The sequence below is a fragment of the Monodelphis domestica genome, chromosome 7, assembly GCF_027887165.1.
Source record: "Monodelphis domestica isolate mMonDom1 chromosome 7, mMonDom1.pri, whole genome shotgun sequence".
Classification (NCBI taxonomy): Eukaryota; Metazoa; Chordata; class Mammalia; order Didelphimorphia; family Didelphidae; genus Monodelphis; species Monodelphis domestica.
Window position 1 is genome coordinate 208,264,498 of NC_077233.1, and position 482,747 is coordinate 208,747,244.

Here is a 482,747-nt window from a genome sequence, read left to right on the forward strand (position 1 = left end):
GTGGATAGAGTGAAGTCAGGAAGACCTGAGTTTAAACCCTATTTCAAACATTTACTAGCTGTGTGACCCTGGACAAGTCATTTAACCTCTATCTGCTTCAGTTTCTTCATCTGAAAAATGGGGATAATAATAATATCCACCAAGTGGGCAGCTGGGTGGCTCAGTGAATTGAGAGTCAGACCTAAAGACAGGAGGTCCTAGGTTCAAATTTGGCCTCAGACACTTCCCAGCTGTGTGACCCTGGGCAAGTCACTTAACCCCCATTGCTTCGCCCTTACCACTCTTCTGCCTTAGAACCAATACACAGTATTAATTCCAAGACAGAAGGTAAGGATTTAAAAAAAATAAAAATGTCTTTATCCTGCTTTGGCTCCTTCCTTGTCTCTTGAATCCTCTAAAGCAAGGTTCTTGACCCTAGGACTGTAAACTTGTTTTAAAAAATTTGTTGAGAGTTATATTTCAACATAAGTAGTTCATTTGTATTACTATATTTTTTACTCCATACATTCTGAAAAGTGGTCTATAGGCTATGTTAGACTTCCAGAAAGGTCCATGATACAAAAAAGGCTAAAAACCTTTATAAGAAATTATTGGAAAAGGGGCAGCTAAGTGGCTCACTGGATTGAGAGCCAGGCTGAAGTTCAAATCTACCCTCAGACACTTTCTAGCTCTGTGACCCTAGATAAGTCATTTAACCCCAATTGCCTAGCCCTTAACTCTCTTCTGCCTTGGAACTGATATCAATTCTAAGACAGAAGAAGTTACTGGAAGAAAATCACTTCCTTTCTTTCCTACCTTAGTTTTTAGCTTCTCTAGCTAGGACAGGTCCTCTTTCTTTCCTAGAGCAGCCAGGGGGCACAGTAGCAAGAGTGCAGGACCTAGAGTCAGGAAGACCTGAGTTCTAATATGACTTCTGATACTAGCTGTGTCAGCTTGAGCAAGTCACTTTACCTCTGTTTGTCTCAGTTTCCTCTTCTCTAAAATGGGGATAATAATAGCACCTCCATTCCAGAGTTGTTCTGAGGATTATGAGCTAGTATTAGTAAATTATTCAGCTCAGTGCTTGGCACAAAGTTTTATATCATTTAAAGATGAGGAAACTGAGTCAGACACCATTAAGTGACTTGCACAAAGTCAAATAGCTATGAAGAAGACTTAGGTCTTCTTGACTGGAGGTTCAGAACTATATCCACTATGCTACCCAGCTGTCCCTGATTAGATTACAGCATCCTTTGGGGGGGGGGGGGTTGCTACACTTCTGTTCTCCAAAACTTGCATTAATACTTAAAGGTTCAGTCCCTCTCTAGTAGTAGTATTGCAGTGATGCAGAACAATTCTGAGGGACTTATGAGAAAGAACACTATCCACATCCAGAGGAAGAACTGTGGGAGTAGAAACACAGAAGAAAAACAACTGCTTGATCACATGGTCGATGGGGATAGGATTGGGATACAGACTCTAAGTGATCACCCTAATGCAAATATTAGTAATATGGAAATAGGTCTTGACCAATGATATCTGTAAACCCAGTGGAATTGCATGTCAGCTGGGGAGGGGGGGAGAACACAATTCTTGTAACCAAGGGAAAATATTCTAAATTGACTAAAAAAAAAAAAGGTCCAGTCCTCAAAGGGTGGTTACTACTCTTAGGTTTTAGAGGTAACTCTGTGAGTGGCTAATTCCTGTTACTACAGCTGTCAGACCCCCATCAGTGTACCTTACATTAATAATTAGACAGCAGAGGGGGCAGCTAAGTGGCTCAGTGGATTGAGAACTAGGCTGAGACAGGAGGTCCCTGGTTCAAATCTGGTCTCAGACACTTCCTAGCTGTGTGACTGGACAAGTCACTTAACCCCATTTGCCCAGCCCTTACCACTCTTCTGCCTTGGAACCAATACATGGTATTGATTCTAATGTGGAAGGTAAGGGTTTAAAAATATATATAATTAGACAGTAGACTCAATTAGTGATTAGCAAAGGCTACTCAAACAACGTAGGAAGAACAATAGTTGCAAAACATTCACTTACAAACTCAGGTTATACTCTCCCCAAAATACATAATGTCTATAGGAAAAGTGGGCTCAGAATCATAGTATGATGGTAATAAGGCAGACATGTAAGATATGTATGTGGCAAAGATGACTCAAAATACCAGGAACTGTAGGACCTAGAAGTCCTTTTTTTCTCTGTAGAATCCTCATAATGGATTCCCAGTTTATACAATATGTTGATTTGTGTCTAAAATAAACTGCTTTGACTAGGAAGAACAGAAAAGAAAAAAGCAGTAAGAATGAGACAAATAGCTCAGGAAAAAATATTTTTGCCTTTTCTTTCTCTTGCTAATTTCATAAAAATTAACTCTATTCTCATTTTAATTTCCTGTTATTAACAGTAACAAAAAAAATTTTGGAAACAACATAATTCCAGGAGACAGAATTATTAGAAAGTAATGAAATCTCTTAGATTATATAACATCTGAAAGAAATTTTGAAATTGATTGTGTCCTCTTTGATGCCATACTTCTCTGAACTTTCATTAGCCTATAAATTAAATGAAAATCAGTATATAATTTTGTTTATTTTATTTTTTTAATTTTATTTAATTAGTCAATTTAGAACATTTTTCCTTGGTTACAAGAATCATATTCTTTCCCTCCCCTCCCATCACCCCTTCCCGTAGCCGGCACGCAATTCCACTGGGTTTTACATGTGTCCTTGATCAGAACCTATTTCCATGTTGTTGATTTTTGCACTAGAATGTGCATTTAGAGACTACATCCCCAACCATATCCCCTTGACCCATGTAATCAAGCGGTTTTTTTTCTTCTGTGTTTCTACTCCTGCAGTTGTTCCTGTGGATGTGGACAGTGTTCTTTCTCATAGTCCATTATATTCGATTATACCACAGTGTATCAGTCTCTGTATATAATGTTCTCCTAGTTCTGCTTCTCTCACTCTGCATCAATTCCTGGAGGTCATTCCAGTTCATATAGAATTCCTCCAGTTTATTATTCCTTTGAGCACAATAGTATTCCATCACCAACATATACCACAATTTGTTCAGCCATTCCCCAATTGAAGGGCATCCTCTCATTTAAGAGCACAGCTATGAATATTCTTGTACATGTCTTTTTCCTTATTATTTCTTTGGGGTACAAACCCAGCAGTGCTATGGCTGGATTAAAGGGAAGAGAGTCTTTTAGCTCCCTTTGGGCATAGTTCCAAATTGCCCTCCAGAATGGTTGGATCAATTCACAACTCCACCAGCAGTGCATTAATGTCCCAATTTTGCCACATCTCCTCCAGCATTCATTACTTTCTGTTCCTGTCATGTTAGCCAATCTGCTAGGTGTGAGGTGATTTGCATCTCTCTGATTATGAGATTTATAACACTTTTTCATGTCCTTATTTTTTTAAACCCTTACCTTCTTGTCTTGGAGTCAATACTGTGTATTGGCTCCAAGGCAGAAGAACGATAAGGGTTAGGCAATGGGGGTTAAGTGACTTGCCCAGGGTCACAACAGCTAGGAAGTGTCTGAGGTCAGATTTGAACCTAGGACCTCCCATCTCTAGGCCTGGCTCTCAATACACTGAGCTACCCAGCTGCCCCCTCATGTGCTTATTAATACTTTTGATTTCTTTAACTGAAAATTGCCTATTCATGTCCCTTGCCCATTTATCAATTGGAGAATGGCTTGATTGTTTGTACAATTGATTTAGCTCTTTATAAATTTGAGTAATTAGACATTTATCAGAGGCTTATCATAGACTGTCTTGCTGAGGTCACTTACTCCAAGTCTATTCCACTGACCCTCCTTTTTGTCTTTTAGCCAGTACAATATTGTTTTGATCACCATTGCTTTATAGTATAGTTTGAGATCTGGGACTGCAAGTCCTCCTTCCTTCACATTTTTTTTTCATGATTTCCCTGGATATCCTTGATCTTTTGTTCTTCCAAATGAACTTTGTTATGATTTTTTCTAATTCAGTAAAAAAGTTTTTTGGTACTTCAATAGATATGGCACTAAATAAGTAAATTAATTTGGGTAGGATTGTAATTTTTATTATGTTAGCTCATCCTACCCATGAGCAGTTAATGTTTTCCCAATTGTTTAGATCTAGTTTTAATTGTGTGGAAAGTGTTTTGTAGTTGTGTTCATATAGTCCTTGTGTTTGTCTCAGGAGATAGATTCCTAAGTATTTTATTTTGTCTAAGGTGATTTTAAATGGAATTTCTCTTTCTAATTCTTGCTGCTGAGATGTGTTGGAAATATATAGAAATGCTGATGACTTATGTGAGTTGATTTTGGATTCTGCAACTTTGCTAAAGTTGTTGATTATTTCTATTAGTTTTTTAGTTGATTCTCTAGGATTCTTTAAGTAGAACATCCTATCATCTGCAAAGAGTGATAGCTTGGTCTCCTCATTGCCTATTTTAATGCCTTCAATTTCTTTTTCTTCTCTAATTGCTACTGCTGGTGTTTCTAGTACAATGTTAAATAATAGAGGTGATAATGAGCATCCTTGTTTCACTCCTGATCTTTTTTTTTATAACAAAATGGCATTTATTATAAAATATAAAATCACCCCAAAATAAAAGTCTTGTAGAGTTTGGATTATTTGGCTTAGAGAAGAAACTGAAGGGTAATTTTTAGTGAATGGTTTTTTTTTTTCTCATTTGAATAAGTTTATTTAGTCAATTTAGAACATTATTCCTTGGTTACAATAATCACGTTATTTCTCTCCCTCCCCTCCACCCACTCTTCCCGCAGCCAACGTGCAGTTTCATTGGGTATTACTTGTGTCCTTGATCAGAACCTATTTCCATGTTGTTGTTTACACTAGGATATTCATTTAGAATCTACATCCCCAACCATATCCCTTCGACCCATGTATTCAAGCAGTTGTTTTTCTTGGGTGTTTTTACTCCCGCATTGTTTCCCCTGGATGTGGATAGTGGTTTTTCTGAGTTGTTCAGGGTCATTGCATTGCCACTAATGGAGAAGTCCATTACATTCGATTGTACCACAGTGTTATCAGTCTCTATGTACCATGTTTTCCTGGTTCTGCTCCTCTCACTCTGTATCAATTCCTGGAGGTTGTTCCAGTCCCCATGGAATTCCTTCAGTTTATTATTCCTTTGAGCACAATAGTATTCCATCACCAACATATACCACAATTTGTTCAGCCATTCTCCAATTGAAGGGCATCCCCGCATTTTCCAATTTTTTGCCACCACAAAGAGCGCAGTTATCAATATTTTTGTACATTTTTTCCCCTTATTTTCTCTTTGGGGTACAAACCCAGCAGTGCTATGGCTGGATCAAAGGGCAGACAGCCTTTTAGTGCCCTTTGAGTATAGTTCCAAATTGCCTTCCAGAATGGTTGGATCAATTCACAACTCCACCAGCAATGAATTAATGTCCCAACTTTGTCACATCCCTTCCAGCATTCATTACTTTCCGTTGCTGTGAGGTGATACCTCAGAGTTGTTTTGATTTGCATTTCTCTGATTATAAAAGATTTAGAACACTTTTTCATGTGCTTATTAATAGTTTTGATTTCCTTAACTGAAAATTGCCTATTCATGTCCCTTGCCCATTTTTCATTTGGAGAATGGCTTGATTTTTTGTACAACTGGTTTAGCTCTTTATAAATTTGAGTAATTAGACCTTTGTCAGAGGTTTTTGTAATGAAGATTGTTTCCCAATTTTTTGCTTCCCTTCTAATTTTGGATGCATTAGTTTTGTTTGTACAAAACCTTTTTAATTTGATGTAATCAAAATTATTGATTTTACATTTTGTGGTTTTTTTCTAGCTTTTGCTTTTTTAAAGTATTTCCTTTCCCAAAGATCTGACAAGTATACTATTCTGTGTTCACCTAATTTGCTTATAGCTTCCTTCTTTATATTCAGGTCATTCACCCATTCTGAGTTTATCTTGGTGTAGGGTGTGAGGTGTTGATCCAAACCTAATCTCTTCCATACTGTCTTCCAATTTTCCCAGCAGTTTTTTATCAAATAGTGGGGTTTGGGCCCAAAAGCTGGGATCTTTGGGCTTATCATAGACTGTCTTGCTGAGGTCATTTACCCCAAGTCTATACCACTGATCCTCTTTTCTGTCTCTTAGCCAGTACCAAATTGTTTTGATGACCACTGCTTTATAGTATAGTTTGAGATCTGGGACTGCAAGTCCTCCTTCCTTTGCATTTTTTTTTCATGATTTCCCTGGATATTCTTGATCTTTTGTTCTTCCAAATGAACTTTGTTATATTTTTTTCTAATTCAGGAAAAAAGTTTTTTGGTAGTTTAAGGGGTATGGCAGTAAATAAGTAGATTAATTTGGATAGGATTGTCATTTTTATTATGTTAGCTCATCCCACCCATGAGCAGTTGTGTTCGTATAGTTCTTGTGTTTGTCTCGGCAGATAGATTCCTAAGTATTTTATATTGTCTAGGGTAATTTTAAATGGAATTTCTCTTTCTAATTCTTGCTGCTAAAATGGGTTGGAGATATATAGAAATGCTCATGACTTATGCAGTTTATTATGTGTCCTTTATGTTATGCAGCTTTATTTTGTATCCTGCAACTTTGCTAAAATTGTTAATTGTTTCGACTAGCTTTTTGGTTGATTCTCTAGGATTCTTTAAGTAGAACATAGTTTTGATTTCTTTATCTGAAAACTGCCTATTCATGTCCCTTGCCCATTTATCAATTGAAGAATGGTTTGATTTTTTTGTACAATTGATTTAGCACTTTGTAAATTTGAGTAATTAAACCTTTGTCAGAGGTTTTTATGAAGATTGTTCCCCAATTTGTTGCTTCCCTTCTGATTTTTGTTACATTGGTTTTGTTTGTACAAAAACTTTTTAATTTGATGTAATCAAAATTATTTATTTTACATTTTGTGACTTAGAAAGAGTCTTGCTTCGTTTTAAAATCTTTCCCTTCCCAAAGGTCTGACATGAATACTATTCTGTGTTTGCCTAATTTACTTATAGTTTCCTTCTTTATGTTCAAGTCATTCACCTATTTTGAATTTATCTTAGTGTAGGGTGTGAGGTATTGATCCAAACCTAATCTCTCCCACACTGTCTTCCAATTTTCCCAGCAGTTTTTATCGAATAGTGGATTTTTGTCCCAAAAGCTAGGATCTTTGGGTTTATCATATACTGTCTTGCTGAGGTCACTTACCCCGAGTCTATTCCACTGATCCTCTCTTAGCCAGTACCAAATTGTTTTGATGACCGCTGCTTTATAATAGATTTTGAGATCTGGGACTGCAAGGCCCCCTTCTTTTGTATTTTTTTTCATTATTTCCCTGGATATCCTCTATCTTTTGTTCTTCCAAATGAATTTTGTTATGGTTTTTTTCTAAATCAGTAAAAAAATTTTTGGAAGTTCAATGGGTATGGCACTAAATAGATAAATAAGTTTGGGTAGGATGTTCATTTTTATCATATTGGCTAGTGCTACCCATGAGCAGTTAATGTTTTTCCAATTGCTCAAGTCTAGTTTTAGTTGTGTGGAGAGTGTTTTGTAGTTGTGTTCATATAGTTCCAGTGTTTGTCTCAGGAGATAGATTCCTAAGTATTTTATTTTGTCTAAGGTGATTTTGAATGGGATTTCTCTTTCTAGTTTTTGCTGCCAAGCTGTGTTGGAAATATATAGAAATGCTGATGACTTATGCAGGTTTATTTTGTATCCTGCAACTTTGGTAAAGTTGTTCATTATTTCCACTAGCTTTTTAGTTGATTCTCTAGCATTCTTTAAGTAGACCATCATGTCATCCGCAAAGAGCGATAACTTGATCTCCTCCTTGCCTATTTTAATGCCTTCAATTTCTTTTTCTTCTCTAATTGCTACTGCTAGTGTTTCTAGTACAATGTCAAATAGTAGAGGTGATAATGGGCATCCTTGTTTCACTCCTGATCTTATTGGGAAGGCTTCTAGTTTATCCCCATTGCAGATGATATTAGCTGATGGTTTTAGATATATACTGTTTATTATTTTTAGGAACGACCCTTCTATTCCTATGCTTTCTAGTGTTTTTAATAGGAATGGGTGTTGTAGTTTATCAAAGGCTTTTTCTGCATCTATTGAGGTAATCATGTGATTTTTGTTCGTTTGCTTGTTGATATGGTCAATTATGTGGATGGTTTTCCTAATATTGAACCAGCCCTGTATCCCTAGTATAAATCCTACTTGATCATGGTGAATGACCCTTCTGATCACTTGCTGGAGTCTTTTTGCTAGTATCCTATTTAAGATTTTTGCATCTATATTCATTAGGGAGATTGGTCTATAATTTTCTTTCTCTGTTTTTGACCTGCCTGGCTTTGGAATCAGTACCATGTTTGTGTCATAAAAGGAATTTGGTAGAACTCCCTCTTTGCTTATTATGTCATATAGTTTGTACAGTATTGGGATTAGCTGTTCTTTGAATGTTTGATAGAATTCACTTGTGAAGGTCTGGTAGTTCTTGAATTTGGCTATAACATTCCTGGGTGTTATCAGTTGGGGATGAAGTACAGGAGGTGATCTGTGGATTCTTTCTATCTCCACTTTTCCCTCCTGCTCTAGAATGTTGGGGCAATTTTCTTGGATAATTTCCTGTAGAATGATGTCCAGGATTTTTCTTTTGTCGTGATCTTCCAGTAGACCAATGATTCCTAAGTTGTCTCTCTTGGACATGTTTTCTAAATCTTTTGTTTTGTGGAAGAGGTATTTCATATTTTCCTCAATTTTTTCATTCTTTTGATTTTGCTTTATAGTTTCCTGTTGCCTTGTGAAATCATTTGCTTCTAGTTGTTGGATTCTAGTTTTTAAAGACTGAATTTCAACCTTTGCTTTTTGATTATTCTCCTTCTGATCTTTCATCTCCTTTGCCTCATTTTCAAACTAATTAATTTTGGCTTTCAAGACACTATTTTCTGTTTCCAGATGATTTATTTTGCTTTTTAAGTTCTTTTCTCAGTTGTCTTCAGTCTCTCTTAATTGTTTTTTGAATTGTATTTTTAGTTCTTCCAAAGTCTATGTCCAATTCACTGGAGTTTCTGTGTTTTTGCTTGGTGTTCCTTGATCCTCCTCTGTTTTGTTTGCTCTTTGTTCATTGCCTTGCTAGAAGTTGTCAATTGTTATTTCTTTTTTCTTTTTCTGTTGTTTACTCATATTTCCCCTTTCTTTCCCCCTGTAGTTGCCTGTAGTCTTGCTCCTCTCATTATGTGCTGGATCTGTGGTTTGGAATGTTCTGTCCTGAAGGGACTTCTTCTCTGTTCTGCTATTTGATCAGGTTAGCAAGATCTTCCCTGGCTGATAGCAAGAGCTGAAAAGGAGCTGGGTTTCCCACCCTGTTGTCAAGGTTGTTGTCTGTAGTTTGTTGCTGCCTTTGCCCCTTGGAGCTTGAGCTTCTCTGCCCTCTGAAGGCTTCTTATCTGCCCTATTGATGAGATTGAGCCAGGGTAGAGGAGTTGATCTTCAAAGCTGGATGTGCCCTGAGGCCAAAACCTCCAGAAAGGGAGTGGGGGGCAAGATGGAGTGTCTTGGCTGTGACTGGGCTGCCTCCTCTGCACTTCTCCTCCAGCTGCCTCTACGCTGCCTGTGTTCTACATACTGAGACTGGCATAGTTTTGCCAGCAAGTACTCCCTCCATATTAGTGCCCTTGCCTGCCCAGAAATCCAGCCACTTCTGGAGGCTCAGGGCTGTAGGTGGGGGAGGGGTCCTGGGACTTTCCTTCTTCCTTCCCCTTAAACTTGCATGTTCGAGAGTTCAGGCTTTTTTAGGGGTGTACCTTTTAAGTTGGGTCCAGGAGGAGGGTTCCCTAGTTCTATCCTGTTACTAGATTTGGTTTTCAGTCCCCTTGAAGCATTGTGTTTTTGATTGGTGAGGAAGGGTTTACAGAGTTCTGAGCTGTTGCTGTATCTAAACCACCATCTTGACTCTAACTCCCTATATCCTTGTTTAAACAAATCTCCATTAACAATACTTTATTTTAAATTCAGTGTAAGGGTGCTTTAAGGAATTCTCCATTCATGAGTCAAGCAGCAATTTAAGCAATATAATCTGGGGGGGGGGGGGGAGCTGATGATTCTTAAGTTTATACTACAAATAAAACAGCAGTCAGAGGTGTAGCCACTGCATGACATTTCTAAAATATAAAGTAGACAAAAATATAGTACATGCAAAAAGTTCTACCAAGCAGATGGTTACTGGATTGAACAGCTTTAGCTAGTGGTTCTTCCAAAGTGTTTTGTTGTTTTTTTTTTGACATTTATTTATTTGGTTTTTTTATTTTATTAAATAATTAACAAACACAAACATTGCATTATACAAGGAAGAACAGAAAAACAATACTGTTAATGATACTTTGATTTTCAAAAGTTTATAATAGGCTTAAAATGGAACTTCCAACACTACCCTATTTTGTTACAACCCTTTCTGAACTTCTTTTAGTTCTCTCTTTTTAAAAGTTCTTGGCTAATCTCTTTTCTTCCTTATTTTTTTGGCATCATAAACACCAAGTACCCCCCATAAATTTCCCATAGCTCCCAAACCCTAAAAGTTCATCCATGTAACAAGTTTAATCAAGCAAAACAAATCTACACATTAGACACATCTGAGAATATATTTCTTTTTCTTTTTTTTGAGTCAATCAGGGCTAAATGACTTACCTGAAATCACATAGCTAACAAGTATCTGAGGCCAGATTTGAACTCAGGTGAGAATATATTTCTCATTCTATGCCTTTGGTCCATCATCAGGGAGATATGATTAGTCATTGGTCTAAAGATTATTTTAGTTGTTTATCTAAACAATGTTGTAGTCATTGTATAAATAGTTTTCCTGGTTCTGTTCACTTCGCCCTATTTTATTTTTTTTAATATTTAATTTGTTTTACAAATATGGCACTGTTCCCTAAGCCAGGAATAGAAAAAAAAAAGTAAATTATAGACCAGTTTCATTAATGAATATAGATGCAAAAATTTTAAATAAAATATAAGCAAGGAGACTATAGCAATATATTACAAGGATCATTCACTATGACTAGGTGGGATTTATACCAGGAATACAGGGTTGCTTTAATAATAGGAAAACAATCAGCATAATTGACCATATCAATAACCAAACTACCAAAAATCACATGATTGTCTCAATAGATGCAGAAAAAGTCTTTGGAAAAAAATTTAACACCCATTCCTATTAAAAACAGAAAAGCATAGGAATAAATGGGCTATACCTTCAAAGCAATATCTCCCTAAAATCATCAGCAAATATCATCTGCAATGGGCATAAGTTAGAAGCCTTCCCAGTAAGATCAGGGGTGAGGCAAGGCTGTCCATTATTACCACTATTTAATATTGTGTTCGAAATGCTAGCTTTAGCAATAAGAAAAGAAAAAGAAATTGAAGGAATTTTGAAAGTAGGCAATGAAGAAACTGAACTATCATTTTTATTTTATTTTATTTATTTAGTTAGTTAAAACCCTTGCCTTCCGTCTTAGAGTCAATACTGTGTATTGGCTCCAAGGCAGAAGAGTGGTAAGGGCTAGGCAATGGGTGTTAAGTGACTTGCCCAGGGTCACACAGTTGGGAAGTGTCTGAGGCCAGATTTGAACCTAGGACCTCCCATCTTTAGGTCTGACTTTCAATCCACTGAGCCACCCAACTACCCCCTAAACTATCATTTTTAGCAGATGATATGATGGTTTACTTAGAGAATCCTAGAGAATCAACTAAAAACTAGTTGAAATAATTAATAACTTTAGCAAAGTTGCAGGACACAAAATAAACTCACATACGTCATCAGCTTTTCTATATATTACCAACAAAATTCAGCAGCAAGAGATAGAAAGAGAATTACCATTTAAAATAACTCTAGACAATATAAAATACCCGAGAATCTACTTGCCGAGACAAAAACACAGGAATTATATGAACATAATTATAAAACACTTTTTCACATGAATAAAGTAAAATCTAAACATTTAGAAAAATATTGATCATTCATGGGTAGGCCAAATTAATATAATAAAAATTACAATCCTACTTAAATTAATTTACTTATTCAGTTCCATAACAAATCTGCCATACCAAAACTACCAAATAATTATCTTATAGAACTAGAAAAAATAATAAAAAAAATTTCACCTGGAAGAACAAAAGGTCAAGATTATCAATGTAATTAAGGAGAAAAAATGTGAAGGAAAGTGGTCTAGCAGTACCATATCTCAAACTGTACTAATTATCCAAATTGTTTGGTATTGGCTAAAAAATTGAATGATAGATAAGTAGATTAGATATGCAATATATAGGGGTAAGTGATCTTAACAACCCAGTATTTAATAAACCCAGAGACCCCAGCTTTTGGGATTTATTTATCAAAAACTGCTGGGAAAACTGAAAAACAGTATGGCAGAAGCTAGGTATAGACTAATATCTCACACCCTATATACCAAGATAATGTCAAAATGGATATATGATTTAGATACAAAGAGTGATATTATAAGTAAATTAGGGAGATCTAGAATAATTTGCCTGGCATATTTATGGAAAAGGGAAGAATTTATAAACAAATAAGAGATAGCATTATAAGATAGAAGATGAATAATTTTGATTATGTTAAATTAGTTTTGTGCCAACAAAACTAATGTAACCAAGATTAGAAGAGAAACAACAAAGTAGGGAAAACATTTTATAACAAATTTCTCCAATAAAGATTTAATTTCTCAAATTTATAGAGAACTAAGACAAATTTATAAGAATACAAATCATTCCCCAATGTCAAAAGATATGAATAAGCAATTTTCAGATGAAGCAATCAAGGCTATCAATAATCATATGAAAAAATATTCAAAGTCACTCTTGATTAGAAAAACACAAATCGGGGGCAGCTGGGTGGCTCAGTGGATTTAGAGTCAGGCCTAGAGATGGGAGGCCCTAGGTTCAAAACTGGCCTCAGACACTTCCCAACTGTGTGACCCTGGGTAAGTCACTTAACCCCCATTGCCTAGCACTCTTCTACCTTGAAGCCAATACACCAAGATGGAAGGTAAGGGTTTAAACACACACACACACACACACACACACACACACACAAATTAAAACAACACTTAAATACCACCTCACACCTATCAGATTGGCTAATAAGGCAGTAAAGGAAAGTGATAAATGTTGGAGGGGATGTGACAAAATTGGGACACTAATGCATTGTTGGTAGGGTTGAGAACTAATCCAACCATTCTGGAGGACAATTTGGAACTATATCCAAAAAGCTGTAAAACTGTGCATGCTGTCCTGCTGGGTCTGTATCCCAAAGAGATCATAAAAAAGGCAAAAGCACCTATTTATAAAAAAATATTTATAGATGCTTTTTTTATGGTGGCAAAGAGTTGGAAATTGAGAATGTCCATCAAATGGGGAATGGCTGAATAAATTGTGGTACATGTTGGTGATGGAATACCATTGTGCTATAAGAAATGGTAAGCATGATTTCAGAAAAAGCTGTAAAGATGTGCAGGAACTGATCCAGAGAGAAATAAGCAAAACTAGGAGACCACTGTAAACAGTAACAACAATACTGTATGAAGATCAACTGTGAAAACTTGGCTCCTCCTAGCAACTCGATGATGTGGAACAATTCTTTTTTTTTTTTTTTCCCTAGGCAATGGGGGTCAAGTGCCTTGCCCAGGTTCACACAGCTGGGAAGTGTCTGAGGCCACATTTGAACCTAGGACCTCCCGTCTCTAGGGCTGGTTCTCAATCCACTGAGCTACCCAGCTGCCCCCGATGTGGAACAATTCTAAAAGACTTACGACAGGGAATGCTATCTACCTCCAGAGAATTGTTGAGTTGAATGGATGCCAATCAAAATATTTTATTTCACTGTATTTGTAGTTTTATTTTGGAGTTTTAGCTTTGTATGAGTGTGCTCTTACAACAGTGACCAATATAAAAGTATGGTTTGCATAATAATTAATGAATGACCCAGATCAAATTGCTTACCATCTCCAAGTGTGGGGAGGTGAGAGAGGAAGGGAGATGATTTGGATCTTATAATTTTGGAAAGCATGAGTTGAAAATTATTATTACATGTAATTGGGAAAATAAAATATCTTTGAATTAAAAAATATATATTTGTTTTAATCAGTCAAAATCTACCACAACTTCCACCCACCCCAAATGAAAACACACACAAAAGAGCAGTCCATTACAAATATGTAGAACCAATCAAAATAAAAAATTTTAAATGACATTGATGATGTCAAAGAGCAAAAAGGTCTCATTCTGCATTCTGAATCCTTCACCTCTCTATCATGAAGTAAGTATCATATTTCTTCATTAGTCCTCTGGAATCCTGGTAGATTATTATGTTGATAAGGAATTAGCACAAGAGTATTCCAACATATTTATATAATGTAATTTGTTCAGGCATTTCCCGATTTGTGGAAAACCCTTCAGATTCTCAATCTTTGCCACTTTAAAAAGATTAATAAATATTTTTTTTGTGCAGCCTTAAAGTTTGTTTTGCTTAGGACTAATCCTTTCCTTAATTAACTCCCTTTCAAACTCTCCTTGCTTTCCCCCCCTCCCTTCCTATTTCCCTGTTAAGTGAAATGTATTTCTGTATCTGTGTGTATCTATTTTTTTCTGATAAGAGTGAAGTTCAAGTATCAGCCACTCCTCCTCAGCACTTCCTCCTTGTTTGTATACACATCTACTTGCTCATTCTGATAATGAATTAATTTCTTCTAATCTTCCTTTGATCCTCCTCCCCCCCCCCCACTTTCCTCTTTTCTGTTTCCATTCTTTTCTTAATAGTAAGACATAACAAAACCACCCCCAGGCCTTCTTCACCATCTATGACCCCTGATAATGTTAGGATTCCAGAGGAACACATGTATCATCTACTCATATTTGAATTTAAGCAATTTATCCTTATTTAGTCCTTTATCATTGTTCATTCATGTTTTATCTTTTTATGTTTCTCTCCATCCTTGTATTTCAACCTTAAAGTTACTATGCAGCTCTGGTCTTTTCATCAGGAGTGCTTGGAAGATTTCTATTTCATTAAAAATCCTTTTTATTTTTTCCCCCTGTAGCATTGGACTCAGTTTTGTTGAGTTAGTTATTCTTGGCCATAAGCCTGTTGTATCATTGGCTTTTTTGGAATGCTGTATTATAAAGTCCTCTTTTCTTTTTAGTAATGGCTGCTAAATCAGGTGTGTTCTTGGCTGTGGTTCCCCAGACGTAATTTCTGGATGCTTGCAGGATTTTTTCTTTGATCTGGAAACTCTGAATTTTGGCTCTGATGCTCCTGAGAGTTTCATTTGGACTAATAGATGCTTCCTATTTCTACTTTTGCCTCTGTTTCTTGGAGGTCTGGGCAATTTTCTTTTGGTGATTTATTGAAGTACAATGTCTAGACCTTTTTTGTTCATGATTATCCAATGATTCTTGATTTTTTTCTCCATAATCTGTTTTACAGATCAGTTGTATATCCCATGAGATTCCCTACATTATTTTTTTAAATTTGCTTAACTATTTCTTTTGGTCTTGTATAGTCATTGGCTTCTATTTGATCCATTTGAATTTACAGAGATTGTTGCACACAATCTTGTGCCTGGCTTTTAAATCCCTTTCTATTTTTCCCTCTGAGCAAGAGTAGACTGCTGCTGGAGTCGGCCCTTATTAACCAGCTGAAAAGTTCTGTTGTTTCCGAATGGCAGAACAGTAAGTTCCCCTTTAGCTTGAGATGCCTGCATCAGTTGTACCTCTACAGGCTAGGCTGGATGGTGGAAATGCTCTGTGCCTAGGACATGAGTCATCCTACCACTACTGTTGGTTTTTGAACTTTCCCTTTTCTTGGAATACCTCCCAGGGTCACTCTCTCACCCCCAGACCCAGGAATAGCATTACCCAAGTGCATAGGAACACAGATGCCCTTTTCAGTCAGCCTTTGGTTTGTAATAGGGAACTGAGTAGTAGGTGATAAAGCTGCCAGTTGGCACCTTTCCCCACTACCTTGCCCCATATGAACTGGAGGCATCCTGTACACTTTTGGGACTTCTTTCCCTGGGACAACGGGCACTGGAGTGCTATGTGACCATCATGCTCCTGGCCCAACTCAATACCTAGTGTCTACAGTCAGTGCTCACTGTCAATCTTTTCATGCTTATCTGGGCTAGAAAAAAAAATGACTCTATGACTTTTTCTGGATTTCTCCATGACATTTTTACCTGGTGCATTTTCTAGATTTGTTTAAAGTTTTATGGAGAAAATGGTAGAGTAGTAGCATGGAAAGCTGGAACCACTCCAAGAATCCTCTCAAACCAACCTTAAATTAGCACCTCAAAACAAATACTGGAGGCACAGAACCAACAAGGGTCACTCTTCTGCAGAAAAAAACTTGAAAGGTAGACAGAGAGAGTCTATTTCATGACATAAGAGGAGAACTGGAACTAAAACAGTACACAGAGGAGTGCAAGTGTCCCACCCTCTACCTACTGTGCCAGATTCCAACCTGGACACAAGCCAACTTCAAGACCCCAGGAGCCTGCCTAAGCCAACAGCAGAGCTCCCCACACTCATCCCTTGAAGTTTCAAGCCCTGGAACAAACCCTCAATGAGGCTCTAATCAGCGGTTCTCAACCTGTGGGTCGCGACCCCGGCGGGGGTCCAACAACCAAAACACAGAGGTCACCTAAAGCCATCGGAAAATACATATTTCCGATGGCTTTAGCCACTGAGAAATCGCGCTACTTTACAGCAAGATCTTGGGAAGAACGAGGACCCTGCTGCCCGCACATGGTATTAATATTAGTTACCTATCAGCAGCCCTCCCCCTATGAGGGGCGATGGCTTTACCCTGTTGCCTGGAGACAGAGACCCAGAGAGAGCACCTAGCTGGCTCGGAGGGGTTAAGAACGAGTCCTGGAGTGGATAACTCCTGGAGCGGATAACTCCTGGAGCGGATAACGGAACCAAGTAACCCCAGCAAAGTGAAGCCTCAGCTCGAGCTGGAGGAAGACAACAGGAAGAAGAAGGCAGCGTCTGTGGACCCCCTCCCCCGGCAGAATTTACCTCCCGCCCCAGCACTCAGGCTGCCTCCTGCTGGATTAATATTTCTCAACATATAATTAAATATTGTTTTTGTGATTAATCACTATGTTTAAATTATGTTTGATTTGTAGCAATGAGAATACATAATGCATATGAGGTATTTACATTCCGAATCATAACTGTAGCAAAATTACAGTTTTGAAGTAGCCACCAAAATAATATTTTGGTTTGGGGTCACCGCAACATGAGGAACTATATTGTGGGGTCACGGCATTAGAAAGGTTGATCACCACTGCTCTAAGTCCACCCCAGATGACCCCTTGTGGAATATCTTTCCTTGGTTCAATTGACTGCAGGGAAATAAACCTGGTAATCACTTTTGGTAAACGGGTCCTTATTGCCCTCTGTCTTAACTACTTATTTATTTATGTTTTTAAATTTTTAATTTTTTTTCAATTACACAAAGAAATTATTTTTGACAATTATCTGATTTTTAAATTTGGGTTCTCCTCCAACAAGTGATAAATATTCTGATATATGTTATACCAGGGCTGTCATGTAATATACATTTCCATATTCCTCATGCTGAGAAAGAAGACACATATCACACATACAATAAAAACCCATGAAGGAAATATAGTGAAAATGGCATGCTTTCATCTACAATCAGACTCTACAAGTTTCTTTGGCTGTGGATAGTATTTTTCCTCATGAGACCCTTGTGTTTATCTTGAAACCTAACTGCTAAAAATAGTTTAGTCTTTCATATTTGATCATGGTACAGTATTTGTTACTCAGTATATTTGTTATACAGTGCTCCTGGTTCTGCTCACTTCACTTTGCATCAGTTCATATGAGTCTTTCCAGGTTTTTCTGAAATCATCTTGTTTATCATTTCTTATGATACATTACATATACTACATATGTTTACCATATACTACAACTTGTTTAGTCATTCTCCAATTGATGTATATTCCCTCAATTTCTAGCTCTATAACTCTTCAGACTTTTCATTAGTTGGTATACTAACTCCTCTTCCAAGTGTGAATTTTATATTTACTCCACCCTGCTTAGTCTTTAGAATTCTAGCACCAGGAATGTATACACCCCCACTTAAGGATTAAGTGTTGGGGAGGAAGGCCTATGACCAGCATGTGCTAGCAAGTGACAAATCAGAAACAACTGACTGACCCCTGTTACAAGGGAATCACTTTAAAAGACTGATATATATTAATTTAAGGTCGCCAAGGAATCAGCTATGTAATTCCTAAATGAAAAACTCAAGTCAGCCGTCAGCCTTTTTTGGAGTTTAATTACAATAGGAGCAAGAAAGGAATTAGAGATATATATAGAGAGAGAAAGGGGAGAGAAGGGAATAGGGCTTAAATACCCCTTCTGTTTAGGCTGGGCCAAAAGGCCCAAGCCCTTAGATAGCTGGGGCAAAGAAAAGAGATCAGTCCCTATTACTCACGTGTCCAAAATGGAGAAACAGTCTCAGAGGCCCCCACCTTCAGCTTCCTTCAGAGCAAGCTTCCTCAGAGCCCAGGAACCACACCGACCCAAAACTCAACCACCTCCAGTCTCCAGACCCTCCTATCTTTAAGGACACCATCCAAGTTGCCTCCCCTCAGTCCTCACATCTACCAATCACTCTTCATCAATTTCCCTGTCAATGGAGGCTCTCGCTTAACCCAGGACCGCCCAGAGGTTTCTGGCTTTTGCACATGTCTGTTGAAGGTCATATTTTTCAAATGATTAAATCTTTACTCCTTTGTTACAGCCCTTTCTAAATCCTGTTAACTTGAGTATGGGAGAGATTGGAATAATTAAATTTTGATCTAGGCTGCAGCCCTTACTCAATCCTATTAGGACTGAATAGGGTGGAGATTTATTCCAAGTATCTCCATTGTATCAATTCTAAAATCAATCAAGACTCAAAGAAATTCCTGTTCTATGCTTAAGCATAGGTCAAAGTCCTTTCCATTGTTCAGCAAAGGGTTTCTGTCCTAAAGTAATCTTAAGAAGGGAAGAGAAGGAACCTCCCATGCCAATGGGGTTCCCATTCCAATAGACTATCAGTAAGAAATTTTCCAAGTATGAAATATCCCAATGGTGAAATTACCAACATTTATAAGTCTAAGGAAATTTGAGGTTTACACCCCCTGGGCTGTCCTAAGCTAAGCTTAAGCTGCCATTGGTACATATGAGACACGGGAAGTGATGTAAAGAACTGCCTATATATTTCATGTCATTTCCTGTGATCACTCTCTCAGTGGCATTGGGCTCTCTCAGTGGTGTTGGGAGCTCTGGGCGGCATTTTGGCGTGCTTGCAGTAGCCTGGCTCTATAGCATGGTTTAGGTGAGGCGTCTTCCCTGAGCGACCTTGGTGAGTGGTAAGGCTGATTCCTCCTTTCCTTGACCTCCTGAAAAGCACTATCTTCCTAGGAGGCCCCTTATCTCAGAGGAGGCCTTGTGGCTGGAAGCTAAGCTAGATTTAATCTTCTGAGAAGGCCCCGTGGCTGAGGCCTCTGAACTCCCTTTGACTTATTGCAGGCCAGAGAAAATCTCCTACCCTTACCCTCTTCTCCTTCTTCTTAATTTCTTCCTTCTATTGTAATTAAACCACCATAAAATCCCAAACTGACTTGAGTATTTTATTGGGATTGAATTTAAATCCCTGGTGAACAATAATATAATATATTCAGTCAACAACCCTAATTTTACCTTTAACACAAGTTAGTTCTAAAAAAGTTTGTTAGTGCTCTAGCCTGACCACAATCATGTTAAAAAACTTATAGAATTAGCTTATAAGTAGTTAAGGGTTTCAGTAAATGACAAAAAAGACATCTTCATGATTTGTCATTTACCGAAACTCTTCAGTAGTGAACCTTGGAATGTCAAACCTTCCATGGATAAAAGAGAGGGAATTTAGAGGAACATAATTACTTCATTTTATAGCATCACAAATATTTTGTGCAGCTGCTGGAATTGTCTTGTTTTCCTGATTTAAGTTTAGCTTTTTTGTAAGTTTCATAAGTTCAGGGAAATCACTTGTTATTTTGCCACTAAATATTTTTCAGGATACAGGTAGATGCAACCAATCAGAATTCCCAAATTCTGGAAAGTCCTAAATCTAAAAATAGTCATCATACTTAACTGGAAATTTTATTATAAAAACCCTTGAAAATCTCTCTTTAGATGTCTTATGCCTACTGAAGGGGCCATGGACCTGATTTGTTTTACAATTACATGCCTTGTTATTAAATCACATAGCTTGGACTTTGTTTCCTCAGTTATTATAAAACTCCAAGTGATGTATCCCTAATGATTAGCACAGTGCTTAGCATACAGTAGGTACTTACTAATTATTAATTGTTCGATGTTCATTGATTCGTTGACTGAATATTGACTGAGCTCTGAAAATTGGGGGTCAGAAAACAGAGAAGAACAAACTTTGGGAACTTAGGTCAAGGATTTTATGAAGAGAGAAACAATTTTCAGGCCCCATATCACCAAGAGAGGTGGGATACCTTTACCACATGTAGATGTTTACCACCATTTTACTCTAAGTTTGAAGCCACTCTCTCCAAAGACACAATGTGTAGTCATGGGAGAACATGCCCCAAGTTTATGAGAAGGATGTTTTGTAACTACTGTTATTTGAGTAAATAGCTTTAGAAACAGTTAATTGAGTCTACTAGATGATTCTTAATGGTGTGAAATGGAATTCATTATTCTCTTTGTCTATTTTGAATTAATCAACCAAAAACTTAAACACCCCTACTTAACACTGTTAGGGTGTTCACAAGTCACTTACTTAAAGAGCTCCACCCTTTTATCTCAATCAGTCAGAATGTGTGAATCCTTTGATAAGAGTTTATACCCTCAGAGGATGAGAGCACTTCCCCCCTGGGCAGTGCTAGGCAATTTGGAAGCTGTGATTAACCCCTGTGAAGGAAGAAGGGACAGGAAGTGATGTGGAAAAAGAACTATAAAAAGTCCTGAACTTCCTGTCCAGAAGTCTTCAGCTTGAATCTTTGGCTTAGAGCTTCAGCTGGTGATTTGCCTCTTGGAAGTGGTTTTGGACTAGGACCTCAGCTTCAAATTGGGACCTTGGCTCTTGGACTGCTTCTCAGAGAACTGCTCCTGGATCTTCTCCTTTGGACTTTGTCTTGGATAAGTGAGTACTTGGCCTTCCCTTCCTGGCTTCTGGAGAGATTATTACCAGAGAGGCCTCCTTCTCTTGGAGGAGGCTGAGTTGGTGGAGCTTTTGTATAAGACATCACCAGATCCTCTAGCTAAAGGTTAACAAACCCTACTGGGACTGAACCGGCCATGGAAGCAACATTTAGTGTGATAGGCTATATATTTTCTGTAGCATTCCAGGCATATTCGCATCTAAGAAATATGATTAATGTATGGATACAGTATTATCAGACACATGGCTGGACTCTGATATTCATGAGCTGACTCTTGACTTGGCCACACTGCCTTTGTTCAGGGCAAACTCATTAACATTTGGCATGGAGCCAAACTCATTTGAAAAACTGCTAGTTATCTGGGCCTAGAAGTTGTTGTCATTACCATTTCAACCAATGTGAATCAACTATGCTTTGTTACATATTCATTGAACACCTCCCAATCCACACCTGAATAAATGCAGGAAGCAGTGCTGATCCTTCTCTTGGATTTCTATTCTCCCGCTTGATCATTTTGATTCTCTTTTCCTCATTCCTATGTAGGAATTCTTACTTCCACATGTTCTCTTATTTCTCATATTTTCCTTTAATTGTTTTTCTAAGGAGAATATCATCAGGAGCAAGCGCCGCTCCCCTATCAATTAACTTGTCTGTGTCTCTTGATTTATCACCCATTTTTCTCTGACTCCTTTCTCCTCCTCAAGTTAAAACCCACTAAGGAAATACTTTATGTAGCAGCCACTGATCGGACTGCTATATTTTCTCCACCCTCTTCTTACATTTCTCTACTTTCACTCTTTCCACCTCTTTGTAAATAAAAGCTACTAAAAGTCATTTTGACTTGCACTATAATATTTTTAATCGGTGCCCATAATATTGCTTTAGGATTCTCATATTTTAGTCAAACCCCTAAATTTAACTCCTTACAATGGGAAACATACCTGTAGGACTCTAAAGCATGGTGTTATAGTAACTAGCCTCTCACAACATTACCCCTAGAGATGGAAGTATCTGTCCTCCTGGGCACCTAATCTGGAAATCTTGGAAAGAGGGTTTTGGAGTAGTCTAGCATTGGTGTTACATTTAGAAATATCCGACAGATACCTCCATATGAAGCTGGACATGCCCACTGGAACTCTGCTTTGAGGAGACAGATAACTTCTACAACTGTGGTTTCCTCCAAAGTTACTGGTTGATTGGAAGTCAGGAGTGCAAACTCACTAGAGCAAACACTTTTTCTCTGGTCTATAAAAGTGAGCTGTGAGACCAGCTTCGCCTCTTTTTTTGCTTAAACTTAGACTTGTGTGCAGCAGAGCAAACCTGCATTCTGGAGAGGAAGACCTATCTCTAAAAACTATTTTCTTATCACCAGGAGCAGTAAAGGAGAGATTTGTGATCAAAGTACAAGGCAAGCTGAATGTGCTTCCCCAGAAGAAAAGCTGATAGTGGACTTTTCTGACTCAATTTGTTATTTTTTAGTCATGTCTAACTCTCCATGACCCCATTTGGGTTCATATGGTTTTGTTTGGTTTTTTTTGAGGAATTGATTTGCCAATTGGACTGGTTTGCTATTTCCTTATCCAGCTCATTTTATAGATGAGAAAACTGAGGCAAATGAAATTAAGTGATTTGTCTAGGGTCTAGAAAGTAAGTGTCTGAGGCCATAATTGAACTCAGGAAGATGAATCTTCTCCACTCTTTGACCTGCTACCCACTAGACTACCTAGCTACCTCCAATTCAACAAATGATAACAATTGGGACTCCAACACAGGCCATTCTTACCCTTACTGACTAAAGCCCATGTAAGGTTATATTTCATCTCTTCTCCCATGATCCTTTAGTATCCTAAGAGGGTTAAGGGTTCTAGGTTCTCTGCTCTAGGCCCCACTGATATTGTTCCCCTAGCAGTAGGGGATGGTACCCTATATCTCAATTCCATTTATCCACTAACAGATTAGCTTTTACATAGAAAATATTTACTTCAACAGATTTACTTAAAAGACTCACATATATACAAATTTATTCCCCCAACATGTGGGAGACATAATCTTCCTCCCCATCCCCTCACTTGTACCAACTCAGTCTCTGGAAAGGGGTCAGTTGGTTAAGTTCATAGTTTAGTTTATTTCCTAAAGTCCCAGTTCCAAGTCCAACCACCACCCTTATTCCACCTCCACCCCATCCCCTTGACTCAAGTCTCAGGCACCCTGACTTCATAGGACTTCTATCCCAGGTTAAATGCCAGACCCTCCCACCTATAATCTCTGCTCCAAAGTCACCATGGCTCCAACTCCTGGTTCCATGAGGATCACCACTGGCATCTGAAACTGAGTGGTACAATCAACACAAGACAGAAACAAACACACTGCTCCTGGACACCCAAAACCCATTTCTTGGATTTAGAGAAAAAGAAGGGACAAGAAAAGGCAGTCCTGCCTCTCTCACGGGTTTAGTTCATGGCATCCACTGTGTGGGTGAATATTCATCCAGAAAGCATACTCAGGAAAAAAGAATGACCAAGAAAGGGTAAAAAAAAAAGTGACTGAGAAGAGAACAGCAGAGAGAGTGATAGAAAAGAAAACCACTGGCTGTCACCAGAGCCCTCCATCTTAGAAAGAGCTGGGCATATCAAGGCAAGCTCACATTCAAAGAAATGTCCTTAGACATATATACCAATGGGCAATGGATAGAGCACGAGGCCTAGAGACCAGAGGACCTGGGTTCAAATATGACCTCAGACATTTCCTGGCTGTGTCACCCTGGGCAAATCATTTAACCTCAATTGCCTAGCCCTTACTGCTCTTCTGCTTTGGAATTAATACTTAGTATGGATCCTCACAGAAGTAAGTGCTATTTAAAAAATAATAATAAAAAGGATAATTTGGATAATAATTGGATAATTAAAAAATAATAAAAAGGATATAAAAATAAAAATAATAAAAAGGATAAAAATAGTTTCTGTGTAACTTCTTACTTAAGAGGGAAAAAAAATCAGTGAAGCACTTAGATGATAAAGGTCTAATGGGAAGGGATTGTTTGTTCAACAGCCCCCAAAGGTATGTTTACCTTTTGACGGGAATTGATGGACCACTTCTGGGCTTTACTTGTTTTCTTTATCTCTTTTTGGCATCCTAGAAGTCCTTTGTATCTCTGAACACTTTTTGTGGGGGACAATAAAACTTACATTGGACTTGGGGGACATCTTTTATTGGTATTTGGAGAGTACCTAAATATCCACACAAGAATTATATCCTGAACAGATTAGAAGGTTTTCCTGGAGCAACTCCAGATGGGGGGACAATGAGTCCAAGAAAGAGATAATGAATATCTCAGAGTCAAGACTCCAAGACTGGGCCTGTTCCATGTGATCCAAGTCTTTTGGGGGATCTTAGGTCGTGAGTTAATTTGTTCCCAATTGTGATAATGTCAGCTGACCCACTTTCTTCAAGCTTCTACAAAGCACTTTTGACACTTGACCATGAAGCAAAGCACTGTCTAATAGCATTCTCTTAACTAGTTTATTTGGCAGTTGAGTATGGAGGAAAGAGCCCCCAGATGAGAGTCAAGAGACCTGAGATCTAGTCTACTTCTAGAATGACTCTTTGGGCAAATCATTTCCCTTTGGGACTCCCCGTAGTCTTTTCACCTGTAAAATGAATAAATGGATGACCTCTAAAATCCTTTATACTGTAGGGTCAAATTCAAATAGAAATGGATTCCCCCCTTCCCATGCCTATTGATTTAGAAAACCACAAATAGATATTACCTCAATATTTTTATTTATTTTGTTAAACATCCCCAGGGACATCTTAATCTTATTTTGGTTGTGTTGGGGAATTCTGTGGACCACTTATGGCCTGTGACAAGGAAATCACTTTAAAAGACTGATATATATTAATTTAAGGTCGCCAAGGAATTCAGCTATGTAATTCCTAAATGAAAACTCAAGTCAGCCGTCAACCTTTTATAGAGTTTAATTACAAACAGGAGGAAGAAAGGAATTAGAGAGAGAGAGAGAGAGAGAGAGAGAGAGAGAGAGAGAGAGAGAGAGAGAGAGAAAGGGGAGAGAAGGGAATAGGGCTTAAATACCCCTTCTGTTTAGGCTGGGCCAAAAGGCCCAAGCCCTTAGATAGCTGGGGCAAAGAAAGGAGATCAGTCCCTATTACTCACATGACCAAAATGGAGAAACAGTCTCAAGGGCCTCCACCTCCAGCTTCCTTCAGAGCAAGCTTCTCAGAGCACCTCTCCAACCACTCAGAGCCAAAACTCTCCAACCCCCCATAGTCCTCAGACCCCTCTATCTTTAAGGAAACCATCCATCCAAGTTCCCTCCCCTCAGTTCTCACATCTACCAATCACTGTCCATCATTTTCCCTGTGCCAATGGTGGCTCTAGCTTAACCCAGGACCGCCCAGAGGTCTGTGGCTTTGCACATGTCTGTTGAAGGTCATATTCTCAAATAATTAAATCTTGATCTTTTGCTACAGCCCTTCCTAAATGCTGTTACCCTGAGTAGGGTAGAGATTGGAATAATTAAATTTTGATCTATGCTGCAGCCCTTCCTAAATCCTGTTAGGACTGAGTAGGGTGGAGATTGCAATTTCCAAGACCTGGTTCTGTCATTCCAAGTATCTCCATTGTATCAATTCTAAAATCAATCATGACTCAAAGAAATTCCTGTTCTATGCTTAAGCATAGATCAAAGCCCTTTCCATTGTTCAGCAAAAGGTTTCTGTCCTAAAGTAATCTTAAGAAGGGAGGAGGAGGAACCTCCCATGCCAATTGGGTTCACATTCCAATAGAGTTCCCACTCTCAATAGGAAATTTTTCAAGTATGAAATTTCCCAATGGTGAAATTTCCAACGTTTATAAGTCTAAGAAATTTTAAGGTTTACAGGCCCAACGGTTGAATGTTTGACGCCTGTGCCTATACCTTCTATACATTCTATGTTCTAAAGTCCCTTCTAGGAACTTGGGCATTTTATGGTTCTATGATTCTAAGGGTCAAAGTGCTTAAGACACAACAAACCTATTTATATTTCAGGCACAAAAATGTAATCATACTTTTATAATATTCAGGGCCAAGAGTCTAAAAATCCACAAGGTGGCAATGCTTCCTTGTGAAAGAAGACAAGATAGCTTTGCACTGTCAGAAGGAAAAAAAAAGAGAATATAATCAAGATTGATAGTGGAAATCAAGTTGATAAGGAGGTTAAAGTGCAGGAGACAACTTTGATGTTGAAAAAAGCAATGGACTGGGAATTCGGAGACCTGAGTTTTAATTTCAGTTCTGTCACTAAATTCTAATTGGCTTAAGGAACTTTCTTTTTATGAGCCTCAATGTTCCCATCTATAAAATAAGGTAAAGAAAGAAGTTGGACTAGATGTACTCTAAGGCTCTTTCTGGGTCTTATCTTCTAAGATTTTAAGTTACTGTTTAAGGTGAAATTTTTAAAAAAGAAAATGTAACATTCAAGGCAATAGTTCTTAACTATCTGGTCCATATATCTGATGATATCTGATGACCATCTTAGGTAATGACTGAGAGCCAAAGATAAATAAAGCATAGTACCTATTCTGAATAAATTTATATTCTGATAGCAGAAATATAACACTTACGCCAATAATTATGTTATAAAGTAGGCCATGCTAATTGTATAAAGGAGGCTAGCAAAACTCACAAATAATATGGATGAATATTTTCAAAAATATAAAATGCCAAATCTGGCCTCAAATACTTCTTAGCTGTGTGATCCAGCTTAACCCCTATTGCCTAGCCCTTATCACTCTTCTGCCTTGAAACCAAGACAGAGCATTGATTCTAAAATGGAAAGTAAAGGAGAAAGAAAGAAAGAAAGAAAGAAAGAAAGAAAGAAAGAAAGAAAGAAAGAAAGAAAGAAAGAAAGAAAGAAAGAAAGAAAGAAAGAAAGAAAGAAAGAAAGAAAGAAAGAAAGAGGGAGGAAGGGAGGGAGGGAGGGGGGAGGGAGGGAGGAAGGAAGGAAGGAAGGAAGGAAGGAAGGAAGGAAGGAAGGAAGGAAGGAGGAAAGAAATTATAAGTGCATATTTTCAAATTTAATTTTGATTAAACAGAACATTTTGTTCCAATATTACATTAACTTTTTTCAAAAATAGCAAAAGAAGATCTCCTACTAAGTTCTTTCTTTGATGGAAATACCTAAAGCAGACAGATTCACAACTGAGAAATATAGATCAATATCCACAATAAACATCAACATAAAGATTTTAAGTAAAATATTAGCAAAGCGGCTATAGCACTATGAGAAATTTGGAGATCAAGTTGGGTTTTTACCAGGAATTCAGAGTTGGTTCAAAATTAGTATAATTAAGGGACAGCTAGGTGTTTCAATGGATTGAGAACTGGGCCCAGAGTCAGGAGGTCCTGGGTCCAAATCTAGTCTCAGCCACTTCCTAACTGGGTGACCCTGGCCAAGTCACTTAACCCCACTGCCTAGCCTTTACTGCTCTTTTGCCTTGGAGCCAATACACAGAATTGATTCCAAGATGAAAGGTAAGAGTTTTTAAAAATTAATATTACTATGTCTTTTAGTTCCACTAATATATGAATATGAGATCATCTTTAATAACAAGAACAGAAGTCATATATGAGTAGATGCAGAAAAAACTTTCAATAAAACACAGCAATGATTTTGGCTACAAGTATTAGAAAACATATAATATATGGATTTTCCTTTGATATTGTAAATAGTATCTATCTAAACCCAAAAGCCAACATTATATGTATTAAGTGTGAATCTTAAAACTGCTCAGACTGTACCTTAGAAGATTTGGTTAAGCTATTCCTCTATTGTAACAATGGAGGTACTTGGTCAGGAATGTATTGAGAACTTTTAAAATTACTCCACCCTACCCAGACAGTGCCTTAGGGGAAGATAAAGTTGCAAACTCCTGATTGAATGAAAAGTCCCCAACTCATACTTATAGTAAAGCTAAATTAACCTTAAGCTAGGTGGTCTATTTTTAGATCTAATACAAAAGGATGCTAAGTACCTATAAAGGTTAAATTAGTCACTAAAAGGTCAAGCAACTTACAAAAGGCAAGCTTAACAAAAAGAGGTGTGAAGTTTTTATCTAACCAGAGAAGGTGAGAACAAAAGAAGATGAGAACTAAGAATGGGCAGTCCTGGGAAAAAGCATCTACTGTGATTGGTAGATGTGAAAATTTAGGGGAGGTGACATAAGAGAAAATTTCTTTAAAAGGAGAAGGATTGAACTCAGTGGAGGAGTTCAGGAGTTCAGTGGAGGACTGGAGCTTGCTTAAGAAGATCCAGGCCTAGGCCATTTGACCTAGGCCCTTTCCACTGGTTTCTCTTTCTCTCTCTTTCTCTCCTTCCCTTAATTTCTTCATTTGTATTAATTAAAATCTCCATAAAAATGCAGCTGACTTGGGTATTTTCATATTTGGGAATTTTCCCATGGCAACCACTTAATTTTAGATTTAAAATCAAGACATTAAAAATTATCTTTACAGTTTGGCCAAAACCTTTACAGTTTTGGCAATTCATAGTCTTGGCAAACCACATTTTCACGGTTACATAAGGATAAACTAATGCCTTTCTAGTAAGATTGGAGTGAAGCAAGGATGTCTGTTATCACCACTAATATTTCATATAATGTTAGAAATATTGGCTATATCAACAAGACAAAAAGAAATTGGAGGAATGAAGTATAGGCATGAAGGATGAAAATTAGAGAATCCTTAAGAGTCAATTAAAATTAATTAAAACAGATTCTGACTTCAGCAAAGTTATAAGATAATTATAATAAATCCACAAAATTCACTAGGAAGAGACAGAAAGAAGAATTCCATTTAAAATAATCTTTGGGAATCTACTTGTTATGACACATACATGAATTTTAGTTTCTATTTGATGAAAAGTGTAAGGCATAAAAAACAGAGTTTTGGCACCTATTCTGTTGACCCTTAATGTAATAGTTTGATCATGACACTGAATAAAGGAGTCTAAAAACAAAATTCAGAACTTTCTGAATACAACTAGAAACTATTCTTTATGGAAATACAGGCTTAATAACTTGAAAGATATTAGTTGCTCATGGGTAATTGAGCTAATATAATAAAATGATAATACAAACTAAATTAATTTAGTTATTTAATGCCATACCAATTAAACTACAAAAGGATTACTTTATGGAGCTAGAAGAAATAATGGCAAAATTTATATGGAAGAACAATAGGTCAAGAATCTTAAGGGGAATAATGAAAAAAAGGGGGAGCAGAGCCATACCAGGTCTCAAACTACACTTCAAAGCAATAATTATCAAAATAATTTGATACTGGTTAATAGAATAGGAAGGCCAATTAGGTAGATTAGATTAGGTAGACAAGATATAGAAGCAAATGAACCTAGTAGCTTAGTATTTAATCAACCTAAGACATCACTTACTAGACAAAAGCTACTGGGGAGGGGCAGCTAGGTGTTGTAGTGGATAGAGTGGCTGACTGGGAGTTAGGAGGAGCTGGGTCCAAATCTGACCTCAGACAATTCTTAGCTGTATGATCCTAGGCATGACTGTCTTAGAATTGTTACTAATCCAGTGGAATTGCGTGTTGGCTACAGGAGGGGGGTGGAAGGAGAGGGAAAGAACATAAATCATGTAACCATGGGAAAATTCTCTTAATTGATTAAATAAAAATTTTAAAATAAATTGAATTAAATTAAAAAAAGAATTTTTACTAAATGTTTTGCATGATAATACATAGATAACTCAGATCAGATTGCTTACCATTCCTGAGAAAAGGAAAGGAAGGGATGGAGGGAGACAATTTGGAGCTTATAATTTTGGAAAACATATGTTGAAAATTATTATTACATGTAATTAGGAAAATAAAATATCTTTGAATTTAAAAATGAATTTAAAAATAACTTACTAATACAGAAAATAAGGTTTAAAAAAAACTATGAAAACTGGAAAGTAGTCTGGCAGAAATTAGATTTAGATCAACACCTAAAGTCACATATCCAAAAAAGTTCCAAGTGGATACAGGGCTTAGATATAAAAGATTACAGTATAAATAAATTAGACGAGCAAGACTACATTCATTACCCTTCAGATCTACTAAAGAGTTTGTGAACAAAAAAGCAATAGAGTCACACAAGATAAAATAGACAATTTTGATCACTTAAAATTAAAAAGGAGTTGTACAAAGAAAATCAATAGAGGAAAAATTAGAAGGGAGAACTTTACCTGGGGAAAAAAAATCTTTACAGAAAGTTTCTCTGGAAAAATGTCCAATTTTTTTTATTATAATATTTTATTTTACCAATTACATGTAATAACAAATTTCCACAAGTTTTCTGAGGTGATATTATTTATTTATTTTATTTTTTAAAAAACCCTTACCTTCCACCTTAGAATCAATACTGGATATTGATTCCAAGACAGAAGAGCAGTAAGGATTAGGCAATGGGGGTTACATTTGAACCTACAACCTCCTGTCTCTAGGCCTGGCTCTCAATCCACTGAGTCAACCCAGTTGCTTCCCGCAGTTTATTTAAATTGTCATCCTTCCTCACTCCTCAAGCTGGCAAGGATGATAAATTTCCAATTTCTAAAGCATTTAAGGAACTGATTTAAATTTATAATAATATATCTGCCAATTTCCCTATTGTGAAATAATCAAGGATAAAAAAATAGTCAAAGGACACAAAAAGTCAATTTTCAAAAGAAGAAATCCAAACTATCAACAATCATAAGATTAAAGCTCCAAATCAATAACCATTAGAGAAATACAAACTGAAGCAACTCTAAGATTCCTCCTGACACTTATCATATTGGAAAGTTGACAAAAAGGAAAATGATAAATGTTAGAGAGGCTATGGAAAAACAAGCACATTAATGTACTATTGGTACAGCTGTGATTTGTTCCAAGTATTTTGGAAAGTAATTTGGGACTCTTGTCTCCCAGGGTCCCTAATTCATATATATCCTTGACCAAATGTCACTTCTTCTTAGCTAAACAAATTGTTGTATATGACTGTATTGCACTATAAGAAATAAATGGCTCAGAGAAACCTGGGTAGACTCATATAGACTGATGAAGAGTGAAGTAAACAGCCAGGGGAACAACTTAGACAATAATAACATTGTAAAGATAAACAGCTTTCAAAAATTTAAGAGCTCTGATCAAGGTAAAGGCCAACCACAATTCCAGGGGACCAGTGAGGAAGCATGTTCTCTACCTTCTGGAAGAAATGGGAATAAGGCATACATTTTTGGACACAGCCAGTATAGGAATTCTTCTTTCTTCACTGCATTTTGGAAGAAGAAAGAAGAAGAAGAAGAAGAAGAAGAAGAAGAAGAACAAGAAGAAGAACAAGAAGAAGAAGAACAAGAAGAAGAAGAAGAAGAAGAAGAAGAAGAAGAAGAAGAAGAAGAAGAAGAAGAAGAACAAGAAGAAGAACAAGAAGAAGAAGAACAAGAAGAAGAAGAAGAAGAAGAAGAAGAAGAAGAAGAAGAAGAAGAAGAAGAAGAAGAAGAAGAAGAAGAAGAAGAAGAAGAAGAAGAAGAAGAAGAAGAAGAAGAAGAAGAAGAAGAAGAAGAAGAAGAAGAAGAAGAAGAAGAAGAAGAAGAAGAAGAAGAAGAAGAAGAAGAAGAAGAAGAAGAAGAAGAAGAAGAAGAAGAAGAAGAAGAAGAAGAAGAAGAAGAAGAAGAAGAAGAAGAAAAAGAAGAAGAAGGATGACGACAACAACAAGAAAGAGAGGAGACACAAAATAAATGTTTGTCCATGGAAAAAAAATTTTTAGAAATAAAAGAGATATGGTTTGACAGACTGGATTTATGTCCCCTTTCCATGATTCTCCATTCCCTATGACTAATATACTTTGAGTACAATTGAATACTACCTTTGAAGTTGAGTCTCAGTGTGCCAAGTTTTACCTAAAAGCTTTTCCTGCTAGACTACCAGGAAGCCTAGGAAGATCAAGTGGCAAAATTTGAATAGGACAGTGTATCTTCAGCAGTAGTTCAAGCAAATAGGAATGTCCACACAAATATGCATTGAAAGAATGAGGGAAGGAGGCATAATGCCCAACACAATGTGTTATGTGGACAGAGGGTGGTGGTACTTCTTCTCAGAAGACTTTGGATATGGCTTTTGAATCATGGGGTAAATAAGAAGTTGGGTGATAGGGGAAGTGAGGTGGCTCAGTGGATAGGGAGCCAGGCCTAGAGATGGGCAGTTCTGGGTTCAAATATGGCCTCAGATACTTCCTAGCTGTGTGACTGGGAAAGTTACTTAACTCCAATTGTCTATCCCTTCCTGCTCTTCTGCCTTGGAACCAATACTTAGTATTAATTCTAAGTTAGAAGGTAAAGGGTTTAAAAAAGAGTTGGTTGATGGTATTGTTAGAAATATGGTATTAGAAAAAATTATGTCAGAACATCTTAGATAAAGATTTTTATTGGTCTGACCTTTCAAAATTTGGACACTCTTAAAAACACACACTCTATCAGTTCATTTCTCTACTCCATCTTTTCATTTAGAGTCACCCAAATCTTTGTCTCTCCCTAAGACAAGGGTTGAAGTACTCTTTTTTTAAAAAATCATTTTTTATTTTATTATTTATTTATTTGTTTTTAAGTATTTTTTTATGGTTACCTGATTCATGTTTTTTCCCTCTCCTTTCCCCTCCCCCCTCCTGGAGCCAATAAGCAATTCCACTGGGTTATACATGCATTATCACTCAATATTCATTTCCATGTTATCCATTTTTATAGCAGAGTAATCCTTTAAAAACCAAAACCCCAAGTCCTATACCCATATAAACAAGTGATAAATAATAATATGTTTCCTTCTGGATTTGTACTCCCACAGTTCTTTCTCTGGATGTAGATAGCATCCTTTTTCATAAGTCTCTCAGAGTTGTCCTGGATCATTGCATAGCTATTAGTAGCAAAGTCGATTACATTTGATTGTTTCACTCTCTGTGTACAGTGTTCTCCTGGTTCTGATAATTTTGCTCCCCATCTGTTCATGGAGGTCTTTCCAGTCATATAGTCATATACTACAATTTCTTCAGCCATTCCCCAATCAAGAGACAACCCCTTGTTTTCCCATTTTTTTGCCACCATAAAGAGTGTGGCTATGAATATTTTTGTACAAACATTTTTCCTTATTATTTCTTTGGGGTACAAACCCAGAAGTGGTATTGCTGGATCAAAAGGCATTATTCCAAATTGCCTTCCAGAATGATTGGATCAATTTACAACTCCACCAGCAAAGCATTAGCATCCCAAATTTGCCACATCCCCTCTAACATTTAGTGTTGTCCTTTATTGTCATATTGACCAGTCTGCTAGGTGTTAGGTAGTACCTTGGAGTTGTTTTGATTTGCATTTCTCTAATCAGGAGGGATTTAGAATACTTCTTTCATGTGATTATTGATAGTTTTGATTTCTTCATCTGAAAACTGCCTATTCATGTCCCTTGACCACTTGTCAGTTGGGGGATGCCTAGATTTCTTATAAGTATAATTTAGTTCCTTATAAATTTGAGAAATTAGACCTTTGTCAAAGATTTTTATTATAAAATGAAGTACTCTTGAAGGATCTATCTTAACTTTGAAATCCTGAGAGAATGGAAGGGATACTCACAAGCAAGAACATGCCCAAGTCACTGTAGCTTGGAAAGCTGAGGGGAGTAGAGGGAACACTAATAACAGCTAATAGTAATAAAGCTAACATTTATGTAAGACTTTAAGATTTTTAAAGTTCTTTACACATATGATCTCATCAAATATATACCATGATTCTAGATAACAATTCATATGACTATTACACCAGAGGGTCCTCAACAGTTCCATAGAGTTAACCTAGTGTCCATCAAGGTTTTTTCTTTTTTTTTTTTTTAATTTTATAGTATTTTATTTGATCATTTCCATGCATTTTTCATTAAAGACAAAGATCATTTTCTTTTCCTCCCTCCCACCCCCCGTGGCCGACGCGTGATTCCACTGGTATCATATGTGTTCTTGACTTGAACCCATTGCCATGTTGTTAGTATTTGCATCAGAGTGTTCGCTCAGAGTCTTTCCTCTGTCATGTCCCCTCAGCCATTGTAGTCAGGCAGTTGCTTTTCCTTGGTGTTTCTACTCCCTCAGTTTGTCCTCTGCTTTTGGATAGTGTTTTTTTTCTCCTTGATCCCTGCAGATTGTGCAGGGACATTACACCACCACTAATGGAGAAGTCCATTACGTTCGATGATACCACAGTGTGTTTGTCTCTGTGTACAATGTTCTCCTGGTTCTGCTCCTCTCGCTCTGCATCACTTCCTGGAGGTTGTTCCAGTTCACATGGAAATCCTCCACTTTATTATTCCTTTGAGCACAATAGTATTCCATCACCAACATATACCACAATTTGTTCAGCCATTCCCCAATTGGTGGGCATCCCCTCATTTTCCAATTTTTGGCCACCACAAAGAGCGCAGCTATGAATATTTTTGTACAAGTCTTTTTGTCCATTATCTCTTTGGGGTACAAACCCAGCAGTGCTATGGCTGGATCAAAGGGTAGACATTCTTTTATCGCCCTTTGTGCATAGTTCCAAATTGCCCTCCAGAATGGCTGGATCAGTTCACAACTCCACCAGCAATGAATTAATGTCCCTACTTTGCCACATCCCCTCCAGCATTCATTACTTTCCATAACTGTCATGTTAGCCAATCTGCTAGGTGTGAGGTGATACCTCAGAGTTGTTTTGATTTGCATCTCTCTGATTATAAGAGATGTGGAGCACTTCTTCATGTGCTTATTAATAGTTTTGATTTCTTTATCTGAAAACTGTCTATCCATGTCCCTTGCCCATTTATCAATTGGGGAATGGCTTGATTTTTTGTACAACTGATTTAGCTCTTTATAAATTTGAGTAATTAAACCTTTGTCAGAGGTTTCTATGAAGATTTTTTTCCCAACTTGTTGTTTTCCTTCTGATTTTAGTTACATTGCTTTTGTTTGTACAAAAGCCTTTTAATTTGATGTAGTCGAAATTATTTATTTTACATTTTGTGATTCTCTCTATGTCTTGCTTGGTTTTAAAGTCTTTCCCTTCCCAAAGGTCTGACATGTATACTATTCTGTGTTTACCCAATTTACTTATGGTTTCCTTCTTTATGTTTAAGTCTTTCACCCATTTTGAATTTATCTTGGTGTAGGGTGTGAGGTGTTGATCAATTCCTAATCTCTCCCACACTGTCTTCCAATTTTCCCAGCAGTTCTTATCAAATAGTGAATTTTTGTCCCAAGACCTGGGATCTTTGGGTTTATCGTATACTATCTGGCTGAGGTCACTTTCCCCCAGTCTATTCCACTGATCCTTCTTTCTGTCTCTTAGCCAGTACCAAATTGTTTTGATGACTGCTGCTTTGTAATATAGTTTGAGGTCTGGGACTGCTAGGCCCCCCTCATTAGTGTTTTTTTTCATTATTTCCCTGGATATCCTTGATCTTTTGTTATTCCAAATGAACTTTGTTATGCTTTTTTCCAAATCAGTAAAGAAATTTTTTGGGAGTTCCATGGGTATGGCACTAAATAGATAAATAAGTTTGGGCAGGATAGTCATTTTTATTATGTTGGCTCGTCCTACCCATGAGCAGTTAATGTTTTTCCAATTGCTCAAGTCTAGTTTTAGTTGTGTGGCGAGTGTTTTGTAGTTGTGTTCATATAGTTCCTGTGTTTGTCTTGGGAGGTAGATTCCTAGGTATTTTATTTTGTCTAAGGTGATTTTGAATGGGATTTCTCTTTCTAGTTTTTGCTGCTGAGCTGTGTTGGAGCCATCAAGGTTTTTTCATAGGGAAAGACCACTCAGGGAAGGACATTGATATTTATCACTCTCCAGTGATGTCATGTTGACTGGGTCAGATGAAGCAAAGGTAGTAGAAACTACAAATTAGATGATGGTTCATTTGAGAGACAAAGGGTAGGAGATGAACTCTAAGAAAAAAAAAAGAGTGACTAAACATGAAAGAATGAAGACCAGGAACCCCTGGTTTTACATCCCCATTTTGGAAGGACTGAAATCTGGATTTAAATTATATGGTCCATGTGGTGGATTATGCCTAATCCTTTGCAGTTCATAATGAATCTCCCCCTATAAACAGATGATCTTGTATAGTAGTAACACCAAAAATATTAGGGCTACAGTTAAGATGATGACCCTTTTTATAGAGTCAGGGACTTTCTTCATAGGTTAAGGTCTCTGTAGTAAAGTTCATACATTCAGCCTGTCCCAGTGCCAAAGTTAATACCAAGAATTGTCCTGTATCACCACCAAAGTTTCCTAGATGATTAGCTAGGATCTCTTCTTCCCTAGAAGCATCATGGGCTAGAAAGGGAAAATATCAACCCTTTTAGAGGCCTCTGAAGGATTGCCCACTTTCCCTTTCCAGTATAGGGATTGAGCAAACAGTTTTACCTCCCTCCTTTTTTTTCTAGAAAAGAAGTTATTTCCCAACAATTCCACTGTTTGATCCTCTTAGCACATGACGGTGAAGCCTATGACACACGTGTCAGCACAGACATGCATAGCCATTTTCGATGACACACAGTTGCATGTGACCACATACAGAGAAGTATGGGGACACAAGCGGAGAAGGATGTTTCATCCTTGTAGATACTCTTTTTTTTTTTAAACCCTTACCTTCAGTCTTGGAATCAATACTGTGTATTGGCTCCAAGGCAGAAGAGTGGTAAGGGCTAGGCAATGGGGGTCAAGTGACTTGCCCAGGGTCACACAGCTGGGAAGTGTCTAAGTCCAGATTTGAACCTAGGACCTCCAGTCTCTAGGCCTGGCTCTCAATCCACTGAACTACCCAGCTGCCCCCTCTTGTAGATACTCTTGTGCTAGAGGTCTGTAGGCCAAAACAACAGAACTCCAGCACAGAGCGTCTAGTTCTGGGACTTACAGTTAAGCCATTAGGGGATCTTTGACCTCACTTCTGGAGCAGGGAGCAGCAGAATGTCAAGGGGGACACACTTTGGGGGGCCATGTGATCACCATTACTTCAACCACATAACCACAGCAATCATCATCCAATCTACTGTTCTGAGTGTTGTGAATTTCTAATTGACCATCATTTCTGAGACAAGTGAGGAGGAGGCTGGGAGAGGTATGGGCCTGTGCTAGAGATGCTATTTCCCGCCATTAGAAATAGTGGCAGCCATCTTAATTTACATAAGAAACCACATCTTGCAGCATAGTGCAGACTCCATTTCACTACTTTTACTGTTGTGCATCCTTATTAACCCCTATTTCTGCTTATTAACCATACCCTTTTCTAAAAGAGAGTTACATGGGCCATCTTGTGGTCAGTTAGGCTAGTTAGCCCCTAATTGCCTGCAGGGATAGCAGGTTATCTATAATTTTATCTTCTGTCACTGTCCCCCTGATGGAGAACCCCCAAAATAAAAAAAAACAAGGTTAAGTGAAGAAAGTGGTAGTAGCAGTAGCCAACCGACGTGGACCAAGATATATGGCATCATAGAAAAAAAATGGCAGATCATTTTGCGTTCTTTGTACTAAAACAGTAGTAAGCAGAATGTGGAATATAAATAGACATTTTGAAACTAATCATTCCCAGCTCTTGAAAAAAAAGTAAGGATGGAAGGAGGGAATACATTTCCCGGCAGCTACATCTTTATAAGAGTCAATCTAATTCCATCCTTAAATTTGTAAAAGGCTCTATAAATTTAACATCTGCAAGTTTGAGCATTGCTAACTCCATAGCTCAGCATGGAAAAGCACACAGTGTGGGAGAATTTATTAAAGAAACTCTTCTAAGATGTGCACCAGTTCTATTTCACAATATGCAGAATAAAGATGCAATTATTAAAAGAATATCTGAGTTACCACTCAGTAGAAATATCAAAAAAGACCGAATAATGAGACTGAACACAAATGTACATCAATTAAAGAGAGACATAAGTAATTGTAAATATTTTTTGATCTCTCTTGATAAAACTACTGATGTCACGTCACGTGCTCAGTTGGCCATTATTGGTAAATACTCTGATAGTCTCACAATGAGAGAAGAGTTCATAAAATTAGTATTAGTGCCAACAAGTACATCAGGAAGCAAACTATGTAAGGTTGTTATACAAACATTCCGTGACCTAAGCATTGATATCTCTAAAGTTGTGTCAGAGGCACCAAACATGGTGGGGAAAAAAGTCAGATTTGTCAAATTGTTTATGGAAGCTATTGGACATCTGATTGTGCCTTTTCATAGTAATATCCATCAGGAAAGTTTTATGTCCCAAGGCAGGATTCACTGACTTAAATGACTTAATGTCAGTTGTGTAAAAAATAGACTCGAATACAGGACTACAATCCCCATGAGCCTTTGCTCCACTTCCCCAGAATGCCTTGTAATCTCACCTGGGCCGAGATCGAGAAGATATTTAAGCAGAGGCTTTTGAAGGGCTCGGCCCTTTTTGGACTTCCGTTTTTGGAGCAGAGGCATCTCTTCCATGATGTGAGGTTATTTTGTCTAGGCCTCTGGCCTAGGCACATGTTTCTTACTTGTATATTCTTAATCTTTAACCTTTAATAAACCTCTAAAGAATATATATTCCTTGCAGAGAGAAACTAATTTCTACCTGCCTCAGTCTCCCCATCTCCCCTAAATTTTATTCATTACAGTTATGGCGACCTAATGGGAAAAAAACTCAGTCTTCTGGTTTCTTTTCTGATCTTAAATTCAATTTTAATAGCTAGTACCTAGAAAGCGGCCCCGCCGCTTCCTGCCTGCAGCCTGCAGCCCTGATCATCCTCACCTGGTACCTGGTCCCGGCCTTGCCCGCCCCCGCAGCCGCTCCTCCTCCTGGCCTCTCACCGGCCCTCCGGCCCTACCTGCCTGCCAGACCCTCCAGCGTGACCCCAGACGGCTCATCACCCAGATCCTCGGAGCAGATTGCTCAGGACTCATTGCGACCAGCTGGTAACAGTATTGGCCACGTGGGCGGAGGGGAGAGACCAGAGGGAAAGGAGATTTTCCCTTAGGCTAAGCCTCCACGTGGCTGGGGGTATTGGCCACCGCGGGATCAGAGAGGGGAAAGAGAGAAAAGACTAGAGAGAAGAAACAGACTTTTCAAACAGAAACCTAAAAACAATGGGCTGTTTAAAAGGATTTTTGACTCTTCTGGCAATTTCATTGATTTTACCTGCCCGTCTGGGAGCAGACTCAGCCCAAAGATTCAACTTTACCTTTGGGGAGGAAAATGGGTGGCCCAGCGAACTGGAAGCCAGGCCCAGAGACGGGAGGTCTCTAGTTAAAATCTGGCCTCCGATGCTTCCCAGCTATGGGGCCCTGGACGGATCCCTTGAACCCCTTAGCCTAGCCTTTACTACTCTGCCTTCGGACAATAGACATTTAAATGGATAATTAAAAACAAACAAACAAGAAAAAACAACCCAAGGAACTTTGAAGAGACTAAAGGCTCTAAGGCATTTCAGACTCCAATGGTTTATTAAAAAATCTCTGTATTCTATTGCATTTTTTGTTTAAGGTTTAACTTTGTGATTTTAAGTTCATATATTACTGGATTGAATATTATTCTGTGAACTGAAGGTTGATTGAAGTTATTTTGAACGTACTGAGTTTTGAAATTCTGTTGTTTTCCCCCTATAACTGTGTTGAACAAATATTATTGTGAATAAGCCCATATATGAAAAAAAAACAGCTTTTTTCTATTTTGCTGAGATAGATGAACTTCAGAACTGGTTATAATTGTATTAACAACCTTTGAAAATTTAATGTGCTAAGTACCTCAAATGATTTGATTTTAAGGGTTTTTTTAAATATGATTTTGGAATTTTTTTTTAACAGTCTGGTTATTTTTGCCTGCCCCTACCACGAGGTAAGGCCCATTCTAGTAGCTGAAGTGAAATGTATTTTATAACCCCCAACCTTCCCACATGCGAATGGAAGTTGGGCAGTTAATTTCAGGGCATTTGTACCCTTGGGAAAAGCCTCCAAGAACAAGGAGCACCCCTTTATTTATGCTCTTCAGCTCACTATTTTACTTCTACCAGGATGATATATAGATTTCTTGATTATGTTCTTAACCCAAGATGAGTTTTACTTTGTTTTAAAAAAAAAAATATGTTCATTACCAAGGTTGAAAGATTGCTACGTTTGTAAAAATTGTGACAAATGTCCATCAATTCATAGGTTTTAAAAATGTCATACAGCAACTTATGTGAAATGTGAAAGTGTGTTTGTTTGCTATTGTATTAATTGGGCTATTGAGAATTTTGGGGATTTTGATATCTACATATTTGTACTACTGTATTTTTAAAGATGAAAAATTGTTAACCTTGTTCAATTCATTTGCCTTCTACTCACAGTGATCATGGCCAGATACAAAGAGGAAATGGATCTCATTTTTTGGTGAGAAAGCCTTGTATTTTATATTTTCTTAACTGACACAGAGTGTCAATGGTTATAAGCTATATTTTTGAATTTTTTAAAGCTCTTTTTTTATTATATTTTTCTTGCATGTGCAATATACTTTTTCAGTTTTTTTTATTATTTTTTCTCTCCTTTTTATATTTGAAGCACATGTCACCAGTATTAAGATTTTCTTTAACTTTTTGACTTTTCAGTGCTACAAGTTTGAAATACATTTGCTAATGCATGCCCTAGAAAGCTTGTGACTATAAAAATGATGCCACTAATTATTTAAATAAATTATGGGACTTTGCTTAATGATTCTGTCTGATTCTAGGACAAGATATACACAAAAGAGCCACTGCATAGTGCCAATAGAGCATAAGGTCAAAGAGACCAACCAATCCTGGAGAAATTGACGTCACTTTGAGCCTAGACAAAGAGGACTTGAACGTGTTTGGGGTTCGAGGTTGCGGCTGTTTAACATGTGTTAAAAGCAGGTCTTCCTTGTTCCACATTCTACCAAGTACCTCAAACTTGGCTCCCGGAACCTTGGCTTATATACTCTGGTCCCCTTTTCTGCCTCTCATAGTGTGGTAACTTTCTGTAGTCCTGGCTACTGACTGGGTAAATGCATCATTGCTTAGATCATTTTAATTGGGCCCTGATTCAAGGACCTGTTATAGATTTATTTTTCTTCTACTTGGAATTTTTACACATAAGACTTTGATAGTCTATATTTTCATCCAGAAATTTTTCTTTTCTTTTGGATTTTCTGGTGTCTTTTTAATTTCTTGCCAATTGATTCATATACCTCATACCTCAGCCATGCATCCCTAACTGATTCTGAATCTTTCAATCACCCACAACACGGGGGAATGTAAAAAAAATCATTATTTAAATTGCAAAGTTTAAATTCCTTTTGAGAAGAATTTTAGATAAGGAAGATGCTACCTCTCTGAATCCAGAACTGAACTGTTGGAGAAGCCACCATGAAGAAGCCTCCAGACCACAAGTTGCACAAAATTGAACTTTGGGTGTGGTTGATTGAACATTTATTTGTATGTATACTTTTATGCCAAAGGGGACTGCCCCCTAACGGCTTTTTGTCAATGTGTTCAGAAATTATTGGTTTTATTCTTTTTTCTCTTATCCTCACACTATTGTAATCTTTTAAGTTTATTATGTTTTTATGATCCTTTTGGGGAAAAAATTAATTTTTCCACAAATGATCACACGGGGGGATGTAAAAAATAGACTCGAATACAGGACTACAATCCCCATGAGCCTTTGCTCCACTTCCCCAGAATGCCTTGTAATCTCACCTGGGCCGAGATCGAGAAGATATTTAAGCAGAGGCTTTTGAAGGGCTCGGCCCTTTTTGGACTTCCGTTTTTGGAGCAGAGGCATCTCTTCCATGATGTGAGGTTATTTTGTCTAGGCCTCTGGCCTAGGCACATGTTTCTTACTTGTATATTCTTAATCTTTAACCTTTAATAAACCTCTAAAGAATATATATTCCTTGCAGAGAGAAACTAATTTCTACCTGCCTCAGTCTCCCCATCTCCCCTAAATTTTATTCATTACAGTTGTTACAAAAATAGTTAATTTAATAGCTGCTTGCCCCCTTCACAAGCGAGAATTTTCTGCACTTTTACTGAAGGTTGATTCCACCTACAGTGGACTGTTGATGTACAATAATGTAAGATGGCTAAGCCGAGGCAAAGTTCTTGAGCGCTTTGTGTAGTGCTTTGAAGAAATTAAGGTATTTCTTGAGGATAAGGATCTGGGAAACTTTCCTAAGCTTAATGATGATAAGTGGTTCAACACCCTGATGTTTTTTACAGATCTCTCTGTTCATATTAATGAACTGAACTTAAAGTTACAAGGTTTTGGCAAAAGTATTGATGCTATGTTTGGATACATAAAAGCTTTTGAAAGTAAACTTAAAATTTTCAAGCAAGATGTAGAAACTAAAACTTAAAAGCATTTTCCTCAAGTAACAAAGTATTTTGAGAATGCCAGTATAGCTATATAAAATGACATGTAACCCTTGCATATAAAGTACCAGCTTGTTTTAGACTTGTTACTTGACCAGTTCAATGATAGATTTAATCAATTTAGAAGCCTAGAACAGACCATGAAAATAACTAAGTATCCTGATGTAGTAGTCTACAGTAGTTTGGAATTAAATGGTTTCCAATGGATGCAAATTGATGATTTGGAGATTCAAATTGCAGAATTTCAAGACAGCATCTGGGCTCAGGTGTTTGTTGACTTGAAGTCAAAGCTTGAGAATCTGGAAAGGCGCCGCTTGGAGAATCAAGAAGAGTGCCACTATGAACAGGAAATTAGGAGTACCTGGAACTGATTACCAGACACTTTTAGCACCCTGAAAAATATAGCAGTGGCTTTACTCACAATTTTTCCCTCTACGTACTTTTGTCAGACCTTATTCTCAGCATTAATCAAACCCAACAAAAGAAATAGATTTACAGATGAAGTTAGTAGCCCTTGCTTGGGCTTGAAGTGTACAAAATACCAACCTTTAGTTGAAGATTTAGTCAATGAAATTCAGCAACAAAAAAAGTCACTAATGGGCAGGTTGGTTAAAGAATTCCTCCTCCCCCTCACTTATCTTAGTTCAGAGCACCCCACACAAGTTAAATAATATCAAGACAACACAAGAAACTACCTGACAGATGAACAAAGAAATCAATAAGCAGGTAAGTTAAAAATTAGTTTTTGGTTTATTAAATACAGTTATATGTTACAATTATACATTTTTGTTATTTAAACTATAAATATTGCACAATTATGGTTTTTTCCTTGAAGTGACACACCACCCAAGTTATGCTCAGTTTTTTTGGTGAATTTTGACACACTAAGCTCAAAAGGTTGCCCATCACTGCTCTAAGCCTTCCCTGGAAAGGAGTTGTCCAGTGACCACCAAGTACTAGTAGCAATTTGGAGCAAAGTCTCAAATTATAGCTTACTCTGTTGAGGCTTGTACATCTCTTGCCTGCTTTGCTGCTGCTGGATTTTGTACCTCCTCACTCCGATGCCTATTGGTACAAGGACCCTTAAGCTCATTACCACAACTGTGGGGCCTGTTCTGCTGGGCTACAATGCTACTCATTGCTTCTGGGGCTCACTCTGTTCCTGCTGCTACTATAATTAGTGTGTCTGTCACAGCCTGATGCCTCTAGGGCCACTGGCACTGCCCACCCCACTGGAGCTTTCCTGCTGCTGTGGTCTTTGGGTGGTGACACCATCCTCAATGCTGGACATTTCCATTACTGCAGGCTGAGTTCTCCTTTATGAACAGGATCTATTGATAGCATAGTCATGGGAGGGCACAGGATGCTTTCCTATGTCAAGTCCTGAGCGCCATAGTGGGCAGGGCTACTTCTAGGACCTCAGTTCTATCTCCCCTCTACACTGGAGTCTTATGGTTCTCTCTATACCAGGGTCTAATTCATATTGCAGGGGCTGCCATTGATGTTCTATGCCAGGGAAGGAGTGATGCCAGGGTACTGTCACTAATGGAACCTGAGTACTTCTTCAATATGCTGGAGCCTGGCAATGCTCCACTTTATTGAGGGTTTCACCTTCTGTGAGTACCAAGGGCTAGGATAGCACTGTGGCTAGTGTACCACACGGATGAAATCAGGAGCAGTCACAGAGGATGTTTGAAGGGAAGGAAATTTCTCTTGTTTCCAGTCAGGTCAGACTAAGGAACCCAAAAGATCTTGATATCTTATTCCCAAGGCTGCTGTCAAGTAATATCCAGCTTATGATTGCTCAACTGTGATCAGGGAAAGAGACACAAAGCAAAGGAAGTGGCTAGAGACTTTTCTGGGCCTAGATCTCTGGGGTCCTGGAGTACACTGCCTTTTCAAGTGCTATTCCTAGTGCCGTATACCAGTCTTAACAAAGTCCACAGAGCACAGCTCCAAATGATCTTCTCAAAACCCTAAAAAGAGTCCTATGAACTTGCTTTTTAGCATAACTTTAAGATAACCCAAAATAGCAGACTCCCCTTGGTTCAGGGGCAATAGTAGGGAGAGTGGCCTACCATAGTGTTGGGCCAAGAATTTGCTATTATTCCCAAACATAAACATTATGCAAATGTAACAATTGATAGCTTACTTCAGTTCACTGCCATAGTAGTCAACAGCAAAGCCTTTACAGAATATAGCCTTTCTTATGGGTTCCCCTGGATCATTACCCCTGATAAGCATTCTCATTTTACTATAAAGAAGGTCCAAATCTTGGAACTATTGACATCATATTCATTGGGTTTTCCATCTTATGTGCCATCTTCAGGAGGATGGTATCATTGAACACTAGAATAGACTTTTAAAATAATAGCTTAGTCACCACAACCCTGATTGTTGGCACTGGGTATCCTATTTCCCAGATGTCATGCTGCTAGTCTGATAGTATGAAGTCTCAGAGAACTTTCCAATCTAGTAGCTTCTTCAATCTGGACTTCAGAAGATCTATTTGAATATAATAAATTAATTTTAGACATAGGTTCAGTTATTCCTCTCCAATATTTCCCTATTTCATACTCAGGTGAGAGTCTCCCAAACCTTGAGATTTTTGTCTCTTCAGAAAGTTCTAGGGGGCACCTCCTTGGCTCAGTAGATCGAAAGCCAGGCCTAGAGATGGGAGGTCCAGGGTTCAAATCTGGCCCGAGACACATCCTAGCTGTGTGACCCTGGGCAAGTTAAATTATTTACCTCCCACTGCCTAGCCCTTACCACTCTTCTGCCTGGGAACCAACATGTAAGGGTTTAAAAAAATAAAAGAAAAGAACATTCTATACAGCCAGGGAAATAATTCTACCCCTTGACTGGGAGATTTTTCTTTCTCATGGAATGGTTTGGACAGTTCTAAAGTAGAATTGGTCGAATATACTGCACCTTTCATATGTGAACAGTTAGATGGTTGAAAAGGGCAGAGAGGGGGCAGGTAGGTGACTCAATGGACTGAGAGCCAGACCAGGAGATGGAAGGTCCTGGGTTCAAATTTGGCCCCAGATACCTCCTATCTATGTGACTCTGGACAAGTAATTTTACCCCCATTGCCTAACCGTTACCGTTCTTCTGCCTTTGGCAATACATAGTATTAATTCTAATTAGAGAAGGTAAGGTAAGGTTTTAAAAAGGTAAGGGTTTAAAATTATATTTATATGTATATTATATATATATAAAATCATTATATATATAAAATTCTAGAAGGTAAGGGTTTAAAAAAAGAAAAAGGGCAGAGAATGAACTGTTGAACAAAAAAATAATTAGATCAATCTGTGAAGGCTCTAATTACTGCCTTTTGTATTTGAACTGTTTGTGAAAAGGGGCAAAGAAAGAACTTTTGTTTATGAAAAATTAATAAAAATCCATATGTAAAGAAACAGTTTTAAGAGAAAATGTGAAAAAAAGAGAGACTATTAGGAGTATTAGAGAATTGAAAGGATCTGTTTCAGGACATAGAAATGATAGACTGCAGGACATTGTGCTCTAGACGAAATTGAAACTTGCAGTGGTAAATCAAACATTTCTTTGGAAACTATGGAATGATTAAATAAGGACTGCTGGCTTTGTAACTATTTAAGAAGTGGATGCCTGGCACAATGCTAAGCATTTTACAAATATTCTTTTATGTGATCCCACGTGTCTGGGTAATAGGTTCGATTATTATCTCCATTTTACAGTTAAGGAAACTCCAGTTAAGGAAACTGAGAAAGACAAAGGTTAAGTAACTTGCCCAAGTTGTCACACAGCTAAACAGTGTTTAAAACTGGATTTGAACTCAGATTTTTCTGATTCCATGCCCAGTGTTCTATCCATTGAGACACTTAGTTGCCTCTAATATGTGCAGGACCATCTATACTCTTTCTGGGCTAGTTTGATTACCACAATCTGCCCTCACACTAGCAGTTTTGGGCTCCTCAAAAGGACCACTACAATGAAGCTACAATTCAAAGTCTTTCAGTATTCTAGGAGTAACTCTTATGGGGTTCCCCCTACTTGCTATGATAGCTCCTGAGCCTTCACCAATATGATTTCCATCAACACAAAATCAGTCACAGTGTTATCAACATTAATGCTTTTATAAGAAATAGGTTGTTGTCTCTATATTTTGTTTTTATATCATCAAGATTTCCTCCCACAATCTTCTCTTTCCTTCTATTAGAGATTAATCCTTCGTAACTAAAAAAAATTTCTCAATTATATGTAATAACAAATTTCCACTTAAGTTTTCCAAAGTTATATGATTCAAATTGTCTCTGTCCCTTTCTTTCCTCCCCTATCTCAGAGCTGGCAAGCAATTCATTCTGGGTTATACATGTATTATCACACAAGACATAATTCCATACTGTTCATTTTTGTGAGTGATTAATCTTATAAAATCAAAACCCCAAAATAGATACCAAAATAAACAAGTGAAAAATCGTATGCTTTTATGTGTATTCCTATGGAAACAGTTCTTTCTCGGGAGGTGGTTAGCATTCCTTGACATAAATCCCTCAGAATTGTTTTGGATCATTGATTGCTGAGAGTAGCTAAGTCTATCACAGTTGATCATCCCATAATATTGCTGTTACTGTGTACCCTGTTCTCCTGGTTCTGCTTATTACACTCTGCATCAGTTCACATAAGTCTTTTAGCTCTTTCTGAAACCATCCTGTTCATCATTCCTTAAACCACAATACTATTCTATCACCATCATATACAACAATTTGTTTTAGCCATTCTTCAATTGATGGTCATCCCTTTAGTTTTCAAATCTTTGCCACCACAAAAAGAGCAGCTATAAATATTTCTTTTTAAGATGAAGAAGATTAAAAAATTCAGCAAAATAGATCAACACATCAAAAAAATCTAATCACATGAATGTTCCACATCTATTAATCTCAACTTCTGCTAAGTAGCAAGGGGAGGCATTTTCTTCTTTGGTGTCAAGCTTATTCTTTATGTAAGGGCATGCATGTCCAAACAGATTTCTCTTAATTTACTTCTTAGGGAAGCATGAATAGATATTTCTAGAATTTCTACCTCCAACCGTTCTTCAAAGGAGATTTTGATACCACCAGGAGAGAAAGAAGAGATTGGAGCCTTGAAGCTAGTCACTCTACTTAAAGTAGAGTAGAATTATATCTATCTCCATAAATATTTTTAGTTTAGAGGAAATTGTCTTTAGTCACAAATGGCTGATATCTCTTATTGGGAAGAAGTACTCTATACTGCTATTCAAAAGCTTAACTCCATTTCTACCAAAGACCAATTATTGGGCAGTAAACAGAGTTGTCCTTATATCATACTACTTGGAAGTACTGAAAATTTTCAGGCCCCTCAAAATGAGCTATGAATGCAGCAGAATTACATAAAAGGATAGAAATTCCTAGACATTCTTCCAGAAACAAGCAGAGTCCAACTGTAATGTATAGTCCAAAGTAAAAAAGACTTCTAAGTCTTTTTTAGAAGAATGAGCAAACTAAAAACAACCCTACCATAAAAGGCAGTTATGTTAATAGGGAAGTTCAAGATTCAAACACCAAAGACAATCATCTAAAGACATCTACAAGCAATGCCTTAAAGGAAAAAAAAATGCAGATTGGACACAAGCCCACCAAGAATTTCTAGAAGAGTTAAAGAAAGAGTTAAAAATTTAGTTAAACCAGATGAGAAGGGAAGGTAGGTAGCTCAATGGATAGAGAGGCAGGCCTAGAGACAGGAGGTCTTGGATTCATATATGGCCTCAGATACTTCTTAGCTATGTCAACATTATCTAGCCCTTGTTGCTTTTCTGCCTTGGAACTAATATTTAGTATCAATTCAAGTTCAAAATAAGAGCTATGGAAGAAGTATATAAAAAGATTCTTATTGGGGCAATTAGGTGACTTAGTGGATTGAGAACCAGGCCTAAAAGTGGGAAGTCCTAGGTTCAAATCTAGCATTAGACACTTCCGAATTGTGTGACCCTGTGCAAGTCACTTAACCCCATTGCCTAGCCCTTACTGTTGTCCTGTCTTGGAATCAATACACAGTATTGTTGATTGATTCTAAGATAGAAGGTAAGGGTTTAAAAAAAAGACTATGATTAGCAACTAGGTAAAAGGGATATAATACCTTCTTGATGAAAATAACTCCTTGAAAATTAGAATTAGAGGGATTGGTAGCTCAGTGAATAGACAGTAAGGCCTAGAAACAGGAGGTCCTGCATTCAAATCTAGCCTCAAACATTTCCTAGCTATGTGACCCTGGGCAAATCACTTAACTCCTATTGCCTAGCCCTTACTACTCTTCTGCCTTGCAAATATTGATTCTAAGATGGAAGGTAAGAGTTTACATTTTTAAAAAGCTAATGACTACCTGAGACATCAATTAATAATAAAACAAAGTTAAAAAATGAAAAAAAATTGAGGAAAATATGAAATATACCATAGGATAAACAACTTGACTTAGAAAACAGTTCAAGGAGATATTTAAGAATCACTAGAACATCTGGAACCCACAAACAAAAAAAATGTGCCTAGACATCATGCATATTTCAAGAAATCATAAAGGGAAACTGCTCAAATATTTATGAATCAGAGCACAAAATAGAAATAGAAGGAATCAACTAGTCATCTGAAAGAAATTCCAAAATGAAAATTCCTGGGAATTTTATAGCCAAGTCCAGGAGACCCTGATTAAAGAGAAAAGATTACAAGTAGCCAGAAAGAAAGAATTCAAGCACCATAGAGTCACAGTCAAGATCATACAAAATTTAGTAGCCACCACTCTAAAGAAAAGGTAGGGTTACAGCATGATATCCTGGAAGGCAAGAGAACTAGAATTATAACCAAAAATAACCCACTTAGAAAAAAAAATGAGTATAATCCTACGGAAGGGAAATGGACTCTCAGTAGAAAAGAAGACTTTTTTTTTTCCCAATGAAAAGACCTGAGTTGAATAGAAAATTTGACATTTAAATATAGTACTCAAGGGAAGCTTTAAAAAAGTAAGCATGAGTGAAAAATCATAAGAGAATATATAAGGTTAAGGTAGGAGATAATACACCACAGAACTTTATTATCACCAGAAGTCTTAGAGGGAGGCTAATTAGTCAGAATTCCTGGATATGATTCCATTATGTCTGGATGATCTCAAAAAAAGAATGAAAGGATGAGAAAGAGGAATGCATTGAGAGAAAGAGGAAAAGAGAAAAAGAATGGTAGAAATTTTTGTGCATAAATGGGTTGTGTAAGGAACAGTTTATACAGTAGGAATGACAGTAGGTAGGGGAGAACATAACCCTTGAATTTCACTCTCACTTGACTGGTTCAAGAAGGAAAGACTAAAATACACAATACAGAAATTTGCCTTCCCCAAAAAGGAAATAAAAAGGGGAAAGGTTAAAAGAAAGAAAGGTGAGGTAAAAGAGGGAAAATAGATTAAGGGAGACAGCGATCAGAAGCAAAACAGACTTTATTAAAAGAAATAAATAGGGAAATTACATTTTGCTAAAAGGTACCAGAGACAATGAATTAATATAAATACTTCACCAAATGGCAAAGAATCTAAAATCTTAAAGGAAAAGTTAAACATATTACACAGGAGGAAGTAGACAGTAAAACTATACTAGTGGGGAACTTTAATTACCCCTCTGTCAGACTTAGGTAAGTCTCATCACAAAATAAATAAGAAAGAAGGTAAGGAGCTGAACAGAATTTTAGAAAAGTTGGATATGATAGATCTAAGGAGGATAATGGGAAGAGAAAGGACTATACTTATTTCTCAGATTTTTTTTAACATGCCTAATTCAGAAATTTGTTTTGTCTGATTACATATTTGTAATGGTTTGGAGTTCTTTATTTTTGTCTTCTTGATGGGATGAGGACTGGGAAGGGTGAGGGAATTTGGAACCAAATATAAATTGAATTTTATAAAAAGAAAAAAAATCCTCATTATAAATCTCTATGTCTCTAGTTTTTTGATATGAACAATTTGGATTTCCTTTCTTTTTTAAATAATTAGGCTGGGGGGAAACTGGGTAGCTCAGTGGATTGAGAGCCAAGCCTAGAGATGGGAGGTCCTAGGTTCAAATCTGGCCTCAGACACTTTCTAGCTGTATGACCCTGGGCAAGTCACTTGACCCCCATTGCCTAGCCCTTACCACTCTTCTGCCTTGGAGCCAATACAAGTATTGAGTCCAAGACAGTAAGTAAGGGTTTAAAAAAATAAATAAAATAATTAGGTTAACTTTTTGACTACTTTATTAGTTTTTAAGGATAGCTTCTAATCTTATATGTCAATTCAAAGGTCTTCTTTCAATTTTATTAATCTCTTCTTTAATTTTCAGAATTTCTACCTTGTTGTTAAGTTGAAGATTTCTAATTTAGTGTTGTAAGCATACAACATTCCTTGATTTACTACTGCTATTATAATTATTGTTCTTACTCATTTGGCCTCCACCATTTTCTTTGGCTGCACTCTCTTGGTTTGACTTTGTTAGGGATTCAAAATTCTTCAAAATCTGTCTTTTTTTTTCTTTTTACTTTTACAATCTTCTTACACCTTAATCTGTGATTCAATGGCTCTGCCCACTTTGCTGTTCCTTGTACATGATACCCAACTATTGACTCCAGATATTTTCACCAGACATTCCCTAATGCCCAAAATACTCTACCTTTTCATTTCTGCATTCCAGCTTACCTGAATTCTTTCAAGTCTCAGCTACAGTTAGGGGTGTGCTGGATCCAGCTTGTACCCACTCTCAGGAATTGATAATTAAAATTTCCATGTAAGCATTTACACCTCAGAAATTGACAAATGTTACAAATCAAGGCTTGACTTAGTATTTTTGTTGGTTTTCTAGAACTAAGGAAGAGAAGGGAAAATGTTAATAATGCAGATTAAATGTTAAAATGTCTTATGTATGCTTTCTCCTTTTAGACATCTGATTGTTAAACATTTAGTAGTATACCCCTTGCTAAATAGTCCCATCTTCTACAGGAAGTTTTTCTAGTTTAGTCCTAGTCCTCCTAAATCTTAATGCTTTTACTCGGAAATTATTTACAATTTATTGGTATATATCTTATCTACACCCAATTGTTTGTTTGTTGTCTCTCCCAGGGGACTGTGAACTCCTTGAAAGCAGAGACTCTTTTTTGTCTCTCTTTGTATCCTCAATACATGGTATACTACCTAGCACATTGTAGATATTTGATAAATGTCTACTGACTTGACTTTGCCTAAGGCATCTAGTGAAAGATAATGCTTTAAAGAGAGAGGCTTATGGCTTTCTCCTCTCTGAGGCCCACCTGGAACTGGTGGGCTGGAAAACTGAAAATGGATCTTGAGCCTTTTTCACAGTTATTTATTCTTCTCCATATAAGGTAAAGAAAATTAATCTGGAGGTACTAACATCATGGGTTTTGAAAGGTAAATTGAGCAAACCTCTGAAATTCTGGGAATTGAAGTCCATGGTCCAGCACATCCTTGAGGTCCCAAGGAGGAAGAACTCATCCAACAATGATACCACTTACATAGCACCAATGCTGTGTGCTGAGTTTGAGTCTACTCCCCCAGGAACCAAGGTGAGATATTGGAGAATGCCACTGAAGAAGTTAACCTGCATTTTATTTCTTTTTATATCACTTCTTGTAAAATCAAGCCATCTCTTATAAAGTTTTAGGTCCTATCTGTGACTAGGATGATCTTCCCAATTGTTAATCAAATGTGATAAGATAAGGAGGAAGTTTGTATAAAACTCCCGTCATCAACTCTAAAATGTTAAGTACCTAGCTTGAGTAAATCCTGATTTCTGATAAGATAACAATCCTATAGAGTTGGTATTTGTTTTTATATCAATAACAAGATGCTCAGATAATTTCTTTGTCTCTTTCTAGAGTCAATGATAAGTTCAAAAAGTATTTTCCTAGAATCTCTGTCTGAAAGTATTAGTTACAGGATCAATAAAATGCAAGGAATTTGTACCAGAATTTAGCAACTATTAGCTAACCTGCTTTGAACATCTGATTCTGTTAATCAAATGATTTTTATTAACTGTCAAAATCCTATAAAAACAACTGTGAACATTCAAAAGATGTCTTTCATGACAGATTGGGTATGATGACACTACTGACTGTATTTACCCCCAAATAGTCAGTTCCAGCCCAGATTTTGGCCCAAATTACTTTTATTTTATTTTTTCACCACCATTGGGGAGAAATATTTCTAATTTTGTTCTTACTGTATCTTTGAAGTAATTATCCCTTTGTAAAATCTCATTGATAATAATTGGCTACATGAAATTATGGGATACTAATCACTCCCTAATAACATTAGAGAAAACCACCTCAAACTCTATGCATATCTCTTAGATATAGTTGATTTGGCTGGGGAGAGAGAGGTCAGAGTATATTTGCTACATCTGTATCTAATTACTGGGGGAACTTGAGAGTGAATTCAGGTACTAGCTATTTGTCCTTAATTTTTGAAGAGGACCAAGGATATCACAAGGTGATATCTTGCCTCTATGTGAATTAGATTGCAGAGTTGCAGAAAGTCTCTTCCAGTGTTATGGAAGTCCAGAGGCAAGATAAAAGTCCAGATGACTGGTGATGGCCTGGGATGTAGTGAATGGCTTTGGCATCTTCAATGTCTTTCCAAACTCTAAACATTCCACTGCACCTGCTTCCTTCACCACCACTGGAATAAATTGTTCTCATTTGCCAATTCCACCAGGGGAAGTCTTCACATGTTTGGGGTAGATATTCCCCTAACTCAAGATGGGGTTGAAATCCAACACTGATAGAGTAGTAGTGGCATCAAGTTGCTAAGGTAACATCGCCATGGGGACCATTCTGGAAGTTAAACTTTGGAATGTGGGCAGGAATTATTCCATAACCCTGTAAATGAAGCAGTAAGAAGCATCCACCATGTTCTTTACTGCCAAGTCCCAGGCCAGGCTGTCCCCCATACTGGAATACTCTCCTTCATGTCTCCTTTGCCTAGCCTCCTTTAAAGTTCAGCTTGAGTGTCACTTCCTCCACTAAGCCTATCCTTTAATAACTGTCTGTTCTCCATAAAAAATTTTAATTTGTATTCTCTTTGTATTTATTTTGTACTTTCTTATCTGTGAAGGTATTGTTTAATTGAATGCAATCTCCTTAAGGAGTTGGGTTGTTTTGTTTTTCTCTTTCTTTCCTCAACACTTAGTGTAGTCCTTGGAACAATGTAAGCACTTAATAAATATTTATTTGAATGAATGAAAGATTGAATAGATGATGCCATCCAAGGAGTTACCAAGCCAGGATATGAATATGTTGTTATAAAGAGATCACTGGAATTGAAGAAGTTGAAGGATTGAGAGATCAAGATGTTAGAAGGGTCATGAACATGAATGCTACCATTACTGAGGATGATGTCAAGGGAATAAAAAAGGTCCTGGAGGTTTAGAAGTACAGGAATCATCTGAGGCAATAGTAGTAGTCTCTCGGTAACTGAGGATGACGATTGTCTTTGTGCGTTTTCATCTATGGTGTGTAGATGAGTGTGTACAAAGACACTTGTGCGTGAAGGAGATTTAAGTGGAAAAGCCGATGCACAGAGACAGTCCCACTCTCTCAGCGTTGGAAGCCTGGGTCCAGTGGCACGAAAAGTCGTTACACCTGGAGACTTCCTCAGCTGCATTGGATGGCCGTGTTGTCTTTTGTGCTCCAACATGCCCTGAGCACTCCACAGTGCCTTGCTGCATCAACATCTCAGCCGCTGAACTTTCTTGTTGGTTTCTTCCACCTGTCTGCTGAAGCAGTCTTCACATGCTGGGTGAGCAAAGCCCTGGTTCACCAGGGGTCGACGACGGCCCGATGGCTACCCTCACAAGCCAGCCTATCGAAGCCGTTGCCTGGGGTGTGGCCACTGCCACATGCTAGCAGCTACTGGGAGCCACAAGTGAGAGCTGGGTGTCAGGTGGGGGTCAGAGGCTGGAGAGCTGCCCTAGGAGGGCATGACAAGCCCTCCATACCAGAGATACTACCCCTCCCTGAACACCCCATACATCCCAGGGAAAACTTGTGTGGAAATTTGTTATTACATGTAATTAAATAGTGAGTAGGAAAGAATATGCCCATATCTCCTCCTTGCTTTGTGAGTCAAAGGAAATGGTAGGAGTGGTCACCAGTGAAGAGGATTGTAAGGAATGTAATATTCTCAGGGGAAAGTCAGGTTTTAAGTAAAGTGAGGGAAAGAATATTGGTTGAAAAGATCAAGGATTTAAAGGAGTTGGTTGATCATAAAGTTCTTTAGAATGAGCTAGTGAACAGGTGAACACTTGCTGCAACAATATTGGAAATGAATACCAATTGGTGAGGGTTTGGGAGAAGATCTGGGCCTGGAGTCAGGAAGCTTTGAGTTTGAATCCAGTCTCTCACACTTACTAGCTTTGTGACCTTGGACAAATCAGTTAACCTCTACTTACCTCCATTTCCTCAACTGTATAATGGGAATAATAATAGCAACTACCTCCTAGGATTGCAGTAAGGATCAGATGAAATCATATTTATAAAGCACTTTGAGCAATGCTTGGTACTTACTAGGCACTATATAAATGCTAGCTATTATTGTTGTTGCTATTATTATGCTGGAGTTTCAAATACCAGTTTCTCAAGAACAGGAGAGGGGAAGAATAAGTAGGTAGCCATTCAACTGATAAAGATCTAGAGTCTTTTAGCAAACTGCAATCTCAGTAAGAGTTAATAGTGTGATATAACAATCTAACAAGTTAATGTAATTGTGGGGCAGCCAGGTGTGGATAGAGTGACAAGCCTGGAGTCAGGAAGACAAATTCAAATCCAACCTTAGATACTAGCTGTGTGGTCCTGGATAAGTCAATTAACCTCTGTTTGCCTTAGTTTCTTTAACTAGAAATCCCTTGAAGATGGTTGTATGGATCAAATGAGATCATATTTGCAAGGTATTTAAAACAGTGCTTGGCATATGGTAGTTTCTGCATAAATGCTTATTTCCTTCTATTCCCTCCCCTACCAGATCTACAGCCATACTACAAAACTGTAATTATCAAAAAACAACTTGGTATTGAGTAAGAAATAGATTGAACCGTGGAACAGATGAGGTACACAACATCCAGAAACAAATGAGCATAGTAACCTAGTGTTTGATAACCAAACACCATCTTGCCTCCATTTCCTCCATTAATTTTTAAAAAAATCCTTATCTTTCTTTTGCCTTAAAATAAATACTAAATATTGATTCCAAGGCAGAAGAACGATAAAGGCTAGTCAATTGGGTGTAAGAGACTTGTCCAAGGTCACATAGCTAGGAAGTGCCTGAAGCCAGATTTTAATCTAGGACCTCCTGTCTCTAGGCCTGGCTCTCAATCCACTGAGCCATCTAGCTATCTCAATCAACAAGTATTTATTAAATGTTTATTATGTACCAGGCACTGACTGCATGGGGCTATTACAAATATCCAACTAACAAATAGAAATCTTAAATAGCTAAATCTCAGAAAAGGAAATAGAAATAACTATAAAGAACTTAAAAAAGTAAAACTCCTAATCTTAATAGATTCATAAGAGAATCCTCTCAAATGCTCTCACACTTTTAAAGGACAATCAGAACCTATAACTATAGGTATATACAAATTATTCTCAAAAATTGAGAAAGAAAGCACCCTACTAGCATCCTTTTATGAGACCACCATAGTTATGTCAGGAAAAGATAAAACACAAAGGAAAACTATAGGCCAACATTATCAATGAATATTGACTCAAATTTTTTAAATAAAATCCTGTCAAAAAGACTATAGTAATTTATCCAAAAAGTCATTAATTGTGGTCAAGTGAGATTTATAATAAGTATGCAAGGATGGTTCAGTGTTAGAAAAGCAATCAACATAGTTAATCATATTAAAAACCAAGACATCCAAAACCATGTAATCATTTCAATAGATATGTAGAAAATATTATACTTTGATAACGTACAATATTATTTTATGCTAAAAAGTCTAAAGTTTGAACATAGAAGAACCCTTTTAATATCATGAAAAGCAAGTATCTAAAAACATAAAAAGCATCATATGAAATGAGTAAACTAGGATCCTTTCCAGTAAATACAGGAATCAAGGGAAGAGCCAAAATGCATGGAAAATGAGCAATCCACAAAAAAAGAAACTCAATATAGAAAGTTATTTTGGTGACAGGGTCTTAGATCACAACACAAACTCAGGAGAAGACAACAAAGTCAATACTGCTACATCCAAAGCTTCCAAGAAAAATATGAATTGCTCTAAAGACCAAAAAAAAGTAATGGAAGATCTCACAAAATCAACTAAGAGCGGTAGAAGAAAATTTCAGAAAAGAAATGAGAATGATACAGGAAAATCATGGGGAAAGAGTCAACAGTTAGGTAAAGGAGATATAAAAAACACCAAAGAAATTAATATCTTAAAATTAGAATAAGCCAATTGACAAAATAGGCACAAAAATCTACTGAAGAGAAAACTCCTTATGGAGTCTGGATCAAAAGACCATGAACCATATGGGAAAAAAAAAATACAAAAATTCACTGAGGAAAAGAACTCATTAAAAAGTAGAACTGATCAAATGGAAAAGGAGGTACAAAAGCTCACTTAAGAAAATCATGCCCTTGGAATACTATTGTGCTAAAAGGAATAATAAAGTGGAGGAGTTCCATGGAGACTGGAACAACCTCCAGGAAGTGATGCAGAGCGAGAGGAGCAGAACCAGGAGAACATTGTACACAGAGACTAATACACTGTGGTATAATCGAATGTAATGGACTTCTCCATTAGTGGCGGTGTAATGTCCCTGAACAACTTGCAGGGATCCAGGAGAAAAAAACACCATTCATAAGCAAAGGATAAACTATGGGAGTGGAAACACCGAGGAAAAGCAACTGCCTGAATACAGAGGTTGAGGGGACATGACAGAGGAGAGACTCTAAATGAACACTCTAATGCAAATACTATCAACAAAGCAATGGGTTCAAATCAAGAAAACATCTAATGCCCAGTGGACTTACGCGTCGGCTATGGGGGGTGGGGGGGAGGAAAAGAAAATGATCTATGTCTTTAACGAATAATGCTTGGAAATGATCAAATAAAATATATTAAAAAAAAAAAAGAAAATCATGCCTTTGACACTACATGTATAACCCAGATCAAATTGTCTGCCAGCTCTGAGAAGAGGAAGGAAAAGGAGCAAGAGAGGCAACTTAGATCACATTATTTTGGAAAACTTATATCGAAATTTGTTATTACATGTAATTACATGTATGTAATTGGTATGTTGTGTATATATATCTCTTTATAATAAAAAAGCAAAGAAAACAATACCTTAGAAATTAGAATTGGGCAAGTGGAAGCTAATGACTCCATGAGATATCAAGAAATAATCAAAATCAAAAGAATGGGGAAAAAATAGACAAAAATGGGAAATATCTCATTGGAAAAACAACTGACTGGGAAACAAATCCAGGAGAGATAATCTAAGAATTATTGGACTACCTAAAATCTATGATGAAGAGAAGGGCTTAGATATTATCTTTCAAGAAATTATCAGGGAAAACTATCCTGATATTCTAGAACCAGAGTGAGAGTGTAAATAGAAATGGAAAGAATTCACTGATCACAGCCTGAAAGAGATCCCTAAAGGAAAACTCCCAGGAATGTTATAGCCAAATTCCAGAACTCCCAGGTGAAATAGAAAATGTTGCAAGTAGTAAAAAGGAAACAATTTAAATATCATGGAGCCACATTCAGGATAACATAAGATTTAGCAGCTTCTACAGTAGAAACATCAGAGGGTCTAGAATATCTTCCAGAAGGCAAAGGAGACAGGACTTCAGCCAAGAACACAGCAAAACTGAGCATAATCCTTCAGGGGGGAAAATGAGTATTCAATGGAATAGAGGCTTTTCATACATTTCTGATGAAAAGACCAGAATTGAAAGGAAAATTTGACTCTCAAATACAAGGCTCAAGAGAACATAAAAAGGTAAATAGGAAAGAGAAATCAAAACATTCAATAAGGTTAAATTGTTTACATACCTACATGGGAAGATGATTCTTGTAACTCCTAATAACTTTATCATTATTAAGGCAGTTAGAAGCAGTATTTGTAGACAGAGAGCAAGGGTATGAGTTAAATATTATGGGATGATATCTAAAAAAAATAAAAGCATGAAAAAGAGGAATGTATTGGGAAAGGGCAGAAGGGAGAAATAGAATGGAATAAATTATCTCATATAAAAGAGTCATGAAAAAGCTTTTGCAGTGGAGAGGAAGATGGGGGAGGTGGGGAGGGGAAGATTTGAACCTTACTCTCATCAAATTTTTGTCAAAAGCAAAAGGACATATATGATCAATTGGATCTAGAAATATATCTTATACTACAAAAAAGAGGGGGGGAAGGGGATAAGAGAAAGATGGGGGACTGATGGAAAAAAAGGGCAAATTGGGGGATGTGATAGTCAGAAGCTAAACACTTTTAAGGATGAACAGAATGAAAGAAGAGAGAAAAGGATAAAGGGGGAATAGTATGGAAAATAATAAACTAAACATAGTGGTAAAAAAATTTTTACAAGTCTTTCTAGTAAAGGCCTCCTATTTAAAATACATAGAGAAATTAGTTGAATGTATAGAAACACAAGTCATTGATTTGTATAAATGATCAAAGCAGTAAGCCAAAAAAAAAGAAAGAAAGAAAAAAGAAATTAAAAGCTTAAAGACAAATAAAGAGGGGAGCAGCTGGGTGGCTCAGTGAATTGAGAGCCTGGCTTAGAGATGGGAGGTCCTAGGTTCAAATCTGCTCTCAGAGACTTACTTCCTAGTTGTGTGACCCTGGGCAAATCACTTAACCCCCATTGCCTAGCTCTCACTGCTCTTCTGTCTTAGAACTAATGCACAGTAATGATTCTAAAACAGAAGGTAAGGGTTTAAACAAACAAAAAAGATAGGTAAGGAGGAGATAAAACTATCCTTATTTGTTGATGGTATAATTGGAAAATCCTAAGGAATCAGCAAAGATACTAATTGAGATAATTAATAGCTTCAACAAAGCTATTGCAAGCTACAAAATAAACTCTCAAAAATTAACACATTTCTATATAATAATAACAGAGAAATCCCATTACAAATAACTACAAAATGCATAACCTCTCTGGGGATTGACCTCCTAAAGCACACAAAAATCTTATATAGATTTAATTACAAAGTGCTCCTAATCACTCTACTGCTAATACAAATAACATATAAATATGTTTTGAACAATGATACAAGTATAACCCAATGGAACTGCTTGTTAGCTTTGGGAGGGGGAGAGGAGAGGGCGGGGAGGGGGGATTATGAATCATGTAACCATGGAAAAATATTCTTTTTTTTTTAAACCCTTACCTTCTGTCTCAGAGTCAATACTGTGCATTGGCTCCAAGGCAGAACAGTGGTAAAGGCTAGGCAATGGGGGTTAAGTGACTTGCCCAGGGTCACACAGTTGGGAAGAGTCTGAGGCCAAATTTGAACCCAGGACCTCCTGTCTCTAGACCTGATTCTCAATCCACTGAGCCACCCAGCTGCCTCCTGGAAAAATATTCTAAATAATAATTTTAAAAAATATAGATGATGCTACTGAAGTAGCATATAGGAAAAAACAACACAAAAAAACCAAAGTTCTCCTTAAGGAAATAAAAACCAACTTAAATAGATGGAAAAATATTCATTGCTCATGACTAGGAATATTTTGTTTTCAAATGACAGTACTACCAAAGTTAATGTATACTTTTAATGCTATATTAATCAAATTTTTAAGGGGATACTTTATAGGACTTGATAAAAATACTTACAAAATTAATTTGAAAAAAAAACAAAGGAAAATGATGAAAAGAAGTCAAGATAAAAGGAAAATACAATTTCTAGACCTTAAACTACTTTATAAAATTACCAGTTATCAAAATATGTGGTATTGAAGAAAAAACAGACCCAAGTGGACCAATGGAACAGTCTAAATAAGGGATAATCAGAAATAATCATTTGTCAGGAACTCAGGAATTTAGTGGGACTTCATCAAGAGAGTAATAACTGAATATTTGATAAAGTGGAAAACAGGTTACCTGGAGAAAACTCCTTATTTGATTGAAAAAGGTTGCTGGGAAAACTGGAAAGCAATCTGACAGAAAATAAGCTTAGACCAGCACCTTATACCATATTCCACAATACATTCTAAATGGATACATGACCTTCATCTTAAAGATCAAACCAAAAAAAAAAATTAGTAGAGAAGCAGATAATATACCTCTCACAGCCATGAGTAGGAGATGTATTGTTAACCAAACAAGAGATAAGTGAAATGACAAAAGATAAAATAGATAACTTTAATTACATGGAACTGAAAAGCTTTTGCAAAGACAGTATCAGTTCCCATTGTCATCAATGGCTTCTGCAAAACTCCCCCAAAATTCCCATTTAATTTTTTGTGTTGACCTGTGATATATCAAAACTACAATGGAGAGAAGGGGGCATCTGGGTAGCTCAGTGGATTGAGAGCCAGGACTAGAGATGGGAGGTCCTGGGTTCAAAACTAGCCTCAGTCACTTCCTAGCTGTGTGACCCTAAGCAAGTCACTTAACCCCCATTGCCTAGCCTTTACTGCTCTTCTACCTTGGAACCAATAAGTATTGATCCTAAAATGGAAGGTAAGGGTTTAAAAAAATAAATTCTATTCTAGATCTGCTTCTCATAAACAGGAAGGAATTAGTCACTAGGGTAGACATAATGGGAAACTGAGGAGAAGCAATCCCTTTTCTCTTAGAGTTTGTGATAGAGAAGGAAAGGAAATTTTAGTATAGTCTTACATGCTCTCTAGATTTTTGGGAAAGCAAATTTCAAAGATTTCAGACAATGGTTAGGTATGATCCTATGAAATAAAACTCTACAAGGGAAGTTATCTCTGGAGGAATAAAGGACAAGAAGAAATTAGGGACGATGTTTGGAAGATGAGATGAGAAAACATTCTGAGGAGGAGGAGGAAGGGGGATTGTCTCAAGAGACCAATGTGGATATACAAGATGGTTATCAACAAAACCCCTTACCTGCCAAAAGAGCAGTAAGGCAAAAGATCAGCAAGGTGTGGCTTGCCCAGGATCAAACAGCTAGGAAGGGTCTGAGGCTATCCAGGTCCCCCCATCTCTAGGTCTGGCTCTCTATCTACTGAGTCACTTCACTGCCCCTCAAACTTAGATTTTTAAAAGATATATACAAAAGATAGAAGCAAAGACAAATGGAAGAGAAAACACACAAAAAAATCACAGGAATGATCTTGTCAGAAAAGAATCAGAGGTGTTAAAATCGGAATGAACTAAGGCTGGTAAGGAAAGCTAAGAACAATAAAAAAGATTTGTTTGTATTTTTATTTACATGGAGGAAAACAAGAGGATCAAAGTAGGAATGTAACTTCCCTGAGGTGTAGATGGAATAATAACTGATGACTATCTGTTATTATATAACTGAAGAGCTATTCAGTATTTGGTTTTGCTCCTCTTTTCTCTAAGAGAATGATCTTTAGTCTAGAAAGGATAGAACAGATATGATTAATATAGAACAGAAACCCAAGATAAGCAAGAAAATGGTAAAAGATCACATAGATGGCTGCAATGAATTTAAGTTCTCTGATCAAGTGGATTATATCCTCAAGTAATCATAATAATACCTAAAATATATTTACAGACCTTTAAAGCACATATAATTATGTAAATTTAAATTTATTTTATTTTTATGCTATATATTTATATGTAAGGTCACAATGTATTTTATGCTAATTCATTTGAGTCAGAGTAATACTGTAAAGTAGGCAATACACACATTATTATTTCAATTTGAAATATATCGAAAACAGGCTCAGAGATGTTGTGACTTGCCCATGGTCAAACAGGGATTAAGTATCAGAGGTGGAATTAAAACCCAAATCTCTCTGACTCCACATGTAACATTCTCCCTTGTGTCATGTTACCTTCCATACCATAAGAATAGCAGTTATTATTGCTAACCTCCTATATAGTTAGTGATATTTGAAAGGTTGTGGAAAAGAGGAGATCCACCACAGCATCAAATATGGGAAAACAGCTTGATTTTCAGAAAAGGGAGGAAAACAAAGTCTGCAAGTTCTAAGTTGGTGATCTTTGTTTCAATTCCTAGTAAAATTCTAGAATGTTTAAAAAACACAGGAATGGGTGGTATATATTTAGAAAAGAAAGTGGTGATCACTAAAAGCCCGTGTGACTTCAAAGAGGAAAGATCATGTTAGGCTAACCTTATTTTCTTTATTGACAGGGTTACTGAATTGGTAAATCAGGAAAATGTTTAGGCATAGTTTGCCTGGAATTTAGTGTTAAAACCTACTTGGCCTCATTTTCTTTTGCTTTGTACTACTCTGCACTGTTTCCATCTAGGTGGTAACTCTTGCTAAAGGGAAGGGCTATTAGGACTCGAATAATTTCAGGCAAGTAATAAAAACAGAATTTACATTAAGGAGAAATCAATTGAATTTTGAGCTGCATTAGGACATTTAGTTATGAGCATTTCTTTTTTTATTTAAAAAAAAAAACAACCTTTAATGACCAAACAAGAGATAGAACATTATAAGATATAAAATGAATAATTTTGATTATATTATATTTTAAAACTTTCATACAAACAAAACTAATATAACCAAGATCAGAAGGATAACAACAAATAGGGAACGATTTTTTGTAGTAAATTTCTCCATTAAAGGTCTCATTTCTCAAATTTATAGAGAATGAAGTCAAATGTATAAGAATAGAAGCTTGACATTGACAAATTGACAAATGGTCAAAGAATATGAACAAGCAATTTTCCAGTGAAGAAATCAAAGTAATCAATAATCATATGGAAAAATGTTCTAAATCTCTCTTGATTAGAGAAATCCAAATGAAAACAATTCCAAGGGATCACCTCATACCTGTCAGATTGGCCAATATGGCAATAAAAGAAAGTGACAAATGCTAGAGGGGATGTGACAAAATTGGAACACTAATGCATTGTTGGTGGAGTTGTGAACTGATCCAAACATTCTGGAGGGCAATTTAGAACTCTACCCAAAGGGTTATAAAACTGTGTATACCCTTTGATCCTGTAATACTACTACTGGATATCCCAAAGAAATCATAAAAAAGAGAAAAGGACCCATTTGCACAAAAATATTTATAGCAGTTCTTTTCATAGTGACCAAGAATTGGAAATTGAGGGGATGCCCATCCACTGAGGAATGACTGAACAAATTGTGGCATATGTTGGTGATAGAATAATTTGTGCTAGAAGAAATAATAAGCAAGATGATTTCAGGAAAAGCTGGAAAGATCTGCAGTTACTGATGCAGAGTGAAATAAGCAGAATTAGAACATTGTACACAGTAACAGCAATATTGTATGATGATCAACTGTGAAAACTTAATTACTCTCAGCAATGTGATGATCTGAGACAATCCTGAAAGACTTAAAATGGGGAATGATATCCGTCTCCAGAGAAAGAACTGTTGAATCCAGTGGATTCGAATCATAGAAATCTTCCAGATTAATGCATTTATGGTTTTATTTTGGGGTTTTGGTTTTAAGTGTGCTCTTACAACAAAGTATGAATGAAATGTGAATGAATGAATGTATGAATATGAAAGTATGTTTTGCATGATAATAAAAATTATTTAAAAAAAACAAACTTGCCTTCTTAGAAGCTAAACAAAATATCCATTCCAAAGCAGAAAAGCCATAGGACTAGGTAATTGGGGTTAAGTAACTTGTTTAACTACAAAGCAAGGAAGTGTCTGAGGTCAGATTTGAACCCGGGTCCTCCCAACTCCTCACAACTGGGGCCAATAAGCATTTTTGTTAAATGTTAACTATGTTAAGCTACTATATTAAGCGTTGGGGATACAAAAAAAAATTAAGAGACAGTATCTATTTTCAAGGAACTCACAGTCTAATGTGAGAGACAAGAAGCAAACAATGATACATGAGCAAGATAGATGCAAGATAAATTAGAGATAATCAGTCAGTAGAGGGAAGGAACTAGCATTAAAGGGGATCAGTAAAGTCTTGTGGAAGATGAGATTTTCAGTCAATAGAAAGAGGGAACTAGCATTAAGGGAGACCAGGAAGTCTTTTAGAAGGCAGAATTTTATCTGGAACTTGGAGAAATCCAGGGGGTAGAAATGAAGAGGGAAAAGTATTCCAGGTATTTGGGACAACCAGAAAAACTGCCTGGAGTGAGGAGATAGAGGGCCTTGTTCAAGGGTCAGCAGGTAGACCAGCATTACTGGCTCACAGAGGACTTAGAGGAATGGGGAGAGCAGAGCAAAGTCTTTTTTTTTTTTTAAACCCTTAGATGATATGTGACATCCAGTTTGAGACATCCTCTAAGAGATAGCTGAAGATGACAGTCTGGAGGGTAGAAAAGAAGTCAGGGCTAGATGTGTGCATGGAAGAGTAATCAGCATTATAACTGAAATCATGGAAGCTAATGAGATCACCAAGAGAAATAGCACATAGGAAGAGAAGAGGATCCAGGACAGAGCCTTGGGGGACGCCGATCTGTAGTGGGCATGACCTGGATAAAGATCCAACAAAGACTGAGAAGTAGTGGTCAGACACTTGGGAGGAGAGCCAGGACTGAGTGGTGTCCTGAAAACCTAACAAGGAGAGTATCCAGGGAAAGAAGGTGACTGACTGTGTTGAGGGCTATGGAGACATCAAGAAGGATGAGGACAGAAAAATAAGTTATTAGATTTGGCAACTAAGAGATCACATTAGATTTGGCAACTAAGAGATCAGTGGTAATTTTGGAAAGAGCATTTTTGTTGGAATGATGAAGTCAGGAGCCAGATTGCTGAGAGCTAAGAGGAAAGTGACAGGAACAGAACGAAGGCATTATTGTCCAAAGACTTCTCAAGGAACAGGCTACAAAAGGGAGAAGACAATGGGACAAGAGCTAGTAGGGATGAACCAATAAAGCAAAAGTCTCTTCCTTTAGCGGAAATGCTCCAGAGGAAACTAGAGAAAGGTTCTTATGTCTCATTTTGTGACCCTGATTTGCGGTTTTCTTGGCAAAGATGTGGTGTGCCATTTCCTTCTCCAACTCATTTTATAGATGAGGAATTGAGGCAAACAGGATTAAGCGATTTGCCCAAGGTGACACAGCTAGTGTCTGAGGGTGAATTTGAACTCAGGTAGATGAGTCTTCCTGAACTCCAAGCCTGGTACTCTATTCACTGTGCCACCTAAGGACACACAGAAGACACTCCAGACATGCCAGATAGAATGACTGCAGCATTAAATCTTGGAAATGGTCGAGGCCACCCTTGGGGAGAAGACAGATGTGATTATCCAGGAAGAGCATACCTTCCCTACAGAAGTCTAGATGAAGAATTATTTATGAGAAATAAGGAGGTGGTTTCCTTTTATCCCACTTATAACTTGGATGGGGCGGGGTGAGTACCCTTGGAAGGATTTTTCTAATTCTAGTGCCTTCTCTGTTATTTCCTGCCTTTGTATCTCCAGTGGTTAGCATAGTACCTGGCCCCTAGAAGATATTCAGTCCATATTTACCGACTGACTAAAGACCTCTGAGTGTAATATCTCTCCTTTCCCTATGAGAGTATAATGGCTTATCAGAATTTAATGCAAAATACACTTGATATTTGGCATTAAGGTGAAATCCTTCAAAACTGGATGGATCTGAAAAATCTGAGCTTGAGTCCAGACTCTGACACTGTATGAGTCCAGACACTCAGACACAGACACGCTATATGATCCTAACCTCTATTTGCCTCAATTTCCTTGACTCTAAATTGGGATAGAAATACCACCCACCCCCAGGGTTGTTGTGAGGATAAAATGAGATAATCTTGGTACAGTGCCTGGTATAGAACAAGGACTATACAAATGTTATCTGGCATTATTTTTACTCAATGAAATTATTCTCAACGTTTTTTGCATGTGATTGGTGCCAGATTGATAGGTGGTGATTTTCTTCAAAATTCATTAAAACGAATTGATATTATTTGACTGGTAAAACTTTTGTGCTACATTTTTAAAATACATAACATCACCTTTAAAAAAAAGAATCTAATAGTTTGCTCCAAATGAGAGGGAGGGAATCGATGGAATCGCTTCTAGTTGGAAATCCCATTTAGAACTCTACTTTGTTAGTTTCCATTTGGTAAAGAATCCATTTCATCTGGAAATGTATAAGTCATTCTCTTTCCCGGCAATTAAGGTTAGGAAGTAGATAAGAATTCCATGGGAACGGAAGCAAGAACCATATGGAAAAAATTTAAATTATTATTGGAAATCTTCATTTATGATCCCTCGGACTAGAAAGAACTTGATTTTTAGAAATCATTAAATGGATCTGAAGAAGGCAGCTTGGTCTATTCTCAGACCTGGGAAGAGACGGGCTACGCCAGTCCTGCAGGTAATTCAGGGCTTGGAGCACCACCTGGTGACCGAAACAGAGATTGCATGATGAGTAGTTATTTCAATCCTGCCCCTAGGAGGCTGGGGTTCTTAGCTCGCCCTCTTCCCTCTCCATCTTTCTCTAGTACCAAGGTAGAAGGGGTGGCTTTGCGGAGAGAAGAGCTCTTGGGCTCCCCTGGTGAAGTGTTTGATAAATTCTCTCATGGCATTCTCGTGGACAAGATGGAGAGATGGGGGCTATATTAGAGTACAGATACTTAGATTTGGACTAGGTTGAAAGGCCAGACCCAGAGAGAAATCACTGCAGGTTTTATGTTAGTTAAGAAAGAGGTCTCCAGTGGAATACCCCAGGTTTGGCCCTGTGCTGTTTAAGATTTTAATTAGTGCCTAAAATATTAACTGAATGCTTATCAAATTTGTTGATGACTTTTTTAAACTGGGAGGAATAGTGGACACTTTGGAATACAAAGTCAATTTTCAAAAAAGGTCTTGGTGAGGCAGATAGGTAGTAGTGGATAGAGAGCCAAGCCTGAAGGTAGGAGGTCCTCAGTTCAAATTTTGCCTCAGATACTTCCTACCTGTGTGATCCTGGGCAAGCCCCTTAACCCCCATTGCCTAGCCTTTACTGTTCTTCTGCCTTGGAACCAATACTTAGTACGAATTCTAAGGTGGAAGGTAAGAGTTTAAAAAAAAAAAAAGACCAGAACATTGGTCCAAATAAAATAAGATTAAATTTAATAGGAACAATATATAAAATTTTGTACTTGGATTTTTAAAACTTCATAATTATAAAATGTTAGATAAGACTAGAGAGCAGTTTATTTGAAAAAAATTTTAGTGGAACTTTAGCTCATTATGAATCAATAGAGTAATATAGAAACTAAGATAATGGTTTTAATCTTCAGCAATGTTTAAGAGAGGACTTTTTTTGTTGTTTGGACCTTTGATTTCATCATGTAAAGATGATTTTAGAATTGTGACTTAAATTTGGTCGCCAGGGGAAATCCCAAATAAAATGCCCAAGTCAGTCTGAAATTTTATGATAATTTAATTAATATAGAGAGGGAAGAATTTTAAGGAGAAAGAGGGAAGAGGATATAGGATTTCTCCTGCCTGGCTTATGCCAGGGGGAGTTTAAAATCCCTGCCTCTAGGTCTCTGAAGAAGATTAAAGGCTTCTAAGAAGATAAAGTTGGAAAGTAAAGGAGGAAACTCATCCAGAAACTCACCATGGAAATGGACAATATCTTGTAGCCACGCTAAGATGCTGAAAGCTCAAAGCTCAGCACGCTGCTCTCAGCTAACTCTCCATTGCCAATCAGGGAAAGAGTGACTTGGAGAGACAAAAAATCCCAAATATATAGACCTTTCACCCTTGTGTCTCCTCTAAATTTTCACATCTACCAATCACATCAAAGACTTTCTCCAGGACTGCCCATACTTTTAGTTCTCATTTTCTTTGATTAGATTATATCTTTTGAGTTACTTAACACTTCTTTGTTAAGTTCACCTTTTGTTAGTTACTTGACCTTTTTATGATTAATTTAACCTCTATAGTTACTTAACATCTTTTTGTATTAAGATACTTGACCTTTTTGTGATTAATTTAACCTTTATAGTTACTTAACACCTTTTTGTAGTAAGATCTAAAAATATATTTAGCTTAAAGTTCTAGCTTCACTATGAGGTGAGAACTAAGTACCTTCATTGTTCAATCAGGAGATTACAACTTCATCTTCCCCTAAAGTATGTCTAAGTAGGGTGGAGTAATTTAAAGTTCACAATCAAAATACTTCATTCCATTTAAAAAATTTCAATTATTGTTTTATTTCACCTAAACTTTTTAGTTACCTTTTACTTTAATATTTTATATATAACATAATATAATAATAATGTAGTATATATGATTTGTTCTAAATATGTAATAAATTATCATAATCATGCTTATCCAAGAGAAATTCTCACATTAGTTATGTCCAAAAATCAATGTCTCATTTTCTTTTTTTAAACCCCATCCACCCTTCTCCCCTCCCCAGGAAGATCCTATATCATAATTCTATGTTTTCTTAAATCCTCTCATGACTTTTTTTATCAGTCATGAAGAATCAGAATATATCTTGACTTAATTTGGAAGATCTTATCAAGGTCCCCATTTATCCACTTTTTAAAATCTTCTACAACAAATATTAGCACAGAAGCTGCTATTGTCTTTTTTTTTAACCCATTCCTTCTGTCTTAGAATCAATGCTATATATTGGTTCTAAGGCAGAAGAACAGTAAGGGCTAGGCAATTGGGGTTGATCAACTTGCCCCCTGTCACTCAGCTAGGAAGTGTCTGAAGCCAGATTTGAACCCAGGACCTCCCATCTCCAGGCCTGGCTCTCTAACCACTGAGCCACTTAGCTGCCCCTGCTATCATCTTTATGGTGGTCCATTTCATCATTAGCACTGTTAAGGCAAGATGATCAACTGTCCCATGAAATGATGTTTCTTATTCACCAAAGATATATAGAATAATATAATATGTAGCATAATTCAGCCTTTATTCACTTCTCTCAGGGAATCCTGTTAACCATTCTTTTTCCTAATTCCTTATTTTATACAATCAAATAAAACAAGCATTTCCATATACAAAGAAAAAGATGATACATAAATGAAACCACAACTCTCTTATATTTTTAGCTTACTTTTCTTCATATCTACATAACAAATCCCATCCATAAGTGTCTCAGTCTCTCCCCACCTGACCCACATCACAGAACCTATTGTCCGGGACACTGTATAATTATTATTCTAAATTGCAAAGCTTAAATTCTTTTTGAGAGTAATTTTAGGCTAAGAAACATGCTACCTCTCTGAATCCAGAAAGTGAACTGTTTGAGAGTAATTTTAGTCTAAGAAACATGCAAACTCTCTGAATCCAGAAAGTGAACTGTTTGGAGAAGGTACCATGAAGATGCCTCCACAGACCACACACTGCACAAGAAGATCCAGAGTGAACTTTGGGATGTGGTGATTTGAACTGTGTGGGGTTGAATGCATTTGTTTTGTATATATACTCTTATGCTGAAGGGGACTCCCCTCAACTGACTGTTTGTCAATGTGCCTAGCAATCATGGGTTTGTTCTTTTTTCTTTTATTCCCAAATTATTGTAATTTAAATGTTGATTATGTTTACAAGATCCATTGGAGAGACTAGTCTTTCAAGGATCTCAGGGGGGAATGTATAATTGAAAATCTGTTACCCTAAAAAGGAACTACATTTCCCAGGAGCCCACTGACTTCCTGTCCTTATGTACTTCCTGTAAACAGAGGATATTAGTGAGAGGCTCTTTCTTGGGCTTGCAGCCAGCATGGTGGGGGTGGCAAGCTAAGCATGGGGATTTTGAAATGGCTAATCAGCCTTGGGCACATGGTTTTTTATTTTTATATCCTCTTTATTCCTTGATTTCTAATGATCATTAATAAATCTCCAAAAATATAACATTTTTATTATTGACATTAATTTTCATTTTTATAAGACCATGTATATACAAATTGTCTTTCATATTTCCACCTTTCAGCATACCTATTATTCATTCTTACATGACCTATGATTACTTGACATGATCTAGTTTCTTTTAGGCTTCAAATCCACCAATATCATACCAGCAGAGTAGTCAGTGGATAACAATCCCATATTAAGAGCATCAACAAATAAATATTTATAGGCAGTCTGAAAACTATTTACTAGTTTTCTATCAATTGGGGCAATGGTGAGTAGGTCTTGTCCAAAGAATTGATTGACAGCTCAAAATGACTTCACTTCAAGGAAACAAGCTTTATTATAAGAGAATATAGTAACAGAGTTGGTAGTCTAGTAAGTAAATAAAATAAAGTAAGGAGGTATCATAGGTAAAGGGAGAGAGAGTGGCAGTGACTAGGGGTTCTCAGGAATGCTTTTTATCTTGATTAGTTATTAAGGAAGGGGTCATCTGTTGGGTAATTGATGCCCTGTGTCTCCAGGGAGTGGTTCCATAGTCCACTTTGGTCTGTATGGCTTTACCATGGTTCATTTCATTGGGGGGGAAGGTATGCTAATGTTATGTTAAATACTCTGGGTCAACTTTCAGTCAAATTTTGCTCTTTTCTGCATAGACTCTAGGGAAGGCAGTGAGTATGGAAATTGAGCATTGTTTGAACCTAGTCTCTGTGTGATTGGAGAACTGAACCACCTGTGTTTGTTGTTCAGCCACCCCGACCAAAGACCTAGGTTATGTCTAAAGTTTGATGTGAAGTGTTTTCTTGTAATTGTGAGTCTAAGCAACTCATGTCTTATATGAAAGGTAGTCCCATTCTAATCAACTAGTTATTGTTTTTATGTTCTTTTGATTTTTATAGCTACTTGACAGGGTCTGTGGGACATTTCAGTCAACTTCGCAATCACTGAAGAAAAAGAAGGGGATATGCAATATTGAGGACCATTTTTATTTTTAGATGCTTCATGGTTTGCCATGGTCAAAAGAAACTCATCACCAGGTGGCCAGCCACATAAGTGCTATGCATCTCTCTATCTATAACTAGAACCTTAGACCTGGTTTGTCTCTAGGACCATAGTCAAAGCTTTTTCAGTTGGTAGAAGCTTGCAGTCTGCTGGTATAACCTTCAATATCTCACCCTCATGACCCCATGAAATATTTACTGGAGTATATTCCAGTTCAAGAAAGACGTTGATAGAGGAGAGCAACCAGGATCATGTGTCATCTGTGGATTGGTTGAAGGAACTGGGGATGTTTAAACTGTAGAAGAGAAAGAGGTAAGTGGTGGGACATGAAAACTGTCTTCAAAATTTTATTTATTTATTCTTTTAAATCCTTACTTTCTGTCTTAGCAACAAACTCTAAGGCAGAAGAATAAGGAATAGACAATTGGAGTTAAGTGACTTGCCCAGGGTCACACAGCTAGGCCAATTTGAACCTAGATTCTCCCAATGCCAGGTCTGGCTCTCAATCCAATGAGCCATCTAACTGCCTCTACCTTTAGATATTTAAAAATAGTGGAGCATATAGGTGGTGCAGAGGATAGAAAGCCAGGCCTGGAGTTGGGAGAACCTAGGTTTAGATCTGACCTCAGATACTTCCTAGCTATGTGACCTTGGACAAGTCACTTAACCCCCACTGGCTAACCCTTACTGATCTTCTGCCTTGGAACCAAAGCATAGTAATGATTCTAAAACGAAAGGTAAAGGTTTAAAAAAAATAAAGAGATATCATAGGGAAAAGGTTCTAGATTTATTCTGGTGGCCCCTGAGGGCAGATACAGGAGCACTGGGGAGAAGTGGCAAAGATTTAAATCTAATCAGATTTGCTGTCAAGAAAAACCTCCAACAAAGGTCCAAAAGTGGAATGGGCTGTCTTAAGAGAGAATTGTTCTACACTTCCCCCACCCACCCAGGTCTTTCAGAAGAAACTAGATGATCCATTATTAGGTATACTATAATGGGTTAAATAAGATGATCACTGAAGTTCCTTCCAGTTCTCAAATTCTATGATTCTGTAATATGAGTGTGAGATTTCCTTGTAATTTATGACTCATGGTTTCTTTTATTACTTAATCCTCACCCATATTTTCCATTATTTTCCTTATTCATATTTTTTCATTTAAGTATCTGAATGGCAATTTGTAGTAGCTTGGAGGATCTTGTCTAGTTCTTCATAGAATTTCTCTATTTCTATATCTTTTGCTGCAAATGTTGGCACATAACCACAATGATCTTGATTATGGTTTTCAAAATAAGTATTTATTGGGATTTGGCTTAATCATGAGCACTACAAGGTGAGAATGACCATGTGTCACATGAAATGATGTTTCTTATTACATTTGGAGGTGTAATAAAAGTCAATATTACCCACACAAAAAAATGAAATACTGAATAGGGCATTATTTTCCATTTTGTGACACCAGCATTTTCTTATTAAAGGAATTAGAACAAAATTGTAGTGGAAACCTACAAGACAGAACAGAAATCCTCAATATATTCTGATCCAGGGACTGGAAGAGAAAGGAAAAGGCCTTTAAGTAGTGCATGCTATGTACCAGCACTATGACAAGTGTTTTATAAATGCTGTCTCATTTGATCTGGACTGGAGATGATGGCTATGTCTAAACAAAAAAACAAAAAACAAAAAAATTCTCTCCCCTGTTCCTAGAGGGAGCTGAAATCTTGTGAGAAGTGAAAAGTAAGTACCTAGATAAGTAAACAGAAAGAAACTCCATAACTGCAAGTTGAATAATCAGGAAGAGAAGAAAGAGGATGGGAGACCAGTGCTGGAGTGTGTCTTCAGCAACATCACTGCTGTTAATGCTGATGCCCCAACCAGGGATAAGATACTGGGAAAAGATTATAATTAAATAATGCAGGTCCACTTGGACCCAATGCAGAATTGTAGTGGCTGCCTCTGATTCCAAAAAATCAAAATTAGTGATACCTGGGCCTTGCATGCCTTCTCACTCTGGCCTCACACAAAACCTATATCCATCCAATAAGTTAATAAGGATTTTAAAAACACTACTATGTGTCAGGCAGAGTGCTAACTCTAGGAATACAAAAAGAAAGCAAATATATATTTCTTGCTCTCAAGGAATTCACTTTATAAGGAAAATATCCTAATCCTCATTTCTTTTTTCTATCTAATTTAATTCCCCTCCCCTACATGTAAAAACAGTTTCTAACATTTTTCAAAGAATATTGAACCTAGAATTCTTTCCCTTCCTCCCTTCCCATCCCCACTCCCAGACTCCCACTGAGATGGTAAGCAATCTGATAAAGATTTTACATATGCAATCATGTAAAACATTTTCCATATTAATCCTTTTATGGAAGGAAACTCAGACAAAAAAATTAAGAAAGAAAATGAAAAAGTTTGCTTTTGTTTGGATTCAGGTTCCCTCAGTTCTTTCTCTGGAAGCAGATGGCATTATTTTTTTATTATGACTCTTTTGGAATTGTTTTGGATCATTGTATTACTGAGAATAGCCAAGTTATTAGCTATTGTTCATTGTATAGTACTACAAACACTGTGTACAATGTTCTCCTGGTTCTGCTTATTTCACTCTGCTTCAGTTCATGTAAATCTTTCCAATTTTTTCTGAGCTCCCCTGCTCATCATGTCTTATAACACAATAGTATTTCATTACAATCATTAATTGAGTAAATTAGTGGCTGAGTAAGCCACTCCCTAATTGATAGGTATCCTCTCACTTTCCAATTCTTTGCCCACATGAAAAGACCTGTTTTAAAATACTGTTGTACATATGTGTCCTTCCCTTTTTTGTTTTTAATCTAAATTACAAACTTAGTAATGGTATTCCATTCCATTCCATTCCAACTCCAGAATGGTTGAATCAGTTCACAACTCCCTCAACAGTGCATTAGTGTCTCAATTTTCCAATGTTCTCTACAAGTTTTGTCATTTTTCTTTTCTGTCATAATAACCAATCTGATAGGTGTAGCATAGTACCTCAGAGTTGTTTTAATTTGTATTTCTCTAGTTAATATTAATCTAGAGTATTTTTTTTTTCATAGAAAGCTTTAGTTACTTTGTCTGAAAATTGCCTGTTCTTGGTCTTAACCATTTATCAATTGGGGTATGACTTGTATTCTTATATATTTGACTCATTTCTCTATGAACTTAAAAAATGAGTCCTTTATTAGAGAGACAAGTTATTAAAAATGTTTGTACCATTCTGATTACTGGGTATTACCACCACCTCCCCCAATTTGCCCTCTTTTCTAGCAGTACTATTCCCCTTCTTTTATTCCCTTCTACTCTTACTTTCCTGAAGGGTAAGATAGATTTCTATACCTACTTGATTGTGTATGTCCTTCCCTCAGAGAGACAATTTCTGATGAGATTAAGATTCATGAGCTCCCCTCCCTACTTCCCCCATCTTCCTCTCCACTGTGAAAGGTCTTTCATACCTTTTTTATGTGAGATAATTTACCCTATTCTATTTTCCCCTCTCCCTCCTCCCAACGCATTCCTCTTTCACATGCCTTAATTTTTTTTAAGATATTGTCTCCATCATGTTCAACCTACTTCCACACACTGTCTATGTGTACTTCATTTAACTTCCCTTTTGATAAAGTTCTTAGGAGTTACAGGAATCATCTTCCCATGTAGGTATATAAATAGTTCAACCTTGTTTTCTTTTTCTTTAGGTTTCTCTTTCTTTTTTATGCTTCTCCTAAGTCTTGTATTAGAGTCAAATTTCCCTTTCAATTTTGGTCTTTTCATCAGGAATGTTTGAAAGTCCTCTATTTCATTGAATACCCATTTTTCCCCCCTGAAGGATTATGCTCAGTTTTGCTGGGTAAGTGATTCTTGGTTGAATCTGGAATTCAGCCTTCAACCAATGCCCTCTGGAAGATATTCTAGGCCTTCTGATGGTTTTAATGTAAAAGCTGGTAAATGTTGTATTACCTTGAATTGGCTTCATGATATTTTAATTATTTCTTTTTAGCTGTTTTTGCAATATTTTCTTCTTGTCCTAGGAATTCTGGAATTTGTCTATTTGGGCTATCCTTTGGGGGTCTCTTTCAGGCTGTGATCAGTGGATTCTTTCCATTTCTATTTTGTCCTGTGGTTCTAAAATATCAGGGAAGATTTCCTTGATAATTTCTTGAAAGATGATGGCTAAGATTTTCTTTTGATCATGGCTTTCAGGTAGTCCAATCATCCTTCAATTATCTTTCTTGGATTTATTTTCCAGGTGAGTTGCTTTCCCAATGAAATATTTCACATTTACTTCTATTTTTTTTTATTCTTTTGGCTTTCATTGTTTCTTGATGTCTCGTGGATTCATTAGTTTCCACTTGGTCAAGTCCAATTTTATTTCTTTGCATTAAAATTTTAAAAAATATTTTCCATGTTTCCATGGATTCATTTTCTTTCCCCTCCTCTTCCCTCCCTACTTCTGGAGCCAACAAACAATTCCACTGTATTATACAAATGTTATTACTTGATATCTATTTCCATATTTTCATTTTTGCAACAGAACAATCTTTTAAAACCAAAACTCCAAATCATATACCCATATAAACAAGTGACAAGTCATATTTTTTCTTCTGCATTTCTACTCCCACATTTCTTTCTCTGGATGTGGATAGCATTCTTTCTCTGGATTGTCCTGGGTCATTGCATTGATGCTAGTCCATTACATTTGATTGTGCCACAGCGTATCAGTCTCTGTGTACAATGTTCTTCTGGTTCTGCTCCTTTTGCTCTGTATCAATTTCTGGAGGAATTCCTCCATTTCATTATTCCTTTCAGCACAATAGCATTCCATCACCATCAGATACCAAGTTTGTTCAATTTCTCAATAGAGGGACACCCCCTCATTTTCGATCAATTCTAATTAAAAAAAAAAAAGGTTTTCTTGAGTGAGCTTCTGTACTTCCTTTTCTACTTTTTAAAAAGTTCTTTTATGCAATGAATTTTTGTACCTTTTTTCCACATGGCCAATTTGGCTTTTTAAGAAGTTCTTCTCTTCATATTGTACACAGAGACCGATACATTGTGGTACAATGGAATCTAATGGACTTCTCCATTAGTGGCAATGCAGTGATCCTGAACAAGTTGGATGGATCTATGAGAAAAAACACTATCCACAATCAGAAGAAAAACAATTGCTTGAATACATGGGTCGAGGGGATATGGCTGGATATGGGATGTAGACTCTAAATGAACATCCTAATGCAAACACCAACAACATGGAAATAGGTTCTGATCAAGGACACATGTAATACCCAATGAAATCGCACATCAGCTATGGGAAGGGTGGGGGGAGGGGAGAGAAGGAAATAATATGATTCTTATAACCAAGGAATAATGTTCTAAATTGACTAAATAAATTAATTTATTTTAAAAGAAAGAAAAACAAAACAAAACAAAAAAAGTTCTTTTCTTCATTCAATTTTTGTGCTTCTTTTACCAATTGACCTATTCCAGTGATGGTGAGCCTTTTAGAGATGGAGTGCTGTGCCCTGCCCCTTCCCACCCCCCAGACCAAGTGCCATGCCCACCAACCCCCACCACATTTTCCCTTGTCCCCTCACTGAGTGCTGAGTGTGCCCTCCCCTCCCCTTTACACCCAAATGGGGAGGGAGAAAATTCTCCTATTGGGCTGCTGGGCAGAGGGACAGGTGATGTGAAAAAAATGTCATCAGGCACAATAGAGAGGAGGAAAGGAGCAGCTCTGCCTGAGTCCCTCTGCCTTTCTAGTAACAAATTCTGAAAAGGGTGGGGAGGGTGGCTGCATGCCCACATAGAGCATTCTGCATGCCATTGTTGGCACCTGTGCCACAGGTTCACCATCACTGGCCTATTCTATTTTTTTAAGGTATTGATTTCTTTGGTATTTTTTTGTACCACCTTTACCAAACTATTCATTCTTTTTTCATGATTTTCCTGAATTACTCTCATTTCTTTTCTATCTCCCTTATTTGAATTTTAAAGTATTTTTTGAGATCCTCCATTAATTCTCTTTGGGCTTGAGAGCAATTCACATTTTTCTTGGAGGCTTTGAATGCAGCAGTATTGACTTTCTTGTCTTCTGAGTTTGTGTTGTGATCTTCCCTATCACCAGAATAACTTCCTATGTTGAATTGCTTATTTTCTGGACCCTTTCTTTTCTTTTAATGTTAAAAAACTGTTCAATTTGGGCTCCATAATTGTTGTGAAGGTTGCACTGTTCTAGGCTTCAGGTTCTTTGTGCAGCTGCCTTCAGAGTTGGTTCTGTGGATCTATCTGCTTTCAGTTCTTCCATTGTGGCATGATGTAAGAAGAAGTGTGTTTAATTCTCTCCTAGTCTGTGCTCTGGTCTGTCAGAAACCACAAGCATTCTTTTCCTTTCTGATACTATAACTATGATTCCTTCAAGTGCTGGTCTGTGCTAGTACGCCTCTTTACCCTAAGATTGTGCCCCAGTACTGCTACCTGGATCTGTGTATGGGCAATGTAACAAGAATCTTGCATCCAGAACCAGCAAAGAGAGCCCTGTAATCTCCTTCTGAGTAACTGTTCAAACCCCCTCACTGTCTGTGCCTGAGAGATCTAGAAGAAGTTGCTATTGATTCACCTGCAACCTTTGATTAGGTTGGGAACTTGATGCCTGGGGCTTATTTACATAAGGAGAAGCCTCTGGTTCCTGGCTTGATTCTTGTCACATATGACTCCCAGTTCCTGGAAAAGGACTGAGGTCAAGTTTATTCAACCAGGGAGACCCAGAAAAAGTGACATCACTAGGGTTATAAGAATGGATGAAGGTAATTTGCCCCCTTTTGGCTAGGAAGTAGCAGGAGTAAATGGGACATGGGATGACTGACAAAGGAGGGAAGGAGGGAGGGAGGAAGGAAAGAAAGAAGGAAGCAAGGAAGAAGGAAAGAACAAAGGAAGAAAGATCTTTTCCAGTTTGAGGTTCACATCAAGCAAAATAAATTTTTTAAATACATTTGTAATCCACAGCTCAAAGCTCATTTGTATAAGATTCTCTTTACTGGTGGAGTTTGATTACTCAGTTCTCCATTTATACATAAGGGGAAAAATTGGAAAGTACCTGGGAAAAGAGAAATTCTGATGTTGTAGCTTCCATCTTGGAGAAAGACAACATGTGGTTCCAGATTCTCTTAAGGTCCTTTAAGGGATCTTTTCCCTTTCCATGAAAAGTCCAAAATGTAGAAGAGCTGGCACCTCAAAAATACCCCAATCCCCAATTTGGGACAGTAGAGACTAGAGATTTTCTTCTTGGATGAGATCTGGAATTCTCTCTCTTGGTTGAGATAATTTGAGATAATATATTGGCTCCTTATATAGAAGAGCTCATTCACTCTGTACATTGCCTGAAATATTCTCATCTGCATACCTTCTCTGATTTCTGTTTGCATTCAACTTGAGTAAATGGGTTTATTTGCCATTTTCTATGCATATTCTAGCTGCTCCCTTTTGCTTCAAAAATAAAATATAGGGGGCAGCTGGGTAGCTCAGTGGATAGGGAGCCAGGCCAAGAGACAGGAAGTCCTGGGTTCAAATCTGATCTCAGACACTTCCTAGCTGTGTGACCCTGGCAAATAATTTAAACCCTATTGCCTAGTCCTTACCACTTTTCAGTCTTGGAACCAATACAAAGTATTGATTCTAAGATGGAAGGTAAGGATTTAAAAACAAAAAGAACTAGCATTTGATGGCCTTGGATATGTAGCTTGGGATATTCTCCTTCCCAAAGCATTTCATATCAGCAGTCTCTTGCACTGTTATCTAGATTTATGTATCTTCAGGAACACCTGGGCTAGAGCCAACTTGAACTGGTTCAGGAGTTTATTATAAATTTTCTGTGTAAGCATTTATACCTCAAAAACTATCAGATACAAATCAGGGCTTGACTTGTTGTTTTGTTGACTATCTATGCCAGTGATGGTGAACCTTTTGGAGATAGAGTGCCAGACCCCACCCCACCCCTCAGACTGAGTGCTGTGCCTGCCCCCTCCATGGATTTCTGTACCCATCCCCCACACCAAGTGCTGGGCATGCTCTGCCCTCCTTTACCCTGAAGAGGGAAGGGAAGAGGCACTCCCATTGGTTTACTGGGCAGAAGGGTGTGTGTCCTCAGTGAGTATAGATAGGGAGAGTAGAGTGGCCCTAGAGCTCTGCTCCCCTCCAGCTTTGCTGCCTGTGAGCTACCCACCTTACCCTCTGTGTGCTCCCACTGGGCTTCTGGGCAGAGGGACAGGGGATGTGAAAAAATGTCATTGGGTATGAAGACGGGGAGGAAGCAGCTCCACCTGAGTTCCGCTGCCTTTCTAGTAATGACCTGGTTGGGAGTAGGGGTGGGGGAGTGGAGGGCAGCCACATGCCCATAGAGAGTGCTCTGTGTGCCATCTTTGGCACTCATGCCATAAGTTTGCCATCACTGGTTTAAACCTAAGAAAGAGATGGAGAAAATGTCAATAATGTATATTAAACTTAAAAGTGAGTCATGTATGTACATATATCAACATTGGATAATGGAAGCAATTATTCTATATACCAATGTTAACTTGAAAGTTCTGGGAGCAGTCCTGTACCAGAAGAGTTATGATCATCAGAAACAACATGCATTTGCCAGAAAACTCTTTGAGTTTGAGTTCATAGACAGAATTTAGTAGGGTCACTTTCCTATTTTTTTCCAAAGCTTTTATTATATTAGAATTCATTATTCCTTAAGTGTTTTATAGAATTTGCTTGTAAATCTATCCTTTTTTATTTGATCTTCTTTTTGGAGCTCACTTATACCTGACTTGGGTTTATTGGGGTTTTTTTTTTGCATCAGTCAGCATGAGAGCAATGTAAATGACTCTCAATTCACTAAACTAACCTTCTTTGCCTCAGCTGTGTGTAAACGACCAACAGTGAAAATAGTTAGCTGATGAAGGACTAAAATAAATAATACAAGGAGGCAGCTGGGTGGCTTAGTGGATAGAGGGCCAGGCCTGGAGTTCAGAGGACCTGGCTTCAAATCTGGACTCAGACACTTCTTCACTGGGTCACCCTGGGCAAGTCACTTGATCTCAATTGCCTAGCCCTCACCACTCTTTTACCTGGAAACCAATATATAGTATTGATTCTAAAAAGGAAAGTAATGGTTTATTAAAAATAAAAAGGAATCAATATAAGCCAAGAAATGAGATGGTGATATGATGAAACTCAAATCCCCGTGTTAGGAAAACACCTTACTGTTGAGACGATGTCAGAAACTAGAACTATGCAAAAGGGTCCTAGACTAAACTGAACTGTCACTTGCCCCACACATGGTACCAATAAACAGTTAGTGCTTCCAGTACATGTTACTCTATGACTATGAAAACAGTCATATGAAATAATATTTGTAAAATACTTAGCATAGGCTTGGCACGTAGAAGTGATTTGATAAATGCTTGTTCTCTCCCTTAATTTGCATAATAACTGAACATATGGGTCAAGAGAAGACCTTAAAACTGGTAAATAAACAGATTCTACTGACCTAAAGATGGTTGCAAACAGCAGCAAGAAGTATGAGATTTGTGCCTGTCTTATATGAAGAAAAGAACTTCAGTCTCATGCTTCATATTTGGAGAATATAAATGCCAGCGAACCTTTGGAACTTGTCCACATTGACTTTCTATCTGTGAAAGAAAATAATAAAAATCTAGTCAGATGTTAGAGGTGAATGGCCATTTAGCAAAATCTGCAGATGTGAATGCATCAGGAACCAGAACCTTTCTGTGGTTGATGACATATTGAGGAAGACATTTTGATTAGAATGAATGTCCTGACAAGATCCCTTCAGACCAAAGCATTGACTTTGAAAGCACGTTATTTGAGGAGATTTAACTGTGGCTGGCATAAAAATGTCTAGAACAGTACCTTGCCACCCATGCCCTGAACATTTAGCCACCTACAACAGAACATGCTAGACACAGAGACCAGAAAGAAAATCTCATTTAGGGCAACATGTGGTTTTCCTAGAACATGCCTATAATTGCCCAAAGAATGGTGCTCCCTGCTTGATGACTTAGTTTGTATATCAGCTTACATTTTTGAGTTTCTGAGGAGGAAGAGATTGGAGACATTTGATAACTAATGTGTCTCTCATATAAGAAAAAAGCTAAAACTTACTTAACTATAACTTCAGCTTAGAACTAGACTGACGGAAACAAATAATAGTATGATTCCTGAGTTCATGGTCAAGATCTTCAACAAGGAGGCAGAGTTTTGCTGAGAAATCTTGGTATTCAAGGGACACACAAGTCAGCAAAGTAGTGGGAAATTATCCCATAGATAATTGTGGAGGTTATGGACACCTTGCTTGTTTACAGGAAAAGAACAAATCATGGAAATAATTGATCATTTCACTAAAGAAATGACAATAATGAGACAACATACCACCAACAAAAGCAGCCCTTAAAGGAAAATGGACATCTCTAAACATTTTCCTCAAGAGAGAAAGAATAAATCGGAAAATTGGCAACTCAAAAAACTAGAAAAACCAACAAGTTAAAAACCTCCAATTTACCTTAAAATAAAAATTCTGAAATGGGCAGCTAGATCCTGAAAGGGACCAGACCTAAAGTTGGGAAGGCTGGAGTTCAAGCCTAGCCTTGGACATTTAGTAGTTGTATGAACCTGGGCAAGTCACTTAATTTTGTTTGCCTCAGTTTTCTCATCTATAAAATGAGTTGGAGAAGGAAATAGCAAAACCTTCTAGTATCATTCCCAAGAAAATTCCAAATAGAGTCACAAAGAGTTGAAAACAGTTGAAACAACTGAATGACAAGAAGTCTTGACAGTCAAAAATGGTGATTAATGAAATAAAAAGCAAAATTTAAAAAAAACTTCAATAACATTTTATTAACAATTAACTAATAAGAGCTGGATTTGGGGTAGGAGGTGTAAAATAGACAAATTTGCATTCACTATTAACATGGTGAATTGCTCATTAATTTTACCTGGTTCTTTGGGTAGTCACTAGGAAAGACTGCAATGGCAGCAGGAAATAAGGCTACAACCATACTTTAATAAGGCCCAGAGCATGTATGGACAAAGAGCACAGAAAATGAAAAGACAAATGGTAGAAAAGGGGTACAGTGGTAGATGGCATAGGGACAAGGGATTGGGTGGCAGAAGAAGCTGGTGGTATGAGGAATAGGATGGGGAGGGGAGAAGAACTGAACATCACTCATGCAAACATGGATTAGAGTTGGGAGAACTGGATAGCATGGGCCTGGTAGAAATGGAAAAGTGCTAGAAGAGGGGGACAAGCAGGAGTCTGAGGTTTCATTTTTATGGAATTTGGGGAGGGGAACAGATTAATTCTTGTCTGTAACACTTTAAAGTCAATACATCCACATCATCTCAAAGTTATAAATAACATTTGGTGTTCTGCTAGTCTTGCTACAGATGTCTGGAGCTTAGCTGAGATTTACATTATCACAAGACCAAAAGGCCCTGCCAGCAAAGCATAGATGTCTTTTCCTGATGCAACACATTACCAAGATGTGATTTTTTGTTAATATACAATACAATTTTTAAATTATACTCCTCTTATTGTGAAGACAGACAGTTTGCACAAGACTTCTAGGTTCCCCTTTGCAATCTTATTTATTGCTATTGCTATTTTATACCAACTACTTATAAACTTACCCACTATACTTCCTAGGTGAAGGGAAATCAAAACAAGATAAAAATTTAAAGCACATGGTTAATTGATTAAAAAAGAAAAGAGAAAAACAAATCACCAGTATCAAAAATGTAAAAGATGAATTCACAATCAACAAATAAGAAATAAATAATTAGAAATTATTTTACTAAATATATATGCAAATAAATTTGACAATCTAAATGAAATGAATGTTTACAAAAAATATAAAAAGCTCAAGTTAACAAAACAAAAAATTGAGGACTTAAGTAAATCAATCTCTAAGAAAGAACTTGTATATCATAAATGAATTCCCAAAGGAAAAAACCCTAGAACAAATTTATGAAAAAAAATCCATCAGTTAAAGAGTAATTAATTCCAGTAAAATAAAAACTGTCTAATAAGATAAGAAAATATTTTACCAAATTCCTTCTATAATACAAATACTGTGTTGCTACCTGAACCAGTGAGAATCCAAATAATAAAGGAAATGTATAGACCAATATCCCTAATAAATATTAATGCAAGCATTTAAAACAGAATTTTAACAAGAAGGCTATAGCAACATATCACAAAGATTATATAGAATGATTCAGATTAGTTTTAGAGCAGGAATGCAAGGTCAATTCAAAATTAGAAAAATGATAATTATTTATCATATTATAATCAAGAATAACAACAATTCTATTATATTAATAGATACAGAAAAAACTTTTTACAAGATACAACACTCATTCCAATAAAAAAAACACATACTATTGGGCATAGGAATAAATGAGTTTTTCTTTAACATGATAAGTAGTACATCTAAAACCAAGGGCCAGCATTATTTGAAATAGTGGTAAACTAGAGGTCTTACCAGTAAGATCAGGGATAAAGCAAGGATGTCCATTATCAACATTAATATTTGATAAAATTCTAGAAATTGTAGCTAGAGTGATAAGACAAGAAAAAAAATTGAGGGAATAGATGAAGAAGAAACAAAATTAATTCTTTTTGCAGATGGCATGATGGTTTACATAGAGAGCTCTAGAATATCAACTAATAAATTAATTGAAACAACAACTTCAGCAAAGTTGTAATAAAACAAGTCCATATAAGTCTTTGGCATTTCTGTATATTACCAACACAGTCTAGTAAAAAGAGATAGAAAGAGAGGTGCCATTTAAAATGACTACAGGAGTAAAATACTTGAGAGTCTTCCTATTAAGATACAAAGAGCTGGGGGCAGCTGGGTAGCTCAGTGGATTGAGAACCAGTCCTAGAGATGGGAGGTCCTAGGTTCAAATCTGGCCTCTGACACTTCTAGCTGTGTGACCCTGGGCAAGTCACTTAAGCCCCATTGCCTAGCCCTTACCACTCTTCTGCCTTGGAGCCAATACACAGTATTGACTCCAAGACGGAAGGTAAGGGTTTTACTAAAAAAAAAGAAAAAGATACAAAGAGCTGTATATGAATACAATTGCAAAACAACTCTATACAAATAAAATATTGTAGAAATATTAATTGTTCATGAGTAGATTAAGCCAACATAATAAAAATGAGAATATTATTGAAATTAGTTGACTTATTCAGTGCATAAACTCCAAAAGGATTACTTTATAGAATTAATAAAAATAAAAACAAAATTCATCCTGAAGAACAAAAAGTCTAGAATCACAAGGCAAATTATGAAAAAAGTGGGAAATAACATAGAACTAGTTCTCAAATTCTACTGCAAAGTCATAATCATCAAAATAGTTTGGTCCTGGATAAGAAATAGATCAGTGGATCAGTGGAATAGATTGCATACATAGTATATGGAAGCAAATGAGCACAGTAGCTTCACATTTGAAAAAGGTAAAAGTCCTTTTTTTTTTTTAAAGCAAGAACTCACTACAGTATTTGAGAAAAACTTTTGGGAAAATTGGAAATCAGACTGGCAGAAACTAGTGATACACCAACATCTCACATCATATAATCAGACAAGCTCCAATTGAGTACATGATTTAAACACAAAGAGTGATGCAGAGGAACAAAGAAAAAGTTATCTGTCAGATCTATGGAGAGGAGAAAGTTCATGAGCAGAGATAGAGAAGTTCACAGAAAAGAAAACAGATAATTGTGTTTATATGAAATATAAACGTTTGTTCACAAGCAAAACCAATTCAACTTAAATTAGATGAGAACCATGAAAATGGGCAGGGGGCAGGGTGAGGAGAATCTTTGCAGTAAATTTCTCTGATAAGAGTCTGACAAATCAAGAATGGAAGCAGTGGCCACCATGACAGCCATCATCTAAGGCAGCCAATCAATCATCTGCACAATCTTCCTACTTTCTGCTTTGGTGTGTGGGTCCTGTATGCTTCCCAGGCCAAGGATAGCTTCGAATATGGCCAATTCAGCCAGTTCCCACTTGAACAAAAATATCAAGCAGATATTTTAAAATCAGTCTCAAGGTAACAAAGTCTTAGCTATAAGCATCTGGATTGAAGGCATTAGTGAGGGACCGTGGTGTAAAATCCTGACCTCGGACTATGACCCTAAGAACACTGATGAACTGCTTAAATGGAATTTTTATGGCTCCGGCACTTTTCAGTCTTTAAGCCTTTTGTATAACATGTGCCTTTTCTCTCCTCTATTTTGAGACCTCTTCTGAAATGACCCAAACAAACTGGTTTTCTGTGAGGTTTTCAGGTACAATTCTAAGTCTACAGACATCAACTTGAGGTATACATATAAACAGATATATAATATAATATGATATGATACAATTAACACACTAGAATATAATGATAATATATAATATGACATATATTATAATAATATATGGTTATATTATTACAAATATAATGATAATATATTATAATACATAATATAATATGATGACCAACAAGAAACCTTGATTTGGCATGGAATATACTTCCAAGGAAACAGATAGGCAACCTTTTGGTTAGTCTTTCAGTAGCTTCCCAGAGCCCCAGGGTCTTCACGAGTAGATCAAGTCTATGGATGGGATACAAAGGAAGTTCACTACTGTACATGTCTAAATGCTGACATCAAAACTAAGGATATAAATGCTAAAGTAATGCCAGCTCAGGGAGAGTTTCAGATAGTACCCTGTGAAGGGATTAAAATAGGAGATCATCTCTAGGTTACCTACTTCATCCTGCACTGGGGATGTGAATATTTTAGGTTGATCATAATTGATTCCAAGTGGGAACTGGAATAGAGTTGGTTACCACACATAGTACCAAGGCCATGAGAGCAAAGAATGACCTAAAGTACATTAAAGAAGTCAATGATGCTATAAGAAATGATAAGCAGGATGATTTCAGAAAAAGCTAGAAAGATCTGCAGGAACTGATGTAAAGTGAAATGAGCAGAATTGGGAGAACAACGTATACAGTAACAGCAATATCAGACAATGATTATCTGTGAAAACTTGGCTGCTCTCAGCAATGCAATGATCTGGGACAATCCTGAAAGACGTACAATGGGGAATGTGATCCATCTCCAGAGAAGGAACTGTTGGAGCTGTCTTTCACATCAGTATATTTATGGTTTTATTTTGGGGTTTTGGTTATGTATGACTTTGCTCTTACAACAATGATCAATAGAAAGGGGGGGGGGCAGCTGGGTAGCTCAGTGGATTGAGAGCCAGGCCTAGAGATGGGAGGTTCTGGGTTCAAAACTGGCCTTAGACACTTCCCAGCTGTATGACCCTGGGCATGTCACTTAACCCCCATTGCCTAGCCCTGACCACTCTTCTGCCTTGGAACCAATACACAGTACTGATACCAAGATGGAAGGTGAGAGTTTAAAAAACAAAACAAAACAATGACCAATATGGGAGTGTTTTGCATGACAATAAAAATAAGATTTAAAGAAAAATATAAAACCTAAAAAAAAAAGTCATTGATAACCCAAGTAAGTGGTAACAGTACCACACCATACCCTATGACCCCAAAGGGGTACAATGCCCATTGCCTGGCAAGTTTCCATGATACATCCAATGTCATGTTCTCTGCCAGCAAGGCCAACCACTACATCAGCCTCCTCATCCCCAAGATGATTGGCCAGGAAAAAGGCTCCTTTCAAGATCACTACCTCTCTGTTAACTATGACCTTATGCAGTTACAGAAGGACTCCTCAATTTCCTCAATGAAACAGGAGAATACTTTCAATACAAAAGCAAATGGCCTGGACAAGCAGAAGTCCTCTGTATCCCCCATCCCATAATCCTTTCCCCATGCCCTCCTCTATCCCATCACTCCCCTCTTTCAAGTTTCCTTACCAGATAGGTCAGAGGGCACAAAATAGTGTGGTGTTTTGTGCCCACAGGGGAAAAAAGAATAACATCTATTCCTAATTAATAAATGGTCAGTGGATATGAACAGGCAGTTTTCACAGGAAGAAATCCAAACTATCAATAGCCATCCGAAAAAAAAATGCTCTAAATTACTCATATTTAGAGAAATGCAAACAAATGAAGACATCTCTGAGGTATCACCTTATACCATCAGACTGGTAAAGTTGACCAAAAAAGGAACCTATATGTACAAAAATATTTGTAACAGCTCTTTTTGTGGTGGCAAATAATTGGAAACTGAGGCAATGTCCATTAATTGAGGAACAGCTAAATAAGTTATACAAATGTGATAGAATACTATTGCTCTGTAAGAAATGATGAAAATGATCGTTTAAAAGAAACCTGGTAATATTTGCAGGAACCGACATAGAGTGAAGTGAAGAGAACCAGTAGAACAATTTATACAAAGTCAATAATATGATAAAGTCAAACAAGTTTCAAAGATATAGGAACTCGAGCATAATGACTAGTATTATTTCAAAGGTCTAGTGATAAAGCATGTTGCCCACCCCCAGATAGAGGGGTGAAGGATTCAGAGTACAGATTGGGGCATATTTTTTAAAAAACCTTTATCTTCCATCAAGTGACAACATTTGTACAACCCAGTGGAATTGTTTGTCGGCTCTGAAAGGGGGCAGAGAAAGAAAATGAATTGTATAAACATGGAAAAATATTTTAAAATTAAATAAAATTAAATAGATAAAAATTAAAATTTAAAAAAAAAACCTTGCCTTCTATCTTAGAATTAATACTGTGTATTGGCAAACAATCATAAGGGCTAGGCCATAGGGGTTAAGTGACTTGCCCATAATCACACAGCTAGAAAGCATCTGAGGTCAAATTTGAATCCAGGACCTCTCATGTCTGGGCCTGTCTACTGAGCCACCTGGCTGCCTCCTGAGGCATATGTTTTTAGAAATGGTCATTGTGGGAATGTTTTGCTTGACAATGCATTATTTGTAATGATTTTATTTGTCTTATTTTTCTTGGGGTGGGATGAAGGAATGATGGGGCAGGAGGGGAGATGGAAAGAATAGACTGCTAACCTGAAAAATAAAACTGAGTTTAAAAACTGTAATCCAAGCCCCAAAGCCCACTGGTTTGGGACTCTCTTCTTATTGCTGAAAACCATGTCCCTCACCTCTGTGAGAAGCAGGGTAGAGTTAGAGAGAGCTGCAGAGAGGAGAGTTTCATTCTCTTCAGATCTCTTGGGTTCTACAATTGCTTCTGGCTTCTGCTTTGAGAAAGACAGACGCCATCAACCCCGATTTAGTTTGCTGAAGGAAAAGGCTCTGAGAAGATCTGAGAGGAGATGAAAGTCCCCATCATGTCCCCATTTCCAGTTTGCTACACTAGAGATGTCAGGGAACTTCCCCTTAGGTGAGATCTAGGCCTTTCTCTCTTGGTTGGACTGTCACCGCCTTCCCAGTGGGAAAACTCCTTCCCTCTCTATTATCTGCTATGTCATATATTCTTTTAAGTCTATTTTCTCTGACTCTTGGGGCAGCGAGGCACTGCAATTGACTTGACTCCCTGCTATGTGTGTCCATTGTGGAAGTGATATTTGGTGGGAAAGGGTTCAAGCCTTGTACATAAAGCTGCGGGCCCTCTTTCCCCCCATTAAAGACACAACAATCAGAAATTAGATTCAACTTGAAAATCACATCCCCTTGACTTATAATAGTTAAGGGAGCAGAGAGATGTAATTCTAGCCAGAAACTTCTTTCTGGGAAGAGCAGAGAGGGCAAGTTTCTGTCCGCAACTGCTTGCTTCTCCTCCTGGCAGGAAATAAAATTTCCCTTTAGAGAAGAGAGTGAGGAGGACCTGAGAAAAGGTTATCTGCCTCCCACTGAACCACACAGATCCTCGTGCTATATGTGGGGGATAGTCCTCATAACAAAAGATTTTTTTTAAAAATTTTATTTAAAGAAATAAAGCAGGCTTTAAAAAAAGGTAAAAAACTTCTAATCCCAGAGGTGAAAGGATTTAGAGTTAGGTCAGAGAGAGTAAAGTAAGTTAATTAACCACCATGCACTGGACCATCTCTGGGGAAAATAAATCAATGAAAGCATTGAAAGCAATGGAAAGCGAGAAAAAAAGCACGAATTAAACACTTAGTGTGTACAGGCAGCTAAGTGGTACGGTGGATATAGCACTGGGCCTGAAGTCAAGAAGACTTGAGTTCAAATATAGCCCAGACCTTGCAAGTCACTTAATTCTGTTTGCCCCAGTTTCCTCGTCTATAAAATGGGAACAATGATAGCACCTATCTCTTGGGGTTGTTGCAAGGATCAAAAGAGCTGATATTCATAAAGCACTTAGCACAGTGCCCAGCCCATGAGAGGTACCATATAAATGCTTATTCCTTTGCCCTTCCCTTTGCAATTACTGTGCTAAGTGTCGGGCTACAGTGAGACAGTCCTTATTCTCAAGGAGCTCACACATTAAATGAGGGAGACCACCCATTTATGAGCATTCAGCTGCAGAGATGATGGTAAACTCATAGGGTCCTTCGGATTCATCAACAGGTCAGATTACAGCATGTTGGGATCCAGAGGACATAACGACAGGTTAGAGGATGAGGCCCAGAGGACTCTAGAAAGTGGCCATCAACTGGGGAATGGCTAAACAAGTTGTAGTCTATGGTTTTAATGAAATACTACTGTACCATAAAAAATGACAAACCGGGAAGGCAGCTAGGTGATTTGAGAGTAGGTTCAAATCTGACCTCAGATACTTCCCAGCTGGGTGACCCTGGGCAAGTCACTTAACCTCCACAGCCTATCCCTTACTGCTCTTCTGCCTTGGAAACAATGCATAGTATTGATTCTTAGATGGAAGATAAGGAAGAAAGAAAGAAGGAAAGAAAGAAGGAAAGAAGGAAAGAAAGAAGGAAAGAAAGAAAGAAAGAAAGAAGAAAGAAAGAAGGAAAGAAGGAAAGAAAGAAAGAAAGAAAGAAAGAAAGAAAGAAAGAAAGAAAGAAAGAGAGAAAGAGAGAAAGAGAGAAAGAGAGAAAGAGAGAAAGAGAGAAAGAAAGAAAGAAAGAAAGAAAGAAAGAAAGAAAGAAAGAAAGAAAGAAAGAAAGAAAGAAAGAAAGAAAGAAAGAAAGAAAGAAAGAAAGAAAGAAAGAAAGAAAGAAAGAGAGGGAGGGAGGGAGGGAGGGAGGGAGGGAGGGAGGGAGGGAGGGAGGAAGGAAGGAAGGAAGGAAGGAAGGAAGGAAGGAAGGAAGAAGGAAGGAAGGAAGGAAGGAAGGAAGGAAGGAAGGAAGGAAGGAAGGAAGGAAGGAAGGAAGGAAGGAAGGAAGGAAGGAAGGAAAGAAGGAAAGAAAGAAAGAGCAGGAGTTCAGAGAAACCTAGAAAGACTTCTATGAACTGATACAAAATGAAGTGAGCAGAACCAGGAGAACCCTTTATAAACTAATAGAAATATTGTACCAAGATCAACTGTGAATGGCTAAACTATCAACAGCAATGCAAGGTTCCAAGATGACTCCATGAGACTCATGATGAAAAATGCTATCCATAGCCATAGAAGGATCCTGCTGAGTCTGAACACAGATCAAAGCCTAATACTTTTCATTTTATTTCCTTTATAAATTTTTCTGTTATTGCAATAAGTGACTTCTCTCAGGACATGAGCTATATGAAAATATGTATTTCATGACAGCACTAGTATAATCTAAATCAGAATATTTATTCCTAGGGATGGGAAGGAGGGAGAGAATACGGATAGCAGAATAACAGATACAAATTGTTAAAATTATATTTTAATTAAAATTAAATTAAAATTAAAATAAATTAAAATTAAAACATGAAATAGAAAAGAAAAAGAAAAATTAAAACTGAAAAAAATTGGTAGGGAAGAAAGTAAGGCCTAGTGGTCCTCTGTCTTACTAAAAGGACTGTAGTTGGCAACTACCTACTCAAACAAGCCCTATGAACAGTTAAGTTGGGAGATTAGAGGGGTCCTACATCCCATCATTAGAAGTAGAGTAAGGGGCCTGAAAATTGGACTGGAGTGGAGATTCTGGGTTCCCTCATGCATGTATGATGGGGATGAAGGGTGAAGTTTAGTATTCAGGCAAGAAGGGGAAGGGAATTGACCACTGGTTTAAAGGTTGGGGGGGATATAATGACCCCACTGGTGGCTGTTTCTACCCAACTATTCCAGATCTGGTTGGCCTGGAGGAGGAGGAAGAAGGCAAAAAGACAAAGAGGAAGAATTCTCCTTCCCCCTAATGCCTAATGCCAGTGATGGGATCTGGCCAATTTGGGTTTGGGACAGAAAGAAGAGGAAAAACAAATATGGCAAGGGGAGGAATAAAGAAGGTTATTATAGGTTCTTCTTTGCAGACTAATTGAGCCTTGGCACAGGGCATATAATCTCCAGTCTGATCTACACGGTGTCCACTTCCTCCTCCTTGCTTGCTTCCCCCAGACCTCCTTTGTTTGACTTTGACAATCTGTTATCCACAAGTCTCCCAAGGTCAGTCTTTTCAGCACTCTAGGTAGTTTGTCCCCAGATCAAGTTTGAAACTCTTGGAATTTAGGTAATGTTGGAAGGAAAGCCATCCAATTTACAGGGAGCACTTCATCCCCCGTGACCTTGTTTCCAAGTCATTTGGCTAAGCTTCTACAGGTGGGTTACATTCATAATTAACTATATTGCTATTGCCAAACCCCGTAATGACCTCACTTTTGTATATGTGATTGAATAGAAACAGGAGCAGAAAAGCAGGAACGGTCAGTTTGCCCTGAACCCTCTGAAACCATTTGGAGAGCACTGGAATGCGAAATGTGAACAACATTTTATTTTCATTCTGAACTTAGCAAATATCAAATAAAATGGGTGTTTCTATATACATGCACACAGAAAAACTGAAGATTGTATCCTGGAACTGCAAATCTCTATTATTTACAGTTTGCTATCCTTTTTAAAACTATAATAAATTGGGGGCCAATAGATGACTCGGTAGATTAAGAGCCAGGCCCAGAGACAGGAAGTCCTGGGTTCAGTTCTGGCCTCAGACACTTCCTAAATGTATGACCCTGAGCAAGTCACTTAACCCCCATTGCCTAGCCCTTACCTCTCTTCTGCCTTGGAACCAATACACAGTATTGATTCTAAGATGGAAGGTATGGGTTTTAAAATATATGTGTGTGTATACATATATATGCATATATATATATATATATATATAATTTAACATAACAGTGCCCTGTAGTGGGGCTGGTAGGTATCACAGTAGGTAGAGTGCCAGGTCTAGAGGCAGGAGGATCTGCGTTCAAATTTGGCCTCAGACATTTCTTAGCTGTTATAAGCCTGAACAAGTCACTTAACTTCAATTGCCTAGGCCTTACCACCTCTCTAAGGCAGAAGTTAAGGATTAAAAAAAAAAAAGGAGGAAGTGAATACCAGGGAGATCAGGTGGGAAATTATTGAGTAAATTAAGGGTGTCCTCTTCATTAGTGGTAGGTCACTACACCTAAGGAAGCTTTGATCTATGAATGGAAAGACAGAGAAACTGGGGATATTCCCAGGTAAAAACTAATATTAAAGGCTGAATCCAGAATCTAAAATATAGAAACCAACTGAGCTGAAACTAAAATGCACTGGAAAGTTGACAGAAGCAAAGAAGGATAGTGGAAATAGATGATAATAGCACTTATTCTCAGCTGATATCAGAGAATTAGTCAAAGACGAGCTCTGCATTTGATGCAGGGAGATGATCTTGATTTAAGAAAGCTCTGATGCTAGAAGCCGATTGGAAAAAGCAGATTCCACTGTTGTGTGAAAAGATGACTGGGGGATAACTGACTGCCTTGCTTTGAAGTGCTGCCTATATCAGGGGAGAAGAGAAACCCATAAGAGGCTTGTTCCCTTTTCCCTTTATTTCCTTGTGTGGCTCTAGAAGGGACAGACCTTACTTTTCTGAAAGCAAACCTGAAAAACTTTGCAGATCCTAGGTTTAAGGGTTTCTTTTCTTTCAAAATTTTTTTCCATGGTTCCATGATTCATGTTGTCTCCCTCCCTTTGTCCCTCCCCTCTCCCAGAGTTGACAAGCAATTCCACTGGGTTTTATATATTATATATGCATATCATATATTATTATTAGCACTTTAACCCATTTCCATATTATTCATTTTTGTAAAGGAGCAATCTTAAGAGCTTCTTTTCACTGAAAGTATCTATCTGAGCACTCAAACAAGGGAGTATCCCTGAAATGCCCTGAAGATATCAGGCTGATCTGAGAGTAGCAGAAAAGTGGCCTCATTCAAGAGAATAGATGGGTCCAGAAGAGGTCACATCCAACACGTGATACATGATACAGACTGTTCCCTAACGTCCACGACATTAAAGCCTACCATCCAGAGTTGAGAATGGCCCCAGGAACAGAGATTTGATTTCTCTAGAAATCAAATTATTATACTATTAGATTTTTATAAGTTTGTGGCCACTTTCCTCAGTGGACATTGTGTCCATTGGAGAGAGTGACCCAGATTTTTAAATGTACTGTTGTATTATGCTATTGTAAATGGTCAATAAGCCCACACAGTAAGTCTGTGTGGAGTGCATTAGAATGCTGCTAGTACAAAACAGACCTGAATCAGTTTTAGAATGTCTACACATGCTCCAGAGTCTCTCTAATGCACGTCCATTACATATTACCGTGCCTCCCTGTCTCTTCCACATGGAGTGTTACATCAACAGAACATACTGAAGAATCCTAAGCAGAACTAGGCTTATTGGCCAGGCCTCCTTTACATTTATGCCTTGTAAACAGTAACTCCAAGTAATCAATCAAATAATCACTATCTGAGCCCTGAAAATTCCTGTCTTGGGTTTTGGTCTGTGCAATAGACTTTGGGCTTGCCCTTAGCTGGAGTTTCAGGAAACTGATGCTAGACTCAGCCAACTATCAAGTCAGTCTGCTGTTTAAGTAACAGAACTGCAAGCTCCCCTTTGGTCTGGGATTCCTTCCCTGGTTATTCTCCTACAGACTGGGCTGGAGGCAGGAATAGACACCTTGTTCCTCTCCTGGGGTCAGACACATGTTTGCTGGTTGCTTTTGTATTTGTTCCTCATTCATTACACAGGCTGGGCCTTCACTTTGAACTGTCACCCCTGGGCCCAAGTTTCCTCCTTAGTCTGGATCTGTGACCAGGAATTGGGGAGTGACAGAGTGACAGGTAGCATCTATTCCTGCACCCTATACAAAGTTAGGTCTCTTGGTGCTGGATTCTCTTGCCTAGGTGGTATGTGCTAAAATGCTCTGAACTTCCCTTTCTAGCTATATCTCATCCCCAAGTCCACAGATTTCTCCATCTGTCTTTCTTCTTTTTTTTTTTAAATTTTTAACCCCTTACCTTCCATCTTGGAGTCAATACTGTGTATTGGCTCCAAGGCAGAAGAGTGGTGAGGGCTAGGCAATGGGGGTCAAGTGACTTGCCGAGGGTCACACAGCTGGGAAGTGTCTGAGGTCACATTTGAACCCAGGACCTCCCATCTCTAGGACTGGCTCTCAATCCACTGAGCTACCCAGCTGCCCCCTTCCATCTATCTGTCTTTCTTGAAATGACCCGCTGCAACTTTTTTTCTTGGATTTTCCAAATCAATACTAAGCATTGATTCCAAGGCAGAAGAAGGTAAGGGTTAGGCAATGAGGGTTAAGTGACCTGCCCAGGGTCACCCAGCTAGGGAGTATCTGAGGCCAAATTTGAACCCAGGTCCTCCCAATTCCAGGCCTGGCACTCCATCCACTGCTACTTAGCTGCCCAGTCTATTATATTTTCTAAGTCTTTATGGGGGAGTCAAGGCATAAAACTCAAGTATACTTAATCCTATTATCCCACCATTTTGGGTCTGCTTCCCTGAGTGTTTTCAATTTGGGGTTTCTTTCAGTAAACAACTGGCAGATTTTTTCTATTTCCACTTTGCCTTCTGGTTCTAATAGATTTAAGCAGTTTTCAGTTTTGATTTCTATAAATATGGTATTTATCTTGTCTAGTCATGGTTGAATATTAAATTTTTTCTCTGTGGCCTTTCTAGGTCAGGTGGTTTTGATAATAAATACCTTCCATTTTAGTTATTTTTCAACCTTTTTACTTTATTCTAATATTTCTTATCACCTTGTGGTATCATTTGGTTCTATTCACTCCATTCTGGTTTTCAAAGTATCTACTACTTAGGATAGATTTTCCTTCTTATTCTGTATCTATTTATTCTCCTTCCAGTTTCTCCTGTTGGAGTTCTTATTTATTATTGCTTCATTTCTTCCAGTCATTGTTATAGTTCTTATGGCCAACTGATTTTTCCCCCCCTTATGGCTCTGTCTATACATTTTATTAAGTAACTTTCTTCTGGGTTTACCTTCAGGGCTTCTTCACTGTTTTTGGCATTTTCTTCTGTTTATTCCTATCTCCTTGGGATTTTATGCTAGGATCAGACATCTGACTGCTTCCCTACTAAACTCTTTAATGAGGTTGGCAGTCTCTGCTTAGACTCCTTTGAAGTTCAGATGTTGGTGCCATTCTGTATGGGGTGCTTAGGACTAGGCTATGCCCCCTGCCAGAATCTCTGGCTTTTGGCTCCATCTTCTGGTGGACCAAGGCAGATTTAACAACTCTAATCTCTGTCTCCTCTTGAACAATCCTCAGTGGGAAATTGACTCCATCCTCTGATATGGCTCTGGAAGGACTCAACTCAATATCGTAGATGCTTACTAGCAGATTTCCCATAAGTCCTCCACTATTTGTGCTTCCTGGGCATTGCATTGGTCTTTTGTTTTGTTTTGTTTTGTTTTTAGGTACAACAAAATACAATGTTTATTTTAAATATTTATATGGGAAGAAATTATAGAAGTTTCAAAGAGAATCCATTTAAAGGCTTGATTCTAAGATCATCCTGTAACTTCAACAATTAATTCATAATGGTTAGCTTTATTTTTTTTTACAGTTGAAGTTGCCTTTCTCTCATGTTGTTTGCCTCACTTGTGGCAAATGTTCTTCTCATCTTCATTTGGCTTTTCCATCTTTTAGCCAAGAAATGAAGATATCCTTTAGAAAATAACACTGTTATAGATTCCCTGGATACTGTACAGGCTGGAGATTTTTCCTCACCCTACTTGCTGTTATACTTCAAATGTGAGCTGCCCAAGAATTGTAGCTTTGATCTTCTCTGATTTGCTGCTCCTAAAGTTTCCAGCATTCTTTTGTGTACAAGCCTGGACTTAATGGAAGAGCTAAATATTGTTTCCCTTCTTATTTATATGTAACTGTTCCTCTGGAGTACTTTCAGAACATTGTTCTCTAGGGTTTTTCACATTAGTATCTCAACCAGAACTTTCCAAATGGAGGGTTTCTGGGATTTTGCCCATTACTCTTTTTCATATACTTTCAAATGAATGAATGAATGAACATTTATTAAGAACTTACTATGTGCCAAATATTGTATTAAGTGTTGGGGATACAAAGAAATGAGACAGTACCTGTTCTTTCATACTAAATTGGGGAGACAACATTTAAGACAGTGCAGCTGAAGGGCAAATGGAAAGGTCCAGAAACTGAATACAGCAATAGGTCAGATAGTAAGGCCTAAGAGTCTACTTTGTGGTTTTGGGGGTGCCTCTAGAGGGCAGGAAAATTAAAATATATGGAAAACCCAACCAATTCAAGTTTTTATGTGTATTAAAATATCTGTTTATATGTTATACCCCCTCTAGGAGAATGTAAGCTCCTGTTGGCAGAAACTTTCTGGTTTTCTTTGTATTTCCAGTGACTACCTCCATGTATTACACATAGTAGGCACTTCATTAAAGCTTACCTGATTGAATTATTCCAGAAGGCAAAGGCTAGATGCTTGTAGTCAAGAATGACTAATTCAACAAAATTGACTATAACCTTATAAGAGAAAAAAATGGAAATTTAATGAAGTAAAAACTTCCATGCATTCCTGATAAAAAGATTAGAACTGTAAATGGGAAAGGACCTGTTTGTACAAAAATGTTTGTACCTGTTCTTTTTTGTGGTGGCAAAAGAATTGGAACTTTAAAGGATATCCCTCAATTGGGGAATGGCTGAATAAATTGTGGTATATGACAGTGATGGAATACTATTGTGCTCTAAGGAATGGTGAACAGAATGATTTCAGAAAGAACTGGAAAGACCTACGTGAACTGATTTGGTGAAATAAGCAGAATCAAGAGAATATAAGATACAGTAATTGCAATATTATTGCTACTAACAGGAATACAATGATCTGTGACAATTCTGAGAGACTTTTGAAAAAGAATGCTATCCATCTCCCAAGAAAGAATTGTTGGATTCGAAATACAGATGAAAACATAGGATTTATCATTTGTTTACTTGGGTATATGACTTAGGGTTTTGGTTTTATAAGACTATTCGTTTACAAAAATGAATAATATGGAAATGGATTTTGTGTAATAATACGTGTATAACCCAGATGAAATTGTCAGCTGCAGAAGGGGAGAGAAGAAGGGAGAGAAGATGACAACATGGATTATATACCTTCAGAAAACATATGTGAAAATTTGTTATTAAAATAAAGAAATAAAAATAAGAAAATGAAAATAAAAAGATCAGAGTTGTGTAGAAACACTGAAGTTCAAACAGTAGTTAAGAGAAAACATAAAAAGGTAAATAAAACAAACAACGATAAAGGACAAAACAAAGATAAAATGTTTTCATTATAATATGAGGAAAGGATGGATATATGTATCTATATTGAACTCTATGGTCTTCAGGGGTCATAGAGGAAGTATAATTTGACAGAAAGCCTGGGGATGGTCCTGTTATGTCTTGATGATCTTAAAAGGAAAATGGAAAGAGACAGCAAGAGGAATATATTACAAGGGATAAAAAGGAAAGTTCGGAAGAATTATTTCACATAATCAGAGTGAGAAAGTGGATATCTATACAAACAAGAAAGAGAGGCTTGGAGGAGAGCAGTTGACACTTCAACCCCACTCTCATCTAAACTAGTCAAAGGAGAGGAAAAAAATAAACAAACTTAGTTTGATACAAAAATTCATCTCACTCAACAGGGAAATAGAAAGGAGAGGAGGAGAAAATGGCTGATTAAGAGAGAGCTTAGTCCTAAGCAAAACAAACTTTTAAGTATGTACCAAAATATTTATAGCTCTTTTTGAGGTGACAAAGAATGAGAATCTGAAGAGATGCCATCATTTGGGAAATGACTGAACAAGAAGTCATGGCATATAAATGTGGTAGAATACTATTGTGCTGTAAAAAATGATGGAGTATTTCAGAGAAACCTGGGAAGACTTATGTGAGTTGCAGTGAAGTGAACAGAACCAGGCGAACAATTATGCCATCACGAATAATATGGTAAGGATCCTGAAAGAATTAGGAATTTTGATCAGCATAATTATCAACCACAATTCCAGAGGACTAATGATGAAACATGCTACCCAACTCTAAATAAAGAGATGAAGAATTCAGTGCAAAGTGAGAGGAGTAGGTTTGTTGTGAGGTTTTTTGGTCACAGTCAAGTCAGAAATTTGTTTTGCTTAACATGTTTGTAACAGGAGTTTTGTTTTCCTTTTGCTCTCAACTGGGGCAGGAGGAAAGAAGAGTGGTGCTAAGAGTAGGTGGATTTCTGCTCATTCAAAAATATTTTTTTTTTCTTTAAAGAAACAAGTGGGTTAAGAAGTCACCAGAAAAGAAAACAATGAGCCACACCTTAGGGTTCTGAGTTCTGAACTCAGAACAACAAATCCAAACAGAAACCAAAGGAAACATTTAAATGCAAAAAAACCCAACAGGTACAGTATATAGGAAAGGCCCAGAGTCCAGGGGGACAGATTTTTGCAGGTTAGAGAGGGGGGAAATGTTCTCCAGACTTCACACAGGTTTTTGTTTGGTTGGTTTTTTAAATTAAATGATCTTGCAATTATTCTCTCTCAAGATAAGCACCAGGAATTATTATAATATCCCTGTGGATGGGTTCCCACATCTAAGATGTGCATATATGCCCATATAATATAGTTGTATATTGACATGGATTGTATAAAAGTGTAGATGTGACTCACAAGAGGCATAACATAGTAGATACTTGCTGAGTTCTGGCCTGTCTCCTTGGAAAGGAGGAAAGCCTGGGGCAATGCATTCACTACACATAACAAACTACCTGGGAGCAGGAGGGGAAAAGAGCATCTTGGAGGTGGGCTCTTGTTTCTCCAGTCTCAAAAGAGGTACCTAAGTAGAATTATAACAGTCTGCCCCAATAAATATTTCTGGTCCCTGGGCATGCGTTTGCTTCAAAACAAAAGCCTATTCTCTGGTCACCAGCCCTAAACTCTTTCCCACCAAATGCTGGCTGCACAACAACAACAACAACAACAACAACAACAACAACAACAACAACAACAACAAAAGATCATGAATAGAGGGAAAACTTATCTAATCAAATAAATAGCAAGCATAAATCAGAAAAGTTATACAGATTAGAATATATCAGAAAATATACAACAGTGACTGAGTTCTTTAAATGAGAGTGATGAGATCTCATCTCAATCAAAAGAGAGGACCTGGTCACACTTATGGAGAAATTCTGTCACTGTAGTCTCCATTAAGGTAAGCCAGAAATAAGGATGTGTTGAAGATTTGGCTGCCTCTACTTGTCTGCTGACTTCAAAGTCTTTCTTTCTAAGTATCTGTTTCTGAAAATCTGTGATATATCCCAAGAAACTCTTTCATCAGTTCTATCCCTTAAGCAGGTGCCTACCACACTGGGCATTCTCTCCACTAATCTAGAGTTTTGTATGCTGTTTTTGGAGCAGTACACAAAATGCTCCAGGCTTAAGTGAAAACCCAGATAGATACATGGATAAGGAAAATTCCTGAGCAGAAAGCCTTGTGAAGAGAAGAGGATTTCCCCCAGGTTTCTTGCAGTTGAAAGGTCAATAATGGTCTAAAATCACAAAAAGGAGGAAGTGAGAACCTGTGATTTGTTCTCCACTATTATTGCTATTCAGACAATAATGGTCAAATGGGAAAAGGTGAAGCCCCAAAGTGTTTATTGATTCTAGGGAAAGTCCAAACCACAGAGTGATGCTAGTTTGAGAAGGACTCCCTAGGACTCTATGGGGAGGCTCAGGATACACCAGAATACTGTTCCACTAGCAACTCAGATGTCATTTTTCTTCTTAGTGAGGTTCAAACTATGGGGTAACACTGAATCCGAAGGACTTTGGGACACTTGTAGAAAATTGAGACCCATAAGAGAGGGAGAATTGCATTGTTTATGGGCTACTGTGAAGATTTTATATATTTTCTGAACATCAATTCATTCAAGTTCTTTGGATCTTCTACATTTTCTGTGAGGAAAAATAAAACAGCCTTTGTTATCCTGAATACTCAGGCAGGGATCTGGGAACCTCACTGCCACACATTTGTAGAAAGCTAGGGTAGTACCTACTTAGAGAGGTGGGTCTTCACATTTCTCTGATCTTGCCTGGGATTGTATCCGGGAACAGAACTTGGGCTGGGGGGGGGGGAGGGAGGAAGCAGCCAAATATCATAAATAGTTGTGCTGAATGAGGTGCATTTAAGGGGCCAAGTGCATCAAATGGCTAGTAGGAGCTAGAAGTGTGAGGATGGAGTCAAGGAGGATCTCTAAGTGACAGTCAGAACTGATTGCCATACAAGACAGAGGGAAGCATTACTTTGCACTCCATATCCCTCTCTCCTGCACCCTCGAGATCAGAGAAATGACTCCCTTGGACCCTGGAGAGGGGATGGAGACTTACCTTCATGAATTGAAGAAACAAGGATTGTGTGCCTGTAGTAAGAGTTAGTGAAGTCCTGGGTCATCAAGAGCCAGAATTCGAATGTCAATCAGCCAGGAATCATAGGCTACATTCACAAGGGCCAGATGAGAGAGGCCATACATACTAAAGACAAGGTTGTCCTTTTCCTCCTATTGATGATTGTATCCTGGGGGTTGGTGGAAGTAGTGGGTGTATCAAGGTGGTGCCAATGGCTTCCAGGTGACCCAACTCCTTTGGGAAGATCTCAGTTCTCTTAATAGAGAGTAAATGTAATGACCTGCTAAGCTTGCTGATGGGTGATCCTTTTATGTAAAGTTCCTGAACAGCTATTTCTACATCTCAATTCAGAGTTATTGTTTGTTTCTTGTAGTAACTGTACCTAAAAAATAATGTATGTTTTCCTTTTGGATCACACGAAGATGGACTAAATCTTAATGAGAAAATGAGGTAGATTTCTTCAAAATTTCATATGAGACGAAACAAATTGTGATAGATTTATGAAGTATCACATGCTTCAATGTTTATTTTTTTTATTAATTTATTTATAGTCAATTTAGAATATTATTCCTTGGTTACAAGAATTATATTATTTCCCTCCCTCCCCTCCCCCACCCTTCCCATAGCTGATGTGCAATTTCATTGGGTATTACATGTGTCCTTGAACAGAACCTAGTTCCATGTTGTTGATGTTTGCACTAGAATGTTCATTTAGAGTCTACATTCCTAGCCATATCCCCTCTACCCATGTATTCAAGCAGTTGTTTTTCTTCGGTGTTTCTACTCCCACAGTTTTTACTCTGGGTGTGGATAGTGGTTTTTCCTCATAGGTTCCTCCAAGTTGTTCAGGGTCATTGCATTGACACTAATGGAGAAGTCCATTACATTCAATTGTGCCACAGTGTTATCTGTCTCTGTGTACAATGTTTTCCTGGTTCTGGTCCTCTCACTCTGCATCAATTCCTGGATGTTGTTCCAGTTCACATGGAATTCCTCTAGTTTATTATTCCTTTGAGCATAATAGTATTCCATAAACAACATATACCACAATTTGTTCAGCCATTCCCCAATTGAAGGGCATCCCTGCATTTTCCCATTTTTTGCCACCACAAAGAGCACATCTATGAATATTTTTGTACATGTCTTTTTCCTTATTATCTCTTTGGGGTACAAACCCAACAGTGCTATGGCTGGATCAAAGGGCAGACAGTCTTTTAGTGCCCTTTGGGCATAGTTCCAAATTGCCCTCCAGAATGGTTGGATCAATTCACAACTCCACCAGCAATGCATTCATTACTTTCCTTTGCTGTCATGTTAGCCAATCTGCTAGGTGTGAGGTGATACCTTAGAGTTGTTTTGATTTGCATCTCTGATTATAAGAGATTTAGAACACTTTTTCATGTGCTTATTAATAGTTTTGATTTCTTTAACTGAAAATTGCCTATTCATGTCCCTTGCCCATTTATCAATTGGAAAATGGCTTGATTTTTTTGTACAATTGGTTTAGTTTTTTATAAATTTGAGTAATTAGATCTTTGTCAGAGGTTTTTGTTATGAAGATTGTTTCCCAATTTGTTGCTTCCCTTCTAATTTTGGATGCATTCGTTTTGTTTGTACAAAACCTTTTTAATTTGATGTAATCAAAATTATTGATTTTATATTTTGTGATTTTTTTCTAGCTCTTAATTGGTTTTAAAGTCTTTCCTTTCCCAAAGATCTGACATGTATACTATTCTGTGTTCACCTAATTTGCTTATAGTTTCCTTCTTTATATTCAGGTCATTCACCCATTCTGAGTTTATCTTGGTGTAGGGTGTGAAGTGTTGATCCAAACCTAATCTCTTCCATACTGTCTTCCAATTTTCCCAGCAATTTTTATCAAATAGTGGGTTTTAGTCCTAAAAGCTGGGACATCTTTGGGCTTATCATAGACTGTCTTGCTGAGGTCATTTACCCCAAGTCTATTCCACTGATCCTCCTTTCTGTCTCTTAGTCAGTACCAAATTGTTTTGATGACCACTGCTTTATAGTATAATTTGAGATCTGGGACTGCAAGTCCTCCTTCCTTTGCATTTTTTTCCCATGATTTCCCTGAATATCCTTGATCTTTTGTTCTTCCAAATGAACTTTATTTTTTCTAATTCAGTAAAAAAAGTTTTTTGGTAGTTCAATGGGTATGGCACTAAATATGTAAATTAATTTGGGTAGGATGGTCATTTTTATTATGTTAGCTTGTCCTACCCATGATCTTCAATGTTTAAAGACACTAGACCATGCCTAGAGGAAACTGGATCAAAGTTGGAGAGATAAGAAGTGGAGTGTTTGCTGCAATTAGGACAACTTCCTAAACAAGTAGAACATATTCTACTACTCATTGTGATGCAATGAAATCTCACATCTTATGAGGATCCATATTGATCAATATATGTGAAATAAACATCACTTTGACACCGTTCATGAATTATATACATAAACTACATTTGGAAATTTTCCTAAACTTTTGGAGAAGAAAACAAGCCAAAAGACTGACCTTTTGAAGCCACCTCCCCAAATCTGGTTCATATGAATTTGGGGAGCACTGGGCAAAGATTACATCTCTGAGGCTCTCGTGGGATAAGGTTGACCTTCATTCTATCCATCTCCCTAGTGACAAATCCCTTTTACAAGATAAGACCTGAACTAGGATGGTGGCAATGTGAGTGGAGAGGAGGAGACAGATATAACAGATATTGGTATGGTAGAATTGACAATTTATTAAGCCCATGGATGAGAGAGAAGAAAGAAGTAAGTCAATGATGATAAGCCTGTGTGATAGAGAAGATGGCAATGCTATCAATAAAGTTGAAAGGAGGGGTAAGTTTTGGGGAGAAAGATGAATTTAGGTTCATATTGAAGTGTTAGAATATACAAGTGGAGACATATTCAGAGGGTAGTATGAAAATGGGAGAGAGGGGCTAGAATATGGGGAAAGAGTGGAGCTATACTGGAAGAGGACTATAAAAGCAGTGTCATGAACACCAAAGGAGCAGGGTGTGTTGATGAGCAAGTGACGAACTGTCAAATACTACAGAAAGGTCAAGAAGCTGAAGGAATGAGACAAATTCATTAGATTGGTAACTAGGTCACGAGTGCCATTGTAGAAGGCAATTTGTGTAGAATGGTATGGATGGAAGCCATGGATTTCTGGGATTGAGGAGTGAGAATGTGGAAAGAAATTAGAGCCATCAAATATGGACTATATTCCTTTTGGAAGCTGAGAGGAAAGAGGTGTAAAATAAGTTGATAGTTTGACAAACTTGATAGATTTTTGTTAAAGGACAGCATGATATCAGGATGAGGGCTCCGGATATGCAGTCTCATGTCATCCTGGAGCAAGCAGTCCAGGCCTACTCAACAAATAAGCAAGCGGTGCTGTGTTGTCCTAATTAGCCTATTTACAACTACTACCTCCAAAAAAGAAGCAATGTCGATCACCCCCAAAGAACTGTGGAGCTCCAGTAAAAGGGATTTGTCACCGAGAAGGTAAGATCGAAGGTCAACCCCTCACCAGTAAATAAAACCAACTTATTCCACATGAACCCTAAGAGATGACATCTTTAGCCCAGTGTCCCTCCCCTTCCCCCTCCCCTCAGCTCACATGAACCAGTTCTGATTTGGGAGTTGACTCCAAAAGGACAATCTTTTGGCTCTTTTCCCTCTGCATCAGTACCTTCAAATCTTCCCAGGGTTCTCTAAAACCATCCCATTCATCTTTTCAGCACAATAGTATTTCATCATATTTATATATTATGATTTGTTCATCCATTCCCCAATCAATGAGCACCACTTCGGTTTCCAGTTCTTTGCCACTATCTGTAGTTTATTTTTCTTGGTGCTAATCTTTCCCTTAATTTACCCTCCCTCTAATTCCCCTTTCCCCCTTCCTGCTTTTTCTATTTCCTGTTAAGTAAAATGTATTTCTATATATACACCAACTCTGTGTGTGTGTGTGTGTGTGTGTGTGTGTGTGTGTGTGTGTGTCTTTCTTTTGAATTTACTAAGTTGGACCATTCTAAAAGAACCTGAGATTCAGGTGATCCTCACTCCCCCAACCTTCCTTTGTATAGACAGTTCTATTTGTGCACCTTGTTTTATGTGTTAGTTTCCCCAAACTTTTCCTCCCTTCCTTCCCCATCCAATGTATTTCTTTTCTTCTTCCAGATCCTTAAGATCATTAGTCAATAAACATTTACTAAGTACCTACTAAGTACTAGGCATTATGGTAAGCCCTGGGAATACAAAGATAGAAGAGATAGCCCTTTCCCTTGAAGAACTCACAATCTAATGGAAGAAATGACACGCAAATAACTATGTAAAAACAAGTTATATATAGGATAAAGAGGAAATAATCAACCAAGGAAAGGCACTAAAATTAAGAGGGTTCAGGAAAAGCTACTTACCAGAACCACTCCCAGTCCTACTCTCTAATCAAACTGCTTCTATGACTCCCTAATGATAATAGGGTTCAGAGAGGACACACATATCTTCCCATATAAGAATGTGATTTTAACCTTTAGTCTCTTATCCACATTTACCTTGTTTCTCTTATCTGCTGTGTTTAAATTTCAATGTTTTTGTGTAGCGCTTTTTTTTCATCCGAATACTTGGAAGTTCTCTAAGTCATTCTTGGTTGTTAAGTCTATTATCTTTTGCCTTCTAGAATATTCAATGACAAATTTCCACATCTTTATAGTAGTTGTCACTAAATTGTTATACTGACTGTGGTTCCTCAGCAATTGAATTCTTTCTTCCTGACTGTTTTCAGTATCTTTCACTTGACCTAAAGGCTCAAGATTTTGGCTAAATGTTCCTAGGATTTTTCATTTGGGATTTCTTTCAGGAGATGATTGGTAGATTCCTTCTATTTCCACTTTGTCCTCTGGCTCTCTGAGTAGTTTTATGATCTCATGAAATATGGTGTCTAAGCTAATTTTTGATCAATGGTTTTTCAGGCAGTGCAATAATCCTAAATGTTCCCTCCTTGATCTATTTTCCAAGTTAGTTGTTTCTGCTATACAATATCTCACATTTTCTATTAGTCTTTTAACTTTGTTTTAGTATTTGTTTAATGAAAACATTAGATTCTATTTGCTTCATTCTAATTTTTAGGGAGTTTGTGCCTCTTATGCCAAGCAGCCTCTTCACTTTTCCAATTCTTATCCCCATAGCTCTTATTTCTTTTGCAAATTTTTCCTCTAGTATTTTAATTTCTTTTATAAAAAAAAACATTTGACTTCTAAATTCTTTTTTATATCCTCCAGGAAGTCTAGTCGAATTTGTGACCAACCTGTATTTTTTTGTTGTTGTTGTTTTTTAGGTGATTGGTGCCACTCTCTTCTGGGTTTATGCCACTAGAAGAGCTTTTTTTATGGAGGAATTACTTGACCATTCTTCCAGCCTAATTCCTGACTTCAGATGTGAGGTTAGAAGCAGGTGTTGCATACTTCTGGAGGGAATGTCTGGGCCAGTTCAACTACTGCTGTTTTCTCAGGGTAGTAAATGTCATTTCAGGATTTTAGGGACAGTTCAGACTGGGGATAGGCAAGCTGTAAGTGCTCCCCGGAGTGGTCTAATAAATGTCCTCGATCTGAGCTCTGCCAAGTTGCCAACATTGGCTTGAGTCTGAGCAGCTGACCCTTGGGCTTGCCTTTTTGGGAATTTCAATAGACTGCTGCTGCTGGACTCAGCCACTATTACCCAGCTGGAAAGCTCTATTGGTCCTTTGTAACAGAACTGCAGGCTTCCTTCTGGCCTCTAGATTCCTGCCCTGGTTCTTCCTCAGTTCTTGTACACAAGGCTGAAGTTTGAGACAAAGCCCCACTCCATTCCTGGGATCAGAGCCACACAGCTGTTTGCTTCTGAACTTGTTCCTTACTCAACACACAGACCAGGTCCACTGTCACTTCTCACCCCTGAGCACCACTGCTGGGCACCTGTCCCTTCCTCTGTGTATCCTGGATATGCCCCAGAATTAAGTATTGGCAAAGCTTCCAGTTGGCACCTGTTCCCTGTACCCTGAACTAGGTCACAGTGCCTTGATATGGCTGAGTCCTCATCTTGCCCCAAAACATCCCTGGGAACTAGAATGTTCTATGCCACAGTTCCTAGCTAGACCCCCATTCCACGTCCACAGACCTATCTGCTTCCTGACCTCATCAATTTTCTTCCAGCTACGTGGCACAGTGGATAGGATGCCAAGCCTGGAGCAGGAAGACCCATCTACCCAAGTTCAAGTTTGGTCTCAGACACTGTGTGACCCTGGGCAAGTTACTTAATCCTGTTTGCCTCAGTTTCCTCACCTGGAAAATAGACTGGTGAAGGAAATGGCAAATCTCTCCAGTATCCTCACCAAGAAAACCCCAAATAGGGTCACGGAGTTGGACATGACTGAAAAACATTTTTCTAGACCTCTCCTTGTCCTCAACCTATTCAATTTTGTGTCATCTCTCATGTTTGTGTCTTATCCCCTCAGCTAAAATATAAGATCCTTGGAACCAGATACTAAGTTTTCCATCTCTGTACCTCTAGTGCTGGGGATAGTACCCTACACATAGAATAAAATGTTTAACTTGTTGAATGCTAGACAGTTTACACTTCACCACCTGCAAGGTGCTTTCTAACTTGATAGGGGCCCTAAAATCATATCATTTCCCCATCTTTAAGCATTTTTCAATAGCCTACTGGAGACATTACTCCTTTTAAAAAAAAAAAAAACCCTTACCTTAGTATCTTAGAATCAATTCTGTGTATTGATTCCAAGGTAAAAAAGGTGGCAAGAGCCCAGCAATGAGGGTTAAGTGACTTGCCCAGGGTCGCCCAGCTATGAAGTTTGAGGCCAGATTTGAACCTAGAATTTCCTCTCTCTAGGCCTGGCTCTCAATCCTCTGAGCCAACTAGCCACCCCACCATGGATTTCCTTTGTAAAAAGAAATGATGCAAGTGTGGTGATCAAGGAAGGCCTTGTGTCTGGTCATCAGGACTGCAAGCTTATATCGAGGTAGGAGTCATCACCAGACATCCCCTCTGCATCCAGCTGGGCCTTTTGTGTTCTATTCAATTCAGCAAAACCTAGATAAGCATGTGAGGCCAAACAGTGCCAAACCAGATTTTACTCAGCTTTTTCTGAGTGAGTTCTTAGGGAGGTTGGATAGTAGCTATGAGTGCAAACATGAGAAAGCCTGGGTGAAGAGCGTTCTTCCCTTCAAATTTTTTTGGCATGAAAATATGAAACAAAAACATGTTTCTACCCCTACCCACAATAGAAGTGTCCAAATCTAAATTGCTAATGACCTTGGAGATTATGTAGTTTGATGCTCTCATTTTTAGATAAGGTGAAGGCTTAGATAAGCAGTGGATTGCTCAGGGTCACCACAAACCTTGTGTTTAGACCAGTGAATTGTTTGGGAAAAACTTGGTTGTGGAGGTTTAACCTAAATTTGGCTAACTTTAAGAGACTGCAAAGGGCCAGCCAGATTAAGTATACAATGACACAGAGGGTTCTTGTGATATGGGTTCCTGACACATATCAGTGTTTTTGTCATTTTGTCATGTTGCTTCTAAACTAGGCATGTCCCCCCATTTCCTTAGTATCATTTAAGGAAATTAACTTTAGCATAAGGAGAAGATGAACAGAAGGGGGAAACTGGAAAAAAAAAATCCCCAAAGTCCCCTAGCCCACCTCCTACCCTCCCCCCCCCCCACACACTCTTAGTTGTAATGGTCCCAAAAGCTTGTCCCCTGAGGCACACCACCCTGTTTGGGCACCCTTTTCCTCCCTCCTCCCACCAGTCCCAGGCATACAGTCAATGAGGAGGAAGATAAGCTGCATTGTAACACTCCTTTTTTATATAAATATCCGCAAATATTACAGAGCCAACATCCCCCATTTACGCCATGGAGGGAGCCAACTGAATATCTTTGTTTTTGAACAAACCCACCACCTTAATAGTCTCTAAGGTGGCCCAGAACACAGGAGTACCTGCAACTCCCTGAGGCCAGGCTGGGGCTAGGGCTACTGTTGGGAAGAGTTCAGGAAGGCAGGTCACTTCCAAGGACCTGCCTACCTTGCTCTGCTCAGTCCCCTGTTCTTTGGTCTGTGGGACATGAAGAATTCAGCCTCCCTGCCAGGGAATTCAGGGACTCTGAGGGGAGGAAGCAGCATAAAGGTAGACACCAAATTCTGCCTTAGGAAAAACAGGCCCCCAAGATTCTAGGGAATAGGAAAACTGACTCCTGGGGGAAGTGTGGTCCAGAGCACCAGGACCTACACACTGAGAGGGACAGAATTTCTGAGGCTTCAGAGTTTAGGCTACTTGGAAGCCCGGGGATGACAAGAAACAAGATATAAGGCTGGAGCGAAGTGGCCTTGCCAGCCAAAGGGGACTTTCCCCATCCTCTTGGAATGGCAGGGTGAGATTAATTCGGCATATCCTGGCCCAACTAATGGACTCAGGGAGGCCATTCCCATGTTTGTACCTCACCTAAGTTACCAATTTCCTGAGGAAAATAAAGCCAATTCCCTGGTACCTCTTGCTGGGTTCCCAACCCCAACTCCCCACCAGGCTTTCTCCCTTCCTTCCCTTCTTTCCCCCCTCCCCCCAGACAGAGAGGCGAGAGGCTGGGAACAGAGCACCAGTCTGAGGATTTAATTAAACAAGGGAGGGGGAAAGAGGGGTTGGGCTGAGGGGGCACCCCTGTAAAAATGTACAAAACACCTGGGGGGGCCATGTGGAAGGGGAGATAAATATGTACAGGGAACCCCCCTCCCCCCTAACCCCCCCATCTTCTCTGACCCTATGAAGGAGGGTCACTGGTGACTTCTGATGTCCCAGCAGCCAGCCCCACCCTGCTTCCCCTAGGAGGGAAGGGAAACAAGAGGCTTGGGTGCACGTGACTTTGGCCTCAGGCTTGATAAGCCCACAGGAGGCAGACAGGAGGCTTAGCATCCAAGGGACCCTCTAAGGGAGCCCAGATTTAGAAGGGGAAAGGGGAGAGATGGGGAGAAAAGGAGAGGGAACAGCGCTGCCTCTCAGGTGGTCACAACCTCTGTCCTCCACGTGACCCCCATCCCTTGTGAGAGTGGCTCTTGCACTTAACCCCTGGGGGTGTGTGTGTCTGGGACCTCTATTTTCAGGATGATCCCATCGCTGGGGTAGTGACCTCTTACCCCAAAAGACAATTCCACTGAAGCCTATGGGTCATGACCTTTGCCCTCCCAAGTAGGGTCACAATCTCCACCCTAAGGCTGGGTGGGGAAGTGAAATGGGGGGGAGGGAAATGGAGCTCTACCCCCAGCCCCTCCCCTCCCCTCACCTGTCAGCTCTGGGTGGCCCTGGTGGCCGAGGGGGAGAGCCAGGCCGAGGGGCGGGCACCAAGGGGGGAGGAGCCCCCAGAAGGGCCCCAGGAGGTGTCTTGCTAAGCAATTGAGGGGGCCCAGGGGCTGCGGTAGGAGGCGGGGGTGCCAAGCGGCCATAGAGTAGGGGATGGGTAGGCTCCAGACCATAGAGGCGAGCTGTGGCCACAGCTCCTGCTCCTCCCAGCTCCTCCCCAGCCTCATAGAATCGTGGGGGGCGGGCCAGGCGTGGAGGGCCTGGCAGCCAGGGCTCCAAGAAGGGGGCACATCGGTCGGAAGGGCTGGGGCCCAGGAAGGGGGGTGGCCGGGGCCGATCAAATAGCAGATGTAGGCTGGGAGGCCCAGGGACCTCCTCCTTCCTCTCTTCCTTCACCCTCACAGGCTCCTTGGGGGGTCTTACCCCCTCCTCCCCGGCCCGGGATTTGGGGGTGGCTGGGGAAACTCGAAGCTGTGGTCGGGAAAATGGGAGATCCCTAAGGGAAGGGAGAAGAGATGGGCTTAATAAATGGTTGTTGTATGAGTAAAATGAAGAGCAAGTGACAGACATGGAAGAAAATTTAAAAAAAGAAAGAAGCTAGAAACTAGATTTCCTCTTGGTGAATGAGAGGAGAAGATAGAGAAGTGAAGGAGTCTGGTGAAGATCAAGGGGAGTTGAAGTCAGAGGTAAAGATAGAAAAGGAGGTGGAAGGCTACAGTGCTCGGGCAAAGCCATACCTATCTTTTTCCTCTTTGGGGGCTGAGGGCTCTCGCCTCTCCACTGGACGTTCTTTGTCTGAGCCAGGTGTCCGTGCAGCCTCGGGAGGCCGAGCCCAGGCAGGAAAGGCGGGGGGGCCACGGTGCAGCCGGGCCCATGGATCTGGAGGAGAGGCAAAGGCAGGAGGAGCCCCTGGGCTTTCTTTCTGGGCAAAGACAGCACCAGTGTCTAGAAAGAGAGAAAAACCAAGAAGGCAAACTGAGAATGAGGAATTTCAGGCTAAGTAAGAAGCACTAGAATATAGCAAGCCTGCTGCTTCATCAACAGACACACAGCACCAACACAAATTTATTTACCTCAACTTTTCTATCTCCCTCCCTAACCCACAGTAACCCATACTCACTGAACGTAGGGCTGCCCAGGCCCCCAAAGGCCCCATTGGAGAGAGCAGCCAAGGACGCAAAGCTGGTAGGACGTCCAAAAGGATCTGGAGAGGAGACAGGGGAAGTTGATCAGTAAAACATTCACATAGCACTCCCCTTTATCCAGGCCTGTTTTTAGGATACATCAGAAAGTATGACGGGTACCACAATTTGTTCCTGTCATACTTTCTAATGTCAGGAATAAATTGTGGTATCTGATGGTGATGGAATACTACTGTGCTGAAAGGAATAATGAACTGGAACAACCTCCAGGAAGTGATGCAGAGCGAAAGGAGCAGAACCAGGAGAACATTGTACACAGAGACTGATACACTATGGCACAATTGAATGTAATAGATTTTTCTACTAGCAGCAATGCAATGATCCAGGACAATTCTGAGGGACCTATGAGAAAGAATGTTATCCACATCCAGAGAAAGAATTATGGGAGCAAAAACATATAAAACAAAAACATATGAAGCAAAAACAGAAGAAACACATACGATTGATCACCTGGTTTGATGGGGATATGATTGGGGATGTTGACTTTAAATGATCACTCTACTGCAAACATTAATAATATGGAAATAGGTCTTGATTAATGATACATGTAAAACCCAGTGGAATTGCACGTCGACTCCAGGAGGAGGGAAGGAAAAAGGGAGGGAAAAAAAATTCTAATTTAATTAATTAAATTTTTTTAACCGTCTGACAGGGTCCTAACCCTCAAAGGAACTAAGGAGTCTTGCTGGGAGACAAGACTAACACATAAAGTCATCTAAAGAGAGGTAAAGTAGCTGTAATATAAAATTTTAAATGAATAAGACTAGTGTTACACATTTCCAGGAGAAAGAGGTCACCACAGGCTAGGAAGGCAAGGGATTTCTCAGACCAGAACAACAGAAAGGATGTAGATGTTTGAAAGGATACATATTGTTCACTTCAACTCCCTCACGTTTTTTATAGAGAAATCAAGGCCAAGAAAGAAGTGACTCACTAAATATTACATTGCTAACTAGTGGCAAAGACACTTTACCTCAAGTCTGGGGTTTTTCTTATTTAACTTTGTTGTTTAATGGAGATGGACTTAAGCTGAGCTCAGAGAAATTAAAAAGATCTAGGTAGAAGGGTGTAAAGTAGGTGAAGAGCATGAACAAAACCTCAGAGAAAAATGTGTTTCATTGGGAGACCTTGAGGAAACTGCCTATGGATGGCTAGGAAGGACTGATAGCTCCTGGACTCTCCTAGGCTGGGGTAGGGATAGCTATGAAGAACAATTAGTAGGCTGTGATTGGCTCTTACCAATGTGGGTACCAGGACTTAGAAAGGATGTGGGGGGTCCAGGAGCTGCTGTGAAAGGATTGGCAGCAGGATGGACAGCACCTGAGAGAAAAATGCAGATAAAGTTTTTAGCAAAGGAATACTTTGCTGGGATTCTGAGATTTATTAACCAGCAAATGGCAAAGCTAGAAGGGACTCATTTTACAGATAGAGAAAAAGAAGCAGAGGCTGAGGAAAACTGACTCCCAGGCTACTATTCCTTCCCAGACTCACCTGTTGCAGTAAAGAGGGAAGCTGGATGGGAGAGCTCCTGCCCAGGGGGAAGGCCTCCATAGGCCCCAGGGAGGCAGGGCAAAAGGTCATTCCGAAAATCCAGCTTGTGAGGATCACCCTGCATTAACTAGAAAGGAAGAACTATGGTGAGGGACTTTAGTATCCTCCTCCCTATTTCACTTCTTTCCCTAAGGTTTCCTTGGGATGCTAACTCCCAGAGAGAGTGGGAAAGTGGACAAAGCTACTCTTAGGTCCCCATTAGTTTTCCTTTTGAGATTTCACTGCCCTTGATTGGACACTTTGTCCAAAGTCCTTCCCTCTGAAACCTGGTCCCCCTCCCACAGAGACAAATGATTGGAAAACCATTTGATAAATTAGACCCTCTTAAGAGTTTATGGGAGGAAGAGAAAGAACTGTGGAAGAAGAAAAACATCCTTGGCCACATGGTTCAATGGGGATATAACTGGGGATGATGACTTTGAATGATCACTCTAATGCAAATATTAATAATATGGAAATAGGTCTTGATCAATGATACATGTAAAATTCAGTTAAATTGCTCTTTGGCTACAGGGGGGAGGAGAGGGGAAAATACAAATTATGTAGCCATGGAAAAACATTTTAAATTAATTAATCAATTAGATTTAAAACAACAACAAAAGTTTATGGGAGAGGAGAAGCTAGGTGGCTCATTGGATAAAGAGCCAGGTCTAGAAACAAGAGGTGCTGGATTTAAATCTGGCCTCAGACACTTCCTAGCTGTGTGATCCTAGACATGTCATTTATCCCTGTTATAGATTAAGATTGACAGAAAGTAAGGGTTTAAAAAAAGTTTATGGGAATACCACTTCTTCAGTATATGTAGAGGGAAGGGTTGCATTTTAATAGGAAATTCCTGATAACTGAAAAGGAATGAAGCCCCGCTGGTAGTCAGAGATACCCCTATAGGCAGAGAGGGGAGTAGTCTAGGGTAGAGTTCTCCTGTTGCTCATCTCTCACTGTATCATGTGCCTTATGTGTCAGTCAGTAAAACATTTCTCCTGGTAGCCCAGTCCTTCTTCAGCTCAAGACTCTCCTGTCTTAGCTCCCACTCTCCCTGAGCCAACTCCACCCTCTCTCTACCAGTCCTGGTACCTTCATCTTCTCCTGGTGCCTCAAGATCATATAGGCCACTCGCACATGCATGGCACACCACTTTCCTGGTTTCTGAGGGGCAGAAGTAGTAAGAGAAGAGAAAAGATGGGATTAGCCTTCCCCAGGAAAAATTCACTCCTTCCCCATCACCTATGAGACCCTAGCACATGCTCTTTTCCATCTCTGCCCTTTTGAACCCACCCTGTTTCCCAACCTACTCACCCTCAGTGGGGGGCGGAAATGGTCAGGAATCTGAAGGGCAGGAATAGAAAGGGGAGGACAGCTTAGACCCATCTTTGAGCACTCACTTTGGCAACCCCAGACTCCCTAAAATTCCAGCTTTCCTTTGCCCTTTGGGTCCTGGCCTCTGGAGATCACAGAGCCCTTTCCCCTTAAAATAGCCTCTCCCTTCAAATAACACATAGCCCCTTAAAAAACCCAGCACCATTAAAAGCTCCCTTCTTTAGGCTACTTACAACCTGCTTCCTGCTCCTGAAAGCTGTCCCCAAAAGTTCCAATTGCATAATGAGCCCCATTGGTACTTTAGAGGCCCTAGAACCCTTCTTTCTGGATACTTTCCCTAACCTGGTAATTGTTGAAGGAATTCTGAAACCCCTGTTGCTTATTCTTAGGAAAGTAGAATCTACAGCCCCTAGAAATGTTTACAGTGGAAATATTTTCCTTCTTTTCTCTGGAAGGGGAAAAAAATCAACCCATGAAATCCCTACTGTGCCTCCATGGCATTATACCCTCCCAATCTATCTCCCCCAGCTAACCCCCCCCCCCAACTTCTGCCCTTACTGCCAAGACCTGGTCCTCTTCTGTCTATCCCAGGCTCACCTGTGTTCCCTTTTGGGGCAGCCCACTGGGGACCGGCCCCAGTCGTGGTGGCAGCTCTGGATTCGTGCTCTGGGGAAAGGAAGGAAGAGTAGATGAAGAGATGGCAACAGAGATCTGGTGACTGAAAGCACATCTGGGATCTAAGACCTGATTTCCCCATGGCTTTAGAAGTGGAACAGGTAGCACACATTTAGGTGAAGAAGGAGAATACAAAAATCTGTGCCTTGGATACTCACCTTAGGCTGGAAAGCCCCTTGCAGAGAACCAAAGGAAACAGCAGGAGGCAGACCAGGGGGGAGGCCAGGGACAGCAGGAGGGAAGGCCGCATAGAGCTGTGAAGGGAAAATGACCAAACTGGGGGTAGAGAACAGCAAAAGGCTTCTCTTCTTACTTGTCAGATTATTCCCTTACTCTGTAACTAAAAATATAGTGAGAGTTCATCTTCTTCTAGGACAGACTTGGGAGCTGTTGGTAGCCTGTATCCCTAGCACATTGCTAAATCCTCTATATCAAGCAAATGCTCATTAAGTACCAAGAAAGCAATTTACCAGGGTATTCTCACCCCCAAATATGACCCAGGGCCTCTCAGGGCACTCACATTATGCCGGAAAAGGCCTTCGATTTTTCCTGGATATTTCTCGAACTATGAGAGAGAAGGTGGAGATAATTAATAAGCCAGAAACACTTAATTTTCCTATTTCCCCGCTGGATAGGACCCATAAGTGGGTTCAGATGGTTTCCTCCCACCAAACTCACACATACAAACACAAACACACACACACACAAACACAAACACACAAAGTCCCTCCCTACTGTCCAATTCAAGTGCACCCCACAATCCTTCCCCCTTGAACACTCAGGCAACTTCCCCAACTCTTCCAAGGGTTTTTGATCCCTCCCCTGCCAGGCAGGCCCTGGGGTGGGAGGAAAATCTTACCATGTGGGGGCCGTGGGGGGGCAGCAGGCCAGGAGGGTAGGGGGTGAAGTGCTGGTGGGTGTGCTGGTGGGTATGCTGGTGCTGGTGGTTGTGCTGGTGGAACTGGAAGGCCAGGGGACGGGCTGAGCCCCCTGCCCCGCCCACCTCGGGGCCTCCCTGGGCGCTCAGGAACCGAGTGCTCAGGTCCTGCCGCATCAGCTCCTGCTCTGTGAGAGGTGACCGGGACAGGGTATGGTGGAGGGAGAGAAGGATTTATGCTCCCCTTCCCCAGGGTACATGATTACCCTGCTCAAACCTCACCCCCAAGAGCTCTGATCCTTTGCTTCTGCTTCCTCCTGTTTCAACCTTTTGTGGATCAGTTCTCCCCTTGGGCTCTTTCCTCTTTGGAGTATCTTTCTTCCATTTCTATTACCCCACATTTATTCCTTCATCCTTTCCCTTTAGGCTTCAACTTCTGGATCCATCATCTCTTGAAATAGAATTTTTCCCAAACCAAAGGGAAGAATGCATGCCCCAGTACTTCCTTCTCTAGGATCTTTCCCCACTTTTCAAAGCCTTGCAGGCTCCTGAAGACTCACCAGAGAGTGCACTGGCCGTCGCAGCCCCAGGGTGGCCTGCCACCTGCAGCAAAGGTGGGGGTGGGGGTAGAGTTGGACCAGGGGAGAATAGGGCAGGATGGGGAGGTGGGGGCGGTGCCCGTAGCCCAGCAGGGGGGAAGCCATGGTTGGCCAGAGGCAAGGGCAAGGAAGGTGTTGGGGGCCGATGGGAGAGTTGAGCTGAAGAGGAGGAGGAGGAGGAAGAAGAGGAAGAGGAAGAAGAAGGGGGAGGTGGGGCCACTGGAGGGGCAGGAGCCTTCGGGGGTGGCCTCGAAGAGCTGTGGAAAAAAGCAGGAAACTATATGAAAAACTTGGGAAAGATCTCATCTAGTTGGAGAAAGATTGGGAACTCTTCTTATATTCAATGCATGTATAAGGCTTTTCTCTATCATGAATCTCTTTACAGAGAAAAGATCTCAAGAGCCAAATTTGTAAACAAATATGAGGCTTTCCCAAGGACCCCTTCTGAGACAGCAGTCTTCTGTTTCATTTGTTTCTACTGCTTCCTATCCCCAATTCTTTTCCATCATCCTTTTTCATTCCTCCTCACTTACTTGTCCTACCTTCATCTCTCTTCTCTGAGCCCCATTGAATATGTACCCTATAAGCCTATAATTATTGTTTTATATACATGAGATAAAGTGAGCTGGAAGAGAATATGTTAGAATCTAGAGCATGGCAAGTCTGGAAAGGGGACGTATGGGGTAGGTAGGGGATTGAGCCAATCAGGCTTAGAGATAGGAGGTCCTGGGTTCAAATCTGGCTGTAGACACTTCCTAGTTGTGTGACTGTGGGCAAGTTGCTTAACTCTCACTGCCTATCCCTTATCACACATCTTCCTTGGAAACAATACATAGTATTGACTCTACGATGGAAAATATGGGTTTAAAAGAAAAAAGTCCAGCTCAGGACTGCAGCAGCCCAGAATGTCTCTCTTTTGTCTTCCTTTTTCCAGGTTAAGTTCTCTTTTAATACAGCTCCTTTTTTAATAAAAGTATATGAAGTTAACAGCAAGATCACTAGAGGAGCAACTAGGCAGTACAGGCCTGGAGTCTGAAGAACCTGGGTTCAAATGTGGCCTCTGATATATCCTACCTGTGTGACACTGGGCAAGTCACTTAACTCCCATTGCCTAGCCCTTGCCTTTCTGTCTTAGAATATTACTAAGACAGCAAGTAAGGGTTTAGGACCAAAAAAACAAACAAAACTAGACAGAAGGGAGTCAAAAAGACCTAGACTTTAATCTTGACTTTGCTACTATCTTACTGCATAGTCTTAAACAAATCATTTCTCTCACTGGGTCTCCCATTTCCTTATCTGTAAGTAAGGGGGTTGAGCCATAATATCCTATTAATCTTGGTGTTTCACATGAATTTTTTCTCTCCCTAGTGAGTATGATTAGTCCTTTAAGGCAGACATCAACATTTTTCACCAATGCCCTATGGTACCTAGGTTACCTTAAGTGGAAGGAATATATGCCTATATAAACATTTGATGAACCAGATTTGCTTTCTGGAGTCACTTACCTGCCAGTGCTGAGGTCCAGGCCACTGCCATAAGTGGAAGAGCGGATGCCGAAGGGTGAAACCCGGAGCTGCAACTGGGGTGGGGGTGGAGGTGGCAGGCTGACAGGGGCTGGCATCGGGGTTGGGGGGGTGGTTGGGGGTCGGGGGGCCGGTGGAGGCAGTGGCTCCTTGGCAGGGAAAGGCACTAGCAGCGGGTCGGGTCCTGGGGGCTGCTCCTGACTCCGCTCCAGCCCCGACACTTTGGGGATCACAGAGAGTTTCGCTTCACAGTTCCCATTTAAGTTGCCATGGGGGCCCGAGGCTAGAAGGGGAGGGGAACGTACAAGATCAATGGCAAGCTAGGTGTCCCTACTGTCCCTCCACCCTTCCTGAAAGCAGCTACTTTCCAGGCTATGCTCAGCCTCAACCCAAGTGTGATACCCAGGAACAAACCTTTGCTGGTTGAGACAGTAAACGACGGATCGAGGTCATCATCAGAGACCTAGCAAGGAAGAGCAGGAAACTCAGTCAGTTTGTAGTGGCACAAGAGACCCTACCCAAAGATGTCACAATCCCAGTTCTAAATGGCCTCTGAGAATTTTTGGCAAGAACTCTCCCTCTGCAACACCACCCCCTTCAGCCCCCCTTCCATACAAGTTCCAACTCACCCTCTCGTCCAGGTCACTCTCCGCGTCACACTGGAGAGAAGGAGAGACAGAAGTGTCAGGGGAGGGGAGAAGAGTTGGCAGGGGGCGCGGCGGTGTCTGCTGAAGAGAGAGTGGGAAAAAACTGGGCAGGGAAGGACCACTTACTATGTATCCGGCTTCCAGAGAGTGTCGGGAGGAGGCCTATAAGGGAAGAGTACACCAGGTGAGGGACACTCATCAGGAAGAAGTCAAAGGCAGAGTCAAACAGGCGTTTGACTCCCTGATATGGCTGTTGTCCAATTTAAGCTCAAAATCCACAAGGTTAGGCCAGTTTGACCTACATGAAGTTTATGTTTGCTTCTATCAGAAGCAGATTTGATCCAGTCCTGAATTAAGTCTCAGTCCTGAAGGGTCATGGAATCTTAAATATTAATAGAAATTTTAAGTCATTTAATTCAGTCACCTAACCTGAAGAAATCTTTTCTTTAATCTGACATAGTCACCCATAGCCTCTGCTTAAATGTCCCCAATAACAGGGAGTTTACACCTTCAAAGTCCTTCCATTACTGGACAGTGTTAACTATTAAGAAGTTCTTCCTGTGTTGTCCATGCCTAAGGCCTTGGAAAATGACACATTATAACCTTTCAAAGGAATGTTAAAGATATCTTTAACCCTCCTATCCTCTTACTCCAACAAATTAGCCAAGAAGTCTCCTATTTATTGAAGATCTATAGTTTTGGCCTGTTACCCACCTCCTTCAAGATTCATGTTTTGAGACCCTGGGTGATTATGCCCTTGGAGAGCTATTTCCTTTGGAACTTTAAGTACCCAAGCTATACTCTTCAAAGAATCCTTGAGTTAGAAGTAAACTTAAGGATGATGAGATCCAAATTCCCATTGAATAATTTTCCTAAAAAGATTAAGCTTCCCTGTACTTTCACCCATTGGGCCTAGTTCTTGCCTCTGGAGGGCTGTTTTCTAGGTCCATTCCAGTTTGCTCATGTCCTTCCTAAAGTATAGCACCCAGAACTTAAATCTTAAATCACTGAAAGACCAGATTAGCTACACAAGGACCAAAAGGAAGAGATAGTATAGCACATATGAAACTTGTGGAAGGATAAGATAGTAAGGGGAAGGGCATATCTCACCTCTTTCCTCCTTCGCTTGCTGGGCCTTTTTCGGGCACGGTCCCCTGGGGGCCGGCCAGTCTCCCTCTCTGAGCTGTCTCCTGGCTCCCCTCGGCCCCCCCCTACACCCCCCCGCTTCCGCTTTCCGGAATGTTTTAACCGGTGCTCCAGTCGTTCTGGGGGCTGAAGGGATGCATCCTTCTGTGGATAATAAAAAGTAGACAGGTGAGAAGCAGACTAAGTAATAACCATTATTTACATGGTACTTTAAGCTCTGTAACAATTCTCTACAACCATCTCATTTAATCTTCTAGACAACTCTGAAGATCAAAGTATTTAAGAACCTACTATGTACCAGGTGCTGTGTTCAATACTTAAAAGATATAAATACAAAAGTATTACAGGTGTAACTCCACACTTTACATTCAAGGCAACTGAGGCTGAGGGATGCAAAGAGACTTATCCATAGTCATGTAACTAGTAAATACCAAGGGTGGGCTTGAAACCCTTGTGTCTCCTGCTTTAAGGCCCAGGGTTTCTGCACCTAGGCCCTGTTGCTTCTGACAGATTGCAGGGCAGGCCTGACTCCCCCACCTCTAACCCTTGCTATTGCTTCTCTTTTCTCCAAGACCAGCCCCCAAGGCCGGCTGATGAATGGCCAGCCTGGGGAGGGCGGACAGCAGCCAGCCAGCCAGCCAGCCAGCTCTGGGGTGTGGTGGCTCCATTGCAGCCAGGTGGCCCTGGGGATCGGCTCCCCTCCCACCCCCCGGGGAGGGCAGAGGCCTGGCCAGAGAAGCCGGTTGCTCTGGTTTGGGATGCCATCCCCCAGCCCCTCCTGCCAGGCCGGCCCCTCACTCCAGGGCGCTGCCGGCTGGGCCTCCTCCCCTGCTCTGCCCCCAGGGCTCCGGTCCCTTCTTCCAAGGCTCTGATGCGGGCCCTGACAACCCCCGGCCTGGGTCCGGGCCCGGCGAGGCCTCACCTGCAGGGCCTCAAGGCTGGCGAAGCTGGCAATGGCGAAACCATCGATGAGGTCCTCCTCCTCCTCCTCCTCCTCCTCTTCCCCCTCCTCCTCTTCGTCGTCGTCCTCCTCCTCCCCTCGGCTGCCCGAGCCGGGGGGCCGCTTCCTGCCCCGGGGCCGGGGGGGCCGTCGCCGACGCCTCTTTCCCCGGGGGCTGCCGCGCTCCCCGGAGGAGGCTGACGACCAGGGCCGAGCCGGGGGCGGCGGGGGCGGTGGGGGCGGCGGCGGCGGGGGCGAGGACGACGACGACGACGAAGGCAGTAACGCCGAGGCCGCCCCCAGCAATGTCCGCGGCGCGTCCCCGGCGGCTGCCCGCCGCCCCCCGCCCCGGCGCCGCCGCTCCCGGTCCCGCCGCGAGCACCGTCGCTGCCGCCGCGGCTGAGAAGCGCCCTCGCCGCCCCAGCCCGGCGGGCCAGGGGCCGGGGCCGGGGCCGGGGCCGCCGCGGTCTCCATGGTGACCGCCCTCAGCCCCGCATCCGGGAGCAACCGGAGCCACCCCTCAAGCCCGGAACCCCGGGGGCTACAGACGGAGCAGGAGGAGGAGGAGGAGGAGGAAGAGAGGGCCACAGCCTCCCCTTTAAGGCGGGGTTTACAGTCCTCCCGGCGGAAAGCTGGGGGCCGCCCCTTTAAAGAGGGAGCCGAAAGTCCGAAGGAAGATGGGAGCCGGCACCACCCCTTTAAGAACGGGCTCAGAGTCCTCCGGGTGGTGTAGGTCACCCCTTTAAAAGAGGCTTACTGTCCTCCTGAGGAAGAAGGGGGAAACCACCCCTTTAAAGATACTTTGAAGTTTGCCAGCAGCAGCCTCTTTAAGAAAGCCTTGTGCTTCTCCGAGAGCAGCCGACTTCCCCCTGGGAGGGATGGTTTTCAAGACCTCCTGAGGAAGAGCAGGGTTCAAGCCTTTAAAAATGGCACGAAAGCTCTAAGACAGACGCAGGCCCAACCTTTAAAAGGATTTAAGACCCTCCAGGTAACGAAAACTGCTAATTTCGAGAATTTAAGGTCTTAGTGACACAGACGATCCCTTTAAGGGAATGAGTTAATTTACAGTCCTTCACATGCGTCAACTTCCCCGTTAAACCGAATTGAAAAGGCCTGAGAGAAGAAGGTAAAGATGAGAAGCCACTTTCTCCCTAATCTTTCCGACGGCCCTGTCCGTGATTTGGCAGCTCTTGTCCGGCGGCTTCCCCTTTAAGGTAGACGTAGGTGTCCTCCGAGTGCAGCAACCTCCCCTTTAAGAAAATTTAAAGGGGCCTCCTCTGAGCCCAGTTTCTCCAGCCTCCTCCTCCGGTCGCCATGAAAGGCGTGAGGGGAGGCGGGGCTGAAGGGGCAGCCCCCAAATCCCCGGATGTGAGGCAATGGTGATGAGGGATGGCTTTGCTTTCCGCCGACATAAAAAGTCCTTCCTTCTTATCTTCTCTTCCTCCTTCTCTTCCTGACTTGCCCCTTTAAGGGCCTGGGAGCGGCCGTTGAGAGGGCGGGGGTGCTGCTCGCGCTCTCCCGTTGTCTTTAGGTTCTCTCTTCTTCTCCCCTCCCCCGCCCCTCCTCTCTCTCCGTCTCCCTCTCCTTCTCCTCTTTTCCCACCCCTTCGAAGGACTCGATCTTTGATAGGTCAAGACGGTGTTCGTAATAGGAGGGTCTGGGTGGGGATCAGTGGCCCAAGGAAAAGCAATTGGATCGTGTGAGAAGATGACCCCTCCCCTTTCCTCTTCCCGAATCCCGATTAGTCTGACGTATTTCTGGTCCCAATCCCCCGACTCCCCCGCCCCTTCCTGCTGGTCTTTAATTGGACGGCCCAGGTGACGCAGAACCTACGTAACTAGAAGGTGGTGCGTGCACGCCGCCCGAGTCGGTTGGCTAATTTGCGGCTCGTGGACGCGGACTGAACTAAGTCCGCCTCTTCTGTCCCCTTCTCCCTGGAGTAGTTTCTTCCTCGCATCTCACATGCGCAGTTTCTTCGCCCCACCTTACTCGAGCTTCGTCCAATCACTTCGGTTCCCAGGTGCGGCCCACCGCTTCGTCCGGTGGGGGGGCAGGGGCAGAGGCAGGGGCGGGGAAAGGTTTGTGCGCCGCCTCGTGCTCTGTCGTGCCTCTTCGGGCGTAGACCTCAGGCCTGCCTACCGGAGTAGTTTTACGTGGGTAGGGGACTGGATAGGGAGCTGTTACCCCACCTCAACTGCTCCAGCCAGACCGGGAACCTTTCTTTGCCTCCAGGCCTGTGGGGAATGAGGCTGCACTGGGGTGATCCCCACAGTCCCTACCAGCTCTAATGCTCTGGGCCGATTAACAAACCTTTGTGGGAAGGAAGCCTGCAAAGAGTCCAAGGCACTTTCTGGCCAGTTTCCCCGCACTTAGAAAGGGGATGACTATTTTGTAAATCCTATGGAGTGCTCCGCCAACATGCTCTTTAATTAAGTCTCCAGAAATCCCCTGTAAACTATCCTGGCATGGGCGACTTTCCAGTAAAAAAAAAAAATTTGTGTGACTTGGGCCACAAGCAACATCTCATACTTTTCCAACTCCAAGTCTTTTACATTTTCTCTTCACCAGAACATCCTTCCCCGAGTTCAAATCATAGGCTTGACCACTCAGTATCTGTATAACTAAAACATTTAACATCTCTTGGTCTCAATTCTTCATCAGTAAAACCAGGAGGGAGGGCACAACTGGACTACCTTTTTTTTTTAACTTCTACCTTCTTTCTTAGAATCAATATGGTGTATTGGTTCCCAGGCAGAAGAGCAGGAAGGGCTAGGCAGTGAGAGGTAAGTAATTTAACTTCTCAAGGGTTACTCACCTAGGAAGTGTCTGAGGCCCGATTTGAACTCTGGACCTCCTGTCTCTAGGCTGGGCTCTCAACCCATTGAGCCACCTAGAGTCCCCCTGGACTAAGGAAAACTCCTCCCAGCTCTAAATAAGAAACTGATCTGAGGAGTACGGGAATCACAAAGGGACAAAATAGTCATATGAAAAACTTTACTAGAAATTAAGGAGAAAAACAGCCTCCTGGCTGAACACCCCTTTCCAGGACCCTTCCTCCCAAGGGCAAGGTCCATTATCCAAGGCTGGACGGACGAGATTCTGGACATAAAAACTAAAGCTCCTAGTCCTTGCCTGGCTCCTCTTCCTCTTGCAATAGCAGAGCATCTAGTTCTTCCAGTCTCTGCTGCAGCAAAGGTCCCAGGTCAGGGGTAGGGACTCGGCCTGGGGTAGGTCGACCTGCCCTGGAAGGTCTTCGGTGCCGGGGGAGGCTGCAATCTCGGAATTCCACTGCTCGACGAAGTTTCCGGGAACTTGTGAAGACCAGGGTTCCATTTCTCTCTCGTGGTTCTTCAAAGATAGTCTCAAAGGACCTAGAACACCCAGAAGAAAGTCAGTGCCCTCTAGAATCACATAAAAACCAGAAGAGGCCTTAGAAGTCCAACTTTCTCATTTTACATATGAGAAAATAAGAGGTTAAATAACTTGCCTACAACTATTCTGCTAATAAGTGGCATAGGCAGGACTTTACATCACCTTAGAGTTATCTCCTATATAGCCTCTTTGATATTCACTGATGCCCTTTCCATGACACTACAGGCCTATCATCTAAACCTTAAAATTTATCATATGTCCACTTATCTTTCCCTAATTCCTCTAGTCTACTCACCGTTTGGCTGTAGGGGACCGATAATTCTTATTGGTGTAAATTTCCTCTAGGCTGAACTCCTTCTTATTCAACCTGTGGGTCAAAAAAGGCAGGAAACACAAAATCCACTCATCCAAGTCATCAAAATGGCTTGTATAATTAATTTATACAATTAAGCTTTAATTAAGCTGGGTTGAAAGACATTAATATTTGCAAATGGTCTAAAAGCTGGAATTCTTTACATCATAGATTCATTAAAGTAACAAAAATCAACAGTGATATTAATACAGACTATTTCCTCTCCCTGGTCTTGAAAATTATTGTTAAATAATTTTTATTTCTGTATTAGAGAAACTAAAAAAAAAATGGAACTCTCTTTGGCAGGGTACACTAAGGAGCTCAATGTATTAAAGAGGCCCACTATAAAAAGGTTTTTCTAACTTCCTAGCATGAAGTGAAAAATTAATCCAAATTGAGATTGCTTTATTATTAGTTCTTCCCACAGTGAGAAAAGACCCAACATAGAGCAGTTGGAAAAAAAAAATCATAGCACTTCTATATAAGGGCAATAGGTGTGGCATTGACAGGATCCTCTCACCTGATTGGCCGAGGCAGCCCCATTGGAGTGAGGTTGGGCTGAGTCCTAGAGGGTGTCCTTCGGATCCTAAAGCAGGAGACTTTTCCTACTGCCTGGGAGGAGACAGAGAAGGACAAGTCATGGGGTTTGCCCCAGTCCCTTAGTCTAGAACTTCTTCCATTCCCTCCCTCAAATGGTTCTACCTTGGTCTCAGAGTCTGACAGCACCATGTGTTCAGGACGGCGTTGCTCCCCGCCTTGTGGGGAACAAATCCTAAGGGGAAAAAAAGCACTCAGTAATTGTTTCTTTTAGACCTCTTTTCCCATGTCTAACCCAAAGCATTCTGCTCCCTCCCCACCCACCCCAGGATGAAAGGAGAAAGGAGAGAGTGAAGAATCTAGGGAAGAGAGAACAGTCAGGATACTGCAGTTAGATGGGGTGAGTTACCTGGATTCTGGCAGGTCCGAGAAAGAGGAAGAAGAAGCAGCAGGAGAGCAGGTGGCAACAATGTTTGGGGATACGCCTGACCCTCCCAAGGGAAAAACCTCTTTTCGAAGGCAAGGTCGAGAAGGTGGTGGGGCCCGAGCCAGCTCCCCACCCCCAACTGTATGCCTTCTGGGTCTAGGCCTATTTGGATGTGGAGAGAAGGCTGACCATGCACATCCCCCTTCCCCAGGAGGTCCCAGGTCCGGGCAGGAGTGGCTTCGACCCAAAGAAGGCCTAGGAGTAGCAGGGAGGCCAGGGCCCTGAGCCCTCCACTGACGGATGGGGGGACGGGGGCTTACAGGCCCCTCCCCCTCCTCTACCCGGACTCTCCCAGACTCCGGGGCTTCAGAGATGGCAATCTTCAGTTCCAGCTTCATAGGTGAGGCTGGGGATGTGGGGATTGTGGGTGGGGCCTGGGGGGTCTTGGTTGGGGTGAGGAAGATGTCAGCAAAGCTTTCTAGCTTAGAGCGGACTGAGCGGAAGAGGGGTGCCAGGCCCCAAGGGCTTAGGCGTGGCCGCAAGAGGCTGGAGGGTGGGGGAGATGGGCTCTCTGGGTCTGAGCCTGTGTAGGAAGAAGAGAAAAGAACGATGAAGAAAAAAGAACTCCCATATGCATTCCTGCCCAAAAACTATCCTTCTAAATAGACCTGTTAAGAGAAACCTCAACTCCAAAAATTTAGCTCCACCTCTAAAGTATCTTTAGTTACATATCTGGACATGTTCGGTGAATACTCTTCTACTATATTTACAAAGGCTTTACTTACCCCCTGCAAAAGCTATGTATTAACTAAAAGCTATGTATCACATAAAATCCAATGCCACCTCCTTTCAAGCTACCTACCACCCTTCCAGCTGGATAGGTTGGGGGTTCAGTGCCCCACCTACCTGGCAAAATGCAATCAGAATGATCCACAGGAGAAGCCTGCCGAAACACTGAATCCAAATCCATGGAAGAAGGCATTGATTGGTGAATAGCTGTCATATGATCAACTCTAGGGGAAAAAGAGGGGCAGTCAATTTTGGTTTGAGGTGAAGAGATAATATAGCATTGCTGGATGAAATCCCAGTTCCACCAACTCATCCAATCAGAGTCTGTTTCTCTTCAAAGAATCCATCTCTTCCTAATTACAGACCTGGAAGGGTCACCTTGAAAAAGGGGATAGGGATGGATGGAAGTAGGAGAAAAAGAATCCCAGATGATGCCTTCCTTAATCAACCATGTTGAATTTCAGGGGACATTAAGAAGAGGCATAAAGGAAAGAGGGAAATCAGGAAGGGAACCCCGCTTTAGGTTATACCCACTCAGGAGACAGAAGCTAAAAGCCACAGTAAGCAATGCCTATCCCCTTGCCACACTAAAACCAAACCACTCCCCCTGCTTAAAGCCAAGTTTCCAGGGCACTCAGCCACTGGGGCTACCTCCCCAGAAAATGTTGCAGGTCAATGGGAAAATGCCTGGCTGACTTCTGGGATAGTCCCAGCTGACCCAGGCCCCTCACCTGCATGCTGAGATCCCTGGGTCTTCAGTCTCATTGTTGAAGCCCTGGGGATAAGCGGAACAGAACTCACAGGGAAGGGAGCCACACAGGGAGCCCCCTTTGGCCTCCCTAACACTTAATCATTGCCTACCACCTTCCTAAAACTTAAGGATATTGACATTGGTTCTCCCTTATCCCTAACCTCCCCTCTTAAAAGTGATCCCTGTTTCTTCTTTCATGCTGTTTCCCCTACCTACAAAGTCCTCCATTCAGTTTATTTAAACCTATTCATCTTTCAAGGCCAAGCTCAAGCTCCAACTCTTTTCTGAAGCTTACCTAGAGTACTCTAGTTCATATTGATCTCAGCCTCTCTGAGCTGGTATGAATTTACAGACAGAACCACACAATTTAGCAATTCTAAAGCTGTTCTGAATTTTGTATCATTAGTTCTGCAGAGTGAAAGCTGCTAGAGGAAAGGACCATTTCTTAGGTTTCTTTCATATTCTCCAGAACACCTGTCATAGGGATGAGCACAAAGAAGAGCTCAAAAAAGATTTGACTGATGTAACCCTGGTATCCCTGTTTCTAGTCTCCATTCTTCTGGGATTCTCACCAGCCTCTCCTGGGCCTTCACTGGAGACTGAGGATCCTTAATGTCCTCCAACATCACAAGCAGGGCTGGCTGGGAGGTTTTATCTTGGTCTGGAGGGTTCTCCTCAGCCCCCCGCCTGGATGTTCCCAGTTGTAGTGGCCTCCTCCTCTGGACTCCAGTACGTTTTGGAGCTCGAGTCAGTGGCTGCCGGCATAGGGTAGACCAGTCAGGAGGTCTGTAAGGGAAGGGGATGAAGAGAGAAGAATTGGGCACATCTGGTCTGATTTTCCTGACCTCCTCAGATTCTACCCCCATCAATGGTCCCACTTACCTTGACTGAGGGCTCCAAGAAGACTGGTCAAGTGGGGAGATAGAAGGCTGGGAGCGGTTGGATTCTAGTCTACTGCTCCGTCGTGGTGTGGTTGAGGGCATTTCAGGAAGAATCTCTTGGGACTAGAAGAAAGTTAGTGGGAAAGAAAAGAAAGTGTAAAAGGCAGGAATGGCCAGGTTGACACTTGAGTACATTTGATTAGCTATCCAGAAACACTAAGAGGATGATTGATTTTTGGTGGGTACAGAGAGGGACCATTTTGTGGATGTGAATGAACAAGGAATGATGAAACCAATTTCAAAGAGACTAGCATAAAAAGATAACTATATAAGGATAAGCAAGGGGAGAATGAAAGAAAATAAAGAAACTAAGAAGAAAAACACTTTGAAAATACAGCATGAACATCTAACTCCTTCCATAGGTTGCAGTGCTGGAAAAATGACCCAATGATATACCTGGCAGCACCTTTGGACTCATCTCTGGCATTGCCATTTAGTTTCTGCCAGGAAGTTATTCCTAGAAATACTACTATACCAAGTAAACTTGTTAAGTATTGAAATTCCATAGGGCAAGACTAATCCCTTCTCTCTTAAGGGACTCACCATTCTGGTAGCAATGACATCCTCCAGCACCACTGTGAGGACCCGCTGAGAAGCCTTCTCCAGGGGTGATGGAGTCCCTGCCACCCTCTGGCTCAGCTTGGGTTCTCCAAGCTGCTGCTGCAGCTTTGGCCTCTTGCGAGTTCTTGCTTCCCATGGTGCTCTGACCAGTGGTTCCCGGTTGAGGGAAGGCTGACTAGGGGATTTGAAGGGGAGGGAGAAAAGAATGTGTGTGTGTGTGTATGTTTATGACTCCCCTAGGGGGGTGTTTGATTATCTCCATTCATATACCCTTTGCCTGGTAAGAGTGATGATAGGTCAGGAAGGAAACATAACCCATAATACCCCTGGTACTACCACCCCCAGGCTCCCACTACCCTACAGGGGGACTGAAGTTCTTCCCAAAGGAAGAAGGATGAAGGAGATCTAGAGGGAGGCCAGGGGCCACGCTCTCACCTGGAATCTTGGGGCAAGTCCATAGGGATAGCGATAGCTTCAGGGAGTCCCTGAAGGGTCCCAGGTTTAACCCCTGGCTGCAGCCTGGGGTGGGGGAGGGGAGTAAGGGTCAGCCCATCTTCTAGGGCTGTCCCCAACATGGCACCCTCTTTGCTAGGCATTGAAGAATACCTTTAATCTTTCCTGGAGAATCCTTTCACTCCCAGAATACTATACCCATCTCCTTGAAGGAGTCCATTACGGATTGCAGCCTACAGGCTAATTCCTCAGGCATTCTCCTAGAATCTTTTCCTCCCTGGGAACCTTTAAAAGATGTACCTGTCTCCTCAGAGGAATTACTCTTTTCACAACTGCTTGGACCCTTACAGAAGTCTTAATATATACACTCAAAGATTCTCCCACCCAATCCTTGGGGGAGCCCGCCCAACCATCTCTTTTAAAAAAGAAAAATGTCCCTCTCCATCAATTACAAGTCTTTGTACCATAAAATTTGTGCCTCTGATCCTGCACCTTCTCCTAAGTTCCCTCAAAAACTTCCTTCATGGGGGTAGGAGGAGGATGTTCTTTGAAATAGCTTCCCTCAGTGACTTTCCTCCTCTCCAGCGAATTGCAACTATTTTCTTCCCCTCAGACCGATTCAAGAGCTTTCAACCTCGCAAGTTTTTCAACTTCTTCCCAACAGTTCCCACTATCGGACTTTCAGCCTTGCCAGATCCCTGCAGGATAAGTCCTTCAGCCTCAATCTCTGAATCAGAAACCCATGGGACAAGTAATCACCCTCCCTAATACACCTACACGGAGATCTTTCCACCAGATGTTGCCACTACAAATCCCCTACTCTGAGATCTCCCTGGTGATCTCCCTTCGAAGATCCCTCGGGATCCACTGTCAAACCGATCTCCGACCCAGAATCCCGAGAATGTCCCGCCCACCCCGGAGCAATCACCCACCGGGCTCCCTTTCCCGCGGGGGAGAGCATGGGTCGGCTTTCCTCCCTTCATCCCTCCCCGCGACTCGCTCGCTGGCCCGGCTCTCTTTCTCTTTCTCTCCCCGCCCCGTTTCCCTCCCCTTCGCCCATCCCTCCGTCGGCCGCTCACCGCCGCCTCCCGCAGATCCCGGTTCTCTGACTGCTCCCACCTCCGGCTCCTTTAAAACCTGCCCTTCCTGACCCGGCCCAACCGCCGTACACCTTCTTCCCTGGGCCGACGGGCGCCGCCCAATCGCCGGGTACAGTCTTCCGGGGTGGTAAAAAAGGGCGTGAAGCCGCCGCTGCGGCCATCTTCCCTACGGGCAAGAAGCCAAAACTTTCGCCATCGTGCTTGAGGGCAAAGAGAAAAGTGCTATGAGGGCCAAAGAGGTCCGAGTGGCGTCATCTTCTAAGAGAGCAAAGAAGAGAAGCTGTTTAAAAAAAAAAAGCTTTCTCAGGGGTGGGGATAAAGGTGGCGAAGCTAAAGCAGAGCCAAACAGTTTAAAGCAATCTTCCGGTTCGGTTGCCCCCACGTCCCAACAGCCATTGAATTGGGCACCAATGAGCGGCTTCAATTCCCTGAGTCCTAGAGGAGCCCCACAAGAAGCTACTTCCGGTCCCCTCGGCTCTCTCTTCTCTACGGAATGGGTGGAGCTTCTGTCAGTCCTCGGCTCCAAAGCCTGGGACACCCGAATGTGCCCGAAGGCAGAGGCCGAAGCTCAGAAAATACAACTATCCCCGGGGCGGGGCCCTGGGTGGGCGGGGCTCTATAACGGGCGGGGTTTCAGCTCCGGAGTGGAGGGTGTCCCTAGAAAGATTGCGCACGCGCTCCCTGAGTGACAGGGCGCGGGCTCTGACTCTGTGTCACCCAGTGGGAGGAGAAGCAGCAAGAGGCACGGGTCCGCGCGCCAGGCTGGACCCCTACCAGGGTCTAGCGGCCTCGTGAGGTTCACCTATGTTGCCGTGTACTTCTGCCAGGAGAAGGGGGGGGGGTACGTCCCACGAAGAAGGGCCTCTACTAGGACCTCATGCAGGAGACCTACCGCCACTTGGGCGGGTGAGGGGCACGGCTGGCTGGGGCCCCGGAGGAAGTGGAGCATAAGGAGGGACGAGACGCTGAGGCTCTTAGGGGCTTGGCTGAATGGGGATCTGGGGATATGTTAGTCAACCTTTTTGTGTCAAACCTCATGATGGTCTGGTGAAACCTGTGGACCCCTTATCAGAAGAATTTTTTTAAATGCATAAAATTAAAAAAAAAGAATTACAAAGGAAACCAAACAGTTATCAAAAACATGTTTTAAAAATGTTTTTAAGTTTGTGAATCTCAGGCTAAGATCTTGTGATCTAGGCAAGAGAAGAGTGGTTAGTCTCTCCCTTTTAAAAACCTTTTCTTTTTACTACTGTTTTATGGTTCTAAGGCAGAAGAGTAGTAAGGGGCTAGGCAATGGGGGTTAAGTGACTTGTCCAAGTTCACACAGCTAGGAAGTGTCTGAGGACAGTTTTGAACCCAGGATCTCCCATCTCTAGACCTGGTTCTCAATCCACTGAGCCACCCAGCTGCCCCTGGTTAGTCTCTTCTTGACCTTGGGGATGGAAGAATATACTAGCATGTAATTCACTAGATGAGAAATTTTCAGCCTTAGGACTTGGAGGCTAAAACGATTAGTATTATTACTAGTATAGTAGGATGGTATTTTCTTGTCTCCTCAGGGATTCTAATCCTTAAGCCAGCCCTCACTCCCCATTTGGAACCAGATTGGAAAGAATGAGACCCAGATGTGCTAGAGCAAGACATCTAAGAAATGCCTGGGGAGGTAAAGGATGAAAGAATGGTACAGGAGCCCAAGTTATCTACCAAGGATCTGGATCTGACCTATCTTGGAAGTCCCTTGACAGCCTCTTTCCTTCAATTTTCTCCTTCATTGGGGCATCTTTTGAGATTCTCATTGCAATTTCTCTACTAGTAAGTTCCCCCCACCCCTAGACTTAAGCCTTCTTAGATGGCTTCTAACTTGCCATGCTAACAGGTTACCAGGATACCAGGAGACCTGACTAGGACCCTAATGTGCAGAGTTTATGCCTACCAGTACCTCCCAGAGGACTGAACTGCTTTGTAGTCAAATTTTTCATGTTAATGTTGAATACTCTAACTGTAATTGGTATTTTATCTGAAAGTACCACCAATACAATGCAAATGTACTTTAACATACAGAAATATAGAGATCCTGGATTATGATCGTAGCTGACATTTATGTAGTGCTTTAATATTATATAAGCATATCTATATACACCACATCTTTTGATTGTTATAACAATGCTGATAAGGTTGGTAGAACAAATATATTCATTTTATAAATAACGAACTTTAAACTTGGATGAAAAACCTTTACCCAAGTTTACTGTAAGATTAAAAATTAATATCCAGCCACTCCAAGTATTGTATTTCATAAGATTTATTAATAATCACTTTAAGTAGAGAAAAGTAAAACCTGAAGTAAAGAGCAGTTTCTGGGACAGCAGACATCAAAAGCAGAAGAGAGAGAGAGGGCGGAGTTACACAAAACTTTTATCTACACAATAAAGGACTTAACATGGGGAGGAAAGGAAGGGAATTCTGGGAAATGTAGTTCAAGGCTACAAACTTCTAATTACACATTACTGTAATATAGGACCAGAATGGGGTCACTTACACTCCCTCGGGGAAACTGGAGAGAGAGAGGTGTGAAGGAGCTAAAGAAATGGAGACAGGGAAGAGATTGATCCTCCCTTCTCCCCCCTAGGGGAAGGTAGCACAAACTGTCTTCTAGAGGGACAGAATATGTTTCCTCAGAGATTAGATTGAATAGGGAGGTTAAGGACTGAAGGAGAGGGTCCTAGAGAATTGGCCTGCTGCCTCCCCCCTTGATCTTGACTGTTGTTTAAGTACAGAGTAATTCTCCTGCCCCTGGATTTCCCAATCTTCCATCTGCCACCTTTCTCCCTTTTAGACCTGAGTCACTCTACAGCCTGGTTTGGAGCTAACTCCCCTCTTTAGGGAGAAGGGTATAATTTCCCCCCAAAGTTTCAGGCCCCTTCAGTGATATTAGAAAGCAGACCTGATCTAAAAAGTTAACTCTTTATTCTAGGGGACATACAAGGCAGGGAGAATGGGGTGGTCAAATGAGGAAAATGGGAAGTGGGAATCCACTAATAACTAATGAACTAATAACTGACCTCCCCCCCAAATCCTGAGGGTTCAGGCTGTATGCCTGAACCCTCTTTTGGTCAGTTGTTGAGGTTGTCCTTCCTCCTAATCTAATCTAGTTATAGAATGAAGTTCAGGGATAGTTTTGGGGATAGAATCTTCTTTAGTAGATGGCTTTCCACAAAGTCCCAATCTACTTTTTTTGTCTTTAGCTGTAACCAGAGGAATTTGGGGTTCACTGGAAGATGATCAATGTCCAGAGAGGCTATCTGTCTCAGAAGCTTCCTCTCAGACCATCCACTCCAGGAGGGCTCCCCAAGGAGAAGTAACTGCTTTGAATCCTCTCAGCTCTTCTGTTCCTTTTTTGGAATCTTGGACCTTCCTTGCCCTTCCCCTGCCTGGGTTGGTCTTTTGAATGCTGGATCTGATTTTTCTCTCTTACATGACATAGCTAACAATTTTGTGCCAGATTTGTGCCCATGACTCCTAACCCTTCATCCAGCCTTCTCCTATACTTTAATTGACTCCATACCTTAGGAAACTCTTTTAATATACATTATTGAGGGGGCAGCTGGGTAGCTTAGTGGATTGAGAACCAGGCCTAGAGCTAGGAGGTCCTAGGTTCAAATCTGGCCTCAGAAACTTCCCAGCTGTGTGACCCTGGGCAAGTCACTTGACCCCCATTGCCTAGCCCTTACCATTCTTCTGCCTTGGAACCAATACAGAGTATTGATTCCAAGATGGAAGGTAAGGGTTTTAAATATATATATATATATATATACACACATTATTAAAAGACTCACTCTGAAGAATTTTCAAGTCCTTTGGACCATGTTTCCATAAATGCATTCCTCTCTTCTTCCTTTACATGTCGCTGGGTTTTGAGTATTTACTTATATTATAACTGAATCTTTTAGCTAAATTAACATAACTATTTCTAGCTCATGTTTTCTACAATACATTTCTAAGATTCCCCTATTCTACTATATTGGGAAAGCTACCTGAGGTAGTTTTCATTCCAAGTGATGAGCTGTTTCCATTAGACTTTTAGGTAACTAGCCTACAGTGAAGGTTAGTTAATCTGGAGCCTAGGTTAAAAAAGTTGAGTTATCTATTTTAAAAAGGCAGGAGTCAGATACTTATATTCTCTAACCACTTCCAGCTCTTATAGCCCCATTAAGTCCCTAAACTCTTTATGCACAGGGATCATGCAAGTTAAAGACTTTAAAATAAGGTGTCAGGCACTTCATCTTTAGGGTCTCTAGATCTCCTATTCCCTCTCATTAAGACTCTGAATGATGTTCTATCATTTGAAGACCCCGGTGCCTCTGTTTCACCAGTTCTTCCAGTCTAATCTACACCAATCTGTGCCTAATACAGGTTTTCATCCCTCCACCACTGTATTTACTGTAGTTTCAGCCCCAATTCTCCTTCTAGGCTCTGTACTCTTATTTTCAAAGCTTCCGCTGTACTTTGTCCTTTTTAAAGGAACTTCTAAACTTTCAGATTTTATCTGTTAGCCTTCTCTTAGCCAGAAACTTAACCATTTACCCAATCACAACACACAGGCTCTTGTCTGTACAGAGATCCCACAAGCTTCCAAGTTTCCTGGTTGTCCTATATGTGCAAAGTACTTTGCCCAGTATTCCATACTGGCAGAGCATAACTGAACCCAAGTAGGTAAAAACCCTTGTACTGCCCCACCTGTGGTAAAGGGTTCAGAAAGCACTTCTCACTAAGTTAACACTAGAGTACTTCCCAAAATGAGCAGCCTCACCACTATTCTGTATATGCTCCCAAATCCACAACCTTTAGCCCTCACTATCTATCTTCATGTCCACAACTGAGGAGAATGCTTAACCCTGTGCTGACTACAGCTGCCCCTTGAACCATTGCTCAGCCCACATGCAACATCACTGAATGCATAGTAATGAAACACCTTTCCTGCTTTGGTCATGCTTCTAGCCTACATCAAATTAAGTGGCCATACCTTGTCCTGACTATGGGCATTGCTTTTAGCAGAGAGCATAGCTATAGATACCCTTTGTCAAACTCATATGAGTTGGTGGGCCTATGCCTACTCTGGATGAGGCTTTAGCCAGAGTTCTGCCCTATCCAAGCACCCACTACCATGATAGAGTGACTTGGGCACTACTAGTTGTATGAATGGAGAGAAAGAGACAGATGAGAAATGTAGAGAAAATACAATAAAAAAGAGTTGGCAGGTGGAGTCAATGGTGGCTTAGTAGCATCAAAAACTGAAACTGAAATATTGTTAAATTGTTTGTTTTAAAAGGTTTGGACCAGTGCTGAACTTAGGTTTAGATGGTAACAGGCTATAGGCCCAGATGCTATGTAGGCCTCACCTGCAGTATGATGATTTGAGATGCAATCTGACTACTTCTTGATGATATAAAACAGTAAATTGATCTATTCCATTTCTTTAACTCAGGAAGGGAGAACCAGGGAAAAGGTGACCCTAATCTTTTCCCTCTAACTCTCCTCCCAGAATCTACAGACCCCTCACGGAGCTATCTTCTTCATCTTGCTACTGCCTCAATTACACTCTCTGACTGTTTAAAAAAAAAACCAAAACCTATCTAGCTTCCTGATCTAACTGGTCCTCAAATTAAATATTTGAAGAGTTATAATTCTTCAGTAGCAGATAGGGTGAGGTAACTAAGGAATTTACCCTCTTGGGGCCTGAGCCAAAATGGCTGCAGATTCACTCTCAGACAGGTCTCCAGGTTCTGGCAGGGTTCTTCTTAGTTGGTACAAAATTCCTTATGGCATCAGATTCATGAACTCAATTGTTTACTACAGTGAAGACAAGGTAGACAGGATATCTCATTCGATGACTCAATGGCTGGGTAGCTGAATCACAGAAAACAGGAACCAATGGCTTCCAAAGAAAGTCAGGTAACCTTCTTCTTGGTCAGACCAATGGCAGGAAGTGATCTCTTCAAAACTTTGAAGAGACAGAAACATTTCCCCCTCATCTATTTCTGTGAGTTTCCTTTTATATCTTCCTCACATTCTGGAATCTCTCTTTTAGTTACATGCATGCACCAGCCCTCTTCTGAAAAGTCCTGTATGAGACTTTTGCAAAAGCTACTACCTGTCTTTTCTCCCTCTTACAATATCCATTGCCTCTCTCATCTGTCCTTGACTTCCCTTTCTCCCTATATTCTCTTTCCTCTTTTTACTCCCATCCCAAAGAATAAGGGCACTAGGTTTTCACTGATGGGCCACAAGATCAGAAATTTATGTGTGAAGGCTACAAACATTTTATTAATCAATTAAGTTCACCACCACTTATAATTCATTGGTCTTTGCCTGCTAACTGGACACTTTATGATTCAGAGAAATGGTATTACTAGTCTGGTGATTAGACCTTAGGATATAGAATATATACAAAATAAATATTGGAGGATGCAGTGAAAACTGGGAGAGAGTCAAGAAAAATTCTTTTGAAGGATATAGCAATTGAAGTGAGTCTTGAGGAGAGCTAGAAATTCCAAAGACATATAGAAGAGAGAAGGCATTCTTTGCATCATGTATGCCACCTAATCATTCCTTTTTAGGCTAAAATTTTGAGACCTATATCTTGGAAGGCTGGGCTTAGAGTGACCAAGCTGACTAAAGGTGGAATAAGGGCTTCTCATAATAAACTCACTGAGAAGTGAGGATTTGGAAAGGGGGTTCTTCCCTAGTTTCTTTATATACTTGTCTGCCTCTCCACCCACCCTTACCAGTCACTAAGTATGAGAGTTCACAAGTCACTTGCTAGAGTGAGTGACAACTCCAGAGGCCACTGCCCACCCCCTGGGCAGTGCTAGGCAAATTGAAAGACTGCGATTGGTTCCTGTTATAAGGATATTAGAAATTAAGTCTTGTTACATTAATTTAGAGAGAAGAAGTAAAGAAGCTGGCTTGAGAAAGAATTGGGGTTTGAAATAGATCTGAGATAAGAGTGTCAGTTTCAAATGTTGACAGTGTGTGTGGGAGGTGTAACAGTTTTTCTGTGGCAGTTACTCTCTCTGGGTGTGGCTCTTGCTCTGGGGTATGTTGCAATGTAATGCTTAGTGCATAAGAATGATTGACAGGCAGAGAATTCCCAGATCTGACTGGGGAAAAGTTCCAAACTGTTGGGAGACAGTTTACTTCACTTGGGACAGGTAGTTAGCAGTTACTCTCTGGGAGGTAGTTGGCATGTTTTTCTCAGAGTGCTGGGAACAGGTGACATCTTCTTTTCTCTCTCTCCTCACTGTCTGAGGTAGAAGTTAAGGAGGGAAAAAAAAAAACCTGAAGGGGCTAAGTTATTTTCCTTTTTCAACCTGGGAAACACTAGTGACTGTTGCTGTTTCATAAAGTGTTTTATCTCTGAGAAGACCAAAGGAAGACCTGGTCTTTGGTTTGGACTCTGAGTCTGCTAAGGCTTAGAGTCCTAACTTGGTTCTTGCTGAGGCTCAGCCAGCTAGCCTTTGCTATTTTTATAACTTGGAGAAAAAAATTAAGAATTATATACTTCATATAAGGATACTGTAATAATTAAAATAGTGGAAGATATAAATAGTAGTAGATATAAGAGTGGATGAGTAAATTGTGACTGCAGAAAATAGGTTTTCAAGACAGTGGCTTGTTTTAAATCAAATATAAGGTGGTCGCCAGGGAAATATTCCCAATTATTAAAATATACCTAAGTCAGCTGAGTTTTATAAAGATTTTAATTAATACAAATGAGGAATTAGGAAAGAGAGAAAGACAGAGGAGAGACTCTAAATGAACACTCTAATGCAAATATTATCAACATAGCAATGGGTTCAAATCAAGAAAACATGTAATGCTCAGTGGATTTATGTGTCGGCTATGGGGGGTGAGGGGGAGGAAAAGAAAATGAGCTATGTCTTTAATGAATAATGCTTAGAAATGACCAAATAAAATATAATTTAAAAAAAAAGAAAGAGAGAAAAAGGAATAAATGAGAAAAGGATAGGCCGGCCCAGGGCAGCCCTGGCCAACCCAGGCCTAAGCCTTAAGAGAAAGATCAGTCAGTCTTTTATCACTCACCACAAGATCTGTCCAAGCAAGGATTCAGAGGGACAGAGTCTCCTCAGAGGGAGTTCCAGCTAGAGTCAGCCTCCCTTAGACTGTCTTCAAGAGACTGTCTCAAGAGACTGTCCCTGCTCTCAGATTTTCATCCCTTATAAAGGGAATTTTCTCCTATGTCACCTCCCCTAAGTTCTCCCATCTACCAATCACAGTAGACGTTTTTCAAAGGACAGACCATTCTTAATTTACACCTAAGAAGACTAATCTTTTGAGTAATTCACACCTGAGTAGATTAGAATCTCTGAGTAAGTTCTCACCTCTTTGCTCCTTGTAAGTTCACAAGTTGCCTGACCTTTATAGGTGCTTAGCACCCTTTTGCATTATATCCAAAAATAGGCATAGCTTAAGAACTTTTTGTTTTACTATAAGTATGGGTTTAAGTACTTTTCATTGTTCAGCAAAGAGTTTACAACTTTATCTTCCCCTAAGGCATGCTTAAGTATGGTGAAGTAGAGTTCTCACATTCCTGATCTAAGCAGAGTTCTCACATTCCTGATCTAAGTTATTTCATTGTTTAAAGTGGGGAATGGTCTTAATCCAACCTTATAAAGTAGGGTCTGGGAATTTTTTAAGGTTTACAATCCTAACCTTATGAAGTAGGGTCTGAGAATGTTTAAGGTTCACAATACTAGTGTTAGTTTATTGTAGAAATAGGGAAAGTTTGGGTTAGTCAGATCAGGAAGGATCAATGTAGCCTGTGGAAACAGGAGAAGCAGTTCTTTGTGGAACCAAGGAGTTTTATTTGGGTGGAGGTTGAGTCCCTTAGAGTTAGAGGTCCTCTTTTATCCTTATGTTGTCAATAAAGTTTATTTTTGTATAACAAGAGTCTCCTTAGCACCCCTGCTCCTGGCCCTGATGAGAAGTTCACTTATGAGCTTCGCTTCACTGATATAAACTGAAGATACTTTGTTAGCACAGCAAGCTTATATCCATAATCAATTCATTCACCCATTATTTTTACAATTTTCTGGTCATTATTTTTACAGTTTTGGCTAGTTAAATAGGTCAAAGAACCAGAAAATCTGATTTTAAGGGGCCAACTGTCAACTTGGGCAGTTGGAACTGTTATCACAGCAAGGGGTCCATTGAAGCAATAGCTAGAGCTGACAGTTTTACTGTGAGCTGTAGTAACAGTAAGCTGACCTCTAGTGGCTCCAAAACCCATCTCCCACTCAACTTGGCTCAAAGGTTCTGTGCTCTCAGAAAAGCTGGCGAATTGGCGGCATAAAATCACCATGGGGCCTTTTCTGTTAGATATGACTTTTCTACTAAATCACTTTTTCTCTATTATACCTGATTATGTATAAAATTCACTTGCCTGTGACTTTCTAATGCCATTACTCTCATTGACACTCCTAGAGCTAATCTGTGCTAGTATTGGTTTTCTTGTGCTTTTACATGATGATTGAATCTTTGGCAGTCATTTTTAAACATTCAAAAGCAAAGATCAAGCGAGCTACTGCAAAGAATGATCTAATGTTAAAAGCGAATTATCTAGAGACTAAACTAGATAGAATGGAAACTCAATATGAGGAATTACTCAAGGCTAAAGGGACAATGGCAGAAAGCAAAGAACATGAAGCAACTAAATTAGATGGTGCAATTAAATCAGATAAACCAACTAAATTAGAAATGGAAACTGAAGCATTAGAAAGCACACCAGTTCATATGTTTCCTTTAAGGGAGGTACCTGTAGTGTCCCCAGAGGGTGGTGTACAGAATCTCATACGCCATAAAAAGTTTACACAATCTGATATAGACAGTTTTAAGAAAAATACTCCAAAATATGAAGAAGAACCAATGGTAGTTGTAAAGTAGTTCAAGCGCTTAGTTAATCTTTACAACTCTTCTTATTTGGACTCTGAAATTCTTATGGATGAATTGTTGACAGAGAGAGAAACAGCAGATTATAGAGGACACTAATAACCCCCAAATTTCCAATTGGCCAACCGAGGATCCTGGGTGGGAAGCTAACTCGTTTTCAGTGTACAGTGACTTAATTACAGCCAAGGAGGCAATAATTGAAACTATGAAGCAAAATTCCAGACACCCAGGAACCTGGTCTGAATTTGAATACCTAAAGCAGGAAGTGGGAGAGACTCCCTCCACTTTCCTTGATGGAATTATTGACTGTGCTGAAAAATAGATTGGGTTGGATATTTTAATAGAGGAAAACATAAATCACATTCTCAGGCAGTTTGTGAAAAATGCATGCATGCCCTGTGCATCTGTGCCCTGTGATCTGAAATTATTTTTGGAGTAACTGTCCAAATTGGTTTGATATGGGTCTTAACGAAATTTGGAGAATTGCTAATTATGTTTTTCAAGATGAGAAAGAAGAGAAAAATTATATAATTGATAACCAAAGAAATCAGAGAGCTTAAACAAAAACTGAAATCCAATAAAGTGCAGGAAAAAAATAGTAACTACACTTATAAACAACCCAGAAATAACTACAACCCCAGACAATACAGACACACTCCAAGATGTTATCTTTGTGACAAACCTGGTCATCTCATGAGAGAGTGCATATTTAGGGGACAATTCTTTGGACAAAACTTCAGGGGAATGTGACAAGGAAATCACTTTTAAAAGACTGATATATATTAATTTAAGGTCGCCAAGGAATTCAGCTATGTAATTCCTTAATGAAAACTCAAGTCAGCCGTCAACCTTTTATGGAGTTTTAGTTACAAACAGGAGGAAGAAAGGAATTAGAGATAGAGAGATAGAGGGAGAGAGAAAGGGGAGAGAAGGGAATAGGGCTTAAATACCCCTTCTGTTTAGGCTGGGCTAAAAGGCCCAAGCCCTTAGATAGCTGGGGCAATGAAAGGAGATCAGTCCCTATTACTCACATGACCAAAAATGGAGAAACAGTCTCCGGGGCCCCCACCTTCAGCTTCCTTCAGAGCAAGCTTCTCAGAGCACACCGCAACCACTCCGACAAACTCCTCAACCCTCCCTCCTCGAGTCTTCAGACCCCCCTATCCTTAAGGAAACCATCCAAGTTCCCTCCCCTCAGTCCTCACATCTACCAATCACCTGTCCATCAAATTTCCCTGTGCCAATGGAGGCTCTAGCTTAACCCAGGACCGCCCAGAGGTCTCTGGCTTTGCACATGTCTGTTGAAGGTCATATTTTCAAATAATTAAATCTTTGATCCTTTGCTACAGCCCTTTCTAAATCCTGTTAACCTGAGTAGGGTAGAGATTGGAATAATTAAATTTTGATCTAGGCTGCAGCCCTTACTCAATCCTGTTAGGACTGAATAGGGTGGAGATTGATTCCAAGTATCTCCATTGTATCAATTCTAAAATCAATCATGACTCAAAGAAATTCCTGTTCTATGCTTAAGCATAGGTCAAAGTCCTTTCCATTGTTCAGCAAAAGGTTTCTGTCCTAAAGTAATCTTAAGAAGGGAGGAGAAGGAACCTCCCATGCCAATGGGGTTCACATTCCAATAGTCAAGACCCACTATCAATAGGAAATTTTTCAAGTATGAAATTTCCCAATGGTGAAATTTCCAACATTTATAAGTCTTAAGAAATTTTGAGGTTTACAGGAAATCAAGGCAATAGGTTTAATTGCTTTAATGGATTCAGGCAAAATGGTTATGGAAATTATGGGTTTAACAACAGATTCAGTAACAGGTTTAATAACATATTCCAGTATGGGAGACTAAACTACCAAAATTATTTTGATACTGGATGCTACCATAATAGATAACAAGCCCCAGACCTGAGTTCCATGCAAGACTATATCAAAGCAGGTGCTCGTCCAAAATATTCCAGGTAGCTGATGGGAATCCCCCAAAACTCAATATGCAAAAAAAGGCACAATTAAGAAGGTGTGCCAAGGACTATGCAGTTAAAGATATAGTATATGGAGAAAATGGACTAGGAGGTATGGGCAATGAAATAAGAATTAATGAAAATGACAAAGAGATTTTAAAAACATGGCAAATTAGTACAGGAGAAATCAATTAAGAAATTATAGAATGAGGAACAGGAACCAGTGTTGAGTTTTCCTGATGCTAGTGTGTTAGCTCCAGAAAATAGCACAGAACCCCATGTAACCCTAAAAATAGAAACCCAAGTTTATGATTGTGTCTTGGACACAGGTGCTGCCAAATCTGTGTTGCAGAAATCCCCATAAAATGGGAGAGCAATGGGAAGTGACATCAAGAAAACTGATTTTAAAAGGCCAGCTAGATGATTCAGTGATTCTCTCTGCGTTGGTGAGCCAGACTAGAGGAGAAAACTCTCCCTGGATCCTGAGTTGGCTTGTGGTGGTGAGCGGAATGATTCCTTCCTTGGTTCTTCAGTGAGGAGACTCTCTCTGCTCATTGGCGCTTCAGTGGGACACTCACTTCAGCGTGAGTTCTGGTGAGATTCTTGGCAGATTCTTCAGCATCTCCTGGTTCTTGGGATTTTGGCTTTCTAAGTAGGACTCTGGATTCTGGTGAGATTCGCTTTCAGATTCATGCTTGTGGTCTGGAGACATTAGGATTAAACTCATGGTATTGGTATCTAGGCAGTACTTTCTGTCTCTATCTACATTTTTCCACTTTCATTCTTTCCACCGCTTTGTAAATAAAGCTAGTAAAAGTCATTTTGACTTAAGCTGTAATATTTTTAAATCTATGACCACAATATTACTTTAGCATTCTCATATTTAGCATAAAACCTAAATTTAAATTCTTTATTTTTAAATTTTATTTAAGAAAATTTTTCCATGGTTATGTGATTCATGTTCTTTCCCTCCCCTTGTCCCACCCCCCTCCTGTAGCCAATGCTCAATTCCACTCTGTTTTACATGCATCTTTGATCAAGACCTATTTCCATATTATTAATATTTGCATTAAGGTGATCATTTAGAGTCTACATCCCCAATAATATTCCCATCAACTTGTGTGATCAAGCAGTTGTTTTTCTTCTAAATTTAAATTCTTACAATGGGAGGGTGGGGACAGGAGGGAAAGGGGTGGCATTCTCTGAAAAAATAGGGGAGAGGAAGGGTGGCAGGTTGATGCTTTCAGGAAGTTTCCAGCACCTCTGGCTCCTTAAGAAGAACCGATGGCCCTAGACAGCATAGACAAAACTGTCAAACCACCCTGAAGGACAAAGGGGAAAGATCTAGCCCAGAAGGGGAGGCCCAGATAGTCTGCATCCTCATGAAAGTGCAGTCAGAGACCGCCCCTCCATGTCATGCCCAGCCCATCACTAGGGAGCATTACTCCTGGCCCTGACCTGCCAAAGGCCTAGAGTCACCCACCCTCCAAGAGCCCAACTCTGCTGTGCGCTACTTCCAGAGAACTGTGACAGGACTATTGGCTATAGGCAAGGCTCCCCGAAACCCAGCTACTTGTAGTGGGGTCCCTTGGTTAGCATGTATGCTCTCAGGACTGTGTCCCAGCGGTGTGCCTGGAGCAGCTGGAAGGTAGTGGCACTGCTGGCTTCTGTGGATGAGCGAAGCTAGACTTCAGGTGATGGGTGTGAGCTTCACCGGTGTGGCCATGTACTTCTCCTGGAAGGAGTAAGGGTGGCTGCAGCCTGTGCAGAGAGGCCTCTATAAGGATATCATGCGGGGAAACCTACCAGCACCTGTGCACACTGGGTGAGTAAGGCCTAAGGGGATGGGGGGAGGAGGGGAACCCCAATAGCACCACCTTAGGTGGAGAAAGGGTCTTCAAGAAATCAGTATCGTTCCAGCAGTGAAAGAAGACATTCGTGGAATTTATTATTATTGTTAATAACTATCTTTCATTTGTGTAGGGTGTTTAAGGTTCACAAAACATTTCCCTCACACTAACCCTATGAAAGCATGTATTGTCCCCATTTTACAGATGAGAAAATTGAAATTGAGACAAGCAAATTGTCTAGGGACACAAATGTAAGGCCTAGAGCTAGAATCCAAACTATCTTGCTGATGCCAATAGTGTTTTGCTCTATGTGGTGTTGCTTCTCAGCATTATTTAAATAAAAGCTGTTTTTCTTAAAGCCATCTAAAATCTAACTTGCCTGTGCCTCCTGGACTCTACCCACAAAAAACGCCTGATCTTGCTTTTTTTCTGGACCTGCTCTACTTCCTTCAGCTTCCATTAGTTGAACTTTCTTCTAGATCTTTCCCTTAGATATTCCTTTTCTAATGCTTCTTGGTGAATTGAATCACCCTCTTTTAATTCAGTGCTGGACAGCTCCTAAGAAGCCTATATTGAAGAAATGTGCCCAATCTATACACGACTATTTATTTATGTGCTGTCTCTCTCATGTTCTTTGTTCTATATTGCCTTCTCCATCTTCCTGCTGGGAAGGAATTTGGATACCAGTTAGTGACTAATAACCTACCTTGGGGGAAATGGGATGCATCAGTACAATTCTCTGAGGGGTCAGAAGTAGGGATGAGTCTGAGTTATGGAATAGAGCTTAAGAGTTAAGAAGCCTTCATTCCAGTCTTCTTTCTGTAACTTATAATTATATGTCTAGTGGAAAAGGGGCTTGATTTGGAGTTAATTGAACCCTGAGTTCCAATGAAGCCTCCAAATAGCTAGCTATGTGGTTGTCACTTAAACATTCTGAGCCGCTAGAGTCCTTCTTATCTGGAAATACCAATTTAAGATAGTACCCAGTGTTGTTGGGAGGAAAAAATGAGGTAATATTTGTAAAGCACTTTGTTAACATTGAAGTGCTACATAACTACTGACTTTTGTTATATATTAGCAATATAATAACAAGCAAGTTTGTTGTGTTTTTTGTTGTTGTTATCGATGTTCACTTGTTTTAGACTTGTCTGACTCTTTATGGCTTTATTTGGGGTTTTTTTTTGGCAGAGATGCTGGAATAATTTGCCATTTCCTTCTCTAACTCACTTTACAGATGAGGAAAATGAGGTAAACAAGTTTATATCACTTGCCCATGGTCACACAGCAAGTGTCTGAGGTTGATTTTTTTTTAAACCCTTGCCTTCTGTCTTAGAATCAATACTATGTTGGTTCTAAAGCAGAAGAGTGATAAGGGAAAGGCAATGGGGGTTAAGTAATTTGCCAGGGTCATACAGCAGGGAAGTATCTGAGGCCAAATTTGAACTCAGGAAGATGAACCTTCTAAACTTCAGGCTTGGCCCTTTATCCACTGTGCCACCAACTTGCACTTTAAGGTTTGCAAAGCATTTTACAAATATTTTCTCATTTGATTCCTCAAAAACTACTCTATAAAATAGGTACTATTATTTCCCCCATTTCACAAATGGAGAAACTGAGGCCAAAAGATTAAATAATTTGCCCAGAGCCACATAACTAATCAGTTTCTAAGGCAAGATTTGAACTTGAGTCTTCTGACTCCAAGTTCAGCATTCTTTCCACTATGCATCTAGCTTCCCCCTCACAGGTTTGTTGTAAGATTCAACATGCATATAAGCTACTTTACAAACTTTAAAGTGCATTAACAACTGCTAATTATTACCACAGACAATTTTTTCCATCTGGTGTGTTTGTTTCTTCTTCTAGCTTTACTGTTTTATAAATGAAGGAATTCCTTCATGCTTCTGACCCAAAGATAAAGAAGATAGGCAATCTCATCTATGAGGAAGAGAAGAAGCAAAGGTGTACTACCACATGCCAGTAGAGGAATTTAATCTTCCATTGAGTTCTGATCATAGAGCTTGAAGATAACTGCATGTTCTCTGATCTCCCCAGGATTTCCAGGCCCTAAACCTGTTCTCATCTCCTGGATGGAAGAAGAAACATAGGTATGGGACAGGAGCCCAAGATCCTAAGGAGAAAAAGAATCGTACAAGAAAAACCTACAGAGGTAAATAAATAAATAAAAATAAAAAAAAGAATATTATATTTGAATGTCTGGGTTTTTAGAGATCTCTTTGGAGAGACTTGGAAGATTTTTTTTGACCCTTTACCTTTTAAGAATCTGATCTGTTAAACCACCCTTAGACCATATCCCCAAATAAAGTTCTCTCCCCAAGACTAGAGGCCTCCTCTGTGACTTCTAGTAAAGCTAACTCCCTACAAAGGTAAGAAATGATTTAGCACTTAGCTATCTCCCAATCCCCTAGCTATCCTTATAAATTGCCTTGCCTCCTAAGGATATCACTGCATTATGTCAGAACCCAATTCAGAGAATGGGTTCATTCAGCTATCTGAGCTGATGTGAACAGGGCTGGGAAGAAAGGTACAGAAGATGCTTTAAAATATTTTTATAATTTTGATATCTAATAAAAACAGATGATGTTAAAAACCCCATAAAATCCCACTCTTTATGGCTTATAAAGACTTTGTGAAAAATCAAATAACACATGTGGTAGTAAAAGTTCAAATAAAGTTACCCTTTTTAAAAATTTGTTTTATTTTCAAACAAAGATCAGCCTTCTCTCTCTCTCTCTCCTACTACCCTTCCCTTTCCCTCACTGCAAAAGCAAGGAAAACAAAACCCCTTTTACAGACATATATAGTTAAACAAAAGGAAATTTCTCTTCTAATTCATTAATTTTTTGGGTTTGCTTTATTGATTCTTGCTGTTTTATTATCTCGCTTTCTTCGAGTTCCTTGATTCTGGTCATTAGGGACTGTTTTTGCTTTTCAGCTTTGTCTGCCCTTCTATTGGATGCTTCGAGTTCTTTTTCCAATTGAGTAGTCTTATCTGTCAGACTGCTGATCTCTTTCTCCCATTTTTCTTTCCAGGTTTCCATCTTTTGGATAAGTTCCAGTTTGAGATCTTCCAGAGCTTGTTGATAGTTTCCATTTTGGGAGGCATGTTCTGATTTTTTTTGGATTTCCTCCTGATTCTCCTCTTTTCCTTGAGTACTTCCACCATAAAAGTTTTCAATAGTCACTTTTTTCCCTTTCTTCCTGGAGGATTGATTTTGGGCCATGTGCGCCATCCCTTTGGTGGTTTTATTCCCCTTTCCTTTTTTGGTCTGAGGTCTGGGTTATATGAGCGGTTTTTCTGTGAATTTAGGTTGCTTCAGACTAGTTCTTCCCAGCCTCCGAGGTTTCTTAGAGCGCTGGGTCCCTGATCACAGCCACACTGCCCAGGTGTTCAGCTCCGCCCAGATAATCAACACGTGGTCAGCCCCTGGTGTTTAGCTCCTCGGAGATGTTCTGCGCAGCCGCCCCAAGTACAGCTCCGCTGACCCCCGTAATCAGCGCTGGATTCTCCAGTGAAACCGCCCTGAGACTTTTTTCCTGGCAGTCCCCAGATCCCAAGGACCCTGGAGTGCCCCCCCCCAGACAGAGACGTTCCCCACTCACTCGCTGTCCCCCTGAGCGCTCAGGTAGCTCACTCTGGTTTGGTGGGGGAGGTGGGGTGGGGGAAGGGCAGCTCAGTTCACTTTTCTGTGCAAGCTTTTCCTCCTTATTATAGTGTGGAAATGTTCAAGCCCCACGTACCTTCGCCTCTGTGGAGTACTGGGAGTACTGGGGTGTCCTTCTGTTCCTCCAAAGGTAGTTTTTATGCTGCTTTGATGTAGTCTATTTCGTTGGGTGCCGGGGAGAGGAAGCGTGTGGCGTCTAGATTGCAGCCATGCTTACCCGGAAGTCCAACAAAAGGAAATTTCTCATTGGGGGTATCTAAAAAGTACATCTCAGCCTGTACTCTAAGGCCTGCCTATCAAGAAGTAGTAGACCGCATCTTTCTTCAGGAATTGTGGCAGGTCAGAGTTCCCAATTTTGGTTAAATTTGTGGATGAAAGGCCACCACACTGTTTCCTGTCAATCTTCCACATTAGCTTCACCCCTCTAAAAGAAACTATTCTCAAAACTCCCACAATTCTCAGACTTTGCCCCAGGTACACAAATGCTTTCTCACATTTTTCTCAGAGCTAGAAAGAACCTCAGCAATGATTTAGTCAAATCTATATTTGAACAGAAACCCCTTCTTCAACATGTCTCACAAGTGATCATCCATCCACCTGCTAGAAGGCCTCCTGTTTTGATTGGGAACTTAATTACATCCTAAGATAGTCTATTCCATTCTTGTATTTCTCTAGTTGTTTGGAAATTTTCTTTACATTGACCTTGTCTGTCTTTCTGAAACTTCAACCCATACCTCCTAATTTTATCCTTTTGGCCAGTCAGAACAAGTATACTCTTTCTTCCATGCGATAGCCCCTCAAACAATTAAAAATAGCCACTTTGTGCCCACTTCAAGCTTTTTAATAGCTATTGTTACCTTTATGATTTTTTTTATTCACTTGCCTCAAATGGGGATCTTGAGAATCTAGAGGCTATTTCTTTCTTTTCTTTTTTAATAACCTTTTCTTTCTGAGTTAGTGACAGTACTAGGACAGAAGGGCAAGAGCTAAGCAATTGGGGTTAAGTGATTTGCCCAGGATCATGAGGTCAAATTTAGACCCAAGTCCTCTCAACTCTAAACCTGTCTTTTAATCCACTGAGCTATGTGGCTGCTCCTGGAGGCTATTTCTAACAAATATTTATCAACTCCTTATTCGCTAAAAGTACTGTTGTGTATCTAGGTTGCCAGGATTCCCTTGTTGCTCCAAAATTTATCAATGCTTCATTTTTTAAAGGGCAAGGCAATGAGGGTTAAGTGACTTGCCTAGGGTCACATAGCTAGGAGATATCAGAGACCAGATTTGAACCCAAGACTTCCCATCTCTTAAGCCACCTGTCTACCCTCAAAGGATGATTTTACCTAGTTCTTTTTCTCTTCTATCCACACACCGCAGTATATAGGATCATAGACTTAAAATGGACCTTAGAAGCCAAGCAGTCCTCACCACACCTCATTTTCTAGATTAGAAAACTGAGGCCCAAGGAAATTAAGTGAGAGAGTTTGGAACTCAGAATTAAAAAAAAATAAATGTTAAGGTTCCACTATAACCCGAAGGGATTCATAATTAAAAAAAAAAAACTATCCACAGTCAAAGAAGGAACTGTTGGAATCTGATTTCAGATCAAAGCATGCCATCTTTCACTTTCTTTCCTTGTTTCACTTTCTTTCCTTCATGAGTTTTTTATTGTATGTGGGATATGTGACTTCAGTCATGACATGGGGAATATGGAAATATGTATTGCAAGAAAGCATTGCTATAACCTATATTCAACTATTTATTGTCTCAGGGTCTGGGGAAAGGGGAAAGAGAGAACCTGAATCACAAAAATTTCAGAAAACAAATTGTCAAAAATTGTTTCTATATTGTAATAGTTAAGAGAGTGGTCACCAATTTGAAAGAATTAAATTAAACTTATGAGGCTGTTAGTAGCTTTAACAATTTAATTTAATTTAAATGGAGATATAGTAAAAAGGGGGAAACATAGGAAGGAGATAGAGAATTGCCTATCTTAATACCCTAGAGTCGGTCTTCAATAAAAGTCACCAATATCAGAATCTATTTCAAGCCAGAGTCTATATCTGAATCTGAGTCTCAGTCCTCTCCCACTTCCTGCTGGGTCTCAACTTATAAGCAGTTTTCTTCACCCACTAGCTCTCCAACATCACCTCCCAGGAACCAATCACAGTTCCTCAATTTGCCTGGCACCACCCAGGGGGCAGTGCCTGTGGGATCAATTTCCTGTCTCCAAGGGTGTGCTTGTTCTTGCAATGAATGGTAAAGGGTCTTCAAGATTCTGACTGATTACATTAAAAGTTGCTGATTGATTTAAATTATTTAAAAAGAGAAGTCCAAATTCCTGATTAATTAAATAAAAAAACAAATTCCCTTCTCACAATTCCCCCTGTGATTCTATTGGGAGATGTGCATGTTGAAATCCCCCTCATTTGACGGTCTCTGGAGATTAACATGCCTAGTCTCTCCAATGAATCATTTCAAATAACCAACCTATTTGAGTCTCCCACTAGAAGTGCATAAAATATTGCATTTTCTAAGGGGAGATTATAAAATCTGGGGACAAAAGAGAAAGAAAACAGAAACAATAATTAATAGAAGCATTGACAAAAAGCCAATTAGGGGGCATTCCCCTCTGGCATAAGAATTTACATTCAGAATAAATTATATGTTCAACTGCCCACAGTTCAATTCACCACATCCCAGAGTTCACTCTGGATCTCTATGTAGCGGGTGGTTTCCACTAGTATCCCCTGGCACCCTTTTCAAAAGATTCACTTTCTTGATTGAAGGTGCTAGCAAGTTTCTTTTCCTAAAATTCGTTCAAAAGATTTCAAACCCTGGAATATAGGATAATTATACAATATGTAATTGAAATTTTTAAATTCAATTAAAATGAATGTTTTTTTAAATCTATGTAATTGAAAAATATCTAATAAAATAAATTAAAATATTTTTTATTTTTATTTTTGATGTTTGCACTAGGATGTTTATTTAGAATCTATATCCTCAATCATATCCCCCTCGACCCATGTAATCAAGCAGTTGTTTTTCTTCTGTGTTTCTTCTCCCACAGTTTTTCCTCTGGATGTGGATAGTGTTCTTTCTCATAGATCCCTCTGAGTTGTTCAGGATCACTGCATTGCCACTAATGGAGAAGTCCATTACATTTGATTGTACTACAGTGTATCAGTCTCTGTGTACAATGTTTTCCTGGTTCTGCTCCTCTCACTCTGCATCACTTCCTAGAGGTTGTTCTGGTCACCATGGAATTCCTCCACTTTATTATTCCTTTGAGCACAATAGTATTCCATCACCAACATGTACCAAAATTTGTTCAACCATTCCCAAATTGAAGGGTATCCCCTCATTTTCCAATTTTTTGCCACCACAAAGAGCGCAGCTATGAATATTCTTGTACATGTCTTTTTCTTTATCTCTTTGGGGTACAAAACCAGCAGTGCTATGACTGGATCAAAGGGCAGACAGTCTTTTAGCACTCTTTGGGCGTAGTTCCAAATTGCCCTCCAGAATGGTTGGATCAATTCACAACTCCATCAGCAGTGTATTAATGTCCCAACTTTGCCACATTCCCTCCAACATTCATTACTTTCTTTTGCTGTCATGTTAGCCAATCTGCTAGGTGTGAGGTGATACTTCAGAGTTGTTTTGATTTGCATCTCTCTGATTATAAGAGATTTATAACACTTTTTCATGTATTTATTAATAGTTTTGATTTCTTTAACTGAAAATTGCCTATTCATGTCCTTTACCCATTTATCAATTGGAGAATGGCTTGATTTTTTGTACAATTGATTTAGCTCTTCATTAATTTGAATAATTAGACCTTTGTCAGAGGTTTTTGTTATGAAGAATTTTCCCCAATTTGTTGCTTCCCTTCTTAATTTGACGTAATCAAAATTATTTATTTTACATTTTGTGATTTTTTCTAACTCTTGCTTTGTTTTAAAATCTTTCCTTTCCCAAAGATCTGACATGTATACTATTCTGTGTTCACCTAATTTACTTATAGTTTCTTTCTTCCTTCTTTATATTCAAGTCATTGACCCATTCTGAATTTATCATGGTGTATGGCACTAAATAGATAAGTTTGGGTAGGATGGTCATTTTTATTATATTAGCTCGTCCTACCCATGAGCAGTTAATGTTTTTGCAATTGCTGAAGTCTAGTTTTAGTTGTGTGGAGAGTGTTTTGTAGTTGTGCTCATATAGTTCCTGTGTTTTTCTCGGCAGATAGATGCCGAAGTATTTTATATTGTCTAAGGTGATTTTGAATGGGATTTCTCTTTCTAATTCTTGCTGCTGAGATGTGTTGGAGATATATAGAAATGCTGATGACTTATATGGGTTTATTTTGTATCCTGCTACTTTGCTAAAGTTGTTCATTATTTCCACTAGCTTTTTAGTTGATTCTCTAGGATTTTTTAAGTAGACCATCATATCATCCGCAAAGAGTGATAGCTTGGTCTCCTGATTGCCAGTTTGAATACCTTCAATTTCTTTTTCTTCTCTAATTGCTACTGCTAGTGTTTCTAGTACAATGTTAAATAATAGAGGTGATAATGGGCATCCTTGTTTCACTCCTGATCTTATTGGGAATGCATCTAGTTTATCCCCATTGCAGATGATGTTAGCTGATGGTTTTAGATATATACTGTTTATTATTTTTAGGAAAGACCCTTCTATTCCTATGCTTTCTAGTGTTTTTAATAGGAACGGGTATTGCATTTTATCAAAGGCTTTTTCTGCGTCTATTGAGATAATCATGTGATTTTTGTTGGTTTGCTTGTTAATATGGTCAATTATGTGGATGGTTTTCTTAATATTGAACCAGCCCTGCATTCCTGGTATAAATCCTACTTGATCATAATGAATGACCCTCCTGATCACTTGCTGGAGTCTTTTTGCTAGTATCCTGTTTAAGATTTTTGCATCTATGTTCATTAGGGAGATTAGTCTATAATTTTCTTTCTCCATTTTTGACCTGCCTGGCTTTGGAATCAGTATCATATTTGTGTCATAAAAGGAATTTGGTAGAACTCCCTTTTTGCTTATTAAATAGTTTGTATAGTATTGGGATTAGCTGTTCTTTGAATGTTTGATAGAATTCACTTGTGAATCCATCAGGCCCTAAAGATTTTTTCTTAGGGAGTTCTTTGATGGCTTGTTGGATTTCTTTTTCTGATATTGGATTATTTATGAATTCTATTTCTTCTTCTGTTAATCTAGGCAATTTATATATTTGTAAATATTCATCCATATTGCCTATATTGGCATATTTATTGCCATGTGATTGGGCAAAGAAGTTTTTAATGATTGCTTTAATTTCCTCTTCATTGGAGGTAAGATCCCCCTTCTCATCTATGATACTGTTAATTTGCTTTTCTTCTTTCCTTTTTTTAATTAGATTGACCAGTACTTTGTCTATTTTGTTTGTTTTTTCAAAGTACCAGCTTTTAGTCTTATTTATTAGTTTAATAGTTCTATCACTTTTGATTTTATTAATTTCTCCCTTAATTTTTAGGATCTCTAATTTGGTTTTCTTCTGGGGGGGTTTAATTTGTTCGCTTTCAAGTTTTTTGAGTTGCATTTCCAATTCCTTGACTTCTGCCCTCCCTAATTTGTTAATATATACACTCAGGGATATGAATTTTCCTCTGAGTACTGCTTTGGCTGCATCCCATAAGGACTGAAAGTATGTCTCACCATTGTCATTTTCTTCAATGAAATTATTAATTGTTTTTATGATTTGTTCTCTAACTGATTTTGGAGTATCATATTATTTAATTTCCAATTGATTTTTAATTTTGCTCCCCATGTACCCTTACTGATCATTATTTTTATTGTCTTATGGTCTGAAAAGGTTGCATTTGTTATTTCTGCTTTTCTACATTTGTATGCCATGTTTTTATGACCTAGTGTATGGTCAATCTTTGTGAATATGCCCATGTGCTGAAAAGGTTTATTCCTTTTTGTCCATATTTATTTTTCTCCATATATCTATTAACTCTAATTTTTCTATGATTTCATTCACATCTTTTACCTCTTGTTTATTTTTTATTTGATTTATCTAAATTTGATAGTGGTTGGTTCAGATATCCCACTAGTATAATGTTACCATCTATTTCCTCCTTCAATTCTCCTAATTTCTCCATTAGAAATGTGGGTGCTATACCATTTGGTGCATACATGTTGATTAGTGATATTTCCTCATTGTCTATACTCCCTTTTATCAAGATGTATTTACCTTACCTATTCCTTTTAATCAGGTCTATTTTTGCTTTGGCTTTCTCAGATATCATGATTGCAACTGTGAGATTTAAAATGGTTGAGGTCTTAAACTGTAGTGAGTTAAAATGGTGGAAGATATAAATTGTGATAGATATAAGAGAGGGTGAGTAAATTTGACCGCAGAAATATGTTTCACTACAGTGTCTTGGTTTTTAAATCAAATATAAGGTGGTCGCCAGGGAAATATTCCCAATTATTCAATTACCCAAGTCAATTAGGTTTTATGGAGATTTTAATTAATAATACAATGAGTAATCAAAGAAAGAGGGAGAGAGTAATAAAGGAATAAGTAGGAAGGGCCTCAAGCCAATATGGCCTAGACCTGAGTCTTAAGAGAGAAATCAGTCAGTTTTTTAACACTCACCACAAGGTCTGACTAAACAAGGATTCTAGTGACATCAGGCCAGCTCCATCTCAGCTGACTTCACCAGAGAGCCTTCCAAAAGGCCTCTCTCAAGAGATTCTTCCCAAGCGGTCCTCATCAGAGATCCTCCAAAAGGCTTTCTCCAAAAGGATTATCCTCAAGAGATTCTGCTTTTTCTTATATAGGGGTTTTTCTCCCATGTCACCTCCCCTAAGTCCCTACATCTACCAATCACTGTAGACGCTTTCCAAAGGACTGCCCATCTGAATTCCTGCTAAGTCAACAAATCTCCTCAGTAAATCTGAACCAGTGAAAACACAGCTGAGTCAACTAATCTCATTAAGACAAAACTTGCCCGACCCTTTTAGGAACCTAGCATCTCATTGTATCAATTCTAAAAACAGGCCTGGCTCAAAGAACTCCTTGCCCCACCATAAGCATGGATCCAAGTACTTTCTTTGTTTAGCAAGGAGGTTTTTTCCCCTAAAGCAGTCTTAAGTACGGTTGGAGTACAGGTCCTCCCATTTCTGATCCTGGCGAGTTCTCACATCAAAATGGGGAATGTTTCTCAGTATGGAATTTGTTCCAATTAAGAATTCCCTGATGGGGAAATTTTTAACATTCACAAGTCTGAGAGATTTCAAGATTTACACAACTCCTGCCTTCTTTCTGTCAGTTGAGGCCCAATAGGTCTTACTCCAACCTTTAATTCTGACCTTGTGAGTATCTACCCACCTCATGTGTGTTTTTCGAAGACAACATATGGTAGGGTTTTGGAATAGAATCCATTCTGCTATTTGTCTACGTTTTATGGGTGAGTTCATCCCATTCACATTCAATGTTATGATTGTCACTTGTGAATTCCCTGGCATTTTAATATCTTCCCCTAATTTTGACCTTTCTTCCTTTGCTATAACCTTTTAAACCAGTGGTTTACTTTAAATCACTCCCCCTAGTCCCCTCCCTTGCTATCCTTCCCTTTCTGGCTCCTCCCTTTTTGTTCCCTTCTTGTTTTTATTTGGGGGGGGGTCTGTTAATTTCCCTCCCCCCTCTCCTTCCCTCCCTTTCTGTACTCCCTCCTCCCTACCCCCCTTAGTTTTCCCTTCTCCCTTACCCTGTTGGATAAGATAGAATTCAAGATCCCAATGGATTTTGATGCTCTCCCTCTCAGAGTTGATTTCACTGAGAGTAAGGTTTAAGCAATACCAATTAGCACTCTCTTACTCTCCTACTTATAAGAGAATTCTTCCCCTCCCCTTCTCGTGTGTCTTTGTGTGATGAAGATTATTCTATTTATTTCTATTTCTTCAAGTATATCTTGGTACCATCATCGATTCCCCCCTTCCTTTTTCTTTCTTTTTTCCCCTCCAAATCATCTTAATGCCCCAATCTTTCCCTTTGAGTGATTCTTCTGATAACTCTATTAATGCATACAATTTTGAGTTACACATACCATTTTCCCCATATATTAATATATATAATTTTTTTCTAACAGTTTTTGTGAGGCTCAAATAACACGATGTAGGTAAAATTATGCAATTATTATTTTTTTAACATTATTTTATTTGGTCGTTTTCATACATTATTCACTGGAAACAAAGATCATTTTCTTTTCCTCTCCTCCCCCCCCCCCTGCCTTTCCCTCTCCCATAGCCGACGCATGATTCCACTGGTTATCACATGTGTTCTTGACTCGAACCCATTTCCCTGTTGTTGGAATTTGCATTAGAATGTTCATTTAGAGTCTCTCCTCAGTCTTATCCCCTCCAACCCTGTAGTCAAGCAGTTTCTTTTCATCGGTGTTTTTACTCCCACAGTTTATCCTCTGCTTGTGGGTAGTATTTTTTTTAGATCCCTGCAGATTGTTCAGTGAAATTGCATTGATACTAATGGAGAAGTCTATCACCTTCGATTATACCACAATGTATCAGTCTCTGTGTATAATGTTTTCCTAGTTCTGCTCCTTTCGCTCTTCATCACTTCCTGGAGGTTGTTCCAGTCTCCATGGAATTCCTCCACTTTATTATTCCTTTTAGCACAATAGTATTCCATCACCAACATATACCACAATTTGTTCAGCCATTCCCCAATTGAAGGGCATCCCCTCATTTTCCAATTTTTGGCCACCACAAAGAGCGCAGCTATGAATATTTTTGTACAAGTCTTTTTGTCCATTATCTCTTTGGGGTACAAGCCCAGCAGTGCTATGGCTGGATCAAAGGTAGACATTCTTTTATCGCCCTTTGGGCATAGTTCCAAATTGCCCTCCAGAATGGTTGGATCAATTCACAACTCCACCAGCAATGAATAAATGGCCCCACTTTGCCGCATCCCCTCCAGCATTCATTACTTTCCATAGCTGTCATGTTAGCCAATCTGCTAGGTGTGAGGTGATACCTCAGAGTTGTTTTGATTTGCATCTCTCTGATTATAAGAGATGTAGAGCACTTTTTCATGTGCTTATTAATAGTTTTGATTTCTTTGGCTGAGAACTGCCTGTTCATGTCCCTTGCCCATTTGTCAATTGGAGAATGGCTTGATTTTTTGTACAATTGATTTAGTTCTTTATAAATTTGAGTAATTAAACCTTTGTCAGAAGTTTTTATGAAGATTGTTTCCCAATTTGTTGCTACCCTTCTGATTTTGGTTACATTGGTTTTGTTTGTACAAAAACGTTTTAATTTGATGTAATCCAGATTATTTATTTTGCATTTTGTAACTCTTTCTAATTCTTGCTTGGTTTTGAAGTATTTCCCTTCCCAAAGGTCTGACATGTATACTATTCTGTGTTCACCTAATTTTCTTATAGTTTCCTTCTTTATGTTCAAGTCATTCACCCGTTTTGAATTTATCTTGGTGTAGGGTGTGAGGTGTTGATCTAAGCCTAATCTTTCCCACACTGTCCTCCAATTTTCCCAGCAGTTTTTATGAAATAGTGGATTTTTGTCCCAAAAGCTGGGATCTTTGGGTTTGTCATATACTGTCTTGCTGAGGTTGCTTGCCCCCAGTCTATTCCACTGATCCTCCTTTCTGTCTCTTAGCCAGTACCAAATTGTTTTGATGACCGCTGCTTTGTAATATAGTCTGAGATCTGGGACTGCAAGACCCCCTTCCTTTGTATTTTTTTTTTCATTATTTCCCTGGATATCCTTGATCTTTTGTTCTTCCAAATGAACTTTGTTATGTTTTTTTCTAAATCAGTAAAAAACATTTTTGGAAGTTCCATGAGTATGGCACTAAATAGATAGATGAGTTTGGGTAGGATGGTCATTTTTATTATATTGGCTCGTCCTACCCATGAGCAGTTAATGTTCTTCCAATTGTTCAAGTCTAGTTTTAGTTGTGTGGAAAGTGTTTTGTAGTTGTGTTCATATAGATCCTGTGTTTGTCTCGGGAGATAGATTCCTAAGTATTTTATTTTGTCTAGGGTAATTTTGAATGGGATTTCTCTTTCTAGTTCTTGCTGCTGAGCTGTGTTGGAATTATATAGAAATGCTGATGACTTATGCAGGTTTATTTTGTATCCTGCAACTTTGCTAAAGTTGTTGATTATTTCGATTAGCTTTTTGGTTGAATCTCTAGGATTCTTTAAGTAGACCATCATATCATCCGCAAAGAGTGATAGCTTGGTCTCCTGATTGCCAATTTGAATACCTTCAATTTCTTTTTCTTCTCTAATTGCTACTGCTAGTGTTTCTAATACAATGTCAAATAATAGAGGTGATAATGGGCATCCTTGTTTCACTCCTGATCTTAATGGGAATGGATTTAGTTTATCCCCATTGCAGATGATATTAGCTGATGGTTTTAGATATATACTGTTTATTATTTTTAGGGATGACCCTTCTATTCCTATGTTTTCTAGTGTTTTTAGTAGGAATGGGTGTTGTATTTTATCAAAGGCTTTTTCTGCATCTATTGAGATAATCATGTGGTTCTTGTTGGTTTGCTTGTTGATGTGGTCAATTATGTGGATAGTTTTCCTAATGTTGAACCAGCCCTGCATCCCTGGTATAAATCCTACTTGATCATGGTGGATGACCCTTCTAATCACTTGCTGGAGTCTTTTTGCTAGTATCCTATTTAAGATTTTTGCATCTATATTCATTAGGGAGATTGGTCTATAATTTTCTTTCTCTGTTTTTGGCCTGCCTGGTTTTGGAATCAGTACCATGCTTGTGTCATAAAAGGAGTTTGGTAGAACTCCCTCTTTGCTTATTATGTCAAATAGTTTGTATAGTATTGGGATTAACTATTAATATATATAATTTGATCTAATTGTAGCCCTTATAGAAGAGTTTGAATAAAAGAAAAAAAAAAGATTTTTATCCTTTTCCCTTTCTTTCATATTTACCTTTTCATGTTTCTTTTGCTCTTTGTGTTTGGATGTCAAACTTTCCACTGAGTTCTGGTCTTTTCTTTACAAATACTTGTAAATCATCTATTTTGTTGAATGCCCACACTTTCCCCTGGAAGTATATAGTCAGTTTGGATGGATAGGTGATCCTTGGTTGAAGACCCAATTCTCTTGCCTTTCTGAATATCGTGTTCCAGGCCTTGTGGTGTTTTAGCGTGGAAGTTGCCAGGTCTTGTGTGATCCTGATTGGTGCTCCTTTGTATCTGAAGTTTCTCTTTTTGACTTCTTGTAAGACTTTCTCCTTAGCTTAGAAGTTCTTAAATTTGGCAATTACAATCCTGGGAGTTGACTTTTGGGGATTTAGTATAGCGGGTGTTCTATGAACCCTTTCAATTTCTATTTTGCCCCCTTCTTCAAGAGCTTCAGGGCAATTTTCCTTGATTATTTCTTGTAGTATGGCATCAAGATTTTTGTTTATCTCTGGTTTTTCAGGTAGACCAATGATTCTCAAATTGTCTCTCCTTCCTCTGTTTTCCTGGTCTGTCACCTTGTCAGTGAGCTATTTTATGTTTTCTTCTAATTCGTTAATTTTTTGACTTTGCTTTATTAATTCTTGCTATTTTGCAAGATCGTTGTCTTCCAGTTGCTTAATTCTGGTCTTTAAAGACTGGTTTTCCTTTTCAGTTTGGTCTGCCATGCTTTTTGAGACTTCCAGCTGTTTCTCAAATTGGGAGTTCTTGTCTATCAGACTGTTGACCTCTCTCTGAATTTTCCCCCATTTTTCTTGCCAGAAGGTTTCCATCTTTTGGATAAGCTCCAATTCGAGTTCTTTCAGAGCTTGTGGACAATTTCCATTTTGGGGGGAAGGTTTTGATTTTGTCTGAATTTCATCCTCTTTTTCCTCTGTAGCCTGGGTTTTCCCTCCATAAAAGTTTTTAAGAGTCACTTTCTTCCTGTTCTTCTTGGAGGGTTGTCTGGGGCACAATGCGCCATCCCTTTGGTGCTTTTCTCTTTCCTTTTTAGTCAGAAATTTGAGTGAGATGGGCAGGTTTTCTGTGGAGTTACATGGTAGGGCTTTTGCATCAGGCAGGTTTTGGCATCTCCGCAGCCTCTGCAGTTTTCTAGAGAGCCCACAGTCTGTGCTCTCCAGTGCGCAGGGGTCTCCTGTGTAACCACTCTCAGGGATATATCCCTGGCAGTCCTAGTTAGATCCCAAGGACCCTGGTGTTCCCCCCACTCACTGCAGAGACGTCCCTCACTTACTTGCTGTCTCTGGTGGGCACTCTGGTCTGGACTCTGGTTCTGTAGGTGAGGTGGGGGAGAGTAGTTCAGATCACATTTGGAAGCTTTTTCTCCTTATAATGTGGAAATGCTCAAATCCCAGGTACCTTCAGTTCTGCGCCCTACTGTAGAGTCCCTCTGTTCTTCCAAACATGATTTTTATATTCTTTTGAGGTAGTCTATTTCATTGGGTGCTGGGGAGAGGAAGCAATTTGCATCTAGATTGCAGCCATATTTACCCAGAAGTCCCCACTTAAACTTTTAAAACTAGAGAGGCTTAAAAGCAGGGAAATGGGCTTTAAGTTGGCTCACTACCTTTTACTCTGGTGATCTAGCCATTGTTTTTGTTATTGTTTTGTTGTTGTTTTTTTGCAAGAAATCAAAGCAAGGACTCCTTTTCCCAGAGTTTCCTCACTGCTAATCAGCAAGGGTTGGTGAATTAGATTTTTTTTTCTATTTACAAACAGGATCCAAACTGCTGTTTTCAACTCAACTTAAGGAGTTTTATACTCACCTGTTCTAGCAGCTGTGTCTTTAAGCCGAGTTAGCTGTTAAAAGACTGACTGAGGAGGAAGTAAAGAAGTAAGAGGAAAGAAAATTCAGGAAATTTTTTGAGGGTACTTGTCTTCATGGATTCATGGAAAGCCTTCATGGATTAGCCAGAATGTAAGGGTAAAATTTAGGGGTTGAGACTGAATATAATAATTATTGGTTGCCAAGGATTTTATCTATAAAATTCTAAATGAAGCACTCAAGTCAGAATGGAGTTTTATGGTGATTTAATTACAGCAGGAGGAAGAAATTAAGGGGGGAGGAAAGGAGTTAACTCAAAACCTCTCTGGCTCAGGCTGAGCCAAGGTGGGAGTTTAAGGCCTTGGAGAGCCAAGAGAAAGAAGGGAGTCAGTCCTTATCTCTCATGGGACCAATCTGAAGGAAAGAAAGCTGTCTGTGGGGCTCCTCCAAGCTCGAGCTTCAGGATTGAACTGACCTCTAAACCTCTCCCCAGGAATTGATGGGAACTCCAGAAGCAGTTCTCTACATCACATCCTGCATCTCACATGTGCCAATGGTGGCTCAAGCTTGGCCTAGGACAACCCAGGAGACAGTCAGTTGTTTCTGATTTGTCATTTGCTAGCACATGCCTGTGTAATGTGGATGTGCACATTCCTGGGTGCTAGACCAAGCAAGATGGAGAGAATTTAAAAATCACAAAAGGCAGTAAACAGTAGAAGCTGCAGAGACTCAAGAGGTGGCCTCAGGCAAAAATCTCTCTCGTTAGCTCCATACACAGAGAGCCTACTGTAATAATTAAAATTAAATAATATTTCCTGCTACCCAGAGGTATATATTTTTAAAAGTTTATTATGAAGGGTAGACAATCATTCCTAAGTCACCTGGTCACATGCTAGCTTAACTGGCCTGTCTCTCTCTACTCCCCCTCACCTCCTGGTCTTCTTGTTCATCTCTCCCTTTCTCTCATTGGTTTCCCCAGTCCTGCCCCAAACCTTAACTTTTATTGATGTACAGAATGTACGGTGACGCAAGCCGACACAAACCTGGCGCAACTGTGGTATCTCAGGAATGTTTGATGGACATGTAAAGTTACTCAGGAAGGGGGAGGTGATGAGCTTCCTTGACACACTGCCCTCCTCACTCAGACTTCTGATTGGAAAGGGAAGGTAAAACCACCATAGTGATGGTAAACAATGCCCAAGGAAAAACAACTTCCCAATACCAAGAAAAACAAGAAGGCATTGACCCTAGATAATTTTTATGGAGGAAAAGTCCAGACTACAGAGGAAATAGCAGAAGAGGACATACAAATAAATGCACCTAAACCCCCCCCCCCAAATGGAAATTGGACAAAAGCTCTTGAAGAATTTAAATTGAAGCTTACCAAAAAGATGGAAGGATTTGGGCAAGAAAAGTGGGAAATAGTTAAAAAAGAAAATAACAGTTTAAAGGACAGGATCTCCCAATTGGAGAAACAGCTGGAAGCCACGAAAAGCAGTATAGACCAAACCAAAAAGGAAAAATCAAAAGATTATAGTGGAAAACCAGTTCTTAAAGACCAGAATTGGGCAATTGGAAGCCAATGATCTTGCAAAACAACAAGAATTAATAAAGCAAAGTCAAAAGACTGACTTTAGCATTCCAAGCATATTCACATCTATGAAATATAAATGACTGTATGGTTACTGTGTCTCCAAGCACAAGGTTATACCAATGAGGTTTGTGAATGTAACCTTGAACTGGCCATGCGGCCCTTGGCTAAGGCAAACTCATTAACATGCTCGGACTCAATTCCCAGGGAAAGTGCGGTTTGCAATCTACACGCCCAAAGGTGTTCCCTCTACCTTGCCACCCAATCTTAATTGTCTATACTTTGTGATGTGGATACTATGTGCTTGGGAGTACTGCCCAAGCAGGACAGGATTAAATTCAGAGGCAAACCCATGAACTTCCTCTTGGCTTTCTCTCCCCTTTCATGGAGCTCAACTCGGATCCTTAGCTCTCTCTCTCTCTCTCTCTCTTGGATCTTCAATCTTCTCTAGCAATGACTCTGTCTCTCTCCCTCTCTAGACCTTCTCCTTCCCCGAGGCTGTAACCATCTTGGCCTGCATTCCCTATCTTAATCTCCTCATCCACCTCGTGTTCCTTTGTACTCATACTTTCCTATCAAAGGGAGTATCATAGGTCTGCCTGCCTATTCAAACACTGACTTGTCTGTGTCTTTCATTCTCCACCCTGGTTCTCGGTTCCTATCTCTCCTCAGGTCTCATCACAAAGGTGAGCCCCTTCCCTTGTGGGACCCTGCTGATCAGGGAAGTCCATAAATGACACCCCACAACTGACAAAATAGAAAACATAAAATATCTCACTGACAAGATGATAGATCAGGAAAACCTATCTCGAAGAGACAATCTGAGAATCATTGGTCTACCTAAAAATCCAGAAATAAACAGAAATATTGACATCATACTACAATAAATTATCCAAGAAAACTGACCTGATATTCTTGAACAGGGGGGAAAAATAGACATTGAAAGAATTCATAGAACATCATCTACACTAAATCCTCAAAAGACAACCCCTAGGAATGTAATTGCCAAATTCAAGAGCTTCCAAGCTAAGGAGAAAAATTTACAAGAAGCCAAGAGACAATTCAGATATCAAGGAGTACCAATCAGGTTTACACAAGATCTGGCAGCTTCCACACTAAAGGACCGCACAGCTTGGAATATGATATTCAGAAAGGCAAGAGAATTGGGTCTTCAACCAAGGATCACCTACCCATCAAAACTGATTATATACTTCCAGTGGAAAGTATAGGCATTCAACAAAATAGAAGATTTCCAATTATTTGTAAAGAAAATACCAAAACTAAGTGGAAAGTTTGATATCCAAACACAAAAATCAAGAGAAATGTGAAAAGGTAAATAAGAAAGAGAGGTGAAAGGGAAAAAAGTTTTTTATTTAAATTTTCTTCTTTAAGGGCTTCAGTAAGATCAAATAGTTTATATTAATACATGGAAAAATGTTATCTGTAACTCTCAAAAATTATATTAACTATTATGGTAATTAGAAGAATCTTTCACAGGTAGAGATTGGGGTAATAAGTGATATAAGATGATATTCAAAAAAAGAAAAAGGGAGGGAGAAATAGAACATAACACCAAGAGAATGTTGAAGCAATAAGATAAATAAGATAATCTGTATCACACAAAGAGGCACATGGGAAGGGGAGGGGAAGAATACTATTATAAGAAGGAGAGGAAGAGAGTGCTAATAGGTAATACTTGAACATTACTCTCAGTGGAATCAGTTCTGAGAGGGAAGAGCAACTAGATCCATTGGGGTATCAAATTCTATCTTACCCTACAGCAAAAGTGAGAAGGGAAAACCAAGGAGGGGAGTGGGTCAGGGAGTACAAAAAGGGAGGGAAAGAGTGGAGGGAGGGAACTTAACAGACCCTAAAAAAAATAAGAAAGGAACAAAAAGAGAGGGGGAAGAAAGGGAAGCATAATAAGGGTGAGGATTGGGGGACTGATTAAAAGCAAACCACTGGTTTAAAAGGATATAGTGAAAGAAGAAACGGCAGAACTAAGAGAGGACATCAAAATGTTGGGGAATACACAAGTGGCAATCATAACATTGAACATGAATGGGATGAACTCACCCATAAAACAAAAGCAAATAGCAGAGTGAATTAGAAACCAAAAATCCTACCATATATTGTCTACAAGAAACACATAATGAAACAGGTAGACTCTCACAGGGTTAGAATTAAAGGTTGGGGCAAAATCTATTGGATCTCGACTGAGAAAAAGAAGACAAGAGTTGCAATTATGATATCTGACAAAGCCAAAATTAAAATAGGTCTGATTAAAAGAGATAGGAAAGGTAATTACATCCTGATAAAAGGCAGTATAGGCAATGAGGAAATATCAGTATATGCACCATATATGCACCAAATGGTATAGTATCCAAATTTCTAAAGGAGAAACTAATGGAGTTGAAGAAGGAAATAAGTGGGAGACCTGAACTTTCCTCTATCAAATCTAGATAAATCAAACCAAAAAATAAATAAGAAAGAGATAAGAGATGTGAATGAAATCTTAGAAAAGTTAGAGTTAATAGATATATGGAGAAATATAAATAGGGACAAAAAGGAATACACCTTCTTTTCAGCAGCACGTGGTACATTCTCAAAAAATGTCCATATACTAGGCCATAAAAACATGGCAAACAAAGTGCAAAACACTAAAAAAGAACCCTATCCACAGTCAAAGGAAAAACTGTGGGAGTAGAAACACCAAAGAAAAACAACTGCTTGATTACATGGGTCGAGGGAGGTATGATTGGGGATATAGACTCTAAATGAACATCTTAGTGCAGACACCAACAGGGAAATAGGTTCTGATCAAGGATACATGTAATACCAGCGGAATTGTGTGTTGGCTACAGGAAGGGGGGTGGGGGGTATATGATTCTTATAACCGAGGAATAATGTTCTAAATTGACTAAATACATTTTTAAAAAAAGAAATGTTTTCCCTAAATATGACTCCATCACAACCTCTGAACTTAGGGACACGCACACATACCTCTATGAGAATAAGAAAGAGCAGGAAAGAGAGAAGGTTGACTTAAAGCAGAAACTACAAGAGACTAAAGACACTTTGAAACAGAAAGAAATTAAAGAGGTGAAAAACATAAAATAACATCAGCACTTACTCTAGACCTATTTACCAAACTCAAAGGGGTCAGAGAGAAACTCGGAAATGTTTTCTGTGCAATAAGATCGCACACATAAAGATTGTTATAGGAAACAAAGATATGAGCAGGGACACAACAGAAGCACAAGACATCAGACAAACACCCAGAGCAAAAGTTATTATAAGAATACCAAGAGGTCTTGTGAACACTGTAGACTAAAGGAAACAGACACGCCAGATTTGAAATCAATGCAATTGGCTCTACAGAAAGTGGAAAAAACACATTATTCAGATGTTTTGGCAAAAAGGAGATATACAGCATGAAGTCAGGATCCAGAGTTGTTAAAGCAAAAGACTGTGTATGGGGGAAATGAATGGGCTATTGTTAAAAAGAAGAGACAAAAGTGATTAAAACTAAGATATGAAAAGGGTGATGATGTTACAAGGATGGTACCTGCAAATGAAATTATAGGTTCTGTGAAAGTTTTACCTAAAGGTTTGTTAAAACAAAATATTAGCAAAAAGCAGGGAGAAGTTATGGAGATGGAAACAGAGATTAGAAATGTAATAGCAGAGATGAAACAAGATATAGATGATTCAGATACAGGGAGCATAGTAACTGGACAAGAGAAAACCAGAGAACAAGTTAAAGCATATATAGAGAATTTCGTTGAGTGCAGATTTGGTTTGGATTGATCACAGAAGGAAAAGTTATAAAAATTTACACCACCACCATAAGTTTACATCAGTAAAAAGAAAACAAAATCACAATTCTCTAAACCATTTCAACAATGTAAAAGCAGAGAAAACTGTTACAAAGAAACCTGTAACTGAAGAAACTGAACACAAAGTTATTACTCTTACAGAACTAAATAAATTCCCACTAGGACTAATTGAAATGACCAAAGACTGTTTAGGGACTACTCCTGTAGAAAAGGGGACTAGTTTGAATCCTGAAGCTGAAATATTTCATACATTAATGTATAACAAAGAAAGTTCAAATCTAAGTGATTGTACACCTGGGAAAGGGGTTGGCAGGACCAGTCAAATTCAAAATCATGGCATGTTTACCTCATTAACAGAATATGCAACAGACATATTTGAAAATATGGAAAGAATTCAGAAAATAGCAAGTTCCAAGGTTCAAACCGCCAGCATGATACCAACATTCCAAATGCCGGGGAAGCCTCTGACTTACTTTGTGAGAAACAGCAGGCAGCTGTCCATGGTCTTGACTCAAATTCCCATTCAACAAAACAGCTTAAAGAACATATAGTTAATGGAGAACAGTCAGGAAATGATTTAAAGCAAGAAATGTTAATTAGTCCAACCATACAGAAAACAACTGATATGGGGCAGTGAAGAACAACAACATGGCAACTGGTTCATTAACAACTGATACACCTGAACCATGTAGCATTCCAAGCATATTCACATCTAAGAAATATAATTGATGTATGGATATTGTGTCTTCAGACACAAGGTTTGAACTCTGATATTTGCAGGCAGACTCTTGACCTAGCCATTCAGCCTTTGTTCAAGGCAAACTCATTAACATTTTGTGCGGAGTCAAATTCCTTTGTTAAAGCCCGGGTTGAAGTCAACACGCCCAAAAGGTGTCATCATTACCATCCCGTCCAATCTGAATTATCTATGCTTTGTTACATATTCATTGAGTACCTCCCAAGCCACACTGAAATAAATTTTGAAGGTGGCCCCATGATTTTCTATCTTGGGCTTTGCATTCTCACTCTTGATACGCTTACCCGATTTTCTTTCATTTCCACGTGTTCCATTAGTTCTTATATTTTCCTTCTATTTTCTTACCAAGGAGAATATCATAGGGTTACGCCTTCCCTACTCAGAAATACTGACTTGTCTGTGTCTCTCATTCTTCACCCATATTCTCAGACTTCTTGCTCCTTCTTGAGCCCCAACCCACAAAGGAAAAATTTCTTTTTGTAGCCCCTGCTGGATGGGAGGTTACAAACCATATGTATGGATTAAAGTGGGAAAGAAAGAATATGAAGCTCTTGTTGATATTAATGCTTCCAAGTCTGTTCTAAAGTCATTCTCAAAAGATACCACCATAGAGGGAATGGTTTCTACTTCAATAAATTCACAAGTGGGAGAATATAAACAAAAACCTGAGATAAAAGATATGGTAGAACCTGTGCATTCCAGTAACATCATAGCAGATCCTCAAGATGTAGTAAACCCATAAGAATCAAATTTGTTACCACAGAACACAGATCTAGAGCATATTACTGGGCAACAGCAAGAAAAACAATTGGGAAATATAGAAATCACTGAAATAGGGTCAGAACAAAACCTGAGTTAACAACACCTGACACGGGATTATATGTCACTGAACAAAATCCAATGAAAGACCTGAAGATTATAGAAATTAGTGACCAAGAGTCAGACTCAGACCCAGATGATACAATACCAAATGGTACAATAATAACTGATCAAGACAGTGATAAAGAACATGAACCCTATGAGTACATCAAGCTCTATTATAAAGTTCACAAAGATTTAGATGAGTGGGATACAAATTGGTATAGTGAACACCTAAATTCAGAACAAACAACTTTTCTGACTCTGATTCTGATGATGCAATTATAAACATAGGAAACTCTTTATCAGTTGAGGAAATACTGTATATTGTTGGAGTCAATAGTTATGAAGAATTTTGTAAGAAATTTGACTTAGGGGACAGTGATACTGAATTAGAAGAAATATAACAGAGAACAAACTGAAGAAGAGATAGACAATAACACATCTACTTTCTATAACCTTCAACATGTGACAAGGAAATCACTTTAAAAGACTGATATATATTAATTTAAGGTCGCCAAGGAATTCAGCTATGTAATTCCTAAATGAAAACTCAAGTTAGCAGTCAATCTTTTATGGAGTTTAATTACAACAGGAGGAAGAAAGGAATTAGAGAGAGAGAGAGAGAAAAGGGAGAGAAGGGAATAGGACTTAAATACCCCTTTTGTTTAGGCTGGGCCAAAAGGCCCAAGCCCTTAGATAGCTGGGGCAAAGAAAAGAGATCAGTCTCTATTACTCACGTGACCAAAATGGAGAAAGTCTCAGAGGCCCCCACCTTCAGCTTCCTTCAGAGCAAGCTTCTCAGAGCACACTCCAACCACTCAGACAAACTCCTCAACCACCACCCTGAGTCTTCAGACCCCCCTATCCTTAAGGAAACCATCCAAGTTCCCTCCCCTCAGTTCTCACATCTACCAATCACTGTCCATCAATTTCCCTGTGCCAATGGAGGCTCTAGCTTAACCCAGGACCGCCCAGAGGTCTCTGGCTTTGCACATGTCTGTTGAAGGTCATATTTTTAAATAATTAAATCTTTGATCCTTTGCTACAGCCCTTTCTAAATCCTGTTAACCTGAGTAGGGTAGAGATTGGAATAATTAAATTTTGATCTATGCTGCAGCCCTTCCTCAATCCTGTTAGGACTGAGTAGGGTGGAGATTGATTCCAAGTATCTCCATTGTATCAATTCTAAAATCAATCATGACTCAAAGAAATTCCTGTTCTATGCTTAAGCATAGGTCAAAGTCCTTTCCATTGTTCAGCAAAAGGTTTCTGTCCTAAAGTAATCTTAAGAAGGGAGGAGGAGGAAACTCTCATGCCAATGGGGTTCACATTCCAATAGCCAAGACCCACTATCAATAGGAAATTTTTCAAGTAAGAAATTTCCCAATGGTGAAATTTCCAACATTTATAAGTCTAAGAAATTTTGAGGTTTACAATCATCATAACATAACAAATACCACCTATTGAGAAGATTTGGAACCAGGACTAGTTTAAGTTCCATAGGGTAGCAAACAACATGAAACCTTATGAGAACCCAGACTGGTACTAGGCATAAGATCTGATATATGAACCATGAAAAGAAAAAAAAAACCTTAATCAAATCAGGAAAACCCCTAAGCTCATAATGACAAACCCTGGCTACATAACTAAGACAAGTCCAAAGACCCCAGTAACTGGAAGTTGGGAAACATCTAATATGCTATTAGAGCACCTTACTCACATAGGATAAAAGTGTGAATCTGATAACAAAGGCACCTAAAACCAACTTACAGATGAGAACTGAAACAGGTTACCCATATCTCTCATCCTCCACCTAAAAAACAATCTCTACAGGGGGATGTGGAAGAGGCATGAAGAAAGAGAGGATTTGCAAGACAAGTCAGGCATGCAGACCAAGCTGGGGACCTGATCTGCAAAATCAAGGTGAAAATTCCAAACAGAATGTTCCCAAGAGGAGGCAGTTGGGAGCCTGGCTAGAGGAAAGAAACTGGGACTTTGGGCTCTCTCTGGGGGGGGGGGTGACTGATCAAGAGAGAAATCTCTTCTCTGGGTTCCTGATCAAAAGAGACTGGCTTTTCCTGACCTAGGCAGAGAGAGAGACCTTTGTGGCTTTTGACAGAGTCTGGACTTGAATTACTCAAGCAGAGATTATCTGACTAAAGAAAGAAGGAAAGAAGGAAAATAATTGTCCTCCATCTCTCTGGCTGTCTCTGTGTCACAGCTGTGGCAAAGCTGACATTCCCCAAAACCCTTCCTTGTATATTAGGGACAAACCTCATCCCTCTTACCTCAATTCCTATCCTGTCCTATCTTTCCAATAAACCTCCTTACCTGAGAAAGAGAACAAGAGCATCTTCTCTAAATCTCACAGTTCACCTTTGAGTTACATAGAAAGGTGGCTGACCAACAGGGGGGAGGGAAAAGGGGGCAGGAAGGCATGGGTGGAAAGCTGGGAGGTGAAGGGTGGCACCGAGGGAGGAAAGGTAGGAAATACTTTGATTTATTAGCCATTAGTGATCAATAGGCAGCCCAGAGCAACCCCACAAGCAGCATCTCTCCATCTATCTCTCAGAAATACTTCTATCTCCATAACCAATAGGCAGGCCTGAAGGTTCCCCTCAGCAGCAATCTAGTCACTGCCAGAGTATCCATTACCACAACCAGAAATAGTTTGAACACAGATTATTTCTTTTATTACAGAGAGGAAGAGAGGAAGGGTATCCCATGGAGATATTACCTAATAGTTTCAGACATCTCATGTAAAACAACATTATACCCATAATATTGATAGCAATATAGAAGATCTAGAGAAACATCCTGAAGAAAATGCAAAAGAAATATCAGAATCTGAAGTAATGCCAAATGCCCTAGCAACAACTGAAATTATCCCTATACATGAGAATAATGAGAATGAAGAAGAAGAAATATTAGAATAAATGCACTGCACAAAAATACAGGATAAATCTAGTTATCAAGAAATAGCTGCAGTTAAACAAATCTTTGCTAATATAAGAATAAATCTCTGCTGACAAGAAATCTCAGCTAACAGATAAAAACAAATCTCTGCTAACACATAGCATTATAAAGAATCTCTGTTTAGATCAACAATCAAGGTTAAATCAAGAATAGAAGAAAATTTCCATCACCAGATATCCAAATCATATCCAAATTCATAATCTAAAAATCCATGTCAAATCTTAAAATCATAGAATACATTTACAACAAATTGAAAAAACTTCATTGCATACACTCATACATGAAGATTGCATAATAGAAGACTTACATGCACACATGAAGATTTCTTGCTTACTTACATGCATATGCACACATGAAGAAAACCAATCTTACAGGCATGCACATGATAATCTTACACACATGCATGATCCCATATGTTAAAATCATCAGACAACACAGGACTTCAATCAAGGTGAGACAACAAGCAAATATGAATGCTGCAAAGAGGAAGCCACAGGACCTACATAGTTGCATTCAATCAACACCAAGGACACCAAAAGAACTTTAAAATCAAAGACTGATGATAATGGGTCACGTAAGATTATTCATCATACATGTTAATTTCACATATAGGGCGATGGTTTCACATATATATTAAAATTATAACATGAAGAGGATTCACTGATATAGTAAGTATACAGGCAACAGTACATAATTAATATACATATATTTATTCACACTGATATTTTGGGGTTGCATTGTACATAAGATCAACCTATTTGAGCTTCTGCAGGACTCATGCAGTCAAGAAGATACAAAGATTCTTGTCTGAATGACTTCTGGTCAGGACTCATAAAAATGTATCACAGGGGGCAGCTGGGTAGCTCAGTGTGTTGAGAGCTAGGCCTAGAGACGGGAGGTCCTAGGTTCAAATCTGACCTCAGACACTTCCCAGTTATGTGACCCTGGGCAAGTCACTTGACCCCCATTGCCTAGCCCTTACCACTCTTCTGCCTTGGAGCCAATACACAATATTGACTCCAAGACGGAAGGTAAGGGTTTAAAAAAAAATGTATCACAGCTATACATATGTAAAGTTTATATAGGAAGTCAATGTACAGTTGTATGATATTTGTAGCATACCAGCCATGTTGGCATCTGGGAAGTATGGTCAGTGTATTAAATATTTGATCAGATCAGTTAATGATCAATGTATAGACAGTTCTAAGAGCAGGAGAATTCCTGAACCTAAGCCACAAAGGCTTAGCCCTCACCTTGTCAAACCACATTCCTTTGAAAAGCACATGTCAGGTGAATCCCCACCTACTCAGATCTTGTCATTGTCTATTCAACCAATGTTAAGACCTATGTGCTATGTTACATATTCATTGATCACCTCTCAATCCACAATAAATGCTGGGGTGAGGGGCACTATTCTTCCTCTTGATTCCTGCAACCTTGGAGTTCTTCCTTCTATCTCTATCTTTCCTAGCACCACTCTTGTCCATGTGCTTTCTATCTTGGAATTCTTACTTCCACGTGTTCTCTTATTTTTCATATTTTCCTTTAATTATTTTTCAAAGGAAAATATTATAAGGATCTAGCGCCACTCCCCATATCAATTAACTTGTCTTTGAGCCTTCATTTATCACCCATTTTCCTCAGACTCCCTTCTCCTTCTCAAGCTATAACCCACTAAGGAAAATTATATTATTCCCCTATGATTGTACTGAAGAATATCATTGTAAAAGCCCATAAACAGTATTTTGTTCCTTTTTTTTGCCTTTGTAAATTGTCACACAGAACTGATGGATAGACTCCATCACTGTATACAAGTCTTATAGAATTTAATTGTCTAATGATTTAAATTTATTTTAATGAGTATTCAGAAATGATTTTCAGATATCTTGGAACATCCCTACCTCTGATCATTTATTTGCCTGTCTCTTGAGTTGTTTGTAATAAGAGGTAAGGGTCTATTTGTAGCTGAAATAAAGTGCAATGGTATTGTTGTATTTTCCCATCTCTGCATTTATTGTAAATGCAATGGATGATGTATCTGAAGTGATTTTCACTTTTTAGTCCTCAACTCCACATGAAAATGGTTGGGACATATTGGAGACAGTTCTGTTACACTGTTACAGTCTCATACCAAGAGGGAGGGAGGTGCCCAAGTGGCTTAGTTACCCTGTGATGTGTTATAATATCATCCAGTATATGGGAATGATTTTTCCTGTGAAGCCTAGTAGCTTCAAAATGGATTTATTATATTTGCATCTTTTCATCAACTGTACAAAGGCTTTTCTGGGTTTCTCTCCCACCAAATTTTGTAATGATGATAATAATAGACTTCGCTAAAAATATCTCATCCAAAGTTGAAAGATTGGTTAAACCTGTAGAATTTGTGACAAGTATTCATGTGTTCATAGGGTTTTTGGATGTTATACAGCAACTCATGTGAATCCTCGTGATAATGAGTTTGTTTGCAGTTATCCTTACATGGGCTCTTATAATTCTAGGGATTTTGGTACTTTTTAGAATCTGTATTAGTTATTGTAGTACTGCTTTTAAAAAAGTTTTTACCTGGTGAAAAAATTGTGTACACTCACACTGTAGATCCTGGCCAAGTTAAGAGTGATATACATTTCATTTTTGAGTGAGCATCTTTTGTGTTGTGCCTCTGGAAAAGAAACTTGCCAACATCCTGAATCAAGAAAGCGGATCTTTTTGGAGAAGGTACTGTAAAGATACCTGAAGAAGCCACACACTTCATCAAAAGATTCAGAATGAACTTTGGGATATAATAAACTGAATTGAAGGGGTTTGAACATACTTATTCTGAATGTAAATGCTTATTTTTTCAATCAGTTTTTGTATTTTATTCTCATCTCTAACTATTGTAACTCCCTCTTAGAAAAATGCAATATGTATATACTTTTAGCTAGAAGGTATTTTATAAGATAATGATATTTAAATCATCCATTTGGGAGATGGGTCTCCCAAAGGATCACAGGGAGAATTGTGTCAAGGAAAATTATTCCCTCTCTCTCTTGACCTGTCCATCAAACATTCCTGAAATAACACAGTTGTGCCATGTTTTCATCTGTATATGTGCTGTGACCTCAATAAAGGTCAAGGTTTGGGGCTTCTGAGGGGGAGAATTGAGAGAGAATTGGGGGAGAATCAAGAAGAAGGAAGAACCAAGGAGAGAACAAAGCAGGCAGGTGAGGGGGAAAGAGGAAAGAGACTGGCAGGCTAGGGATCACATGATCAGGTTACTTAGGAATGGTTATATACCCTTCCTAATAAACTTTATAAAATATGTATCTGAGTAGAAATATTATTCCAATTCCCACAATATGTTGGTGATGGAATACTATTGTGCTATAAGAAAAGATAAACTGAATGATTTTAGAAAAAACTGGAAAAATCTACTTAAACTGGGGCAGAGTAAAATAAGCAGAACCAGAACATTGTACACAGTAACAGCAATGTTGTAAAATGATCCACTATGAAAGACTTGGCTACTCTCAGCAATACAATGATCCAGGATAACTCTGAAGGCTTTTTGACACAGAATGCTATCTACTTCCAGAGAAAGAACTGTGGGAGTTAGAATGACAGATCAAAGTTTATGTGTTTTTAGGGGGGGGGGTATGTAAGTTTTCTCTTACAACAGGGAACAATATAGAAATATATTTTGCATGATAATAAATGTATAACCAGATCAAATATCTCTGTGACGGAGGCAGAAAAGGAAGGAAGAAGACAAATTGGATCTTATAACTTAGAAAACATGTATGAAAAATTGTTATTACATGTAATTTAGAAAATAAAATATCTTTTAAAAGTAACATTTCATGAGGTGTTTGGCCATCTCATGCTTTAGTACTGTAAAGGTTAAATTTAATGGTTGGACTTAAACTATATGAAATAATGTGGTCACTGAAATTATTATATCTCACGTCAGAAGTTTATTTACCAAAATATTTACAAATAGAGAGGAAATAATAAAGAAGAGAAATGTGAGGGGGATAGCAACCTAAAAGCTCTCAACCAGGAAGGCGGATGGTGAGTAACCACATGACCTCCTCCAAGATTGAAGCTTAGTCTCTTAGGAAACTAGGAAAGTAATCAGCCTTTCACTCACCCAATGAAGTAGTTTAGGAGTCAGAGTCTTAAGTTGAAGCGGAGCTCCAAGTCCAGGATCCAAGCTGAAGTCTCCAGCAAGTTCCCTCGAAGACTCTCCCCCATTAGAAGGCTATCTCCAGAAGACAATCTTCTACAAGACCAACAACCAGACTCAGTTCAGGGCTTGCTTTTATGCTGATTCCTTGTTCCTGCCCCTCTTCACAGAGGCTAATCACAGTTTCCAAAATTGTCTAGCACGGCCCAAGGGGTTCACAGTTTCTGGTGGTGTGAACTCTCTTGTGAATGCTTAAAAAAACAAGTTTCTGATTGAGTTAGAAGAAAAGGATGGAGCTCTCCAAGTATCTTGCTGGCTTTTCACCTAGCACTAAATAGGGTGTGGATTCCCTAAGTGGTTTGAGAGCTCTTACCCTAGTTCAAACTTGTGTTGATTCATTCAAAAAGGTGTTAACTCAAAATTGGCAAAGGGAATAAAGGATTCCATTTTACAAGTGTGAACTCTGTAGCATCCCAAGCATATTCACATCTATGAAATATAAATGACTGTATTATTACTGTGTCTCCAAGCATGAGGCTTTACCGATAAGGTTTGTGAAGGTAACCTTGACCTGATCACGAGACCTATTGCCCAACACAAGTCCATTAACATGTTCGGAGACTTGCCCAGGAAAGCGCTGTTTGCAATGTACACACCCAAAGGTGTTCCCTCTGCCTTGCCACCCAATCTTAATTGTCTATACTTTGTGATGTGGTTACTACGTCCTTGGGAGTACCGCCCAAGCAGGACATGAATAAATTTAGAGGCAATCCCATGAACTTCCTCTTGGCCTTTCTCCCTTCCATGGAGCTCCACTGGGCTCCTCAATGACTATGTCTCTCTCTTCTTGACCTTCTCCTTCCCCGAGGCTGTAACCATCTCGGCCTGCATTCTCTATCTTAATCTCCTCAACCACCTTGTATTCCATTATCCTCATTTTCTGCCTTAAGGAAAATCATAGGGGTTGCCTGCCCTATCCAAACACTGACTTATCCGTGTCTTTCATTTCCACCCTGGTTCTCGGTTCCTACCTCTCCTCGGGTCCCATCACAAAGGTGAGCCCCTTCCCTTGTGGGACCCTGCTGGTCAGGGAAGTCCATTAAGGAAAACCCCACAAACTCAAAATAGCCAAAGGAACAAAGAATTCTCTTTTCACAGCACTAATGATAAGTAGTTGGGGGAAAGCAATCATGAAAAGAATTGCAGGTGCAAAGGAATTTTTTGAAGAACTCAGTGAGTTCTTCAAAATTAATTCAGCTTATATTTTCATACTTGGTGACAAAGGATGTAAGAGAAGCACATGGTGGGTGTGAGAAGGCTGCAGCTTATGACAAATGAAGAACTTCAAAGGAAAGGAGTAAAAAGATGATCTGTGGGAACATATGAAAGGAAAAGATGGGCTGTTCATATAGTATGGATAAACACTGAACAACAACCTGTGTACTCTACCCTAGATATATCAGGAGAAATCAAAGAAAGCCACTAGGAGCTTTAGGTGCCTCCCATCCCTAAATATAGGAAAATATAGACAAAATCTGTACAAGAAAGGCATGGAAAGGCATATATGGGTTTTGATCTGGTTAGTTGAGGAAGCATTCAAATTGATGTAATCGTAGATTAAACTAAGCATTGGTCTTGCTTAGTACAACTCACCTTACTTGAGTATTAACTAACAGATGCTAACACATGTAAGTTTCTTCAGCTATCCTAAACCCCTATGATCTCTCCATTCTTCTGTATTCCTTTCATATCATACAAGGTACCAGAAATTGTTGGTTATATTGTAGATGGAATTCCTGCCCAGTTTCAGACAAGATGACCTCTGAGGTCTCTTAAAAATTCCAAGACTCTGTGAAATTTTCATATAGATCGAGACAATTATGAAATGAATAATGATTGTAGTAGTTTACATGGGACAACTGGTGAAGTAGACAGGGGGAGTGTTAGGTCTGAAATCAGGTTCATCTTTCTGAGTTCAAATCTAACCTTAGATACTTAAACCTTAGATACTTACTAGCTATGTGACCCTGGGCAAGTCACTTAACCCCGTTTTCCTCAGTTTCCTCATCTATAAAATGAACAAGTGTAGAAAATAGAAAACCATTCCATCACCTTTGTCAAGAAAACCCAAACCAGAGTCACAAAGCATCAGATATGACTGAAAAATGACCAAAATGTACTGGTTTGGGTTCAGCAGTCTGTTAACTCTAACATCTGGTGCTCTCTTTTTTGCTAAGGCATTGCTCATTCATTAGAATTCATCTCAACTGATATGTGGTGTCTACTCCCACAAGGCTATTAAGGATAAGGGCACCAGACAGTCATGTTTAATGTGGGCCAGAAGAGCAAAAATATTCCCCTTGGTCAACTTGTGGCCCAGCAAACCTTAAAATCTGAAAGTTGTGTGCCCATGAAGAATATAGAGGATGGGAAATCTTTCCAGGATCCTGCCCATGCAAAGGCCACAATGCCACATGCTCCAGTCACATTAGCCCAGGGCACCTTTCTGGTTCTGCAAACACCTTCTACACTAGGTCAGTTACAGAGCAGATTCAATTCCTTGAGTTCTAGAGGTGACCCATAAGAAGCCACTCCCATGCCAAAGTGAACCCAGACAGACTGGCCCAGCTGCTCCCAAGAATCCATACCTTAAATAAATGTTGCAAGTGTCCCTGGGGGCTTGGCTGAAGCACAGGGGAGGCAGGGAGAGGGGCTAGATGATGAGCCAACCTATGATAAACCCCCCTCATCCCCTGTAAGGGCCCTTTGTTTGGATATCTGCTTGTACCAGCTTCTCAGAGAAGCCTCCTTCTGACAGGCTGGCTGTAGCTGCCTTCCTTTAGACCTGGGATGGCAAACCTATGACATGCATGTCAGCACTGACACATGTTACAATTTTCAATGACACATGGTTGCATGTGGGCTCAGCACACATTGGGGCCTGGGATCCTCCCTGGGAGCCGCGCACCCACAGCCATGGCCGTGGCCATGCCCCTGCCATGCTCAGGCTTGGCCTGGTGTGAGGGCTGCTCCACATGCTGGAAGTGGGGGAGGGAGGCAAGTGGCAGCCAACATGTGGTGCTCCAATGGGGGCAGGGAGAAGGAGTGAGCACGGGAAGGAGCAAGTTGGGGCAGAGCTGGCAGATGGTAGCGGCTGCTTTCATGGCACCCGTGGGCCAGCTAGCTGGGAAAGGGAGGGGAAGGGCTGGGAGGGGCCAATGGAAGACTGGGCAGGACTCCAGCCCATGAGCAATGGAGGAGTGCCTGGAACCCATTACCAGACACTTTTAGCACCCTGAAAAATATAGCAATGACTTTACTCACAATTTATTCCTCTATGTACTTTTGTCAGACCTTATTCTCAGCATTAAATAATATCAAAACCAACAAAAGAAACAGATTGACAGATGAAGTTAGTAGTGCTTGCTTGGGCTTGAAGTGTACAAAATACCAACCTTCAATTGAAGATTTAGCCAATGAAATTCAGCAACAAAAAAGTCACTAATAGGCAGGTTAGTTAAAGAATTCCCCCTCCCCCTCACTTATCTTAGTTCACAGCACTCCACACAAGTTAAATAATATCAAGACCAACAAAAGAAACTAACTGACAGATGAACAAAGAAGTCACTAAGCAGGTAAGTTAAATAATTAGTTTTTGGTTTATTAAATACAGTTATATATTACAATTATACATTTTTGTTATTTAAACTATAAATATCACAAAATTATGGGATTTTTTCCAAAGTGACACACCACTGACACACCACTTGGTTTTTTTGGCGAATTTTGACACATCAAGCTCAAAAGGTTGCCCATCACTGCTATAGACAGTCCTTGTTGAGGTGTTCAAAGCACTCAGCCTGTCACAGAAACCACTCAGTCATCCTAATGACTTTGGTTTGATTCAGCAAGCATTTGTTAAACAGCTACTATATGCCATGCTTTGAGGATATAAAGGCAAAACCAAAAATCTTTACTCTCAGGGAACTTACATTCTAATGGAGGCAGTGAGGTGAATAGCAATTACTTAGAAAATTCAATCCAAAATATATGTAAAGCTCTCCAAGTGCATGACGCTTAACCTCCATTGCCTAGCCCTTACCACTCTTCTGCCTTGGAACCAATACACAGAATTGATCTAAGATGAGAAGTAAGTATTAAAAAATATACATATGTATTACACAAATATGTGTATATTACAATTTACAAATAAATTATAAAATAATTGGGAAGATTTATCTTTTGAGTTCAAACCTGGACTCAGGCACTTTACTATCAGTGCTGAGAAAGTCATTTAACCCTGATTGCCTCAGTTTCATCATCTATAAAATGAATTGGAGAAGGAAATGGCAAACCACAGGGCCTTCACCAAAAAAATGTTTAATGGGGTCATGAAGTCTGATAGGACTGAATAATAAAAAATTTCTGGGAGAAGGGACTTTCAATTGGGTAGTTTAGATTAGCCTTCCTGTAGGAAGATATAGCAGTCCATCCAGTGGTTGCTATATAATTTTTCTTTGTGGGATATAACTTGAGAAGAAGGAAGGAGCCTGAGGAAGATGAGTGATAAATAAAGACAAGTTAATTGATATGGGGAGCGGTGCTTGCTCCTGTGATGTTTCCCTGGAAAATTGATAACAGGAAAACATGAGAAATAAGAGAACACATGGAAGTAAGAATTCCGAGATAGACAGCATGTGGCTAAGAGTGGTGCTAGGAAAGATAAAGAGAGATAGAAGGGAGAACTCCAAGGTTGCAGGAATCAAGAGGAAGAGCAGCGCCCCTCACCCCAGCATTTATTGTGGATTGAGAGGTGATCAATGAATATGTAACATAGCACATAGGTCTTAACATTGGTTGAATAGACAATGACAAGATCTGAGTAGGTGGCATGCGCTTTTCAGAAGAATGTGGTTTGACAAGGTGAGGGCTAAGCCTTTGTGGCTTAGACTCAGGAATTCTCTTGCCCTCAGAACTGTCTATACATTGATCTTTAACTGATCTGATCAGGTATTTAATACATCAACCATACTTCCATGCCTGGGATGTTACATATCCCCCTTTTTGTTTTTAAAAAATAAGAGTGTATGATGTTAAAAGTATAATAAAGAAAATAATTGTAATTACAATAAAAATTGTAAATTCAATCAAAAAATAAAAATATTATTGAGCCTAATCACATAATAAATCAAAAGTGGATTCCAAATCAGATTGCAAAAAATTAAATGTAAAAATTAAGAATGATTAATAATAAAAGTAAAAAGTTATCTTAATTTAGCAACCATGCTGTAAAAATGATAAGAATGATCTTCATTTCCATTTAGCAAACTCAAGGGTAAAAAGTTTTATCAAAGACCAAAAGTAATAATACAAGATAACAAGAAAATGATCTTCACTCTTTAGTGATCTTGAATTAATGTGATATTAGTTCCATAGTTCATAGGACAGGTGCATTGATATATCATCTTACCCATATATAGCCAGGATTATAAGAAGTTGTCACCTTTAATAGATAAAGAAAAGGACTATATCTGGAGATGAAAGGGAATTCTCGTCTTTCCCTTGTTATGATTATGCATAGTCTTAGGGATATATAAGCCAAGATGCCTGCCACATAGAAATATGGTTGGAAGTTTAGTACCAGGCCGACCTGTGAATGAGGGTGTCAAAACACTGCGTCCTTGTATCTCCAACCTTATGCCATCTCACATGGAATACATATCTGTCTGTGGCTTAGGTTGTCTGGTCAAGCGTGAGGTATCCATTGCAATCCCTTTTTATGCAATCAGACATAATCTCTCAGAATAGTCGCCTGAATTTTAACAAATGCTGTCATGTTCCTACAGTCTCAGGCTTTTGGGTACATACAAAAATAAAAAGTTCAGTTTTGTAGTTAATTCATAGTTCAGGATCAGAGCATTAATACTGCTTACAATGTACTTCTAGTACTGAAAAGAAAATATATGGGGAAAATAATATGAAAAATTGATCATGGAAAATTAACATAAAATTAATACAAAATTTCAAACTCATGGCTCACTTTTCATGTGGCATAGTTGTAGCTGAGCCAATGTGTAATGTCAGAATTTATATTCAAAAATTATTTCTATTTCCCTAATCTATGTTGACCAAGATTGACATTGTAAAAATTTTACAAAAATATCAATACAACAATTAGTGCAAATTCTTAACAAGTACCAATATTCCCATAAACATTACATTCTAATTTGTTGTTTAAATAATAAGAATGATGATAATGAAGTGACATTGCAACTTCTGGCTGCATATTTCTTATATCAGCCTTATTTAAATCTCTACTTCTGTATAAAAGAACCATTCAATATAATAACCAAGAATATAACATTGCCAATGTTTGCAAAATTCACTGTACCAAACCAATGTTTGGATTAATAGAAGCTTAAGTTGCTTTTCACGTAGAAGCAATTTCTACAGTTTCTTGATCATATAGAATTTGATGTAACTTCTTAATTCCTTGTAAATGTAAAACATACAATGTGCTTTTTCTACAAACTTATTAGTGCCAATTAAAAAAAAATTTTTAATATATACTCCAAAGGGGAAACTCGCTGTATGCTTTGCCTCTGTCCCATGTAGGTGTGGAATAGCCAATTCCACAGAGGAGGGTCAACAACTGTGCGTCCACAGAGGTTGTCCAACCTTGAGCACTCAGTTTACCACTGAGGCTAGACTTCCCACATACCAGAACGTCTTCCAGTATTAGAAGGGGAAGATGATAGACCCCAAATCCAGCAGCCTGCCTGAACTCTGGGGCTGGTGGGAGAGAGCATGAAAGAGTTCCCATAAAGATATCACCCAAAAAGATGGGGGTTTCAGAAGTAATGATCAAAAATTGTATTAACATATAGCCACACCAATGGTGGTTGGCATATTATATCTATATAGGTATTGTCAGGAACATAATCTATACATAGATGTAGATGACCATTTTCAATAACTTAGGTTCCTAATTAAAAATTTCAAAGTGCATTTTGCCTGACATCTCATCCTTTTTTTTAAGAGTTAGATCAGGAAAATCTGTGCATTATAAATCCCTGTGCAGTGTCTCCTGCTTTAAACACAATTTTTTGTTGTTAGGGTTACTAGTCTATGCTGTGGATGAAAAATTCTATCTCCTCTTATGAGAGCCATATCAATGCCTATACCATTGTTAATAGTAGCATTTCTTACAATACAAGTTGGAATTTTACAATGCCTACAAAATAACTTCCTTTTGACAGTATATAGCAGAGACATACAAAATGAAAGGTATACAGTAGTGTCTAAACAATAGTAGCTATTTCCTTTTGATCCCATGGTAAAGTCTTTGGAGTATGGGATCTATCTGGTGTCATTAACATACAGAAGTGGGGTTTAGTCCATACAAGTTAACATTCTTGATATTGGTTTAGGTATAATAGACCAATAGACTTCAGCATGACAAGTGTCCATCAGGGTAATGATAGTGAACATAATTATGAGAAGTGTAATGTCAGTCTTTGGTGTGTGTGTGTGTGTGTAGTCACCAGTGATATTTTCTTCCAGCATGTCTGGAGTGTGGCTGGTGTGCAGCTAACTGATGTCCTCAATGTTGTTCGTCTGCTTCTCTTCCTGGTTTCGTGTCCCATGGCATGATGTTCTTTGTGTGTGGCCAGATGTTTTCACTATCTGTAGAAATACAAACAAACCCTCAACCCAAAGTTATCATTCTGTTGGGTCCCTTATATAGTCTTAATTTCCTGGTAATATTCAACCCAATCCAGGGATACTATACAATGTAATCTTTATCATTACATTCAAAATGTTCTCTCATAGGATTAGCCTTTAGCCCTTCTGGGAAGTAGAAGAGATTGATGGTTAGGAGTACCATTACCTCCTTTTTTTTAAAAAAAGCTTAAATGCCATTTCCAACAAAATTGACTTTTAAATAAGTCTGATTCTAATAAAGATATACTTTCTTCTTGCAAATATAAAATGAACCATATAAGACAATTATCACGCATACATTTTGGAAAATAGAAAAAATTCCTGCTGCAATTGAACAGTATTCAATGTACTGTTATAACATTCCCAATTGCACAATTTGTTATTTGATCAAATTTGGGTAAAATGGAACAATTCCAATAAAATAATTGTAAGTTACATATTGTACAAATACCATATGAAATTTTCAGGTACATGATAAACTTTGATTTTACAACAAATATCCATATACTTCTAGAATGAAATATCTGTAAGCAAATTAATGATATTCTTCTGTATGTCAACTATCTTTCAGAGAAAGTCAATTTGTGTGGATGGTGCAATAGACCTGACTCTAAGGCAGTGGTTTTGCCTTTCTAGTTCATTTGCTGTTTTTTCTGGTGTCTGGCCTCTGTGCTGTGCTGTGGATGGTGCCAGACAGACATCTGCATTGTCCTCTTTCTGGGCTGACTTTCTTTCTGCTGGGTGCCTTCGGTTTTCCTCCATGGATTTCTGGTATCTGAGAAAATAGAAACAAAATCTCAACCCCAAATGAAAGACTTATTGGGTCTTATTCATTTAGAAAGTGACTGTACATGTATCCTTATTGTTTTTTGAATTTCGGGGTTTGTAAATTTCTTTGAGCCCTTTCTGCAACTGCTTGCATTTAAGCCATGATTTATCCAATTTAGCCCATCTATTGCTGGTAAAAGCACTGTTATTCCAAAACTGTTTTGGAATAGTTAAATTTGCAAGATTATTTAAAAGATCTGTAATAACTTTGTATACTTCTTCATTTTGAGCTTAATCCCATACATCAGGAGAGTAATTATCTCCAATCACATATTAGTTTTCAATTTTTACAACAGGAGCATATCGTAATGCATCCCTTAGCCCACATCATGTAGTTCTTAAAATTCTGCAGATACCTCTTTGAAGTGAATGAGTGACATTATATTTTCCACAAAATTTTGCACTGCCAAGTAATTTCACTTGTTTGCATAGAATATCGAGGTACAACAGCTTTGGCACTCATATAGTAGTGAGTGCTAATGATCTGCCTGCTAAAAGCAATGGCCTCTAGGCCTTGTACTTTTGAAATTCCCGCATAGTTAGCTCAAGGAAGTTCATGTCCCTTTACTGTGTGTTATAAAGTTTTCACTTTGACTTTGCAAGATAGCATACATTAATGTTTGATATTCACCTTTCAAACCAATAATCATAAAAACACCATACAATGCATCATATATGATTTTACAAGTTAGTTCTATGATCTTAAGCATTTGTCTACCTGAAGTCAAGTTTGCTTACTGCAAAAAACTATACTGTGCATGCACCAATATTACAGTACTGTCTGATATAGAGTTTCTGCTTTTTCCTGATTAGATGCAGAGAAAGTATGCACAACATTATGAATGTGCAATGATGTTATTATTTTAAAACTATCACATCTAAATTCATAACTGAAAAGATTTTAGTACTAAGAATAGAATTATCAATTTTATCTACAAACTTTGCGAAATTCAATTGCCAAAATAGACATTGTGCAAGTAACATTTGAACTCATATTCTTGTCATTGGTCTTAGACTAATATTAGTATCATGACCAATATTTGTAATTTGAATAAGTAATAGTACTGCCAATTCTGAATCACAAATAAATCACTTTACTGTTTAACAAATTCATTAATAACCTTAATAATTAACTACTGGTTAACAATTTGAATCCATCCAACACTGTGTCCACTCTGATGTCATGCAACAATGAGAGTGTGTGTCATCTTTATAATTGATGCTACCTCATTTTGAGAATGAATAATTACAAATAATTTGCTTTTTGGATAAAGTTGCATTAATATGCCTTATATAAAGTTTCTGAACTTCATTCAGGTTTTTTGAACAATGTCTAATAATTTCTATCCTTGTCGACCTCATGTCCTATTAAAAAATAATTGTTCCTACATATTTGAAATTTGGCTATATTGGAAATTTCGCTAAAGCATATACCAATTTATGCTTGTCATTTAAACAATTGTACTTAGTGTTAACTTTCATTTTGACTAATTCCAGTACTTGTGATAAAAACTTTTAACCTAAGGTACAGGAGATATGCCAGCCACATGGCATGATAAATTTATCAATCTGCTGGAGTAACTTTCCTTTTAAGATCCAAATAGGTTTAGCAGTAAGTCACATGGCTGCAACAGTCCATGTGGCTTCACCTCTAACTAAAAGCCTTGAAAAATTCTTTTTGCACCTTGGTACTTAACCTACAGTTATACTAGAATTTAGATTAAAGTTTTATTACAAAGAAAATGTCTCTTGTCCAAAAAGACTATGGTATATGACAATATCAGAGAAAAATATAATCAGATATTTCTTGGTAATTTTGCCATGTCCAATATAAATTTGAGCTATATAACTTTAAATTTACTTCACAGTAACTTAATCTTTTAGCAAAGATCTATTAAATTTATATTTTTTTATCCTTTTGCTTTTACATAATAGTGTATCTGGATTCTCTGGGAGTGCTTCAAAAGAGTCTCCCAGCTCCTCTTTTGATATGCTAAAATTGTGCTGAACTTTGCTGAGAAGAGCAAAGTTTGTTGCTTTGGCTGTCTGCTTGAGAACAAAATGTCTTTGTTTTAACTAGCCTTTTCTTCGTTGTTCTGAATTTTAAAGTGACTTAGGATTATTTCATCGATTTACCAATTTTGCTTAGGTCTGTGGTCTCAGGAGGAAAATTTAAGAAACTATCTCTGCTGTAAATTGACCTGATCCTTTGAAGTGTCCAGCTTTGCTTGAGGCAAATCTTCCTTTTATGTTAAACTGCATTCAGATTCTTCAAAATTTTACCTGTGCCAGATAATTCCTGATAGATGATGGGCACATGTATTCCCTTATGATTTTTAGCTTGTTCCTTGCATAACTTTTGAAATAAGCGGTTTTTAAGTAAAAAAATCTCTTGCAATAAACTTAGATTCAATTGATACCAATGATCTGGCCTTAGAATTTGCTGGCCTTATCTAGTCCAGTAGTCCTTAGTTAAAAGAGCTTCATTATCATATTGAATTACCATGCCTTAAATTTCTTTAGGAGTTAGGAGTTCAACACCCTTAGTCTGTACTAAATTTATGTCTGCACTTTCTGAATTATCTCTAATTTTTGTTGGAGAAGCAGTTTACCTTCTTTCTTCTACTAATGTAAAATGACTGTAATACTGCATTAAGTTTTTGTGAAGGCAGAGTTTGAAATTGAGGAGTGGGGGGAAGGGGGTAAAGATAGTCTGTCCGCTCCTGCAGCAAGCTGACAGTGGGGGTGTGGGGTGGGGGTGGGGGCATGAATAGATACGAGCAAAGAGGAATTCAGTTAATTACATTGTTAGTAGAGTTAGTAAAAGTTTGGGGGTAGAAACTGAGAAGTAATTCAAAACTCCATATTTAATGCAGTATATTAATTAGAGTCCATTTGCTCTCAATTGCAAGTAATATTTTTCTTAATTTCCAATCATCTGGTGTAAGAAATTGCTGATTATTCGGATCTTCTCTTAGTACTACAGGGCACGCTAAAAATTCTGCTCCTTTTTTTGCAGGGGCTGTCTATAGCCTCACTGATACCATTTTGGTCGCCTCTGGTGGCAGAGGTCTGGGGGGAGGAGCAGGATACTTTTGAAAAGAAGCCTCAAAAGATGAAGGTGGCTGAGGAGAGCTAAATGCATTAGCTTGAATTTGTAAAGCTTTTTCTCCCATATCATCAGAATACTGTAATGGCTCTATATTTAATGACATTTGTACAATGTTCCACGTGCTCCAATTAACTTGTAAGCAATGCTTTACTCTTAGCCTCTGAGATCTTAATACTTCTCTTTTCAATTAAAACTGAATATAGAGAAATTTCAACCCATTCCTTAAACACAGCATGTTACCTTGTTGGCCAAGCACAGGTTGCGTGTCCAGACTCCAAACACATTCCACAAATTCTTCTCAAGTGAGACATGACTACAATTTTAGCACCTTGGGTCCCAGGTGGAGTGCCAAATATAGCAGTCTGTCCAGCAGTTGCTATATAATTTTTCTTTGTGGGATATAACTTGAGAAGGAGGAAGGAGCCTGAGGAAGATGGGTGCTAAATAAAGACTCAAAGACAAGTTAATTGATATGGGGAGCAGCACATGCTCCTGTGATGTTTCCCTGGAAAATTAATAACAGGAAAACATGAGAAATAAGAGAACACATGGAAGTAAGAATTCCGAGATAGACAGCATGTGGCCAAGAGTGGCGCTAGGAAAGATAAAGAGAGATAGAAGGGAGAACTCCAAGGTTGCAGGAATCAAGAGGAAGAGCAGCGCCCCTCACCCCAGCATTTATTGTGGATTGAGAGGTGATCAATGAATATGTAACATAGCACATAGGTCTTAACATTGGTTGAATAGACAATGACAAGATCAGAGTAGGTGGGGATTCACCTCCTGACATGCGCTTTTCAGGGGAATGAGGTTTGACAAGGTGAGGGTTATCTAAGCCTTTGTGGCTTAGGCTCAGGAATTCTCTTGCCCTTAGAACTGTCTTTAACTGATCTGATCTTTAACTGATCTGATCAAGTATTTAATACATCAACCATACTTTCATGCCTAGTATGTTACAGAAGTGACTGAACTTTCAAGGAAGCCAGGGGCCCTGTGAATTTGAGGTCAGGTACAGAAACTGGTGGTCTTATATAAAGAACAAGCAGGCCAGTTTGGCTGACCTGTAGATTTAGTGAAGAAGAATAAAGTAATAACCCAAGAAAGGTAGAAAGTAGCTACATTGTGAAGATTCTGAAAGGCAACAAGAGGAGTTTATATTTTACCCTAGAAGTAAAAGGGAGCTCCTGGAGTTTGAGAAGAGTAATCAGACATGATTGAGGAATATTGATTTGACAGTTATATAAAGGATAGAATTCAAAGGGAAGAGACTGAATATAATAAATCAGCTAGGAAATTATTGGAATTGGTTCAGAACCTAAATTAAAGTGATTGGTGTGATTCAACTAGGTGGCTCAGGGGACAGGTAGGCAGACCTGGAATTGGGAGCATCTGGGTTCCCATCTGTCCTCAGACATTTCCTAGTCATATGACCCTGGGAAAGTCACTTAATTCCAACTGCCTAGCCTTACTGCTCTTCTGCCTTAGAATACTTAGATACTCATACTTAGTATCAATTCTAAGATAGAAGAGTCATAAAAATAATAAAAATAAAGTGATTGGTGTCTGTATGAGTATAAATGAAGGGAAAGCTGTAGAGCTCAAATTGTCAAGATTCATCCACTGATTAAATGTGAGGAAGGGGAAAGATCTCCAGATGCCTTCAACTATAAAGAGACATCAGGAAAAAGGGAGAGTTTAGGAAAACAAGTTTTAATGTCCCTGAACAATCTGCAGGGAACTAAGAGAAAAAACACTATCCACAAGCAGAGGACAAACTGTGGGAGTTAAAACACCAAGGAAAAGCAACTGCTTAACTGCTTGACTACAGGAGTTGAGGGGATATGACTGAGGAGAGACTCTAAATGAACACCCTAATACAAATACCAACAACATGGAAATGGGTTCAAATCAAGAACACATGTGATACCCAGTGGAATCGTGCGTCGGCTATGGGAAAGGTGGGGGTGGGGGGTGGAGGAAAAGAAAATGATCTGTGTCTCCAATGAATAATGTTTGGAAATGACCAAATAAAATAATGTTTAAAAAATAAAATAAAATACAAGCTCCTTAAAAAAAAGGAAAACAAGTTTTGTTTTGGACATGTGAAGCTGAAGATGCTTATACAATATCCAGTTGAAGATATCCAATAGACAGATGATGAATTCAAGACTAAATTTTGGGAGAGAGAATGGAGCTAGATATCTAGATCTAGATATTGTCACAGATAGGCACAGAGTTGATAGGTCAACCCATGTGAGCTAATATGGACTGCCTTAATATATTTCTCTCTCCCAGTGATTGTTGCTGTTGTTCAGTCATGTTCAGCTCTATGCAAAGATACTGTCTAGGCTTTTTAAAAAGATCATGACTTTCAGATAGTTCAATAATTCTTAGATTATCTCTCCTGGATCTATTTTTGAGGTCAGTTGTTTTTTCAATGAGATATTTCATATCTTCTTCTATTTTTTCATTCTTTTGATTTTGTTTTATTGTTTCTTGGTGTCTCATGAAGTCATTAGCTTCTATTTGCTGAATTCTAATTTTTAAAGACTGATTTTCTTCCATGACCTTTTCTATTTGGTCCATTCTACTTTTCATTGAACTCTTTTCTTCATTGGATTTTTGTGTCTCTTTTCCCAGATGACCAATTTTGCCTTTTAAGCTATTTTCTTTTTGCATTATTCTCATTTCTTTTTCCCACTTTATTCCATCTCTCTTATTTGATTCTTGAATTCCATTTTGAGCTCTTCCAGTACCTGAGACCAAGTTCCCTTTTTCTTTGAAGTTTTGCATGTGGTTGTTTGCTCTCACTGTTCCCTACTAAATCAGTGTCTTGTTCTTTTTTTTTTGTCTCCATAAAAATTTTTCTATGATTTGGTGTTTCTTTTGCTGTTTGTTCATTTTCCCACATTTTTTTTGCCTGTGGATTAGGAGTTCTGAAAGCTGCTGATTCTGTCTCCTCTACTAATGGCTTGCAGTACTCAGTACTGTAAGCTATTTTTCCCTGGGGCTAGGGTCTTCACCTGCTCAAACATTGTGGACTTCAGGCTGCTACTAGCTCTTGGGTCTTCAAGGGATCAATGAGGGGTGCTCTATTTTTGGCTTAGGCAGTGTTAAGGTTTAAAATGGGGGGGCAGGAATTTGATCAAAAGCCATTGCGTAGTTTATTAAATGCAAAACACTTAGTTTATTATTAGGAAATATGGCTAGGAAATAGGAAGAAAGAAAGTGAAAGTAATCTTACAATAGCTTGTAACTATACCCTAGATCCCAATCATAACTAAATTTTTCTATAAAAACCTTACATCTATTTGCCTCAGAGGGCAGTATTTTCTGCTAGGCTGAAGCCCTTGCCTACTCTCCTATTCTCTCTATCTGATACTATAACCACTATCTATCTACCTTATTTACCCAATTTAATCAATAATCAATAAAGCTATTAAGGCCTTAAATCTGACTCCTACAGTCCCAGAATGAGCAAGACACACACGCACTTCCCTCCCCAGGGCACCCAAAGACAAAAAGCCCCTTCCAATGGTCTGCAGCTTACAAATCACACTCAGCCACACTCTTCTAACTGTCACCAACTGCCAAGCGGCACAGCACACAACTCAAAAAGATTATTGCTCCTTTTCCTCTTAAATATCAAAAAGGATAAATTAATTAAAACTCTCTTAACAGCAGGGTTCCAGGATCCCAAAATTGGCCTATACTCAGGCTCAGAATCAGGTATAATAGATGGAAGGTGGTCTGCTGGCACTCCTCTGTGTGAAGTTTTACTTTCGGTTCCCCCTTATTCTGTAAAAACCAATTCTCTCTGCCTATTTTTCAAAGTCTTTTCCATGGGAGAGTGCCCTCACTTTGTCTCCTTTTTGGTTCTGTGATTTCAGCTGTTTTGAGGTGCTCTTTTAAGTTTGGTTTGGACAGATTCTCAGAGTGGTTCCAGCTTTCAGTGCTACTAAGCTGCCATCTTGGCTCTGCTATGCAAAGATACTGGAGTTTTTGCCATTTCCTTCTTCAGTGTATCCCCATTTTTTACAGATGAAGAACTGAAGGCAAATAAGGATTAAGTGACTTGCCCAGGGTCACATAGTAAACAATTGAGAATGGATTTGAACTCAGATTTTCCTGACTCCAAGCCTGGTGCTCTATCTACTGCCCCACTTAGCTGCCTTTAACCTAGTGATACCAGTGTATTAGGAGAACACAGTGTTGCTTAACTTTCTTAATGTGAAGGATATGTTCTACATCAAAGGTGTCAAACTCTTGCAGATTAAAATGTAATTGGGGGTGCAGCTAGAAGTCACAGCCTGGAGTTGGAAGGACCTGGGTTCAAATCTAGAGACTTCCTAGGTGTTTAACCCTAGATAAGTCACTTAACATATTTGCCTAGCCTTTGCCATTCTGTCTTAGGGTTGTTACTAGGATAGAAAATAAAAGGATTTTTTTTGTAATGTAATAGGAAAATGTTTAACGAAATAAACAGAAATAAAGCACATCATAGATAATGTTAATTTCTGGTTTTCTAAATCAATATGATGCTGGCATAGTTTTGTTTCTGTTTGAGTTTAACACGAGTGCTTTACATTTTGCGACTAAGTAATCAGAGAACTCATTAGACTCCTGTATTTTCATGATTTTCAATGAATAAATGAATGGTCCATGCCAGGATAAGTTGCTTTTATTTATGTTCAAATGTAGAGTCCCATTAAATCCCCAAACTCCAACTCCACAGGGACTGGACTTTAAAATATGACTGTCTTGTGATTTTTTTTTTTAGGTAACCTGCTTCTCCTTGGACAGCCTTGTAGTCAAGAGAAATGGCCAAAAGCAGAGGAAAATATGAGATTTAATGAAGATGGATACAGGAGAGGGAGATGGAACATTCAAACAGTGGGGGAAGGGAGAATTGAAAATTCTATGGAAGATTCAAAAAGCTGAAACTGTTGGCCAGAGCTGAGTCTGGTCTCACTCACTCTCTTACCAGAGACTCTGAAAAGAGCTAGGGAGGAGAGTTGCTGTTCTAATACCCCTTCTACCTGGCTGTGTTGAAGAAAAGTGTTTTTGCCTTGTTACCGAGGATCACCCTGGATAACCATTTCACCCTTGAAAAGACAGTATGATCTCACCATCTAAAAGTAGCCATTAGGGAATAGTCAGCAGGGTCTCCTTGGTCCCTCTGCCCTCTACCCCCACCCACTCTCCCTATCTTTCTTTTCCCAAGAAATAAATTAGCCATTTTAGGTTACAGAGACTGTCTCTAAGTTTTGTAATAGGAGGGAGGATTTCAAAGTCAAAGAAGAAAGTTGGGAGGGATTGACTCACCTTCTGGTCAGGTCTAGACTCCATTAAGGTTGTCTAGCCCTAGTGGAGGAAGGAGGAAGTTACTGCACAGTAATCAATCCCCTACAGCAGCTGGTTTCCTGGTTCTAGCATCTTTCAAGCAGCCTCTCTGTCTCTCCCACTATTATAGCCTCTACCACTTTGGTTTGTGTATTTACTATCAAAGTTCTAAGGTGAAAGGAGGGGGACCCCTTTGGCCCCAGTGAATGTAGTAGGGAGTCCTGGTTTAAATCCTGCCTCTCTCACTACTTTGTGACTATGGGCAAGGCATTTAATTTCCTTGGTCTTCAATTTCTTAAGCTGTAAAATTAAGTGTTAGGACTTCGATGGCCTCTAAGATTCCTTTCACATCTAAATATATGATCTTATAGAGTGCCCAGGGTATTCTTGAGAGTCTTTTAAAAGTCAGTTACTTGTAAAGGATACCCTTTAATGATATTGATTCCCAATTCAGTGATGAACTGAGCCATCTCTCCCTAGAGAGAGCTATTCCCAGCCAGATGTTAGCTTCCTGAGGGCCAGGATCATTTACTCTTTGGATCCCCAGATCCTTGCCTTACATCTTACATATATAATATAAGCTTGTTAAATGAACATCCATAATGGAAAATGAATAAGCCAAAGTCTGAATTCAATATTTTCACTTTTCTGATAACCTGGTTCAAGGATGAGAAGGGGAAGAGAGAAAAGTGAGGGGCCTGGGAAGCTGAAGAAAGACACATAAGGGAAACATCAACACTGAAGACTCTGCCAGGGCCCCATTAGGAGCATATGACCTATCACTGCATTGACAGTGGCAGGATCTTGTGGAAGCACTCCAACTGGCACTCTGCAGCATAATCATAATCAAAAGCAGTCCAATCTTTGCTGTGACTGTGAATGATATTTTGCCTATCCATCTTTACTGTACAGCCACCAGTGAATTCACCCAAGGGGGTGTCCTTTCCTCTGAAATCAGTGTGAGGCAAGATTCTCCCAGCAGAAGTGCCTTGTTTAATACCAACTAATCCACACAGATGAGAAGCCCCATGCCTGTCCTGAATGTGGATGCTGCTTTCAACACAGGGAGTCCTTGGTCATCCACTGTCATGCACAAGCTGGTGAGAAGCCATATCTCTATTCTAACTATACAAGCCAATTTGCCTAGCTCTACCTATATTCTGGCCATCCATCAGCATAACCCCACAGAAGAGAAGCCATATTCTTTTTTTTTAATTCTCATAATATTTCCAAGGTGATCAACTTTTCCTATTTGTCCCTCAGTCTACTATTGATTTTTTCAAATAGGTTTCTTGATAGAAATGTTCCCTTTGCACTCTGTGAATTAGTATCAAGGGATCTATAATACCTTTTATCTTTCTGTTAGTTCTGAGTCCCTACCCAGAGGCAGGGTGAGAAGCCATACTCTTGTGCTAACTATGGTTGCTATTTTGCCTATCCATGGGTGAACTCACAGAGGAGAAAAACCCTATCCATGTCCTGCATGTGGGCTTCATTTAATTTACTTCTCCATACTAGTCAGCCTCTGCCATATTCACTCAACTGAGTGTTTTCCCCTGCCCTGAGCATGGGAAATGCTTCAAGCAAAAAGTATGCTCTTAAAGCACACCAGGGGATCCATTATTTTGGCCCCAAGATTGGGCAGAGTGAACATTTTAGCAAGGCAGTCTTCAGCATTCATTCATTCATTCAGCACTGTCCAGGGGGCTCAAGATCCTTCAGTGAATTACCATTATTACCCAGATATGTTTGATGTGGTCAGGGAGAGAACAAGGAGTTAATATACAGGGTAGTAATCTCCTTAATATATAAGAAGTCAGGTCATCTACTTGTCAGTGAGATAAGATGACAGGAGTAAATATTATATAGAATGCATTAGTGAGACTGTCACAGGAATAAAAGGATTGGTATGGTACTATAACATAAACATTAGAACTAGTCTTAAAGTTCTCTAGGATTAAGGATAATACCTCAGCTTTTCTTTGTACCCTGCTCCCAGTGAGTGCCAAGACACTGAGAGATCAAGAACAGAGTGAAGTGGGGGCTCTCTATTCCTCCGATATCCTCCCCATCGTGAACAAGAAGAAAGAAAACCATCTGTTTCTTTACTCGCCCTGGATTTAGGTCTTAGGATTTTCCAAGGTTTTGTTTTGCCTTACAGAAAAACTCATTGCACACATCAGGAGTACAACTGCCCCATAACCCACTAGCTTATTGGACACTCTGTAGACCCACTCCAAAAATACAGAATATCTTTTACAGCTGGCTAGCTGGATCCCCTGGATTCTGAACTTTTATATCTGTTCTCCCTGCCTCTCCTGGGAATAGGCTAGTTTGCTGTCCTCTATCTTGCTTTCTGGCAAAGCTGTATTTCCTAACTCTTTCCATTCTCTATTAAACATATAGGGATATTCATTCAACTGAGTGCCCCTTCTCTTACCCTGAGTGTGGGAAATAATTCAAACAAAAGTATGCTCTTAAATCACACCTGCATTGAGGACATGAAAAGGGAACAAGGAGACTTTCATAAGCAGAACTTTACAGCAGATCATTTTCTTGCCATCACACAAGTGATTGTATGAAGCAGGTAGATGTAAAGAATATAAGTTCTTCCTTTGTTTGATTGTTGGTTTTTAAAAAGCATTTGATAGAGTAGACAAAAATGCTTCCTTGAAGACTCTTTCCCAGAACAACACTGTACACAGTAACAGCACTATTATATGATGATCCACTGAGGATGACTTAGCTAAATTCTCAGGGATGCAAAGATACAAGGCAATTCTGAAGAACTTCTGATGAAAAATGCTAACCTCCTCCAGAGAAAGAACTGATAGAGTCTGAATGAAGATTAAAGCATGCTTTTTTCCTCTTTATTTGTCTTGAGTTGGGGTTTTTTCTTGGTCTGTGATTTCTTTCACATCACTAATAGGGAAATATATTTTGTATGACTGCACATGTATAACCTATATCAAATTGCTTACCTTTTCAATGAAGGGAAACACTAGGGAGAAAGAGAATTTGGAACTTCAAATTTTAAAAAATGAATGCTATAAATGGTTTCATATGTAATCTGAAAAATTCATAAATGAAAAAGAAAAATACTGGGAGCAAACCTGTGAGCAAAACCAAATTTCTTGTGATTGCACATTTCACATAAATTTGTCATCTACAGACTTCCCAGTAGCTTGAGAGACCACAAGCCTTTGAAATGAAACAACAATGTTTACATATCGGCTAGGTTACAGAAATTTAGTGTAGTAGGGTGTCTACTGAGTGGAATTTTTCTTGTGAAGATTGGGTCTTCCCTTGGAGGTCTGCCAAGTGGGTTTTTGTCTTGGCAAAATGGTCATATTTTGTCCTATGTCTTTTCTACAGGGCACATTAGGCTTCATATATGGTAATAATGAAGGTAGCCAAGGTTATCCTTTAGCTTCTAAGTCAAATGAGGTAAGAGCCTCAGAAACTCCTAGATATATTCCAAGACCCTGAAAGCATGCACAAACTCCCCTTAGCAAAGATATCTACAAGGAATTCTATTATTCATTTTCAGCACATTACCATCATTGATTACTGATTCACATGCACAGTTAACCAATTAAGAGTTGGAATCATTCCTTATTATTTAATCTATTATGATAACAAGTTATCATTATAATACTAGATATCTAATAGGTTTACATAATGAGTGCATGATGCTATACAGAGGCATAAGACAATTAATATAAACTGAAGTCACTTGATTTTAATAAATTATCCTTTACATAAGACAAAGTCAAGTATCTCACCACATGTCAAAATTAAGCAAAATTCCTTGAAAGCTATAACACATAACCTTGTGACTTTTTTTTTCTGATCATTAATAACATCAGACATAAAACAAGTAGATGCATGCTTTGCCAAAGATACTTCCTATTGTCACCTAGGGCAGTCATTGTATATAACTTTCCATAAATTGGGAATTCTTAACCTGAGGACTGATTTTTTAAATATTTTATTAAAATTTTAAATTTATTATTAACTTTATTATTGAATTCTTTTTTATTTATTTAGTCAATTTAGAATATTTTCCCCTTGTTACAAGAATCATGTTCTTTCCCTCCCCCCACCCCCATAGCCAGCAATCAATTCCACTGGGTTTTACATGTCTCCTTGATCAAAACCTCTTTCCATATTATTGACATTTGCACTAGGGTGATCATTTAAGAGGCTATATTCCCAATCATATCCCCATCAACCCATGTGGTCAAGCAATTGTTTTTCTTCTGTATTTTCTTATATATATATATATATTTTTTTTTTAAACCAATTACATGTTATAACTTTCCACACAAGTTTCCCTAAGTTATATTATTAAACTTATCTCCCTCCCTCCCTTCTCTTCCCCCTCTTGGTGCTGTTTTTTTTTTTTACTTTAGAAACAAATGTTAATGTATCCTATACAGTTTCAATGGCTCCTTATTGTTACAGTGGAATTTATGACCCAATGGAGAAATTAAGGCAGGCTTCTCCAAAGCAAAGTTATGTTTTTATTAATGAAAGTTTTGTCCACCAATAAATCACATGTCTTGGCCCCTGGAGGAGTCAAAAGACCTTGAATTAATTTCATTAATTAAGGTGGACATGGGCACAAGGAGGGAGCAGATCTACCCCTCCCTGTCTCTAATTTTCTGAATTGATGAGGTCCAGCTGCATCTTGAGATCAGAGCCACCAGAGAGGAGTATTAGACTTGGAAGCCTCCTGGCACTGATAAGGCCACCTGAAATTTACAAGGCCAACTTGGTTTGGTTCTCAAGATGACACACAGATACTATTCAGACTGAAGTAACAACCTCCTGTGAGTCAGCCACAGACAGCTGAGCCTTTGAATTTATGAATTGCTAAGCTTAGAGACAAAGACAAGGATTGGGTCTGTTACATAGAATGCAGAATATGGTTACAGAAGAATATCACTTATATAATGGAATTAAATATAAAACACAGAATAGAATAACAATTTGGTTTTTGTTATTCGGTTGTTTTTCAGTAATATCCAATCCTTCAAATGACTCCATTTGGTTTTTTGTTTTTGTTTTTTTTAGCAGATACTGCAGTGGTCTGCCATTTCCTTCTCCAGCACATTTGATAGATGAGGATATTGAGGCAAACAGGGGTAACTGATTTATCCAGGTCAAGTGTCTGAGACCTTAAACTTAGGAAGATGAGTCTTCCTGACTTCAGGCCAGGCACTCTAATCACTGTGCCACCTAGCTGTCCCAACAGAATTACTTACATGCTAGCAAATCAATTTATCTACTTCTGTCAATACACTGTAGACCAGCTAACTCTGAACCAAATTCAGAGACAAAGAGACATGATTTAAGTGGTGTAAGGATAGTGTAAAATCAGTTAGTTGTAAATAGATCAGTAAGAAAATGACAAAGGATCAATTTTAATTTAATTTAATCTTCTATTTCTTCAATAAACAAATGTAATTTCTTGTTTGAGAGTTAAAGCACTTCACAACCTGGTCCTTTCCTAACCTTTCCTCTTGTTAAAATATATACTCCTGGGGGCAGCTGGGTAGCTCAGTGTATTGAGAGTCAGGCCTAGAGACCAGAGGTCCTAGGTTCAAATTTGGCCTTAGACACTTCCCAGCTGTGTGACCCTGGACAAATCACTTAACCCCCATTGCCTAGCCCTTACCACTCTTCTGCCTTGGAGCCAATACATATTATTGACTCCAAGCATGGGAGGTAAGGGTTTAAAAAATATATATATACACACACACACACACACACACACACACATATATATATATATATATATATATATATATATATATACTCCCCTTTATCATCTTCAATGCTCCCAGACTGGCTTTCAGACTTGGGCACTCAGCATTGCCCATTGTGATAAAGGATGAAAGGTTTGCAAAAACTGTTGCGAAAACTGAGAGATGCAAACCTCAGAGGATGATTGACAAGAGCATGTGACTAAGGGTCACATGAGAGCCTGAGCCTTGAGATCTGGGAAAATTCTATGGCCAACGGTTTTTTTCATCTCATAGTCCTCTCTCCTGGAAGGACCTAAGGCTTGAAGAAGATTTTTCTCCTGAGACCAACAGAGGAAAGAAGTTTTTGGATCTGGCTGCTGGCAGCATCAGTAAGAAGATCTCTGGACCTGTTTGGATATCAACCAACTGAAGATCCTGGCCCATTTAATTGGACTCCTTGTGTGAGACTTGGATATTAGAAAGTTAATACTTAGTTTAATAAGATAGTTTAATTTATAGATATCAGCTTTTAAGTATAGTTTACTCCTAAAACCTTGTTCCTTCCTATCCTTCCCAAACAATAAATCTGAATTTATTTTATATGTTCCCTCTTGTTCTTTCCTCACCCCAAAACCCATCATAACGCCATTAGTAGAAAGCATTCCCTCTTTCTCTCTACTTCTTGGATTCCTTGACTTCCTTGAATACTCAGATCAGGTTATACCTTTTATAAAAAACAACTTTTATTTCTGTGTAACAACTGTGTTTCTGTGTAAGAGTTAAGCAAATGGGGTTAAGTAACTTGCGGAGGGTTACAGCTAGGAAGAATCTGAGACTAGATTTGAACCCAGGCCTAGTGCTCTAACCACTGTACCACCTAGCTGCCCCTTGTTAATTGATTTTTAAATTGATTGATTTTAAAATATTTTTACATGGTTACATAATTCATGTTTTCTCCCCTCTTCCCTCCCCCATCCCAGAGATGACAAGCAATTCCATTGGGTTATACACGTGTTATCACATGATACCTATTTCCATATCATTCATTTCTGTAATAGGGTAATCTTTTAAAACCAAAACCCCAAATCATGTGCTCATATAAACAAATAATAAATCATATGTTTTTCTTCTGTGTTTCTACTCCCAATTTTTTCTCTTCATGTGGGTAGCATTCTTTCTCATAAGTCCTTTGGGAATGTCCTAGTTCACTGCATTGCTATTAATAGCAAAACCCATTACATTTGATTGTTCCACAATGTATCAGTCTCTGTGTACAATGTTCTCTTGGCTTTGCTCATTTCACTCTGCATCAGTTTATGGAGGTCTTTACAGCTCATATAGAAATCAAGCAGTTCATCATTCCTTTGAGTACAATAGTATTCCATCACGATCATATATCACAATTTGTTCAGTCATTCCCCAATTGAAGGGCATCCCCTCATTTTCCAATTTTTTGCCACCACAAAGAACACAGCTACAAATATTTTTGTAAACCATTTTTTATTATCTCTTTGGGGTACAAACCCAGTAGTGGTATTACTGGATCAAAGGACATGCATTGTTTTAAAACCCTTTGGACATAATTCCAAATTGCCTTCTAGAATGGTTAGATCAAATCACAACTCCACCAGCAATGCATTAGTGTCCCAATTTTGCCACATCCCCTCCAACATTTATTATTTTCCTTTACTGTCATATTGGTCAATCTGCTAGGTGGTACCTCAGTGTTGTTTTGATTTGCATTTCTCTAATCAGGAGGGATTTAGAACACTCACTCATATTGTTGTAAAGGATTAGCTTTGCAAAAAGCAAAAATCAGCCTAAATCTCACAACACTGGAGTCCTTTCTTTGATCCAAACAGCGATCCCAGGAAGATGTCACCAGCAACAGCAGAAATCCACTTTCTCTATATCAGCAGCAGTAGAAACAGGCAGAAAATCAGGATAGTCAAAGAGAAAGGCAACCAATGGCTCAGAGTCCACCCCAGAAAACCAGATAGCTACCCTCCTGGTTTATCCTGACAGTTAGAGGAAAAGCAGGCTCTCACTCCTCCAGGGTCCACCAACTGCCAGCAACTCCTCTGTGTTCTGTTCCTCACCTCCTGAAAGCTCTGGAATGTTGGCCCTGTCATTGCCCTGTGGGATCTCTTTACTTCTTGTTTTTTGCAAAGCTAATCCTTTACAACAATATGACTATTGATAGTTTTGATTTTTTCCTTTGAAAACTTCCTATTCTTATCTCTTGACAATTTGTCAATTTTGGAATGGTTTGATTTCTTGTACATTTGACTTATTTCCTTATAAATTTGAGAAATTATTGTTGATTGATTTTTGATGATCCTTGTATGTGAACCTGGTTTAGATATGAGAGATCAAGCCCAAACTCAAAGGGTTTATGTTTTGTTCTGATTCATATCTTGTATAAGTCAATGATAGGCAATGTGGCTTTATCAATAAAACCTAGTCTCAGAGTCAAGGTTCAAGTCTTGCCTCTCACATATACTGAAGTATGACTCTGAGCTATCATGGAACTTCTCTTAAGAATATGAATTGCAAAATTAGGTTTAGATCAACATCTCACACCCTATACCAAGATAAATTCAAAATGAGTATAGAACAAACATAAAGAGTGATACTATAAGCAAATTAGGTGAACATAGAATAGTCTATCTATGGATCTATGAAGAAGGGAAGAACTTAAGATCAAACAAGAGATAGAACATTATGAGATGTAAAAGATATAATTGATTATATTAAATTAAAAAGGATTTGTACAAAAATACCCCAAGATTAGAAGGGATACAACAAATTGGGAGAAAAATTTTAAACAAATTTCTCTGATAAATGTTTCGTTTCTCAAACATATAGAGAACTAAGCCAAATTTATAAGAAACCAAGCCATTCCCCAATTGACAAATGGTCAAGGGATATGAAGAGGCAGTTCTCAAAGGAAGAAATGAAAGCAATCAATAATCATATGAAAAAATGTTCTAAATCCCTCTGGAGCATATCAAAACAACTCTGATACCACCTTACACCTAGAAGATTGGCCAATATGACAGTAAAGGAAAATAATAAGTGTTGGAGGGGATGTGTTTCCTCATCTATAAAATGAGCTGGCGAAGGAAATGGCAAAACTCTCCAGTATCTTTCCCAAGAAAATCTGTAATGGGTCATAAAGAGTTAGACACAACTGAACAGCAATAGAAGTGGAGGGACTTTGGGTGAAAAGATAAGGATGGTCCATTTTGAACATTTTAAATTTGGGATGACTAAACTAAGGTGTTTGAATTGGAATAGTGTAGACAATCCCAATCCTTTTGTTTAAGCTTATTAACTATCAATTCTTTTTTTTTTTTCAGAATCCTTTCATTCTGGGGTCAAGATTTGGACTTTAAAGGACAAAAAAGGAAATTTGCATGTGTTCTAGGGGTGATAGAGAAGAACTAAAACTTCTCAAGTAGAGTAGTAATATAATTTTTTCCTTACGAAGTTGGTTTGGAGAGAGGAGACTTAAGGGAAAGAAACAGCACTTACCCTCATGGGGTTTATGTTCTATTAGCAGAGGGGGTATGCATATTTTAATAATAAATTATTAACAGTACTAAGAGTTAATATTTACACAGGGATTACAATGTACCAGTCGCTTTGTGCCAATGGCACAATGTGCCCAGCTCTTTGTAATTATCTCAACAATCTTGAGACATATATGCTATTATTATCCCATTTTACAGCTGAGGAAACTGAGGCAGGTAGAGCTGAAATAACTTCCCCAGATCATACGACTAGTAGCGGTCTGGGGCTGCATTGGAAATCAGACTACCGCCTAATATGTGCAAAAACGCCCCGGGAGTTTCAGAAGCCAGGCGGACATAGGATAGGGTTCGAGGATGCAGCAAGCGACTTCCGCACGCAGGAACAGGGTGCAAACCTTCCATACGCCCTGGTGCCAGCTCTGGTCTCCGAAGGCTCACGGTCAAGGTAACTGGCATTACTCCAACCTCCCACTTCTCAATGCGGGTGCCAATCTTATTCCAAGTACCTCGGGATACCATGCACTCTAAGGCTGGAGAAGAGCGGCAGCCTGAATTCCCTCTAGCCCACAATCACCTCCCTGGGAACCACAAACCCCGCTATTCTCTGCGGCCACCGTACGGGAGGAGGGACTCTCAGAGTAAGGAAGAAAGCCTGTCGCCATGTTGGAAAAGGGCACTGACAGGAGACCAGAGAAGAGCCTTATTCGAAGTAGGGGCAAAGAAGACAGCGCACAACCAGGCTTTCAGAGCGCTCTGAATGACTTCCCGTGCCTCACATCCGGCTAGTTCTCACGTGACTAACCCCAACCGTTCCTTTAGCCTCTCGAACTAGGATCTCCAGAAGGTCGCTTCCGGTCTTGTGGGCCGGTAGGTTTTCTCCAGACCCTCTGAGTAGCAGATACTCGAAAGTTCAGGCCCGTACCTGTGTGTCGGTGGAGGGAAGGGCACGTGAGAGATCGCCGGAGCGGAGGATGAGTGGGCCTGAGCCGAGGACAAGGAGTCTTGTGAGCTTCTCCGATGTGGCCGTGTATTTTTCCCGGGAGGAGTGGGGGCGGCTACGCCCCGAGCAGAGGACCCTCTACAGGGACGTCATGCGGGAGACCTACGGTCATCTGGGCGCGCTGGGTGAGGGGAGCGGCCTCGCGGGACCTGGGGAGGGTGGCTTACAACCATGGGTCAGATCTGACCCTCCACTGTGGGCTCCCAACTTTCTGTTCACCTTCCAGGTTTCCCAGGCCCCAAACCTGCCCTCATCTGCTGGATGGATAAAGAGACAGAGGCCTGGGGTCCGGATGCCCGAGACCCCGAGGAGGTAGAGAAGAGCGAAATGGAAAGCTTTGGAGGTGAGAAAATAGTCCAGCCTAATACACCCACATTTTTCCTTGTTCAGCCTGGAGTGGTTATCGAGTTTCTTCTCCATCTCATTTTACCTATGAGGAAATTGAGGCAAAAAGGATGAAGTGACTTATGCTGGGTCTCGCAGCTATAGTGTCTGAGACCAGATTTGAACCCAGGAATATAAGTCTTCTGGACTTCAGGCCAGAAGTACTCCATCTACTGCAACACCCCAAAATCTCCTACTTCCTGGTGATTCTAATATATTTTATCTAGTGAATTATGCTAGATCATGTTTGATGAGTTATTTCTATTGCTGACTGCAGGGCCTCATTAAATCCTAAAACTCCGTCACCAAAGAAACAATACAGTTAATATGAATGTTACAAGTAATTACAATTAATCTTCTAATGTGTGTACAATTAATACAATTAATTTTCTAATGTTCACTCAGTGTTACTCAAGGAAGTTTTTGTCCCACAGACAATGACTGTTTTCTGTGGAAGGAAGAGATAAATCTCTGTGATCCTTCTGAACTGACATTGGTTGTATGGATCCTGAGTTATTCCTGAAAAGCCACAAGAACACCTGCAGACACCAAACTAGCTGTAGGTAGTTAATCTCCTTTAACTCTCCTGAGTGTGTGAGTCCCATGTCAGTTCCTATATAGCTTTGAATCCAATCATACCCTATGTCTCACCTGGGTATTTTGTTTCATGTTAGTTTCAAAATAGGCATTATTGGACAAATCTGACAGACTTTTGATCTGAATTCTAGACATTCCCTCTTTTCTGTAGGAACCAGGAACAAGGCTGAGAAGTGGAAGAGAGAAGGGCCTGGAGTCCAGGAACCTGTTGAAGCACATAGGAAGAATAATCTGTCATTTGAGGCTATGACAAGCCCACAGCAAGAAGAAGGCTCTTCCTGCACTGATTGTGGCAAGACTTTGCATAAACACTCTATCACTGCACTCCACCAATGTAATCCCAATCAAAAGAGGTCATATACATGTCCTGATTGTGGAAGACACTTTGCTTATCCCTATTTACTTGTCAGCCACCAGCGAATGCATTCTGGAGAGCGTCCCTATTCCTGTGATCAGTGTGAGGCACGATTCTTCCAAAAGAAGTATCTTGTCCAACACCAGCTAATTCACACAGGTGAGAAGCCCTACTCTTGCCCTGAATGTGGACGCTGTTTCAGACAGAGAAGATCACTGGTCATCCATCAGCGTCGCACACACACAGGTGAAAAACCCTATTCCTGTCCTGATTGCAAGCGACAGTTTGTTTATCCTTATCAACTGGCCACTCACCGTCGTACCCACACAGGAGAAAAACCATACTCCTGTGCAGAATGTGGTTGCCGCTTCACTTATTCCTCCTTACTAATAAGCCACAGACGCATTCATTCTGATGAGAGGCCTTTTCCATGCCCTGAGTGTGGGAAGAGGTTCAAAAGGAAGTATGCTCTTGAAGCCCACCAGTGGATCCATCGTTCTGGTACTGAGATTTGGAGAAGTATGCCATCGGCAAGACAGTCTGCAGCAGAATCCTCTGTCCAGGGTGCCCGCGATCCTCCTGTGCACTGTCGTTACTACCCAGACATATTTCAGGAGTGTGGGTGAAGGAATATGAGAGAGAGATGTGAAGAAGCTAACACCAGACGGCTGTATCTTCTCTATAAAGCATGAGGTCAGGCCATCTCTGTGTTGGGAGGGCAGTGATAAGAACTGAGGGTGTAAAGTGATAGGAAATCTGGTAGATCTGTTATGAGGAGTGTTATGCAAACAGGAGATGAATAACAGGAGTGATGATCTCCATAAGGAGTTTAAGTTAGACAGCTTGATCATTACATATTGAATTCTGCTAGATAAAAGTTGAAACTCCCACCTTTCTTGGTACCCTACTCATGCTACCAAAATGTTTTGGGACCAAGAAGGGAGTTAAGTATAGGTTCTACCCCCTGCAGTTCTCAAAGAGGAGGCAACATCCCCATCTCTTAATATTTTGACAGAACTGGACATAGAATTGGTTTTCTTTTATAAGGCATTGCCTTATGGAATGTCTGGTAGATCATGTCCTGTTCAGATATGGAAGTACCCCATGGACAATTAGCCTATTAGATAATCCATGCATCTTCCCCTAAAATAAATTGGCTCTGGGCAGCTGGCTAGTCACCTTGAAATTTGAATGTAAAATCTCTGAGCCCTGAATGTTCTACTGTATCCAGGCCCCATTCTAGAAAAGATGCTCCATATATGAGCATTTATCAAATATTTATTCAAGGTACTCCAAAAGGGAGAATGTCTGTTGTCTTATGGCAGAGGTCCAAGACTCAGTCTCTTCTGTATATCCTAACTTCTCTCCCTTTTTTCCTTCAACTCAACCTGAGTATTAAGGCTGAAGAGTGGAATGCCCTAGGTGCAGGGTATCTTAACTATCTTCATTCTTCCTATACTAGGTTTTTTTCCCACTGGGATAAATAGAATTTTAACTGATCCAGGCCTGCCCTGGAAATAGATTTTTTTTTAATTAATAGCTCCCTTATTATCTTGAGTTAGAAGCAAATGACAAAACTGTTCTAATCTGTAACATACTTGTTTCATCACATGCCAACCTTCTTTCTCATGGCAGAGATGTATAATTGTTCTTTTTTCTATTTTTGCTTATTCTCCTGACAATTTATACATGTTTCTCTGTTCTTGCTCAGTTTCGGAAAAATAATTCTGGACTATCCCTTGCAAGTGCCTTATTCATACTTGTAGGCTATTAAATTATTTTGTCTATATGGGATATCAGACTCTACTTTTGTTTCTTTTGCCAAACAGGTTAGTTGTTTGCACAAAGAATTATTTTAAATAAGTGAAATGGCCTTAATTCAAGACCCATATCTTTCAGTGAAAGGGTGTCCTGACAAATACTGTAAAAGCTAACTGGACTTCCATGATTTTCCTTCACCTCATCTTTTTAATCTTTTTATGTTATGCAAAGTTCTGTCCAGATCATAAAGTATGGTCTTTATGCCCAGTTTCCTACACTATGGATTTGTCTGGTCTCAAATTCTTTTAAAATTTGTTTTTTATAGTCTCATTGGTAGGGGATACAGAGGATTGAGAATTAGAGGACCTGGGATTAAATTCCCTATGTTGGCACCTATTTGTGTGGTCTTGGACAAGTATTATCTCTGGGCCTCAGTTTCTTCATCTAAAAAATGTAGGGACATATTGAATGACCCTTAAGGTTCTTGACTGCTTGAAACTTGCTATCCTATATTAAGTAAGCATTTTCTCTAAGCCATTTTTCTTTGGGGACATTTCCCTCATCTTTCTGCACTCTCCACTTCTTAGAAACATCCTCATTTCCTTTCAAAAGGATATTAACATTCGCATATTTTTGTGAATTTCATTTTTCCAGACCACTCACTACACACCTTGTAGCAATTCCAAAGAGGGAATTTTGGTACCCTCTTTTATTCAAAAGCACTTATGTATTAGGCACTTACACTTGTATTTTAGAAAAAACACATATACTTGGCATACTGTTGTTCGTCAGGGGCAGGTAGTTCAGGCCAGGATGATATTTTGTATTTTTTCCAAGATAGGGTTCAGACGTCCCCACCCAAATCTCTGCTGCTATTGTACGAAAGATTGAATGAAAAGATCCAAGAAGTTGACCTGGCGGCCATTTTGGAAGAGGGCACTAACCACGCAGAAACCGTTTTTGTTGACGGAGTGAAGCCAGGATGTCGCCATGTACGTTAAGGGCATTCGGCTTCCGGTGGCTTCAGTGCCAGAGAATTGTTCTCTTGAGGCCAGTAGCAGTTCCCAACAAGCGTTTTCCGGGACTTTCCCTTTCTCGGCCCTGGAGAAGGCCGAAGGCTCTCGGCCCCGGGCCTCGATCTTGACCCTCACTCCAGGCTGAGGCCGCCGCTCGGGAAGGGGTGGAGCCAGGGCGGAAAGTTGCGCACGCGCATACGCGAGCGCGCTCCCTGGAGGGAGCGGGAGAGCCCGAGACTTGTGATGTGGGCAGGCCACCGCCGCCGGTGCACTACGCGGGCCCAAGCCCGCCCGGGGAAGATGAGCAGACCCGGCCCGGGAGCTAGGGGCCTCGTGAGCTTCGCCGATGTGGCTGTGTACTTCTCCCAGGAGGAGTGGGGACGGCTGCGCCCCGGGCAGAGGGCCCTCTACAGGGACGTCATGCGAGAAACCTACAGCCACCTGGGCGCGCTGGGTGAGTGTCCGGGCAGGCTCTCCGAGCAGCTCTCGGAGCCGGCCTCATCAGCCTCCGCTCGGGATCTTCACTGAACCTGGCCCCATTCTTAGATGCTTCCCATTTCCTCTCCCCAGGAATCCCAGGCCCCAAACCTGCCCTTATCTCCTGGGTGGAACAAGAGACAGAGATCTGGGGTCCGGCCGCACAGGATCCAGAGGAGTTGGGGAGAGATCAGAGAACAGTTTGTAGAGGTAAGGAAGGAGATGACTGAAGGCTCCAGTTTTTTCTTAGTAGAATTACTTAAAGAGTGTCTTTCAAGAAGGTAGTATCTGCACTGTTGAGGGCCCGTGGGACACGTTGAAAAATGAGTACATGACAGTAACTTAAGGAATGTTTGGGACAAATGGGAATGATGGGTTAAAGAGACTGACTTTTCAAGCCTGTGACTGAAGAACGGGGAAGAAGAGGTGATTTTCCTAAGGGTGAGAGTTCAGTTTGGGACATATTTCAAGATTGATGGGTTCTGTCTCTGAGTCCTGACTAGAATAGTGAAATGGCATGTTTCAACTAAGGTCACAGGCAGACCAGCTGTGAGGGTGAAGATCTCTCCCTTGATTCTTTGAGTTCAGAGGTGTTCATACCCAGACATAATGAAGCTATCTATCCCATCTCCAGAATTTCAGTAAGTCAGAGTCTGAGTTACAGATTCACCCTTAAGTTATTGCTTCCCAGGTAAACTGAATCCACACTCAGCAGTATGACTTTTGGTGCCTTTCACAGAAAGGCAGTTCTTTCATCAGATCAGAAATGAACTGTATAATAGAAGAAGCTAGATTTTGAGCTTGGTATTTTCCTTATCTCTCAGCAGGAAACTGGAGCATAAAGAATTGGAATAGAGAAGAGCCCCAAGCCAGAAATCCTTTGGACACAAATGTGAGAGGCCAACTACTGGAACCTGGCTTCAAACTTATAGACTCAACACACAATGGATCCTTGGAATTGGCAGAGTCACCATTCAAGACTGACTTCAGCAAGACTTTACCTCAGCCCTCTATCCCAAAACCTCCATTGGACACCCAGACAGGCCAACGGCGCCATGCCTGTCCTGATTGTGGACGCCGCTTTACCTATCCTTCCCTGCTGGTCAGTCATAGGCGAATGCACTCTGGTGAAAGACCCTTTCCTTGTCCTGAATGTGGAATGCGCTTCAAACGGAAGTCTGCTGTTGAAGCTCATCAGTGGATCCATCGATCTTGCTCTGGGGGACGCAGGGGTCGTCGGCCTGGGATACGGGCTGTGCCACTTGCCCCTGTTCGGGGTGACCGGGACCCTCCTGTGTTATTTCGGCACTACCCAGACATCTTTGAGGAATGTGGATGACCTGCTTCACTGGGGATGGGGGAGAAGTGATTGGAGAGGAGCTGAAGGTCTAAGCATGGTCAAAGTACTAGAGGTAGGCTCTAATGGGCATGGAAGGGAGTAACCAAGCAAGACCTGGGGCCTGAAGCCAGTTCCTCATTACTCCTTTGTGGGCTTAATTCCATATTTGTTTGAAAGTGGGGGAAAATGTACCTGTAAAAAGTTCAAATTAAACTTTATAAAAAATTCATTCAATGCAGTAGGAGTTATGGAGTAGCCTAGCTTTTAATCAAGCCGTCCACTAACTAGAATTACAGGCTAGTTCAACCTGCTGTCTTTCTACACTTTATCCACTATATGAACAAAAGTATCACTGGCACTGAGAAAACACAAAATGAGATGAGGAAGCAGGAAGAGGAACTGGGGCCAGAAATGATGAACCATAACTGAATGATTCTTAGGAGATAGATACAATAGCAGTTAAGGTCCAAAGAGTGGTCTAGGAAAAACTAGAGGTCTGGGACCAAATGTACAGTATTGGCATTTTCCATGTAGCAAACATCAGAGTAGGCAATAGTTGTGCAATAAGAGATAAATTTTGGGAAGTAAGGATTAGCAACCCACCCAGAGGTTTGAATTAGAGGAGGCTGGAGGTGGGTGAAGAGTTAAAAAATCTGAAACCATGTATAACAGGAAAATAGCATCAATCAGAGCATCAAGAGCCACACTTGTAAAAGTAGTAGTGATTCAGGTGAGTGATAATGATGACATTACCTAGCCTAGTGGAAGTTCAATAATAAAGGAAAGAATAGAAAATCACAATAAAAGAATTTGTAGGACTTTGTACCTGTTGGGCTGGTGTGATATAGGATGTGCAAGACAGGAGTCAAAGATGATGCCACAGTTTCAAGCTTGAATGTTTAAGAGAATAATGACATTGACAGCACAGGGGAAGTGAGATTGAGGACATGATTTAGCAAGCACAGAGGAGCAGAAAGACCTCTGATTCAATGTGTTGAGTTTAAAATGGACCTAAAGACAAATCTTGGGGGTTCAATATTAGGCCTAACAAATAGAGACTTGAAAGTCATCAATTTGAAAATAATAGAGGAATGGATAAAATTATGAAGGGAGAGTGGAAAGAAGAAAAAGAGGGCAAAGGCAGAGAATTTGGAGAATGCCCATTATGGGGCAAGAAGGGAAAGAAAGCAGGGCAAAAAAAAGAGAATAGTCAGAGGAAGCAAACCTTGCAAATCTTGGAAGCCAAGGGAAGAGTGTCACAAAGAAGGGAATAGTAAATAGTATCATGTTGCACAGTGGTAAAAGAGAATAAGGACTGAGAGAAAAGACCATTGATTTTAATGATTAGTAAGACAATGGTAAACTTCATAAAAGTGGTGGGAGCAAAAACCAGATTTAGAGTGGGCATAAGGAAAGTCTTTACCTGGAATACAAAGTTCATATTGTAAAAAAAGTAATTTATGTTAAATTTAGAAAGAGCCTTAGAGATCTCATAGTTCAAACCTATGATTTTATAAAGTAGAAAACTGAATTTTACAGAGGTTGTGTGACTTCCCCAAGTTAACAGATAGAGAAGAAAAACCAAAACAGAATCTGGATCTCCTTATCTTTGGACCACGGTTCTTTCTTAATCAGCATATAATCTTTGACCTACCAAATTTAGGCTCTTCACAGACACAAAGGGAGGAACTTCTAGAATAGGGGGAAGCATCCAAAGGATTGAAACCCTGTTTATTGCCAAAATGCTAAATAATGTAGGAAAAAAAACCAAAGAAGTGTGTAAATCTCTTAATATGTGCTCCAAAATGTATTTTTATGATCTGAAACTTTGTTGCCAAGGATAGGAATCATATAAGTTACATAAGGGCTGTATCTCAGAACTAGACTCACTCTCTTGTGCCTTAGCTTTTTGTTAGTAATCAGAAGTGACTAAGCAGTTACCTCTGTGGTCACATTTATTGGAAAACTGCATTATCTTAATCTATGACTTAGAGTCTTGTTGGAGGAGAAACTTTGAAATATCCATTTTGTGAGAATGGGGGGGGCTTAACACAGTGAATCTTTGTATTCTCTGCCCTTGTTCAGTCACATGACTCCAAAGATGTGGTTTGCCATAGAGAATTGGGAAAGACTATCATCCCGTTCATTTTTTCATCAGTGCTACTAGGAGATGTGTATCATTCTCAAAAGATGTCATAAGGATGAGAATGTTTACTTCTTCCCCACACACACACTAAAAAAAAAAATGAGAATGTAGTTATATGGATCGGTAGCTTTGACATCCTCTCTGTCACCTTTTTTGGGGGTAATATCCATCATTTCCTCCCCTTTTTTACCTTCTATTCACATAGATATCTTATTATTAAATGATCCCCTATTGATTTCAAGATTGTTACTTCCATAATGAATTTCTGTGATATATACTTTTTTGTCTGCCTAAACATCATATCAGTTTTCCTACCTAGCATATTAGGCATTCAGGCATTAAGGTCCAAATAGTATTCCTTTGTCCACTGATGATGATGAAAATAGATGGTTAGAGAAATGTTGATTAATTTGTTCTATTCTGCTCTATTCTATTCCATTTTAAGCATCCACTTCTTGCCTGTTTAACCTTTTGAATGCTTTTGAATTTGTTACTTGGTTGGTTCCCATGTCAAGGCTTCTGTAGCATTTTTCCCTTTCACTACTTTTTTGCTGTTTTATGAGATAATTCTTGTAATATTCTACCTTCCTCTAAGGCTTTGCAAATGAGTTTGTATTTTAAACCAGTTTATCATGTGTTTTCTGATCAAGGCTGTTTCTGTCTGCTTTGGGCCTCCTTACTATAGCTGTTGCTTTACATTATGTTTAATTTTGTAGGAAACAGTATAAGGTCAACATCTTTGCCTTTTTCCATTTCCCGTTTTTCAGCCTTGACAAACTCATTTGAATAGATGAGGCTGAAACTGTTGCAACTGTCCTTCCAACAGAAGAATAATAAAGGGAGCAGAGACTGTTGGGAAGATTAATCTGGAAATAGTATGCTGGAATCACACTGGAAGGGATGTCAGATCCTACCAAGGAGGCTGAAAAATGATTTTGCAATCAACACACCACTGGTGACCTTGAAGAAGGAGCAATTTCATTGAGTGGTAGGTATAGAAATCACATTTCTAGAAGTTAAGGAGAATAGGTTGTGGAGTAGAAGCACTGAGTATTAAGTACTCTGAGAATTTTGGCAGTGAATGAAAGGAAATAATAGTAGCTCCACCAAGGGAACATATAGGTCTTTATAATAACTGCCATTTGTATGGTACTTGTTTGTAAAGTACATTGCATACATATATTATCCGATTTGATCAACAACACTTTAAGGTAAATACTAGTTTTATTATCCTCCTAGAGGAACTGAAGCTTAGAGTTTAAGTGACTTCATTTAATCCAACTATTCATTTTATAGATGAGGGAGAAAACCAAGGCCCAGAGAAATTAAGTGTGTTGCCCAAAGTCACACAGGACAGAGCTGGTATTCACATTCACGTCCTGAACTCTAAATCCCAAACTCCTCCTCCTTCTATGTTAGGCTTCCACTTTCAAGTATGAGAAAACCAGAGCATGTTCTTGAAGAAAGCATTGGGGAGACAAACTGAAGGCCTTGGAGAAAGAGCAAGGGTCCTGAAATGAGTTAGGTATACTGTGAAAGGCGCACGTGGAAGCGTTGTTAGCCTTTGAAATGAGAAGATAATTGCAGCTGAGCCTGAAGGGCAAGGAAGAAGAGGTAAGAAGAATTTGAGAAATTCTGAACTAGGTACAGTATTAGAGATCTCATGCCTAACTGCATGTCGTTTTTTTCCTCTGTAAGTTAGTATAGCAGAGTAAGGAGAGGGATGGGACTAAGGGAATGAAGGATGTAGGTTCGGAAGAGTCACTGTTAGATGCCTGCTAAAAAATTATAAAACAGATTAATAGGGAATCGATATGTATTTTTGGTCTCTCATATGTTCCTTTGTATTCACACTTCCACCATTATCTCCTGAGTTTACCACCTTAGTTTTTTAAAAATTGTCTGCAACTGCTCTCTTTATTTTTTTTAAACTTCTCTCTTTAACAATAAAGTTTCCAATCCAAATTAAGTTTGGTGCTTTAGCAGTGGAAATTGACCCCCAATGGACTAGAAGTTAAGAAATGTTGATTCTTATTCCAGCCTAACTACTGTGACATTACCAAGTTGCAACTTCTCCATGTTTCTCATTTGAGAGCTGTTTCCTTCTAGCTCTGAAATATATAATCTGTAATTCCATTGAGAAATGTTTAAGGGAAAGTGGAAAAAGAAAGACTGGAAATGTTGGTATTAGAATAAGATTATTTGAGGGAGTCAAGTCCAAGTGCAGAGTGTCAAGGGATAAAATGAAGAGCAAAGCTGGAGAAGGAATGAGAAAAGGGATACCTTTTCCCTGTTAGTAGGAAGAATGAGGATGAGTAAATAAGCAAATTTTCACTCTTAAGGGGGGGGAAGGGGGGCAGCTGGGTAGCTCAGTGGATTGAGAGCCAGGCCTAGAGCTGGGAGGTCCTAGGTTCAAACCTGATCTCATACTTCCTAGCTATGTGACCCTGGGCAAGTCACTTGACCCCCCTTGCCTAGCCCTTACCACTCTTCTGCCTTGGAACCAATACACAGTATTGACTCCAAGATGGAAGGTAAGGGTTTAAAAAAAAAATGTATCAGATGAATCTTGTAACCATGGGAAAATGTTCTGAATTAATTAAATAAAAATTTCCAAATAAAATAATTAAATTTAATTTAAAAAAAAAGAGTGTGTCAGGAAATGAGAAATGAGGTTTTACCACTCAAAAGATAGTTACTGACTTAAATCAAGTAGACGAGTATAAAACTTTTTATAAAGCATTTTAAAAGTTAACTATTAAAGTATAGTAAAGGCTAGGTAATTGGGGTTGTTAGTTGCCCAGGGTCATACAACTAGAAAATGTCTGAGGCTAGATTTGAACCCCAGGACCTTCCATTTCCAGCACTGGCTCTCTATCCACCGAGCCATCTAGCTGTTCCTAATGTAGTTAGAGTCAGAAAGATTGTAATCTATGTTCCTGAACAGAACCATGTACCATGGTACTTGGGTTCCCTAAAGACATACAGAGAAAAGGGGTTAAATGATCTCTTGGAAGGTGGAAAGGGACAACAACCAGGCTACTCAGGTTCACAAAGATTTGGGAAAGGCACAATAGCCAGGTTCTGTCCAATAAGGTGGACTGGACTGGGTCTCTTGGAAAGCATTGGGAAAATGGGTAGGGCTCCAGAGGTTTTGAATGAGTCCTCTGCAAAAGGAAAACATTCATAAATTTAGTAACCAGCTAGGGTGGCCAGGAAAGAGGCAAGACCAATTCATAGTTTATTCAATCATCTGTCTTGTGCTTTTTTTGTTAGATAGGTAGAAGGTGGTGGCAAAATGTGCTTGGACTGGGCCCTGCCTGGTTTCCCTGGCAGGCAACAGTCTTCCTCCCTGAACCCATATGCCTGATCCACATTGGGGATTACACACTGGGAAAGAGTCAACCTGGATGGATATTCCCTAAAAATGGCATCATTTTCCCCTGATGGTCAGGCCACTTCCACTATTGACCATGAGTAGGTGCTATAATAAAATGTGCTGCTGGAAGGCCTGGGACATTAGATGGAATCCAAACCAACTGGGAGAGTGCATTTATTCACCAAGGGTGGGGAGAGTGGGAAATCATTTGTTGACAAAAGAACCAGGAGGGAAAAGCAAGGAGGTCCTACAGAGGGCAATGAAAAAGGGAAGGGCAACCCATTTCCTACAATCTGTTGTATGGAGTAGGTAACCTGAAGTTATCTGGGCCTTTGGGCTAGGATTCTGAGGACAGCTTCTTTGCTGTAAAGAATCTGTGAAAAACCTACAACCAAATTCTCAAAAGGAACAGTAGATTCTCTGGGGTTTTGTTCATGCATATAAAAAACTGATTTCATGCTCTTAGCCACAATAGGACATGCAGCATTCTGGACATAAGCCATTTTTACTCTGAAGATAGTTTTGCCAAAAAGTACCATAATAGTGACATAGTTAAGTGAATATTTTAGAAAATAGATAAAGACACGGAAGCCAACACAGGTCATGACCAAAGTTGGTAAACCTCACAATGAAACAGCGCTGTTAATGGAAAGAAACCAAGAAAAAGAAAAATCAGATAATAATAAAATTCTAGTTGAATATCTTGTTATAAAACAAAACAATTTTAAAATACTTTCTTAAACACATATCAAATAAATACCATAAGACCATCACAGTATTTGGATGCTAAGAGCATTTACATGAACAATTTCAGATTCAGAAATTAAATTTAAAAATTCTTATTCCCCTCTGAAAAGAATGAGATGTTATGGATTTAATAATAAATCACACAGATAAATTCACTCTGAAAAAAACTATTTTAACACAGGACTGTGGTGGTTTATCTGTATAGAGTAGATATATCAATTTTCGTTGCTTATAACCACACTCAAATAGTCTGGATCTCTCACCCATATAAACCGCTATTTTCAAAACTTACTTCAGATCTCTTTTGAACTCTTGAACAAGAATTGATCCTATATTAAACAACAAATCCAAGTAGTTAGATGTCTCTAAGATAGACCATAAGTTATTCTCTAATGATAACTGATTTGACCTCACTAATATCACTAGATTTATATCTTGGTCTCACAGACTACTGCAATATTGTCCAATTATTTTCATAACACTCATTTCAAGGACCTCAATTAGTAACAGGTAGATGACAAGCTCAGTATTCATATCTTAAAAAACTGCATCTCTTATCATGAAAGAGTAGTGATGATGAACCATTTAGAGATCAAGTGCCCAAACTGCAACCTTCTCTCTGCATGTGAGCCCCCTGCCTTATCCTTAACAGGAGTGTAGGGGGAGAATAACACGCACTCCCATTGGGCTGGACAGAGGGGTAGGTGATGTGAGAATTGTTCTTAGGGGCTATGGAGAGGGCAAGGGAGTGGTCCACTCTGGCATGCGTGCCATAAGTTCACTAACATGGATATAGAGGATTCTATATTCTAAAAAGGGACATGGTTAAAATAAAAGAAAAAGGCTTCCCTAGTTTGAAGTATCAAGTCTAGGCAGAAGTTGTTAATAATACAGTCATGTTTAAAAACAAAAAACTTTCTGATGGGAATTTCCATTTAAAAGAAATGTCATACTTGGGCAATAGAGTCAGGGGAGGCTTACCTCTGCCCATGCAAAGAGTTACTCCCCCAGCTTTTTCCCTTGAGATAGAACTCCACCTGCAGGTCACAAGTGTCACCCCATAGGGCTAATGACATCACAAACTACTTGGTTCCATAGCATTTCTTATAATTTATAGCTCCATAAGATTTAACCTCATATAATCTCCAAAAGCATATTTAGGATTAAATATAACTTTCTTCATGTTGTTACAATTATATCAGTTTTGAAAATTACCAGGCTCCAATATTTTTCTAAAATATAAACTCTTCTTGGTGTTAATATCATCTTAAGAAAATAAGGATATTTTGGAATCTTGCAGAGATAGTGAATACATAATTTACCTATAAACTTTGGAAAGTACTCTGGACAATTGCTATAAATCTCCAAATTAACAGATTAAGCCATATCAGCCCTCCTATTAAAATAAAACAACCTGATTTGAAACTTTAGATGTAAAGCTATCTATTTCACTCCTAAATCTAATAGTTCTCCTGTTGAAGCATTTTTTTCAAACTTTAAAAGGGTACCTTATTCAGATTAGGGTATTGAGAAGTTTCTTTGGAGGAGAGAGACCACATACAAAGAACTGCAATCCTTGCTGACCCAAGGACTTGTGCCAAAGGGGGCCAGGGTAATGAACAATGGATGAAGGAGCCAGATCACCAGATATTTGGCTCACATCCTGAGCTTTGGGGGAAAGAGGGGAGGTAATCAGCCAACACTGTCATCTTTTTCCAATTCAAATGGAGCCTTGAATCACCATTGGGTTGGGCTGTCCACTGGCATTTGAGACTGTTTAGATGAGATAGATTTTTCTAGTTAACTCCCTTTAACTTTGTTGTAGAAGGATTGGTCAGGGCTTAATCAGGTACTTTCTACCTGAGCTATAAGGCGTTCTTGTATAGATGTCCTTTCCAATAGACCCAATCTCCAGGTTCTAGCTGTGATGGGTCTCTAGGAAATGCCTGGGGAAATGGTTTGGGCTCCAGAGGACAAAAGGAAAACATTAATAAATTCAGCAACTGTAACCTTTATTATACCATTAATACATAATATTGAACCTGAGGATTGGAGGTTAGTAGGTATAAGCCCTGTCACTATGGAATTTCCCTGGAGGGAAAATCCTTTCTAGTAATGGCCCCTTGCAGTGGCTTGTTGGCCAGGAAAAGCCTCCACCCATCAGGAAAACACACCCAGGCCAAAGTGGAATAAATCAGTCTTCCAGACTTAAAGGGGAGGAGATAAAGAAAATGCTAACATTATGTTTGTGACAGATTTAATATAATAGTGCACTTGTCTAAAACCTCAGCAGTGTTAATGGGCCTATACTAGTCAATTAGTTCTTTAGGTCCCATTGACTTGACACATTTGTGTCACACAAATTGCCACAATAAATTAGAAAATTTCTCAGGGCTCCAAAGAAAAATTATAAAATGCTTCACTAGAAATTTTTCTTTCTCAAATTAAGCTTAAGATCCAACCCACACAAAAAAAGCAATCATTAGTATTTAATAACTCTTTAAAGCAAAAAATATTTCTAAACATGTAATGGTTGCACTTTTGAAAATTATATTGCAAGCTCCCAAAAATTAGATAGCCAAGTGTGGCTTTTTCTCTGAATAGAATCCTCAAGGATTCTCACAGAACACAAAACATTTAAAACTGAATAAAACATTTAAAAATTACAAAGGCTAACATTTGCTGAAGAAGATGGACACAACTATCCAACAGGTTAATCTGCTAGGGCTTCATTCCCTAGGGTAGTTGGGGACCTACAACTCTACAGTAGATCTAAAGACATCAAATATGAAGTAAAGCAAATTATTACACACACACACACCAACCAGCTAATCAAAGATGTCCAAAAGATTTACTAACTATAACAAAAACAATTAACCAGGATACAATTTAGGATACAAAGTTAATTTCTCTCATTTCTAACTGGAGGAAAATTTAGAGGCTTTCCAGATTGAGAGGGGGAACAATGAAATGGAGGAGAGTACCTGTGGCAGCACAATATGGAGTTTGTGCTTTCAAGTTAAAATTTGATTGGTCCTCTTGATTTTTTATTTAAACCCTTACCTTCTGTTAGTACTGTGTATTGGTTCCAAGGCAGAAGAGCAGTAAGGGCTAGGCAGTGGAGGTTAAATGACTTGTCCAGGGTCACACAGCTAGAAGTGTCAGAGGCCAGATTTAAACCTAGGACCTCCTGTCTCTATTCCTGGTCCTCAATCCACTAAGTTATCCAGCTGCCCCCAGTCCTCTTGATACTTACATGATACTAAATGCATGTTATACATGCTCTTTATTTTCTCTTTATAGTTCTCACTAAAATTAAATCACCATCAATAGAAGGCTACTTATTTCCTCACTTTCTGGACATTTTAAAATGATAAAAATTACAATGGAAACATTAATTTTCAAATTACTTAATTCATAACCCCAAAGAATCTGGGTTTAAAATAATTTGTTATTTTAATAATAGGTTTTGGGTGATTATCATGCCATACAATTAATAAATTCTAGGTATTACTAAAAAAATAAAACCAAAATTAATTCACTTACATCTGGATTTATTTTCTCAAAATGGAATCATACAGAATCAGTTAATATTGGTTTAATAATTTAATATTAATTTAAACATTAATAATATTAGTAATTGGTACAAATTAGACATCAGCATAGTACAATTAAAACATGAGTGGTTAACATTGTAAATTAATGGCATTTAAGATTGCTATAGAGGAACCTCCATTTAATTATTAGAGATGTAATAAGGGCAAAAGGCCATAAGATAAGTTCTCAAATTTTCTATTACCAAAAACCTTTTACAAACTATTACAACAAGGTGGCCTGTCAGTACCAGCTTTCAAACTATATTACAAAGCAGTAATGATCAAAATAATCTGGTACTGGCTAAGAAATTGAATGGTGGAGCAGTGAACTAGATTAGGTATAGTTTATACAATAGTAAATAACACAGTAATCTAGTGTTTTGATAATCCTTTGGGGGCAAGAGTTCAACTATTTGTGAAAAATAGTTGGGAAAATTGAAAAGCAATTTGGCTAAGACCAGACGTAGACCAACATCTGACATTATATGCCAAAATAAGGTAAAAATGGGTAAATGATTTAGATATAAAAGGTGTTATCATAAATTAAGGGAACATGGACATTTTTAGCTATCAGTTCTATGAATAGGAGAAGAGTTTATAATCAAAAAAGATTGAGAGGATCATGGGTAATAAAGTGAATAACTGATTACATTAAATCAAAAGGTTTTGCACAAACAAAACCAATACAGCCAAAATTAGAAGGAAAACAGGAAACAAGGTTGTGGGGGCTAGAGGGCTCATTTCTCAAATATATAGGGAACTGTTCTAAATTTATAAAAATATGAACTATTTTCCAATTGATAAATGGTCAAAGGATACAAACAGGTAATTTTCAGAAGAACCAACACAGCTCTCAATAGTCACATTTAAAAATGTTTTAAATCATTATTGATTAGAGAAATGCAAATTAAAATAGCTTTGAGGTATCACCTCACATCTAGATAGCTAACATGACAGAAAAGGAAAATGACAAGTGTTAGAGGGGATGTGAAGAAATTGGGACACTATTGCACTATTAGTGGAATTCTGGACTGGGCCAATCATTCTGGAGAACATTTTGGAACTATGCCCAAAGGCCTTTAAAGCTCTGCATCCCATTTGACCTAGAAATACCACTACTAGGTCTGTATCCCAAAGAGATCAAAGAAAAAGGAAAAGAACAAAAATATTTCTAGCATCTTTTTTTGTGGTGCCAAAGAATTGAAAGTTGAAGGGATGCCCTTTAATTGGGGGAATGGCTCAAAAAGTTGTGGTATATGATTATATTGGAATATTATTGTGCTATAAGAAATGACAAGCATGATAGTTTCAGATAAACCTGGGAAAACTTTAGTAACTGATGCAAAGAGAAATGAGCAGATATTTTATAGAGTAACAAAAATATTGCAATCATGATCAGCTGTGAAAGACTTAGCTATTCTGATTAAAACAGTGATCTAAGATAATTCCACAAGACTCATGATGAAAAATGCTATCCACCTCCAGAGAGAGAACTCTTAAGTGGAGATGGAAACATACTTTTTTCAGTTTATTTTTCTTGTGTTTGTGTGTATTTACAACATGGCTTATATAGAGTTATGTTTTGCCTGACTTAATATATGTATAATTAATATATTGTTTGCCTTCATGATGGGACCTCACATTGTTAATGCATAATAAAAATTTAAAAAGTAATTGGACATTAAAATATACTTCAGTGGTGACTTTTAAAGTTATGAAGTTATTACACTAAACATTTTTCCAGTGACGAGAGAATGAATTACAGAAGCTTCACAAAAAACTAGCACATGGTAGGTACTTAATAAATGTTTATTGTATCATATCAATTCAGTTCAAAAGACATTTATTACCTGATCATAGTGACCCATTGTAAAAATTAAATTAGTATCTAGCAATAAAAATATTATATTTTATGAAGTTTATTAAAGATTATTAGAATTCAAGGAATAAAGAAAACAAAAAATAAGAAACCATGTGCCCATGGCTGATTAGCCAATTCAGAATACCCGCACTTAGCTTACTTACTACATCATTGCAATGGGAGAACAGAGCATAGAAGAACATAGAAGAGGGCGAGGTAGGCCTTACTGTCACAATACTCATTGTGATCTCGCCCAGGTGGAGACTCAGGTGAGATTATGGGGAATTCTGGGAAATACCAAGGACTTCTGGGGATTGAAGTCTAGGGTTCAAATCTCCATTTTTACACCATTCAAGGAGTTTCAAAGATCAAAAAAACAGTCAATTGCTTTTAGGAATTTATAATCCTATAAATGAATGAACAAATGAAAAAAATTTACAAAGCACACATACTATGCAAAGCACTGTGCCAGGAAACTGATTGTTAGCAATGGGAAGGTAGACAGAAATGGGCTGCAAATGCCAGTTGGGGCAGTAGGGGTTTTGATATCAAATCAAAATTTTGGTATCAAAGAGAAATATCTCCAATTCTGTGCTTTTAAAATATACCATCTACCATGTACTAAGTAATTTGGAAGACTGCATGTCCTAAAAGATCCAAGCAACAGCTTTTAGCAGACAGCCTGTCAGATAGATGGCAATATATTATCCAGGTATTATCAAATACAACATAATTGGTACAGTGTTGCCACCTTGGCAGCTTCATATCCATTATGAAATTTTTTGTCAGCTTTCAGCAATATTGAACAACTGCCATGTGCAAGGCCTTGTGGGTAGACACTGAGAGGATAAAATGAATAAGAGTCCCTGCTTTCAAGTAGTTCATCATTTATAAGGGAAAAACAAAGTATACACACAAATACAGTACCTTTTTTAAAAGATATTTCTTGATGAAAATTATATAATTATGGTTGTCTGAAAGAACTTCAGATCAGGAAGGATCAAATAGAACTGATATTTGCCCTTGGTCTCAAATGATGGGTAGTAGTTCAGAAGAGAAAAAAAGTAAATGAAATGTGCAAATGTGTGAAGACCAGCTGGAACAAAGTATGTTTGAGAAATGGACAGTAGTTCAGATTGGGCTAGAACATAAAATTATAGATTATAATCTAATATGGAGGGAACAGAGATTATACATAATTATATATGAAAAAGTTTTGAATGTGGCTATTGCATAAGACATTTTGGACAGGGTTGGCTGATTAATCACAAATGCAGAACTGAAATTTTGGACACTTGACAATAGATTTGGAAGTCATACACCTAGAGATCACGGTTTGGAACAGGCATCATCTACAGAGAGGAAAGAACCAAGGACAAAATCTTGGGGTACCATTTATAATAAGAGGGATGGCAATGGAAGAAAAGTCAATAAAAAAGAGGATTGTTCAAAGGAATATGAAGAAAACCAATACATTTCAGTCATAAAAACCAAAAGAATGTTTCAGGAAGGGGGGTGGTCAAGAGTGTTATGTTACGCAGAGAGTTAATTAAGGATTAAAGAAAGAGCATTGGATTTAATGATTAGGAAGATGCTAGTGTCCTTTGAAGTAGCAGTATCAGTGAGGTGGTAAGTTAAAGGATATGTTGCAGTGGAACAGTGAGGAAACCAAATCTAATCAAAGTATAAAATTCAGAGATGAGAAATAATGGTAAGGTTGTAAAAGATCAAAGATTTTAGAAAGTGAGAGTTCAAAAACTTTAATGATCATCTAGTCCAGTCCATCCTTCCACAAAATTGTGAGCTCCTTGAGGACAGTCCTTGTTTCCCAGCCCCTAACTCTGTGAATTACACATAATATGTCAACTTAGTGAATGTTGAATGAGGTTAGGTCATAGCATTAAGTAGGAGAACTGAACAAGAACCCAGGTCTACAGACTAGATGTGGAATAAAGAAGACTATTCTTTAACTCATCTCTTCCTGTGCTACATTCTTTTCTATCTTTTCTTTATCTCGAGACCCCTAGACATACTTCATCTTTTCCTTTGCTTCAGCCTCCATCCTCTCTTCTGGTGCCCTTGATCTCATTCCTTCTGGTTGCCAACAGGTTTTCCCCACAGTCATCACCTTTATAATTTACCACTTCTTATTGACTCATTCTATAGCCAACAATTATGCTTAAGTCTTTTCCATCATTAAAATGCCTTCCCTTGATCCTATTATCTCTTGAAACTATTGTCATAGGACCAATGATTTATATTTGGATTGGATCTTAAAAGCCACTTAGTCCAAATACCTCCATTTATAGAGAAACAACCTATGATATGATCCAAAGGTTAGAGAGCAAGATTCCAATCCATCACCCTTTTCATTGTTTCTTGATGCCTCCCTTTTCTCAGCCAGATTCCCAAGAATAGCTACTTAGAGTATACATGTTGCCTTGACTTTCTTCTTATTCAATTCTCAGTTTCTTGAAGTCTGATTCCTTACCTCATTACTCCAACTGCTTTCTCCAATATTACTCATTACCTCCCAAATGCCAAATCCTTCTCTCAATTCTCATTCATACAGCATTTGACTTTGCTTATCACTCCTTTCTGGATACTGTCTTCCTGAGTTTTCATGACCCATCTCAGTTGGTTCTCCTATTATACAGATACCTACCAGATACACACAAACACAGAATTTCAGATCTATAATGTCTAGTCTTTCTCTTGAATTCTATAATCTCATCCCCCTTCAGGCCCTCCTGTCTAGTTTCTCTTAATTTGGAGAGCACTCGCTTCTACTCACACAGGTTCCCAACCTTGAAATCACTTAATTCTTCCCTTTCACACCCCAGAACCAGTCTTTTGTTGTATCTGATTGATTCTGCCTCTATCATTCCACTTTCTTCACTCACAGTTTACAACCTTAGTTGTCAGATTCAATGGACTTTTCTCCCAAATATGTCCTTTCTCTTTGGTTCTCTTGGTCATTCTGGTAGTTTTAGCTTTTTTAATCACTCACTACACTACTGAAATCAATGTTTAACATAATTTTTTTCTGGTCAATCCATTTAGCATACAAGCGATGGATTAATCTTACTGTCACTTTGATCACATTACTCTTTCTAAATAAAATTCAGACACAGGCCTGGTGTTCAAGATCCTTCACTATCAGTAACCTAACTTTCCAGCCTTAGGTCACTTTCTACCTCAAATGTACCCCCTATTCCAACCAAATTGGTCTGACTCTATCACAGGAAAACTGATGCCTATGTAGGAGAGGGAATGCCCTCGTGAAAGAAGTCTTGCAAGAAAAGAAATTTGTGTTGCCTTTAAATCATCCCTAACCCCAGGCAAAGAATTTCTTACTTTGGTTCCCTTGCCCTCCCTTGAAGTACCTGGCATGATATTGCAATACTTTTCTGTAACGTTTTGAAGAACCCCATACTTGTTTTAACAAGCCCTGAAAGCAGCCAGACATCAAAATCCCTTGAGGGCCTGGAGTTCTTGGAATAATGGAAATTTAGGGAATCTTGTATTTGCTATGTGACTGACAGGCCAAAACCTCTCTGGCCCAGAGTTTCACGTATCTGTAAAATGGGAAAATTGAATTAAACATCTGCTGCGAATAAGTCCCGGTTCACGGATGCAGGAGACAACCATGGAGGGAGCCCGGGAAAAGTCAGAAGCCGCACAAGTCTTGCCGTTGCTTATTTAGGGAATAGGGACGATATCTTTTTGGTCTCAACAATGTCTAATCCGCATGCGCCCCTCAGGTTGGAGGGTTTGTGTGGACGCTTGACCACTATTGGGCAATGACGGTGAGCCTTTCCTGGCAGAAATCGAAGCAAAACACCGCCATCTTGGGTAAGGTCAGCAGCGTGGGGCACCTCCTGCCCGAAACCGAAAAGCAGTGAAGCTTGAACGCCGCCATCTTTTCTGAGGGCACATTTCTAGCTCTTCCCCCGTCCCCCTCATTTAGATGTCCACTTCCAGCCCAGAGGGAACTGGGTAACATGCCGCCGGCTTCTCAAGGCCTAGAGCACAAACGGTGGTCTGGTAAACATTTCCGGCCCCCACAGTTCCTCCCAGTCCTGCGTGGGCGGGGCCAGGGCTGCCCGAGATAGCTGAGGCCAAAGAGACTCCCCCTGCCCGTCTGTGCCGCGGAGTATGAGCGGGTCCGGGCAGGGGGCTAGGGTCCTCGTGAGCTTCGCTGATGTGGCCGTGTACTTCTCCCCAGAGGAGTGGGGGCGACTGCGCCCAGAGCAGAGAGCCCTCTACAGGGACGTTATGCGGGAGACCTACGGCCACCTGGGCGCGCTGGGTGAGGAGCGCGTTCATGAAGCGGAGGGCCCGAGTAGCGGTGGGGAGGGAGCTGTCCGAGTGACCGACATGGAATCAGATCTCGCTCCACCATAATCTTGTGGCCATCCCCTTCCCCCCTCAGGTTTTCCAGGCCCCAAACCAGCGCTCATCTCCTGGATGGAAGAAGCAGCCTGGGACTCTGAGGCCAGCTTTCCTGAGGGTGAAAAGGAGAAGCGAGCAATAAACTTTGGAGGTGAGGGATGGGTGCAGAGTTTGGGACTTAAAGCCTGGAGAGATCCAAGTACTGACTACTAATTTGGGTGACAGTAAATTAGCAGCTTTGATGTGAAAATCAGTTCTGTGCCCTGGCAGGTAGGGGGTGTTGTTTCCTTTATTTTAAGGGATGATTTTTTCTGAGAGTAGAGAAATATAAAAGCAAAAGATAGCAGTAAAAATTTATTTTTATATGTAAGCAAAATAAGTTGGATTCTGAATTATTCTTTCCCCAGCAGGATCTAAGAACAAGAACAAAGAGAATAGAAAGATGCTTGGAACTGAGGAAGAACCTGTGATCAAGAGACTGGAAGATGTTGGACAGCCCCCAATTGGGACCTTGGAACACAAGGAACAGCCAGCAAAGCTTCCCTCAGCTCCCCATAGGGGCCACCCTCCATCAAGTCGAAGTTTCTGTGTCTACCCTCCAGCTTCTCCCACCAACAAACGCCATGGCTGCACCATATGTGGGAAGCATTTTGCCTGGCGCTCCACCCTGGTGGAGCACATATATACCCACACTGGTGAGAAGCCCTTTCGTTGTCCTGACTGTGACAAAGGTTTCAGCCAGGCCTCTTCACTGAGCAAGCATCGAGCCATCCATCGAGGGGAACGGCCTCATCAGTGCCCTGACTGTGGCAGGGCCTTTACTCAGCGCTCAGCCCTTACTACTCACCTCCGAGTTCACACTGGTGAGAAACCCTACCAGTGTGCTGACTGTGGCCGATGCTTCAGCCAGAGTTCAGCCCTGTCACAGCATAATCGGGTCCACAGTGGTGAGACACCCTTTCCCTGTGCCGACTGTGGCCGTGCCTTTGCCCATGCCTCAGACCTAAGGCGTCACCAGCGTACCCATACAGGTGAAAAACCATTCCCCTGTCCTGATTGTGGACGTTCTTTCCGGCAGAGTTCAGAAATGGTTGCTCACAGACGAACCCACAGTGGGGAGCGGCCCTATCCCTGTCCAGAATGTGGGAGAAGATTCAGCCAGAAGTCAGCTGTAGCGAAACATCAGTGGATCCATCGGCCTGGTGCCAGGGGCAGGAGAGGCCAGTTGGCTGAGGTACTACCTATGCAACTTGCCTCTGTCCAGGGAGATTTAGATCCCCCAGTGGGGTTCCAGCACTACCCAGAGATCTTCCAGGAGTGTGGGTAACTAGCTAAGGATTATGATGGGATGGGAGAAAACCAAAGGTCCAAGGACAGCCAAAGAGAACCCAGGGACAGACATAAAACCACCTGCTAATTGTCTCCTCTGATGTTATGAGAAAGCCAAGAGTTGCACAATGGACTATTACTATACCAATTCCCTGAGGGCCCAATGAGTGAGGATGGTTATCTTCCCCCGTCCTTTAAGTTTGTTCAGTCATGTTCAACTCTTCGTGGCTCTGTGGACAATAGCATGCCAATAGTGTCCAAGGGGTTTTCTTGGCAAAGATAATGGAGTGGTTTGCCATTTTCTACAGAGGATCAAAGCAGAGGCTGTGATTTGCCCAGGGTCACACACCAATTGTCTGGTCTTCCTCTGGGCCCAGTGCTCTATCCACTGAGCCACCTACCTGCCTCTTCTGAAGTTTACTGTCCTTCAAAACTACAGCATTTACTGCACCTGTGCCAAAGGGTACACCTTTGGAAGTCTCTACTAAATATCCCTGAATTCTCAGTCTTGAGCTGACCCCATCTTTGGTCTTTCTAATGTTTCTAGCAGCAAACTTCCCTATCCCACAGCAGAAAGATAGATATATAGATATGTAGCTCCTGGTTGTTAGGGCCAGGACCTCCCTCTGTTGTATGTACAGTATAGAAAAGTAAAGGAGTTTTCCTAAGAACTGCCTCTGTGTCTGTGTCAGCTGAGAATCTGAACTTCTCTCCCCCACCCATCCTCTTCATTCAGAGTTCTATTTTATATACATCTTTCCTCCTTATTACACCAGGAACAGAAAAATGGTAGTTTAAAATTTGATGGTAGAGATGGAAACAAGAAAAAAGTTTCCCAGCCCCTTTAATATAGTATCATATCCAGCTGGAAAGAGAGATGGAGAAGCCTCAGGTTTGGGAAAACCCCTGAGAATTTTGAAGTTCACTTGAACTTTCTGAAGCCACTTTAAACAAAAATAATTTAGGCAACAGAGAAGCAGCTCATCCTTCCTTAAGCCTCTAACCCAGTGGTTCTCAACTTTCTACTGCCGTGACCCCGCAATACAGTTCCTCATGTTGCAGTGACCCCAAACCAAAAAATTATTTTGGTGGCTACTTCAAAATTGTAATTTTGCTACAGTTAAGATTTGGAATGCAAATACCTGATATGCCTTATGTATTCTCATTGCTACAAATAAAACAATTTGAACATAGTGATTAATCACAAAACAATATTTAATTATATGTTGAGAAATATTAACTACTAATTCCAAAAAATAACATTTCACCATGACATAGCATAGGTTTAAATAAAACAACAGTGATATAACAGTAAACAACAGTGCAATATTTTGCAACAGTATGTTGCCAAATTCAGTGAGATGGTTGTGGTTGCTTCTTGCTTACCAATTCATAAATTCTTGGGGCAGTCTTTGCAAGGGCACAGCGAAGATCATTTTCCACAACAAGTCTACTTTGGTATTTAGACCTGATTACCAGCAAGCTGGAAAACTCTGTTTCACAAAGATATGTTGTTGGAAAAGGAAGAAGGTGCAGCACAGTCTCAGACAGAATAGGATATAACTGTAAACACTTAATCCAGAATTTTGTCAGTGGCATCATAGATAAATCGGTTCTCGCTGCATCATTGTTAATTAGGTCAATGAACTCTTCTTGTGCTGTCTCCAGAACATCTTCAACTTTCACTGTGAATGGACTTCTGGGCAAGTGCAAATGGGGTGTCAGGTAGATTAGGAAAGTATGATGAAATTTCATCTGCAAGCATGTGCAAATGTTCTTTCACAGAAGTTATTATAAAATTTTTGTCTGGCTCAATGTCATGTTCCTCAAAGAAGGCAGATAATGTAGGAAACATGTAAATTTTGTTTTTATCCAACTTTTCCAAAGCTAAAGTTTCATTTATAATGATCTAATTTTTTCAGACAAATCAAGGCATGTTGCATTTGGTCCTTGCAGTGATAAATTTAAGTCATTCAAGATGACAAAGATGTCCACCAAGTAAGCTATTTTCTGTAGCTCAGTTTTATCGCTAAACAGTGCTTCGAATTGCGGTCTTGCTTTCTGATTAAAAAATATTTTCAGTTCATCACAAAGCTCAGACACGTTTTAAAACTTTTCCTCTTGACAACCATCGTTGTTGGTTGTCTCTCGAACTGAGGATTACGATTGTCTTTGTGCGTTTTTGTGCACAAAGACACCTGTGCATGAAGATTTAAGTGGAAAAGTCGATGCACAGAGACAGTCCCACTCTCTCGGCGTTGGAAGCCTGGGTCCATTGGCACGAAAAGTCGTTACACCTGGAGACTTCCTCAGCTGCATTGGATGGCCTTGTTGTCTTTTGTGCTCCATCAAGCCCTAAGCACTCCACAGTGCCTTGCTGCATCGCCATCTCAGCCGTTGAACCTTCTTGTTGGTTTCTTCCGCCTGTTCCGCCAAAGCAGTCTTCACATGCTGGGTGAGCAAAGCCCTAGTTCACCAGGGGTCAACGTCGACTCGATGGCTACCCTCACAAGGTTTAGCTGGCCTGTGGAAGCCGTTGCCCAGGGTGTGGCCGCTGCCGCATGCTAGCAGCTACTGGGAGCCACAAGTGAGAGCTGGGTGTCAGGTGGGGGTCAGAGGCTGGAAAGCTGCCCTAGGAGGGCACAAGCCCTCCATACCAGAGATATTACCCCTCCCTGAGCACCCCATACACCCCTGACAACCATCTGACCAGTGTGAAATAACAGAGCATTGTTTGGCGCATCTAGCTCATTGCACAGTTGCCAAAACAGCCGACTGTTTAAGGTGCTCAAATTAACAAAATTGACACGTTATGACGCTTTTCATTACTTCTTGTAAATCTTGCGGCAGTGTCTTAGTCGCTAATATTTGGTGATGTATCATACAGTGTGTTCTGATTGTTTTTGGCGATTCATTTTTACCAAATGTTGAAATCCTGAGCGACATCCTAGCATAGCAGGAGCACCATCTGTGCAAACACCGCAAACCTTTTCCCAGGAGATGTTATGCAGTTTTAGAAAAGAACCAACTGTGTCAAAAACATCATGTGTAGTTGTTGTTTCAAGCGGTTTGCAAAAAAGAAACTCGATCTTTAAAGTCGCCATCATTAATATACCTCATGTAAACCAATAACTGGGCAGTTTGTCACATCTGTAGATTCGTCAAGCTGGATACTGAATATTGGTAGTGGTGCAGATTTAATTTCCTGGATCACCTGATCAAGAATACCGGCAGATATGTCCTCTATTCTTCTGCAGTGTCGTTAGATAAGGAAATTGTATTCAATTTCTGAACATATTCATTTCCAATCATTACTCGAACTATGTCTTTTGCAGCTGGCAACAGTAAATCCTCAACAATGGTGTGAGGTTTCATAGCTCTGGCGATTCTGAGTGCCACCAAATATGACGCTTCAACAGCTGCCACATTGTGTTTGTGGTACTGGCCACCAGTGTCAAATCTAGATTTCTTGAGTCCATCAGCTTTGCTTCTAAAATAGTTTATATCCTTGCCAGCAAAGCTTGGATGCTTCATAGATTCAACTGCTGAGAGAACTTCACAACAAATAACACATTGTGGCTTCTTAATTCCTGCTGTAATTATTGAGGTAAAACCATACTACAAGAAATCTTCAGTGTATTTTCTTTTCCTAATATTCTTGTCTACACGATCCATTGTCATGAGACGGTTTGCTAAAGAAAAAATGAAAGATTGTCGCTCCTAAAGAGTTTGTTAAAGTTTCCTATTATTTACTATTCCATGTGTTGTTTTCTATTACACACCTGTTACTATGACCAGGGGGCTGTATTCACATGCTTAACTAATGGATTTGTTTTTTTTCCAGATTAGTGGCAAGTTTTCTATATAGAACAGTGTGAACTATGTCATAGGATACACTGCAGTTTCTGCATAGCATGGCATCTTTCGGGTCTCTTTCACACTATGAAGTAGTGGTTTCTGCGGTGGAATCTATATCTCATTCACTTCCCCGTGAATTCCACAGATCCAGTGTATGGCAGAAATGCAGTTCTGGCGCATGTTTCTAACTCCTATTCAAGTCAATGGGAGGCCACAGCATATTCCGCTCAAAGATAGAGCACGTTGCTTAAATTTTTCAGCACTAGGAAAAACCCTAGTGTGGTTTTTCCTATGTCCTATTTCCAATGGTCAAAGTCCCATTGACTTAAATTGGAGAGGAAGAGATGTGTCAGAAACATTTTTCCGCCTCTTATTGAAATCAATTGGAGGCTGCAGCGGATTGTGCTGCTCATTGCTCAGGCCAGCTATGCCCACTCCAGTGCCAGCATCTCCCTTTCTCCTGCAGCCCCTCTGCCCCTGGCTGCCCAGGCTGTTGGGGTAGTGACGATGCCCTAACAGGCCTGTGCTGCCCCCGCTACTGGAGGACACCAAGGACGAGGACCTCCTGCCCGGCCCAGAAGGATGCCACTCCACATCCATCTCCACCACCATGCCCTCCTCTCCGTACTCTTCTTCCTCCACCCCGTCCTCCTCAGCCTTGAAGCCTTGGTTGTCCCTGCTCCACGCCTGGCAGGAGCACGAAGACAGCGGTGACGGGGTGGATCCAGCAGGAGGCAGCCTGAGTGCTGGGGCGGGAGGTAAGTCCTGCCTGGGGAGGGGGTCCACAGACACTGCCTTCTTCTTCCTGTCATCTCCCTCCAGCTCGAGCTAAGGCTTCACTTTTCTGGGGTTACTTGGCTGTTATTCGTTCCAGGAGTTATCCGCTCCAGGACTCGTTCTTAACCCCTCTGGAGCCAATGCCTGGGTGCTCTCTCTGGGTCTCTGAGTCCGGTCTCCAGGTAAATCCATCGCCCCTCATAGAGGGAGGGCTGCTGATAAGCAACTAATATTAATACAATGTGCGGGCAACAGGGTCCCCATTCTTTCTGAGATCTTGCTGTAAAGTAGCACAATTTCTCAACAGCTAAAGCCATTGGAAATATGTATTTTCCGATGGCTTTAGGTGATCCCTGTGTTTTGGTCATTTGATCTCCGCCGGGGTCGCGACCCACAGGTTGAGTACCGCTGCTCTAACCTATCCCCCCAAGAACCAGTTCTTTACTACCCTTTATTGACAGCCCTTGAGGTCCTCAACATGAGATTTTCAGACCCAACCAGGAATTCAGTAGATACCTCAATGGTGGAACATAGATCCAGCATTCAGAGTGGTTGCTTAATTGGCAGATGTATCATCGTTCTTCAGGAACACAAACATTTGTATCCAGAAGCCCATTGGGATGATGCTCTTTTTATCCTGAAACTCTGCCTCCCAATGTTGAGTCTATAACTATTGGTTAAGCACATTGATGCAATATAGTCTGAGTCTCTCCCACCAGCTCTGCCTTTAACCCTCATCCCACAACTGTTAGGACTGACTCGAACCTTCAGGATTAGATTCTTCTGAGCATGGAATAGACAGCTTCTCTTTTACATAGACAGAAATGTTTCATGACACTAGCTTTGAAGCATGTGATTCTGAGAAAGGTTTTGCTTAGGGGCCATTGCACTGGACTATGGAATGATAAGGGCCTTATCCATCAAATTCAACAAAGATTTCCAGTACAACTTAAAGCATCCAGACAACTGGCAATGACAGTCATTGTTCATACATAAATTTCTAGAACCACTTTAAAAAGCCATATTTAGGAATAGCTAGGTGGCACAGTGGATAGAGAGCCAGACCTGGAATTTGTAGGTCCTGAGTTCAAATCTGGCCTTAGATACTTCCTAGCTGTGTGACTGTGTGACCCTGGGAAATTGCCTATATTGGGCAATAACCCAATTGCCTGGTCCTTGCTACTTTTCTTAGAATGGATACTAAGACAGAAGGTACTTGAGTTTAAAAAATAGAAACTTCATTAGGGAGAAACAGTCGTTAGATTGATTGTTCCCTCATGGGAAAATTGGTGCTAAAACAGCTTGGAAACCTGATTTGGAACCTTTGCCACTTAGGACTCACATACAGCTTCTGATCAGGACTGTGGTTAAAGAGAACTGGCAGAAGTATGACCATTCCCCATTTTGAGCTCTCTTATGTATGATACTAATATTCTAGGAAAGGCTCTTCCAATAGTCAGACTACTACTAGGGTTTGTTTCTCAGCCATTTGGATTTATAGGTTGGTGATTAGATGTGAGCTCTGTAGGAAGTTCTTCTCAAGTCAGGTTTTCTCATCTATATAGATTCTCTGGTGCTTCCTGAATACAGTGGAAGCTCTAGACAAAATCCTTTCCATAAACAATGCAACCACTTGAATGTCTAAGGACAGAAAAAATGCTCCTGGTTAATTTCTGAAACCACACAGATTGGGTGACCCCAAAAGTCTTTATGAAATTTAAAGCTATTAATGTTTCAATTAAATCATATTTAATCTCTGCATCCCAGCCAAGTTCATATTCTGTTTGAGGGTTAATTGTATTGGAAAGCTGGAAACATTGCTGTAAATTTTAATAGCTTAAAACAGAACTATGACTTTTGGGACACTGTATGTCCTCTGACCTTTGAAAGTCTCCCTATTCCCAGGCCTTCTCCACTTGGGAGGTTCTCATTTTTACTCTTAGTCCCTGTGGTAAGAAAAGAAGAATCGAAGGGAGCAGCTGGGTAGCTCAGTGGATTGAGAGCCAGACCTAGCGATGGGAGGTCCTAGGTTCAAATCTGGCCTCAGACACTTCCCAGCTGTGTGACCCTGGGTAAGTCACTTGACCCCCATTGCCTAGCCCTTACCACTCTTCTGCCTTGGAGCCAATACACAGTATTGACTCCAAGACGGAAGGTAAGGGTTTAAAAAAAAAAAAGAAGAATCGAGATGCTAGTCACTTCAGAAACAAACCTCCAGCCTTTCCCTTTCCTTTTGAGCTTCTAGGCATCCTCATAGGAAATACAGGCTGTTTAGGGGAGACTGGTGCCCCTTCAGGGCTGCTCATCCAACTTTGGTGTCCACCCCACACCCAGCTCTCACCTATAGCACAAGAAGCTGTAATTTGCAGTGGCCACACCCTGTTAAATCATCTCAGCAGCTGGGCTAAACTAGGTTGAGGGTAACCAACAGGCTTCTCAAACCCATCTATGAGTTAGGAAAGTGTCCATCCTAAGTATGTAAAGACTTTCCCCCATCAAAAGGGGTGGGTAAGAACAATTTATTCCAGTAACCACAAAGGCTGTGGAGTGCTCAGAGCTTGGTTAGATATCAAAGAAGTATAGGTCATCCATTTCATCCCAAGCCATCACCAGTCATCTTTCCTTTGTCTTGCTTCTGATCTTGAATGACTGGAAGAGAGGGTGAGCCTGATGATTTTGTGCAATTCTGCCTCATTTAAACCTAATTTATGCGGGAGTCACAAAACATTACCAGTGAAGTCATTTTGGATCCTCTGAGTAGGAAGGACAATAACCAATCTAGGCATCCAGGCTGGAAAAGCAGCAAGAACAATGAATGATTCAGGGGCTATATTTAGTACAGCAGCAACAAGCAAACCTTGTCTGGTTCCTACCACGATCACAAAGAATACATTTCGCCAACAATCCTTTCCCAACAGGGTGTAGTGAGCAAGTACCAAAGGGGTTTCCTTCAGTTCTAGAGACCTACATTTCACATTCCTCACTCTAGGCCTCGATTTCTCTGAGAGGAGTGATAACAGATTTGAATCCTGTTTCTGACATTTAGTTTTACAAGTGTTCATGGGCAAGAAACTACTCTCATCCTTGTGCCCTCATAGAAAATGGATAGCACAGCACAACCAGTTTGCGATGTTGTGGGGAAACACTTTTAAGTGTTCTGTAAACCTTTAAGCACTACTGGAAACATGGTTATTATTTGGTCCTTCACCCTTATCACTTCTTACCTGCATTATTGCAACAGCCTCTTAAATAGGCCCCCTGCTTCCAGTTCCTCTCCTTTCCAATCCATTCTATGTAATCTTCCAAAATCTCAAATCTGATCATCTCATAAGATTACAGATTTAGAGCTGAAAAGAATCTCAGAGGTCTTGTCCCCAACTCTTCATTTTATAGATGATGAAACTTAGGCCCCAGGGAGAGGGGAAATCATTTGCCCAATGTCTCAAAGTTACCATTTCCTCTACTTAGAAACCTTCAGTGGTTCTCAACTGCCTCTAAAAAATATGTAAATTATTTAGTTCTCTAAAGCCCTTCACAATCTAGCTCCAGTATTCCTAATCATATTAGATATTACTATCTTTCATTGACTCAACTTCCAGCTGAACTAACCTACTTTTTATTTTCTCCATTTCCTGCCTCCTTGCTCTCTTCCACAGGTCCCTGAAAGCACTCCTTTCTTACCTGGAACTCTTAGGATCCCCTCAGACATCTCCACGAAGACTTTCTTAACCAATTTTTAGTATTCTCTTCCTACTCGAATTATCAAGCATATACTGATTTCTTTGCACATTCTATCTATACTATCCCTCCCCTACAATATAAGCACATCGGGAGCAAAGACCATTGTTTAGTCTTTGTGCTCCCAGTGCCTTAAACACAGTAGGGGCCGAATAACACTTGTTAGCATGGATCTGTGCCAAGTTCTTTCCAGGGGTGACTTTCACTGGACCCCAGGAAACCAAACCCCGCCCCCCCTCCACACTCCCACCCCCATCCCCGACTCAATTCGTCAAGATACGAAATCTGGGAAGTTCTTGGCTGCAGGAAAATAAGAGGCCGTGTTTTCCTCTTTCTCAAACCCGTTCTCTTCCTCTTTCCCCAAGCCCAAGTGTGGGGCAGCTAGGAAGCGCAGGGGCTAATAAATCTGAATTCGTGCGGACTCAGACACGACCTGTGTGACTCTGAGCAAATCTTAATGCCTATTTGCTTCAATTCTTCATCTATAAAATGGGGTCATACTGGGGAAAAAAATGGAAAACCACTTGGACAAAGTCCATGGGTCACGTAGAATCGAACACGACTGAACGACCAAACAATAACAGACCCAGGTATCCTGCTCCCCTTTTCCCCAATACACTCACCTCTCAGTGTCCCATTTCCCCCTAGGAGCCTTTACTCTTTGGCAAAAAGTGGAAGAAAGGGGGAAAAGCAGGAAACTGAGGACCCAGGAGTTCAGCGGTTTCAATAGAGCTGGGGGGAGGGGAAGGTAAAAGGGGGAGGGTGGATGAATGAGACAGGAAGCGGAAGGAAGCGCTCCGTCCTCCCGGTGTAGGTCCTCTCTAGGATTTCCAGGCTATAGAGGCTGGGAGGCGTTAACCCTTTAGTTTCTGGAATCCGTGAGCATCTTAAGAAGGCTCTTGAGATATGGGTGAGTGGGAGTTGGGGAGAAGATGCCTGAGGAGCGCAGAGGGGAAGGGTAGTGGAGGGGCGGGGTGCCTTTCTCTACTTTTGTCAAAGAGGGAAAAAAATTGAGAAGGAAAGGGTGGGGACTACATAAAAATCCTAAAGGACCACAGTTCTGCGCTCCCCTCAAGCCTTTTGAGAGCTAGAAGACCCCGCCCCGCGAGCGCCTTAGGGCCAATCAGGCTGCGCCTGAGGCTCTTCGGGCCGGGACTGTCAGTTAACGCCCCCGCGAGCAGCCGGGAGGGAGAGGGAAAGGGGCGGGGCACGAGATACCAGAGACCAATAGCTGGCCCCCTTCGGAGGAAAGAAGGCGGTGTTTCCAGAGCAGTCCTCTCGCCCCACCCCTGTGGCGGAGCCGTCTCCTTGGCAACGATCCTAGACTGGAGGGAGGGGCAGGCTGGAGGAAGGGTGGGAATCTAGGCTACAGTGCGGGGATGAGGCGGGGGTAGGGGACCTGGGTGAGTCTGGGGGAGCCCAGACCTGAGCTGTGCTCACCAGCTGGGGAGGCATGAAGGGGCCCTCTCCAGGGCAGTCGGGGGGCTCCGCTGACCGCCCCGCCGCTCCTGAGCCCCGCTGGAAAGCCGGGATTGGAGCGTCGCGGAGACCCCGCCGGCCTGGACGGAGGCGGAGGTTGATCTCTGTACCGGAGCCGAGGCACGAGCCCATAGGGCTGGCCCTCCTCGTCGTCACCAGAATCCGAGAGCAGCTGCTCCGGAGCTCCCAGGCACGCTTGCACGGAGCGAGAGGCCAGCAGACGGACCGACAGCCAGCCGAGGCCCTGGTTCGGAGAATCTGGGCTACTATCTTCACCCAGTCCGCCACCCCTGCGGCAGCTGTTGCTGTTCCTTTAGCACCTGCTTAGGCTTGCCCCTCGGGGCCCAAGGCCCTGTTGGCCCTGCATAGGGTTAATACCACCGAGTCGCACCTCCATGGAGTCCTAGAGCGGCAGCGGCGCCGGCCTAGCGGGGAGCTGGCGGCTCGCGGACACTTCCTGTGCAGGGGGCGGGGGGAGGGGGCTGGGCAGCCGCAGCCCAGCAAGGGGCTGGGGAGCCGGGCCACCGACACCTGGGTCCCAGGAAGGGTGTCTAGGGGTCGAGGACCGACGATCCTCGGTCCCAGGCCACCTTGAGTCTGGGAGGGGACAGGGCTGTGGGAGGAAAGAGGGAGCTGGAGGGAGGAGGGGGGCGGGGTTCGGGGTGGGGGGAAAGAGCTGGAGGCCTGGGGTCAAGACATCTGGATTCTGGGAAGGGGAGCTGGGCCCCACAGCCGCGCGCACGCACACGCTCCCCAGCGAAACCCGGTCTGCCGGGAGCCCGCTGCTCAGGTGACTAACTAGACCGCGGGGGCACCCAGGGCCCACGCCGAGAGGGAGCTCAGACCTGGAGGGCTAAAGAGGCAAAACTACTCTTGTTCTTCTCCAGAGGCTTCCCTCGGCTCCTGATTTCTAAGATGGAGCAAGAGGCCGAGCCGTGGGGCCTAGATCCCCAGAGTCCTGAGGACACGGAGAGTCAGAGAGGCACCCCTACAGGTGAGGGACTCTCTGGTTTCTAGGCTTCAGTTTGAGGAGGGAATAATTGGAATTGGAGAAGGCATCTAGTAGTGGAAGGATGGGAGGGAATTGAGGACTAAGACATAGAACATCTAGCAGTGGAAATTGGAGCACAGAATGTTTAGAATATGAGTTTTCAGACTTTACTTTTCTTAACACAGGCAGTGAATGCGGCAGACAGGAGAGTGTGAGTGATAATGAAGAAGAGACTCCTCATCAGGAAGACTCTGAGAATGAAGATGTTGAAGAGATACCCTTTGGAGTTGAACCTCAGAGTCCAGGCTTTGATGAAATTCCCGAGATGCCCCCAAGCCCTGAGGAAAAGGATCCTCTTGATCTCTCTTTGGAGGATGACCCCCTAGACTCTTATACTGAAGGGTATGAGGATCAACCCGCTAGGGACCTGCCATTGGGCACCACCTTTGAGATGCCCTCAGGGACTCTGCTTGCTGACCCCCGGTTTGAAATACTTCAGGAGAACCCTCTCAACCTCTCAGAGGCCATCCGAACCCAATCTAGGCGTGGGGGAGGGCCTCGAAGTCAAGGTAGGCAGCCCCCACGTCCCAATATCTGTGGCATCTGTGGGAAGAGCTTCGGGAGAGGCTCCACCCTGATTCAACACCAGCGCATCCACACAGGAGAAAAACCTTACAAGTGTGAAGTCTGTGGCAAAGCCTTCTCACAAAGCTCTGATCTCATCAAGCATCAGCGCACACACACAGGTGAACGGCCATATAAATGCCCCCGTTGTGGCAAGGCCTTTGCTGACAGCTCCTACCTGCTCCGCCACCAGCGGACCCACACAGGCCAGAAGCCCTATAAGTGCCCACACTGTGGCAAGGCCTTTGGCGACAGCTCCTACCTCTTGCGCCATCAGCGCACCCATAGCCATGAGCGACCCTACAGTTGCCCCGATTGTGGCAAGTGCTACAGCCAGAACTCATCCCTTCGAAGCCACCAGCGTGTCCACACAGGCCAGAGGCCCTACAGCTGTGGCATATGTGGCAAGTCCTTCTCACAGCGCTCAGCCCTTACCCCTCATGCCCGAAGCCACACCCGAGAGAAGCCCTTCAAGTGCCCTGAGTGCGGGAAACGATTTGGCCAGAGCTCTGTGCTTGCCATTCATGCCCGAACCCACTTACCTGGCCGAACCTATAGCTGCCCTGACTGTGGTAAAACCTTTAATCGATCATCCACCCTGATTCAGCACCAGCGCTCCCATACAGGTGAACGGCCCTATAAGTGTGCTATCTGTGGAAAGGGCTTTTGCCGCTCCTCCACCCTCCTACAGCACCACCGAGTCCATAGTGGTGAAAGACCCTACAAGTGTGATGACTGTGGCAAGGCCTTCTCACAGAGCTCCGACCTCATTCGCCACCAACGGACGCATGCAGCTGGGAGGCGCTAACCATAGGAACCCCAGGGAGCAGGAAATGGGTTACATTGGGAGGGAGTGGGATAAGCAGCCTAGAGACATAGGTAGAGTTTTTTGGGGGGGGAAGGGAGAAGGGTTAGGGTCAGGCGTTTTGTTTCAGAAGGAAATTGAACATGAAACTCCCTTCAGAAGTTGGGGGTAAAAAGACTTCTGGAGAAATGAATTGAATGCTTTGGCTTTTTATGGGAAAACTCCCTGAAAAGTTTTTAAATAAGGGGCAGGAAGCAACAACCAAAAGCAGGCCTTCCCTGTGCCCTCTGAAAGTCTTTGGGAGAAACGGAGAATAGGCAGAGAGCTGACTGCCTACACACTAGTGCCATCTGCTGGACTCCCAGAGATGGCAAGTTGCTAGATATAGGGGGATAGCTCTCTTAGGTGGTTAGGTAGAGTGGGAATTAGCTTAGTTGGGGAGCTCCCAGACCCACTGGGAGAGGGTTGGGGAGAGGGTGGGTCTGAGGATTAGGGTGGGAATCCAGGTATCTGGATGGGTTTCGCCCCAGCTTTGGCCTGGGGTCTCCTCTGCCCCATCCTGCTGCAAGTCACTGATTCAATAAAAACCTCAATATGGAAATAGAGTGCCTGAGCCTCATGCATCCACCTTGGGTTAGGGGCTAAGCCATCAATATCTTTTCCCCCGTCCTGATTGGGCCATTCCAGGTTAAACCCAAACTGCTTGGAAATATCCCTACAATAAGGCACGAGGTTGGAGTAGGGGGATGCTAATGCACATTTGTGGTTTCCACTCTATAGGAACTGGTAACAGTAACGGCCAAGCAGCCAAACAACTAGGGGGAAGAAGAGCCTGGTGGCTCTTTATTCCACTCCAACCTATGATCCAAATTGGTATTTTCCCTGAAGGCGGGGCCATGGGAATCTGCCCTGGGGGAGAAGGGGAAGGGGAAAAGGTCTGACTCCCTGAGGCCCAAGGGCTAGTAAAGGGTTGGCTTTGTTTTGTTTTCTCTGGGCCTCGGGCTTTAGGTCAAGATTGGAATACTGTAGGCTTCCTTCCCCTTGGTTCTGGGACCCTAACTCCTTTCTCACTGACCCTGCTTTTATCAGTCCTGGCTTTTCTCCAACATTCTCACACTCTCTCCTCTGGCATTTTGGCCACCAGTTTTCCAGGACTGAGCCACTGACTGGCTGAAACATGGTCAGGGGAATGAAAAGTTGATTAGGGGTGGAAATACCATAACTTTTCCCAGAAGAAACTAAGCAGAAGTGGCTATGCACTGTGACTTGTCTCTGGGTCCAAAAGTGAAGGAACTTCAAGTTGGTATTTTCATTCTAATTCACATGCATCCCCCCCTTTTTTTCCCCATGCTGGTACCCCTTCTGTCACCACCAGCCTGGTGAGAGAGTTCGAGGGACCAAATTCTGATAGTGTGACTGCCCAACCCAATCTTTCTTAACCCTTTAGTGGCCCAGGCTTTTGGTTTCCCTTGCCCTCAAGGAAGTATTTGCTCTCCAAGTCAAGTATCTTGCCAGATGAATAAGGGAAGGTTGGCAAAACATTCACCTGGCTTTTTCTGAGTCGACTCAAATGATAGTCTCCTTATATCACCCTAAAAGACTAAGAAGATGCACATTCCTCCACCATTACTTTAAATCTCCATCTCTGATTTCTGTTTCTGTAGGGAAAAAAAAAAAGATTTGCTATCCTGTAAGGTGAATCTGGAGGTAGGAAGAGATGTCTAACTGACATCTACCTATACAAGAGTAGAACTCCACCCCACCACTGGGGAGAAAACCACCTAGTCTGGCCTAGTCTGATTAACAGGAATTTTTCCCTAATAACCATTCTGGTTAAGAGGGCAGAGGCTGGTGAAAAGCTTCTGCTTATTGCTCTCACATCTTTTCCCTCCAGCTCTTTGTCCTCCTATTCCCTCAGATACAACGGGCAGACCTTAGCCCCAGACTACCAGGACGATAGCCTCACATTTGTACAAAATATGTTCAGAGATTCCTCCTCCAAGCAGGAAAGGGTGCTCCCCATTCTAGGGAGGAGTCTTTGCACCATACTGATCCCCAAAACCCTTTTTAAATTCCTCACATTTCTATTACAAAATCGCAGACTCTCCCAGCTGCGAGACACCTCAAAGGTCATCTAGTTCAAATGGCAACTACAGAGCCTCAGTGATGAGAAATCGAACCTTTTTTTTTTTAAACCCTCACCTTTGGCCTTAGAACTAATATTGGTTCTAAGGCAGAAGAGCAGTAAGGGCTAGGCAATGGGAGTGAAGTGACTTGGCCAGGGTCACATAGTCAGGAAGTATCTGAGGCCAGATGTGAACCCAAGAGCTCCTGTCTCTATGCCTTGCTCTCAATACACTGGGCTACCTAGCCCCCATCAACTCCTGCCTTCTGAAGTAGGCCATTCCACTTTTAGGTTGGTCTAACTGTTCAAACTTATTTTAAGTAAAAAAAAAAATGCCCTTTATTCAGATCCTAAATCTGACTCAGTAGGATCTATTCATTGTTCTTCTCTGGGGGGTGGAGCCAAACAAAGCAAACACAATTCATCTTCCACAGGATAAGAATAGTTATCATATTCCCCGGGAGTTTTCTCTTGTCCACTTGAAATCTGGCAACTCCAATTCTGCCTATTGCCAGGGAATTCATGCCCAGGAAAATCTCAGAAGCACCAGTTTCAGACTAAATAATAGACCTTAAAGTACTTGATAATCCCAGCTTAGGTGAGGTGAGCAGATCTAAGCAACTGCTAAGTCCCCTTTTAGTCTTAGAAGTTTCCCCCATTGTATCAGAGATCCCTTCCCAAGAAGACCAACATCTGTGCAGGAACCATCCTTTTAGTGACTATTGTCAGTAGGCCACTCCCTGATACCCCAGTCTGTTTGTATCCTGTCAGTATAGCTTGGGCCTCTCCTTTCCTTCTTAATCAGTCACACTTGCCTGTCCTCAGTTCCCCAAATGGTATATAAGTTCCCCAAGTCCTATGGTTCTTTGGAGAATCATCTAGCGTGGCGATCCTCTCAGAGACACTGTTGCCAGTGTCAGAGACTTTGGCTCTGTGGGGTTTTTAGGCGCTTGAATCTCTACAGCCCCTCCTTATTGAACATTATCCCTTTCCTGATTAAAGACTTGGTTTTTCTGACTACTTTAGGGGTTCTGTGTTTTTCCCAGTTTAACATTCTTATCCAAGCTAAATGTCCCTAATGTGAGTTGGCTCAGACATGTGTACCCAGGCGGTGTGTATTTCAGGCTACCTGGATTCCCTGGTAAAATGCCTTCTGGTTATTGTATGTGTTCATTCCCTGGCTGATGGTATGATAATCCATAGGAGAGTGTACACCTAATTTAATGGGGAAATCTTTTTTTTGGCAATGGTCTAATGATATTTCAATGTCTTTTGCTTTGTCCTCTGGTTAGCTTATAAAAGAAACACATGCTGGGGGTGTGGTGTCGCCAAATATGTCTGACCTATATCCAAATGGGGGGTAGCTAGGTGGTACAGGCCTGGAGTCAGGAAGACCTGAGTTCAAATTCAGACTCAGATATATCCTAGCTGTGTGACCCTGGGCAAGTCCCTTAACCATATTTGCCCCCGTTTCTTCCTCTGGAATGAACTGGAGAAAGAAATGGCAAACAACTCCAGTATCTTTACCAAGAAAACCCCAAAGAGGGTCACAGAGAGTAGGATGAGACTGAAAAGACTGAACAACAAATACCCCAAATGTATCTCAAACCTGGGATAGGGTTGAAGCGGGGAGGGGAAGCACAGCAAAAGGAGTGTGTCAGTGGTCCTTTTTGGCTTCCATGCAACACTTACTTATCCTAGATTTTTAGTAAAGATTTGTTGAATTAGAGTTCCCTAAAAGCCCAAATCTCTTTCACAGAAATTGTTGTCCAACTATGCCTCTACTCCTCTATTTGTATACTTCCTAATTGACAAAGTATTTTAGCCTCACAACAGCCCCCTGAGTATAGGTATCATTCTATCCATTTCAGATTAGGATAAGAAGGCTCCGACAGGCTCAGTTATTTTCCTGAGACCATACAGCAAGTCAGTGGCAGAACAAGGGGCAGATCAATTTCCTACCCAGGGTTTCTCACTCCTTGTCACACTAATTTTCTTAAAGACCACAGGAGGGAAAATGAGTCATTCTGAGACACGGGGCCCACTGATATAGTATCTTGTGGAAGATACTGGAAACATCCTACCCTTTCCCCGCTCCTCCTAGGGAGAGAATCTTCTGAGTCCTCAATGGAGATGAGATGAAGAGAAGAAAACCATAACATTTAATATCTCTGGGCCTCAGTCTCCTCATCTGGGAAACAAGAAGATTTTTAGATAAACTCGAGGTTTTATTCTAGATTTCACAGATAATTTCTCAATGTGTGATCTCAAAAGCAAACATCTCAGTCTGACATTCAAGGTTCACTATATTCTGTTCCTAACCTCCTTAGCCTTCTCTTCTGCTGCTGCCTTAGATGTATCCAAGCTTCCTAGTACACGTGCACCACAGAGCTTTTGTTCACATTGATCTACCCATTGCTGTTTTTCTATCTGAATTCTACTCAGCTATTATAGGTCAGCCCAAGCCCTACCTCCTTTGTGACAATCTCCCCAGCTACCCCAAAACCTGGATCTCCTGAGGTTCTTGCCATCTGTTCCTTATCATGTTCCTTGGCCTGATATTATCGACTATCTTCTCCGAGGACATTCGTCTTCTCTCCTCAGCTAATTCAGAGTTGGGAAATTCACAAAAGGTCCAGGGATGGAGGTGGACAGGGGAAGATACTTCACCAAATTTGACTTAGGGAGATACACAATTTTAACCAACTTCCCCCAAGGGAAAAGGAACCCTCAGGGAGATAAGGGAGTTTTGAGGAAGAAGAGGGTGAAGAATTGGACAGAATAGGAAATAGATTTAGGATGTGCTGTTGTCAGACCTATAAGAGCTGAGGAAGAGAGTCTTGGAGTCAGGAGCCCTTTTGGGGGGAATTGCTCTTTCTGATCATCACAGCAGCTGAAAGGGATGAGCTACGGTGTAAATAACAACAGCTCTTTGAAGGCAGGGATATTTATTTGGGGGGTCTCCCTTTGTACCTTCCGTATCACAGATTCTATGCTTGTTGATTAATTTGGATGACTTTCCAAAGTTCTTTCACATATATCGCCACTTTAGACTCTCATAATCTCCCTATGAACTAGGGCAGGTATTATTTATCCCATTTCATTTTCAAACTGGAAACTAAAGCCCAGGGAGGGGAAAGGACTTGCCTAAGGTCACAGGACAGGTTGTTGGCCATGCTAATGTTACATCTCAGAATTCTTTACGATGGGCCCTGGGCTTTTTCTAATTCTGGGGCCCCAGTAGCTCAGACTTCATTCAGCACACTCTTCTCCTCCTCCACCTTCCTTTGGGGAAAGGGGCTCTGTGGTGTCTGGGTCATCACAGTCTTCATTCTTCCCTTCCTCTGGGTGAAGGGGCTCTGTGCAGCTTGGGTCAGTAGCAGCAGCAGGGACACTAGAGGCTTCATCTGTCATTCCATCCTGAACTGCACCATTAGCTTCCATCTTCTCTTTGAGGCCCCTTTTGAAGAAGCCAATCTGCTCACGGGAAGAGAAAAAAGAGTGCCACCAATGCCCACCCTGATCCTTCCATACCTTTGTCCCTTAGAATAAAAAGGAAAAAATTACTTAGATCAGGTCCAAAGAGGAGCTGGCACCGTGCTGAAAATCTCAGATCATTGAGGCTTAAGGACCATGGCTAGTTCCTTTGCCTACCCAATTTACCAGGAGGACCAGACAGAAGTGAACCACCCCAGATTACAGGGCAAGTAGGCATCCCACTGTGTCAAATGGCCCCTCAGTCCCCGGGGTGGATAGACTCATTGGCTCCTATCATCTCTTTCCCTTAGTGACTCCAGCCCCTTCCCAAGTCTAAAGGAGACTCACCTTGTAGAGCACCCCAAAAATCAGCAGCAAGAGGACCAAGCCACCAATCCCACTAAGCACATAGAGGTAAAGAGAATTTTTCTCATACACAATGTCCACCTTTGTGACAACCTGAGGGATGAGAGAGGGTTAGTGTAGAGAAGGCTCATCGGCCTTCTAGGAAGAGCTCTTGGGAGCCAGGAGAGAGGGGGAAGATTTCTGAATGCTTGATCATTAATACCTGGGCCTGGGAAGACTCCTTGCCATAGAGGTGGTAGTATTTGCTAGAGTTGAATAACACGGAGATGTTGGTGCACAGGCTGGACATGGAAGAGGCCTGAGAGAGGGAGAATCCAGTGACTGCCTTAACCCCAGTTCCATCCCCATCCATCAGAGGAGCCACCCCGCAGGCTGGTTACCTGGATCTTTTCCGTGATCTCCACCAGCCCGCTCACTTGCACCAGCGTCTCTTTCCTGAAATCAACGGTGCACCAGAAGGTAGCCCCTGGAGCGCAGGCCTTGGGGAAAGGAAAGTTCATGAAGTCAGGGTCCCCTGCTGGGGTCGGAGAGGGACGGCATGAAGGAAGCTGCTCAGCTTGCCCTTGCTCCTCACCCTTCCAGCAGCTGGATGCTTACCTGAGTGGGATGGGACAGTTCTTTCAGGGCCTCAGCATAACAGGGTACTGGAGGTTCCTAGAGGAATGATGGGGGATGAGGAAAGGGGGCGACCGGAGCACTCTTACCCACCCACAATGCCGTTTTGGAATCGGAGCTCTTGAGCATCCAAGCATCTCCTAACTGGCAGTGCCTGCTCAGACTCACGGAGCCTAGAACACGGTGTCACTTGTAAATAGGAGCTGAAGTACTGAAGTCACCACTCAGGCCCAGGAGTTCCCATCCTTCCTCAGACACGGATGTCCTCAAACCCCCAGTCCAGCTCCATACTTTTTCCATTGCTCCCTCTGATTCTAACCGTCTGAACAGTCCAGTTCCTCGTAAAGAATCCTCCCATCTGGCTTCTTGGCACCACGACAACAATGTCCAGAGTAGGAGGGAAATCAGTGAAGTCCTGAGTCTTCACCTGGGGACAAAGGAGGGACAAACTGTAGCCCCACTTCATTGGCTTCCCGTAAGCCTGATGTCTTGCTCTCAGATGCTTTGTGTTCCCAGATTCTACTCTTAGACCTTCTACCTCTCAGATAACTCATTCCTTCCGTGTTAATCCAAAGGTAGATCTTTATTGACAATGATAAGACTCTGCCTTCAGCCATATTGATTATTTTAAAAATATTTGTTGCTATCTTTTGTTTTTATAACCTCTAAATTTCCAAATGTATTCTTCTCTCCTCCTCTCCCCAGAGTGATCCCTTCTAACAAAAAATGAAAATTTTTTAAAAAGCAGTTCAGCGGGGCAGCTGGGTGGCTCAGTGGATTGAAAGCCAGGCCTAGAGACGGGAGGTCCTCGATTCAAATCTGGCTTCAGCCACTTCCTGGCTGTGTGACCCTGGGCAAGTCACTTGACCCCCATTGCCTAGCCCTTACCACTCTTCTGCCTTGGAACCAATACACAATATTGACTCCAAGACGGAAGGTAAGGGTTTTTTTTAAAAAATGGTCTAGAGCAATGAGCCAAAATCACTATGAAATTCAACAAGAATAAATTCAGAGTTCTGCATTTAGGGTTAAAAAAAAATCTATTGCCAAAGTAAATGATAGAGAATTAATCAACAAGCATTTATTCAGCATTTACTGTGTGCCAGAAATTGTGTTAAACACTGGACAATTGTTCAGCTGACAATAAATTTAATAAGAGCCAACATCATGATAGAGTTCCTTAAAAAACTAATAGCAGGGGGAAGCTAGGGGGCACAGTGGATGGAGCACCAAGCCTGAAGTCAAGAGGACGGGGCTCAAATCTGGCCTCAGATGCTTCTTCCTAGCTGTGTGACCCTGGATAAATCATTTAACTGCCTAGCCCTTACCCTTCTTCTGCCTTAGAACGGATATTTAGTACTGATTCTAAGACAGAAGGTAAGAGTTAAAAAAAAAAAAAGTGATTGGATTTGTTTTGCTTAGATCCAGAAGTCAGAACGGGGACGGGAAGGGGAAAGTGACCAAGTGACACACTTTGGGCTCATTACCAGAAACCCCCTAATAATGAGAGTCCAACGATAAAGCCAGAGTCCAGTCTTGTATGTGTTCAGACATTAGGCTCAATGGTCATTGGTCAAGGTTCCTGTGGTGTGGATCTTAGCTCTGGATAGGTAAGTGATTAAATGATCCCTGAAATTTCTCTCTGTTTTAAGATGTTTAAAAAAAAATGTTTTTAAACAAACTCTAACCTTCCATCATGGAATTGCTACAAAGTGTAGTTCCAAGGCAGAAGAGCCTTAGGACTAGAAAACAGCAGTTACTGGCCCAGGGTCACGCCGCGAGGGAGTCTCTGAGATCACATTTGGATCTTGGACCTTCTGTCTCCGGGCCTGGCTTGCTCTCCGCTGAGCCCCCCTCAGCTTGAAGATTTGAGCCTAGGTCTCCTACCTCATAAATATGCTGGACCTTGTGGACTGTGGGACCTCTGGCGGTGAAATTGAGGTACAGAGTAGTGTTTTCCTGGCTGTGGAGAGAAAAGATGGAAATCGCGCATCATTACCAGTTCAAAGGGGACTAGGATCAGGGGAAATACAAAGCCAACTGGCTCTAGAGGGATAGAACCTGAGGTTCGGTGCCAGTTCGGCCTCTCCTCCCTATAGGACCTAGTGCAAGTCCTTTCTCCTCCCTGGGCCTCTAATCTGTATTAGGAAGAGTTTGGAAAGACCGTTATTTAAGGCTCCTTCCAGCCCTAAATCTGTGCTACAATGATTCCCATTCCTGTCTGCCTCGGGGATTTGTAAAAGGGACTACTGGTGGCAAAAAGGAAAGGATTAATACCACCAAAGGCACAACACAAACGAAGCTACAATATGGCCTGGCAGAGCAGAGGTGTCAAACATTCAGCCCCTTAACACTTCCAAGTGTGGCCTGAACCAGATTAAAATATACTCAGCAAATATCAAAACAAATAAAAATTAAAACACAGATAGGAGCAGCTGGGTGGCTCAGTGAATAGAGATCCAGACCTAAAAAACAGGAGGTCCCTGATTCAAATCTAGCCATTTAGATACTTCCTAGCTGTGTGACCCTGGGCAAGTCACTTCACCTCCATTGCTCAGCCCTTATCACTCTTCTGCCTTGGAACCAATACACAGTATTGATTCTAAGGCTATAGGTAAGTTATCTTTTTTTTTAAAAAAGACACAGAAAACAATACATTCTAAAACTAAGCCAATATGTGACACACAGGGATCCTTATGTATAGCTCAGTGATCCAATTTCTATTTGAGTTTGACATCACTGCCCTAGTGGGCCTCTCAGTCCTTTCCTAGGTCTTATACTTTATGTTTAAGTCCCTCCTAAGGAGCAAATAAATAGGTGATTCAGTGGATTAAGAGTCAGGTCCAGAGACAGAAGGTTCTGGGTTCAAATCTGGCCTCAGATACGTCCTAGCTGTATGAAACTAGACAAATCACATAACTCCTTTTGCCTAGTTTAGATCCAATACACAATAGTGATTCTAAGATGGAAGTTTAGGGTTTAAAAAAGAAAAGAAAAAGGAAAAAAAAGTTCCCCCCAACTTTAAAGTTTTATGTTTCAATGTCTATTCAAGCTCTTGCATTCTATATTGCAGAAAGTTTTATAGTACATTCTAGCTCTGATACTCTATGTTCTGTGTTCCATCCAGCTATGAAATGCTGTGTTCTAAGGTTCCTTCTGACTCTAATGTCCATGTTCTAATTAAGAGTGGAGTTAGAATGTATTTTTTGCTGTGTGTGCCCTTTGCTGACCTGCATCCCATTTTCTAAGAGGATAACACCATAATATCCTCTGGTTTTCTTGAATCAGGATCCCAAACAATTGATCAAACAATTCTCTAGGCCAGAGTCCAAGGGCATCTGAGGTATAGAAAACAAAAGGCCTGTCCTGCCCAGGGAGCTAAGGATTCTTCATTGAGTTTCTCATCTCATCTTGGCTTTGTCTTTTGGGCTGTACCTATTGAATTCATAGCTCTCTTCTTCAGATCTACAATTCTGCCACACCAAGCTTCCTAACAGTTGCCATGACACTTCCCTGCTCAAGGACTTTCCATGGTGGCCTTTTGCCTACCACCACATCATTTTTTAATTTTGGCTGAGAAATGTGATGTGGTAGAAAAGGCACAGGAGTTAAAATCATTATAGTCTGGTTCCAACTAGAAGTCTGGCCAAATCCCTTCATCTTCCTGAACCACAGGATTCTCATCTAGGTAATGGGATTAATCATAATTGTACTCCCTCCTTACAAGGTAGCTATCAGGGGAAAAAGAGAATTTAAAACATATAGTACTCTAGAAATATAAACTGTTCTTCTAGGGCAGCTTAGTGGTACACTGGATAGAGTGCTGGGCCTACACAGGAAGACTCATCTTCCCAAGTTCCAATCTGGCCTCATGTATTTACTAGCTGTGTGACCCTGAACAAGGCACTTGGCCCTATTTGCCTCAGGTTCCTCATCTATAAAATGGAGACTGGAACAACCTCCAGGAAGTGATGCAGAGCAAAAGAAGAAGAACCAGGAAAACATTGTACACAGAGACTGACACACTGTGGTAAAGAGAATGTAATGGACTTCTCCATTAGTGTCAATACAATGTCCCTGAACATTCTGCAGGGATCTAGGAGAAAAAACACCATCCACAAGCAGAGGACAAACTGTGGGAGTAAAAACACCAAGGAAAAGCAACTGCTTGGGGTTGAGGGGACATGTCTGAGGAGAGACTCTAAATGAACACCCTAATGCAAATACTCACAACATGGAAATGGGTTCAAATCAAGGACACATGTGATACCCAGTGGAATCACGCTCGTCGACTATGGGGGAGTGGTGGGAGGGTGAGAGGAAAAGAAAATGACCTTTGTTTCCAATGAATAATGTTTGAAAATGACCAAATAAAATAATGTTAAAAAAAGTCAATAGCAATGGGCTGTAACAACTAGGAAAAGTCTATGGCCAGATTTGAACTTAGGACCTCAATTCTCCAGGCCTGGCTCTCTATCAGTTGAGCAGCCTATCTGCCCCATTCCTATTTTACCAAATCCTAACCCTAGAACTCACCCATAAAGTGGAAATGGATAACAAAATGGATTAAAAACCAGAATCCTAAAAAAAAAAAAAACCAGAATCCTACCCAATTGCCTAACCTTTACCACTCTTCTGCCTTAGAACCAATAAGGGAAGGAGTTTAAGAAGGTGGGAGGGCTGAAGCCCTGGATCCTTGGTGAAAGAGCAGAGAGGAAAACATACTCTTCAATCATCACATTCACAGGGAACCGGACGGGGATCCTCTTGGTGGCCAAATTGTCTTTTAGTAGTATGGAGTCCTCATTCTCACTGCAGACACAGATCAGATGGTCAGTCATCAAGTATTTAAGCAAGCACTTACCTTGTGCTAGGCACAGAGGATACAAGGAAAGACAAAAACACAATCCTTGCCCTTCAAAGGCTTACATTCTAATAGGGGGAGGCATCATGAAAATATCAATGTATGAGTCAGATCCCTATAGTCAAAATGCAAAGTATTTTTAGAAGGGAAGGATAAGCAGTGAGAGACCAGATGAGGACTTCTAAAGATGTTGAGATTTGAGTTAAGCCTCAAAGGAACACCAGGAAACAAGGAGGGAGTAATGAGCAAGAAAGGCACAGCAGGCTCAGGGGACAGACAACTCAAGGGAACAACCCGGAGATAGAGAGTCATGTGTTGGGAATTGCATAGGGGGTGACATTGGGAGGGATGAGGCTTCTAGGCCTGGAGACTAGCAGAAGGCACAGAAGATTCTGATGGAAGGCATTATTTACCTGCTCACATTTGCTTTCATCTCTAGGCTGTCCTCCCAGGAGCTGTTCAACAAGGTGTCAAACATTATGTGGATTAATACCTGGGGTTGGGAAGAGGAAGCACCAGGAAGGATTAGCTGCCTCCCAAAACTCAAACATCACAACAGCTCTACCTTCCTTCTTCCTCCTTCCTTCCTGGGGCATAGATATTCTTCCTCCTATGCCCCAGTTTAACCTTCCCCTTCCATTTCATCTTATGATTCCTTCCCAAGACACATATGTACTAGATGTTGGAGGTCAGTCCCTGATTTTCCCCCTACTTCTCATTCCAGACCTATGGGGCCCATGATTCAAAAGAATCTTACCAGATATGGGAGGTCCTGAGTTCAAATGTGACCTCAAACACTTCTTAGCTGTGTAACCCTAAGCAAGTCACTTAACCCCCATTGCCTAGTCCTTTCCACTCTTCTGTCTTGGAACCAATAAACAATAATGCTTCTAAGATGGAAGGAAAATGTAAAGATAGTTTTTGGTTTTTTAATTAAAAAAAATTTTTTTAAGAATCTCACCGTTCTGCCTCCTTTTAAGATGGGGGAGCTCACATTGCAAGATAAAGTCCAAGCAGGGAGTTTGGTCTCATGGCTTCCTTCCTCACAGCTCACAGGGATCTGACTCTGATATTATAAACAGAGGAGAAGAAAAGTGAAGTCACCTAGGGGTGATACTTAGGTCCCTAAAAGTCAGAGATTCTCCTGGGCACTAGATTCAAAAGGAATAGGAATTTCCTTCAAACATGATAGCTGGGCCCTTCTAGTGTGAGAACAGAGCCCACTCAAGATAAAAATAAAAGTGAAAAAAAAAAGGCTAGGGAAATGAGAAAACAGCAAAAAACAAACAAAAAATCCTAACCAAAGAAAATTATTATGGGAATGGAAGAGCTAAAAAAGGAATTAAAAATCAAATCAGAGAGGTAGAATAAACACGGAGAATAGAAACTAAAGCAATGCAAGAAGAAAATAATAGCTTACAAAGCAGAATTGGCCAAATGGGAAAAGAGGTATAAAAATCCAATGAAGAAAAGAGTTTTTTAAAAAAGTAAAATCCAGACTTCTGGGTCAAAATGGCTAGTGAGTAGAAGCAGAGTTCTTCTTCTCCTCCCTACCAATCGAGACAGAGTGCCTCAAAAGAATAAAACCAAAATCAAATGAGAGAAGGAGTTCCATGGTAGGGTACAGCACAGAAGGTAGGCAAAGTTAAGGCATTTCCATGCTACAAGGGGGTGAAATTTCCCCCACCAAGGGGCAAGCTCATCACCCCTCCCCCACTTCACCTACTTCACCCCTTCACCCCTTTACCACTTCACCATTTTCCAGAGTCCGAGGGAACACTGGACAAACTTCTAAATTCTAGAAGGAAGGCAGGCTGAGGTCAACACAGACTTACCCCTAAGAGAAACTAGACTCGGAACACTGGGAGGCTGAGGAAATGTTGAGATAGGCAGCCTCCCAGTGTTCCTCTACTAATGAGGGGGCAGCTCATGGCAAAACTCCAGAGAACCAAAAAAAGCTCTCAGGCTAAAACCTCTACAGTGCTCAATACAGAGTCTTACCCACACTCCTTACCCAGACCTCTTCCAGGCAATCTTTAAGTTCTCAGGGGCTGGACCTGACCATAAGAACAGCAATATTAGGGACCACAGGAGGCTAAGGAAACATGGAGATAGAGCACAGAGCTTGGCCAGAGAGAAGTGACTCAAAGCAAAACACCACAGAGAACCTAAAAATAGCCTGTGGGTAAAAACCTTTCAAGTGCTCAAAACAGAGACTTGCCTGCACTCCACACCCAGACCTCTTCCAGGCAATCTTTAAGTTCTTAGGGGCTGGACCTGCCACTAAGAGCAACTAGACACTGCTGAAGACTATGAAAAATATCCTCAGGGCAAAAACCTTTCCAGAGCCCAGTACAAAGATCACCCACATTCCTCACTTAGACATATGACCAGGAAGGAACAAGGCAATGGCCACCAACTCCCAGGAACAAAAATCCACAAATGCAAATAACAAAAACAAAAACAAAAACAAGAAGAAAATTTGACCCTTGATAATTTTTATGCAGAAAAAAAACCCAGGCTAAAGAAGAGATAGCAGAAGATGACAAACAATTAAACACATCCAAATCTTCAGGAAAAAAAATGGAAGACTTTAAATCCAAGATTGTCCAAAAAATGGAAGAGATGTGGCAAGAAAAGTTGGAAATAGTTCAAAAAGAAAATAACAGTTTAAAAGACAGGATCTCCCACTTAGAAATTGAAGGCCAGAAATCAAATGAAATAATAAGCAAACTAAAGTCCAGAAATGACCTGCTGGAAGTCGTGAAAAGCAGGGTAGATCAAACCAAAAAGGAAAATCAAAAGATCTTAGCTGAAAACCAGTCATTAAAAACTAGAATTGGAAAAGTAGAAGCCACAAGACAGCAAGAATTAATAAAGAAAAGTCAAAATAATGACAGATTAGAAAGCAACACAAAATATATCATTGAGAGGGTGGTTGACCTTGAAAATAGATCTCAGAGAGACAATTTGAGAACCATAGGGCTACCTGAAAACCTGGAAACAAACAGAAATATTGACACCATACTACAAGAAGTTATCCAAGAAAACTGTCCTGAGGTTCTGTAACAAGAGGGCAAAATAGACATTGAAAGAGTCCATAGATCACCCGCTATACTAAATCCTCAAAAGATAACCGCCAGGAATGTAATTGCCAAATTCAAGAGCTTCCAAGCTTAGGAGAAAATATTACAAGAAGCCAGAAAGAGACATTTCAGATATCAAGGAGCACCAATCAAGATTACACAGGATCTGGCAGCCTCCACACTAAAAGACCACAAGGCTTGGAATACGATATTCAGAAAGGCAAGAGAATTGGGTCTACAATCAAGGATCACCTACTCATCAAAATTGACTATCTGCTTCCAGGGGAAAGTATGGGTATTCAGCAAAATAAAAGACTTCCAAATATTTGTAAAGAAAAGACCAGAACTAAACAAAAAAGTTGACATCAAAATACAAAAACCAAGAGAAACATGAAAAGGTAAATAAGAAAGAGAGGGTTCTTTTTCCCCCCTCCTCCTTCTTCTTTAAGGGCCTCAATAAGGCCAAATTGTTTATATTCTTATATGGAAAATATTATTTGTAATTGTCAAAAATTGTATTCACTATTATAGTAGTTAAAAGAATTATCCATAGGTAGAGATTGGGGTACTAAGGGGTTTTAAATTACATATATAAAAGAAGAAGAAAGAAAGGGGGAGGGAGAGAAAATGGCACCAAGAGAAACTTGAAGGAATAAGAAAATTAGGATAATCTGTATTACACAAAAAGGCACCCAGGAGTAGGAGGGGAAGAATACAACTATAAGAAGGAGAGGAAGAGAGGGCTAAAAGGTAATACTCAAACCTCAGTGGAATCAATAACAAGAGGGTAGAGCATCTAGATCCATTGGGGTATCAAATTCTATCTTACACTATCGGAAAGTTGAGAGGGGAAATTAAGGGGGGGAGTTAGAAAAAGGGGGGAGAGGGAAAGAGAGGGAGAAGGGAACTTAATAGGCCCTAAAAATAAAAGGGCAATAAAAAGGGAGGGGGCAGAAAGGGAGGTGAGGAGGGAAGCAATACAAGGAGGGAGAGTATAGGGGGTAGCTTAAAAAGACACCCAAAGAAAGATTAGAGAGGAATAAGATGGGAGGGAGGAGAAAGGAAAGTAAAATAAGGGTGGGGATTAGGGGAACTGATTAAAAACAGAACACTGGTGTAGAAGTAAATAATGAAAGAGGAAAGAGCAGGATAAGGAGAGAACATCAAAATGTTGGGAAATACACAGGTAGTAATCATAACTTTGAATGTGAATGTGATGAACTCACCTGTAAAACACAAGCAAATAGCAGAGTGGATTAGAAACCAAAATCCTACCATGTGTTGTCTACAAGAAACACACATGAGGAAGGTAGATATGCATAAAGATAAGCAGATGGAGCCAAATCTATTGGGCATCAACTGAGAAAAAGAAGGCAGGAGTCACAATCATGATATCTGACAAAGCCAAAGTAAAAAATAGATCTAATTAAAAGAGATAGGAAAGGTAAAGGCAGTAATAAAGGATAAAGGATAAAAGATAAAGGAAAAGGCATTGATAAAAGGCAGTATAGACAATGAGGAAATATCACTACTCAACATGTATGCACCAAATGGCATAGCATCCAAATTTCTAAAGTAGAAACTAGAAACCAGGAGCTCAAGGATGAAATAGATAGAAAAACTATACTAGTGGGAGACCTGAACCTTCCTCCATAAGAACTAGATAAATCAAACCAAAAAATAAATAAGAAAGAGGTAAGAGAAGTGAATGGAATCTTAGAAAAATTAGTTAGTAGATATGTGGAGAAAAATAAATAGGGACAAAAAAGAATACACATTTTTTTCAGCAGTATATGGTACATTAACAAAGATTGACCACATATTAGGGCATAAAAACATTGCAAACAAGTGCAAAAGGGCAGAAATAATAAATGCAACCTTTTCAGATCACAATGCAATAAAAATAATAATTAGTAAGGGTACATGGAGAGGCAAATCAAAAATTAGTTGGAACTTAAATAATACCATTCTCCAAAATTGGTTAGTTAAAGAACAAATCATAGAAACAATTAATAATTTCATTGAAGAAAATGACAATGATGAGATAGCCTTTCAAAATTTATGGGATGCATCCAAAGCAGTACTTAGGGGAAAATTTATAACCTTGCATTCATATATTAGCAAATTAGAGAGGGCAGAGGTCAATGAATTGGGCATGCAAATTAAAAAACTAGAAAGTGAACAAATTAAAAATCCCCAGATGAAAATTAAATTAGAGATCCTAAAAATTAAAGAAGAAATTAATAAAATTGAAAGTAAAAGAACTATTGAATTAATAAACAAGACTAGAAGGTGGAATTTTGAAAAAACAAATAAAATAGACAAAGTACTTGTCAATCTAATTTAAAAAAAGGAAAGAAGAAAACCAAATTGACAGTGCCCAAGATGAAAAGGGAGACCTCACCTCTAATGAATAGGAAATTAAGGCAATCATTAAAAACTATTTTGCCCAATTATATGGTAATAAATACGGCAATCTAGGTGATATGGATGAATATTTACAAAAATATAAATTGCCTAGGTTAACCAAAGAAGAAATAGAATACTTAAATAACCCCATATCAGAAAAAGAAACTGAACAAGCTATCAAAGAACTCCCTAAGAAAAAAATCCCCAGGGCCTGATGGATTCACAAGTGAATTCTATCAAACATTCAAAGAACAACTAATCCCAATATTATACAAACTATTTGACAGAATAAGCAAAGAAGTAGTTCTACCTAATTCATTTTATGACACAAATATGATACTGATCCCAAAACCATGCAGGTCAAAAACAGAGAAAGAAAACTATAGACCAATCTCTCTAGTGAATATACATGCAAAAATCTTAAATAGGATACTAGCAAAAAGACTCCAGTAATATTCATAGCTGCACTGTTTGTGGTGGCAAAAAACTGGAAAATGAGGGTATATCCTTCGATTGGGGAACGGCTGAAAAAACTGTGGTATATGCTAGTGATGGAAAACTATTGTGCTCAAAGGAATAATAATAAACTGGAGGAATACCATATGAACTGGAACAACCTCCAGGAACTGATGCAGAGTGAAAGGAGTAGAACCAGGAGAACACTATACACAGAGACTGATACACTGTGGTAAAATCAAATGACTTCTCTACTAGCAGCAATGCAATGATCCAGAACAATTTGGAGGGACATATGAGAAAGAACACTATCCACATTCAGAGGAAGAACTGTGGGAGCAGAAACACAGAAGAAAAACAACTGCTTGATCACATTGTCTGATTCAGTGATGATTGGGAAAGTGGACTCTAAATGATCACCCTAGTGCAAATATTAATAATAGGGAAATGGGTCTTGATCAATGACACATGTTAAACCCAGTGGAACTGTGCGTCAGATATGGGAAAGGCATGGGGAAGGGGAGGGAAAGAACATGAGTCTTGTAACCATGGGAAAATATTCTAAATAAGCTAATTAAATAAAAGTTTAAAAAAAGTTAAAAAAGTAAAATCAGGAAAATAGAAAAAGAGGTTCAAAATATCACAGGAAAAAATAATTTCTTAAAATTAAGCAAATAGAAGCTAATGACTTAATGAAATATCAAGAAACCATGAAACAAAATCAAAAGAATGAAAAAAGAAAAGAAAATATGAACTATCTCATTGAAAAAACAACTGCCCTGGAAAACAGATCATGGAGAGACAATCTAAGAATTATTGGACAAACTGAAAGTCATAATTTTATAAAAGCCTAGACATACTATTACAAGAAATTATCAAAGAAAATTGCCCTAATATTCTTGAACAAGGGGATAAAATAGAAATTGAAAGAATCCACAGATCATCTTCTGAAATAAATCCATTAATGACAACTCCCAGGAATAGTATAGCTAAATTCAAAAGCTCCCAGGCCAAGAAGAAAATACTGGAAGCAGGCAGAAAGAAATAATTCAAATATCATGGAGCCATTGTGAGGATTATAAGACTTAGCTTTTACATTGAAGTATCAGAAGACTTGGTGTAACATACCAGGCATGAAAGTATGGTTGATGTATTAAATACTTGGTCAGATCAGTTAATGACCAATGTATAGACAGTTCTAAGGGCAGGAGAATTCTTGAGCCTAAGCCACAAAGGCTTAGCTCTCACCTTGTCAAACCTCATTCCTCTGAAAAGCACATGTCAGATGAATCCCCACCTCCTCTGATCTTGTCATTGTCTATTCAACCAATGTTAAGACCTACGTGCTATGTTACGTATTCATTGATCACCTCTCAATCCACAATAAATGCTGGGGCAGGGCGCGCTACTCTCCCTCTTGATTCCTGCAACCTTGGAGCTCTTTCTTCTATCTCTCTTGGTCACGTGCTTTCTATCTCAGAATTCTTACTTCCATGTGTTCTCTTATTTCTCATGTTTTCCTTTAATTAATTTTCTAAGGAAAACATTATAGGAGCAAGCACCGCTCCCCATTTCAATTAACTTCACAGACAAGTTAACTCTCCTGCCCTTAGAACTGTCTATACATTGATCATTAACTGATCTGACCAAGTATTTAATACATCAACCATACTTTCATTCCTGGTATGTTACACTTGGAATATGATATTCTGGGGAAGAAAAGGAACAAGGTTTATCTACCCATAATCACCTACTCAGTAAAACTTTTATGGGGAAAAATAGTCTTTTATAAATAGATTTCCAAGCATTCCTGATGAAAAGACCAGATCTAAAAAGAAAATTTCATGTACAACTACAAAACTAAAGAGAAGCATATTTTAAAACCAAGCAAGACTTAGAGTCACAAAGTGTAAAATAAACAATTTTGATTACATCAAATTAAAAAGGTTTTGTACAAAAAAAACCAATGTAACCAAACTTAGAAGGGAAATAACAAATTGGGAAACAATCTTCATAACCAAAACCTCTGACAAAGGTCTAATTACTCAAATTTACAAAGTGCTAAATCAATTGTACAAAAAATTAAGCCATTCTCCAATTGATAAATGGACAAGGGACATGAATAGGCAATTTTCAGTCAAAGAAATCAAAACCATTAATAAGCACATGAAAAAGTGTTCTAAATCTCTTATAATCAGAGATATGAAAATCAAAACAACTCTGAGGTACCACCTCACACCTAACAGATTGGCTAACATGACAGTAAAGGAAAGTAAAGAATGCTGGAGAGGATGTGGCAAAGTTGGGACATTAATTCATTGCTCCTGGAGTTATGAATTGATCCAACCATTCTGGAGGGCAATTTGGAACTATGCCCAAAGGGCACTAAAAGACTGCCTGCCCTTTGATCCAGCCATAGCACTGCTGGGTTTATACCCCAAAGAGATAATAAAGAAAAATACATGCACAAGAATATTCATAGCTGTGCTCTTTGTAGTGGCAAAAAATTGGAAAATGAGAGGATGCCCTTCAATTGGGGAATGGCTGAACAAATTGTGGTATATGTTGGTGATGGAATACTGTTGTGCTCAAAGGAATAATAAAGTGGAGGAATTCCATGGGAACTGGAATAACATCCAGGAAGTGATGCAGAGCGAAAGGAGCAGAACCAGGAGAACATTGTACACAGAGACTGATACACTGTGGTACAATCAAATGTAATGGACTTCTCCATTAGTGGCCATGCAGTGTTCTGGAACAACCCAGAGGGATCTATGAGAAAGAACACTATCCACATTCAGAGGAAAAACAATGGGAGTAGAGTAGAAACACAGAAGAAAAATAACTGCTTGATTACATGGGTAGAGGGGATATGATTGGAGATGTAGACTAAATGAACATCCTAATGCAAACACCAACACCATGGAAATGATTTCTGATCAAGGACACAGGTCCAAGGACACATTCCCAGTGGAATTGTGCATTGGCTATGGGAGGGGTCGGGGGAGGGCAAGGAGGAATAGAATATGATTTTTGTAACCAAGGAATAATGTTTGAAATTGACCAAATAAAAATTAAAATATAAAAAAAGAGAAGCATAGAAAGGTAAATAAGAAAGAGAAATTTTAAGGGATTCAATAAGGTCAAAATGCTTATATTCCTACATGAAAAGATGATATTTGTCAAGATTTTTATCATTACTAGAGTAGTTAGAAGGAGTATACATAGACAGAGGGTATGGGAGTAAGCTGTTTAGAATGACATTATATGCAAAAAACATCAAGGGGTGGAAATAAAAGATTGCCCTGAGAGAAATGGGAAGACCAAGAGAGAGAGACAGAAAATGAGGGAAATTATACCACATAAAGAGGCATGAAAATACTATTACAGTGGAAGGTAGGATGAGAATGGTGATAGGTAATGTCTAAACTTTACTCTCATCAGAATTGGCTCAGAAAGGGAATAACAACTACACTCACAGGGGTATAGAATCCTTTCTTCCCTATAGAAAAGTAGAAGTGGGAGTAAGATAGGAGGAGAATAATACAAGGGAAGAGGAGTTGAGAGGGATGCTAATTAAAAGCAAACCACTTGTGAGGAGAGACAGAGTGGAAGGAGAGAGAAAGAGCAGGATCAAAAGGGGAAAATAAGATGGAGGAGATAGTAATGATACCTATGAATGTGAATGGAATGAACTCACTCATAAAATGAAAACAGATAGCAGAGTGGATTAAAAACCAGATTCCTGCCATATGTTGCTTACAAGAAACACATTTGAGGCAGGGAGACACACACAAAGAGTAAAGATAAGGGGATGGAACAGAATCTATTGTGGTTCAGCTAAAATTTTAAAAAGACAGGAGTAGCCAGCATGATCTCAGACAAAGCTGAAGCAAAAATAAATCAAATTAAAAGAGATAAAGAAATGACATCTTGATAAAAGGTTCTATATATAATGAAGTAATATGAATGCTAAACATGTATGTACCAAATGGTAAAGCATCCAAATTTCTAAAGGAGAAATTAAGTGAGCTTCAGGAGGAATAGACAGTAAAACTATAGTAGAGGGGGAACCTCAATCTTCCCCTCTCAGAACTAGATAAATCTAACCAAAAAATAAACAAGAAAGAAGTAAAGAAAGGAAGAAAACTTTAGAAAAGTTAGATTTAATAGATCTCTGGAGAAATCTGAATGGGAATAAAAAGTAATAGGCCTTTTTAGCAGTACATGGTACTATAGATGTTCCTATACAAAAAAAATAACCATGTTCCATGGCATAAAAACTTCACAACCAAATGCAGAAAAGCAGAAATAACAAATGAATCCTTTTCAGATCATAATGCAATAAAAATTATAAACAATAAGAGTCCATGGAAGAGAAACAAATCAAAAATTAACTGGAAACTAAATAATCTAATTCTAAAAAAGGAGTAGATCAAAGAATAAATTATAGAAACAATCAATTTCATTAAAGAGAATGACAATGAGGAGACAACATATCAACATTTATGGGATACAGTCAAAGCAGTACTTAGGAGAAAATATATATCTTTGAACTCTTACATCAATAAAATAGACAAACATGACAGCTGGATTGAATGTAAAAAGCTCTGGATGAAGATCATACGTAGAGTCTGTGATTCACATAATGTCAGAACTAGAAGGGACTGTAGAGGGGTGATCATGCTGTAAACTTCAGATTACTCCACCCTAGTTAGTCTAACAAAATCAGAAATATCTACACCCATACTTAAGGATTAAATATCTAGGAGGATGGCCTATGATAGACATGTGCTAGCAAATGACAAATCAGAAACAGCTGACAGACCCCTGGGCTGTCCTAAGTCAAGCTTAAGCTACCATTAGTACAGGTGAGATGCAGGAAAGTGATATAAAGCCATCTATATATTCACGTCACTTCCTCTCTCTGGCCTCTTTGGCAGCAGAGAGGTGGCTGGTGCCAGCGTGCTGAACCTTTCAGCATCTTGGCATGGCAGCAGCTATTGTCCGGGTTAGCAGTGAGTTTTCCTTGATACCATACTGGAAGAAGCCTAGTAACCTAGTTCAGGTGAGGCACTCTTCTCTGAGCTCTCTCAGAGTTAAGGCTGATTCTTAACTCCTTTACCTTCCAAACACCATCCTTTTAGGAAAAGCCTCTAATCTTCAAAGACCTCATGGCAGAGGGCTTTGAATTCCCCCTGGCAAAGGTCAGGTGGAAGAAATCCTATACCTTTGCCTCTCTCTTCTCCTTCTTTCTTTTCCTCTATGTTAATTAAACCACCATAAATTTCCAAGCTGACTTGGGTATTTTATTTGGGATATTCCCTGGAGACCAAAATTAATTTGGATTAGGTCACAACCCTAAAATTATCGTTATGATGCCTTTATTTCACAGATGAGGAAACTAAGACACAAAGGGGTTAAATCACTTGCCCAAGATCACATAAGTAGAAAGAAGTGGAGCTGGAATTCAAAACTGGGTCCTTCTGATTCCAAATTCAGCTAATCTGTTCCCTCTGCTATTCTGTATCCCAAGTCCCAACTCATTATATGACCATGACCAAATCACTTCCCACTCTAGGGTTCAGTTTCCTTCTCTGCAAAATGTGACCATTGGTCCAGATGACATCTAAAGCCCTATTTATCTCTGACATTACATCACACATTCCCTCTTCCTGGCCTCTGATGTTTCTTTCATCCAGGAGCTCATGGGCTTAAAGACTCTTTCTCCACCCTGTTTGTATTTTCAGTCTTTTAAGATTGGGAGAAGAGAGCAGAGACTGAGGGAAGAGAGCAAAGACTGTGGGGTCAGGGTACTCACCTCCTTCTTGTTTATCTGGAGCACGGACACTTTTCTGAAGGAGAAGCCCTGGGGAACAGTCAAGGCCAGTTGTACCCGATAGGCATCTTCTTTGACATTACTCAGCTCCAAAACGACACAGAGGCTGGATGAAGGGGCCAGGTCCAATTTATGAGATCTGGGGAAGAAATCAAGGCACAGGTCCCAGGACCCAGTTATCAATCAATAAGCATGTGTCAGGCACTGGTCTAATCAGGGAAGTGGGATCAGTTTTGGAAAAGGTTTGGATAAAGGTCAGTCTCAGGATGAGTGCTACAGTCAAGGGGCAAAAGTCAGAGCATCAGACATACAAACCCTGTGTGATGGAAGTTCAACTTCAGATCAGCTTCACATTTGTTGTCATCTCCACAATTTTTCTCAAAAGGAATCTAGAAAATATTACCAATATGAATTTCCTTCCACACATCCCTAAAACATCTTCCTTCTTTTTTCTGGTTATCTCTCAACCTCTACTCTTACCTCCTTGGTCTCTGAATGTGGGACAGGCCTCATCGTAGGCTGTAGGGTCTTTCCATGAGGAGCCATGAGGGAAACCAGGAAAAGGGATGGGGAGGGAGAAAGAGGTCATTCAAATGAGAATTTTCAGAGTAGACTCTGGGTAATATCTGGCTATAGGCTTTGTCCCTTTTCCAGAAGCACTGCTTCTTACTGCAGAATCATTGCTCTTCTCTCCCCAGTCTGCTGTTGCCCTTAAAAGTAGATGATGAACCAGGGCAGCTAGGTGACACAGTGGAAAAGGCATCTAGCAGGGAGTCAGGAGGATCTGGGTTCAAATCTAGCCTGAAACACTTTCTAGCTTTGTCACCCTAGGCAAGTCACTTAACCCCAATTTTTGTATTGTTTAAGACAGAAAGTAAAGGTTTAAAAAAAATAGATGATAAACCTCATAGTAAGAGAGGTCACGGACTCAGGATGCAAAACCAGACACGCATTTTTGGCCATGGCCAATGTAAAAATTTATTTTGCTTAACAATGCATATTGTTATGAGGGTTTTCTTTTTTTTCTTCCTTTCTTCCCTCCTTTCTTTCCTCTCTTTCTTCTTCTTCCTTACTTCCATTCTCTTTTTTCTCTTCCTTTCTTCCTCCCTTTCTTTCTCTTTCTTTCTCTCTTTCTCCCTCCTTCCCTCCATCCCTCTCTCTCCCTCTCTCTGTCTCTCAATTGGAAGAAGAGACATGGGAGAAAGTGAAAATAAATGCTTATGAACTGAAAAATAAAGTTGGGGAGGATGCTATGGGTTGAGGCTTACCTACTAGACTATGAGAGAGACCCTTGGAAAGCAAGGACCACTTCATTTTAATCTTTGTATTCCCAGTACCTAGCACAGTAGATATTTTTCAATATTAATTTTATTTTATTGATTAAGAAAATTTTTCCATGGTTACATGATCCATATTCTTTCCCTCCCCTCTGCTCACTCCCTTCCCATAGCCAAAGCGCAATTCCACAGTAGATACTTAAGAGCAGACACTATTTGATACTTGTTGACAGGATGTTTGATGGATTCCATAGAGGAGGTTTCCCCTGATATCATTGCTCCATGATCCAAAGGGTTTCTAATGCTCACAACTGCCTCCTAAGGGATTAATCTACCTCCAGAAATCTCCCATCATTTCATCCTGAATACCCACTGAAAATTCATTTTGTGAAAGGGTGTCTGAATTCTAGCTCTACATTCTTTCACCTCTGAGCTTGTTTTCCAATTTTTAAAATGAGAGATTTTGGCCAGATGGTCTCTAAGGTCCTTTCCAGCTCTGATGTTCTAGATGCCTAAGCACCTCTGACTTTCTCGGTGCCCAAGGTCTCTTCTACCTCTGATATTCTAGGTTCCCGAGGTCTCTTTCAGTTCTGACATTCTAAGTTCCTAAGGTTCTTTCTAGCTCTGACTTTCTCAGTTCCTAGGGTTTCTTCCAGCTGTTATTCTATCCTATGGTCTCTTCCAGCAACAAGTTAAGGATTCTAAAATTATATAGAATTAAATTCTCACTCCCACTTAACATCCCATTCTTGCAACTCCCTCTTACATTGTATTCGCCCTCAGAAAGAGAAAAGGTCAGGGAGACATTGATGGGGGAGATGTAGTCCTCAATGCATACCTATAGGGAACAAGGATATCAATATTAGAACTATTTGTTGAATGTCTCCTGTGCCCTCTCAGAGTCAAACCCCAAAATTTCCTCACAGGAAAATTAAACCAGTGTTGTATGCAGGATGTCTCTGAGGTGACTGTCATGTTCCCTCCAGTCTCCTGTTTCCCTCCAGGGAAATAGCCCCGACTTCTGATCCGGTGTCCATCCAGTTGTAGGGTATATGTGAGATTAGCCACTAGAGCCCCTGGATGGAATGAAGAGGATTGGGAAATCGGTAAGAAGGAGGCCTGAAGTCTGAGCAGGGAAATGGTATAATGGAAGGAATAGTTTGGGAGCAGGGAATTTAGGATTGGGAATACTGGCCCTGCTACTAACAACAAATATATAAGCTTGGCTTATATAATATATATACATCGTTATATATATTAAATATATAAACTTAGCTTATTGGTGCCACATTTTCCTTATCTGCAAAATAAAAAAAACTGGCCTAGATCTGGGGTTCTTAATCCTTTTTTGTGTCCCCCGTAGTAATCTGGTGAAGCCTATGGACTCTTTCTTAGAATAATGTACTTAAATGCATAAAATAAAACACATTGGATTACAAAGGAAACCAACTATCTTGAAATGTAATTCCAAAGTTAAAAAAAAGTTCATGGACCCTAGCGGAGTACCCTTGACCTAAATGACCTGTAAGGTCCTTTCTAGTTCTAAGTCTATGAGACAATGAGATTCAATGGGGCTAGAGGGTGGGTGGAGAGAACTGTTTTCTGTGGTAGAGGCGACTAAAAGACACTAACCTACGAATTTGGGTGTGAGGTTCTTTACCCAAAAGCATACAGTGATGTTGACCCCAGTCCTCTTTGCAGTGTCCTGGTGGGAACACTCTACTTCCTGTACTGGAATTTCTGCTGGGGAGAAGTCCAATGAAGAGATGATATCCACAACTGGACGAGAACTGGGGGAGGGGAGATCAACAGGAGAGGACATTCAAGTAAGAATTCTCAAAGGAAGTGGGACTCTGGATAACATTTGGCTGTGGTCTTTCCCCCTTCCCAGAGCCATCTACTCTCTATCCATTTTAGATCTCTTGTTTCTTTCTCTATAGACCACTACCTTTATTCTAGCTCCCACTTTTTGAAAAGTCCATAGCCTTGTCCCAGGCTGAGCTCTGCCTGATTCAGGGCAGGGGGCTACTGAATCATCCCTTTTCCCTCAGATACCCATCCAACAATCATATCCAGGCATGAGCCTTCTCGTCTCTTAAGCCCCCAGAGTCAGTGTCTTTTCTAAATTGAATTCAAAGGACTTTGTTTCATCTCACCTCAGCATAATCACTTGGCCCTGAGACCCTATGATCACATCTACTAGTCCATCTCCTCCAAGGTCCCTGACACCATGGATGGATCTCCCAAAGTGCTGGAGTCCTGGGGATACTTGGACGCCCTCTATGCGCTATGACAAAAAAGAGAGACACCACTAAGTTAGTAGCTCTGAGATCAAACAATTGGGAAGGGACAGGGCATAGATAAAGGAACAGGATTAGGTTCTTCTGGGAAGCTCTTCACCTGACTAGGCTGGGAACTGAGTCCACCAGGCTTCCCATTGTAGATGTAGATGGCCCCCGCCTCTTCCAGTGGGGCTCCCACAGCAACATCTGTCAAATCATCCCCATTAATGTCAGTCAGAGCAGAGATGGCTGCTCCAAAACGACCCAGGGGATGTCCAGGTTCCCCTTGTAGCTCCATCACTAGCTGGAATGCCAGCTGGAAGCAAGGAAAAAAAGTCACACATTCATTCATTCACTCATTTATTACCTCCTAAAGCAATTACTAAGTACATTCTGTGTACAAGGCACTATATTATCAGATACTGAGATTACAAAAGAAATCAAGCAAATAGGTAATTTATGGAATCTTCAAGCTAGAAGGGACAGGTTTTGTTCCAGATAAGGAAACTGAAACTCAGAGAGGACAAGCCTTTTTCTGAAAATCAAACAGAGTTAGTCTCAGGGCCTAGAATAAAACTTGGATCTCCTAAGTCTCTGCTCAGTACTCTTTCTCCTATGTGTCTCCTCCTCAAAAATCTTAAATAGATAGAAAAAAAACCACTCACACTTGCGATGTAAGCTGGTGAAATAGGGGCACTAAGAGGGAGGCAGGCCTCCTTTGATCTGCTGGACTAGTGGGCCCCTTGCTTAAGTGGAGGCTGGAATGATTGATAATTATAGTAAAGGTAATAAAACACAGGGGAAAGTGATATTAACTCAGGTTGGGGTGATCAGGAAGGGGGTGAAACTTAAAATGGTCCGCTTTAAGAACAGGCTTTTCTTTTTCTGTTTTCCACACTTCTCCAACCTCCCATACCCCACTATGTCCACATACATATAAAATGCTTTTGCTTTCTACCTCTTTCCTTTGGTAGACAAAAACACGGCCTCCTCTCCACTCCCCATAGAACAAGGGGGCTCCAACCAACAGCAGCTCCATCTCTTCATTTTGGTCCACATCAATTCCACACAACTCCCCACCAAAGTAAGAGCCAATCTAGAGAGAGAGTATATGTGTATGGAGAGAGAGAGAGAGAGAGAGAGAGAGAGAGAGAGAGAGAGAGAGAGAGAGAGAGAGAGAAGAGGAGAGGAGAGGAGAGAGAGAGAGAGAGAGAGAGAGAGAGAGAGAGAGAGAGAGAGAGAGAGAGAGAGAGAGAGAGAGAGAGAGAGAGAGAGAGAGAGATGATAAAATGGTGACCATTTACATAGCACTTTAGGGTTTACAGAGCACTCTCTTCGCCATAATGCTATGAAGCTAAATAGCATAAATAATATAACTTCTACTTTACAAAGGTAGAAACAGAAGTTAAGTGACTTGCCCAAAGTCACACAGCTAAGTAAATATCAGAGTTCAGATCATGATAACAATAGATGTTATTTAATTTAATTCTTTTTTTTACAACCCTTACCTTTCATCTTGGAATCAATACTACATATTGGTTCTGAGGCAGAACAGAGGTAAGGGCTATGCAATGGGTGTTAAGTGATTTGCCCAGGGTCACACAGCTAGGAAGTGTCTGAGGCCACATTTGAACCCAGGACCTTCCATCTATGAGCCTGGCTCTCAATCCACTGACCCACCCAGCTACCCCTCATTTAATTTATTTAATTCTCAGAACAACCCAGTGAAGTAGGTATTAGTTTATTATTGAATTCTAATTTTCAGAAAAAGAAACTGAGTCTTACACAGGTTAAGTGATATGCCAAAGGTCACATAGCTAGATTGTTTTAGAGGCAGGATGTCAATCCACTGAGCTGTAACTAGGTAGGACAATTCAGAGTTTTGTCCTGAAATTTTGCACAGTGCTAACAACACCTTCAGCCCTTCAACAATAGAGAAATGAGATTTCCAGAATAATTAGTTAAAATAGGAAGGTACAAGATGGTGGTGTCCTCTCCCCACCTTCAGCTCCACTTGTGGCCACATGCTCTGCTCACCTGGGTTCCTTCAAACTTCTGAACTTGGCTCCAGTTTCCTCCCTTGTGGTCTGGTTCTTGGAAAAGTAGCACCCGGCCCACATGCTGATATCGAGGAGCACCGGCTGCCAGTAGTTTCCTCTGTCCCTTGGAGAGGAGCCAGGCCACTGTATAGCCTGCAGAGGGAGCCAGAGACTTGGAGACAAGAGCGTGTGGGGCTGGGTAGATAGCCAAGGGTTTCTCTAGAGTAAGGCATTTGTATTTTAACCAGGGAATTGGGGGGAAGAGAACATCACAATCTTACCCAAGTAGCCATCCTCTGCCTCCTGGTTCATGGGCTGATTACCCACAAATCTTTCATCCTTCAGATCTGGTTCCAGGTCTATAAATCCCCCAGCCCAATCGAGAGCCCCAGGAGCTCCCACCACTCTGCTGCCCTGCAGAAAGAAAAACACTAGGGGCAGGTCAGCTGTTTTTGTGCCCTTCTTCAGAAACAATTTTGTCTCGGGGTTTTACTCAGTTACTTTGGTCCTCAGACCACTATGTGGGGTTTCCCCACTCCAAAGTTTATCCTCCGCCCAGCTACTATGTATGGGGATTTCCCTAGAGTACAGACCTGATAATGCCATTCCCCCTACTCCATAAATTCCAATGTTTCCTTAACTGCCTTTTCTTCAACCTACCTTGACCAAGTCAGCACTGATCCCACTGGAAGACAGCTCCATCTTGAAAGAAATCTTATCTTCCTGTTTACTAGTACCTGTGAGGAGTCATAGAGTAGATGGACAGTGGAAAGAATATTAGATCTCAAATCAGAATTGGGTTCAAATTCTGACTTTGCTACTTGCTACCTATGTCACTTGAGCAAACTGCTTAACTGTCATAAACTTCAGATGTTCTACTTCAGTGGTTCCTAACTTTTTTGAGGGTAAGAATCTTTTTTAATATAAATTTTTTCAGATGTTTCCCCTAAATAATAATAATTGTACTCTTTGTGATCATTCATGGAAAAATAATAAGAATAATAATAATAGCTAATTTTTATAGAGAGACAGTGGACTTTTTACAATTTCACAGACAAAATCCTCAGTCTCCAGACTCTGGGCATTTTCACTAGCTGCTATTCCACATGCCTGGAATGCTCTAACTCCTCATCTCCATTTCATGGCTTCCTTTGATTGCCAGCTAAAATCCTGTGTTCTACAAAAAGACTTTCCTGATCTCCCTTAATGCTAGTGCTTTCTTTCTTTATTTTTAAAAAATCCTTTCCTTCCGTCTTAGAATCAATATTGTATATTGGTTCTAAGGCAGAAGAGAGGTAAGGGGTTAGGCAATAAAGGCCTCAGCTAAGAAGTATCTGAGGTCACATTTGAACCCAGGACCTCCTGTTTATTGGCCTGGCTCTCAACCCACTGAGCCACCCAGCTGTCCCCTATTTCCTTCTTTCTATTGATTATCTCTAATTTCTCCTGTATATGTCTTTTTTTTTTTAAACCCTTACCTTCCATCTTGGAGTCAATACTGTGTATTGGCTCCAGGGCAGAAGAGTGGTAAGGGCTAGGCAATGGGGGTCAAGTGACTTGCCCAGGGTCACACAGCTGGGAAGTGGCTGAGACCAGATTTGAACCTAGGACCTCCCGTCTCTAGGACTGGTTCTCAATCCACTGAGCTACCCAGCTGCCCCCTCTCCTGTATATGTCTTGTTTGTACAAAGTTGTTTACATGCTGTCTCTCCCATTAGACTGTGACCTACTAGAGAGTAGACTGTCTTTTGCCTAGCACAATGCTTGGGACATAACAGGCATTAAATAAATGCTTTTGAGGAGCAGCTAGGTAGCACAGTGAATAAGAGCCCCAGACCTGGAGTTGAGAGGACCTAGATTAAAATCTGACCTCAAACACTTCCTAGCTGTGTGACCCTAGGCAAGTTATTTAAGCTGAATTGCCTAGCCCTTGCCATTCTTCTGCCTTAGAAATAATACTAAATCAGAAGATGTAGCATACCAGGTATATTAGCATCTTGAAAGTATGATTGGTGTATTGATATTGTATCTTATGTGTTCATATACCAGACTCATGGGCATGTTACTTACTGATTATTGTATTACCAAATCATCAGTCCAAAGGACAAAAAGAATTCCTGAGCAGGACATTATTTGCCACAGGGTCCCAGCTCCCACCTTGTAGCCCACATTCCTTACCAAGTCACATGTTTGATTAACCTCCTCCTCTTTGATTACATGATTGTCAATTGAGCCAATGTTAAAGCCTATGCCATGTCACATGTTCATTGGCTACCTCCCACTCCACATTCCAAAAAAAGTTTGAGGGCACGTGTAGAGCTCTCTCAATTCTATCAGAGGGGCACACACAATGGAGCCCATATTTTTTAATTCCTTGTCTCAGAATCTTTATTCCTTTGTCTCTGTCTCTGTCTCTGTCTCTGTCTCTGCCTCTGTCTCTCTCTCTCTCTCTGTCTCTCTCTCTCTCTTTCTTTCTCCCTCTCTCCCTCTCTCTCTCTCTCTCTGTCTCTGTCTCTCTCTCTTTCTTTCTCCCTCCCTCTCCCTCCCTCTCTCTCTCTCTCTCTCTCTCTCTCTCTCTCTCTCTCTCTCTCTCTCTCTCTCTCTCTCTCCCCCTCCCTCCCCCTCTCTCTCAATCTCTCTTTCTCTCCTCTATCCATTTTCCTTGTTTCCAATCTCCTTCTCAGGTGTCCACCTACAAAAATATTAATATGTAACTGCAGGAGGTTACAAAAGATAAGGGTTTCTTAAAAAATGAAAAGAGGAAGAAATGCTTTCTTTTTTAAACCCTTACCTTCTGTCTTGGAGTCAATACTGTGCATTGGCTAGGCAATGGGGGTTAAGTGACTTGCCCAGGGTCACACAGCTAGGAAGCGTCTGAGGCCAGATTTGAAGCTAGGACCTCCCATCTCTAGACCTGGCTCTCAATCCCCTGAGCCACCCAGCTGCTCCTGAGAAATGCTTTTTGACTGTGTAATGCTTTAAGATTTACAAAATCCTTTACAAATATTATCTCATTTTATCCTCACGACATTGTGAGGTAGGTTCTATCATAGTCCCCATTTTACAAATGAGGAAACTGAGACATACAGAGGTTAAGTGACTTGTCTAAGGTCCTACAGCTAGAAAATACCCAAGACTGGATTTGAAATCAGGTCTTTCTGACTTCAGGTCTGGCACTCGTTCTATTATACCAGCTAACTATTTCAAATAAACAATGAAGAAAAGTTACTATGAATTCAATAGCCTTTTAAATGAACTCATGTTTGACTAATTACAACAGCTACATATACCTGAGAAGGATTTATTCAATTTATAGAAGGTATGTCTTATTTATTTTCCTAAGAGATTTCATGAAATGGGGCATAAGAGCATATAGATTGATTGAGAAGCACTGATTTAATCCATCTTTCACTGTGTTTTAAAAGAATTATTGATATCCATTGTCTTTAAATTTCAATCATTTCCAGGCCCAGAGATGGGAGGTCCTGGGTTCAAATGTGGCCTGGGCAAGTCACAACCCCCACTGCCTAGCCCTTACTGCTCTTCTGCCTTGGAACCAATACATAGGACTGATTCTAAGGGTTTAAAAAAAATTTTTTTTTCAATCATTTCCCATCCCCACTACTAGACTGAAGCATCTAATTAAGCAAAAACTTGCTGATAAAGAAAACTTGTGTGATCGTTAGAATGTGACCTCTTCTGCTTTTTGCCTTTCTTATATCCCCAATATTTAGCACTATGTCTAGCACATTTAAAAAATAATAACTCTTACCTTCCATCTTAGATCAATATTATATATCAGTTCCAAGGCAGAATAGAGGTAAGGTCTAGGCAATGGGAGTGGGGGTGGTAAGTGACTTGCCCAGGGTCACCCAGCTAGGAAGTGTCTGAGGCCGAATTTGAACCCAGGACCTCCCATCTCTAGGCCTGGCTCTCAATCCACTGAGCCACTCAGCTGTCCCCCACACATAGTAAGCTCTTAATAAATGTTTATTGGCTAACTGATAACATATTCTCTATGCTTATTCTCTCCTTTGGTAATTCCTCACCTTCCATGAGTTTCATTATCACCTCTATGAGAATGACTCCCAGATGTGTATCTCTAGCCCTACTTTCTCTTCTAAGCATCTATTACTACCTTTTGGACATTTCAAAATAGATGTTCTATAATCATCTCAAATTCAACATGTACAAGACAGAACTCTCAGACTTAGATACTTCCTAGCTATGTGACCCTGGGCAAGTCAGTTAACCTGAATTGCCTAGTCCTTACCGCTCTTCTTTCTTAGAACTGATACTAAAACAGAAGATGAGAACCAGAACCCAAAACTCACTCCTCTTCTGGACATTCCCATTTCTCTGGAGGGCACAACCTTCTTATTCTTATTCCCACTCACCCAAGTATCCAATTTGTTTTCAGATCTTAACTCTCCCTGAACATCTCTTCAGTCCTTTTTCTTGATTCACAGGCTGCTACCCTAGTACAGGTACCCTTCTTGACACCTATCAAAGCCTCCTCACTGGTCAGCCTCCCTCAAGTGATCCTCTACTCCAATCTTCCCTCCACACAACTCCCACACTGTTTTTCCTAAATCACCCACCAAATCACTAAACTCCAGAGGCTTCTTTTTCCTTTTAGGACCAATATAAACTCCTCTGTATGAGAGTGTAAAGCCCTTCACAACCGAATCCTTACCTCCTATTCCAGTCTTATTATGTCCTGTCCAACCTCTGGGTTCTAACTATAGTGTTCTGCTTGCTATTATTACACAGCACACACATATACACATACACCCCCATTCCAATTCATCTTTGTGTCCTTACACCCACTATCCCCCAGGCCTGGGAAGGTTTCCTTTTAGAATTCCTTGTTTCCTTCAAAAAACAAGTTCTGTCTCCAATGTGAGCCCTTTCCTGGTTCCCTCAGCTGCCAAGACTGACCATCTTCCAACAAAAAAATTTCATATATATATATGCTGTCTCCTTGAGAGCAGAGACTGTTTCATTTTTTGTCTTTTCAACCCCAGCACCCAACACAGTGCCTGGCAATAGCCAGCGATGACTGTCTATTGATTAACTGAATCTATATGATATTCTGTCCCAGGTCATAGCATTCTGCTATGAGAAAAGAGTCCTTTCATTTTAGATGAAAAAACTGAAACCAGGGGTTGGAAGTGACTTGCCTAAAGTCACAGAGATCCTAGCCAACAGAGAAGGCAGTTCAGGGGAAAAGCTCCCCCAAACCTGTTCCCAAATGATTAAAATTGTTAAGGACTGAGAAAGAAAAACTAACCCTAATCCTAGAACTCCATACAGATTAGCATTACACTGCAATGTTTCCAACCACCTTATAACAAAGTTTAGCTCCCTGATGATTATTCATTCATTTAATGTAATGTACTGACAAACAGATAGACAGACAGATAGATAGACAGACAGACAGACAGACTGAGATAGAAAGATGAACTGCCTGTTAATGTGAGGGACCTTGAGTTTGGTGCCAAATGAGATTAAAAAAACATACTAAAGGCCCCAGCCCTCAAGGAGCTTGCAAGTTAGCTCTTCTTTGTGTCTAATGAGGATTGAGAAGATGTAATATAATCATCTTCCTCTCTCTCTCTTGCTCAAACATTTGAACATATGATCTGAGGTATACTGAGAGCCAGTGTGGTCTCCTGGGTGGAGTGCTGGCTGGTCCTAGAGTCAGAAAGCACTTGGTTGCTTTTGTACTTCAGACACTTAGGCAAAAAGTCTACTTCCTCCTACTGAGTACCCTTTCCTCTTTTGGCTTCAGAGAAACCACATTCTCATAGTTCTCCTCCTACCTCTTTAAATACTCCTTCCTTTTTCTCTTTCACTGTGACCCCTTAATATGAGTGTTTCCTAAAGGTCTGTCCTTGGCACCTTTTTTTTTTAAGCTCTTATTTTCTGTCAGAATAGATACTAAGTATTGGATCCAAGGCAGAAAAGTGGTAAGGGATAGGCAACTGGGATTACATGATTTGCCCAGGGTTACACAACTGGGATGTGTTTGAATCCAGATTTGAACCCAGTTTCTCCTTCCAGGCCTTACTCCATCCCCTGAGCTACCTAGCTGCATATCTTTTTTTTTTTTAAACCTTCCATCTTGGAATCAATACTGTGCATTGGCTCCAAGGCAGAAGAGCAGTAAGGGCTAGGCAATGGGGGTCAAGTGACTTTCCCAGGATCACACAGCTAGAAAGTGTCTGAGGTCAGGTTTGAACCTAGGACCTCCCAACTCTAGGCTTGACTCTCAATCCACTGAGCTACCCAGCTGCCCCCTATATATCATTTTGAACATCTACCTATAGACAAATTTATTCAGATCCTTTTCTGGCCCTTTCTGCCAACATCATCATTATCATCACTCATATATCTATAATAATAAGTAATGTGATGAATATTAAATACAAATTATTAAATATATCAATATTATATAATAATATTAATAAAATAATAATAATCTCTCACATGGCTATATAACACTTTCCTCAAACCAACCCTGAGAGGTAGGTAAGATGTGTATAATTATTTTTATTTTATACAAAAGGAAATGAGACACCAGAAGTTAAGCAATTTGTTCAGATTCACATGGCTAGTAAGAAAAGACAGCCATGCTTATGTTGATAGAGCTTGGTCCAAACTAATTCAATCATTCTGGAAAGCATTTTGAAATTATGCTCAAAAAGTGACAAAAATATCCCTTTTCTTTGGCCTAGTGGTCCTACTGTTAGGTGTTTACCTTATAGAGGCCAAAAAAAGAAGATAGGCCATATACAACAAAATATTCATAGTAGCACTTCTGTGGGGAACAAAGAATAGGGGGAAAAAGTAGATGCCTGTTAATTGGGGAAAGGCTAGATAAATGGTGGTACATGTGGAATATTATTACATCTTGAGAAACAACAAACATGAAAAAATTCAGAGAATCAGAGGAACACGTCAACTGAGTCAAAGTGTTTAGCAGAATCAAGAAAATATTACATACAGTAATTATTATAATGTGACATAAACACTTCCACATCATAGCCCTTCACCTATTGAAGACAGCTTTTGTGTCTGCTATGAGTCTTCTTTAAGTTTGTGTCTTTCTTTTTCTTTTTTTCTACCTTTCTTTATTTCTTCCTTCCTTTCTTTTTTTTAGGCAAACAGGGTTAAGTAACTTACCCAGGCTCAAAACAGCTAGTAAATTCTGAGTCCAGATTTGAACTCAGAAAGATGAGTCTTCCTGACTCCAGGCTAGGCACACTAGCCACTGTACCACCAAGCTGCCCATATACCCCATTCTTTCCATTGATTTGCCAATGGCAGGGCTTGGAGTCCCTTCCGTATGTTAAATGTCCCCTTAAAAGTATTGAATGAATAATACAGAATGTGAAAGCTAGACTGAAATTCTGAATGTGGAACCCAGACCATGTGAAGTAGAGGAGACTTGAGAAGGCACAAAGTAGGGATGTTCCTCAACTGGAGAATGGCTGAACAAATTGTGGCATATGATGGTGATGGAATACTATTGTGCTATAGAAGGAATGATGAACAGGGTGATTTCAAGAATTGAAAAGACCTCCATGAACTGATGCAGAGTGAAATGAGCAGAAGCAGGAGGACACTGTACTCAGAGACGGATACACTGTGGCAAAATAAAATGTAATAGACTTTGCTACTAAGAGCAATACAGTGATCCAGAGCAATTCTGAGAGACTTATGACAAAGAATGCTATCCATCTCCAGTGAAAGAACTGTTGGAGTAGAAATGCAGATGAAAACATAGGATTTATTACTTATTTATTTGGATATATGTTTAGGGGTTTGGGGTTTGTAAGATTACTCTCTCAACAAAAAGGAATACTATGAAAATATGTTTCAAGGGGAAATACATGTGTAACCCCGTGGAATTGCTTGTCAACTCCAGGAGCGGGGAGAGAAGAGGGGAGGGAAAGAATATGAATCATGTAACCTTGGAAAACTTTTGTGTAAGCTTGTTACTAGAATAAAATAAAGAAAACATTTTTTAAAAGAAGGTAGAAAGTGAAAGTCAAACGGAAAAGAATGAAAACAAAAAGAAATAAGGGAACTGACTCCAAGTCTAGCACTCCATCCACTGTGCCATCTAGCTGCCCTTGAAGCATTTTTTAAAAAACATGCACAGAAGAGAATAATAGGAAATCAGAAGGAATCATAAGCAGGAGGAAAACTTTGAAAGTTATAGGCTGAACATGTGTGTGTATACACACACACTTAAGAAAAGTAAGCTAGATCTTAGAGATTCATAGTTTTATATATAATTCCCTTTTCTTTTGTTGAACTCTCTAAATAGGAATTAAATGTAAAATAAATAACAGAATAATCAACTAAATGCTTTGTAATTATAACAATTAAGCTTGTCCCCAAAGAAGAGTTGAGAAGAGGCACTTTTATCTTTTCTTTGTAACAGTGGGGGACTATTAATGGAGAACAGGCAATGGATGAGTTGGCTGGCTTTTCTGAACTTTTTTCTCCCCTATTTCTTTCTGAAATCGTTGTTATAAGGTATCATTTGGTGAGTAGGGTGGTAGTAGGAGCATATTTGGAAATGAAGAGAATTTCATTAAAATGATTGGTAAGGTTTCAATGAAAACAAGATGAAGTTGTTGTTTTGTTTTTTTTCCCCAAACCCTTACCTTCCATCTTAGAATCAATAATGTGTATTGGTTCCAAGGCAGAAGAGTGGTAAGGCCTAAGCAATGGGGGTCAGGTGACTTGCCCAGGGTCACATAGCTGGGAAGTATCTGAGGCCACATTTGAACCCAGGGCCTCCCATCTATGAACCTGGCTCTCAATCCACTGAGCCACCCAGCTTCCCCCAAGATGAAGTTTTAAATGCCAGTTTCAAGATTTTAATTCCTATCTTTTTCTCAATCCAGGTTCAGTTCTCCATCCACTTTCCAAAGAGAGCAAACTATGGGACTGATTTCACTGGGAAGAGGTCTCCATTGGAAGGTATTAGGGAATCTATCCTCAACTCTATTCTAGTCACCATTTTTATAAGTAATTTAGTTGAAGGCAAAAAAGGCATGTTTATCAGGTTTGCAAATGATATAAAGCAAAATAAAATAATTAATACATTAGACAACAGAATCAGGGTTCTAAAATATCTCAGTAGACTGAGGATTGGTTGAAACTAACAATATAAAATTAAACAGGGAAAATTTTAAATTTTAAGGTTGATTTAATGTTAAAAAACAAACAAATAAACTCTAACTCCAAAAATAGAGGATGAGAACTTGCTTAGTTCAAGTGAAAAAAAAAAAAGTCTTTTTCCCCTATGACTGACCACAAGTTCAATCTGAAGCAATAGTGTGACACAGAAGCCAAAAACACATAATGCAATTTTAAATTTCATTAAGGGAAGTCCAAAACCCAGGGTGAGGGGATGACATCCCTTTCGGGCTATTTCAAGACTATTTTTTTTCAGTTCTGGGTACCATTTTTAAGTATGTGTTGCCAAAGCAAATGGAATGCATGCAACATGTTAAGGAACTACTGATATGAGAACTGTCTTCAATGTCTAATAGGCTATTTTGTAGAAATGTTATTTTTAGCTGTACCAGATCTCAAACTACTATAAAGCAGTAATCATCAAAACAATTTGGTAATGGGTGAGAAATAGAAGGGCGGACCAATAGAATAGATTAACTACGCAATATACCAAATGAGCATAGCAATCTAGTGTTTAATAAACTCCAAAGATTCTAACTTTGGGGACAAAAAAAAATCAGTATTTGACAAAAACTACTAGGAAAACTGGGAAACAGTATGGCAGAAACTAGCTATCGACCAATATCTCACACCCTATACCAAGATATGGCCAAAATGGGCATATGGTTTAGACATAAAGAGTGATAGCATAAGCAAATTAGGGGAGCATGGAATAGATTTATGAAGAAAGGAAGAATTTATGACCAAACAAGAGATAGAGAACATTACAAGATGTAAAATAAATAACTTTGATTATATTAACTCGATAAGTTTTTGTACAAACAAAACTAATACAACTGAGATTAGAAGGGAAACAGCAAACTGGAAAAAATTCAAAGCAAATTTCTCAAATATATGGAGAACTGAGTCAAATTTATAAGAATACAAATCATTCCCCAATTGACTAATGGTCAAAGGATAATGAACAGGCAGTTTTCAGATGAAGAAATCTAAGCTCTCCATAGTCACGAGAAATGCTCTAAATCGCTATTTAAAAACCCCCCAACAACAAACACTTAACTTCTATCTTAGAACGGATATTAAATATCCATTCTAAGGCAGAAGAGCTATAAGATCTGACTCTTTATTCATCGAGCCACAAAGATGCCCCTCTAAATCATTATTGATTAGAGAAAAGCAAATTAAAACAACTCTGAGATACCATCTCACACCTATGAGATTGACTAATATGACAATAAAGGAAGGTGATAAATGTTGAAAGGAATATTGCAAAATGGGGGCACTAATACATTGTTGGTGGAATTGTGAAAACTGATCCAACTATTCTGGAGAGCAATTTGGAACTATGTCCAAAGGGTTATAAAATTGTATATGCCAGTAATACCACTACTTGTAACTGGGAAAATAAACTTTTTTAATGTGTTTTTTTTAATCTTTATGAATAATGGAAAGACCTCTGGAGTTGAAATCAAAAGATTTGTGTAAGAGACCAGGCTTTGATATTTATTAGCCTAGGGTCACCCTGGACAAGACCCTTTGAGTCTCAGTTTCCTCATTGATAAAATGAGGGAAATAATGTGATGAAGAAAGTACTTTGGAAGTCATTAAATGTTATATAATTCTGTTGTTATTAATATTAGTATTATCTTTCCAAGTAGATTATTAGCTTCCACAGAGAAGAACTAAATCTTTCTGGGGGAGGGGGGTTGGTATCCCACTCAAATGGAGCAGGACAGATATTGGATAAAATTTTCAAATTTTCAGAACAAATAAATCAAGGCATGATAATTTTCACTGAAAAGACATTTTTCTCTTTATAGCTATGTGGAATAATAGAGTATCAGTCCTCGAGCTAACTGCTTGCCTCAGTTTCCTCTTTTTATTTTTAATTTTTTTTTCAGGTTTTTTTTTCAGTTTCCTCTTATAATATTGTCACCTACCTCCCAGTGTTGTTCTGAGGATTAAATGAGATCATGTAAAGCTCTTAGCACAGTACTTGGCACATAGTAGGTGCTATATGAATGTTAGCGATTAGTATTACTGTTGTTATTGTTATCATTACTCTTCTTCCCAGGGCATGCCACTCACCCTCGATGTCATAGATCTTCTTCTCCAAGTCATCAAACAATCCCTTAAGCTTGTCATAGGTGTCCAGAATTTTCACAAAGTCCGACTTGGGAGTTGAGGCAAAATCATCAAGTTTCTCAGGTTCTTGAATTCCACCCCCAATCTGTGGGAGAGTGAAGGGGTCACATCAGCATGCTCCCCAGTGGATACTTCAGAACCTTCAAAGAAAGATCCCTGAGCCAGCACCCCACCAGAGAGGGACAAGAACAGGAAGCATCTGGGTCTGGGAAAGAGCTGGGACTACAAGGTGGGCAGCCTAGGAGATCCATACCCCAATCACGTAACGGATGATGTGCTTGGCTTGCTCGATGTTTCCAGTATCAGTGGCATCCCCATCTGTGATGATGATCATTACTCGTACAGCCTCAGGGCGGGCACCCCGATTCATATTAAACACATCTTCACTGTATCAAGAAATGGAAGGAAATGAGGGCTTTCTCTCCCTACCTCCGCAGTAGAGAGGGCAATGGGCATTGTTCCTGCTTCATTACGTCACTCTCATGGGTAAAGAAAAAAGTATAGCCTAGTATAGAGGAAAGAGCTTGAGATCTGGGTTTATTCCAGATCTCCTACTTCTTATCTAAGGGATTTTGAGCAAAAACTGAAAATAAAGGGGGCGGCTGGGTGGCTCAGGGGATTGAGAGCCAGGCCTAGAGACAGGAGGTCCTGGGTTCAAATTTGACCTCAGACACTTCCCAGCTGTGTGACCCTGGGCGAGTCACTTGACCCTCATTGCCCAGCCCTTACCATTCTTCTGCCTTGGAACCAATACACAGTACTGATTCCAAGATAGAAAGTAAGAGTTGGGGGAAAAAAAATCATGGGTAGGAAGAATTCTGAGAAACATAAGACAGGAGTGATTTAGATGGGGAGGTGGAAGAAACATAAAAAGGCAACTGAAATTGGGATTGCAATGATCAAGATTCATTATATGTATATATCATATAATGTACAACCTATATCATATTACCTGCCTTCTTGGGGAGGGGTAGAGAGAAGGGAGAGAATATACATTACAAAAGGGTAGAAACCAAAATTTAAAAGTATTGATATATAATCTGAAAAAAAATTATTTTCAAAAAAAATGATTCGTTATAGAGACTAGACAACAATGGATGCCTGAGGTGGAGCCAAAATAGCATAGAAGGTAAAAGGGACCCACTTGATCTCTAGATAACAATGGATACCAAATGAGGCAGACATGGGCAGAGAGAATGCTGTATGGGTTAATTTTGCCTTTGTTTTCCTTAGTTATGGGGGAGAGTTGGTGGAAGAGCATATTGGAAAATGACTAGGATTCTTTTTTTTTAAAGCCATAAAGACAGCATTTTTTAATATACATAGGATCATAGGTCCTAAAGCTGTTGTTTGGAATATCAAGTGAGAGAACATGTGTAAATAGCCCAGGAAGACCAAAGAACTCACACAACATGTCTGATGCCCTGATAAGTGTTGGTGAGTTCTTGCATGTGTTTGACGTTAGCTAGCAGGGTATGGGGGTTTCTTGTCTTGATATAATCTGAGAAATAAAATTCGGTCTTGGAGGAGGTTGAGAACTGGACAGCAGCAAACTGGAAAAAAAAAAAAAGACCACACTAGGCTGACTTGCTCAGGCCACATTTGGTCCTTGCCTCCCACCAAACTGATTCCCCAACTCCCAGGACCCAAACATTGGGCTCTAGCAACACACATGGAATGAAGAATTGCTCAGTTTTCTCATCACATCTTCCATGAATTCCAGGATTTTCTTAAAATCATTCTCATTTATGCTATGGGATCCATCGAACAAGAACACCAAATCTACATCTGCTTTTAGACACTCTGCACAGGGAACAGACATAAGAAAGTCAGGGGAAGAGATTCTCAACATCCCATCCCAGTGCCATTCCTGTCCCCATCCTCTTGGTATTGCCATGGGCCAAAGGACAAAGCAATTCAGTAAACTACATTTTTTCCCTTGTGGTCTTGTCACTCTCCAAAATGAGAAGCCACTTTGCCAGGGCTGGGTTTCCTCTTACCCTGATAACCAGGACGTATAAGAAGTTCTGTTCCACCCAGATTTGGGGTGAAGATGTAGCAAAGACCGCTTAAATAGAAGTTTTGATCACATTCTCTGGCCAGACCAGGGTCACAAGCCTATGGGAAAGAAAGCCAAAGATGGAGAAGAGTTGGAGGCCTATTATTATTATTATTATTATTATTATTATTATTATTATTAGGCCATCTATTGACCTATCTGTTGCTATAATTTTAACTTAAAAAAAAATTAGAAACAATGCTACTGTTATCAGATAGGGAAAGTTTTGTAGAATAGCTTGCAAGGAACCTCAGACCTGGAAAGTACAATATGAAAAGTGAAAATTGAAAAATACATTAAAGCATATAACAGAGAAATATGAAAATTAGCATGAAATTTCAAATATGGAGCACAGAATTCAGAACTGGAAAGAGACTTGAGAAGATAGAAAAGGAAGGTCAAAAAGAAAAAGAGAAAACAAAAAGTAAATGAAGAGAGGGTCAATGTAGCACTTTTTAAAACCTGTTGAAAAGAAAAAAAGAAAAGAAAAGAAAACTAGAATCACAGACAAATATTCAAAGTAACACTTTAAATTGATTGCTTACCCTTAATAAAAGCAATCTATACACAATAAAAATTCATAGTTTCAGGTATAATCTCTTTTTTGTTCTACTTTGTATACAGAAATACTCCTTTGATTTGAAATTAAATTTAGAATAAAATGAAAAAAATTTTAAAAGGAACTTTAATATACAGAACAAGGGATTTCAGAATAAAAAAACCAAACATTTCAGGATTGGAAGATACATTGGGATAGAGAACATACATAGAATATCAGTTAGAAGAGACCTGGGGACAAGGAGAAAAGAATGTAGACTATCAGAGCTAGAAGGACTTCAAACCCAGAGCATAGAACTTTACCAGTGATGGCAAACTTAAGCACAGGTGCCAAAGGTGGCAATGCACAGCACTCTCTGTGGGCACATGCTCCACCCTCCCAGAGTTCATTACTAGAAAGGCAGAGGGACTATGACAGAGCTGCTCCCCTCACCCCTCTCCACCATGCCTGATGATATTTTTTTTTCACATCCCCACCCCTCTGCCCAGCAGCCAATGGGAGCACACAGGGGGTAAGGTGAGCAAATCACTGGTGGCAGAGCTGGAGGGGAGTGGAGCACTTGAGCCACTCCCCTTCTCCTCTCTACACTCACTGAGGACTTTCCACATTTGACCTGCCCTTTCACTCTGTAGCCCTATAAGAGAACTTCTTCCCTCCCCTGTGTGGGGTAAGGGGGGGGGGGGGGCAGGATATACCCAGCACTTGCTAGGGGGGAGGGGCACAGCACTCTGTTTCTAAAAGGTTCACCATCACTGTACTATACTATACTCTCTCTGTATATTTGTGAAAGTCCTATGCATACTATACTATATATATAATATACTATATATTATACTGGCTGCTTTTTCCTGATTAGTGGCATGTCCATATTTCTTTTGCTTTCTTCTTTTTTACTCCTGACCTTTTGTATTCTAACTTTGTATATATGGTGTCTCCCCTCTCCTCACCACCTATCAGAATACTACCTATATTTATATTTGCTATGTGACATTTGATAAATCATGCTCCATTATAGCCATATTTTCTTCTCTATAAAGGGAAGGGATTGGACTAGATGGTCTAAGTTCTGTCCTAGCCTTGATATTCTATAAGAAAGTTAAATTTAAGACAGATACCCATTCTCCATGAAACTTTAAAGTCCTCTCAAGCCCATAGTATTTTCTTCTATGACCACCTCCAGTAATTATTATTTAAACCCTTACCTTCTGGCTTAGTATCAGTTCTAAGACAGAAGGGCAAAAGGATTAAGCAATTGGGGATAAGTGACATGCCTAGGGTCACACAGTTAGGAAGTGTCTGGGGCCAGATTTTGAACCCAGGTCCTCCTGAATCCTGGCATAGTGCTCTATCCACTGTGCCACTGTGCCACTGAGCACATGGTTGTCTATCCATTAGCCTCCCCAATCACTCTTTTCTTGATGAATCTTGATGATCTCTCTCATTCTCTCTGTTTTTGTCTGATTGTCTCAAACCCTCTGAGTCTTTGTTCTTTCCCCTTTTTTTCCATTTATTTTCCTCCCCTCCCTCCTCCTCTTTTGCTTCTATTTCTCTTACCATAAGGCGCCCGTCTATGGGGTCTGAGGCCAAGGTCATGCCTACATACTTGGAAGTGAGATTGGCATCTGCAGTAAGAGAGAAGATCAATACCAGAGGTAACCCAGAAAGTGAGAGAAACTTCTTTACCATGGTCAAGCCTCCCACTACATATCAGGGCTCTCACCTCTCAGGTCTAGAGCCTGGCAGTGTCCTGTGGCTGGATGGCACTGATAAAGGTTCCCAGTATTGTTCCCCTCACCAGGAGCTCCAACGACGACCCTGATGAGAAATGCTTTCTGTGAAACAGAGATGCCTGAATCTTGAGGAACAATGGAACTCCTATGGAATTAACTCTCCTCACTGGAGGATTATTTTATTTATTTATTTATTTATTTATGATTAACTCTCCTCACTATGGCAGAGCTGCTCCCCTCCCCCCTCTCCACCATGCCTGATGATATATATATATTTTTTTTCTTTTAGTCTTTTAGGTCCCCAGAACAATGTCAGATGCAGCTTTATAGAGTCCTCAGTATCACTCCCCATCTACTATACTTGCTGGTGAATCTTTTTCATCTTTCCATCATCCCTCCCTGCATGGGTGCTATACAATTTCCAAAGCACATATTTATACAAAATATAATATTATGTGAACTTTGCAAAAAGTCCTAGAATGGAGTCAAGGCAGGAATAATTATCCCAATGATTTTCTCTGTTTAAACCAGCCTTGTGATTCCACTGCGTTAAGAAACTCCTGGTGTGAAAACCCTCTTGTACGTACAACTCATTTGTACATTATAGCTTGGAAAGTTGCTTGAGGGCACTGAGAGGTTAAAGGACTTATCACACAGTATGCATGTGTGTTAGAAACAAGACTTGAACCCAAGTCTTCCAGACTCCAAGGCCTTCAGTTCTCTCAAATGTCCACAGATAGTTAATGTCAAAATGTCAAAATAACTAAAGTCAAGGGGGCAGCTGGGTGGCTCAGTGGATTGAGAGCCAGGACTAGAGATGGGAGGTCTTAGGTTCAAATCTGGCCTCAGACACTTCCTAGCTGTATGACCCTGAGCAAGTCACTTGACCCCCCCTTGCCTAGCCCTTACTGCTCTTCTGCCTTGGAGCCAATACACAGTATTGATTCCAAGATGGAAGGTAAGGGTTTAAAAAAAAATAACTAAAGTTAAGTCTCCCCATTCTCACGCCAGTGTGCTTCCTGCTACCTTACACATCGTTCACCCTCCATGCCTACAGAAGTTTGGGAGGTAAGAACCAGGGCCTCGCCCTTGGGGACTGACCTCAAAAATCAAAGAGAAAAGAATACCTAGGATAACCAGCATATTGACTTAGAAAACCACAAATTAATTATTCTATTATTCAGTATTATATTTTTACTCATTTTTGTCAAACATTTTCTAATTACAAATTAAGTAAAAACTCTTACTTTCCTTGGAATTTATATTAATCCAAAGCAGAAGAGCTATAAAGGCTAGGCAATGGGGTTAAGTGACTTGCCCAGGGTCACACAGCTAGGAAGTGTCTAAAGTCAGATTTGAACCCCAGACTTCCCATCTCCAAGTGCTCTATCCACCAAACCACCTAGTTGCCTCTCCCCCAATTACTTTTTAATCTGGTTCTCCATTATGCTGGGGTTTTGCTGCTGCATGGGGCCAAGTTTGACACCTTTGCTCTAAGGCCTTACCTATTTTCAACCTGCAGAACCTGATACCCAAAGTGGATCCCTGCATCCTGGAAGGAAAAGCTCTTGGGATGTTTGGTGTCCAAGTTATAGCTTGAAGCCAGGGCTGCAAGAGAAAGAGCAGAGAATTAGGGTCTGGTGAGACCTCAAAACATTCCCCTCTGTCTCCCCAACCCTTCTGGCTCCTTCTCCCCATTCCCCCTTACAGATGTAGGGATGAGAAAACCGAGGGGTTAGAACTAAGAGGAGGCCAGGGCCTCAATAAAGTCCTAAATGTTTCATGTTTATCTACTCTTTCCTGGCTTACAAAAAGGAGATGGGAGAATGTGCCAGGGATAGCAGTAAGGAAGATCTGTATGATAAAGGAGAGGGGATAGAAGATAAAGAAGGACCAGAAGAGAGAGAATTCTCTTTCTTCTGTTCTCCTTCCCCTTAAGGAAATTTTGGTTTTAAGCTCCCAAAGTGGAGCTGTCTATCATTGACCAGGGCTGACCACAACATATTCCACTTCCCCATTTTATGAGGTTCCATTTTCCCTAAAAGTCCAAAGATTCGGGTTCTGCCCCCCATTTTCCCCAGAGATGTGGACTTCTGCCTCTCCAGATCCAACTCTCCTGCTGGGTTCTACATTCAGATTTCTAGCTTCTACTTCCCCAAGGGCCTCCCTTACCCCTCCTCTCACCTATTGACTTGTGGTCCTCCCAACTCCTCAAATGTGCAAATCTTTTCACTCTAACCTCAACCCTGGCCTACACTGGTCATCAACTCAGGATTCCCCAGAATATTCTATCTCACTCTACCTCAAACATTCAACCTCAAGTACCCACAGCTTCTTAATTTCAGAAACCTCTTCCCAGCCTTTCCACTCAGCACCTCCTGTTTCCATTTGTGAAAAGCATTATGAACTGCATTTTCTAATGTCTAATTCAACTGTTTCCTGAATCTTCCTTTGTTTCTGTTTCCCAGCCTGCCTCTGCTGCTCTTTCTATATTCCGTTCCCCTCAATATTTTCTCTTTTTCTTGTCCTCTAGAATCTTGAATTCCAATCAGGTTGTCCATTGTTGTGCCTTCTCCTCCTCTTCTGATTGCTCCTCTTCCATGATTCAATTCCCCAAAAACCTCCCCAACACACATAGCCTCTACCCAGGCTCCTGTTTCCCCCTTAGTGTCTGCCCTTCCATGCTCTGTTCTTCTGAACCCAACTTACCCCAAAAAAAGATCCCTAGAAGAGGCAGCTTGAGTAAAGTGCTGGCACCCTTCATGGCACTATGGCCAGCGTGGAGAAGGGTCAAGGAAAGAGATGAGAAAACTCAGAAATCTCCAGTTCTGGGCTTCAGAGACTCTGTTGGGAAAACTAGTTGCCAACTCAAGGTAAAAGAAGGAAATGACTGATCTCTGGGTTTCTAGTGGTGAAGATTTGAGCAAGGGAGGGGATGAGGGTGTCACTTGAGTGGTTGATAGAGTTATGAAACAAAAAGGGACTTAAAGAGGAAGTGTAAGCAGGTTAGACATTTCCTGCCCCTGCTGAAGTTCTTATCAGTCCAAACTAGGCTGATTGCATCTCAGCACTCTTAGGTTGTTATCTCACAGATTGGTAGAGCTGGAAGGGGTCTTAAAAAGTGATCTAGGCTAAACTCCCTTGTCTCATAAATAGGGAAACTGTGCTCCAGAGAGAATGAATTTACACCCTTAACAGATTTGGTACAAGGGAAAGAACACTGGGTTTGGATGCAAGAGACTTGACTCTGAATCCCAAGTCTTCTGATTCAAAGTCCATTGCTTTTGGTTTTAAATTACTGTCTCAAAAAAAAAAAATTCACTGTCTTTTTGCTTAACTCACCATTCAACCCTCTCCCACAACAAAGAAAACTGGTTAGTGGTGCAATGGATAGAGAATCACAGCTGAAATCACAAAGACCAGAACTGAAATCCAGCCTCAGATACTAATTAGCTGTGTGACCCTGGGAAAGTCACTTAACCCTTTATGCCTCAGTTCTCTTGTAAGTAAAATAAGCCAGAAAAGGAAATGGCAAACTACTCTAATATCTATTTCAAGAAAAACCTAAATGGGGCCATTTCTGTTTCAATCTCTTGCTACTGAGCTTTGTTGGTAATATATAGAAAAGCTGATTATTTTGTTTTTGTTTTTTTAATATCCTGCAGGTTATCTAAAGTTTTTCATTTTTTTAATAAATCTTTTAGTGGATTTTCTAGGATTCTCCAAGGATGCCATCACATCAGCTTCTAAGAGTAATCGTTTATTTTCCTCATTGCCTTCTTTACTTTCTTCAATTTCTTTTTCTCTTATTACTAAAGCTAACACTTCTAGTCCAATATCAAATAATATCAGTGATAATGGACATCCTTGCTTCACTCCTGATCATATTGGGAAGGCTTCTAACTTACTACCAGGATAGACGATACTTGCTGATGGTTTTAAGTAGATACTACTTATTATTTTAAGGAAAAGTCCTTTTATTCCTATGCTTTCTAGTGTGTGTGTGTTTTAACCCTTTCCTTTCGTCTTGGAATCAATACTGTGTATTGGTTCCAAGGCAGAAGAGTAGTAAGGGCTAGGCAATGGGGGTTAAGTGACTTGCTCAGGGTCACACACCTGGGTTGTGTCTGAGGCCAAATATGAACCCAGGACCTCCCATCTCTAGGCCTGGTTCTCAATCCATTGAGCTATCCAGCTGCCCACCTTCCTTCCTTCCTTCCTTCCTTCCTTCCTTCCTTCCTTCCTTCCTTTCTTCCTTCCTTCCTTTCTTCCTTCCTTCCTTTCTTTCTTCCTTCCTTTCTTTCTTCCTTTCTTTCTTTCTTTCTTTCTTTCTTTCTTTCTTTCTTTCTTTCTTTCTTTCTTTCTTTCTTTCTTTCTTTCTTTCTTTCTTTCTTTCTTTCTTTCTTTCTTTCTTTCTTTCTTTCTTTCTTTCTTTCTTTCTTTCTTTCTTTTCTTTCTTTCTTTCTTTCTTTCTTTCTTTCTTTCTTTCTTTCTTTCTTTCTTTCTTTCTTTCTTCTCTTTCTTTCTTTCTTTCTTTCCTTCTCTTTCTTCCTTTCTTCCTTTCTTCCTTTCTTCCTTTCTTTCTTTCTTTCTTTCTTTCCTTCTTTCTTTCCTTCTCTTTCTTTCTTTCTTTCTTTCTTTCTTTCTTTCTTTCTTTCTTTCTTTCTTTCTTGTTTGTTAATTCTAAGAAAGAAGAGGAGCCAAGGGTAGGCAATTGGGGTTAAACAATTGTCGGGAGTTGCACAGCTTTTTTTTTTTTTTAATTTGGTCAATTTCAAACTTTATTCCTTGGTTAAAAAATCATATTCTATTCCTCCCTCCTCTTCCCCCGCCCCTCCCATAACCGATGCACAATTCTGCTGGGTATTACATGTGTCCTTGATCAGAACCCATTTCCATGTTGTTGGTGTTGGCACTAGGATGTTCATTTAGAGTCTCCATCCCCAACCATGTCACCTCCATCCATGTATTCAAGCAGTTGTTTTTCTTCAGTGTTTCTCCTCCCACAGTTTTTCCTCTGAATGTGAATAGTGTTCTTTCTCGTAGATTCCTCCAAGTTGTTCAGGATCACTGCATTGCCACTAACGAAGTCCATTACATTCAATTGTACCACAGTGTATAGGTTTCTGTGTAGAATGTTCTCCTGGCTCTGCTCCTTTCACTCTGCATCACTTTCTGAAGGTTGTTCCAGTCTCCATGGAATTCCTCCACTTTATTATTCCTTTGAGCACAATAGTATTCCATCACCAACATATACCACAATTTGTTCAGCCATTCCCCAATTGAAGGGCATCCCCTCATTTTCCAATTTTTGGCCACCACAAAGAGTACAGCTATGAATATTTTTGTACAAGTCTTTTTCCTTATTATCTCTTTGGGGTACAAACCCAGCAGTGCTATGGCTGGATCAAAGGGCAAGCAGTCTTTTAGTGCCCTTTGGGCATAGTTCCAAATTGCCCTCCAGAATGGTTGGATCAGTTCACAACTCCACCAACAATGAATTAATGTCCCTACTTTGCCACATCCCCTCCAGCATTCATTACTTTCCTTTGCTGTCATGTTAGCCAATCTGCTAGGTGTGAGCAGCTGCCCCCCTTTCTAGTGTTTTAAATAGGAATGGGTGCTGTATTTTGTCAAAGGCTATTTCTGCATCTATAGAGATAATAATGTGATTTCTGTTTGTTTGGTGACTGAGATGGTCAATTATGTTGACAGTTTTCCTAATAATAATAACCAGTCTTGCATTCCTCTTATAAATTCCAACTAATCAATAAGCACATGAAAAAGTGTTCTAAATCTCTTATAATCAGAGAGATGCAAATCAAAACAACACTGAGGTATCACCACACACCTAGCAGATTGACTAACATGACAACAAAGGGAAGTAATGAATGCTGGAGGGGATGTGGCAAAGTTGGGACATTAATTCATTGCTCCTGGAGTTGTGAATTGATCCAACCATTCTGGAGGGCAATTTGGAACTATGCCCAAAGAGCTCTAAAAGACTGCCTGCCCTTTGATCCAGCCATAGCACTGCTGGGTTTGTACCTCAAAGAGATAATAAGGAAAAAGACTTGTACAAGAATATTCATAGCTGTGCTCTTTGTGGTGGCCAAAAATTGGAAAATGAGGGGATGCCCTTCAATTGGGGAATGGCTGAACAAATTGTGGTATATGTTGGTGATGGAATACTATTGTGCTCAAAGGAATAATAAAGTGGAGGAATTCCATGGAGACTGGAACAACCTCCAGGAAGTGATGCAGAGCAAAAGAAGCAGAACCAGGAAAACATTGTACACAGAGACTGATACACTGTGGTACAATCGAACATAATGGACTTCTCCATTAGTGGCAACGCAATGTCCCTGAACAATCTGCAAGAATCTAGGAGAAAAAACACTATCCACAAGCAGAGGACAAATTGTGGAAGTAAAAATACCAACGAAAAGCAACTGCTTGACTACAGGGGTTGAGGGGATATGACTGAGGAGAGATTCTAAATGAACACTCTAATATAAATACCAACAACATGGAAATGGGTTTGAATCAAGAACACATGTGATACCCAGTGGAATCTCGCATCGGCTATGGGAGGGGGGGGGGGATGATCTTTGTCTCCAATGAATAATGTTTGGAAATGACCAAGTAAAATAATGTTAAAAAAAAATAAATCCCAACTAATCTAGGACAGCTCTGAAGGACATATGACAAAGAATGCTCTCCACCTCCAAAGAAAGAACTGTTGAAATTGGATACAAATCTAAGCATACTATCTAACACATTAATTTATTTATGGTTTTATTTGGGGGGTTCAGTTTTATATAAGTATTCTATTACAACAATGACCAGTATGGAAATATGTTTTACATAACAATAAATATATATATAACCCAGATCAATTTGCTTACCATCTCCAGGAAGGGAGAGGGAAGGGAGGGAGGGAGACAATTTGGATCTTATAATTTTGGAAAATGTATGTTGAAAATAATTACATGTAATTGGGAAAATAAAATATCTTTGAATAAAAAACACTTGTGGTAGTAATTTTTCATGGCATAGGAATGAATGGAAGGTAAAAGACACAATTTGGAGGTACATTGGAAAGAGCATTGTAAGGAGAGACTACAGATACTGAATGTTGAATAAGCTGCCATTAGTGGATGCTTTGTTTGGTTATGGGACTGATTTTGGGTAAGAAATATCAGGTTATTGATTAGGCCAGCATCATAACTGATAAAGTGACATTGGTCAGAGGCCCTTGTGATGACCAAAGACTCCAAATCTCCATCAGGCAGATCAATAAATTAGAGTTTTAGGAACTCACTGTTCAGCCCCAACCTTGAACATCTCAAGACATCTCTAATTGGTAAATATCTAATTAAGAGATGGTTCATCAAACTATCCACCCCTTCCCAGCTCTATGTCATGGGGAACAGGTTCATAGGAAAAGAATACTTGTCCCCTTCATTTATTAACCAAATTAGTTGAAAAGGATTCCTAAGAACAAAGAAGATGAAAAAAACAATGGACTGGATAGAATCTCTGGCCCAGGACCCAGTCAGAGAAATATATTCTAATTCTTTCTAATATACAGGAATTGAGACCTTTCTATTACAAGGCCCTGATAATAAGAGTTAATACAGTATATGAAAAATAAATTCTCACAGTTGATCAGTTTTGTTTAAATAGTTTTCTTGGTTGTGGGAGAAGGCACAATAGTGAATTGAGCAACGTAGAAATTCATCCATCCAAATGTGGATTCTTCCTTAAAGCTGACCATTGGAGGCCATCCACTCTAGGTCTTTTCCACACAAAACAGTAGCTGGAATTCCTCTTGGAAAACGGCTTTCAGTGGCCAATATTCTTGGAAACGTCATCAGGATAGAAAATTTCCTCTCTGTAGGACAGATGTGGTTTTTGAAGCCAAGTCTAGAGAAGAGCCAAAGGAGAAAACCAGAGAATGTTCAGAGCTAGAAAGGATCTTGGAGACTGTACAGTCCATCTCTCCTCATTTTACAAAGAGCCAGAGAAAAGCAGCCACTTGCTTGCTCAAGGTGAGTTACTTATGGGTTTAGGATCCAATTAATTCCCAGGATTATACCTGCATCCTTTCTATTACACCATGCCACCCCTCAGAAGGCTGATGTCTTGGATTGAGAGTCAGGCCTAGAGATGGGAGGTCCTAGGTTCAAATCTGACCTCCAACACTTCCCAGCCAATACACAGTATTGACTCCAAGACAGAAGGTAAGGGTTTAAAAAAAAAAAGAAGTAGAAGGCTGATGTCTGAGCCAGATTCTACCAGATCTCTAGCTGAGGTCTAAAAGCATGGTTTATAAAGTAAGACCATAAAAGAGAATCTGATGACTCTTTGACTAAAATGACTATAGAAGAATCTGATATAATGGAAACTCCTCAGAGCAGGGACTCTTCCTGTTATGTCCTCATCACCGAGCAAAGTGCATGGAACGAAGTAGCTTCATATTGAATGAAGACATTAATGTGGTTTGTGAATTAGCTTTGAAGATTAAGCAGAGACTAAAAAGTATCATCTTTTTGTGTTGGTTTGTGAAACTGCAAGCAAAGGTTCATCTCCTACATAATGGCTAAAATGTCAACAGAGAACTAGCACAGAGAATTGGATTTGGAATGAGGACAACTTATCTTTATATGTTCAAGGCCAGCCACAGACATTTACTAGCTGGACAAGTCACTGTTTGTCTTAGATTCCTTATTTATAAAATGAACTGGAGAAGGAAATGGCAAGCTATTTCAGTATTTTTGCCAAGAAAACCCCCAAAATGGGATCACAAAAAGTCAGATACTACTGAACAAAGACAACTATGAATGAAACTAGCTGTTGGTTAGCTATGGAACTATATGTTTCCCACCTAGTTTTGTAGGTTCTGTCTCCCTTTTTATTGTAAAGTTAATTGCACTGGTTAGAGCATCTAACAAGTTCTACTTTCACCTGTACCCTCTAACTAAACTTAACTCCTTGTATGTTTTAGATGGATAAGTTTGGTTCTTTGAATAAACACTGGAATATTAAATATCACAGTGGCCTCCACTAATATATTAAATCTGCTGTCAAGTGTAGAAACCTCTCTTCAAGAAATGTGTTGTGACTCTTTTTGTATGGATTATGTGGAAACTTTTAATTTTTTGGCAAGATATATTTTGTTTTGCTAAAAAAATCATTAGACTCATTGGAAATATTTACCAATTATAATGTGATAAAAATGACTGGATTGTAGTTTTCAAGGATAACATATTCCAATAAATCATAAGTAAAAATGAGGCAAATTTATAAGAACCAGAAGGCAAAGTGAAAATAAAAAAGAATCTGTTGATCACCATCAGGAATAAACATCAGGGAAAAAAATATAAGAACTCCTAGAAATGAAGTAGCCTCAATCCAGAGCTTTCAAGTCAAAGGGGAAAAAAAATACTGCAAGCATCCAGGAAGAAGAAATGAAGTATTAAGGAACCAATGTCAAGAACACAGATCAGGAATAACTAGGTGGTTCAGTGGATTGAGAGCCAAGTCTAGAGACAAGAAGTCATAAGTTCAAATATGATCTCAGACACTTCCTAGCTATGTGATCCTGAGTAAGTCTTTTAATTAACCCCATTGCCTAGCCCTTACCTCTCTTCTGCCTTGGAACTGATACACAGTATTGATTCTAAGACAGAAGGTGAGGTTTAAAAAAAATCACATAAGACTTGGCAGCTATAACTATGAAAGAGAGAACAACAGTGGTAGTCAAGAGAAGCCTAGAAAGGTAAATGCAATGGAACAATTGTGAGAGACTAAATAATGATGAAGTGCTTACAGTCTAAGGGAAGAAGAAACAAAAGTCCTATCAGAACTCTACTGTCCTCTAGGGTTACACAGGGAAGACAAATAGACATATTGGGTGTGATTTCATTTTGTTTTGATGATTTTGAAGGAAGAAAGAAAAAGGAAGGAAAACGGGATTCGTTAAAGAAGAAATGAGGAAGAAAGGAGCAGAAATTTGCTATTTCTCATAATCGTAGTGCCCCAGAAAAAGAGTTTTCAAAAATAGAGGAAGGGGTTTAGGGAGTGGGAATCATTTGAACTTCCGTTTCATCTGAACTGGACTAAAGAAGGTTGAATACACACTGATATGCATATGTAAAAAGTTTGCTTTAGTATACATTAAACTCAACTTGAAAATAATAATTATAGCATTTATAGCACTTATTAGCATTTATATAGCACTTTAAAGTTTACTAAGCAATTTACAAATATAGTCTCATATTAATTTTACAACAATCCTAGGAGGTAGGTGCTATTATCTCCATTTGTTAAATCAGAAACTGAGGCAGACGACTGTTAAGTGATTTTCCCAGAGTCAGCTAATAAGTATCTGAGTACAGATTTGAATTCAAGTCTTCCTGACTCCAGGTCCAATGCTTTATCTAATGATTGACCTACCTATCTCTAGAAAGGGACTAGGTGAAGAAGAAAAGAGGGACTTAAAAGAGAGGGTACTCTGGAACTCTGGAAACTCTGGAAAGTGGATCATGAAGAAGGATGCAACACATGCATGCTCTAGAACTATTCTTCCAATTCTCACTGGCCAGGTGAATCTCCAGACGTCAGCTTCCATATCCTCTATAAGGGTTTTAGTTGAAGGGTTGAGGTTGGTTTTCTGGTACAATAGCTCACAAGCCCCAACCAGTATGCTACACCCTCCATGACTAACAGCTGACATCAATTGGTCAGAAAGACTTAATTAGCTTTTTAAAACAGTTATTTTGCTAAGTTGGCAAAGTAAAAACAATCCGTACAAAGCGTCTCTATGAAAATTTGTGACACCCTCTCCCACTAATATATTAAGAGTTCAAGGGAAAGTGAGCTAATGCTTAGAGGGGCACAGGTGACAGAGACAAACACACACTACCACATATAATGCCTACAACAATATAAACAAAAAGAACAACCCCCCAAAAAAAATCAAAAGTGAATGTTGAGGGATACCTAGATGTCTCAGTGTATAAAGTTCCAGGTCTAGAATTGGGATGACCTTAATTCAAATCTAACTTCATACTTCCTACCTATATGACCTTGGGCAAGTCACATAACCTCAATTGCCTAGCTCTTGCTGCTCCTCTGTCTTAGAACTGATACTAAGACATAAGGTAAGAGGGTTTTTTTAAAGTGAATATTGCAAAATTAAAAAGAACAAGTATGGCTAGAAAGAAGAGATAGGAAGACACTCCCAACCCAACACTTTGCAGAAGTGAGAAGTTCACAAATGTTTTCAGACTTTTTGAATGTATTGGTAGTGTTTTTCTCTCTTCTTTTTCTTTCTTTGAAAAATACTATTAAAAAATATTGCTCTTTAGGAGGTCAAAGGGAGGTAAAACTGGAGGACAGTTTGGTGATATGGGGAATAATTCAAAAAAATTTTTAAGATATAAACTCCCAGAAGAAAAAAAAGTTCAGGGTCATATTCACAAGTGAATCCTACCGAAAGGTCAAGGACCAATTAATTCCAATATTATGTAAACCATTTACATAAAATGCAAAAGATGAATCTACCAGGAAAAAAAAAACCCCTAATAAGCAAAAAAAGAAGAGGGAAGGACAGAAAGGAAGACTTTTGAACTAACTACTTCAAACTGAGCAGAGAAAAAAATGGAAAAAGAGGAGGAGAAATAATAATGTTTCCTTTAAATATAAATTAGTAACAGAAAAAAAGGAAATTATTTAAATAAAAACTTCCCAGGTGAGGGAAAAGATTGGCAAATAGGAAGGAGTGGTGGGAGGGGAAGACTGTAGGAATAGGGTTGCATCAAAATTATTTCAAGAAAATTAATCACATTGGAACTGTTAACTTGGAAATAATACAGAACTACTAAAGTAGTCAGAGAAACCAAGTCTTTAATCAGGAAAGAGACAAATCAGTCGCTATTACAGAACCAGATGCCAAGATTTTTTACCCAAGAGTCGGAACCCTGGGGCTCTGGGAACAGTATCTCTGGAAGATCTCTAGATGATTCTCTGAAGAATGACAGAACTTTAGGGTCTTTTATACCCTCTGGAGAAATTCATACAGCAAGCATGTGTAGACAAGCTGCAAAGAGGTTGCAGCCAGCAGCTGTGGTATCAGGGAGCGGTCAACTACAGTGAATACAAAAGAAAAGGTCTGTAATACTTTAAATTAAGAGGCTGGTATCTCATTGGTTCCTGGGTTCTTTTAACTTCCTTTCTCTGAGGACTATCGATATCTGAATCTCCAGGTCACTGAGAAATGACAGTTAACAAAGTGACATAATGGAAAGAGAAATTCTCTTCCAAAAGGTCAAACCAAAAACTAGAAAGGACTTCAATACAATGGGACAAGCTTCTAAGACAAATAAGGGTACTCCACCTTTGATTCTGCCTACCAGACCCACTCAAACTGAGGTCACCAAATACTTCAAGGTCTGTAGTTCAGTCCAAAATAGTTGTGCCTGGTACTTAAGTTCTCGAGGGGCAGGGGCAAACTTAAAACTTGCAGAAAACCCAGTTGACAGAACCAATATAGTATTAATTCTAAGATAGAAGGTAAGGGTTTAAGAAAAAAGAAATGTATAGAATGAAAATGAGAGGCTGGCACCAAGTTTACTATACATTAGACAAGTCCAAAAAGCAGGAGTTGCAGTCATGCTTTCAGTTAAAATAAAAATAAAATATCCATAGAAATAATTAAGGAAAGCATATTGTGCTTAAACAAAGCAATATCAATATTAAACTTAAATGCACCAAACAGTATAGTTGCTCCCTTCCAGGCACATTTTAATCTGACATGGGCTGCACTCAACTCCTGCTGTTCACGTTTACCACCTCTGCTCTGTATCCCAAGTTAGCCCAACTTTGGGGAAGATCAGGAAGAAGTAAACATAAGAAGCCACCTCGGACCTTGCCTGGAATGAAGCTTAGAATTCTAAAAGATGGAGGGGAGACAAGTACATTTAAGCATAGTAGACAGCTTGTGCAAAAGGAGGAGACAGATAAAATGCTAATTTGGTCAAAAGCAAAAAATCCAGTTTGATAGAAAATAGGATATCTGGAGCAGAATGTCCTGGGGCCTGCTTGACTTAGTTGACTTTAGGTGCATCAGGCTTGGAAATGGAACAAAATGAGATACCTAGAGACCACCAGACACTTAACAACAACAGAAACAACAACAAAAAGCTTACTTAATGATAGTCTGAAAAGGCAATTGGGTAAGAGTACAACATTGTTTCCTGCGGGTGCAGTTTCTCAATCCTCTGCATTTGCAGTGGTGGAACACCTGCTAAGAAGGGTTTTACAAACTGAAGCAGTGCTCAACTCTGCATTCTCAGCTTTTTTACTTAGAGGACCCGGAAGCTATGCCAATGCTTTGAATCTTCAGCCCCTGGGCCAATTAAATTTAGAGACCTGAATAAGTCTCACATATAGTTTTATTACCTTTTTTCTTTTTTAACTCTTACCTTCTGTCCTAGTATCAGCTCTACGACAGAAGGAAGAGGGCTAGGCAAATGGCGTTATGTGACTTACTCAGGGATTGCATAGCCAAGAAGTGTCCGAGGGCAGATTTGAACCTAGGTCCTCTTGCATCCAGGCCTGTCTCTCCAGCCACTGTGCCACCTACCTGTCCCCAATTTCATTAACTTTTAGGTATAAAGGAGGGATTGACCAAAGAATCTTTAGATTTTCCTAAAGTCCTGCTTCAGGAAATGCAGACTCACCAAGCCTTCCCTTTCCAGCTTCAGAAGATGTTCTGATAGACTGAAAATCCTTTTAATTGGCTGCTGAACCCAAAAGAAAAGAGTATTCAAAAGGTTTGAATAGAAAAAATTTCTCTGCCTCCTAAACTACAGATGGAGGTGGGGTTGGGGTGGGAGGGAAGCTTATCACCTTGCTGCTAGTCCCATATCCATTGTAGAGACAGGCACTGAAATTGGGGAAGTAACTGAAAAAAGGGCTCTCCCAGTCTTGATGGAGTTGCCTGAGATGAATTTCTAAACCAGACCAAGGTGATAAGCAGGAGAAATAAATAGCAATGACAGAGATTTGTAATATGTAATCTGAGATTTATAATCTGAAACCATGTATTTCTTCTAGACTAGCATCATTAGAAAGCCAGAAGCCCTGGAGTGGTGAATTGATCCAATATTCTGGAAGGCAATTTGGAATTATGCCCAAAGGGCTTTAAAAGACTGCCTGCCCTTTGATCCAGCCATACCATAATTGGTTTATACCCCAAAGAAATAATAAGTAAAAAGACATATAACAAGAATATTCATTAGCTGTACTCTTTGTGGTAGCAAAAAATTGGAAAATGAGGGGATGCCCTTCAATTGGGGAATGGCTGAACAAATTGTGGTATATGTTGGTGATGGAATACTATTGTACTCAAAGTAATAAAAGTGGAGGAATTCCATGAGAACCAGAACAACCTCCAGGAATTGATGTAGAGTGGAAGGAGAAGAACCAGGAGAACATTGTACACAGAGACTGATACACTGTGGCACAATTGAATGCAATGGACTCCTCTACTAGCAACAATGCTAGTAGAGGACAATTCTGAAGAACTCCTGAGAAATAACACTATCCACATCCAGAGAAAGAACTGTGGGAGTAGAAACACAGAAGAAAAACACTTCCTTGATCACATGGTTCCATGGGGACATGATTGGGGATGTAGACTCTATTGCAGATTACTCTATTGCAAATATTAATATTATGGAAATAGGTCTTGCTTAATGAAACATATAAAACCAAATCGAATTGCTTGTTGGCTATGGGAGGGGGAAAGGAGAACGGGAGGGAAAGAAGGAATAAAAATCATGTAATGATGGAAAAATATTCTAAATTTAATTAATTAAAATAAAGAAAGCCAGAGATCTAAGATGAAGCAGGGATAAAAGGTTCTCTCTGGGTTGCATGGACACACCTGGGTATACTATGTCACATGTAGGGAGCAGCGCTCGCTGAGTTCTCTCCATCTCTGTATTATCCTACTGTAGAAACTCTGTTACATGTGTTCTGCCAGTGAGGGGTAATCCATATGACAATGGTATTATTTCTTTTTCCTATTACTAAACAATGGGGAAGAGTTATTATGTTGACAATCTTAAACTATCATCCTTATAAGTGGCTGATTTGAGTAAATGGAAACACGTTTGTTGGGGCTTGAGAGCTATAACATTGTATAACAGTTACCCCCAAGACCCCAAGAGAATTTGAATGTAATAACCAAACCACATAATGTTCCTTCTCTGAGAACCTGGACTTGCCAGTGTGGGAGAAGTTAGCCTAGAGAGTAGGTGTCCACACTTCCTCTGTGACAGATATGAGGTGTGGGGGTGAAGGTCACCTCAGGTGCCATGATATAATGAATAATGATCCCTGTGGGTGTCTGAGACTAAATGAAAGTGTGGCCATAGAAGCTAAGGTTGACGAATTGGAAAGGGACATCAATGTACAGTCATCCCTTGACATTCAAGGTTTCACATTCCTGGTTTCAGATATTTGGTAGGTTGGTGGTATAGCAAGGGAAATTACAGGGTGCAAAGAGTTTGATTGACAAGCCCCCAAGACTCAGAATCTTCCTGAGCTTGGTTGAGTCGGAACTCCTAGGAACAGATTACCAACTGTCACTATGGAGCTGCAAGTTGAAGGACAAAGGTGAGTGACAGAGAAAATCCATTCATCCATCAAACAACTGGCCTTGAGCATTTACTGGCTGTGGTGAGAGAATATCTCCAGTCTTCCTGGTGAATAGCCTGACTGGGAAAAAGATCTCTACCTTGCTGGGATGTCTGAGGACATCAGCTGGATTCCTGTACCTGACCCATCAAAGGACTCTCTGAGTGTGAGAAATCTGGTTACCTGTTGGACTTGCCTTTAGGAATTTATGTAATTAGTTAAGGTAGTTAAATAGTGGATTTAATTAGAGGTTAAAGTAGTCAGGTTTCCCTTCTCTCATTTTCCTTCCTCCTTTCCTCCCTTCTCTGTTAATACATTCAATATTATTTATATGTGCTGTTTTCCCTTTGCTTCCCCCTTTCCAAAATATAGATTGAATGGCAGTCAATAATTAAATGGGAATTTTTGGAGATTTGTAATGTGCTGTAGAAAATGGCATGCAAGAGTATGTAAAGAAAATGAAAAAATTAGTAAGTCATAAATAATGTATATTGTGAGTCTGTTTTACCATTTACTATATAAATGGTTACAAACAGATTTTAAGATATTCAGTGCACCAAAGAACTAGGGGCTATGCATCCTCTTTGGGAATGCCTCCTCCGTGTCTCTCTACCATCCAGACTGAGTCGCATGATTTTTCTTCCACAGAGATCATTATACCTTGTGCTTTTCATAAGAGAAGGTAATCTGTATAGCAGTTACTGCAACCTCAGAGGCAGCTGCAAAGATTCTGCATAGTTAAGAAGATACCAATCTCCCTCCTGTAGAAATTGCAGCTTTTTGATGGGTGTGGTGTGTTGTTTTATGTTTTGTGGGTTAAATAAATATTAACAGAGAGAGGAGCAGCTAGCTGGCTCAATGGATAGAGTACCAGGTCTGGAGTGGGGAGAATTCAGGTTCAAAGCTGGCCTCAGACACTTCCTACCTCAGTGACCCTGGACAAATCCCCTTGATCCTCTTCTGTCTTAGGGTTGTTACTAAGACAGAAAATAAGGGTTTAAAATAAATAAATGAGATTGAAGTTATTTTAAAAAAAGGTTTGGGGTAGGGTCTAGAGATAGAGGTTTTTTATATTTTGGTGGCCCTGAGCCCCTAATTCCCTTGAATGTTGAGGAACAAGTATATAAATTGGGGGCAGAAAGCATGAGGGCAGAAAGGAAGGCTAGAAGCCAGCTATAAAATTCCTTAAAAAAGAAGAGAGATTGATGTTGGAGAATGGTAGGTGGTAGAAATACCTATAATCCATAAAATTGAGATGTGGAATTAACCTCAAAGAGGGTGCTGAATGATGGCAGAGGGAGGGAGTCAATGAGGAATAAGGAGTGTGGTGGTTCTGGTTCTTGTCTTCCTGAGACTCATAGTGTCATGGTAGGCTCTCCTGGAAACTTTGAGATATATTCTATGTCCTTACTACTGCTTACTAAGGCTTTCCAGCTGGTGTTGTCCCATCTCTCAAAAGCAAATAAAGGACATTTTCTGAATATTGTTACTTGACATATCTATTTCTTCTTTCTCTCTCCCTCTACCTTGCCCCAACTTTCCCTCCTCCTTTCTTTTTTCCTGGATCTCTTTCCCTTTCTCCCTATTAGTCATGGCTACATTCCAACTGACTTTCCTCATTACATAGTTTTCACTCTAGTCATTTCTATTTCTTTCCATCTCTTATTTTCTACCTTTCTTTGATTCTCCTGTTTCCCTGCCTTTCTCTCCATCTGTTTCTGTCTGATCAATATCTATCCTTTCTCTTTCTCACTCTGTATATTTCTGTATTTCTGTCTCTTATACATCTCCCCATATATATTTCTTTCCATCTGCTTATCTTCTCTTTTTCCTTTTTCAGTTTCTCTCCCTATCTCTATCTGCATCTGTCTCTCTTTGTCATCCTATTTCTCACTCTTTCTTATCTCTCTCCTCTCCTTTCTTCCTGTCAGTCTCTCCCTGCCTTTTTTAACTCTTACTTACCCCTCTCTATCTCTCTGTCTCTCTGTCCCTGTCCCTGTCTTTGTCTCTGACTCTCTCTCTGTCTTTCTGTCTGTCTGTCTCTCCCACCTCCTCCTCCTCACTCTGTCCCTCCCTTCCTCCCCTAACCTCCTTCTCTCTGGCTCTTCCCATCTTACTCTTTTCCCCATTATTCCCTTTCTCATTATCTCTTCTTCCATCTCTTTCTTTTACTTCTTTCATCTGGGATAAATCTTGTTTCTTAACACCCTTTGTTTCTCACAATTATACCAGGTTTCCTTCCTACATGTGTGAATTCAAAAGGAAATAGAAGTGTGAGAACACTAGTTAACCAGAGCAGAAACCCTGAAAGACAACTAGAAACAAAGATAGAAAGATAACAAGGAGAGCTTCATCCAATTTAAAACCCATTTGATTTTTCTTAAATCTTAATATCAATTCTAAGACAGAAGAGCAGCAAAGGCTTGGTAATGGGGGTTAAGTGACTTGCCCTGGCATCTATCCACTCTGCTACTTAGCTGCTCTCCTCACTTGATTCTTACAACAAGGCTGTGAAGTGGAAATATTATTTATATTATATATATATATACATATATATATATATATATACATATTTTTTTTTACAGATAAGGAAACTGAATCTAAGAAAGATGGCATGATTGGTCCAAGGTCACATGTACAAGCCAGTAAGTGGAAGTCAAAAATCAAAGTCAAGTTTTTTGACTCTTGAGCCAGGATTCTTTCCTCCATTTAAAAATATCAGTGGCAGATGTGGCTAAATGTATAGAGCTTCAGGCCTGGAGTCAGGAGGACTGGGTTCAGGTTTGATTTCAGATACGTCTTGGCTGTGTGACCTTGGGCAAGTCACTTAACCCCATTTGCCTAGTCCTTGCCCTTCTGCTTCAGGGTTGTTACTAGTACAGAAAGTAAGGATTTTAAAAAGAAAAAGATCAATAGCAGAGGAAAGCTTGCTTAACCTCTGCTACATTTTTTTTTAGACTAGGGAAACCAGCATCATGAGAACATTGATATAGATCTGGAAGAGACCTCTAAGATCATCTAGCTCAACCTTCTCATTTATAAATAAGGAAGCTGAGCCCCAAAGTGACTGTGACTTCCCCTAAATCATCTGTCCTTGGAGAAGAGTAAAAGAACTGAGATTTTAACCCTGAGACTGAAACTCCAAATATGGAGTTTTTGCCCCTACTCTATACCTCCACAATACTGAATGTGAAATCACAGGATGTGAGTTCAAATTCAAGTCATGCCACTTACTGTGTGACTTTGGTCACTTAATGTCTCTGGGTTTTAAATCACGCATCCATAAAAGGAGAAAATTGGACTAGGTGACTTCTATGATCCCTTCTATGCTCTCCTTACCAATTTTCCCTAATAGGAGACTTGACCCAGAACTTAAGGGACTGAGTAAGTGAGAGGCAAATTCTTTGATGGAAATACCTCAGAATAGTATCCTGGAGAAAGAGTCTGGAGCTTTATCTCATTTATGTTGATGAAAGGGGCAAAAATAGTATGTACAATATCCCATCAACTATTAGTCATTAATATGGTGAGCAGCCAGTTCAATAGATATTGAGCAAGACAGAGAAAGAGTAAGAAAGAATCCTGGGGAAATAGAGAATATAGTGATCTAGAGTTAGAGGAAACTTCAGATGGGCTCATATCTAGCCATTCATTCATTCAGCACACATTTTTTTCTAAACATTTATCTTCCATCTTAGAATAGAAAACCAAGCCTAGAGATGGGAGGTCCTGGGTTCAAATGCAACTTCAGACACTTCCCAGCTCTTGGACCCTGGGCAAGTAACTTAACCCCAATTGCTTAGTCCTTTCCTCTCTCTGCAATGGAACCAATACTTAGTATTAATTCTATGATGGAAGGTAAGAGTTAGCAAAAAAAAAAATCAATCAATCAATACTGTACATTAGTTCCAAGGCAGAAGAGCGATAAGGGGTAGACAATGAGAATTAAGTGATTTGTCCAGGGTCATACAACTGGAAAGTATCTGAGACCAGATTTGAACCCAGGACCTCCCATATCTAGGCATGGATTTCAAACCACTGAGCCACCTATCTGCCCCACACACACACTCAGCAAATATTTAATAAACACCTTTCTTGGCTTGTATTGCTTTCTTCTCTGACTATTTTTTAATCTTTATTTGTTTGTTAGTTACATTGAAATTCCCAGGTATCTCCCTCCGTCTTTCCCCTCCCCATACTAAAGAAGGCATCATTTGACAAAAATAAATTATGCATATATGAAATTATGTTTTGCATGTTTCCATTTATCAGTTCTTTCTCTGGAGGTGAAAATTCATCAGTTATTCTTCAAATATTATTTCTGATGCTCTATATAATACTCTCTTGGTTCTACTCATTTTAATTTTCATAATAAATTCATAATTTCATGTTGGTCTTTCTCTACCTATTCTTAACTGTCAGACCTGTGTGACTTACATCTTAATTTGTTTTCCTGTTCCTACGTGTCCCATTTTTCTCTCCAGGGCAGCTAGGTGGTACAGTGGATAGAGTGTTGGGCCTGGAGTCAGGAAGATCAGTTCAAATCCGTTCTCTGACACTTCTGAGTTGTGTGATTCTGGGCATATCTCTTAATGCCATTTGCCTCCGTTTTCTCCTCTAAAATAAGCCAGGGAAGGAAATGGCAAACCTCTCCCATATCTTAGTCAAGAAAACCCCAAATGGAGTCACAAAGATTCTAACACAACTGAAAACCAACAAATTTTCTCTCTACATTTATTCCCTTGGTGATCCTACATGTTTCCATGTTTTTAATATTTAGGTGTGTTAACTTGGAAAAAGCACAGAACTACTAACGTAGTCAGAAAAAACAAGTCTTTAATCAGGAAAGTGATAGGCCCAATAATCAGCCACTACACTGAACCCAGTGCCAAGAACTTCACAGGGCCTACACCCTGGGACTCTGGGTGAAGACACCATGCTAGATGTCTGTCACGCCAAAGAGTGACAGAACTGGGGGGTCTTTTATACCCTCTGGAGAACTTGGTACAGCAAGCATGCATAAACAAGCTAAAAGCAGGTTGCAGCCAACAGCTCAGGTATCAGGGAAAGAGGTCAACTATAACAAATACAAAGGAAAGAGTCAAACCAATAGCTGGACTTCCTGAGAGAGGACTTTCATACAATGGGAGAAGCTTATAAAACAAATAAAGGCTGAATACCTCAGTGGATTGAGAACCAGGCATAGAGATGGAGGTCCTGGGTTCAAATCCTATCTGTGTGACCCTGGGCAAGTCACTTAACCTCCATTGCCTAGTCCTTACCACTCTTCTTCCAAGATGGAAGGTAAGGGTTTAAAAATAATTTTAAAAATACAATTAAAAAAATAAAGGCACTCAACATTTGACTATATCTACTAATCCCACCAAAACTAGGGTCCCCAAACACTTTAAGATCTATAGTTCAGCCCCAAACAGGTATGCCTGGTATGGGTTTCTCAAATGTCAAGGGTTTCCAGATTTCAAGTTGACAGATAGAAAACTCCCAAATGTACATATGCAACACAAATCTCTCTTCTGAACTCCAATCATACTTCAGTTTACCTATTGGGCACTGACAGAGAGAAATGGGATCTCGTGGGAAGAGTATAGCCATGAACAGGAGTTCAATAACTATAGGTCAGACAGAAGACCAAACTGAAAGTCAGGAAATGTATGAGCGTGCCAAGAATATTGCTGTTGGAAGCTTCAATTTCCCAGGGTATAGATTTCGTTTGTATATTTTTCAGGATGATTTAAAGTATATAGTCAATCAGCAGTATTCTGCAGCAGCATAGGATAGCACAGGATAGAGGAAGAGGTAGAAAAAGGGAGAATGATTCAAGGGAGAAAAGGGGGACTTATAGGAGAATATTTGCCATGCCGCTGGTAAAGGGTGTTATCAGAATGAAAAGATATTTACTGTTCAAGGGCAGGAGAAAAGAGGAGGCGGACCAAAGACTATTAGAGTTGTGAAAGAGGAGCCTTTGGACAAAACTGAAGATTTGAGGTAATCATTTGTACCCAACTGCAGGTGTCTCTTATCCAAGGACAAGTAACTGTTAAGACTGTGGATCAGACTATCCACTGTTACAGTGTCCTTGCATAGTTTATTAATATTCTATAGTTCAGTAGTGGTTGGGGACTTTCCATTATTGGGCCATCAGATGACTGGAAGGGAAGATCCCTATGTTGTTTGTTAGTCCACCAAAATGTTGCAAAATAATTGTGGTTCCTATTTTCCTTTACCTGGATTTCCTTTTGGCAACCCAAACTCATCATCTTCCTTTCAATGAATTTCCTTCCTTATTTCTGTTGAGGATACCACTATCCCCCTGACACTTACTTAGGTTTATAACCTCAGAGGCTTCCCTCTTCCTCATTCCCCATCTAATTAGTTCCCAGGTCCTATCCATTGCCCTTTACTATCCCCTTTGACATTTCTTCCATCCATCCCTTTTTCTCTATTCATTCCAGTTTATTTTTTTAAAATATTTTATTTGATCATTTCCAAGCAGCATTATTCATTAAAGACATAGATCATTTTCTTTTCCTCCCCCCCACCCCCCATAGCTGACGCGTAAATCCACTGGGCATTACATGTTTTCTTGATTTGAACCCATTGCTATGTTGATAATATTTGCATTAGAGTGTTCATTTAGAGTCTCTCCTCTGTCATGTCCCCTCAACCACTGTATTCAGGCAGTTGCTTTTCCTCGGTGTTTCCACTCCCATAGTTTATCCTTTGCTTATGAATAGTGTTTTTTTCTCCTAGATCCCTGCAAATTGTTCAGGGACATTACACCGCCACTAATGGAGAAGTCCATTACGTTCGATTATACCACAGTGTATTAGTCTCTGTGTACAACGTTCTCCTGGTTCTGCTCCTCTCGCTCTGCATCACTTCCTGGAGGTTGTTCCAGTCTCCATGGAACTCCTCCACTTTATTATTCCTTTTAGCACAATAGTATTCCATCACCAACATATACCACAATTTGCTCAGCCATTCCCCAATTGATGGGAATCCCCTCGTTTTCCAGTTTTGGGCCACCACAAAGAGCGCAGCTATGAATATTTTTGTACAAGTCTTTTTGTCCATTATCTCTTTGGGGTACAGACCCAGCAGTGCTATGGCTGGATCAAAGGGTAGATATTCTTTTGTCACCCTTTGGGCATAGTTCCAAATTGCCCTCCAGAATGGTTGGATCAGTTCACAACTCTACCAGCAATGAATTAATGTCCCTACTTTGCCACATCCCCTCCAGCATTCATTACTTTCCTTTGCTGTTATGTTAGCCAATCTGCTAGGTGTGAGGTGATACCTCAGAGTTGTTTTGATTTGCATCTCTCTGATTATAAGAGATTTAGAACACTTTTTCATGTGCTTATTAATATTTTTGATTTCTTTATCTGAAAACTGCCTATCCATGTCCCTTGCCCATTTATCAATTGGAGAATGGCTTGGTTTTTTGTACAATTGATTTAGCTCTTTATAAATATGAGTAATTAAACCTTTGTCAGAGGTTTCTATGAAGATTTTTTCCCAATTTGTTGTTTCCCTTTTGATTTTTGTTACATTGGTTTTGTTTGTACAAAAGCTTTTTAGTTTGATGTAGTCAAAATTATTTATTTTACATTTTGTGATTCTTTCTATGTCTTGCTTGGTTTTAAAGCCTTTCCCCTCCCAAAGGTCTGACATGTATACTATTCTGTGTTTACCCACTTTACTTATGGTTTCCTTCTTTATGTTTAAGTCACTCACCCATTTTGAATTTATCTTGGTGTAGGGTGTGAGGTGTTGATCTATTCCTAGTCTCTCCCACACTGTCTTCCAATTTTCCCAGCAGTTTTTATCGAATAGTGGATTTTTGTCCCAAAAGCTGGGATCTTTGGGTTTGTCATATACTGTCTTGCTGAGGTCGCTTTCCCCCAGTCTATTCCACTGATCTTCCTTTCTGTTTCTTAGCCAGTACCAAATTGTTTTGATGACTGCTGCTTTGTAATATAGTTTAAGGTCAGGGACTGCAAGGCCCCCATCATATGTGTTTTTTTTTTCATTATTTCCCTGGATATCCTTGATCTTTTGTTGTTCCAAATGAATTTTGTTATGTTTTTTTCTAAATCAGTGAAGAAGTATTTTGGTAGTTCAATGGGTATGGCACTAAATAGATAAATAAGTTTGGGTAGGATGGTCATTTTTATTATATTGGCTCATCCTATCCATGAGCAGTTAATGTTTTTCCAATTGCTCAAGTCTAGTTTTAGTTGTGTGGAGAGTGTTTTGTAGTTGTGTTCATATAGTTCCTGTGTTTGTCTCGGGAGGTAGATTCCTAGGTATTTTATTTTGTCTAAGGTGATTTTGAATGGGATTTCTCTTTCTAGTTTTTGCTGCTGAGCTGTGTTGGAGATATATAGAAAAGCTGATGACTTATGTGGGTTTATTTTGTATCCTGCAACTTTGCTAAAGTTGTTGATTATTTCAATTAGCTTTTTGGTTGAATCTCTAGGATTCTTTAAGTAGACTATCATGTCATCTGCAAAGAGTGATAACTTGGTCTCCTCCTTGCCTATTTTGATGCCTTCAATTTCTTTTTCTTCTCTAATTGCTACTGCTAGTGTTTCTAGTACAATGTCAAATAGTAGAGGTGATAATGGGCATCCTTGTTTCACTCCTGATCTTATTGGGAATGCATCTAGTTTATCCCCATTGCAGATGATATTAGCTGATGGTTTTAGATATATACTGTTTATTATTTTTAGGAATGACCCTTCTATTCCTATGCTTTCTAGTGTTTTTAATAGGAATGGGTGTTGTATTTTATCAAATGCTTTTTCTGCATCTATTGAGATAATCATGTGGTTCTTGCTGGTTTGCTTGTTGATGTGGTCAATTATGTGAATGGTTTTCCTAATGTTGAACCAGTCCTGCATCCCTGGTATAAATCCTACTTGATCATGGTGAATGATCCTTCTGATCACTTGCTGGAGTCTTTTTGCTAGTATCCTATTTAAGATTTTTGCATCTATATTCATTAGGGAGATTGGTCTATAGTTTTCTTTCTCTGTTTTTGACCTACCTGGTTTTGGAATCAGTACCATGTTTGTGTCGTAAAAGGAGTTTGGTAGAACTCCCTCTTTGCTTATTATGTCAAATAGTTTGTATAGTATTGGGATTAACTGTTCTCTGAATGTTTGATAGAATTCACTGGTGAATCCATCAGGCCCTGGGGATTTTTTCTTAGGAAGTTCTTTGATGGCTTGTTGGATTTCATTTTCTGATATGGGATTATTTAAGAAGTCTATTTCCTCTTCTGTTAGTCTAGGCAGTTTGTATTTTTGTATATATTCATCCATATCTCCTAAATTGGTGTATTTATTGCCATATAATTGGGCAAAGTAATTTCTAATGATTGCCTTAATTTCCTCTTCATCGGAGGTGCTGTCCCCCTTTTCATCTTTAATGCTGTTAATTTGCTTTTCTTCCTTCCTTTTTTTAATTAGATTGACCAGTACTTTGTCTATTTTGTTTGTTTTTTCAAAGTACCAGCTTCTTGTCTTATTTATTAAATCAATAGTTCTATCACTTTCGATTTTATTAATTTCTCCCTTGATTTTTAGGATTTTAGTTTGGTTTTCTGCTGGGGGGTTTTAATTTGATCGCTTTTGAGTTTTTTCATTTGCATTTCCAGTTGATTGATCTCTGCTCTCCCTAGTTTGTTAATATAAGCATTCAGGGATATGAATTTACCTCTGCTTACCGCTTTGGCTGCATCCCAAAAGGTTTGAAAGGATGTCTCGCCATTGTCATTTTCCTCGATGAAATTATTGTTTCTATGATTTCTTCTTTAACTAAACGATTTTGGAGTATCATATTGTTTAATTTCCAATTGGTTTTAGATTTGGTTTTCCATGTACCATTACTGATCATTATTTTTATTGCCTTGTGATCTTTCATTCCAGTTTAGATGAATCATCTCTAATCTAGGCTACAGTTCCTACGTGGTCTCCTTTCTCCCAGTATCTTCCCTCTCCAATCCATCCTCCACAGAAATGTTAAAATAATCTTCCTAATACACCGATTCACCCAAGTATCTACTGTTCAAAGACCCTCAATGACTCCCTAGAGTCATAGAATAATTACTAAATTCAATAGAAATTTCTTAGCATAACAGTTTAGGCTTTCTACAATCTGGTTTAGCACAGATAGTTAATTAATACTTATTTATTGCTTTATTAATCCTATCCTTCCATTTTTATTTTATATTATTCCCATTCACATACTCTTTGTTCCAGACATATTAGATAACTGGTTGATTCCTAAACTTGACATTTTATCTCCTGAGTCCATGTTTCCCATGATTGGAAAGCATTTCTTCTTCATCATAGTTTGAGTTCTTATCTTCCTTCAAGGTTTACCTTGGGTTCTCTCTAGTCCTCAAAGCCTCCTTTGAACCCTGCCCTAAATCCTTTAAATTATCTTGTATTTATTTGCCTACTTAAATGTTGTAGAGTATCAACATGGCTTAATAGATAAAGAACCAGGCCCTGTATTCAAGTCCTGTATTTGATACATATTGGCTTTGTGAGAAGCAGCATAGAATAGTGGGTAGGGTTGAATTTGGAGTCAGAAAGACTCAGGTTCAACTCCTACCTGACACTACTTGTATGACCCTGGCTGAATTCCCATGCCTCAGTTTCCTCACCTGTAAAATGAGGATTGGGCTCATGGACTCTGATGTTTCTTCCAGCTCCAAAGCTAGGATCTCATGCAATTCATTTAATGTCTTAGTGATTCAGGTAACTCTCAAAGACTATAATTGTGGAATGGGTCCCAATCTGTTTTGGAAAGAGTTTATTCTTACGGAATTCCATATACCAATGAAATCACAGTTCCAATCCATATATATAATTGTATTTCTCAGTAAAATGGATAATTCTTCTGAGTAGACATTATTTTCCATTCATCATGGTGCCTTATACTTAGTAGGTATTAAAGAAAAGGTTCTTAAAGCAGAACAACTTTCAAAAGAGCATGTTGAATTTATTAAGTAAATTAAAAGAAGTAAGCTGTATACAATTTGTAGAGATTTATAGTTTCATAATCAATCCTCTTATTCTATTCTCAGAGCTGTTAAGTACACAAAAAAAGTTTTAAACAATAAATGAAATATTTGGTGAATTGAATTTAAGCGAAGTGATTTACAAGGCTCTGAGTCAAAGTTATGGAGGGAGCTGGGTGAATAAGATATGGTTCCAGCCCTCAGGGAGTTTAAGGTTTAATAGATGGACAAAAGACAAGTGCACAATTAATTCTAAAACAAATCATTATGTGATATGTGTAACAAAAAAAAGAACAGCTTATAAAGGATCATAAATTTAGATTTGGAAAGGCTCTTAGAAAATAATTCAGATTCTTTCAGTTTATATGATCAGGGGAGGCTTTCTAAAGGAGATAGCATCTACTAAAATCCTAGAATTAAAAGAGAATCTGGATTCATTTAGTCAGTCAACAATCAACAAGTATTCATTAGGTATTTTATCATTATTTATTAGGTATTTATTTAGTAGACATTGTGTTAAATCCAACTCTAACTTGATATGTTGCATTTACATTCCCAGAGAGTAGTAATCAATCCTCTTCAAAAATACATCCAGTGGCCAAGCAGCTAGGTGGCTCAGTGGATTGAAAGTCAGGCCCAGAGAAAGGAGGTCCCAGATTTGAATGTGGCCTTGGACACTTCCTAGCTCTGTGACACTGGGCAAGTCATTTAACCCCCTTTGCCTAGCCCTTACCACTGTATTGATTCTAAGACAGAAGACAAGGACTGTGTTTTCTTGGTTTTTAAATACCTCCAGTGATGAGTAACCTCCTGAGAAAATCCTTTCCATTGTTGAGCAGCAACATTCTTCCTTATACTCTGCCCATTGATCCTTGTTTTGTCCTCAAGCATTGGGTATGGAGAACTAAATAGTATTTTGATAGGTAGAGATGGGAGAAGAGGGGGCATTCCAGGTAGACATACCAGTAAGAACAAGAAAATAAGAAAAGGCAAGATGTGTTTGGGGAACAGGAAGGAGTAGGCACTGGATGCCTCAAAAGGGAAGTGATGATGAACAAAACTAGAAGACTAATCATCTAATGCCAAAGTTGTGCTTCTAAAATTTATAATCAGAAGTTCTTTAAAATCCTTAAAGAAAGCTAGCTAGAAAATCTTCAATCATTTGATAATCAAAGGGTACCCTTGGAAATAGAAAGGAGATGAGGGAGGAAATGACATTTAGGATTAGACAAGATACATCACAACATACCAAAGAAACAAATTATAATATAAGTTTCGTTATAAAATGCATATTCTTCTCACCTTCTATGGTATATAAGTGATTATTTTGTGATATCAAATCAGATTGTAAAGGGAAGACTCTATTTTGCCAGAAGGGGAGCAGAGAAAAGTAATGTAAAATGAGGTTTAAAGATAGTTTCAGGGGAGTCTTAAAAGGCTTTAAAAGCTATTAAAAAAAAGTTTATTTTATTCTTTTTTTTAATCCTTTCCTTCCATCTTAGACACAAAACTGTGTATTGATTTCAACTCAGAAGAGCTGTAAGGACTAGGCAATGAGGGTTAAGTGACTTGCCCAGGGCCACACAACTAGGAAGTTTCTGAGATCAGATCTGAACCCGGGATCTCCCATCTCTGGACCTGGTTCTCAATCTATTGAGCCACCCAGCTGCTCCCTATATTTTATTCTTGAAGCAAAACGGAGCAGCTAGAATGACAAGACCAAATCTCTAGTTAAGCAAAATCACTGATACCAGTGGAGAAGGATGGATTCAATAGGGAGGCTTGAAACATAGGTGAGGAAGGCCTCAGGTAAGATGATAGTTAATCCAGCAGAAAGAGGAGTCCTACATGAGAGCTGTTGAAGAGGTAGAAATGGCACTGTTTGGCTATATATTAAATATAGGAGTAGGGGAGAACAAGGGTCAAAAATGTCAAAGTTAAGAACTGAGGAGACTAAAAGAATAGTACCTCCATTCTCAAAGGAATATATCCAAATTATTATTGACCATATTTTAAAAATGGTCCAAATCATTATTAACTAGAGAAATTCAAAAAAAGCAATTTTGATTTTCTACCTGATATAATGGCAAAAAGGTCAATGACAAATATTGTTGTGGGACTATAGTAGGAAAAAAGGAATACAAGTACCACTAGGAATTGTTCCAGTTATTCTGGAATTCAGTTTGGAGCTATGCACAAAAAAGCAAGAATTCCTAGATTCTTTTTTTTTTTTTTTTAAGAAACCCTTACCTTCCATCTTGGAGTCAATACTGTGTATTGGCTCCAAGGCAGAAGAACGATAAGGGTTAGGCAATGGGGGTTAAGTGACTTGCCCAGGGTCACAACAGCTAGGAAGTGTCTGAGGTCACCTTTGAACCTAGGACCTCCCATCTCTAGGCCTGACTCTCAATCCTCTGAGCTACCCAGCTGCACCCCCTAGATTCTTTCAAAGCTTAACTCAAGTACCAGTTTATATAGGCTTTTCTTGAGCCTCCTAGTTGTTAATAACCCTGCTCCCCATTATTTTTTTTAACCCTTACCTTCTTAGTATCAATTGTAAGACAGAATAGCCACAAGGGGTAGGCAATTGTGACTTGACCAAAGTCACACAACTAGGAAATATCTGAGGCCAATGTTGAACCTAGGTTCTCCCAACTCCACATCTGGTACTCTATCCATTGTGCCACCTAGCTGCCCCTCCACCATTACTTTGTATTTGCTCTGTGTGTGTGTATGTACATGTGTGTGTAAGACCTGAATCCAAATCTAGCCTCAGACACATAATAGCTGTGTGACTCTAGGCAAGTCACTTAGCACTTTTTGCCTCAGTTTCCTCATCTGTAAAATGAGCTGGAGAAAGAAATGGCCAGCCACTCCAGTATCTCTGGCAAGAAAATTCCAAATGGGGTCACCAAGAGTTGGACACAGCTAAAATGACTAAATAACCTTATATACATATATGTATATTATCTTGACATATCTGTGTACATAATCAATCAACCAATCTGCATTTATTAAGAACCTACTATGTGCCATGAACCAAATGATTCTGGGAATATAAATACTTACATTCAAGTAGCAGAATGGGAAATGGTGACTAAGGGAAGGAGTTTAACCCTCGATTATTATTTTCTGAGCAAAAGAGGAAGTGCTGCCGGGGCAGGGCGGATGGCAAGATGCCTAAACAGACTTAGCTCCTGGTATACAGGTATATATGTACTGTATAGTACACATCAGGAGTTTTAATAAATGCTTGTAGACTGATGCCATGATCTTCTAGGCACCTTTCCAGGATACTTACTTCCTGACGCCATCTGGTGATCAATCTAGTTGTCGCCCCTGGCCCAGGTACGGCTTTTTTTTTTTTCGTTTGCGCTTGCGCTCTAGTTCTCACTTCTAGTCCTTTCTTGTGTTTCATCTGGTCGATGGTACCCTAGGGTTTAACAAGGGACCCTTTAAGAGCTCTCGCCCCTCCCTCTGGAGACGTTCACCCCTCACCTCTATCATAGTCCAATTCTTGCCCATCTGCCGGGCTCTAGACCAACCCATTCAAGAGTTAGAGCGTGAGGTTTGCTGATTGGTTTATTTGTGAGCCCGGGAGAAAAGTTTGATATGTGGTTGGCTCTTTCTTCCGTCTTGACCCGCCTCATTACTGCCCCACTTTACCCTTCTGCGCCTGCGTCACGAGAATGAGCGCTAGGGGATTGGAGCCCTAGAAAGCCCGGGTCCGCGGAGGGGGAGGGGCAGAGACAGAGGTGGGGAAGCTGCACGTGGCTTCCGAGTAAGTGGGTCCTTTGCGGCGCCGAGTCTCCCCTTCGCTCTGCAGCATCATGCTAGGGGGCAGCGACCCCGAGAGCACGGCAGCAGCTGCGGAACCAGCAGCAGCAGCGGGAGCGGGGTGCAATACCCCATTTAGCTTCAGCCCGGAGCCCACGCTGGAAGACATGTGAGATGCACCCCCTCCTCCCACTCAGGAATGCTGCCCACCCCAATCCTCAAGGGGCGATAAAGGGGTGGGTGGGAAGGCGTTCCTGCTGAATTCAAGCTTTATTGCTACCTAGTGATGCTCTGCCTACACCAAAGTGCAATTTTGAGAAAGCCTAGTCTTCTATTATTTCGTAATTATTATTATTAGGAACGCCCATGTGAGGAAACACCCTCTACCAGTGCTGGTTAGCACTTCCTCTGCTATTGGTAGCCCCAGTCGCCTGGCGCTCTGTGTAGTTAAGAGATTTGTCCCGGTTCACCCAGCCAGAACTCGAACCTAGGTCTCAAGTCCTCTCTGCCATGGTACTTTTTACATATAAATTATACGAGTGAAAAAAACGAGATTCGTAGAAAGACTGATACTTGCCTAAGGTCCGTCCGTTTCATTGAGTGCACACACACACACAAAATACAAAATCCGGAATGATAATAATAGGATCTACTTTCCAGGGTTGTTGGAAGACGTTTTTAAAGAACTTTGCAAACCTAAAAAGCCCTGTATAAGTGCTATTATTACGGTCTTGACTAATAGTTGCTTTGTGAATTTAGGTTGATTTTACTCAGTCTAGTCTAGAGTCTCAATTTCCTCTTCTGTAAAATGAGGATGGTATTAAACACCTGAGGGAGGCGATAGTAGGAATTGGTGTCAGAAGACCTGGGTTCAAATGCTGGCTGTCCTTTTACTACTTTGTAGGACCTCTTTAAAGCTGTAAAATTAGGGGATGGGACTTTTCCCTCTCTTAAACCAATGACTCATCTTTATGAAGAAAGCCTCTTTCAAAGTATTTATGGAAATGTGAGTTGTTTTGAGTATCATCTGTGTGCAGAGGACTGTGATAGGTGCCACAGAAAATGCAAAGTTTGTGTAAGACCAAGTTCCTGCCCTCATGTAGTTTATAGTGGGGAGGGTATGAAGCAGCTTCCACTTCCATCCCCTGTATGGTAGGGGCAGTGCTATGGTAATCTGAGGAGGAGGGTTCCTGGAGGACTTGGCACTTGAATTGGGTGTTAAAAGATGAGTGGGAATTCAACAAGATATGAAAGAAGAGCCCATAAAACATTTTCCTCAGCTTATAATAGAAGGAAAACCGCATAGAACTAAGAATCAGGAGGAAAACAAAGAAAAAAAAAGAAATCTAGCTTCCTGGCCCAGCATTGTCCCCGGTAGCTTTGTTATCTTGATGAGTCACTTCCCTCTTGTTGTCCTCAGTTTACCCCTCCCTAAAATGAAGGATTTGGAATACATTTTCCCCAAGATCCCCTCTAGTTCTGACAATTCTTTGCACCTGCCTTGCTGCTTCCTGACTTTGTCTCTGGCTCCCTCTTCCAATTTCCTGTTCTCTCCTCTGTAGTCGGCGCCTCCAGTCAGAGTTTGTAGCTGAACGAGATTGGGACCAGTTCCATAAACCACGGAACCTCCTCCTGGCCCTTGTTGGGGAAGTGGGAGAGCTGGCGGAGCTCTTGTGAGTAATGGGACTGGGACAGGTGGGGAAGAATGGATGCTTTGGGACCTTTTTTTCCCATCTCACTGTGGCATCACTTGCTCTTGGGGTGCTAGTGCTGAATTCATCTATGGGGGCTTTATCTTTGCAGTATGGTGCAGTGGGGAATGTAAAGACTTATGAGGCACAGGGAGAATCAATAAATCATATGTTATGAAATACATGAACTCTGAATGTAAATTGAAGCATATATTTTTCCTTTATTTTTCTCTCCTGGGGTGGTGGAGAGCTGGGGCTTAATGTGTTTTCTTTTGCAACATAGCTAATATACAAATATTTACGTTACTTTACATGTACAATCTGCCTTCTCAAGGAGGAGTAGGAAGGAGAGAATTTGGAACTCAAAAATGTTTAAAGATGAGGCAGCCAAAGTGGCTCAGTGGATTTAGAGCCCAGCCTAGAGAAGGGAGGTCCTGGATTCAAATGTGGCATCGATACTTCCTAGCTTTATGACCTTTGGGGAAGTTGCTTAATTCCCATTGCCTAGCACTTCTGCCTTGGAACCAGTACACAGTATTGATTCTAAGACAGAAAATAAGGGTTTGAGACAGGGGAATGAATTTAAAATTTGTTTATATGTAATATGAAAATATTTAGTGAAATAAAAATATTGTTGATAAAAACATTTTGTGAAAAATACAAGGCAGAATTTTATAAGTGCATAGGAGAGGTACTAAGAACTGTGTTCCTTCTGAGGAGGGAAAGAGTATTCCTGACTTCATGGGAGTGGCATTTGAGCTGAGCCTTGAAAAACAGGTAGGATTTTGATATGTGGAAATGATGGGGTGGGACCCCAAATATTAATTTCATAAGTAAAGGCAGGAAATAGTGAGGAATATAATACAACTAGCAAATGGTCCAATATGACTGAAGAGAAAGTAAAGAGTAATAATTGGAAATAACACTATAAAAGGATTGACAGGGCCATATAACAGGAAGCCCATCTGTCTGGCTAAGGATTTTGTACTTCATCCCCAAGTAGTGGGGGAGCCATGAAAAGCTCCGAGCAAAGGAGGTCTGATGTCATTAGATCTGTGTATTAGGAAATTCAGTAAGGGAAAGATGCATTTTAGAAGGAAGAGACCAGAGGAAGGGAGACCAGTTACATTTTTTATAGTAGTTCAGGCAAGAGGTGACAAATTTTTGGAGTGAGGTAGCCATGGATGGGAATGGACAGATACTAAAGACATTTCAGAAATAGAATGGATGGGACTTGTAGACTTATTGTAGGGGAGGGGGGAGATATTAAAAGATAATGAAGTTAAAGAGTTTTCAGACTGGGAAACATTGATCAACTACAATTCTAGGACATAGGTGATGATTGTGACCTCACAGTCTGAACCAGATTTAAAAGTAATGGGGGGGGGGGGGGGCAGCTGGGTGGCTCAGTGGATTGAGAGTCAGGCCCATAGATGGGAGATCTTGGGTTCAAATTGGATTTCAGACACTTTCTATCTTGGTGACTCTGGGCGAGTCACTTGATCCCCATTGCCTAACCTTTACAGCTCTTCTGAGTTGGAACCAATACACAGTATTGCTTCTAAGATGGAAGGTAAAGGTTTAAAAAAAAGTAATTGGGAAGTATTTCACAGATTAAACAAAACTATAACAACATAGATACTATGTGGTTTTTTAAGACAGTGTGCAATAAACAGATTCTTGTGGACAGTTGAGTGGACCTGTTTCTATTTGAGGTTGACACCATTCTTTTAGAGGGCTCATAATGAAACATGCCACCCACATCCTGAGAGATGGACTCAGTACAGAATGAGGCCAGTGCAAGAATTTGTTTTGCTTGACTCCACATGTTGGTAAATTGTGTGTATGTGTGTGAGTGTGTGAGTCACTCATGCACCCGCACACAGCTCATGCTTTCTCATCAGTGGAGTAAAGCATGTGGAAAATTGCATCTTCCTTTTGAAAATAAGATTTATTTTTTTTAAACTACCAGTTATTCATTGCATAAGGAAAGGCAGGAAATAGTGAGGTATGGAATAAAAATATCAGTCCAGAATGATTGAAGAGAAACTAAAGAGGAATAATTGGGAAGGCTTTAAGCTTGGGGGAATGGGCTGGTTTGGTTAGAGGGAAAACTCAATTTTGGATGGGATTACCTTGAACATCAAACTCACCAAATAAAGAGAGCAGGGCCTGGAGCTTGGATTTTGGGGTTTGGAGTTTGGAGACAGTTGAAGAGGCGGATGAAGCTGTGGTTGTCAGGCTTGGTTTAGGGCTTTCAGTCAAGGCCTGCTACTAACATCTACCTCTGTGTTTGTCTCATTTTCCCATCAGTCAGTGGAAGCCTGATGGTGGACCTGGACCCCTGTCCTGGTCTGAAGCAGAACGAGGGGCCTTAGGTGAGGAACTCAGTGATGTCCTTATCTACCTGGTTGCCTTGGCATCACGATGTCATATTGACCTGCCACAGGCTGTGCTGGCCAAGATGGAGACCAACCGGCGCCACTACCCAGTCCACCTTGCTCGTGGCTCTTCCTGCAAGTACACAGAGTTGCCGCACGGAGCCACACCGAAGGCTGAGAGCCTTGGCCCTGCCACAGGAGCCACTGAATGTGCACCTGTCTCCAGAGGAGAGGAGGCTACCAGCTAAAGAACACGGACCAGAGTGTGGACCTGGACTAGGCCTGAAATTCATGGGACTGACCAGCAGTGCTGCTGAGGGACTGCCAGGAAAGGGAATCCACTGGGAGAACACAGACCCAAAAACCTTCTCAAAGCCTCCTTTAATTGTGTTCCTAGATCTTAGAAACACAAGATTCCTCCAGCCCTCCTAAATTCCACCGGAGGAGGGAATGGAATCCTCAGTTATTTTTTCTTTAATAAAACGGTTTGGGATGAAGTTATTCTTTGCTGTTACTTGGATGGGAAAGAGGAAAAGATATGACTGAAGAAGTCATTTTTATTAAACAGGGAGAGGTGGGGGCTTTGGAGACCCCCAAAAGAACCATAAGTCTATAGGATACCCCTTACTTTTTCTAAAGGGCTCCCTTAGCTTGAGTAAGTCAGTTCTTATCTGTAAAATGAAAGAACTGGACTGGTCAAATAATCTACATTTGCTTCCAATTCATTAGTTCTATAGTTGATTCTTAAAATACTTGTGAGGAGGATTTGAGTAATACTCTCTGTATAACCCAGTGAAATTGCTTGTCAACTCCAGGGGAAAGGAGATTACAAGAATCATGTAACTGGGGGGGAATTTTTTTTTTAGTAAAAATGCTTGTGAGGGAGGTTAGCATAGATGATCTCTTTTCATTTGATAGATGGGAAAATAAGGCCTTCTCTGCCCTGAAGCCTAGGGAGGTGACTCATCCAAAGCCACACACACATACACACAATCTAAGTCTAAGAACATAGTGCTTCTTGGGGAATCTTGCAAGTGGAGCCTGAATAGTAACCCAATTAATGGCGTCCACCTTCCTTCACTCAAACGCAGGGCTCCTGTTTGGCATTCAAAGCCTTTCATCTCCTACCTTTCCAGCCTCCTTACACTTTACTGTTTCGGTGGCACCCATCTCCTGGCTGATCCACAAATAAGACACTCCATCTCTTAGCTCCAGATACTTTCTCTAGCTATTCCCCATGCCTGGAAAGCTCCCTCCTCTACTCATTGGCTTCCTCCCAAGTCCCATGAAAAGCCCACCTTCTACATGGAGCCTTCCCAGCTCCTCTTAATTTTAGTGCCTTTTCTTTATTATATCCTATTTATCCTGTAGCTAACTATAGCTTTTTTTTTTTAAACCTTCACCTGCCTTATAATGGCTACTAAGTATTGGTTCCAAGGCAAAAGTGTCCTAAGGGTTAGGTAATGGGGCTTATGTGGCTTGCCTGGGGTCACACATCTAGGAAGTGTCAGAGGCTAGATTTAAACTCAGGACCTCCCATCTCTAGACTTGGCTAGGTCTATCCACAGAGCCCTCTAGCTACCCTAGCTCTTGTAACCCAGTTTTTTGATAGCATACTTTTATAGTAATTAGAAATTTTGTACCCCAGGATTCCATTTCCCAGAATCCCACTTTTGTCCTCACTTTACAGCCTTACCTTTGGAGATAAAGTTTCTGTAACCCTGCCCTTGAGGTTAGGAAAACTTCTCTTTACTCAGGCTTTTACTTTCGTCTTTATTTCCTCTACTTCAAGTGACTGTTAATAAATCTTATAAAATATAATACTTGGAGTTATTGGATATTAATTTTAATCTTACATTAGCTTACTTTGTTTACATGTCTCCCTGTTAAATTGTGAGTTCCTTGAGAGAAGGAATTGCCTTTTGCCTTTTTTTGTGTGTATCCTGAGTTTAGCCCAGTTCCTGGCACATAATAGGCACTTAATAAATGTTGACTGATTAGGGGGCAGCTGGGTAGCTCAGTGGATTGAGAGCCAAGCCTAGAATGGGAAGTCCTAGGTTCAAATCTGGCCTCAGACACTTCCCAGCTGTGTGACCCTGGGCAAGTCACTTGACCCCCATTGCCTAGCCCTTCTGCCTTGGAGTTAAAGGGTTTTAATTAAGAAAAAAAAAAGTTGACTATGAATGGTAGGGGTGGAAGAAATCTCTCTTTGGAAGACCCAAGACCCAACTGGGTCCGTTGCTAATGAGGGACAATTCTCCAGAGTATAAAGATGGTGAGGCCTTTTGTTTCTGCCAGTAGCACCCAGATGGCCCATAAGATTTTTCCCAGCAATTCAAAAGCCTAAAAGAAAGCTGCTGTGACATGGTGGCGTATTCATCTTGACCCCTCATACACATCATCTCCCTGCTAGCAGGGAAGTTCTTTGAGGGTGGGTTTTCTTCCTTGCCATTATATTCCCATTGCCTGACACACAGTGGTGTGTAACTGCTTGTTGATTTGTCGAAAGGACAGTTTATTATATAAAGTCAGCACGTTTGGATTTGAGGCTCTGCTTTTTTTTCATTTTACCTCTGAGCCTCCATAAAACGTTGGAGACTATAGCCCGTGCTAAGGCTTCCCAGGTAGTGTGGGAAATGATGCTACAGCCAGCAATGAAAAGCTCGAGTTACATGAAGGGCTGGGAGGACTAGCTTGCCTAGGGGCCTCCGGGCAAATCCCAAGTTTTGGATCCAGCTGAAAGTAGGACAGTCTGGCTGGGGGCACTCAATTACTGCTTCCAAACAGACTGGATCCAGGTCCAGCAGCTTCACAGGGGTAAAAGGACAAGGCCTGGACTCCACAAGGGAACTGAGCTGAAGGCAGGTTTGGAAGTTATTGTGTCTGAGCCAAGGAAGGAGGTTGGAGAATGCCAAACAGAAGAGCCTCATTTCCTTTGTGACCACAACAGAGGAAAGGGAGGGAGCTCCAGCCCTGGGAGAGGGAGGTCTAGAACTGGATACTAGCAGGGAGCCCTCTCCTTCCCTCTGCTCCTCATTGGGATTTCTTGTCCTTGCCCTCTCCCACGTGGAAGGTGTTGCTGGGCAGGAAGGGGATGTGCAGAGATTGCTTGCCTTTGGAATCCCAGCCTAATTTAGGTGACATCAGCCGAGTCGTTTCTTTTTGTGGGGTTTCCTAACCTGTCCAAAGAGAGTTGGACTAGACCTCTGATGCCGCTTCGAACTCTAAACCTCAATCAGGCCCTAAATCTGTGATCTCAAGAGTCACCATGTTGAACATGAGTTGAGAAAACTTGACAGCAAACAGCAGGAAGTCTTCCTTGTTTACTCTTGTCCAACTCTTCCAGAGCTCCATTGGAGGTTTTCTTGGCAAAGATCCCGAGTAGAGTGGTTTGTCATTTCCTTCTTGAGCCCACAGGACAGAAGAGGTAACTGTGGCAAAGTGACTTGCCCAGGGTCACATATTTAGGATGGGTCCTGAGGCTGGATTTGTATTCAGGTCTTCCAGATTCCAGGCTCAGAGCCCATCTCCAGTGCCACCCAAGTACCTGTAGCAAGGGAAGGTGTGAAGTGGATTGACAAGCCTGTATGAGAGCTGGCTGGGTCAGAATTCTAAGCTGTTGAAAGTTTTTCAACTGAGTCTGAACATGGAGGTCAAGACTGAAGGTGTGACTCTGGGACTCCCTGGACAAACCCATCTTTCAGGCTGCCTGCCTTGGAATACCGTCAAGTCAAGGTTGAGAAGTTAAAGCCCCATTCTGGTGGACAAAGTGATTTTGGAAAAGAATTTCTCCCTTCCCTGGAGCTACTAAAGTCTCTACAACTAGATTTCTGCTGCCCGACCCACCAAGGACTCTGTGTGAGAATCGGGGCTCCCTGTTCGGATTTATCCTTAGTTAACTTTAGTTTAGACAACTTATTTAGAAAATAACTGTAATGGGTTCAGTATCTGGGGCCAAGAGCAAGCTGGTCCATTATCCCTTTCCTTCCCCATCATTCCCTCCTTGTTAATAGACTTATTTAACTGTGGTCTCCCTTCCTACAAACCTCTCCCTTAAATTTCCATTGGAGCATACCCCAATCTGCATCTTAACTTGATCCTTTTGGCAACTCCTAGAACTAAACAGGAGTTCAAAACCTGCCCCCGGACACTTCCTAGATGTCTGACCCTGGACAAGTCCCTTAACTTTTATCTGTTTCCTTCAAAACAAATATGCCAGTTATTTGAGACGTGTTTTCGCCACCTTCAAGTGCTGTATGAACGTTCGCTATTACTATTCCCAAATGAGACATTCCCGAGCTGAGTCAGCGGCCCCAAGACTCGTTCATCAGATAGGCGAAGGAGGCGAGGGCTGTGCTACCCAACAAGGGAAATGTGGCGCTAGGAGAAACCCAGACAGGATTTTGGCCCTTCTCTGGGTGTCTGGCCCAAAGGAGGTTCAGAGGTCCGTGGGAGGCTCCCTGGGCTGGAGGTCTGGGTGATGGAAACAAGGGCAGGGACGGAGAAGGAAGAGCCCCACCCCCACCTGCTTCAGACACATCACAAGGCCAGAGTAACAGGAGGATAATACTTTATTCATAAACACAGGCCCACGGCGTGTGGGACGTGGGAGGGGGCTAGTTCCTCAGTAACACAGGCCCCTGCCCTCCTCCTCCTCCCCCCCAAGCTGGAAGCATCCCTGGGAGCCCTTGGCTTAGGGGTCCCCAGTTCTTTCCTCAAACTGGTTCCCACCCTTCTCCCTTAAATTCTACATTTGCAGAGTAAGGAGCAAAAGACTCAGTGAGAAGGAAGGGGAGGGCCCAGGCAGGCAGGGCTGGAGGTCAGGGGCCCATGGCGGCGGCTCCGCTCCCTTGGAAACCCTCGTGGCCTTCTGGAGATGGCGTACTGCTTTTGACATCCTCTTCCTCTGACAGTTGCAGGAACTTCTCCCGAAGTTCTCCCACTCAGTGGAGAGGAACCTGCCTCCCTGCTCCCTCTCCCTGGGAGTGGGGGCTTCTCTCCTGCCCCTTCCCCACCCCTTCCCAGGGGACACAGGTGCCACCCCCCCAGTTTCTCTGCCCTCAGCTCCCCTCGCACTCAGGGCACCGGTCGGTTCTCTCGTTGCCCCCGACTCTCCCCACGCCGGCCGCCAGCTTGAAGCCTCGGCCGCAGCCCTCGCAGATGTACAGCCTCCTCCTCAGGTGGGCCCTTCGGTGGCGGATGAAGTGGGAGCTGAGGCGAAAGCGGCGGCCGCACTCAGGGCAGGGGTAGGGCCGCTCGCCCGTGTGGGTGCGGGCGTGCTCCGCCAGGTTGGAGCGGTGCCCGAAGCCCCGGCCGCACACCTGGCAGCGGTGGGGCTTCTCGCCGGTGTGCACCCGGCGGTGCTTGGCCAAGGCCGAGCTCTGGGCAAACCTCGTTCCGCACTCGGGGCAGGAGTAGGGCCGCTCGCCCGTGTGGGTGCGCCTGTGCCGCGCTAGGCAGGAGCTGCCCCCGAAGCCGCGCCCGCAGTCTGGGCAGGTGTACGGCTTCTCGCCGGTGTGCACGCGGAGATGCTGGGCGTAGTTGGAGCTCTGGGCAAACCGACGCCCGCACTGGGGGCAGGCGTAGGGCTTCTCGCCCGTGTGCCGGCGCCGGTGCTGCCGTAGATTCGAGGCGGCCGAAAAGCGCTTTTCGCACTCAGGACACGCATAGGGCCGTTCGCCCGTGTGGGTGCGGCCGTGCTTGGTGAGTGCGGATTTCTGGGAGAAGCGGCGCCCACACTCGGGGCAAGGAAACGGACGCTCGCCAGTGTGGGTGCGAGCATGCTTGGCCAAGGTAGAGCGGCGGGCAAAGGCACGGCCACATTCGGGACAGGCGTGGGGCCGGGCCGGGTCTGCTGGAGGCTCAGGGGCTGTGCCTGGAATCTGGGGAAAAGAAAGTAAGGACAGGATTAGCTAGGAAGGAAGAATCATGAAACAGAAATGCCACAGTGGCAAAGAACTCAAGAGATCATCTATTCCCTTCATTCAAAAGAGAATTCACAACTAAGCAAAGGATCGATACAAAGTAGAAAATGTTGATTAAATCAGTTCTAAAGCTCTTGTTGTATTGACAAAAATCAATACACCTAAAATAAAGAGGAACAGCCTCCCAAATCATCTGAATTTTTCTAGGGGAAGGAGTCCATACTTATGATTTTATCAGAGTAGAAGCTCCTTCTACCAATGCACACGGGCTATTTGTCTTTAACTGAACAGTTTTAAAGAATAACCTGGGTCAGAGAAGTTAAGATGCCTTGCCCATAGCTAGCAGGTATCAGAGGCAAGATTTGAACCCAGGTCTTCCTGACTCCAAGTTCAATTGTCTATCTCCTAGACAATGCTACCTTTCTGATATCTAAGATATATAGAGAGAATTCTCACGAATTCATAGAAGAGTCATTCTCCAATTGATAAATGGTCAAAGAATATGAAGTTTTCAAAAGAATAATTTAATGCTCCAAGGAATAAAAGGGAGAAAGATTTACATAGCACCTACTATGTGCTAGGCACATGATTATCTCATTTGATCCTCACAAGGCCGAGTTAGGAGTTATTAATGCCCCCATTTTATAATTGCTGGATCTGAAGCAAACAGAAAGGTTAAGTGACTTAGGTTATAGAGCTAGTAAGTGCCAAGGCTGGAGTCCACCTGCTTCAAAATGGCTAATAATAAAGAAATTAAAATAAAAACAACTGAGAATTCACAAAATGTGAAAAGAAACAGAAATAATCCACGTTGGAGGGACTGTGTGAACCCGGGTATATTAATGCACTGTTGGCAAAGTGGTCCAATCGTTCTGGAAAACAAGCTGAAATTATTCAAAAGAAATCACTGCACTGTTCATAATCCTCTTTGACCCTGTGATTCCAATAGTGGGCAGATATTCCAAAGAGGTCAGCCACCAAAAGGTCACATTTCTTTCAGGAGTCAGAGCAGTACTTTTTATGGTAGCCAAAAAACAAGAACAAAATGGGGCTGCCCACCAATTAGAGAATGGCTGACGGAACTTTAGTTAATTCATGGAAGCAATATTACTGTGCCAAAAGAGAAAACCCAATCAGAGGTTTTTAGAGGAACATAGGCTGACTTTTTGAACTGCAGCAGGGTGAAAAATAAAACCAAACCAGTGAAACAATATACACACTACAATAATGAAAATGAAAACAATACAATGGACTAAAAGGTCAATTAGCAATATTCATCCAACAAAATTCAGCTCTTTCCCTAGACATCTTTCCCTTTTCCCGCTTTCTGTTATCTCTTCTTCCTTCTCTCTCTCTCTCTCTCTCCCTGCCTCTCCTTCACTCTCTTTATCCTCCTCCCCTTATGCCACACTGAATGTTCCATATCCTGTCAGATGGTCACTATGTCAATATTTTGTTGTGCTCTTTTTCTTTGAGATAAGGGAAGAGGTTCTTTGGGGAGAGAATAATATAGAGATGTCTATGATGTAAAAAACAAAACAAAACAAAAATAGTAGTAGTAATAGTACCATTAATAATAACTAGCATTCTACAATACTATATGGTTTGAATTATTTCAAATGGTCTTCACAACAACCTGATGAGGAAACGGCTATTATTGCCCCCCACTTTACATAAAAGGAAACTGAGGCAAACATAGTTTAAGTGACTTGCCCATGGTCAGAGCTATTAAATGTCTGAGGCAGGATTTTAAACTCAGGCCTTCCTGACTCCAGGTCCAAGCACTTGAGCTCCTGTGTCACCTAGCTGTCTAAAAAATAAAAATCAATGAAACAAGAAGACTTCCATTTCTATTTGTTTTCTTTTCAGAAACAGTGTTCTTTCCCTAAATCATATTTCTTTTTCTCTCAAAGGCATCTCACAGCAAAAAGCAGTTTTGATACAGGAAGACCTGGGTTCAAATCTATTCTCAGATGCTTCCCAGCTTCCCCAAGTCACTTAACCCCTAGCCAAGTCACTTAACCCCATTTGCCTAGGCCCATGACCTTCTGTTGCTACTAAATTAGAAAGTAGGGATTTTAAAAAACCAAATAAACAAGGTAAAGGGAGCAAAGGTGGGAAGCTCTGGAAATATTTAATATTTACTGGTCAAGTAACATAGTTAACACTAATTCAATTGAGAAAAATGAGTAAAGAAAATTAATTAAATTTAGTTTTCAATAAGCTTAATAAAAACAGGCAGAAGGGATCTTCACACAGAGATGTGGTCTAAAGAGCCAGGCACCCATCCAGAAACACTCAATGGTCCATAAATAGCCCTTCAAGAGCATCCGAAAAATATGCTGTTTTCCCAGGCATCAGAAGAACAGGAAACAAGCAAACAAACAAAACCAGGTTGTTAATCCAAGAGCTCCAGTCACTCCAGAGAATGAAATTGCAAATGAGAAGAATGAAAGAAGTGGAATTTAGGCCAATTTTTAAAAAGGAGAATGGTAAGGAAGGAGCACAGGCTCCACAGGGATACAATCAGAAAAAGCCGATGCAGAAAGAGAAAGCAGAACCTTGCCAGAAACAGGGAAGCAACACAGCACAACACATTTTAATTACTTGGATTGATCCACATACACTGTTCCTCCAATCCGACCAACCTTTGTAAAATCTCATAACGACCGATCAGTACTCGGGGGACCATGGACGCCACTCCTAGAACACAGAACTTGGGAGTTATCTGGTCCAACCTCCACCTTTTGTGGGTGAGAAAACTAGGGAGGCCTAAGAAGGGAAAATGCTTCCCCAAGTCATAGGTTCATAGAATTAGAGCTGGCAGGTATCCAGAGGAAGAGTCCAACCCCCTCACTTCACAGATAAGGAAGCTGAAGTAACTTGTTAGTTGCATAGCCAGTAAGTAGCACAGGCAAGATCTGAACCCAAGCCTTAAGCAGCAGGATGGTGTAGTGGATAGAGCACCCGCCCTGGAGTCAGAAAGCCCTGTGTTCAAATCCAGTTTCAGATACTTACTTGTGTGATCTTGAGCGAATTACTTAACCTCGGTTTCCTCATCTGTAAATTGAAGATTCACTTGGCATAATGCCTGGCATATTGCAAATGCTATATAAATAACAGGTATTATTATTGCTGCTAGTTTGCTGATCTTCCCAACAGTAGCCAAAGCAGTAGAAACAAGTCTCCCTTTCAGGAGAACCCATTTGGGAGGGGCCCATGCTAGACATTCCTGATGCTTTCCTGGCACATTTCCTGGCACAAATTACTTGATAAAAGGTAGGATATAGGACTGCCTGCATCCCCTGCACCATGACAGAATGTCACTGCAGAGCCTGTAGATTTTCCGCTTCTCCCGCCTGCCTTTGCCAGACTGGAAAAGTGCAATAAAGCTGGACGAGAAAGGGGATGCCCTGGTGGTATTCTCCCCGAAGAGTTTGTGCCTTGATTGGTGGCTGGCACTTGCCTTTCCTAGACACACAATCACCACATTCCCCTGCTCAAAGTTACAGAAGAGTTGTGGATACCATGGAGTCATGGGGATTTCCAAGCTTTGCAACTGAGCAGAGAAAGAAGGCATGAGAATGTGCATGTGTTATCTTCCTCCACCCACTCAACTTCAAAAATCCCTACTTTCCACATGACATTAACACTCTAAAATTTCTCTGCTTTCCTGGATTAAAATTCATCATTGCCATTTTAACTGGATTTTGACTTTTTAAAAACTATTTTTTATCATACTTTTTTTTTGTTGACAGTTATAGTTTTATTGTAGTTGATATAACATTAAGACACTTACTCCAAATGGCTTTGCTCTTTAAACTTGTATAAACTTAGTAATAAAAGATTCCTTGAAAGATGTAGCAACAGGAAACTTTGTTCCACAAGCCTATGATTATTTGATTTGTTGTGTCTGACTCTTCATGACCCTATTTAGGATTTTCTTGGAAAAGATACTGGAGTGGTTTGCCATTTCCTTCTCCAGGTCATTTGACAGATGAGGAAACTGAGGCAAACAAGATTAAGTGACTTGTCCAGGATCACACATTTAGGACCTACCTTGATTATTAAGTGAAGCATAAAAAAGGGAGATGTACTTGCCTAGAGTATTTGCCACTGTCCAAGATTCTTAGTGGTCTAAATGGAGTAAGTCTTTAGATAGCAAGGCCCTCCAAATATTCCTTTTTTGCCAATGATACTGTGCTGATTACATCAGACCCAGGAGCATTTCAGAACCTACTAAAAGATCAATGATCAAAGAAATTCAGCATAACTATCCACACTTGACAAAATCAAGTGGATGAAAAATATTTGCCCATAAATATGCAGTTGGCTGGAGAAATCATAGAGCTGGTCCATCTAAACATGTTTCTTAGATACACACTTTTGAACCCAATAATTCAGAGGGCCATCCATCTTGGAGACCATAAAGGGGGGCTATTCCTCACCCATCATTACCCACAAATTTTGGGGGTATTTGGTGATAAATAATTCAGACTTCTTAATTCTAGGTTGGGCTTTTGTAAATATTTCTCAAATTGAAAACAGGGATATATTGAAAAATGACATGGATTACCATATTTCTTAAAAACCACTGACTTTGGCTTGAAAGAAGCCTGTTACTTTTCTTTAAATACATAAATTTCCCATACACAAAAATGTAAGGCAACAAGAATACTAACATTGTCAATACAAAGTTTATTGGTGTTTTTCAATGAGAGGACAACTGAGGGCCTTACCAGCTCTAAATTTATGATTTAAAAAATAGGGACTGGATCTGGATTATTTAATTGGAATTTCCAGATGAGTAAACTCCCAGAACTCCCTTTACAGTATTTATAGGTAAACACTTTCTCTGCAATTTGCAGTCTTAAGAGAGTTGCCAGAAGAGCTCAGTTAAGTGACCTAACTCTTCCTGGCTTCAGGGTCAGCCCCATCTCTGTCCACTATTCTATACTGCCTTTCATGATACTCTCTCAAATTTCTGACTTGATTCTTAAATGGATCTTTTAAAATTAAATTAAAATGGGTATTTCTCCCAAAGGTGCAGATTGTAATCCAAGTGGATCTTCTCAACCTTTGTGACTCCTTTCTGTGTCCTCCCTCTAAATCTTCCACAGGTCTAACCAAAGTGTTAGGTCCTTCCTCTAAATTTCTTGATATTGCCTAGATACCAGTAAAGTATGTGGCTGTCTGGATTATCTTTTGCTCTTGATATATGACTGGCTCATTTTCTTTTTGGGGCACACATCTGTTATGAAATCCTTTATGCTGCTGCATGCATTTGCATGATTCTTCACTGGTAATATTGGTAATAGTTACCTATTATTTGTCTCTTCACTAACCCATTACTGACCCACAACTTTTAATTCTTTGGATACTGTGGCATACCATAATCTATAGCATCCCTGATTGGTGTTTAAGTATTTTTCCAAGGTTACATGATTCATGTTCTCTCCTTCCCCTCTTCCTGGAGCTGACAAGCAATTGCACTGGGTTGTACATGTATTATCACCCCAAACCTATTTCCTATTATTCATTTCTGTAATAGAGTAACCTTTTTAAAACCAAAACTCCAAAAGCTATACCCATATAAACAAGTGATAAATCATGTTTTCTTCTGCATTTCTACTCCCACAGTTCTCTCTTGATGTGGGTAGCATTTTTTTCATAAATCCCTCAGGATTGATCTGGAGCATTGCACTGCTATTAGTAGCAAGTCAATTATATCTGATTATCCCACAAGAAAGTTTCACTCTGTGTACAATGTTCTCCTAGTTCTGTTCATTTCACTCCCCATCAGTTCATGGAGGTCTTCCCAGTTTTTATAGAAATCAAGCAGTTCATTCCTTATAGCACAATAGCATTCCATCACCATCATATACCACAATTTGTTCAGCCATTCCCCAATCAAGGGTCACTCCTTTGCTTTCCTTTTTTTTTTTTGCCACCACAGAGAGTATAGAACACTCTTTCATATTGGTGTAAAAGATTAGCTTTGCAAAAAGCAAGAATCTGCCTAAATCTCACAACACAGGAGTTCCTTTTCTTTGTGAGGTGGTACCTCAAAGTTGTTTTGATTTGCATTTCTTTCCTGATTGGTATTTTTAAAAAGACCAATTTTTTGTTTCTGGAAATTTGGGGTTATTGAAAAAAAGTGTAATTTCTCAAATTCAATCCAATCCACTGTCCTCATCTAGTTAAAACACAATGCCTGGTACATCATAGGTACTTAATGAATGATTCTTGGGCCCATCCACCATAGCCTCTGATACATACCAAGAAGGGTAACCATCAACAAGCAGCTTAAACTTTTAATCCCTTACTTTTGGGGGTGGCTAGGGGGCTCAGTAGATTGAGAACCAGACCTAGAGAAGGCAACCTTGAGCTCAAATCAGACACTTTCTAGCTGTGTAATGCTGGACAAATCACTTAATTCCCATTGCCTACCTAGCCCTTACCACTCTTCTGCCTTAAAAGCAATATACACTATTGATTCTAAGATGGAATGGTCAAACAAACAAAAACGCACAACCATTACTTTGTGTCTTAGTAACAATTCTAAGACAGAAGGGTAAAGGTTAGGAAAATGGGCTTAAGTGACTTGCCCAAAGTCATACAGTCAGTAGTCTGAGGCCAGATTTGAACCCAGTCCTCCCAACTCCAATCTTGGCACTCTATCCACTATGCCATCAAGACTGTGATCTGTATTGATGGAATTCCCACATTTACAAAATCAGATCCTTGATGAACTGAACCATGTTGAAAGCCTTTCTGAGTACCACAAAGCTGCCCACTGCTACAATCCATCTCTTAGTACCAATACTTTCCCAATGTATGAATCATGGAATATCAAGGTCTTAGAAGAATTGAAATTACAGGTCACTGGAAAAAAACCATCAACTCCCCTCAAAAAGTCCACCAGTATATTGACGGTGAATTCTCTTATGAAGGATTTACAGAAAGGCACAGACAAAAATACACAGGAGTATGTCTTCCCTAGCGTGCATTGGTAGAAGGAATACATACATTATAGGAAGAGACCCAAGGAAATACTTTACTTGGAATCTGTGAGACAGTTGGGTTTTTTTAAAAATGTATTTGATATCTATGCATTTAAAAACATTGTTCTAAGGATCCATTATTCATGGGTCTATGACACATAAAAAGTTAATAACCTTTAAAAAAAGGAAACATATTTAATTTCTTCCGTGCTTGAGACCAAGCAAGAAAACCAAAACCAAAACAATCTATGACTTAGTAGGCAAGACTTGAGGCCCCTCTTTCCTGACACCAGGTCCAATGTCCTAATGCCTGGGAGCAGGTAGGTGGTTCATTGGATTGAGAACCAGAGATAGTAGCTGGACATCTTGGATTCAAATCTGACCTCAGATACTTCCTAGTTGTATGACCTTAGGCAAGACATTTAACTCCCCCATAGCACTCTTTTGCCTTGGAACCAATACAGAGTAGTGATTCTAAGACAGAAGAAGGTAAGGGTTAAAAAAAAAATTCCTCTACTTTTTACTCTTCCTTTTAAGGATTTGGCCTGTATTTGGACAAATGCATTAAATGAGGGAGATGATGATGAATGAGGATTTATTAAATAGGAAGGAAAACCCAAAAAACAGACAGAGGAAGCCCGGGTGGGAGAGAGGATAAGGAAGGGACCTTAATCAAAAGACCAATAATTAACAATTTTCCTCCCATAGGATTTAAGGAACTATTAGTTGTTCTTCAGAAAATCTGTGAAAGATAAAATAAGTAGCTGAAAAAGTAAACAGGGCACCCACATTTGGTGGACAAATGAAATTGGGCAAAAGTGAAAACATTGTATCTTTGAGCTAAAAACAATGGGTATATTAAAAAAAATCAATGGAATGAGTATGGGATTGGTGAGAAGAGACTAAAAAAATAAACCGTGTGAAAACAGATTGTTCAGAGTTCTACAAACAAAATGAGTCAACAGTCTGACATGACAGCCAAAAAAGTCAGTGCCATCTCAGGCTCTATTAATAAAGCAGAAGATTTAAGATAAGAACATTTATTGTCCATCCTATCCTCAAAAAAAGTAAGGGGGTCAGGGAAGAGAGGGAGAGAGACAGATAAAGAGATTTTTTTCAAATATTTGAAGGGCTACTTTGTGGAAGACCTGTTTTTCTTGGCCTAGGAAGGCAGACCCAGCAGCAACCAAGGAAAAGATTTCAGCATGAAATGAGAGTACATTTCCTAACAATCAGAATTGGCCAAAAAAGGGGAATGGACTGCCCAGGTAAACGGAGAGTGCTCACTGAAGGTCTTCAAGTGAAGGCCAAATGATTGTTGGAAAATGGATTAATATGCATGCAGGCACTGGACCATATGGTCTCTGGAATCCCATTCAATCTTGAAATTCTGTGATTCTGTTTAGAGCAAGGATCATCCAAAGAGAAGGTAACCCTGAACAGGGAGGTATGACATCTATGAAAATAACAGCTAGAGAATGAATACAGACAATATTTGGGCACCCCCAAACACAGATCACATCCTTAAAATGGGATTAAAAAAAAATGCAAACACACATGTGTCTGTCTGTATGCATAATATTTATCTATAGATATGGACTCAAAAATAATATTGGCCATTATATAAGTTATATTTCTGTTATAAATCATATATGCACATATAGCGCATAGAAGGCAAAGAGGGGAATAATCCAAAATAATGCTGAAAGGTAGTAGAGTGGTGCTAGATTATGGGAAACCCTGAAAGACAGGCAAGGAAAACAGGGATTTTGTTCAGCAGGCAGCAATAGACCATGGAAGGTTTTGTGTAGGAAAGTAGAAAGGCCCAAGCCCCTTTGCCTAAGGAAGATTACTGAATGACAGACTGAAGGGGGACAGAGGCTAGTGGTGAATATCTTATTAGGAAGCTCCTGTAATGATCTATGGGGACCTGTGATAAGAATTTGAACCAGTATGGTGATAGCAGGAGATGTGAGAGACACAGTGGAAATAGTTTGGAGGGGAGAGATATTGTGGAGGATCCAATATCTTTACAGACATGAGAAGGGAGAGAGTTAAGAATCAAAAATAAAACCAAGATTCTGAAAATGGCAATGGATTGAGATGCCACCAACCAACACAATGAAGTCAGAGGGATGAGCAGATTTCAGAAGAAAGATATTAAGCTAAATTTGGGACATGTCAAACTGAAGTGCCAACAAGGTAATCTCTCAGGCATTTAATGAATGTATGTTGTCTAATGAGGAAAATATAGTAGAAAAAGATCTAGGGACCAGAGTGGACTTCTAGAGATGATGTCAACACAACAGTAGAATTGCTCTCATTTGTTCCCACGCTCCCTGATTTAACTACTTCTACTGGTTGGTACAAGCCTACCCACACTAAAACCTTTGGGAAGAAGTCTCTCAGGAGTAGGTCAGTATTTCAAGAATAGGGACTAGACCCAAGATTTCACTGGTTCAGGAAACTCCAACGCAGGTCGGTATCTTTTCTTCAATACAGTCTGAGATGTAAAGTTCAATTTGTATCAGATTCAGAACCTAAACCCAGGGCTTCCTGGTTTTGAGGCCAGCTCTCTAAAACTTCACCTGGCCTCCAATATTTTACAAGATCCCTAATTTTGATGTTGTGGATACACCTAACAACGCCAATGACAACTTCTTCATGCCATAGTAGATAGCTGTCAAGTCTGGCTTTGGCCAGCTTGCTGCCTTGAAGCCTCTCCAAAACTGGCCAGTAGGATCTCTGGACCTCGGACAGACAATCTGTCACTAGGCCTGTCCTTGACGTCCTTCCAGTGTGGTAGCATCTTCCAGAATTTGCACTAAATGGCTGGGGCCTTAAGGACCCAGGATCACTTCTACGTCACCATGAGACATCCAAGCAAGACTTGGCAACAGAGAGGATGCTTTGGTACAAATTAGTCTATTTTTTCCTTGCTGGTGGCCCACATCTGTTGCCTGGCCTCTTTTTGCCCAGGTGCCAGATTGTTACTGCCTAACTATTTTAACTTCAGGCCTGGCTCTGATCTCTAAAATCTGTCAAGGCCTCCCTGCCATAATGGGACTTCTCCAGACTCTAGTTCTCTTCATCTGTTTTATCCAGTCTCCAGGTGCCGGCCCTCCTTAGGATGAACCCCTTGACATCACTACCCAAGCATAAAAAATGAAAATGTCTAGGGCTCTGGCTTTAACCACCTCCTAGCCTTCTGATCTAGGTGCAAGTCACTTAACCCTGATTGCCTAACTTTTGCTGCTTTTCTATGTTAGAACGGATGCTAAGAGAGAAAGGGAGGGAGAGAAAAAAGGAAGATTCAATCAGGAGCTCAGACACAGGTTCCATTGTATATGCCATTAAACTGATGAACCAGTGAGTTTTACTGACCTGCTTCTCCCTCATCCCACTTGTATTCATTGGTACAAGCAGTGACTCTGAGGGGAAGAGACATTCGGAAGATGAAGGTAATACCTCCTGACAGAGACGATGGACTCAAGATGCAGAACGAGACATGTATTTTGGGTCAGAGACAATGTGGGAATTCGTTTTGCTTGACAATGTGTATTTGTTACAAGGGCTTTGTTTTCCTTACTTTAAAAGAAAAGCAAGCTGTACATGATACAGCTTTCGTGTACAATTCTCTTTCTGTTCTCCTTTGAAATACCCATTTTATTTGGTATTTGTTACATTCAGAAGGGAAAAAAAAAATTTTTTTTAAGTCCTGGGTTCTAATCCCAACTCTTTCATAGACTCACTGTGTCTCTTCTTTGTGTTTGTTTCTCCTACTCCATAAAATGAGGAAATTAAACAAGATGCTTTCTAAAAAATTCCTGCAGCATTAAAAAGTGGCCTAAGCTTTCTTGAAAAGACTGAAACATGAATATCAGAAATTTTAGAAAGCCAGGGCCTGGCTTCAAATCTGTCTTCAAACACAATCTTGCTATACAAGTCACTTAACCTCAATTCTCTAACCTTTACCACTCTTACCAATAATTAGTACCACATCTAAGTCAGAAGATATGGGCTTAAAAAAACTAAGCCTAAGTATCGATTATACACAAGATACTATATTCAGTGTCCGACTGCCAGAAACTAATAATGTAATATGTAACAGTAAGTATGTGATTATGACATTAGAATACGTAGGATAAAAGGAAAGGAAAGGGAGTCACAGAAGACTTCACAGATGAATGGATGAGATGATCTGTGACATGAACCTTGAGGGAAAGAAGAGGAGGTCATTCTAGTAGCAGAGAAGAGAGATGGTAGGATATAATCAGAAATAATTGTTCAGTTTGGCTAGAATGTAGAGAACTAACATAATGAGGCTGGAAAAGTAGGCTGTGGAGAGCCTGGAATACCAAGATTAGGAGTTTATATTTTATTCAGTAGGCAATGGGGAGCCACTGAAGTGTTTTGTTTTGTTTAGGGAGGGAATGACAAAGAGGAGAGTAACATGATCTGAATGGTGCATTAGGAACATTACTCAGATAATGGTCAACTGGAGAGAGGAGTGATTTAGCTCAAACTTCCCACTGGTGGGCACATATGCCAAGGAGGTCAAAGACAGAATGAAATGTCTCATATACATATACTATATTATATATACTATGTCTCATAAAGAACTATTCAAGGGAACAGTTCCTGTAGTAAGCAAGTAACTGAAAATATAATAATATAGATACCCACTGATTGAGGAATGGTTCAAATGAACCATGGTCTGAGAAAAAGTGATGAATATGAAGAATTCAGAAAAGTATGGAAAGATTTATGTGAACGGATGAAACCTAAATTGATATATATATATATATATATATATATATGATAATCACAACGATACAGAAAACAACAAAAACAAAATTCTGTGCGATTATAATGGACAAGTTTTAACTTTAAAAAGATGAGAAAATGAACCTCCCTTCATTGCAAGTAGGGGACTTATGGGTATGGAATATTGTATATACAGTTATTCCTAGTCAATAAGTATATTAGTTTAATTGAATTTCTTTTTTAAAAAGTTTTTTATTCTGAATTGTGATGGATGGTTCTCTAGATAGAGAAAAGGAGACATATTTGGAAATGAAAGTGATAAACAGAAGATATCAAAAAATTTTAAAATTAAGTCTAGGCAAGAGGTGATAGAAAATCTGAGCTGGAGTAGTTAGAGTATGAGTAGAAAGGAAGGTATTGTGAACAATATAAGGTGTGGCTTCAGTTAAAACAGAACAAGACCCAGGTGTGAGTTATGAGGGAGCGTCAAGGAATAATTTTATTATTTCAAGTTTGGAAGAAGCAGGGAGGGAGGGAGAAAGTTAGAGAGCAGGCATGTGTGTGTATTCCTATACACAGAGACAGATTTAGATGCCAAGTTTTTAGGAAAAAAATTATAAATTTTAAGTTGAATTTTGGACATCCTGAGTTTGAAGTTCCAATGGGAACACCCAGGTGAAGGTGTTTAATAGGCAGATGGAAGACTAGAATTCTTGAGAGAGATGGAGGAGTAAAGATACAGACTTGGAAAAAAAAGGATATAAGGCCAAAATAGGGGTTGGAAAATAAACATGGGACTAAAAATTATTAAGAAAAAGTAATGGGAGGAGAAAGAGATAGCTAGGTGACTCAGGGAACTAACCCTGGAGTTGGGAAGACCTGGGATCAAATTTGACCCCAGGCACTTCCTAGCTATGTGACCCTGGGCAAATCACAACTCCAATTGCCTAGCCCTTACTGTTCCTCTGCTTAAAAATATTGATTCTAAGACAGAAGGTAAGGGACTTTTTAAAAAGTGGAAGGATGGGGGCAGCTGGGTGGCTCAGTGGATTGAGAGCCAGGCCTAGAGATGGGAGGTCCTAGCTTCAAATCTGGCCTCAGCCACTTCCTAGCTGTGTGACCCTGGGCAAGTCACTTGATCCCCATTGCCTAGCCCTTTCCACTCTTCTGCCTTGGAGCCAATACACAGTATTGACTCCAAGATGGAAGATAAGGGTTAAAAAAAAAAAGTGGAAGGATAAGAGATTATTGTTAGAGAAGGGAATTTTATAGTTCAGGATATTAGAGATGGCACAATTTTCAGCGATGAAATGACCACTCTGGTGGGCACAAATTTAGACTACAGGAAAATGGGAATAGCTAAGTCAATAGGTGACAGAATCATGTTTCAAAATATCTTGCCAGGCTTGTTGGGCCAAAACTAACGAGATGAAATTTAATAGCTCTAAAAGTAAAGCCTTATTCTTCTTAGGTTCAAGAAAGAAATTAAGTATAGGGTAGGAGTTACAGGCAAGCCTGTGAAAATGTTCTGAGTGTGGGAGTTGACCAGATCAACATTAGTCAAAAAAGTGATGAAGCTACAAAAAGAGACTGATGGGTTTGTCGGTTATGTTAATATAACGTCCAGATGAAAAGAGGTGACACTTTCACCACACTCTGAGCTGGTCAGACCATATCTGAATATGATCAGGACAAAAAGGATTGGAGACATGATGTGAACAGGAATCATTCAGGGAGAGAGCCCTTCATGGGTAGGATGTGAACTGGGCCTCCAAGGATGAAATCCTCCATTTAGATTATCACATTCAGTTCTAGATACTACATTTTAAGGAGTGATCTGTAGTCTACAGGAAAAAAAAAAACCAGGGGGACAATGCTCTGCAGACACCAGGTACTTAGAAGTATTGAGAGAATAGTTAAACAAATTAACAAAGGTGACTGTATGGAATATTCCTGTGCTAAAAGAATTGAGGGACGATGGGAAGACTTATGTGAACTGATAAAAAGGCAGAATGAGGAAAAAAAGTACATAATGACAACAATGGAAAAAGAAAGAATAAAATCAAGAAATAGAATGTTGTACAATTGGCCCCAGAAAAAGTATTTTTCTGCTTCTGTAGAGAGGTGAAGGACTACAGAAGATGCATAAATGGTTAGATACAATTAAATGTTGGTTAGTTTTGCTGCATTTTTTAAAAACCTAGTTACAAGGGACAGCTAGATGGGTAGGGCAAAGGAAAGATTACTGCAAAAACAAAAAGATTATCAATAAAATGAAATAAGACTAAAAAAAAAGTAGGGGGGGTGCGGATTAAGAGCTAGGCCTAGAGACAATCTGAGACTTCCTAGCTGTGTCACCCTGGGAAAGTCATTTAACCTCAACTGCTTATCCTTGACCACTCTTCTACCTTGGAACCAGTATTGATTCTAAGACAAAGGGATTTTAACTTAAATAAGTAAATGACAGTTTTTGATGTGACATATCACTGGGATAAATTTACACTGTGAACCTAAGTTTCTTTAATTGAATGATAGAGCTACTTTTAGCATCTGAAGGGCCATTCTGTTGGAAAGGAGACTAGATCTGTTTTTGCTGGCACTGGAAGGGAAGGTGTAAGTAAGCCGATTTCAATTTAACACGGGCAGACACTTCTAACAGTCAAAGCTGTTCAACAATGGAATAGACTGCTTTGTGGATATGTTCAAGAAACTATACCTATCCATCAAGGGTCCTATAAAGGAAATTCCTGTATGGGCATCAAGTTGGACTAGGTAAGAGGTGTGAACTCTAGAGTAAAGCCTGAATTAGATTAAAACAAAAATACAACATAGTTAACATTAATTTGTGGTTTTCTGTGTCAATATGCAAAGGCATGCATGGATCCCTTTCTATTTAGCTTCTGAAACACCACTGGACTAAATGACTTCTAAGGTCAAATCCAACTCTCAGGATGTGATGAATACAGACTATTTAGCCCGGAGGAATAAAAAGAGGGAGCAAAGATGTACAGTAGAAGGAGCTGCTTGTTGTAGGGAGAATTCTATTTTGGTTATAGGTTACATTAGATAGTTACTATTAGATTATAATCTCTATGAAGGCAATCTAAACCAAGTATCTCAGCAAGCACTATGCTCTCTTTCCACATAGCAGGGGTTTAATAAATGTTTGTCAAATTTTAATTCTTATTTGTACAATGAGTATGCTGGCCTTCTCTCTTTCCTCCTTTGTTCATGGTGCCTAGAAAAAGAACAATGGATGTAGGTTCACAAGCTAGGCCCTAATTCTGGCTCTGCCACTAATTCTGTGTGACCCTACCATCCCCCCTCAATCTATCTCTCTGTATTTCTCCTCCAGTTCACAGCTAAACTCCTAGAAAAAAGTTACCTATATTCATTGTTTCTACTTTCTCAACTCCCACTTTTTTCTTTTCTTTCTTTTCAAAACAATCCTTGCCTTCTGACTTAGAATGATACTAAGTATCAGTTGCAAGGCAGAAGAGAGGTTATGGGTTAGGCAATGGGGTTAAGTGACTTGCCCAGGGTCACATGGCTAGGAAGTGTTGGAGGCCATATTTGAACCCAGGAACTCCTTCCTGTCCCTAGGCCTGGCTCTCTATCCACTGAGCCACCCAATTACTTCTTGATCCCTTATAATCTGGCTTTTCTCTAAACCTGTTCTCTCTGGTTCTCTTTTCTCAGTCTTCATCCTTCTGGCTTTCTCTATAGTGAGACAGTGTAAAAAGCAACCTCATTTTGCATACTCTCCTCTCTGAGTCTGCAACACTCCTGTGTTAGGGTTCTCCTACCTCTCAGACCATTTCTTTTCTGTCATCCAACTCTTTATTCTCTGTGTATATGTTCACCAAAGCTCTACCCTGGCCATCTCTTAATCTTCCTTTATATTCTCTACCTTGGGTATCTCACTGTTTTTCATAGATTCAGCAATCATTCTATGTAGGTGGCTGTCAATCAAGAAATATTTATTTAGCATTTCCTATGTACCAGGCAATAGGCAAAAAGGGGCAAAAACAGTCCCTGCCTTCGAGGAACTCACATTCTAATAGGGGAAAAAGGAAGGCACCAATGGGGTAGGGACAACTATGAAAGGCCTTCTGTAAAAGTACAATTTGAACAAGAATTCAAAGAACCAAGAAGTCTGGGGTAAGGAGGGCATTCTAAGCCTGGGGTCAATCGCTACAAATGCACATTCTGGAGACGGAATGTGATCATATCTAAAGGCAGTAGGATGAGCCCGGAGTCAGGAAGTCTGAGTTCAAAACCAGCTTCAAACAAAGTGAGCCTGGGCAAATCATGCAACTTCTATCTGCCTCAGTTTCCCCAACTGTAAAATGAGGATAACAGTACCTACCCCTCAGGATTGTTGTGAGAAACAAGTGAAATAACATTTGTAAAGCACTTGACACAGTGCCTGGCAGAAAATAGGCACTATATAAATGCTTCTTTCTTCCCTAGATATCTGACCCTCCTCTCTGAACTCTAGTCTTCTATCTCCAGCTGCCTACTTGACCTTTCCTTTCCACCTGGATGTACCAGAGTCTCAAACATGCATAATTTGTTTATTTCCCCACCCCACAACTTGCTTCTCACAATTTCCCTGTTTCAGTTAAGGGCACCATCATTCTATTCACATACTGCCTAAGAATCACAGTCAACTCTTTACTCTCTCTAACCCTGCATATGCACCAAATGCCAAAGCTTTGACATTTCTCAGACCTACACCTTCTCCATTCACACCAGTCACCCTAAGTTTTGACCCTTATCATATCTTACCTGGAATACTGCAAAGTCCTTAGCTGGTCACCCTGCCTCAAGTCTCTCCCCTCTCCAATCCAGCCTTCACCTAGATGCCAAATTGATATTGCAGGTCTGGCCAAGACCCCCTTCTGCAAAAAGCTACATATGGTGACTCCCTACTATCTCTAGGATAAAATATATTCTGTTCTGGCACTTAAAGCCATATCTAACACATGTTAGGTGCTTAAAAACCTTTTGTTGATTGATTTTTAGAGAATTATATCCCCTCTCTGGATCTCAATTTCCTTCAAAGAAAGATATTCCAGAAATGACTTTTAAGACTGTATCCATTTTTCAAGGTCCAGTTCATGATCTACCTCCTCCAGGAAATCTACTGGGAATTGCCTCCTCACACTATCTCCAACTCATTTGGCTCTGATTGTCCTGTACAATTAGTACTTGGTGACATGTATAGTCTTTTGTTCATTAGTTACTTCATACTTCAATTCGAGAAATGTTTATGGGGCAGCTAGTGGCTCAGTGCATTGAGGGCCAAGCCTGAAGACAGGATGGCCTGGGTTCAATTCTGGCCTCAGCTGTGTGACCCTGATCCCTTAGCCCTTTCTGTTTTTATGCCTTGGAAGCAATACTTAATTTCTATTCTGAGTTAGAAAGTAAGGGTTTTATTTAAAAGAAAGAAAGGTTTGCTAAGTACCTTTAAGGTACAGAATATTATGCTAGATGCTGGTGGAAATAAAACTATGACATACAAAAGTTACAAAAAAGTGTTCCCAAGTGGACCATTACCAGCAGTCCCCTCCAACCTCCTCAACTTCAGAACATCAGTAGGTCTAATCTTTCTTCCAACTTTCTAGAAGCTCAGTATCAGTAGCTGCTCACTCCAGGCCCTTATCACACACTCCCTCAAGGTAGTAGCCAAGTCAATCTCCCAGTCTCTCCCAGAATGCACAGAGAGGGAACAGGCAAGCCCTAGGGGCTCAAACACTAACAAGACTGACCTTCCCTGAGGGCAATGCATAATAAAAAGTCCTGGTGTTGACTACAGCTGGAGAGACTAAGGCTAGACTTCAGAATATTGGAGTCTGGAGTTTTTTAAGCCCATGGTGTGGGGGAGGCCAGCCAAGCCAGCTGGCCTGGGCCCCAAGATTCAGTATCAGATACAAATTAAGTCAAGCCTAAAAGATGTGGCTAATAGGCAAACAAGAACCTGGTTAAATTCAAGCCAATTTCACCCTCCTCCCCAGACCATTCTGCTCAGTGGGGCACCAGACAACATCTCATTAGCCTCTTGGTCATCCGGCTGTGGAATAAGGAGCTATATGAGAATATGGAAGCAAGGGAGAAGGATACAAAGACCCCTGAAAGGGGGATGTCCAGGCCTGCAGCATAGGGGAGTTTGGGGGGGCAGGACCTACCTCCTTGCCATCCATTGGAATCTTCAGCTTGACCACTTCATATTTCTCCTCACCCTCTTCTTCCTCGCCCTTTACCAGCAGCACCATCTCCTCTTGCATCTCTCTCTCTTCCTCCTCCTCCTCCTCCTCTTCCTCCTGTTCTCCCGGCATGGCCAGTCCCTGAGAGGGAGAGGACAGGGGCCCAGACATTCAGAAGCAAGAACCCACTAAGATTCCCCTCCCCCAGTCCTTAGGCCCTCTCCCGCTGTCCCCTCCCCCCTGGAACTCTCCCCTCGGCCCATTCTCCTCCCCGTGGCCCCCCTCCCCGCCTGCTCCCCTCTCCGGACTCACTCCAGGCCCCTCCCCCTTCTCTCGTCTCTCCGAAGCCCCTCCCTCCCAAGGCCTCCCCTCCCCCAGGGCTGAGTCACCCCCCTCTCCCTCTGTCCTCGCCTCCCCAACCCTAGCTTCCCTCCTCTCCTACCCCCAACCCGCGGAGAGTACGCCCTAAGCCCCCGGAAGCGCGGCTGCCAGACGCGGCCAAGGCCAAGGGCCAGGGAGGGCGGAGGACTCACCGGGCCGCCGCCGCCCACTCCTGCTACTGCGCGGGGGACCCCGGCGTCCGAGTGCACGCGAGGGCACAGCTGCAGCAGCAGCCGAATATCTCCGAGCAGTCCGGGCCGGGGGCCTGGGGCCGGGGGCTGGGGGGCGGGGCCAGGGGGCGGTGCCGGGGGAGCGCGCTGTCGATTGGTCTTGGTGCCTGAGCCCCGCCCCCTACGGCCCCGCCCCACCTCGCGGGGGAGGGGGGAGCGCGCGGGCCAGCCCCAGAGCGGACCTGGGCGTCTCTGCCCCTGCCCCCCCTCCTTTTCCCCCTCCTTTTCCTACTCCTCCCCCTCCCCACGTGCTCTCCACGGCGTGGGACCGCCCAGTGCCTCGGACTTTCGGGCGCCCGACCCCAGCTCCACCCGGAGGCTTACCTCCGCGCTGCGTCTCCCCAACAAAGCCGCGGCTCCTACCTGGGCCCCAAACCCCCGAACCGGTCCTCCCACTACAGTCCGGAGTGTCTTCCTGTGGCCCACTGCGCAACGTGCTCTTGTAAAGAGTCCTATTGGCTAACCTCGGTCAGAATTATAGCCCTGCTCCTTACTACCCTTGTGACCTTGGACAAGTCACTTGCTCACTGGAAAATAAAGGTGTGGTACTAGGCAGTTGGCCAATCGCTGCCATTCTGTGACTGACACCCGCCACCCCCCTCACTCACACAGCACTGACCTGTCTTCCCCCTCCTCCACCCTTCCTTTTCTTACCTCTATCAGTTCCAGCCCTCTTTTCCTTCCCTCAACTTTATCCCTCCTTTCCCTTCTTCCAGTCTTTCTTTCTTCCATCATGCCTTTTCCCTCCTCTATCCTGTCCTCTTCATTCTTTTCCCTTGTCCATCCTTGCTTTTCCTGGCTTCCTTTCCTTTCTCCTGTTCTATCTCTTTCCCCTCCTCCATCCCACCTCCCGAGGGCGGTTCCCTCCTCCCTCCCTCTTATCTGAGCCCTACCCCTCCTTCAAGGCCCTAGCCCAAGTTCGAGCTCTTTTCTTAGGGTTTATATTCTTTCTTTTTCTAAACTCCACCACCATTGTTTCTTCTACTTATTTGCCAGAGCCCCTGCAACGTTATATCATGGAACCTCGTGGAAAGATTTCTGAGCTTGGACTCCAAAAGACCTGAGTTCCACTCCCGAATATGTACATAAATTGACTGTGTGACCGTGAGCTAGTTTGTAGTCACCCACCCTCTCAGAATGCAAGTAACTAATTGTTCTTGCTTGGTCTCATAAGTAACACACAGGCTTGAGCTTTTATCATGTATTATGTATCATGTTTGTCCCTGTTTGTTGAATACCTATAACCCGAAAACTAGTCGATTTTTTCAAAACCTTGTTTTTACAGCATGCTTGGCACAGTCCTCCATACCGAATAATAGGTGCTTAAAAAATATCTATTGAACAATGAGTATCAAGCGGCAGCTAAGTGGCTCAGTGGATAAAGAACTAGACCTGGAGTTGGGAAGTCCTGGTTGAAATCTGGCCTCAAGATACTTCCTACCTATGACCTTGGATACATCACTTAACCCCAATTACCCAACCCTTACCAGAACCAATACTTAGTATCAATTCCTAGACAGAACGTAAAGGTTTAAAGGGGAAAAAAAGTATTGTAAAATCACAAAACAAATATGATCCCCCAAAGGAAGTATTAAAAATCAATTTCCTTCATTCCTTGGGGCAGGGATGTATCCCATGGGTGTGGAACATTATATATAATCAGATTTTTTTTCAATGTATTGATGGCTTTTGCTAATTTGTTTTCACTTCCTCTTTTTCATTTGAAAAAAAATTTGCTATAAGGAATGATTCGAAAATATATGGCAGGGGTGGATTAAAGCTGTGTAAAAACAAAGGATTTCAGTAAATTTATTTTTTAATAAATATTCCTTGAATTTGAGAATAAATTCCAACTTTATAGTGAAAGCTCTTTGAAAACTGGAATTGTGATATTTCTCCAATATATTTTGGGTTTTCCAGGCCTCAATGGCCCTCTAGGCCCAGGTCAGATAAGGGACTGGAAATGAAGGAGATTCTTGCCTGAAGGGCAGGCTGTTTGGAATTATACTCAGCTGTGGCCTTTTTTCCTCCTCAGAATCAGTCAAGAGTAAAATAAATACAAGTGATGAAGATCTAGAATCATATATATATAGCCTTCTCCCCACAAAGAATCAGTTCTCTGGCTCCAGTTCATCTTCAGATCAAGTTTGACCACATGTGTATTTTTGGAAGATGGTGATTTTTATTTTGGAGGAGATGGGAGGGACTTTATATATTTTTGTAAAGATATTTTATTTTACCAATCACTTGTAATAACAATTTTCCACATAAATTTTCCAAAGTCATAAGATTAAAATTCTCTACCTTCCCAGATACGGAAAGCAATTTGATCTGATTTATACATGTATAATTATGCAAAACATTTTTATATAGTTCATTGTTATGAGAGAATATTCATATAAAACCAAAATCCCCAAATAAAAATACAAATAAACTAAAGTGGAAAATGGTATGCTCTAATCTGCATTCTGGCTCCAACAGTTCTTTCTCTGGAGGTGGATAGCATTCTTTGTCATAAGTCCTTTAGAATTGTCCTGGGTCATTGTACTGATAAATGTAACTAAGTCCTTCACAGTTTGATCATCCCACAAAACATACAAAGTTCTCCTGGTTCTGCTTATTTCATTCTGCATCAGTTCATATAGGTCTTTCCAGCTCTTTCTGCAATCATCCTGTTCATCTTTTCTATAGTCACCATCATATACCACAATTTGTTCAGCCATTCGGGTGGGGAAAACTTTAATGGCTTGTGTGGCTCTTTTTATCTCGTTATTCTTATTTTTTAATTCTCTAAGCCAAAGAAGTATATATATTTACTTAGTAGAATGATATATCATATATACTTAATATATATTTAAACCCTTACTTTCTTAGTAACAACTCTATGACAAAAAGATAATGGATAGGCAAATGGTGTTAGGTGACTTGTCCAAGGTCATAGCTAGGAAGCATCTGAGATCACATTTGAACCCAGAACCTCCTGATTTCAGTTCTAGCACTCTATCCATTATGCCACTGAGTGGGATAAAACAAACAACACCAACCACCTACTGAAATTACAAACCTGGAGTCAGAAAGTGAGAGTAGAAGCAGACCTTTTATTCTTTATCTTGAGAAAGGGCAAGTGCAATACATGGGCAAAAATACAAACATTATACAGGTTCTTGACCCAAGAACCCCTCTCTCCTCTGTCTGACTTGTGGGGGGAGGGGGGACATCAGGATTTACAATCTAGGCATGAAGTCTACCCCCTCAGAAAACTGCAAGATACATAGTGTGAATTCATCACCAGTCCCTACTGGGGAAGGGTAAGATCATGCGTGGGTAGCCATGTCCTCTCGGTGTGACTTCCTTAGCTTCTAATGAGACAGTGGGGTAGGGTAGCCTGATGGTTTCCACCCTTAAAGTGAGATAAGAGATTTCCTAACTCACTAATAACAAAGTGTCCTTGAGGTCTTCTTCTGCCAGACTTTCATTCCTGATGGGGGATAGGATGGATGTTCACCCTGAGAACACATTCTTTTTTTATTCCCCACATCACCTAGCTGCCAATTTTGTATTTTATTTTATGTTGCTCTTTATAACTTGTATTTATCAAAAGAAGAACTTTTGAACCCAGATCTTCCTGACTCCAAGGCTGGCCCTCTAATCACTGTACACTGTACACCACTGCACTAATTTTCCTTTCATATTTTTTTTCTTCTATGTACTTTTTTTAAAACCCTTACCTTCTGACTTAGAATTAATACTGTGTTTTGGCTCCAAGGCAAAAGAGTGGTAAGTGTATTGATTGAGGGAGTTTCTTCATCTGGGAGTTCAGGACACTCCACATCCCATCAACATTGGCTGATCATTCAAGATTATTTCAAGCTAAAGCACTTTGTTCAAAAGTTTTGTGAAGTAGGTTTTGTAATTCAATTAAATATACATTTCAGTATTATCATGCTCATTTTCCAGATGGGAAAACTGAGGTAGGTACAATAAAGTAATCTTTAACTAGTGTCAGAGAGCTGGGAACAAATCTTTTGACACCAAGTCCAGCTCTCTTTTCACTATACCAACCCCAGAAGAAGCTTAACATTCTTAAAGAATGAATGAATGGAAATAAACAAACCACTTGATAAGACTAAACTAAAGGGGTTTCTGACCCTCAAATAATGTACATTTCAATAGGGAGAGGCAAGATGTACCAGGGAGTGATGGTCAGGAAAGGGAATATCAGATTTTATTGAAGAATTCCTTCCCCACTCCCACTAGTGGCCTCTGCAATAACTTGAGAGAACTGTTTCAGAATTCTAAAAGGCTAAACTGACTTGCCCAGGCTCACCAGCCAGTTTGTGTCAATGTGGAGTATTGAGTCCTGATCTTCAGTGCTCTGAGTCTGAGGCTCAGTCCTCCAAGTTACCGTTGTATCTGAGATGATGCTAGAGGTGGCTCACACCTCCTTTCTGGGAACAATTTTGGTGTTGGAGTCGTCTGACACTCTCTGACCCCATTTGGGGGTTTTCTTTGCAAAGGTACTGAAATGGTTTGCCATTTGCTCTCCAGCTCATTTTATAGGAGGAGAAACTCAGGTAAACAAGGTTAAGTGACTTGCCCCTAAGGACCACCCAACTAGTAAGGGTCTGAGGGCAAATTTGAATTCAAGACTTCCCAACTCCAGGCCCACTGGGCCACCTGCCTACCTAGCATTAGTTCCATGCTTAAGGATAATTTGGTAGGAGAGAAGGGGGTGAGCTTTGAGGGAAAATAGGGCTTCTAAGAGACAGAGGTAAGAAGAGACTGCTTGAGGCTTGAGGGGATGGCCTTTGTAAAGTATCAGAGCAGGGCAATGAAACAGTTTTAGTGTGGAACAGCAAGAAAGAAGGAAGGAAGGAAGAATTGAATCAGAAGGGGAGAAGGGCAAGTGAGAGCCAGGTTGTAAAGGGCTTTAAAATGCTCATGTTAACTTGGAAAAAACACCGAACTATTAAATAGTCAGAAAAACCAAGTCTTTAATCAGGAGAGGGATAGTGTTCAATATCTAGGCCTCTACACAGAGCAGAAGGTTCTGGCACTCAAGCTACACTAACATGGAGGGAATACCGGGGCTAGATTATCCTCTGAAGCACCATAGAATTGGGGGAATTTATATACCTCCTGGGGAACAGGGGACCAGGGACTATGATTGATTGGCTTTACCAAGGCTACAAAGAAATGATAAGTACAAGACAGGATTATCAGGGAGAGGCAGATGCTTTACAATGGATTCAAAAGGGGAAGATCCAGTCAAGGGCTGGGCTACCAGAGAAAAGACTTTGACCCAGAGGGAGAAACTACTGGGACAAAAGGGACCTTAACATCTGATGGAGTCAGCTAGCCCCACCTAAGGGGTACCTCCAAGCACTTTAAGGTCTATGGTTAATCAGAAACTCTTGAGTCTGGGATCTCCCTCCAGGAGAAACTCTCTTGTGAAAAGGTCAAACCTGGGGGTCTTCAGATCTTATGTTGCTACAAACTTGGGGTTTCTAGATACCAAGTTGACACTAAACAGAGGAGTATGTAGTTGCTTTGAGAGGTAACTAACTGGTCATCATAGGAAATGATTGTAGCATTTAAAAAAGTACCAGGAAAAATTTTAAATTAAAGAACAAACCCTGGCAATATATACTCTGTAGCTTACCATGTGTTGAGATCGGATAGAAGGGAGAAAGGTAATGAATGTTAAGCCAAGGGTGCAGTAATTGTGGCTTTGGCAGAACTTGGAAGGTAAATATATTTGAATGGGAAAGATCTCTGAAACTAGAGGACCTGGGGCTAGCTCAGAGGCTGGACCTTCACTAGGTTATGTTCAGTGATCAGGAAAAGTTTAGAAAATAAATGGAGATAAAAAGCCCTATGTCCAAATGCAAAGGTCCTTAGGATTAGTCTCAGGAAAGGATTAGATATTAAATTGTTCATACCTTTTGACTTAACAAGAGCACTAGCCTTATGGCATATGAAAGTATTGGAACACTGCTGTACTATAAGAAAAGGTTCAGAGAAACCCAGGAAGATTCATAAGAAACTGATGAAATGGGTAGAAACAGCACAATTTATATAACTATTATAAGATAAGCAACTTTGAAAAACTTAGTGATCAAAAGTAATGACAAACCAAGATTTAATGACAAACCTATTTCCTGAGAGAAAAGTGATGGACTCAGGGTATGGAATGAGAGTTAGATTTTTGGATATGACCAATGGTGGTTTTGTTTTGCTTGCCTAATTTGTTTCAAGGGTTTTCTTTTTCTTTTTTATGAAGACAGGGTGAGGGGAAGATGGGAGGGAAAAAATAAATTTTGGTTAATTAAAATGTTTTTTAAAAGTGATGAAACTCAAAAAAACTTCCTCAATTCAGTAAGACCCTAGTCCAGGGTCAAGTTTAAGCTAGATGGGCCTACTGGGACCCAATCTCAAATCCAAAAGCCATAGGACCATAGAAGGACCCACAGAAATCCCAGAGGTAATTGAGGCTTAGACTTGGTTCCTCAGGCAGGAATGTATGGGCATGTGGTCAGGATTTCTTCTGATGAAAGAACTAGCTACTTCTTTCCTTGACTTTAAGGAAAACTCCCATCTAGAACTTTTCTGGTAAAGTCAATTAGTTTCATATTTCTATTTCCCCAATCTTCCCTGCTAAGTCAAAAGGTATGAACAAGTAAGGTAACAGGTACATAGGCAATGACTTAAGAATTCCCTGGACAGAAATTCGTCTCACCAATCCTTCTCTCTTAACATCCACAAGGTAGCTAGATTGAATACCTGAGACATGAAGATTTCTTTCACTTTGGTATTATGGATTGAATACTGGATTTGGACTTCCTCTTCCCCAGATCAATTAAGATATTAAACTCCCTGAAAGAAAATCCTATTTACCTTTTTTTCTTCCAAAGCAACAAAGGGCCATAATAAAATTCTGCACTTTAAAAAATGTTGAATCAAAACTGAGGGAAAAAAAGAAAAGAAAAAAATAATCTAATTGAATTGAACTCTACATATGCCCTTTAAGTAGGACATAGCTCTGCCGACTGGGCAGGTGTATTCTAGTTCAAGGTGGGAATATAACCAATCTTGCTTTCAGCCTGGGTCTCACATTCCGAGAGAGGCTTTCTCTTCAGTCTGTCCAGTAGGAGTCCTCAGAGGTCACAGGAGGACAGGGAAGGAGCCTTTATTAAGAGCCTACTACATATTAGGCACTGTGCTAAACCAAATTTGATCCTCACAATCACAGCATCTTAGAAGGCCAAGACTATAATAACTGCATTCTAGTATATCCCTTTAACTTTAGAGAGAAAACTACAACACAGAGAGGGGCGATTAGGTGGCAATTAGTCTGCAACCAGGAAGACCTGAGCTCAAAGCTCATTTCAGACGCTAGCTGTGTAACCTTGGGCAAGTCAATTAACATGTTTGCCTCATCTGTAAAACGGGGATAATAATAGACCTGTCTCCCAGAGTTGTGAGAATTACATGAAGTAATAATTGTAAATTGCTTGGCACCTAGTAGGTGATATATAAATGTTAGCTATTTTTGTGGTTCGGCTAGCTAATTTAGAAGAGCTGGGATGAGAATCCACGTCTCTAATCCACTTTCCACTAAACAACGCAGCTATAGTTTCCAGTTTGCACAGTGAAGGAAAACCGGATGGAAATCTACAGTCCAAGTGAACGTAGCCCTCCTAAGACCTAGAGAATGGCCTTTTGTCATTCCCAGGCGAGTGGGACCAGAGATCGGAAGTGCGTCAGGATCCATGGGCATTCTGGGAAATGTAGTCTATGCTTTATCCTAGGCTAGGTACCTTTGCTTATCTGCTGGATCTGACTGATCTCTTCATAGGATCCTATTAACCTATCCAGGCCCACCAACCTTCACAGTGCCTGAGCCACTGGTCAGAAGACAATCCAAATCAAAAGGAGTGGGAGGGGGAAGAGGAGGCAGCGATAGGTTGGAAGATAGAAAGAGGCGGGATGAGGTAAAAATAAACACTACAGACCTAATGACTTAAGTGGTCTCGCACCCTGCCACATAGCCCGATATCTGATCTCATTAGCTGAGGCCTCGCCCTCTAATCCAATAATTTCATTTCTTACTCTTCTGACCCACCCACGACCTCCACCTAGCAGAGGCGAACCGAGTATCTCGAGTCTCCTGTGGGGCGTGCAGCTCTGGCAGTGTCCGCTTAGCTTACAGATTTACAGACTCGGAGCCAAAGACAAGGCTCCCAAGACATGGATGCTTCTCGATCCTTTACTTTATTGGGAAGGCGGGTTTAAGACAGACGCTGGCTTTTATTGGCTAGGCGTACAGATGTGGCGGGCCCACCATGAGCTGATTGCTGCGTTTTGTTCCCGTCCCGCAGCACCAAGAGTGGTGTAGTTATAACCAGCCGCAAGCTGTCCTCAGACTCTCCGGGTGGGTTTTTGGGTTCTCCCTCTTGGGTATGATGTCCGGTGTCCAGGACTAGGGATCCTAATGGATCCTGTGCTCAGACAGTTACAAGTTACCTAACCGGTCAATAAGCATTAAGCGCCAATGTGCCAGATGCTCTGGATACAGAGGCAAAGGATAGTCCCTTTCCTTAACTTGGCTTTACAATCTAGCTCCCGTCGGTAAGCAGATGTGTACACAAGTTATATACAGGGTAGTGAGGAAAAACACTAGAATCAAGGGGAAGAAGCCAGAGAAGTTTCACCTTACCCAGTTTCTGCATTTTATTAAGGAGAAAGGAGCCTGGAACAGTCAAGTGAACTTACCCATGTTCTTGGCTAGTATGTTAGAGGCAGAAGTCCATCAAATCTAGTCCATCTCTTTAACCACCACATACAAGCAGGCTTGTTACTTATTGGAGTAAAAGCAAATTCTAGAAGAACATAAGCTACCCAAGAGCAAAGATTTTCATTTTATTTTTGAGCCCCTAATACCTAACCTTGAAAATAGACCTAATAAATCCCTGAGGAATTAATGTATATGCAACATTGTCTATTTGTTGTCTCCAAGTGAGTGCAGGTTACAGATCAGAACGGATTGTCTTTGTATCCCCCCAACTTCCAAGTGTTCCACAAGTAAGCATGCTTAATAATATTTGCTGACTGAATTGATCTAGTCCAACCTCTTCATATTACAAAGGAAGAAACTCCTAGCTTAAAGAAAAGTGACCTACATAAGGTTACAGAGTTGAACTAAAACTTGGGTCTTCTCACCCTAAAACTGTTTCCTGTCTCTTCCCCCACCCTCTCAATCCCTGTACAAAAACTTCACACAGTTTCAAGACAAGAGACAGTTTATTGGAGATGAGATAGTGCCAACAGAGATCCCAGAGATAAAACCCTTATTGCCAACTAGCCTTTTTGCGGGGATGGGGGAGGGTTAGAGTTCTCCTTTTAAGGTTCATTCACATTGCTAGGCCTCTCCCCCGGGGCCAGTATACTTTTTCTACCTCTTGCCACCTTGCCCTCTTCTGTCCTGGGGAACTGAGCATTCTGCTAATCATCATGTATGACTACAAATCCATCAGCAGCACGGCATGAGAGATGTGTTGGTTCTCCAGTCATGGGCTAGACTGGTACTGCTATTTCCCCAATCTCATCAGGTCCTCTTTCATGTAAAATCAGGAGGTTGCTTGGTGGCTGGTTGAGGTGGGTGGACCAAGTATGCTGGTCCATTCAAGGACTGATCTGGCTTCACTGGAACACTATTCTAATTCAGCCCCAGCTAACATATTCAGAGGTAAAGCTCTGACATATAAGTCAAAGTCCCACCAAGAGCTGGCATAGAAGACACTGCCCACACTGGTCTTCACCTGTGGTTGTGTATGTCACCAGCAAGGAACTGGGGAACCATGGGATTAGAAAGCCCCTACACCTGGGGCCAACACTCTCCCTATCTCCTCCTCTCCGTGGCTCTCTGCCTGACTCTCCTTGTTCCTACTCTGTGGTTATCACTTCCCTTTCTCTCAACTCAGACAGCAGCAGATTCCCTCCCATCCCCCTTCCAGACCCATTTCTCTAGCACCATCACTCTAGTCCAGTCCCCAGTTCTGCCTTGGGGGGCCGAGCTCTACTGGCCCCTGCCCCATAGGGTCGTAGTGCCAGATGCCCACGTTGGTGCTTTATTCGGGCTGAGCTATCCCCAAAACCCTTGCCACACTCTGCACACTTGTAGGGTTTCTCGCCTGTGTGAGTACGTCGATGCTTTACCAGGTCTGAGCTTCGAGGGAACTCTTTCCCACAGTACCCACAGGTATGAGTCCGGCTTGTGCCAGGGGGCCTGCCCCGAGGCCGAGGAGCAGGGGCTGCTGGGCCAGGAGGGTTGTGGGGCCGAAGGAGAGCTGCTGGGGGGTTTGGTGCTGGGCGGGCCCGTTCACCTCGGTGGGTACGCAGATGCTTAACACGAGCTGAGCTGTCAGCAAAACCCTTGCCACATTCAGGGCACAGGTAGGGCTTTTCTCCTGTGTGCACACGGTGGTGCTTTACCAGGTCTGAACCTCGACGGAACCCCTTCCCACACTCAGGACACTTATGGGGCTTGTCTACTGCTGGAGGGGGTGGCTCTCCAACCTGGGGACCCTCTGGCTCTGGCTCTAGACCAGGGAACCCAAAAGGGCCCTCACCAGGATGAGGAGGACTCCGTGGGACAAGTGGGGGACTAGGGCCATGGGGAATAGGCAGAGGACTTGAGCTAGGGGGTGGGCTAGGGCTGTGAAGAGCCAAAGGGTACCCATGAATCCCAAAGGCCTGTGGTTCTAGGTGGGTGAGGCGATGTCTCAAGAGGGTAGAGCCAAGGCTAAAGGTTCGGCCACACTCAGGGCAACCATGGGGCCGCTCACCACTATGTGTGCGAAGGTGCTTGACACGAGCTGAGCTGTCAGCGAAACCCTTGCCACATTCTGGACACAGATAGGGCTTTTCACCTGTGTGCACACGCAGGTGCTTTACAAGGTCTGATCCACGGGCAAACTCCTTTCCACACACGTCACATCCAAATGGTTTGGGCCCCAAGTGGCTGCGTTGATGGCTAAGGAGGCTGCAGCTCAATACAAAGCGCTTCCCACACTCAGGACACATGTGGGGCTTATCCCTAGGTCCAGCTGCTGAACCCTGTGGGATGGAGGAAGTAGCCCGGGCCACTCGCCGGGATGCTACTGTGCGTGGAGGCCGTTCACCCCTGTGTGTCCGCTGGTGTTTAATGCGGGCTGAACTGTCCCCAAAGCCCTTGCCACAGACAGCACATTTGTATGGCTTCTCACCTGTGTGTGTACGCTGATGCTTCACCAGGTCCGAGCTCTGACGAAAACTCTTGCCACATTCTCCACAAATAGTGGGGCGCTCCCCAGCAGGAATTCGAGGTCTTGGAGTCCGAGGGGGGCCTGGTGCTGGTGGGCGGGGTCGGTATGGCTTCTCACCACTGTGTGTTCGCTGGTGCTTGATGCGTGCTGAGCTGTCCCCAAAACCCTTACCACATACCCCACACTTGTAGGGTTTCTCACCTGTGTGTGTGCGCTGGTGTTTCACCAGGTCTGACATTTGCCGGAAACTTTTCCCACATTCACCACACACAGGTGCCCTCTCCCCAACCTGGACCCTCCGTGTTTCTGAGAGAGGTCTGGGAACTCGAGAACGGGGTTTCCCATGGCCTGCACTTGCCCATAAAGCATCCCAGGTCCCATCTGGTTCTAATTTGATGGTGCTATCTCCTTCATCCCGTCCTGTAGCCACATCTCGAGTTTCCTTGAACCCCAGGCCAGATACCTGTTGAGGGTCATCTTCAAAATCCAGACCACCATGCTGAGGGTGCTCTTCTTCAATCTCATTCCCCATACCTGTCAAGAGAAAGGGGAAATTGCAGATCCTGCACCTTGGCCTCCAGCCCCTTTACTGAATATTCATGTCCCCTAAGCCTTCCTTGATCCCAACAAACTACAAACTAAAAGTGGTACTTTCCTTTCTCTGACCTACCACAGTATATATTGTTCACCTGATACTTAGCACCTGGCACATCTTCAAAATTTGGGTGTGTCTATGTTCTCTCTACTGCAGCAGATTATAATCTCCCTCTCTATACCTTAGTAAACAGCAGCTAGGTGGCATAGAGCCAGAACTAGAGGGGAATTGAGGAGGGCTATCCTGGCCAAATCTGGCCTCAGACACTTCCTAGTTGTTTGAACCTGGGCAAGCCACATAATCCCCATTGCCTAGCCCTTAACACTCTTCTCACTTGGAACTAATACACAGTACTGATTCTAAGATAGATGGTAAGGTTAAAGAAATTCCAGTAAATAGTCTTCACTCGTTATTATAGCTGAAAAAATCCATCACCTGGTAGCCAATCTCTTGAATGTACCCAGGCTGGTTCTCTAATGACAAATATACATTTATATCACCAGGTCTGTACTTACTAATTTATAGTATTAATATATGTAAATGTAGCACTTTCAGGTGTATAAGGCACTTTCCTCCCAGCTCTTCCAAGCAGTTAATGAAACCTTTCTGTTTATAAGGACCTGTCAAAGCTGGTGTTCAATCAGCATGCTTTCTAAAACCTTCCACGATACAATGAGGCATTACATTAGGACTTCAGCAAAAGATTGAGTGTTAGGGATTAATTTTTTGGTATATCCAATCCTCTTAAATAGAATGGAAGCTATTTAAGGAAGAGGTTTAGAATAGACATTTGGTATATTCAATGTCTGACAAATGGCTGATGCCAAGTTACTACCTTCACCTGTGTGGGTGCTTCTGAGGAGTCCCCTCTCCTCTGAGCCTTGAAGATCTGGGTCCCATGGCTCAGCCCCTTGCTCCATCCCAGGGAGGATATCCTGGAGAAAGCAAAAAAACAAAATAAAATGGTGCTGAGTGGCTGGAGAACCCCACAAATATCTTTTGCTGTTTCTTACTAGCTCAAATGGATCATCTCACCCTGAACAGAGCAGCAAGTTTTTCTTCCATAGTAACATAAAAAAGTTCATTTTCTCCAAGTATTTCAAGGTACACAATAGCTCATATTTATATAGCACTTTATGGTTTACAAAGCACATTCCTCACAACAGCAGCATGAGGTAATTCATGTACATGTTATTAATCTATATTCAATAGATGGAAAATGGAAGGTCAAAGGATTTAAGTAATTTAGAATGACAGAATTTGGAGCTGGAAAAGATCATCTAAATCTAGTTCTTAACCTGGGGGGTCTGTGAACTTTTAAAAAATATGTATTTTGGGGGCAGCTGGGTAGTTCAGTGGATTGAGAGCTAGGCCTAGAGATGGGAGGTCCTAGGTTCAAATCTAGCCTCAGACACTTCCCAGCTGTGTGACCCTGGGCAAGTCACTTGACCCCCATTGCCTAGCCTTTACCACTCTTCTGCCTTGGAGCCAATATACACAGTATTGACTCCAAGACAGAAGGTAAGGGTTTAAAAAAAATATGTATTTTGAAAACAATTTCACATTAGAATTGGTTTCCTCTTGAAATCCTAGGTATCTGAGCAACTATGGGGCTCAGTGGATAGAGAGCCAGGTCTTCAGTTCAAATCTAGCCTCAGATACCTCCTAGCTGTGTGTCCCTGGGCAGATCACTTAACCAACTACCCAGGGGTAAGACCCTCTTCTGTCTTAGAAAAGATACTTGGTATCTATTCTAAGACAGAAGGTAAGTGTTTAAAGAAAAATCCTATGTATCTTATTTTATGCATGTAAAGACATTCTTCTTTACTGTGTGATCTTAATCAAGTCATTTTAACTATATTACCCTCCCTCACTTTGCCTTCATCTGTAAAACGGAGATAAAGTCAATAAACATTTATCAAAGCATATACAATGTGGCAGCATTATGTTAAATGCTAGGGATTCAAAGAAAAGGAAATAAGTCTCTGGCCTCAAGGAGCTTTTGGTCTGGTGGATTCTGGATGACTATTAACAAACAAGAAGATACAGGATAAATTGAGATAATCCTAGAGAGTAGCTACTAATTTTAAGGTGTAGTGGAAAGGGTTTCATGCAGAATTCTTACATAATAATACTTTGATTATCAAGCTCACCCAGCCTGAAAGCTCCACTGAAACAGGAGTTGTTCTTTTTATTTCTATCTGGACCATACTTTGGTTGGTTGTACATTCTTCAATCTCATTTCATTGTATACTCATTTTCATTTGAAAAATAGGGAGGTTGGGGGCAGCTAGGTGGATTGACAGCCAGGCTTTGAGATAGGAGGTCCTGGGTTCAATCTGGTCTCAGACACATCTAGCTATGTGACCTCTGTCAAGGCACTTAACACCAACTGTTCAGCCTTTACGCTTCTCCCTTGGAACTGATATCTAGCATTGGTTCTAAGACAGAAGGTAAGGGCTTAAAAAAAAAAGGAAAGGTTGAATTAAAAGATTGGCAAGGTTCTATTTATTTAGAATTTTTTAATTAAGTTCTAGAATAGGAACTTCCCAGAAAAAAAATCTTAATTTTAAAATAAAGTTCTAATGTATTTTACGGTGATAAACAAAATTATTTCATCCACACTAAAGGTGTTGACTTCTAATAAAATAATTCCACACACCTGGAGTTAACCAGTAAAAAATTTCAATGACTTTTGTTATGCACATTTATAAAACTGAAAATAATCTCCAACTTTGCCTAATAAACTAAAGGTAAGTTTTTTCTTAGCTTTTTATATATTGGGAAACAAACAAAAAAACCACTTTAAGAAAAAAGCCAGGAGATATCTATGAGCTACTGTACTAAGTATTAGTCGAATACATAAAAAAGAACTCCTGGCTCTAGTTCAACTTGTACTTACTTAACAAGCATTTAAGTGCCTGCTGTGTGGCAGACATTGTTCTAAGTCCTGGCACCTCACTAAATAAATAAATAAATAATGAATGAATGAATAAACAAACAAATAAATAAATGGTAGAGAACCTCTAGGTGTAGTTTAAACTCAAGTCAACAAGTATTTATTTATTAATCGCCTATTACGTACTAAGCACTGGCACCAAAAATTAAATATATAAATAAAGGCTAAGAAACTCTAGGTTTAGTCCAACGCCAAGTCAAGTCAACAAGTATTTATTAATCGCCTACCACGTACCAGGCACTATGCTAAGCATTGGCACAAAAAGAAAAGGGGGAGGGGGGAGGGAAGAAATGCCCCTGGGTCTAATCCAATCTCGTCAAGTCAAAAAGCATTTAAGTGTCTATGTGCCAGGCCCTGTGCTAAGCACTGGCACCAATAAAGAAAAAGGGGTGGGAAAAGGTGATGAGCACCTGGGTTCAGTCCAATCTCAAGTCACAATGAGCACCAACTGGGTGAGGGGCCCAGAGTCCAGGGCAGCCCTCCCTCCCCCCACTCTCCGGTCGTGGAAAACTCAGCTCTGAGGGGCGGCTGCTAGCCCGCGACCTCCCAGATTGGAGGCCGCTCCCCGTTTAACAGCAGCTAGCTGATCGCCCCGGGAACGAGCTCGGGACTGCGGGGTCCCCCCGCGCTCCTCCCTCAGTGACAGCAGGAAGCTTATCCTGTATTGGCCCGGTAGGGCGGCGAATCCACGCGCCCCGCCCCTCCCCGCCCCACGCCGCGCCTCCCCTCCAGTCCAGCCCCCAGAACCCCCTCACCTCGGCGTGGCCTTCGAACGCTCCCTCGAGGCCTCCCTCGGAGCCCGGCGATCCCGCCGCTTCGCTCTCCGACCCCCCCCCCCCCACGGGGGGGTTGTCCCTTCTTCGGGTCCCTGCCCCCGGCTAAGGGGGAAGCTCACTGAAGTCAACGAACGGCCGGCCCTACAGGGCCCAAGGGCCCGGAGGTCTGAACTGAGCGGGCGGAACTAGGGACCCAGGCGTCCAGGCAGGCTAAGAGCCAGGTGTAGGGGCGGGGACGGGAAGCGGAAGCGGTCTCCTCTCGGCGATGGGGCCACTCTAGAAGGACGAGTCGGGCTGTCTCGATGGTGTTAACCCGGCCAGGGGCTGAGCTGAGTGGTTAAGGATGCGATCCGACCCGGCGGAGGGAGGGGTCCGGAAATAGTCTTTCGCCTCTCGAGGGGCCCCTCTAGGCCCCGGGTGGTGGTCCGAACTCGATGGTATTAACCGATTCACTCTCGCAGTAGCGCCACGGGAACAGGAGCTGGACGGGGAGGGGGTGGGGAGGAGCTCCAGCCCCGGCCGGCCTCGGGGGTGGGGGCACTCTCCTTCGGTCTCTCCGCCTGGCTCAGCCCCTGCTAGAGAACCGGCAGGCTAGCCGGGGCCAAGATTCCCCGACGCAGGGAGAGAAAGAAGCAGAGATACGGGAGAGAGACTAAGGGAGAGGGAGATAGACTGGGAGGCAGCCTGAGAAACTGAGAGGAAAGAGACAAAAGGCGACGGGGACCTAGAGATAGGGAAAGTGGGGGAGGGAAGGGGAGGAGAATCGAGGGAGATAAGGATGGGGAGCGGGAGATAGAGGAGGAAAGGGGGAGAGCGGGGCAGAGACAAAGAAAGGAGAAAAGAGACAAACACAAACGAGACCCAGGACCAGATGAAGGGGGTGGGGCGCAGAGGCAGAGGGAGACGGACGAACCGACCGAAAAGCAGAAAGACTGGCAGGCAGAGAAACTGAGACTCTAGGAAAGAGGAGCCAGGGACTGGGTGGAGACAGAGACAATAGGGGAGAGGGAGACAGAGACTGAGGCAGTCGAAAAAACTAGAGACCCGAGGGAAGGAGAGGCTGGGCAGAGACTGACAAAGGGAGGAGACAGAGACTGAGGAACAGAGACATGGGGCTAGAGGAAAAGGGGTGGAGCTCAGAGACAGAGACAAAGGGTGAGGGAGATGAGAGCTAGAGACAGAGAAACCGGCTAAGGGGAAGAAGCAGGGGAGGGTAGAGACAGTGACAAAGGGAGAGGGGAAAACAGGGGAAGAGACAGAGACTAGGAGAAACAGAGACACAAAAGACAAAAGAGATAGCTATGAAAGAGGGGGGGGGGGGAAAGATAGGCAGAGCCCGGAAAAAGGCAATGAGAAGACTGGAGAATAGACGTGCCAGTGACCAATCCGAAAACAGACACTGAGTCACAGAGATAGACAAAGATCTAGAAAAAGAGGCAGAGACAGACTTACAAGGAGTCTACGAAGGAAACCAAAAGACAGACAAAGGAAGTGCTGGAGACAGAAACAGAAACCCAGACACCCAGAGGCACTGAAAGAATAAACTGGTTTCCCAGTTTAGCCAAATGCATGCCTTGTCCTCTGATCAGTTGGCTCCCTAGACCTAGGATCGGGAAATGTCAGTCCTGACCTGTTTGGGGGTAGAGGCGAGAGGGGTGTTAGGGAGGGACTTTAGTGGGTGTATGCTTGAGTCAAATAAGTCCATCATTATGAAGATAAAATGAGATAATAGATGGGAGGAACTTGAGATAAAACAAGTTTTAAAAAATTATTCCAGTGCTAGATATTTATGGTTATGATTGTTCTCTGTGTGTATATACACACACAATTCCTTCATGTAGGAGAGGTGGTCAGGCTGTTGGTAATACTAGAACACTGGACCAGGTCACAATGCACCAAACTAAAGCCAGAGTAGATGGAAAGGCTGAGGCAGAGGCCAAGGAAGGATGGAATCAGTCCTTTCCCTTTCCCACTGGGTCTGGTTCTGGCTCTCAGTGATGATTTTCTCTGAGGCCCTTTCTCAGGAACTTGGGCACTTATCTTGTAGCCATTTTGTTGTGATCAGAAAACTGCCTTGAATGCCGTCCCCTCTCCTTTGCATCAGATCCCTCAAACTCCCAAGACTGTGGTATACATGCCCAACCTCACCTACCTTCTACCCCAGTGTTAAGAGTGAATTTTATCCTTTCAATCTAGATAGGCAAAGACAATTTTAAAAACACTAAATGTCTGGCACAAAGGCAGTGACAATTTAAAAAACACTTTTGTTGCCTAGCATGAGCAACCTTGTAAGGCTGAGGATACAAAGACAAATATGAGACAATCTGTCTTCAAGGAGAGTACATTTTACTGGAGGATTCAGCATGTGTACAAGGAAATACAAACATGCAAATACGCACAAAGTAATTTCAGAAGGGAAAGCTATGAACTGGAAGGGATAGGGGAAAGACATGGGTATAAAAGCTGGGCAAGTGCCCCACACTGTGGCAAAGATCAGCTTTTTCAGGGAAAGTGAACTCCGTCCCTTCCCTCCCACGGCTCCAGGACAACATGGCTTCCCACACATTTTGCTTGCACTGCTCCCATCTCTTCCCCCAGTCAACAATTCCTTTACCCTTCCTCCCTGCTGATCTGAATTCTAATTTATCATTCAGAAACCAACTCAAATCCTGTATCTTCCTCCATGAAGTGCCCTCCCCCCTACACACACACTTGGCTTATGTTTTCCTAGTCTGGAGAGGGGATGCTTTATCTTCACATAGGGTGTAACATCTATGAGCTGTGTGTGCCATATGGGGGTGTCTAAGCGACATCTGAAGTACTCTACAGTAGTTCTGGTACCATCCCTACCCAGAGGCACATAAGTGTGCCCGTAATTTATTCAGTGAAGAGCTTAATGTTTGAGTTGTCCACCAGGTGGCACTATATTCAAGCCACCAGCCAAATGGTTGCTCCAAAGCTCTCATGCTTGCAGGCTGGAGCCATTGGGCTCAGATTAGCTGTCCTAGTTCTAAATTTAGGCTAGATCAAAGGTACTTAACCTGAGTTGAGAGGGGTCCATGAATAGATGGGGGGGGGGGTAATGAACATAGGTGGGGGAAATTTTATTTTCATTCATTAACTAAAATTGAGCATTTCCTTCAATTATTCAAAAAGATTATTTTAAGGATAGATGCATAGGTTTCACCAGACTGCCAAAAGAGTACATGGTACAAATATGTAGTTAAGAACCTCTGAACTAGAGGGTCATAAAATATTGCTTAAAAATGAGCAAATCTGTGGTGCTGTCCTTACTGCAATCTGGCCTTTCCTTTCTCTTGAACCACCTTCCATAATGACTAGATGTAGGTGAGCAATATGTTGTAGGATAATAGTTTATTAAACATAGTGAAACTGATTTAAGTGTTTCCCATGTGAAGCCTAACACCCTACTGTCTTCATAAACTCTTTAATACAATCCCCAATCTTTTAAGTGTTTTGGGAACAGTCCCAACCACCCAGTAACATAGACTGTGGAAAGGAAATAAGGTGGACAGGGGACAAAGTAGCTCCAAAATCCCAGCTATAAACCTCAGAATTTGAACTGGTAAGACAAAGGAAGCTTGCTGAGAGAGGTTTTCTTGGCCCCTGGCTCAGGACTTCAGCAGAATCCACAATAACTGACAGTCACCAACTCTTAGAGGCTTCCTCATGCTCTGGTCCCTACTTTTTTATTTTAAAACCCTTACCTTCCATCTTAGAATCAATACTGTGTATTGTCTCCAAGGCAGAAGAGTGGTAAGGGCTAGACAATGGGGGTTAAGTGATTTGCCCAGGGTCATACAGCAGGGAAGTGTCAGAGGCCAGATTTGAACCTAGGACCTCCCATCTCTGGGCCTGTCTAGTTCCTACTTTTTGATATCCTATCCACAGCTCTAACCTTTGAACTGACTCGGGATGCTGAAGATTAAGATTCCAGACCTAGCTGTGAGCCTTGGTCTGGTCTCAGCTCTCTTATTTTCGTCTTTAGTGCCTGGGAAAATATAGTAAGTATTTTGGTCAGTTGGTTAATAACCATTTATTAAACCTTTACAATGAGCCAGACACTGTTCTGAGTGTTGGAGATACAAAGAAACCCAAAAGACTGCTTCTGATCTCAAGGGGCTCATGTTCTAATAGGAATGAGACAACATTCGAACAACTATGTGCAAATAAGATATACGGGATAAATCAGAAATAAACAGTAAGGAGGTACTAAAATTAAGGAGTACTGGGAAATGTTTCTTGCTGAAAGTGAGATTTTAGATGAGTCTTGAAGGAACCCAGGAAAACCAGGAGAGAGAGATGGCGAGTTTTCCAGGCATAGGAAACAGCTAGAGGAAGTGCCCTGGAGTCAGGAGATGAAGTGTCTTACAAGGATACTATTATTATAGGATCACACAGTATATGGAAGGGAGTAAGGTAAATAAAGGCTGGAAAGGTAGGAAGGAGCCAGGTTATGAAGGGCTTTAAAAGCCAAAGGAAGGATTTTTATATTACTATAGGAAGCCACCAGAGCTTACTGAATAGGGGAATGACATATTTAGACCTGTGCTTTATAAGAATTTCAATTTGGGGGTAGCTGGATGGCCCAGTGGATAGAGAGCCAGGTTGGAGACAGCAGGTTCTAGGGTCGAATGTGTGATTTTAAGTCACAACCCTAAAATTATCTCTACGAATGTGACCTCAGACACTTCTTTGTTTTTTTAAGGCTTAACATTTTATTTTTGTTCTTCAGCTTCAATCTCAGATAGACACTAGATCTTGATGGAGCTTTGTAAATATTAAAGTTTTGATTTTTAAATAACATCAATCAAGGAAAAAATCCTCAAAGGAATGCTAGCTGTAGAGCTACAGCTAGCAACTATGGTGTGCTACCCCCAAACCTGGAGATCTGCTAACCAACAGCTTCATGTCTCTACCTAGAATGCTTAAATAGAAAAGTCACTTAACCCCAATTGCCTAGCCCTTACCTCTCTTTTGCCTTGGAACTGATACTTAAGAATCGATTCTAAGACAGAAAGAAGGTAAAAGTTTGTTTGTTTTCGTTTTGTTTTTTAAAAGTTCAATTTCACAACTGGGTGGAAGCTAGAGCAGAGTGTTAAGACAAGTGGCAAGAAGGAGCAGGAGACTTGTAATAATGTGGACCTCACCAGAGTGGTGGCAGTGTCAGAAGAGAAAAGGGGCATATGGGAGAGATGTAGGTAAATTGACAAGACTTGATAACAGATTGGACTTAGGGAGGTGAGACAGTGAGCAGTCAAAGAGCTTCATTGGGACCTTTGTATATATTGGCCAAGAGAAGGAAAGGTACCCTCAAGGCTCTACAAAGGGCCCAGCAGAAAAGTTATGCCTTACCTAAAAGAAACATCTTAAGGGTTCTAGCAAAAAGATTCCCAGGAGCTGTGAATTGACCTCTTTGTTATATATGCTCTAAACCTGAGCCTTAAGTCCCTCTAGATTCCGTATGTATTTGTGGAAGAATGTGTTATATAGACTTTGGGGAGATTGTTTTGTAACAATTGTATCACCAAAGTAAATCCTCGTTTCGAAAACCTAATTAAGTCGGGGTATTTAATTGATAACCACTGATAATTATGAGGGAGCACTGAGCTACAGCTTTAGAAGGACATCTTGCCCTCAGCCTTTCAGGGTTAGCTCTAGAACCTTGAGGAGACTCAGTCTACCAGTTAAAATGAGGCTTCTAAGAATGTGTTAGAAATAGATATCTATGCAATAAATATAAGGTAAAATTGTTTCAGAGAAGCCTAGTATGAGCAGCTGGAGGTATCAGCAAAGGTTCCATGTAGAAGACATCTCTAACGGGTGGCTAGGTGGTTCCGTATTTAGAGTGCCAGAGTAAGTGCCAGGAGTTCTTGGCTTCAAATTTGGTTTCAGATACTTCCTAGCTGTGTGACTCTGGGCAAATCACTCAATCCCAAATGCCCAGACATTACTGCCTTGGAACCAATGCTTGGTATCTATTCTAAGACAGAAGGTAAAGGTTTAAAAGAAGAAAAAAAGACAGCATCTCTAACAATAAATACGTCATATTCGAATAACACTTAGAACCCATAAAGAATAATAATAATACCATATATATAGTACTTAAGGGTTTGTAAAGGGCTTAAGCTATTTAAAATTAATAATTTTATTATGTGTTACATATAATTTAACATTATATATTATTATACTACTTATTAAATTTATCCTTAAACATTATCTATTGATCTTCCTTATGAGGTAGGTATGATATTATTGTTCCCACATATATATATATATATATATATATATATATATATATGTAGATAAATGGTGGCCCAGAAAGATAAAATAATTTGCCCAAGGTCACAGAATGAGTTCTTGAACCTTGACTTTTAATGGCATTTCTTTTTTCTATATTACATTGGCAAACAAATTTCAGAGCCTGTCAGTGATGGCAAACCTTTTATAGTCCAAACTGCAACCCTCATATTGCATGTAAACCTCCCTGCCTTACCCCAGACAGGGAAAGGAGGAAGCACTCTCATTTCATAGGGCTGCTGGGGCAGAGGGATGGGTGATGTGAGAAATGTCCTCAGGTGCACATGGAGAGGGGGAGGGGAGCAGTCCTCCCCAGCACAAGTGCCATTGGTTCAGCAATAGGGCACTAAGCCAACTCATGTCTCAGTCAGAAAGTTCCTCTGTCTAATCTTCATCTATCCTATATATACTTCCTTTTGTTATATGTCTGTTCAACGTACACCTTGATCAGCTCAAAGTAAAAGAAGGCACAAGAGAGGACAATATTTTGGAAAATACGAGTTAAGGCTGAGGAATGAAAGATCTTGTTTGTAACAGAATGTGAAACCTCATAACAGAAATAGGTTTTCAAGAAGAGAATCAGGCAAGCACAGAAAAATATCACAAAATGAAATTGACTAAAAGGAAATGACTTGTTATACCAAATGAATCTTTTCAGAAATGTCTCTACAGTCAGATTATGGGTTGGCTAGAGTAAAAGCAAACATTTCTAACAAATCAGAAGGAAGGCTAACAAGAAGATAGTGTGTACATTGACTCTAACAACCTATTTAAATAAGCTGTGGTGCTGAAAAATGATAAAAGTAAAGACATTGACTTTGATGAATACTTTTTCTTAGATGAGTTTATTGGATGCAAAAGTCATTACTACAAGGAAGCAGAAGGACCAAGGAAGTCTTAACATCTAATGCTGGATCCCCTTGATAAGTAGAGATAGTTATCAAAGGCAACATAGGTTTAGAATACAAGTTCCTTTGCTCAGAATTTCAGAAAAGCATGTCAATGAGGACTAGTCTTTCAAAAGACAGGGAACATCAGTGAAAGCGAAAATGAGCCTTCAGGGAAACTAGAGTAGGAGGAAGGAAAGGGAAACAAACTAATAGGAAAGAGAATTGTAGGATGAGAAGGCATAGAATTTAGATCTGTGCTAATGGAAGGAGAAAATAATGGATTTATGTGAGTATACAATTATATGTATAAGAGATATGGATATAAATGGAATGATTGTTAGAGCTTACATGGAGTTGATCAATAAGCATTTACTTAGTGCTTACTATATACCAAGTACTATACTAATCCTTGTGGATACAAAGGAAGATGAAAACTGTAGCATCCCAAGCATATTCACATCTATGAAATATAGATGACTGTATTATTACTGTGTCTCCAAGCATGAGGTTTTACCCATAAGGTTTGTGAAGGTAACCTTGACCTGATCACGCGACCTATTGCCCAACACAAGCCCATTAACATGTTCGGAGACTTGCCGGGGAAAGCGTGGTTATGTCCTACACGCCCAAAAGGTGTTCCTCTACCTTGCCACCCAATCTTAATTGTCTATACTTTGTGCTGTGGTTACTACGTGCTTGGGAGTACCGCCCAAGCAGGACAGGATTAAATTCAGAGGCAATCCCATGAACTTCCTCTTGGCTCTTGGCCTTTCTCCCCTTCCATGGAGCTCCACTGGGCTCCTCAATGACTATGTCTCTCTCTCCTCTCGACCTTCTCCTTCCCTGAGGCTGTAACCATCTCGGCCTGCATTTCCTACCTTAATCTCCTCCTCCACCTCGTGTTCCTTTGTACTCATACTCTCCTATCAAAGGGAGTATCATAGGGATTGACTGCCTTATCCAACCACTGACTTGTCCTTGTCTTTCATTTCCACCCTGGTTCTCGGTTCCTACCTCTCCTTGGGTCCCATCACAAAGGTGAGCCCCTTCCCTTGTGGGACCCTGCTGGCCAGGGAAGTCCATTAAGGAAAACCCCACAAAAACATAGTCCCTGTCCACAGGGATGTACATTCTAATGGAGGAGGATAACATGAAAATAATTTTGAACATACAAAACATGCACAATATAAATGGGAGGAAATCTCAGAGGGAAGATACTAGCAAGGGAAAGGAAAAGTCTTTCTACAGAAGGTGGAAGTTGAGCTAAACTTAAACCTGTACTTTCTGTCTTAGAATCAGTATTAAATATCAATTCAAAGGCAGAAGAATAGTAAGGACTAGGCAATTGGGGTTAAATGACTTGATACTGGTCACCTACCTAGAATGTATCTGAGGTCAAATTTGAACTCAGAACTCCTATCTCGAGATCTGGCTTTGACTGTCTCTCCAATGAGCCACCCAGCTGCTCCACTAAAACACTATTTATTAGAGAAATGCAAATTAAAACGGCTCTGAAATGCTACCTCACACCTACCAAATTAGCTAATAAGACAGAAAAGAAAAAATCACAAATGTTGTAGGGGATATGGAAAAAAACTGATACACTAATACCCTGTTGGTGGAGTTGTGAACTAAGGCCAACCATTCTGGAGAGCAATTTGGAACTCTGCCCAAAAGGCTATAAAACTGTATGTACCACTACTAGAGATTAAGAAAAAAAAGAGGTATATGTACAAAAATATTTACAGCAGCTCTTTTTGTAGTAGCAAAGATACCCGTCAGTTGGGGAAAGAGGGTACAAGTTGTGGCATATGGTTGCAATGGAATCCTATTGTGCTATAAGAAATGATAAAGGGAATAGTTTCAGAAAAAAAATCTGGAAAGATTTATATGAACTGATGCAAAGTGAATTGAGCAGGAGAAGCAGGAGAACATTGTACACAATAGCAACAATATTATAACAATAATCAACTGTGAATGACAGCTATTCTCAACAATACTATGATCTAAGACAATTCTGAAGGACTTGATGAAAAAAGCTATCTATTTCCAGAAAAAGAACTGATGGAGTCTGAATGCAGATTGAAGCATATTTTTTTCTTTTGGTTTGTGTTTTCTTTTACAACATGATTAATATGGAAATGTTTTGCATAACTACACTTGTATAATCTATATCAAATTACTTGACTTCTCAATAGCAGGGTGGAGAGAGATTTTGGAATTCAAAATTTTAAAAAGCAAGTCGTCTGACTAAATGGTTTTCCACTTTGGGGTTCTGAATAATTCTAGAAACTGTCTGGGACAATTGGGAGACAAATTCTTGGAAAGGTTCCTCTGGTCCTTTTCTGATCTTGCTTAGCTCCTGGGTCTTTCTGGCAGTGGGAAGTCTATACCAGGCCTACAAAGCTATGACTTTAATTTGCTGGTATGCTAATGAATTATAAGCCAACTGAGCATAAGCTCTTTGCCCAGTAAGCATGTCATGGGTAATTCCAAGCTGAGCATTCCAGTTGTTTTCTGCCTGAATCTTTGCTTCATCCTCATCTTCAGACTTCCATAACAAATATTCTTCTCCTGACAGATAAGCTTTAGCTATCCTTTCCCAATCATTTGGAGGGAGAATGTTATTAGAAAGAGTCTCCAATTTCATTTTAACTGGGGCTCTAGGACCATATTGAGAAGAGGCTTGCTTTAAATCTTTAAAAAATTTTAATAGCACAGGCTGAAGTATCTGTATAAAATTTCCCTGTGTGTCAGTCTGCTTTACTACTAGAAAAGAGAAATACAGTAGCATTTCATCATTTGTGTCCTGATTTTTCTCTATGGTTAGTTGTAACGGGGACTTCATAGGTATTTTATCAGGGGAAGGGGCAGCAGGAGGACAATTGGCTGCCTTTCCTAGTGATTCTACTTCGGGCTCTGAGGGAAGTGATTTTATCCTTCATTGATTCTGTTTTTCTTGGAGGATTTCCCAGAAAGTTTTCTGCTGAACCAGTTTCTTTGGGTGAGGTAGCTTTTCGGGGGGGGGGGGGGGGGGGGTTGGTTGGTTGTGAAAATTTCTGGTCCTTTTGACTCTACATTTTCTTGCTGGAGTTTTGGACAGGGGTCTACTTTCTGAAATTTAGGGTTGGGGTCTAACTTATGTTTAGGATCTAAGCAGTCCCTCATCACTTTACTCCTCTCTCCCACTTCTTCCAAAGCTTCCATGACTTCTTCCCAAGCTTCTATGACATTACCAAGAAATTTCTGTAATGGGACATTGTTAACTTTTGTGCCTTTTGCTTGTAGTATAGATTTCAACACTTGCCAGAACAATTCTCTTTCTTTTAACTGCAGACTTACAGAGCCTTCTTTAGGGAACCATGGACAAACAATTACTACGTGATCTAGAAATTTTTGCATCTGAGCTGTACTTATATTTTCCCCTCAAGCCTGTATCATAGTTTTTAACCTTTGAATAAACATGTCTCACTCTTTTGAACTAGATTGTCCCCATAGTTTTACTCTTGGCTATAACATCCTCTTCTTGACCCCTAAAATCCTTTCTGCCAAACAGAAAGAGAAGAGTTTTTCTCACCTGGAATTCTGCCAAAATGCGCCGATCTGGACTTATGAAATGTTGGGGGCCATATGTATAGGACCAGCTCTACAAATAGATCGTGGGTCCCCGAACAGGGATGAGAAAAATGATTCTGGGATTATAGAAGGGCCGAACTGATAGAGAAACATGCAGATACCTCTCAATGCCCAGTGACAATGTTTAATGATTTCAAGTAGCTATTTATAAATGGTTGGATGAGGCAGAGCGATTAGATCACTCACAATGGAAGTCAATGATTAACAACGATTTACAATTGGAAATAATGGATTTAGATTAATTAGGTGGCTTTGAACAGTTTTCTATAGGTGGTAATTTAACATGTCAATTCAACACATCAATATATGACCCAGCTTTGTTTATTCTAACATATATTCTAACAGAACTATTGCATCAGTAATTTTCTTGGTAGAACACACAATGTTTGTTTTTCTCATCCTAGGGAACAGGCTTACATGTCTGACTGTTTCTAAGCTATGGCTACCCAGAGATCTTGTAAACCGGGGTTCAATCTCACTACTGGGGGCGACAAATGTTAGATATTATTTTTATGTGTAATTGGGAAAAATATTTTTGTAAAATATTTTATAAAAAAGTAAACACCTCTTTTATGGTATTATTATTGTATGTGGAGTAGTAAAAATGGGTACCATTTAAGGTAGAAAAATTTCCCTAAATATTCTCTGATCTTTCATGTCCTAAGAGTCTCAGACATAAGAGTTACAGTAATTCCCCATATTTCTATTGTGCTTTTAGCATTGAAGAGTACTTTCAGATCCATTATTTCATTTGGCCCTTACAGTTCTCCTGTGAGTCACTGCTTTCTTGACAGAGAGGAAAACAAGACTTGGAGAGAAGAGGTAAGTGACTTGCCTAAAGGCCCATTGGGAGTTAGCAAGAAAGCCAAGACTACAGCCCATATCTCCCAACTCCAAAGCCCATCATCTTCTTCCTGTACCCCTCTATAAAGTCCATTCTAGCTAAGAAGTTGCAGTCTGTATCCATAAATATCCAGGGATATCCATAAAGGGATGCCACACTTCCTGTTCCTTAGTCCAGACAAGCCAGTGAATGAGTCAGCATCAAATGAGAGCCTTAGGAGATTCATACCTCCTTCCTACAACTTTCTACTCCAAATTTATACCCATATGACTCCATGTAGCTATTATTCATGGTGAATTTTGGTTCTCTCAGACCCCTCAGTCCTTTTCTGAAGATTAAAGCAGTGTAGTTCCCTAGCTTCTCTGGTTATTTCCCTGCCAAAGAGTATCATCCTATAAGTGTGTCTCTTCAACACCCTCACAAAAAGTTGATGGGAATGAGGAGAGGAAAAAGAAATTTAATTAGATACAGGAGAAATGACAAAAATCAGGAATAATTTGTAAGATTAGTGAACTCTTGAGTTTTTGTCCTTGAGTCTCAAGGGGGAAGAACTCAAAGGAATTGATCTCCAAGAGCCTTAAGCCACTCCCAGTTGGCTCAATTCACTTTCCCTCTATCCTCTTCTCTAGGAGCAGGTATGAATTCTTTCCTCACCCCGCTTCTTCTCCACCTCCCCACCCCTCAGATAGACATACCACTTCCTGTATAGCCTGACTGAAGCCACTGTCAACTTCCTCCCCTAGCAGAGGAAGTGGGGAGCTGAACCAGGTGCAGCGAGAAGACACCAGGACCATGGTAAGCCCTTCTTGGGAAGCCTGGCATCTTTAGCATCCCTCCTGAGACCTCACAGGACCTCCTGCCTCATTCCTTAAGTTGATCCATAAGATGACATGACTATACTGCCCAGTCCTCAGGCTCCAGCTTTCATCCACCTTCCCACTAACCTCCCTCTCTAACCTCTAACCATCCCCCACCCTTCTCTCCTGTAACCTCTTCTCTCGGTCTCTGTCTCTGTCTGTCTCTGTTTGTCTCTGTCTGTCTCTCTGTCTCTGTCTCTGTTTGTCTCTGTCTGTCTCTCTCTCTGTGTCTCTGTCTGTCTGTCTGTCTCTCTCTCTCTCTGTGTCTCTCTCTCTCTCTCTGTCTGTCTGTCTGTCTCCCCCTTTCTCCTATGTGTGCTCTCCACCCCATCTTTCCTCTAACCTGCAGCCTCCTCACTCTCATATCTTCTTTGCACAACAGGACAAAGAATATGTGGGCTTTGCAGCCCTGCCCAGCCAGCTTCACAGAAAGTCTGTGAAAAAAGGATTTGATTTCACCCTCATGGTGGCAGGTGAGAAGTCTGTGGTCTGAGAGTTAGGGTGGGAAACTCCTCTCTTTAGAAACACAATGTCTGCCAGCTGTGTGACCCTGGGCAAGTCACTTGATCCCCATTGCCTAGCCCTTACCACTCTTCTGCCTTGGAGCCAATACACAGTATTGTAAATACTGAGTGGATGAAACAAAAGAAAAGAAGAAAAAGAAACACAATGTGCGGCAGGCCTGGGGTAGGGAGACAGTCCTTTTTATTCTGTCCTTGATCATCCTGATTGATCCCATTAGGCGAGTCAGGCCTGGGAAAGTCAACACTTATCAACAGCCTCTTCCTTACTGACCTCTACAAGGACCGACTGATACCTGATGCCAATGGTGAGTAAAGGGCCTCTGGCTGGGTTATGATGCTGTTCTCCCTCTCTGGCCTCCCAGCATCCCTCAGACTGGTTCCTTCCTTGACCCTCCAGCCTGTTTTATCAAGCTCTCCTCTCTCATCATGGTTGGTTGTCCTGTAGTGGTCAACCTGGGGTGGGAGATAGACTGAGAAATCCAGTCTTACTTCAAGATGGAGACACTGTCCATCCCCAGTTCCCCTCGCCCTTAGCCTTTCCCTTTGCCCTCCTAAGTCTCTGTTCCTTTCCTCTCTTTGTTCTTTTCTGCTACTGTCTCTCTTTCCCTCCTGGTACCTTCCCTCTCAACCTCATCCCCTTTTCCTTCCTGAGATTGTCCCTCTACCCCTGTCCTGCCCTGGTACAGCTCGCCAGAACCAGACCCTGACCATTGAGCGCAGAGGTGTGGAAATTGAAGAGGGAGGAATCAAAGTGAAGCTCACCTTGGTGGACACGCCAGGTTTTGGCGATGCAGTGGACAATGGAGACTGGTGAGACAATGGGACAGAGAACATGGGCCATAGGGAGAAGGCCAGTCTGACCCATAGCAAACACCCTCAACATTGAACATGATGAGTTAATCCAGTTAGATTGATTTGATCTGGCCTCTTACACAGGCTCTTAGGGAAGGGAAGGATTGGAAAGGGAGTGGATGCTGAATGGGAGTAAGCTTTCCAGTCCTTAGAAATGAAGTTGCTATCCACAGATCCTGACAGATTTCAGAGCTTTAGTGAAATTTGAATGGCCTGGGGAGGGGGTCCCATCTTCATTTTCATATAATTAGCTTCCTTTGTAAGCTTACATATTTCATGCATTTAAAAATATTATTCTGTGAAGAGATACATGGATGTTTCCAGAACACAAAAGGTGTAAGAGACATGGAAAAACTTAAGAACCCTTGGCTTACAACTTGTCCACGAAGTTTTCCACAATCCCCTCAAACAAACCTAATTGGTTTCTCTTTAGATTTTTCATTACACATAGTAGATCATATTTGCACTTATCACAATCTCTTTTGCGACTATTTGTATACATGAGTTTACTCTCCAACAGACTGAGAACTTCTTGAGGACCAGCAAGTCTATTATTATTTTTTATCTAATTATGAAATGTGCAAAGTGCCTTGCATTCGTTTATAGAATTCCATCTAATATAAATATCTATGAGATTAAAAAAAAATCCTCAGCATAGGATAACCATGGGAAAGTATGGCAAGAAAGAGAATGAAGGGGAAGAAGGTTAGGACAAGAAGAGGGGAGCTTGGGTTCAGCTTGTCTTTCTGCGTCATTATCTCCCTTGGGTTTTCCTGGTTCAGAATCTCCAAATGGAAGATAAAGATTATCAACCAGGAGCTCCTGGGCATCTGATCTGGATACAAGCTGACTTGGGAATTTGGGGTGGCAGGATAGGTGCCCCCATGTTCAACCATGGAAAAAACCAATTTAACTCCTGTGCCGGGACCACCAAGGATTATGTAGAAATCTGAGAGACTCAGAATGAGCTCAGTTTCTTTGACCCATACATATCCAGTATTGAAACTCTCCTGGAAGAAAGATCAAAGATAAATCCAATCTGTTCCAACCCCTATCTTGAGGGCCTCTCTCATATTCCCAAATATCTCCAGTGACAGAGATTCTGGTAGTCTCCTGTTCCAGGGTCAATAGTGCTTCTTGTTCATTTGTTTCTAACTCTTTGTGATCCCATTTGGGGTTTTTATGGCAAAGATACTGGAATGATTTGCCATTTCTTCTCTAGATCTTTTTTTGCAGATGAGAAACCAAGGTAAGTGACTTGCCCAGGGTCACACAGGCTATATTTGAGGCTATATTTGAACCCAGGACTTGGCTATAAATTCAATAAACTACCAACCTGTTCCCTTATCCATTCACTTTCAACCCTGTCAGAGTCCCTACTTTCCTTGCCCAGGGTCACACAGCTAGTAAATGTCTCAGTACTGATTTGAACTCAGGAAGATGAGTCTTTCAGATTCTAGGTCCAGTACTCTGTCCACTACATCTCCTAGCCATTTGTGTCCAGTTCTCAATATTGGAGAATAATGAGAGACTAGAGAACAATGACTCAGTGGATAAAGAACTAGATCTGGAGAGAGGAGATTCTGAGTTCAAATATGACCTCAGATACTTGCTAGCTGTATTACCCTAGGCAAGTCACTTAACACCAGTTGTGCTCTTCTGCCTTGAAATACATACTTAGTACCAATTCTAAATATAAGCTAAACGTTGAGAGAGAGAGAGAGAATAATGACTTCAGTTTCTGCCTTGTACTCTTATTAGCTGTTTGCCTTTAAACAAGTCACTTAATCTCTATCCAATCTGTCACTTCATCTGAATAACAGGGACAGTAATAACACACCTCCCAGGGTTGTGAAGATTAAATGTTATAACATTTATAAATCACTATGCAAACCTTAAAGCAGCCATACAAATGCTAGCTATCATCATCAGGGTTATAATCCTTCTGAGCCCAGGCTTCAGATCTCCCTCATATAGCTGTTTTCTTTCTCTGGCTCCTTCCTTGCCCTCTGCCAAAGACCTGAGTTGACTTTTATATATAGAACTTGATTGCATTTGATCATCTGACAGATTCAGTCTCGAATGAAGGAGTATTACTAGATTCCCATCACCCATTCGTTTTTTCTTCCTTCCTTCCTTCCTTCCTTCCTTCCTTCCTTCCTTCCTTTCTTCCTTCCTTTCTTCCTTCCTTCCTTCCTTCCTTCCTTCCTTCCTTCCTTCCTTCCTTCCTTCCTTCCTTCCTTCCTTTCTTCCTTCCTTCCTTCCTTCCTTCCTTCCTTCCTTCCTTCCTTCCTTCCTTCTTTCTTTTTCTCTTTCTTTCTCTCCTTCTTTCTCTCTCTCTTTCTTTCTTTCTTTCTTTCTTTCTTTCTTTCTTTCTTTCTTTCTTTCTTTCTTTCTTTCTTTCTCTCTTTCTTTCCTTTCCTTTCCTTTCCTTTCCTTTCCTTTCCTTTCCTTTCCTTTCCTTTCCTTTCCTTTCCTTTCCTTTCCTTTCCTTTCCTTTCCTTTCCTTTCCTTTCCTTTCCTTTCCTTTCCTTTCCTTTCCTTTCCTTTCCTTTCCTTTCCTTTCCTTTCCTTTCCTTTCCTTTCCTTTCCTTTCCTTTCCTTTCCTTTCCTTTCCTTTCCTTTCCTTTCCTTTCCTTTCCTTTCCTTTCCTTTCCTTTCCTTCCTTCCTTCCTTCCTTCCTTCCTTCCTTCCTTCCTTCCTTCCTTTTTCATCTTAGACTCAAAACTGTATATTGGTTCCAAGGCAGAAAAGCATTAAGACTAGGCAATGGGAGTTAAGTGACTTGCCCAGGGTCACACAGCTAGGAAGTGTCTGAGGCCAGATTTAAACCTAGGACCTCCTGTCGTTGGGCCTGGCTATAAATACAGTAAACCACCCACCTGCCCCATCATCCATTCACTTTCTTTTTTTTTTCCATCCATTCATTTTGAACCCTGCCAGATTCCCTACTTTCCTTGCTTTTGCTCCAGAGCTTGAGTTTCTTCTTTCCTATCCCATAATCCTTCCTAGCTGGATGCCTGTGGTTCGATTCATCGAGGAACAGTTTGAACAGTATCTAAGGGATGAGAGTGGCCTAAACAGGAAGAATATACAGGATTCCAGGGTCCATTGCTGCCTCTACTTCATTTCTCCCTTTGGTCGAGGGTAAGAGAAAGGGAGAACACTCTTCTGCCTGAAGGGTAGGAATGAGAAATATGCAAATGTAGTTTTTGGGCTGTTTTGTTTCGGCTGTAGTGTTTTGGAAGTTATCTCCCATCTTGACTAAAGAGGTAGGCTGCCTAGAGACAGAGATGCTTAGGGTAGTAAACAGGCCCTCTCTGGAAAAGCAAAACCAAACCATGAATGGATTATACTTTTACATTTAATCTGCATGTTGACATTTCTCCATCACTTTCTTAAGTCTAAAAATCCACAAAATAACAAGTTGAGCTTGATAATGAAGTAGTCTTTTCTGATTCCCTAGATATAAATGCACACCTATAAATGCTGAAAATTTAACAGGGTAGCCCATACAAGCTGGTTCTTGCATACCACTGGCTATTGGACAATATAGCAGATTGGAAAGAACTATAGAGCCTTAGAGATCACCTAACCTAACCTAATCCTCTCACTTAACCCATTAAGAAACAGGAGAGTCCAGAACTAGAAAGCTCTGGCTCTGTCATTAATTTACTGTGTGACCACAGATAAACCACTGCTCGTCTCTGTGACTCAGTTTCCTCTTCTGTAAAACGAGGAGAGTGGACTGGATCACTTTGGAGGCATATCTCATGTCCTCACCTAAGAGGTTCATTTGACCCCAGTCCCCCCAGCTCAGCTAAACAGTGTGGAGGCCCTCCAGCAGGGATGGGAGGGAACTTTTCAGCTGAGTAGGAGGTTGGACTAGACATCTTCTAATGTCCTCTCCACCTCTAAGGCTCTCTGACCTTTTGATTCTCATCTTGGCCAGAGAGATGAGCCTTGGGGAGGAAAAGGAGAAAGCTTTCGTTCAGGAAATTGCCTAGGGAGGGGTTAGAGGTAGAGGAGAGAAGGGAAGGGGTGGTGGGGGAGGTAGACATCTAGTCTTAACTACCTTGTGGCTTAGGCTTCGCCCCTTAGATATAGCATTCCTCAGAGCTGTGCATGAGAAGGTCAACATCATTCCTGTCATTGGAAAAGCTGATGCCCTGACTCCTAAGGAGACCCAGATCCTCAAACAGAAGGTATGCTCGGGGAGAGGATGGGTGTACGCTAAGGATGGCCCTGACCTCTGACCTCTGACCTCTTTCCTTGGTCCTAAAAGAAGCCAGAGTTTAAGCTAAGGCTTATCTCTTAAAGCTCCTCTCTTCTGCACTTGAACTGGACTTTTATTTTTTTTCCCTTTTCCTTTTTTTAAGAAAGGATTTAAACTTAACAAAGAATTTCCTGATAGGAAGGGGATGATTAGACATGAGGAAGATTTCCCAAAGGACCCTGTGGATTCTTCTGCCCCAGATGTTTTAAAAACAGGATTGAAAAACATCATACTCTGAGGCAGTTGTGGGAGAGGCCAGCTTGAAGGCAGGATAGTAGTCTTAATGAGAACAATGTATTAAGTAGACTGGGTGCCAGACTGGGAATCTGCCTGAGGCCCTTAGCTGCATTGCTTGGAGTGGGGGGAGCCCCACAAATAATTTCATTTAGTGTCTTAGGTGTCTGTCTTTTAATTGGTTATGATGAGGAAAGCACTTATGCGAAGGAGAGCTTCATAGTGATGATGTCCTAACAGCCTCTGGGCTGTGATGCTTCCTATTATCCCTCATCTCCAGCCTTTCTTTCTCATCTATTTCCTCCCATCTGCCAGATCCGGGAGCAGCTGGAGGAAGAGGAGATCAACATTTACCAGTTTCCAGACTGTGATTCGGATGAGGATGAAGACTTCAAGAAGCAGGATGCTGAGATGAAAGTGAGGGGCAGGAGGGCCCAGGCTCTTTTGGAATCAGGAGTTAGATGACCAAAGTCAGAGGAAAAAAAAGGAAGTGAAAGGCCAGGGAGGAGAATGGGAGCTGTGAGTAAGGTGAGACCTCTGGTGACTGACATTTCTGGCTATGCCTTTTGACCTTTGCCCTACCTCAGGAGAGCATCCCTTTTGCTGTGATTGGCTCCAGTGCTGTGGTGAGGGATGGTGGCACCTGGGCAGTGAGGGGTCGGCTCTACCCCTGGGGAACAGCAGAGGGTAAGTTGAGCTGGAGAAACGTAGAACACAATGAGAATTTTCTAAATAGTTTGTCAGAGATTTCCATGTTCTCAAATGTGGGCATGACACCTGGCTCCTGTTTTCGTTCCCTTCCAAACCTTTCTCCTTCACATCCTGTCCAGTGGAAAATCCTCATCACTGTGACTTCCTCAACCTCCGACGGATGCTGGTACAGACTCACTTACAGGACTTGAAGGAGGTGACTCACGATCTGCTCTACGAAGGCTACCGAGCCCGTTGTCTCCAGAGCCTAGCCCGTCCTGGAGCCCGGGAACGGGCCAGTCGAAGGTGAAAGTGGCCTCCGAGGCCATACAAACACTTCCCCAACCTTGGATCCAGGGTGGGACAAAGGAGAGGGTATGTGTGTGCCTAGTGTGGAGAGGGCGACCTATTGATAAGTTCCAATCCAGTTCCAAATCTCTTCCTTCCTTCTTTGCCTTCAGCAAGTTGTCCCGACAGAGTGCCACGGAAATACCCCTCCCAATGCTGCCCTTGGCAGATACAGAAAAACTTATCAGAGAAAAGGATGAGGAGGTGAGTTCATTTGATTGCCTCTCCCAACCTTAGGGAGACTTGGGCCTCCCACCCCATCCCCTCAGCTGCCAGGGAAGGGACCATATAACTCCAGCTGAGTGTCGCATAATATTTAATCCTTGCAGCTTCGTCGGATGCAGGAGATGTTGGAGAAGATGCAGGCGCAGATGCAGCAGAGCCAAGGAGAGCAGTCAGATGCCCTTTGAATCTACATCCTTCCTTTCACCCACTTTCCTTCTGTGCCCCAGGGACCTCTTTTAGGACCCAGGCCAATTGCTCTGCTCTCACCTTCCTTGTCTCCCTCTCAAATATACCTGCCTGAGCTCCAAACCTTAGTTTATCCCAGCTGACTTGGGCTCATTTCCTTCCCCGCAGAGATTTAGGAATCCTACCTGCCTCCTTGCAGGACCTCCACCCATCATCTCCCTTTGCTTCCTCTATCCCATCTGAACTTGTGCTCCTTAGGCACCCCTCCCCAGGGCTCCTTCTGCTCCTTGTAAAGTCAGCCCCTTGTCTAATGTCCAGGGTGCTCCGAGATGGGCCCATCTCACTCTTCACGACAAGCATTTATTAAGTACCCAAAATCTTGAAATAAAAGTTGTTTTCCTGCAGGGTTCCTGCTCTCTAGATTGCTGAGGGTGCTGGGGTGGGAGGATGGTCTGCTGTTGGAGGGGGATCAGGAGAAGAAGAGGGGGGATGGGGAAAGCAGGAATTAGGAAAGGTGGTCTGTGGCCTCAGAAATACCTGCTTACTGTGGGAGCCAAGAATGGAGAATAGGAGCAGCTGGACAGAATGCCTCCCTGTAGAATTCCAGGGGCCCAACCCTGCTGGATGCCACACTGGAAGAGGGAGGGGGTGGGGACCCTGTCTGCCAGGCTGGGAGGACAAAGGGAGCGGCTGGGCCTGGGGAAACAAGATAGCCGGTCCCTTAAGGAGCCTAATGGAGTTATGGCTCTTAGCTGCCTAAGGGGAGGGAGTAGAGGGGGTGTGAGTGAAAGGCAGTGCTGGGCCCCAGCCCCACCCCCACCCCAGAACTGAGTCCTGTTTTCAATGTGTCCCTGGGCTAGTGTTTGATTGTCCCTGATGCATCACTCCTTGTGGCGCCACCATCCTCTCCATGAATGCGTTCTCCCTCTTCCATTTCGATCCCTCTCCTCACGCACATATCCTTCCCTTCTTACACACTGTATGTGCTCTCCACCCCCACAAACACTCCTCCCAAACATATACTTCCTACACACATGCACATTTATACTACACACACACACGTGTATATGTTCAAACATACAAAACACACAAACCACATACATTCCCCTGCAATTATTGTTCAGTCCTTTTTCAGTTGTCTGACTCTTCATTGGTAAAGATACTGGAGTGGTTTGCTATTTCCTTTTCCAGCTCATTTTACAGATGAAGAAACTGAGGCAAACAGGGCTGAGTGATTGTCCTGGGTCACACAGCTAGTAATTCCCTTGCAATATACCTCTATATATATACATACTCTTCCCACAAATATGTCTTCATAGACATATATGTATGCCTTTCCTCTACATACATATCTGTTCATGCTACCCACATATGAATCTCCTCATATGAACTCTCCCACAGACATACATTCCCTTCCTTGAATATACATGTCCTCCACAGATATAGATGGTGTACCAAACCTCTACTGTCCATCCACATTTCCCTCATATGAACCTAAAGTCATAGGATCATGGATTTGAAGCTAGAAAAGATATTAAAAGTCCTCTAGTCCAGCTCCCTCATCTTACATCCCTCAATGAACACAGATCCAGAGGAGAAGGGGCCTTAAGTAAGGCCTTAAGAATGTCAATGGGAAGAAGTAATATTGTGCAGTAAATAAGGCACTTAAACCTTGAGTCAGGAAGATTCACTCAAATCCTGCCTGAGGCACTTACTATTAGGTTACCCCAGCACATCACTAACAGCTCTGTGCCTCAGTTTCTTCATCTGTTAATTGAGACCAGTTGTACTTAGTAGTCTCTAAGGGTTGTTCCAGCTCTACTGTCCTGTGAGGGTAGGCAAATGTTTCCTCCTCTCCCACTCATTGCTCCTGGTATCCTTTTCTGTCCAAAAATATCCCCATTTGGTTGAAATGAGGGCACCCCAAGGTCTACTGTATTTGCTCACTTCATGTGAAATAAAAAACCCCCATTCCCCCCATGACCCTCTCCAACAGAAAGATATTCGGGAGTCACCAATAAGAAAGACAAGTTCATCTTTATTTGGGGGATAAGGGCATTCAGTTCCAGAGGAGTTCAATGCTCCCCTTTCTGGGGACCACAGGAAGGGAGGTTGATGCTCTGGAGGCCTCTACTCCTGATCCTTGGCGTCTCCATGGGTGATGACGTAGCAGATATTCTTGTAGTCCACGTTGCCACCTACATCTGGGGGGAAAGCTGCCCACATGTTCTTGATCTGGGGTAGAGATAGAACAAGTCAGATAGAGGGAGTCATCCCCAACATCTCCTCTCTTCTTCCTCCCCTAAATTATAGATGTTTTCTCTCTTCCTTCTCCTTTCTTCCTCCAAAATACTTACTTCCTCCTGAGAGAATCGATCACACTGGGTGGTGAGCAGCTCTTCCAGACTGGGAAGGAAAGAGAAGTTTTAGGGAATAAATAAGATGATTTTGGAAAAGAGTGGCTACCTCCCCACCCATCCAAAATAGAAGGAAATAAAGAGGCAGGGGAAGTTATGGGTAGAAAGAGCTGGGGCTAGAAACTTGCAACAGGGAATGAAGAGAAAGCATGGAACCTTAGAGATAGAAAGACGATTGTCCCCTGAACACACCAATAAACCACTACTCACAATTGCTTCTTGATGGATCCCTTCCCCTCTGGATCCAGGACTTTAAAGGCTCCAGTGATCACATCCTCTGGATCAGCACCTATGGATAGGAAGGCTGGAGGCTAAGTTCCCATGTTTTTTGGGGGAGGGGTGTGTTTCTGGGGGAAGACAGAATCGTGGAGTCCCAAGGAGGGTCACGTAATAGGCAGGGTGGCCTATTTAAAGATCCAAGATCTTTAAACTAACCCTTTAATTTCTCTCCGAACATAGTCAAGAAGACAGTGAAGTTGATGGGTCCACTGGCCTCCTTCATCATGGCATCCAGTTCCTCATTCTTCACATTCAGTCGGCCTATGGGGTGGAATGGGGGAAATGGGAAGAGAATAGGTTTCAAATTACACTTCTGGGGAAGGCAGGCTAGAGGGGTACAGAGGGGGGAAGCAGATAGAAGTGAGCTAGATAATAGGATTCTGGGAGGGAGATTAAGGTACAGGGGACCAGGATGAGTATGGTGAACATGGAATTAGGAGTCCCATCATTTCCACTAAATGGATGTATAATTTTGGTTAAATCATCTCTGTCTCCTCCTCTAAAAAATAGGGATACTGGACTCAGGGATAATTAGTGTTTCTTCTAACTTTCTTGGATTCTAAGAGAAACTGAATAGAGGAACTAAGTCACTAAAGTCTGACAGAGAACAATGGCTATGAAAGGCTAAATCAGAGAAGGCCAAGAGCTTTGTGTTTGGACCCCACAAGGGGAATAATATATGGTGGGGAGCTAAGGATTGAAGGCGGAGGTACTCTTAGTAGGAAGTAAGTAGGAAGTACTTACCCATAGCTGCAAAGGTGTCCCTCAGGTCTTCTTTGTCAATGATGCCATCTCGGTTTTGGTCAATTACGGTAAAGGCCTAGGAAGAGAGGGAATTGTTGAGGAACAGGAATAGAGAAGGTGTTGGGGTTCTCTTCTTCCTCATTCCTAGGACTTCATTTCCTTAAACTCTTTTCCTTAGGCCTTCCTTGCTTCATACCCTCGGTACCATTCCTTCCCCCCATACCCCAGCTGTTTCCCTGTTGGGTCAGCCCCTGGGATGGAAGGAATTCTTCATCTCCCTTTCCGTCCCCTCATCCCTACCCCCGCTCTGGGACAGGTGCACATTCCAGGGAGGAGGGGGGATAAAAGGAGGGAGAAGAATCCAGAGTTGGAGGAGATCATGTTGACTGACAGACTGGGGCCCAGGACACCTGGCTTCGAGGGGCAGCCTTGCACCAGGATTCTTCACTCTTTCTGTCATCTTCTTTCCTCCCTCCTACTCCTAGTGCCCCTCCCTCAACTCTTCCTTACCTCCTTAAACTCCTGGATTTGTGTTTGGTCAAACATGGAGAAGACATTGGAGCTGCCACCCTCTGCTGCCCTTCTCTTGGCCTTCTTGGGTGCCTGAGGGGAGAGGAGATAGCAAACAAAAGGGTCAGACACTTGGGATCTGAAGGCTAGTAAGGTCTAGTGAGAATCACTGGAGAATCAATGACAATAGAGTAGCAGAGAAGGGAACATAGGCTAAAGTCCTTGGTGTAGGAGTTAGCTTGTGGGGGTCAGGATCATAGTAACTGAGGATGTAGGGATTGCTTCCAAGAGCTCCTGCCCCTTCCAGGTTCCCCTTGCTTATTTGTGGCCTCTGTCTGCACACTCATCATGACCCCAGTCCATGGAGCATATTGGTGGGGAGAGAGGTGGTTGTGATGGTGGTGATGGGAATGGAGCCAGGAGCTTCATAAGTAGCATACTACAGGCAGGAGAGTTGGTAATTCCCTTGAAGAGCCTGTGGCCATTTTCCTCCATCTCTCTGTCTGTCTCTGATTAGCTCTCTCAGCAACTTCTCTTTTCTTATAGAGACAGAACTCTCCTTTTAGTTGGATATATGGACTGGCCAGTTACCTCTGGATGATTTATGAATCTGGTTGGTATAGGGCAGACCAAGGGGAGAAAGGTTTGTTCTTAGAGTAAAGTCAGATCATGGTTATGAGTCTTCCTATCTTTGCTTCACAAAGTTCCCGCTATTCCAGTATGCTCTAGTATATCTGTAGGCAGCTGGGCGTTGCTAAAGATTTGGGAGCAGAAGGAGGAATGGATCAGAGTTGTACTTCAGGGACCTGTCACTAGCTTCAAGACCTCAAGCAAATCACCCATCCTGGACCTCAGTTTCATCATCTCTAACACAAAGGCATTGGGACGAGAGGACCTATTTATTAAACCCTCAAGTTCAAAACCCTTCTTACTGCCTGACTTGTAGATTCTGGTGAGTGTGTGTGTGTGTGTATGTGTGTGTGTGTGTGTGTGTTTGTAAAAGGGTGGAGGGAGTACAGTGAAGATTTCAATATAATTGTCTGGAGTAGTTGACTGTCTTTTATTTTCCCCTCCTTTTTTCCTAGAATAACTCTCTGGGAGGGAACTGGATTGTCTTACAATAGTCCTGGAGGTAGAGGTGAGAGAGGGCTGCCACATAAATACTCTATCTCCATCTTCCAGTAATGCTGATGGAGTTTTCTTTCTGGCCTTGGAAGATTCCAACCTCACTGACCTGATGTACCCTGAGGTCAAGTTGGCACGTCCAGATGCTTTAAAGCAAACACTGTCTTGCTATTTATAGAGCTATGATCCTCTAATCTCAAGGTAATATTAGAGGTGTGTGAAGGGGCCTAGGGGTGGGATAGGGGGTGAGGGAATCTTTTCGAAGTGTTAATATAGCAATTACTGGAGTAATTTTAGACACTATCCTTGAGGTAACACTGAAAGTTACGGCAGTAGAATATATTCTCTAGTACAAGAACAATGTAGTGTTATTGGAACCAAGATCTCTGATAGTCTTTTTGGGTGGGAGTGGGAGTGAGTAAGTAGGGGATGTTTCATCTATTTGGTTTTTATAAATCTTTCTCCATCACTTTGAGTTCTAGTATCTGCTCTTTTGTTCACTCGCTATGTGACCTTAGGCAAACCATGATAGGCCCCTTTGAGCTCAGTTACTCTATCTGTAAAGTGACGGGTTGGGCCTAGGGATCTCAAAGGCTTATTTCTATCTTCAACATTTTGAGATTTTATCATGTTAGAGACATTCCCCTTTTTGTTACTGACATTTTTCTAAGAGGTTAAACTTTTTTCCTTTCATCCCCAAAGAACAATTCTCTTAGCTATCTCATTTCTTTGGAAAATGTTCCTGCCCCTTGGAAAAGCTGTCTTCTAATTTAACAGTCCTGGGGGTCAGTATCTGAAAGTCGTGGGGTGGGGAGGGGGGGAAGAAATCTCACTTACCATATCTTCACTCTATAGGTTTGGGTGATGACTCTCGTGGGACGCTGGGAGGAATCGGAGCAGAGTGACAAGGCTCGGACAATTCTTCTGGGGTTATATACCCCACCCAGGGGAGCCCTTAACATACCAGGGTAACCTTAGCTGAGTCTTAGAGTTGGGGAGGGGAGGGGCTGAGTAGAGAAGGAGCCAAAGGCCAATGTGGGGGAGGGATGAAGGGGGGAGACAGATGGCTACCCAAGATACCGAAATAGCTCTAGCTCACAGGCCGCTCCTTTCTTGGAGAAGTGAGGGGGAGGGAAGCAACTGGAGATGGAGGGACATCTTAGGGATGGTTCTAACTCAGGCATGGCCTTCGTGGAGGATTGGTGTACCAGTTGTGAGGGGCAGGGGGAGAGGTAGAATGTGGGGTGTGGCAGATAGAGTCAGGATGAAATGTTTTTACCTCCCAGGAAGCACAAACATTCAGAGGGACTAGACTTGGGATGGAATGAGAAACCAGGGAAGTCAGTGGCTTCCTGGGCAGTAAAGGGGATACAAAAATGAATAAAACATAGTCCCTTTCTCAAGGAGTTCAACGTTTTCATAACAAGGATGAGCTAACAATACCAGAAAGTCATGTTAGGTACCACATGTGTGTTCCCAACAGTAAGCTAAGTTGAAGTTCAGAGGAAGAAAAGAGCATTTTGAGATGCAGTAATTTGAGAAGACTCCATGGAGGAGATGGGATTTGACAGATGGATGCAGATTAGAGAGAGACAGGGAGAGGACAATGCAAACTGGGAGACCAATATTGGCAAATGTGCCCAAATTTGAACATGTGAGAATTCCTACCTACAGAGGTACAGTAGCATAGAAAATAGAGCCCTGAACTTAGAGTCAGGAAGTTGTTCAGTCATTTTAGTTGTCTGACTCTTCATGACCCCATTTGGGGTTTTCTTTGCAAAGATACTGGAGTGGTTTGCCATTTCCTTTTCCAGTTCATACTGAGGCAAACAGAGTTAAAGTGACATGCCCAGGGTCACATAGCTAGTCTGAAGTCAGATTTGAACTCAGGAACAGGAGTCTTCCTGACTTCAGGTCCAGTACTCTTTCCATTTTACTAGCCAGCTGCCCCTGGAGTCAGGAAGATTTGAGTTAAAATTTGACCTCAGACATGAGCTGTGTATCTTAGAACAAATTACATAATAGTTCTTTGCCTCAGTTTCCATAACTGTAAAATGGAGATAATAGCATCTACCTTTCAGGGCTATTGTGAGGATCAAATGAGATAATATTTGTAAATTACCTGGCACATAGTAGGTGATTAATAAATACTTATTCCCTTCTCTTCCTTCCTTTAGGGAATAATGGATAGTTAGGCTAGAAAAGGAGGTTGGGCTTAAAAAAAAGAGGGTCTTGAATGACAGGTTGGGTTCAGACTTGATCCTATGGGCCCTGGGGAGAATCTATTGAAAGTTCCTAAGCAAGAGAAGGGTATGATAATTAAGATGTTCTGACAAAAAAAAAATAGTTATGAAAGGTTGTTCTGCCTAACATAGGGGAAAGGAGAGAGACATGAGGGCCAAGGACCAGAAGGATGGAGAGCTAATGGAAGAAGAAATGAGATTTAGGGAGATGACACAGGGCCCAAGAACATAGATAGGACCCAGGAGCCTAAGGGCCCCTAAATAGCCTCTGTCTTTTGCAGGAACTTGCCTTTCTGGGGAATGCTCCTTGCCTCTGAGAATGCCCCTCCCCCAGTGCCTCGCTAATGCCTCTAAGACATTTTCCTTTCTGGGCACTGGGAACAGTCCACCTGTTGTCTCTGATGGCTGGGGGGTGGGGGTAAAGGAGCCACCTAAACTTAGCACCAGCCGCCCCCCTGCTGGCCTTCTAACCAACCCTCCCCTCCCACCTTATCCCCTGGCCCCAGGGCCCCACTGCTGCAGAACCTTATATGGGTAACAGGCACCCAGTGAGGTGGAGAGAAGGGACTTAAATCATGTTGGGGTGAGGGTAGAGATAAATTATTCTTGGGGGTCAATAGTTTCCTTTTTTTAGTACCTAAAAGGCAGGACACCTGCTTTCTGGATAGGAAATGGAGTCTCAGAAAGAAATCAAAGGGACATGGGGGATTCTAGTTTGGACATGGGTTTCAGGAAAAAAAAAAGTCATCTCAAGGAGATGATACTCGATAGGTGAGGAATTGGGTCCCAGAGTGTTATGGAAAAATACAAGGACTTGAAATCTGGGAGACTGGATGCACTTGGGGCTGGTTTAAAAAAAAAATCGAGATCTTCCAGAGAAAGATGAAGGAATTGAGGACTGAATCTGAATGGGAAATAGGATCTTGGAGAGAACGAGGGTTTGATGGTTGGGACCCCTGGTGTCTGAATTCTGGATAGATTGAGGTTACTTCAAAAAAAAAAAAAAAAGAACATTTAGGGGATTCAGGAAAGTTGGGGAGTGTTGGTGGAGAATTAGTTCTTATAGATAGTGGGGTGCTGAGTGAGTGGACTGGAGAGTTGGGAGCCTTGGACAAATGGCTTCTGGGTGGAGAATGGGATTAGGAAGAAGGGTCTGGGGGACGGTGTTGCTGCAGATCAAATCAAGATAGTGATCATTTATTAAGTGCCTACTATAAGTCAAGAATTGTGCTAAATGCTGGAATTAATCAACACGATAGGAACAGAGATACCTGTATTCTTAGAGAAGTGTTCCGGGGTCAGAGATTGATTGATTCATTCATTCATCGAATATATTTGAAGCTCCCACTGTGTGCAGAGCATTGTACTCAGATATAAGGGCGCATATACGGATATATGAAGCAGGGGGGTGGGGTGGGGAGGAGAGAAGGAGGTGCAGAGGCGCTCTCCTGAGCTGTCCCCGACTGTCACCCGTCATCCACTCTTCCCTCCCGCCACCTGCCACGGACTGTCACTGCCAGTCCCCAACGCTGCCACTCCCGCTGGCAGCCACCAGACCTTCCCGAAATTTCCATTGGTTGACACAGTTGTCAGTTTCTCTCCCTCCTACGATTAGCCCGCCCGCCAGCGATCATTCTTTCCTTGGCTTTTTGGGAGGGTCACGGATCTTTAAAGGATTTTATTGGTTATATATTCGTCAATCACCGCCCGTATATGACATCACATCTGTCAATTTTGACCCTGCCTACTTCTCCCTTCTATCTCTTTTTCATTGGCTCATGCCGCGCCTTTTCTCCCTTCCTAATAGCTTGAAAACTCAAAGACCTTCCTTTTCCCTCTCAAACCCTACCCCTTCCTTGTCCTTCCGCGGTCAAACTCTGGCCCGCTAGTTTTTATTGGTCAAAAGTTGCCAACGCCCTTTTTTTTACTGGCTACTTTTTTCATCCCACCTTCTTCCGCCTTGCCTTATATTTTAATTGGCTCCCACTTCATTTTTCCTTCACAGCCCCCTCACCTCTGCTTCCTCTTCCATGGGACCCCACCTACTCATCCCTGATTGGTAGAAGCACTATTTTACGTCTTCAAATGATTGGCTAGGATCTCTTTGAAGGTGGACTAGGGAAGGCTAGGTGGGCGGTATTATACTTTACGCAGGCGCTAGTTTTTTTACTGGCGCGCTGTTGGTGGGGGGAGCGCTTCGTCCTGCTGACTATGTTGTGCGCTTGCGTGAAGACGGCCACCAGCCCAAAGGGGGGAGAGAGTTAGCGCGCGAGCGAGGGTGAGAGGGCACGAGCCGGACCCCCGCGAGGCGCCCGCCCTGTGCGGCCCCCTCCTCCCCTCCCTCCCTTCCCCTCCCTCGCACTCCTGCTTGGGCGCCCGCCATCTGGCTAGGCCGCGCCCTTCACCCTCTGCCCCCTCCCTCCTTCCCTCCCTCCTTCCCTCCCGGTGGGTGGGGTGGCTCCTCCCCCAGGCCCAGCCTCCGGGGAGGGGGGATGTGAGAAGTACCTTGGAGCGGGGCCGTCGCCATGGAGACAGGCCCGGCGCCCTTGGTGGCACCCCCACGCCGCCATGGTGCCTCAGTGGCCCCCTCCCCGCCACCTCGGGGCTCCCGGGCTGGGCCTGTGCTCGTGGTGGCCCCAGGGCCCCCAGTGACCACAGCCACCTCCTCTCCGGTCACTCTGGTGGCCCCTGGAGAGGCCCGCCCAGCCTGGATGGCAGCTGGCCCCAGGTCCCCAATTGGCATCCCCGGGAGCCGGCCACCACCTCCACTAGCCTCTGCAGGATCACCGGGGCCAGCTGGGGGCCCAGGGCCCAGTGGCAGCACGGTGGTGGTACTGACTCTGGAATCTGTGGCTTCAGCCTCGGTCTCTGGGCAGGAACCTGACCCCAACCCCACTAGAAAGGGGAGGACAGACAGCCCTGAAACCACTGGAATCCCAAGGACAGAGCCAGGGCCAGGGTCAGACTCTGAACCTCATGGCAGGCTGGTGGCACCAGGAATGGTGGCAGCAGTAGGAACAGCCTTGCCTATCAGTGCTGTGACCCTTGGGATGGTGATAGACTCTGCAGTAGCCAAGCCAGAAGCAGCAGTAGCAACATCAGCACACTTGGAGACAGCCCCCATAGGTGACTCCCTGGTCACCAGCTCAATGGGCCTGACTGCATCGGAGATGGCATCGACATTGGATCCTGGCACTGGATTAGCTGACTTGGTCCTTTCAGGAGCACCTGTGTCTGTGACAGCAGAGAGTTCAACCCTTGTGCCTGTTATAACAACTTCTGGTGCAGTGACAGCCAAACCGCCTGTTGCTCCCAAACCAGGAACGGTGGTGGCTTCAGGAACAACTGGACCAGCTACCATTGTAACAGCAGAACTGACAACAGATGGGCTAGTTGCTACAGGGACAGTAGCAATGGGTGAAACTGTTGTGGCAGTGGCAGGCCCAGCTGTTGCAGTGCCAATGGGGACAAGAACAGAGTCTCCTGTGGTCTGTGAGACTCCAGTAGCCATGGTAACTGTGACCCCAGCCCCGGAGCCAACTGAAGGTTCCCAGGACCTGGGCTCCATGTCTAGTTTAGGTCCTGGAATCCAAGGACCTCGTGGGCAGGCCCCAGACAGCCTGAGCTACCTGGACTCTGTGAGCCTCATGTCAGGGACCTTAGAGTCCTTGGCAGATGATGTGAGCTCCATGGGCTCAGATTCAGAGATCAACGGGCTTGCTCTTCGAAAGACAGACAAGTATGGATTCCTGGGGGGCAGCCAGTACTCTGGAAGCCTGTGAGTACTGGGGACCCCATGGGAACACTCCTAGAATGGGGAGAAAGAAGCCTTCAGAGAGGGTGATATTTATAAATCTTATCAGTTCCATGGTTCCTCCAATTTGGGATTCAGTCTTGGATGATATTGAGGGTTGCTTTGAATTAAACTTCAAAAAAGTTGTTTAATTCAATCATATTGACCTTCCCTCAGAGACTTTTTATGCAATGTGATGTGGTAGAAAGAACATTGGGCCTCTAAATTAGATCATCTGAGTTCTAGTTTCTTCTCTTCCCCTACTTCCCAAGTTGACCTTGGACAAGTCATTCAATAGTCTATAAAAACAGGGGATTGGATTAGATCTCTGAGGACTCCTCCAGTTCTGACAGTCTGTGATTCTCTGATGTTAAAACCTGGCCATAGGTGGGAGACTAGGTTTTCTTATTGGCTTAAAGCTTATATAGCAGCTGGTTAGGAGTAGTATTTAAACATCTAGTTGGATTGCAGACTGTGATGGAGATCTGTAGTCTTTTTCAGGCAAAGAAACCACAATGCCTCTATGATTTAGATGACAAGCGTGACTTTAACCTGGAGGGTGGGACCAAGATATATGGAACCAATTCCGTGTTCTTTACTTCTCTCCTGCCTTGATGTAGGAGGTCACAAAAAGAATAAAGGGATAGAGTATGATTTAGAGGGAGGTAAACATTGAATAAAACTTATCTGAGTGAGGGAGACTTCCAGGTCTTCACAGGAGAAGGGGGTATGGGTGCCCCATCTCTATTTCCTCATCTCCCCAGGCCCTTCCCTCTTTCCTAGTTCCCTTCCCTCCTATGGTCTGAGTCACTCCCTCCTGAGGTGTGGGGTGTGACTGCTGTGACTCCTTCCTTCCCTCTATCAGGATCCTGGTGATCCTTATTCCCCTTCCTCCCACACAGTGGAATGACCCCAGATACCTATATTCCCTTGGACTAGGTCCTCAGAGACATAGTGGTCCAGGTTTAAAAATGGGAAGTTGTGGAATCTGAGGAGATTTGAAAGGAGAAGTTTGAAGGCTCATTGAAGAGAGGATGGAGAAACTTATGGTTGGAGTGACATCAGTTGGACTTTTCCTTTCTCCCCCAGGGAAAGCTCTGTCCCTGTTGATGTGGCCCGTCAGCGGGAGCTAAAGTGGCTGGACATGTTCAGTAACTGGGATAAGTGGTTATCTCGTCGATTTCAGAAGGTACATGAAATGGGGAAAGCAAGGTTGAAGCTTAATATACCTGCGAGGGCCTGCAACCTTCAATTCCTTCCCTTTTCTCTGCCCCTTTACCTTTCCAGCAATTAGGAGGATGGAAGAAAAGCAAAAACATCTCCAAGTTTTTAGGGGAAAGTTATGAGTAGTAATAGGGTCAGCCTGGCACACTGGATAGTACATAGCCCTGTGTATTAAGGGTATGAAAATGGCATATGCTTAATGTGTAAATATAAGGCACTAGTGCTTTTACTTTGAGATAACCTTAGGACCAGCCTTGCTTGGGATTGGGTAGCTGGGCCATAAGATGAGCTCTGAGGCTGTTCTCTGTGAGTAAAAGTCTAACCTCACTTATGTCATCTTTCCCACTCATATCTCCTTTCTAGGTGAAGCTGCGATGCCGAAAGGGCATCCCCTCATCCCTTAGAGCCAAAGCCTGGCAGTTCTTGTCCAACAGCAAGGAGCTCCTAGATCAAAATCCTGGTAAATTTGAGGTATGGATGGCAACTGGTTCTCAGGAGAATATATTAGCATTCCAGTTCTGCATTGTTTTCTGGGCAAGCCAAGGCTCTCATTTTCAGTTTAGAAGAAGGGTTTAGAGAACTTTCTCTTGAATGTGGGGGGGGGGAGGACTGCTACAGAGAAATATAACTTGTACATTTTATTAAAGGAGCTGGAACGGGCCCCTGGAGACCCTAAGTGGCTGGATGTGATTGAGAAGGATTTGCATCGACAGTTCCCCTTTCATGAGATGTTTGCTGCTCGAGGGGGTCATGGGTAAGATTTAGAAGTGGGTTGAAAGAATACAATAAAAAAAAGTCTTGGCCAGAGTTTCATTCAGCAACAATTTTGATACAGCTTAAGAGCCCTTTACTCAGTGCTGTGCAGAATACAAAGATGGAAATATAGTTGGTTTCTGCACCCAGACTAGTAGTGGGAAAAGATAACTAAAATAAAGAGTAGAGTATGGTTAAGTGCTATAAGAGAGATACAGAGTGCTATGGAACTTCTGGCCAGAAAATTAGGAAAAGAATTTTAGAAGAGCATTCAAATTGGACTCTGAACAATGGGCATAATTCTGATTGATAAAGATGAGGGAAAACATTCTCTATAGTAGGAATAGTATAAGCAGAAGAAGATAGGAAAATTAAGGACCTCTTTTGATTTATCTAAGTAATTTAGTTTGGTTGAAGTATCTGAGGAGGGGGATGGATATAAAACTGGAAAGTTAGGTAGGGCTTGAGAACCAGGAAGAGGAATTTGGACTTTATTTTGTGGCCAATGGGGAGAAGTCATTGAAGGTTTTTGAGTAGATGGGTGGGTATGACACAATCATAGCTATGCTTTAGGAAGATTCATCTGATAGCTGTGGATATGCAGCACAGATTTGAGCTGAGGAGAGGGGGCTAGTGTGGCATGTGCTGTAAGCAGGGTCTGAAACATGTCCTCAGGACCATTGAATCTTAGTTACCGTGGTAACCTTCCTCCCTTTCCCATGCCTGCAGGCAGCAAGACCTATATCGAATCTTGAAGGCCTACACCATCTATCGGCCTGATGAGGGTTACTGCCAGGCCCAGGCCCCTGTGGCAGCTGTGTTGCTCATGCATATGCCTGCTGAGGTCAGAGTGCAGGGATGAGAGATCTAGGGTTTGGCAGTGGGAGGAACTGGAGCCTCTGGTAGTACCTTGCATGTATTCAGAGCTGACAGGAGGACTCCAGAAGCCTTTTGGGTTGGGCAGATGGGGAGTGACACTGGGCTATCATTGGAATGGGGGTGGGGAGAAGTATAACACCCTGTTCTTCAAATTCTCTTTTTCTTCTCCAGCAAGCTTTCTGGTGCTTGGTACAGATATGTGACAAATACCTTCCTGGCTACTACAGTGCTGGTCTGGTGAGTAATACTTTGGCTTCACACAGGGGATGGAGAGGCAACTAGGTGGTTCAGTAGATAGAGAGCCAGGCATGGAGACAGAAGGAGGTCTTAGATTCAAATGTGGCCTCAGATACTTCCTTTCTGTGTGACCCTGGGCAAGTCATTTAACCCCCGTTGCCTAACCCTTACTGTTCTTCTCCCTGGAAACTGATATTTAGTATGGATTCTAAGACAGAAGGAAAGGGTTTAAAAAAAAAAGAAGACAAGAGAAAGGGTGTGGAACCAAGGTATGTAGGCTGGAAGGGAACAGCTGGGATGAGGGAGGTTCCTGAATCTTTTGCCTTTAGCTTGTGAACATTTCATCTCCATCTCTGCTCACTGTTCAGGAGGCCATCCAGCTGGACGGGGAGATCTTCTTTGCTCTTCTTCGTCGGGCTTCCCCTCTAGCACACCGGCACCTTCGGCGTCAGCGCATTGACCCTGTTCTCTACATGACTGAGTGGTTCATGTGCATCTTCGCCCGAACTCTGCCCTGGGCCTCAGTTCTCCGGGTCTGGGACATGTTCTTCTGTGAAGGTACCAGTGATTAGGGGACTCTTCTTAGACCCGTAGTCTTCACTAATGTTTCCTCTCTGGTACTTCTGTCTTCATTCTATTCTTTGCTTGTTGCTTTTCCATCCTCACCTAAGGGCAAAACCCTTGGACAGAGCAGCCATCATGCATTGTCAACACTGACTCTTTACTAAGTTGGTTTCAAGAGTTTTTTATTTTATCACTGAAAAAGCTCTAAAAGAGGGTGAGAATAAGCCTGGAGACTGGCATGCAACCTATATATTGAGTAGATTTTTGTTAATTTCCCCTTTTCCCCATTAGTCAGTTGTTATTAATACCTCTTCTTATATAGTCTTGATCATTTCATAGATGCCTTTGACCCAGCTATCCCTGAGAGAACTTCTGTATAATTAGAAATCTTGAACCCTGGACTCCATCTCCCAGAATTCTTTTTCATTACCCAGCATCCCTTTCCTTTTCATCCCCAAATTGGGAGCTTATGATGTTTGTATATGAGTTTCTATAACTCCATCCGCTCTCCTCTTCCTGTGGTGCTCTTCATGTGGACATGGTCTTTTTTTGAACAGGTAGAAAAACTTAGTCACCTGATTCCATTTTGTTAGATAATAAACTTTATAATATATAATGCTTGGAGTTATTGCGTATTAATTTTTAGCTTGGGTTCCAGCACACACTTAGGCCACTCTCATAATGCAATGGTTTCTGTAGCAGTTGCTAGTGAAGTTTTATCATCAGTCCTTCTGATGACCTAGAACAGAAATCCTCAAACAAAATTCATTATTATTTGGTGAAGGTAGGAAAGGGAGAGAGTCATTTAGACCTGGATGGTTTTAAAAGAGGAAGAGCTTTGGTATCATCTAGGTCTTCAGCAGCCTCCCCTACTCTCTAGTGACTTCTGACTTTATTTTCCCTCAGGAGTCAAGATCATCTTCAGAGTGGCTCTGGTGCTTCTTCGGCATACACTGGGCTCCGTAGAGAAGCTTCGGTCCTGCCAGGGAATGTATGAGACCATGGAGCAACTGAGGAACTTACCCCAACAGTGCATGCAGGAAGAGTTCCTTGTGCATGAAGTAGGTGCCTCCTGCCTGTCCTGCCCAGAATCTCTGTATTTTCTGGATCTAGTTGAGTCTGACTGTCAGTCCTGCCTCTGCTGTTCCTGGGACTCACATGCCTCATTCCCCACTTTTCTCATTTCAGGTAACAAACCTCCCTGTGACAGAGGCCCTGATAGAGCGTGAAAATGCAGCACAGCTAAAGAAGTGGAGAGAGACCCGAGGGGAACTTCAGTACAGACCATCCAGAAGGCTCCATGGCTCAAGGGCAATCCATGAGGAGCGAAGGAGACAGCAGCCCCCTCTGGGCCCATCCTCCAGCCTCCTCAGCCTTCCAGGCCTCAAAAGTCGTACCTCCAGAGGTGGAGGTTCTTCTTCCCCACCCCTCCCTATTCGAAGAGCCAGTGCTGGCCCTGCTCCAGGCCCTGTGGTCACAGCTGAAGGGCTACACCCCTCCCTGCCCTCACCAACTGGAAATAGTACACCTCTGGGACAGGTTAAGGAGACCAAGCGACAGGAGAAGGAGCGGCAGAAACAGGAGAAGGAGCTTCAGAAGCAGGAGAAGGAGAGGCAGAAGCAGGAGAAGGAGAGGCAGAAGCAGGAGAAGGAGAGAGAAAAGGAGAGACAGAAACAGGAGAAGAAGGCCCAGGGACGGAAGATGTCCCTTCGACGGAAGGCTGATGGTTCTCCCCCCCCACAAGATGGAGGGGATGGGACCTCAGCAACTGGAGCACGACAGGATGCCTACTTCTGACCTTCTATCCCTCCCATGCTGGGGTTGGTAGGGGCACTGGCTTCCCTTCTCCATGTTGAACTTCATCACCTGTCTTCTGCACTTCCTTGACCTCCCAGGCCTACAGAGCCAGTTACAGGTCTCCTCTCATTCTATTTGGTCAGCGATATTCTCCCTTAGAGAAGGCTGTTTTTCTCCCCACCTTGGTATAAGCAGCCATGTCTCAATAGGAACAGAAGGGACTAGTGCTATTCCCCAGATCCATCGGCTGGCTTTGTTCCACTGTGGAGCTGGCCCTGTATTTTCCTCAGTTGTTGCCAGATTCTGTCCCCAAGCCAGCCTTATTGGGCTTGAAACCCCAATTAGCATTTCATGGGATGATGTGGAGTGAGCCTTGAACTCACCCCACTCTTTTTCCAGTCTACTCAACCAGTGTTCTTCCTTTCCTGACTCCATTAAGTTTCTCCTTTGCCTTACCAAGTTATTCTTTCCCAGGAACAACTGATTTCTCCTTTCCCCTCTCTTGCTGATCTAACACTCATACCTTATTCAGCATGAGTGGACTTTTAAAGATGGGCTTTGGCTGTTCCTAAATTTTTACTCTTGGCTTAGCCTTCCAATTCCGCAAGGAGAAAGCTGGGTGAGCCTCTCTCCTCTTCCCTCAAGCCTTAACCATCCCCTTACACATCTTCCCTCTGTGCCAGACAGGGAGGCAGAAGGGCCTCTATATTATATATATATATATATACACACACATATACATACATATATATATATATATATATATATATCTGATGTCTCTGCATTGTAATTATGTACACAGGATCCTGGGGGGGGAGGGGGTCGTCATCTCTACTTCTCCTCTTGCTTTGTTCACTGATTTAAGGGGAATTGACCTGCAGCAGGAAGGGTCCCTCAGCTAGTCTGCTTGCCTTTCAGTACCATTTTCCAGCTGCTTTTTTTCATATATTTTCCACCACATCTTCCAGTGTCATATACCCAGCTCAGCCTTCTAGGACCCCTTCTAATTTTTGCCATAATCTTTTCCCCATTCTTTGCCTTCTTTTGTTCCTTGAACTTCTTGCTCCCCTTTGAGTTGGGTGACCTCGCTGTTCTCTAAGGGGGTGGGGGGGCCCCTCATGTTTACATTCTCTTTCAGCCCCCTCACTTCCCCTACTGCATTGTTCCCACCCCCAACTGTACAGAGCTTTGTGGAACCGGGAAAGAACAAATTAATGTCCTGCCCTACACTTGACTCTTGCCTGGTTATTTCCTTTTTTAAGGTGGTTGGGGCACAGGGATGGAATGGATAGGTATTCACTAGACAATGACTAGATGAATGCTTAGCTTTGGGATTTTTATTCATATTATACTTCCAGGCTGCATGCCCCAATTTCATTTTAGTTGTTTCCGAAACTTTTAGTATATCAGCCCCAGACATCCCTTAGAATGCTCTAGACTTGCCACATCATCTTTTCCTCAAGGCCCTGAAATCAGGCTTCTCCCTCACCCAAACTCCATCAGATCTGTTTGCTTCTTAGTTGCCCTAGACCTGGCAAGTGCCTGGATCTCTTCCCCAAAGCGCTGGTGCAACTCTTGGAAGCTAGAGGGGGCTGGAGAGCTGGGGAGATCTAGAAATCTGTCTTCCTGCGGTGGTGCCTGGGGTTCCACTCCGGCTTCTTGGCACACTCTTTGGTACTGCTCCTGTAAGGGCTGCAGGAGCTCCCACAGCTGACTCCATCCTGCCCTAACAAGGGCCCGAAGCCAGCCATCGAGCTCAGCCTTGCTCTCCGCTGCCAGTTTGTAGCAGCGACCACCTTCCCTCGCAGAGGCTAGGATGGCAAAGGCATAGGGCTCGGTGGTACTGTCTCGAGGCTCCACCTGGCAGTTGTCCAACAAGATGAGGCCCAGAGGAGTCCGATCCCTTCGGTTCTCCAGGTAGTACAGGAGATTTCCCCGGAGGATGAACCAGCGGCGTTGGTAGCTGGGATTGCGGGTCCCTTTCTTTAGCAAGATACCCTCCCGGTCTGGAGCCCGGGCTCCTGTTCCCCGAAGGTAGCTGAGCACAGGCTTCCGGTGCAGTTTCATGGTAGCTAAACCTGGGGAGGGACCATGAATTCAAGAAAGGGGTGGGAAAAGGAATCATTGGACTGGTGGCGCAAGGGCAAGGTTTGAGACAGTACAGATTGAGCACCTACTGTGTGTAGTACTCTGCACTGGATACCTAGGGGAAGAAGGCTGTCCCTGCCTTGGCGGAAGTTATATGCTAACATTAGACAAGTTTTGACGTTACTAATTCCTATCACATCCCTAAGCTGTTCTTGGTGCCCTCAGAACTTGAGGTGTGAGTGGAAACCTGAGCTGTGGCAGGACACCTCAGTGGGGTGCAAAGGGCTGAGCACTGAGCAATTGGGGTTCCAGCCTCAAGGGGTGCTGCTTCAGAGGAAGCTGGTGCTGGGGGACCTGTGTTCTACCTTGCGCCTACCTGAGGTAGGGGGCGGGAGGGCCCCTCCGGGTTGTGACGGTGGGAACTGGTGCGGGGGCGGGGCAGTCGATCCTCTATCTCTTGGTGGCTCATTCCCCACCCCAGGAACCAGGAAATCCTCCAGGAGATGGGCCTAAGGTCGGGGCATGGAGCCAAAAGAGACTTCCTCCTGGGTCCTAGAGGGCACTGGGTTTTCAGGAGAAACGAGGCGTCATGAGTGTGTTCCTGCCCTAAAACGAAGCTGAAAGCGGGGATAGCATGAATAGGGTAGGAGAGGGGAGAGGGCTTCTCACAGAAGAAAGGACGGAATCCTTGAGACCCCGATGTTCTGGTTCAGTCTTAAGCAAGGACAATCAGGGTTGAAGTTCCTCCCCCCCCTCCCCTCCCTTTTTGTCCCCTGTCCCACTCCTTTTCTGGGCTCCTTTGCGGTACAAAAGACTTCCGCCCTCAACCCTACACGTCCAGCCCAATAATACCTTCGGGGATAGAAGCTACTTCCGATCAGTTTTTCGTGACTTCCGCCCTTACTACCATTCCCTTCACCCACAGGGAATGACGTAATTCCTGTGATTTCTAGGTTCTCATTTCCGCCCTTTTTCTCAGCAAAGTCTTCTAAAGCTTATGAAGCCACTTCCGGGTATTTACACAGCCATCCAAGGAATCTCTTCCGGTTAGCTCCGGAGTGGTGCCCTGGATGTAGCCCGGGCGATAGCGTTCTTTTCCCCCGCCCCCTCCTCCCCTCCCCTCCTTTCCCCTCCCCGGAGCCCCAGGTGAGGGTGCGCACGCGGAGTGAGCCCCGAATCCCGCGGGGTTCCATCTACTCCCTGCTCATTTACATATTAAGAGGAGGAAGGAGGGGTGGGGGCTTGTAAGGGATGGACCAGGAGTTGTGGCGGGTTTAGAGTAGGGGTGTATTGGGGGCTGGAGCTCCCTACAATGGGTCTCTGAGTCCCGTACGGGCCCTTGGGGTTGGGAGTAGGGTTGGTAGGGTCCCGGGTGTGTTCGGGTAAGGAGAATCCCGGCAACGCCATCCTTTGCCACTCCTTGTGTAAGGGGGTTCGGGAATAGAGAATATCCATCCTCTCGTAGAGGGTGCGGGCCCCAGATGCTGAATGGGGGTGCCCCCTCTCTGAAACTATAGCTGTGGGGCCTTGCTAACAACCCGTGGGCTTCTTACCCCCATCTAAGTAAGACAAACTCCAGCCCCGCCCCCTTCCCCCCTTTAATCTAGGGTCATGGGAGCTTCCAGGAGACTCGGATGCAAGCTCTTACCCGATTCCCTCCCTTTCCTTGTTGACCACAGAGGCTGAAACACCCCAGTCTGAGGACGTAGTATACCTTACCTTTAAGAAGTGGGAAAGTGAGTTCTGAACCCCCAACCCTCATAAGTACATCTCGCTGTGCTAGGGCTTCCTAACCCTGGGGCTCCTTTTTGCTCAGCTCCTGGGAAGGACTTGATCCTGGCCTGCAAGTCCCACCATGCCCAAGCGAAGAGTGACCTTCCAGGATGTGGGAGTCGAAGAGGATGGAGAGGATCTCCCCAAAAAGAAGGTGAGGGAGTCAAGATGCCTGAGTTTCGAGGATGTGGCATGGAGAGGATCTCTTCCCTCAAAGAAGGGGAAGAGTCTGAATGCTTGAGTTCCCAGGTTGAGTGGGGCTGTTAGGGACTAAACTAAATGACTTGTAAAATTTGAATCTACTGCATCCAATCATGTTTCTGCCTGTAGTTGGTGGATCCTGTGACAGGAGCAGGGGGCCCTGGGAGCCGGTTCAAAGGCAAACACTCTTTGGACAGTGATGAAGAAGATGATGATGAGGATGGTTCTAGCAAGTATGTCATCCTAGCCTCAGAAGATGTGGAAGGTGAGGCCATGGGGCCTTCTCCCTTATACCCTCCCCAGCCTGAAGCTAGATTCTTGAAAGTGGAATGCAGATTTATGCCAGAGGATATTTTCAGTAAATGTTTATTAAGTGCTGAGCCTAGTATTATGCCAGGGTGTAGTGGGGGAAGGCAGGGGGAAAATATAGTAGCCTCTTATCTTCAGAAAGCTCACAACCCAGTAGTGTAAGATACTGAAGCACCAATAATAATGTTAAATGTGCATTAAAGAGATGCAAAATAGCATTGTGTGAGGTTCAAGGAGGAGAGTCATTACAGACTAGAGTATCATAGAGAAAATGTTGCTTGAGTTGGAATTTAAAGGATGTCTAGGAATTCATCAGGCAAAGAGGAAGTATAGAATGCCTGAGTGAAAGCCCAGAGAACAGCTGATTGGAAACAAGTAATATGTATGGCAGACAAGGTGGCAGGGTAATGCCAGACAGGAGAGCCCTGAATGCTCTGGGCAAAAGAATTTGGACTTTACTCAGTAGTCAGATTTTTTCAGCAGAGGAATAACAGGGCAATATGATTTAGATACTGCTTCCCTTTCTCTTGCACAATTCTGGGTATCTGTTCATCCAGGTCAGGAGGCAGCCACACTCCCAAGTGAGGGTGGTGTTCGTATCACACCCTTCAACCTGCAGGAGGAAATGGAAGAGGGTCACTTTGATTCTGATGGCAACTACTTTCTGCACCGTGATGCTCAGATTCGGGACAGCTGGCTGGACAACATTGACTGGGTTAGGGTCTCCAGGCCTGGAGACTTGAGTCTTGGGTGGGGAGTGATGTATTTTATTTGTGAAATGGAGTTGAGAACCAAGACTGAGGGGTAGGGGTGCCTTGATGGGAGATGAGGCTAGGGTGATCCCTGGATCCTGGTGGAGGGAGAAGGCCAAAAGGTATAAGAAAGAAATCTATCTTCTCTCATCTCAGGTGAAGATTCGGGAGCGCCCTCCAGGCAAGCCCCCTGCCTCAGATTCAGAGGAAGACAGTCCTGGCCAGACACCATTGGGCCCTCAAGCCCTCCTAGAGGGTCTCTTGGAGATGTTGTTGCCAGGGGAAACAGTTGCTGGGGCACTTAGGCGGCTAGGTGCTCGGAAGGGTGGTGAAGGACCCCAGCGACCAAATTCCCCACAGCGATTAGACCGGCTCTCAGGATTGGCTGACCAGATGGTTGCCCGAGGCAACCATGGAGTATACCAGGAGACCAGGGAACGGCTAGCTGTAAGGCTGAAAGCACTAGGGGGCCGCACACCAGGGCTCTCGGACACAGCACCTCGTCCTGTCCTGGACATGTTTGCTGAAGAGGTTGGGGAGGGGGAGCTGGAGACCCCAACCCCAGCCCAAGGAGGAGGTAAGGATTGGAGACCTGGAGCTATAAGGTCCTTTTAGTGACATGGAAACTCAGAAGGATATTGATCCTGAAAGGATCCTAGAAGGAGAATGGGAGCCCATTTGGAGAACTGGGGATCAGGTCAGAGTATGAGGGACAGAGTTGAGTGGGGAAGCTTTGGGGTCTGTGTATGGATAGGGTTTGAGCATATATTGGGAGATGAAATGTGATGGGATAATAAGGGGAGACAAAGACAAGTTATATGTAGGAGAACAGCTGGTGGGGTGGAGTGACCTCAGGTGCAGGGGACAGGGAAACAAAGCTGAGAAAACCTTTTCTGGTTGACTTTCCAGAAGCAGCTGCCATGGGGGATGGCTTGGCTGATGTGATGTGGGAATATAAATGGGAAAACACAAGTGATGCAGAGCTCTATGGGCCCTTCACCAGTGCCCAGATGCAGGTGAGGATTCCGTCTCCAAATCCTACCTACCTCTTCCCTTCCTTGGATTAGATATATTACCCACTCCTCATCTTCCCTCACTCTCTTCTTGCCTTTTCCTTTAGGCTTGGGCAGATGATGGCTATTTCCCAGATGGTGTTTATTGCCGGAAGTTGGATCCCCCGGAAGGCCAGTTCTACAACTCCAAACGTATAGATTTCAGTCTCTATGTCTGAATCCCATTTTTATTTGGGGGGGGGGGGGGCTGGGGTAGGCAGTGCCAGGGCAAGCACTTTCCAGGTTATGTTTTCAGGAGGAAACCTTGGGCTTAGCCTGGGACTTGTATGGACCTTAGTGGGGGTGAGGGGGGGTGGAATGGTATTGGTCTGGGGAGGGTGGGCATTTCATGTCTCAATAAAAATCTCTAGTTGTGTAAAAGGGGTGTCCAGTGTGGGAAGTGGGGAGGAGGGGAGGGAAGTGAATGGGCACAGTTGCACAAAAAGCCTGAATTCCCTCTCCTACTATGCTTCAAGCTGGTCAGAACAGCGCTCTGTTCCTGAGTCACAATTTCCTGGTCTGTGCTGGGTTTTCCCTCTCCTCCTCTTCTCTCCTCTCTGCTTCCCCTCTCCCCCAGATCAGGCCTCTCATGAGATGGATGAAATGGTCCTTCCTGGAGCTGGCTGTCCAGAAAGATCCCTGTGCTCCTAAGAGTTGTGTCCTGACTTTGCTACTGGCCAGTGTATACCCATGAGCATAATTCGACTTCCTCTTCTCTGGGCCTCAGTGTTCACATCTGTGGACCTGGATTTGTATCGTGTTGAAGGAGCTTGAGTCAGGATACTTGAGTTTGAATCTCAAACTACCTGGCTATAGACCTGCCCTATTCGAATCTCTTCTTTGAGCCCCAGTTTCCTTATCATGAAATGGGGATAATCATACAACCTACCTCACAGGGTTGTTGTGGGGAATGCACTTTGTAAACCTTAAAGTGCTTGAGAAATGTGACTTATTGTAACACTTTCAAGATGCTTTGACAAGGGATTCCATGACCACAGTTTTGTTTTGTTTTTTCATTCTTCTTACCCTCATTTAATGACTCAGATTTGGAAGATTTGGGGCAAGTTGAAGGGAAAAATAGGGGAGATTTACCCTAGAACATTGAATCTGGAAGAGGCCTCTGTGGCCTCAACTAGTCTAATTCCTTCGTTTTATAGCTAGGAAAAAGGGCCCAAAACATTGAAAGGACTTGCCCAAGGTTACTCTTACAAGTCCCTGGCAGAGTTTCACTTGATGCTTTTCTAGGTCTCTCTTGTTTTCCTTCTTCCTTGATCAGAAAATGACAGAAGAATGCCAAGACCCTTTCTTTAGGTGCAGGGGCCTCCTGCTTTCTGTAGGTACTCGGGTGCAGACTCCTGTCTCCCTCCTCCTTTAACCTCTAACAATGATGAAGCCTCAATTACTTCCTCAGTTAGGGTCAGCTAGGCAACCGGTGGTACTCCGTTCACTGAACATTAATCGAAGTAGTCTGTGCCTTAAAAGGGTTTACATTCTTCTGGGAGATACAACATTTCACAAATAAATATGTCTGCACAGTGTAACTGGGAGAATCTGAAAGAGCCCTGGAGTTGGCATCTGAGCTCAGGTTCTATGAATTGGAGGTGAGGAGCAAAGATGTCCCAGGCATGAATGGGAGAGATGGTATATGTTTGGAACAAATAGGCTAATTAGGTCAGAACAGTGTGGAAGAGGAATTAATGCCAAATAAATATGGAAACGTAGTCTGGGCCATATTGTAAAAGGCTTTAAATGTCTAATAGAGGAGTTTTTGCTTTCTCTAATAAAGCATTAGAGACCCACTGGAGCATTTCAGACAGAGAAATTAATAACATGGTCTGAGCCATGTGAGATTAATTTTGTAGCAAGATGAGGGATGAATCGATAAGGAGGGAGACCAATGGGGAAGCTATGGCAGTATCGATCTAAGGGGATGAGGGGGGCAACTAGGTGATGGTGGATGGAATACCCAGTCTGGAGATAGGAGGTCTTGGGTTCAAATCTGGTGTTGGATACTTCCTGTGTGATCCTGTGCAAGTCACTTAACCCTAATTTACCTAGTTCTTACTGCTTTTCTGCCTTGTAACCCATACTTAGTATTGATTCTAAGACGGGTAAGGTAATTTTTTAAAAAATTGAAAGGTGTGAGGGCCTGAATCAGGAGTATGAATCATTGTGGGAAACTGACAATACTGAAGTAGCTGATAGGATGTTGGTGAGGAGAAAGAAGTATATAATGATTTCAAAGTTGATCACCTGGGTTGTGGATACTATTATCACTTCCACTCTGTACTCCTCCCTCAAAAAACAAACAAAAAAAAAACTTGATGGGTCCAGTTCCTTTGCCTGAAATCTCTCCATTGGCAATATTTTCCTCTAGGTTAACCATTCTGCAGTTTTAGGATCTCTTTGCAATAGTACTGTTCACCTCGTCTTATACACATGCAAACACGTACATACACACACATAAAATTGTTTTAAGGGGTCTTTACCTTAGGGCTCCCAGGTTCAGACTTTTTAGTTCAGCACAGTGTTCTGATGGGGGAAAAAAAAAAGTAGAGTAGGGATGGATAATAATAGAGTTGAGCACACTGCTAGGTAGATCAAGCCAGGGTGTATGAGGCTGTACCTATCTAACCTTAGCAACCCTGCTTCTCCTTTGGAATCATGCTTTCAGCCATTGGGTTTTTGCTATTATATCTATTTTGTTCATCAATGAACCCCAGTTAAACAAGCCCAGACAGTGTTAGGCAAAGGAGTTACAAAGGTAAAAAAGATGCCAATCCTTGCTCTCAGGAAACTTTCTTTAAAAAAAAAGGGGGGGTTATTGATATCTTTTGTTTTCTACATCATAATTGCACACAATATCCTTCCCCTTGTCAGCCATCTCATACAACATTTTTTTAAAAGTACGACATAGGAACATTGATCTATTAATAAAAGGCAGATCACAGACCATAACATTTCTAAAGACAAAAAGGGAAGGGGGGTGATCAGCATAACTGATTAGTACAAACCTGAAAACTTATGCCATGTGCATTTCTGAACTTCCCATCTTTGCAAAGGGAGAGGGAAGTATCTCCTATTTCTTTTCTTTTTTTAAAAAAAGTCTTTGCTTAGAATTGATAGTAATTATTGGTTCTAAGGCAGTAGAGCAGTAAGGGATAGGCCATTGGGGTTAAGTGATTTGCTGAGGTCACATAGCTAGGAAGTATCTGAGTTGAACCCAGGGTTGATTAGGCCTGATTACTGCTCCCTAGTTTTTCTTTTAAATCATGCTAGTTTGTAATTTTATGTGGCTGTTCTTTTTACCTGCTTAGGTGTTGTCATTATGTGTACCGTTTTCTCGGCCTTTGCTGACTTCACTTGCATGCTATCACATTCATCATTTCTTAGAGCACAGTAATAGTCTGTTACATCTACATACCACAGTTTGTTTAACTATGTCCATGTTGTTACACATCTGTTTTATTTCCAGTTTTTTTGCTCTCACAAAAACTGCTGCTATAAATATTTAATTCAACGACTTCAGATAAAAACCTAATTATAGAATCTTTAGGTTAAAGGGTCTGGTCGTTTTAGTCACTTTATTTGCATAATTTCAAAATGCTTTTTAAAAATGGTGATTGAGACACACAGCAGGAAATTTTACTTTCTAGGGTAAACTTTGAGACTGAGTGTCCTGGACTTTTCTAGCCTCTGAACTAACTCAGCCTCTGGGTTCAGAGATCTACTGCTGGAACTAGATGTCCTGCCCTATTTTCTGCTTTCCTGTCACTCCTTCTTCCTGCCCTATCCTTATACTGTCATCTCACAGAGGGGCAATTTTCCAGGATTTACTTAGAAGGGGAAAGAACAGAAGGTCAGAAAAAGTATACTAGAGCAAAGTTACTTGATGACATTAGAAAAGATCTGCACAAACTGAGTAGCTCAGTGGATTGAGAGCGAGGCCTAGAGATGGGAGGTCCTAGGTTCAGATCTGGCCTCAGACCCTTCCCAGCTGTGTGATCCTGGGCAAGTCACTTGACCCCCATTGCCTAGCCCTTACCACTCTTCTGTCTTGGAACCAATACACAGTATTGATTCCACGACAGAAGGTAAGAGTTTTTAAAAAAATTTAAAAAAGAAAAGATTTGTCCAACCCCAGCTTGGGAACTTATAAAGTAGCCTAAGTTTTTTTTTTTCTCCCTGGGCTTCTAGAAGAGGCATTTTCTATCCCAGAAGGCCCCCAATGGGGCTTTTCGGAATGAACACATTGATTCAGTCTAAAAATCCTAGGTTCCTCCTGCGCCAACTAGTAAGCCTGCTTAATGGATGGTCAGGAGTGCTGCCCACATTCCTACCTAATCTCTGGTTATCTAACACTTCCTTGCTGGGAAACATGGCCATCAACTCATGAACAAAATATGCCTTCCCCACCAGTCAGTCTTTGACACCGAAGAGCTCTTCTGCAGTAGATATCTCCATTCTTTTTGGTATAAGAAAACATTTACAGAGACCTGTTTTTGATATCGTCATTTCTGGGATAAGCCCATTCCATCCCCCATCCCCACTCAGGTGATCTTCTGCACAGTTAATACCTCTTGTTTGAGAGAATTACATGACAAAATGTTACCTTTAATTCAGTAAGGCAAGTAATGTCATGAAGTCATTTTATTATAATAGCCTCTCTATATTTGAAAAGTAATCTATAGAAAGTCTGTTTGTTATAATGAGCCATTTGGTGAGATGGATCCCTTTCAGTAATCAGTCCTTCCCTTTTACCCATTCCGTTTCCAAAGGTCCACATGTTAAGAACCAATGTCCTATGCTGCTTCCCAATTTATTCCTTTTTTTTTTTTTAGCCTTCCATCTTAGAATCACTACTATTTATTGGTTCCAAGGCAGAAGAGTGGTAAGGGTTAGGCAATGGGGCTTAAGTGACTTGCCCAGGGTCACACAGATGGGAAGTGTCTGAGGCCAGATTGAACTCATAAAGATAAGTGTAGCTGCCTGCAGCCACAAATTAATATATTTGTGGGTGGACACCTAAGAAAGAGATTGGAAACTGAGGGAAAATGGGTAAAGAAGAGAGAAAGAGCGATAAAGGAATAAAGACTCGGAGACAAGGAGTTAAAACACATGGGCTCCATCATGTGTGCTCCTCTGATGGTATTGAGAGAGAGTGATCTGCACATGTCCCCAAACTTTTATTGGAGAATTATGGGAGGTAACTAATGAACATGTGGTATGGCATAGGTTTTAACATTGGTTCAGTTGACAATCATGTAATCATAGAGGAGGAGGTTAATCAAACATGTGACTTGGTAAGGAATGTGGTCTGACAATGAGGTAGCTAGTACCCCTGTGGCAGCTAATACCCTGCCTGGGAATTCTTTTTGCCCTTTGGACTGAAAATTTGGACATACAATGATCAATAAGTAACCTGACCATGTGTCTGGTATATGAGCACTTAGGTTACAATATCAATACATCAATAATACTTTCAACATGAGAATATACCTGGGATGCTACAATAAGTATTTCTGATTCCAAGCTCAGTGATCTATTCACAGTGCTACGTAGCTGCCCAATAGAGAGTATATACCATTTTAAGATTTTACAAATTGGTATCCTTGTGAGGTAGGTAGTACAAGTATTATTACCCCTTTTTATAGGAAACTCTGAAGCTCTGAGGGATCTTTACTTTCCCTAGGTCACATGATAAGGGTAGGATAGAGTTGAGACTAGGTCTTATGTCACCCCTTCTCAGCAATTGAATCTGGTTGCCTCAGCCTGCTCGTTGCCAGGCTCACATCAGGATCCATTAGTTCCTCCTGCACTCAGAATCATGGATTTGTAGCCAGGAGTGACTTTTGAGATCATTTAGTTTAATCTTTTTTTTTTTTTTTGCCCAGTGAAACACAAATAGTAAATGGCAAAATCAGGATTTGAACCTAGGTCTTCTAATTCCAAAATTAAGTACATTAAACTATGCTGCCTGGGTAATTGGGGTTCAGCTTATGTTCTTCTCTGACCCTGTACCCCACCCTATTTGGGTAGAATGGGTTCTTCAAAGGTACATGTGCTCTGGATGGGGGAACTAACCTATCCTCTGTTTTCTCTAAGATTTGGGTTCAAGGGATGAGGAAAGCAGATGCTTGGGCCTTTCCTATGATCTTAAGCCCTAGGGAGGATGTGGTTCATCAAGAGCCCCAGCATTGAGAATTAAGGAGTGGAGCATGGACCACAAGCACAGGAAATGCCACCGTCTTCTCTCCATACCCCAGTCTGCCCTAGGTGGGCCAAGCCCGTCTCCCAGGGCATAGTTCTTAAAGTTCCCATCACTAGTCTTCAGCAGGGAGGCAGGCAGTCAACTAAGATCCAGCCTCGCCTGGGACAGTGGAAAGAATACTATAACTTTGTCATTAGAGCAGCTGGGTTTGGAGCCCATCTTTGACATTTGCTATGTATATGACCTTCGACAGGTTACTTAACTTCCTTTGGCCACAGTTACTTCACCTATAGAATAAGGGGGTTAGACCAGATGGCCTCTGAGGTCTATTCCAATTCTATATTGATGATCTTGCCCATCTCTGTCCTTCAGCTCAGAAATAGTTATTTTTGTATCCCAGTACAGACCCCACTTGCCAACAGGGAGCCACAGATTTCCCAACAATTCACTCAGGCATACGAGTCTTAGCTGATGATCAGAGTTTCATCCTTCAAATTATACCTAACAATACCCATCTCCCGCTATATTTAGCAGATGGGAAGGAGAGATTACACTTTATCATTGAGATACAGGCAGATGAAGGGTGCAGGATGTTGAGGGTGGAGGGGTGGGGGCCCCTACACATATGGGGTGGAGCTAGGGCCACTTCCTTCCCTTCTGGGGGCCCCCAGTCTCAGTCCTGCCTGTTTTAATTTGAGGACAGACAAGACTCCCCTCAAGATCTCTAACTACTGCTAAGAATATCCAACTGCAGGTAAGAATGGATCAGGGTCGGGTCAGGGCTATTATTAGAGCCAGAGCAATTAAGCAAGACTGAGTCTAGAGAAGAACATCTTTCAAGATAGGAGTAGGGATCCGGGCAAATTGTGGCAGAGATAGGTGGAGAATCCTTATTCCAGTGGGTAATAGGATGGTTGGGAACTGGGGGTCAAAGGCTTGATTAGTTATTGGATTTGAACCTGGAGAGGGTTCCTAGTGAGAACTAAATTAGGAGACAGTAAGTGCTTGGGGGGGCATTCATGCTGGGCATCTCCACCCTGATTATTTCTGAGTCTGGAGAAAACCGTTCAACCACAAGCTCAGCCAGGCAGCTGTTGGGGTGTGGGCAGGAATGGGGAGGGTGTTCTGGCCTGTGCAGATCCCTCCTCTCTTTCTTCTCACAGGGCTTGACTCCCAGACACCCTTGCTTTCTGGGTCTTAGGGAGACTTCACCTGTTGTCATGGAGATAATATCCCCTTTGACTTTGTTGCTCCTCATCCTCACTGAATGTTCCTGGGCTTCAGCAAACTCACATGTAGAGCCTACTGACTTCCAGCCCCTGGATACGATGTCTGTGACAATCTCTTCCTCAGCTATGAACTCCTCAAACTCTCCCTTGGCTCTGGAAGCCACACTCTTGCCAACCTCAAATTCAGATCTGATCTCCACGCCCTCTCCAACCCTGGATGGCAGTCCTTTGACATCCTTGGCCCCAGACCACATATCCTCCTTGCCCCTGAATGCCAAGGACTTGGAGGCCTCTATCCAGAGAGAGAAAGCTCTCGAACTAAATGATTCAAAGGCCCAGACTCTGGAAGTCAACTCAGATCTGCCTGTATCCATGACAGTAGAGGCCAGGGATAACATTCTTACCACTGAGGTGGCATCTTCCACCACTTGGACTTTCATAGCCTCTGGACTGACCTCAATGGATAAAGAGGCCCCTAGTAGTACCCAGAAACTGGCCACACATACATCCACTCCAACTAAGTCTTCTGCTAGTCTCATTGGTACAGCTACCATGGTAGCATCTCCCTCCTCCATATCCCCTCCTTTGGTTACCAGTACAGAGCAAGGGGAGAAGACCACCCCCGTCTTTAAAGAAACAACCTCCTCTAAGGTTATTTCAGCTAATACAACCATCTCTAGCATGACAAGTTTCCAGGTGTCCCAGGTTAGTGAGACTACATCTTTCATCTCATTAACCCATGCGTCTCCTGAAAATGAACAGAGGCAGGATGGAGGTACCTCCCCAGTGGTAATTCTGGTTGTGGTTCTCCTGGTGATGACTTTCTTGGTCATCTTATTCTTGCTGTGGCGCCGGCGACAGAAGAAGAGGACAGGAGCTCTGATGCTTGTGGGGAGTGGGAAAAATAAAGGAGCTAGAGATGCTTGGGCTGGGCCAGTTCAGGTTGCAGAGGACCAGGCTCCATCTGGGTCAGCAGCAATGGAAGGGGACACAGGGAACCCTGAAGGTGAAGGGACTGGCCGTAGGCCCACACTCACCACCTTCTTTGGCAAACGAAGGTCTCGACAGGGTTCTGTGATGCTGGAGGACCTGGAGGCTGGGGCAGCCACCAAGAACTTCAAAGAGGAGGCTGTATCCCTTATGGAAAATATGGATGGAACTATAGAGAACCCAGAAGCTGATGGATCAGTTGCTGATGGCTCAAAAGCAGGAGATGGGAACTTGCCCTCAGTCCCAGTGACCAACGTGTGAAGGGACCAAGATCATCAATTGCCATGGGCAGGGTCCAGCCTCACTCGAGACTCTAGGGTTTCCTTACAGGTGGTGAAGGATCAGTCAAAATAACAAAGGGAAGACTGCTTTGCATCTGATAGCTGCTCTGCCATACTGTAATAAATAATGATAAAGTGTGTTGAAGTATTTCTGTTGTGTAACTGATTGTGGTAACTGGATACTCTGGCAGACTAGAGAGATACTAGGGGAAACCTCAGGGTGCCTAGTTGTTATAATGGAGATAGATGAGAGACAATGAGAGATAGAGATGCTGCTTGTAGGGTGCTCTGGGGTATTCTGGGGTTGCCTATTGATCACTATTGGCTAATAAATCAAGATATTTTCCTACCCTTCCTCCTCCCTTCACCTCCCAGTTTCCACCCATGGCTTTCTGCCTCCCTTTCCCCATCTTGATCTTAGTCAGCCACCTTCTAAGTAACTCAGGGGAACTATGAGATTTCAGAGAAATATTCTTCAATCTTCCTTTCTCAAGTAAAGGGGTTTATTGGGGACAACTGGATGGAGAACTGAGGTAAGAGGGGTAGGGGTGTCCCTAGTCTACAAGGAAGGGTTATTTATGAAGGTTTTAGGAAATGTCAGTCCAGTCACAACTGTGACTGAGACAGCCAGAGAGATGGAGGACAACTGTTAAATCTTCTTTCTTCTTCCAATTACACAAAACCACCAACAAAAGTAAATTTCTCCTCAGATTAATTTTCAGAAGCTTTCCCAAAGGTCCTTCAACTTAGGACAGACAAAGCCAGCCACCCTTGGTCAGTAACCCCCAGAGAAGAGATCTCTTCCTTGGTCAGTAAACCCAGAGCCCAAGTCTCAGTACATCTCTTCTGGCCAGCTCCAACTGACTGTCCTGGGAACATTCCATTTGGAATCTTCACCTTGATTGGCAGATCAGGTCCCCAGCTTTGTTTCTTGCATGCTTGTCTTGTCTTGTCTTGTCTTGTCTTATAAATCCTCTTTCTTCATACCTCTTCCACAATACCCATGCCTGGTTTTTATTTTTATACCCATTTTCTTGGCATGCAGACTGCATTAACTAACACACATGTTCAAAGAGAGATCACTGGAAAAATGATACATTAACTTTTAACAAATCACTTAATTAACATTCTTATATATATAATATAATATATAATATGATATATTATATATATTCTTATATTGCGATTACAGGTAGCATGCATGATAAAAGTCACAGGTGGCTTCATTTTCTCATTACCCTGTGAGAAGTTTTGAGCTTACAGACAATCAAGGAAAAAATTACTTATTGCTTTTAATAAAATGGAATAATTAATCAACAGTTCTTAAAAAACCATTCAACAATCGTATCATTGAGGTTGAGGGGTACTGGGAACACAATTCAAATTTAATATTAGACTGGTCATTTCTCAGGGTTCTTACTAGGGAGTTTCTGAGTTACTGATTTGTGTAATTAAGTCACTGAGGCATATTGAGGCTTGATGTACTTGTACTTATTGTATGGGCCTCTATGACTGATTTGTGTGATAGCTTCATGAGAGTAGGTTTCTGTGAGTGGGAAAGTTTTGGGCTTGACCTGTAGCTGCAGTTTCACTGGGGATTATGTACCTAAGTCAAAGTTAACCCAGGATAGTCTTTTGGAATTGGGTTTAAGGGTCTGATCTTTTGGTGATGTTTTAGAGAATTAGGGTACAGGTATTTTTCTCTTACATTATTCCTTCTGAGATTAGAGGGAATAGTAATCATATCAATTCCATAGGTAAGGGACATTGATGAGAGAGGTCATGCAATGGGGACAGAGTGGGCAATCACATCTTGCCAAGGGCCACTCTGTGGCCTCCTTAGCTACCATGCGTGACTCTGCCAAGGCATTGTGGCCTGATGGCTCCCAGCAATCAATCAGTTTTCCAGGCACAGTGACAAGAGTGAGACAAAATCTATCCTCAAGGAACTTAACTTCCCCATTCTTCATCAAGTCCCTTGCCCATTTATCAGTTGGGGAATGGCTTGATTTTTTGTACAATTGATTTAGTTCCTTATAAATTTGAGTGATTAGACCTTTGTCAGAGGTTTTTGTTATAAAGATTGTTTCTCAATTTGTTGCTTCCCTTCTAATTTTGATTGCATTAGTTTTGTTTGTACAAAACCTTTTTAGTTTAATGTAATCAAAATTATTTATTTTGCATTTTGTAATTTTTTCTACTCTTGCTTGGTCTTAAAACATTTCCTTTCCCAAAGATCTGACAAGTATACTATTATGTGTTCACCTATTTTACTTATTATTTCCTTCTTTATGTTCAAGTCATTCACCTATTCTGAGGTTATCTTGGTGTAGGGTGTGAGATGTTGATCTAAACCTAATCTCTCCCATACTGTTTTCCAATTTTCCCAGCAGTTTTTGTCAAATAGTGGATTTTTTGTCCCCAAAGCTGGGATCTTTGGGTTTATCAAAGACTGTCTCACTGAGGTCACTTACCCCAAGTCTATGGCACTGATCCTCCCTTCTGTCTCTTAGTCAGTAGCATATGGTTTCGATGACCACTGCTTTATAGTACAATTTAAGATCTGATACTACTTAGGGCGTGTTGGAGCACAAAAGACATCCAATGCAGCTGAGGAAATCTCCAGGTGTAACGACTTTTTGTGCCACTGGACCCAGGCTTCCAACGCCGAGAGAGTGGGACTGTCTCTGTGCATCGACTTTTCCACTTAAATCTCCTTCACGCACAAGTGTCTTTGTGCACACTCATCTATCATAGATGAAAATGCACAAAGACAATCATCATCCTCGGTTACCAAGAGACTACTACTACTACTACTACTGCTAGGCCACCTTCCTTCCCATTTTTTTCCCATTATTTCCCTTGATATTCTTGATCTTTTGTTCTTCCAAATAACCTTTGTTATTGTTTTTTCTAATTCAGTAAAAAAGTTTTTTGATAGTTTGATGGGTGTGGCACCAAATAAGTAAATTAATTTGGGTAGGATTATCATTTTTGTTATGTTAGTTCATCCTACCCACGAGCAATTAATGTTTTTCCAATTATTTAAATCTAGTTTTAATTGTGTGGAGAGTGTTTTGTAGTTGTCTTCATATAGTTCCTGTGTTTGTCTTGGCAGATAGATTCCCAAGTATTTTATACTGCCTATGGTGATTTTAAAGGTAATTTCTCTTTCTAACTCTTGCTGCTGGGATGAGTTGGAAGTATATAGAAATGCTGATGATTTGTGTGGGTTTGTTTTGTATCCTGCAACTTTGCTAAAGTTGTTGATTATTTCGACTAGCTTTTTAGTTGATTCTCTAGGATTCTTTAAGTAGACCATCATATCATCTGCAAAGTGTGATAGCTTGGTCATCTCCTTGTCTATTTTAATACTTTCAATTTCTTTTTCTTCTCTAATTGCTACTGCTAGTGTTTCTAGTATAATGTTAAATAATAGCAGTGATAATGGGCATCCTTGTTTCACTCCTGATCTTGTTGAGAATGCTTCTAATTTATCCCCATTGCAGATGATGGTTGCTTATGGTTTTAAATATATTCTCTTTATTATTTTTAGAAAAGACCCATCTATTCCTATACTTTCTTTTTTTCTTTTTTTCTTTTTTCCATTGTTACATGATTCTTTCCTCCCTCCCCTCTTCCCTTTACCCTCCCGGAGTTGACAAGTGATTCCACTGGGCTATACATATATTATCAATCAAAACTCATTTTCTTATTCATTTTTGCAATAATCTTTTAAAACCAAAACCCCAAATCCTATACCCATATAAACAGGTGATAAATTATATGTCTTCCTCTGTATTTCTACTACCAGATTTCTATTTTTAGATGTAGATAGCATTCTTTCTCATAAGACCCTCAAAGTTGTCCTCCATCATTGCATTGCCTTTTTTTTTATTTTAAACATTATTTTATTTGGTCATTTCCAAACATTATTCACTGGAAACAAAGATCATTTTCTTTTCCTCCCCGCCCCCTCTCCTAACACCTTTCCCTCTCCCATAGCTGTCGCACGATTCCACTGGTTATCACATGTGTTCTTGATTCAAACCCATTTCCCTGTTGTTGGTATTTGCATTAGAGTGTTCATTTAGAGTCTCTCCTCAGTCATATCCCCTCAACCCCTGTAGTCAAGCAGTTGCTTTTCATCGGTGTTTTTACTCCCACAGTTTAGCCTCTGCATGTGGATAGTATTTTTTAGATCCCTGCAGATTGTTCAGGGACATTGCATTGCCACTAATGGAGAAGTCCATCACCTTCGATTGAACCACAATGTATCAGTCTCTGTGTACAATGTTTTCCTGGTTCTGCTCCTTTTGCTCTGCATCACTTCCTGGAGGTTGTTTCAGTCTCCATGGAATTCCTCTACTTTATTATTCCTTTTAGCACAATAGAATTCCATCACCAACATATACCACAATTTGTTCAGCCATTCCCCAATTGATGGGCATCCCCTCGTTTTCCAAATTTTTGGCCACCACAAAGAGTGCAACTATGAATATTCTTGTACAAGTCTTTTTCCTTATTATCTCTTTGGGGTTATTCCTATACTTTCTAATGTTTTCAATAGGAATGAGTGTTGTATTTTGTCAAGTGCTTTTTCTGCATCTATTGAGATAATCATGTGATTTTTGTTGGTTTGCTTGTGGATATTGTAGCATACCAGGCATGTTGGCATCTGGGAAGTATGGTTGATGTATTGATATTGTATTATATATGTTCATTTATCAGATACTTTGGCAGATCAGTTCATGATCTTACAGGCCAAAGGGTAGGAAAATTCCCGAGCCGCCACAAAGGCTTAGCCCTCACCTTGTCAAACCACATTCCTTTGAAAAGCACATGTCAGGTGAATCTCCACCTCCTCTGATCTTGTCATTGTCTATTCAACCAATGTTAAGACCTACATACTATGTTATGTATTCATTGATCATCTCTCAATCCACAATAAATGCTGGGGTGAGGGACGCTATTCTCTCTCTTGATTCCTGCAGCCTTGGAGTTCTTCCTCCTATCTCTTTTTATCTTTCCTAGCGCCACTCTTGCCCACGTGCTTTCTATCTTGGAATTCTTACTTCCATGTGTTCTCTTATTTCTCGTATTTTCCTTTAATTAATTTTCAAAAGAAAATATTATAAGGATCTAGCACCACTCCCCATATCAATTAACTTGTCTTTAAGTCTTCATTTATCACCCATTTTCCTCAGGCTCCCTTCTCCTTCTCAAGCTACAACCCACAAAGGAAAATTATATAGCAACTGCTGGTCAGATTGTTATAGATATGGTCAATTATGTGAATGATTTTCCTGATATTGAACCATCCTTGCATTCTTGGTATAAATCCTACTTGATCATAATGAATAACCCTTGTGATCACTTGCTGGAGTCTTTTTGCTAGCATTTTATTTAAGATTTTTGCATCTATGTTCATTAAGGAGATTGGTCTGTAGTTTTCTTTCTCTGTTTTTGATCTACCTGGCTTTGGAATCAGTACCATATTTGTGTCATAAAAGGAATTTGGCAGAACTACTTCTTTGCTTATTATGTCAAATAGTTTGTATTGTATTGGGATTAGTTGTTCTTTGAATGTTTGGTAGAATTCACTTATGAATCTATCAGGCCCTGGGGATTTTTTCTTAGGGAGTTCTTTGATGACTTGTTCAATTTATTTTTCTGATATGGGGTTATTTAAGTATTCTATTTCTTCTTTGGTTAACCTAGGCAATTTATATTTTTGTAAATATTCATCCATATCACCTAAATTGGCATATTTATTGCCATATAATTGGGCAAAATAGTTTTTAATGATTGCCTTAATTTCCTCTTCATTAGAGGTGAGGTCTCCCTTTTCATCTTGGGTACTGTCAATTTGGTTTTATTCTTTCCTTTTTTTATTAGATTGACCAGTACTTTGTCTATTTTATTTGTTTTTTTCAAAGTACCACCTTCTTGTCTTGTTTATTAATTCAATAGTTCTTTTACTTTCAATTTTATTAATTTCTCCTTTAATTTTTAGGATCTCTAATTTAGTTTTCATCTGGAGATTTCTAATTTGTTCATTTTCTAGTTTTTTAATTTGCATGCCCAATTCATTGGTCTCTGCCTTCTCTAATTTGTTAATATATGAACACAAGGATTAAAATTTCTCCTTAAGTACTGCTTTGGCTCCATCCCATAGATTTTGAAAAGATGTCTCATCATTGTCATTTTCTTCAATGAAAACATTAATTGTTTCTATGATTTGTTCTTTAACTGATTTTGGAGAATGGTATTATTTAAGTTCCAACTAATTTTTGATTTACCTCTCCATGTACCCTTACTAATTATTATTTTTATTGCATTGTGATCTGAAAAGATTGCATTAATTATTTCTTCTCTTTTGCACTTGTTTGCATTGTTTTTATGCCCTAGTACATAGTCAATCTTTGTGAATGTACCATGTGCTGCTGAAAAGAAGGTGTATTCCTTTTTGCCCCTATTTATTTTTCTCCACATATCTACTAACTCTAATTTTTCTAAGATTTCATTCACTTCTCTTACCTCTTTGTTATTTATTTTTTGGTTTGATTTATCTACTTTGGATAGAGGAAGGTTCAGGTCTTCCACTAGTATAGTTTTTCTCTCTATTTCATCCTTGAGCTCCACTAGTTTCTCCTTTAGAAATTTGGATGCTATGCTATTTGGTGCATACATGCTGAGTACTGATATTTCCTCATTGTCTATACTACCTTTTATTAGTATGGTATTACCTTTCCTATCTCTTTTAATTAGATCTGTTTTTTACTTTGGCTTTGTCAGATATCATGATTTTGACTCCTGACTTCTTTTTTCTCAGTTGATGTCTAATAAATTTTGCTCCATCTGCTTACCTTTATCTTATACATATCTACCTTCCTCATGTGTGTTTCTTGTAGACAACATATGGTAGGATTTTGGTTTCTAATCCACTCTGCTATTTGCTTGTGTTTTACAGGTGAGTTCATCCCATTCACATTCAAAGTTATGATTACTACCTGTGTATTCCCCAACATTTTAATGTTCTCTCCTTGTCCTGCCCTTTCCTCTTTCATTATTATCTTCTACACCAGTGTTTTGTTTTTAATTAGTCCCCCTAACCCCCACCCTTATTTTCCTTTTCTTTCTCCCCCTTCCCTTCTTATTCCTCTCTTATTTTTATTTTGTTTTTTTAAGCTACCTCCCCCACCCCCCACCTTGTATTGCTTCCCTCCCCACCCTCCCTTTCTTCCCCCTCCATTTTTATTACCCTTTTATTTTTTTAGGGTCTATTAAATTCCCTTCTCCTTCTCTTTCCCTCCCCCCTTTTTAACTCCCCATCCCACTCCCCACTTAGTTTTCCCCTTTCAATTTCCCTATACCCCAATGGATCTAGATGCTCTCCTTGTTATTGATTCCACTGAGGTTTGAGTATTACCTTTTAGCCCGCTCTTCCTCTCCTTCTTATAGTTGTATTCTTCCCCTCCTACTCCTGGGTGCCTTTTTGTGTAATATAGATTATCCTAATTTTCTTATTCCTTCAAGTTTCTCTTGGTGCCATCTTCTCCCCTCCCCCCTTTCTTCTTTTTTTAATATGTGATTTTAAACCACTTAGTACCCCAATCTCTATCTATGAATAATTCTTTTAACTACTATAATAGTGAATACAATTTTTGACAGTTACAAATAACATTTTTCCATATAGGAATACAAACAACCTGGTCTTGTTGAGGCCCTTAAAGAAAAAAAAAAAGAACCCTCTCTTATTTACCTTTTCATGTTTCTCTTGGTTTTTGTATTTTGATGTCAAATTTTCTGTTTAATTCTAGTCTTTTCTTTACAAATATTTGGAAGTCTTCTATTTTGTTGAATACCCATACTTTCCCCTGGAAGTATATAGCCAATTTTGATGGGTAGGGATCCTTGATTATAGACCCAATTTTCTTGCCTTTCTGAATATCTTATTCCAAGCCTTGTGGTCTTTTAGTATGGAGGTTGCCATATCCTATGTAATCCTGATTGGTGCTCCTTGATATCTGAATTGTCTCTTTCTGGCTTCTTGTAATATTTTCTCCTTAGCTTGGAAGCTCTTGAATTTGGCAATTACATTCCTGGCAGTTGTCTTTTGAGGATTTAGTATAGCGGATGATCTATGGACTCTTTCAATGTCTATTTTGCCCTCTTGTTGCATAACCCCAGGGAAGTTTTCTTGGATAATTTCTTATAGTATGGTGTCAAGATTTCTGTTTGTTACCAGGTTTTCAGGTAGCCCTTTGATTCTCAACTTGTCTCACCGAGATATATTTTCAAGGTCAACCACCCTCTCAATGAGATATTTTGTGTTAACTTCTAATCTGTCATTCTTTTGACTTTGCTTCATTAATTCTTGCTGTCTCGTGAGATCATTGGCTTCTACTTGCCCAATTCTAGTTTTTAATAATTGGTTTTCAGCTAAGATCTTTTGATTTCCCTTTTTGGTTTGATCTATTCTGCTTTTCCAGCAGGTCATTTCTGGTCTTCAATTTGCTTATTATTTCATCTTATTTCTGGCCTTCAGTTTCCAAGTGGGAGATCCTGTCTTTTAAACTGTTATTTTCTTTTTGAACTATTTCCAACTTTTCTTGCCACATCTCTTCTATTTTTCTGACAATCTTGGATTTAAAGTCTTTAAGAACTTGTGACCAATTTCTATTTTTTTCCCCCGAAGGTTTGATATGTTTTGTTTGTCATCTTTTGCTGTCTCTTCTTTAATCTGGAATTTTTCTGCATAAAAATTATCAAGGGTCAAAGTTTTCTTCTTGTTTTTTTTGGTGTTTGTGGATTTTTGTTCCTGGGAGTTGGTGGCCATTGCCTTGTTCCTTCCTGGTCATATGTCTAAGTGAGGAATGTGGGTGATCTTTGTATTGGGTTCTGGAGAGGTTTTTGCCCTGAGGATATTTTTCCCAAGCCTCAACAATGTCCAGCTGCTCTTAGTGGCAGGTCCAGCCCCTAAGAACTTAAAGATTGCCTCACAGGGATCTGGGTATGGAGTGTAGGCAAGTCTCTGTATTGAGCACTGGAGAGGTTTTAGCCAGAGGACTTTTTTCGGTTCTCTGTGGTGTTTTGCTGTGAGCTACCCCCTTCTACTCAAGCTCAGCAGCCTATCTCAACATTTCCTCAGCCTCCCAGTCTAGTTTCTCTTAGGGGTAAGTCTGTGTTGACCTCAGCCAGCCTCCCTCCTAGAACTTAGAAGTTTGTCCAGTGCTTGCTTCAGCTCTGGAAAGGTAGATGAAATGGGGGAGGGGTGATGACCTTGCCCCTTGGTGGGGGAAATTTTGCCCCATTTTAGAATGGACATGTCCTAACTTTGCTTACCTTCTGTGCTGTGCCCTAGCATGGAACTCCTTTGCTCATTTGATTGTGGTTTTGTTGTTTTGAGGCACTCTGTCTCAATTGGTGGGAGAGGAGAAGAAGAGCTCTGCTTCTACTTGGTAGTCATCTTGACAGAAGTCCTGGACTGTCCAATTTTTAAGAAAACCATATTTTGACAAGCTCATGTCAATCATTTGCCCAAAAAAATATTCATCCAGCATCTACAATAGGAGTCATCAGCTATGCCTTAGGACAGTTTCCCCTAGGGTACTGAACTTCTCCCTCTCCTCAACCCTGGCAAAGGACAAAACCTGCCCCCAATACCTTCCCTATTCCCTCGTTCAATAGCCTACCCACCTGCTAACTTTTATCCCAAGTGAGGCTTGCCCTGGAATTGGCAGAAGTCATACCTGAGGTAGCTTCATAACCAGGTTGCAGCCAACCTCTCCAGATGTTTCATTTTACTACACTTCATATTCTCTCTGGTTTGTCCAATCTGGCTTATATTTTATCTCTCACCTCCATGCCTTTGTATTGACTGCCCTCCATGCCTAGAATACTTATCCTCCTCAACACTGACTTTTAAAATCCATAGTTTTCCTGAAAAACTCACCTTACATGCCATGTCCTACACAAAACCTTTTCTAATCCTTGAAGTCATTGGTGCCTCTCCCACTCACTCCAGCCAAATTATTTCATGTTTATGTACAGATGTTGTATTTGCTTATAAGTCTATGCAGTGTTTCTTTCTTTCAAATATAAGCTCATCAAAGGTAGGGACTATTCCATTTTTATCTTTGTGAGGATATAGGAATCCAAATCATTTTCTTCTTGTTGTCCTTAAAAGGCCTAGAATGAAGGGTTTCTTCCCATGAGCATCCAGGGGTGAGAAGGTACCAGAATGGGTACCAGAAAGAATTCTGGATAGGTAGTGGAGAGGGATGGTACAAAGAGAGTGTTGGAATGGGGACTGGAGCCCAGGGGAAAGGAACACAAGGAATGCTCCTTTTGATCCTGTAGATAGGGGGAGAAATGAATATCTCTTGTTTGTGGTCCACGAAAGAATTCAAGGATTTATTAGAAAGATGAAGTGTGTGTTGTGTATCTATTATTATTATTATTGGGGAGCTAGGTGGTACAGTGGATAGTGTCAGGCCTGATGTCAGGAAACCCGAGTTCAAATTTGGTTTTGGACACGTACTGGCTGTGTGATCCTGGGCAAGTCATTTAACCCTGTTTACCTCAATTTCCTTTTCTGTACTAGGAGCTGGAGAAGGAAATGGCAATCCAGTCTAGGGTCTTTCTGAGGAAAACCCCAAAAAGAGATCATGAAGATTTGGACATGACTGAAAATGACTAAACAATTATTTTTTCATCCCAGAAGTTTCTTTGATTCCATTTCCAAGGAGTTCATTCTCTTCCCCTTTCTATTATTTCAGTCCCCTTCTCCATTCTGGATTCTAGGAGGTTCAGCATACAGCATTTGAGCCTTTAAGCTTTCTTGCCTGTTATCTGACCTCACCCCTAAATTCCCACTAGCCACCAGGACTGGGTGAGTTGACTATTCATAGTTGAGCGTGTCTGGGTGCCTAAGTGACTATCCTAGCCCAGGGGAGTAAACTGTGACCACAACAGGGAAGTTAGACCAGGTTTGGGGAACCTGCAGTTTCCTTCCTCCTGATACTTCAGGCAACTAGCAGGGGAATTATACTCTTTTTTTTTTTTAAATGGGCTCTGGGTAGTTTATGTTGGTCTCACTGCTTTAATCTCAGCTAAACTCAGAGTCAAACCCAATCCCCTCAGTCCAAAACCCAGCCCAAGAGTCCAGCCTAGCCCAGCCTCGTATGTGGGTATGTGGTGAATGGGTGTGCAGGTGAGACCTACAACAATGTAGACATGCAAAGAGGAAATTTGCAAAGAAAAGGAAGCTATTGAGTCAGAGCCCCCTGTGGTCTGTGACCTTGTGGGAAAGAGACGTAGACTGTGACAGACATAGTGTCAGGGAGGGAGGGGAATGCAATCGAATTGGGCTTCAGTTTGAATCAGTCTCTTTCTCCTGGTCCAAAAAATAGACCTGGGCTACTAGAGAGTGGGGTTTGGGGCGGGCCAGATGGTGAGGATTGATTGGGCATCAAAGTCTGGTGGAGGAGAAAGGACCAGGAAGAGACTTCACTGAATTTCTAGCTTACATCACATAAAAGATCCAGTCCCTGACCTAAATCAAAGTCAGGTGGGCTACCCCTGCTCCACTTGGAACCAAGGCTAATGCTAAGGACCTTGGTCAGCAGACCCAAGATAAATGTCTTCACTGCTTTCAGACCTTTACTGAACTTTGAACCCCAGCTTGAGGCACTGACTCTCCCAGCTCCTCCCTGGTCCCTGGGTTACTCCTCCAAATCCTCTCCCACCCCACTTCTGCAGCTGTGGCCATCAGGAACCAGATGTCCTAGGATGGTATCTGATTTCTCACTGGCTTCTTTTTTAAAATTTCATTTTATTTTTTAATTTCAAATTTAACACAAATAAAACAAGTATTTGCAATACACTGTAGAAGATTATATATAAAATTGTGGATCTCTATTATATAGAGCATTATTTAAGTATATAATACATTCAACATGTAACTTTTATAAAATTTCTTTGCTTGTTTAAGATTCCTTCCTGGGAGTAGCTAGGTAGTAGTCAAGTAGCTCAGTGGATTGAAAACCAGAACCAGAGATGGAAGGTCTGGTTTCAAATCTGACCTTAGATACTTCCTAATTATGTAATCCTGGGCAAGTTACTTAACCTCCATTATGTAGCCCTGTGTTGGCAAACCTATGGCACGCAGACCAGAGCATGGGGGAAAGGGGGATGCTCCCTTCCTCTTCTGCACACTCAGCTAAAGATCTTTCTGTCATCACCTGCCCCTCTGTCTATTAGCCCAATGGGAGTACTTCCTCCCTCCCCTGTCTGGGTGGGGGAGGGGCTCACATGCCACCTAAGTGTTGCAGTTTGGACCCTCCACCTCTAAAAGGTTCACCATTATTGGCCTAGTCCTTACTACTCTTCTGTCTTGGAACCAATACATGGTATTAATTCTAAGAAAGAAGGCAAGTGTTAAAAAAAATAGAAAAAAGATTCCTCTGGTCTTCTGTTCAGTTATCTTTTTGGCAGGAAAGAGGAAATTATCCTTAGCCCCTCTCTCTGTCTTTCCTATCTCCCCTCTACACACACACACATTGAAAAGAAGAAAAACAAAATCCTTCTAAGAAACATGTATAGCCAAGCAACAAATCCTGACATTAGCCACATCTAAAAGTGGTTGTCTCATCTTGCATCCTGAGTCTGTCTCGAGGTGAGTAGCCTTCTTCATCATTAGTCCTCCGTGCAAAGAAAGTTCTCAAATCTTCCAAAGCTGTTTTTCTTTACTATGCTGTTATTCTCTAATTTGTTCTTTTGGCTGTATTCACTTCAGTCTACATCAATACACACAAGGCCTCCCAGGTTTCATGCCAGCTTGTTGGTTCCTCTCCTGTCTAAACAGGGAAGTTCTTTGTAGAACTTTCACCAACACAATTTTGGGATGCCCTGATTTGGGTTCTCTAGATTGATCTAATTGTTTGGTTTTTCCTGTAACTAGTTTTCACCAGACTGCCAGATGGGTCCTTGACCAAAAACAACAACAATAAGTACCTGCTCTAAAGCTATAGTCCTATAAATAACTCCCTTCTCTCCCCAGTGAAGGGAATACAATATAAAGGGGAATCTCTAATGGAGTGCCCCTGTTTGGACATGGTCAGCAGGAATTGATTATGTATATTTGTTTCATTTTTCTTTCTTTTTTAAAAAACTCTTCCCTTCTGTCTTAGACTCAGTACTGAGTATTGGTTCCAAAGCAGAAGAGCTGTAAGGGCTAGGCCATGGGGGTTAAGTGACTTGCCCAGGGTCACACAGCTAGGAAGTGTCTAAGGTCAGATTTGAATCCAGGACATCCCATCTCTAGGCCTGGCTCTCTATCAACTGAGTCACACTAGTAGTCCTTTCTTTCTTTTTCAATTGGTGAGGAAGGAGAAGACAGGAAAAGGGGAAGAGAGTTAAAAGGGATTTGGGTTAATTGAAAAAATGAGATTATATCATCTATAGATCTATAGATCTTTGAAAGAACTAGAAATATTTTAACATGAAGAAGAGAAGCCTTAAGAGGGGGTTAGGGGATGGGACAGGACTTACTGGTTGTCTTCAAATATTTGGAAGACTTATAATAGAAGGGGCAGGTAGGTGGCAGGGTGCATAGAGTACAGTGTCTAAAGTCAGGAAGACTCATATTTCTGAGTTCAAATCTGACCTCAGACACTCATTAGCTGTGTGACCCTGGGCAAGCCACTTGACCCTGCTTGCCTTAGTTTCCTCATTTCAAAAATGAGCTGGAGAAGGAAATGGCTAAACCATCCCAGAATCTTTGCCAACAAAACCCCAAGTGGAGTCATAAAGAGTCTGACACAATTGTACAACAACAACGATTATATATAAAAAAGGAAGATTAAGCTTTTTCTGCCTGATTCTTGAGGGCAGAAAAAGGAACCCTAGGTAGAAATTGTAGGTTGGTAGATTTGACTTTGACACAAGAAGAAACTTCTTACAGTTAAAACAAAATAGAATGAAGCTGCTTCTGGATAAAATGAACCACTACATGTTAGAGAGTCCTGCTTAGAGCTCATCCAAGTGGGCTTGATGACTTGCTTGGTCCCTTCTAGTCCTGAGACACAGTAGACCTAAAAGGCATGGAATGATTATCGACAGGGCTCCTGTGACCTCAAAAATCAGTGATTCAACTCCAAACACAGAGATTATTCAAACTTTATCAAAGGCAACTACTTCCCTGGCACATACACGTGTAGAAGACAGTGTGCTCCCCCCCCCCAACCCCTTCACCTGCACCCTGAACACACCAGTGTCTCATATGTGGGAGAAGGGAGGGATGGAAGTCGCAGGGAAAAGCTAGAGGAGGAAGGATCTGGAACCTTCATTTGGAGACACAGACAATACAGTACAGCAGGAGTCCAGGGCACCTCTTGGGGCCCTGGTTGTAGAGGGGCCAAAGGCCCAACCTAGGTTCTGGGCGGGGATTGGGATTAGTGGGAGGAGGGAAGGAGGGAAGGAGGGAAGGAGGGAGGCCAAGGGAACCCACAGGCTCTGGCCTCCTGGAAAAGGGCAGCAAGGGGCTGTGCTTAATCCACCCCACTCACCATCCTCATTCTTGGGTCTTCACCTGGTTTTTGTGACCAGAACTGAGCAGCACCCCCTCCATGGACAAGGAAGGTAAAGAATCTCTTGTTTTCCCTCACCGCCCTACTGGCCAATAGCTCATCTCTTCTCACCTTTTGTCTTTCCCTCTTAAATGCCTATATTTTCTCTTCTCTGGAAGACTCCCTGAACTTCCTGCTTCCTCTCTTTTTTTCTTGTTGCTACCCAAAAGGAGGTAGAGAAGAAGGAAGTCTCTGAGATCCCAGGAAATGGAAGAAGGGGCAACAGAGAAGGCTTTTATCTCTTGGGAAGGGAGTGAGGGAAGAGGACAGAGCTGGTATTTGCAGAGCTGTCCCTGAACTTTGCCTTCTAACCAGTGACCCAAAAAAGGAAGGGGCAAAGTTCTATTGAAGCTACATGGGAGTGGGGGAAGGGACCCTGGCTACAGGGGAATCTGTCTGTTGTCTTCACCTAGGGTGGAAAGAAGCCCACATGAGTGGGTATGACATCTGCACAGATGTGACAACTCATTTCATTTCTTCAAGTGGAAAGAGTGTTGGGATAGGAAAGGAGAGACAAAGGACTTATTTCTGGCTTTGCCACTCTCTATGTGTCCCCTCTCTAGGCCTTAGTTTCTTCTTATGTCAAATAGAAAGGTTGGGTCAGATGATTTCTAAGACCCTTCCAGTTTTAATTTCTATGACTTTGTTGGCTGTTCTGACCATTTGATGGGAAGATGACTCCAACATATTATATTACTGTTATAGAGAATGGTGAAAGATCAGATGTCAGAGCTGAAAAAGACATTAGGTATAATCAGTTAATCAACAAACATTTCTTTCTTTATTCATTTTTTAAAAAACCTTTACCTTTTGCCTTAGAATACTATATTGGTTCTAAGGAGAAGGGCAGTAAGGATTAGGCAATGGGGGTTAAGTGACTTGCCCAGGGTCACACAGGTAGGAAAGTGTCTGAGGCCAGATTTGTACCTAGGACTTCCCATCTCTAGGCCTGGCTCTCAATCCACTGAGACACCCAGCTACCCCCCAACAAACATTTATTAAGGGCCAACTATGTGCCGGGCAGGACAGCTAGGTGATGCAGTGGAAAGAGTACTGTGTCTAAAGTCAGGAAAACTCATTTTCCTGAACTCAAATTTGACCTCAAACATTTATTAGATGTGTGACCCTGGGCAAATCATATAACCTTGTATGTCTCAGTTTCCTTCTCTGAAAAATGAACTGAAGAAAGAAATGGCAAACCACTCCAGTATCTCTGCCAAGAAAACCCCAAATGGGGTTAAAAAGAGTTGGAAATGACTAAAAAATGACTCATGTGAAGATAGGATTAACTTTCCTCTTGTCTATTTTTAGCTAATCAAATCGAGAACTTAAAGTACCCCTACTTCCCATTAAGCATGAGAGTTTATGAAAATTATACATTCAGCAACAGCAATGTGCCAGACATTGAGCGAGGCATTGGGGCTGGAGACTGGATCTGTGATCCCCTGAGACAGGAAGCTTCCAGATAAGGAAACAATATAGTTCAACTCTGCTATCTCTGCAACTTGCTCTTGGAGGTACCTAGAGCTCAGGCTAATTAAACGGTTTATCCAGGCACATGGCCAGCATGTGTGAGTATTGTCAATGTTAAGACCAGTTCTCTATCCACATTGGGCCATGTTGGATTCTGTGTAAATAGAAATTTTATACACTTGAACCACATTACCCAGCATCCCCTTCATTGACGTCCTGTCTTTGTGTCCCTACCTTAGGGAAAGGAGTTTGTTGGAGATGCAGCTCTTGGGGCTTCTCCAGTGGTTCTGCGCTCTCTCCTGGGTGTGGGGTCTGGGAAGCTTTCTCTTTACTGAGGCTATTCTTTCCTTTGCTTCAAGTTATTATTAAATTTTATAAAAATAATACTTGGAGTATTTGGCTATTAATTTTTAGTCTTACAATAAACAGACAAAAGTGACAGTCCCTGCTCTCAAGGAACTTCTATTCTCTAGTGTAAAAGGGGGTTTGGGAGAGGGGTGAGTAGGTTTTGTCACAACTGGAAGAATATAACTCTAGTGAGAGGTTGAAGGGAAATGTGGAGAAAGGAATATGGATGAAGCAGAAGGGTTGAGGAAAAGATGGCAGTATCTCTTCCTCCTGGAGATTAGTTGACACCAGAGCTTGAGGCAACCTTAGAGAGGCAGGAAGAATTTCTCTCTTCTCAAAGGATAAATTAACTGGCTGTTCCTTTGAGCACTGCAATGGCACAAACTGGAAGGACAGATGTCAGGTTTCCTTGCCAACAGTCCTGAACAAAGGGGTTTATAATCAAACCCTTTTCTGTGGAGAGTTGTGACAACCCAGGTCTGGTTTGCTACAGACTCAGCTCTGAATCCTATCTCCAATTTGTCTAATCCTTTCCCTTAGTATAGAGACAGGCCCAAACTCAAATCTGAATTATAATAATTAATTTATTGAAGGGACAGGGGAATGGTAAGGTTGGAGAAGAATGGTAAGGGAGAAGGATGGTGGGAGAGGATGCCCTGCAAAACTAGTTCCACAGCAGTTGGATTTCAAAGGCTCAGGCTTAAGGCTTCTGTGCCCCAGCCCCCTTCCCAACTGACTACTTTTTATACTCTCTATACTACTATAACTTAACTAAATCTTTGTAATCAGTTCAAAGAAAGATGAGAGAGAGAGAGAGAGAGAGAGAGAGAGAGAGAGAGAGAGAGAAAGAGAGAGAGGAGAGAGAGAAAGGAAAGAGAGAGAGAGAGAGAGAGAGAGAGAGAGAGAGAGAGAGAGAGGAGAGAGAGAGAAAGGAAAGAAAGACAGAGGAGAGGAGAGACAGAGGAGAGGAGAGACAGAGGAGAGGAGAGACAGAGGAGAGGAGAGACAGAGAGAGAGGAGAGGAGAGAGAGAAAGGAAAGAGAGAGAGAGGAGAGGAGAGACAGAGGAGAGGAGAGGAGAGGAGAGAAACAGAGAGAGAGAGAGAGAGAGAGAGGAGGGGTTGTGGAAGGATTTCTAGATGAAGCAGGTACACTAACAAGTAGGAAAGTTGGGCTCTTTTTCCTTCTGTGACTTCAGACCTCCTGCCCCCCCCCCCAAAAAAAAAGCATTGTCCTTCCAAGGCTGGAAGTGTCGAGCTGGTCAGATTCTCCTCAGCTCACAGTTCTCTCCCCAGATTCCTTTGCTGACTCTCAACTGCCACCCGGCTAGCTGCCCATCAAATGGTAGGATTCTATTTAGGGTCTCTTCTCAGTCCTTTACACTAGGAGGAGACAACATGGAGCCTAGTGAGCAATAGTCCATTAAAGCTTCAATTGTCTATGTTCCTCCTGCTGTCAATGCCATCGACTAGACCTTAGCTCTATTTAACCAATTAATATCAATTATCTTTTAAAAAATCCCAGCCTTACCTTTTATTTTAAGTCAGAAGAATGGTAAAAGTTAGGCAGTTGGGATTAAGTGACTTGCCTATGGTTACACAGCTAGGAAGAGTCGGAAGCTAGACTTGAACCCCGGTTCTCCAGGCCCAGTACTCTATCTACCATGCTACCTTAGCTGCCTCAACATCAATTAACTTTTACAAAGGGATATTTATTTAAAGACATGGCAAGAACCATAGTGTTCTCTCTGATACCATCTCAGTCTCTGGAGATAAGGGGTTCAGACTTAGCACTATTTTGACATGGCACTCATTAGTCTCCCCAAGTTCATGTCTAAATGCAATACCGACGCTGGAGGACCCCTCATCTAGGCTGAGTTGGGTCCTAAAGGTTACATCTTAGGGGCATTGATACAAATTTCCCCGACACCCAAGTGTATAGAAGAGTCACATTTCTGGCCTTTTAAAATTCACAAAATTATAACTTCTAATTCCTCCACCCAAAATAAAAAAACAAAGGCTGAAACCAGAAATGAAGCCAGTTTTCCTGGGGTTCCATATTAGTTTCAGATAGAGAAAGAGGGTCCAAGGTCTTTTCCTCCCTGGGATTGTCTTTCATTGCTTGTCATCAGGGAAGGAGCCAAACAAAGAAAACCAAATCCCATCTCCAGAGACTAATGGGGCAGCTAGATGGCTCAGTGGATACCGTGCAAGGCCTGGAAATGGGAGGTCCTGGGTTCAAATGTGGCCTCAGACCCTTTCTAGCTATATAACCCTGGTCAAGTCACTTCATCCCAATTATCTAGCCTTTACCTCTCTCCTGTTGTCGAGCTGTTACTAAGACAGAAAGTAAGAGTTTAGAGAGAAATGCTGAGCCTGAAAAGGCTTATTGAAGGTACTCTATCAAAGAAACCATTGCCAAGCATGTGGTTAACCAACTAGAACCAGTTACAGAACGTCCTCTAATACAGTCTCCCCGGTTTTCATGTCATCACAACACCCCCAAAAGCAGGCCTTCAAGTTTTATCATGGGGAGAATTTCATCAGCTGAGTATGCCAATGCACTCATAAGCACTGGACCTATAGATCAATCCTCATTACACTGAAAAGTAGAAACAAGATGATTTCTTTTTCTTTTTGGTAAGGAGTGCACTAGCCTAATAGCTAGGGAAAGCAGGAAAGGGTGCATGTAGAAGAGCGTATTTTAACTAAATCTGGAAGGAAACTAGAAATCCTGTAAGATGGAGATGAGGAAGCAAGTTTGATTGCATCAGATTGAGAGGCATAATTTTTAATTTTTTTTTAAACCCTTACCTTCTGTTTTGGAATCAGTAGTTTGTATTGATTCCAAGGCAGAAGAGAGGTAAGGGCTGGGCAATGGGGATCAAGTGACTTGTCCTGGGTCACACAGCTGGGAAGTGTCTGAGGCCAGATTTGAAGCCAGGATCTCCCACCTCTAGGCCTGCCTCTCAATCCACAAAGCCACCCAGCTGCCCCTACTTGTGTATCTTTTCATTATGTTCCACAAGATGTAAGAAATCAAGCCAGACAATAACCTTTTAAATGTAAGCTGAATTTCCTGAGGGACATTCAGAAAAATCCCAGGCTCCCAAGGCTAGTCCACCATCTTTGGATGGGACAAATGTGTTTCTTCTCAAGTCTAACAACACACTACTTTTTCCACTTGGGATGCTTGGGAGAAGGGCTGGCTCTGCCCATCTTCTGAGTGCTAGTTTAGTTAGGATATGGCACATTTCCTACCAGTTGAAAGGGAAATCCCTACAAGGCTCTATCCTCCTCTTCCATCATATGAATATGGTGGCAATAATGAAATCATTACTACATCCTTCCCTTCTCTTTCAGGCATCAAAGAATCACATGTGTGTACAACATGTTAGCTTTTACTGACTATGTCTATTGCAAATCCATCCTAATAATTGCCAAGGAAAACACATTTCTCTATGCTACCAAATCTTTATCTATAGCTCAACTTCTCTCCCAAGTATCAGGGCTCCATTTTCAACTGTTCCCTGGATATAACTCCCTATTTGTCCCGTTGTTCTTCAGTCGTTTCAGTCATGTCCAACTCTTCGTGGCCCCATTTGGGGTTTTCTTGGCAGAGATACTGAAGTGGTTTGCCATTTCCAGCTCATCTTCCATATGAGGAAACTGAGGCAAACAGAGTTAAGAGACTTGGCCAGGGTTACACAGCTAGTAAGTATTTGAGGCCAGATTTGAACTCAGGCAGATAAATCTTCTGGACTCACCTTAGTTGTCCGGTAAGCTCCTCAAACTCAGCAGTGTGTAAACTCCTTGGAGTGCTATTTTTTTTTTTTAATCCTCCACACTTAGTAGAGTGGCTTAAATCTTCTTTGTCTAGATGCAAGGCTTGGGGTTTGCTTATGTTGAAAATTGACCTCATCATCCCCTTCCTCCAATCCCTGCCTAAAGTGCCCCCCAAACAACAACAAAGAAACCCTCTTTGTCCTTTCCCTTGACTTCTCCACAGAGCCAATAGCTAAGACTGGGCAATGGGAACTTCTTGTTATGAGAATCTAGAAGGGTTGATTACAGATTACTTTACACCCCTCAGCAGCAGCATAGGAATAACTGAACTTAATACTTAGCAAAAATAATGAGTGAAAACAGGAACTGCCAGATGGTCAGGAAGCCCTGTTAGCCTCACCATAAGTGATTTCCCCCCTCTCTGCCTCCTCTCTGTTTTCCATCTTTCTCCCTCCCCAGCCTTATGGGCTTGTAGTTTCTTCATCTTCCCACAACTGGGCCAAGAGCATGTTTTATGCCTCTAGTGCCAAAAGAATAGCTAATTATGGTTCCGCTTCCCTGATAAGTGACATCATGGTCCTCTCAGCTTCCCAGAGGTGAAGCCTTGGGGTCATGCCTTGTCTGTCCTGCCCACTCAAACTACACAGTCCTCCATCTAAGCCCCTCATTTCCTTTTTTTGTTTGTTTTAAACCCTTACTTTCCATCTTGGAATCAATACTGTATATTGGCTCCAAGGCAGAAGAGTGGTAAGGGCCAGGCAATGGGAGTTAAGTGACTTGCCCAGGATCACACAGCTGGGAAGTGTCTGAGGCCAGATTTGAACCAGGGACCTCCCATCTCTAGGCCACCCAGCTGTTCCTACACACACACACACTTGATCTTAAATGGGACTATTATAAAAATTAGATGAGATACTAAATGTAAAGTCCCTTAAAAAAATACACACACACACACACACACACACACACACACACACACACACACACCCACACACACACACCCATACCCTTATCTTCTGTCTTAGAATCAATAAGTATTAGTTCCAAGACAGAAGAGTGGTAAGGGCTGGGCAATGGGGGTTAAGTGACTTGTTCAGGGTCACACATTTAAGAAGCGTCTAAGGCCAAATTCGAACCCAGATCCTTCCAGTGCTAGGTCTGGCTCTCCATCCACTGAGCCACCTAACTGCCTCTAGTGTGCCTTTTTGATGCTGCATCCACAAAAACTCACAACTTCCACTCGCTCTCCCCTGCTACCATCCTCCCACTGCACTGTTCATTATTATCTGCCTGGACTACTGTGATAGTCTCCTAAAAAGATCTTCCTACCCTCATATTCTCTGGTCTCCAATCTGTCCTTCATCCTGTTGCCTTAGGCAGTATGGTCATATCAGTCTTCTTATGCTCTAGAAACTGTAGTGACTTTCTATTCTATTGCTCATCAAATACAATTCAAACTCCTTTGCCCAGCATTCAAGGCCCTGCCCTATCTAATATAATGTTTCTAGCTTTATTCCATATTATTCTCAGCATATCCGTTATGTAGTCTATGCTCTAAGCAAGATGGAATTCTAATTTGTTTAGCAAATTCAATTTCAGACCAAGAGATCTGCTTTCTTCCTTCTTTTTTTTCTGAGCAAAATATCTCAGTTCACTCAAATGAGGCTCTGATCTCACCCAAGAGGAAATTCCCCAGTGGCTAGAGAAGGAAACTAGAAATAAGGATTTTTTGCATCTGCTTTCCAAAGTCTGTCTCTCTCTCTCTCTCTCTCTCTCTCTCTCTCTCTCTCTCTCTCTATATATATATATATATATATATATATATATATATATATATATATATATATATATATATATATATATATGGAGTTAAACCCCAAGAGAATCTGGAAGTGTTTTCCTTCCTTCCTTCCCTACTTCCTCCCTTCCATCTTGGAATCAATATTGTTTTGGTCCCAAGCAGAGGAACAGCAAGGGCTTGGCAATGAGGGCTAAGTGATTTGCCCAGAGACCCACAGTCTGAGACCAGATTTGAACCCAGGATCTTCCATCTCTGGGCCTGGCTCTCAATCCATTGAGCCACCCAGCTGCCTCTTGCCTTTCTTTTTTGAAGTAGGAATAAAGAATATTTTTTCTCCTTAACTCCAACTTTTTCTCCATCAACTCATTACACACTCAGACATTATTCTCTTCAATTAAGAGAGTCTTATTTTAAATGATTTAGGTTTATCTGGAAACCTGGTTACTTATACTTATACTTAGATAGCTTATAAGCATCTCGATGGCAGGTGTTATTTCGTTTTTGTCTTTACATTCTTCTAACTAGCACCGAAGGACTCAATAAATGTTTGCCAATTGAGTGATTACAGTCTGGTTGCCCTCTAGATATGGGTCAAGATCTTTGAAAAGAAGTCAGAGCTGGAGATATAGATTTGGGAGTCATTTGCATAGTTGAAGATAAAATCCGATTGTCAAACAAAGGGATGTTTTGAGAGAAGATCACTGAGAATAGAACCTTAAGGAATTTTACCCTAAGGACTTGGAAAGGGGATGCCAAGTCAGTGATGGAGAGGCAGAAGAAATGGTCCAGGGCAAAAAGAAAACCAGAGTGTTATGTCTGTGAGCCAAGGGAAAAGAGATGATCCAAGCAGAGGAAGTTGAGGTTATCAGTGTCACAGCCAGCTGAGAGGACAAGAAACATGAGGGCTAAAAAAAAGCAGTTGAGAGGCAATGAGGTGGCCTAATGGATAGAGCACCAGACCTGAAGATGGGAGGTCCTGGGTTCAAATTTGATCTCAGAAGCTTCCTAGCTATGTGATCCTGAACAAGTCACTTAACCCTCATTGTCTAGCCCTTACTGTTCTTCAGCCTTGAAAACAATACTCAGTATGAATTCTAAGACAGAAGGTAGAGGTGTTTTTTCTTTTTAAAGCATGGGGGGATGTTGCAGAGATGAGGGGCTGTGGGTATCCCGAACATTGCATATTCTGTTAGACTCAGTGGATAGGTTTAATTAGTTTTACTGAGCTGCTTTCCTCTCTATTTAAAAAAATAATTATTTTAACATTCATGTTAAAAAATGTTGAGTTCCCCAAACTCTCCCTATCTTAGCCCTTTTACCCATTTATGAAGTAGGCAAGCAATATGACTTCAATTATACACATGGAGTCTTTCTTCTCCACATGGGGAACATTTTTCTTGATTAGTCCTGTGGAATTGTCTTACATCATTGAATTGATCAGAGTAGCTAAGTCATTTAAGTTGATCATCACTACGATATTGCCGTTTCTGTGAACCCTCTAGATTCCACCCACTTCATTTCCTATCAGTTCATCTGAATCTTTCCAGGTTTTTATAAAATCATTCTGCTTGTCATTTCTTTTAGCACAACCATATTCCAAATGTATTGAGTATTCCATCACATTCATATGCCAAAAAACTTGTTGAGCCATTCCCCAATTGATAGACATCCCCTCAATTTCCAATTTTTGCCACCATAAGGACTGTTATTAATATTTTTGTACAAACGGGTCTTTTTCCTCCCCCCCCCCCAAGGGATACAGACCTAGTAGTGGTATTATTGCTGCATCAGAGGGTATGCACAGTTTTTTAACCCTTTGGGAAAAAAATTTTTTTTAACCCTCACCTTCCATCTTGGAATCAATACTGTGTATTGGCTCCAAGGCAGAAGAGTGGTAAGGGCTAGGCAATGAAGGTCAAGTGACTTGCCCAGGGTCACACAGCTAGGAAGTGTCTGAGACCAGATTTTAACCTAGGACCTCCCATCTCTAGGCCTGGCTCTCAATCCACTGAGCTACCCAGCTGCCCCCTTTGGGAATAGTTTTTAATGGTTCTCCAGAATGGTTAAATCCTAACAGCACATTAGTGCTCCCTTTTCTGACATATTAGCCAATCTGATAAAGGTGAGTTGTTTTAATTTGCATTTGTCTAATCAATAGTGATTTAGAGCATTTTGAGGACTATAAATAGCTTTGATCTCTTCATCTGAAAACTGCCTGTTCATATCCTTTGGCAATTTATCCATTGGGGAAGGCCTTGTTTTCCTATCCATTCTGAAAAGATACTTATTTCCTTGCAAAGGAGCCTGGGCCCTGGCGGTGGGATTCTGAGAGTTGATCAAGGTAGGACTCTACTAAGAGGCCACCATGTTTCTCCAGGAGGAACATACAAAAGGTTCACATTTTCTCGCTAGGCCTCAGGATATAGCAGCCTTCTCAAGAAAGACTTCCCAAAGCGCAGTGCTCTAGGCCTGGGAAGAGGGTGTGCCAATTCTTTTCTCCTTCCACTAGATGGCGATACCGCATCAACTCAACTCTGGTCACTGGTGACTTTACCCCTTTTTCTCCTCCTTCCTAGACCTTGCCCGGTTACTGCCCCCAGGGACCTTGGAGGCCCTGGCAGATTCCTGGTTAAGGGAGGACTGCCCCGGCTTTGACTATGGCGCCCAGGTGGCGGGAGCGGCTCCTTTCCAAGCCGAACTGTGGGCTAAGTCTCCCGGGGTGCTGGCTGGGAGGCCGTTCTTTGACGCCGTCTTCTCCCGGCTAGACTGCCAGGTGACCTGGTTCCTCCATGAAGGCTCCCACCTGGTGCCCGTCGCCCGCGTGGCCGAAGTCCGGGGCCCCGCTCACCGCCTGCTCCTGGGCGAGCGGGTGGCCCTCAACGCTCTGGCCCGCTGCAGCGGGGTGGCCAGCGCTGCTGCGGCCGCTGTGGAAACGGCCCGGGCCGCTGGCTGGAAGGGACACGTGGCCGGGACCAGGAAGACCACGCCCGGTTTCCGGCTGGCAGAGAAGTATGGGCTGCTGGTGGGGGGCGCTGCGGCTCACCGCTATGACCTGGGGGGGCTGGTGATGGTGAAGGACAACCACATCACGGCGGCCGGTGGTGTGGAAAAGGTGACAGCCCTTATCCCCATCCAACCCCAGCTGTAGTCCCAGTCCCCATCCTTAATCCCATCCAAACCCAGACTAAACCTGTCACCACCGTATTCCCAGCCCAAATGGCTTCAAATCCAGGGTCTGACGTTTACTCGATGGAGGACTCCAGGGAAGTGATTCTCCTTCTGGGAGACTCAGTTTCCTCATTTGTAAGCTTCTCGAGGGAGGGACTATCTTTTATCTCTTTTTCTATTACCAGCTCTTGGCCTGGCATCTAGTTGGCACTTAAATTTTTTTTAACTTTTTTTTGTTTCAGGATCAGTGGAAAGAACTAGGCAGCTTAGGGTTAAGTGACTTGCCCAGGGTCACACAGTTAAGAAGGGTCTGAGGCCAGATTTGACCCAAGATCCTTTTTAAAAAAATATGAACTCTCTTATTTATTCATTCATTCATTCATTCAGTTATTTGTTCATTCATTCATTTATTTATTTATTCATTCATCTATCTATCTATCTATCTATCTATCTATCTATCTATCTATCTATCTATCTATCTATCTATCTATCTATCTTTTTATTAAACCCTTACCTTCCATCTTGGAGTCAATACTGTGTATTGGCTCCAAGGCAGAAGAGTGGTAAGGGCTAGGCAATGGGGTCAAGTGACTTGCCCAGGGTCACACAGCTGGGAAGTATCTGAGGCCAGATTCGAACCTAGGACCTCCTGTTTCTAGGCCTGGCTCTCCAGCCACTGAGATACCCAGCTGCCCCCTTTTTATTTATTTTTAATATGTTTTATTTTATTTTTTAAACTATTTTCCATGGTTACATGATTCATGTTCTCTCCCTCCTCCCTCCCAGAGCTGACAAGCAGTACCACTGGGTTGTACATGTATTTTCAATCAAAACCCATTTCTATATTATTTCTTTTGTAATAGAGTAACCTTTTAGAAAACAAACTCCCAAATCATATACTCAAAATAAACAGGAGTCAGACATGACTGAACAACAAATGCTAAACTCAGTCCCCACAAATGGGCAAAAATGTCCCTTGCCCTGAAGGAGCACACATTCTATGGGGAAAGAGCATGTTAATCACCTGATACAAATGCAGAGCAGATGGAAGATAGTACCGGGAAGATAGCTGAGCCTGAAGGAAGCCAAGAGGTATTTCAGGCATGGGATACTGCCAGTATAAAGGAGATAGATAAGAGTATTGTGTTCCATTTCTTTTTAACTTACTTTCTGTCTTAGTAATAACTCTTAAGACAGAAAAGTGGCAAGGGCTGGGCAATGGGGATAAGTGACTTGCCCAGGGTCACACAGCTAGGAAGTGTCTGAGGCCAGATTTGAACTCAGATCCTCCTGTCTCCAAGCCTGGCTCTAACCACTGAACCATCTAGCCACCCCATGGTTTGTTTGAAGACCTGCAGAAAGGGAGAGGGTTCTTAGATTGTAGAGAACATGGAGGAGAGTAACATTTAAGAAGACCGGAGAAGTAGAAAGGGGCCAGTTTATGACAAGTTTTCGATGCCAAATGGAGGAATTTATATTTGATCCTAGAGGTACTAGGGAGCCTGTGCTTGAGAAAAATCGCCTTGGCAGAGGGATCAAAGTCAGAAAAGCAGGGCAGGGAGAGCAGGTAGATAGCCTAGACTGAAAGGGAAGGCGGGCTTAGGTCAGAGCTTTGGGCATTTTTATAAACCTTACAGCACGGCAGAATTGTACGTTGTCATTATAGTAATTATGATGATTTTCCCCAGACCCTCCTGTCCCAAGCCATGGCGGCCACCCCACTACCCTGCTGTTCTCTCTTCTTTGGGCCCCTGTGCCTAAGCCTCATCTTCTACCACAGGCTGTCCAAAGGGCTCACAAGGCAGGAGACTTTGCCCTGAAGCTGGAAGTTGAATGCAGCAGCCTACAGGAGGCACTGAAGGCTGCCCAGGCAGGCGCTGACCTTGTCATGCTGGACAACTTCTCCCCTGAGGTGAGGCTGGGACAGTAAAGAGTGGGCTCTTTGCTGGCAGGGCAACCCCTGATCATCATGTTGGGACCACTGTAGCAGATCTGCCTCCTACCTCCCCATTTCTTCTTCTCTCCAACAGATACTGCACCCCACAGCGGCAGCACTGAAGGCGAAGTTCCCAGGGGTTGGGGTGGAGGCAAGTGGAGGAATCACCCTACAAAACCTTCCCCAGTTCTGCGGGCCTCATATTGATGTCATCTCTTTGGGGGCCTTGACCCAGGCAGCCTCCGTGGTCGACTTTTCCCTCAAGTTGCTTGCAAAATGTGGGTCCCAGAAGCCCTCTGACATAGATCTCCTTGAGAAGGAAAAGATGTAAGGAGGGAGGGCAATAAACTTGTTTATGTCTGATGCTCAGAGTCGGCTCCTTTTTTGGAGGGCCATAAGCGAGGCTGACGATACCTTGGGTTTCTAGAGCAGTTTCCTCTACTATCCTTGGGTGGTCAAAGGAAAGTGGGGAGCAGGGCAGCTAGGTAGTGCAGTGGATAGAACGCCAGGCCTAAAAATGTAAGATTTAAATTAATATCCAATAATCCCGAGTATTCATTTTATAAAGTTTATTAATAATCACTTGAAGTAGAAGGAATAAAAAGGACACAGAAGGGTAAAAACCTAATTATTTAACAAAAATAAGACCAGGTGAGTAAGTTCTTCTGCCTGGCTCAAAGCCAGCTTCCGAAGCCTGGATGGGGGGGGGGGCGGGGGGAGAGGGGAAGAGGACGGAGCTATACAAAACTTATGACCTCCCTATGTGAGCACATGTGAGAAGGAACATGGGAAGCTGCGATTTAGAGTCCTGGGGAGCAAAATCTAATTATACAGATCAGAAGGACCTGGGTTCAAATTTGCTTCTTAACTGTGTGACGCTGCAAGTCACTTAACCCCCATTGCCTAGCTCTTGCCACTCTGACTAAGGACTGAAGGTAAAGGTGGTTTGTTTGTTTTTTAGAAAAAAGAAAGGTAAAGAACTAAGTCAAATTTTTAAGAAACCAAGTCTTTCTGCAATTGACAAATGGTCTAAGGGTATGAATAGGCAGTTTTCAGATGAAGACATCAAAAGCCATCAATAATCATGAAAAAGTGTTCTAAATCCCTCCAGATTAGAGAAATGAAAATCAAAATAACTGAGGTATGTCAACATGGAGCCTAGAAGTCCCCAAACTTGTAGCTTAGAGGAATGTGGTGATCCCCAGTTTATCTAGCTCAGAGGTGAACCTGTTCCTGTGAGAACCCACCTTGAGGGGAATCTCAGATTTAACAATCCACTGTAGACAGGGACTAAGCCCAAGCCGAAGTCCAGGGACTCTTTGGGCCTTAGCGCATCAGTCCCACAAGCTGAAGGTCCTGAGTTGGATCCTAGGAAGGAAGGTGTGATACACTGGGAGAGGCTTCTGAGATTCCCCTGGAGTGGGTTCTCACAGGAACAGGCTCAAACCTGAGGTTTCTACCTCCAAACTAAATAACCTGGGGATCACCACATCCCTCTAAGCCACAAGTTTGGGGACTTCTGGATTCCACATTGACAGGTACCACCTCACACTGTAATGGCACAAATTTTAGGCTTCTGGGAGAGATTATAATATTGTAATGGTTAAAGTGTGGCTACAGGATTTATGTAATATTAAACAATGGCCGCCAAGGAATTTACTTATGAAATTCCTAAAATGAAACACTCAAGTCAGAATGAAGTTTATGGAGGTTTAATCACACTGGAAGTAGAGAAAGGAGAGGGAGAGAAGGAGAGAAGAGAAAAGGGAAAGGGGCTACTCAACCTCTGACCAAGGCAGAGGGAGTTTTAGGCCCAAAGGCCCAGGTGGAAAGAATCAGTCCTTAACTCACGTGACCAATCTGAAGGAAAGCTGTCTGCGGGCGTCCTCTCTGTCCAAGCTCCTAACACCAACTACCGTCTCGCTCTCTCCACAGGAAGTGAGCGAATTCCAGAGGCTGTTCCCTACCTCACTTCCTGTGTCTCACAAATGCCAATGGTTGGCTCTAGCTTGGCTTAGGACAGCCCAGGTGGGTAGTTAGTTATTTCTGATTTGTCATTGACTAGCACATGCCCGTGTAGTGTGCCAAGATGGAGACTTTTAAAATTCACAATCCCCCCCTGATGATGATTGGGAGACTAGTCTCCCCAATTAATCACTAAACATAAGCATACTGCACCCCAAAAATTTCTAACTGTAAGTGTATACAAAAATTTTTTTTTCCACTAAGAGGAAAATTATAATAGTTGTAAATATGGGGAAATAGAGGAGAGAGAAGGACAGCAAACCAATGTTTTGCTGGGTGCATTGACAAAAGCCAATTAGGGGGCAGTCCCCTTTGGCATAAGAGTGTACATTAAAACATGTTCAATCAACCACACCCCAAGGTTCATTCTGGATCTTCCTGTAGTGAAAAGGTTTAGATATCTTTCTGCAAACAGTTCATTCTCTGGATTCAGTTAGTTAGCAAGCTTCTTCTCTGGAGATTTCTCTCTTGAACAAAATTTAAATCTTGGATTTGATGAAATACAATCCCCCCTGAAGAAAATGTTGAAAAAAACACTGAGTCCAGCTGAGGATTCAAGTTTTAGTTGTGGGGGTGTGTGAGTTAATTCAAAAGAAAAACAAAACAATATGAAAATAAAATAAAAAATCAAAATCAAAAGAAGAAAAAGGGAAAAAATTAAGGGAAAAAAATATAAACCCTTTATATATGCATATTTATATTAAAGAATTCAAAATCAGTATCAAAAAGCAAAAAAATCTATGTATACAAAATTTGAGAAAGCAAGAATTAAATTTTTTTTCCACAGGCCCCTGTATTAGGGTCCAGTTAAGTAATTTCTAATCCCACAAGTCTGTAGGACAGAATGCAGCATATTTTACTTCCCCATTTGCAGCCAAGGCTACAGGAAGTTGCCATACTATAGGAGAGAAAAAAGAGGACCAGATTTCTTTTTTATATCTAAGGAAGTGTTATTTCCCTCGTCTGATTTTACCTTCGTTCTCAGGAATGGATGGAGCCAGGATGGTAGCCAACCTTAGGTACTTGTCTGTAGGTATTTTCACGAAGAGTGTGGATACAGGGAAGGCCTACATCTTAACATCTGTCAAGTGTCGCAACCCCGAGTCTCACACTAGGTTCAAGTCCTTAGTATTGGCTTAGAAATGCATTAATCCTACCTGGATTGGTCTTTTGATTTTTAGACCTGTGAGCTCTTTAGGCATTATCCAGGTTATCCCTGTGCTCCTTGTTTGATCTTGTTCCTAGAATCAGACACAAACATTAATCATAGTCCCACAACAAGTATCAATAAATGGCAGGTTCCCATAGTCTAAAGCTGTTTGGGTGCGTATTAATAATAATAGCAAGTGTATATATTTAAACTAATATTATTGTAGAATAAAATTAATATCGATCATATGTACCTTAAGTACATAGAAATGAGAAAAAGGGAAAAAATAAAATAATGTAAAAATAATAATAATAATAAAATAAGGAAAAGAGAAAAAAAGGAAAAAAGAAAAAAATTAAATTTAGGAATTCACTGTGTCAAAAGCAGAATAAAACAGTTCCACTTGTCAATGTATAGTTATCTCCAATGCATGTATAGGATACAGTCAATCAGTCTCAACAGAAGATGCTCTCTTTACATGAGAACAGTGAATCCAAGAGTCCTTTTCTCCAACCTTTATAGATGTTGGAGTAGTTAACAATATTTGGAATGGTCCTTCCCAGGAAGGCTGGGTTGCTCCTGTACGCTGGAAGTTCTTTATATACACATTGTCTCCTGGGTTCAGGTCGTGAAGTGAAAAGTCTAGTGGTCCAGCTTGTACTGCAGCTCCGGATTCATGTAGCTCACGCAGTTTGTGCTGTAATTCCTGTATATAGGAAGCAATAGTAATATCTCCCCCTAATAGCGATGTATAAGCCGGGGAGAAAGGCTTAGCCTGTATAGGCGGATGTCCAAAAAGCATCTCAAATGGTGAAATATGTAAGTCTCCTCTAGGCCTACTTCTAAGATAAAATAGGGCCAAAGGGAGAATTTCAGGCCATTTTAAATGGGTCTCAGTGCATAATTTTCCAATCATAGTTTTAAGTTCTTTGTTCATCCTCTCCACTTGGCCTGAGCTCTGGGGGTGATATGGAACATGGAATTTTGGAGTTATCCCCAAGCAAGAATATATCTAGTTTAATACAGAATCAGTAAAATGACTCCCCCTATCGGAATCAATACGTGCTGGTAGGCCAAAGCGAGGAATAATTTCTTTTAAAAGCACCTTAGCAACAAAAGCTGCTGTGGCTCGGGCTGTAGGAAATGCTTCCGGCCATCTGGTCAGTTGGTCTACTATGACCAAACAAAAGTTATATTGTCCAGCCTTTGGCATCGTTATAAAATCTATCTGCAGGTGCTCAAAAGGTGTGTAAGCCAGAGGACATCCACCAAAGGCTTTGCCACGAAAGGCATGTTGGTTATATGCCTGGCAGGTAGAGCAGGATGAACACACTTTAGAGGCTATAGTAGTTATACCAGGGACTATCCATACTCTCTTAACAGAGTCCACGATGCCCTGGGTACCAAAGTGGCCATTATTATGAACAGATTGGCAAATTTGGTGATAGAAACTTCTAGGGAGCAGGGGTTTTCCTTCAGATGACACCCAGACTCCATTGATCTGTTTTGCTTTGAATTTCTGTTTCCATTTTTCCACTTCCTTCTCATCATAGGAAAGTGATAAATTTAAGTCATCAGTAGTTGTTAATGTTAGAAGTAATTCAGGCCCTTCTATGGCTGCTAGCTTTGCAGCAGCATCTGCTCGGTCATTTCCCCTAGAGACAGGGTCAGTGCCACCTGTATGGGCTGAGCAATGGACTACAGCTAGGGCTTCAGGCAGCTGAAGAGCAGAAAGGACTTCATTAATAATTTCAGCATTAGCTATGGATTTTCCAGCTGAGGTTAAAAATCCTCTCTGGAGCCATAGCATCCCGACTGAGTGACAAATGCCAAAAGCATATCTAGAATCCGTATAAATTGTTGCCTTTTTATCCTTGGCAATTATACAGGCATGTTTCAGAGCTATGAGCTCTGCTCCTTGAGCGCTAATGTTAGAAGGTAATGAGGCTGACCACTCAGTGGCAAATTCTGAGACTACGGCAGCTCCACTATAGCGTATGCCATCCCTCATGAAAGAAGAACCATCAGTAAATAAGATGAGGTCTGAGTTCTTTAAGGGAGTGTCCAAGAGATCATCTCGAGGCTTTTCTGCCATGGACACTAGTGTTTCACAACTGTGTAATGGTTCTCCTGAAGTTGGTAAGTCTGGAAGCAAGGTGGCAGGATTAAGCGTTGAACAGCGTTTCAAAGTAATATTTTCATTATTTAGCAAGGTTATTTCATACCTTGTAATTCGCTGATCAGAAAATGCCTGTGTTCTCTGTCTTAGCAATAATGCTTCTACCTCATGTGGACACATAATTGTCAATGGGCATCCTAATACTAGATCAACGGTTTTTGTCACTAGTAAAGCAGTAGCAGCCACTCCTCTAAGGCATGGTGGTGCTCCTGAAGCTATTGGGTCCAGCTGGGCTGAATAATAAGCAACTGGACGCTGAGAAGGCCCCAGAGTCTGAGTTAAAACGCCTGAGGCTACTCCTCTTCGCTCATGTACATACAAAGTAAATGGCTTGTTGTAATTTGGGATGCCTAGAGCAGGAGCAGATAAGATAGCCTTTTTTAGCTCTGATAGAGGTGACATGTGTTCAGGCTCTAATTTGAGGGGTTCAGGGACTACATCCCTTGTTAGTGCTATAAGAGGTTTAGTAATTTCCCCATAGCAAGGAATCCATTGTCTGCAAAACCCTGTTGCTCCCAGAATTGCTCTTGACTGTTTTTTAGTGGTAGGAGCACTCAATTTTTGAATATTCTCAATTCGCTTGGGAGAAATAGAGCGGGCACCAGCTGTCAGAATGAACCCCAAATATTCTACTTTGGGGAGACACCACTGAACTTTATCCTTCGAGATCTTATGACCTCTTTTGTGCAATTCCAAAAGAAGGTGTTTACTATCTTCCTGACATGCTTCTGCATCCACGGAAGCCAAGAGTAGGTCATCTACATATTTTATTAACTTGCTGTTTTTAAATTTTATATTATCTGTATCTTGTCCCAAAATTTGTGCAAATAAGGTCGGACTTTCTACATAACCCTGGGGCAGCCGACTCCAGGAATATTGTATGCCATTCCAGGTGAAAGCAAAAATATGCCTCGAGTTCTCATGTATGGGTATAGAGAAGAAGGCTGAGCACAAGTCTACTACTGTAAAGTATGTAGCTGTGCTAGGAATAGAAGAAATAATAGTATTGATATTGGGAACTATGGAGTGTCTCTTTATAACGTGATTGTTCACAGCCCTCAAATCCTGTACGAAACTATAGAGGTGTTTTCCATCGGGTCCCCTTTTTGGTTTTTTAACGGGGAGGATGGGCGTGTTGTATTCAGATTTACAAGGGAAAATTATTCCTTGGTCAATTAAAGAATTTATTATTGGGGTAATGCCCTCCATTGCCTCCTTGGAAAGAGGATACTGAGGAATGCAAGGAGGTGGGCTGGATTTAGTTTTTATTTGCACGGGAGTCCATTTCTTGTATATTGTTGTTGGGCATTTTGGGGGGTAGTATCATTTTCTGTATTTTGAGCACTGTCATTTTGATTGGCATCGTGGTTCCTATATTTATTATTCCTAAAGGTGTTATTATTTCTTGTTTCCCGTAGCCTGCTCCTACAGACTATCATTGCATGGCCTCTCTTCCCACAGAAGAGGCATATTAAGGGGTTTGTTAATGATCTATCTGTGGATTCCTGCAAAGGGGCCATGGTCTCTCCCTTACTTTTCAATTGTTCCTTTAAAATTTCAATTTCTTTTTCTAAGTCTGATACTGATTTATTGTGTGTTTCAGGTTTTTTTGTACGATTCTTATAGGCATATGTTGCTACTTTCCTCAGTTCTTCGAGGTCCATGGACTCCCAGTTGGGACAGCTGGTTTCAAAGTAGTCTTTTACTGCTGAACAACAATTCCTAACGAATTGTCTGCGTATATGTTTAATGTCTTTTTCTCTGGACAAATCAAGGTCCATATATGTACTTCCTACGTCAATAAGTCTGTCCATAAAGTGGGAGGGGGTCTCATTAATTTCCTGCCGGGATTGTTCAAATTTTTCCCATGCATCAGGGCTATCAGAGCAGTCTCTCATGGCTTTTAATAATGCTTCTCTGGCCAGGGCTAGTTTTGTGTGATCCTGTACAATATTAGGGTTCCAGTGTGGATCTACAGTTGGCCAGTGATGAGCTCCTCTACCACTTTTCTTATTAGCTAGAGAGATGACATTATTTTTCTCTCTCTTTGTCAGAAATGTATCTAACAAATTCTCCACATCCAACCAAGAAGGGTCAAAGTTTCTGAATATATTTTCTAATTTTTCTATAACCAACATTGGTTCTGCCTCAAATGATTGAACATTGTGCTTGAATTTTTCTAAATCATCAGGTTTAAAAGGTGTATAGTGTCTTACAGGCACCAAGTTCCCTTCTTTATTAAAGGTGGATACTTCCCTCAATGGAAATAAACTTCTGTCTAAACTATCTGGTGTTACTGTTTCTAGGCTACTTGCTCCATTTTCAATGTTAGGATTATTGGCTGTTGGAGCATGGGGGTTGGAGATTAGAGCATGAGTGGAGGGGAGGGCAGGGGGAAGGGCTGGGACAGGAACAGGGGGTGGGGCTGGAGCATGAGCATGGGTGGGGGGAAGGGCAGGGAGAGGGGCCAGGGCTGAGGCAGGGTAAGAGGTATGAATGGAAGGAGGAACCAGGGTGGGAGGGGCAAGAATGGCAGGGGGAGGGGCTGGGTGGTCAGGATGGGGAGGAGTTGGTTGGTGGGAAGGGGCTTCTATTTGAGCCAAATCGTTTTGGGCAGGGTTGGTCAGGGAGTCTGATAATGATGGGGGATGGAGAGTTAAATCACTCCTATTGTGGGATGTTTTTAACTCCCTATCAATGTTTTGCAGGAAGGTTCTTATCTCTCCCCATTTGTCCTGTTTAATTTCATCCAGGGAAGTTTTTATCTCTCCCCATCGTCCCACCCTAACTTCATCCTGTTCCATCAATTGTTGATAAATAAGAGTAATTTCTTTTTTAATTTGTTCAATACAAGCATTTTGGTTCCGAATTCTTTGATCAGTGATAGTAATCAATTCTTTATGTTGCTGATCAATAAATGTGTGCAATTCTGTAATTCTCTGATCAGTTATAATATTCTGTTCCCTAACTTTTTGAGTAAAAATATTATTCTGTTCCCGAAGTTGCTCCCCAATAAAAGTGTGGAGTTCCCTAATACGTTGATCAGTGATATTATATTGCTCCGTGATTTGGTTTTCCATAAAAGTGTGTAATTCCTTAATTTGTTTAGTAATAGAAGGAACAAGGGAGTGTTCTCTCTTAGAGGTTAGGTATATTATTGTAAGTACAACAATTACAATCCCAAGGAAGATGAATATAAGGGTCACGAAGAGGTTTATAGTTTCTGAAAAATACCATCCTAGAGGAACACCTACTAAAAATCCAATGCACTTGGTTATTGAACTTATAAGCCAATTTCGAAGTAAAGCAGACATTGGTTGTAGCCACATTTTTTCTTTCTTTGAGTCAGTTGCTAGGTTGCCTGTAGCTTTTTTTTTTTCTAGTCTACAACCCTATACAGGTTAAGGGCCTATTGTGTTGTAAATTCTCCTTATCAAGCTTCTGGGAGGGGTTACAAAAACCCTCATACAGGAAGGTAGAAGCTATGAAAGGGCTGATTAGGAGTGAATAGACCGTAAACAAAAGGCAAAACTAAACCTCCTTCTTTTACAAAGTGGGTATGGGTGGGTCCCAGCAATCTTCTTTAGCCCTCAGGCTAAAACCGCTAGGACCATGTGCTATCTTCCTTGAGCAAAGCCCACTTAAATTTTTAAGACTAGAAAGGCCAGGAAACAGAAAAAAATGGGTTTTAAATTAGCTCCCTAGCTGTATTCAGCTGGTTTTTTGTTTTTTGCTTTTTTTGCAGGCTAGGAGCTCCGAAGAGCTCCTTCTCCTGAGGTTCTTCGTTGCTAATCAGTTGATTAGGTAAGCCTGGCCTGCCTCTCAATCTACTGAGCCACCTCCTTAAAGTAAAAGGAGACGGAAATGAGAGACAGAAAAGGGAGAAGAAAAAAAAATCCTGTTGACCCCAATTTAACTTAAGGGGTAAAGGGAAAAGAGAAAAGGTGTTTTATACTCACCTGTTCTGGCAGCTGTGTCTTTAAGCCAAGGTATTTGGTAAAAGGACTGACGGAGTGAGTAATAAGTGGAGTGAAAAAGGCAAGAAAATTCTGGAAATTTATTGAGGTTCTAGAAACCTTCCAAGCACTAAGGCAAGGCCAAGAGCCAGAGGGGGTAGCCGGGGTGGGACTTCTCCCAGGTGATTATTAAGGAGATCAGAAGACTGATATAGTTCTTTTTTCCCGTAGTGGTTCGCCAACTGTAATGGTAGAAATTTAGGCTTTCTGGGAGAGGTTATAATATTGTAATGGTTAAAGTGTGGCTACAGGATTTATGTAATATTAAACAATGGCCGCCAAGGAATTTACTTATGAAATTCCTAAAATGAAACACTCAAGTCAGAATGAAGTTTATGGAGGTTTAATCACACTGGGAGTAGGGAAAAGGATAGGGAGAGAAGGAGAGAAGAGAAAAGGGAAAGGGGCTACTCAACCTCTGACCAAGGCAGAGGGAGTTTTAGGCCCAAAGGCCCAGGTGGAAAGAATCAGTCCTTAACTCACGTGACCAATCTGAAGGAAAGCTGTCTGCGGGCGTCCTCTCTGTCCAAGCTCCTAACACCAACTACCGTCTCGCTCTCTCCACAGGAAGTGAGCGAATTCCAGAGGCTGTTCCCTACCTCACTTCCTGTGTCTCACAAATGCCAATGGTTGGCTCTAGCTTGGCTTAGGACAGCCCAGGTGGGCAGTTAGTTATTTCTGATTTGTCATTGACTAGCACATGCCCGTGTAGTGTGGGTGTGCACAATTTTTGGGTGCTAGACCAAGATGGAGACTTTTAAAATTCACATGTGGCATATGATGGTGACAGAATACTATTATGCTATAAGGAATGATGAACCAGATGATTTCTTAAGAACTGGAAAGACCTACAAGAACTGATGTGGAGTGAAATAAGCAGAACCAGGAGATCATTATACATAGTAATTGAAATATTGTGGGATGATCAGATGTGATAGACTTTGCCACTAAAAGTAATGCAATGATCCAGGACAATTCTGATAGATTTATGAGAAAGAATACTAATCACAACTAGAGAAAGAACTGTTGGAGTAGAAATCCAGAAGAAAACATGATTTATGACTTGTTTATATGGGTATATGATTTGGGTTTTTGTTCTTAAAAGATTATTCTATTATAGAAATGAATAATATGGGAAAAATAAAAGGGTCTTCCATGTGTTCTTGAGGGAAAAAAGAAAAAAAAAGGAAAGAGGGTATCTTGGATCAAGCTTCAGTGGGAGCTCACCTGTGGGGCCCAGGGAAAGTCAATATTTCTTTTTTTCTTTTTTAACATTATTTTATTTGGTCATTTCCAAACATTATTCATTGGAGACAAAGATCATTCCTCCCCCCCCCCCCCAACCTCTCCCATAGCCGACATGCAATTCCACTGGGTATCACATGTGTTCTTGATTCGAACCCATTTCCATGTTGTTGGTATTTGTATTAGAGTGTTCATTTAGAGTCTCTCCTCAGACATGTCCCCTCAACCCCTGTAGTCAAACAGTTGTTTTTCCTCAGTGTTTTTATTTCCACAGTTTTTCCTCTGCTTGTGGATAGTGTTTTTTAGATCCCTGAAGATTGTTCAGGGACATTGCATTGACACTAATGGAGAAGTCCATCACCTTCGATTGTACCACAGTGTATCAGTCTCTGTGTTCAATGTTTTCCTGGTTCTGCTCATTTCGCTCTGCATCACTTCCTGGAGGTTGTTCCAGTCTCCATGGAATTCCTCCACTTTATTATTCCTTTTAGCACAATAGTATTCCATCACCAACATATATCACAATTTGTTCAGGCATTCCCCAATTGAAGGGCATCCCCTCATTTTCCAATTTTTGGCCACCACAAAGAGCGCAGCTATGAATATTCTTGTACATCTTTTTCCTTATTATCTCTTTGGGGTACAAACCCAGCAGTGCTATGGCTGGATCAAAGGGCAGACAGTCTTTTATCACCCTTTGGGCATAGCTCCAAATTGCCCTAGAGAATGGTTGGGTCAATTCACAACTCCACCAGCAATGCATTAATGTCCCCACTTAGCCACATCCCCTCCAGCATTCATTATTTTCCATAGCTGTCATGTTAGCCAATCTGCTAGGTGTGAGGTGGTACCTCAGAGTTGTTTTGATTTGCATCTTTCTGATTATAAGAGATTTAGAACAGAAAGTCAATGTTTCTGCTCTGAACTTTAGTTTCCTTATGTGTAAAATGAGGGGCAGCTGGCTGGTTCAGTGGATAGTGTTGGGCCTGGAATCAGGAAGACCTGAACTCAAATTTAGCCGTGTGTCCCTGGTTAAGTCACTTAACTTCTGTTTGTCTTAATCCACTGGTTAAAGGCCTTGCCCAGGGTCACACAGCTAATAAGTGTCTGAAGCTGGATATGAATTCAAGACTTCATGACTCTAGGACCAGCACTCAAAGTTGATTCTCTAAACTGATCCTGCACTAGGTTCTGACATCCTCAGGAAGCAAAGTCCACTGTACTAGTGGGAAGGCACTCTGGAGAGGTGCCATAGGACAGTTGGGAGAGAGATGGGTAGCAGTCTGACCTTTCAGGGATGCTCCACTTCTGGAGAGAGGAATTGCACAGGCTCAATCTCAATATCTAGAGCCAAGCCTCAGTTGCTCTGCATCCTAGTTCCAGGGCTTTCAACACCTAACTGAGGTTTCCTTAGATGGTATTAATTTTACATTTATATATAATTTTGCTGTGCACACCTTAAAGTACTAAATAATGCTAGCTATTATTATTTTGAGACTATAAGTTTATTAAGTTTTACCTCTCAAGTAAATTTTTTTTAAACCCTTGTCTTATGTCTTAGAATGGTTCCAAGGCAGAAGAGCAGTGAAGGCTTGGCAACTGGGGTTAAGTGACTTGCCTAATGTCACACAGCTAGGAACTGTCTATGATCACATTTGAACCCCGGACTTCCCATTTCCAGGCCTGGCTCTCTGTCCATTGAGCCACCTAATTGCCCCTTAAGTAAGTTATTTTTTTTAATAACAAATTTTTTTTTCCAGATTACATCAGTACTATTTAAAAATATCCATATTCTGCAAACCATGTTCTCTCCTTCCATCAGACCCTTTCCTCCTCCCCAAGAGCAGATAATATGATATAGGTTATATATAACATAAAACATATTTCCCTGTTTGTCATGTTGTGAAAGAAGACACATTGCTTACACTAGAGAAAATTTCATGGAGGAAATAAAGTAAAGAATGGTATGTTTCAATTTTGCATCTGGATTCTGTTTCTTCTATGACAATGGATATACTTTTTTTAGTCATAAGTCTCTTGGAGTTGTCCCCTAGCTGCCATTGGAAGTGAGGTGGGAAGTGTCCCCTAGAAAGGCTGGAAATTTAGGGTTAGGGTTTTCCTTCATATTCCAAACTAGCTCAGGGCTTCTAGTCACTGGCCCAATTGTCAAACTTTCTTTTCATTCCCATTCTTATTCTTTTCCCTCCTTCCACTTCCCTGATCCTCCCATTCTTAAATAAATCCAATTGTAAAAGCATTTGTTAAGCGACTACTATTGACTGCACTATTATTAATACAAAGACAAGAACCCAACACTGCTAGCCCTCAAAAAACTATAGGGAAGGCACAAGCCACTCAGTATCTCCAGTCTCAAGTTTCTAATCTACAAATGAAGGGGCTGCCTTAAGATGGCCTCTAACATCTCTTTTAACCCTAGGTCGAGTCTCTCTCCCAGCTTCCCAGCTTCTCTCTCCCACATTTTCTCTGCCTTGGGGACCCTCCAAGACCTTAAGAGCACTAGGGATTCAGAGAACTACCGAGATGGGGAGACCTCCACAGCATCTAGAGTGGCCGGGAAAGTGCCCCGCGGGGAGGAAGCGCCACACGCACGCACGCCTCGCCTGCTTTCGGCGACGGCGTTGCCTGGGCCTCACTTCCGGCGGCGGCCAGCGCCATGGTCCTCTCCGGGCTCGGGTGAGTGTAAAGCGGCTGGGAGGGAAGACGGGGGCGGGGCGGGGCCGCCTGTGGCCTGGACCCAGGTGTCCCGGCTCCCCGCTAGCCGCTCGACCGGTCCTTCTCTCCCAGGGCAGCCGGTCTTATGCCTACTTTTCTGTTTTACACCGAACTGACCCGGACACACCGACTGTCTACGCCGCCCATTGTACAGAGAGGGAAACTGAGGCCTGAACTAGAACTCAGGACTCCCTAGCCTCGGGCCGCCGAATCGTCTTCAGGATCTAAACCCGCGGGGACTAGAGTGGGGTTGAAGTTGTTTCTGTGTATTTAATGTTAATTTGGAAATACCATTTAATGTTATTATTTGTTTGGACCGGGTGCAGAATTAACGTTTCAGAGGTTAGTCCTCTGCTTTTCCCCCCCTTTCTCCAAAAAAAATCCTAACAATCACTGGCAAATCAGTGGAAAATTTATTTTTTTAATCCTTAAATCACTTGTTAATAATGATAATATAACAATATAATAATAAATAATATTATTATTTATTTTTAACATTAAAAAATTTTTTTTAGTTTCACGTGTTGAAAACTACTTGCAATGGAAAATAAAACAACCACATACTTTTCATTCCCTCAACCCTCCCATCTCACGTTGCCCGTTATTAATTACTCCTTTCAGTGCTCAAGACTAGTGGGAGGAGGCCGGCCTGTTAGCCCTGGTCTTGCCAAGAACTGGGATCATTTCCTTGGATAATCTTTCCCCTTACCATGGTTTTAGTTTTTTGTAAAATGATGGTGTTGGAGGAGATAATAAAATCTAGCATATATGTAGTATGTTCATGTGTGTAATATGTTGGTAGATAGATGCTGTTATTATCCCCCATTTTCCTGGTGAGGAAACCGACCAAAGTTTAAGGGATTTGCCTATGGTCACACAGCTACAAAGTGTCTGAAGTAGGATTTGATAACAAGGCTTCCAGAACTCTCCAAGTCCTGCATTCTATCCCCTGTATCCTGTAGCTGCTCCTGTCATACAGAATGGGATGACCCATAATGTAGTTTCTTGCTTTGACATGTGTTTTTTTTTTCCCTCTGAATATCAGTGTATTTTTAAAAATTCATTGTTCCCTTTATCTTTTCGTATCCCTTTGGGTTCTTCACATTTTTTTTTTTAATAATTTGGCCTTGTGGGTGATTCTCATTCATTTAGTGTCTTCTCTTCCTGGTGACTTTCAGCACAATTTTGTTCAGTTCTGCGTTCTAGAATGTTAGAGGTAGGAAGGACCTTAGACATCATCTCATCCAACTCCCTCTTTTTATAGATAGGGAGACTGAGACCTGGAGAGGTAGAAATGACTTGTTCAAGCGAGAGAGCTGGGACACTTAAAAATCCCAAACCAATAAACATTTATTAAACCCTTTGTGTGTAGCAAACACTGCTTCGAAGAAACAGTTTAGATAAGTCAAGGCCCCTGCCTTTAGGACTTGCTCTCATTTGCCCCAGTGTTTTCTCCTCAGATTTTCTTGGAACACCTGGTCTGCATCTCTCCTTTGTGTTTGTTATACCTTGTATTATATATTATTTGTGTATGTGTTGTTCTCCCCTAACCTGCAGGAGGTTGGATTGGAATCTCCTTCAGGGCAGGTACTTTGTCATTTTTTTCATCCTTGTTATTTCCAGTGCCCAACATAGTGCCCTCCATATAGTAGGTGCTTAATAATTGTTTATTTGAACTGGGAGATAGGACATACATAAATATGATGAATAATGATAGATAAATGTATTAGAGAGGTGCTAAACAAAGGGCCATTTGAAGTTTTCCCTATAGCTGCTGCAGCCTAGAGACCACTCACCCAGAGATGGGGATTGGCTAGAAGCAAACACTGGGCTTCCTTGGCCTCATGATGGTAGCCCTCTTCAGAGCCAATCCTGCCATTCTCTTTAATAGTCTAGAAACTTTAATAGGCTAGAATGAATCTCCTGCAGAGCCCTTATTCCCTTATCACCTGCAGCAATGATCATTCAGCCCCATCACCTAAATGAGGCCCAAACAGTTTAAGTGTCTTGCCAAAATATCTAGTAGATGGTGGAATCCTGGGATGAGATTCCAGATCTTTTTGCTTTTTCTTAAACTTTACCCTTTGTAGTTTGACTTTCCTAGATGGAGTAAGAAACCCATGGAGATAAGAGTAATTCAGTATAGAAAGGACTTAATGAGGTGGTAGTACCTATATAATAAGATCAGCAATGATACTATGTAAAACCCAGTGGAATTGCCCATTGGCTCTGGGAGTGGGGAGGGAGAATGGAGAACGGGAGGGAAAGAACATGAATTATAACCATGGAAGAATATTCAAAATGAATTAAATAAAAATGAATTAAAAATACAAAGAAAGAGGATCAGACCAGATCTTTGTCCTTTCAGATTTAAGAAAGCCTGTGCCTAATAATTTCCCCCTCTAAACATCTTTCCTAGACAAAACCTCCATAACTCCCCTAGCTTACCAAGACTCTCTCAACAGCAGTAAGTAATACTAGCAGCTTAGATTTCTCTAGAGATTTTCTATTTGATTTCCATAACAATTTGATAGTAAAAGCTGGTCATGGGATTTGAACATTTTTCCTAATTCCAGATGCAGTACTCTTTGTACTCTTACTATGCTATTCCCTTTTCCCTTTCTTGACCACCAAAACAGGTTCAGGATTTGCCTTTTGTTCTGGGAGGGATATTTAAAATCTCCGTATCCCTTTCTCAGTCCAAGAAGTACTCATTCACAAAACAAGCAGTCTTGTGAGTACAGGTCCTTGAACTACATAAGAAATATGTTCCAGGAACATAAAAATCCAGTTTCAGTGTAAAATTCAGTTTTGTTGATCAGAAACTTTTAAATTTAGTAATTGAGTTCCCTACCTAGAGAACCCAAGTATGGATCCTTTTTAAATAAAAAGGATTATCTCCCAGTTTATCTGTTTGGAAAGTTTAAATTTTGCATATTTATTTTGCTTTTAGATGGGCTATATTTGTATTATACTTAAAACCTAACCCTTTCTGCCCTAGTGATAACTTTAAGACAGAAAGGCAAGGGCTAAGCAAATGAAATTAAGTGACTTACCCAGGGTCATAGCCTGGAAGATTAGGTTCAGATCTGAACCCAGGGCTTTCCAATTAGAGCCTAGCACTATCCACTGAAACACCTCATCCCTATTATTTATATGTTTTGAGTAACACACAAAAAAACCTGGGGGTGGGTGGGTGGGGGGTTGAGGCAAGTATCTGCCATGAAAATGTATATGCTTAACTTGAGACTATAAAAAGGGAAGAAAAATTGGAATGAGGAAAGAAAATAAGGAGGGAAGGGGGCATAATAGTAAAAGTTGAGAGCATTTTTCTTTTGCCTTCCTGAAATAAGTGACAGCTAATATTTGTCCCTCCCAGGGCTAAATTTCTATAATATACACTCAGGAACCAGGTCCTCTGGGAACAAATCTCCTATGTAACAAAATGGACTTCTGCCCCAAACAGCAAAGCTCAGATTTGACAGTTGGAAGGAAGCACTTTAAAGATCCCACCTTGGCCTCCCAGTATATGAAAATCATTTAACACAAATTAAAACTCTTATTAAACTGGTGGAGAGAGAGTGGTAGAAGTAAGATGAGAATGTCCTTCTTGACACCCTGTTTGTTAATGGCACTACCTTTCACTGTTGATCAAAATATCGAAATCATTTTTGATTCCATTCATTCATTCCTTTGCCTCATACATCCTGCAAGTCACCAAATCCTGTTTTGTTTTGTTTTTCCTACAGTTTTTGGCACTTGACTCTCTTTAGTATCATCACACACTCCTCATGCCTAGACTTTTGTAATATTTTCATCACTGATCTTCATGCCTAGGCTCAGCCTACCTTCTAATTCATCCTCTATACTATTGCCATACATTTTTCTTAGGCTTCCCATTGCTTACTGAGTCAAGTCCAAACTTCTTAATCTGGCCCTGAGGCTGGCTCCTTTTTGTTCTTAGATGCCAGCCCTCTCCTGGAGAAATTCCATCTTCAAGCCAAACTTGATTGCTTGCCTCTCTCTGAATATATCTGAACTTTTTCATCTTTCATTTCCATTCCTTTACTTATACTATTCTTTCCACCTATTCACCATCACATCTTGAAATTCTACTTGCCTTCTAAAGCATAGCTCAAATACCAACTTCTTACTGCTAGAAGTGATCTTTCTCTCTTGAAGTCCTCTGTGACTTTGTACCTCTTTTCTGGCTATTATCCCATACTGTCTTCTTTTATAGTTATTTGTACAACCGTGACTCTTTTGTGGGTGGTGATATCCTTATGATACAGACTCAGTTCAGGGTATAGACTGCTGTGATTGGGTTTAAGCCACTTGGACTTATTATTAACAGACACGTTCAACATGCTGGGCCAAATTTAGGTTAGTGTGAAGTTCCTTCACCTCCAGAAGCAGGTACGATGCTGGCTGGTTGATGGCATACCCATATTTTTATTTTGTTTGCATGTTGGTTGCTATGCACTGAGAGATAGGAAATGGAAAAACTGCAAGTTTGTAGAAGATTGCCCATGTATCTTGTGGGTAGTGTAAAGGTATATTTAAAACCCTTACCTTGTGCCTTAGAATCAATACTGTGTATTGGTTCCAAGGTAGAAGAGTGGTAAGGGGGTTAAGTGACTTGCCCAGGGTCATACAGATAAGAAGTGTCTGAGGCCAGATTTGAACCTGGGACCTCCCATCTCTAGACTTGACTCTCAATCCATTGAACCACCCAGCTGCCCCCCCCCCTATATTTTTTATATTCATAATTATGGGATAGATGCTAGACTACTGAGTTGACATGCATGCCTTTATTTTGGTTTGGTTCATGGAATGCCCTTTTACTTTTTTGTGTCTTGAATTCCTTTGGCAGGCTGGGGAAGCCTATGGATATACCTCAGAATAAGATGTTTAAAATGTATAAAATAAAATACATAGAATTCCAAATGAAACCAATAATATTGAAATACAGTTCTCAAAATATTAAAAAAAGGAGTTCATGGACCCAGACTTAAGAATCTCTGACAAAGATGGCAGAGTTCTTTTTTAGCTAGTGGTAACTTTTGAGAATAGGTAGGTCAGAGAAGGCTTGTCCTTTGAGAGCATTGATCTCTATTAAAAAAGGAAGGTGGGAGTCTGGATAAATATAGAGACAGAATGGAACTACTTTATTGGTGTTCTAAATTGTCACTCTCCCATTGGAGATTGAGGATGTTGATGAAGGCACTTTAAGGTGGAAAACCTAATAATAAGCAAATCAGGCTTTGGGCATTATGGGTCTTTGCTTACTGTTTACCTGGCATGATTTCATCCTCATTTCTTGATTCCCTATAATATGGCCTAGGAACAATACTCTCATTCCAGCTGGCACGTTTAAAGCTCTTGGCACAGGTGATCAAGATCAAGAATGATTCAGACCTGGGGGCAACTGGTTGGCTCAGTGGATCGAGTCAGGCCTAGAGATGGGAGGTCTTAGATCAAAATCTTACTGCTCTTCTGTCTTAGAACCAATACACACTATTGATTTTAAGAAGGAAGGTAAGGGTTTAAAAAAGAAGAGAGAATAATTCAGACTTGCTGGGTTCAAATCTGGTCATAGATACTTCCTACCAATGTGACTGGGCAAGTCACTTAACCCCCAGTGCCCAGCCCTGAATTGATACTTGGGATCCATTCTGAGACAGAAGATAAAGGTTTAAAAAGAAAGAAAAGAATGGCTCAGACTTAACTACATGTGTTGGTTGGGATCCCAGGAATAACTAAGGTAGACCACCAGCTTGCAGCTCAGTAGTAGATCTTGAATGCTGGAATTGGTTAGCCTCTGGAAGTCTGCAGGAGTGTTTAAAACTTGAAGGGAGGTATAGATTATGTCCTTAAGACACCTCTATTTGGTCTGGATGGCTATTTTTACTTCAGCACGCTGTGGTTCACACATAATTCTTGAGTTCATATTGACAAATTATAATCTGGGTGAGTTGGTCTAGAAGGTCAGCTATGAGAGAAAAGGGTAAACCAGTCCCAGATAGTTGTCATATTCAGGGCTTGGTTGTATTGAACCTCTGACTTACTTCCAGTGGCCTACTACTTATAATGATTGAAATTTTCCACCTAACAGTAAATGCCCTGATGTACCTGATGTAGGGCGGGGGAGCAACTGCCTCAGAGAGGATCTTCTGGGCTCAGTATTCCCTGAGATAGGCTATACGTTGTCATCTCAGCTCCTTTCTCTTGGCACCTGACTCTCAGATATCAGAGGCATGGAAGCGTACTGGGCCCTTCAGGAACACAAGTATCCCAGCTCCTCTGATGCTGTTCCAGAAGGGTGGTAGAGTGCTATCTAAAGTGGTCTATGAGGTTACACAGTCAGCGGGCCTGACTGCAGTTGTGCCCGGCCTCTCCTGTAATCTCCCTTGATTGAATAGCCTACAAACCATCGAAATCCGACTGAGACTGTAAAATCAGCAGTTCTTTAGTTTAGGTATTTGTGGCCGCATCCCCTGATGCATGTTCCCAGGCAGCCAGCCAGCTTAGTGACAACTCAGCCCCGGGAATCTTCTCTGGGAAGTCTCTAGCCTCTGTCGCAGCTCTACCTACTTGCTTTTCCCTTCTGTGCCCTACTCTAGCGCAGGATTCAAACTCCTATGCATGACATTTAAAGCCCTTCACAGTTTGGCTCTGATTTATTTCTCATATTTATTTCCTGTCTCTCCCCTTGCCCTTCTGTGTCTCCCACCAGATTGGCCTACTTGCTATTCCCAGAGCTGGGCATTCCATCTCTTTCCTCTGTGCACTTATGGGCTGTGCCCCAAGTCTGGAATGCTCTCCCTCCTTATCTTTGTCCTTTGGAATCCTTGACTTCCTTCAAAGAAAAACCTGGGACATTTCCTGATCTCCCCAGTTACTTTTTTTGGTCTTTATATCTCTAGTATCTAGAATAATACTTCATACTTGTTAGGCACTTGGTAAATACCTTCATCAGTATATCCTAGGTAATGTTCTCTATTTATCTCTTATGTGGTATGCCTCCCAGTAGAATATAAGCTGCTGAGTTAATAGCGTTTTAAATTTGTCTTTGGATCTTGGCTACATAGCAGTGGTAGATTTTTTTTTAAACTCTTACCATCTGTCTTAGTATTCTAAGACAGAAAATTGGCCAGGGCTGCACAATTGGGTCCAAGGTCAGATTTCAAACCAGGATCTCCTGTCTCTAGGCCTGGCCCCTTACATGGTAGAAATTTAATAAATGCTTGTTGAATAGTAGGGTTTGGGATGGCAATTGGGCAGTTGTTATGATGCTGTGGAAATGGATGACATCTCATGGAAATACAGCATAGAGGGAGAAGAAAAGAAAGCTGAAGACTAAACCTTGGATTAGGTTCACATTTAGAATGCAAGAGGAAAAGGAGAAGGCAGTCAAGGAATAATAACTAGAGGAGCCTGAGACAATGTCCTGAAACCAAGTTCTCATTTGAAAGGCCACAGTTGTTACTTCCCAGTGGGAACAGCCCCATCTTGTGGTCTTCTGGAGCATTGCCATAAATATTTTCATTGAACTCAGCAGTGCCTGGTTTACATATACATACACTTTGGAATATGAAAACCCTCCCAGGAACAAAGAACCTCCATTATCATCTGTTTTCTATTTTGCCCTTTTCTGCTGGGCCTAACTTAAAAAAAAAAGAAAGAAAGAAGGTGAAAGCATAGTAAAGAATGTTTATTGCTGCCTGTAAAAATCCTTTTGAAATATCAAAGGGGCTGTGTATTTACTTTGGGAATAGAAGGATCAGAAATAAAAAACTAAGACTGCATTATTTCCAGTGTACTAGGAAGGAATAGAAACCCTGGTCTCAAACTACAGTGGGTAGTACTGGAAAGGAAAGAAAGGAGAACAATCTTTAGGCCTTTAGAAGAAAACAAATAGTATATCAGGGAATAACCCTGTGCTGAGAAATAGTTTGAATGTTTAAACTAGCAGAAGGACCCAACCATCCACAATCTCCTCCCTCCCGTCTGAATCTGTTGGATCCCCCACTAATGTCTGAGAACCCAGTGTTTGAAGGGTAGGGAAAGAACAAGATGGGACAAGACCCCTGCCCTGCTGACAATGATGCAGATCAAGGTCCTGGGATAAAGGGCTTAATGCATTTTGTTTGATGGTGAACCCTTCCAATTTGCCCTGGCTCTATCTTTTCCAGTTTATTTTAGGACCTGGCTCCTTCTAGTACCTTCTTTACCTATATATTTTCCTGCATATTCTGTTTCTCTACTGGCTCTGTCCAGTTTCCCTAAGCTGTTGTTCTTTCTCTCCTATGCCTTTCATTGTTAGATATTTAGAAAGACTAATCTTAACTTGCTTTCTTACCATCCATTGGCCATTTTACTTCCCTTCCCAAAAACCTACGCAGATTCCTTTTCCATAAAATACCATCTCCTCAGCCTGGCATACAGATCTCTCAGAGATTCAAGTCTCTCTTTGTCCTATCTTTCCTGCCTTTTCTCATATTATTCCTCTTCATAAATTCTACATTCCATACAGATTAATCTCCTCACTGTTTCGTAGGCCCTTGACAATGTTCTCTGTATTTTGCAAGCCATTCCTCTTGCCTTAAACATGTCGCCTCCTCATCCTTGCCTCTCAGAAGTCTTTTCTGTCTTCAAGACTTGGCTTAGGAGTTGTCTATAAAGTCTTTTTTGATTTCCCTAGGCTCCACTCCAGTCCTTCCCTTACCTTGTAAGTGCTCCCTTCTTCCTCAAATTACCCTGCATTTTCTTATCTTGCATGTATGATATTCTCCAATTGTTTATAAGACTGAAAGGCAGAGACCCTTTTATTTTTTTCCTCGGTGTCCCTTCAGTTGGTAGGCACTTAACATCTTCATCTTATGTATTTCTTTATTTTCTTCTCTGTTATTTATAGATGTGCTCAAATCTTCTCCTTCTTCCTTGGTTTTCATGATGCTAGTCTTTCCTGGTTTTTCCCCAACCTGTTTAACTTCCTTCTTAGTCTTTTTTAATTCTAGATTATCAGTGTTCTTCTGAAATGGGTGTTCCCCAAAACTCTGATCTGATTCCTTTTTTCCCCTCTATACCCTTTTAAGTGAACTCATCAGTTCTCATGGATTCAAATATAGACTATGCAGAGTCTATATATCCTAAGTCTATATATCTGGTGCTAGTTTCTTTCCATGCTTCAGTTTTGCACCACCAGCTGTTTGTATTACCATCCACATGGATATACCACAGGCATCTCAAACAGAAGATAACTGACTTTGCAAGAGCTCAAGTGACATACCCCCCACTCAGAAAGTTTATATGAGAGCTAAGGCTAGAACTCGTTCTTGACTCGCCGGGCCACTGCAGTTTGGGCTTATTATTATGTACAAGACTTTGTGGTAGTTAATGTTACTCAGTTTTTCTGTACTGACTCCAGTGCTTATTCCTTTCCACTGAACTTGATTTTAATCTTTCTCATACTCAGGACACATATTCTTCCTAATTCTACTAGTCAACCACCCTGTTCTTCAATGGCTTTGCTTCTCTAAGGAGTGTTATTAATAGTTATTTCTTTAATGATATTCACCAAGACACCAGAATTTCTCATTCCTTTAGTTATTTGGGGTTCCTTCTTTTCTTCTTTTTTCTAAAATAAAAAAAATTAAAAATAATTTATTTTTCCAATCACATGTAATGACAATTTTCCACACAAGTTTTCTGAAGTTATAAGATCCAAGTTGTCTCTCTCCCTCCCTTCCTTTCCCCCTCCTGGAGATGGTAAGCAATTTGATCAGGATTATACATGTATTATTATGCAAAACCTATTTCCATATTGTTCATTGTTGTAAGAGAATGCTCGTATATAACCAAAACCCCAAAATAAAAACACTAACTAGGGTGAAAGATAGTATGCTTTGATCTGCCTTCTGACTCCAGTAATTCTTTCTCTGGAGGTGGATAGCATTCTTTGTCATAAGTCCTTCAGAATTGTCCTGGATCGTTGTATCATTGAGGGTAGCAAAGTCTTTCATGGTTGATCATCATATAATATTGCTGTTATGGTGTACAATGTTCTCCTGGTTCTGCTTATTTCACTCTGCATTAGTGCATCTTTTTCTGCCATCACCCTGTTCATCATTTCTTATAGCACCATAGTATTCCATCATCATTATGTACCACAATTTGTTCAGCCATTCCCCAACTGATAGACATTCCCTCAGTTTCCAATTCTTTGCTTTCACAAAAAGATATAAATGTATGTGCTATAAATAAGTTTTGTATAGGTAGGACATTTCCCCTTATTTTGGATCTCTTTGGGATACAATACAGACCTAGTAGTGGTATTACAGTGTCAAAGGGCATGCAGTTTTATAGCCTTTTGGTCATAGTTCCAAATTGCCCTCCCAAATGGTTGGATCAATTCACAACTCCACCAACAATGCATTAGTATCCCAATTTTGCCACATTCCCTTCCAACATTTATAATTTTCCTTTACTGTCATATTGGCCAATTTGACGAGTGTGAGGTAGTACTTCAGGGTTCCTCCTGCTAATTCTTTGCCCTATTGGATGCTGGTACCTGACCTTCTCTCTCCCATCTATTTCATTCATTTAAGCTAGAAAATATTTCTGGAAAGAGATATAAGGCTTTACTGACTGGGTCTCCATAGAATTTGGAGTTGGAAGGAAGCTTTGTGATCATCTAGTTCAGTTACCTCATTAGAAAAAATCCTTACCTTCTAATTTAGTATCAGTTTTAAGGTAAAAGAGAGGGAAGGGCTAGGCAATTGGGGTTAAGTTGGCTTGCCCAGGGTCATACAGCTAGGAGTCTGAGGCTAGCTTTGAACCCAGGTCCTCATTCCAGGCCTTATCCATTGTGCTACTTAGCTGCCTGTCAGTCATTTCATTTTAAAAACAGAGAAGGGAGGAGGTCCAGAGAGGGGCTATCTCCTGCTCATGGTCATAAAGGCCTTAAATGATAGAATCAGGTCTGTTTGATTCTGTCCCAGGTCCTTTGACCCTTAAATCCAGTCCTTTTCCACTGACTGAGCTGTCTTATTTAGATATGTGTGCTTATTATTACATTTACAGATGGGAGGGCTAGCTAACTCACTGATGACATTCAGCATTTTAAAAAGATTTTGACAAGTTAAGAGTGTTGGACTGCATGTAGGAGGATGAAATTTAATAGGAGTACTTTGCTTAAGGTTTTTTCTTTTTTTTTTTAATTAAGAAGCTACTATGGAAGTACAGGATGGGGCAAATGTAAATGGGGGAATTTGTGTAAAAAGTACCTTGGAGTTTAAATGAAATGCAAACACCTCGTGAGTGGCTTGATAGCCAAGAAAGCTGATGCGTTCTTAGTTTACACTAATAAAAACAGTGAGTGATCCAAGTGAGTCAGTTCTTCAGATCCTAACATTTGTCCCTAGAAGACACCTTGGAGATTATCTAGTCCAATTCCTCCCATATGGAAACAGAGTCAGAGAAGCGATGCTTTCCATCAGGGCAGAGTGCTTAGAAATGATCACTTCTCTGATGTATGATGTTCAGTTTTGGCACCACACAGCTAAAACACAATATGGTAGTAACCTGAGCGAGAGGTTATGTCAAGGATTGGTTGAAGGGACTATGGATATTGAGCTGGGAGCAGAGAAGACTTAGAGGGGATGTGAATGGAAGTGGAGGGTTGTGTCCTTACATATTTGGAGGATTCTCATAAGGAAAAAAGGGACTAGATTTGTTTTGACTAATCCCAGGAGACAATGGAGAGAAGTCTCAGAGAGGCATATTTTAGATCAAATATAAGGAAAAATGAACAATTACAGTGTTCCAAAGTGGAATGTACTACCTTGGGAGGTCTTCAAAAAGTGACTGAATGAATACAAATTGATGCTACCTCCCTTTAGTTGGACTGTCCTTGCTGTATAGCAACCCTTTTATTTATATCCTCTTTACACTTGATCATATTTCCCAGAGAGGTTATGCCAGACTCCCTCCTATCCTCTGTCCAACTGCCCACCAATCCCCATATACTCTTAGCAGATGACTTGATCTGATACTATTCCCTCAACTCAACACTTACTTCAACAAGTATTTTATTTTATTTATTTTTTAAAAATTAATTTAGAATATTTTTCCATGGTTACAAGACTTGTGTTCTTTCCCTCCCCTCTTCTCACCCCCCTCCTCTAGTCAATACGCAATTCCACTGGGTTTTACATGTATCATTGATCAAGACCCATTTCCATATTATTAATATTTGCAATAGAGTGATCATTTAGAATCTACATCCCCAATCACATCCCCATCAAACCATGTGACAAGGAAATTCAACAAGCATTTTTTTAGTGCCTCTCTTGTCCATATCTTAAAACCTTTTGAGGTCCTTGCCTATGTTCCCCCTCCTTCCCAAAGTCACCTCATTACCTGTGCCCTTTATCCCATTCCCTTCTGCCTTCTCCAGGCCCTTTGTAAGTCATCTCTCCTTTGTATCTTCTGCCTCTCACTCTCCACTGGCTCCCCTTAGTAGGGGGTAAGAGGTCTCTGCTTGCTTTCATGGCTTTGCACAATCCCATTGGGCACTACTGAGGCTCTTTGTTGGTAGTGTGAGGCTGCTCCTTGCAGTTACATACAGACATATTTACATACATACATACAACATACATACAGTTACATACAGACATACACCCAACTTTGCTAATAAGACTATTGTAATAGCCTCCTACCTTATTGCCTTTCCTCCCATCTTTTCCCAGTCCCTACCAAATAAAATCCCTTAGCTTAGCGTTCTTACAGTCTGACTTAAACTACCTCATCACCTTTTCTTCATACTCCACCCTCTTACCGATTCTGTGCTCTAGCCAAACATGTATCAACATTCTCCACACTCGTTCCATGTGTGCTTGCTTTTTTGCCTTTATGTATATCATCTGTGCTTAGAATACTTCCTCTCTCTTCCTCACCAATCCCACCTATTGAAAAAACTAAGCTCTTTCGAGGCATGGCTGAAATGTCAAGTATTTCCTCCAAGAAGCCTTTCCTGTCTTTCCAAGACAGATACTTCTGTAAAGTATCTTTCTATTTGTCTAAACTCTCAGAACTTAAAATACTTCTTAAATGCTTCTCATTTGTATTGGTTTGCCTTGTTCATCTCTTCTCTCTACAAGATTAAAACATCCTGAGCATAGAGACTGTTTTTATTTTTCTTTGGTTCTCCCCTAATATCCAACATAATTCCTTGATTCTAATAGATGCTTAATAGAGATTTATTCAGTTGAACTGAATTTAATTCCATTTGCTTTTTAACATGTATTTGCTTTTTAAAAATTCTTTGCTCTTTAACATATTTAAATTATAAACATACTTAAGTCTTTTATTTTTCAAAATCTTCTTTTTACAATCAGCTCTAAGTATCCTTTCCAAGGCAGAAGAGTGGCAAAGGCTAGGCAATTAGGGATAAATGACTTGCCCAGGGTCACACAGCTAGGAAGTATCTGAGGCCAGATTTGAACCTAGGCTCTTCTGTCTCCAGGCCTATTTTTCTATCCACTGAGCTACCTAACTGCCCCTTATCCTTAAATCTTTAAAGAAAAAAAAATTCAAACAAAATATTTTCACCATCTTAACATCAAACATTTTATGTTTTTAAAAAAGGTTGCTTAGTTTCCCACCCTGGTTTCTCTATAGATTCATGCTAAAATGAGGAAATAGCAGCCTTCCAAGGATCGGACTCATCTCCTGGCTTTCCTTCTCTCAGATCTTCATCACTTGAGACACAACATGTTGAAGGAACAGTGCTCCTCGAAGTCTATGAATCACAGCCCAGTACTTCATTTATTCATTTGTTTGTTCAGCAAAGATCTGATTTATAGACTTTTAAATGTAACACTGGTAGGCACTGAGGGGGATTTAGCAGAATGTAAGAAATAGTTTATGCCTACCAGGGAGTTATAGTTTGGCTGGGCGTATTTCAAAGAAGGACTGACTTGATGACTGACAAATTAGATAAAATGGATACATTTGAGGCAATAATTAGAGACAAGGCTGAGTTTTTAAGTTTGAGTTACTGGGATAAAGGGTGATGCCACTGATTTGAATTAGAAGTGGTAAGGGAAACTCATTTTGGGTTGGGTTTGAAGTGAGAGAAGACAAACAAGTAAATATGGCCTGCAGGTATTCTGAAATACCCCTTTTGGCCCTTTATTGAAATTTGGGGATCAACAATACAGATTTGACTCTCCTTAGCATAGACTTACTAGTTAAATACTCAGGACAGGATCACCAAGGAAAATGTTGTACAGAGAAAAACTGGAGGCCAAGAAAATGTCTATCTGTAATTGGTGGTGGGGTACTGAGAAAGAAAAGGCCATTCCTGCCTATAATTTTGAGCTTTTGCTCATAGACTCCAACTTCTTATACCTCACCATTGGCCCCTTTGGTAATTCCCCTATTAAGAAATCCTGGTTCTTCTTTCTCTATATTTGTGGATGAGATGAACTGTAGGCCACACCCAAATCATGTGTTCTTAAAAAATATAGAAGAATGGCACATCTACTGTGAATACTTAATAAACTGTTGGGTGATTATTTTATTATTATATTTATTGGGAGTAAATTCTTACTCAAGGAGCCTTTCTCACCCCTTAGCTCCCTCAACACCCAAGGTTCCCACACTTCTCCTCAAGGGGAATTCAGGAGACCAGGTGATGGCAGCAGGACCTTTGACAACCAAGTCTCAGGTAAGTTGTGGTCCTTCTCCCTTGTTGCCTTACTGTGACCTCTATTCCGTCCCTCAGCATCCTTGTCTAGCAGTATCCTCACCAGGGACCTGAGTTCTAGCTCCTTCCTAAAGAGGCCAGACCCATTCTTTGGTTGATGGTTACAGATAAGATTTACCCTATTTTATAGACATGGGTAAAACCAGTGAATTGCATTAGGACATTTGGGTTCTGATTCTGACTTACGAATTAATGGCACAGCCTTAAGGAAGTTACCTTTTCTCTGGGTCTCAGGTCCCTCCTCTATAAAATGAGGCCATTGGAGGCAATATATTGTAATGAGAAGAACATGGGATCTGATTTCCGAAAATGTAAGTTCAAATCCTGCCTCTTAATACCTGTGTGATATAATCATTTGGATTAGATGATCTCTGAGGTCCTGTCTAGTTCTGATTGCTGTTAGCCTGTGGCTGGATGATTTCTAAGGAACCCCTCCATCCCTTTTTATTTTTTTGGCAGAGTCTGTAATTTCTTTGGTATTTATAATTCCTGATAAGGAAACTCTACCAGTGCAGATTAGCCACTCAGAGTCTTAGAAAATTGTCTAGGGGCACTCAGATTTATGTTGCTTGTTTAGTGTCACATAAGCCAGTATATGCCTTGAACCTACATTTTCTTGACTCTGAGATTTGTTCTCTATCTACCACACCATTTGGCCTTGGTAGCTGAAGCTCTGTATAACTCTGAAGTCCTGTGATTTCAGATGGGAAACTGATTTCCAGGCAAGATGCTGGTTTGTTTGATGTCTTTCAACAGGTTGGCAAGAGAGCCAGTATTAGAACTCAAGTCTCCTAACCTTTAGTTAGATATTCCTTCCATTGCACCATTTTGGTTTAGGGCCATACCTTCCAACTATCTAATAGATAATTCTACACTACCTCCAAACCCTTGATTCCTGCAGATGTCCTTCCCCATCTTTCTGTTGCTGCCAACTTTGCCCACCATCCTGGGGCAGCCTGGTGGAATTGTCCCCAGGGCAGCAGGACCCTGTTGTTTTAGGAGTCGGTGATGTTTGAGGATATGGCCATGTATCTCACCCCAGAGGAGTGGGGGCAAGCCGACCCCACTCAGAGAACCCTCTACAGGGATATGATGTTGGAGAGCTACAGGAATGACATCTCATTGGGTAAGGATTCTCCCCAGTTCCACTCCATAATTTCTAACCCTATTTCTTTCTCCCATTTGTTCATTAGGATATGAACATGAGAAATCCAATTTGACTTTGGACCAGGAGTCCATTAGTCATTCTCTGGATATTCAGTGGGAATAGTTGTTACATTTGTGGCAAAAGTGATAGTATATGCTCCATGAAGTGAACATCTCAGGATGAGGGAATGTTTCTCAATTATCTTCAGTGAGTGAGAGAATAAAAAAGTCATTTGTGTGGATACAAATAAAGAAGTACTTGCCATGTGCTTGGGAGAGATAAAACTCTTCTAATTTCCTGGAGAGGTAGGGTGAGAAAGTGGGCTTGATTCTAGGCTTCCAATGTTTGGGGGAAAGGGGTTCAATGTCTGGCCAGGAGATGCAAAAGAGCATTGGTAGAAGGGTTGGGAGAGAAGGGAACTGGACAGCACTTGCTTTAGAATCTATCTGACACCTCTCTGACACCAGATAGGGTCTGTGATGTCAGGTGGGAGGAGGAAAGAGCCCTTTGCTTGTGTTTAATCATAATTATTTTAGGCAGCTTAAATTTGTTTTGTCCTTGAACCAAACCAGTTTATCTCTTGGAATAATTTATCAAATTTTGCCTTAAGAAAAGTCCTTATAACTTGAGAAAAATTTGTCTACACTAAGAAAGTACAAAGAAGGGCAACTAAAATGACCAAAGAAACCACAGGCTGAGTGTGACCCTAGGGTATGTCACTTAATCTTTTAGTAGCTACAAGCTACTGCCAGTTGCCAGTCTGAATTGGTGGAATTTCTTGCCCAGAATTCCCAATTTTAGTGAAATCATAGGTCTAAACTAAAACTTCCCTCTCCCCTAAGATTGTATTAGACCTCCCAATTCTCCACACCTGGTCCTGACCTTGGCTTTTCTGATTCTGCCTGAACACCTCAAATTTTGGCATCTTTGAGAAAATCTGGCTCTGATCCAGTCTAGCCTCTAGTTTGTTGGCTTGGGTACCAATTTGGGCCTTGTCCCTCTTTCACCCCAGGAAAGCAGATGGGGGGAGTGTTGTCAGTATCTCCTCCAATCCTATCTTAAAGTAATATCTTATCACTTTAGAACTTCTTCCTGGGGTCTCTCACTCAAGATAGTAGCTAAGTTCTGGCTGTATTGATAGCTTGTAGGGGTTCAGACCTGGCTATCTTCCTAGTGCCATTTAACTCTGAAGGATGTGAACTTTGGTTCTACCTGTGGCTAGAAGCAGCTGCCTCACTTATTCTGACTCTTTCACTGGGTAGGTAGGGGAACTTCTCGGTACCTAGACCAATGTAAGTATTTTCATGGAATACCAACCTTATTATTCCCATAGCCTATGTAAGGAAGCCTTAATCATTTCTTGATTGGCTGGATCACTCCTTACTAACAAATAACCACCATTAGATCTCATGAAGGTTTCCTTCAGGAGATCAAAAAGACTTTTGACCATTGCCCTTAGACCTGAGATTATAAATTATAGGTGGATCCCCCAAAATAGAATTCTACCATATGATCTGAATACAGAAAAGTGATGCATGGAAGATGATCTTCTGGACCCAGAGTGGCCTACATGAATGTCACATAATGCCATTTGGTTTCTAAAACTTTTACCTCTATGTTTTTTTAGAAATTCACGAATTATGTATTGAAAGAACTTCCAGCCAAGAGAATGACAGCCCTCAGTGATAGGCTTGTCTGTTCTCAGGGTCTTGGCCAATCCATTGTATTGCTCCAAACCATCTTCCACTGCCTATGCCTCCAGGGCTTCTCTCACAAGAAAAAGCTGTAAGATTTAGGAGCAGGAACTACAGGTAGTCAGAACTGCCTTTTGAGGCACAGGCATAATTTTGAGGGCATAAAGCATCCCATCTCATTGTTTACACTGAACATAAGACCCTAATTTGCCCTTAGATGGTAGAGCCATTTAGTCAATATCAGGCCCTTGGTATTGTGTTTTTAGTAGTTTCAACTTTACCACGACCAATCTATAGAAAGAGTCTTTCTTGTGAATTACCAAATTTGTATTTCTGTCATCAACCACCTTGTGATCTCTCATAAACTTTTCAGCTATTTAGTAAGACACAAAATACTCTTTCAGCTGTAAATATGAAGAACACCTAAACTCAGGCCTGATCATCCTTTCATGCTGGTATAGTACTTCCACTCAAGGGAAATTTGGTCTCTTATGAGCTCCTGTACTACTTAAACTTTTCTTCTTTGGGGACTGATGAGTAGAGGCCACTCTGCTGTCATAGTCCAGCTGTAGGCCCTCATAGTATATCATGGCCTGGTCAAAATGTGGTTGCTCTAAACTTTGTTTTTAAAACCCTTGCCTTCTGTCTTTGAATCTATACTGTGTATTGGTACCAAGGTAGAAAAGCAGAAAGAGCTAGGCCATGGGGGTTAAGGGGACTTGTCCAGGGTCACACAAGTAGGAAGTATCTGAGGTCAGATTTGAACTCAGGATCTCCCATCTCTAGGCCTGGCTCTCAATCCACTGAGCCACCTAGCTGCCCTGTGCCCTAGACTTTTGATGGCTAAGACTAAAACTAAGACATGTCTACTGACATATCCAGTCTTTTGAATTATGTTGTTGGGCCAAAAAAAATCATATGCAACAGCTATTAAACTTATTGCAACTTCTGCCAATTTTCCTCCATTCTTGGGGTGGCAGTAATACATGATTTTTCCATGGACCTGCCTTTATCTTCCAAGGATATACCCTGCCTTTGTGTTGGGCCTCCATCTAAAATTGAGACCACCTACCTACTAGGGAAGGAAATTTCTGACCTCTCATTTCATATCATCTTCAATTGGGATCCCTCATTTATATCACCTTTTTTAGACTTCTCAATTCATTACTCTTCAGGTAAAGTCACCTCTTTCTGTAATACATAAATCCCAATATGACAGTCAGATAGAAGGGACAAACTGACCTTTGGAACAGTATCTGTGTACTTCTTACCACTTCATTTTCTACTGTGGAATTTTTAATTGATTTGGGCTGGTTTTTTCCCAGGGGTAGGTAACATTTTTGTTTTTTTCTTTATCATTTTAGATGATGAATCTGAGACTGAAAACATGGAGTCGCTTTCAAATCTGGAAGCTTCTGACAATGCTGAATCAGGAGAGAAGTTATCATCTGAATTCCCAGTAGCTCTTCCTCAAGGACCTGATTTTGGAGAAGCCCTTGGCAGTGAACTCTATACATTTGATAAATGTAGGACTACCTTCAGGTGGGACTCCCACCTTATTCAACATGAGCCAATTCACAAGGGAGAAAAACCCTATGAGTGTAATGAATGTGGGAAAGGTTTCATGAGGAGTTCAGACCTTATTCGTCATCAGAGAACTCATAGTGAAGAGAAACCCTATGAATGTAGTGAATGTGGCAAAGCCTTTAGACAAAGCTCAGGTCTTAGTCAACATCAGAGAATTCACAGTGAAGAGAAACCATATGAGTGCAACATTTGTGGGAAAGCCTTCAGGCAGAGTTCAGGCCTTAGCCAGCATCAGAGAATTCATGGTGGGATAAAACCCTATGAATGTGATGAATGTGGAAAAGCCTTTAGGTGCAATTCAGACCTAACTAAACACCAGGAAATTCACAGGGGACTAAAACCCTGTGAATGTAAAGAATGTGGGAAAGCCTTTAGGAGTACTTCAGACCTCATTAAACATCAGAGAATTCATAGTGGAGAGAAACCTTATGAATGTAACGAATGTGGGAAAGCCTTCATGAGGAACTCAAGCCTTATTAAGCATCAGGGAATCCATACTGGTGTGAAACCCTATGAATGTAGTGAATGTGGGAAAGCCTTCAGTCAGACTGCGGTTCTTATTCAACATCAGAGAATTCATAGTGGGGAGAAACCATATGAATGCAATGAATGTGGAAGAGCCTTCACCAGGAAATCTGACCTTATTGTTCATCAGAGAATTCATACTGGAGAGAAACCCTATACATGTAATGTATGTGGAAAAGCCTTCAGTCGAACCTCAGTCCTTATTGAACATCAGAGAATTCATACTGGAGAGAAGCCTTTTGAATGTAATGAATGTAGGAAAGCTTTCAAGAGGAGATCAGACCTTATTCAACACCAGAGAATTCATAGGGGAGAGAAATACTATGCATGTGATCAGTGTGGAAAAACCTTTATTCAGAGCTCAGGCCTTATTCATCATCAGAGAATTCATAATGGAGAGAATGTTTATTAATGTAATGAGTATGGGAAAGGTTTTAGTAGGAACCCAGTCTTTACTGTGGATCAGATTAAAAGCCCCATGAATATAAATGTGGGACAGCTTTTAGCAGACATATGACTCTTATATCCTAATGTATCACAGTGGAACTAGGTTTCAGAGGAGATTTATGAATTTCTCCAAGTAGGAATTATGACTTTGTAATACATTTTATATAACTTCAAGTCTAGTGCTACTTGCAGATTGGCTCTTTAATAAAGACCTTTTATATTGGTGATTGATCTAGGTGACAAAATGGGAAAGCCTTCTGATATATTGCCCTCTTAATTCTACAGAGAATGAAAATTTCAGGAGTGTATTCAATGGAAATGCTTGCTCTTTTATTCTTAGATTACCTTGTTCCTGCTTTCTATAGACTTATGTAGAAATGCTAGGGGTTCTAGTACCTCCCCCTTATTACATTACAATCACCCTAGGGAAACCAGTGGAGGCTGCAAACATCCCTTGCCTTTCTTCTCAGAAAGAATTTTCATTGTTTTCCAAACCCCATAGCGTACTGTTCTGTAAAATAGATCTGGGTTTTATTCTTAACTCTGCTACACATAGCTAATTAGTGGCTAATTAGATTTCTCATTTGTTAAATGAGAATAATTAAGGAAGATTTGGTACCAGGTGCCTGTCACTTTTAATATGTGATTATGAGAGGTCCTAGGTTCAAATCTGGCCTCAGATACTTTCCAGCTGTGTGGCCCTGGGCAAGTCACTTAACCCCCATTGTCTTGCCTTTACTACTCTTCTGCCTTGGAACCAATACACAGTATTGATTCATTTTGTTTTTGTTTTTGTTTTAAGGAAACCACTTTTTTTAAATTTTATTTAGTCAATTTAGAACATTATTCCTTGGTTACAAGCATAGTATTGATTCTAAGATGGAAAGTAAGGGTTAAAAAATGTGATTATGAATGAGAAGAGAGCAAATTTGAAGCATAATTCTAGTGTTTATATGGTTATGTGAGGATTATTTTGACTAGATCTTGATTCTGTCATTGTCAGGTATGCAATATATACTTGAATCCATATTGTCATTGTCAGTTTGCATATTGAATAGAACAGCACCAGGGTTGAGTCTGTTGCTCCACTAGAAATCTCTTTCTAGGTTGACAAATTATACTTTCTCCCAAAAGCTACTGGAAGATACTGTATTTTGTTTCTCTACTGGCCCCAGTTTATGAGGCTACAGTTTCTAGCTTCACCTAGCAATGCTCTTTCCTTGAACCTGTAGTTGATGGAGTTTCTAGTGTAATTTGTCCACAGAAACTCAGGATTTACCTCAGCTATCTTCTAGTCAGCTTTCCTAATATCAAGTGAAGCATAAAACAAACAATGTATCTATTGAGTGCCATAGATACTAGGGATTGAAAACCCTCCAAACTAGCAATGTAAAAACAAATGCCCAAAAGTCTGTGTATTCAAGGAGCTTACATCCTATTGGGAAAGACAACTTTTTGGATAAACATAAAAAAGTAAGCCTATGGCACTCATCCTGCCTTCCATTAAGGGGCTTCTAGCCTTAGATCTATATCCATATCTATATTTATATATCAGGATTTAGTCCTAGGGGAGTCTGCCTCCCTCCCCCGGAAAGGTCAGGCTCTCCAGACTTCATATAGGCTTCATGAGATGGCCACTGTTACATTTATACAAAATAAGTATAAGGATATATATAGAAGGGACAGAGTCAAGATGGCAGAGTATAGCAGAGAAGAAGCTCAAAGTCACAATAAAGAAGCCTCTCCAATCAGTCGAACACCACAAAATGAATGAGTGAAAAAACCAACAAGGAGATAGAGTGAAACTTTCAAGAAGTCAAAATAAATATAAGTTAATTTTTTGGAGGGAGACTAAAATTTGGGAGTGGTGTGGTAGTCAGGAAAAGCTTATAAAAGGTGACACAAGCTGAACTTAAAAAAAAACAAAACCCTTACCTTCTATCTTAGAATCAATATTAAGTATCCGTTCCAAGGCAGAAAAGAGGTATGGGCCAAGCAATTGGGGTTAAGTGACTTGACTAAGGTCATACAGGAAGTATCTGAGATAGGTCAGCTTTGAACGGAAGATCTCCTGTCTCCAGTCCTGGATCTTTTATCCACTGAGCCACTTAGTTGCCCCACAAGCTGAACTTTTAAGGAAACCAAGAATTCTAAAAGTCTTGAAGTAAGGAGGAAGGAATGCCAATATGGAGGACTAGCTAGTCCAAAAATACAGAAATAGAATTAGGCCAGTTTGGTTGTACTATAGAGTGCATGAAATAAGACTAATGTATAGTAAGGCTGGAAGGAGCCTTTAAAAATATTTTAAATGTCAGAGGAGTTTATATTTGATCCATGAGACGACAGACAGGGAGCCGTTGGAGGTTATTGAGCAAGAGAATACATGGGCAGGCAGGTAGGTGGAGAATGTCTTGCAAAGGAAGAGGAAAGACACTTGAGGCTAGGAGACTTTCAGTATCGGGAGAAAGCCCAGGTGTGCTTAATCTAAAATGGTATGTGTTTGAATTGTTGCAGTTAAGGTTGAGGTAGAATTCAACAAAACCCGGGAACTGGTATGAAATGAAAGAAAATGTTTCCAAAGCTGCAAACCTGTATGACTAGAAAAATAGCCGTCTCCTTTACAGAAATAGGGAAGTTTGGAATCAGTGTGAGTGTGTGTGTGTGTGGAATGATGCTAATTTCTATTTTGGATAAGTTTAATTTTGAGCTGCCTTTGTAATATCTAGTTGGAAATGTCCAATAGGCAGTTGATTGTGTGGGACTGATTGCTGAGGAAAGATATTAGGGCTGGATGTATAGATTATACTTGACCTATGGGAGCTGATTAATTCACCAAGAGCACAGAAGCTAAATGTGTTGAATCCTATAAACAAGAGCCCATAACTCATTTTGGCCGATAGCTTAAGTAATGATAAGGGAGTTATGGGAGACATAGGCTATGCACAGAATGTAGACAGTATTGACTCCTACTGGGCTAAGGAGTTTGGATTTTGTTGTGAAGGCAAATGAGAGCTATTTAAGATTTTTTTTCCCCATCATCAAAGTAACAGAAATACTGCTAGAAGAAACCAGAGATCATCTAGTTGGCTTCTCTTTTTAAAACTGTGCTTTAAAGAATATTACTTTGGCTATAGATCTCAAACTGTACTACAAAGCAGTAATCATCAAAACTGCCTGGTAGTGGCTAAGAAATAGAATGGTGGATCAGTGGAAGAGATTAGATACCCAGCATACCGGAATAAATGACCTTACCAACCTAGTGTTTGATAAACCCAAGGACCCCAGCTTTTGGGATAAGAACTCACCAACAAAAACTGTTGAGGAAACTGGAAGACAATATGGTAGAAATTAGGTATAGACTAATATCATCATATATCAAGAGAAGGTCAAAATGGGTATATGATTTATATATAGCATGATACCATAAATTAGGGGAACCCAGAATAGTTTACCTGGCAGCTCTATGGAGAAGAGACGGATTTATGACCAAACCAGATAGAGAGCATCACTAAATGCAAAATGAGTAAGTTGGGGTTTTTTTTGTGTGCAAAGAAAATCAATGAAACCAAGGGAAAAAACAAGGGGAAGTGGGGCGACTTTATAGCAAATTTTGTGCCAAAGGCCCAATTTCCCAAATTTATAAGACTACAAGTCATTCCCCAATTGACAAAAGGTCAAAGGATATGTACAAGCGATTTTCAGATGAAGAAATCAAAGTCATCAATAATCATAACATTATTTTGGTAGCATGTGAAGGATAGGACAGAGTGCATTAGACTGGAAGCTTTTAGGACCATTTCTGCTGCAATAGGCCAGTTCGCTGAACCCTGCCCCATCCACAAACATTTCCATTTCCCTCTCCCTTCCCTCCTCCTCTGGAAAGGAGGTGACTTCTCCCCTCTGCCCAGCCTCTGGACATGGCTTGGGGCTCTGCCCCTGGTGGAGGGCGCCAGGCTCGACCTGCTGTTCCTGCGGGTTCCCTTTAGCTCAACCTGCCCTCTCAGGTTTTTTGTGAAGAGATTGCGTTCTAAAACCTTCAAATGCTCTAGAAAGGCGAGCTGTGGTAGTGCTTAGTAGTTGTAACAACCAGGCTTGTACCGGCCTTTGGTTCTGTCAGGGCACGTCCTCCCTCTATGATTGGGGGCGCGGGATCCTGGCACAGAGAAAGAGGACGGGTCTCCAAGAACCCTGGTCGATTGAAGAATAGATAGGACTTCCGGAGATGTCAAGATCCGCGCAGGCGCCTGGCTGCGGATAAGGAGCCAAACGTCTTTTGGAGACAAAGGGAGGCCAACCGGAGACGTGGGTGCTGCGTGATATCCCACGGCCTTTGGGGAAGCTCCCTCCACAACTGTAGGGGTGGGGGGCAATGCAAGGCCAGTTTGGGTGAGCTTTGTTAATTCCAGGGAGTGGGTGGGAGCAACCAAGTCTCGGGCAGCGAAAGTCGGAGTTTCAAACTCGAAGGCACACCAATACGGAACCGGCCCCATCCCCGCGCAATACCACCCCTTCCTCCGCACTGGGCGGAGACTCCACCTAGGCACGACGGGACCTGGAAGCCCCGCCCTCTGGGCGTCTCCGGCGCCAGTTCCGCGCTTCTCTCTCCTGTGCCCGGGTGGCGCCGGCTAGTCTCCTCCCATACCACGAGGTCTCTGCGTGTCTTGTCGCAGATGGGCTAAACCAAGTTGAGGGTAACCCACAGGCCTATAACTCGGTGGTGAGTTAGAGGGATGTCTCCACCCCAAACTTGTGAAGACTTTCTCGGAAATAGGCGGGTCACAGTTTGTTCCAATAGCCATGAAGGCTCCTGAAGGAGTGGGGAGGAACCCTTAGTTGGAGGGCCAGACTATAAAAAAACTATGAACAAATCTGTATACCACTGTGGGAGAGTGGAGGCTGCGGGCCGGCTGTGATGGGCCTGGCACACCTGGAACAGGCTCATCATCGCCACCGCTATACCGGGCAGCAGTACACACAGTATGGAATCCCCTCCCCCAGATTGTGCGGCCACATAATCCTTTGCAAGGAGCCTCGGTCTGGTTCAGTTACTCTCAGAACAAGGTGCCATGAAAGGATTTTGTCACCAGAAGCTTTGCCACCAAATACAGTACTCCAGGAGCACAGGATGAATCGGTGCTCTTCTCACTGACCACCCATGAAAGAGGTGCCCCTTCTGGAAGTGCAGTAAATGGCCTCTGGGGGCTGCAGTTTGGGGACCCCTGCCTTAGAGCTTGGTCAGATATGGAGGATGCCAAGGTCATCTCCTGCATCCTGGGCCTTCATCAGGCATGCACTGGACCATGTATTGTGGAGTCATAAATTTGTATAACAATTCTGGAAATCAATTTGGAGTTGTACTGCAAAATTCACTGCGCTCTGCACTCTCTTTGCCCTAGTGGAATCTCTTCTAGGCATATACTCCAGAGATTAAAAAAAAAAAGACCCATATGTCTAGAAGTATTCCCAAGGAGAGCTTTTTGTTGTAGCAAAGAACTGGAAATAAAGTGGGTTCCCTCCCATCCTTTGGAGAATGGCCTAATAAATTATGTTCTGTTCATGTGATGGAATAGTGTTTTGCTATAAGACATAATGAAAAGAATAGATTTAGAAAAACCTGGGGATATCTGTATGAATTGATACAAGATGAAATGAGCAGAACTAGAAGAACATTCCTACAATGACTGTCACACTATAAAAAAGAACCTTCAAAAACTTAAGACCACTAATTAGTGTAATGACCAAACATGACTCCAAAAGATCAATGGTAAAGCATGCTTGCTACCTCAATAAGAGAGGTGATGGACTGGAGAGAGAAAATGAATCATACCTTTTTGGAAATGTATAGTCTAGTGTGTGGATTTATTTTTCTTGACTATGTTTGTTACAAAGGAAGACTTTGTGTATGTGTGTGGTGAAAAAATAAGCAGTGAATGGATTACGGTTATAAACTGATTAGATACTCTGCTTGCTGTGCTTACAAAGTATGTTCAGTTTATATAAGTGAAGTGAAGCTCATAAGTGTACTTCTCGTTAGGGCCAGGTGCAAGGATGCCAAGGAGACTCTTGTTATATAAAAATAAACTATTTATTATGAATATAAGGATATAAAAGGATTTCTAACTCTAAGGGATTCTAACTCCACGCAAATAAAACTCCATGGTTCCATAAGGAACCGCTTCTCCTGTTTCCACAGGTTACACTGATCCTTCCTGATCTGACTAACCCAAATTTTGCCTATTCTTCAATAAACTAAACTATCCTTATAAGAAGTATATAATTCTTAACTTTGTCGCCATGTTATAAAAATAACAAAGACTAGCCTTTCCCTGCTGTGAGACATATTCCCCAGTGGCACTGGCACCATGGGCCGTCATCCCACCCGCTGTTACAGGTACTGTAAAAACAAGCCTTACCCCAAGTCCCATTTCTGCAGGGGAGTTCCCGATGCCAAAATCCGAATCTTTGATCTTGGGAGGAAGAAAGTAAAAGTGGCCAAGTTTCCACTGTGTGGCCACATGATGTCTGATGAGTACGAGCAGCTGCCATCTAAAGCCTTGAAAGCAGCTTGCATCTGTGCCAACAAGTACATGGTAAAGAGCTGTGGCAAGGATGGCTTCCATATTCACGTGCGCCTCCACCCTTTTCATGTCATCCGCATCAATAAGATGTTGTCATGTGCTGGGGCTGATAGGCTCCAGACTGGCATTTGGGGGGGGCCTTTGGGAAGCCCCAGGGTACCGTAGTCCGTGTTCACATTGGCCAGGTTATCATGTCTATTCAGACCAAGGTCCAGGACAAAGAACAGGTGATTGAAGCTTTGTGGAGAGCTAATTTCAAGTTCCCTGGCAGCCAAAAGATCCATATCTCCAAGAAATGGGGTTTCACCAAGTTCAATGCTGATTAGTTTGAGGATATGATCTCTGAGAAGCAGCTCATTCCTGATGGCTGTGGGGTCAAATACATCCCTAACCGAGGCTCCCTGGACAAATGGTGTGTGTTCCACTCCTGAGGGCTGGGCTGTGACCACCTGTCTTATTGCTTTTCTGCAGGCACAAATAAATAGATATCTGCTAAAAATAAATAAACAAACAAACAAATAAATAAATAAATAACAAAGACTAGCTGGCTGAGCCTCAGCAAGAACCAAGTTAGGATTCTGAGCCTTAGTGTAGCATTCCAAGCATATTCACATCTATGAAATATAAATGATTGTATGGTTACTGTGTCTTCAGATACAAGGTGATACTCTGATATTTGTGAATGAAATCTTGAACTAGCCATGCGGCCTGTTGCTTAAGACAAACTCATTAACATTTTGGTTCGGGATCCTCTGAGAAAGCCTGAGTTGAATGGTACATGCCCAAAAGGCATCACCTTCACCTTGTCATCCAATCTGAATTATCTATGCTTTGTTACGTGGTCATTGATCCTGGCAATCCCCAATAAAGCCTGGGGTAAAGGCGTGATTCCTTCTCTCTCTCTCTTGTTCCAGCAATCTTAAAGCTTCCCGACTGTCTCTTTACTAAGGCCTCTCTAGGCCACATGCTTTCTATCTCGGAATCTTTACTTCCACGTGTCTGCAAACTTCTCACATTCTCCAACCTAGGAGAATGTCATAGGGATCATGCCTGCCCTGTCAATTACTTTGACTTGTCTGTGTCTCTCATTCTTCACTCATATTCTCAGACTCCTCGCTTCTTCTTGAGTCCTAATGTGGGGTTTTTCCTTAATGGACTTCCCTGGCCAGCAGGGTCCCACAAGGGAAGGGGCTCACCTTTGTGATGGGACCCAAGGAGAGGTAGGAACCGAGAACCAGGGTGGAGAATGAAAGACATGGACAAGTCAGTGGTTGGATAGGGCAGGCAATCCCTATGATACTCCCTTTGGTAGGAAAGTATGAGTACAAAGGCACACAAGGTGGATGAGGAGATTAAGATAGGGAATGCAGGCCGAGATGGTTACAGCCTCGGGGAAGGAGCAGGTCAAGAGGAGAGAGAGACATAGTCATTGAGGAGCCCAGTGGAGCTCCATGGAAGGGGAGAAAGGCCAAGAGGAAGTTCATGGGTTTGCCTCTGAATTTATTCCTGTCCTGCTTGGGCGGTACTCCCAAGCACTAGTAGCCACATCACAAAGTATAGACAATCAAGATTGGGTGGCAAGGTAGAGGGAACACCTTTGGGCGTGTAGATTGCAAACCGTGGTGCTTTCCCGGGGAATTGAGTCCGAGCATGTTAATGAGTTTGTCTTAGCCAAGGGCCGCATGGCCAGTTCAAGGTTACATTCACAAGCCTCATTGGTATAACCTTATGCTTGGAGACACAGTAATCATACAGTCATTTATATTTCATAGATGTGAATATGCTTGGGATGCTACACCTAACCCACAGAGGAAAAATCCCTTTTTGTAACCACCACTAGCAGGTTACACTTAGCAGACTCAGTGTCCAGACCGAAGACCAGGTCTGTCTTTGGTTTTCTCAGAGATAACAATGTATGAAACAACAATAGACAACCACTAGTGTTTCCCAAGTTGGAAAAGGAAAATCACTTAGCTCCTTCAGGTTTTTCCCTCCTTTCCTTCTACCTCAGATAGTGAAGAGAGAGAGAAAAGAAGATGTCACCTGCTCCCAGCACTCAGAGAGCAACTGCCAACTACCTCAGAGCAACAGCCACACCCAGAGAGAGTAAATGTCACAGAAAAACCATTACACTGTCAACATTTGAAACTGACACTCTGTCTCAGATCTATTTCAAACTCCAATTCTTTCTCAAACCAGCTTCTCTTCTTCTTATCTCTAAACTAATATAAGAAGACTTAATTTCTAATATCATCCTTATAGTGGGCAGAATTAGGAGGAGAAAGGTGCTAGTGCTAGTAATGTCCTTCCTAGAAAAACAAGGAAAGAAAGAGAATCAATGATTTTTTAGAATTTACAGAAGAAAACAAGGGCCTTCAGAGGCAGACAAAGTATTTTACTGTTATGGAAAGATCACTTATTAAATCTATTACAACAACTGAACCATAATAGTCTGGTTATGAGACAATTGAAATTCTTTGCCAATTTTGTGTTTAAAGCCTTTCCAGCTCTGTCAGAGCTTGTGTTCCACTAGTTACAGTGGAATAAAGAAACTGAGTAATTATATCCAGGCAGCAACTTATTAAGCAAGGCATATGGTTACAAAATAAAACCAGAATTAAGGCTCTCTATAGCAGAAAGAACCAGAAGCTTGTTTTTTTCAGTTAATATACATTTTGGAGGGTGTAAAAAAAATAGGAAAAATAGGATTATAAGGTTTGAGACATCTTGGCTCTCTTTGGTGGAAGAGGATCAGGAGACCCTGAGGTGAGAGGAAGATGGGTAGTTTTTGTGACATTCCTTAAATTCAGTGATGGTTGGGAGGGAAAGTAATCATATGACTTCTCTAAAATTAAGTGACTTTCAGGCAGTTAAAGCTTAGCTTCACAAAATAGTGGATAAAAACCAAAATGGTGTTATTTATGCTTTTTCTAATAAAACATTCCCTTATTTGCTCTTGGGTTCCACAACTCTCAGGATCACTTATGTTTTATCTATTAGAGATTTCTGGACAGAATTATAGTCTACCTTAAGGGGCATCATAGGGGTGGAGTGAAAAACACAAAGAGTTCAAGCAGAGTCATAATCTCATATTTCCCTTAAGGAAACAAATATTATTAAATAGACCCTAAAGATATACTAATTCAGGCTCTAGATCACCACTTAGAGGGCTCAATATGGATTCATTTGAGAGGGAAGATTTACATGAACCCAAGAGAACTCAACATAAATCCTATGAAACAAAAAAGTCAAAGCAATACAATAATTATCATCAATATTATATAATATCAAGGCTCTTTGTAACCTGATAATTTACTACCAATACCGATTTAATCTACATATTTCATCTTGAGTCCCAAATGTTCCAGGATGTCGTCTGGTTCCTCCTTTGGACATTCTGGAAAAGGTCTTGTCTTCAAGACAATTCTAAAGTGTGTTCCTTCTAGTAAATCTGCTTTCCTGATTCTAAGGCCCTTGCAAGAGATTCCTAGGTAAGTGCTACAAACTACCAATAATCACAGTACAATTTAGGGCAGTTTCCTAAATTTAGTTTGAATGCTGCCATCAACAGGCTGAAGGAAGAATCTTATCATTAAGTTTATTTCCTAAAGCAATCAGGGGAAAAGGAAAAGAAACCATATATTCTAAAGTATTTATAGCAGCTCTTTTTGTGGTGGCAAAGAACTGGAAATTGAAGGGATATCTATCAATTGGGTAGTGTTGTGGTATATGATTGTGATGTAATATACTGTACCTTAAGAAATAATGAATAGGTTAATTTTGGAAAAACATGAAAAGATCTACTGAAATTATGAAGACTGAAACAAGCAGAACCAAGAGATTATATATAGCAACAGAAACATTGTTTGAAGAATGACTTGTGTATGCCTACCAAAGAGAAAGAATTGAAATACAGAAATAAGTAAAACATAGTTTTATATATACATATATCTTTTTGTCAAATGATGCCTTCTCTAATGGGGAGGAGGGGAGAGAGAGAGGGAGTTAACTGGGTATTTTAATGTAACCAAAAAACCATTTGACTAATTTAAAAAAGAACCCATGAGGACCTGACATAGAAAATGAGCTCCTCTCTTTCTTAAATCATCAGATATCTTTTAAAAATGTTAATTTAAAATTAAAAAAATTTTACATATACTTAGTATATAAAAAAATTTTAATATTTAGTAACCACTACCACCAACAAAAAACATTTAAATAAACAAACACACGTGTAAGAGAGAATTTGCAAGGCAAGTTGGGAGCCAAGCCAGCAGCTGAACTGAGAGATTTTCTTTTTAGCCAGGCTGAGAGGTTTCTGACTGGACCCCTCTTAGCTTCTGACCTGAAGCTGAGAGACCCTGTGACTTCTGGAGCTGGGGAAGAGACTTTTGAACTAACCTTTGGCTAGTGTGGCTGATGGTGGTGGCTGAACCTGAAGAACTAATTGTATATCTGAGATTTGAGTTTGAAGAAAAAGAAAGAAGAAAATATTTGTCCTCTTATCTCTCTCTGACTGTCTCTGATAATGACTGATTGCAATACTCCCAATACCCTCCTGACTCCTTGTATAGATTAGGGAAAATCCCATCTCTCTTACCTCATCCTCTATCCTTGTCCTATCTTCCCCAATAAACCTACTTACTTGAGAAAAGAGAAAGAAGAATATCTTCTCTAAACCTCATAGTTTCACCTTGAGTTACATAGAAAGTGATTGATTAAGAGGGGGAGGGGAAGGGAGGCAGGAGGGAGAGGGTGGCAAAATGGGTGGCATTTGAGGGAGGAGGGTAGGCGATATCTTGATCAATTAGCCACCAGTAATAATCAATAGAAACCAGAGTAACTTTTTATTACACACAAAAAAATGTATATATAAAACTACAAACTCCACATTGTTTACAATTTGTTTAAAATATGTAAATTACATGTATGTGCTAATATAAATATCGTCTATTTTAGAATTCCCTTTGGACTTGTTTTACTTTGACACTTTTTTCTCTTGATTTTGTGGATATTTAAAAAAATGTAATCATAGTACATATTACTCTTATTCCCTTTTCATCTCTTCATATATTTTTCTTATATTCTTTATATTTCTAATATTTATCATTTTTAATAACATAAGACAGTCCATTACATTAAAATATCACAATCTATTTAACTATTTCTCCCAATTATTGCCTTTGTGTTATTTCCAGTTATTTTGTCATTACAAACAAATGAGTATTTTCTTACATATACATCTTTTTACCCTCACAATTATGCCCTTACAGTCTAGTCCTTGTTGGGATCTTTAGGTCAACGAGCATACAGCACTTAATGTATATTTCCATCTTGTTTTCTAAAAAGTAATTCATAGCTGCCCTAGCAATGTAATATTAGGCATGTTTCTCCATGTTCCTGTAAGCTTTTAATTTGATCAACTTAATCTATCTGGTTCTCAGTTAACATTCATTGCCAGGGTCATATTTAGTTTGATTGGTCCTTAGGTAGCAGACACAATTTTGCCTGACCCATGCTCTTTCCAAAACCTAGTCTTTTTAGCTTGGTCATATCCAGTGGAACTTTTGTTTTGATGCCACAACCCTCAGGAATGCAGGATTACCTCCATAGTATGATGAATGTTAAAGTATAAAGCAGAATATTTATGTTCTCTAATTCATTGTTGTCCCACCAGAAGCTATGTTTGGATTATGTGTATACTCAGTTTTAGATCTACTACTAGCCTCATGCAGGTGTATGGGGGCTATAAGGGGTAAAAAATGTGAGAGGTTTTTATAAAAGGTTGGACTGGATTATTTAAGAATAGGGTCACCAGGAACTTTAATTCCAAGAGGTTTATTTAACAATTTATTTATAAAATATAGAAAGAGTGAAAGTAAGAAAATGAGAGAGAGGAAAGGGTAAGCTATCTAGCCTAAGCACTAAGTATTTTGCTCTGACCCCTAGCTCATGTACCAAACTTCATGATTGATTACTTAAGCCTTATAACAAAGTGTAACTCTGAGTTTATGGTATGCTGATCACTCCCTAAGCCTGGGGATGCAGGGAACCTCTCTCAAGAGGATAGGTCTCTCCTGAGGCTAGTCTCTTCAGAAAATCTAGGAAAGGAGTTAGCTCTTTCACTCACCACGTGTCAGTCCAAAGGGAGAGATTCAAGGACAGTCTCACCAAGTCTAAGGTCTCAGATCCAGTCAGCATATTCTTCATCAACCTCCAACTTGAACTAAGAACTCTGAAGAATGAGAACACTCAGAAGTCCCAAGTATGAAGAACTCCCCCTCACAGGAAGTGGTAACTCCTTTTAAAGATGTTTCTTTGCTTCACTTCCTGTGCCTTCCTCTACTTTATGAGGACAAATCATAGTCTAAAGCTTTGCTTAGGACTGTCCATGGCAAAGGTAGTCAATTCTGATTCATCACCCACTATTGCACACGTGGGTCACAGATCTCCCCCCACTCAGGTGTTTACACTTTTGGTGATTAAATCTAAAAATGGACAGAGATAGTTAATTTAATCTTCACAGGGCTCTCCAAATACCTATCATATATAGTTTATCTAAAATTCTATTCATCTCCTTAACTTCTTTCTTATTTATTTTTAGTTAGATTTGTCCAATTCTGAGAGGGGAATATTAAAGTCCTCCACCATTATTATTTTATTATCTATTTTCATCTCTACTTCTTTTGCTGTATGAAATACTGTGTTCTACATCCTGCATTCTTTTA

The 482,747-nt window shown here is 41.0% G+C and overlaps 15 protein-coding genes, 2 long non-coding RNA genes and 1 pseudogene across 66 annotated transcripts; 10 read left to right on the forward strand and 8 right to left on the reverse strand.

The window, feature by feature from the left end:
• Positions 1–109,433: 109,433 nt before the first annotated feature.
• Positions 109,434–121,948, reverse strand: FBRS (fibrosin). Of its 2 annotated transcripts, XM_056806374.1 has the most exons (18): positions 121,399–121,948; positions 120,441–120,620; positions 119,457–119,492; positions 119,313–119,342; positions 119,098–119,146; positions 118,666–118,966; positions 117,122–117,417; positions 116,544–116,749; positions 116,205–116,249; positions 115,843–115,938; positions 115,607–115,675; positions 114,989–115,018; positions 114,767–114,838; positions 113,633–113,759; positions 113,381–113,461; positions 112,060–112,143; positions 111,677–111,884; positions 109,434–111,435 (listed from the first exon to the last, which is right to left on the reverse strand). In XM_056806374.1, exons 1-18 carry the CDS (start codon positions 121,888–121,890, stop codon positions 110,919–110,921), a joined length of 2,919 nt encoding a protein of 972 aa, XP_056662352.1. In that variant the 5' UTR covers positions 121,891–121,948; the 3' UTR covers positions 109,434–110,918. The 2 variants fall into 2 exon arrangements, with proteins under 2 accessions (XP_056662352.1, XP_056662353.1); XM_056806375.1 differs by lacking the exon at positions 114,989–115,018.
• A 1,030-nt stretch (positions 121,949–122,978) lies between these two features.
• LOC103095033 (uncharacterized) lies at positions 122,979–195,058 on the forward strand. Of its 5 annotated transcripts, XR_008913685.1 has the most exons (6): positions 123,190–123,436; positions 124,142–124,199; positions 126,007–126,504; positions 146,538–146,652; positions 147,537–148,129; positions 191,624–195,057. It is a non-coding gene; the product is annotated as an uncharacterized LOC103095033 (long non-coding RNA). The 5 variants fall into 5 exon arrangements; XR_008913684.1 differs by lacking the exon at positions 147,537–148,129 and having other exon boundaries at positions 191,624–195,058; XR_008913682.1 differs by lacking the exon at positions 191,624–195,057 and having other exon boundaries at positions 147,537–151,934.
• PRR14 (proline rich 14) lies at positions 124,397–131,277 on the reverse strand. 6 transcript variants are annotated; one of them, XM_007498499.3, is made up of 12 exons: positions 130,679–131,277; positions 129,582–129,665; positions 129,129–129,321; positions 128,527–128,648; positions 128,217–128,430; positions 127,625–127,668; positions 127,011–127,117; positions 126,087–126,687; positions 125,843–125,912; positions 125,661–125,752; positions 125,084–125,155; positions 124,397–124,787 (listed from the first exon to the last, which is right to left on the reverse strand). In XM_007498499.3, exons 1-12 carry the CDS (start codon positions 130,858–130,860, stop codon positions 124,538–124,540), a joined length of 2,031 nt encoding a protein of 676 aa, XP_007498561.1. In that variant the 5' UTR covers positions 130,861–131,277; the 3' UTR covers positions 124,397–124,537. The 6 variants fall into 6 exon arrangements, with proteins under 6 accessions (XP_007498561.1, XP_007498563.1, XP_007498564.1 ...); XM_007498501.2 differs by having other exon boundaries at positions 129,582–130,297; positions 130,679–130,809; XM_007498502.3 differs by lacking the exon at positions 130,679–131,277 and adding an exon at positions 130,532–130,649.
• A 3,177-nt stretch (positions 195,059–198,235) lies between the features above and the next one.
• LOC100017962 (zinc finger protein 785) lies at positions 198,236–206,550 on the forward strand. 5 transcript variants are annotated; one of them, XR_008913679.1, is made up of 5 exons: positions 198,236–198,400; positions 201,302–202,600; positions 202,702–202,818; positions 203,608–204,504; positions 206,410–206,493. XR_008913679.1 is itself a non-coding variant. In XM_056806377.1 (4 exons), the coding sequence occupies exons 2-4, from the start codon at positions 202,447–202,449 to the stop codon at positions 204,435–204,437; spliced, it is 1,101 nt and encodes a 366-aa protein (XP_056662355.1). In that variant the 5' UTR covers positions 198,237–198,400; positions 201,302–202,446; the 3' UTR covers positions 204,438–205,605. The 5 variants fall into 5 exon arrangements, 3 of the variants coding, with proteins under 3 accessions (XP_056662355.1, XP_056662357.1, XP_056662356.1); XR_008913678.1 differs by having other exon boundaries at positions 198,237–198,400; positions 206,414–206,550; XM_056806377.1 differs by lacking the exon at positions 206,410–206,493 and having other exon boundaries at positions 198,237–198,400; positions 203,608–205,605.
• Positions 206,551–206,831: 281 nt separating this feature from the next.
• On the forward strand, positions 206,832–213,208 carry ZNF688 (zinc finger protein 688). Of its 3 annotated transcripts, XR_008913680.1 has the most exons (4): positions 206,832–207,042; positions 207,159–207,275; positions 207,890–208,477; positions 211,318–213,208. XR_008913680.1 is itself a non-coding variant. In XM_056806380.1 (3 exons), exons 1-3 carry the CDS (start codon positions 206,832–206,834, stop codon positions 208,402–208,404), a joined length of 843 nt encoding a protein of 280 aa, XP_056662358.1. In that variant the 3' UTR covers positions 208,405–211,214. The 3 variants fall into 3 exon arrangements, 2 of the variants coding, with proteins under 2 accessions (XP_056662358.1, XP_056662359.1); XM_056806380.1 differs by lacking the exon at positions 211,318–213,208 and having other exon boundaries at positions 207,890–211,214; XM_056806381.1 differs by lacking the exon at positions 211,318–213,208 and having other exon boundaries at positions 207,893–211,214.
• Positions 213,209–220,070: 6,862 nt separating this feature from the next.
• On the forward strand, positions 220,071–238,132 carry ZNF768 (zinc finger protein 768). Its single transcript, XM_056806302.1, has 9 exons — positions 220,071–224,445; positions 224,569–224,679; positions 224,936–225,853; positions 229,235–229,295; positions 230,235–230,458; positions 235,703–236,016; positions 236,117–236,499; positions 236,597–236,703; positions 236,886–238,132. Exons 1-9 carry the CDS (start codon positions 224,292–224,294, stop codon positions 238,130–238,132), a joined length of 3,519 nt encoding a protein of 1,172 aa, XP_056662280.1. The 5' UTR covers positions 220,071–224,291.
• A 5,053-nt stretch (positions 238,133–243,185) lies between these two features.
• Positions 243,186–285,566, reverse strand: ITGAL (integrin subunit alpha L). The gene is made up of 31 exons (XM_056806382.1): positions 285,386–285,566; positions 284,182–284,284; positions 282,667–282,761; positions 282,501–282,568; positions 280,329–280,446; positions 280,001–280,131; positions 279,736–279,881; positions 278,582–278,714; positions 278,272–278,413; positions 267,625–267,701; positions 267,246–267,378; positions 266,963–267,117; positions 265,884–266,021; positions 265,044–265,241; positions 264,800–264,930; positions 264,276–264,433; positions 263,568–263,719; positions 263,410–263,481; positions 261,847–261,894; positions 261,682–261,755; positions 261,349–261,505; positions 250,538–250,642; positions 249,990–250,069; positions 249,438–249,524; positions 246,600–246,675; positions 245,032–245,139; positions 244,695–244,751; positions 244,478–244,576; positions 244,300–244,395; positions 244,080–244,190; positions 243,186–243,731 (listed from the first exon to the last, which is right to left on the reverse strand). Exons 1-31 carry the CDS (start codon positions 285,438–285,440, stop codon positions 243,507–243,509), a joined length of 3,528 nt encoding a protein of 1,175 aa, XP_056662360.1. The 5' UTR covers positions 285,441–285,566; the 3' UTR covers positions 243,186–243,506.
• A 4,114-nt stretch (positions 285,567–289,680) lies between these two features.
• On the reverse strand, positions 289,681–317,271 carry LOC103092818 (uncharacterized). The gene is made up of 3 exons (XR_469949.3): positions 317,065–317,271; positions 312,745–312,876; positions 289,681–290,605 (listed from the first exon to the last, which is right to left on the reverse strand). It is a non-coding gene; the product is annotated as an uncharacterized LOC103092818 (long non-coding RNA).
• Positions 313,097–317,789, forward strand: DCTPP1 (dCTP pyrophosphatase 1). The gene is made up of 3 exons (XM_001371171.4): positions 313,097–313,389; positions 314,783–314,893; positions 317,225–317,789. The coding sequence occupies exons 1-3, from the start codon at positions 313,274–313,276 to the stop codon at positions 317,538–317,540; spliced, it is 543 nt and encodes a 180-aa protein (XP_001371208.1). The 5' UTR covers positions 313,097–313,273; the 3' UTR covers positions 317,541–317,789.
• Positions 317,790–321,845: 4,056 nt separating this feature from the next.
• Positions 321,846–342,654, reverse strand: LOC100618979 (zinc finger protein 771). Of its 4 annotated transcripts, XM_056806384.1 has the most exons (5): positions 342,462–342,636; positions 342,132–342,334; positions 341,730–341,855; positions 341,179–341,337; positions 321,846–323,174 (listed from the first exon to the last, which is right to left on the reverse strand). In XM_056806384.1, exons 4-5 carry the CDS (start codon positions 341,326–341,328, stop codon positions 322,353–322,355), a joined length of 972 nt encoding a protein of 323 aa, XP_056662362.1. In that variant the 5' UTR covers positions 341,329–341,337; positions 341,730–341,855; positions 342,132–342,334; positions 342,462–342,636; the 3' UTR covers positions 321,846–322,352. The 4 variants fall into 4 exon arrangements, with proteins under 4 accessions (XP_056662362.1, XP_056662361.1, XP_056662363.1 ...); XM_056806383.1 differs by having other exon boundaries at positions 342,132–342,630; XM_056806385.1 differs by lacking the exon at positions 341,730–341,855 and having other exon boundaries at positions 342,132–342,654.
• An 8,437-nt stretch (positions 342,655–351,091) lies between these two features.
• On the reverse strand, positions 351,092–357,559 carry ZNF48 (zinc finger protein 48). 5 transcript variants are annotated; one of them, XM_007498489.3, is made up of 4 exons: positions 357,423–357,559; positions 354,544–354,643; positions 352,655–353,647; positions 351,092–352,276 (listed from the first exon to the last, which is right to left on the reverse strand). In XM_007498489.3, the coding sequence occupies exons 2-4, from the start codon at positions 354,626–354,628 to the stop codon at positions 351,843–351,845; spliced, it is 1,512 nt and encodes a 503-aa protein (XP_007498551.1). In that variant the 5' UTR covers positions 354,629–354,643; positions 357,423–357,559; the 3' UTR covers positions 351,092–351,842. The 5 variants fall into 5 exon arrangements, with proteins under 5 accessions (XP_007498551.1, XP_001371116.2, XP_007498549.1 ...); XM_001371079.4 differs by having other exon boundaries at positions 351,092–353,647; positions 354,550–354,643; XM_007498487.3 differs by having other exon boundaries at positions 351,092–353,647.
• Positions 357,241–377,733, forward strand: SEPTIN1 (septin 1). 12 transcript variants are annotated; one of them, XM_056806397.1, is made up of 14 exons: positions 357,557–357,607; positions 361,356–361,468; positions 369,055–369,112; positions 369,820–369,929; positions 370,374–370,464; positions 370,734–370,820; positions 371,202–371,325; positions 374,380–374,514; positions 375,455–375,572; positions 376,193–376,294; positions 376,465–376,564; positions 376,708–376,873; positions 377,029–377,119; positions 377,245–377,733. In XM_056806397.1, the coding sequence occupies exons 4-14, from the start codon at positions 369,927–369,929 to the stop codon at positions 377,323–377,325; spliced, it is 1,098 nt and encodes a 365-aa protein (XP_056662375.1). In that variant the 5' UTR covers positions 357,557–357,607; positions 361,356–361,468; positions 369,055–369,112; positions 369,820–369,926; the 3' UTR covers positions 377,326–377,733. The 12 variants fall into 12 exon arrangements, with proteins under 12 accessions (XP_056662378.1, XP_056662380.1, XP_056662376.1 ...); XM_056806395.1 differs by lacking the exon at positions 357,557–357,607 and adding an exon at positions 357,757–357,880 and having other exon boundaries at positions 369,009–369,112; positions 369,878–369,929; XM_056806393.1 differs by lacking the exon at positions 357,557–357,607 and adding an exon at positions 357,757–357,880 and having other exon boundaries at positions 369,764–369,929.
• A 1,611-nt stretch (positions 377,734–379,344) lies between these two features.
• Positions 379,345–383,394, reverse strand: MYL11 (myosin light chain 11). Its single transcript, XM_001371031.4, has 7 exons — positions 383,239–383,394; positions 381,277–381,369; positions 380,767–380,842; positions 380,179–380,283; positions 379,954–380,032; positions 379,684–379,732; positions 379,345–379,561 (listed from the first exon to the last, which is right to left on the reverse strand). Exons 1-7 carry the CDS (start codon positions 383,239–383,241, stop codon positions 379,457–379,459), a joined length of 510 nt encoding a protein of 169 aa, XP_001371068.2. The 5' UTR covers positions 383,242–383,394; the 3' UTR covers positions 379,345–379,456.
• Positions 383,395–386,801: 3,407 nt separating this feature from the next.
• TBC1D10B (TBC1 domain family member 10B) lies at positions 386,802–395,118 on the forward strand. The gene is made up of 9 exons (XM_001371006.4): positions 386,802–388,422; positions 389,527–389,626; positions 390,025–390,132; positions 390,309–390,415; positions 391,144–391,258; positions 391,465–391,530; positions 391,899–392,088; positions 393,001–393,155; positions 393,283–395,118. Exons 1-9 carry the CDS (start codon positions 387,170–387,172, stop codon positions 393,889–393,891), a joined length of 2,703 nt encoding a protein of 900 aa, XP_001371043.3. The 5' UTR covers positions 386,802–387,169; the 3' UTR covers positions 393,892–395,118.
• A 92-nt stretch (positions 395,119–395,210) lies between these two features.
• On the reverse strand, positions 395,211–396,956 carry LOC103106436 (sesquipedalian-1-like). 2 transcript variants are annotated; one of them, XM_056806416.1, is made up of 3 exons: positions 396,832–396,956; positions 396,356–396,541; positions 395,211–395,969 (listed from the first exon to the last, which is right to left on the reverse strand). In XM_056806416.1, exon 3 carries the CDS (start codon positions 395,956–395,958, stop codon positions 395,377–395,379), a length of 582 nt encoding a protein of 193 aa, XP_056662394.1. In that variant the 5' UTR covers positions 395,959–395,969; positions 396,356–396,541; positions 396,832–396,956; the 3' UTR covers positions 395,211–395,376. The 2 variants fall into 2 exon arrangements, with proteins under 2 accessions (XP_056662394.1, XP_016279437.1); XM_016423951.2 differs by lacking the exon at positions 396,832–396,956 and having other exon boundaries at positions 396,356–396,747.
• Positions 395,673–436,283, forward strand: CD2BP2 (CD2 cytoplasmic tail binding protein 2). 15 transcript variants are annotated; one of them, XR_008913686.1, is made up of 11 exons: positions 397,008–397,125; positions 397,587–397,715; positions 397,796–397,906; positions 398,083–398,218; positions 398,820–398,977; positions 399,171–399,591; positions 399,924–400,030; positions 400,135–400,219; positions 433,393–433,825; positions 435,765–435,896; positions 436,015–436,031. XR_008913686.1 is itself a non-coding variant. In XM_056806403.1 (11 exons), the coding sequence occupies exons 3-11, from the start codon at positions 397,835–397,837 to the stop codon at positions 436,249–436,251; spliced, it is 1,884 nt and encodes a 627-aa protein (XP_056662381.1). In that variant the 5' UTR covers positions 397,008–397,125; positions 397,587–397,715; positions 397,796–397,834; the 3' UTR covers positions 436,252–436,283. The 15 variants fall into 15 exon arrangements, 13 of the variants coding, with proteins under 13 accessions (XP_056662388.1, XP_056662391.1, XP_056662383.1 ...); XM_056806403.1 differs by having other exon boundaries at positions 433,393–433,928; positions 436,015–436,283; XM_056806404.1 differs by having other exon boundaries at positions 397,659–397,715; positions 433,393–433,928; positions 436,015–436,283.
• Positions 436,284–449,157: 12,874 nt separating this feature from the next.
• Positions 449,158–469,686, forward strand: LOC100618736 (zinc finger protein 501-like). The gene is made up of 4 exons (XM_007498476.2): positions 449,158–449,229; positions 463,911–464,002; positions 465,041–465,167; positions 468,247–469,686. The coding sequence occupies exons 2-4, from the start codon at positions 463,970–463,972 to the stop codon at positions 469,404–469,406; spliced, it is 1,320 nt and encodes a 439-aa protein (XP_007498538.1). The 5' UTR covers positions 449,158–449,229; positions 463,911–463,969; the 3' UTR covers positions 469,407–469,686.
• Positions 469,687–469,811: 125 nt separating this feature from the next.
• On the forward strand, positions 469,812–476,492 carry LOC130455619 (60S ribosomal protein L10-like; annotated as a pseudogene).
• Positions 476,493–482,747: the final 6,255 nt, after the last annotated feature.

What these genes read in the sequence shown, in the direction of transcription:
- FBRS (XM_056806374.1), bottom strand. Translation starts at nt 121,890, where the DNA reads ATGGAGACCGCGGCGGCCCCGGCCCCGGCCCCGGCCCCTGGCCCGCCG. An exon ending in TACTGTCTCAACCAGCAAAG is followed by an intron (nt 118,967 to 119,097) that starts GTTTGTTCCTGG and finishes CTCCCCTTCTAG; the next exon opens with CCTCGGGCCCCCATGGCAAC. An exon ending in CCTGGGCAGCCCTACGTTCA is followed by an intron (nt 111,885 to 112,059) that starts GTGAGTATGGGT and finishes CTCTCTTTCTAG; the next exon opens with ACACTGGTGCTGTCTTTGCC.
- LOC100618736 (XM_007498476.2), top strand. Translation starts at nt 463,970, where the DNA reads ATGGCAGCAGGACCTTTGACAACCAAGTCTCAG. An exon ending in CTTTGACAACCAAGTCTCAG is followed by an intron (nt 464,003 to 465,040) that starts GTAAGTTGTGGT and finishes CTGTTGTTTTAG; the next exon opens with GAGTCGGTGATGTTTGAGGA. An exon ending in CAGGAATGACATCTCATTGG is followed by an intron (nt 465,168 to 468,246) that starts GTAAGGATTCTC and finishes TTATCATTTTAG; the next exon opens with ATGATGAATCTGAGACTGAA.
- ZNF48 (XM_007498487.3), bottom strand. Translation starts at nt 354,628, where the DNA reads ATGGAGCAAGGGGCTGAGCCATGGGACCCAGATCTTCAAGGCTCAGAG. An exon ending in AAGCACCCACACAGGTGAAG is followed by an intron (nt 353,648 to 354,543) that starts GTAGTAACTTGG and finishes TTCTCTTGACAG; the next exon opens with GTATGGGGAATGAGATTGAA.
- LOC103106436 (XM_056806416.1), bottom strand. Translation starts at nt 395,958, where the DNA reads ATGAAACTGCACCGGAAGCCTGTGCTCAGCTACCTTCGGGGAACAGGA.
- ZNF688 (XM_056806380.1), top strand. Translation starts at nt 206,832, where the DNA reads ATGTGGGCAGGCCACCGCCGCCGGTGCACTACGCGGGCCCAAGCCCGC. An exon ending in CAGCCACCTGGGCGCGCTGG is followed by an intron (nt 207,043 to 207,158) that starts GTGAGTGTCCGG and finishes TCCTCTCCCCAG; the next exon opens with GAATCCCAGGCCCCAAACCT. An exon ending in TCAGAGAACAGTTTGTAGAG is followed by an intron (nt 207,276 to 207,889) that starts GTAAGGAAGGAG and finishes CTTATCTCTCAG; the next exon opens with CAGGAAACTGGAGCATAAAG.
- ITGAL (XM_056806382.1), bottom strand. Translation starts at nt 285,440, where the DNA reads ATGAAGGGTGCCAGCACTTTACTCAAGCTGCCTCTTCTAGGGATCTTT. An exon ending in TTGTCTACCAAAGGAAAGAG is followed by an intron (nt 265,242 to 265,883) that starts GTAGAAAGCAAA and finishes CCTTGCTTCCAG; the next exon opens with CTGGCATTCCAGCTAGTGAT. An exon ending in AACACTGGTTTAATTTTCCT is followed by an intron (nt 263,482 to 263,567) that starts GTGAGGAAATTT and finishes TGTTCCCTATAG; the next exon opens with GTATGCATTGAGGACTACAT.
- PRR14 (XM_007498499.3), bottom strand. Translation starts at nt 130,860, where the DNA reads ATGGCCGCAGCGGCGGCTTCACGCCCTTTTTTACCACCCCGGAAGACT. An exon ending in TCTTGGAGCCCTCAGTCAAG is followed by an intron (nt 128,431 to 128,526) that starts GTAAGTGGGACC and finishes CTTCCCTTACAG; the next exon opens with ACCTCCTGACTGGTCTACCC. An exon ending in TGTCAGACTCTGAGACCAAG is followed by an intron (nt 125,753 to 125,842) that starts GTAGAACCATTT and finishes GTCTCCTCCCAG; the next exon opens with GCAGTAGGAAAAGTCTCCTG.
- LOC100017962 (XM_056806377.1), top strand. Translation starts at nt 202,447, where the DNA reads ATGAGTGGGCCTGAGCCGAGGACAAGGAGTCTTGTGAGCTTCTCCGAT. An exon ending in CGGTCATCTGGGCGCGCTGG is followed by an intron (nt 202,601 to 202,701) that starts GTGAGGGGAGCG and finishes TTCACCTTCCAG; the next exon opens with GTTTCCCAGGCCCCAAACCT. An exon ending in CGAAATGGAAAGCTTTGGAG is followed by an intron (nt 202,819 to 203,607) that starts GTGAGAAAATAG and finishes TCTTTTCTGTAG; the next exon opens with GAACCAGGAACAAGGCTGAG.
- CD2BP2 (XM_056806410.1), top strand. Translation starts at nt 397,835, where the DNA reads ATGCCCAAGCGAAGAGTGACCTTCCAGGATGTGGGAGTCGAAGAGGAT. An exon ending in CCAGTTCTACAACTCCAAAC is followed by an intron (nt 400,220 to 433,392) that starts GTATAGATTTCA and finishes CCTCCTTCCTAG; the next exon opens with ACCTTGCCCGGTTACTGCCC. An exon ending in CGGCCGGTGGTGTGGAAAAG is followed by an intron (nt 433,929 to 435,764) that starts GTGACAGCCCTT and finishes CTTCTACCACAG; the next exon opens with GCTGTCCAAAGGGCTCACAA.
- ZNF768 (XM_056806302.1), top strand. Translation starts at nt 224,292, where the DNA reads ATGAGCGGGTCCGGGCAGGGGGCTAGGGTCCTCGTGAGCTTCGCTGAT. An exon ending in GATCTTCCAGGAGTGTGGGT is followed by an intron (nt 225,854 to 229,234) that starts AACTAGCTAAGG and finishes GAGGTTTCATAG; the next exon opens with CTCTGGCGATTCTGAGTGCC. An exon ending in TCCAGCAGGAGGCAGCCTGA is followed by an intron (nt 230,459 to 235,702) that starts GTGCTGGGGCGG and finishes GGCCCTCTCCAG; the next exon opens with GGCAGTCGGGGGGCTCCGCT.
- LOC100618979 (XM_056806385.1), bottom strand. Translation starts at nt 341,328, where the DNA reads ATGCCGGGAGAACAGGAGGAAGAGGAGGAGGAGGAGGAGGAAGAGAGA. An exon ending in TTCCAATGGATGGCAAGGAG is followed by an intron (nt 323,175 to 341,178) that starts GTAGGTCCTGCC and finishes TCTTTTCCCCAG; the next exon opens with ATTCCAGGCACAGCCCCTGA.
- SEPTIN1 (XM_056806400.1), top strand. An exon ending in ATTTCTCCCTTTGGTCGAGG is followed by an intron (nt 374,515 to 375,454) that starts GTAAGAGAAAGG and finishes CTTGTGGCTTAG; the next exon opens with GCTTCGCCCCTTAGATATAG. An exon ending in CCCCTGGGGAACAGCAGAGG is followed by an intron (nt 376,565 to 376,707) that starts GTAAGTTGAGCT and finishes CATCCTGTCCAG; the next exon opens with TGGAAAATCCTCATCACTGT.
- DCTPP1 (XM_001371171.4), top strand. Translation starts at nt 313,274, where the DNA reads ATGCTAGGGGGCAGCGACCCCGAGAGCACGGCAGCAGCTGCGGAACCA. An exon ending in GAGCCCACGCTGGAAGACAT is followed by an intron (nt 313,390 to 314,782) that starts GTGAGATGCACC and finishes TCTCCTCTGTAG; the next exon opens with TCGGCGCCTCCAGTCAGAGT. An exon ending in GGAGAGCTGGCGGAGCTCTT is followed by an intron (nt 314,894 to 317,224) that starts GTGAGTAATGGG and finishes TTTTCCCATCAG; the next exon opens with TCAGTGGAAGCCTGATGGTG.
- TBC1D10B (XM_001371006.4), top strand. Translation starts at nt 387,170, where the DNA reads ATGGAGACAGGCCCGGCGCCCTTGGTGGCACCCCCACGCCGCCATGGT. An exon ending in GCTGCTCGAGGGGGTCATGG is followed by an intron (nt 390,416 to 391,143) that starts GTAAGATTTAGA and finishes CCATGCCTGCAG; the next exon opens with GCAGCAAGACCTATATCGAA. An exon ending in GGACATGTTCTTCTGTGAAG is followed by an intron (nt 392,089 to 393,000) that starts GTACCAGTGATT and finishes ATTTTCCCTCAG; the next exon opens with GAGTCAAGATCATCTTCAGA.
- MYL11 (XM_001371031.4), bottom strand. An exon ending in GTTCGGAGAGAAATTAAAGG is followed by an intron (nt 380,033 to 380,178) that starts GTTAGTTTAAAG and finishes TCCTATCCATAG; the next exon opens with GTGCTGATCCAGAGGATGTG. An exon ending in ATCGATTCTCTCAGGAGGAA is followed by an intron (nt 379,562 to 379,683) that starts GTAAGTATTTTG and finishes TCTCTACCCCAG; the next exon opens with ATCAAGAACATGTGGGCAGC.